The 576716-nt window shown below is 45.7% G+C and overlaps 5 protein-coding genes, 2 long non-coding RNA genes and 3 pseudogenes across 20 annotated transcripts; 4 read left to right on the top strand and 6 right to left on the bottom strand.

Annotated features, from left to right (window-relative positions):
* The first annotated feature begins 4982 nt into the window (after nucleotides 1–4982).
* Nucleotides 4983–17336, top strand: LOC142776448 (uncharacterized). 9 transcript variants are annotated; one of them, XM_075880150.1, is made up of 5 exons: nucleotides 4987–5409; nucleotides 11283–11337; nucleotides 13490–13708; nucleotides 16733–16892; nucleotides 16990–17336. In XM_075880150.1, exons 4-5 carry the CDS (start codon nucleotides 16790–16792, stop codon nucleotides 17250–17252), a joined length of 366 nt encoding a protein of 121 aa, XP_075736265.1. In that variant the 5' UTR covers nucleotides 4987–5409; nucleotides 11283–11337; nucleotides 13490–13708; nucleotides 16733–16789; the 3' UTR covers nucleotides 17253–17336. The 9 variants fall into 9 exon arrangements, 8 of the variants coding, with proteins under 8 accessions (XP_075736267.1, XP_075736266.1, XP_075736265.1 ...); XM_075880148.1 differs by having other exon boundaries at nucleotides 11275–11337; nucleotides 13490–13578; XM_075880147.1 differs by having other exon boundaries at nucleotides 11275–11337; nucleotides 13490–13685.
* Nucleotides 17337–56955: 39619 nt separating this feature from the next.
* Nucleotides 56956–64615, bottom strand: LOC142775424 (uncharacterized; annotated as a pseudogene).
* A 138540-nt stretch (nucleotides 64616–203155) lies between these two features.
* On the bottom strand, nucleotides 203156–207092 carry LOC142775423 (uncharacterized; annotated as a pseudogene).
* A 7146-nt stretch (nucleotides 207093–214238) lies between these two features.
* LOC142776447 (uncharacterized) lies at nucleotides 214239–216332 on the bottom strand. Its single transcript, XM_075880143.1, has 2 exons — nucleotides 215326–216332; nucleotides 214239–215024 (listed from the first exon to the last, which is right to left on the bottom strand). The coding sequence occupies exons 1-2, from the start codon at nucleotides 215459–215461 to the stop codon at nucleotides 214729–214731; spliced, it is 432 nt and encodes a 143-aa protein (XP_075736258.1). The 5' UTR covers nucleotides 215462–216332; the 3' UTR covers nucleotides 214239–214728.
* Nucleotides 216333–218035: 1703 nt separating this feature from the next.
* On the top strand, nucleotides 218036–219041 carry LOC119161010 (uncharacterized). The gene is made up of 2 exons (XR_005108392.2): nucleotides 218036–218529; nucleotides 218754–219041. It is a non-coding gene; the product is annotated as an uncharacterized LOC119161010 (long non-coding RNA).
* Nucleotides 219042–246669: 27628 nt separating this feature from the next.
* Nucleotides 246670–510904, bottom strand: LOC119161011 (solute carrier family 53 member 1). Of its 6 annotated transcripts, none has more exons than XM_037413322.2 (14): nucleotides 510643–510903; nucleotides 500231–500282; nucleotides 496104–496205; nucleotides 491324–491619; nucleotides 470916–471017; nucleotides 460447–460527; nucleotides 451883–451961; nucleotides 425447–425634; nucleotides 399802–400129; nucleotides 361892–362092; nucleotides 316158–316327; nucleotides 290254–290387; nucleotides 270540–270731; nucleotides 246670–251226 (listed from the first exon to the last, which is right to left on the bottom strand). In XM_037413322.2, the coding sequence occupies exons 1-14, from the start codon at nucleotides 510709–510711 to the stop codon at nucleotides 251154–251156; spliced, it is 2067 nt and encodes a 688-aa protein (XP_037269219.1). In that variant the 5' UTR covers nucleotides 510712–510903; the 3' UTR covers nucleotides 246670–251153. The 6 variants fall into 6 exon arrangements, with proteins under 6 accessions (XP_037269219.1, XP_037269220.1, XP_075736256.1 ...); XM_037413323.2 differs by having other exon boundaries at nucleotides 270614–270731; XM_075880141.1 differs by lacking the exon at nucleotides 510643–510903 and adding an exon at nucleotides 500824–500916.
* LOC142776446 (uncharacterized) lies at nucleotides 386702–389756 on the bottom strand. The gene has a single exon (XM_075880140.1). It carries the CDS (start codon nucleotides 389149–389151, stop codon nucleotides 386986–386988), a length of 2166 nt encoding a protein of 721 aa, XP_075736255.1. The 5' UTR covers nucleotides 389152–389756; the 3' UTR covers nucleotides 386702–386985.
* Nucleotides 510905–526597: 15693 nt separating the features above from the next.
* LOC119162209 (uncharacterized) lies at nucleotides 526598–527604 on the bottom strand. The gene is made up of 2 exons (XR_012887546.1): nucleotides 527111–527604; nucleotides 526598–526887 (listed from the first exon to the last, which is right to left on the bottom strand). It is a non-coding gene; the product is annotated as an uncharacterized LOC119162209 (long non-coding RNA).
* A 7119-nt stretch (nucleotides 527605–534723) lies between these two features.
* On the top strand, nucleotides 534724–539306 carry LOC142777341 (uncharacterized). The gene is made up of 2 exons (XM_075881642.1): nucleotides 534724–534880; nucleotides 538391–539306. The coding sequence occupies exon 2, from the start codon at nucleotides 538429–538431 to the stop codon at nucleotides 539119–539121; it is 693 nt and encodes a 230-aa protein (XP_075737757.1). The 5' UTR covers nucleotides 534724–534880; nucleotides 538391–538428; the 3' UTR covers nucleotides 539122–539306.
* A 32322-nt stretch (nucleotides 539307–571628) lies between these two features.
* Nucleotides 571629–572246, top strand: LOC119161730 (proteasome subunit beta type-3 pseudogene; annotated as a pseudogene).
* The last annotated feature ends 4470 nt before the right edge of the window (nucleotides 572247–576716 follow it).

Genomic DNA, 576716 nt, shown 5'->3' with positions numbered 1-576716 from the left:
ATAAATGTGGCCACACATAGCGACTTCTGAACTTTTTTATGAAATGATCTCGCAGTATCTGAAAACATTTGTTTGTTTGTTTACTTCATAGGTCCCAGTGAAATATTTCTCTTGTTCCTCTCATTGAATAATGGCATTTGGTGTGACTAAGGTGTTCCTAATGCCTCACTATGAGATCAGAAATACGATTCTCCTTGAAATTGCTTCACAAGCATTTCCTAAGATATTGAATGACACTGCTTGCACATGTACAAACATTTGCTTGTTTTATGGAGGGTTGATGATAAAGGAAATCAGTTGGTGCATCCAAGCCGGACAGAGATTGACTGGCCCTGAAAAGGGCCGTTTAGTTATATATCTTGCAGCTTGTTCCAGGTAGACAGGGCTTCATTCTGTAGAAATGGTAACTCATCACACTGGTTCCCCAGCATGAAGAACATAACTCGATGCTAACACTGCCTCAGATGTTCTGAAATGTCATAGAGGGTACATGAAGGCTGGGTACATGAAGGTTGCAGTTGTACTAACTGTACAGTCAGCATGGTTGTGTGATATGTGCATAGCTGCATCAAAGCCACGTGTGAGAATTGCGTGAACAGCTGAAAATCTCAATGGCAGCATAGCTTAAGAAGTCTGTCATCCCTTTTTTGCCAGTTTCCAATATCATCCTTCTATTTTCATGCATCTTCTTTCAATATATCTGGGGTTTTAATTCCCAAAACCACGATATATTAATGAGAAGCAAATTTTGAAAATCTTGTGTTCTTTACTATCTTCACTTGTTTGCAGCACAACACCAGAAACACAGGACAGGGAAGGAGCAAAAGAGAAAGAAAAGACAACGCCGACTCTGAAAAAGACGGCACTGACATCATGACACGCACATGTCGTGATGTAAGCTGCCCAAAGAGTGGCCTCCCGTGAGAATAGTGAAGAATTGGGAATAGGGTCTACCAGTAAGGGCTTTGTGTGCAATTCACAAACAGTGAAAAAGATCCACCAGGGGTGAACCACAGGTACATGGTGCACTCTGGTTGAGAGAGAGCAGAGTAAAACAGATGTGTCAGACAGGAGATTATAAATGGTTTTGTCTGGAGCTGGTGCCAGACCGAGCTCTGATTAAGCGTAAGGGATTATTGAGCGCCAGGCCAATCTGATCCCATTCCTGTGATGGGGTGCAATGTGATGACAGGTGCGAATTCCATTTTCTTTTATTTCCATGGGTTTAGGGAAATAATTTTTCAGGGATCAGATGGAAATACCTCCAACATACATACTAACATGCTTATTCTTGGGCGTAGTCATGCCTAGCCACCAGATGGGGAGAAAAAGGAATGTTTCCCGAAATGCGCGATAAAGTGTTTGGTGCTACGCCTTGACGGAAGTATTGATAGGTGCTTTGGAAACCGGTACGCCATTTCTGTAATCGTAAAATATGCAACTGCATGTGCCACTGCTAGGGATAGCGTGACACTCCCAGCCATTTCGGGGTAAGCCGTTTTAATCTACATGAAGATGTTAATGAGCCCCTTCTCCATCACAGCAGTAGCTGTGGCCATTCCTTCAACTAGGCCTACTGCAGCGCCAACTAAATGTCTGCATGAATTTAGCACTAGTACCGTACATAATAATCAGCACGTGCCTTGGGTTCACTTCGATGGTGTTGTGAATTCATCTTGCGTGACAATGGTTTAAGTTGCACGCCTGCCTTAACCATTACTGCAATAGGAGACCATGATTTATCGTCACGCATGGTGTTGCTTAGCTCAGTCCTCAGTGTTCGAAGCAGGTTCCGCCTTGTGAGTGCCTGAGAGAGGCACAAGAGTTGATTTCTGCTCTGTGTTTCTATAATTCTCTAGCCTGTATTATACAGGAAGCGGATAGTGCTGGTGTGCGTCAGCTGTCTCGGTGCGCTCTCAACCGCCTGCCTGGTAAGACTGATAGCTCATTCTATCAGCGCCTTGTCGTACTCCCTCCTCACACTGCGACATGTCCTCCACTTGGAGGACATGATGACGGAACAAGATGATACGAAGCCCAAAACCGCAATGTTTGCAAGCCACAACCCGAGCATGCAATTCAACGGTGAGGCCAGAAAATCTACCTGACCAGGCCTGGAGCAACAAGCCAGAGGCCAGAGAGCATATTCTTGGCTGGATAGATGTGGCTGTACCCTTTAGATTGGGCAGCGGCAAACGCCACCTAGCCGTAATGCTTAGTGAACTAACCACTAGATTTTTTTTTCCCCTTTAAATAGTAAAGTTGGACGGGTACTTTGAAGTGAAGGGTTTAATTTTCAATCGTGCCTTGACTTTAGCCACCAATCAGATAAACTCCTTCTAGTTAAGTCTACCCGCTTAAAGTCTATTTTGCCCTCCCTGTCCCTAAACACCAGTGCTTTGAAAAACTCTGCGCCATCATCTTAAACTATAAGGTGAAGCCCTTTACAGAGCATTGTCAAGTGTTCGGCAGTTTCTCCTTCCTCTTCACACCCACTGCATACTGTGTCAACCTCTTCGTATTTGGCCCGATATGTCTTGGTTCGCAATACTCCCGTCCTGGCCTCAAACAGTAGAGAACTACCCCGAGTATTATCATAGATCCTTTCTTTGGCAATTTCCTGCTTAAAAGTTCGATAGATCTCTAGTGCGGACTTCTTAATCATGCCAATTCTCCACATGTCAGTCTCCGTTTCCTGCAGTTCCTTTTTAACCGATAGTTCTTTCTGGTTTGGCCACCTGCTGTTTTCTAAGTATTTACCAGTCAATTTCCTGGTTCGCTTCCTCCATTTTGTATCAACATTCTTCATGTACAAGTAGCTGAAAACCTTCATAGCCCAACGCTCCTCCCCCATTTCTCTCAATCGCTTCTCAAATTTTATCTTGCTGTTAGCTTCCCTGCCATCAAATGATGTCCATCCCATATCACCTTGTACTCCCTGGTTTGGTGTATTCCCGTGAGCTCCTAAAGCAAGCCCACATATTTCACGTTGCCTAATTTCTAATCTTGCTTGAACTTCTGACCTCATGCACAAGACCGCGTTGCCGAACTTCAGCCCAGGAACCATGACCCCTTTCCATATTCCTCTCACAACATTATACCTATTGTAATTCCACAGTGCCCTATTTTTCATCACTGCTGCATTCCTGTTATCTTTAGTCGTCACGCATATTTCGTGTTCCCTCAGGTACTCGGTCCCATTGCTTATCCATATGCCCAGTTATTTGTATTTATCTGTTATCTCTAGCGTGACTTCTTGTATTCTAAGCTCACTACCTTTGTTATCATTAAAAATCATGACTACTGATTTTTCCTAACTGAATCTAAAATCTAACCTATCTCCCTCATTACCGCAGATGTCCGTCAACCTCTGCAAATCTTTCTTGTTGTCGGCCATTAGCACTATATCATCTGCGTAGATTAATGCTGGTAGTGCCTGATCAATGAGTTTTCCTTGTTTGACTAAAGAGAGGTTGAAGCCAAGTCCACTTGCCTCTAATTTGGCCTCTAATCCTTGTAGGTACATCATGAATAAGAAGGGTGACAGTGGGCACGCCTGCCTAAGTCCACGTTTCACCACTGTGGGCTTAGATACCTGTTTTTCCCACTTTTTAACTACCTTGTTAGTTTTATAGATTTCCTTTAAACGATTAGTGACTCCATCTTTTACACCCAGTGTGTCTAGTATTCCCCACAAGTCCTCTTGAACCACGCTATCGTACACTCCCTTGAATTTCTGCAGGCCAGTAGGAAGCTTCACAGCGCAGCGCCTGATCTTGTGAAACGGCGCAGCCATGCAGGCAGGGCATTCAATCCCCTCCCTATTTTTTGTATACTACTGTCCTTGTGTACATCGTAGAACACATAACAGTAATGATAGCAAACAGATCATTGATTCGGGTAGGCTTGGTGTTTTTATTTATTATGGAACAACGAGGAAGCTGCTGAAGCCCGTGCCCGTATACAGCTGCTATATATGGAGATGAAACTTTAACGAAAAAAAAAATGTAATGATAAACAGTAGGCTCATAACAAACATTTCTCTGAGGGTGCATGGAATATATGTCCCATGCAAGGCTATGCATTGCAGTTCTTACTGCATTAATTATGTACACGTACTGCAGGGCATGCAAGTGTATGCAGACATACGCTGACGAAATGACATTTTTTGCTACATACAAACGTGCACCGCACCAAATAAGACGCACGTGTTTGTATAGTCAGGGAACACTCGTGAATATTGATGAAATCACACAGCTGGCTTACAGTATAAAACAAACACAATTGCGAACAATAAAATGCGCCGCTGTTTAAAGAGGCGGACCCAGGTTACGAGGAGAATTATCAGTATGGCATATACACCACGTGTCAAGCTTTTGCAACATCTAAAGAGACTAAATATGGAAAGTTGCCTTTGTGAGTTAACATGACAGTACCAAATGGAGAAGCCACACGAGAGAACAATTCATCGTGGGCTAAAGAATGTGTTTTAAATATTATACACAGCTTTGCAAGATAATATCGACGAGTTTTACTCGTCTAGGTGTGGGAGGTGTAGGCCTGATAAAATGCGATGTTGCTTCAGAGCCTTCCTTTCGTAATATTGCAATTTTATTCAACTCTTTCAAACGCGGCACCGTAAATTTCTACTGGGTGCTCGAACACGGCAAGCAGGTCGCGGGGCAAAATCTTTGTAACATTTTATTACCGAAACAGCGATACTAGCAATGCTTGAGCTGCACTTGCTGTTTTCTAAACTGTAACCTCCTCAATCTTATCACTGTGATCAGGAAACAGAGAGGAAAAGTACAGCAGTAGTACGTAGAGAAATATTCAATTTCAAGACCTTTAGCAATATCATCTAAACAAATCGCCAGTTTACTGTTGAATTCTCGATGGAAACAAACAGCTGATCAGGGACGCAAGCTTGGCTTGGCACTGGCTTGGCCGTTCATACAGAGCCAAAAGCCGCTGCAGGAAACTGGTTGCGGATCGTATTGAGACAAAATATTTTATACAGTTTTGTTTTCTTTGTTTCATTTCTCTAATTGGTCTTGTGATGGCGTGAACCGCGCTTCGTGATCTCATGTACCGGCGCACTGTTTTTAAGTTTAGTATGGCGCACGATAATACATGATTGCGTGCTTTAATTTAAAAATGTTCTCGAGTATGGCAGCAACACTGCAATGTCGGGAAGAGGATAGTAGTAGAACCAGTAGCAGCTGCATGCCCGGGTGGAGCGATTGATGCCCAGATTGAGGAATGTCAACCCGATGCCTTTTGTGTTGGCCGTTCTGGCAGTTCCGCCGACTTTATAGAAAGAGACGACCCCGTCGCTTGTCCTCTTCTCTTTTCCTTCGGGCATCAGCGACAACATTGACGGACGACGTGTTCGACTTCACCGTGCACGTGAGTATAGGTTGGTTTTTCATTCGAGTGAATTCTTGTTCAGATTTGCAACTTGTCGACTTCATCCTGATCACCTGTCACCGGCAATAAGTCACATACGTGTGATATTTAGGTGAAATAAATGATAATGCACATTTTCTGCTCCATTTGCGTGACTTAGCTACACCAGGACATGAGGTAAACCTTTGTCGCCTAGCCACTAGCAGGCAAGATCGATCACTCGCATCCTTCAGTTCACGAATCAACGCGCCTGCCTTTAAATTAGCAAGTTGGTCGCAAAAAAATCTTACCGAGGCAATTTTGTTTTCTGTGAACAATGCACCGTAGATTTGTCTTGAATAACAAAAAAAAAACTTGAAAAATAAATGTCGCGGCCTTTTAGAAAACGCCGTGTCTAAGAGCTAGACGCGGCATTTTGTAAAAGGCTCATTAAATTCAGTATTTTTTCGTAGTTTCTGCTTGAAATTATTATTGTCTATGAATTTCATGGCCCAATCTTTCACTTTTGCTGAAAATCTCGGCGGCAAAAACATTGTTCAGTGTCCCTTTAAGGGCAGGTGTAGATGCCATCATTTCAGTCGCAAATCTTTTTGCTAGTCGGTCGGCTGGTTAACAATACGGGTACTAACTAGAGTTCCAGATTTCATCAGCAACATATCATCATGGCTTCATCAGATGCTGCATTATATACATTCTATCCTCGTTTTTAAATAGGTGTACCGTATGGTCCACTGTTACAGGAAACAAGCGAGCTCATAAACAGTGAGCCATGTGGTGCTAACTGGCAGCAAGGCTTGTGAATGGGACGCATGCGCATAGAATCGGGGTGCGCCCAGTTTTGTCTGCCATTTCTCCGCCTGTACGCATGACAGCATTGGAAAGCACATCCGTATTTTAGCTGCGCAATTTATCTAGCCCAGTGCCTCCTGCTTCAGGGATTTCCTGTGAGCTCAAAAAATGCATGATTTTAATCGTTGCTGCAGTGTTTTGCAAGTTGTCACTGTAAAGCACATCATATTTTTTGCCAAATGCTCGCTGCAACTAGCAAGTTTCGATGACTCAAAATGCTGTTCAGGTCTGATGTAGCAAACATTTTAAGCTCGTCCTCAAGACCATGAAATCTTGGTTTATTAAATAATGGAAGGCAGAGTTGGTATCAGTTGATTTACAGTGTGAAAATGAAAAGTGCGAAGGACCGTGCCTCGCAAGTAAGCCCCGAGAGCATGAGCAGAGAAGTAGCAGATGAGGATGCTCATGCGCTGCATTTCCAAATCTCACCAGCACTAATGCTTGACGGACTGCTGGCCACGCACTAGCGTGTTTTTTCTGAAACAGGACTTTGACCCTGTAAGCAAGTTCTTGAAGGGCATAAGTAAAACGTAAAATGGGCCCCCTAAATGCACCCATCCTTAAATCATTGGGCTTATGAATTAGTGCCTTTTTCAAAATACAACTATTCTGAGCAATAAATTGTGACAGAACAGTGCACAAAGTTTAAAAATGGGAAAAAAGTATTTAAATGTCCCCTTTATACATAGTGTTCTTGTGATGTCACTTCTGCCGTTGTCGCCCTCTCCCGCCATGCCCGGGTAACTCCCTGGGTACCTGCGGCAGTTCACGTGCTGCAGTGCGGTTTGTTGGGGGCTCGTCATCTGTTGCTGTGAACGATGTGGAAGGATTGTGGTTTTTTGTTGTCTTACTTTAACGAGCCCATTGGATTAGGAAGGCCTCGCTCGTTCACTTCATACAAGACCAGATAATCAAGATGTGCGACACATACACCAGCCACGGCGTACACCGGCTGCCCGCCACAACCTATGAGGGCCTATTATCTTGCTTTCACTACAAATTGCCTGGCCCAAAAACAAGTGAAAGCTCAAAATCTCTCGAGCCGCAATTTTAAGAGTGGATGTGCGAAGTGCAGCAGCTCCCATCGAAAACTAGTCGTGCAGAGCTAGGCAAGTTTACAAGAGATATAATATTATGAATATATTGTCACGGCCTACGCCACCAAAGTAGCAATGCCACCCCCCCCCCCCCCCCCAAGAGTTTTAAACAATGCTGATGTTGAGCTTGAGCCTCTTTGATTGCAATTTGTGGAAATAGTCGAGGAAAATATTATACAAGGCAGATAGCGACTTTGCGTGGTGTGTGCCGCGGTAATGCCAGTCATCACTTTATTTTTCGCGTATGCTTTAACACACTTTTCACTTTGTATTTTGCTTTTGTTGTACGCTAATGTACAGTGGAGTCACTGAACATGATAGAGACCGTGTATAGAATTAATTGACTAATTAAAAAAAATCCTGACGCCCAACTTGAACCGATCGGCTATACTTCAAAGTGAACAAATATTGTTTCCCATTCTTTATAGTTTGTTTCAATGCAATACCAAATCTCCGCGATCGCCATCACGATTTTAACCGCCTTCCTCGCCATCATCATTTTAACTGCGGACAAGTTGGTATGTACAGTATCTTGGTAAGCTATATCTGTTTGCAGGTAAATACTTGGCTATGGCACTTACCCGTAATGAAGTGTCACCTGAAGATGCAAATATTGCAAAGTTTCTTCAAGTAGCTTTTGTTAATCTGCACCAGCCAAATACGCTGGTACTTTTAGGAAAATCGGAATGTGCGTTCTCAATTTTAGGTTATAACTTTCAGCGAAGAAACACCCTAAGCTCTGCTCCCTCTGCGTGGACTTCTAAATCAACTTGCCTCACTAGCAGCTCATAATTTTTCAAACTTGCATCGTGAGGCAAAACTAAACGGGTGCAAGCACTAGGAGACAACATGGCAGTTGTAGGCGATAGATTCGGTTGGTGCCCGGGCATGTTGGTGGCGCATTTCGGAAGTGACGAAAAGGCGCTGCGAGATCCACCTGCACACTTTGTATAGTTGCTGTATTGGACAGCAAACTTTTTTTCTTATCTGGGCAGTTTTACCAAGGGAAGCTTCATCGTATGGCGTGATAAATGAAGCGAATCCACAGGTTGAACCACATCGTAGCCTCTTCTGTGCTTTTGTACTTTTTTTAGCTCGCAAAATTTATTTGTACATATAAGTGACAACTTGCCAGTAATAAGGCAGCACTCCTTTCGTTACCATATGATCATTTCCGGTGTGCTGCTGCCTCAATATTTCAAATTCTAAGCATTTACACCATTGTATGCTAACTTTTCCTTCAAAGTGAGACAAGCCACATGTGTATCGTAGATTAAGAAGCATGCCAGTTTCACGTACTTGCAAGGTAAACATCAGAAATGCACAGTTGATCAAAAATACTAGTTTAATGGTGCATCTACATAGCAGAGCACCTGTGGCACCTCGGGAACAAGATAATGCCACATATGTTACAACAGATAATTAAAAAAAGACAGGGGACGTGCCGTGAACAAATTGACACAAAAATAAAATGGCACGTGGCAGCGAGCGAAGGCGGCAAGGGGGGGGAGCCCGTGGGACTGCAGCGGATGAACGTAGGGTGTGTGTTTAATATGTGGAAGAAAAAAAAAATTCAAAATTTTGGCGACTGAAATGAGGGTGACTTAGTGAGTGCGCTCATGAGGAGAGTAAACACGGTTATTATTTTTTTTCAAATCTCTTTTGAAAGCCACGAAAAATCTGTATGTGGTGCAGCCTAACAGAAGGTCCGTGAAGGCAAATTATGAATTCGTCATTGTACAAAGGCCTATTTTTTTTTTTTTTCATGCGCACCATCCTCGCCGCGATGGTCTAGTGGCTAAGGTACTCGGCTGCTGACCCGCAGGGCGCGGGTTCGGATCCCGGCTGCGGCGGCTGCACTTCCGATGGAGGCGGAAATGTTGTAGGCCCGTGTGCTCAGATTTAGGTGCACGTTAAAGAACCCCAGGTGGTCTAAATTTCCGGAGCTCTCCACTACGGCGTCTCTCATAATCATAGTCGAGAGTTCGACGGAATGCCGTCTGGTCAGGTAAAGGCATTGTTGAAAAAACAGGTCACTGACCAATGTCAAACAAAAGAATGACGTTTCGGGACCCGTACGGGTCCCTTGTTCACAATGGAATGACGGCTGGGCAACAGGTTCTTATGTAACGTTGAGCGCATGACGCAAAGTCCGGGAGTACACGTGGTTTAGTGTGCCAGATGATCTATTGATTGTGTTACTTGTCGTCTGAATGATTAGTGATTCGAGGTTCAGTCTGGTTGTAAAATTCTTCTCCGTGGCTACGATGCATGTGTTGTCCCAGCTTATCTCGTGGCCCGTCTTCTCGGCATGCTCTGCGAGTGCATTTGTCACTGTGTGGCTCTTGGCGACGTCATTCTTGTGTTGCATAAGACGTTTGCAGTAATTTCCACTCGTGCCAATGTACACCGATTCGCAATCGGCACATGGTATCTTGTAGACCACACCAGGAAAGTGTTGCCGAGGGAGAGGATCCTTCACATTTAGCAACTCAGCCTTAAGCTTGCTTGCTGGAACATGCGCGATCTGTACACCACGTTTTCTGAATAGACGGGCTAGGGCTTCGCTTATATTTCGAATATAAGGAATCGATGCACGCTTTTTTGTAGACGATGTGTTATGCATAGCCTGACTAGTTGACTGCAGTTTATGCATGACAGATTTAGTTGTTTTCCTAATAAAAATCTTGGGGTATCCATTCTTGATCAGGTCATCTTCAATGGTCCGGAGCTCCTCCTGCAGGCTTTCTTCATCGGAACAAATGCGAATCGCTCGTTGAACTGAAGACCGAATCACTGAGCGTTTGTGGGCTACCGGGTGGACTGACTCGTAGTCGAGGTATCTACCGGAGTGCGTTGGCTTTCGGCTGTGTTGGCTGTGTACCGAAAGCCAACGCACTCCGGTAGATATTTCCGGTAGATATGTTGTTTTCATCCTGGCTGTATTCCGTGCTGTTTATGATGTAAAAAAAAAAGTAGCACGCTGAAGTGGTGCTGCTTTTGGGCAACAGTTGAAAATGGCGGGGTGCATGAATGCGGAATACTGCCGCTTACACTAAAATCACTGTTGTGGTCACCTCCCACTCTTTGCAGCATGTGTTGTGTATACACAGCTGCATATTTCCTAGCTAGAAAAATTTGATTTTAGGTGTTTAACGCCATTTTCCATGTAACTATTCCACAATTACACACACTGATCAGCAGGCTTTCAATTGCGCTGAAGGACACAGGTGCCATAAAATTCATAGTCAATTCTTTCAAGAAACCGTATGTAAAGGCTGAAGCTTCATGTGTACATACACACACACACACACACACACACACACACACACACACACACCATATTGTTTTTTGTACTTTATGAAAGCTGCGAAGGTCTCATGTGCCTCCAAGCGTAACCTGTCTTATTTATTCTCCATCACCGCAAAAGTTTTGTGAGTTTCAAATAAAACTACTTTGCGCATGGCCACGTTTGGGTAATTTTTTGTGTAGGTGTTATTTGAGCAGCCTACAGTGTTTACTTTATAAGCCTGTATGTATATGTTGCATTATAAGGATGCAGAATGTGTGTGGCTGTACAATATAGATGAAAGTAAAAATTAAGTGTGTCTATTGTAGTGTTCTTGCAACCAATCTTACCCCCGTATTCTAGAATGTCCCTCCACTCAACGCTTCACCTTCACTTGAGATGGCTGATGGGAGCGCCGTCTCTAAGCAGAGAAAGTCGCTGCATGTCAGCAATAATCTGCTGTGATTCTCGAGTAGCGCAGCGTCGCTTTCAAACGAGCAGCGGCACAGTGCTCAACTCTGTCAAGTGAAGGGTGAAAGTCGAGTCGGGGGAGCATTTATGAATATGGGGTTTAGTTTTGTTGTCTTGTTAACCTGCCATTAACACTGTATTGATGCTACTTTGCTCTAGCTGTACAGTGCTCTCCAAGGCACAAGGAGGCACCGCAGGGGGAAGGCTCGGAGCAAACCATGCGTGAGTATCCTTTCATTGTTACACTATGCACGTATTAAGTGATAGACTTTAATGTATGCTATTTGTATTGTGCAAGTATTTGGGGACATACAACTTCCAACACTTATATGTTCTGACGAAAATCACGCAAGAATGAGAGAAGCTTGTGCAAAAATTATGCAAGAGTGTAAGAAGCTTTTGCAGAAGTCTGTGAAATGAAGTTTTGAAAATTTGTGGCAATGTGTCATTGTATAGTGGTCAACAGTCTTGCTCAGCATGCTTGACTGCAGGGCTCCCGGCTGCACAGGCGCATCTACGGAGTGCCTGATGCATGATGGGCCAAATGTCAGCCTGCACACTGGTGCCTCTTATCCCCGTTTGTCTGTTACATCAGTGTCTCTTGTAAAGGGGGTCAATTGTGCTACCTTTTTTTTTTCGAATGTAATGAGTTCTTTTTCCAGATTATTGTTGTTTTAAGGTAGAGCCTCACATTTCAGTCAAATACTGAAGATTCTATTTTTCCTTCTAGATGCTATGAAGTCACTCCTTGTGTTACAATAGAGTGAACACTGTTATGAGAAAAGCTACTTTATGAAGTTAACTCACTCCATATTGACTTAACACACAGAATCGGTGAAAACTACACTTGATTCCAGCTGCATTAGAAATAATATTCATCTGCATGCTTCTGTTTCTTTTGTTTGTTTGTTGGCTGGAGGTTTGGGATATAGGGTGGCCAGAGGGCACTGTGTAGTCTTTCTTGATCTTCCCAATTTTGTCAACATCAATTGATAGGCGTATAGGGAAGCCAGCATGCTGAAACAGCGGTGCAAGCATGCAAGATGTTCACCATTGCATGCTGTCAGTCGCTGTGAGCAACCTACTGCATACAATTAACTGTGAGTGGTGAACTAACGGTGCACTATGTGTGCCTCCTGGAAAGCTGCAATGGTAAAGTGCCACAATCGTATAGTAACATGGATAAAATCGCAATTTGTTTGTTGAATAATTTTGCAACAAAATCAATGGAGTTTTGGATAAATTTGTGTATCTGCCTGGTTCATCAAAGCTACAGAGTCAAATGCGGTATATACTCGCGTATTATGTGTACTTTTTTTGTCGATCCGGTTATGTGCGAAGCTAGTAGGAATCGCTGGCCTAAAAGCCCAACTGGGAATATATGTTGCAGGCGCTGTCACAGCTGTCTCAAAGCGGATTGTCATTTGTTTGCTAAGCCTGTTCAAATGCCCCCATCTTCTTGAAGTTCTTCCGAACATTGCTCACAAAAACCAGTTCTCACGACAGGGTTATACCAGAGAACATAAGTACTCTCCTATAATTGTCGGGAACCCAACGCAAAGTAAGATGCAGACAAGGAAGCGCGATGCCAACACAGTGCTGTGTGTGTCGCCCTTCATGTGTTTGTGTGTCCATTCCTTGTCCCAGTCTTCTATTGCGTTGTGTTCCCTCCGATATCTAACCAACACACCCAAGCTTCTATGCTAAGTCTTATTCAACGCACTCTTCTGCTGGCTCCCATACTGAATATTGCATGTCGAAGAACTCCACGCTCATGTGCTTAGCGGTAGCCCGGTTTCAGTTTTCTTCGGTAAGCTTTATAACAGCAATCTGCCTCGTATATAATTATTGTAGCCTATCACAAGGAACAGTAAAAACGCAATGGCCAGATGGCGAAACCGAAAAAAAAAAAAATGAGTGCGAAAATCTGCCTCATCTAGTTGATGTGACAGGTCCTTGCACGCGTTCAACATCTGTGCTGTGTCTCGGGAATACATTCTTGCCGTGGAAGAGGTGGGAAGATAGGAGGCAAACCTTTAGGCATTTCGGACTACACATAAACAGGTTTCGGTTTTCAAGTTCGATATTCTAGGGAAAGCATAAAAGTTCATGGAAGAAGGGACCTTGCACTCAGTCCATTTTGTGTAAGACTGCACTCGCCTGCTCGACAAGAGATGTGCCTGACCAGAGCATCATGAAGTCAAGTGTGTCTGTGTGTGTGCTGGCAAGGTGGCTCGGGCTGGTTGGAGAGGGCAAAGTATGCGAGCAAAAAGTTTCTTGTAGTAAAGCAGGCTGGCTAATTATACTGGTGAGCAAATTATGTGAGGATGCAAATTGTGCGAGTAAATATGGTATGTACTCTTGTATGTTTCAGCTCTGTTGCTACGGATCGTGCGGATCCAACTTGGCATCCGGCAGCAACAAAGAGAGGTTCTGCAGGAGGTGCGACAGCTGAAGCACTAGGTACGGCTCTTGTCCGTGCCTCAGCACACCCAGCCAGCACAGCGCCCTTCTGACCTTCCCCAGCTGCCTGCTGGTACAATTGGAGAAGTGGAGGCAGCAGAGGCAGAGTAAAGCTGTGGCTGCGGCTTTGGTGTATATTTCTTGATTTTAATATGCCTATGTAACATGCAGAAATTTAGTATTGCTTTAAGATACTGTGTTTCGGGAAACAAACTAGTCAGGTTATCTCATGAGCCACTGTACTACAGTCGAATATGAATAATTCGTATTCAAAGAGGCCAGAAAATTTGTTCAAATTAAAAGAAGTTCAAAATAATGAAAGTTACCCTAATTACTTGAATCTAACACACACCTTTTTTCCGGTTAAGAGAGTTCATAAATCGCATGTGCGTTAGAATCGAGTACGAAAAAAAAAAATGAATATGGTCATTCTATTGTCATCGCCACTTACAAAATGGCCGCCCCCTACGTGCGTCGGCATGGTGCGTTGGTCATTTCTGCCTATACGTTTCCCATGCGCGGCACTTCATGCGTGTGCTGAGGAGTTCGTCATCTTGTAGTACATTAGCATCGACAACATGGTAGGGCCGACTCCAAAAACTCGACGAGTGCACCACATTGCTGCTTCTAAAAGAAAAGTCGTCGCGTGTGCCGGAACGAACAGAAATCGGGCCGCATCGCGGTCATTCGGAGTTCCCGAAACGTGCGTGCGGGACTGGCGGAAACAAAAGCAGAATATTGTCGACAGCGAAGATTCACGCAAAGGCTTCAGTGGACCACAGCAGGGTCGGTTTCCACAAATTGAAGAGCTGCTCGGCGAGTATGTGATTAAGCAGTGAGCGGCACAGCGGCCCGTGACGACAGAACTGCTCCAAGTGCAGGCTATGCAGTTAGCCTTAGAAAAAGGGCTAATGCAGAGCCATTTTAAAGCGAGCAGGTGCTGGCTAACGAACTTTATGAAGAGAAAAGGTTTTTCCCTTCGAAGGCGAACGGGCATATGCCGGAAGTTGCCAGAGGAGTACAAAGAAAAGCTTCAGAGGTTCCTCCTAAACTTGCGGCACAACAACGGCTACCTGCTTGAGCAAATCGGGAATGCCGATCACACGCCTCTTTACTTCGACATGCCTGGCACCACAACTGTCTAGGAGAAGGGGGCGAAGCAAGTTCGTGTACTGACATCGGGCCACGGTAAAACTAAAGTGACAGCAATGCTCCGTTGCACGTCAGATAGGCATAAGCTTCCCCCGTACTTCATATTTAAACGGAAGACGCTCTCAAAAAGAGTCGTTTTCCCGAGTGGTGTGATCAAGCGGGCCAACGAGAAAAAAGGGTGCGCGTTGCAACCGATGTCTTAGTTTTTTTTTTTTTTTTGTCGTGGAAACCGGGCGCGCGTTACAATCGAGGGCGTGGTAGAATCGAGTAAATACGGTAAACGAGCGGAGGGCTCACCATGCAGTGATGCATGTGCATGGAGAAGTTTTATTCACAAATTGCAGGACATCCGTCATTAATTAAAGTAGTCAATACATGTCTGTACACGTTGGCCTTGCAACGAGTCAACAAGTTTTGCGTGCAGTTTGCAAAGCATTTGTACTTCGGCTTCAGTATTCTCCTGGCAAAAGAAGTGTTGCGCGGCTATGTCCAGTACTGACACTCTTCGAAGACAACTGTGTTTCCACTGTTACCATCTGCGCTGCAGCCGGAGCGTGGCCAGCACATGATGGGAAAGGAAGAGCATCTCCACCTGGAGAAAAGCAGATCGGCATTCGAGAGAGAAACACTCCGCGGCAGCTTTTTTTTTTTTCTCTCTTCATGCACGGTGTTGAAAGGAGAAGAGTCTCTACATAGCAGGAACGAAAAACAGGGAAGCGTGACACCGGCGCGTTGCAGATCGGCATGAGAGAGAGCCAGCTCTCTGCGACAGCTTTTTTTCCCCTCTTTCTCTTCGTGCGCAGTGTTAAGAGGAGAAGGGTCTCTACGTGGCAGGGACGGAAAAAGCCGAAGCGTGGCACAGGAATGTCGCAGATTGGCATTTGGCAAACATTCCACCGCAGTCTTTTCTTTCCTTTTCTTCATTTTCTTCTTCAAGCACAGCGATGAGGTGTCTGGAGTGCCACCGCAGGATTGGGCGGGGTGCTGAGAGCATTTTCGGAGCGCGGTATAGCTTTGATAGAACCACAGCGTCAGTTCGAATTAAGTGTGTTGGAATTAATGAGATTCGACTGTATTTACTATAGTCTGTGAAGTCCGAGTGAACTGTCCTAAGCTAGCAGACGATGTAGGCGGCATCGTGTGTTTGATGGGCAGTGACTAGCAATAGCCTGCTTAAAACAGACATTCAGTAATTTTGTTCATTTATCACCCTATTTCATGTCCGCTGCGGCTCTCTCTACTTTGAGCTACAGTTCACCCTGCCTTGTGTTAGCCGATTTCTTACTTTTTTAAAAATCTAACATGCACCCAATTTCGCAGGGTTAAGAAAAATGCACCTTTGTTTATTGTGATGAGATTTCTATAGCGACATGCCTCTTTGTTGGCTATCACAGAAAAATATAAACAGCAAATGGTGCGACCATCTAGTGCGACCTTTATTTTTCTATCAGTTTCATCTATGACGAAGATTTGGTCTCTCTAATGTTGCCTCTTAGTACGCCTTGATCATGTTCATTTATCTTGTTGTGCTCTGCTTACAATGCATTGATTAAAAACATGTCCAAGCTTCTTTTTGAATTCCACATATTTTATCGTTTTTCACCTTAAGAAGCTACTCCTGGTCAACATTCAGGCAAAGACATTGTAACCTCGAAGAAACGTGTATTGGAATTTGAGCACTGTACAAAGTAATTATACTATTTCATAGCTAGAATCAATATTTATTAAGGGTTATAACAGTGTTGTATTTGATTTCATAACAGCGAAACTGCATATCAGAGAAGGACTCTGAAAGGTTCTCACACTGAGTGTGAGAGGGCTGATGTGGAAACCATTTTAGGTCAAGTGAGTTGAAGTTAGCGTAAAAAAACAATGAAATGTTGTGATGCCCAAAAATTCAAGTTGTTGTTTTCAGTGTCCTCTTCTTGCAGATTTTTATCATGAAAACATTTCGATGTGCTGTTGCGTTTACCCCATCTATGCTTCTTGCATTTTTTTACAGCGCAAGCACCTCCTGCAGATTGGGGGACGTGGCCTCCGAGAAATTGCTGTGAATGCCATGAAGGCTGTATTGGCACATGACGAGCAAGTGCTGTACAGCCTTCATGGCAGAAAAGGGAAAAGGGCCTTTGTGAACCTGAGGCTGTGTAGATTAGTGACAGGTTAGACTTGTTCATTGTTTTATGTGTGTGTACCCTTGTGTATTCTCTGTACTGCAGTGCTTCATGTGTACTGTGGTATTTCTGTTCTTATATGCAGATGTCATCTGCCAAAAAGCAGGGTGCGACCAGGCGGAGGCCCTCAACTTTATTAAGAGGTGGCTGCCAGGGTCTGGTGATCGCTGTGGGGGCAGGAAGCGGCGCTTCAGAGAAGCATTTGTTGTGGAGCAGCCCGATGATCCCCATTCTCAGAGTGCAGATTATCGGCTGCTCGCGGCAGCTGGCTTCCTGCCCAGCCACAGCAGCCAGGGCCTTGACAGCACCACTGCCACTGTGCCCCCAACGCAACCTGACCTGCAGTAGAGCGGGCCTTTTTTAGTTGTGTATATATATTTTTCAATGTATACATTTTTTGTTGTACCAAATAAAAAAAAAACAAAGAATAAATGGTCTGCAGACTGTCGGTGGTGCACTGTTCGGCTAGCTTATGCTGATTCGGAAGCACCATCACCATGTTTTAGTTACAAAAAAATGCTCTAAACTGTATGAATATTCTCGATTATCATGTGGGGGACATATGTGGGGATTGCAAGTGGGGGACATACGCTTTCAGCATTTACTTCCTAACGACTTTTTTCGATCTACTGTACCAAATACCAGTACCAAATAAAGCACTCGCTATTGCAAAAGATGGATTGGTAAAAAAATAAACTACACTTCTAGTGTTAGCAAAGGGAATGAGGTATAAAAGATGAAATAGATCGAGTAACTGCTTTCAGTTCTCAGCATTCAATGTTCGTTACCCCAAGTATACAGGGCTGCAAAGCTACAAGAGCGGGTCATCGAGGCATATTGTTTAAATCTTCCGGTAAAAAAAATTCCCTACTAATAATGGTTACATAATGTCAAGCCAATCAGTAAGTAGCCAATATTCGTCGTGCAGGAAACATCGGTGTAATAACGGCATTTGATTGGCTGCAATGTGGCCCTGGATTGGTCCAATGTCGGTTGTACATTCGTAGCCAATATTCGTCGTGCAGCAAACATCGGCGTAAAAATGGCATGTGATTGGCTGAAATATGGCCCAATGTTGGCCGAACATTGGCAGCTTTGTCGGCAATACGATGGGCCTTCGTCGGCCCAATGTTGGTTGCATACTGGCTAAAACATCGGCAAAACGTCGGCCCATCATTGGCTTGAACGTCGGCCCGACATTGGAAGAAGTTGCACTTCCGACGTCGGCCCGACGTCGGTGCCGATGTTAGCCGATGTTGGTCCAACGGCGGCGTGCTGCCTGGGTCAATTCAACCACCTAAATATGATGGCCACTAAACTAACACTATATACGATCAAATTGAGGGTCAGCCAGAATGGCATTTAGAATAGTAAGGTGCTTATGCACCCTTACTGCCGTTGTGGTGTATGATTAGAAAAGACCTCCGTATATACCATCTAAAGACGCATAGGGATTCCTAAATGCTGTGTGTTCGTCGTTGCACTGTGATACGAGCACAGGGAAAGTGTCAGTTTTTTGTCCATATAATAAATATTATAAAAAAGAGAAAAATTGGATAGACAAGCGGATACTACGGTCGCCTTCAGATCGTGGATAGGTGGTTTCCAAACTCGCCTCACCAAGAATTTTTTTACGGGCGAAGCTCAAGACGTGGGCCGCGCGTCTCTTGCATATAGTAGCCACCTCTCCTTTTAGTCTTTGGAATGTCCAATGAATGGCGGTACTTGTATATAATGAATATATGATGAAAAGATGCGAGATGGAGGCACTTGGAGAAATCACCTACAAGATGAACGGACGGAAAGACATAGAGACTGATGGGCATGCGGACAGACAGACGGATCGGCAGACCACAGACGATGGACATACAGATTTATGGACAGACAGACACGTGGACGGACAGACCAAGGAGGTTTTAAATATTTTTAAACCTCCTTGAAGGAGATAGAGAGGCAGACGGACAGACGGATGGACAAATGAATGGAGAGATGGACGGACGGCCAGACAGCCAGACGGATGGACGGACGGACGTGGCCAGTGAATTATTCACGGTTTACCACTAACGTCATTCGAAGCTTCGCACCACTTATCACCATTCACTCCGTGGATAAGCTGTGATTTTTTTGCAATGAATTTCTTTCTTTCCCCTCACCTATATCTCTTCCTTTTGCTCTTTCTTTACAGGATCTCTCGCCGACTATAGTCATTGCATACCACATTGGAAAAATGAATGCGCGTGTTTTGAGATTAAAATAGATAAGGATGACGAGAGCGCGTGCTGTCTCATCATGATGATAATTTCCTTTCTGCGATAGACGACAACCCTGGAGTGTTGGGCTCTGGTGTACAAAATCAACTGCCCCTTTCGCACGTGGTCGGTCTCGCGTCAAGCACTTGCCTGCACCTCTGGCTGGCCCCTGTTACGACCGGCCCTAGGGAACCAAGCAAGTAGAGTTTGGGGGAGAACCGGTTCTTGACCGACGGGGTCGTCCACCCCCACCTCCCCATTCAGGCTCCTCCTCTCACCGGGAGAACTCCGGACTCTGCTGTGCGTTCGTGACCATGTTTGGTAACATTTTAGGGCGCCGTGACCATATATGGACTCCGTGTTAGGTTGTGCCACTCCATGTGTTGTGAGAGGTGTTTCCCCCTCCCTCGTGGCCGAGGTGCCGGGGACACCGTATTGGCTGACGATGCGGACAAGGCGCCCAGTGTCAACAACGTGGCGCTATAAAATGCCGAAGACGTTTTGTATCACACTCACTCTTCTCTCTTTGGGTCAGTTGACCACTTCTCCACATGTAAATAAATCTCTGTTGTTCGTTCGGGCGCTTCTTCTCGCTGAATTGTCGGACGATGGATCCTGCGACGGGGCCAGCTACCGAAAACGAGACCGGAAGGACCCGGAGTTCCAACAACTGGATGGCAGCGGCGAGATGCCGATAACCCCGAAAGCGACCACTGGACGGAGTGAGCCCGAAGTTCAACAACGGGACGACAGGAGAAGGATTACACGAGCTCATCGACTTCCAAAGGGAACCGAACGGCACTTCTGAGAGGCACGACGCCGGAGACATGACTGCGAACTGGGTGAGTGCCGGCTTTCTCTGTTAAATTTTACCAGGCATTTACTCTATGTGTTAAGTAAAAGCTGGTAGAGAGGGGCTGTCTTGGTCATTGGGTTAACAGGTAACTTGCGTCAGGCAGAAATTGTGTGATAGCTTGGTTAAGCTCCTTCTGTCAGTGGCGTCAAGGTTAACAGTGGCAGGGCAGGATTCCGTATAAGAGCTGTTTGAAGCTTTATATTAGACTAAGTTAACGGAAAACTTGAGGCAAGGCAGGAACCTAGAGCTGTCGTTGCCGTCAAGGTTAATTAGTTGCAGGACAGGAATCTTTGTGGAACAGAGACAGCGGTACTGGAAGCAGCCATGAATCTGAAATCCCTGCGAAAGTCCATGTTGTTGCTACTTGCAAGGGAGTTGAATCTGGAGGTGTCGGACTCTCAAAGAAAGCCAGAGCTGATAGAGGCGATTCTCGCATTGGGGGCGGAGGATGACGAGCTGTCAGAATGTGTCGAGGAGATTCAGGAGAGGCAAGCGGCCGAGGCCGAAAGAAAGGCGGCCGAGGCCGAAAGGAAAGCGGCAGAAGCCGAGGCAGATAAGATGCGAAAGCACGAGCTTGAAATGAAGCGCCTCGAGCTAGAGATTAGCCATAATAGTAGAACAGGAGGCAGCGAGGCATCCGGTACCGCAGAGCGGGTCAGGTTCAAAATGACGGACCTAATGAGATCGTACAAGCTAGGGGAGGACATTGGGCTGTTTCTCGTCAACTTTGAGAGAACTTGTGAAAGGCAAGGTTTCAGCCAGGATACGTGGCCTCAACGCTTGTTGTCCCTACTTCCAGGGGAGGCCTCAGAAGTAATCGCGCGCCTCACGAAAGAGGAGGCTGACGAGTACAGTGAGGTAAAGTCGAGCCTTCTCAAGAAATACAGGTTGTCAGCGGAAGGTTTCAGACAAAAATTTCGCAACGCCGTAAAAGAGAACAATGATTCATACCCGGAGTTTGCTTACAAGTTAATGGCCAACATGGGGGAGTGGCTCAAAGAGGCAAAGGCGTATGGGAATCATGACAAGGTGCTCGAGTGTATCGGTCTGGAACAATTCTATCAAAGGTTACCAGAAAAGGTGAGGTTCTGGGTTCAGGATAGACCGGACGTGAACACCGTAACGAAAGCCGCAGAGCTCGCTGAAGAATTCGTTACGCGCCGCGCCCTCGGGGCAAACAGCGAGCCTAAAAAGGAAAAATTCCTACTACCGAATAAGGCGCCGTTTAGAAAACAACCGACAAGTCTCGCACAAAAGGGTGAGGAAAACAAGGCATCTAACCATGGGGCGTCGGCAGAGGCAAGCAAAAGAAAATTTGAGGCAAAAAAACCGGCGACTTGTTTCAATTGCCACGAAACAGGGCACTTCGCGAAACATTGCCCGAAAGAAAAGGTGGCCTTTTTATCTATAAATGAAGCCGACGAGAACATGAAGTTGTTAGAGCCCTATATGTACGACCTTACCGTGAACGGCAAGCAGTGTCGGGTTCTTAGAGACTCCGCAGCCACTATGGACGTAGTTCATCCGTCTTTTGTTCAGTCCGGACAGTATTCAGGAGACTGTGCCTGGATTAGACAAGCCGTAGAAGCAAACAGTCAGTGCCTCCCCGTAGCTTAAGTTGTCCTTAAAGGCGCATTTGGTACGTTGGAAACGGAAGCCGCGGTATCGCCATATCTACCCCCTCAGTATCCTTACTTATTTTCAAATAAGTCAGATCAAATGCTGAAGGAGAAAGGTCTAACGTTGGGAGAAGGCATAGTGCAGGCACTGACTAGATCGAAGGCACGTGCGCTGGCTGCGAGAGCAACATTCACTGAGGCAAACAAGCCTCAAATCGACAACGGGCCTGGTTGCGAGTTGGACACCACGGTAACAAATCGACTTGTGCGAGAACAGGCTGCAGAAGCCGTAGTCGTGGAGGCAACCATTCCTAAAGGCGACGTTGAACCTCCTCCCGAATTGGAAGGGGTCAATTACGCCTCGTTGACCGAGCAAATAGAAAATGCCGTTGCTCCCAAGCCGATTCCTGGTAGTACAGAGGATAGCACAGAGGGTGACACATTCCAGGTACTAGGAAATACAAAAGAGTTGTGTGTCATGCCAACTTCGGATAATTTCAGTCGGCTGCTGCAGGTGAGTCCCGCTTCATTAATAACCGAACAAAAGGGGGACCCGACGCTTAAGCAATTCCAGGACAGTTCGAAAGAGGGAATCGCCAAACGAAATGTGAGATTCCAAGAGAGGAGCGGCATACTCTATCGAAAATATCTAGATAGGCGAGGAGTAGAGTTTGACCAGGTAGTCGTACCTCAGGCGTATCGTCAGGATTTGCTTAGTTTGGTGCATGGAGAATCATGGTCAGGCCACTTAGGCGTAAAGAAGACGAAAAATCGTCTTTTACAGGAATACTACTGGCCTGGATGCTTTAAAGATGTAGAGAGGTTTGTAAAATCTTGCGATGTGTGTCAGCGAGTGGGTAAGCCGGGAGATAAGGCGAAATTTCCAATGAAGCTGGTACCCGTAATCACTGAGCCCTTTCGTCGGTTGGTAATTGACACAGTAGGTCCTTTTCCCAAGACAACTTCAGGCTACCGTCACATCCTGACCTTAATCTGCCCAGCTACTAAATTTCCAGAGGCGGTCCCGCTAAAAGGGCTAAGTTCCGTGGAAGTAGTGAACGCACTTCTGTCCGTGTTTGCCCGGGTAGGCTTTCCTTCCGAGATACAATCAGACCAGGGCACCATTTTCACGAGTGCCTTAACGACAACCTTTCTAGAGCGGTGTGGCGTGAAATTATTGCATAGTTCAGTCTACCATCCGCAGTCGAACTCGATAGAAAAGCTTCACTCCGTGATGAAGCGAGTGTTAAGAGCCTTATGTTTTGAACGGAAAACTGACTGGGAAATGTGCTTACCTGCAACGATGTTTGCACTAAGAACTGCACCACATGAGACAACAGGGTTTACGCCAGCGGAACTTGTTTACGGCCGCAGACTGCGGTCTCCTCTTCGTATGCTGAGAGAGTCGTGGGAAGGTCAGGGTGATGATCCTGTAGTAGTGGAATATGTCCTCACCTTATTGGATCGTCTAATAAAAGCCCAAGAACTGACCGAGAGTGCGATGACCAAAGCACAGCAGAAGGCTAAGCTTTACTACGATCGGACAGCTAAAGCGCGACACTTTGCTGTAGGAGACAGGGTCATGTTGTTGAGGCCCTCCCAAAAGAATAAGCTTGAAGTGCAACGGGTCGGCCCGGCCGAGATTACTCGAAAATTGTCTGACACCAACTATGTGGTAAAATTACCAGGAAGTCGTAAGGTACACCAGGTGTATCATAGCAACTTACTCAAACCCTACAAAGAGAGGGAAGCCATCGTGAACATGACTTTAAATGTTCCGGAAGAGGTTCCGGCAGAAATCCCTGAATTAGCTCCCGAATCGGACGAAGTCCCGATCGAGAAAAGAGTTGAGGATTTAGTATCAAAGTCACAACTAACAACGAAGCAGAAGCAGGAATGGCGTGGTCTTTTGACCGAGTTTCAGGACAGATTTGTAAGCGAGCCAGGCCGGACATCCGTCCTCACTCATGACATAGAGCTTACCTCGTCGGAACCGGTAAGATCTAAGACGTATCAGGTGTCACCTCGCCGGCTTGAGCTAATAAAAGCAGAGGTTAACAGGATGCTGGAATTGGGTGTGATTGAGCCGTGTGAAAGTGATTACACTTCCCCGTTAATTCTTGTGGAGGTACCCGGCAAAGATCCGCGTCCTTGCGTAGACTATCGTAAGTTAAACCTCATCACCAAGGATCAGACATACCCAATTCCCCACATTGAGGAACGCGTTGAGAGGGTAAGCAGCGCGCAATTTATCTCAACGCTAGACCTAGTGAGAGGTTACTGGCAGGTGCCGCTCACCGAGAGGGCGAGCCGGTATGCTGCATTTATTTCACCACTGGGGACATTCCGCCCTAAAGTGTTGAGTTTCGGCCTAAAGAACGCGCCTTACTGTTTTTCCAACTTAATGGATAAGGTTTTGCGTGGTCAAGAGGACTTCGCATTGCCTTACTTGGACGACGTCGCCGTGTTTTCCTCGTCCTGGCCAGAACACTTGACGCATTTGAGAGCAGTACTGACACGCCTACGCGAAGCAGGTTTAACGGTAAAGGCGCCCAAGTGTCAGCTAGCACAAGCAGAGGTACTCTATCTCGGGCATGTTATCGGTCGAGGGCATCGCCGTCCCTCTGAAATGAAAGTGGCAGCTATCCGAGATTTTCCCCAGCCCCGAACGAAAACCGATATTCGGGCTTTTCTTGGAATAGCTGGTTACTATCGTAAGTACATCCCTAGATATTCCGACATTGCCAGCACTCTTACTGACGCGTTGCGCAAGACCGAGCCCCAAATGGTCGACTGGGATGAGGAGAAAGAAAAGGCTTTCCGCGTTTTGAAAGCGGCCTTGTCGAGCCAACCTTTGCTTAGTTCACCGGACTACTCGAGGCCTTTCATAGTCCAATGCGACGCTAGTGATAGAGGCATGGGGGCAGTTCTTAGTCAAAGGGATGAGGGGGATCAAGAGCATCCCGTCCTATATGTTAGCCGGAAACTCACCCTTCGCGAGCAGGTTTACAGCGCTAGCGAAAAGGAATGTGCGTGCTTGGTTTGGGCAGTCCAGAAACTGGCTTGTTATATTGCCGGAAGCAAGTTCATTGTGGAGGTGGACCACTGTCCTCTCACCTGGCTACAGACCATGTCCTCTAAGAACGGCGCCTGCTGCGTTGGAGCCTCGTTTTGCAACAATATACGTTTGAAATACGCTACAAAAAGGGTGTACTCCATGGCAACGCTGATGGCTTAAGTCGGTGCCCCTGACGCGAGAGGATGTCTCGAGAACTCTGGCATTTTTTTTCCTGACCTAGACAAGAGCTAGTGATTGTTTTTTTTACTCTTTTAGGTGTACTTGTTTGAAAACGTTGAAGACACGGCTATCCAGGGTTTCGGGTTCGGTGTGCTTCCAGTGTTGTTGTTTTGTGTCACCTTAAAGTGTGAGTAACATTTTGAATGAATTGTGTATTTCCTTTAATATCAATTAAAGAGGAAAATTGCCTGGTGGAGTTTGGCGGAATTGTCCGGCGCTCACCGGCTGAGTAGTTGTGTTTTCATGTGCGTATGTGATGTCTGTTGAGCCCACAATGAAGCAGGTGTTGCCCTCTACTTCATCAAAGATGGTCGTCACCAAACCGACTGCCGGCGCTGATCTCTCCGGACAGTGGCTGCAAACCTCAGCCCATCGAGATCTTCACCCCCCCCGCGCGAGAGACTGTTACGACCGGCCCTAGGGAACCAAGCAAGTAGAGTTTGGGGGAGAACCGGTTCTTGACCGACGGGGTCGTCCACCCCCACCTCCCCATTCAGGCTCCTCCTCTCACCGGGAGAACTCCGGACTCTGCTGTGCGTTCGTGACCATGTTTGGTAACATTTTAGGGCGCCGTGACCATATATGGACTCCGTGTTAGGTTGTGCCACTCCATGTGTTGTGAGAGGTGTTTCCCCCTCCCTCGTGGCCGAGGTGCCGGGGACACCGTATTGGCTGACGATGCGGACAAGGCGCCCAGTGTCAACAACGTGGCGCTATAAAATGCCGAAGACGTTTTGTATCACACTCACTCTTCTCTCTTTGGGTCAGTTGACCACTTCTCCACATGTAAATAAATCTCTGTTGTTCGTTCGGGCGCTTCTTCTCGCTGAATTGTCGGACGATGGATCCTGCGACGGGGCCAGCTACCGAAAACGAGACCGGCAGGACCCGGAGTTCCAACACCCCTTGAAGTTGCAACCAGGGAAGCTTTTCTCGTAGTGTCCTATTTGTGGGCATGTCTAATTCGCCGGAGCGGGCTGAGTTACGAAAAAAAAAACGGTGAGTCTTGATGTCATGGCACGCTGCACCACATCGGCGCACCAAACCAGCCAGCACGTTCCCAGTGTAAAGAGAAACTAAGTAGACGAATTGTAGTCATCATCATCATCATCATCAGCCTGGCTACGTCCACTGCAGGACGAAGGCCTCTCCCATGTTCCGCCAGTTAACTCGCTTTTGTACTTGCTGCTGCCAATTTATGCCTGCAAACTTCGTAATCTCATCTGCCCACCTAACCTTCTGTCTCCCCCCAACCCGCTTGCCTTCTCTGGGAATCCAGTTAGTTACCCTTAATGCCCAGCGGTTATCCTGTCTATGCGCTACATGCCCGGCCCATGTCCATTTCCTCTTCTTGATATCAACTGTAATATACTGAACCCCCATTTGTTCCCTAATCCACTCTGCTCTCTTCTTGTGTCTTAAGGTTACACCTACCATTTCTCTTTCTATTGCTCGCTTCGTCGTCCTCAATTTAAGCTGAACCCTCTTTGTAAGTCTCCATGTTTCTGCTCCGTAGCTAAGCACCGGCAAGATACGGCTGTTATATACCGTCCTCTTGAGAGATAGTGTTATATCCTCTTGAGGGATAGTGGGAATTTACCTGTCATAATTTGAGACTGCTTGCCAAATGTGCTCCACCCCATTCTTATTCTTCTAGGTACTTCAATCTCGTGGATCGGCTCCACGGTTATTACCTGCCCTAAGTGGACGTAGTCTTTTACAACTTGAAGTGCACTATTAACTATCTTGAAGCACTGCTCTCTTCCGAGGTTGTTGTACATTACTTTCGTTTTCTGCAGATCAATTCTAAGACCCACCTTTCTGCTCTCCTTGTCTAATTCTTTAATCATGAGTTGGAATTAGTCTCCTGAGTTACTCAGCAATGAAATGTCATCGGCGAAGCGCAGGTTACTAAGGTACTCTCCATTAACTGTTATCCCTAACGGTTCCCATTCTAGGCATTTGAAAACTTCCTGTAAGCACGCGGTAAATAGCATTGGGGAGATTGTATCCCCCTGCCTTACACCCTTCTTGATTAGTATTCTGTTGCTTTCATTATGAACCACTATGGTAGCAGTTGATCCCCTGTAGATTTCTTCCAGCATGTTTATATATGCTCCATCGACGCCCTGATTCCGCAGTGTCTGCATGACTGCTGATATTTCTACTGAATCAAACGCCTTCCCGTAATCTATGAAGGCTGTGTATAGTAGTTGGCTATATTCTGAGCATTTCTTTATTACCTGATTGATAGTATGAATGTGGTCGATCGTTGAGTAGCCTGTTCGAAATCTTGCTTGTTCCTTTGTTGATTAAATTCTAATGTTTTCCTAACTCTCTCAGCAATTACCTTTGTAAATAGCTTGTATACTAAGGATAGCAAGCTGATAGGCCTTTAATTCTTCTAGTCCTTGTCATCTCCTTTCTTATGTATTAAGATGATGTTAGCATTCTTCCAAGACTCTGGTACTCTTCCTCTCAGGAGACACCTCGTAAATAGGGTGGCTAGTTTTTCTAACACAGTCTGTCTTCGATCTTTCAGCAGATCTGATGTTACGTCATCCTCACCAGCAGCTTTGCCTCTTTGCATGCTCTCCAAAACTTTTCTGACTTCTTCTATCATAACTGGTGGGGTGTCTTTGTGTTACTGCTAGTTCATATAGTATTAAGGTCGTGGTTGACCCGGCTACTGTACAGATATCTGTAGAACTCCTCCGCTGTTTTAACTATCCTATCTATATTGGTAGTTATTTTGCCTTCTTTGTCCCTTAGTGCATACATCCGATTTTCGCCTATCCCAAGTTTCCTCTTCACTGATTTGATGCTCCCTCCGTTTTGCAGAGCATGTTCAATTCTCTCCATGTTATACCTTCATACATAGAATTCTATACGCTTATTAATCAACTTCGAAAGCTCTGCCAGTTCTATTTTGTCTGTTGTACTTGAGACTTTCATGCTTTGCGCTTCCTAATGATATTCTACATTTCCTGGGAAAGCTTGCCAGTGTCCTGTCTAACTACCGCGCCTCCAGCTTCCACTGTACACTCCGTAATGATACTCGTCAGATTATCATTCATTTTATCTACGCTAAGATTGGTTTGCTTATTAAGAGCCGAATACTTCTTCTGAAGCAAACTCTGAATTCCTGTACTTTCATTTTCAGCGATAGCTCACTGATTGGCTTCTTACGTATCAGTTTCTGTCGTTTCTTCGTCAAGTCTAGGTGAATTTTGGACCGTACCATTCTATGGTCACTGCATCGTACCTTGCCAACCACGTCCACATCCTGCACGATGCCTGGGTGTGCACTCATTATGAACTCTATTTCGTTCTTATTTTCGCCATTATATTATCCGGTTGGGCTCCTCCATGTCCATTTACGGTTTCCTCATTTTCGGTAGAAGGTATTCAAAATCCGTAATTTTTATTGTGTACTGCGAATTCTACTAGTATCTCTCCTCTGGCATTTCTAGTACCGATGCCATAATCTCCTACTGCCTGGTCTCCAGCCTGCTTCTTCCCTACCTTTGCAATAACGTCTCCCATCAGTATATTATACTGTGTTTTTACCTTACTCATTGCCGATTCCCCGTCTTCATAGAAGCTTTCAACTGAAGCGTCATCATGGCTGGATGTAGGCGCGTAAGCTTGTACCACCTTCATCTTGTATCTCTTATTGAGTTTAATTGCGATACCTACCACACTTTCATTAACGCTATAGTATTCCTCTATGTTGCCAGCTATGTTTTTGTGAATGAGGAACCCCGCTCCAAGTTCTCTTTTGCCCCAATAGCAAAGGACGTGCACATTCTGTAGCACCGTATAGGACTCATCTGTCCTCCTAACATCACTGAGCCCTATTATATCCCATTTACCGCCATCTAGCTCCTCGAACAGTACAGCTAGACTCTCTCACCGGATAAGCTTCTAGCGTTAACGTTGCCAAGTACAGGTTCTAATGGCGGCCTGTCCGGATCCAGAGATTCTTAGTACCCTCTGCTGCGTTGCAGATCAAACCGCCGTCGTGGTCAGTCGTTTCACAGCTGCTGGGTACTGAGGGCCGTGAGTTGATCGACGTATGCCTGTTGGAGGTAGTGGCCAGGGACTGCACCAGAGTGGCCAATCCTCCTTTAGTGAGGGAGTGCGTTACCGGCGGTGGCCACCCGTGAGGTCACATCCCGGGCCTCTTAATGCAGTTCCATCACCACGCGGATTTTTTTATCCGGTTGGGAATGGCGCGGCACCGGGATTGGAACCACGGAGCTTTTGCATGCGAGGCGGATGCTCAAACCACTACGCCATCACCGCTTTTGTAGAGTAACAGTACTTAAAACAATCTTGACTAGTCTGCAGGTGCGCATGAACGTGTTGAGATGTTTGAAGACTAATGCAAGAAATGCGTACAGACCTTTCAGGTACGTCAGACGCGCTGTCGCGTTAAACCTTCTTCAAGGACTATGACGCGTGAATGGAGTCTATGCATGGCCTCAAAGATGTGCGTCTACAGGCGGATCTCTGGAGGCAGCATTTGTTGTGGCGAAACGCATTCCGCCTTTCTAATTTGTGTCGAGAGTTGTGAAAGCTGCGTGGCGTCAAATAATGACGTTGCGGAAGAAAGACTGGTAACTGGCTGGGCGCTGCAGCGAATCAGGGGAGGCTGAATTGGACATGTCTATGAATTGGACACCACAAGAATAGAGAGATAGAGAGAGAGGTTTATTTACAGAAAAGCAGAGAGGTCGGCCTGAACGATAACCTGCTCTAGCTTGCTACTCTACACCGGGGGAGCAAAAAGGGGAAAAGAAAGAGTAATGGTTGACGATGGTGAGATAGAGAGGTGAGTATATACAATCTGTTCCTGCCGAGAAAAACGTTTTAGCCGGGCATACAGTCCAGTTGCTTCCAAAAAGGCTATAACCACTCTTATGACCACAGTTGCATTGTTGGTGTCAGACCAAGGTCCCAACAAGGTCTTAATTGTTATTGACCTACTGCGAAATCGTTTATTAGAAGAAATAGCTCCCCGGGATGCAGCGTAATCACTAATGTGACGTGGTCAGTCACAGTCATCCACTCTGTTCTGCATGATGTGCTGCGTGCGTGCGCGCGCCTCTTAAATGCCGTGGAACGTTTACGAAAGGAACGCCATTACTCCTGCCGACGCATATGCCATGGTACAAACGCGCGCTTAGCAACGGGAGTCGTTGGTTCACCTTAGTTAAGGGAGTGGTCGGGCTGCAACGCTTCGTGAGGGGTCGCACTGCTTGCGTCACATGCACGTGCTTCCGAGCGCTTTCTCCCTGAGATGCGATAGACGTGTTTCCGACTACAATATGGTACGTCTGTCATATTTGTTCTTTCTTGTTCCTTGTTTGTGGCTCTAAGCGACCAAGCCACCACATCACGGCTCAGCGCATGTAGCAGCGTTGCAGTGACGCTTCCCCATTGGTTGCCCACATAGCGCCACGAACGGCGACACGCTATCTCAAAACATCGTATCTTTACAAAGCCAGCGTGACCGCCAACGTAGTGAACACAAGGAATGCAAGACACCACCCCGGAGATCTCTACACAACTGAACAGAAAATTACTTCGCATGATTTCGTTAGCACTGAATGAGGGGGCTTCCTCCCCCATGACAGCAAAGCACACGCGAAGGATAGGCGATGAGCGAGAACAGGAAAATGACTAGAGGAGAGGGTGGTGAACGGCTGGATAGGGCGCATCTGGTTGGCATTGATAAAATAGGGGAGAAGTTTCTCCTGTCGTTCCGTTGCAGGTGTGACGAGTTAGGCTTGTTCACGCTCGCGCCAAACATGCCTCGCCAATTGACGTTTGACGTTCTCAAGCAAACGTGCGCGGCTGTTTCTTTCGCGCATATCTGCCGTGTTTCGCAGCTCAAAAAATAGGCCCGAGACCTGTTTTTGCACCGCTTGTCGTTTGCCGGAGAGTGACGTAGCCGATCAGCGACCAAGGAGCGGTACGGTGGAGCCGCGTCGTCTGCCTTCGCCTCTCCGCATCGTCTGCGTCTGCAGCGGGACACTTCGAGCGCTCTAGCTCCTTGCTCCGAGGTTCTCATGCTATGTCGTACGTGTTGTTCTCAGCCTACGTTCCAGCACTGAATATAGTGTTTTAGCTTGTTCGGTATTTAAAAAGCGCACAGCAGTTCAAAATGACATCCGCAAAGCAGGCGTTTGGACAACTGGGGCCAGCTATCCAGAATTGCAAAACAACAAACAAACATGTAACGTATGACCTCCAAGATTTGGGAAGGCTTGCTTAGGCCTAGAACATCATATATTTGAGTATGGTTATCAAAATCGGTGCCGAATCGATTCGAGTACTGTGTTGTCGAATCTATAGGGCATGAGTCTAAAGCTAACGGAAGCATCAGTTCAGAGCTTACAAGCAACAGAGTGCACGATGGCCGCTTTATAGATTCGAGGCGGGCGACAACTGCATTCGGAAGGACTGCCATGTTTGTAGGAGGAGCTTGCCATGCACTCTGACCAGCTCTCCCGCATACGGCGGCGGCCGATGGTCTACAGCACTCTGACATTACGGCAGGCTTGCTGCTAGCGTGAACCGGCCCTTACTGTTACAGTTCCACGGATTCTGAACGGAACGGTGACATTCCTACGTTCCACCTAAAGAGAGCTTGTTCCCGGAATGTTGTTCCTTGGAACACCGTTCCGTACAACAGCGGAATTGTGGCACTAAAACTCTCTATTGTGATCCTGCAAATTTCACGGCTCGAAAGATAAGGAGCTGTTTCGCGGAGACACATCAATAATGTGACCTAAATATGCCGCGTCGTTCGTCCACGCATTGTACAGTGTCAATATTCATGAAAGGGAATACGGCGACGCATGGTCTGCGCGCTCCGGCGGCTGCTGGCAGCGTGTTCAAGCAGGAGCGAGAGCAACCATAGTCTCTTTTTGCGTCATCTCGCGGTGAGCAAAACAACCGTTCGTTGCTGATATTGAACGGCAAGATTGCAATCCCTCCCCCTTAAAGGCGATTACCGGCTCTCGCCTAATCGGCTGAAGAGAGGGGGGGGAGGTCGCGGTCTTGCTGCTCGTTCTATATCAGCAAGAAATTGTTTTGATTGCCCCGAGATGACGCGACAAGAGACGGTGGTTGCTCTCGTTCCCACTTGAATGCGCTGCCAGCAGCCACCAGAGCGCCCAAGCCACGTTTTCCCTGTTCCCTTTCATAAAAATTTACACTGTATACGCGACTTCTATCCAAAGTGGAGCAGGCGAGTGAGTTGTTCTTGATGTCTCAGGTCACTGTTCTCCGTATTTCAGAATGCGAAGAAGTTGACTGCGTAATGTACTGCCAATGAAAATACTATCACCAAAGGCCCCATACAGGAAGATGCGATGGCCTCGATTGCGTGTGTGCCTGGAGCATCGGTAATGGAGTTCAATTTTTTACTTGAATTTTTTTTCGGTGCGGAACGCTTTAGGGGTGTGGCTTGTCGTTCATCCATTCATGTCACGTGAGGGGATCTCATCACGCTCACCGTAATGCGCTCACTGCAGGCCATAACAAGGCTGGCAGTGCTAAAATTCAGATCAAAATGAAAGAATGGGGTCTCACCATAGTTTTAACAGATAGCCAAGAAGTAATAGTAATAATAAAAATAAGAGACGTTAAAATGTTCAGAATCATCACAGCCACTTAGATCGAGCCCGCGCGGCGGTGTTTTCCGGCCGTTCCGTTCACCACGCGCCCCATTGAAAAAATGTAATTGGAGAAGTTCCGCTACCCGCCGCGATGCGGCGCTCTTCTCCCACTCCCCTGCGCGCTTCGGCGGCTGCTGGCAGCGTGTTCAAGCGGGAGCGAGAGCAACCATAGTCTCTTTTTGCGTCATCTCGCGGTGAGCAAAACAACCGGTGAGCAAAACAAACAAATGGACATCATTTGAGGGCACGGAAGCTAGCAGCAAGATAAAATTTGAGAAGCGATTGAGAGAAATGGGGGAGGAGCGTTGGGCTAGGAAGGTATTCAGCTACTTGTACATGAATAATGTCGATACAAAATGGAGGAAGCGAACCAGGAAGTTGACTGGTAAATACTTAGAAAACAGCAGGTGGCCAAACCAAAAAGAACTATCGGTTAAGAAGAAAGTGAAGGAAACGGAGACTGACATGTGGAGAATGGGCATCATTAAGAAGTCTGCACTAGAGATCTATCGAACTTTTAAGCAGGAAATTGCCAAGGAAAGGATCTATGATAATACTCGGGGTAGTTCTTTACTGTTTGAGGCCAGGACGGGAGTACTGCGAACCAAGACATATCGGGCCAAATACGAAGGGGTAAACGCAGTATGCAGTGTGGAGAGGAAGAAGAAACTGCCGAACATTTGATAATTTTCTGTAAAGGGCTTCACCCTAAGTTAAGGATGATGGCGCAGAGTTTTTCAAAGCACTGGGGTTTAGGAACAGCGAGGGCAAAATAGACTTTAAGCTGGTAGACTTAACTAGAAGGATGTTATCTGAATGGTGGCTAAAGTCAAGGCACGAGTGAAAATTAAACCCTTCACTGCGAAGTACGAATCCTCAACATCATTCTTTAAAGGAAAAAAAAGATAAATGTAATGGTTAGTTTACTAAGTATTACAGCTAGGTGGCGTTAGCCGCCGCCCGATCTAAACGGTACAGCCGCATCCATCCATCCATCCATCCATCCTGCAGACGATGCTGATGGTGCCATGCTGTATACATGCTTGGAGAAATGCACATTGGACGTCGTTCACGTGATGACTGGAATAAAAGAACGCTAATATGTGCATTATTAGGCTTGACACAGTGAGTTTTGTTCTGTGTAGCATGCGCTATGATCAAGACAGAGCCAAACAGTGTGAGGCGGCTTCGTGTGGCGCAGCTTGTGTAAGTGATCCTTAAAAGAAGACAAAAGTGAGCCCCGTAACTGTCTGCATCATAGTGCGGCACCTCAACAGTGGCTCACGAGGGATGGGGGTAAGGAGAGATTAAAAGAGATAGGGAGGATTGAAAGGGATAGAGTTAGAGATAGGGACTGGGACAGAGAGACCACATACAGAAGTAAGGCGAAGATAGGCAAAAACGCCAGGCGTGTGCGGAAGGCGCAACACAGTCACAGCGAAAGCTTGAAGAGCGGCCTTTCAGAGCCTTTGTGGTTCAACTTTTGTGGTTGAACTTTTGTATGCCAATCTAATACCTTTACATATTATCGCTCTAAGACCAACGTACTCAGCTAGCGTGAAGAGTATATTGTGTGGAACCATGTCGGAAGCGTTGGCTAGATCAATTTGTAACATGGCTACTTTCAGAAGTGCACCATCACAATACTCCAAAATGCTCCTGGCGACATGAATATTCGTGAATATTCTCCTAACTCGACTCCGCAAATCTGATGTGGCCCGGCCAACTTTTATAAAACTCCTTGACACCTCATAGCCAGAAGTTTCATAAACACCTTATAATCCACGTTTTTAAGCGTAATTGGCCTATATCTTGTCACTTTGCGTAAAACATGTTTATCTTTTCCTTTAGTAATCAGCACAGTGTGCGCACGATTAAAATATGGAGATAGAGTTCCTCGATCTAAATACTCTGAAAACTCATCATGCGATGTTGCAGCCATATCCTCCTTGAACGCCTTGTAAAAAGCGGCATCAATGCCATCTCCTTGGACCAGGCAATTTGCACATGCCAAGATCATCGATATCCTTTTTAATTTCCCCTATAATAATAGGCATTTCCGATAAATTTGTGTCCTCAGCAATAAGTGTTGACAATTCTGTCAAGAACTCATCTACAAAACCCGGCTCCTTTGGCTCACGATAAGCAATTCTCGATAGTAGCTCAAAAGCTTTCATGAAATCTTTATGTTCTCTGAATATTTTACCATTCAATTCTATCTCAGGTATGTCTTCAGCTCGAGCATATGCTTTTTCATCTGACAAGGCTGGGTTTGTCGGGGCCTCACCCACGAGGTATATCTCGGCTCTTGAGCGTATAATTATGCCTTTATATTTATCCTCTTCAAGACATTCATTTTTGTTTTTGACAACCGGCAGGTGATGTGTAAATAAGCCCGGGTTTTCTGCTTCAATTTTCACCAAATCACTTACCTCCGCCAGGAACTCGCGTTCCTGTTTTCGAGCATGATACTGCATGTGGCAACCATACTCTATTTTCATAATTTTTTTTTGCCTAAATAATTCCCATCTTGCCATCAAACTCCTTTCTGCGTTTTTGAAGAAATTCTCGATTTCTTTCTTTTGTCTTATCAACAAGCCATTCATGCGTAATTATCTTAGTATTCAGTTTCCATGTTTCCCATACCACCTTTTCTTTTGCACTTTCGACCTATCTCAAACGAGACTAAGCAGTGATCACTGAAGGAAACACCATAACTGGCATAGCTCTGACATAAAGGTACTATCTCAGAACAAACATATGCTCGATCTAGTAGTCGTGCGTGACTAGAGCCTTGAAATTGTGTGAAGTGTTGGTGACTACCACCCTTCGCAAACACAGCCACGTCATGAAAAAAATACTTGTTAAGGCTATATCTATAAGGAAATCAACGCTTTCATCACTTAATTTAGCAGTATACGTACAATCCTCTTGGGCCAGAACACATTGAAGTCACCCAACAGAACCACACATCTCTGAAATTAAATGTACGCTTACATTTCAAGGAAAAACAAACATCTGTTTCTAGACTTTGTGGGTGCGTATACACAGATAACTCTAAATTTAGTGTTCCCGTAACAGAATTGTCACACAAAACGAAACACCCATGCAAGCAACTTGTGACCTCTTTTACTACAATACGAACGGAGCTTTTGACAAAAATAATACATCCGGCTAATGCTCGCACCACATGGCTCACACATGCATTGTACCGCAACGAAAATTCTGATACCAAGCTATCAGTCGCGTCCTCAGTACTAACTTTAGTCTTCTGGACCGCGAGCAAGTCAGGGTCATTTTCTTGCATCAAGCGTTTCAACTGGTACTGTTTACGACGCACTCCTAGACCACGTACATTCTGCGTACCAATGCGTAAAGGCGCAGTTATGCTAGCCATGTTGATGACAAGGATGAAACTACAATACTGCACTTACCGTGTCTCGTATATCGTGCAGTGGGAAAACTGGGGTCTTACGCGTCTCGATCCTGTCCCTGAACCAGCGATGATGACGCCGACAGGGTTTTGAGGGCATATTTTTTACTCTTAGTGCCCGTGACGATATGCAACAGACGCTCCGGGCGTTTCAGGTTGCGTTCCGTGCTTTCCACTCGGGTACGCCTGCCACGTCCCGCTGTCGCTTCCGGAGACTTTGCGCTGGCTTCTGGTGTACCAATCTCACCACTGGTACTTATGTCTTCTTCGATCGTTTCTTGAATATCCAGCTTGCCGCCTGTTCCGGCCAACTCCTCTGATCCCTTAGTTGAGTTCTTGCCGTCTTACGTTGGCGCGTCGGCTGTCTCTTCTCCAGTTGCCTGAACCGTTGCGTCACGTCCCATGGCGTTGCTGCCAGGGACCAACTTCTCAGCCTCCTCGGCGTCCATTATATTCTCTTGGGCGTCGTCTGTTGGCAGCGTGGTCTTCGTAACTCTGGCATAACTCCTGACGCAATCTTGACTTTCATGTCTAAACGCTCGGCATAACCACAGCGGGGAGTCTGGCAGTCTCATCATATATGTCCTTGCATGTGACACCTTAGACAAAGCGGTGCCCGACCCGGGGCCACAAGAAGAACAGTGCCCCCTCTAAACTTAAAAAGATGCGGCAAGTCGTCTAGCACTACGCCTTCCTTCAGTTTCAGTCGCACCACCCTCGTCATCGATGTCGCGTGTTCAAAGCCCGCTACAGTCGAGTTGTCATTCGAAACCCGCAAGACTTCACCAAAGTCACTGGTATGGTCTTTTTTCCAAATCACCGTGCAGAAACACGCACTGTTCCATACTGTCACACGAAGGCAACGTAGGCAACAAAAACCTGTATGCCGATGGTGTAGAAGAAAACCTAACACCGCGGCCAGCAGCGGCCATCGAAGCACCTCGCACGGAGCGAGTCATCACACGTCTGTCTCCAAAAAAAGCCGAAGTCCTTTTTTTTGTGCTCTGTTTTTGGAACTACTGTCTCAGAAAGTGATTCACCACGCAGGGATTAATGGTTTCAGGCTGCAGTCATGTGAAGTGCGTGTTTTGGCATGCGCCGACGATATTGCCTTTTTTGCTATTATTAGAGAGTGTGTCACTTCGTTATTAGAAATCACTGAAAGGTTTTGTGACACGGGTGGAAGCCTATTGAAGAAAAGAAGAAGGTATTTGTTTATGGCATGGTTTATTGCGACCTCATACCCTGTTCTTTGGGAAATATTCAGTGGCTCACGACACCTAGTCGTTACCTATAGGGGTACCATTGGACAGGTATCAAGACAGTGAAGCTTTCTGGCTTGAAAATGCTGAGCAACTGCGCGCGACGGCCAAAGGATGCGGTGGTCGTGACTTATATATTTTCTCTTGGTCAGCTGTATGTAACGTGTTTAAGGATGCTAAAATTGTGTACCTTTTGAAGTACTTCATTGTACGCGTAAAAGCATTCACAAACTCCACAGGATATCCGCCACGTTCATCTGGAGCTCTACATGGGAGCGAACTACTAGAACGAACTTCGGTGTGTTAAGCAAGGAGGGCTGTCTTTGTGCCATCTGTTTCTTACCAAGTAATATCACGTTTTCTGCTAATAAGAGACCAGAGAGACGCTTTTTATGTTCTTTATTTCAAACAACGCTAATAAATCACATGATTGATTTCTTTGTATCTTCAGACAAGGGAGAACGACGCACCTTGTCACCATTCTTGCGCGAAGTTGTGTTCTTATGTCGTTTCTTAAAGGCAAGGTTTTCGATATATTACCTAACTAAAGTGAAAAGAAAGCGCCTTATGAGAGACTTAATACAGAATGTTTTTCCTGTGCCCCTTTACCATTCAAAGTATGAAAAATTATATAGACAAGACAAACTAAAACGAGTAAAAAACATGCGGACACCACCCAATGCTAGAACTTTCTTTTTCAAGCTTCAAACGGGAACCTTGCCAGTGAAAACGTAGCTTGAAGAGAGAGGGATGCATGTACCATGGGGAAGCAGCTGTCTCCTGTGTAACAAAACCAAGACCATTGAACATGTATTTATTGATTGTAAGAATGCCATTATCTTTTGGGACATTTTACAGATGACTTTAAAAAGTTTACCTCTTTCTCCGCATGTAATCGGTTTTTTGCCTTGTGATTGTTCTGTGCAACATTCGGACGTTATTTTCTTACTTGCTCTTCATTCTATTTGGCGTTGTATGCTATTGTAGAGACACTGTGATGTAAGAGTTCTATCCGTTCATGAGTGTTTTGTGGAAGCTGTTATCAAAGTGCGAGATGTGTATAAGTCTACCGACTGTGTTGAAGATTTAATATCTTGGTTTGATGCGTTAAAGAGGCCATGGCACGGTCACCCAACAATTTGCTGTTTTCAGCGCAAAACGGAGGTAGACGGTTAAACATGCCTACACACGCGCGAAAACTGGACTTTAAAAGACTATTTCAGGGTAAAATAAGCCGTACAAATTGTCAGCCATAAACTCCGCCCACCGCCGGCGACCGCCATCTTGCCATGGCATGCATGACGTCACGAGAGGCGCGGAACAATGCTGTATGCTACCAGACAGCCACCTACCGCACGCGGTCAGTGTGTTGCTTGCCGCGTAGTCCGCGCGTTGTTAATGGGTTGCGAGCAGCACTGTGTTGCGGCGCGATACCGCGGTACCACCCCCATGTCGTCGACACCATCAAACGATTCGGGCAGTGGGTTCCCTAGCAGCAGGAGCAGCGACAACGTCGTATACGCTGTGCATTTCGATTTTGACCCCATCGCCACGTGCTCAAGCGACGACGAAAGCGTAGAAGAGGTGGCCAACCTAGTCGACAATGACCTCAGCGTTGTTGCAAACGTTGCTGATGGTCTCCCGCACTGGTATTCAACCTCATTTCAGTAATTCAAGCATGCATGGTTGAAAAGTGAGCCGCGTCTGGTATACGGGTGTCAGTCGACACCGCATTCGCGAGCACGTGTTGCCTGGCGCTATGGAATTCGCAAAGCGGGTAGAGTTATGTCATTTCCTTTCTGCGCACGTTCAGCTCCAAAGCTTTGCGCTTGGCGGGCTCCTTCGTGTACCTGAACAACTACACTTTACTTTCCCGGCTCCGTACTCGTTGGCACCCCACAGCACTACACGTGGAAACATCACGGCCGCCTGGATCGGGCACGCGCTGCGGTGTTCCTCCGGCCGTCTGATTCGGACGGAGGAGGCATAATTTCAAAACGGGGTTTGGCGGCTCCCTTCGCCGCATGGCGGCGTGTGCCAACTACCCCTCCTTTCTATCGCTGTCTATGATGGATGGTTTGCGGTGCTTGAAGATGTCGCTTCATAGAAGACGCAGACCACAGGTTAGCGGTACACCTTATCTTTCTTCGCCCCCAACCGCCTAAAATAAAACAAATAGAAGAATCGATGATGGCTGGCGCTACATGTAGTCTTTCTTTTTCTTCGTGCCCCAGCTGCTGTCGTTATGATAGTGACCTAAGTGAACACACCCGTGCGCCAGTTTTCAAGAAAATTTTGGTGCCCTACTGTGCAGCACGTCAATAGAAACTACACAGGAGAGTGAACTCACCTGACTGATTCATTAGAAAAAAATTTGTTCACCGCTTCCAGAAGAAAGAAACAATCCGAAGAATAGGTAAGCTGCATCGTGGGTGTTGGCAGATACACCTTGAGGTACTGAGGCCTTCAATGCGCAAGCTTAGCTGCTTTACTCGCAGACAACATTTTTCGGCAACGAGGGGAACGCTACGGGAGTGGATCTTCCTGCAAATGTGCTCCTACGCGAAGCAGACCGGTTTGGCACGGGTCTCGTAACTCCGTAGAAAGTGAAGGCTGAGCGCAACCAGCATTAATTTGCATACAGACACAGACGACACTTAGCGTTTGAGGTGCAAGTAGGAGGCGGGGTTTTTTTTCACGCATTGAGAACGCAGTGACACAAAAACACGCACGAAAGCACGCGCAAATGAACACACATGCACACAGCCAGAGGAGCGCTCTCACATACACACACATTCACACACACTCACTCACGAAAAAGTGCACACAGACACACATTCGCACGCACAAAATAACACACGCGCGCGAGAACTCGCCCACACACACACACACACACACACAAGCGCGCGCGCACAGTGCACGCACATTCGCACATACACGCACGGAAGAGCACACACACACATCCGCGCGCACTCATGCACAAAAGAACGCACACACATGCGCGCACTCAATTACACACACAAGTGCACCCACACAGTCAGTTGAGCGCGCGCTCTTACATGCACACACACTCGCACACGCATGCCAGAAACACACACGAAGGGCGCGCGCGTGTACTAGACCCCACACAAAAGCGCACGCAAACACACATGCACATACACATACGCACTCACGCGCGTAAGAACACACACAATCGCTTCCCCAATGGCTAGCATGAAGCGCTCAATTCTCGGTGTAGACGTACACTTTACCCTAAGGAAGGCCGAAGTGCAAACACCATCTTCATTGCATCTACCTCAAATTTTCACTCATGGCCAACACAGCTTTCCTGCTCACACGCAGACGCCGACGACATCATTTCTGCGAAATAAGTTCTTTAACGATGTTGCACTTTAAAACGATAAGCTTCACCGAAGCCAAAGAAAGTACTTTGGTTATGAATGGGGTGAGTGATCCTTGGCAACCTACAATTCGCAGGCGACTAGCATCGCCCATCCTTTTCACGTTCACGGTCGCCTACATGCAGCCTTCGCTTAGATGAGAAAGTCGCCTTTGCTACACTGTCGTACCATTGGAACTTGGAAATTCTGTGTCATGCCCACAACGAAATTTCGCCGATCATCGTGCAGGTGAAAACGACTGTAGCATTACCAGCACCGTACGTTTTAGTTTTCTAGCCATGTGATGCTGTGACGACAGAGCTAAATTGCGTAACATGGCTATATGTGCAGGGTTGACAACAAAAAAATGCATTCCTTGCAGGACAAGACCGCCTAAATTGACACGCTCAGTTTCAGGTGGCAGTGCGAGAAATGATTGTGAAAACAAAGAATGAAAATTGCGTCAGATAACGTAGCTAGTCAGCTTAATACATGTGTCATGGAGCCGAAATTAGCAAACAAGCTGCGTCACACGCAGTCGTCTTACGCTGCTTGGCTCTGTCTCGATTATAGCATGCTACAGAGAACAGCACTCACTGTATGAAGCACGATTAATAATACATATTATTGTTACTTTATTCCAGTCACAACGTGAACGACGTCCAATGTGCATTTCTCCAAGCACGTCAACGACGCGGCGCCCTCGGCGTCGTCTGCAGGGGAGTAGGACAAGAGCCCCACCTCGCTGCGCGCGGCGGAACTTCTCCAATGACATTTTTTCAATGGAGTGCGCGCCCGATGCAGGCGGCCGTGGAAACATAAAGCGGACTCCAGCGGCGTAAGAGAGTTGGTGCCACCACCGCGCTGAATGGGCGAATGTGCTTGACCCTTCGACATATGCCCTGTGACCCCTCTGCGTAGGCGCTGCAATGGTGCGGTGGTGTCACGCTACTTGGGTACATATCATGGGAAAAACAACCAGACGGAACTCAATGAAGCAAAACAAAGTGTCGCACATTTCACACTTTGAATATGTGAATCTGCCTAGCAAGATTTTACTCGTGCCGGGGAAGTTCTACATGCTTACCTCAATTATTGGCACTGTGGCAAACCGAGCAGCGGGAACTGTACGAACTAAGTGCCCGCGCGGCGCACTTCCTTGGGTTTTGCAGTAGTGGAAAAGCTAACTCGTATATTATTGCGTAGCAGTTATATGGACTTATATGGAATTATATGGCTGGATTTCACCGCCATCGTCGGCGTCGACTTCGGCGTCGATGTTATGCCCCGTATATGTAGACTTATCTATATATATGAAAACGCAAGAAAGAAAGAAATCCAGAAAAAGAGCAGTCCGGCGCGCGTAAATAAACGAAGGCCCTCTGCGTCGTGAAAGCGAGACGTTAACCACTGAGCCACCCCGGAGAACTTTCTGCACCGTTCAAACGTCAAGCTATTTATATCTACAGCTTGCCGCTGCTGTGTTTCCGGGATTCTGCGCGTGACCTTTCAAATTGTTGCTATCGCGTTCATCGCTTCGCCTTTGCGGCAAAGCTGTGACTCTTTCATTGTTCGCTCCTGCAGCTACTCTTTGCGCCACGTTGTTTTGTACCTTCGTTGTTAGCTAATAGACTATATCACCATTTTGTTTTTTTATTGCGTTAGTAATGTTAACTATGCGAAAAACCAAGCACAGTTAGACGGCGTGACATCACGTTGTCATGGGCTAATTATTTTTCCTTTGACAAACCGGTGTCTGATGACTAATTTATTATCGAGAAAGTGCTTTTCGAGTATTGCTTTAATGCACTCAGGGTGCACATATAAGCACATTTTAGCGTCATAATGTCTCACGTGTCATACGTACTAGGTTGACTTTTTATGTTGAACTGCTTTCCTGAGAATGAAAAAGAGTGATCCCATTATGGTATCATTGATACCTGAGATCCATGTTTGAAGGGACCCTACAATGCCTTTGGAGCATGGTGAGATAACACTGTCGATCGAGAGTCGAGGCTCTTGAGAACAACAGAGTACAGCACGTGGTACGAAATGTACAGTCAGTTCTCAAATTAAGCCAAAAATCACGCCCTATTCCCTCTGCAAATGAAGTTATGGCATATACCAATATTACTGTGCCGTATACACAAAGTACGCGGATGTTGACTGGCTTGAGAATCGAAAGCTGCATAGTTACCGTGGCCGCCACGGGATGCCACCACGTGGCCACTCGTGCGCTTGTCATCACATGATTTTTTGGTTTTCTGCCAAATTCAAATATGCAAGAATAATTAACCATGATTATGGAGAAACTAAGCTGGATCAAAAATTGAATACGAATTTGTAGATGTGGCCGCAATACAAACTATTATTAATTTATTTATTTAGCAATACTGCAGACCCCCGTGTGGTCCATGCAGGAGGCGCTACACAATGATTACAAAATAATTTAAAAAAAAACATCGCAAACACAGCGAACAAGCAAAAATAAGAGCAATAAGAAAAATGAAACGCAAAAAAAAACATCGATTACAATGACGGCACACAATACAAGTTTTCCAGTTCGCGTACAAAATTATTGGCATCAACAACAGTGGAGGGTAAGACATTCCGTTCGGACACAGTTCTAGGGAAAAAGCTGTATTGATACAATTTTGTTATTACGAAAATCGGGGCAAGTGACCTACTGTGGGGGTCACTAATTCCAGAGTCTCTAATTGTATAAAGATCTATTAGGTGCTTGTGTTTTTTTTTTCATTATTTTAGATGCCTGTGAAACAAAAAAAATTGTGACGTGCCCACTTGTGTGCCATGATTGCAGGACTGCATAACGTTCTGCGTAAAACCACATTCTTCCCTCGCATTGGTTCTCGATGGCGATAAGCAGACGCCTCAGTTATCGGTTGTGCTGTCGCGAGCAACAACTAGTACTCGCACTTCATCACACAACGACGCCCATTGTCGCTTCCCTGTACCCTTCTTGAGTGGCAGCACACTCGCCAAATGCTATGGATATCGTGGATAGTTACTGAGCACCACACGTGAAGAGTTAGGGAGCACTGATATCATGGTGGGCCCAGATGTGTATTTCAAGGTGTGCATAAAAAATACCTTTCGCGGGCATCTGTAATAAGCAGGAAAGCATTAAAACGTAATAGACATAACATTAGAAGCGGCCTATTCGGACGCTTTGCAAGAAGTGCAAAAAAAAATAAACGTCATGCAACAGTTGGGGATATGCATCAAGTCATGTCCGCCGTGATGGATCAATAAATACAGTGCTCAACTGCTGACCTAAAGATCACGGGGTTGATCACGGACGCGTCGATAGCACTTCGGTGGAGGTGAACTGGTAGATGTCCCTGTACTGTGCGATGTCAGTTCACATTAAGGGACACCAAATGGTTCGAATTTCCGGAGCCCTATACTAGGCGTAAAACCCTAAACCCCAGATATAATAAGTACAATTTGTCACAGCGCCAAAGTGGACATAGGTACATTTTACAGCGAAAGCTGTTGTGAGATCCCAACTCGAGTCACGAGCAGTTGTCCGCCGCCGCCACCGCCACCGGTGTCTGTAACCACAACGCCACAACGCCTGAAATTAGGGAAAAAAACTAGCACCAAAGACACAGTGGGGCTCAATACCCGGGTCTGTTGGGTGCCAGCCCACTATTCTACCACTGAGCTACGCCGGCGCTTGTGACTTGTTGGCATAGCTATAGCACCAAAGACCCAGTGGGGCTCAAACCCGAGTCCACTAGATAGCAGCCCAGTATTCTACCACTGAGCCACGCCAGTTGTTGTGACTTGTTGGCAACCTTGCCTTAGGCATGCTAGATGTCGGGAAAGCAATAGCGTTAATACGACTTATAAAGCGTTTTAAAACAGCGAAAAAAACGTCAGTTGTTGCACAATGCAAATAGAGTACGAGTGGGCTGTCCAATGCTCCAACTCATTACAAAAGCTTGTTCTTGTTCCCATATTAACTGTGGCGCATACCGACTTGAGCCATAATTTCTCATCGTCATTAGCCACTGCGTAAACAATTCGTACGAAATCCTTTGCCGCCCGGCCGCGGTGGTCTAGAGGCTAAGGTACTCGGCTGCTGACCCGCATGTCGTGAGATCGAATACCGGCTGCGGCGGCTGCATTTCCGATGGAGGTGGAACTGTTGTAGGCCCGTGTGCTCAGATTTGGGTTCACGTTAAAGAACCCCAGGTGGTCGAAATTTCCGGAGCCCTCCACTACAGCATCTCGCATAATTATATGGTTGTTTTGGGACATTAAACTCAACAAATCAATCAATCAATCAAATTCCTTGCATGTGTTTAGTGGATACCACGCTTCTTTGAAGAATGACGAAAAATAGCATAGCGAATTCCGGCCTGCTACCCAAAAGTTTATTATTAATGCTCTAGTGGGTATGCAGTAAGTGTTTTTCCAGTAATTACGCAACGAGTGTTTTGAAAAGGCTCTTAAAGGCCGCTCTCCTAGCTTTCGCTGTGACTGTGCTGCGCCTTCAACACAGGCCTGGCGTTTTTTTAGCTGCGGCTCGAGTTAGCTGAGACACTGTATTTAGAGACGCTTGCTCATGCCATCACTTAGCTGTCACTGCTTCTGTATCTTTTTTTTCAGGCTACAGTATGCACAAGCATCCCTTGCCACCTTATTCCTGATGTCACCCTTTGCTTCATTTTCCTGATGCTGGCTTATGGCTTGATCATTATCTTCAGGATCCGAGCCGTCTAATAAGCACGCACACATGGAGAATAAAAGATACCTGGTATGTTGCGGGTAATAAATGGTAAAGAAAATGACCGTGGGCATACAGAAAGCCCAATTTACTAAATTTCTAATGGTAATCAATCAGGCGCTATCGTAAACGCAGTCACAGAACTGCCCTTTGCTCAATCGTGCACTTCACTAGTGCACGCCCCGCCGCGGTGGTCTAGTGGCTAAGGTACTCGGCTACTGACCCGCAGGTCGCGGGTTCGAATCCCGGCTGTGGCGGCTGCATTTCCGATGGAGGCGGAAATGTTGTAGGCCCGTGTGCTCAGATTTGGGTGCACGTTGAAGAACCCCAGGTGGTCCAAATTTCCGGAGCCCTCCACTACGGCGTCTCTCATAATCATATGGTGGTTTTGGGACGTTAAACCCCACATATCATTCACTAGTGCACCCTGTTTCAAAGTTTCTTTCAATACTTTTTTGCTTTCCTTTCCCGCAATTTACATGGGCGTGGCTCACAGCAGTTATGCTTCATTTCATTGATCAAGTGCAAGAAGTTTGGTCAGCAAAATGCAAGTCCACGCTTTTCACGCTAGTTATGTTAAACGTGGCCTCCACGATTGGCTTCGGCCAAGGTACGAAAATAAAGGGGTGTTAAGTGATCTAGGAAAACCTATTCACAACCGTGGAAATAACGTGGTTAAATTTGTTCTTCATTTATTGCTTCGTTATTTATTACTTACCTTCCTATATTATCTAGTCTAAAAATGGCAATATCATTGTCAAAAATCATGTATTTATTTTTAAATCGAGCACTTTTAGTGCAATAAGTCTCGCTTGGTTCTACAGCGTTGCACATGACGTATGACAGGAAGTATCTCAACAAATACGCACAAACGACGTGTCTGTTTCGGTGATATCGCCATCTGCAAAGCACTCACGCTGAACTATTACCATAAGTCATTAAGTATGGTACATGTAATACAAATTCGTGGCGCTTTCTAACGCAAGGTGAGTTTGCATTACGGAGTTCTGAACTTGTGATGTTTGTGAAATAACAAAGGCCCGCTAAAATAAGTCAGGATTATTCGTTTTAGAGCGGGGATTATGTAAGAGAGAAAATAGAAAGCAAATAATGGCCAGCCGCAACTAGTTGTGAAGAGTAGCTGCTGAATTGTACAGTTTGTAGCAGGGGTAGTTGGGTGAACATCCAGAAATAGAGGTCCACTAAAAAATAGCTCGTCACAAAGCATTGAAATAGATTTTACAAGTTGCTGAGAACGCTTAAGATGTGGCACATATCAGCCGTATATTATTGTGATACTTACTATCGGACCCTTTTAACGGGTTCTTGCCTACGCCGTTGCCGTCATATGTTTTATGTAATGTCCCAATCAATAACATCTCCCGGCAAATTGTATGTTCCACTCGGGAGTAAAGGCGTGTGAGTACTGGAGATGAGCGTGGTCCCATGGAGAGTGCGTGCTATAACCTAGCCCACTGTGCAATGCTAGCCGTCAATTTCTCCTCAAGCATTCAGAAAACGCCCCACCCGTCTTCATTCATTTGAAGAAACACTGATAATGGAGGCCTAGCAGCGGCTTCGGCGTAAATGAGCGCGGCGGTACTGAGCGCTACAGCACTCTTGCTGCCCGGCTCAGTTTCGCCTAAGCCACCACTATATGCCTCCGTCCTTCTAAGTGGGTGTGCCGGCTATGTAGGCAAACGACATCCATTGACGCTGACTGCAGCCCACCAAGCAGTCCTATAAGCTATCGCTTTGTCAATCACGTTCTGGTACACCGATGGGCCTTGTCCCCTCAAACCAATGGTGCATGTCTGACAACCGCCCTTTTGCTTTGTATGTGGCTACGCCGGAAAAATGGTGGGCCATAGCAATCCCGTGCAGATGCTTGTTGTCGCGTCAACCATCACCAGCCAGTTGAGTTGCCCCTATTATGACCCAATACACAGTTCCAAGGCTTCACTACATGATGATTTATGAAGTAATTGTTACCTTGGAAGTGCACTTGTACTAGTTGCAGAGGAAGCACATAAGGTCCCGATGATTCGTTTCCTTAGGCTTCTGTGAAGTTCTCTGTCATATTCAGGCGTGTAATATAGCGTTGCAAGGAAATAAAGGAACGACCACGCGTCATACGAATCACGTAACTTGGAGTTGGTTGGTTGTTCCTCGGGGTCCGGGAGCAACCCACCATGGGGGATCGGCCATTAAACGGGTGGGGCCTCATTTGTGAGATGGAATTGTTTTACCAGCCGGATTATTTATATAAGGATGTTTACACAAAGAACCAATTGGTAAACGATAGATTTGAAATAAAATAACTAGAGGTTATACAAAAAACGAATAAGCTAATATGGTTTGAAATAAAGTGAATTTATGCCTCAGCTTACCATTCTATTCGGTGTGTTGCCTTTAGAAAATCGCACACCGCCTGGCAAACGTTCCTGTGGCTAAATCCCTTTTCAGTTGCTCCAAAGGATAGGACCACCGGAAGGGATAAATTTAAAGTCAACCTATGGAGAGGTTCTTTTAACAGTCTATTCCTTTGGTTTGTATATAACCTGCATGTTAAGAGAAAATGGTGAAGGTATTCACTCTCGTTGCAGTGGAGGCATAGGGGAGACTGTGCCAGACCAGACCTGTGTAGATCAAAGTTCATGGGGGGGGGGCGGGGGGGGGGACTCGGCATCTTAGTCCACCACTCTAGAGGAGCACCATCGATTATTCCAGGGGTATTTAAGATGAGAAAAATCAGATGATGCCAAGCGGGATTTTTCAAACTGATCTGATATGACAAATTTCCACGGCAATAAATACTAGCGTCAGCAATATAGGAATTGTGCGATAATTATTTGAGGCCACTGCGAGTGCATCTGCATATTCATTGAGGGTTAAACCTTCATGCCCTGGTATCCGCACCAAGCTAATGAGTCGTAAATGTCTTGGGGCAAAGGCGTAAAATACTTTTAAAGCATTGGACATAATAGGCGCAGTTAATGAACTACACACAGACAAGAAATCTGAAAGAATAATAGCATATGTTATTGATTGAGGTAATTTTCATAACGCTAAGAGAATCGCAAGTAATTCCGCTTGATGAATAGGTGTAAAATCCGGTAAACTAATCGAAAACGACCTGTCCATCTTTTTCTATTCTTGAGGTCGTCACGCTTGAGGTCGTCACGGGTATCACCTTTGTCATTCATTAGTGTGACATAGCCATCATCACTAATGTCAATCCACTGGAAGTCACAGCAGTTGACATTCCGCACATCAATGCTGTGAGTTGAAGGGCACAGATCCTCGTGTTTTTTTGCAGGAAAGATGTCCAGGCCAACTAAATGAACCTTTGCGTGACCATGCTTCCCAGTCTTAGACGTCCTCATCTCGACGATGTGGCAGGGCCTGCTCTTGAGCATGACAAATCCGTTCTTGCGAAGAGGAGAGCACTGCACTGGGGACGTCTGGGAGGCACCAGACCCTGCTGCCTGGTACTGCTCTGTGTCATCTATGATGATCCCTCAGTGCCAATGTGACTCGTCCGGCTGCTAGTGGAAATGTATTTTCTGCAAGACAAAATTACGGTATCTAAAACAATAGAATTTTGAACACCTGACGGAAAATAAGCGTTTATTAACGAAAAGGAAAGGTGTCCCGGAAGAGAGATATCTAGTGTTAAAATTTCACTTTCTAAATTCATTATTTGACCTGTAACTTTTACCTGATGCGCATTTTTTGAATAGATAAACACTGATAAACCACCTCCTCCTATTACAAAGGCGAAATAAACCACCTCCTCCTATTACAGCCTATTACAAAGGCGAAATAAATAAGTATTTGCGGAAAAAAAATTGACCGGCACTTCCACTGCAAGATTCTTAATCCACCTATTTTGAGGATATACCGACAGCATTCACTGCCTTCTGCAATAATCTATCTTTCAAAAAATCCTATTTTGAAGCTATTTCTTTGTGATATTTTTTACTTTTCTCTTTAGAACTGACTGGAGATCCATGTTTTTGTGGCGACGCCCGCCGTTTCATTCTTTTTGTGTCGAATTCCAGTTGTGAGTCCTTCGAACCTGAATCAGAGCTCCAATTCAAATGTTCAATGGGGAATATTTTACGGCCGCAGTCCGGCGGACCAGCTCTTGAGGAATATAACTCTTCAACAGGTGTTGTAATCAGGGGGCTGGGTTTAGAAGGCCTTGTTTCTACAGATGCTGTATTCACCTCATTAGCTGATGAAAGAATAGAGGCTGCATGTGGATGTTTAACATTCATGAGGACTTGAGCTATTTGTGCATTTACTGTTTGAGCAAATGACTCCGCCAGCGTCACAGAAAGGTTCTCCAATAGCTTTGTCATTGTTTTCTCAATGGTCGAGGCTATCACGTCTAAGGGTGACGAATCCATGACATGGTTATTACGGATCGCAGCAACAGCGCACTCCCGAGAGCGCTCTTTGATGGATATTCGAGCTTCGCGTCTTGAACAATGTTTTTGCGCAATTATTTCCATAATTTGAATCTCCTGAGTTCTCGCAGGGCATGTGCCATCATCAGATGGGTGAGGGCCAACGCAGAGACAGCAAGACCTTTCCTGTGCTTTGCATTCTTTAGAGTTGTGTTGTCCTGCACACATTTGACACCCCTCTACTGATCGGCAATCCTTTATGCTATGCCCAAAACGCCAGCATTTATGGCCCTGCAGTGGACGAGGAGGCACTGCATTAGAGGAGGGTCGCGCTTCGACCCGATATATCAGTGGCCACGCTTTGATCTCTGTTGGTCTAGTAGATCCAGCACAGGTAACTATAACCGACGCTGTCGGGATCTTATTTCTGTCAGCGCTACGTGAACAGCGAAAGACTGCCACCACGCCTGCTGCACAAAACATCTCTAGAATTTCGGGCGGAGACAGGCTCAAGTCCACCCCACGATATAAACCTTTCACACAGGTCAAGTGAGGAGGAACAAAATGGCTCACCGGGAGAGAGCCAAACGATGTGCATTTTGGCAGATCTGATACGCAGGCCCGATCCGAGGAACAGCACAGAATACCTCCACAACCAAACTGTCGCACCTCGGTGATTAGTTTGAAGTGTTCTGTCACCTTCCGTAGCTTATCCTGGGTGCTTTTGGGGTTTTTCATGCGACTACAAGCCCCCTTTGTATGGACAAGAGCCACCGGAACACTGCTGAGACCGCTGCGCAAGAAAAGATTAGTGGGTAACTCACCATTAGTGAGGGATGCCGACCAGGCAGAGTTTGCCTGGCTGAGAGACTCGACAGAAATCAGTCAACGGAGCTCGAATCAGCACCGCCTGCAATGGCCGCACAGCCCGGGAGGGTGCACCCATACACCGAAGACAGCTGAACAGGAACTAGGCCAGGCAAGCAAGGTCCGTGAGACAAGACCACCACCGTCAACAACCGATGGCTCCAAAGGCTTTCTTTTCTTCTTCAGTTGTGGCTTGTTTAAAACCTCCAGCCGATTATAAAAGGCTCAGGCATGATTCTTCGTCGTCGTCAGCCACCACATCAAGAAAGTACACATAATGCTTTGCAAATGTGTGGCGGGTACCTCGCTTTCCCCTGGAATGACGAACAGTTATGCAGTGTGTGCTTGCTATAACTTCAAAAAATTATGATTTATGTTGTACTGGGTACATAGCAAGGGTTCTTGTATTGATAATCTCAAAGAGTACGACAGACGCAAAAAGCGCGACTCTTCCAGATTTCGCAGTGACTATGTTGCACTTTCCGCAAAGGTCTGGTGTTTCTTCCTTTAAAGAGGAACTCGGGATCTTACCGAGCTTTGGCGATACCTCTTTGTGAACGAGACAACAGTACGAAGAAGTCAAATTCACCCCTCAGCACGCTGCGTTTCATTGGTTACAATAAAATCAGTCCTCGCGTCAAGAACAGACGACAAAGTTGGGTGGTGTTTTTAAACCAGAGTCATTTTGTTGCATTTGTTTGTGATTACACTCACCTCAAAAGTACACCCTTGCAAAAAAGTGTCAGAAACGTTTTGCGGTCATACTTTTAGCGGTACGGGGTGTTTAAATTTATTCTGAAGCTTTTATGCCTACATCACGTCTATTTTAAAATAATCAGCATGGTGGCCTCTGAGATCAGCACCGGCCGAGCGTGTTGCAACGTGACGATTGCAGCTAAACCCAAGGCCACGTGTTAATCATCATGGCCAGCTTGTACATTGTAGCTCGCTGCTCGGATGGTGCGCGTAGTCTTTGTTTTCGTCGCCCGCTAGCACCGAGCACATTATAGGCCGCCTAATTAGCTATTAGGGGCGAAGCTCCTAGAGTTGTGGGTTGGTTCCTCCTAGCTAGTGGTACGTGACCGCCTAGTTCGATGAACCACTCAGCATGGACGGACAGATGGACGGACTTCACTCGAGGGACGATTCAAGGTAGCTTGATCGCTTCCTTGACAATCTCGAGGAAACGCTCAAGATTTTCTCAAGTGAAGGAAGCGTTTCAAGTGAAGGGCGGTTTGTGAATGGGAAAACGCCACTCAAGGAGCGTTTCGAGTAAAGGGTCGAGTCGAGGAGCGTTTGTGAATACGGGGGTCACACGTGTTTACTCACACATTACTAAGGAATTGCACAAGCATATATACCAATGAATTTTGACTGACCATAGTGGTAAAAGTTACAAGTAAGCTTTGGTCAACATTATTTACGTTTTGTGGCCATGCCACAACATGCGCACACGTAAGTATGTGTATGTTGTATATGATTCTTAGACAATCGGTAGTTTATCAACGGCTGCACAATGGTGAACGGAATAATTACTAGAGTTTGTCAGGTTTTCGCAAAAACGATTACCCCACGCCATGCATACAATGCCAACGGCATTCCAAACGCTGCGACTAGTGCCAGATTTATTTTTTTTTTTCCTGAAGCCTCCGAGAAGGCAAACGCTTGCCGCGTGGTTGCCATTTCGGAGGTCACGTCTTTTTTGTATTTTTCCACTTCTTACTCGGAAAGGGCAAAAAATCAGGCAAGACTTGTGGTGTCCGTCGCGGTAGGTGTTCTGTGGTCGTGTCGACCTTGTCTAGTGTTTTCGTGTTAATGTTTGCTTATATTTTTTACGTGCTTACCACAAGTGTGACCGTTAGCCATGGATACAGTACACCGCCAGCCCTTCAATGAAAATGTTTTATGCGGTAACAACCGTCTTAGCAGTGTACACGTACGTTACAACGCGGATCTTGCGAGAGAAATAAGATGACTTGGCACCCGACGATATTATTGCGTGACCGATGGCAGTGTCTGTTGGCGTCGCGGCAGCTCGATTATTGCGCAAATTTACTATAACGTTATAGCATGCTGTGCCTACATACTTCTCTGCTTCAGATGCGCCTCGCGATTCGCCTTGCGTGTCAACTTGCAGTCATTGTGCGTGCCACAATTGTGTTGTTAGCGCTATGGCGGTGGTGGTTACTATTACTCTAGACTTTGAATACTCTTTTCACAAAGGTGAGTGAGAGTTACTACTTACCTGCTGTGCACAGCTATTACTAGAAGTGCATTTTGTGTTGAGTTTCTCACGACAAAAGAGAATAATGGACGAGAAAGACATACTGCACGCCGTGCGTAATGCCGTCCTACCTCTCAGTATTGGCATAAGCAATTCAAAACGCATGCGATTGATAATTTGGTTTAACTGGCAGAAGTCATTGGTTTACTTTCCACAAAAGTGTAGTTATGATGAGGTTTAAAACATTTCTGATTGTTCTAACCCAGTCTGGCAAATAAATGCTCGGTGAAACTTCGCAGCCTGTTTCCCTTTGTGATTTCACCTGCCGTGGTAGCATAGCTTTATTGGCTGTTGTGTGACTATGCTGGAGGACGCAGGTTCGACTTCCGGACACCGCGGCCGTGTTTGAATGGAGAAAAAAGCAAAAACACCCATGTGGCGGTTGCGGCACGGATAACTCCATCAATTGTATATGATCTTGCTTTCACCCATGGACTGTATAGTGGTATCATGTTTTCTAGAATGTTGAAAAATTAAGTGCAATGCTTTTTTTAAGCGCCTCGTTGAATTCATTAGTTTTATTGGTGCGGTGCGAAACTAAAACTGCGTGTGCTTACCGAGTATGTTGACACCGAAAAAATTTATTATTTGTCTACAGGCTAAGGTAATCGATAAAGCAAGACTGTTTAGAGAAGCAGAGCTCCTTGTATTCGTGACAAATTGGTAGTATGAAACAATGCGAGAGACACACGTAGGTGTGCGGAGCATCGTGCGAGTGCCTGGAGATTAAAAAAAGGCTTTTATTCTACAGCAATAAAACTACAACAAAAAAAAACTTGACTCCTGCATTGCTTGCGTCAATCTTAGGTAAAAGTAATCGCTTGCGACTGGCCGCGGCCGGCTAAGCTCGGCGTGCGCATGCGCGTAGGCAACACCCCCGTGATTGAGGAGATACTCAGTGTGCGCCGCTGTGGAAAATTGTTGATTGTACTCTTGTTCATTGCTGTAACTCTATATGCAAACTATGTGTCCCTGTGCGCACGCGTAGCATTGCATCAGCATATATGAGCAAACACGTCTGCATGTGTGCCGTTGTGGAAACTTGTAGATTGTACTCTTGTTCATTGCGTTCATTCTATATCCGTACAATGTGTACTATATGTCCCTATGTGCATGCGTAGCTATATGTATTGCATCAGCATTATATTATGGGTCGGGTAATCCATGTATTGGCTTGAGTCACCAACTATCCGCTGAGGAGCCGTGCTGGGGTATGGGAACGCACGTCGCAACAGGCAACTTTTTTTAAAAAAAGACAGTCTTTCTTGGGGACCTTCAACGCAAAAATTTTGATCTGTCTGTCTGTCTGACTGTACATTTTCCTGTTTGTCCAATCTTAACAGCTTCAGGTACTTGAAACGGCAGACCCCATCCGCAGCGCCCACCAAGTTTGCTCAAGGTTTAGCGTTCATACTTGTCAATTGTCGATTAAAAAGCAATTTCGCGCATGTCTGGGGCACTATAACAATAAATATATATTCTGCATGTGCGTCGTTTACTAAAAAATGGATACATAAGTAATTTTAAGGACCGTAGCGTTTATCACGCTGTGCTGACCATGCAACGCTTGCATGAAAAGGAGTCTGTATTCAACGCTTTGCTCAAACGAGACGGTGGTGGCAACTACCCGTCGCCTTGCGTTCTACGCCTTCTCAACTCTGAGACGGGTGCGCACACCCATCTCAGAGCCACGCGTTTTGTTTTTGAAGAAAACTGCCACATGGCGCTCATGTCTCATGTGTGATGGACTGGGTGGTGACTGGCACAGTGGATGGATGTGTTTTTTTTTTAGCGCTCCCGATCGACTGCGCAGATAAGTGGTTTTGCATGTTTTGAGCTTGCCTTAATAATTATAAGGCAGCAGTTAAAATCTTTGTAGCATTTATTACACTGTAGGGCTTTTCCGGGGGTCTCTACTAGTTTGCGCGCGCGTGTGTGTGTGTGTGTGTGTTTCTTTGTGTTTTTTCTTCTCTTGCCACCCCGTGGGGGAGGTGCACGTAGATTGAACACGCAAATTTTTGTAGTAGAGCTTAGACTTTCTCTTTTTCGTAGGGCAGAGATCGTGTTCTGTAATTATCGAATGAGAAAAGCCATAATGACAATTGGTGTCATAAAGACATGGTTAAAAGGCTGTAAAGTGTTCAGGATGCGCAGTAAGTTTGAAAATGGACTTATAGCAAAAGCAAATGGAGAGGAGGCTGACGCGAAGCGTAGGCAATGTGAGGTCGAGGAAAAAATGGAGAAAACGATGGTTACCCAGAGTGAACTGCTGTTGAGAATCAGCAAGCTAGAGCTTGCATTGGCGACAGAGCAAGAGAAAATGACTTCAATGAGAGAAAGGCTGAAGTTCGCCGAGGAAGCACTAGCCAAGGTGAACGCAGGAGCGGCTGACGGAGAGAACAGTAGGGCACCGGCAACCAAAACGGTGGAGAAGAAAGAGCTAGCAAGTTTGGAAAAAACAGGTTCTGCCGGTTCAATAGACCTCGACTGGTGTACGTCACAGCGTGACCTCACCGGTGAACGTGCAAGGCGGTGGTTGGCAAAACACACCCGCCGGTGGCTGAGTGGGGTGCAGTCGCTCGGTGTTTGGGGCATTTATTTTTTTTTATTTTTGAAACCTTAATCTTCATCTCACAGTGGCAACATTAGCTGTGGCATATGTCAGAGAACATCTAGGTGTGTGATAAAGTGCGTGATGAAATATTCGCCACGCTGGCGGGCTGTTTATCTCGGAGAAGGGAACACACGTGGCGGCCTGTTCGAGAAACAGCGGCATCGTCTTCGAAAATGTGCAGTGTTGACTGTGACTGTGGCGTGTAGTGTGCGTTGAAAGGCATCGACAATATTGGCTCATCTTTACGGACGGTGAAACTGGGATTATGTGCATTGTGAATAATGCGATGCGTCCTGTTTTCGAAAACACTGGCATTAGTTGTGGGCCAGTTTCAGTAACCGATTGTCAATGGAACTTTACGATCTGACATTGTAGTCAAAGTAAAAATACATTCGGCGTGATCATCTGTGAGTGGGTACATCTCAGCGTATGCGTGGCGTGCAGAAAAATAAAAGTGCATGAAATCCAGGTGATATATACGACTACGCATGAGCTATAAGCATGTTGTAGCGTTGCCGAATCTGCATATATGTTTCATCATGGCTATAACTTGTAATATCGGATACCTGATACGTGTTAATGGAAACAGCGGAGATTTCGGTTTCTTATCTACTTTGTAATTTTAGGGCTGGATCTCTATGAAGTGATATTGTTCGTTAGAAGTTTGTGTATAAGGCCTAAAGGAGCGATAGGGACGCAAATGCGTTATAGGTATCAAATGCAGCAAGGTAGCTGTGCCAGATAATATTATATATTATTAAGACGTCGGGTTTTGCATCACATGAATTTTCACAGGGTTTTGAGAAACGCGGCGGCAGAACTTCACTTTGATTTTCACGAGAATATGTTAACATCAGCCTAACCCACGGCAACAAGTGTTTTTTTTTTTCATTCATCACCGACGAGACTTTTGGGCAATGAATGAGAACCTTATCCGTGACTTTGCGCACAGCAGCTCAGAACCATGCTGCCGCCAATGCTGTACCTCGTTTAAAACTGCATTGCACATGCCACGATGGAAGTTGAGCAATTTTACATCCATGCCATGCAAATATTTATCAAAGTACCAGTAATCGTGTACATTAAAAACATTCGCTTTCGAAAAAGATCAGAATTTTTTTTCATAGCTCCCATCTTCGTGGTGGAGCCCACTGCGTGCTAGTCGCATCTCTCAGTACTCTAAACAAAGTTTCTTCATCCAACTACGACGAGCAAATTCCCACACTATGAGCAGTGACCCTTTCACGATCCCTTCTTTCAAAAGCTGTGACTTTAGAAGATAGCAATGTAGAAATTTTTGTCGAAATAATGCAGGCACGCAGCTCTGCTATGCATAAAGCTGGGCCCCAGCTTCAGCGAAGTAGTGGTGGAACTGGGAGAGGACAAAGCAGCCGATGTCACAGGTGAAAGTAACTCCCATCTGCGGGACGCTCCAGCTGAAAAGTCACAGCATGTGATAATCGCTGGGGACTCGAATTTAAATTGATGCGCAGAAGCAATCAAAGAGAGGTTAAGAGCTGACAAGAGGGTTGCAGTAGGCACGTTCCCAAAACGGAAGCTGGAAGAAGTAATGAGGCAAGCGAGCGCAAAACTCAAAACTACAGTTGAGAGACGAAACCTCGTGATAATTTCAGGTGGTTTAAACGATGTCTTAAATGATGATACAGCAGGACTAGCAACCGCACTGGCGAAAGGCGTCGATGACATGCGCGCCACTTCTCCTAAGGTACAGGTAGTGATCGATATGCACGATACCGGAGGTACCGGTGCGTGATAGCAACCTGCAAAGAGCGGTTGTCAACGCAAACCAAGAGATATGGCGGATGAGTCGAGAGAAAGGCTTTGAGGTGGTGGAAATAAACAAGGAGGTGCATAGGTGGGGTGGTTTTCAACGAGACGGAATTCACTTCGATCGGCGGCTAGGTCATGAGGTGGGTTGGCGACTTGCAGGACGCGCAGTAGCTTTTTTGGGGGGCACGCAAGCCCTTCGGGGTGCAGGATAGCTAGTAACGAGGAAAACAACAAGAGAGACTCTTCGACAGGTGGTATGGACAGATACGATTCCAAAGTGGCACCAATATCTAAGATAGCTAGAGTCCGGGTCATAAATAGACGTAGCCACGAGCGTCGAGCCAATTAGGACATGAGGTATATTAACATGCAGGGTGGCAGGAACAGGCTGAAATGGGAAGAGATAGAAGAACGGCTAATAGAGGAGAGGCCGATGGTATACGGTTTTGCAGAAACAGATCTCAGAGACATGGAACAACCTCCTAACAATCCGGACTACGCGTGGGAATATTGTAATAGAACAGAAGGCAGCAGAAAGGGGGGTGCTGTTGGTGCATTCATTCGTAAAATTACAGACTGGCAAAGTGTCAAGAAGGAGTGCAAGGAACATTTATGGCTAAAAGGGAAAGTGGCAGGGCAAATGACGCTCCTTAGTTTGGTGTACTTGTGGACGGGAGCAAAGGCCAGAGAGGAAAACCAGGCAATGGTAGAGTATATATCAAAGGACATTGAGGAGTTAAGAGGAGAGTGCGAGATAATTATACTAGGAGATATGAATGTGCACATAGAAGATATAGATGGGTACTGACCCAACATTAACTCCGAGTCGTGACGCTGTTGCTCAGCCAAACGGGTTGCTGATATGGCAGAAAGAAAAGTGTCGTCGTCTTCAAGGTCAGTGTTGGCATTTTCGCAGTGCACGTGAGAGACAGTCGGCGTCGGTGTGTTTCCACCCAGACTTGTGGACGATGGTGACATAGAAATCTTGTAGCCGAAGGCTTCATCGTGCTTGACGACCTGAGGGATCTTTGAGATTTGCGAGCCAACAAAAGGAATGGTGGTCGCTAACTACCCTGAATGGGTGGCAATACAAGTATGGGCGGAACTTTGTTATGGCCCAGACAACAGCGAGGAATTCCTTCTCGCTTGCAGAATAGTTTTTTTCGCTGGGGATAACGTTCTTCTCGCATAAGCGATCACGCGCTCTACGCCATTATGCCACTGAACTAATACCGCTCCTAGTCCAACGTTGCTGGCGTCAGTGTGTAATTCCGTGTCAGCGGTTTCGTCAAAATGACCCAGTACAGGCGGAGCCTGGAGGAGGTTTCGCAGGGTGTCGAACGCATGACACTGATCGGGACCCCAAACAAACGAGACACCGTCTTTTGTAAGCTTGTTGAGGGGTTCAGCAATCTTCGAAAAGTTTTTGACAAAGCGCCTGTAATACGCACAGAGCCCCAGAAATCGGCGTAGGTCGCGCTTATTTGTGGGCACGGGAAAGGCAGCAACAGCACGGGTTTTCTCCGGATCTGGGCGGATGCCGGCATGGCTCACAACGTGACCAAGGAACTTCAGTTCTTCATGTCCAAAATGACATTTCTCGGGTTTGAGAGAAAGCCCCGCTATTCTGATTGCCTGAAGTACTGCATGAAGGCGTTGGACGTGTTGTTCAAACGTGTCTGCAAAGACCACGACGTCATCAAGGTAAACAAGACGTGATTGCCATTTGAGCTCTGTGAGAAGCGTATCCATCATTCTTTGGAAAGTAGCTGGTGTTGAGCATAGACCGAAAGGCAACACTTTAAACTCGTACAGGCCGTCGGGAGTAATAAACGCCGTCTTTTCGCGGTCGCGCTCATCCACTGCGATTTGCCAGTAGCCGCTACGTAAATCCATGGAAGAAAAATATTTAGCGTTGCGTATACGGTCCAACAAGTCATCTATCCGGGGTAGAGAATAAACGTCCTTTTTGGTGACCTTGTTCGGTTTACGGTAATCAACGCAAAAACGCATCGTACCGTTCTTCTTCTTTACTAGCACAACTGGCGAAGCCCAGGGACTGGTTGATGGCTGGATGACGTCGTCCTGAAGCATCTGCTGGACTTGGTCACGTATAGCGTCTTGCTCTTTTTTTGACACCCTATAGGCGTGTTGTCGGATGGGTCTCTCGGTGGGTTCCGTGATGATACGGTGCTGAGCAAGTGGAATTTCGGAACGACACTGGCGGTCTGTTGCGGGACCGAATCGTTTGCGGTAGTCCGGACGAGGAAGCGTGCCGGTGCTTGCTGGGTCGCAAGAAGTTGACTCGTCAAGAAGCCGAAGAATTTGTCTTAGGTTCTGAAAAAGCAAACGAAGACGCTCATGGCATGCAAGCACTAACTGCAGGCGGTGGCGTCAACAGGGTAGAGAAACATCAACAAGGAAAGAAGTACTGAAGAAAACACTTCCACGAAGTCAGAGTCTCTTGTGCGACAAATGCAAAGGGCCGCATACCACGGCATCGTGTCGACATCGCAGTTGCATCTGCCATCAATTTGGCGACAGAAGACATCTTGCTAGAGCCTACAAAAGATCCCACACTCCGACGTTGGGAACGATCGCCGTCAACGGTACGGAATACGAACATGAAGAAGAGATTTTGTATGCTCTAGTTGCACACAGTTCGGCCAATAAGCGCTTAGTGCAGCCACTTGAGCACACCTTAATGTGTAAAGGCCGTCGGCTGCAAATTATTGTTGACACGGGATCACCAGTAAGTGTGATTCCCAAGAGCGGGTACAAGAAACACTGCAAGAGGTGGCCGGCTTTGCAGAAAACTCCCATACGCCTTTCATTCTTCCTGGGATCGTTACCGGTCTGGGGCAAGGTGGAAATGAAGGTACAGCTTGGTCTAGTAACAGTGAGCAGTTCTCTGATAGTGGTGGGCCATCAAGGGCTCCTGCTGTGTGGAAGAGACACGATAGAAGAATTTCACAAAGCTGATGTCTCCCTTTTGGAGAAAGGCATGTCGTCTATGGTGAATGTTGTGCCCGTCGACAATAAGCTCACCGCACTTCTTGACGAATTTTCCGACTGCTTTGAGGACCTCGGATACTGTAAGGTACCACTGGTGAAACTATACCACAAAAAAGGCGCCCAACCTCGATTTATGAATGCTCCGACAATTCCGTACGCCATGAGAGCGCAAGTATACGCCAAATTCGACCGACTGGTGGAAGTGGGAGTTCTGTCCCCAGTGAGTGTGGCTGAATGGGCAATTCCAGTAGTGCCGGTGGTAAAGAAAAACGGAGACATCCGGCTGTGTGGAGACTTCAAGCTGACGGTCAAACCAGCGACAAGAACAGAAAAGTACCCACTTCCGAAAATCGAAGACATCTTTGCCACGCTAGAGGGGTGCGAGGTGTTTAGCACGCTCGACTTACGGAACGCATAAAACTAACTTCCCCTGGATGATGATGCCAAAAAGATAGCCGTGCTGAATACGCACAAGGGCCTCTTCTGCTGCAATCGCTTGGCTTTTGGTATCGCCTGCGCTGTTGCAGCGGTGCATAGAAGCGGTACTACAGGGGTTACCGGGGTGAAAGTTTACCTGGACGACATTGTTGTAGCGGAAAAGGAGCAGAATACCACGCTACTACCTCAAGTGTTGGAACGACTGTGGGCGAATGCCCTCGTGCTGAACAGAGCGAAGTGTTGTTTCCGGAAAAAAGAATTGGTATTTTTTGGGCACCGAATCGACGCAAGAGGCCTTCACCCCCTGAAGGACAACTTAGAAGCCGTGCTGGCAGCAGCGCCACCGACCTCTGTAAGCCAGCTTACGGGGGGGTCATCATATAGTTTTCCGCTCCAGAACTCTTACGTCGGCAGACCGTAACTATTCACAATTTGAAAAGAAGGCACTAGCGCTGGTTTTTGGCGTTCACTCTGCTGACTTGCTTGTTGAGTCCAGACAAACCCATCCTGCAAATGTCAGCGGCACGAATTCAACGTTGGGCGCTGCTCTTAGCAGCATATCAATATGATTTGGAATACAGAAAGGGGGAGCAGATTGCGAATGCCGAAGCTCTGAGCCGCTTGCCGTTGCCTGTCGACGATGATGGCAGCGAGAAAGAACTTTCCGATTATGTCCTGCATGCACAGGCACTAGATGACTTTGTTTTGTCGGCGCAGAATGTATCTGATCACACCAGCAAAGACTGCACACTTCAGCAAGTAAAGACTTGGATCCTTCCAGGCTGGCCCAAGCACCTGGGGGAGGACGAACAACAGTACCAACCATATTTTGCATGGAGGCAGGAATTGGCCGTGAGCAAGGGGATACTGTATTGGGGTCACTGTGTCGTTCCTCCTAAAGCTGCTCAAAATTTTGTTTTGAAAGAGCTGCATGATACGCATGCTGGCATCACAGCACTGAGGAACCTCGCGCGCTCAATTTTCTCGTACCCAGGTCTAGACAGTGATATTGAGATGCTTGCGAAACGGTGTCCCCAGTGCGTGAAGTGTTCGCCCATGCCCCCTGCGCAGGTTCCAGTAAACTGGTCAAAGGCCAACGCACGTTGGTGCCGCCTACACATGGATTTCACCGGTTCAGTGGAAGGACATACGATCTTCGTTCTTGTCGACACCGAGACTAAGTGGATAGAGGCAGTGCCAATGAAGACGGCCATGGCGGCAACAACAGTGGAAGTACTCAGGGGCATTTTTGCACGCTTTGGCTAACCACGAACTGTTGTGCCGGACAATGGTCCGCAATTCACCAGTGCAGAGACAGCACGGTTCTTCCGGGAAAATGGCATGCACCACGTAACGACTGCCCCATATTACCCGCAAACTAACGGGTTGGTGGAACGGGCAGTACGCACCATCAAGGAGGGCCTAAAAAGTGTGGGAACGCTGCAAAGTCGACTTTCCAAATTTTTGTTACGTTACAGGTCCACGCCGACCGAAGAAGAGCAGTCACCCGCAGAAAGACATTTGGAATTCCAGCCACGGACCCGTTTAAGCAACTTCTTTGCAAAGGAAAAAGGGGCGAAGAAGGCTACAGTCAACGGAGTCCCAAGCCCAGAAAAAAAAGAGTATGCACCAGGAATACAGGTTTGGAGTCGACAATATGGTCAGCCAGGTCAAAGATGGCTTCCAGGAACTGTGACAACAGTCGAAGGCAAACGATTGTTAACTGTCATAACGGCAAAGGGGGGTGCAAGGTAGGCACCTGGATCAAGTCCGAGTCCGTGCCTCAGAGACGCCTGTGACCCTGGAGGACTCATCTTCGGAAGGACCACTCTCTTCCGCTGGTGAACAGACAACGAGCAGCAACGCCCTGCAAGCCGGTCAGTCCATGCCGAGTGAGCTAGCAGCTGGAGGTGGCATCAAGCCAGCAGTTTCAGGGCCAGCAGAACTAATTCAACTCAGACGCTCCACCCGTGCCCGCAAGCCCCCGGATAGGTTTTAACTAAGGGGGGGGGGGGGGGGAGTGATATATAGATCATCATGCCGACCACACGTGCCTTCAGCCGTCGTCACGGCGCATGCTCCAGCCCTCTGGCGAGGGTATAAAAGCAGCCTCTTGAATAAACATCCAGTCTTGTTCCCGCCTTGAAGGGTATTTTTCTCGCACGTACGTACGATTTTACAAGAAGAGTAGCTGAGAATGTTCGCAGCAGATGTCCAAAATACCAGTTGTTTGAAAGAAATTCCTTTATGCCATTTTTCCTAACAAATACCCTTATGAAGCCTACCAACATATTGATGGTGACTTGTACCCTTAGATGTGGCTGTCTTTGATCATGCATAAGTCTTGCACGAGGCCGAGCCTTCCTGCGTATCACTCAGATATGCTAGTTGTAAGGAATTACACAAGATTTTGGTGCAAAGATGTAAAAAACCTTTATTCGTACACAAAGGGAAATACATAGGCTCAACAACATGCAATATTTCCGCCGTGGCTTCCTGCTGAAAAGCAATCACTAACATTTACTTCAACGATTTACACTTACTTGGCACCAACAAAAACAGCATAGAGTGGGCAACTAAAACTTTTGCATGCAACAAGTTTTTTTTTTTTAAAGAACAACGTGGTTAGTTAGTGATTGCATTTCCAGCTACTAAATATCATCACTTTGAATCGTTGGCACTACAGATGGGCACAAATTTGCAAGTGCACAGCACACAGTAACAATCTTGTCCAACGCAGTATATTTGTCACCTGGCTTGCTTGTCACAAAATCTATTGGTTGAACAGCTTTCATGATAACTAACTTGTTTCGAACCAGACCGATGACCCTTTCAACATATATGCCTACACTAGCAAGTTTGCGGGTGCTGGTAACTTCAAGTGCATAGAGTTGACTTTTGCCTTTTGTGAAAGCCGGGATGCGAAGAGTGGCACAGTACAGTTTGACACTATCTGCAATGTCAAAGCCCCTGTCTGCAACCATGATGTCCCCATGTGCGAGTTTGTCAAGTAGGCCACATTGCTCCGTGATGTATTTGCCGCTCGATCTTCCACCCCACCCTTCTGAAACGAATGTTATTGAGCCTTGGGGGCTAATACCAATTAGAAATGTTGCAGTGTTAATCGCTTTATATTGGGACCATGTCTCACTCCTAGGGAGCAAAGATGATGGCCGTTCAATCTTAATTTCAAAACAGTCTACCACGACAGCCACCTTAGTTCCAAAAGAGTCTACAAATGCCTGTGGCATTGCCCTTTGCAGTTCGCTTCTCTTTGGCCATACTATTTGAGACTTAAGTTTCCGAAATGCCCCATGCAGCCACCTTTCCAGGATCCTGCTTGCAGTGGAATGTGAGATTCCAAACCTGTAGGCAATATCCTGGAAAGGAAAATTCTATTTCAGCTTCATTAGAAAAACCGAAAATTCCTGGAATTTCGACAGGCCATTCTGAGAAGTGTGTTTCACGGCAGCTTCTACAAGTTGAAAAATCTCACAAAACAGGATAAAGTTGGATATTCCTGTATAAAAGAAAACTTTTCCATCATCTTGCTGCAGTGACGCCTCTGTCACTTCCAACTTTGCTTTCTCTGCAGCTAGGAAGCACAGCTCACTAGCCAACCTCTGGCTGTCTGTGTCCAGGGCTTGTGATGCAGCGTTCAAATGCTGATTTTGCTGCTCTACAGTGTGGAGGTTGCAGGTCAGGCTTGCATTTTCCATCTGCATTGCTTGTATGTCTGCCATAGTGATATCTGTCTGGACAGCTTCATTTGTGAAAACAATTAAAATTATTGCCATTAGATACAAATTCCGCAACAGGTTCAGTTTGCATTAAGGAAAGACTTGTAGGACAAGCCAACCTTTGTCGTGCTCCTCGTCTGGTAAGTCGCCAGGGATGGCTGGTTCACTTTCCAGTGCAAGACCCATTGGCAGAGATGTATCAGCCACAGGTGGCAGGGTGGACGGCTCAGAGATCGGGGTGGTGGCCGCATTTTTACTGCGCCGCTTCGTGCGCTCATAACGTAGTGTCCTGCCAGGTACACGTGTGTCATCAGCCCCATAGCCTAGATGCCGGCTAGGAGCCCAATCTGGGTTGCTGTCGTCCATGAGGTTGGAGGGCTTTCCTGCAAGCAAGCATAGTCTTATCAAATCGTGACGCGTGTTTTTAGCTTAATACAAGTCTTCCCGATGCTGCAATTCACCAAGCAGGGTGTTTAATGTGTAATCCCAAAGTAAGGGCAAGCAAGGAAGTTCTCTATCACCCACAACAAAGGTCGAGCTGGGTGGAACGTAATCGACATGCGTGCACTTCGCAGCGAGGAGCATGCAATTACGATAACGACTGATAGCTGTCATTGTAATTGAGGTCCGCGATTTTAAAACTATCGTGATGGAGCTTTTCCAAGCTATTCGACCTCCCCACCGCTCACCATGTCTTAACTTCGCTTTGTATAGTGCCTTACATGCACAAACGACTTATCGTTACCTTCTAGCAACCGAACGAAATAAAGTACAAGAGACTCGCCTCAGTGAATCGCACGTAGCGCGAAACGGCTCGTCGTTGCGAAGAGCTAGCTTTTGTGTAATCACAGTAACCTGTATGTTTACCATGATCTTAATTACCCGTGATGAAGTGACGTCCGCAGACACGAATGTTTTCCAAGTTTTTCAGGTTGTTTCTGTTAATGCGTGCCAGCCAAACACGCTGGCGTTCACCAGAAAGTCAAAATGTGCGCTCACAATGCCGGGTGATAGCTTTTGGCAGACTGAACATTCCAATGCCTTGTTCCCTCTTTGTAGGCTTTGAAGACGACTTGCTTCTCCTTCTGCAGCCGTAAATTGCACTAATTGGCACCGCGAAGCTGGACAGAGCGAGCACATGCACAACACAACACCACTGCGGCCCGCGCCAGCGTCCATAGGTAACCGACTGAGGTACACGGGCATGGCGGCGGCGCCTACCGGAAGTGACGAATCGGCGCTTGATGACGCGCGTGCACACTATGCATTCTTAAGATTTGGTGTAATTACCTCGGTCTTACCGTGACTAGGCGTAAGTATATAACTTGGTCATAGCATGTCCTGGCCTGACAAGCGACATTTAGCTGACCGTATATTGCCTACTGCTCCGTTCAGCCAGTTGGTGGTTGCGCCACTGCGAATGCGCTATACGGTCGGGCGCTGAGCGTGTCAGCGGACCGTCGGAACGAGCGAAGGATCACGTGACGCGAGAAGAAAAGACCAAAAATTTGGAGACTCTGAAGCTTCCCCTTTAAGAGTTGAACACGATAGCGAAATCCGCTCACTAGTGCACCTTTCAATCGCTAAGTGCCTACTTATTCACATGTTTTGTTACATACGCACGCACACCAACACGCACACAGTAGATTGGAACAGTGCACGCTATTATCGTCAAATGGGCTCGTTTTCGTCGTGACACCTGTCGAACAAAATGCGTTAAAGGGGCCCTGAAACCCTTTTTGAAGCAACAATGGAATGGATTCAGTAGAAGAGCTTATTGCCTCACGAATTCAACGCCGCAAAAATTTGAAGAATCCGTCCACCGCGATTGGAGTTACAAAGGTTTGTCGCATGCTGTAATTACATTATCTCTTCTCTCGTCCCGGCGAAAGCGCTGGAAGCTAAGCAGGGAGTGGTGGCAGGGCAAAGAAACTACCGCGCTTCGTGACGTTGAGCACTTTTTTGTTTCTTCGAATGCGCGGCTTTCTCGGTGTGATCGCGCGCACACGCGTTGACAAGTAGCGGCCTCCCGCGGCTATCCGGGTAACTTGATTTTTCGGTCACAGACGCACAGACGATTTTTTGCTCACCAGCAACGGGGCTGACGCTGGCGGCGAGTTTTCTGCGACACGAGCTCTTTAACGCTATCGCGCTAAAATGGCTATTGGGGTAGTAGGCGTTTGAAATGAGCTTGGGCTGTCTTGAAGGCTTCGATTGTAGTCCAGCTCTAAGAAAAGGTGACAAAAAAAATTTAAAAAATACTCATGTGTCAAACAGTAAATAAATTCACACTCTTTTGAAACAGAATCTTCTATCTCGCTGCAAAATAAAAATTATGTTTGCTTTCATTTAAAACAACTTTCATGCACCGGTGGTGAGGCAGTATATAGCGTTGACCGAACGACACTTGAATAAAACGGAAAACATGCGTCACGCTCCGGTAACCTTGACCATTTGAGCGGAACAGAGAACGGAGCGCAAAATCACTCAGCTAACAGTTCCCTACGTGCCAAGTTCACCGTCCAGCCCAAAAAATCAAAGCATATCCATGGAGTGAATGATGATCAGTGGGGCGAAGCTTCGGAGGATAATATTGGTAAACAGTAAACCATCTGTCTGTCTGTCTGTCCGTCTGTCTGTCCGTCCGTCCGTCCATGCTGAGTGGTTCATCGAACTAGGCGGTCACGTACCACTAGCTAGAAGGGACCAACCCACAACATTAGGAGCTTCGCCCCTAATAGCTAATCAGCCGGCCTATAATGTGATCGGTGCTAGAGGATGACGAAAACAAAGACTACGCGCACCATCCGAGCAGCGAGCTGCAGTGTACAGGCTGGCCATTATGATTAACACGTGGCCTTGGGTTTAGCTGCGATCGTCACGTTGCAACACGCTCGGCCGGTGCTGATCTCAGAGGCCACCGTGCAGATTTTTTTTTTAAATGGACGTGATGTAGGCATTAAAAGCTTCAGAATAAATTGAAACACCCAGTACCGCTAAAAAGTATCATCACAAAACGTTTTTGACGCTTTTTTGCATGGGTGCCCTTTTGAGCTCAGTGTAATGACAAACAAATGCAACAAGATGACTCTGGTTTAAAAACACCACCCAAATTAGTCGTCTGTTCTTGACGCGAGGACTGATTTTATTGTAACCAATGAAACGCAGCGTGCTGAGGTGTGAATTTGACTTCTTCGTACTGTTGTCTCGTTCACAAAGAGGTATCGCCAAAGCTCGGAAAGATCCCGAGTTCCACTTTAAATGAACAAACACCAGACCTCTGCGGAAAGCGCAACATAGTCACTGAGAAAGCTGGAAGAGTCGCGCTTTTTGCGTCTGTCGTACTCTTTGAGATTATCAATACAAGAAGCCTTGCGAAGTACCCAGTACAACATAAATCATAATTTTTTGAAGTTATAGCAAGCACCCACTGCATAATTATTCGTCATTCCAGGGGAAAGCGAGGTACCCGCCACACATTTGCAAAGCATTAGGTGTACTTTCTTGATGTGGTGGCTGACGACGAAGAAGAATTATGCCTGAGCCTTTTATAATCAGTTGGAGGTTTTAAACGAGCCACAAGCGAAGCAGAAGAAGAAAGCCTTTGGAGCCATCGGTCGTTGACGGTGGTGGTCTTGTCTCACAGACCTTGCTTGCCTGGCTTGCGTGCCTCTTCGAGTTCCTGTTCAGCTGTCTTCGGCGTCTGGGTGCACCCTCCCGGGCTGTGCTGCCATTGCGGGCGGTGCTGATTTGAGCTCCGTTGACTGATGTCTGTCGCGTCTCCCAGCCAGGCAAACTCAGCCTGGTCGGCATCCCTCACTAATGATGAATTACCCACTGATCTTTTCTTACGCAGCGGTCTCAGCAGTGTTCCGGTGGCTCTGGTCCCAACAAATGGGGCTTGTAGTCACATGAAAAACCCCAAGAGCACCCAGGAGAAGCTACGGAAGGTGACCGAACACTTCAAACTCATCACCGAGGTGCGACAGTTTGGTCGTGGAGGTATTCTGTGCTGTTCCCCAGATCGGGCCTGCGTATCAGATCTGCTAAAGTGCACATCGTTTGCCTCTCTCCCGGTGAGCCCTTTTGTCCCTCTTCACTTGACCTGTGTGAAAGGTTTAGTTAGTGGGGTGGACTTGAGCCTGTCTCCGCACGAAATTCTAGAGATGTTTTGTGCAGCAGGCGTAATGGCAGTCTTTCACTGTTCACGTAGCGCTGACAGAAATAAGATCTCGACAGTGTCGGTGATAGTTACCTGTGCTGAAACTACTAGACCAACAGAGATCAAAGCGTGGCCACTGATATATCGGGTCGAAGCGCGACCCTTCTCCACTGCAGTGCCTCCTCGTCCACTGCAGTGCCATAAACGCTGGCGTTTTGGGCATAGCATAAAAGATTGCCGATCAGTAGAGCAGTGTCAAATGTGTGCAGGACAACACAACTCCAAAGAATGCAAAGTTCAGGAAAGGTCTTGCTGTCTCTGCGTTGGCCCTCACCCATCTGATGATGGCACATGCCCTGCGAGAACTCAGGAGATTCAAATTATGGAAATAATTGCGCAAAAACGTTGTTCAAGACGCGAAGCTCGAATATCCATCACAGAGCGCTCTCGGGAGTGCGCTGTTGCTGCGATCCGTAATAACCATGTCATGGATTCGTCACCCTCAGACGTGATAGCCTCGACCGTTGAGAAAACAATGACAAAGCTATTGCAGAACCTTTCTGTGACGCTGGCGGAGTCATTTGCTCAAACAGTAAATGCACAAATAGCTCAAGTCCTCATGAATGTTAATCATCCACATGCAGCCTCTATGCTTTCATCAGCTAATGAGGTGAATACAGGATCTGTAGAAACAGGACCTTCTAAACCCAGCCCCCTGATTACAACACCTGTTGAAGAGTTATATTCCTCAAGAGCTGGTCCGCCGGACTGCGGCCGTAAAATATTCCCCATTGAACATTTGAATTGGAGCTCTGATTCAGGTTCGCAGGACTCACAACTGGAATTCGACACAAAAAAAATGAAACGGCGGGCGTCGCCACGAAAACATGAATCTCCAGTGAGTTCTAAAGAGAAAAGTAAAAAAATATCACAAAGAAATAGCTTCAAAATAGAATTTTTTGAAAGATAGATTATTGCAGAAGGCAGTGAATGCTGTCGGTATATCCTCAAAGTAGGTGGATTAGGAATCTTGCAGTGGAATTGCTGGTCAATTTTTTCCGCAAATACTTATTTATTTTGCCTTAGTAATCGGCATTCCTCAGATGTTATAGTGTTGCAAGAAACTTGGCTCTCTAAAGAAGAAATATGTAATCCTTAAAACTACCGAACATTTAGCTTAGACCGCCCCTCTCGAGGAGGTGGTTTATCAGTGTTTATCTATTCAAAAAATGCGCATCGGGTAAAAGTTACAGGTCAAATAATGAATTTAGAAAGTGAAATTTTAACACTAGATATCTCTCTTCCGGGACACCTTTCCTTTTCGTTAATAAACGCTTATTTTCCGTCAGGTGTTCAAAATTCTATTGTTTTAGATACCGTAATTTCGTCTTGCAGAAAAGACATTTCCACTAGTAGCCGGATGAGTCACATTGGCACTGAGGGATCATCATGGATGACACAGAGCAGTACCAGGCAGCAGGGTCTGGTGCCTCCCAGACGTCACCAGTGCAGTGCTCTCCTCTTCGCAAGAACGGATTTGTCATGCTCAAGAGCAGGCCCTGCCACATCGTCGAGATGAGGACGTCTAACCCCCGAATGCAGAGATGTTACTTGACTCGTACTTGACTCGTTCTTGACTCAAGGCAGTCTTGCCGCTCGCCATAAATCGTTCTCGAACTTGCGGACGACTTGAAGGCGACTGGGCTCGCTCGAAGTCAGGACAAGTTTCAAGTCAGCTGCGGGGCAAGCAAAAGCGACTTCATGCGTTATTCCAACATGGCCACATCTCGAATGGATGTCGCGCAGAGGGTGGTGGCTTTTTATTTTGCTCGCCTCGCCATAAGCGTAGCATTTTCTGAGGCGCACTGCCTGCCGAAGACTCTTGGACCCGCTTTACGTGACCGAGGAAATCCGATGGAGTTCTACGACGAGGAACAATTCCATTCTCGATACAGATTCACGGAGAACGCCGTGCGGCAGCTGCTGGGTATGTTGCCTTTCCGTAAAAGTGGGGACAACCGAGGACAGCCTGTGCCTCCAGTGTTACTGCTACTGATGGCTCTCGGGTTTTACGGCGCTGGCACATTCCAAACAGTCACCGGGAATCTCGTCCGCATTCCGTAGTCGACAGTTTGCCGTGCAGTAGGAAAAGTTATGCTACTCATCGCAAAGCACCTCTGCGTAATGCTGGTGCGCATTCCGCAGCCGGCAGCACTTAGTATACTTATGCGGGACTTTTATGAAGTGGCTGAGTTCCCTGGTGTTACAGGCTGTGTCGACTACACACACGTGCGTATTAATAGCTTCGGTGGGGACGACGCCGAAGTGTTCCACAACCGCAACGACAATCTCTGTTTTTTTTTCTTAAACACGATGACCATTTCCGCCTCTTTCGGTACAAAATTGACTTAGCGCAGTGTCTGTGTGCCTCGTCTATCCTTTCGTCCCGTCTGGGGTGCTGTTTCTCGCTCAGAAAGGCATCGCTTGTAGCACAACGTTACGTAAAATTCCGCACATATAAAAAAAGGTGACCCTATCACGGGTTTTTTTATCCGCTTCACCGTCATGCAGCGAGACACTGCTTCACTCCGCGAAACAGAATTCTGCTGAGGGCAATGTCCTGACACCCGCTTTTTCTGTTGTTTACCAAGCTCAACGAACGGATACGAAGCACATTTGTTCCCAGAACTTGTTTTTTTTTGTCATATATAACTGCGACCTAGCCCACTACAGCCATGCACACAGGCGAACCGAAAGGCAAATACCATGAAAATCGCGTCACCTAGTGAGCCAGGTCAGCACAGATACACGCCACGGCGTTCGATTGAAAAAAAAAACGGCGGAAGAACCCAACGCGATGCTTGTTTCGCCTCCAAACAAGCAACCATTGAGAAACACCTCGCATTTGGGTGGCCACTAAAACCAGCGGGCAACGAACGCTTTACAGAAGCAACACTGCGCATCGCTGTGGCGGCAGGCACCACGTGCCGCTCGTTAGCCGTAAAATGGCAAGAATATGCTTGTGGCTCTTCGTTTTTATAGTTATTTTAAAACGTATGGTTTTTTTTTATGTAATACATGCCTTACGCGAACAACTTCATTATTACCCTCGATAGCAGGCGAGCAGCGAGTTTCTGCTTTGAAGCTCGTTCTTGACTTGAACAAGCAAGACAGCCTGAGCATCTATGAAACGCGAAGGCTGACTTGGGCGTTTTGAAGTCCGCTGCTTGCTTCACGCCGACTTGCTCAAGTTAAGGTGAAGTCGTGAGCCAAGTAACATCTCTGCATTCGGGGGTTAGACTGGGAAGCACGGTCACGCAAAGGTTCATTTAGTTGGCCTGGACATCTTTACTGCAAAAAAAAAACATGAGGATCTGTGCCCTTCAGCTCACAACATTGATGTGCCCAATGCCAACTGCTTTGACTTCCAGTTGTTTGACATTAGTGATGATGGCTATGTCACACTAATGAATGACAAAGGTGATACCCGTGACGACCTCAAGCGTGACGACCTCAAAAATCGAAAAAGACGGACAGGTCTTTTTCGATTAGTTTACCCGATTTTACACCTATTCATCAAGCGGAATTACTTGCGATTCTCTTAGTGTTACGAAAATTACCTCAATCAATAACAGATGCTATTAGTTTTTCAGACTCCTTGTCTGTGCGTAGTTCATTAACTGCGCCTAATATGTCCATTGCTTTAAAAGTATTTTACGCCTTTGCCCCAAGACATTTACGACTCATTCGCTTGGTGCGGATACCAGGGCATGAAGGTTTAACCCACAATGAATATGCAGATGCACTCGAAGTGGCCTCAAATAATTATCCCACAATTTCTATATTGCTGACGCTAGTATTTATTGCCGTGGAAATTTGTCATATCAGATCTCTTTGAAAAATCTCGCCTGGCAACATCTGATTTTCTCATATTAAATACCCCTAGAAAAATCGATGGTGCTCCTCTGGAGTGGCGGACTAAGATGCCGAGTCACCCCCCCCCCCCTGAACTTTTATCTACACAGGTCTGGTCTGGCACAGTCTCCTCTATGCCTCCACTGCAACGAGAGTGAATCCCTTCACCATTTTCTCTTAACATGCAGGTTATATACAAACCAAAGGAATAGACTGTTGGAATAACCTCTCCGTAGGTTGACTTTAAATTTATCCCTTCCGGTGGTTCTGTCCTTTGGAGCAACTGAAAAGGGATTTAGCCACAGGAACGTTTGTGAGGCCGTGTGCGATTTTCTAAAGGCAACAAAACAAATAGAATGTTAAGCTGATGCATAAATTCACTTTATTTCAAACCATATTAGCTTATTCGTTTTTTGTAATACCTCTAGTTATTTTATTTGAAATCTATCGTTTACCGATTGGTTCTTTGTGTAATCATCCTTATATAAATAATCCGGCTGGTAAAACAATTCCATCTCTCAAATGAGGCCCCACCCGTTTCATGGCCGATCCCCCATGGTGGGTTGCTCCCGGACTCTAAGGAACAACCAACCAACTCCAAGTTACGTGATTCGTATGACGCGTGGTCATTCCTTTATTTCCTTGCAACGCTATATTACACGCCTGAATGTGACAGAGAACTTCACAGAGGTCCTAAGGAAGCGGATCATCGGGACCTTATGTGCTTCCTCTGCAACTAGTACAAGTGCACTTCCAAGGTATCAATTACTTCATCAATCATCATGTAGTGAAGCCTTGGATGAGAATGTTGGGTCATAATAGGGGCAACTCAACTGGCTGGTGACGGTGGACGCGACAAGAAGCATCTGCACGGGATTGCTATGGCCCACCAGTTTTCCGGCGTAGCCACATACAAAGCAAGAGGGCGGTTGTCAGACGGGCGCCATCGGTTCGAGGGGACAAGGCCCACCGGTGCACCAGAACGTGATTGACAAAGCGATAGCTTAAAGGACTGCTTGGTGGGCTGCAGTCAGCTCCAATGGATGTCGTGGGCCTACATAGCCGGCACACCCGCTTTGAAGGACGGAGGCCTATAGCGGCGGCTTAGGCGAAACTGAGCCGGGCAGCAAGGGTGCTGTCCCGCTCAGTACCACCGCGCTCATTTACGCCGAAGCCGCCGCTAGACCTCAATTATCAGTCTTTCTTCAAATGAATGAAGACGAGTAGGGCATTTTCTCAATGATTGAGGAGAAATTGACGGCTAGCTTTACACAGTGGGCAAGGTTATCGCACGCACTCTCCATGGGACCACGCTCATCACCAGTACTCACACGCTTTTACTCCCGAGTGGAACATACAATTTGCCGGAAGATGTTATTGATTGAGACATTACATGAAACGTATGACGGCAACGGCGAAGGCAACAACCCGTTAAAAGGGTCCGATAGTAAGTATCACAATAATATACGGCGGATATGTGCCACATCTTAAGCGTTCTCAGCAACTTGTAAAATCTATTTCAATGCTTTGTGACAAGCAATTTTTTAGTGGGCCTCTATTTCTGCAAGTTCACCCAACTACCCCTGCTACCAACTGTAAAACTCAGCAGCAACTCTTCACAACTAGTTGCGGCTGGCCATTATTTGCTTTTTTTTCTCCTACGTGAATCCCCGCTCAAACACGAATACTTGTTGCGAAGCGCGCCTCCGACGACGTTACGAAGGGCGCCACGAATCTCACCGCTGCAACCACTGTTTTGAAAGACGGCGACGCCAACACGAATTCCGCCGGGAAGGTCACCAGCCGTTTGGTAGCGTAGGTTTCTCAGCTCGCGACTGCTTCTGCGCAGAGCTGATAGACGAGCGGACGGAACGACAGTGAGTTAAACAAGGTTTATGTACAGCATATATAGAGAGAGGCATTACAAATTCGGCACTGGGGCCGATAACTTGGAGACTCGAAGTGCCGAGCTCTCTTCTCTGACACATAAGTCAACTCCTCGCGACGCGCCGCAGGGCTTTATATGCACCGGGTGGATTCTTTGAGTAACCAAATGTCCAACCAGAAGGACCGCTGGTCATGAGGTCAGAATCCTCCAATGGGGTCACCGCTGGGCCGCGTCATTCTCATCAAATCTGGAGCCGCTGCGCTGCACGTGGCTGCACCCAAGGACGAGTGACGTCGCCACGCATTGCGTCAGACTCGCCAGACAGGAAGGCGCCGATTGCTTGCTCGGCGGGCTCGCTGGCTGAGGTGACTCACTGTGCGTGCGCGGCAGAGAGGCACCGCCGCATGAAGACGCCGTTGAGTTGTTCGCGTCAGGCGGGCTCGCGGGCTGGCCTTGACACAGATTGCCTTTTTCAGAGGCATGGACGTTCGCTGTGGACTCGCAGGCATAACAGCACCCCCACCGCCAGACAATGCGCCGGAAAGACGAGCTGCTTCCACTTGGCTCGGATGTCAGGTGCGCTCGTTCGGCAGGTCCCTCCAGGTTCGCCTCCAGGGTCATGGGGAGAATGCAGCTCCAGACTCTGGTCCGGGAACACATCCCATTCTTGAGAACGGATCCCAGCTCGACTGGCTTGTCGCCACAACTTGTCGACCATCTTCGTTCGTCTCTTCTGACGATCTTTGGTTTCAGCACTTGTCGATGGTTCTGCAACTTGTCAAGAACGGTTCGACAACAGACAACACACGACACAAGCAAGTGCCCTCGGTCACCCGACAGAACGCGAGACAAAGTATAGTACAACATAAACCTAGCTACGTGTCTACCGGAATTTCGTTCCCTCTAGATCAAGAGGCACATGTGGGACACAAGACTCTTAAAGTGAGAACTCAATTTTTTTACACGTACAACAACGTAACGAAATAGAATAGAACACAAAGTTAGCTCCTTGAGCTCACTCTGGACGAGAGCGCTCAGCTACGGCCGTGGTGAGGATGAAATTCGGCCCCGAATCACCAGCGAGAAAGCGAAAGGTGGAGAAGGTACTAACTGAACGCACGGCTCAATGCGTCTGCATTAGCGTTTAGCTTTCCATTTTTGTAGCGAACGTCAAAGTTGTGCTGTTGGAGTATCATGCTCCACCTCAGTAACCGGCCACTTTTATGCGACATGTTAATTAACCAGCTTAGAGGACAGTGGTCCGTTTCGACCACAAACCTCGAACCGGAGACATAACAAGCTAGCTTTTGAACGGCCCACACGAGGCAAGCGAATTCCTCTTCAGAGGTACTGTATGCCTCTTCCCTGCCGCTGAGTTTTCGACTTGAATACAAAACTGGCCTTTCGTTACCAGTACTGTCTTCCTGGCACAATACAGCTCCCATGCCGCGATCACTCGCGTCGCATTGAATCACAAATCTCTTAGAGAAATCGGGTGCCATGAGAACGGGCTTTTCGCTTAGGGCCTGTTTTAGCTGGCAAAACGCATTCTCCTTTTCTGAGTCCCATACTACTTTAACCGGCTCGAATTTTCGAAGTGCGGTAGTTAGAGGGCTGGCCATGCTAGAGTAATTTTGTACGTAATGCTGATAGTATCCAGGCAGGCCCAAGAATGCCCTTATCTCAGATTTTGTGGTTGGTCATGGATAGTTCACGACGGCGGCTATCTTAATTTCTGAAGGTCTACGCCGGCCGCGCCCCACAACGTGCCCCAGGTAAGACACCTCGCCACACCCTAGGTGACATTTAGTGGGTTTCAGGGTAAGGCCAGCCTCTTTCAACCTGTCCAGCACGACGCGTAAATGCTCGAAATGCTCTTCCCAGTTGTTGGAGAAGATGGCGACATTGTCAAGATACGGCAGAGCGAACTCAGAGAGGCCTTTAAGAACGCGGTCCATTAAGCCTGAGAAACAAAGGGGCGCATTTTTCAATCCAAAGCTCAGCTTAAGTGGGCGATACGTTCCAAATGGAGAAACAAATACGGCATAGCGGCTAGCACGCTCCGTAAGGGGGACTTGCCAATACCCTCGCACGAGGTCTAACGTGGAAATATAGCTGGACTGTGGCACAGTTTCCACCCTCTCCTCTAGGTTTGGTCTCGGGTAAGTTTGGTCCCGAGTTATGGCGTTAAGACGCCGATAATCGATGCATGGCCTCGAATCTTTTCCTGACACTTGAACCAATATTAGAGGGGATGTATAGTAACTCTCGCCCGGTACTATAACTCCCAACTCCAGCATTTTATCGATCTCCTCTTTCACGATCTGCTTTTGCACAGGGGAACAACGATACGGCTTGCTACGGATAGGCTCCTCACAAGTTAGCTCGATATCGTGTTTGATCACCATCGTGTTAACAGGCCGGTCCGAAAACACGTCTTCAAACTCGAAAACAATCCATCTCAGGTCCTCCTTCAGGACTTCACTTAACCTAGGCTCTAGGTTCAACTGCTCCAAGATTACCTCCGATCGTGAGAAGTCACCCCGGAAAAGAAGACACAAACCCAAAAGTTGGTGAGATGAGAAAGTTTAGAGAGCCATAGCAAAACGTCAGGAAGCCTCTAAGGAACACAGACATGCTAAGCGAAGGGGTGAACCGACAGATGGTGTTAAAGAAAATGGGAAATGTTTCTAAGCTGTAGAAGGGATGCATCCCTTCTGATTAATGAAAAGACTAGAAGAAAAGGAGCTTAGTGGCTGGCAGAAGTACATAAAAAAGATAGAAAGGGAGCTGCGAAATATTGGAACCATCTAAACTCCCTAAGAAATGACACGAGCCTAGATCAGAGGTTTATAACTACAGCTCAAAGATCTAGGCTAGAAGGGGACGAAGCTATCGAATATATAAGAACAAGGATGACAGAAAAATTTCTACACAGAAGTGCTTTATGCACCACAATAGACAAGGATAAACCAAGTGGCGTAATGGCTCCATTTTCACAACGAGAGTGGAAAAGGGCTGAAAAGAGGGTTCCTAGTAGCACATCAACAGGCCCAGATGGCATTCCAGTTGTGCTGATAAAGATTTTAGGTCCGAAGTCTAAGCAGGCTTTGAGAGAGACAGTGAGCAAAATATTATTCGATGGTGAAGTCTCCAATGGATGGAAACTTAGCAAGATGAGCATGATGTATAAAGGAAAAGGGGAGAAAGGTGACATAATGAACCCCTGTCAGATAACAGTGACATCAGTGGTCTACAGGCTGGTGATGCAGATTATAAAGGAAAGACTGCAGGCATGGATAGAGGATGAGGGGGGGGGGGCTGAAGGAACTGCAGAATGGGTTTCGGAAACACAGGAGGTTGGAAGACAATCTGTTCTCACTGACGCAGTGCATCGAAATAGCAGAAAAGGAACACAGGCTCTTGTGCCAAGCATTTTTGGATATCAAGGGAACGTACGATAGCGTGGTTCAAGAGGAATTATGCAGAATACTGGACACACTAGGCGTGGAAGATGTAGTCACTAATCTTTTTAAAAGATATCTATAAAGGTAACAAGGTAATTATAAAGTGGGAAAAACAGGTATCCAAGCCTGCAGAGGTAAAACGGGGGCTTAGGCAGGGGTGTCTCCTGTCACCCTTATTTTTCATGATGTACATACAAGGATTAGAGGCGAAATTAGAAGGAAGTCGACAGGGCTTCAACCTCTCTTTCGTCAAACAAGGAAAACTCATTGAACAGGCACTACCAGCTTTGATGTACGCAGATGATATAGTGCTAATGGCCGACAACAAGAAAGATTTGCAGAGATTGGTGGCCATCTGCGGTAATGCGGGAGATAGGTTAGATTTCAGATTCAGTAAGGAAAAATCAGCAGTCATGATTTTAGGGGCGAAGCTCCTCAAAGCGGCACCCGTTTGTCCCTCGTAGTACGTAACATGTCTTACGCTTTGACCTCCAAGGGGGTGCCGGTGGGAGATTTCTCCTGTGCGTTGTTGAACAATAAAAAAATCGTAGCGTTCGCGTTAACTAAAAGCCAAATTCTTCTGTCTCTCATTCCCCATTAGCAGCCATTGGCATGTACATTGAGCAGTATCTGACAAGAAAAGGTTGCTACGTTACACTTGCTGGACGTAACCTCCTTTGTTTCAGAAAGGTTTAGCGAGCGTTGGGCCGCAGTGCCATGGATACAGTGAACTAGTGTATACCATGAACTCGAGGTGGTTAAAGGTGGGAAGTAGACACGAAGCGCCAGCCGTAAGAAAGTGTGCGTGTGCCACCTTTCGTTTAGTCCTTGGAATGTCTGCTGGATGGCGGTGCTTCTATATGCGGAATATATGATGAAAAGATGCGAGATTGTTGTACTTGGAGTGTTGACTAGATGGACGAATGGACACACAGACAGATGCATGGACGGACTCACGGATGGCTGCACGAACGGATGGACGCATGGGCGGACGCAGGGTGGATGCATGGACGAGCGCATGGACGGACGCATGGATGGACGTGCGGACGCACGTACAGACGCACGCACGGGCGGGTGGATGGACGCATGGGTGGACGCATGGATGGACGCACGGACGGATGGAAGCAAGAACGAATACACAGACGGATGCTTCGCCCCACTCTCCATCATCCACCCCGTGGATATGCTGCCATTTTTTTAATGATAATGAAGGTAGTGAGAATAGAATACAGGAGGTCACGCTAGAGATAACAGATATACACAAATATCTGGGCGTATGGGTAAGCAATGGGGCCGAGTACCTAAGGGAACACGAAACATACTTGACGACTAAAGGTAACAGGAATGCAGCGGTAATGAAAAACAGGGCACTGTGGAATTACAATGGGTATGATGTTGTGAGAGGAATATGGAAAGGGGTCATGGTTCCTGGTCTTACTTTCGGCAATGTGGTGTTGTGCATGAGATCAGAAGTTCAAGTAAGATTAGAAATTAAGCAACGTGGAATAGGTAGGCTTGCCTTAGGAGCTCACGGAAATACACCAAATCAGGGAGTACAACGTGATATGGGATGGGCACATTTGAGGTCAGGGAAGCTAGCAGCAAGATAAAATTTGAGAAGTGATTGAGAGAAATGGGGGAGGAGCCTTGGGCTAGGAAGGTATTCAGCTACTTGTACACGAAGAATGTCGATACAAAATGGAGGAAGGGAACCAGAAAATTGACTGGTAAATACTTAGAAAACAGCAGGGGGCCAAACCTAAAATACTTATCGGTTAAGAAGAAGGTGAAGGAAGCTGAGACCGATATGTGGAGAATTGGCATGATTAAGAAGTCCGCACTAGAGATCTATCGAACTTTTAAGCAGGAAATTGCCAAGAAAAGGATCTATGATAATACTCGGGGTAGTTCTCTACTGTTTGAGGCCAGGACGGGAGTATTGCGAACCAAGACATATCGGGCCAAATACGAAGGGGTAGACACGGTATGCAGTGCGTGTGGAGAGGAGGAAGAAACTGCCGAACACTTGATAATGTTCTGTTAAGGGCTTCGCCCTAGAGTTCAGGATGATGGCGCAGAGTTTTTCAAAGCGACAGGGAGGGCAAAATAGACTTCAAGCGGGTAGAATAAACTAGAAGTAGGTTATCTGATTAGTGGCGAAAGTCAAGGCACGAGTGAAAATTAAACCCTTCACTGCAAAGTACGAATCCTCAACCTCACTATTTTAACGAAAACAAAAAAAATCTAGTTTTTGGTTCATTAACCATTGCGGCTTGGTGGCGCTAGCCACCGCTCGATCTAAAGTACAGCCATATCCATCCATCCATGATGCATCTCAACAATGGTGGGAGAGCCATACGCTGTCCCTCTCTACGGCCGCGATCAACTATTTTTGTGAACACAAGTAACGATTTTGAGCACGTCATGTGCTCCACTATGGGAGAGCGCTATAGGCCGTCCCTAAATGCCACCCACGGTTCCTTCTGCGCGTGTACCACTGTTTCGGAGTTGTTGCCCTATCGAACATTTCAATGACGACTTCTTGCAAAAGACCTCCACGCCAAACCTGGTTTGAACAAAAAGTTTTGCTTTTTATTCGAAAAGAATATTCACAACTTAAAAAAAAGCAAGACACCACAAGAAAGCACACTTTGTTTAATCTTTATCTTTTATCCAAACACATTGATTAAATTTCTGATTTTCTCAGTTCATGCTAAAAACAGACCCTCGAGTATGTTGTCTCAATAGGCCCTCAAGTTTGCGCAGCGCCGTCCGCGGCCCTAGCGGAGAGACGACAAATCTCCGGTATCGCGGCTGGGCCGCGCTTGGTTGGTCGCGCACGTCAAATGTATTTCTTCGAGGTTCGATTTCGCATTTTTGACGTCATCCTGGAAAGCAGGCACTTCTGCTGCATTGTAAGCTGCTACAAAAAAAGAATTAAATACGACGATCTGAAAACTGCCCGTCAAATTCTACCGTTGCCGTTGTAAGCAGAGTGAGCAGCAAAGGCGTCAAGAGTGGAATATGGCAGTTCGCCGCCCTAAGCGATAGTTCTGCAGTCTTGTCGCTTTGAACAATTTTTTGTCGTAGATAGTCAAACTATTAACGGAGAGAAAAGTGATGGCTGGACTCATTTTAAGGGGAAGTTCATTTGTGAACTGAAGCTCCAGCAAATATACAGCTGCTGTACGTCTCCAAATTGCACGCTGATTTCGGGGTCAACCGCTTGTAATGTGACAGCGGCGGAGCTTATTAGCTTAATACAACACAGTTTACAAACCATTGGGTGAGCACTGCAAGTGTTTTGTTGAGCTGATGGCTGTATACTTCCCGTCGCCACTGAATGTAAACAGATATAAGCTGCATTTTTCCACTGATCCTTCCAAAGAACAAACGGCGATTACTTAGAAGGCTGAGATCTTCCGCTGCTAGCATCGAGGTCGTGAGTTTGATTCCCGCATATGGCAGCTGCATTGAATTGGAACGAATGTACTAACACAGATTTAGGCTAAAATGCTAAATCCGCTGAATCCTTGTGCGGTTCCACAATAATCCTCCTATAAGACCTTACGAGCCATCGGAACAACGCGCACAGTGAGGCCAATCTAATTCGCGCTCCACGTCGGTGCTGCGGTGCATGATATGCAACAGGCTTCATCTTCGATTGACCGGCGACGGTAACGGAACCATGTAATGCCAGAGAATAAAATGAGCAAATATTCATCCCCACCATTCTAAGAACATGGCGTCCTTGTGAAAAGCGAAATTCGATTTCACGGGAGCGCGTTGAAGTGGCGATCGCGGTATCTCCGGAACAGGAGCTGCACTTGATGGCGGGCTGGTCGATAGGAGAGACGACGACGGAGAACGAACGGGGGAGTCGCACGTGATGCGCGAGTGCGCGATCGTCGCTCGTGGCCTCCGTGCTCACGACAGCTCCGACGCCCGCGAAGATAATGAGCCGCCCCGAAAGCGACACTGTATCGCACGCGGCGGGCAGCTTTCGCCCCAAGAAAATGGGTCACTGCGCAGGGAGGAAGCGCGAGAAGGCTTGGCAGCGAGTGAGATGCTATCGCGGAAGCCCGGCCGGCAAATCGCTGTCCCAGGCCGCTGAGTCAATCACCGCCGCCGGTCATTGGGTGCGTCGGGCTAGCAGCCCACGCCGGGTTGCCTCTATGCCGCCCCTGGGAAGAAGCTCTCCGCAGCGCCAGAACCTTTTGCCGTGACATGAGCGACGCCTACGCGCGCGGGCCGCTGACGTCAACTCCGGCGGCACGCAGACCTCCGACGAAAGGCAAGGATGTCGAAAGGGGGTTCACGTATTGTAAGCACGCAAATGGTTTGAATGAGCTCTTCACTCCTGAAATATTTCCGAACCAAGGGCGCTGAAATGGAAGTTCAGCGCGAGCAAGCACGAGGCTTTAATAAATACGTCTACATAGGACTGCCCGTATTTAATTAAGAACGACGCATTAGCCAGTCGGAAGAGCACTCAGCGTCTCAACCCCCGCTTCTGGCCCCGTTACGTCACATAATGGTGGGAGAGCCATACGCTGCCCCTCTCTACAGCCGCGACCAACTATTTTTGCGAACAAGACGATTTTGAGCACGTAATGTGCTCTACTATGGGAGAGCGCTACAGGCCGTCCCTTAATGCCATCCGTATGTGTTTAGAAAAAGTAGTTAACGATTTAGAGTATTAGGTACTGTACTATGGCAGAGCATAAAGCCGTCCCGTTGGCCTCTTCAGTCGACCTATTCTCCTTTGACATAGTTTAACTGTTCCGAATAATCGCTCTGTCGACCACTTTAACGACGACTTATTTCGAAAAAAAACCTCCAAAACAAACTGGGTTCGAAAAAAAATTTTGCTTTTTATTCGGAAAGATTATTCATAACCTAAAAAAATGAGAAACTACAAAAAAGCACACGTTGTTTACACTTCATCTTTTATCCAAACACATTGCCTACATCTTTACATCTCTGATTTTCTGTCATGCTAAAAACAAACCCTCGAGTATGTTGTCTCTATAGGCATTCTAGTCCCTCATGTTTGCGCAGCGCAGTCCGCGGCCCTAGCAGAGAGACGACGTGTTGCGTTTTTTCCCTGTGGTTGTCGCTGACAGCTGGTATTAAGAATAGAATAGGATAGACTGCTGGAGAGGTCGGCAGGATGTGTGCTCACGTGGTATTACGGGTAGCAGTAATGCAAGTAAAAAAACTTTTTAAAAAGACCAAATAAAAAGACCAAATTATCAGGGTGGAGTGCGAGCGATGGATAGTTCCTTTAGAATGCAGTGTGCGCCTCATTCATCAGTAATTCATTAATTGGTGATCCAAGCAGAGGTTTTTCGAAACCTACGACGTCGTGGAGGGCTCGGGTGGAGACTGTGGAGCATGGATGGTCATCTTTGATTTTGGCGTCTCTTTTTTTTTGTTCTCACTTAGACTCCGCTAGCGCTAGCGCTGACGTTTCTCACAGTCAACGGATATAGTCGCAAAAAAATTCGCTGCAATGTCCCTTCAAACGGCTTTCAACGCGTTGCGGAAGCGTGGCGCATATACCACGAGCGATCGCTATACTCAAGTTCAGACACCCCTCTTTGCTTTCGTTGGCGCACCACATACAGCGGAGATCAGCACAGTGGGCGCAGTAAAAAAGCCCGTGGAGCACGGGCACGCAGGAAATAGGAAGCGTTAGAAACTTGATACGGTTGCATATAACTTCAGAAAACTGAAGAGGCCCACCCGCTCTCAGGATTTCGTGCTGACCGCTTGTGCCCCCGCGATCTCCGACGACAGCGCAGCTCTAGCCGACTGGGCTCACCCATACGCCATCTCCTGCCACTGACATGAGCTCTCACTGAGTGGTGCCCCGTCCTCGGACTCCTGCGACCATTTACATCTTTCCTATCTCCTTTTTACTTCCGCCATTTCTGTCGTTCACTGTCCCTGCGCCTCGCTCTCTCCTCCCTCTATCTATTTACCTTTTAATCCTATCCTTTTAATCCTTCCTTACCCCCCTCCCTCGTGAGCTTCTGTTGAGGTGTCACACTCTGATGCAGACAGTTACCGGGCTCACTTTTCTCTTCTTTTCTCTTTAAGAATCACATAAGAAAAGAAGGCCCTGCCCAAACGATCGAATCACGACAGTCCATCCCTTCCGCGATTAAAGACACTTGTGAACTCGGCAAGTTCGGAGAACATTGCCGAGATACAGTGAACGGCTTATCTATAATCTCTCGCACACTACCTGAAGGCCTCGAATCCGTGAGAACAAGACCCTCGCTATAAACAGAAGTGACTTTCAAGGATTTGTTTCTCCGTTTGACACAACCTGAATGTAAGCCAACTTAAAACGCCCTTCCATGTGAACGCTGCACTGCATTCGAATGTACTGCAGACATTTATGCTACATTTCTTCAGCGTGTCACGCCTGCGTGACCAAGAAGGTCCGCTGATAAGAAGCCTGCAGGGCCGGCGTGCTGTCAGCGAGAAATCCCGTTTGGCGACCAGTAGTGGGCCTGCAGTCGGCTTCGATAATATCAGGGTTCTTGAATACTTTGAGGGAACGTGTTAACATGTTGGTTTTGCCACGCTCACGATGATGCGAAGCACTTCTTGTCAAAAGGTTTCCCCCCACGTGCGCTGCGGATAGCGCGTGTACAGGCCCTAAAGAATGGGTTTTTAAGGAAACCACCGTGTAAACACACATTCCCGCTCAAAAAGCCAAGTTTTTCTTTCTCTCTCTCTCTTCTTTTTTTTTTGTTTTTGCAATGCATCAGGGTTGTACGAGAACATCGATGGCCGTCGCGACTGGCATCGACGCAGCACTACCGGAGGGCACGACGGATTGGTGTGGAGCCAATTTATCCAGGAATAGAGGCGTTATAGTTACGCGATAAAGATAGTCACGGGTCATGTGGGAAGGAGTAAAAGGGTTATAGTGGGCTGACAGTTCATGGCAGCAGCGGGAGCGGCGCCAGCGGAACAACCGGGTAAGGTCGCAGAACAGCATGCGGACGAGCAATACACGCATCGAGAGGAAAACGGAGGAAAGAAGGAAAAAAAAGAAGCCGCCGTGGCAAGGGGCGCCCAAAACACGTTATTGGAGAAACGGCGGCAGCGACGGCCTGGAACAAATACCCGGTCGACGCCGCACGCGCTAATCGAATTAAGGGTGGGTCTACGCAGATATCGGGCTGCAGCCGCCTACTTATAAAGATTTCACTGCGCTTTTGTTGTTGTTGTTGTTGTTGTTTTCTTGACAAAAAAGGGGGGTGGTGACAGACATGGCCGCTTTATGGGGCCTTGACATTTAGTGTCGTGTCAATGATATCCCCCAACTCGCACATGTACAAATCGGTTCGGCAAGGAGAGCGTCCTGTGGCCATAACTGTCACTCCCTCGTACGGCGTCACTGTCCACCCAACTTGCGTGCCATGCTCGGTGACCTGAGTGTAGCACCGCGGCGGCGTAATGTTCCACCCACTTGGATGCACAGGACGTGGCGCGTATAGGCGTTTTCATCGCACGGACGGAAGAGCTAACGAGTTTTACGAAACGCGCCTTCGCTTGCCAAGCTCACGGTCACCCCGACTGCCATACTCGCGTCGCGGTGTATACACCCCAGCTGTTTCAAACAAAATGTGCAACACACAAACTCCATAATCATCGGAAGGCCACGAGGAGAAAATGAAAAAAAAACAGAGGAATCAACGCACGTTTAAGCTTCCAGCAACTCATAGTTATCAGGCGCTTAAACATACCGAGCCGAAGGCGCTTAAACATACCGAGCTCGGTATGTTTAAGGCGCTTAAACATACCGAGCAGCGTCAGATTGGCCTTGGCAAGCTCTGCTCGAGGGAACCGCGCGCGCAAGAAGGCGCGTTTCCTGCGAAGCCGCGGCGCGCTGCAGAGGTGGCCCATCGAGCAGCATTTGCCGGCTGCGCTCGCTCGACGCGCCACTCAAGGCGAGGAGGTGCGACGACTTCCGTGGCTTTCTACGTTGCACAGAATACGCGACTGCAGTGAGAAACGCCGATGTTGCCTATGCTCGCTCTATGTAGTACCGCGCGCACGCTGGCGTACAGATCCCTTGCTTTTTTTTTTCTTTTTTTTCAACTGCCTCTTCTATGCTGTTGGATTATGCGAATGTGCGGGTGAAAGTTAGTTTCAGAATAACCATCACAGGTTACCTAGGAGGTCCTCATAAGGACATAAGGCAAGAAGCAAGTGGACGTCACAACCTGGGGTTCAGGTCGCCTCCACCGAGGCCATCTATAAGTATCAGTAGACTCCTATAATTCAAGGAAATATCTTTCTCCTCCGACGCCACCGAGTCAATGGAGGCTACAGAAATGATTAGAAGTAGTCGAAGAGGCAATGTATCGAAGAGGCTTGGCGGGGGGCGTGGAATAAACCCACCGCATCGTTTCCTTGAGACACTCCCTTAATTCATGACCATAACTTTTGTTCTTAAAACGGGAATTTTCCTTCAGAAGCGCCTGAAAATAAGGGCACGTAGATACGAACACGGCACCGATGACTGCTACGCGACACATCGACAAAAATAATAAATTAGAAATGACTGTCATTTCTTCTCTACTCTACCCAAATTCCTTCCCACCAGGTGACACTCATCAGGAAAACAAGTAAAGTAGGAGTGAATTGAACAACTGGAACTCGGGAAGTGTGTGAGATCAGGACGATCACCCCACAGTGGGATGCAATGTTCTTGATATAAATGCACGTGATAATTGTCATTCAATGTCTTGCATGGGGAACATAAAAAAGGGAAAAAAAGAGCGGGAGGAAGAGACATTTCGTTTTCGACGTACCGCATGCACATGATACGACACGTGTGTTCCAGTTGCGACATATTTAGCTTGTGCGAGGGTGATTGTGATTCGCCAATGAAAAATGTGCTTCAAAGACCCTAATTATGTCTTCTGCTCGTGTAAGACTGTTCGCCGTTCGGCAACTGAACGAAAGGGACATGCATTTGTTCACCGAAGGAGCCCTTGCGAACACTTCGATGAACAGCTGGATCTGAAACCGGTCGTCCGTTGATAAAAGAATGCGCAGCCGGGCGCGAACTAAGACGTAGCAAAAGTTCGTACCGCGCCTTTAACTGATCGAGATAGTCGTGCATTGCGAACGTCAGCGTCTCGCCTCTGCGTACAATGCGCGCTTTTCTTAGCGTGTCGTTTATCTCTGTCGTCAGGCGCGCTTTCTTTTCGCGCCCCGCTTTGATAAGCTCGGTGCGCCAACAGTGTTTCAATGCGTCCCAGTTACGCGGTTCAGGCGGCCTTTTGCAGGCTTGCTCTAGTGCATTGCGCAGTAATACTACGCTTTCCGGGTCGTTCACAAGTGTGGTGTCCATTTTCCAATGGTTTCTAAATGTGGTGGATTGTTCAAAGAAAAGTTTTACAGACACTGGAAAGTGGTCTGTAATGCATGGAACATCCGGTGGGAAATGTAGGACCTCGCAACTAAGTACATGTGTGGCTAGCACTTCTGGAAAATAGAAGCGGTCGAGTCGGGTTATGTTGGGACCCCGTTAACATGTTGCAACAAAGTCATTTCTGTGAGTGTCGACCCACGCATTCCTGAGCTTGAAATTGCGGATGAGTTGTCGCAATGCGCTAACACTCCGCTGTATTACCTGCTTTGTCTGCGTCCGCGCGCATCTTTGTCGGTGTCCTCAACACAGTTAAAATCCCCTACTAAGAAAGTAGGGTAGCTGTCAAACATAAATGAGCCAAGTTAATTGAAAAAAATTGACCGTGCCCCCACGTTGAGCTGGGGCATATATTACGAGCGCCCTTACTCGTCTGCCGTGGAGGTCAAAGTCTACTGCTAGTGTGCGGCCGTCAAAACCATAAACACAGTGTGCTCTTCGACGTAACGCTGGTGTCAAGAAAACAACTCCGACTCCGCACATCTTTGAATCAGTCAGCAAAAAAGAAGGCTTTGACTCCAAAATATGAACAAACGGATTGCACATCAAAAGGGGTTCTAAAGTTACATTCCTGTAAGAAGAGGATGTCGACATGACGTGACCTTGCGAAGTGCACGACTTCTCTCTGCTTATCTTGGCATCTGAAACCCCTGACGTTTAAGAAAAGAAAATACGCCGTAGCCATTTTTTAAAAAAGGAGAGTGCGCGTAAACTTCAAAGAAACCCCTTGCAGGGGGTGGGGCGAGCGCTCAACGAATGAACATGACTAAAGAGAGAAATACTCTGATGTCGTCAGAGCATTAGCGAATTTTTCGGGCTTACTACTGTCCGTAGAGCCCTCAGTCCGTGGTCGGTGGGCGGGCTCGTTTGGTGGCTGAACGGTCTATTTACATGACGCTGGCACCAACACTCGCACCGGCGGCCGCACCTGTAATCTGGTAAATGGGGTGTGACAGGCTCAGTTTGCGGGTCTGAGCCGAGTACTTACTGGCGTGGGCGCTCGTTGTTGTCGGTGGCATAATCACTGTTGTGGTCTTGTCTGGGCCGATGATCGGAGCGTCTGCACGTCCCGTCGTTCGGGTGCCGCTTCCCATCGAAGCTCTCGGTGCCTCGGAGCTACTGGTGGTGCCAACTGTGTCAGAGCTGTAGCTCTCGTGGTCTCTGCTAAGTACGGGCACTCGGGCTTCGGCTTTGGATGAGCTGTGTTCTTCATAGGTGTCAAGCGAGAAGTCGCTGGTCTCGGACGGGGTGTGAAGAGTTGATGAGGCTTTCTGAGACAGGGGAGGCAGGTCTCCTGCATCTTGTGGTTCAGCATGGGCGTCAGTGTCGCTTGTGTCAGTGTCGCTCGCAGGCTCGAGCGCCGGATAATCATCTTGCAATGCGGGCGTGAGGTCGGTGCACGCTTGTTCTTCGATTGCCGCAGCTGCAGCCGCTGCGAAGGACTTCGGACGTACGCAGTCAGCTGTTGCATGGCTGCCTGAGCACTTGCGGGACGGTTCTTCGCATCCCTCTGTGGCATGTTCAAACACGTTGCAGCGCGTGCAACGGGGCGTGGCACAATCTTTGGCGATGTGGCCAGCATTCCTGCACTTAGATCACCCTTTCTTGACACCCCGGTAGTCACACATGACATTGTAGCCTTGGACTGTCAGAAAGTTCAGTATTTGGCTTTTCATTTCCACTCGCGCCACACGGACACCTGTGCCAACCCGCGGGCGGAACTTGAACACTAGCTCGTGGATATGTTGCACGTTGCCGTAGGTGGAGAGAGCAGTCGCTAGGGCTGCGTCGCTTACCCACAGCGGTACCTGGAAGGCTGTGACGTGGACTATTTCAGGACCTACGCTGACTAGTGGAACTGATTCGCCGTTCAAGAGAATGATGCCCCGGCTCTTCAGCTTGGTGGCTGCATGGACGTTTGCGGCTGCGGTGCCGAACTTTGCACATCCCATGGGCTGGAGGGACTTGATACCGGCTGGGCCGGTTACTGCTTCGAGGGCATCTATGATGTCGTCGACGGTGCTCCCCTCTGGAGCGCTGAAGTTAAAGCAATGAGCTTTCGGCGGTGGCGCTGCGAAAGCCATCACACTTTCGTCCTGGCCCTGGCTCCCACGGCTTGCGCTGTGGTGCCCGGGCGTTGGCTCACGATGAACGCCTGGACAGAGCCGGGGGGTTGTCCAGGGGTTCGCTTGATGCTCGATAAGATGGGGTCGACGACTGGCAGCGTGCCTGGTCGCGGGAATCTTGGCGCCAGGTAAGCGGCGAACGGAGCGTCGGCCGTCGATCAACTACTGAAAGCGGCGAAGTGCGTCGGCATTTATACTCTTGCCATCGAACGTTCTACCGTTATCACTGAAGGTGGCATAGGTTCCAGAATAATCTGTACAGTTCGCAGAGTGGGCGTAATCTTATCGAAATGATCTACTAAAGTCCGGAAGCTTCTCGAAAACTGCACGCGCGTTTCGTGCTGAGAATTGTGTAGTGTTTTGGGGTGACAACAAAACTTGAGAAATGGAACGTGGCATTATAATACTGATGACAGACATGTTATGAATGGTAAGAAGAAGAGTACATTTACATGAGCAAAATACACTGATTACAAGGTTGAGACCATCGCAAAAGAAACAAAGAGAACATGAGATATTATAACAGTGCGTCTTCAAAATATGACAACGACAACTCACACTCCAGATAATCTTAGTTAATCCGCTAGAGTTTTTTTTTCACTCTAGTTAATCCTGGAGCACAAAAAACTACGCAACTTAAAGCTCACATTAAGCAACATATATTTTAAAAATATGACATTGCCGACAGCTTGTTATAAGCAGGTAAAATAAACCCAAATAGACGCTCCCAATCGAATTGTCCGGAGACTGCAGTTTCGGTGTTCGTCATTTTCAAGTTCATTGCATGTGGCACTTTCCAAGCCGGTCTTCAAAGATACACTCAAGATGCTGCACTTCAGATATTGATCTACATCATTTAATCTCTTTCACAGAAAACCGCATGGAAAGGCACAATACTCAGGCGTTTCTCAGTGCTAGTAGAAACTGGTGTATCGAATATTTCAGTGCTGGTAGAAACTGATGTCCAGAAAACAGATTTGCGATTTTCTGCAACTCCTCTTCGCAGTCGGACAACATATTTCTGAGTGCTTTTCTTTCTTTTCCTGTCTTCTTTTTTTCCTTCTCTTTCCGTCTCTCCCATTTTTCTTTTTCTCTTTCTTCATACATCCAGTTCTCCGTAATCGCTCTCTTGCGTTCTTTCTTTCTATCTATTTCTATTTTTCTTTCTCAATCTCCCGCGGTCAATTTTCATATTCGTTTTTCACTCACTTTCAACCCCTCTCACACTCACTACCTTTTCCGAACCCATTGCTATACTAAGCTCCGTTACGCAATTTTAGCGTACGCGCATGTTACAGATAAACGCATCACCAATATTTTCTTCAACATACCACCAAATTAGGGCCCCGCCGCGGTGGTCTAGTAGCTAAGGTACTCAGCTGCTGACCCGCAAGTCGCGGGATCGAGTCCCTTCTGCTGCGGCTGCATGTTCGATGGAGGCGAAAAACCTGCAGGCCTGTGTGCTCACATTTGGGTGCACGTAAAATAACCCCAGGTGGTCGAAATTTACGGAACCATCCACTACGGCGTCTATCATAATTATATGATTGTTTTGGGACGTTAACCCCACTTATCAAGTCAATTCAACCACCTAAATATGATGGCCACTAAACTAACACTATATACGATCAAATTGAGGGTCAGCCAGAATGGCATTTAGAATAGTAAGGTGCTTATGCACCCTTACTGCCGTTGTGGTGTATGATTAGAAAAGACCTCCGTATATTCCATCTAAAGACGCATAGGGATTCCTAAATGCTGTGTGTTCGTCGTTGCACTGTGATACGAGCACAGGGAAAGTGTCAGTTTTTTGTCCATATAATAAATATTATAAAAAAGAGAAAAATTGGATAGACAAGCGGATACTACGGTCGCCTTCAGATCGTGGATAGGTGGTTTCCAAACTCGCCTCACCAAGAATTTTTTTACGGGCGAAGCTCAAGACGTGGGCCGCGCGTCTCTTGCTTATAGTAGCCACCTCTCCTTTTAGTCTTTGGAATGTCCAATGAATGGCGGTACTTGTATATAATGAATATATGATGAAAAGATGCGAGATGGAGGCACTTGGAGAAATCACCTACAAGATGAACGGACGGAAAGACATAGAGACTGATGGGCATGCGGACAGACAGACGAATCGGCAGACCACAGACGATGGACATACAGATTTATGGACAGACAGACACGTGGACGGACAGACCAAGGAGGTTTTAAATATTTTTAAACCTCCTTGAAGGAGATAGAGAGGCAGACGGACAGACGGATGGACAAATGAATGGAGAGATGGACGGACGGACAGACAGCCAGACGGATGGACGGACGGACCTGGCCAGTGAATTATTCACGGTTTACCACTAACGTCATTCGAAGCTTCGCACCACTTATCACCATTCACTCCGTGGATAAGCTGTGATTTTTTTGCAATGAATTTCTTTCTTTCCCCTCACCTATATCTCTTCCTTTTGCTCTTTCTTTACAGGATCTCTCGCCGACTATAGTCATTGCATACCACATTGGAAAAATGAATGCGCGTGTTTTGAGATTAAAATAGATAAGGATGACGAGAGCGCGTGCTGTCTCATCATGATGATAATTTCCTTTCTGCGATAGACGACAACCCTGGAGTGTTGGGCTCTGGTGTACAAAATCAACTGCCCCTTTTGCACGTGGTCGGTCTCGCGTCAAGCACTTGCCTGCACCTCTGGCTGGCCCCTGTTACGACCGGCCCTAGGGAACCAAGCAAGTAGAGTTTGGGGGAGAACCGGTTCTTGACCGACGGGGTCGTCCACCCCCACCTCCCCATTCAGGCTCCTCCTCTCACCGGGAGAACTCCGGACTCTGCTGTGCGTTCGTGACCATGTTTGGTAACATTTTAGGGCGCCGTGACCATATATGGACTCCGTGTTAGGTTGTGCCACTCCATGTGTTGTGAGAGGTGTTTCCCCCTCCCTCGTGGCCGAGGTGCCGGGGACACCGTATTGGCTGACGATGCGGACAAGGCGCCCAGTGTCAACAACGTGGCGCTATAAAATGCCGAAGACGTTTTGTATCACACTCACTCTTCTCTCTTTGGGTCAGTTGACCACTTCTCCACATGTAAATAAATCTCTGTTGTTCGTTCGGGCGCTTCTTCTCGCTGAATTGTCGGACGATGGATCCTGCGACGGTGCCAGCTACCGAAAACGAGACCGGAAGGACCCGGAGTTCCAACAACTGGATGGCAGCGGCGGGATGCCGATAACCCCGAAAGCGACCACTGGACGGAGTGAGCCCGAAGTTCAACAACGGGACGACAGGAGGATTACACGAGCTCATCGACTTCCAAAGGGAACCAAACGGCACTTCTGAGAGGCACGACGCCGGAGACATGACTGCGAACTGGGTGAGTGCCGGCTTTCTCTGTTAAATTTTACCAGGCATTTACTCTATGTGTTAAGTAAAAGCTGGTAGAGAGGGGCTGTCTTGGTCATTGGGTTAACAGGTAACTTGCGTCAGGCAGAAATTGTGTGATAGCTTGGTTAAGCTCCTTCTGTCAGTGGCGTCAAGGTTAACAGTGGCAGGGCAGGATTCCGTATAAGAGCTGTTTGAAGCTTTATTTGTAGACTAAGTTAACGGAAAACTTGAGGCAAGGCAGGAACCTAGAGCTGTCGTTGCCGTCAAGGTTAATTAGTTGCAGGACAGGAATCTTTGTGGAACAGAGACAGCGGTACTGGAAGCAGCCATGAATCTGAAATCCCTGCGAAAGTCCATGTTGTTGCTACTTGCAAGGGAGTTGAATCTGGAGGTGTCGGACTCTCAAAGAAAGCCAGAGCTGATAGAGGCGATTCTCGCATTGGGGGCGGAGGATGACGAGCTGTCAGAATGTGTCGAGGAGATTCAGGAGAGGCAAGCGGCCGAGGCCGAAAGAAAGGCGGCCGAGGCCGAAAGGAAAGCGGCAGAAGCCGAGGCAGATAAGATGCGAAAGCACGAGTTTGAAATGAAGCGCCTCGAGCTAGAGATTAGCCATAATAGTAGAACAGGAGGCAGCGAGGCATCCGGTACCGCAGAGCGGGTCAGGTTCAAAATGACGGACCTAATGAGATCGTACAAGCTAGGGGAGGACATTGGGCTGTTTCTCGTCAACTTTGAGAGAACTTGTGAAAGGCAAGGTTTCAGCCAGGATACGTGGCCTCAACGCTTGTTGTCCCTACTTCCGGGGGAGGCCTCAGAAGTAATCGCGCGCCTCACGAAAGAGGAGGCTGACGAGTACAGTGAGGTAAAGTCGAGCCTTCTCAAGAAATACAGGTTGTCAGCGGAAGGTTTCAGACAAAAATTTCGCAACGCCGTAAAAGAGAACAATGATTCATACCCGGAGTTTGCTTACAAGTTAATGGCCAACAGGGGGGAGTGGCTCAAAGAGGCAAAGGCGTATGGGAATCATGACAAGGTGCTCGAGTGTATCGGTCTGGAACAATTCTATCAAAGGTTACCAGAAAAGGTGAGGTTCTGGGTGCAGGATAGACCGGACGTGAACACCGTAACGAAAGCCGCAGAGCTCGCTGAAGAATTCGTTACGCGCCGCGCCCTCGGGGCAAACAGCGAGCCTAAAAAGGAAAAATTCCTACTACCGAATAAGGCGCCGTTTAGAAAACAACCGACAAGTCTCGCACAAAAGGGTGAGGAAAACAAGGCATCTAACCATGGGGCGTCGGCAGAGGCAAGCAAAAGAAAATTTGAGGCAAAAAAACCGGCGACTTGTTTCAATTGCCACGAAACAGGGCACTTCGCGAAACATTGCCCGAAAGAAAAGGTGGCCTTTTTATCTATAAATGAAGCCGACGAGAACATGAAGTTGTTAGAGCCCTATATGTACGACCTTACCGTGAACGGCAAGCAGTGTCGGGTTCTTAGAGACTCCGCAGCCACTATGGACGTAGTTCATCCGTCTTTTGTTCAGTCCGGACAGTATTCAGGAGACTGTGCCTGGATTAGACAAGCCGTAGAAGCAAACAGTCAGTGCCTCCCCGTAGCTTAAGTTGTCCTTAAAGGCGCATTTGGTACGTTGGAAACGGAAGCCGCGGTATCGCCATCTCTACCCCCTCAGTATCCTTACTTATTTTCAAATAAGTCAGATCAAATGCTGAAGGAGAAAGGTCTAACGTTGGGAGAAGGCATAGTGCAGGCACTGACTAGATCGAAGGCACGTGCGCTGGCTGCGAGAGCAACATTCACTGAGGCAAACAAGCCTCAAATCGACAACGGGCCTCGTTGCGAGTTGGACACCACGGTAACAAATCGACTTGTGCGAGAACAGGCTGCAGAAGCCGTAGTCGTGGAGGCAACCATTCCTAAAGGCGACGTTGAACCTCCTCCCGAATTGGAAGGGGTCAATTACGCCTCGTTGACCGAGCAAATAGAAAATGCCGTTGCTCCCAAGCCGATTCCTGGTAGTACAGAGGATAGCACAGAGGGTGACACATTCCAGGTACTAGGAAATACAAAAGAGTTGTGTGTCATGCCAACTTCGGATAATTTCAGTCGGCTGCTGCAGGTGAGTCCCACTTCATTAATAACCGAACAAAAGGGGGACCCGACGCTTAAGCAATTCCAGGACAGTTCGAAAGAGGGAATCGCCAAACGAAATGTGAGATTCCAAGAGAGGAGCGGCATACTCTATCGAAAATATCTAGATAGGCGAGGAGTAGAGTTTGACCAGGTAGTCGTACCTCAGGCGTATCGTCAGGATTTGCTTAGTTTGGTGCATGGAGAATCATGGTCAGGCCACTTAGGCGTAAAGAAGACGAAAAATCGTCTTTTACAGGAATACTACTGGCCTGGATGCTTTAAAGATGTAGACAGGTTTGTAAAATCTTGCGATGTGTGTCAGCGAGTGGGTAAGCCGGGAGATAAGGCGAAATTTCCAATGAAGCTGGTACCCGTAATCACTGAGCCCTTTCGTCGGTTGGTAATTGACACAGTAGGTCCTTTGCCCAAGACAACTTCAGGCTACCGTCACATCCTGACCTTAATCTGCCCAGCTACTAAATTTCCAGAGGCGGTCCCGCTAAAAGAGCTAAGTTCCGTGGAAGTAGTGAACGCACTTCTGTCCGTGTTTGCCCGGGTAGGCTTTCCTTCCGAGATACAATCAGACCAGGGCACCATTTTCACGAGTGCCTTAACGACAACCTTTCTAGAGCGGTGTGGCGTGAAATTATTGCATAGTTCAGTCTACCATCCGCAGTCGAACTCGATAGAAAAGCTTCACTCCGTGATGAAGCGAGTGTTAAGAGCCTTATGTTTTGAACGGAAAACTGACTGGGAAATGTGCTTACCTGCAACGATGTTTGCACTAAGAACTGCACCACATGAGACAACAGGGTTTACGCCAGCGGAACTTGTTTACGGCCGCAGACTGCGGTCTCCTCTTCGTATGCTGAGAGAGTCGTGGGAAGGTCAGGGTGATGATCCAGTTGTAGTGGAATATGTCCTCACCTTATTGGATCGTCTAACAAAAGCCCAAGAACTGACCGAGAGTGCGATGACCAAAGCACAGCAGAAGGCTAAGCTTTACTACGATCGGACAGCTAAAGCGCGACACTTTGCTGTAGGAGACAGGGTCATGTTGTTGAGGCCCTCCCAAAAGAATAAGCTTGAAGTGCAACGGGTCGGCCCGGCCGAGATTACTCGAAAATTGTCTGACACCAACTATGTGGTAAAATTACCAGGAAGTCGTAAGGTACACCAGGTGTATCATAGCAACTTACTCAAACCCTACAAAGAGAGGGAAGCCATCGTGAACATGACTTTAAATGTTCCGGAAGAGGTTCCGGCAGAAATCCCTGAATTAGCTCCCGAATCGGACGAAGTCCCGATCGAGAAAAGAGTTGAGGATTTAGTATCAAAGTCACAACTAACAACGAAGCAGAAGCAGGAATTGCGTGGTCTTTTGACCGAGTTTCAGGACAGATTTGTAAGCGAGCCAGGCCGGACATCCGTCCTCACTCATGACATAGAGCTTACCTCGTTGGAACCGGTAAGATCTAAGACGTATCGGGTGTCACCTCGCCGGCTTGAGCTAATAAAAGCAGAGGTTAACAGGATGCTGGAATTGGGTGTGATTGAGCCGTGTGAAAGTGATTACACTTCCCCGTTAATTCTTGTGGAGGTACCCGGCAAAGATCCGCGTCCTTGCGTAGACTATCGTAAGTTAAACCTCATCACCAAGGATCAGACATACCCAATTCCCCACATTGAGGAACGCGTTGAGAGGGTAAGCAGCGCGCAATTTATCTCAACGCTAGACCTAGTGAGAGGTTACTGGCAGGTGCCGCTCACCGAGAGGGCGAGCCGGTATGCTGCATTTATTTCACCATTGGGGACATTCCGCCCTAAAGTGTTGAGTTTCGGCCTAAAGAACGCGCCTTACTGTTTTTCCAACTTAATGGATAAGGTTTTGCGTGGTCAAGAGGACTTCGCATTGCCTTACTTGGACGACGTCGCCGTGTTTTCCTCGTCCTGGCCAGAACACTTGACGCATTTGAGAGCAGTACTGACACGCCTACGCGAAGCAGGTTTAACGGTAAAGGCGCCCAAGTGTCAGCTAGCACAAGCAGAGGTACTCTATCTCGGGCATGTTATCGGTCGAGGGCATCGCCGTCCCTCTGAAATGAAAGTGGCAGCTATCCGAGATTTTCCCCAGCCCCGAACGAAAACCGATATTCGGGCTTTTCTTGGAATAGCTGGTTACTATCGTAAGTACATCCCTAGATATTCCGACATTGCCAGCACTCTTACTGACGCGTTGCGCAAGACCGAGCCCCAAATGGTCGACTGGGATGAGGAGAAAGAAAAGGCTTTCCGCGTTTTGAAAGCGGCCTTGTCGAGCCAACCTTTGCTTAGTTCACCGGACTACTCGAGGCCTTTCATAGTCCAATGCGACGCTAGTGATAGAGGCATGGGGGCAGTTCTTAGTCAAAGGGATGAGGGGGATCAAGAGCATCCCGTCCTATATGTTAGCCGGAAACTCACCCTTCGCGAGCAGGTTTACAGCGCTAGCGAAAAGGAATGTGCGTGCTTGGTTTGGGCAGTCCAGAAACTTGCTTGTTATATTGCCGGAAGCAAGTTCATTGTGGAGGTGGACCACTGTCCTCTCACCTGGCTACAGACCATGTCCTCTAAGAACGGCCGCCTGCTGCGTTGGAGCCTCGTTTTGCAACAATATACGTTTGAAATACGCTACAAAAAGGGTGTACTCCATGGCAACGCTGATGGCTTAAGTCGGTGCCCCTGACGCGAGAGGATGTCTCGAGAACTCTGGCATTTTTTTTCCTGACCTAGACAAGAGCTAGTGATTGTTTTTTTTTACTCTTTTAGGTGTACTTGTTTGAAAACGTTGAAGACACGGCTATCCAGGGTTTCGGGTTCGGTGTGCTTCCAGTGTTGTTGTTTTGTGTCACCTTAAAGTGTGAGTAACATTTTGAATGAATTGTGTATTTCCTTTAATATCAATTAAAGAGGAAAATTGCCTGGTGGAGTTTGGCGGAATTGTCCGGCGCTCACCGGCTGAGTAGTTGTGTTTTCATGTGCGTATGTGATGTCTGTTGAGCCCACAATGAAGCAGGTGTTGCCCTCTACTTCATCAAAGATGGTCGTCACCAAACCGACTGCCGGCGCTGATCTCTCCGGACAGTGGCTGCAAACCTCAGCCCATCGAGATCTTCACCCCCCCGCGCGAGAGACTGTTACGACCGGCCCTAGGGAACCAAGCAAGTAGAGTTTGGGGGAGAACCGGTTCTTGACCGACGGGGTCGTCCACCCCCACCTCCCCATTCAGGCTCCTCCTCTCACCGGGAGAACTCCGGACTCTGCTGTGCGTTCGTGACCATGTTTGGTAACATTTTAGGGCGCCGTGACCATATATGGACTCCGTGTTAGGTTGTGCCACTCCATGTGTTGTGAGAGGTGTTTCCCCCTCCCTCGTGGCCGAGGTGCCAGGGACACCGTATTGGCTGACGATGCGGACAAGGCGCCCAGTGTCAACAACGTGGCGCTATAAAATGCCGAAGACGTTTTGTATCACACTCACTCTTCTCTCTTTGGGTCAGTTGACCACTTCTCCACATGTAAATAAATCTCTGTTGTTCGTTCGGGCGCTTCTTCTCGCTGAATTGTCGGACGATGGATCCTGCGACGGGGCCAGCTACCGAAAACGAGACCGGCAGGACCCGGAGTTCCAACACCCCTTGAAGTTGCAACCAGGGAAGCTTTTCTCGTAGTGTCCTATTTGTGGGCATGTCTAATTCGCCGGAGCGGGCTGAGTTACGAAAAAAAAAAACGGTGAGTCTTGATGTCAAGGCAGGCTGCACCACATCGGCGCACCAAACCAGCCAGCACGTTCCCAGTGTAAAGAGAAACTAAGTAGACGAATTGTAGTCATCATCATCATCATCATCAGCCTGGCTACGTCCACTGCAGGACGAAGGCCTCTCCCATGTTCCGCCAGTTAACTCGCTTTTGTACTTGCTGCTGCCAATTTATGCCTGCAAACTTCGTAATCTCATCTGCCCACCTAACCTTCTGTCTCCCCCCAACCCGCTTGCCTTCTCTGGGAATCCAGTTAGTTACCCTTAATGCCCAGCGGTTATCCTGTCTATGCGCTACATGCCCGGCCCATGTCCATTTCCTCTTCTTGATATCAACTGTAATATACTGAACCCCCATTTGTTCCCTAATCCACTCTGCTCTCTTCTTGTATCTTAAGGTTACACCTACCATTTCTCTTTCTATTGCTCGCTTCGTCGTCCTCAATTTAAGCTGAACCCTCTTTGTAAGTCTCCATGTTTCTGCTCCGTAGCTAAGCACCGGCAAGATACGGCTGTTATATACCGTCCTCTTGAGATATAGTGTTATATCCTCTTGAGGGATAGTGGGAATTTACCTGTCATAATTTGAGACTGCTTGCCAAATGTGCTCCACCCCATTCTTATTCTTCTAGGTACTTCAATCTCGTGGATCGGCTCCACGGTTATTACCTGCCCTAAGTGGACGTAGTCTTTTACAACTTGAAGTGCACTATTAACTATCTTGAAGCACTGCTCTCTTCCGAGGTTGTTGTACATTACTTTCGTTTTCTGCAGATCAATTCTAAGACCCACCTTTCTGCTCTCCTTGTCTAATTCTTTAATCATGAGTTGGAATTAGTCCCCTGAGTTACTCAGCAATGAAATGTCATCGGCGAAGCGCAGGTTACTAAGGTACTCTCCATTAACTGTTATCCCTAACGGTTTCCATTCTAGGCATTTCCTGTAAAACTTCCTGTAAGCACGCGGTAAATAGCATTGGGGAGATTGTATCCCCCTGCCTTACACCCTTCTTGATTAGTATTCTGTTGCTTTCATTATGAACCACTATGGTAGCAGTTGATCCCCTGTAGATTTCTTCCAGCATGTTTATATATGCTCCATCGACGCCCTGATTCCGCAGTGTCTGCATGACTGCTGATATTTCTACTGAATCAAACGCCTTCCCGTAATCTATGAAGGCTGTGTATAGTAGTTGGCTATATTCTGAGCATTTATTTATTACCTGATTGATAGTATGAATGTGGTCGATCGTTGAGTAGCCTGTTCGAAATCTTGCTTGTTCCTTTGTTGATTAAATTCTAATGTTTTCCTAACTCTCTCAGCAATTACCTTTGTAAATAGCTTGTATACTAAGGATAGCAAGCTGATAGGCCTTTAATTCTTCTAGTCCTTGTCATCTCCTTTCTTATGTATTAAGATGATGTTAGCATTCTTCCAAGACTCTGGTACTCTTCCTCTCAGGAGACACCTCGTAAACAGGGTGGCTAGTTTTTCTAACACAGTCTGTCTTCGATCTTTCAGCAGATCTGATATTACGTCATCCTCACCAGCAGCTTTGCCTCTTTGCATGCTCTCCAAAACTTTTCTGACTTCTTCTATCATAACTGGTGGGGTGTCTTTGTGTTACTGCTAGTTCATATAGTATTAAGGTCGTGGTTGACCCGGCTACTGTAAAGATATCTGTAGAACTCCTCCGCTGTTTTAACTATCCTATCTATATTGGTAGTTATTTTGCCTTCTTTGTCCCTTAGTGCATACATCCGATTTTCGCCTATCCCAAGTTTCCTCTTCACTGATTTGATGCTCCCTCCGTTTTGCAGAGCATGTTCAATTCTCTCCATGTTATACCTTCATACATAGAATTCTATACGCTTATTAATCAACTTCGAAAGCTCTGCCAGTTCTATTTTGTCTGTTGTACTTGAGACTTTCATGCTTTGCGCTTCCTAATGATATTCTACATTTCCTGGGAAAGCTTGCCAGTGTCCTGTCTAACTACCGCGCCTCCAGCTTCCACTGTACACTCCGTAATGATACTCGTCAGATTATCATTCATTTTATCTACGCTAAGATTGGTTTGCTTATTAAGAGCCGAATACTTCTTCTGAAGCAAACTCTGAATTCCTGTACTTTCATTTTCAGCGATAGCTCACTGATTGGCTTCTTACGTATCAGTTTCTGTCGTTTCTTCGTCAAGTCTAGGTGAATTTTGGACCGTACCATTCTATGGTCACTGCATCGTACCTTGCCAACCACGTCCACATCCTGCACGATGCCTGGGTGTGCACTCATTATGAACTCTATTTCGTTCTTATTTTCGCCATTATATTATCCGGTTGGGCTCCTCCATGTCCATTTACGGTTTCCTCATTTTCGGTAGAAGGTATTCAAAATCCGTAATTTTTATTGTGTACTGCGAATTCTACTAGTATCTCTCCTCTGGCATTTCTAGTACCGATGCCATAATCTCCTACTGCCTGGTCTCTAGCCTGCTTCTTCCCTACCTTTGCAATAACGTCTCCCATCAGTATATTATACTGTGTTTTTACCTTACTCATTGCCGATTCCCCGTCTTCATAGAAGCTTTCAACTGAAGCGTCATCATGGCTGGATGTAGGCGCGTAAGCTTGTACCACCTTCATCTTGTATCTCTTATTGAGTTTAATTGCGATACCTACCACACTTTCATTAACGCTATAGTATTCCTCTATGTTGCCAGCTATGTTTTTGTGAATGAGGAACCCCGCTCCAAGTTCTCTTTTGCCCCAATAGCAAAGGACGTGCACATTCTGTAGCACCGTATAGGCCTCATCTGTCCTCCTAACATCACTGAGCCCTATTATATCCCATTTACCGCCATCTAGCTCCTCGAACAGTACAGCTAGACTCTCTCACCGGATAAGCTTCTAGCGTTAACGTTGCCAAGTACAGGTTCTAATGGCGGCCTGTCGGGATCCAGAGACTCTTAGTACCCTCTGCTGCGTCAGATCAAACCGCCGTCGTGGTCAGTCGTTTCACAGCTGCTGGGTACTGAGGGCCGTGAGTTGATCGACGTATGCCTGTTGGAGGTAGTGGCCAGGGACTGCACCAGAGTGGCCAATCCTCCTTTAGTGAGGGAGTGCGTTACCGGCGGTGGCCACCCGTGAGGTCACATCCCGGGCCTCTTAATGCAGTTCCATCACCACGCGGATTTTTTTATCCGGTTGGGAATGGCGCGGCACCGGGATTGGAACCACGGAGCTTTTGCATGCGAGGCGGATGCTCAAACCACTACGCCATCACCGCTTTTGTAGAGTAACAGTACTTAAAACAATCTTGACTAGTCTGCAGGTGCGCATGAACGTGTTGAGATGTTTGAAGACTAATGCAAGAAATGCGTACAGACCTTTCAGGTACGTCAGACGCGCTCTCGCGTTAAACCTTCTTCAAGGACTATGACGCGTGAATGGAGTCTATGCATGGCCTCAAAGATGTGCGTCTACAGGCGGATCTCTGGAGGCAGCATTTGTTGTGGCGAAACGCATTCCGCCTTTCTAATTTGTGTCGAGAGTTGTGAAAGCTGCGTGGCGTCAAAATAATGACGTTGCGGAAGAAAGACTGGTAACTGGCTGGGCGCTGCAGCGAATCAGGGGAGGCTGAATTGGACATGTCTATGAATTGGACACCACAAGAATAGAGAGATAGAGAGAGAGGTTTATTTACAGAAAAGCAGAGAGGTCGGCCTGAACGATAACCTGCTCTAGCTTGCTACTCTACACCGGGGGAGCAAAAAGGGGAAAAGAAAGAGTAATGGTTGACGATGGTGAGATAGAGAGGTGAGTATATACAATCTGTTCCTGCCGAGAAAAACGTTCTAGCCGGGCATACAGTCCAGTTGCTTCCAAAAAGGCTATAACCACTCTTATGACCACAGTTGCATTGTTGGTGTCAGACCAAGGTCCCAACAAGGTCTTAATTGTTATTGACCTACTGCGAAATCGTTTATTAGAAGAAATAGCTCCCCAGGATGCAGCGTAATCACTAATGTGACGTGGTCAGTCACAGTCATCCACTCTGTTCTGCATGATGTGCTGCGTGCGTGCGCGCGCCTCTTAAATGCCGTGGAACGTTTACGAAAGGAACGCCATTACTCCTGCCGACGCATATGCCATGGTACAAACGCGCGCTTAGCAACGGGAGTCGTTGGTTCACCTTAGTTAAGGGAGTGGTCGGGCTGCAACGCTTCGTGAGGGGTCGCACTTCTTGCGTCACATGCACGTGCTTCCAAGCGCTTTCTCCCTGAGATGCGATAGACGTGTTTCCGACTACAATATGGTACGTCTGTCATATTTGTTCTTTCTTGTTCCTTGTTTGTGGCTCTAAGCGACCAAGCCACCACATCACGGCTCAGCGCATGTAGCAGCGTTGCAGTGACGCTTCCCCATTGGTTGCCCACATAGCGCCACGAACGGCGACACGCTATCTCAAAACATCGTATCTTTACAAAGCCAGCGTGACCGCCAGCGTGACCGCCAACGTAGTGAACACAAGGAATGCAAGACACCACCCCGGAGATCTCTACACAACTGAACAGAAAATTACTTCGCATGATTTCGTTAGCACTGAATGAGGGGGCTTCCTCCCCCATGACAGCAAAGCACACGCGAAGGATAGGCGATGAGCGAGAACAGGAAAATGACTAGAGGAGAGGGTGGTGAACGGCTGGATAGGGCGCATCTGGTTGGCATTGATAAAATAGGGGAGAAGTTTCTCCTGTCGTTCCGTTGCAGGTGTGACGAGTTAGGCTTGTTCACGCTCGCGCCAAACATGCCTCGCCAATTGACGTTTGACGTTCTCAAGCAAACGTGCGCGGCTGTTTCTTTCGCGCATATCTGCCGTGTTTCGCAGCTCAAAAAATAGGCCCGAGACCTGTTTTTGCACCGCTTGTCGTTTGCCGGAGAGTGACGTAGCCGATCAGCGACCAAGGAGCGGTACGGTGGAGCCGCGTCGTCTGCCTTCGCCTCTCCGCATCGTCTGCGTCTGCAGCGGGACACTTCGAGCGCTCTAGCTCCTTGCTCCGAGGTTCTCATGCTATGTCGTACGTGTTGTTCTCAGCCTACGTTCCAGCACTGAATATAGTGTTTTAGCTTGTTCGGTATTTAAAAAGCGCACAGCAGTTCAAAATGACATCCGCAAAGCAGGCGTTTGGACAACTGGGGCCAGCTATCCAGAATTGCAAAACAACAAACAAACATGTAACGTATGACCTCCAAGATTTGGGAAGGCTTGCTTAGGCCTAGAACATCATATATTTGAGTATGGTTATCAAAATCGGTGCCGAATCGATTCGAGTACTGTGTTGTCGAATCTATAGGGCATGAGTCTAAAGCTAACGGAAGCATCAGTTCAGAGCTTACAAGCAACAGAGTGCACGATGGCCGCTTTATAGATTCGAGGCGGGCGACAACTGCATTCGGAAGGACTGCCATGTTTGTAGGAGGAGCTTGCCATGCACTCTGACCAGCTCTCCCGCATACGGCGGCGGCCGATGGTCTACAGCACTCTGACATTACGGCAGGCTTGCTGCTAGCGTGAACCGGCCCTTACTGTTACAGTTCCACGGATTCTTAACGGAACGGTGACATTCCTACGTTCCACCTAAAGAGAGCTTGTTCCCGGAATGTTGTTCCTTGGAACACCGTTCCGTACAACAGCGGAATTGTGGCACTAAAACTCTCTATTGTGATCCTGCAAATTTCACGGCTCGAAAGATAAGGAGCTGTTTCGCGGAGACACATCAATAATGTGACCTAAATATGCCGCGTCGTTCGTCCACGCAATGTACAGTGTCAATATTCATGAAAGGGAATACGGCGACGCATGGTCTGCGCGCTCCGGCGGCTGCTGGCAGCGTGTTCAAGCAGGAGCGAGAGCAACCATAGTCTCTTTTTGCGTCATCTCGCGGTGAGCAAAACAACCGTTCGTTGCTGATATTGAACGGCAAGATTGCAATCCCTCCCCCTTAAAGGCGATTACCGGCTCTCGCCTAATCGGCTGAAGAGAGGGGGGGGAGGTCGCGGTCTTGCTGCTCGTTCTATATCAGCAAGAAATTGTTTTGATTGCCCCGAGATGACGCGACAAGAGACGGTGGTTGCTCTCGTTCCCACTTGAATGCGCTGCCAGCAGCCACCAGAGCGCCCAAGCCACGTTTTCCCTGTTCCCTTTCATAAAAATTTACACTGTATACGCGACTTCTATCCAAAGTGGAGCAGGCGAGTGAGTTGTTCTTGATGTCTCAGGTCACTGTTCTCCGTATTTCAGAATGCGAAGAAGTTGACTGCGTAATGTACTGCCAATGAAAATACTATCACCAAAGGCCCCTTACAGGAAGATGCGATGGCCTCGATTGCGTGTGTGCCTGGAGCATCGGTAATGGAGTTCAATTTTTTACTTGAATTTTTTTTCGGTGCGGAACGCTTTAGGGGTGTGGCTTGTCGTTCATCCATTCATGTCACGTGAGGGGATCTCATCACGCTCACCGTAATGCGCTCACTGCAGGCCATAACAAGGCTGGCAGTGCTAAAATTCAGATCAAAATGAAAGAATGGGGTCTCACCATAGTTTTAACAGATAGCCAAGAAGTAATAGTAATAATAAAAATAAGAGACGTTAAAATGTTCAGAATCATCACAGCCACTTAGATCGAGCCCGCGCGGCGGTGTTTTCCGGCCGTTCCGTTCACCACGCGCCCCATTGAAAAAATGTAATTGGAGAAGTTCCGCTACCCGCTGCGATGCGGCGCTCTTCTCCCACTCCCCTGCGCGCTCCGGCGGCTGCTAGCAGCGTGTTCAAGCGGGAGCGAGAGCAACCATAGTCTCTTTTTGCGTCATCTCGCGGTGAGCAAAACAACCGGTGAGCAAAACAAACAAATGGACATCATTTGAGGGCAGGGAAGCTAGCAGCAAGATAAAATTTCAGAAGCGATTGAGAGAAATGGGGGAGGAGCGTTGGGCTAGGAAGGTATTCAGCTACTTGTACATGAATAATGTCGATACAAAATGGAGGAAGCGAACCAGGAAGTTGACTGGTAAATACTTAGAAAACAGCAGGTGGCCAAACCAAAAAGAACTATCGGTTAAGAAGAAAGTGAAGGAAACGGAGACTGACATGTGGAGAATGGGCATCATTAAGAAGTCTGCACTAGAGATCTATCGAACTTTTAAGCAGGAAATTGCCAAGGAAAGGATCTATGATAATACTCGGGGTAGTTCTTTACTGTTTGAGGCCAGGACGGGAGTACTGCGAACCAAGACATATCGGGCCAAATACGAAGGGGTAAACACAGTATGCAGTGTGGAGAGGAAGAAGAAACTGCCGAACATTTGATAATTTTCTGTAAAGGGCTTCACCCTAAGTTAAGGATGATGGCGCAGAGTTTTTCAAAGCACTGGGGTTTAGGAACAGCGAGGGCAAAATAGACTTTAAGCTGGTAGACTTAACTAGAAGGATGTTATCTGAATGGTGGCTAAAGTCAAGGCACGAGTGAAAATTAAACCCTTCACTGCGAAGTACGAATCCTCAACATCATTATTTAAAGGAAAAAAAAGATAAATGTAATGGTTAGTTTACTAAGTATTACAGCTAGGTGGCGTTAGCCGCCGCCCGATCTAAACGGTACAGCCGCATCCATCCATCCATCCATCCATCCATCCTGCAGACGATGCTGATGGTGCCATGCTGTATACATGCTTGGAGAAATGCACATTGGACGTCGTTCACGTGATGACTGGAATAAAAGAACGCTAATATGTGCATTATTAGGCTTGACACAGTGAGTTTTGTTCTGTGTAGCATACGCTATGATCAAGACAGAGCCAAACAGTGTGAGGCGGCTTCGTGTGGCGCAGCTTGTGTAAGTGATCCTTAAAAGAAGACAAAAGTGAGCCCCGTAACTGTCTGCATCATAGTGCGGCACCTCAACAGTGGCTCACGAGGGATGGGGGTAAGGAGAGATTAAAAGAGATAGGGAGGATTGAAAGGGATAGAGTTAGAGATAGGGACTGGGACAGAGAGACCACATACAGAAGTAAGGCGAAGATAGGCAAAAACGCCAGGCGTGTGCGGAAGGCGCAACACAGTCACAGCGAAAGCTTGAAGAGCGGCCTTTCAGAGCCTTTGTGGTTCAACTTTTGTGGTTGAACTTTTGTATGCCAATCTAATACCTTTACATATTATCGCTCTAAGACCAACGTACTCAGCTAGCGTGAAGAGTATATTGTGTGGAACCATGTCGGAAGCGTTGGCTAGATCAATTTGTAACATGGCTACTTTCAGAAGTGCACCATCACAATACTCCAAAATGCTCCTGGCGACATGAATATTCGTGAATATTCTCCTAACTCGACTCCGCAAATCTGATGTGGCCCGGCCAACTTTTATAAAACTCCTTGACACCTCATAGCCAGAAGTTTCATAAACACCTTATAATCCACGTTTTTAAGCGTAATTGGCCTATATCTTGTCACTTTGCGTAAAACATGTTTATCTTTTCCTTTAGTAATCAGCACAGTGTGCGCACGATTAAAATATGGAGATAGAGTTCCTCGATCTAAAGACTCTGAAAACTCATCATGCGATGTTGCAGCCATATCCTCCTTGAACGCCTTGTAAAAAGCGGCATCAATGCCATCTCCTTGGACCAGGCAATTTGCACATGCCAAGATCATCGATATCCTTTTTAATTTCCCCTATAATAATAGGCATTTCCGATAAATTTGTGTCCTCAGCAATAAGTGTCGACAATTCTGTCAAGAACTCATCTACAAAACCCGGCTCCTTTGGCTCACGATAAGCAATTCTCGATAGTAGCTCAAAAGCTTTCATGAAATCTTTATGTTCTCTGAATATTTTACCATTCAATTCTATCTCAGGTATGTCTTCAGCTCGAGCATATGCTTTTTCATCTGACAAGGCTGGGTTTGTCGGGGCCTCACCCACGAGGTATATCTCGGCTCTTGAGCGTATAATTATGCCTTTATATTTATCCTCTTCAAGACATTCATTTTTGTTTTTGACAACCGGCAGGTGATGTGTAAATAAGCCCGGGTTTTCTGCTTCAATTTTCACCAAATCACTTACCTCCGCCAGGAACTCGCGTTCCTGTTTTCGAGCATGATACTGCATGTGGCAACCATACTCTATTTTCATAATTTTTTTTTGCCTAAATAATTCCCATCTTGCCATCAAACTCCTTTCTGCGTTTTTGAAGAAATTCTCGATTTCTTTCTTTTGTCTTATCAACAAGCCATTCATGCGTAATTATCTTAGTATTCAGTTTCCATGTTTCCCATACCACCTTTTCTTTTGCACTTTCGACCTATCTCAAACGAGACTAAGCAGTGATCACTGAAGGAAACACCATAACTGGCATAGCTCTGACATAAAGGTACTATCTCAGAACAAACATATGCTCGATCTAGTAGTCGTGCGTGACTAGAGCCTTGAAATTGTGTGAAGTGTTGGTGACTACCACCCTTCGCAAACACAGCCACGTCATGAAAAAAATACTTGTTAAGGCTATATCTATAAGGAAATCAACGCTTTCATCACTTAATTTAGCAGTATACGTACAATCCTCTTGGGCCAGAACACATTGAAGTCACCCAACAGAACCACACATCTCTGAAATTAAATGTACGCTTACATTTCAAGGAAAAACAAACATCTGTTTCTAGACTTTGTGGGTGCGTATACACAGATAACTCTAAATTTAGTGTTCCCGTAACAGAATTGTCACACAAAACGAAACACCCATGCAAGCAACTTGTGACCTCTTTTACTACAATACGAACGGAGCTTTTGACAAAAATAATACATCCGGCTAATGCTCGCACCACATGGCTCACACATGCATTGTACCGCAACGAAAATTCTGATACCAAGCTATCAGTCGCGTCCTCAGTACTAACTTTAGTCTTCTGGACCGCGAGCAAGTCAGGGTCATTTTCTTGCATCAAGCGTTTCAACTGGTACTGTTTACGACGCACTCCTAGACCACGTACATTCTGCGTACCAATGCGTAAAGGCGCAGTTATGCTAGCCATGTTGATGACAAGGATGAAACTACAATACTGCACTTACCGTGTCTCGTATATCGTGCAGTGGGAAAACTGGGGTCTTACGCGTCTCGATCCTGTCCCTGAACCAGCGATGATGACGCCGACAGGGTTTTGAGGGCATATTTTTTACTCTTAGTGCCCGTGACGATATGCAACAGACGCTCCGGGCGTTTCAGGTTGCGTTCCGTGCTTTCCACTCGGGTACGCCTGCCACGTCCCGCTGTCGCTTCCGGAGACTTTGCGCTGGCTTCTGGTGTACCAATCTCACCACTGGTACTTATGTCTTCTTCGATCGTTTCTTGAATATCCAGCTTGCCGCCTGTTCCGGCCAACTCCTCTGATCCCTTAGTTGAGTTCTTGCCGTCTTACGTTGGCGCGTCGGCTGTCTCTTCTCCAGTTGCCTGAACCGTTGCGTCACGTCCCATGGCGTTGCTGCCAGGGACCAACTTCTCAGCCTCCTCGGCGTCCATTATATTCTCTTGGGCGTCGTCTGTTGGCAGCGTGGTCTTCGTAACTCTGGCATAACTCCTGACGCAATCTTGACTTTCATGTCTAAACGCTCGGCATAACCACAGCGGGGAGTCTGGCAGTCTCATCATATATGTCCTTGCATGTGACACCTTAGACAAAGCGGTGCCCGACCCGGGGCCACAAGAAGAACAGTGCCCCCTCTAAACTTAAAAAGATGCGGCAAGTCGTCTAGCACTACGCCTTCCTTCAGTTTCAGTCGCACCACCCTCGTCATCGATGTCGCGTGTTCAAAGCCCGCTACAGTCGAGTTGTCATTCGAAACCCGCAAGACTTCACCAAAGTCACTGGTATGGTCTTTTTTCCAAATCACCGTGCAGAAACACGCACTGTTCCATACTGTCACACGAAGGCAACGTAGGCAACAAAAACCTGTATGCCGATGGTGTAGAAGAAAACCTAACACCGCGGCCAGCAGCGGCCATCGAAGCACCTCGCACGGAGCGAGTCATCACACGTCTGTCTCCAAAAAAAGCCGAAGTCCTTTTTTTTGTGCTCTGTTTTTGGAACTACTGTCTCAGAAAGTGATTCACCACGCAGGGATTAATGGTTTCAGGCTGCAGTCATGTGAAGTGCGTGTTTTGGCATGCGCCGACGATATTGCCTTTTTTGCTATTATTAGAGAGTGTGTCACTTCGTTATTAGAAATCACTGAAAGGTTTTGTGACACGGGTGGAAGCCTATTGAAGAAAAGAAGAAGGTATTTGTTTATGGCATGGTTTATTGCGACCTCATACCCTGTTCTTTGGGAAATATTCAGTGGCTCACGACACCTAGTCGTTACCTATAGGGGTACCATTGGACAGGTATCAAGACAGTGAAGCTTTCTGGCTTGAAAATGCTGAGCAACTGCGCGCGACGGCCAAAGGATGCGGTGGTCGTGACTTATATATTTTCTCTTGGTCAGCTGTATGTAACGTGTTTAAGGATGCTAAAATTGTGTACCTTTTGAAGTACTTCATTGTACGCGTAAAAGCATTCACAAACTCCACAGGATATCCGCCACGTTCATCTGGAGCTCTACATGGGAGCGAACTACTAGAACGAACTTCGGTGTGTTAAGCAAGGAGGGCTGTCTTTGTGCCATCTGTTTCTTACCAAGTAATATCACGTTTTCTGCTAATAAGAGACCAGAGAGACGCTTTTTATGTTCTTTATTTCAAACAACGCTAATAAATCACATGATTGATTTCTTTGTATCTTCAGACAAGGGAGAACGACGCACCTTGTCACCATTCTTGCGCGAAGTTGTGTTCTTATGTCGTTTCTTAAAGGCAAGGTTTTCGATATATTACCTAACTAAAGTGAAAAGAAAGCGCCTTATGAGAGACTTAATACAGAATGTTTTTCCTGTGCCCCTTTACCATTCAAAGTATGAAAAATTATATAGACAAGACAAACTAAAACGAGTAAAAAACATGCGGACACCACCCAATGCTAGAACTTTCTTTTTCAAGCTTCAAACGGGAACCTTGCCAGTGAAAACGTAGCTTGAAGAGAGAGGGATGCATGTACCATGGGGAAGCAGCTGTCTCCTGTGTAACAAAACCAAGACCATTGAACATGTATTTATTGATTGTAAGAATGCCATTATCTTTTGGGACATTTTACAGATGACTTTAAAAAGTTTACCTCTTTCTCCGCATGTAATCGGTTTTTTGCCTTGTGATTGTTCTGTGCAACATTCGGACGTTATTTTCTTACTTGCTCTTCATTCTATTTGGCGTTGTATGCTATTGTAGAGACACTGTGATGTAAGAGTTCTATCCGTTCATGAGTGTTTTGTGGAAGCTGTTATCAAAGTGCGAGATGTGTATAAGTCTACCGACTGTGTTGAAGATTTAATATCTTGGTTTGATGCGTTAAAGAGGCCATGGCACGGTCACCCAACAATTTGCTGTTTTCAGCGCAAAACGGAGGTAGACGGTTAAACATGCCTACACACGCGCGAAAACTGGACTTTAAAAGACTATTTCAGGGTAAAATAAGCCGTACAAATTGTCAGCCATAAACTCCGCCCACCGCCGGTGACCGCCATCTTGCCATGGCATGCATGACGTCACGAGAGGCGCGGAACAATGCTGTATGCTACCAGACAGCCACCTACCGCACGCGGTCAGTGTGTTGCTTGCCGCGTAGTCCGCGCGTTGTTAATGGGTTGCGAGCAGTACTGTGTTGCGGCGCGATACCGCGGTACCACCCCCATGTCGTCGACACCATCAAACGATTCGGGCAGTGGGTTCCCTAGCAGCAGGAGCAGCGACAACGTCGTATACGCTGTGCATTTCGATTTTGACCCCATCGCCACGTGCTCAAGCGACGACGAAAGCGTAGAAGAGGTGGCCAACCTAGTCGACAATGACCTCAGCGTTGTTGCAAACGTTGCTGATGGTCTCCCGCACTGGTATTCAACCTCATTTCAGTAATTCAAGCATGCATGGTTGAAAAGTGAGCCGCGTCTGGTATACGGGTGTCAGTCGACACCGCATTCGCGAGCACGTGTTGCCTGGCGCTATGGAATTCGCAAAGCGGGTAGAGTTATGTCATTTCCTTTCTGCGCACGTTCAGCTCCAAAGCTTTGCGCTTGGCGGGCTCCTTCGTGTACCTGAACAACTACACTTTACTTTCCCGGCTCCGTACTCGTTGGCACCCCACAGCACTACACGTGGAAACATCACGGCCGCCTGGATCGGGCACGCGCTGCGGTGTTCCTCCGGCCGTCTGATTCGGACGGAGGAGGCATAATTTCAAAACGGGGTTTGGCGGCTCCCTTCGCCGCATGGCGGCGTGTGCCAACTACCCCTCCTTTCTATCGCTGTCTATGATGGATGGTTTGCGGTGCTTGAAGATGTCGCTTCATAGAAGACGCAGACCACTGGTTAGCGGTACACCTTATCTTTCTTCGCCCCTAACCGCCTAAAATAAAACAAATAGAAGAATCGATGATGGCTGGCGCTACATGTAGTCTTTCTTTTTCTTCGTGCCCCAGCTGCTGTCGTTATGATAGTGACCTAAGTGAACACACCCGTGCGCCAGTTTTCAAGAAAATTTTGGTGCCCTACTGTGCAGCACGTCAATAGAAACTACACAGGAGAGTGAACTCACCTGACTGATTCATTAGAAAAAAATTTGTTCACCGCTTCCAGAAGAAAGAAACAATCCGAAGAATAGGTAAGCTGCATCGTGGGTGTTGGCAGATACACCTTGAGGTACTGAGGCCTTCAATGCGCAAGCTTAGCTGCTTTACTCGCAGACAACATTTTTCGGCAACGAGGGGAACGCTACGGGAGTGGATCTTCCTGCAAATGTGCTCCTACGTGAAGCAGACCGGTTTGGCACGGGTCTCGTAACTCCGTAGAAAGTGAAGGCTGAGCGCAACCAGCATTAATTTGCATACAGACACAGACGACACTTAGCGTTTGAGGTACAAGTAGGAGGCGGGGTTTTTTTTCACGCATTGAGAACGCAGTGACACAAAAACACGCACGAAAGCACGCGCAAATGAACACACATGCACACAGCCAGAGGAGCGCTCTCACATACACACACATTCACACACACTCACTCACGAAAAAGTGCACACAGACACACATTCGCACGCACAAAATAACACACGCGCGCGAGAACTCGCCCACACACACACACACACACACACAAGCGCGCGCGCACAGTGCACGCACATTCGCACATACACGCACGGAAGAGCACACACACACATCCGCGCGCACTCATGCACAAAAGAACGCACACACATGCGCGCACTCAATTACACACACAAGTGCACCCACACAGTCAGTTGAGCGCGCGCTCTTACATGCACACACACTCGCACACGCATGCCAGAAACACACACGAAGGGCGCGCGCGTGTACTAGACCCCACACAAAAGCGCACGCAAACACACATGCACATACACATACGCACTCACGCGCGTAAGAACACACACAATCGCTTCCCCAATGGCTAGCATGAAGCGCTCAATTCTCGGTGTAGACGTACACTTTACCCTAAGGAAGGCCGAAGTGCAAACACCATCTTCATTGCATCTACCTCAAATTTTCACTCATGGCCAACACAGCTTTCCTGCTCACACGCAGACGCCGACGACATCATTTCTGCGAAATAAGTTCTTTAACGATGTTGCACTTTAAAACGATAAGCTTCACCGAAGCCAAAGAAAGTACTTTGGTTATGAATGGGGTGAGTGATCCTTGGCAACCTACAATTCGCAGGCGACTAGCATCGCCCATCATTTTCACGTTCACGGTCGCCTACATGCAGCCTTCGCTTAGATGAGAAAGTCGCCTTTGCTACACTGTCGTACCATTGGAACTTGGAAATTCTGTGTCATGCCCACAACGAAATTTCGCCGATCATCGTGCAGGTGAAAACGACTGTAGCATTACCAGCACCATACGTTTTAGTTTTCTAGCCATGTGATGCTGTGACGACAGAGCTAAATTGCGTAACATGGCTATATGTGCAGGGTTGACAACAAAAAAATGCATTCCTTGCAGGACAAGACCGCCTAAATTGACACGCTCAGTTTCAGGTGGCAGTGCGAGAAATGATTGTGAAAACAAAGAATGAAAATTGCGTCAGATAACGTAGCTAGTCAGCTTAATACATGTGTCATGGAGCCGAAATTAGCAAACAAGCTGCGTCACACGCAGTCGTCTTACGCTGCTTGGCTCTGTCTCGATTATAGCATGCTACAGAGAACAGCACTCACTGTATGAAGCACGATTAATAATACATATTATTGTTACTTTATTCCAGTCACAACGTGAACGACGTCCAATGTGCATTTCTTCAAGCACGTCAACGACGCGGCGCCCTCGGCGTCGTCTGCAGGGGAGTAGGACAAGAGCCCCACCTCGCTGCGCGCGGCGGAACTTCTCCAAAGACATTTTTTCAATGGAGTGCGCGCCCGATGCAGGCGGCCGTGGAAACATAAAGCGGACTCCAGCGGCGTAAGAGAGTTGGTGCCACCACCGCGCTGAATGGGCGAATGTGCTTGACCCTTCGACATATGCCCTGTGACCCCTCTGCGTAGGCGCTGCAATGGTGCGGTGGTGTCACGCTACTTGGGTACATATCATGGGAAAAACAACCAGACGGAACTCAATGAAGCAAAACAAAGTGTCGCACATTTCACACTTTGAATATGTGAATCTGCCTAGCAAGATTTTACTCGTGCCGGGGAAGTTCTACATGCTTACCTCAATTATTCGCACTGTGGCAAACCGAGCAGCGGGAACTGTACGAACTAAGTGCCCGCGCGGCGCACTTCCTTGGGTTTCGCAGTAGTGGAAAAGCTAACTCGTATATTATTGCGTAGCAGTTATATGGACTTATATGGAATTATATGGCTGGATTTCACCGCCATCGTCGGCGTCGACTTCGGCGTCGATGTTATGCCCCGTATATGTAGACTTATCTATATATATGAAAACGCAAGAAAGAAAGAAATCCAGAAAAAGAGCAGTCCGGCGCGCGTAATTAAACGAAGACCTTCTGCGTCGTGAAAGCGAGACGTTAACCACTGAGCCACCCCGGAGAACTTTCTGCACCGTTCAAACGTCAAGCTATTTATATCTACAGCTTGCCGCTGCTGTGTTTCCGGGATTCTGCGCGTGACCTTTCAAATTGTTGCTATCGCGTTCATCGCTTCGCCTTTGCGGCAAAGCTGTGACTCTTTCATCGTTCGCTCCTGCAGCTACTCTTTGCGCCACGTTGTTTTGTACCTTCGTTGTTAGCTAATAGACTATATCACCATTTCGTTTTTTTATTGCGTTAGTAATGTTAACTATGCGAAAAACCAAGCAAAGTTAGACGGCGTGACATCACGTTGTCATGGGCTAATTATTTTTCCTTTGACAAACCGGTGTCTGATGACTAATTTATTATCGAGAAAGTGCTTTTCGAGTATTGCTTTAATGCACTCAGGGTGCACATATAAGCACATTTTAGCGTCATAATGTCTCACGTGTCATACGTACTAGGTTGACTTTTTATGTTGAACTGCTTTCCTGAGAATGAAAAAGAGTGATCCCATTATGGTATCATTGATACCTGAGATCCATGTTTGAAGGGACCCTACAATGCCTTTGGAGCATGGTGAGATAACACTGTCGATCGAGAGTCGAGGCTCTTGAGAACAACAGAGTACAGCACGTGGTACGAAATGTACAGTCAGTTCTCAAATTAAGCCAAAAATCACGCCCTATTCCCTCTGCAAATGAAGTTATGGCATATACCAATATTACTGTGCCGTATACACAAAGTACGCGGATGTTGACTGGCTTGAGAATCGAAAGCTGCATAGTTACCGTGGCCGCCACGGGATGCCACCACGTGGCCACTCGTGCGCTTGTCATCACATGATTTTTTGGTTTTCTGCCAAATTCAAATATGCAAGAATAATTAACCATGATTATGGAGAAACTAAGCTGGATCAAAAATTGAATACGAATTTGTAGATGTGGCCGCAATACAAACTATTATTAATTTATTTATTTAGCAATACTGCAGACCCCCGTGTGGTCCATGCAGGAGGCGCTACACAATGATTACAAAATAATTTAAAAAAAAACATCGCAAACACAGCGAACAAGCAAAAATAAGAGCAATAAGAAAAATGAAACGCAAAAAAAAAACATCGATTACAATGACGGCACACAATACAAGTTTTCCAGTTCGCGTACAAAATTATTGGCATCAACAACAGTGGAGGGTAAGACATTCCGTTCGGACACAGTTCTAGGGAAAAAGCTGTATTGATACAATTTTGTTATTACGAAAATCGGGGCAAGTGACCTACTGTGGGGGTCACTAATTCCAGAGTCTCTAATTGTATAAAGATCTATTAGGTGCTTATGTTTTTTTTTATTATTTTAGATGCCTGTGAAACAAAAAAAATTGTGACGTGCCCACTTGTGTGCCATGATTGCAGGACTGCATAACGTTCTGCGTAAAACCACATTCTTCCCTCGCATTGGTTCTCGATGGCGATAAGCAGACGCCTCAGTTATCGGTTGTGCTGTCGCGAGCAACAACTAGTACTCGCACTTCATCACACAACGACGCCCATTGTCGCTTCCCTGTACCCTTCTTGAGTGGCAGCACACTCGCCAAATGCTATGGATATCGTGGATAGTTACTGAGCACCACACGTGAAGAGTTAGGGAGCACTGATATCATGGTGGGCCCAGATGTGTATTTCAAGGTGTTCATAAAAAATACCTTTCGCGGGCATCTGTAATAAGCAGGAAAGCATTAAAACGTAATAGACATAACATTAGAAGCGGCCTATTCGGACGCTTTGCAAGAAGTGCAAAAAAAAATAAACGTCATGCAACAGTTGGGGATATGCATCAAGTCATGTCCGCCGTGATGGATCAATAAATACAGTGCTCAACTGCTGACCTAAAGATCACGGGGTTGATCACGGACGCGTCGATAGCACTTCGGTGGAGGTGAACTGGTAGATGTCCCTGTACTGTGCGATGTCAGTTCACATTAAGGGACACCAAATGGTTCGAATTTCCGGAGCCCTATACTAGGCGTAAAACCCTAAACCCCAGATATAATAAGTACAATTTGTCACAGCGCCAAAGTGGACATAGGTACATTTTACAGCGAAAGCTGTTGTGAGATCCCAACTCGAGTCACGAGCAGTTGTCCGCCGCCGCCACCGCCACCGGTGTCTGTAACCACAACGCCACAACGCCTGAAATTAGGGAAAAAAACTAGCACCAAAGACACAGTGGGGCTCAATACCCGGGTCTGTTGGGTGCCAGCCCACTATTCTACCACTGAGCTACGCCGGCGCTTGTGACTTGTTGGCATAGCTATAGCACCAAAGACCCAGTGGGGCTCAAACCCGAGTCCACTAGATAGCAGCCCAGTATTCTACCACTGAGCCACGCCAGTTGTTGTGACTTGTTGGCAACCTTGCCTTAGGCATGCTAGATGTCGGGAAAGCAATAGCGTTAATACGACTTATAAATCGTTTTAAAACAGCGAAAAAAACGTCAGTTGTTGCACAATGCAAATAGAGTACGAGTGGGCTGTCCAATGCTCCAACTCATTACAAAAGCTTGTTCTTGTTCCCATATTAACTGTGGCGCATACCGACTTGAGCCATAATTTCTCATCGTCATTAGCCACTGCGTAAACAATTCGTACGAAATCCTTTGCCGCCCGGCCGCGGTGGTCTAGAGGCTAAGGTACTCGGCTGCTGACCCGCATGTCGTGAGATCGAATACCGGCTGCGGCGGCTGCATTTCCGATGGAGGTGGAACTGTTGTAGGCCCGTGTGCTCAGATTTGGGTTCACGTTAAAGAACCCCAGGTGGTCGAAATTTCCGGAGCCCTCCACTTCAGCATCTCGCATAATTATATGGTTGTTTTGGGACATTAAACTCAACAAATCAATCAATCAATCAAATTCCTTGCATGTGTTTAGTGGATACCACGCTTCTTTGAAGAATGACGAAAAATAGCATAGCGAATTCCGGCCTGCTACCCAAAAGTTTATTATTAATGCTCTAGTGGGTATGCCGTAAGTGTTTTTCCAGTAATTACGCAACGAGTGTTTTGAAAAGGCTCTTAAAGGCCGCTCTTCTAGCTTTCGCTGTGACTGTGCTGCGCCTTCAACACAGGCCTGGCGTTTTTTTAGCTGCGGCTCGAGTTAGCTGAGACACTGTATTTAGAGACGCTTGCTCATGCCATCACTTAGCTGTCACTGCTTCTGTATCTTTTTTTTCAGGCTACAGTATGCACAAGCATCCCTTGCCACCTTATTCCTGATGTCACCCTTTGCTTCATTTTCCTGATGCTGGCTTATGGCTTGATCATTATCTTCAGGATCCGAGCCGTCTAATAAGCACGCACACATGGAGAATAAAAGATACCTGGTATGTTGCGGGTAATAAATGGTAAAGAAAATGACCGTGGGCATACAGAAAGCCCAATTTACTAAATTTCTAATGGTAATCAATCAGGCGCTATCGTAAACGCAGTCACAGAACTGCACTTTGCTCAATCGTGCACTTCACTAGTGCACGCCCCGCCGCGGTGGTCTAGTGGCTAAGGTACTCGGCTACTGACCCGCAGGTCGCGGGTTCGAATCCCGGCTGTGGCGGCTGCATTTCCGATGGAGGCGGAAATGTTGTAGGCCCGTGTGCTCAGATTTGGGTGCACGTTGAAGAACCCCAGGTGGTCCAAATTTCCGGAGCCCTCCACTACGGCGTCTCTCATAATCATATGGTGGTTTTGGGACGTTAAACCCCGCATATCATTCACTAGTGCACCCTGTTTCAAAGTTTCTTTCAATACTTTTTTGCTTTCCTTTCCCGCAATTTACATGGGCGTGGCTCACAGCAGTTATGCTTCATTTCATTGATCAAGTGCAAGAAGTTTGGTCAGCAAAATGCAAGTCCACGCTTTTCACGCTAGTTATGTTAAACGTGGCCTCCACGATTGGCTTCGGCCAAGGTACGAAAATAAAGGGGTGTTAAGTGATCTAGGAAAACCTATTCACAACCGTGGAAATAACGTGGTTAAATTTGTTCTTCATTTATTGCTTCGTTATTTATTACTTACCTTCCTATATTATCTAGTCTAAAAATGGCAATATCATTGTCAAAAATCATGTATTTATTTTTAAATCGAGCACTTTTAGTGCAATAAGTCTCGCTTGGTTCTACAGCGTTGCACATGACGTATGACAGGAAGTATCTCAACAAATACGCACAAACGACGTGTCTGTTTCGGTGATATCGCCATCTGCAAAGCACTCACGCTGAACTATTACCATAAGTCATTAAGTATGGTACATGTAATACAAATTCGTGGCGCTTTCTAACGCAAGGTGAGTTTGCATTACGGAGTTCTGAACTTGTGATGTTTGTGAAATAACAAAGGCCTGCTAAAATAAGTCAGGATTATTCGTTTTAGAGCGGGGATTATGTAAGAGAGAAAATAGAAAGCAAATAATGGCCAGCCGCAACTAGTTGTGAAGAGTAGCTGCTGAATCGTACAGTTTGTAGCAGGGGTAGTTGGGTGAACATCCAGAAATAGAGGTCCACTAAAAAATAGCTTGTCACAAAGCATTGAAATAGATTTTACAAGTTGCTGAGAACGCTTAAGATGTGGCACATATCAGCCGTATATTATTGTGATACTTACTATCGGACCCTTTTAACGGGTTCTTGCCTACGCCGTTGCCGTCATATGTTTTATGTAATGTCCCAATCAATAACATCTCCCGGCAAATTGTATGTTCCACTCGGGAGTAAAGGCGTGTGAGTACTGGAGATGAGCGTGGTCCCATGGAGAGTGCGTGCGATAACCTAGCCCACTGTGCAATGCTAGCCGTCAATTTCTCCTCAAGCATTCAGAAAACGCCCTACCCGTCTTCATTCATTTGAAGAAACACTGATAATGGAGGCCTAGCAGCGGCTTCGGCGTAAATGAGCGCGGCGGTACTGAGCGGTACAGCACTCTTGCTGCCCGGCTCAGTTTCGCCTAAGCCACCACTATATGCCTCCGTCCTTCTAAGTGGGTGTGCCGGCTATGTAGGCAAACGACATCCATTGACACTGACTGCAGCCCACCAAGCAGTCCTATAAGCTATCGCTTTGTCAATCACGTTCTGGTACACCGATGGGCCTTGTCCCCTCAAACCAATGGTGCATGTCTGACAACCGCCCTTTTGCTTTGTATGTGGCTACGCCGGAAAAATGGTGGGCCATAGCAATCCCGTGCAGATGCTTGTTGTCGCGTCAACCATCACCAGCCAGTTGAGTTGCCCCTATTATGACCCAATACACAGTTCCAAGGCTTCACTACATGATGATTTATGAAGTAATTGTTACCTTGGAAGTGCACTTGTACTAGTTGAAGAGGAAGCACATAAGGTCCCGATGATTCGTTTACTTAGGATTCTGTGAAGTTCTCTGTCATATTCAGGCGTGTAATATAGCGTTGCAAGGAAATAAAGGAACGACCACGCGTCATACGAATCACGTAACTTGGAGTTGGTTGGTTGTTCCTCGGGGTCCGGGAGCAACCCACCATGGGGGATCGGCCATTAAACGGGTGGGGCCTCATTTGTGAGATGGAATTGTTTTACCAGCCGGATTATTTATATAAGGATGTTTACACAAAGAACCAATTGGTAAACGATAGATTTGAAATAAAATAACTAGAGGTTATACAAAAAACGAATAAGCTAATATGGTTTGAAATAAAGTGAATTTATGCCTCAGCTTACCATTCTATTCGGTGTGTTGCCTTTAGAAAATCGCACACCGCCTGGCAAACGTTCCTGTGGCTAAATCCCTTTTCAGTTGCTCCAAAGGATAGGACCACCGGAAGGGATAAATTTAAAGTCAACCTATGGAGAGGTTCTTTTAACAGTCTATTCCTTTGGTTTGTATATAACCTGCATGTTAAGAGAAAATGGTGAAGGTATTCACTCTCGTTGCAGTGGAGGCATAGGGGAGACTGTGCCAGACCAGACCTGTGTAGATCAAAGTTCATGGGGGGGGGGGGGGGGACTCGGCATCTTAGTCCACCACTCTAGAGGAGCACCATCGATTATTCCAGGGGTATTTAAGATGAGAAAAATCAGATGATGCCAAGCGTTATTTTTCAAACTGATCTGATATGACAAATTTCCACGGCAATAAATACTAGCGTCAGCAATATAGGAATTGTGCGATAATTATTTGAGGCCACTGCGAGTGCATCTGCATATTCATTGAGGGTTAAACCTTCATGCCCTGGTATCCGCACCAAGCTAATGAGTCGTAAATGTCTTGGGGCAAAGGCGTAAAATACTTTTAAAGCATTGGACATAATAGGCGCAGTTAATGAACTACACACAGACAAGAAATCTGAAAGAATAATAGCATATGTTATTGATTGAGGTAATTTTCATAACGCTAAGAGAATCGCAAGTAATTCCGCTTGATGAATAGGTGTAAAATCCGGTAAACTAATCGAAAACGACCTGTCCATCTTTTTCTATTCTTGAGGTCGTCACGCTTGAGGTCGTCACGGGTATCACCTTTGTCATTCATTAGTGTGACATAGCCATCATCACTAATGTCAATCCACTGGAAGTCACAGCAGTTGACATTCCGCACATCAATGCTGTGAGTTGAAGGGCACAGATCCTCGTGTTTTTTTGCAGGAAAGATGTCCAGGCCAACTAAATGAACCTTTGCGTGACCATGCTTCCCAGTCTTAGACGTCCTCATCTCGACGATGTGGCAGGGCCTGCTCTTGAGCATGACAAATCCGTTCTTGCGAAGAGGAGAGCACTGCACTGGGGACGTCTGGGAGGCACCAGACCCTGCTGCCTGGTACTGCTCTGTGTCATCTATGATGATCCCTCAGTGCCAATGTGACTCGTCCGGCTGCTAGTGGAAATGTATTTTCTGCAAGACAAAATTACGGTATCTAAAACAATAGAATTTTGAACACCTGACGGAAAATAAGCGTTTATTAACGAAAAGGAAAGGTGTCCCGGAAGAGAGATATCTAGTGTTAAAATTTCACTTTCTAAATTCATTATTTGACCTGTAACTTTTACCTGATGCGCATTTTTTGAATAGATAAACACTGATAAACCACCTCCTCGAGAGGGGCGGTCTAAGCTGAATGTTCGGTAGTTTTAAGGATTACATATTTCTTCTTTAGAGAGCCAAGTTTCTTGCAACACTATAAAATCTGGGGAATATGCCTATTACAAAGGCAAAATAAATAAGTATTTGCGGAAAAAAAATTGACCGGCACTTCCACTGCAAGATTCTTAATCCACCTATTTTGAGGATATACCGACAGCATTCACTGCCTTCTGCAATAATCTATCTTTCAAAAAATCCTATTTTGAAGCTATTTCTTTGTGATATTTTTTACTTTTCTCTTTAGAACTGACTGGAGATCCATGTTTTTGTGGCGACGCCCGCCGTTTCATTCTTTTTGTGTCGAATTCCAGTTGTGAGTCCTGCGAACCTGAATCAGAGCTCCAATTCAAATGTTCAATGGGGAATATTTTACGGCCGCAGTCCGGCGGACCAGCTCTTGAGGAATATAACTCTTCAACAGGTGTTGTAATCAGGGGGCTGGGTTTAGAAGGCCCTGTTTCTACAGATGCTGTATTCACCTCATTAGCTGATGAAAGAATAGAGGCTGCATGTGGATGATTAACATTCATGAGGACTTGAGCTATTTGTGCATTTACTGTTTGAGCAAATGACTCCGCCAGCGTCACAGAAAGGTTCTCCAATAGCTTTGTCATTGTTTTCTCAATGGTCGAGGCTATCACGTCTAAGGGTGACGAATCCATGACATGGTTATTACGGATCGCAGCAACAGCGCACTCCCGAGAGCGCTCTTTGATGGATATTCGAGCTTCGCGTCTTGAACAACGTTTTTGCGCAATTATTTCCATAATTTGAATCTCCTGAGTTCTCGCAGGGCATGTGCCATCATCAGATGGGTGAGGGCCAACGCAGAGACAGCAAGACCTTTCCTGTGCTTTGCATTCTTTAGAGTTGTGTTGTCCTGCACACATTTGACACCCCTCTACTGATCGGCAATCCTTTATGCTATGCCCAAAACGCCAGCATTTATGGCCCTGCAGTGGACGAGGAGGCACTGCATTAGAGGAGGGTCGCGCTTCGACCCGATATATCAGTGGCCACGCTTTGATCTCTGTTGGTCTAGTAGATCCAGCACAGGTAACTATCACCGACGCTGTCGGGATCTTATTTCTGTCAGCGCTACGTGAACAGCGAAAGACTGCCACCACGCCTGCTGCACAAAACATCTCTAGAATTTCGGGCGGAGACAGGCTCAAGTCCACCCCACGATATAAACCTTTCACACAGGTCAAGTGAGGAGGAACAAAATGGCTCACCGGGAGAGAGCCAAACGATGTGCATTTTGGCAGATCTGATACGCAGGCCCGATCCGAGGAACAGCACAGAATACCTCCACAACCAAACTGTCGCACCTCGGTGATTAGTTTGAAGTGTTCTGTCACCTTCCGTAGCCTATCCTGGGTGCTTTTGGGGTTTTTCATGCGACTACAAGCCCCCTTTGTATGGACAAGAGCCACCGGAACACTGCTGAGACCGCTGCGCAAGAAAAGATTAGTGGGTAACTCACCATTAGTGAGGGATGCCGACCAGGCAGAGTTTGCCTGGCTGAGAGACTCGACAGAAATCAGTCAACGGAGCTCGAATCAGCACCGCCTGCAATGGCCGCACAGCCCGGGAGGGTGCACCCATACACCGAAGACAGCTGAACAGGAACTAGGCCAGGCAAGCAAGGTCCGTGAGACAAGACCACCACCGTCAACAACCGATGGCTCCAAAGGCTTTCTTCTTCTTCTTCAGTTGTGGCTGGTTTAAAACCTCCAGCCGATTATAAAAGGCTCAGGCATGATTCTTCGTCGTCGTCAGCCACCACATCAAGAAAGTACACATAATGCTTTGCAAATGTGTGGCGGGTACCTCGCTTTCCCCTGGAATGACGAACAGTTATGCAGTGTGTGCTTGCTATAACTTCAAAAAATTATGATTTATGTTGTACTGGGTACATAGCAAGGGTTCTTGTATTGATAATCTCAAAGAGTACGACAGACGCAAAAAGCGCGACTCTTCCAGATTTCGCAGTGACTATGTTGCACTTTCCGCAAAGGTCTGGTGTTTCTTCCTTTAAAGAGGAACTCGGGATCTTACCGAGCTTTGGCGATACCTCTTTGTGAACGAGACAACAGTACGAAGAAGTCAAATTCACCCCTCAGCACGCTGCGTTTCATTGGTTACAATAAAATCAGTCCTCGCGTCAAGAACAGACGACAAAGTTGGGTGGTGTTTTTAAACCAGAGTCATTTTGTTGCATTTGTTTGTGATTACACTCACCTCAAAAGTACACCCATGCAAAAAAGTGTCAGAAACGTTTTGCGGTCATACTTTTAGCGGTACGGGGTGTTTAAATTTATTCTGAAGCTTTTATGCCTACATCACGTCTATTTTAAAATAATCAGCATGGTGGCCTCTGAGATCAGCACCGGCCGAGCGTGTTGCAACGTGACGATTGCAGCTAAACCCAAGGCCACGTGTTAATCATCATGGCCAGCTTGTACATTGTAGCTCGCTGCTCGGATGGTGCGCGTAGTCTTTGTTTTCGTCGCCCGCTAGCACCGAGCACATTATAGGCCGCCTAATTAGCTATTAGGGGCGAAGCTCCTAGAGTTGTGGGCTGGTTCCTCCTAGCTAGTGGTACGTGACCGCCTAGTTCGATGAACCACTCAGCATGGACGGACAGATGGACGGACTTCACTCGAGGGACGATTCAAGGTAGCTTGATCGCTTCCTTGACAATCTCGAGGAAACGCTCAAGATTTTCTCAAGTGAAGGAAGCGTTTCAAGTGAAGGGCGGTTTGTGAATGGGAAAACGCCACTCAAGGAGCGTTTCGAGTAAAGGGTCGAGTCGAGGAGCGTTTGTGAATACGGGGGTCACACGTGTTTACTCACACATTACTAAGGAATTGCACAAGCATATATACCAATGAATTTTGACTGACCATAGTGGTAAAAGTTACAAGTAAGCTTTGGTCAACATTATTTACGTTTTGTGGCCATGCCACAACATGCGCACACGTAAGTATGTGTATGTTGTATATGATTCTTAGACAATCGGTAGTTTATCAACGGCTGCACAATGGTGAACGGAATAATTACTAGAGTTTGTCAGGTTTTCGCAAAAACGATTACCCCACGCCATGCATACAATGCCAACGGCATTCCAAACGCTGCGACTAGTGCCAGATTTATTTTTTTTTTCCTGAAGCCTCCGAGAAGGCAAACGCTTGCCGCGTGGTTGCCATTTCGGAGGTCACGTCTTTTTTTTTATTTTTCCACTTCTTACTCGGAAAGGGCAAAAAATCAGGCAAGACTTGTGGTGTCCGTCGCGGTAGGTGTTCTGTGGTCGTGTCGACCTTGTCTAGTGTTTTCGTGTTAATGTTTGCTTATATTTTTCACGTGCTTACCACAAGTGTGACCGTTAGCCATGGATACAGTACACCGCCAGCCCTTCAATGAAAATGTTTTATGCGGTAACAGCCGTCTTAGCAGTGTACACGTACGTTACAACGCGGATCTTGCGAGAGAAATAAGATGACTTGGCACCCGACGATATTATTGCGTGACCGATGGCAGTGTCTGTTGGCGTCGCGGCAGCTCGATTATTGCGCAAATTTACTATAACGTTATAGCATGCTGTGCCTACATACTTCTCTGCTTCAGATGCGCCTCGCGATTCGCCTTGCGTGTCAACTTGCAGTCATTGTGCGTGCCACAATTGTGTTGTTAGCGCTATGGCGGTGGTGGTTACTATTACTCTAGACTTTGAATACTCTTTTCACAAAGGTGAGTGAGAGTTACTACTTACCTGCTGTGCACAGCTATTACTAGAAGTGCATTTTGTGTGGAGTTTCTCACGACAAAGGAGAATCATGGACGAGAAAGACATACTGCACGCCGTGCATAATGCCGTCCTACATCTCAGTATTGGCATGGGCAATTCAAAACGCATGCGATTGATAATTTGGTTTAACTGGCAGAAGTCATTGGTTTACTTTCCACAAAAGTGTAGTTATGATGAGGTTTAAAACATTTCTGATTGTTCTAACCCAGTCTGGCAAATAAATGCTCGGTGAAACTTCGCAGCCTGTTTCCCTTTGTGATTTCACCTGCCGTGGTAGCATAGCTTTATTGGCTGTTGTGTGACTATGCTGGAGGACGCAGGTTCGACTTCCGGACACCGCGGCCGTGTTTGAATGGAGAAAAAAGCAAAAACACCCATGTGGCGGTTGCGGCACGGATAACTCCATCAATTGTATATGATCTTGCTTTCACCCATGGACTGTATAGTGGTATCATGTTTTCTAGAATGTCGAAAAATTAAGTGCAATGCTTTTTTTAAGCGCCTCGTTGAATTCATTAGTTTTATTGGTGCGGTGCGAAACTAAAACTGCGTGTGCTTACCGAGTATGTTGACACCGAAAAAATTTATTATTTGTCTACAGGCTAAGGTAATCGATAAAGCAAGACTGTTTAGAGAAGCAGAGCTCCTTGTATTCGTGACAAATTGGTAGTATGAAACAATGCGAGAGACACACGTAGGTGTGCGGAGCATCGTGCGAGTGCCTGGAGATTAAAAAAAGGCTTTTATTCTACAGCAATAAAACTACAACAAAAAAAAAACTTGACTCCTGCATTGCTTGCGTCAATCTTAGGTAAAAGTAATCGCTTGCGACTGGCCGCGGCCGGCTAAGCTCGGCGTGCGCATGCGCGTAGGCAACACCCCCGTGATTGAGGAGATACTCAGTGTGCGCCGCTGTGGAAAATTGTTGATTGTACTCTTGTTCATTGCTGTAACTCTATATGCAAACTATGTGTCCCTGTGCGCACGCGTAGCATTGCATCAGCATATATGAGCAAACACGTCTGCATGTGTGCCGTTGTGGAAACTTGTAGATTGTACTCTTGTTCATTGCGTTCATTCTATATCCGTACAATGTGTACTATATGTCCCTATGTGCATGCGTAGCTATATGTATTGCATCAGCATTATATTATGGGTCGGGTAATCTATGTATTGGCTTGAGTCACCAACTATCCGCTGAGGAGCCGTGCTGGGGTATGGGAACGCACGTCGCAACAGGCAACTTTTTTTTTAAAAAAGACAGTCTTTCTTGGGGACCTTCAACGCAAAAATTTTGATCTGTCTGTCTGTCTGACTGTACATTTTCCTGTTTGTCCAATCTTAACAGCTTCAGGTACTTGAAACGGCAGACCCCATCCGCAGCGCCCACCAAGTTTGCTCAAGGTTTAGCGTTCATACTTGTCAATTGTCGATTAAAAAGCAATTTCGCGCATGTCTGGGGCACTATAACAATAAATATATATTCTGCATGTGCGTCGTTTACTAAAAAATGGATACATAAGTAATTTTAAGGACCGTAGCGTTTATCACGCTGTGCTGACCATGCAACGCTTGCATGAAAAGGAGTCTGTATTCAACGCTTTGCTCAAACGAGACGGTGGTGGCAACTACCCGTCGCCTTGCGTTCTACGCCTTCTCAACTCTGAGACGGGTGCGCACACCCATCTCAGAGCCACGCGTTTTGTTTTTGAAGAAAACTGCCACATGGCGCTCATGTCTCATGTGTGATGGACTGGGTGGTGACTGGCACAGTGGATGGATGTGTTTTTTTTTTTTAGCGCTCCCGATCGACTGCGCAGATAAGTGGTTTTGCATGTTTTGAGCTTGCCTTAATAATTATAAGGCAGCAGTTAAAATCTTTGTAGCATTTATTACACTGTAGGGCTTTTCCGGGGGTCTCTACTAGTTTGCGCGCGCGTGTGTGTGTGTGTGTGTGTTTCTTTGTGTTTTTTCTTCTCTTGCCACCCCGTGGGGGAGGTGCACGTAGATTGAACACGCAAATTTTTGTAGTAGAGCTTAGACTTTCTCTTTTTCGTAGGGCAGAGATCGTGTTCTGTAATTATCGAATGAGAAAAGCCATAATGACAATTGGTGTCATAAAGACATGGTTAAAAGGCTGTAAAGTGTTCAGGATGCGCAGTAAGTTTGAAAATGGACTTATAGCAAAAGCAAATGGAGAGGAGGCTGACGCGAAGCGTAGGCAATGTGAGGTCGAGGAAAAAATGGAGAAAACGATGGTTACCCAGAGTGAACTGCTGTTGAGAATCAGCAAGCTAGAGCTTGCATTGGCGACAGAGCAAGAGAAAATGACTTCAATGAGAGAAAGGCTGAAGTTCGCCGAGGAAGCACTAGCCAAGGTGAACGCAGGAGCGGCTGACGGAGAGAACAGTAGGGCACCGGCAACCAGAACGGTGGAGAAAAAAAAGCTACCAAGTTTGGAAAAAACAGGTTCCGCCGGTTCAATAGACCTCAACCAGGGTACGTCACAGCGTGACCTCACCGGTGCACGTGCAAGGCGGTGGTTGGCAAAACACTCCTGGCGGTGGCTGAATGGGGTGCAGTCGCTCGGTGTTTGGGGCATTTATTTTTTTTTTTTGAAACCTTAATCTTCATCTCACAGTGGCAACATTAGCTGTGGCATATGTCAGAGAACATCTAGGTGTGTGATAAAGTGCGTGATGAAATATTCGCCACGCTGGCGGGCTGTTTATCTCGGAGAAGGGAACACACGTGGCGGCCTGTTCGAGAAACAGCGGCATCGTCTTCGAAAATGTGCAGTGTTGACTGTGACTGTGGCGTGTAGTGTGCGTTGAAAGGCATCGACAATATTGGCTCATCTTTACGGACGGTGAAACTGGGATTATGTGCATTGTGAATAATGCGATGCGTCCTGTTTTCGAAAACACTGGCATTAGTTGTGGGCCAGTTTCAGTAACCGATTGTCAATGGAACTTTACGATCTGACATTGTAGTCAAAGTAAAAATACATTCGGCGTGATCATCTGTGAGTGGGTACATCTCAGCGTATGCGTGGCGTGCAGAAAAATAAAAGTGCATGAAATCCAGGTGATATATACGACTACGCATGAGCTATAAGCATGTTGTAGCGTTGCCGAATCTGCATATATGTTTCATCATGGCTATAACTTGTAATATCGGATACCTGATACGTGTTAATGGAAACAGCGGAGATTTCGGTTTCTTATCTACTTTGTAATTTTAGGGCTGGATCTCTATGAAGTGATATTGTTCGTTAGAAGTTTGTGTATAAGGCCTAAAGGAGCGATAGGGACGCAAATGCGTTATAGGTATCAAATGCAGCAAGGTAGCTGTGCCAGATAATATTATATATTATTAAGACGTCGGGTTTTGCATCACATGAATTTTCACAGGGTTTTGAGAAACGCGGCGGCAGAACTTCACTTTGATTTTCACGAGAATATGTTAACATCAGCCTAACCCACGGCAACAAGTGTTTTTTTTTTTCATTCATCACCGACGAGACTTTTGGGCAATGAATGAGAACCTTATCCGTGACTTTGCGCACAGCAGCTCAGAACCATGCTGCCGCCAATGCTGTACCTCGTTTAAAACTGCATTGCACATGCCACGATGGAAGTTGAGCAATTTTACATCCGTGCCATGCAAATATTTATCAAAGTACCAGTAATCGTGTACATTAAAAACATTCGCTTTCGAAAAAGATCAGAATTTTTTTTCATAGCTCCCATCTTCGTGGTGGAGCCCACTGCGTGCTAGTCGCATCTCTCAGTACTCTAAACAAAGTTTCTTCATCCAACTACGACGAGCAAATTCCCACACTATGAGCAGTGACCCTTTCACGATCCCTTCTTTCAAAAGCTGTGACTTTAGAAGATAGCAATGTAGAAATTTTTGTCGAAATAATGTAGGCACGCAGCTCTGCTATGCATAAAGCTGGGCCCCAGCTTCAGCGAAGTAGTGGTGGAACTGGGAGAGGACAAAGCAGCCGATGTCACAGGTGAAAGTAACTCCCATCTGCGGGACGCTCCAGCTGAAAAGTCACAGCATGTGATAATCGCTGGGGACTCGAATTTAAATTGATGCGCAGAAGCAATCAAAGAGAGGTTAAGAGCTGACAAGAGGGTTGCAGTAGGCACGTTCCCAAAACGGAAGCTGGAAGAAGTAATGAGGCAAGCGAGCGCAAAACTCAAAACTACAGTTGAGAGACGAAACCTCGTGATAATTTCAGGTGGTTTAAACGATGTCTTAAATGATGATACAGCAGGACTAGCAACCGCACTGGCGAAAGGCGTCGATGACATGCGCGCCACTTCTCCTAAGGTACAGGTAGTGATCGATATGCACGATACCGGAGGTACCGGTGCGTGATAGCAACCTGCAAAGAGCGGTTGTCAACGCAAACCAAGAGATATGGCGGATGAGTCGAGAGAAAGGCTTTGAGGTGGTGGAAATAAACAAGGAGGTGCATAGGTGGGGTGGTTTTGAACGACACGGAATTCACTTCGATCGGCGGCAAGGTCATGAGGTGGGTTGGCGACTTGCAGGACGCGCAGTAGCTTTTTTGGGGGGCACGCAAGCCCTTCGGGGTGCAGGATAGCTAGTAACGAGGAAAACAACAAGGGAGACTCTTCGACAGGTGGTATGGACAGATACGATTCCAAAGTGGCACCAATATCTAAGATAGCTAGAGTCCGGGTCATAAATAGACGTAGCCACGAGCGTCGAGCCAATTAGGACATGAGGTATATTAACATGCAGGGTGGCAGGAACAGGCTGAAATGGGAAGAGATAGAAGAACGGCTAATAGAGGAGAGGCCGATGGTATACGGTTTTGCAGAAACACATCTCAGAGACATGGAACAACCTCCTAACAATCCGGACTACGCGTGGGAATATTGTAATAGAACAGAAGGCAGCAGAAAGGGGGGTGCTGTTGGTGCATTCATTCGTAAAATTACAGACTGGCAAAGTGTCAAGAAGGAGTGCAAGGAACATTTATGGCTAAAAGGGAAAGTGGCAGGGCAAATGACGCTCCTTAGTTTGGTGTACTTGTGGACGGGAGCAAAGGCCAGAGAGGAAAACCAGGCAATGGTAGAGTATATATCAAAGGACATTGAGGAGTTAAGAGGAGAGTGCGAGATAATTATACTAGGAGATATGAATGTGCACATAGAAGATATAGATGGGTACTGACCCAACATTAACTCCGAGTCGTGACGCTGTTGCTCAGCCAAACGGGTTGCTGATATGGCAGAAAGAAAAGTGTCGTCGTCTTCAAGGTCAGTGTTGGCATTTTCGCAGTGCACGTGAGAGACAGTCGGCGTCGGTGTGTTTCCACCCAGACTTGTGGACGATGGTGACATAGAAATCTTGTAGCCGAAGGCTTCATCGTGCTTGACGACCTGAGGGATCTTTGAGATTTGCGAGCCAACAAAAGGAATGGTGGTCGCTAACTACCCTGAATGGGTGGCAATACAAGTATGGGCGGAACTTTGTTATGGCCCAGACAACAGCGAGGAATTCCTTCTCGCTTGCAGAATAGTTTTTTTCGCTGGGGATAACGTTCTTCTCGCATAAGCGATCACGCGCTCTACGCCATTATGCCACTGAACTAATACCGCTCCTAGTCCAACGTTGCTGGCGTCAGTGTGTAATTCCGTGTCAGCGGTTTCGTCAAAATGACCCAGTACAGGCGGAGCCTGGAGGAGGTTTCGCAGGGTGTCGAACGCATGACACTGATCGGGACCCCAAACAAACGAGACACCGTCTTTTGTAAGCTTGTTGAGGGGTTCAGCAATCTTCGAAAAGTTTTTGACAAAGCGCCTGTAATACGCACAGAGCCCCAGAAATCGGCGTAGGTCGCGCTTATTTGTGGGCACGGGAAAGGCAGCAACAGCACGGGTTTTCTCCGGATCTGGGCGGATGCCGGCATGGCTCACAACGTGACCAAGGAACTTCAGTTCTTCATGTCCAAAATGACATTTCTCGGGTTTGAGAGAAAGCCCCGCTATTCTGATTGCCTGAAGTACTGCATGAAGGCGTTGGACGTGTTGTTCAAACGTGTCTGCAAAGACCACGACGTCATCAAGGTAAACAAGACGTGATTGCCATTTGAGCTCTGTGAGAAGCGTATCCATCATTCTTTGGAAAGTAGCTGGTGTTGAGCATAGACCGAAAGGCAACACTTTAAACTCGTACAGGCCGTCGGGAGTAATAAACGCCGTCTTTTCGCGGTCGCGCTCATCCACTGCGATTTGCCAGTAGCCGCTACGTAAATCCATGGAAGAAAAATATTTAGCGTTGCGTATACGGTCCAACGAGTCATCTATCCGGGGTAGAGGATAAACGTCCTTTTTGGTGACCTTGTTCGGTTTACGGTAATCAACGCAAAAACGCATCGTACCGTCCTTCTTCTTTACTAGCACAACTGGCGAAGCCCAGGGACTGGTTGATGGCTGGATGACGTCGTCCTGAAGCATCTGCTGGACTTGGTCACGTATAGCGTCTTGCTCTTTTTTTGACACCCTATAGGCGTGTTGTCGGATGGGTCTCTCGGTGGGTTCCGTGATGATACGGTGCTGAGCAAGTGGAATTTCGGAACGACACTGGCGGTCTGTTGCGGGACCGAATCGTTTGCGGTAGTCCGGACGAGGAAGCGTGCCGGTGCTTGCTGGGTCGTAAGAAGTTGACTCGTCAAGAAGCCGAAGAATTTGTCTTAGGTTCTGAAAAAGCAAACGAAGACGCTCATGGCATGCAAGCACTAACTGCAGGCGGTGGCGTCAACAGGGTAGAGAAACATCAACAAGGAAAGAAGTACTGAAGAAACAACCTACCACGAAGTCAGAGTCTCTTGTGCGACAAATGCAAAGGGCCGCATACCACGGCATCGTGTCGACATCGCAGTTGCATCTGCCATCAATTTGGCGACAGAAGACATCTTGCTAGAGCCTACAAAAGATCCCACACTCCGACGTTGGGAACGATCGCCGTCAACGGTACGGAATACGAACATGAAGAAGAGATTTTGTATGCTCTAGTTGCACACAGTTCGGCCAATAAGCGCTTAGTGCAGCCACTTGAGCACACCTTAATGTGTAAAGGCCGTCGGCTGCAAATGATTGTTGACACGGGATCACCAGTAAGTGTGATTCCCAAGAGCGGGTACAAGAAACACTGCAAGAGGTGGCCGGCTTTGCAGAAAACTCCCATACGCCTTTCATTCTTCCTGGGATCGTTACCGGTCTGGGGCAAGGTGGAAATGAAGGTACAGCTTGGTCTAGTAACAGTGAGCAGTTCTCTGATAGTGGTGGGCCATCAAGGGCTCCTGCTGTGTGGAAGAGACACGATAGAAGAATTTCACAAAGCTGATGTCTCCCTTTTGGAGAAAGGCATGTCGTCTATGGTGAATGTTGTGCCCGTCGACAATAAGCTCACCGCACTTCTTGACGAATTTTCCGACTGCTTTGAGGACCTCGGATACTGTAAGGTACCACTGGTGAAACTATACCACAAAAAAGGCGCCCAACCTCGATTTATGAGTGCTCCGACAATTCCGTACGCCATGAGAGCGCAAGTATACCCCAAATTCGACCAACTGGTGGAAGTGGGAGTTCTGTCCCCAGTGAGTGTGGCTGAATGGGCAATTCCAGTAGTGCCGGTGGTAAAGAAAAACGGAGACATCCGGCTGTGTGGAGACTTCAAGCTGACGGTCAAACCAGCGACAAGAACAGAATAGTACCCACTTCCGAAAATCGAAGACATCTTTGCCACGCTAGAGGGGTGCGAGGTGTTTAGCACGCTCGACTTACGGAACGCATAAAACTAACTTCCCCTGGATGATGATGCCAAAAAGATAGCCGTGCTGAATACGCACAAGGACCTCTTCTGCTGCAATCGCTTGGCTTTTGGTATCGCCTGCGCTGTTGCAGCGGTGCATAGAAGCGGTACTACAGGGGTTACCGGGGTGAAATTTTACCTGGACGACATTGTTGTAGCGGAAAAGGAGCAGAATACCACGCTACTACCTCAAGTGTTGGAACGACTGTGGGCGAATGCCCTCGTGCTGAACAGAGCGAAGTGTTGTTTCCGGAAAAAAGAATTGGTATTTTTTGGGCACCGAATCGACGCAAGAGGCCTTCACCCCCTGAAGGACAACTTAGAAGCCGTGCTGGCAGCAGCGCCACCGACCTCTGTAAGCCAGCTTACGGGGGGATCATCATATAGTTTTCCGCTCCAGAACTCTTACGTCGGCAGACCGTAACTATTCACAATTTGAAAAGAAGGCACTAGCGCTGGTTTTTGGCGTTCACTCTGCTGACTTGCTTGTTGAGTCCAGACAAACCCATCCTGCAAATGTCAGCGGCACGAATTCAACGTTGGGCGCTGCTCTTAGCAGCATATCAATATGATTTGGAATACAGAAAGGGGGAGCAGATTGCGAATGCCGAAGCTCTGAGCCGCTTGCCGTTGCCTGTCGACGATGATGGCAGCGAGAAAGAACTTTCCGATTATGTCCTGCATGCGCAGGCACTAGATGACTTTGTTTTGTCGGCGCAGAATGTATCTGATCACACCAGCAAAGACTGCACACTTCAGCAAGTAAAGACTTGGATCCTTCCAGGCTGGCCCAAGCACCTGGGGGCAGACGAACAGTACCAACCATATTTTGCATGGAGGCAGGAATTGGCCGTGAGCAAGGGGATACTGTATTGGGGTCACTGTGTCGTTCCTCCTAAAGCTGCTCAAAATTTTGTTTTGAAAGAGCTGCATGATACGCATGCTGGCATCACAGCACTGAGGAACCTCGCGCGCTCAATTTTCTCGTACCCAGGTCTAGACAGTGATATTGAGATGCTTGCGAAACGGTGTCCCCAGTGCGTGAAGTGTTCGCCCATGCCCCCTGCGCAGGTTCCAGTAAACTGGTCAAAGGCCAACGCACGTTGGTGCCACCTACACATGGATTTCACCGGTTCAGTGGAAGGACATACGATCTTCGTTCTTGTCGACACCGAGACTAAGTGGATAGAGGCAGTGCCAATGAAGACGGCCATGGCGGCAACAACAGTGGAAGTACTCAGGGGCATTTTTGCACGCTTTGGCTAACCACGAACTGTTGTGCCGGACAATGGTCCGCAATTCACCAGTGCAGAGACAGCACGGTTCTTCCGGGAAAATGGCATGCACCACGTAACGACTGCCCCATATTACCCGCAAACTAACGGGTTGGTGGAACGGGCAGTACGCACCATCAAGGAGGGCCTAAAAAAGTGTGGGAACGCTGCAAAGTCGACTTTCCATGGAAAGTCGTAACGTAACAAAATTAACGTAACAAAAATTTGCAAATTTTTGTTACGTTACAGGTCCACGCCGACCGAAGAAGAGCAGTCACCCGCAGAAAGACATTTGGAATTCCAGCCACGGACCCGTTTAAGCAACTTCTTTGCAAAGGAAAAAGGGGCGAAGAAGGCTACAGTCAACGGAGTCCCAAGCCCAGAAAAAAAAGAGTATGCACCAGGAATACAGGTTTGGAGTCGACAATATGGTCAGCCAGGTCAAAGATGGCTTCCAGGAACTGTGACAACAGTCGAAGGCAAACGATTGTTAACTGTCATAACGGCAAAGGGGGGTGCAAGGTAGGCACCTGGATCAAGTCCGAGTCCGTGCCTCAGAGACGCCTGTGACCCTGGAGGACTCATCTTCGGAAGGACCACTCTCTTCCGCTGGTGAACAGACAACGAGCAGCAACGCCCTGCAAGCCGGTCAGTCCATGCCGAGTGAGCTAGCAGCTGGAGGTGGCATCAAGCCAGCAGTTTCAGGGCCAGCAGAACTAATCCAACTCAGACGCTCCACCCGTGCCCGCAAGCCCCCGGATAGGTTTTAACTAAGGGGGGGGGGGGGAGTGATATATAGATCATCATGCCGACCACACGTCCCTTCACCCGTCGTCACGGCGCATGCTCCAGCCCTCTGGCGAGGGTATAAAAGCAGCCTCTTGAATAAACATCCAGTCTTGTTCCCGCCTTGAAGGGTATTTTTCTCGCACGTACGTACGATTTTACAAGAAGAGTAGCTGAGAATGTTCGCAGCAGATGTCCAAAATACCAGTTGTTTGAAAGAAATTCCTTTATGCCATTTTTCCTAACAAATACCCTTATGAAGCCTACCAACATATTGATGGTGACTTGTACCCTTAGATGTGCCTGTCTTTGATCATGCATAAGTCTTGCACGAGGCCGAGCCTTCCTGCGTATCACTCAGATATGCTAGTTGTAAGGAATTACACAAGATTTTGGTGCAAAGATGTAAAAAACCTTTATTCGTACACAAAGGGAAATACATAGGCTCAACAACATGCAATATTTCCGCCGTGGCTTCCTGCTGAAAAGCAATCACTAACATTTACTTCAACGATTTACACTTACTTGGCACCAACAAAAACAGCATAGAGTGGGCAACTAAAACTTTTGCATGCAACAAGTTTTTTTTTTAAAAGAACAACTTGGTTAGTTAGTGATTGCATTTCCAGCTACTAAATATCATCACTTTGGTTCATTGGCACTACAGATGGGCACAAATTTGAAAGTGCACAGCTCACAGTAACAATCTTGTCCAACGCAGTATATTTGTCACCTGGCTTGCTCGTCACAAAATCTATTGGTTGAACAGCTTTCATGATAACTAACTTGTTTCGAACCAGACCGATGACCCTTTCAACATATATGCCTACACTAGCAAGTTTGCGGGTGCTGGTAACTTCAAGTGCATAGAGTTGACTTTTGCCTTTTGTGAAAGCCGGGATGCGAAGAGTGGCACAGTACAGTTTGACACTATCTGCAATGTCAAAGCCCCTGTCTGCAACCATGATGTCCCCATGTGCGAGTTTGTCAAGTAGGCCACATTGCTCCGTGATGTATTTGTCGCTCGATCTTCCACCCCACCCTTCTGAAACGAATGTTATTGAGCCTTGGGGGCTAATACCAATTAGAAATGTTGCAGTGTTAATCGCTTTATATTGGGACCATGTCTCACTCCTAGGGAGCAAAGATGATGGCCGTTCAATCTTAATTTCAAAATAGTCTACCACGACAGCCACCTTAGTTCCAAAAGAGTCTACAAATGCCTGTGGCATTGCCCTTTGCAGTTCGCTTCTCTTTGGCCATACTATTTGAGACTTAAGTTTCCGAAATGCCCCATGCAGCCACCTTTCCAGGATCCTGCTTGCAGTGGAATGTGAGATTCCAAACCTGTAGGATATATCCTGGAAAGGAAAATTCTATTTCAGCTTCATTAGAAAAACCGAAAATTCCTGGAATTTCGACAGGCCATTCTGAGAAGTGTGTTTCACGGCAGCTTCTACAAGTTGAAAAATCTCACAAAACAGGATAAAGTTGGATATTCCTGTATAAAAGAAAACTTTTCCATCATCTTGCTGCAGTGACGCCTCTGTCACTTCCAACTTTGCTTTCTCTGCAGCTAGGAAGCACAGCTCACTAGCCAACCTCTGGCTGTCTGTGTCCAGGGCTTGTGATGCAGCGTTCAAATGCTGATTTTGCTGCTCTACAGTGTGGAGGTTGCAGGTCAGGCTTGCATTTTCCATCTGCATTGCTTGTATGTCTGCCATAGTGATATCTGTCTGGACAGCTTCATTTGTGAAAACAATTAAAATTATTGCCATTAGATACAAATTCCGCAACAGGTTCAGTTTGCATTAAGGAAAGACTTGTAGGACAAGCCAACCTTTGTCGTGCTCCTCGTCTGGTAAGTCGCCAGGGATGGCTGGTTCACTTTCCAGTGCAAGACCCATTGGCAGAGATGTATCAGCCACAGGTGGCAGGGTGGACGGCTCAGAGATCGGGGTGGTGGCCGCATTTTTACTGCGCCGCTTCGTGCGCTCATAACGTAGTGTCCTGCCAGGTACACGTGTGTCATCAGCCCCATAGCCTAGATGCCGGCTAGGAGCCCAATCTAGGTTGCTGTCGTCCATGAGGTTGGAGGGCTTTCCTGCAAGCAAGCATAGTCTTATCAAATCGTGACGCGTGTTTTTAGCTTAATACAAGTCTTCCCGATGCTGCAATTCACCAAGCAGGGTGTTTAATGTGTAATCCCAAAGTAAGGGCAAGCAAGGAAGTTCTCTATCACCCACAACAAAGGTCGAGCTGGGTGAAACGTAATCGACATGCGTGCACTTCGCAGCGAGGAGCATGCAATTACGATAACGACTGATAGCTGTCATTGTAATTGAGGTCCGCGATTTTAAAACTATCGTGATGGAACTTTTCCAAGCTATTCGACCTCCCCACCGCTCACCATGTCTTAACTTCGCTTTGTATAGTGCCTTACATGCACAAACGACTTATCGTTACCTTCTAGCAACCGAACGAAATAAAGTACAAGAGACTCGCCTCAGTGAATCGCACGTAGCGCGAAACGGCTCGTCGTTGCGAAGAGCTAGCTTTTGTGTAATCACAGTAACCTGTATGTTTACCATGATCTTAATTACCCGTGATGAAGTGACGTCCGCAGACACGAATGTTTTCCAAGTTTTTCAGGTTGTTTCTGTTAATGCGTGCCAGCCAAACACGCTGGCGTTCACCAGAAAGTCAAAATGTGCGCTCACAATGCCGGGTGATTGCTTTTGGCAGACTGAACATTCCAATGCCTTGTTCCCTCTTTGTAGGCTTTGAAGACGACTTGCTTCTCCTTCTGCAGCCGTAAATTGCACTAATTGGCACCGCGAAGCTGGACAGAGCGAGCACATGCACAACACAACACCACTGCGGCCCGCGCCAGCGTCCATAGGTAACCGACTGAGGTACACGGGCATGGCGGCGGCGCCTACCGGAAGTGACGAATCGGCGCTTGATGACGCGCGTGCACACTATGCATTCTTAAGATTTGGTGTAATTACCTCGGTCTTACCGTGACTAGGCGTAAGTATATAACTTGGTCATAGCATGTCCTGGCCTGACAAGCGACATTTAGCTGACCGTATATTGCCTACTGCTCCGTTCAGCCAGTTGGTGGTTGCGCCACTGCGAATGCGCTATACGGTCGGGCGCTGAGCGTGTCAGCGGACCGTCGGAACGAGCGAAGGATCACGTGACGCGAGAAGAAAAGACCAAAAATTTGGAGACTCTGAAGCTTCCCCTTTAAGAGTTGAACACGATAGCGAAATCCGCTCACTAGTGCACCTTTCAATCGCTAAGTGCCTACTTATTCACATGTTTTGTTACATACGCACGCACACCAACACGCACACAGTAGATTGGAACAGTGCACGCTATTATCGTCAAATGGGCTCGTTTTCGTCGTGACACCTGTCGAACAAAATGCGTTAAAGGGGCCCTGAAACCCTTTTTGAAGCAACAATGGAATGGATTCAGTAGAAGAGCTTATTGCCTCACGAATTCAACGCCGCAAAAATTTGAAGAATCCGTCCACCGCGATTGGAGTTACAAAGGTTTGTCGCATGCTGTAATTACATTATCTCTTCTCTCGTCCCGGCGAAAGCGCTGGAAGCTAAGCAGGGAGTGGTGGCAGGGCAAAGAAACTACCCCGCTTCGTGACGTTGAGCACTTTTTTGTTTCTTCGAATGCGCGGCTTTCTCGGTGTGATCGCGCGCACACGCGTTGACAAGTAGCGGCCTCCCGCGGCTATCCGGGTAACTTGATTTTTCGGTCACAGACGCACAGACGATTTTTTGCTCACCAGCAACGGGGCTGACGCTGGCGGCGAGTTTTCTGCGACACGAGCTCTTTAACGCTATCGCGCTAAAATGGCTATTGGGGTAGTAGGCGTTTGAAATGAGCTTGGGCTGTCTTGAAGGCTTCGATTGTAGTCCAGCTCTAAGAAAAGGTGACAAAAAAAATTTTAAAAAATACTCATGTGTCAAACAGTAAATAAATTCACACTCTTTTGAAACAGAATCTTCTATCTCGCTGCAATATAAAAATTATGTTTGCTTTCATTTAAAACAACTTTCATGCACCGGTGGTGAGGCAGTATATAGCGTTGACCGAACGACACTTGAATAAAACGGAAAACATGCGTCACGCTCCGGTAACCTTGACCATTTGAGCGGAACAGAGAACGGAGCGCAAAATCACTCAGCTAACAGTTCCCTACGTGCCAAGTTCACCGTCCAGCCCAAAAAATCAAAGCATATCCATGGAGTGAATGATGATCAGTGGGGCGAAGCTTCGGAGGATAATATTGGTAAACAGTAAACCATCTGTCTGTCTGTCTGTCCGTCTGTCTGTTCGTCCGTCCGTCCATGCTGAGTGGTTCATCGAACTAGGCGGTCACGTACCACTAGCTAGAAGGGACCAACCCACAACATTAGGAGCTTCGCCCCTAATAGCTAATCAGCCGGCCTATAATGTGATCGGTGCTAGAGGATGACGAAAACAAAGACTACGCGCACCATCCGAGCAGCGAGCTGCAGTGTACAGGCTGGCCATTATGAGTAACACGTGGCCTTGGGTTTAGCTGCGATCGTCACGTTGCAACACGCTCGGCCGGTGCTGATCTCAGAGGCCACCGTGCAGATTTTTTTTTAAATGGACGTGATGTAGGCATTAAAAGCTTCAGAATAAATTGAAACACCCAGTACCGCTAAAAAGTATCATCACAAAACGTTTCTGACGCTTTTTTGCATGGGTGCCCTTTTGAGCTCAGTGTAATGACAAACAAATGCAACAAGATGACTCTGGTTTAAAAACACCACCCAAATTAGTCGTCTGTTCTTGACGCGAGGACTGATTTTATTGTAACCAATGAAACGCAGCGTGCTGAGGTGTGAATTTGACTTCTTCGTACTGTTGTCTCGTTCACAAAGAGGTATCGCCAAAGCTCGGAAAGATCCCGAGTTCCACTTTAAATGAACAAACACCAGACCTCTGCGGAAAGCGCAACATAGTCACTGAGAAAGCTGGAAGAGTCGCGCTTTTTGCGTCTGTCGTACTCTTTGAGATTATCAATACAAGAAGCCTTGCGAAGTACCCAGTACAACATAAATCATAATTTTTGAAGTTATAGCAAGCACCCACTGCATAATTATTCGTCATTCCAGGGGAAAGCGAGGTACCCGCCACACATTTGCAAAGCATTAGGTGTACTTTCTTGATGTGGTGGCTGACGACGAAGAAGAAGTATGCCTGAGCCTTTTATAATCAGTTGGAGGTTTTAAACGAGCCACAAGCGAAGCAGAAGAAGAAAGCCTTTGGAGCCATCGGTCGTTGACGGTGGTGGTCTTGTCTCACAGACCTTGCTTGCCTGGCTTGCGTGCCTCTTCGAGTTCCTGTTCAGCTGTCTTCGGCGTCTGGGTGCACCCTCCCGGGCTGTGCTGCCATTGCGGGCGGTGCTGATTTGAGCTCCGTTGACTGATGTCTGTCGCGTCTCCCAGCCAGGCAAACTCAGCCTGGTCGGCATCCCTCACTAATGATGAATTACCCACTGATCTTTTCTTACGCAGCGGTCTCAGCAGTGTTCCGGTGGCTCTGGTCCCAACAAATGGGGCTTGTAGTCACATGAAAAACCCCAAGAGCACCCAGGAGAAGCTACGGAAGGTGACCGAACACTTCAAACTCATCACCGAGGTGCGACAGTTTGGTCGTGGAGGTATTCTGTGCTGTTCCCCAGATCGGGCCTGCGTATCAGATCTGCTAAAGTGCACATCGTTTGCCTCTCTCCCGGTGAGCCCTTTTGTCCCTCTTCACTTGACCTGTGTGAAAGGTTTAGTTAGTGGGGTGGACTTGAGCCTGTCTCCGCACGAAATTCTAGAGATGTTTTGTGCAGCAGGCGTAATGGCAGTCTTTCACTGTTCACGTAGCGCTGACAGAAATAAGATCTCTACAGTGTCGGTGATAGTTACCTGTGCTGAAACTACTAGACCAACAGAGATCAAAGCGTGGCCACTGATATATCGGGTCGAAGCGCGACCCTTCTCCACTGCAGTGCCTCCTCGTCCACTGCAGTTCCATAAACGCTGGCGTTTTGGGCTTAGCATAAAAGATTGCCGATCAGTAGAGCAGTGTCAAATGTGTGCAGGACAACACAACTCTAAAGAATGCAAAGTTCAGGAAAGGTCTTGCTGTCTCTGCGTTCGCCCTCACCCATCTGATGATGGCACATGCCCTGCGAGAACTCAGGAGATTCAAATTATGGAAATAATTGCGCAAAAACGTTGTTCAAGACGCGAAGCTCGAATATCCATCACAGAGCGCTCTCGGGAGTGCGCTGTTGCTGCGATCCGTAATAACCATGTCATGGATTCGTCACCCTCAGACGTGATAGCCTCGACCGTTGAGAAAACAATGACAAAGCTATTGCAGAACCTTTCTGTGACGCTGGCGGAGTCATTTGCTCAAACAGTAAATGCACAAATAGCTCAAGTCCTCATGAATGTTAATCATCCACATGCAGCCTCTATGCTTTCATCAGCTAATGAGGTGAATACAGGATCTGTAGAAACAGGACCTTCTAAACCCAGCCCCCTGATTACAACACCTGTTGAAGAGTTATATTCCTCAAGAGCTGGTCCGCCGGACTGCGGCCGTAAAATATTCCCCATTGAACATTTGAATTGGAGCTCTGATTCAGGTTCGCAGGACTCACAACTGGAATTCGACACAAAAAAAATGAAACGGCGGGCGTCGCCACGAAAACATGGATCTCCAGTGAGTTCTAAAGAGAAAAGTAAAAAAATATCACAAAGAAATAGCTTCAAAATAGAATTTTTTGAAAGATAGATTATTGCAGAAGGCAGTGAATGCTGTCGGTATATCCTCAAAATAGGTGGATTAGGAATCTTGCAGTGGAATTGCCGGTCAATTTTTTCCGCAAATACTTATTTATTTTGCCTTAGTAATCGGCATTCCTCAGATGTTATAGTGTTGCAAGAAACTTGGCTCTCTAAAGAAGAAATATGTAATCCTTAAAACTACCGAACATTTAGCTTAGACCGCCCCTCTCGAGGAGGTGGTTTATCAGTGTTTATCTATTCAAAAAATGCGCATCGGGTAAAAGTTACAGGTCAAATAATGAATTTAGAAAGTGAAATTTTAACACTAGATATCTCTCTTCCGGGACACCTTTCCTTTTCGTTAATAAACGCTTATTTTCCGTCAGGTGTTCAAAATTCTATTGTTTTAGATACCGTAATTTCGTCTTGCAGAAAAGACATTTCCACTAGTAGCCGGATGAGTCACATTGGCACTGAGGGATCATCATGGATGACACAGAGCAGTACCAGGCAGCAGGGTCTGGTGCCTCCCAGACGTCACCAGTGCAGTGCTCTCCTCTTCGCAAGAACGGATTTGTCATGCTCAAGAGCAGGCCCTGCCACATCGTCGAGATGAGGACGTCTAACCCCCGAATGCAGAGATGTTACTTGACTCGTACTTGACTCGTTCTTGACTCAAGGCAGTCTTGCCGCTCGCCATAAATCGTTCTCGAACTTGCGGACGACTTGAAGGCGACTGGGCTCGCTCGAAGTCAGGACAAGTTTCAAGTCAGCTGCGGGGCAAGCAAAAGCGACTTCATGCGTTATTCCAACATGGCCACATCTCGAATGGATGTCGCGCAGAGGGTGGTGGCTTTTTATTTTGCTCGCCTCGCCATAAGCGTAGCATTTTCTGAGGCGCACTGCCTGCCGAAGACTCTTGGACCCGCTTTACGTGACCGAGGAAATCCGATGGAGTTCTACGACGAGGAACAATTCCATTCTCGATACAGATTCACGGAGAACGCCGTGCGGCAGCTGCTGGGTATGTTGCCTTTCCGTAAAAGTGGGGACAACCGAGGACAGCCTGTGCCTCCAGTGTTACTGCTACTGATGGCTCTCGGGTTTTACGGCACTGGCACATTCCAAACAGTCACCGGGAATCTCGTCCGCATTCCGTAGTCGACAGTTTGCCGTGCAGTAGGAAAAGTTATGCTACTCATCGCAAAGCACCTCTGCGTAATGCTGGTGCGCATTCCGCAGCCGGCAGCACTTAGTATACTTATGCGGGACTTTTATGAAGTGGCTGAGTTCCCTGGTGTTACAGGCTGTGTCGACTACACACACGTGCGTATTAATAGCTTCGGTGGGGACGACGCCGAAGTGTTCCACAACCGCAACGACAATCTCTGTTTTTTTTCTTAAACACGATGACCATTTCCGCCTCTTTCGGTACAAAATTGACTTAGCGCAGTGTCTGTGTGCCTCGTCTATCCTTTCGTCCCGTCTGGGGTGCTGTTTCTCGCTCAGAAAGGCATCGCTTGTAGCACAACGTTACGTAAAATTCCGCACATATAAAAAAAGGTGACCCTATCACGGGTTTTTTTTTATCCGCTTCACCGTCATGCAGCGAGACACTGCTTCACTCCGCGAAACAGAATTCTGCTGAGGGCAATGTCCTGACACCCGCTTTTTCTGTTGTTTACCAAGCTCAACGAACGGATACGAAGCACATTTGTTCCCAGAACTTGTTTTTTTTTTTTTGTCATATATAACTGCGACCTAGCCCACTACAGCCATGCACACAGGCGAACCGAAAGGCAAATACCATGAAAATCGCGTCACCTAGTGAGCCAGGTCAGCACAGATACACGCCACGGCGTTCGATTGAAAAAAAAAACGGCGGAAGAACCCAACGCGATGCTTGTTTCGCCTCCAAACAAGCAACCATGGAGAAACACCTCGCATTTGGGTGGCCACTAAAACCAGCGGGCAACGAACGCTTTACAGAAGCAACACTGCGCATCGCTGTGGCGGCAGGCACCACGTGCCGCTCGTTAGCCGTAAAATGGCAAGAATATGCTTGTGGCTCTTCGTTTTTATAGTTATTTTAAAACGTATGGTTTTTTTTATGTAATGCATGCCTTACGCGAACAACTTCATTATTACCCTCGATAGCAGGCGAGCAGCGAGTTTCTGCTTTGAAGCTCGTTCTTGACTTGAACAAGCAAGACAGCCTGAGCATCTATGAAACGCGAAGGCTGACTTGGGCGTTTTGAAGTCCGCTACTTGCTTCACGCCGACTTGCTCAAGTTAAGGTGAAGTCGCGAGCCAAGTAACATCTCTGCATTCGGGGGTTCGACTGGGAAGCACGGTCACGCAAAGGTTCATTTAGTTGGCCTGGACATCTTTACTGCAAAAAAAAACATGAGGATCTGTGCCCTTCAGCTCACAACATTGATGTGCCCAATGCCAACTGCTTTGACTTCCAGTTGTTTGACATTAGTGATGATGGCTATGTCACACTAATGAATGACAAAGGTGATACCCGTGACGACCTCAAGCGTGACGACCTCAAAAATCGAAAAAGACGGACAGGTCTTTTTCGATTAGTTTACCCGATTTTACACCTATTCATAAAGCGGAATTACTTGCGATTCTCTTAGTGTTACGAAAATTACCTCAATCAATAACAGATGCTATTAGTTTTTCAGACTGCTTGTCTGTGCGTAGTTCATTAACTGCGCCTAATATGTCCATTGCTTTAAAAGTATTTTACGCCTTTGCCCCAAGACATTTACGACTCATTCGCTTGGTGCGGATACCAGGGCATGAAGGTTTAACCCACAATGAATATGCAGATGCACTCGAAGTGGCCTCAAATAATTATCCCACAATTTCTATATTGCTGACGCTAGTATTTATTGCCGTGGAAATTTGTCATATGAGGTCTCTTTGAAAAATCTCGCCTGGCAACATCTGATTTTCTCATATTAAATACCCCTAGAAAAATTGATGGTGCTCCTCTGGAGTGGCGGACTAAGATGCCGAGTCCCCCCCCCCCCTGAACTTTTATCTACACAGGTCTGGTCTGGCACAGTCTCCTCTATGCCTCCACTGCAACGAGAGTGAATCCCTTCACCATTTTCTCTTAACATGCAGGTTATATACAAACCAAAGGAATAGACTGTTGGAATAACCTCTCCGTAGGTTGACTTTAAATTTATCCCTTCCGGTGGTTCTGTCCTTTGGAGCAACTGAAAAGGGATTTAGCCACAGGAACGTTTGTGAGGCCGTGTGCGATTTTCTAAAGGCAACAAAACAAATAGAATGTTAAGCTGATGCATAAATTCACTTTATTTCAAACCATATTAGCTTATTCGTTTTTTGTAATACCTCTAGTTATTTTATTTCAAATCTATCGTTTACCGATTGGTTCTTTGTGTAATCATCCTTATATAAATAATCCGGCTGGTAAAACAATTCCATCTCTCAAATGAGGCCCCACCCGTTTCATGGCCGATCCCCCATGGTGGGTTGCTCCCGGACTCTAAGGAACAACCAACCAACTCCAAGTTACGTGATTCGTATGACGCGTGGTCATTCCTTTATTTCCTTGCAACGCTATATTACACGCCTGAATGTGACAGAGAACTTCACAGAGGTCCTAAGAAAGCGGATCATCGGGACCTTATGTGCTTCCTCTGCAACTAGTACAAGTGCACTTCCAAGGTATCAATTACTTCATAAATCATCATGTAGTGAAGCCTTGGATGAGAATGTTGGGTCATAATAGGGGCAACTCAACTGGCTGGTGACGGTTGACGCGACAAGAAGCATCTGCACGGGATTGCTATGGCCCACCAGTTTTCCGGCGTAGCCACATACAAAGCAAGAAGGCGGTTGTCAGACGGGCGCCATCGGTTCGAGGGGACAAGGCCCACCGGTGCACCAGAACGTGATTGACAAAGCGATAGCTTAAAGGACTGCTTGGTGGGCTGCAGTCAGCTCCAATGGATGTCGTGGGCCTACATAGCCGGCACACCCGCTTTGAAGGACGGAGGCCTATAGCGGCGGCTTAGGCGAAACTGAGCCGGGCAGCAAGGGTGCTGTCCCGCTCAGTACCACCGCGCTCATTTACGCCGAAGCCGCCGCTAGACCTCAATTATCAGTCTTTCTTCAAATGAATGAAGACGAGTAGGGCATTTTCTCAATGATTGAGGAGAAATTGACGGCTAGCTTTACACAGTGGGCAAGGTTATCGCACGCACTCTCCATGGGACCACGCTCATCACCAGTACTCACACGCTTTTACTCCCGAGTGGAACATACAATTTGCCGGAAGATGTTATTGATTGGGACATTACATGAAACGTATGACGGCAACGGCGAAGGCAAGAACCCGTTAAAAGGGTCCGATAGTAAGTATCACAATAATATACGGCGGATATGTGCCACATCTTAAGCGTTCTTAGCAACTTGTAAAATCTATTTCAATGCTTTGTGACAAGCAATTTTTAGTGGGCCTCTATTTCTGCAAGTTCACCCAACTACCCCTGCTACCAACTGTAAAATTCAGCAGCAACTCTTCACAACTAGTTGCGGCTGGCCATTATTTGCTTTTTTTTCTCCTACGTGAATCCCCGCTCAAACACGAATACTTGTTGCGAAGCGCGCCTCCGACGACGTTACGAAGGGCGCCACGAATCTCACCGCTGCAACCACTGTTTTGAAAGACGGCGACGCCAACATGAATTCCGCTGGGAAGGTCACCAGCCGTTTGGTAGCGTAGGTTTCTCAGCTCGCGACTGCTTCTGCGCAGAGCTGATAGACGAGCGGACGGAACGACAGTGAGTTAAACAAGGTTTATGTACAGCATATATAGAGAGAGGCATTACAAATTCGGCACTGGGGCCGATAACTTGGAGACTCGAAGTACCGAGCTCTCTTCTCTGACACATAAGTCAACTCCTCGCGACGCGCCGCAGGGCTTTTTTATATGCACCGGGTGGATTCTTTGAGTAACCAAATGTCCAACCAGAAGGACCGCTGGTCATGAGGTCAGAATCCTCCAATGGGGTCACCGCTGGGCCGCGTCATTCTCATCAAATCTGGAGCCGCTGCGCTGCACGTGGCTGCACCCAAGGACGAGTGACGTCGCCACGCATTGCGTCAGACTCGCCAGACAGGAAGGCGCCGATTGCTTGCTCGGCGGGCTCGCTGGCTGAGGTGACTCACTGTGCGTGCGCGGCAGAGAGGCACCGCCGCATGAAGACGCCGTTGAGTTGTTCGCGTCAGGCGGGCTCGCGGGCTGGCCTTGACACAGATTGCCTTTTTCAGAGGCATGGACGTTCGCTGTGGACTCGCAGGCATAACAGCACCCCCACCGCCAGACAATGCGCCGGAAAGACGAGCTGCTTCCACTTGGCTCGGATGTCAGGTGCGCTCGTTCGGCAGGTCCCTCCAGGTTCGCCTCCAGGGCCATGGGGAGAATGCAGCTCCAGACTCTGTTCCGGGAACACATCCCATTCTTGAGAACGGATCCCAGCTCGACTGGCTTGTCGCCACAACTTGTCGACCATCTTCGTTCGTCTCTTCTGACGATCTTTGGTTTCAGCACTTGTCGATGGTTCTGCAACTTGTCAAGAACGGTTCGACAACAGACAACACACGACACAAGCAAGTGCCCTCGGCCACCCGACAGAACGCGAGACAAAGTATAGTACAACATAAACCTAGCTACGTGTCTACCGGAATTTCGTTCCCTCTACATCAAGAGGCACATGTGGGACACAAGACTCTTAAAGTGAGAACTCAATTTTTTTACACGTACAACAACGTAACGAAATAGAATAGAACACAAAGTTAGCTCCTTGAGCTCACTCTGGACGAGAGCGCTCAGCTACGGCCGTGGTGAGGATGAAATTCGGCCCCGAATCACCAGCGAGAAAGCGAAAGGTGGAGAAGGTACTAACTAAACGCACGGCTCAATGCGTCTGCATTAGCGTTTAGCTTTCCTTTTTTGTAGCGAACGTCAAAGTTGTGCTGTTGGAGTATCATGCTCCACCTCAGTAACCGGCCACTTTTAGGCGACATGTTAATTAACCAGCTTAGAGGACAGTGGTCCGTTTCGACCACAAACCTCGAACCGGAGACATAACAAGCTAGCTTTTGAACGGCCCACACGAGGCAAGCGAATTCCTCTTCAGAGGTACTGTATGCTTCTTCCCTGCCGCCGAGTTTTCGACTTGAATACAAAACTGGCCTTTCGTTACCAGCACTGTCTTCCTGGCACAATACAGCTCCCATGCCGCGATCACTCGCGTCGCATTGAATCACAAATCTCTTAGAGAAATCGGGTGCCATGAGAACGGGCTTTTCGCTTAGGGCCTGTTTTAGCTGGCAAAACGCATTCTCCTTTTCTGAGTCCCATACTACTTTAACCGGCTCGAATTTTCGAAGTGCGGTAGTTAGAGGGCTGGCCATGCTAGAGTAATTTTGTACGTAATGCTGATAGTATCCAGCCAGGCCCAAGAATGCCCTTATCTCAGATTTTGTGGTTGGTCATGGATAGTTCACGACGGCGGCTATCTTAATTTCTGAAGGTCTACGCCGGCCGCGCCCCACAACGTGCCCCAGGTAAGACACCTCGCCACACCCTAGGTGACATTTAGTGGGTTTCAGGGTAAGGCCAGCCGCTTTCAACCTGTCCAGCACGACGCGTAAATGCTCGAAATGCTCTTCCCAGTTGTTGGAGAAGATGGCGACATTGTCAAGATACGGCAGAGCGAACTCAGAGAGGCCTTTAAGAACGCGGTCCATTAAGCCTGAGAAACAAAGGGGCGCATTTTTCAATCCAAAGCTCAGCTTAAGTGGGCGATACGTTCCAAATGGAGAAACAAATACGGCATAGCGGCTAGCACGCTCCGTAAGGGGGACTTGCCAATACCCTCGCACGAGGTCTAACGTGGAAATATAGCTGGACTGTGGCACAGTTTCCACCCTCTCCTCTAGGTTTGGTCTCGGGTAAGTTTGGTCTCAAGTTATGGCGTTAAGACGCCGATAATCGATGCATGGCCTCGGATCTTTTCCTGGCACTTGAACCAATATTAGAGGGGATGTATAGTAACTCTCGCCCGGTACTATAACTCCCAACTCCAGCATTTTATCGATCTCCTCTTTCACGATCTGCTTTTGCACAGGGGAACAACGATACGGCTTGCTACGGATAGGCTCCTCACAAGTTAGCTCGATATCGTGTTCGATCACCATCGTGTTAACAGGCCGGTCCGAAAACACGTCTTCAAACTCGGAAACAATCTTTCTCAGGTCCTCCTTCTGGACTTCACTTAACCTAGGCTCTAGGTTCAACTGCTTCAAGATTACCTCCGATCGTGAGAAGTCACCCCAAAAAAGAAGACACAAACCCAAAAGTTAATGAGATGAGGAAGTTAAGAGAGCCATAGCAAAACGTCAGGAAGCCTCTAAGGAACACAGACATGCTAAGCGGTGGGTTGAACCGACAGATGGTGTTAAAGAAAATGGGAAATGTTTCTAAGCTGTAGAAGGGATGCATCCCTTCTGATTAATGAAAAGACTAGAAGAAAATGAGCTTAGTGGCTGGCAGAAGTACATAAAAAAGATAGAAAGGGAGCTGCGAAATATTGGAACCATCTAAACTCCCTAAGAAATGACACGAGCCTAGATCAGAGGTTTATAACTACAGCTCAAAGATCTAGGCTAGAAGGGGACGAAGCTATCGAATATATAAGAACAAGGATGACAGAAAAATTTCTACACGGAAGTGCTTTATGCACCACAATAGACAAGGATAAACCAAGTGGCGCAATGGCTCCATTTTCACAACGAGAGTGGGAAAGGGCTGAAAAGAGGGTTCCTAGTAGCACATCAACAGGCCCAGATGGCATTCCAGTTGTGCTGATAAAGATTTTAGGTCCGAAGTCTAAGCAGGCTTTGAGAGAGACAGTGAGCAAAATATTATTCGATGGTGAAGTCTCCAATGGATGGAAACTTAGCAAGATGAGCATGATGTATAAAGGAAAAGGGGACAAAGGTGACATAATCAACCCCCGTCAGATAACAGTGACATCAGTGGTCTACAGGCTGGTGATGCAGATTATAAAGGAAAGACTGCAGGCATGGATAGAGGATGAGGGGGGGGGGGGCTGAAGGAACTGCAGGATGGGTTTCGGAAACACAGGAGGTTGGAAGACAATCTGTTCTCACTGACGCAGTGCATCGAAATAGCAGAAAAGGAACACAGGCTCTTGTGCCAAGCATTTTTGGATATCAAGGGAACGTACGATAGCGTGGTTCAAGAGGAATTATGCAGAATACTGGACACACTAGGCGTGGAAGATGTAGTCACTAATCTTTTTAAAAGATATCTATAAAGGTAACAAGGTAATTATAAAGCGGGAAAAACAGTTATCCAAGCCTGCAGAGGTAAAACGAGGGCTTATGCAGGGGTGTCTCCTGTCACCCTTATTATTCATGATGTACCTACAAGGATTAGAGGCGAAATCAGAAAGAAGTCGACAGGGCTTCAACCTCTCTTTCGTCAAACAAGGGAAACTCATTGAACAGGCACTACCAGCTTTGATTACGCAGATGATATAGTGCTAATGGCCGACAACAAGAAAGATTTGCAGAGATTGGTGGCCATCTGCGGTGATGAGGGAGATAGGTTAGATTTCAGATTCAGTAAGGAAAAATCAGCAGTCATGATTTTAGGGGCGAAGCTCCTCAAAGCGGCACCCGTTTGTCCCTCGTAGTACGTAACATGTCTTACGCTTTGACCTCCAAGGGGGTGCCGGTGGGAGATTTCTCCTGTGCGTTGTTGAACAATAAAAAAATCGTAGCGTTCGCGTTAACTAAAAGCCAAATTCTTCTGTCTCTCATTCCCCATTAGCAGCCATTGGCATGTACATTGAGCACTATCTGACAAGAAAAGGTTGCTACGTTACACTTGCTGGACGTAACCTCCTTTGTTTCAGAAAGGTTTAGCGAGCGTTGGGCCGCAGTGCCATGGATACAGTGAACTAGTGTATACCATGAACTCGAGGTGGTTAAAGGTGGGAAGTAGACACGAAGCGCCAGCCGTAAGAAAGTGTGCGTGTGCCACCTTTCGTTTAGTCCTTGGAATGTCTGCTGGATGGCGGTGCTTCTATATGCGGAATATATGATGAAAAGATGCGAGATTGTTGTACTTGGAGTGTTGACTAGATGGACGAATGGACACACAGACAGATGCATGGACGGACTCACGGATGGCTGCACGAACGGATGGACGCATGGGCGGACGCAGGGTGGATGCATGGACGAGCGCATGGACGGACGCATGAATGGACGTGCGGACGCACGTACAGACGCACGCACGGACGGGCGGATGGACGCATGGGTGGACGCATGGATGGACGCACGTACGGACGGAAGCAAGAACGAATACACGGACGGATGCTTCGCCCCACTCTCCATCATCCACCCCATGGATATGCTGCCATTTTTTTAATGACAATGAAGGTAGTGAGAATAGAATACAGAAGGTCACGCTAGAGATAACAGATATATACAAATATCTGGGCGTATGGGTAAGCAATGGGGCCGAGTACCTAAGGGAACACAAAACATACTTGACGACTAAAGGTAACAGGAATGCAGCGGTAATGAACAACAGGGCAATGTGGAATTACAATAGGCATGTTGTTGTGAGAGGAATATGGAAAGGGGTCATGATTCCTGGTCTTACTTTCGGCAATGTGGTCTTGTGCATGAGATCAGAAGTTCAAGTAAGATTAGAAATTAAGCAACGTGGAATAGGTAGGCTTGCTTTAGGAGCTCACAGCAATACACCAAATCAGGGAGTACAACGTGATACGGGATGGACACATTTGAGGTCAGGGAAGCTAGCAGCAAGATAAAATTTGAGAAGCAATTGAGAGAAATGGGGGAGGAGCGTTGGGCTAGGAAGGTATTCAGCTACTTGTACACGAAGAATGTCGATACAAAATGGAGGAAGCGAACCAGAAAATTGACTGGTAAATACTTAGAAAACAGCAGGGCGCCAAACCAAAAATACTTATCGGTTAAGAAGGTGAAGGAAGCTGAGACCAATATGTGGAGAATTGTCATGATTAAGAAGTCCGCACTAGATATCTATCGAACTTTTAAGCAGGAAATTGCCAAGGAAAAGATCTATGATAATACTCGAGGTAGTTCTCTACTGTTTGAGGCGCGGACGGGAGTATTGCGAACCAAGACATATCGGGCCATATACGAAGGGGTAGACACGGTATGCAGTGCGTGTGGAGAGGAAGAAGAAACTGCCGAACACTTGATAATGTTCTGTTAAGAGCGTCGCCCTCAACAGGTTCAGGATGATGGCGCAGAGTTTTTCAAAGCGACAGGGAGGGCAAAATAGACTTCAAGCGGGTATAATTAACTAGAAGTAGGTTATCTGATTAGGGGTGAAAGTCAAGGCACGCGTGAAAATTAAACGCTTCACTGCAAAGTACGAATCCTCAACCTCACTATTTTAACGAAAACAAAAAAAATCTAGTTTTTGGTTCATTAAGTATTGCGGCTTGGTGGCGCTAGCCACCGCTCGATCTAAAGTACAGCCGTATCCATCCATCCATGATGCATCTCAACAATGGTGGGAGAGCCATACGCTGTCCCTCTCTACGGCCGCGATCAACTATTTTTGTGAACACAAGTAACGATTTTGAGCACGTCATGTGCTCCACTATGGGAGAGTGCTATAGGCCGTCCCTAAATGCCACCCACGGTTGCTTCTGCGCGTGTACCACTGTTTCGGAGTTGTTGCCCTATCGACCATTTCAATGACGACTTATTGCAAAAAGACCTCCACGCCGAACCTGGTTTGAACAAAAAGTTTTGCGTTTTATTCGAAAAGAATATTCACAACTTAAAAAAAAGCAAAATACCTCGAGAAAGCACACTTTGTTTAAACTTCATCTTTTATCCAAACACATTGTTTAAATTTCTGATTTTCTCAGTTCATGCTAAAAACAGACCCTCGAGTATGTTGTCTCTATAGGCCCTCAAGTTTGCGCAGCGCCGTCCGCGGCCCTAGCGGAGAGACGACAAATCTCCGGTATCGCGGCTGGGCCGCGCTTGGTTGATCGCGCACGTAAAATGTGTTTCTTCGAGGTTCGATTTCGCATTTTTGACGTCATCCTGGAAAGCAGGCACTTCTGCTGCATTGTAAGCTGCTACAAAAAAAGAATTAAATTCGACGATCTGAAAACTGCCTGTCAAATTCTACCATTGCCATTGTAAGCAGAGTGAGCAGCAAAGGCGTCAAGAGTGGATTATGGCAGTTCGCCGCCCTAAGCGATAGTTCTGCTGTCTTGTCGCTTTGAACAATTTTTTGCCGTAAATAGTCAAACTATTAACGGAGAGAAAAGTGATGGCTGGACTCATTTTAAGGGGAAGTTCATTTGTGAACTGAAGCTCCAGCAAATATACAGCTGCTGTACGTCTCCAGATTGCACGCTGATTTCGGGGTCAACCGCTTGTAATGTGACAGCGGCGGAGCTTATTAGCTTAATACAACACAGTTTACAAACCATTGGGTGAGCACTGCAAGTGTTTTGTTGAGCTGATGGCTGTATACTTCCCGTCGCCACTGAATGTAAACAGATATAAGCTGCATTTTTCCACTGATCCTTCCAAAGAACAAACGGCGATTACTTAGAAGGCTGAGATCTTCCGCTGCTAGCATCGAGGTCGTGAGTTTGATTCCCGCATATGGCAGCTGCATTGAATTGGAACGAATGTACTAACACAGATTTAGGCTAAAATGCTAAATCCGCTGAATCCTTGTGCGGTTCCACAATAATCCTCCTATAAGACCTTATGAGCCATCGGAACAACGCGCACAGTGAGGCCAATCTAATTCGCGCTCCACGTCGGTGCTGCGGTGCATGATATGCAACAGGCTTAATCTTCGATTGACCGGCGATGGTAACGGAACCATGTAATGCCAGAGAATAAAATGAGCAAATATTCATCCCCACCATTCTAAGAACATGGCGTCCTTGTGAAAAGCGAGATTTGATTTCACGGGAGCGCGTTGAAGTGGCGATCGCGGTATCTCCGGAACAGGAGCTGCACTTGATGGCGGGCTGGTCGATAGGAGAGACGACGACGGAGAACGAACGGGGGAGTCGCACGTGATGCGCGAGTGCGCGATCGTCGCTCGTGGCCTCCGTGCTCACGACAGCTCCGACGCCCGCGAAGATAATGAGCCGCCCCGAAAGCGACACTGAATCGCACGCGGCGGGCAGCTTTCGCCTCCAGAAAATGGGTCACTGCGCAGGGAGGAAGCGCGAGAAGGCTTGGCAGCGAGTGAGATGCTATCGCGGAAGCCCGGCCGGCAAATCGCTGTCCCAGGCCGCTGAGTCAATCACCGCCGCCGGTCATTGGGTGCGTCGGGCTAGCAGCCCACGCCGGGTTGCCTCTATGCCGCCCCTGGGAAGAAGCTCTCCGCAGCGCCAGAACCTTTTGCCGTGACATGAGCGACGCCTACGCGCGCGGGCCGCTGACGTCAACTCCGGCGGCACGCAGACCTCCGACGAAAGGCAAGGATGTCGAAAGGGGGTTCACGTATTGGAAGCACGCAAATGGTTTGAATGAGCTCTTCACTCCTGAAATATTATATTTCCGAACCAAGGGCGCTGAAATGGAAGTTCAGCGCGAGCAAGCACGAGGCTTTAATAAATACGTCTACGTAGGACTGCCCGTATTTAATTAAGAACGACGCATTAGTCAGTCGGAAGAGCACTCAGCGTCTCAACCCCCGCTTCTGGCCCCGTTACGTCACATAATGGTGGGAGAGCCATACGCTGCCCCTCTCTACAGCCGCGACCAACTATTTTTGCGAACAAGACGATTTTGAGCACGTAATGTGCTCTACTATGGGAGAGCGCTACAGGCCGTCCCTTAATGCCATCCGTATGTGTTTAGAAAAAGTAGTTAACGATTTAGAGTATTAGGTACTGTACTATGGCAGAGCATAAAGCCGTCCCGTTGGCCTCTTCAGTCGACCTATTCTCCTTTGACATAGTTTAACTGTTTCGAATAATCGCTCTGTCGACCACTTTAACGACGACTTATTTCGAAAAAAAACCTCCAAAACAAACTGGGTTCGAAAAAAAAATTTTGCTTTTTATTCGGAAAGATTATTCATAACCTAAAAAATGAGAAACTACAAAAAAGCACACGTTGTTTACACTTCATCTTTTATCCAAACACATTGTTTACATCTTTACATCTCTGATTTTCTGTCATGCTAAAAACAAACCCTCGAGTATGTTGTCTCTTTAGGCATTCTAGTCCCTCATGTTTGCGCAGCGCCGTCCGCGGCCCTAGCAGAGAGACGACGTGTTGCGTTTTTTCCCTGTGGTTGTCGCTGACAGCTGGTATTAAGAATAGAATAGGATAGACTGCTGGAGAGGTCGGCAGGATGTGTGCTCACGTGGTATTACGGGTAGCAGTAATGCAAGTAAAAAAAACTTTTTAAAAAGACCAAATAAAAAGACCAAATTATCAGGGTGGAGTGCGAGCGATGGATAGTTCCTTTAGAATGCAGTGTGCGCCTCATTCATCAGTAATTCATTAATTGGTGATCCAAGCAGAGGTTTTTCGAAACCTACGACGTCGTGGAGGGCTCGGGTGGAGACTGGGGAGCATGGATGGTCATCTTTGATTTTGGCGTCTCTTTTTTTTTTGTTCTCGCTTAGACTCCGCTAGCGCTAGCGCTGACGTTTCTCACAGTCAACGGATATAGTCGCAAAAAAATTCGCTGCAATGTCCCTTCAAACGGCTTTCAACGCGTTGCGGAAGCGTGGCGCATATACCACGAGCGATCGCTATACTCAAGTTCAGACACCCCTCTTTGCTTTCGTTGGCGCACCACATACAGCGGAGATCAGCACAGTGGGCGCAGTAAAAAAGCCCGTGGAGCACGGGCACGCAGGAAATAGCAAGCGTTAGAAACTTGATACGGTTGCATATAACTTCAGAAAACTGAAGAGGCCCACCCGCTCTCAGGATTTCGTGCTGACCGCTTGTGCCCCCGCGATCTCCGACGACAGCGCAGCTCTAGCCGACTGGGCTCCCCCATACGCCATCTCCTGCCACTGACATGAGCTCTCACTGAGTGGTGCCCCGTCCTCGGACTCCTGCGACCATTTACATCTTTCCTATCTCCTCTTTACTTCCGCCATTTCTGTCGTTCACTGTCCCTGCGCCTCGCTCTCTCCTCCCTCTATCTATTTACCTTTTAATCCTATCCTTTTAATCCTTCCTTACCCCCCTCCCTCGTGAGCTTCTGTTGAGGTGTCACACTCTGATGCAGACAGTTACCGGGCTCACTTTTCTCTTCTTTTCTCTTTAAGAATCACATATGAAAAGAAGGCCCTGCCCAAACGATCGAATCACGACAGTCCATCCCTTCCGCGATTAAAGACACTTGTGAACTCGGCAAGTTCGGAGAACATTGCTGAGATACAGTGGACGGCTTATCTATAATCTCTCGCACACTACCTGAAGGCCTCGAATCCGTGAGAACAAGACCCTCGCTATAAACAGAAGTGACTTTCAAGGATTTGTTTCTCCGTTTGACACAACCTGAATGTAAGCCAACTTAAAACGCCCTTCCATGTGACCGCTGCACTGCATTCGAATGTACTGCAGACATTTATGCTACATTTCTTCAGCGTGTCACGCCTGCGTGACCAAGAAGGTCCGCTGATAAGAAGCCTGCAGTGCCGGCGTGCTGTCAGCGAGAAATCCCGTTTGGCGACCAGTAGTGGGCCTGCAGTCGGCTTCGATAATATCAGGGTTCTTGAATACTTTGAGGGAACGTGTTAACATGTTGGTTTTGCCACGCTCACGATGATGCGAAGCACTTCTTGTCAAAAGGTTTCCCCCCACGTGCGCTGCGGATAGCGCGTGTACAGGCCCTAAAGAGTGAGTTTCTAAGGAAACCACCGTGGAAACACACAACCCCGCTCAAAAAGCCAAGTTTTTCTTTCTCTCTCCTTTTTCTTTTGTTTTTGCAATGCATCAGGGTTGTACGAGAACATCGATGGCCGTCGCGACTGGCATCGACGCAGCACTACCGGAGGGCATGACGGATTGGAGTTGAGCCAATTTATTCAGGAATAAAGGCGTTATAGTAATGCGATAAAAATAGTCACGGGTCATGTGGGAAGGAGTAAAAGGGTTATAGTGGGCTGACAGTTCATGGCAGCAGCGGGAGCGGCGCCAGCGGAAACACGGGGAAGGTCGCAGAACAGCATTCAGATGAGCAATACACGCATCGAGAGGAAAACGAAGGAAAGAAGAAAAAAAAAAGAAGCCGCCGTGCAAGGGGCGCCCAAAACACGTTATTGGAGAAACGGCGGCAGTGACGGCCTGGAACAAATACCCGGTCGACGCGCAGATATCGGGCTGCAGCCGCTTACTTATAAAGATTTCAATGCGCTTTTGTTGTTGTTGTTGTTGTTGTTGTTGTTGTTGTTGTTTTCTTGACAAAAAAGGGGGGTGGTGACAGACATGGCCGCTTTATGGGGCCTTGACATTCAGTGTCGTGTCAATGATATCCCCCAACTCGCACATGTACAAATCGGTTCGGCAAGGAGAGCGTCCTGTGGCCATAACTGTCACTCCCTCGTACGGCGTCACTGTCCACCCAACTTGCGTGCCATGCTCGGTGACCTGAGTGTAGCACCGCGGCGGCGTAATGTTCCACCCACTTGGATGCACAGGACGTGGCGCGTATAGGCGTTTTCATCGCACGGACGGAAGAGCTAACGAGTTTTACGAAACGCGCCTTCGCTTGCCAAGCTCACGGTCACCCCGACTGCGATACTCGCGTCGCGGTGTATACACCCCAGCTGTTTCAAACAAAATGTGCAACACACAAACTCCATAATCATCTGAAGGCCACGAGGAGAAACTGAAAAAAACAGAGGAATCAACGCACGTTTAAGCTTCCAGCAACTCATAGTTATCAGGCGCTTAAACATACCGAGCCGAAGGCCGTGGTAGTTAGCAGCGTCAGGTTGGCCTTGGCAAGCCCTGCTCGAGGGAACCGCGCGCGCAAGAAGGCGCGTTTCCTGCGAAGCCGCGGCGCGCTGCAGAGGTGGCCCATCGAGCAGCATTTGCCGGCTGCGCTCGCTCGACGCGCCACTCGAGGCGAGGAGGTGCGACGCCTTCCGTGGCTTTCTACGTTGCACAGAATACGCAACTTCAGTGAGAAACGCCGATGTTGCCTATGCTCGGTCTATGTAGTACCGCGCGCACGCGGTACTTGCTTGCCCTTGCTTTTTTTTTTCTTTTTTTTCAACTGCCTCTTCTATGCTGTTGGATTATGCGAATGTGCGGGTGAAAGTTAGTTTCGGAATAACCATCACAGGTTGCCTAGGAGGTCCTCATAAGGACATAAGGCAAGAAGCAAGTGGACGTCACAACCTGGGGTTCAGGTCGCCTCCACCGAGGCCATCTATAAGTATCAGTAGACTCCTATAATTCAAGGAAATATCTTTCTCCTCCGACGCCACCGAGTCAATGGAGGCTACAGAAATGATTAGAAATAGTCGAAGAGGCAATGTATCGAAGAGGCTTGGCGGGGGGCGTGGAATAAACCCGCCGCATCGTTTCCGCGAGACACTCCCTTAATTCATGACCAGAACTTTCGTTCTTGAAAGGGGAATTTTCCTTCAGAAGCGCCTGAAAATAAGGGCACGTACCTACGAACACGTCACCGATGACTGCTACGCGACACATTGAAACAAATAATAAATTAGAGATGACTGCCATTTCTTCTCTACTCTACCCAAATTCCTTCCCACCAGGTGACACTCATCAGGAAAACAAGTAAAGTAGAAGTGAATTGAACAACTGGAACTCGGGAAGTGTGTGAGATCAGGACGATCACCCCACAGTGGGATGCAATGTTCTTGATATAAATGCACGTGATAATTGTCATTCAATGTCTTGCATGGGGAACATAAAAAAGGGGAAAAAAAGAGCGGGAAGAAGAGACATTTCGTTTTCGACGTACTGCATGCACATGATACGACACGTGTGTTCCAGTTGCGACATATTTAGCTTGTGCGAGGGTGATTGTGATTCGCCAATGAAAAATGTGCTTCAAAGACCCTAATTATGTCTTCTGCTCGTGTAGACTGTTCGCCGTTCGGCAACTGAACGAAAGGGACATGCATTTGTTCACCGAAGGAGCCCTTGCGAACACTTCGATGAACAGCTAGATCTGAAACCGGTCGTCCGTTGATAAAAGAATGCGCAGCCGGGCGCGAACTAAGACGTAGCAAAAGTTCGTACCGCGCCTTTAACTGATCGAGATAGTCGTGCATTGCGAACGTCAGCGTCTCGCCTCTGCGTACAATGCGCGCTTTTCTTAGCGTGTCGTTTATCTCTGTCGTCAGGCGCGCTTTCCTTTCGCGCCCCGCTTTGATAAGCTCGGTGCGCCAACAGTGTTTCAATGCGTCCCAGTTACGCGGTTAGGGCGGCCTTTTGCATGCTTGCTCTAGTGCATTGCGCAGTAATACTACGCTTTCCGGGTCGTTCACGAGTGTGGTGTCCATTTTCCAATGGTTTCTAAATGTGGTGGATTGTTCAAAGAAAAGTTTTACAGACACTGGAAAGTGGTCTGTAATGCATGGAACATCCGGTGGGAAATGTAGGACCTCGCAACTAAGTACATGTGTGGCTAGCACTTCTGGAAAATAGAAGCGGTCGAGTCGGGTCATGTTGGGACCCCGTTAACATGTTGCAACAAAGTCATTTCTCTGAGTGTCGACCCACGCATTCCTGAGCTTGAAATTGCGGATGAGTTGTCGCAATGCGCTAACACTCCGCTGTATTACCTGCTTTGTCCGCGTCCGCGCGCATCTCTGTCGGTGTCCTCAACACAGTTAAAATCCCCTACTAAGAAAGTAGGGTAGCTGTCAAACATAAATGAGCCAAGTGAATTGAAAAAAATCGACCGTGCCCCCACGTTGAGCTGGGGCATATATTACGAGCGCCCTTACTCGTCTGCCGTGGAGGTCAAAGTCTACTGCTAGTGTGCGGCCGTCAAAACCATAAACACAGTGTGCTCTTCGACGTAACGCTGGTGTCAAGAAAACAACTCCGACTCTGCACATCTTTGAATCAGTCAGCAAAAAAGAAGGCTTTGACTCCAAAATATGAACAAACGGATTGCACATCAAAAGGGGTTCTAAAGTTACATTCCTGTAAGAAGAGGATGTCGACATGACGTGACCTTGCGAAGTGCACGACTTCTCTCTGCTTATCTTGGCATCTGAAACCCCTGACGTTTAAGAAAAGAAAATACGTCGTAGCCATTTTTTAAAAAAGGAGAGTGCGCGTAAACTTCAAAGAAACCCCTTGCAGGGGGTGGGGCGAGCGCTCAACGAATGAACATGACTAAAGAGAGAAATGCTCTGATGTCGTCAGAGCATTAGCGAATTTTTGGGGCTTACTACTGTCCGTAGAGCCCTCAGTCCGTGGTCGGTGGGCGGGCTCGTTTGGTGGCTGAACGGTCTATTTACATGACGCTGGCACCAACACTCGCACCGGTGGCCGCACCTGTAATCTGGTAAATGGGGTGTGACAGGCTCAGTTTGCGGGTCTGAGCCGAGTACTTACTGGCGTGGGCGCTCGTTATTGTCGGTGGCATAATCACTGTTGTGGTCTTGTCTGGGCCGATGATCGGAGCGTCTGCACGTCCCGTCGTTCGGGTGCCGCTTCCCATCGAAGCTCTCGGTGCCTCGGAGCTACTGGTGGTGCCAACTGTGTCAGAGCTGTAGCTCTCGTGGTCTCTGCTAAGTACGGGCACTCGGGCTTCGGCTTTGGATGAGCTGTGTTCTTCATAGGTGTCAAGCGAGAAGTCGCTGGTCTCGGACGGGGTGTGAAGGGTTGATGAGGCTTTCTCAGACAGGGGAGGCAGGTCTCCTGCATCTTGTGGTTCAGCATGGGCGTCAGTGTCACTTGTGTCAGTGTCGCTCGCAGGCTCGAGCGCCGGATAATCATCTTGCAATGCGGGCGTGAGGTCGGTGCACGCTTGTTCTTCGATTGCCGCAGCTGCAGCCGCTGCGAAGGACTTCGGACGTACGCAGTCAGCTGTTGCATGGCTGCCTGAGCACTTGCGGGACGGTTCTTCGCATCCCTCTGTGGCATGTCCAAACACGTTGCAGCGCGTGCAACGGGGCGTGGCACAATCTTTGGCGATGTGGCCAGCATTCCTGCACTTAGATCACACTTTCTTGACACCCCGGTAGTCACACATGACATTGTAGCCTTGGACTGTCAGAAAGTTCAGTATTTGGCTTTTCATTTCCACTCGCGCCAAACGGACACCTGTGCCAACCCGCGGGCGGAACTTGAACACTAGCTCGTGGATATGTTGCACGTTGCCGTAGGTGGAGAGAGCAGTCGCTAGGGCTGCGTCGCTTACCCATAGCGGTACCTGGAAGACTGTGACGTGGACTATTTCAGGACCTACGCTGACTAGTGGAACTGATTCGCCGTTCAAGAGAATGGTGCCCCGGCTCTTCAGCTTGGTGGCTGCATGGACGTTTGCGGCTGTGGTGCCGAACTTTGCACATCCCATGGGCTGGAGAGACTTGATACCGGCTGGGCCGGTTACTGCTTCGAGGGCATCTATGATGTCGTCGACGGTGCTCCCCTCTGGAGCGCTGAAGTTAAAGCAATGAGCTTTCGGCGGTGGCGCTGCGAAAGCCATCACACTTTCGTCCTGGCCCTGGCTCCCACGGCTTGCGCTGTGGTGCCCGGGCGTTGGCTCACGATGAACGCCTGGACAGAGCCGGGCGGTTGTCCAGGGGTTCGCTTGATGCTCGATAAGATGGGGTCGACGACTGGCAGCGTGCCTGGTCGCGGGAATCCTGGCGCCAGGTAAGCGGCGAACGGAGCGTCGGCCGTCGATCAACTACTGAAAGCGGCGAAGTGCGTCGGCATTTATACTCTTGCCATCGAACGTTCTAGCGTTATCACTGAAGGTGGCATAGGTTCCAGAATAATCTGTACAGTTCGCAGAGTGGGCGTAATCTTATCGAAATAATCTACTAAAGTCCGGAAGCTTCTCGAAAACTGCACGCGCGTTTCGTGCTGAGAATTGTGTAGTGTTTTGGGGTGACAACAAAACTTGAGAAATGGAACGTGGCATTATAATACTCATGACAGACATGTTATGAATGGTAAGAAGAAGAGTACATTTACATGAGCAAAATACACTGATTACAAGGTTGAGACCATCGCAAAAGAAACAAAGAGAACATGAGATATTATAACAGTGCGTCTTCAAAATATGACAACGACAACTCACACTCCAGTTAATCTTAGTTAATCCGCTAGAGTTTTTTTTTCACTCTAGTTAATCCCGGAGCACAAAAAACTACGCAACTTAAAGCTCACATTAAGCAACATATATTTTAAGAATATGACATTGCCGACAGCTTGTTATAAGCAGGTAAAATAAATCCAAATAGACGCTCCCAATCGAATTGTCCGGAGACTGCAGTTTCGGTGTTCGTCATTTTCAAGTTCATTGCATGTGGCACTTTCCAAGCCGGTCTTCAAAGATACACTCAAGATGCTGCACTTCAGATATTGATCTACATCATTTAATCTCTTTCACAGAAAACCGCATGGAAAGGGACAATACTCAGGCGTTTCTCAGTGCTAGTAGAAACTGGTGTATCGAATATTTCAGTGCTGGTAGAAACTGATGTCCAGAAAACAGATTTGCGATTTTCTGCAACTCCTCTTCGCAATCGGACAACATATTTCTGAGTGCTTCTCTTTCTTTTCCTGTCTTCTTTTTTTCCTTCTCTTTCCGTCTCTCCCATTTTTCTTTTTCTCTTTCTTCATACATCCAGTTCTCCGTAATCGCTCTCTTGCGTTCTTTCTTTCTATCTATTTCTGTATTTCTTTCTCAATCTCCCGCGGTCAATTTTCATATTCGTTTTTCACTCACTTTCAACCCCTCTCACACTCACTACCCTTTCCGAACCCATTGCTATACTAAGCTCCGTTACGCAATTTTAGCGTACGCGCATGTTACAGATAAACGCATCACCAATATTTTCTTCAACATACCACCAAATTAGGGCCCCGCCGCGGTGGTCTAGTAGCTAAGGTACTCAGCTGCTGACCCGCAAGTCGCGGGATCGAGTCCCTTCTGCTGCGGCTGCATGTTCGATGGAGGCGAAAAACCTGCAGGCCTGTGTGCTCACATTTGGGTGCACGTAAAATAACCCCAGATGGTCGAAATTTACGGAACCATCCACTACGGCGTCTATCATAATTATATGATTGTTTTGGGACGTTAACCCCACTTATCAAGTCAATTCAACCACCTAATTATGATGGCCACTAAACTAACACTATATACGATCAAATTGAGGGTCAGCCAGAATGGCATTTAGAATAGTAAGGTGCTTATGCACCCTTACTGCCGTTGTGGTGTATGATTAGAAAAGACCTCCGTATATTCCATCTAAAGACGCATAGGGATTCCTAAATGCTGTGTGTTCGTCGTTGCACTGTGATACGAGCACAGGGAACGTGTCAGTTTTTTGTCCATATAATAAATATTATAAAAAAGAGAAAAAATGGATAGACAAGCTGATACTACGGTCGCCTTCAGATCGTGGATAGGTGGTTTCCAAACTCGCCTCACCAAGAATTTTTTTACGGGCGAAGCTCAAGACGTGGGCCGCGCGTCTCTTACATGTAGTAGCCACCTCTCCTTTTAGTCTTTGGAATGTCCACTGAATGGCGGTACTTGTATATAATGAATATATGATGAAAAGATGCGAGATGGAGGCACTTGGAGAAATCACCTACAAGATGGACGGACGGAAAGACATAGAGACTGATGGGCATGCGGACAGACAGACGGATCGGCAGACCACAGACGATGGACATACAGATGTATGGACAGACAGACACGTGGACGGACAGACCAAGGAGGTTTTAAATATTTTTAAACCTCCTTGAAGGAGATAGAGAGACAGACGGACAGACGGATGGACAAATGAATGGAGAGATGGACGGACGGACAGACAGCCAGACGGATGGACGGACGGACCTGGCCAGTGAATTATTCACGGTTTACCACTAACGTCATTCGAAGCTTCGCACCACTTATCACCATTCACTCCGTGGATAAGCTGTGATTTTTTTGCAATGAATCTTTCTTTCCCCTCACCTATATCTCTTCCTTTTGCTCTTTCTTTACAGGATCTCTCGCCGACTATAGTCATTGGATACCACATTGGAAAAATGAATGCGCGTGTTTTGAGATTAAAATAGATAAGGATGACGAGAGCGCGTGCTGTCTCATCATGATGATAATTTCCTTTCTGCGATAGACGACAACCCTGGAGTGTTGGGCTCTGGTGTACAAAATCAACTGCCCCTTTTGCACGTGGTCGGTCTCGCGTCAAGCACTTGCCTGCACCTCTGGCTGGCCCCTTGAAGTTGCAACCAGGGAAGCTTTTCTCGTAGTGTCCTATTCGTGGGCATGTCTAATTCGCCGGAGCGGGCTGAGTTACGAAAAAAAAAAACGGTGAGTCTTGATGTCATGGCACGCTGCACCACATCGGCGCACCAAACCAGCCAGCACGTTCCCAGTGTAAACAGAAACTAAGTAGACGAATTGTAGTCATCATCATCATCATCATCAGCCTGGCTACGTCCACTGCAGGACGAAGGCCTCTCCCATGTTCCGCCAGTTAACTCGCTTTTGTACTTGCTGCTGCCAATTTATGCCTGCAAACTTCGTAATCTCATCTGCCCACCTAACCTTCTGTCTCCCCCCAACCCGCTTGCCTTCTCTGGGAATCCAGTTAGTTACCCTTAATGCCCAGCGGTTATTCTGTCTATGCGCTACATGCCCGGCCCATGTCCATTTCCTCTTCTTGATATCAACTGTAATATACTGAACCCCCATTTGTTCCCTAATCCACTCTGCTCTCTTCTTGTGTCTTAAGGTTACACCTACCATTTCTCTTTCTATTGCTCGCTTCGTCGTCCTCAATATAAGCTGAACCCTCTTTGTAAGTCTCCATGTTTCTGCTCCGTAGCTAAGCACCAGCAAGATACGGCTGTTATATACCGTCCTCTTGAGAGATAGTGTTATATCCTCTTGAGGGATAGTGGGAATTTACCTGTCATAATTTGAGACTGCTTGCCAAATGTGCTCCACCCCATTCTTATTCTTCTAGGTACTTCAATCTCGTGGATCGGCTCCACGGTTATTACCTGCCCTAAGTGGACGTAGTCTTTTACAACTTGAAGTGCACTATTAACTATCTTGAAGCACTGCTCTCTTCCGAGGTTGTTGTACATTACTTTCGTTTTCTGCAGATCAATTCTAAGACCCACCTTTCTGCTCTCCTTGTCTAATTCTTTAATCATGAGTTGGAATTAGTCCCCTGAGTTACTCAGCAATGAAATGTCATCGGCGAAGCGCAGGTTACTAAGGTACTCTCCATTAACTGTTATCCCTAACGGTTCCCATTCTAGGCATTTGAAAACTTCCTGTAAGCACGCGGTAAATAGCATTGGGGAGATTGTATCCCCCTGCCTTACACCCTTCTTGATTAGTATTCTGTTGCTTTCATTATGAACCACTATGGTAGCAGTTGATCCCCTGTAGATTTCTTCCAGCATGTTTATATATGCTCCATCGACGCCCTGATTCCGCAGTGTCTGCATGACTGCTGATATTTCTACAGAATCAAACGCCTTCCCGTAATCTATGAAGGCTGTGTATAGTAGTTGGCTATATTCTGAGCATTTCTTTATTACCTGATTGATAGTATGAATGTGGTCGATCGTTGAGTAGCCTGTTCGAAATCTTGCTTGTTCCTTTGTTGATTAAATTCTAATGTTTTCCTAACTCTCTCAGCAATTACCTTTGTAAATAGCTTGTATACTAAGGATAGCAAGCTGATAGGCCTTTAATTCTTCTAGTCCTTGTCATCTCCTTTCTTATGTATTAAGATGATGTTAGCATTCTTCCAAGACTCTGGTACTCTTCCTCTCAGGAGACACCTCGTAAACAGGGTGGCTAGTTTTTCTAACACAGTCTGTCTTCGATCTTTCAGCAGATCTGATGTTACGTCATCCTCGCCAGCAGCTTTGCCTCTTTGCATGCTCTCCAAAGCTTTTCTGACTTCTTCTATCATAACTGGTGGGGTGTCTTTGTGTTACTGCTAGTTCATATAGTATTAAGGTCGTGGTTGACCCGGCTACTGTACAGATATCTGTAGAACTCCTCCGCTATTTTAACTATCCTATCTATATTGGTAGTTATTTTGCCTTCTTTGTCCCTTAGTGCATACATCCGATTTTCGCCTATCCCAAGTTTCCTCTTCACTGATTTGATGCTCCCTCCGTTTTGCAGAGCATGTTCAATTCTGTCTATGTTATACCTTCATACATAGAATTCTATACGCTTATTAATCAACTTCGAAAGCTCTGCCAGTTCTATTTTGTCTGTTGTACTTGAGACTTTCATGTTTTGCGCTTCCTAATGATATTCTACATTTCCTGGGAAAGCTTGCCAGTGTCCTGTCTAACTACCGCGCCTCCAGCTTCCACTGTACACTCCGTAATGATACTCGTCAGATTATCATTCATTTTATCTACGCTAAGATTGGTTTGCTTATTAAGAGCCGAGTACTTCTTCTGATGCAAACTCTGAATTCCTGTACTTTCATTCTCAGCGATAGCTCACTGATTGGCTTCTTACGTATCAGTTTCTGTCGTTCCTTCGTCAAGTCTAGGTGAATTTTGGACCGTACCATTCTATGGTCACTGCATCGTACCTTGCCAACCACTTCCACATCCTGCACGATGCCTGGGTGTGCACTCATTATGAACTCTATTTCGTTCTTATTTTCGCCATTATATTATCCGGTTGGGCTCCTCCATGTCCATTTACGGTTTCCTCATTTTCGGTAGAAGGTATTCAAAATCCGTAATTTTTATTGTGTACTGCGAATTCTACTAGTATCTCTCCTCTGGCATTTCTAGTACCGATGCCATAATCTCCTACTGCCTGGTCTCTAGCCTGCTTCTTCCCTACCTTTGCAATAACGTCTCCCATCAGTATATTATACTGTGTTTTACCTTACTCATTGCCGATTCCCCGTCTTCATAGAAGCTTTCAACTGAAGCGTCATCATGGCTGGATGTAGGCGCGTAAGCTTGTACCACCTTCATCTTGTATCTCTTATTGAGTTTAATTGCGATACCTACCAAACTTTCATTAACGCTATAGTATTCCTCTATGTTGCCAGCTATATTTTTGTGAATGAGGAACCCCGCTCCAAGTTCTCTTTTGCCCCAATAGCAAAGGACTTGCACATTATGTAGCACCGTATGGGCCTCATCTGTCCTCCTAACATCACTGAGCCCTATTATATCCCATTTACCGCCATTTAGCTCCTCGAACAGTACAGCTAGACTCTCTCACCGGATAAGCTTCTAGCGTTAACGTTGCCAAGTACAGGTTCTAATGGCGGCCTGTCCGGATCCAGAGATTCTTAGTACCCTCTGCTTCGTTGCAGATCAAACCGCCGTCGTGGTCAGTCGTTTCACAGCTGCTGGGTACTGAGGGCCGTGAGTTGATCGACGTATGCCTGTTGGAGGTAGTGGCCAGGGACTGCACCAGAGTGGCCAATCCTCCTTTAGTGAGGGAGTGCGTTACCGGTGGTGGCCACCGGTGAGGTCACATCCCGGGCCTCTTAATGCAGTTCCATCACCACGCGGATTTTTTTATCCGGTTGGGAATGGCGCGGCACCGGGATTGGAACCACGGAGCTTTTGCATGCGAGGCGGATGCTCAAACCACTACGCCATCACCGCTTTTGTAGAGTAACAGTACTTAAAACAATCTTGACTGGTCTGCAGGTGCGCATGAACGTGTTGAGATGTTTGAAGACTAATGCAAGAAATGCGTACAGACCTTTCAGGTACGTCAGACGCGCTGTCGCGTTAAACCTTCTTCAAGGACTATGACGCGTGAATGGAGTCTATGCATGGCCTCAAAGATGTGCGTCTACAGGCGGATCTCTGGAGGCAGCATTTGTTGTGGCGAAACGCATTCCGCCTTTCTAATTTGTGTCGAGAGTTGTGAAAGCTGCGTGGCGTCAAAATAATGACGTTGCGGAAGAAAGACTGGTACCTGGCTGGGCGCTGCAGCGAATCAGGGGAGGCTGAATTGGACATGTCTATGAATTGGACACCACAAGAATAGAGAGATAGAGAGAGAGGTTTATTTACAGAAAAGCAGAGAGGTCGGCCTGAACGATAACCTGCTCTAGCTTGCTACTCTACACCGGGGGAGCAAAAAGGGGAAAAGAAAGAGTAATGGTTGACGATGGTGAGATAGAGAGGTGAGTATATACAATCTGTTCCTGCCGAGAAAAACGTTTTAGTCGGGCATACAGTCCAGTTGCTTCCAAAAAGGCTATAACCACTCTTATGACCACAGTTGCATTGTTGGTGTCAGACCAAGGTCCCAACAAGGTCTTATTTGTTATTGACCTACTGCGAAATCGTTTATTAGAAGAAATAGCTCCCCAGGATGCAGCGTAATCACTAATGTGACGTGGTCAGTCACAGTCATCCACTCTGTTCTGCATGATGTGCTGCGTGTGTGCGCGCGCCTCTTAAATGCCGTGGAACGTTTACGAAAGGAACGCCATTACTCCTGCCGACGCATATGCCATGGTACAAACGCGCGCTTAGCAACGGGAGTCGTTGGTTCACCTTAGTTAAGGGAGTGGTCAGGCTGCAACGCTTCGTGAGGGGTCGCACTGCTTGCGTCACATGCACGTGCTTCCGAGCGCTTTCTCCCTGAGATGCGATAGACGTGTTTCCGACTACAATATGGTACGTCTGTCATATTTGTTCTTTCTTGTTCCTTGTTTGTGGCTCTAAGCGACCAAGCCACCACATCACGGCTCAGCGCATGTAGCAGCGTTGCAGTGACGCTTCCCCATTGGTTGCCCACATAGCGCCACGAACGGCGACACGCTATCTCAAAACATCGTATCTTTACAAAGCCAGCGTGACCGCCAGCGTGACCACCAACGTAGTGAACACAAGGAATGCAAGACACCACCCCGGAGATCTCTACACAACTGAACAGAAAATTACTTCGCATGATTTCGCTAGCACTGAATGAGGGGGCTTCCTCCCCCATGACAGCAAAGCACACGCGAAGGATAGGCGATGAGCGAGAACAGGAAAATGACTAGAGGAGAGGGTGGTGAACGGCTGGATCGGGCGCATCTGGTTGGCATTGATAAAATAGGGGAGAAGTTTCTCCTGTCGTTCCGTTGCAGGTGTGACGAGTTAGGCTTGTTCACGCTCGCGCCAAACATGCCTCGCCAATTGACGGTTGACGTTCTCAAGCAAACGTGCGCGGCTGTTTCTTTCGCGCATATCTGCCGTTTTTCGCAGCTCAAAAAATAGGCCCGAGACCTGTTTTTGCACCGCTTGTCGTTTGCCGGAGAGTGACGTAGCCGATCAGCGACCAAGGAGCGGTACGGTGGAGCCGCGTCGTCTGCCTTCGCCTCTCCGCATCGTCTGCGTCTGCAGCGGGACACTTCGAGCGCTCTAGCTCCTTGCTCCGAGGTTCTCACGCTAATGTCGTACGTGTTGTTCTCAGCCTACGTTCCAGCACTGAATATAGTGTTTTAGCTTGTTCGGTATTTAAAAAGCGCACAGCAGTTCAAAATGACATCCGCAAAGCAGGCGTTTGGACAACTGGGGCCAGCTATCCAGAACTGCAAAACAACAAACAAACATGTAACGTATGACCTCCAAGATTTGGGAAGGCTTGCTTAGGCCTAGAACATCATATATTTGAGTATGGTTATCAAAATCGGTGCCGAATCGATTCGAGTACTGTGTTGTCGAATCTATAGGGCATGAGTCTAAAGCTAACGGAAGCATCAGTTCAGAGCTTACAAGCAACAGAGTGCACGATGGCCGCTTTATAGATTCGAGGCGGGCGACAACTGCATTCGGAAGGACTGCCATGTTTGTAGGAGGAGCTTGCCATGCACTCTGACCAGCTCTCCCGCATACGGCGGCGGCCGATGGTATACAGCACTCTGACATTACGGCAGGCTTGCTGCTAGCGTGAACCGGCCCTTACTGTTACAGTTCCACGGATTCTGAACGGAACGGTGACATTCCTACGTTCCACCTAAAGAGAGCTTGTTCCCGGAATGTTGTTCCTTGGAACACCGTTCCGTACAACAGCGGAATTGTGGCACTAAAACTCTCTATTGTGATCCTGCAAATTTCACGGCTCGAAAGATAAGGAGCTGTTTCGCGGAGACACATCAATAATGTGACCTAAATATGCCGCGTCGTTCGTCCACACAATGTACAGTGTCAATATTCATGAAAGGGAATACGGCGACGCATGGTCTGCGCGCTCCGGCGGCTGCTGGCAGCGTGTTCAAGCAGGAGCGAGAGCAACCATAGTCTCTTTTTGCGTCATCTCGCGGTGAGCAAAACAACCGTTCGTTGCTGATATTGAACGGCAAGATTGCAATCCCTCCCCCTTAAAGGCGATTACCGGCTCTCGCCTAATCGGCTGAAGAGAGGGGGGGAGGTCGCGGTCTTGCTGCTCGTTCTATATCAGCAAGAAATCGTTTTGATTGCCCCGAGATGACGCGACAAGAGACGGTGGTTGCTCTCGTTCCCACTTGAATGCGCTGCCAGCAGCCACCAGAGCGCCCAAGCCACGTTTTCCCTGTTCCCTTTCATAAAAATTTACACTGTATACGCGACTTCTATCCAAAGTGGAGCAGGTGAGTGAGTTGTTCTTGATGTCTCAGGTCACTGTTCTTCGTATTTCAGAATGCAAAGAAGTGGACTGCGTAATGTACTGCCAACGAAAATACTATCACCAAAGGCCCCTTACAGGAAGATGCGATGGCCTCGATTGCGTGTGTGCCTGGAGTATCGGTAATGGAATTCAATTTTTTACTTGAAATTTTCTTCGGTGCGGAACGCTTTAGGGGTGTGGCTTGTCGTTCATCCATTCATGTCACGTGAGGGGATCTCATCACGCTCACCGTAATGCGCTCACTGCAGGCCATAACAAAGCTGGCAGTGCTAAAATTCAGATCAAAATGAAAGAATGGGGTCTCACCATAGTTTTAACAGATAGCCAAGAAGTAATAGTAATAATAAAAATAAGAAACGTTAAAATGTTCAGAATCATCACGGCCGCTTAGATCGAGCCCGCGCGGCGGTGTTTTCCGGCCGTTCCGTTCACCACGCGCCCCATTGAAAAAATGTAATTGGAGAAGTTCCGCTACCCGCCGCGATGCGGCGCTCTTCTCCCACTCCCCTGCGCGCTCCGGCGGCTGCTAGCAGCGTGTTCAAGCGGGAGCGAGAGCAACCATAGTTTCTTTTTGCGTCATCTCGCGATGAGCAAAACAACCGGTGAGCAAAACAAACAAATGGACATCATTTGAGGGCACGGAAGCTAGCAGCAAGATAAAATTTGAGAAGCGATTGAGAGAAATGGGGGAGGAGCGTTGGGCTAGGAAGGTTTTCAGCTACTTGTACATGAATAATGTCGATACAAAATGGAGGAAGCGAACCAGGAAGTTGACTGGTAAATACTTAGAAAACAGCAGGTGGCCAAACCAAAAAGAACTATCAGTTAAGAAGAAAGTGAAGGAAACGGAGACTGACATGTGGAGAATGGGCATCATTAAGAAGTCTGCACTAGAGATCTATCGAACTTTTAAGCAGGAAATTGCCAAGGAAAGGATCTATGATAATACTCGGGGTAGTTCTCTACTGTTTGAGGCCAGGACGGGAGTACTGCGAACCAAGACATATCGGGCCAAATACGAAGGGGTAAACACAGTATGCAGTGTGGAGAGGAAGAAGAAACTGCCGAACATTTGATAATTTTCTGTAAAGGGCTTCACCCTAAGTTAAGGATGATGGCGCAGAGTTTTTCAAAGCACTGGGGTTTAGGAACAGCGAGGGCAAAATAGACTTTAAGCTGGTAGACTTAACTAGAAGGAGGTTATCTGATTGGTGGCTAAAGTCAAGGCACGAGTGAAAATTAAACCCTTCACTGCGAAGTACGAATCCTCAACATCATTATTTAAAGGAAAAAAAAGATAAATGTAATGGTTAGTTTACTAAGTATTACAGCTAAGTGGCGTTAGCCGCCGCCCGATCTAAACGGTACAGCCGCATCCATCCATCCATCCATCCATCCATCCTGCAGACGATGCTGATGGTGCCATGCTGTATACATGCTTGGAGAAATGCACATTGGACGTCGTTCACGTGATGACTGGAATAAAAGAACGCTAATATGTGCATTATTAGGCTTGACACAGTGAGTTTTGTTCTGTGTAGCATACGCTATGATCAAGACAGAGCCAAACAGTGTGAGGCGGCTTCGTGTGGCGCAGCTTGTGTAAGTGATCCTTAAAAGAAGACAAAAGTGAGCCCCGTAACTGTCTGCATCATAGTGCGGCACCTCAACAGTGGCTCACGAGGGATGGGGGTAAGGAGAGATTAAAAGAGATAGGGAGGATTGAAAGGGATAGAGTTAGAGATAGGGACTGGGACAGAGAGACCACATACAGAAGTAAGGCGAAGATAGGCAAAAACGCCAGGCGTGTGCGGAAGGCGCAACACAGTCACAGCGAAAGCTTGAAGAGCGGCCTTTCAGAGCCTTTGTGGTTCAACTTTTGTGGTTGAACTTTTGTATGCCAATCTAATACTTTTACATATTATCGCTCTAAGACCAACGTACTCAGCTAGCGTGAAGAGTATATTGTGTGGAACCATGTCGGAAGCGTTGGCTAGATCAATTTGTAACATGGCTACTTTCAGAAGTGCACCATCACAATACTCCAAAATGCTCCTGGCGACATGAATATTCGTGAATATTCTCCTAACTCGACTCCGCAAATCTGATGTGGCCCGGCCAACTTTTATAAAACTCCTTGACACCTCATAGCCAGAAGTTTCATAAACACCTTATAATCCACGTTTTTAAGCGTAATTGGCCTATATTTTGTCACTTTGCGTAAAACATGTTTATCTTTTCCTTTAGTAATCAGCACAGTGTGCGCACGATTAAAATATGGAGATAGAGTTCCTCGATCTAAAGACTCTGAAAACTCATCATGCGATGCTGCAGCCATATCCTCATTGAACGCCTTGTAAAAAGCGGCATCAATGCCATCTCCTTGGACCAGGCAATTTGCACATGCCAAGATCATCGATATCCTTTTTAATTTCCCCTATAATAATAGGCATTTCCGATAAATATGTGTCCTCAGCAATAAGTGTCGACAATTTGTCAAGAACTCATCTACAAAACCCGGCTCCTTTGGCTCACGATAAGCAATTCTCGATAGTAGCTCAAAAGCTTTCATGAAATCTTTATGTTCTCTGAATATTTTACCATTCAATTCTATCTCTGGTATGTCTTCAGCTCGAGCATATGCTTTTTCATCTGACAAGGCTGGGTTTGTCGGGGCCTCACCCACGAGGTATATCTCGGCTCTTGAGCGTATAATTATGCCTTTATATTTATCCTCTTCAAGACATTCATTTTTGTTTTTGACAACCGTCAGTTGATGTGTAAATAAGCCCGGGTTTTCTGCTTCAATTTTCACCAAATCACTTACCTCCGCCAGGAACTCGCGTTCCTGTTTTCGAGCACGATACTGCATGTGGCAACCATACTCTATTTTCATCATTTTTTTGTTTTGCCTAAATAATTCCCATCTTGCCATCAAACTCCTTTCTGCGTTTTTGAAGAAATTCTCGATTTCTTTCTTTTGTCTTATCAACAAGCCATTCATGCGTAATTATCTTAGTATTCAGTTTCCATGTTTCCCATACCACCTTTTCTTTTGCACTTTCGACCTATCTCAAACGAGACTAAGCAGTGATCACTGAAGGAAACACCATAACTGGCATAGCTCTGACATAAAGGTACTATCTCAGAACAAACATATGCTCGATCTAGTAGTCGTGCATGACTAGAGCCTTGAAATTGTGTGAAGTGTTGGTGACTACCACCCTTCGCAAACACAGCCACGTCATGAAAAAAATACTTGTTAAGGCTATATCTATAAGCAAATCAACGCTTTCATCACTTAATTTAGCAGTATACGTACAATCGTCTTGGGCCAGAACACATTGAAGTCACCCAACAGAACCACACATCTCTGAAATTCAATGTACGCTTACATTTCAAGGAAAAACAAACATCTGTTTCTAGACTTTGTGGATGCGTATACACAGATAACTCTAAATTTAGTGTTCCCGTAACAGAATTGTCACACAAAACGAAACACCCATGCAAGCAACTTGTGACCTCTTTTACTACAATACGAACAGAGCTCTTGACAAAAATAATACATCCGGCTGATGCTCGCACCGCATGGCTCACACATGCATTGTACCGCAATGAAAATTCTGATACCAAGCTATCAGTCACGTCCTCAGTACTAACTTTAGTCTTCTGGACCGCGAGCAAGTCAGGGTCATTTTCTTGTATCAAGCGTTTCAACTGGTACTGTTTACGACGCACTCCTAGACCACGTACATTCTGCGTACCAATGCGTAAAGGCGCAGTTATGCTAGCCATGTTGATGACAAGGATGAAACTACAATACTGCACTTACCGTGTCTCGTATATCGTGCAGTGGGAAAACTGGGGTCTTACGCGTCTCGATCCTGTCCCTGAACCAGCGATGATGACGCCGACAGGGTTTTGAGGGCATATTTTTTACTCTTAGTGCCCGTGACGATATGCAACAGACGCTCCGGGCGTTTCAGGTTGCGTTCCGTGCTTTCCACTCGGGTACGCCTGCCACGTCCCGCTGTCGCTTCCGGAGACTTTGCGCTGGCTTCTGGTGTACCAATCTCACAACTGGTACTTATGTCTTCTTCGATCGTTTCTTGAATATCCAGCTTGCCGCCTGTTCCGGCCAACTCCTCTGATCCCTTAGTTGAGTTCTTGCCGTCTTACATTGGCGCGTCGGCTGTCTCTTCTCCAGTTGCCTGAACCGTTGCGTCACGTCCCATGGCGTTGCTGCCAGGGACCAACTTCTCAGCCTCCTCGGCGTCCATTATATTCTCTTGGGCGTCGTCTGTTGGCAGCGTGGTCTTCGTAACTCTGGCATAACTCCTGACGCAATCTTGACTTTCATGTCTAAACGCTCGGCATAACCACAGCGGGGAGTCTGGCAGTCTCATCATATATGTCCTTGCATGTGACACCTTAGACAAAGCGGTGCCCGACCCGGGGCCACAAGAAGAACAGTGCCCCCTCTAAACTTAAAAAGATGCGGCAAGTCGTCTAGCACTACGCCTTCCTTCAGTTTCAGTCGCACCACCCTCGTCATCGATGTCGCGTGTTCAAAGCCCGCTACAGTCGAGTTGTCATTCGAAACCCGCAAGACTTCACCAAAGTCGCTGGTATGGTCTTTTTTCCAAATCACCGTGCAGAAACACGCACTGTTCCATACTGTCACACGAAGGCAACGTAGGCAACAAAAACCTGTATGCCGATGGTGTAGAAGAAAACCTAACACCGCGGCCAGCAGCGGCCATCGAAGCACCTCGCACGGAGCGAGCCATCACACGTCTGTCTCCAAAAAAAGCCGAAGTCCTTTTTTTTGTGCTCTGTTTTTGGAACTACTGTCTCAGAAAGTGATTCACCACGCAGGGATTAATGGTTTCAGGCTGCAGTCATGTGAAGTGCGTGTTTTGGCATGCGCCGACGATATTGCCTTTTTTTGCTATTGTTAGAGAGAGTGTCACTTCGTTATTAGAAATCACTGAAAGGTTTTGTGACACGGGTGGAAGCCTAATGAAGAAAAGAAGAAGGTATTTGTTTATAGCATGGTTTATTGCGACTTCATACCCTGTTCTTTGGGAAATATTCAGTGGCTCACGACACCTAGTCGTTACCTAGGGGTACCATTGGACAGGTATCAAGACAGTGAAGCTTTCTGGCTTGAAAATGCTGAGCAACTGCGCGCGACGGCCAAAGGATGCGGTGGTCGTGACTTATATATTTTCTCTTGGTCAGCTGTATGTAACGTGTTTAAGGATGCTAAAATTGTGTACCTTTTGAAGTACTTCATTGTACGCGTAAAAGCATTCACAAACTCCACAGGATATCCGCCACGTTCATCTGGAGCTCTACATGGGAGCGAACTACTAGAACGAACTTCGGTGTGTTAAGCAAGGAGGGCTGTCTTTGTGCCATCTGTTTCTTACCAAGTAATATCACGTTTTCTGCTAATAAGAGACCAGAGAGACGCTTTTTATGTTCTTTATTTCAAACAACGCTAATAAATCACATGATTGACTTCTTTGTATCTTCAGACAAGGAAGAACGACGCACCTTGTCACCATTCTTGCGCGAAGTTGTGTTCTTATGTCGTTTCTTAAAGGCAAGGTTTTCGATATATTACCTAACTAAAGTGAAAAGAAAGCGCCTTATGAGAGACTTAATACAGAATGTTTTTCCTGTGCCCCTTTACCATTCAAAGTATGAAAATTATATAGACAAGACAAACTAAAACGAGTAAAAAACATGCGGACACCACCCAATGCTAGAACTTTCTTTTTCAAGCTTCAAACGGGAACCTTGCCAGTGAAAAGGTAGCTTGAAGAGAGAGGGATGCATGTACCATGGGGAAGCAGCTGTCTCCTGTGTAACAAAACCAAGACCATTGAACATGTATTTATTGATTGTAAGAATGCCATTATCTTTTGGGACATTTTACAGATAACTTTAAAAAGTTTACCTCTTTCTCCGCATGTAATCGGTTTTTTGCCTTGTGATTGTTCTGTGCAACATTCGGACGTTATTTTCTTACTTGCTCTTCATTCTATTTGGCGTTGTATGCTATTGTAGAGACACTGTGATGTAAGAGTTCTATCCGTTCATGAGTGTTTTGTGGAAGCTGTTATCAAAGTGCGAGATGTGTATAAGTCTACCGACTGTGTTGAAGATTTAATATCTTGGTTTGATGCGTTAAAGAGGCCATGGCACGGTCACCCAACAATTTGCTGTTTTCAGCGCAAAACGGAGGTAGACGGTTAAACATGCCTACACACGCGCGAAAACTGGACTTTAAAAGACTATTTCAGGGTAAAATAAGCCGTACAAATTGTCAGCCATAAACTCCGCCCACCGCCGGCGACCGCCATCTTGCCATGGCATTCATGACGTCACGAGAGGCGCGGAACAATGCTGTATGCTACCAGACAGCCACCTACCGCACGCGGTCAGTGTGTTGCTTGCCGCGTAGTCCGCGCGTTGTTAATGGGTTGCGAGCAGTACTGTGTTGCGGCGCGATACCGCGGTACCACCCCCATGTCGTCGACACCATCAAACGATTCGGGCAGTGGGTTCCCTAGCAGCAGGAGCAGCGACAACGTCGTATACGCTGTGCATTTCGATTTTGACCCCATCGCCACGAGCTCAAGCGACGACGAAAGCGTAGAAGAGGTGGCCAACCTAGTCGACAATGACCTCAGCGTTGTTGCAAACGTTGCTGATGGTCTCCCGCACTGGTATTCAACCTCATTTCAGTAATTCAAGCATGCATGGTTGAAAAGTGAGCCGCGTCTGGTATACGGGTGTCAGTCGACACCGCATTCGCGAGCACGTGTTGCCTGGCGCTATGGAATTCGCAAAGCGGGTAGAGTTATGTCATTTCCTTTCTGCGCACGTTCAGCTCCAAAGCTTTGCGCTTGGCGGGCTCCTTCGTGTACTTGAACAACTACACTTTACTTTCCCGGCTCCGTACTCGTTGGCACCCCACAGCACTACACGTGGAAACATCACGGCCGCCTGGATCGGGCACGCGCTGCGGTGTTCCTCCGGCCGTCTGATTCGGACGGAGGAGGCATAATTTCAAAACGGGGTTTGGCGGCTCCCTTCGCCGCATGGCGGCGTGTGCCAACTACCCCTCCTTTCTATCGCTGTCTATATGCTGGATGGTTTGCGGTGCTTGAAGATGTCGCTTCATAGAAGACGCAGACCACTGGTTAGCGGTACACCTTATCTTTCTTCGCCCCCAACCGCCTAAAATAAAACAAATAGAAGAATCGATGATGGCTGGCACTACATGTAGTCTTTCTTTTTCTTCGTGCCCCAGCTGCTGTCGTTATGATAGTGACCTAAGTGAACACACCCGTGCGCCAGTTCTCAAGAAAATTTTGGTGCCCTACTGTGCAGCACGTCAATAGAAACTACACAGGAGAGTGAACTCACCTGACTGATTCATTAGAAAAAAATTTGTTCACCGCTTCCAGAAGAAAGAAACAATCCGAAGAATAGGTAAGCTGCATCGTGGGTGTTGGCAGATACACCTTGAGGTACTGAGGCCTTCAATGCGCAAGCTTAGCTGCTTTACTCGCAGACAACATTTTTCGGCAACGAGGGGAACGCTACGGGAGTGGATCTTCCTGCAAATGTGCTCCTACGCGAAGCAGTCCGGTTTGGCACGGGTCTCGTAACTCCGTAGAAAGTGATGGCTGAGCGCAACCAGCATTAATTTGCATACAGACACAGACGACACTTAGCGTTTGAGGCACAAGTAGGAGGCGGGTTTTTTTTCACGCATTGAAAACGCAGTGACACAAAAACACGCACAAAAGCACGCGCAAAGGAACACACATGAACACAGCCAGACGAGCACACTCACATACACACACCTTCACACACACTCACTCACGAAAAAGTGCACACAGACACACATTCGCACGCACAAAATAACACACGCGCGCGAGAACTCGCCCACACACACACACACACACACAAGCGCGCGCGCACAGTGCACGCACATTCGCACATACACGCACGGAAGAGCACACACACACATCCGCGCGCACTCATGCACAAAAGAACGCACACACATGCGCGCACTCAATTACACACACAAGTGCACCCACACAGTCAGTTGAGCGCGCGCTCTTACATGCACACACACTCGCACACGCATGCCAGAAACACACACGAAGGGCGCGCGCGTGTACTAGACCCCACACAAAAGCGCACGCAAACACACATGCACATACACATACGCACTCACGCGCGTAAGAACACACACAATCGCTTCCCCAATGGCTAGCATGAAGCGCTCAATTCTCGGTGTAGACGTACACTTTACCCTAAGGAAGGCCGAAGTGCAAACACCATCTTAGTTGCATCTACCTCAAATTTTCACTCATTGCCAACACAGCTTTCCTGCTCACACACAGACGCGGACGACATCATTTCTGCGAAATGAGTTCTTTAACGATGTTGCACTTTAAAACGATAAGCTTCACCGAAGCCAAAGAAAGTACTTTGGTAATGAATGGGGTGAGTGATCCTTGGCAACCTACAATTCGCAGGTGACTAGCATCGCCCATCATTTTCACGTTCACGGTCGCCTACGTGCAGCCTTCGCTTAGATGAGAAAGTCGCCTTTGCTACACTGTCGTACCATTGGAACTTGGAAATTCTGTGTCATGCCCACAACGAAATTTCGCCGATCATCGTGCAGGTGAAAACGACTGTAGCATTACCAGCACCGTACGTTTTAGTTTTCTAGCCATGTGATGCTGTGACGACAGAGCTAAATTGCGTAACATGGCTATATGTGCAGGGTTGACAACGAAAAAATGCATTCCTTGCAGGACAAGACCACCTAAATTGACACGCTCAGATTCAGGTGGCAGTGCGAGAAATTATTGTGAAAACAAAGAATGAAAATTGCGTCAGATAACGTAGCCAGTCAGCTTAATACATGTGTCATGGAGCCGAAATTAGCAAACAAGCTGCGTCACACGCAGTCGTCTTACGCTGCTTGGCTCTGTCTCGATTATAGCATGCTACAGAGAACAGCACTCACTGTATGAAGCACGATTAATAATACATAAGAATGTTACTTTATTCCAGTCACAACGTGAACGACGTCCAATGTGCATTTCTCCAAGCACGTCAACGACGCGGCGCCCTCGGCGTCGTCTGCAGGGGAGTAGGACAAGAGCCCCACCTCGCTGCGCGCGGCGGAACTTCTCCAATGACATTTTTTCAATGGAGTGCGCGCCCGATGCAGGCGGCCGTGGAAACATAAAGCGGACTCCAGCGGCGTAAGAGAGTTGGTGCCACCACCGCGCTGAATGGGCGAATGTGCTTGACCCTTCGACATATGCCCTGTGACCCCTCTGCGTAGGCGCTGCAATGGTGCGGTGGTGTCACGCTACTTGGGTACATATCATGGGAAAAACAACCAGACGGAACTCAATGAAGCAAAACAAAGTGTCGCACATTTCACACTTTGAATATGTGAATCTGCCTAGCAAGATTTTACTCGTGCCGGGGAAGTTCTACATGCTTACCTCAATTATTGGCACTGTGGCAAACCGAGCAGCGGGAACTGTACGAACTAAGTGCCCGCGCGGCGCACTTCCTTGGGTTTCGCAGTAGTGGAAAAGCTAACTCGTATATTATTGCGTAGCAGTTATATGGACTTATATGGAATTATATGGCTGGATTTCACCGCCATCGTCGGCGTCGACTTCGGCGTCGATGTTATGCCCCGTATATGTAGACTTATCTATATATATGAAAACGCAAGAAAGAAAGAAATCCAGAAAAAGAGCAGTCCGGCGCGCGGAATTAAACGAAGGCCCTCTGCGTCGTGAAAGCGAGACGTTAACCACTGAGCCACCCCGGAGAACTTTCTGCACCGTTCAAACGTCAAGCTATTTATATCTACAGCTTGCCGCTGCTGTGTTTCCGGAATTCTGCGCGTGACCTTTCAAATTGTTGCTATCGCGTTCATCGCTTCGCCTTTGCGGCAAAGCTGTGACTCTTTCATCGTTCGCTCCTGCAGCTACTCTTTGCGCCACGTTGTTTTGTACCTTCGTTGTTAGCTAATAGACTATATCACCATTTTGTTTTTTATTGCGTTAGTAATGTTAACTATGCGAAAAACCAAGCACAGTTAGACGGCGTGACATCACGTTGTCATGGGCTAATTATTTTTCCTTTGACAAACCGTTGTCTGATGACTAATTTATTATCGAGAAAGTGCTTTTCGAGTATTGCTTAAAGCACTCAGGGCGCACATATAAGCACATTTTAGCGTCATAATGTCTCACGTGTCATACGTACTAGGTTGACTTTTTATGTTGAACTGCTTTCCTGAGAATGAAAAAGAGTGATCCCATTATGGTATCATTGATACCTGAGATCCATGTTTGAAGGGACCCTACAATGCCTTTGGAGCATGGTGAGATAACACTGTCGATCGAGAGTCGAGGCTCTTGAGAACAACAGAGTACAGCACGTGGTACGAAATGTACAGTCAGTTCTCAAATTAAGCCAAAAATCACGCCCTATTCCCTCTGCAAATGAAGTTATGGCATATACCAATATTACTGTGCCGTATACACAAAGTACGCGGATGTTGACTGGCTTGAGAATCGAAAGCTGCATAGTTACCGTGGCCGCCACGGGATGCCACCACGTGGCCACTCGTGCGCTTGTCATCACATGATTTTTTGGTTTTCTGCCAAATTCAAATATGCAAGAATAATTAACCATGATTATGGAGAAACTAAGCTGGATCAAAAATTGAATACGAATTTGTAGATGTGGCCGCAATACAAACTATTATTAATTTATTTATTTAGCAATACTGCAGACCCCCGTGTGGTCCATGCAGGAGGCGCTACACAATGATTACAAAATAATTTTAAAAAAACATCGCAAACACAGCGAACAAGCAAAAATAAGAGCAATAAGAAAAATGAAACGCAAAAAAAAAACATCGAATACAATGACGGCACACAATACAAGTTTTCCTGTTCGCGTACAAAATCATTGGCATCAACAACAGTGGAGGGTAAGACATTCCGTTCGGACACAGTTCTAGGGAAAAAGCTGTATTGATACAATTTTGTTATTACGAAAATCGGGGCAAGTGACCTACTGTGGGGGTCACTAATTCCAGAGTCTCTAATTGTATAAAGATCTATTAGGTGCTTATGTTTTTTTTCATTATTTTAGATGCCTGTGAAACAAAAAAAATTGTGACGTGCCCACTTGTGTGCCATGATTGCAGGACTGCATAACGTTCTGCGTAAAACCACATTCTTCCCTCGCATTGGTTCTCGATGGCGATAAGCAGACGCCTCAGTTATCGGTTGTGCTGTCGCGAGCAACAAGTAGTACTCGCGCTTCATCGCACAACGACGCCCATTATCGCTGCCCTGTACCCTTTTAAGTGGCACCACACTTGCCAGATGCTATGGATATCGTGGATAGTTACAGAGCATCCCACGTGAATAGTTAGGGAGCACTGATATCATGGTGGGCCCAGATGTGTATTTCAAGGTGTGCATAAAAATACCTTTCGTGGGCATCTGTAATAAGCAGGAAAGCATTAAAATGTAATATATATAACATTAGAAGCGGCCTATTTGGACGCTTTTCAAGCAATGCACAAAAATAAACGTCATGCAACAGTTGGGGATATGCATCAAGTCATGTCCGCCGTCATGGATCAATACATACGGTGCTCAACTGCTGACCTAAAGATCACGGGGTCGATCACGGACGCGTCGGTAGCACTTCGGTGGAGGTGAACTGGTAGAGGTCCCTGTACTGTGCAATGTCAGTTCACATTAAGGGACACCAAATGGTTCGAATTTCCGGAGCCCTATACTACGGCGTAAAACCCTAAACCCCAGATATAATAAGTACAATTTGTCACAGCACCAAAGTGGACATAGGTACATTTTACAGCGAAAGCTGTTGTGAGATCCCAACTCGAGTCACGAGCAGTTGTCCGCCGCCGCCACCGCCACCGGTGTCTGTAACCACAACGCCACAACGCCTGAAATTAGGGAAAAAAAACTAGCACCAAAGACATGGTGGGGCTCAATACCCGGGTCTGTTGGGTGCCAGCCCACCATTCTACCACTGAGCTACGCCGGTGCTTGTGACTTGTTGGCATAGCTATAGCACCAAAGACCCAGTGGGGCTCAAACCCGAGTCCACTAGATAGCAGCCCAGTATTCTACCACTGAGCCACGCCAGTTGTTGTGACTTGTTGGCAACCTTGCCTTAGGCATGCTTGATGTCGGGAAAGCAATAGCGGTAATACGACTTATAAAGCGTTTTAAAACAGCGAAAGAAACGTCAGTTGTTGCACAATGCAAATAGAGTACGAGTGGGCTGTCCAATGCTCCAACTCATTACCAAAGCTTGTTCTTGTTCCCATATTAACTGTGGCGCATACCGACTTGAGCCATAATTTCTCATCGTCGTTAGCCACTGCGTAAACAATTCGTACGAAATCCTTTGCCGCCCCGCCGCGGTGGTCTAGAGGCTAAGGTACTCGGCTGCTGACCCGCATGTCGTGAGATCGAATACCGGCTGCGGCGGCTGCATTTCCGATGGAGGTGGAACTGTTGTAGGCCCGTGTGCTCAGATTTGGGTTCACGTTAAAGAACCCCAGGTGGTCGAAATTTCCGGAGCCCTCTACTACAGCATCTCGCATAATTATATGGTTGTTTTGGGACATTAAACTCAACAAATCAATCAATCAATCAAATTCCTTGCATGTGTTTAGTGGATACCACGCTTCTTTGAAGAATGACGAAAAATAGCATAGCGAATTCCGGCCTGCTACCCAAAAGTTTATTATTAATGCTCTAGTGGGTATGCAGTAAGTGTTTTTCCAGTAATTACGCAACGAGTGTTTTGAAAAGGCTCTTAAAGGCCGCTCTTCTAGTTTTCGCTGTGACTGTGCTGCGCCTTCAACACAGGCCTGGCGTTTTTTTAGCTGCGGCTCGAGTTAGCTGAGACACTGTATTTAGAGACGCTTGCTCATGCCATCACTTAGCTGTCACTGCTTCTGTATCTTTTTTTTCAGGCTACAGTATGCACAAGCATCCCTTGCCACCTTATTCCTGATGTCACCCTTTGCTTCATTTTCCTGATGCTGGCTTATGGCTTGATCATTATCTTCAGGATCCGAGCCGTCTAATATGCACGCACACATGGAGAATAAAAGATACCTGGTATGTTGCGGGTAATAAATGGTAAAGAAAATGACCGTGGGCATACAGAAAGCCCAATTTACTAAATTTGTAATGGTAATCAATCAGGCGCTATCGTAAACGCAGTCACAGAACTGCCCTTTGCTCAATCGTGCACTTCACTAGTGCACGCCCCGCCGCGGTGGTCTAGTGGCTAAGGTACTCGGCTACTGACCCGCAGGTCGCGGGTTCGAATCCCGGCTGCGGCGGCTGCATTTCCGATGGAGGCGGAAATGTTGTAGGCCCGTGTGCTCAGATTTGGGTGCACGTTGAAGAACCCCAGGTGGTCCAAATTTCCGGAGCCCTCCACTACGGCGTCTCTCATAATCATATGGTGGTATTGGGACGTTAAACCCCGCATATCATTCACTAGTGCACCCTGTTTCAAAGTTTCTTTCAATACTTTTTTGCTTTCCTTTCCCGCAATTTACATGGGCGTGGCTCACAGCAGTTATGCTTCATTTCATTGATCAAGTGCAAGAAGTTTGGTCAGCAAAATGCAAGTCCACGCTTTTCACGCTAGTTATGTTAAACGTGGCCTCCACGATTGGCTTCGGCCAAGGTACGAAAATAAAGGGGTGTTAAGTGATCTAGGAAAACCTATTCACAACCGTGGAAATAACGTGGTTAAATTCGTTCTTCATTTATTGCTTCGTTATTTATTACTTACCTTCCTATATTATCTAGTCTAAAAATGGCAATATCATTGTCAAAAATCATGTATTTATTTTTAAATCGAGCACTTTTAGTGCAATAAGTCTCGCTTGGTTCTACAGCGTTGCACATGACGTATGACAGGAAGTATCTCAACAAAGACGCACAAACGACGTGTCTGTTTCGGTGATATCGCCATCTGCAAAGCACTCACGCTGAACTATTACCATAAGTCATTAAGCATGGTACATGTTATACAAATTCGTGGCGCTTTCTAACGCAAGGTGAGTTTGCATTACGGAGTTCTGAACTTGTGATGTTTGTGAAATAACAAAGGCCCGCTAAAATAAGTCAGGATTATTCGTTTTAGAGCGGGGATTATGTAAGAGAGAAAATAGAAAGCAAATAATGGCCAGCCGCAACTAGTTGTGAAGAGTTGCTGCTGAATTGTACAGTTTGTAGCAGGGGTAGTTGGGTGAACATCCAGAAATAGAGGTCCACTAAAAAATAGCTTGTCACAAAGCATTGAAATAGATTTTACAAGTTGCTGAGAACGCTTAAGATGTGGCACATATCCGCCGTATATTATTGTGATACTTACTATCGGACCCTTTTAACGGGTTCTTGCCTACGCCGTTGCCGTCATATGTTTTATGTAATGTCCCAATCAATAACATCTCCCGGCAAACTGTATGTTCCAGTCGGGAGTAAAAGCGTGTGAGTACTGGAAATGAGCGTGGTCCCATAGAGAGTGCGTGCGATAACCTAGCCCACTGTGTAATGCTAGCCGTCAATTTCTCCTCAAGCATTCAGAAAACGCCCTACCCGTCTTCATTCATTTGAAGAAACACTGATAATGGAGGCCTAGCAGCGGCTTCGGCGTAAATGAGCGCGGTGGTACTCAGCGGGACAGCACTCTTGCTGCCCGGCTCAGTTTCGCCTAAGCCACCACTATATGCCTCCGTCCTTCTAAGTGGGTGTGCCGGCTATGTAGGCAAACGACATCCATTGACGCTGACTGCAGCCCACCAAGCAGTCCTATAAGCTATCGCTTTGTCAATCACGTTCTGGTACACCGATGGGCCTTGTCCCCTCAAACCAATGGTGCATGTCTGACAACCGCCCTTTTGCTTTGTATGTGGCTACGCCGGAAAAATGGTGGGCCATAGCAATCCCGTGCAGATGCTTGTTGTCGCGTCAACCATCACCAGCCAGTTGAGTTGCCCCTATTATGACCCAATACACAGTTCCAAGGCTTCACTACATGATGATTTATGAAGTAATTGTTACCTTGGAAGTGCACTTGTACTAGTTGCAGAGGAAGCACATAAGGTCCCGATGATCCGTTTCCTTAGGCTTCTGTGAAGTTCTCTGTCATATTCAGGCGTGTGATATAGCGTTGCAAGGAAATAAAGGAAAGACACCGCGTCATACGAATCACGTAACTTGGAGTTGGTTGGTTGTTCCTTAGAGTCCGGGAGCAACCCATCACGGGGGATCGGCCACGGAACGGGTGGGGCCTCATTTGTGAGATGGAATTGTTTTACCAGCCGGATTATTTATATAAGGATGTTTACCCAAAGAACCAATTGGTAGACGATAGATTTGAAATAAAATAACTAGAGGTTATACAAAAAACGAATAAGCTATAATGGTTTGAAATAAAGTGAATTTATGCCTCAGCTTACCATTCTATTCGGTGTGTTGCCTTTAGAAAATCGCACACCGCCTGGCAAACGTTCCTGTGGCTAAATCCCTTTTCAGTTGCTCCAAAGGATAGGACCACCGAAAGGGATAAATTTAAAGTCAACCTACGGAGAGGTTCTTTTAACAGTCTATTCCTTTGGTTTGTATATAACCTGCATGTTAAGAGAAAATGGTGAAGGTATTCACTCTCGTTGCAGTGGAGGCATAGGGGAGACTGTGCCAGACCAGACCTGTGTAGATCAAAGTTCATGGGGGGGGGGGGGGGACTCGGCATCTTAGTCCACCACTCTAGAGGAGCACCATCGATTATTCCAGGGGTATTTAAGATGAGAAAAATCAGATGATGACAAGCGAGATTTTTCAAACTGATCTGATATGACAAATTTCCACGGCAATAAATACTAGCGTCAGCAATATAGGAATTGTGCGATAATTATTTGAGGCCACTGCGAGTGCATCTGCATATTCATTGAGGGTTAAACCTTCATGCCCTGGTATCCGCACCAAGCTAATGAGTCGTAAATGTCTTGGGGCAAAGGCGTAAAATACTTTAAAGCATTGGACATAATAGGCGCAGTTAATGAACTACACACAGACAAGAAATCTGAAAGAATAATAGCATATGTTATTGATTGAGGTAATTTTCATAACGCTAAGAGAATCGCAAGTAATTCCGCTTGATGAATAGGTGTAAAATCCGGTAAACTAATCGAAAATGACCTGTCCATCTTTTTCTATTCTTGAGGTCGTCACGGGTATCACCTTTGTCATTCATTAGTGTGACATAGCCATCATCACTAATGTCAATCCACAGGAAGTCACAGCAGTTGACATTCCGCACATCAATGCTGTGAGTTGAAGGGCACAGACCCTCGTGTTTTTTTTTGCAGTAAAGATGTCCAGGCCAACTAAATGAACCTTTGCGTGACCATGCTTCCCAGTCTTAGACGTCCTCATCTCGACGATGTGGCAGGGCCTGCTCTTGAGCATGACAAATCCGTTCTTGCGAAGAGGAGAGCACTGCACTGGGGACGTCTGGGAGGCACCAGACCCTGCTGCCTGGTACTGCTCTGTGTCATCTATGATGATCCCTCAGTGCCAATGTGACTCGTCCGGCTGCTAGTGGAAATGTATTTTCTGCAAGACAAAATTACGGTATCTAAAACAATAGAATTTTGAACACCTGACGGAAAATAAGCGTTTATTAACGAAAAGGAAAGGTGTCCCGGAAGAGAGATATCTAGTGTTAAAATTTCACTTTCTAAATTCATTATTTGACCTGTAACTTTTACCTGATGCGCATTTTTTGAATAGATAAACACTGATAAACCACCTCCTCGAGAGGGGCGGTCTAAGCTGAATGTTCGGTAGTTTTAAGGATTACATATATCTTCTTTAGAGAGCCAAGTTTCTTGCAACACTATAAAATCTGGGGAATGCCTATTACAAAGGCAAAATAAATAAGTATTTGCGGAAAAAAAAATTGACCGGCACTTCCACTGCAAGATTCTTAATCCACCTATTTTGAGGATATACCGACAGCACTCACTGCCTTCTGCAATAATCTATCTTTCAAAAAATCCTATTTTGAAGCTATTTCTTTGTGATATTTTTTACTTTTCTCTTTAGAACTGACTGGAGATCCATGTTTTTGTGGCGACGCCCGCCGTTTCATTCTTTTTGTGTCGAATTCCAGTTGTGAGTCCTGCGAACCTGAATCAGAGCTCCCATTCAAATGTTCAATGGGGAATATTTTACGGCCGCAGTCCGGCGGACCAGCTCTTGAGGAATATAACTCTTCAACAGGTGTTGTAATCAGGGGGCTGGGTTTAGAAGGCCCTGTTTCTACAGATGCTGTATTCACCTCACTGGCTGATGAAAGAATAGAGGCTGCATGTGGATGATTAACATTCATGAGGACTTGAGCTATTTGTGCATTTACTGTTTGAGCAAATGACTCCGCCAGCGTCACAGAAAGGTTCTCCAATAGCTTTGTCATTGTTTTCTCAACGGTCGAGGCTATCACGTCTAAGGGTGACGAATCCATGACATGGTTATTACGGATCGCAGCAACAGCGCACTCCCGAGAGCGCTCTTTGATGGATATTCGAGCTTCGCGTCTTGAACAACGTTTTTGCGCAATTATTTCCATAATTTGAATCTCCTGAGTTCTCGCAGGGCATGTGCCATCATCAGATGGGTGAGGGCCAACGCAGAGACAGCAAGACCTTTCCTGTGCTTTGCATTCTTTAGAGTTGTGTTGTCCTGCACACATTTGACACCCCTCTACTGATCGGCAATCCTTTATGCTATGCCCAAAACGCCAGCATTTATGGCCCTGCAGTGGACGAGGAGGCACTGCATTAGAGGAGGGTCGCGCTTCGACCCGATATATCAGTGGCCACGCTTTGATCTCTGTTGGTCTAGTAGTTCCAGCACAGGTAACTATCACCGACGCTGTCGGGATCTTATTTCTGTCAGCGCTACGTGAACAGCGAAAGACTGCCACCACGCCTGCTGCACAAAACATCTCTAGAATTTCGGGCGGAGACAGGCTCAAGTCCACCCCACGATATAAACCTTTCACACAGGTCAAGTGAGGAGGAACAAAATGGCTCACCGGGGGAGAGCCAAACGATGTGCATTTTGGCAGATCTGATACGCAGGCCCGATCCGAGGAACAGCACAGAATACCTCCACAACCAAACTGTCGCACCTCGGTGATTAGTTTGAAGTGCTCGGTCACCTTCCGTAGCTTATCCTGGGTGCTTTTGGGGTTTTTCATGCGACTACAAGCCCCCTTTGTTGGGATAAGAGCCACCGGAACACTGCTGAGACCGCTGCGCAAGAAAAGATTAGTGGGTAACTCACCATTAGTGAGGGATGCCGACCAGGCAGAGTTTGCCTGGCTGGGAGACTCGACAGAAATCAGTCAACGGAGCTCGAATCAGCACCGCCTGCAATGGCCGCACAGCCCGGGAGGGTGCACCCATACACCGAAGACAGCTGAACAGGAACTAGGCCAGGCAAGCAAGGTCCGTGAGACAAGACCACCACCGTCAACAACCGATGGTTCCAAAGGCTTTCTTCTTCTTCTTCAGTTGTGGCTGGTTTAAAACCTCCAGCCGATTATAAAAGGCTCAGGCATGATTCTTCGTCGTCGTCAGCCACCACATCAAGAAAGTACACATAATGCTTCGCAAATGTGTGGCGGGTACCTCGCTTTCCCCTGGAATGACGAACAGTTATGCAGTGTGTGCTTGCTATAACTTCAAAAAATTATGATTTATGTTGTACTGGGTACATAGCAAGGGTTCTTGTATTGATAATCTCAAAGAGTACGACAGACGCAAAAAGCGCGACTCTTCCAGATTTCGCAGTGACTATGTTGCACTTTCCGCAAAGGTCTGGTGTTTCTTCCTTTAAAGAGGAACTCGGGATCTTTCCGAGCTTTGGCGATACCTCTTTGTGAACGAGACAACAGTACGAGGAAGTCAAATTCACACCTCAGCACGCTGCGTTTCATTGGTTACAATAAAATCAGTCCTCGCGTCAAGAACAGACGACAAAGTTGGGCGGTGTTTTTAAACCAGAGTCATTTTGTTGCATTTGTTTGTGATTACACTCACCTCAAAAGTACACCCATGCAAAAAAGTGTCAGAAACGTTTTGCGGTCATACTTTTAGCGGTACGGGGTGTTTAAATTTATTCTGAAGCTTTTATGCCTACATCACGTCTATTTTAAAATAATCAGCATGGTGGCCTCTGAGATCAGCACCGGCCGAGCGTGTTGCAACGTGACGATTGCAGCTAAACCCAAGGCCACGTGTTAATCATCATGGCCAGCTTGTACATTGTAGCTCGCTGCTCGGATGGTGCGCGTAGTCTTTGTTTTCGTCGCCCGCTAGCACCGAACACATTATAGGCCGCCTAATTAGCTATTAGGGGCGAAGCTCCTAGAGTTGTGGGTTGGTTCCTCCTAGCTAGTGGTACGTGACCGCCTAGTTCGATGAACCACTCAGCATGGACGGACAGATGGACGGACTTCACTCGAGGGACGATTCAAGGTAGCTTGATCGCTTCCTTGACAATCTCGAGGAAACGCTCAAGATTTTCTCAAGTGAAGGAAGCGTTTCAAGTGAAGGGCGGTTTGTGAATGGGAAAACGCCACTCAAGGAGCGTTTCGAGTAAAGGGTCGAGTCGAGGAGCGTTTGTGAATACGGGGGTCACACGTGTTTACTCACACATTACTAAGGAATTGCACAAGCATATATACAATGAATTTTGACTGACCATAGTGGTAAAAGTTACAAGTAAGCTTTGGTCAACATTATTTACGTTTTGTGGCCATCCCACAACATGCGCACACGTAAGTATGTTGTATATGATTCTTAGACAATCGGTAGTTTATGAACGGCTGCACAATGGTGAACGGAATAATTACTAGAGTTTGTCAGGTTTTCGCAAAAACGATTACCCCACGCCATGCATACAATGCCAACGGCATTCCAAACGCTGCGACTAGTGCCAGATTTATTTATTTTTTCCTGAAGCCTCCGAGAAGGCAAACGCTTGCCGCGTGATTGCCATTTCGGAGGTCACGCCTTTTTTTTTCCACTTCTTATTCGGAAAGGGCAAAAAATCAGGCAAGACTTGTGGTCTCCGTCGCGGTAGGTGTTCTGTGGTCGTGTCGACCTCGTATAGTTGTTTCGTGTTAATGTTTGCTTATATTTTTTACGTGCTTACCACAAGTGTGACCGTTAGCCATGGATACAGTACACCGCCATCCCTTCAATGAAAATGTTTTATGCGGTAACAACCGTCTTAGCAGTGTACACGTATGTTACAACGCGGATCTTGCGAGAGAAATAAGATGACTTCGCACCCGACGATATTATTGCGTGACCGATGGCAGTGTCTGTTGGCGTCGCGGCAGCTCGATTATTGCGCAAATTTACTATAACGTTATAGCATGCTGTGCCTACATACTTCTCTGCTTCAGATGCGCCTCGCGATTCGCCTTGCGTGTCAACTTGCAGTCATTGTGCGTGCCACAATTGTGTTGTTAGCGCTATGGCGGTGGTTGTTACTATTACTCTGGACTTTGAATACTCTTTTCACAAAGGTGAGTGAGAGTTACTACTTACCTGCTGTGCACAGCTATTACTAGAAGTGCATTTTGTGTGGAGTTTCTCACGACAAAGGAGAATCATGGACGAGAAAGACATACTGCACGCCGTGCATAATGCCGTCCTACATCTCAGTATTGGCATGGGCAATTCAAAACGCATGCGATTGATAATTTGGTTTAACTGGCAGAAGTCATTGGTTTACTTTCCACAAAAGTGTAGTTATGATGAGGCTTAAAACATTTCTGATTGTTCTAACCCAGTCTGGCAAATAAATGCTCGGTGAAACTTCGCAGCCTGTTTCCCTTTGTGCTTTCACCTGCCGTGGTAGCATAGCTTTATTGGCTGTTGTGTGACTATGCTGGAGGACGCAGGTTCGACTTCCGGACACCGCGGCCGTGTTTGAATGGAGAAAAATGCAAAAACACCCATGTGGCGGTTGCGGCACGGATAACTCCATCAATTGTATATGATCTTGCTGTCACCCATGGACTGTATAGTGGTATCATGTTTTCTAGAATGTTGAAAAATTAAGTGCAATGCTTTTTTTAAGCGCCTCGTTGAATTCATTAGTTTTATTGGTGCGGTGCGAAACTAAAACTGCGTGTGCTTACCGAGTATGTTGACACCGAAAAAATTTATTATTTGTCTACAGGCTAAGGTAATCGATAAAGCAAGACTGTTTAGAGAAGCAGAGCTCCTTGTATTCGTGACAAATTGGTAGTATGAAACAATGCGAGAGACACACGTAGGTGTGCGGAGCATCGTGCGAGTGCCTGGAGATTAAAAAAAGGCTTTTATTCTACAGCAATAAAACTACAACAAAAAAAAAACTTGACTCCTGCATTGCTTGCGTCAATCTTAGGTAAAAGTAATCGCTTGCGACTGGCCGCGGCCGGCTAAGCTCGGCGTGCGCATGCGCGTAGGCAACACCCCCGTGATTGAGGAGATACTCAGTGTGCGCCGCTGTGGAAAATTGTTGATTGTACTCTTGTTCATTGCTGTAACTCTATATGCAAACTATGTGTCCCTGTGCGCACGCGTAGCATTGCATCAGCATATATGAGCAAACACGTCTGCATGTGTGCCGTTGTGGAAACTTGTAGATTGTACTCTTGTTCATTGCGTTCATTCTATATCCGTACAATGTGTACTATATGTCCCTATGTGCATGCGTAGCTATATGTATTGCATCAGCATTATATTATGGGTCGGGTAATCTATGTATTGGCTTGAGTCACCAACTATCCGCTGAGGAGCCGTGCTGGGGTATGGGAACGCACGTCGCAACAGGCAACTTTTTTTTTAAAAAAGACAGTCTTTCTTGGGGACCTTCAACGCAAAAATTTTGATCTGTCTGTCTGTCTGACTGTACATTTTCCTGTTTGTCCAATCTTAACAGCTTCAGGTACTTGAAACGGCAGACCCCATCCGCAGCGCCCACCAAGTTTGCTCAAGGTTCAGCGTTCATACTTGTCAATTGTCGATTAAAAAGCAATTTCGCGCATGTCTGGGGCACTATAACAATAAATATATATTCTGCATGTGCGTCGTTTACTAAAAAATGCATACATAAGTAATTTTAAGGACCGTAGCGTTTATCACGCTGCGCTGACCATGCAACGCTTGCATGAAAAGGAGTCTGTATTCAACGCTTTGCTCAAACGAGACGGTGGTGGCAACTACCCGTCGCCTTGCGTTCTACGCCTTCTCAACTCTGAGACGGGCGCGCACACCCATCTCAGAGCCACGCGTTTTGTTTTTGAAGAAAACTGCCACATGGCGCTCATGTCTCATGTGTGATGGACTGGGTGGTGACTGGCACAGTGGATGGATGTGTTTTTTTTTTAGCGCTCCCGATCGACTGCGCAGATAAGTGGTTTTGCATGTTTTGAGCTTGCCTTAATAATTATAAGGCAGCAGTTAAAATCTTTGTAGCATTTATTACACTGTAGGGCTTTTCCGGGGGTCTCTACTAGTTTGCGCGCGCGCGTGTGTGTGTGTGTGTGTTTCTTTGTGTTTTTTCTTCTCTTGCCACCCCGTGGGGGAGGTGCACGTAGATTGAACACGCAAATTTTTGTAGTAGAGCTTAGACTTTCTCTTTTTCGTAGGGCAGAGATCGTGTTCTGTAATTATCGAATGAGAAAAGCCATAATGACAATTGGTGTCATAAAGACATGGTTAAAAGGCTGTAAAGTGTTCAGGATGCGCAGTAAGTTTGAAAATGGACTTATAGCAAAAGCAAATGGAGAGGAGGCTGACGCGAAGCGTAGGCAATGTGAGGTCGAGGAAAAATTGGAGAAAACGATGGTTACTCAGAGTGAACTGCTGTTGAAAATCGGCAAGCTGGAGCTTGCATTGGCGACAGAGCAAAAGAAAACGACTTCAATGAGAGAAAGGCTGAAGTTCGCCGAGGAAGCACTAGCCAAGGTGAACGCAGGAGCGGCTGACGGAGAGAACAGTAGGGCACCGGCAACCAAAACGGTGGAGAAGAAAGAGCTAGCAAGTTTGGAAAAAACAGGTTCTGCCGGTTCAATAGACCTCAACCGGGGTACGTCACAGCGTGACCTCCCCGGTGCACGTGCAAGGTGGTGGTTGGCAAAACACTCCCGCCGGTGGCTGAGTGGGGTGCAGTTGCTCGATGTTTGAGGCATTTACTTTTTTCTTTTTGAAACCTTAATCTTCATCTCACAGTGGCAACATTAGCTGTGGCATGTGTCAGAGAACATCTAGGTGTGTGATAAAGTGCGTGATGAAATATTCGCCACGCTGGCGGGCTGTTTATCTCGGAGAAGGGAACACACGTGGCGGCCTGTTCGAGAAACAGCGGCATCGTCTTCGAAAATGTGCAGTGTTGACTGTGACTGTGGCGTGTAGTGTGCGTTGAAAGGCATCGACAATATTGGCTCATCTTTACGGACGGTGAAACTGGGAATATGTGCATTGTGAATAATGCGATACGTCCTGTTTTCGAAAACACTGGCATTAGTTGTGGGCCAGTTTCAGTAACCGATTGTCAATGGAACTTTACGATCTGACATTGTAGTCAAAGTAAAAATACATTCGGCGTGATCATCTGTGAGTGGGTACATCTCAGCGTATGCGTGGCGTGCAGAAAAATAAAAGTGCATGAAATCCAGGTGATATATACGACTACGCATGAGCTATAAGCATGTTGTAGCGTTGCCGAATCTGCATATATGTTTCATCATGGCTATAACTTGTAATATCGGATACCTGATACGTGTTAATGGAAACAGCGGAGATTTCGGTTTCTTATCTACTTTGTAATTTTAGGGCTGGATCTCTATGAAGTGATATTGTTCGTTAGAAGTTTGTGTATAAGGCCTAAAGGAGCGATAGGGACGCAAATGCGTTATAGGTGTCAAATGCAGCAAGGTAGCTGTGCCAGATAATATTATATATTATTAAGACGTCGGGTTTTGCATCACATGAATTTTCACAGGGTTTTGAGAAACGCGGCGGCAGAACTTCACTTTGATTTTCACGAGAATATGTTAACATCAGCCTAACCCACGGCAACAAGTGTTGTTTTTTTTCATTCATCACCGACGAGACTTTTGGGCAATGAATGAGAACCTTATCCGTGACTTTGCGCACAGCAGCTCAGAACCATGCTGCCGCCAATGCTGTACCTCGTTTAAAACTGCATTGCACATGCCACGATGGAAGTTGAGCAATTTTACATCCATGCCATGCAAATATTTATCAAAGTACCAGTAATCGTGTACATTAAAAACATTCGCTTTCGAAAAAGATCAGAATTTTTTTTCATAGCTCCCATCTTCGTGGTGGAGCCCACTGCGTGCTAGTCGCATCTCTCAGTACTCTAAACAAAGTTTCTTCATCCAACTACGACGAGCAAATTCCCACACTATGAGCAGTGACCCTTTCACGATCCCTTCTTTCAAAAGCTGTGACTTTAGAAGATAGCAATGTAGAAATTTTTGTCGAAATAATGCAGGCACGCAGCTCTGCTATGCATAAAGCTGGGCCCCAGCTTCAGCGAAGTAGTGGTGGAACTGGGAGAGGACAAAGCAGCCGATGTCACAGGTGAAAGTAACTCCCATCTGCGGGACGCTCCAGCTGAAAAGTCACAGCATGTGATAATCGCTGGGGACTCGAATTTAAATTGATGCGCAGAAGCAATCAAAGAGAGGTTAAGAGCTGACAAGAGGGTTGCAGTAGACACGTTCCCAAAACGGAAGCTGGAAGAAGTAATGAGGCAAGCGAGCGCAAAACTCAAAACTACAGTTGAGAGACGAAACCTCGTGATAATTTCAGGTGGTTTAAACGATGTCTTAAATGATGATACAGCAGGACTAGCAACCGCACTGGCGAAAGGCGTCGATGACATGCGCGCCACTTCTCCTAAGGTACAGGTAGTGATCGATATGCACGATACCGGAGGTACCGGTGCGTGATAGCAACCTGCAAAGAGCGGTTGTCAACGCAAACCAAGAGATATGGCGGATGAGTCGAGAGAAAGGCTTTGAGGTGGTGGAAATAAACAAGGAGGTGCATAGGTGGGGTGGTTTTCAACGAGACGGAATTCACTTCGATCGGTGGCTAGGTCATGAGGTGGGTTGGCGACTTGCAGGACGCGCAGTAGCTTTTTTGGGGGGCACGCGAGCCCTTCGGGGTGCAGGATAGCTAGTAACGAGGAAAACAACAAGGGAGACTCTTCGACAGGTGGTATGGACAGATACGATTCCAAAGTGGCACCAATATCTAAGATAGCTAGAGTCCGGGTCATAAATAGACGTAGCCACGAGCGTCGAGCCAATTAGGACATGAGGTATATTAACATGCAGGGTGGCAGGAACAGGCTGAAATGGGAAGAGATAGAAGAACGGCTAATAGAGGAGAGGCCGATGGTATACGGTTTTGCAGAAACACATCTCAGAGACATGGAACAACCTCCTAACAATCCGGACTACGCGTGGGAATATTGTAATAGAACAGAAGGCAGCAGAAAGAGGGGTGCTGTTGGTGCATTCATTCGTAAAATTACAGACTGGCAAAGTGTCAAGAAGGAGTGCAAGGAACATTTATGGCTAAAAGGGAAAGTGGCAGGGCAAATGACGCTCCTTAGTTTGGTGTACTTGTGGACGGGAGCAAAGGCCAGAGAGGAAAACCAGGCAATGGTAGAGTATATATCAAAGGACATTGAGGAGTTAAGAGGAGAGTGCGAGATAATTATACTAGGAGATATGAATGTGCACATAGAAGATATAGATGGGTACTGACCCAACATTAACTCCGAGTCGTGACGCTGTTGCTCAGCCAAACGGGTTGCTGATATGGCAGAAAGAAAAGTGTCGTCGTCTTCAAGGTCAGTGTTGGCATTTTCGCAGTGCACGTGAGAGACAGTCGGCGTCGGTGTGTTTCCGCCCAGACTTGCGGACGATGGTGACATAGAAATCTTGTAGCCGAAGGCTTCATCGGGCTTGACGACCTGGGGGATCTTTGAGATTTGCGAGCCAACAAAAGGAATGGTGGTCGCTAACTACCCTGAATGGGTGGCAATACAAGTATGGGCGGAACTTTGTTATGGCCCAGACAACAGCGAGACATTCCTTTTCGGTTGCAGAATAGTTTTTCTCCGCTGGGGATAACGTTCTGCTCGCATAACCGATCACGCGCTCTACGCCATTTTGCCACTGAACTAATACCGCTCCTAGTCCAACGTTGCTGGCGTCAGTGTGTAATTCCGTGTCAGCGCTTTCGTCAAAATGACCTAGTACAGGCGGAGCCTGGAGGAGGTTTCGGAGGGTGTCGAACGCATGGCACTGATCGGGACCCCAAACAAACGAGACACCGTATTTTGTAAGATTGTTGAGGGGTTCAGCAATCTTCGAAAAGTTTTTGACAAAGCGCCTGTAATACGCACAGAGCCGCAGAAATCGGCGTAGGTCGCGCTTATTTGTGGGCACGGGAAAGGCAGCAACAGCACGGGTTTTCTCCGGATCTGGGCGGATGCCGGCATGGCTCACAACGTGACCAAGGAACTTCAGTTCTTCATGTCCAAAATGACATTTCTCGGGTTTGAGAGAAAGCCCCGCTATTCTGATTGCCTGAAGTACTGCATGAAGGCGTTGGACGTGTTGTTCAAACGTGTCTGCAAAGACCACGACGTCATCAAGGTAAACAAGACGTGATTGCCATTTGAGCTCTGTGAGAAGCGTATCCATCATTCTTTGGAAAGTAGCTGGTGTTGAGCATAGACCAAAAGGCAACACTTTAAACTCGTACAGGCCGTCGGGAGTAATAAACGCTGTCTTTTCGCGGTCGCGCTCATCCACTGCGATTTGCCAGTAGCCGCTACGTAAATCCATGGAAGAAAAATATTTAGCGTTGCGTATACGGTCCAACGAGTCATCTATCCGGGGTAGAGGATAAACGTCCTTTTTGGTGACCTTGTTCGGTTTACGGTAATCAACGCAAAAACGCATCGTACCGTACTTCTTCTTTACTAGCACAACTGGCGAAGCCCAGGGACTGGTTGATGGCTGGATGACGTCGTCCTGAAGCATCTGCTGGACTTGGTCACGTATAGCGTCTTGCTCTTTTTTTGACACCCTATAGGCGTGTTGTCGGATGGGTTTCTCGGTGGGTTCCGTGATGATACGGTGCTGAGCAAGTGGAATTTCGGAACGACACTGGCGGTCTGTTGCGGGACCGAATCGTTTGCGGTAGTCCGGACGAGGAAGCGTGCCGGTGCTTGCTGGGTCGCAAGAAGTTGACTCGTCAAGAAGCCGAATAATTTGTCTTCGCTTCTGAAAAAGCAAACGAAGACGCTCATGGCATGCAAGCACTAACTTCAGGCGGTGGCGTCAACAGGGTAGAGAAACATCAACAAGGAAAGAAGTACTGAAGAAACAACCTACCACGAAGTCAGAGTCTCTTGTGCGACAAATGCAAAGGGCCGCATACCACGGCATCGTGTCGACATCGCAGTTGCATCTGCCATCAATGTGGCGACAGAAGACATCTTGCTAGAGCCTACAAAAGATCCCACACTCCGACGTTGGGAACGATCGCCGTCAACGGTACGGAATACGAACATGAAGAAGAGATTTTGTATGCTCTAGTTGCACACAGTTCGGCCAATAAGCGCTTAGTGCAGCCACTTGAGCACACCTTAATGTGTAAAGGCCGTCGGCTGCAAATGATTGTTGACACGGGATCACCAGTAAGTGTGATTCCCAAGAGCGGGTACAAGAAACACTGCAAGAGGTGGCCGGCTTTGCAGAAAACTCCCATACGCCTTTCATTCTTCCTGGGATCGTTACCGGTCTGGGGCAAGGTGGAAATGAAGGTACAGCTTTGTCTAGTAACAGTGAGCAGTTCTCTGATAGTGGTGGGCCATCAAGGGCTCCTGCTGTGTGGAAGAGACACGATAGAAGAATTTCACAAAGCTGATGTCTCCCTTTTGGAGAAAGGCATGTCGTCTATGGTGAATGTTGTGCCCGTCGACAATAAGCTCACCGCACTTCTTGACGAATTTTCCGACTGCTTTGAGGACCTCGGATACTGTAAGGTACCACTGGTGAAACTATACCTCAAAAAAAGCGCCCAACCTCGATTTATGAATGCTCCGACAATTCCGTACGCCATGAGAGCGCAAGTATCCGCCAAATTCGACCGACTGGTGGAAGTGGGAGTTCTGTCCCCAGTGAGTGTGGCTGAATGGGCATATTCCAGTAGTGCCGGTGGTAAAGAAAAACGGAGACATCCGGCTGTGTGCAGACTTCAAGCTGACGGTCAAACCAGCGACAAGAACAGAAAAGTACCCACTTCCGAAAATCGAAGACATCTTTGCCACGCTAGAGGGGTGCGAGGTGTTTAGCACGCTCGACTTACGGAACGCATAAAACTAACTTCCCCTGGATGATGATGCCAAAAAGATAGCCGCGCTGAATACGCACAAGGGCCTCTTCTGCTGCAATCGCTTGGCTTTTGGTATCGCCTGCGCTGTTGCAGCGGTGCATAGAAGCGGTACTACAGGGGTTACCGGGGTGAAAGTTTACCTGGACGACATTGTTGTAGCGGAAAAGGAGCAGAATACCACGCTACTACCTCAAGTGTTGGAACGACTGTGGGCGAATGCCCTCGTGCTGAACAGAGCGAAGTGTTGTTTCCGGAAAAAAGAATTGGTATTTTTTGGGCACCGAATCGACGCAAGAGGCCTTCACCCCCTGCAGGACAACTTAGAAGCCGTGCTGGCAGCAGCGCCACCGACCTCTGTAAGCCAGCTTACGGGGGGATCATCATATAGTTTTCCGCTCCAGAACTCTTACGTCGGCAGACCGTAACTATTCACAATTAGAAAAGAAGGCACTAGCGCTGGTTTTTGGCGTTCACTCTGCTGACTTGCTTGTTGAGTCCAGACAAACCCATCCTGCAAATGTCAGCGGCACGAATTCAACGTTGGGCGCTGCTCTCAGCAGCATATCAATATGATTTGGAATACAGAAAGGGGGAGCAGATTGCGAATGCCGAAGCTCTGAGCCGCTTGCCGTTGCCTGTCGACGATGATGGCAGCGAGAAAGAACTTTCCGATTATGTCCTGCATGCACAGGCACTAGATGACTTTGTTTTGTCGGCGCAGAATGTATCTGATCACACCAGCAAAGACTGCACACTTCAGCAAGTAAAGACTTGGATCCTTCCAGGCTGGCCCAAGCACCTGGGGGCAGACGAACAACAGTACCAACCATATTTTGCATGGAGGCAGGAATTGGCCGTGAGCAAGGGGATACTGTATTGGGGTCACTGTGTCGTTCCTCCTAAAGCTGCTCAAAATTTTGTTTTGAAAGAGCTGCATGATACGCATGCTGGCATCACAGCACTGAGGAACCTCGCGCGCTCGATTTTCTCGTACCCAGGTCTAGACAGTGATATTGAGATGCTTGCGAAACGGTGTCCCCAGTGCGTGAAGTGTTCGCCCATGCCCCCTGCGCAGGTTCCAGTAAACTGGTCAAAGGCCAACGCACGTTGGTGCCGCCTACACATGGATTTCACCGGTTCAGTGGAAGGACATACGATCTTCGTTCTTGTCGACACCGAGACTAAGTGGATAGAGGCAGTGCCAATGAAGACGGCCATGGCGGCAACAACAGTGGAAGTACTCAGGGGCATTTTTGCACGCTTTGGCTAACCACGAACTGTTGTGCCGGACAATGGTCCGCAATTCACCAGTGCAGAGACAGCACGGTTCTTCCGGGAAAATGGCATGCACCACGTAACGACTGCCCCATATTACCCGCAAACTAACGGGTTGGTGGAACGGGCAGTACGCACCATCAAGGAGGGCCTAAAAAAGTGTGGGAACGCTGCAAAGTCGACTTTCCAAATTTTTGTTACGTTACAGGTCCACGCCGACCGAAGAAGAGCAGTCACCCGCCGAAAGACATTTGGAATTCCAGCCACGGACCCGTTTAAGCAACTTCTTTGAAAAGGAAAAAGGGGCGAAGAAGGCTACAGTCAGCGGAGTCCCAAGCCCAGAAAAAAAAGAGTATGCACCAGGAATACAGGTTTGGAGTCGACAATATGGTCAGCCAGGTCAAAGATGGCTTCCAGGAACTGTGACAACAGTCGAAGGCAAACGATTGTTAACTGTCATAACGGCAAAGGGGGGTGCAAGGTAGGCACCTGGATCAAGTCCGAGTCCGTGCCTCAGAGACGCCTGTGACCCTGGAGGACTCATCTTCGGAAGGACCACTCTCTTCCGCTGGTGAACAGACAACGAGCAGCAACGCCCTGCAAGCCGGTCAGTCCATGCCGAGTGAGCCAGCAGCTGGAGGTGGCATCAAGCCAGCAGTTTCAGGGCCAGCAGAACTAATCCTACTCAGACGCTCCACCCGTGCCCGCAAGCCCCCGGATAGGTTTTAACTAAGGGGGGGGGGAGTGATATATAGATCATCATGCCGACCACACGTGCCTTCACCCGTCGTCACGGCGCATGCTCCAGCCCTCTGGCGAGGGTATAAAAGCAGCCTCTTGAATAAACATCCAGTCTTGTTCCCGCCTTGAAGGGTATTTTTCTCGCACGTACGTACGATTTTACAAGAAGAGTAGCTGAGAATGTTCGCAGCAGATGTCCAAAATACCAGTTGTTTGAAAGAAATTCCTTTATGCCATTTTTCCTAACAAATACCCTTATGAAGCCTACCAACATATTGATGGTGACTTGTACCCTTAGATGTGACTGTCTTTGATCATGCATAAGTCTTGCACGAGGCCGAGCCTTCCTGCGTATCACTCAGATATGCTAGTTGTAAGGAATTACACAAGATTTTGGTGCAAAGAAGTAAAAAACCTTTATTCGTACACAAAGGGAAATACATAGGCTCAACAACATGCAATATTTCCGCCGTGGCTTCCTGCTGAAAAGCAATCACTAACATTTACTTCAACGATTTACACTTACTTGGCACCAACAAAAACAGCATAGAGTGGGCAAGTAAAACTTTTGCATGCAACAAGTTTTTTTTTAAAAGAACAACGTGGTTAGTTAGTGATTGCATTTCCAGCTACTAAATATCATCACTTTGGTTCGTTGGCACTACAGATGGGCACAAATCTGCAAGTGCACAGCACACAGTAACAATCTTGTCCAACGCAGTATATTTGTCACCTGGCTTGCTTGTCACAAAATCTATTGGTTGAACAGCTTTCATGATAACTAACTTGTTTCGAACCAGACCGATGACCCTTTCAACATATATGCCTACACTAGCAAGTTTGCGGGTGCTGGTAACTTCAAGTGCAGAGAGTTGACTTTTGCCTTTTGTGAAAGCCGGGATGCGAAGAGTGGCACAGTACAGTTTGACACTATCTGCAATGTCAAAGCCCCTGTCTGCAACCATGATGTCCCCATGTGCGAGTTTGTCAAGTAGGCCACATTGCTCCGTGATGTATTTGTCGCTCGATCTTCCACCCCACCCTTCTGAAACGAATGTTATTGAGCCTTGGGGGCTAATACCAATTAGAAATGTTGCAGTGTTAATCGCTTTATATAGGGACCATGTCTCACTCCTAGGGAGCAAAGATGATGGCCGTTCAATCTTAATTTCAAAACAGTCTACCACGACAGCCACCTTAGTTCCAAAAGAGTCTACAAATGCCTGTGGCATTGCCCTTTGCAGTTCGCTTCTCTTTGGCCATACTATTTGAGACTTAAGTTTCCGAAATGCCCCATGCAGCCACCTTTCCAGGATCCTGCTTGCAGTGGAATGTGGGATTCCAAACCTGTAGGCAATATCCTGGAAAGGAAAATTCTATTTCAGCTTCATTAGAAAAACCGAAAATTCCTGGAATTTCGACAGGCCATTCTGAGAAGTGTGTTTCACGGCAGCTTCTACAAGTTGAAAAATCTCACAAAACAGGATAAAGTTGGCTATTCCTGTATAAAAGAAAACTTTTCCATCATCTTGCTGCAGTGACGCCTCTGTCACTTCCAACTTTGCTTTCTCTGCAGCTAGGAAGCACAGCTCACTAGCCAACCTCTGGCTGTCTGTGTCCAGGGCTTGTGATGCAGCGTTCAAATGCTGATTTTGCTGCTCTACAGTGTAGAGGTTGCAGGTCAGGCTTGCATTTTCCATCTGCATTGCTTGTATGTCTGCCATAGTGATATCTGTCTGGACAGCTTCATTTGTGAAAACAATTAAAATTATTGCCATTAGATACAAATTCCGCAACAGGTTCAGTTTGCATTAAGGAAAGACTTGTAGGACAAGCCAACCTTTGTCGTGCTCCTCGTCTGGTAAGTCGCCAGGGATGGCTGGTTCACTTTCCAGTGCAAGACCCATTGGCAGAGATGTATCAGCCACAGGTGGCAGGGTGGACGGCTCAGAGATCGGGGTGGTGGCCGCGTTTTTACTGCGCCGCTTCGTGCGCTCATAACGTAGTGTCCTGCCAGGTACACGTGTGTCATCAGCCCCATAGCCTAGATGCCGGCTAGGAGCCCAATCTGGGTTGCTGTCGTCCATGAGGTTGGAGGGCTTTCCTGCAAGCAAGCATAGTCTTATCAAATCGTGACGCGTGTTTTTAGCTTAATTCAAGTCTTCCCGATGCTGCAATTCACCAAGCAGGGTGTTTAATGTGTAATGCCAAAGTAAGGGCAAGCAAGGAAGTTCTCTATCACCCACAACAAAGGTCGAGCTTGGTGGAACGTAATCGACATGCGTGCACTTCGCAGCGAGGAGCATGCAATTACGATAACGACTGATAGCTGTCATTGTAATTGAGGTCCGCGATTTTAAAACTATCGTGATGGAACTTTTCCAAGCTATTCGACCTCCCCACCGCTCACCATGTCTTAACTTCGCTTTGTATAGTGCCTTACATTCACAAACGACTTATCGTTACCTTCTAGCAACCGAACGAAATAAAGTACAAGAGACTCGCCTCAGTGAATCGCACGTAGCGCGAAACGGCTCGTCGTTGCGAAGAGCTAGCTTTTGTGTAATCACAGTAACCTGTATGTTTACCATGATCTTAATTACCCGTGATGAAGTGACGTCCGCAGACACGAATGTTTTCCAAGTTTTTCAGGTTGTTTCTGTTAATGCGTGCCAGCCAAACACGCTGGCGTTCACCAGAAAGTCAAAATGTGCGCTCACAATGCCGGGTGATAGCTTTTGGCAGACTGAACATTCCAATGCCTTGTTCCCTCTTTGTAGGCTTTGAAGACGACTTGCTTCTCCTTCTGCAGCCGTAAATGGCACTAATTGGCATCGCGAAGCTGGACAGAGCGAGCACATGCACAACACAACACCACTGCGGCCCGCGCCAGCGTCCATAGGTAACCGACTGAGGTACACGGGCATGGCGGCGGCGCCTACCGGAAGTGACGAATCGGCGCTTGATGAAGCGCGAGCAAACTATGCATTCTTAAGATTTGGTGTAATTACCTCGGTCTTACCGTGACTAGGCGTAAGTATATAACTTGGTCATAGCATGTCCTGGCCTGACAAGCGACATTTAGCTGACCGTATATTGCCTACTGCTCCGTTCAGCCAGTTGGTGGTTGCGCCACTGCGAATGCGCTATACGGTCGGGCGCTGAGCGTGTCAGCGGACCGTCGGAACGAGCGAAGGATCACGTGACGCGAGAAGAAAAGACCAAAAATTTGGAGACTCTGAAGCTTCCCCTTTAAGAGTTGAACACGATAGCGAAATCCGCTCACTAGTGCACCTTTCAATCGCTAAGTGCCTACTTATTCACATGTTTTGTAACATACGCACGCACACCAACACGCACACAGTAGATTGGAACAGTGCACGCTATTATCGTCAAATGGGCTCGTTTTCGTCGTGACACCTGTCGAACAAAATGCGTTAAAGGGGCCCTGAAACCCTTTTTGAAGCAACAATGGAATGGATTCAGTAGAAGAGCTTATTGCCTCACGAATTCAACGCCGCAAAAATTTGAAGAATCCGTCCACCGCGATTGGAGTTACAAAGCTTTGTCGCATGCTGTAATTACATTATCTCTTCTCTCGTCCCGGCGAAAGCGCTGGAAGCTAAGCAGGGAGTGGTGGCAGGGCAAAGAAACTACCCCGCTTCGTGACGTTGAGCACTTTTTTGTTTCTTCGAATGCGCGGCTTTCTCGGTGTGATCGCGCGCACACGCGTTGACAAGTAGCGGCCTCCCGCGGCTATCCGGGTAACTTGATTTTTCGGTCACAGACGCACAGACGATTTTTTGCTCACCAGCAACGGGGCTGACGCTTGCGGCGAGTTTTCTGCGACACGAGCTCTTTAACGCTATCGCGCTAAAATGGCTATTGGGGTAGTAGGCGTTTGAACTGAGCTTGGGCTGTCTTGAAGGCTTCGATTGTAGTCCAGCTCTAAGAAAAGGTGACAAAAAAATTTTAAAAAATACTCATGTGTCAAACAGTAAATAAATTCACACTCTTTTGAAACAGAATCTTCTATCTCGCTGCAAAATAAAAATTATGTTTGTTTCATTTAAAACAACTTTCATGCACCGGTGGTGAGGCAGTATATAGCGTTGACCGAACGACACATGAATAAAACGTAAAACATGCGTCACGCTCCGGTAACCTTGACCATTTGAGCGGAACAGAGAACGGAGCGCAAAATCACTCAGCTAACAGTTCCCTACGTGCCAAGTTCACCGTCCAGCCCAAAAAATCAAAGCATATCCATGGAGTGAATGATGATCAGTGGGGCGAAGCTTCGGAGGATAATATTGGTAAACAGTAAACCATCTGTCTGTCTGTCTGTCCGTCTGTCTGTCCGTCTGTCCGTCCGTCCGTCCATGCTGAGTGGTTCATCGAACTAGGCGGTCACGTACCACTAGCTAGAAGGGACCAACCCACAACATTAGGAGCTTCGCCCCTAATAGCTAATCAGCCGGCCTATAATGTGATCGGTGCTAGAGGATGACGAAAACAAAGACTACGCGCACCATCCGAGCAGCGAGCTGCAGTGTACAGGCTGGCCATTATGATTAACACGTGGCCTTGGGTTTAGCTGCGATCGTCACGTTGCAACACGCTCGGCCGGTGCTGATCTCAGAGGCCACCGTGCTGATTTTTTTTAAATGGACGTGATGTAGGCATTAAAAGCTTCAGAATAAATTGAAACACCCAGTACCGCTAAAAAGTATCATCACAAAACGTTTCTGACGCTTTTTTGCATGGGTGCCCTTTTGAGCTCAGTATAATGACAAACAAATGCAACAAGATGACTCTGGTTTAAAAACACCACCCAAATTAGTCGTCTGTTCTTGACGCGAGGACTGATTTTATTGTAACCAATGAAACGCAGCGTGCTGAGGTGTGAATTTGACTTCCTCGTACTGTTGTCTCGTTCACAAAGAGGTATCGCCAAAGCTCGGAAAGATCCCGAGTTCCACTTAAATTGAACAAACACCAGACCTCTGCGGAAAGCGCAACATAGTCACTGAGAAAGCTGGAAGAGTCGCGCTTTTTGCGTCTGTCGTACTCTTTGAGATTATCAATACAAGAAGCCTTGCGAAGTACCCAGTACAACATAAATCATAATTTTTTGAAGTTATAGCAAGCACACACTGCATAATTATTCGTCATTCCAGGGGAAAGTGAGGTACCCGCCACACATTTGCAAAGCATTAGGTGTACTTTCTTAATGTGGTGGCTGACGACGAAGAAGAATTATGCCTGAGCCTTTTATAATCAGTTGGAGGTTTTAAACGAGCCACAAGCGAAGCAGAAGAAGAAAGCCTTTGGAGCCATCGGTCGTTGACGGTGGTGGTCTTGTCTCACAGACCTTGCTTGCCTGGCTTGCGTGCCTCTTCGAGTTCCTGTTCAGCTGTCTTCGGTGTCTCGGTGCACCCTCCCGGGCTGTGCTGCCATTGCGGGCGGTGCTGATTTGAGCTCCGTTGACTGTTGTCTGTCGCGTCTCCCAGCCAGGCAAACTCTGCCTGGTCGGCATCCCTCACTAATGATGAATTACCCACTGATCTTTTCTTACGCAGCGGTCTCAGCAGTGTTCCGGTGGCTCTGGTCCCAACAAATGGGGCTGGTAGTCACATGAAAAACCCCAAGAGCACCCAGGAGATGCTACGGAAGGTGACCGAACACTTCAAACTCATCACCGAGGTGCGATAGTTTGGTCGTGGAGGTATTCTGTGCTGTTCCCCAGATCGGGCCTGCGTATCAGATCTGCTAAAGTCCACATCGTTTGCCTCTCTACCGGTGAGCCCTTTTGTCCCTCCTCACTTGACCTGTGTGAAAGGTTTAGTTCGTGGTGTGGACTTGAGCCTGTCTCCGCACGAAATTCTAGAGGTGTTCTAGAGGTGTTCTAGAGGTGTTCTAGAGGTGTTCTAGAGGAAATTCTAGAGGTGAAGCTGCTGCTAAGCAAAAGGGTGTCGCGGCTTTGTCAAGCTGTCTCTGACAGCTTTTTCTGCGCCTCCACTGTCTGTACCCCTACAAGGCAGAAATAAAGAATTTGAATTTGAATTTGTGTTTTGTGCAGCAGGCGTAATGGCAGTCTTTCGCTGTTCACGTAGCGCTGACAGAAATAAGATCTCGGCAGTGTCAGTGATAGTTACCTGTGCTGAAACTACTAGACCAACAGAGATCAAAGCGTGGCTACTGATATATCGGGTCGAAGCGCGACCCTTCTCCACTGCAGTGCCTCCTCGTCCACTCCAGTGCCATAAATGCTGGCGTTTTGGGCATAGCATAAAAGATTGCCGATCAGTAGAGCAGTGTCAAATGTGTGCAGGACAACACAACTCTAAAGAATGCAAAACTCAGGAAAGGTCTTGATGTCTTTGCGGTGGCCCTCACCCATCTGATGATGGCACATGCCCTGCGAAAACTGAGGAGATTCAAAATATGGAAATATTTGCGCGAAAACGTTGTTCAAGACGCGAAGCTCGAATATCCATCACAGAGCGCTCTCGGGGGTGCGCTGTTGCTGCGATTCGTAATAACCATGTCATGGATTCGTCACCCTCAGACGTGATAGCCTCGACCATTGAGAAAACAATGACAAAGCTATTGTAGAAACTTTCTGTGACGCTGGCGGAGTCAATTGCTCAAACAGTAAATGCACAAATAGCTCAAGTCCTCATGAATGTTAATCATCCACATGCAGCCTCTATGCTTTCATCAGCTAATAAGGTGAATACAGGATCTGTATGCCGAAGACTCTTGAGGCCCGTGTACATGGACGCGACGGGGGCGGGCTGAGTTGAGTGGTGGGTTCAGCTTACCTCGACGCGCCCGAGTTTATATGAACTCGCACGGACGAGTTGAGGTGAGCGGTGATCGCAGCGACGCTTTGCGTCGAGGCGAGCCGAAAGCCCGTCTTCCGGTACCGGTTTCCGCTCCTCCAAGCCTACGCTCTCGCCGCTGTGGGCTGCGGTTGTTTACGCAGTTGTCGCTCCGCCACTGCGATGGCTGTCTTGGTATTTTTTTTCTCAGTTTGCACCAGCTGTTCTTTATGGTTGTGTTGGTGTCTTGGCTAACACTGCACAACGCGATGGCAGCAGTGGTTCTGTTGCGGCACAGCGCTCGCCAATCACTCGAGCAAATCACTCAGTTTTTTCTCGTTGACTAAAGCTAGCAACGTCGTTATTTCATCATCTGTTCACATGGTGCGTGGAGCCCGCGAGGATGTCATCGTGCCTAGCGCGCGCGTACCGGCCGACAGAGAAAGAGCAACGTCGGAGTGATGGGGACAGGGGAAGCGGAGACGGCGACGGGCGGGAGAGGTCACGAGCCGGCAACTCAGCGCGACTGGTTATACATGCCCTTTCTGAGCGCGGCGAGTTCGGTGAACCTACCCCCTGTCTTTGGGTCGACGGGACTCGCCGCGACGACTCTCCGCCCCGACGCGTCCGCTTTACATGGGGAGGGCGAGTCCAGAAAACCTGTTTATTTCCACTCAACGCGCCCTCGTCGGGTCAATGTAAATGGGCCTTAGGACCCGCTTTACATGACCGAGGAAATCCGATGGAGTTCTACGACGAGGAACAATTCCATTCTCGATACAGATTCACGGAGAACGCCGTTCGGCAGCTGCTGGGTATGTTGCCTCTCCGTGAAAGTGGGGACAACCGAGGACAGCCTGTGCCTCCAGTGTTACTGCTACTGATGGCTCTCGGGCTTTACGGCGCTGGCACATTCCGAACAGTCACCGGGAATCTCGTCCGCATTCCGTAGTCGACAGTTTGCCGTGCAGTAGGAAAAGTTACGCTACTCATCGCAAAGCACCTCTGCGTAATGCTGGTGCGCTTTCCGCAGCCGGCAGCACTTAGTATACTTATGCGGGACTTTTATGAAGTGGCTGAGTTTCCTGGTGTTACAGGCTGTGTCGACTACACACACGTGCGTATTAATAGCTTCGGTGGGGACGACGCCGAAGTGTTCCACAACCGCAAAGACAATCTCTGTTTTTTTCTTAAACACGATGACAATTTCCGCCTCTTTCGGTACAAAATTGACTCAGCGCTGTCTGTGTGCCTCGTCTATCCTTTCGTCCCGTCTAGGGTACTGTCTCTCGCTCAGAATGGCATCGCTTGTAGCACAACATTACGTAAAATTCCGCACATATAAAAAAGAGGTGACCCTATCACGGGTTTTTTTTTTATCCGCTTCACCATCATGCAGCGAGACACTGCTTCACTCCGCGAAACAGAATTCTGCTGAGGGCAATGTCCTGACACCCGCTTTTTCTCTTGTTTACCAAGCTCAACGAACGGATACGAATCACATTTGTTTCCAGAACTTGTTTTTTTTTTTTTTTGTCATATATAACTGCGACCTAGCCCACTACAGGCATGCACACAGGCGAACCGAAAGGCAAATACCATGAAAATCGCGTCACCTAGTGAGCCAGGTCAGCACAAATACACGCCATGGCGTTCGATTGAAAAAAAAAACGACGGACGAACCCAACGCGATGCTTGTTTCGCCTCCAAACAAGCAACCATGGAGAAACACCTCGCATTTGGGTGGCTACTAAAACCAGCGGGCAACGAACGCTTTACAGAAGCAACACTGCGCATCGCTGTGGCGGCAGGCACCACGTGCCGCTCGTTAGCCGTAAAATGGCAAGAATATGTTTGTGCCCCTTCGTTTTTATAGTTATTTTAAAACGTATGGTCTTTTTTGATGTAATGCATGCCTTATGCGAACAACTTCATTAATACCCTCGTTAGCAGGCGAGCAGCGAGTTTCTGCTTTGAAGCTCGTTCTTGACTTGACCAAGCAAGACAGCCTGAGCATCTATGAAACGCGAAGGCTGACTTGGGCGTTTTGAAGTCCGCTGCTTGCTTCACGCCGACTTGCTCAAGTTAAGGTGAAGTCGCGAGCCAAGTAACATCTCTGCATTCGGGGGTTCGACTGGGAAGCACGGTCACGCAAATGTTCATTTAGTTGGCCTGGACATCTTTACTGCAAAAAAAACATGAGGATCTGTGCCCTTCAGCACACAACATTGACGTGCCCAATGCCAATTCTGCTGTGACTTCCAGTTGTTTGACACTAGTGATGATGGCTATGTCACACTAATGAATGACAAAGGTGATACCCGTGACGACCTCAAGCGTGACGACCTAAAAAATCGAAAAAGACGGACAGGTCTTTTTCGATTCGTTTACCCGATTTTACACTTATTCACGAAGCGGAATTACTTGTGATTCTCTTAGCATTACGAAAATTACCTCAATCAATAACAGATGCCATTAGTCTTTCAGACTGCTTGTCTGTGTGTAGTTCATTAACTGCGTCTAATATGTTCATTGCTTTAAAAGTATTTTACGCCTTTGCCCCAAGACATTTACGACTCATTCGCTTGGTGCGGATTTCAGGGCATGAAGGTTTAACCCTCAATGAATATGCAGATGCACTCGCAGTGGCCTCAAATAATTATCCCACAATTTCTATATTGCTGACGCTAGTATTTATTGCCGTGGAAATTTGTCATATCAGATCAGTTTGAAAAATCTCGCCTGGCAACATCTGATTTTTCTCATATTAAATACCCCTGGAAAAATCGATGGTGCTCCTCTAGAGTGGCGGACTAAGATGCCGAGTCCCCCCCCCCCCCCCCTGAACTTTTATCTACACAGGTCTGGTCTGGCACAGTCTCCTCTATGCCTCGACTGCAACGAGAGTGAATCCCTTCACCATTTTCTCTTAACATGCAGGTTATATACAAACCAAAGGAATAGACTGTTGGAATAACCTCTCCGTAGGTTGTAGGTTGACTTTAAATTTATCCCTTCCGGTGGTCCTGTCCTTTGGAGCAACTGAAAAGGGATTTAGCCACAGGAACGTTTGTGAGGCCGTGTGCGATTTTCTAAAGGCAACAAAACAAATGGAATGTTAAGCTGATGCATAAATTCACTTTATTTCAAACCATATTAGCTTATTCGTTTTTTTTATTACCTCTAGTTATTTTATTTCAAATCTATTGTTTACCGATTGGCTCTTTGTGTAAACATCCTTATATAAATAATCCAGCTGGTAAAACAATTCCATCTCACAAATGAGGCCCCACCCGTTTCATGGCCGATCCCCCGTGGTGGGTTGCTCCCGGACTCTAAGGAACAACCAACCAACTCCAAGTTACGTGATTCGTATGACGCGTGGTCATTCCTTCATTTCCTTGCAACGCTATATAACACGCCTGAATGTGACAGAGAACTTCACAGAGGTCCTAAGGAAGCGGATCATCGGGACCTTATGTGCTTCCTCTGCAACTAGTACAAGTGCATTTCCAAGGTGTCGATTACTTCATAAATCATCATGCAGTGAAGCCTTGGAACTGTGTGTTGGGTCATAATAGGGGCAACTCAACTGGCTGGTGACGGTTGACGCGACAAGAAGCATCTGCACGGGATTGCTATGGCCTACCAGTTTTCCGGCGTAGCCACATCCAAAGCAAGAGGGCGGTTGTCAGACGGGCGCCATCGGTTCGAGGGCACAAGGCCCACCGGTGTACCAGAACGTGATTGACAAAGCGATAGCCTAAAGGACTGCTTGGTGGGCTGCAGTCAGCGCCAATGGATGTCGTGGGCCTACATAGCCGGCACACCCGCTTTGAAGGACGGAGGCCTATAGCGGCGGCTTAGGCGAAACTGAGCCGGGCAGCAAGGGTGCTGTCCCGCTCAGTACCACCGCGCTCATTTACGCCGAAGCCGCCGCTAGACCTCAATTATCAGTCTTTCTTCAAATGAATGATTGATTGATATGTGGGGTTTAACGTCCCAAAACCACTATATGATTATGAGAGACGCCGTAGTGAAGGGCTCCGGAAATTTAGACCACCTGGGGTTCTTTAACGTGCACCCAAATCTGAGCACACGGGCCTACAACATTTCCGCCTCCATCGGAAATGCAGCCGCCGCAGCCGGGATTCGAACCCGCGCCCTGCGGGTCAGCAGCCGAGTGCCTTAGCCACTAGACCACCGCGGCGGGGCTTCAAATGAATGAAGACGAGTAGGGCATTTTCTCAATGATTGAGGAGAAATTGACCGCTAGCATTACACATTGGGCAAGGTTATCGCACGCACTCTCCATGGGACCACGCTCATCACCAGTACTCACACGCTTTTACTCCCGAGTGGAACATACAATTTGCCGGGAGATGTTATTGATTGGGACATTACATGAAACGTATGACGGCAACGGCGAAGGCAAGAATCCGTTAAAAGGGTCCGATAGTAAGTATCACAATAATATACGGCGGATATGTGCCACATCTTAAGCGTTCTCAGCAACTTGTAAAATCTATTTCAAGGCTTTGTGACAAGCAATTTTTTAGTGGGCCTTTATTTCTGGATGTTCACCCAACTACCCCTGCTACCAACTGTAAAATTCAGCAGCAAATCTTCACAACTTGTTGCGGCTGGCCATTATTTGCTTTTTTTTCTCCTACGTGAATCCCCGCTCAAAAACGAATACTTGTTGCGAAGCGCACCTCCGACAACGTTACGAAGGGCGCCACGAATCTCACCGCTGGAAGCACTGTTTTGAAAGATGGCGACGCCAACACGAATTCCGCCGGGAAGGTCACCAGCCGTTTGATAGCGTAGGTTTCTCAGCTCGCGACTGCTTCTGCGCAGAGCTGATAGACAAGCGGACGGAACGACGGTGAGTTAAACAAGGTTTATGTACAGCATATATATATATAGGCATTACAAATTCGGCACTGGGGCCGACAACTTAGAGACTCGAAGTGCCGAGCTCTCTTCTCTGACACATAAGTCAACTCCTCGCGACTTTTATATGCAGGGCTTTTTTTATATGCACCGGGTGGATTCTTTGAGTAACCAAATGTCCAACCAGAAGGACCGCTGGTCATGAGGTCAGAATCCTTCAATGGGTTCACCGCTGGGCCGCGTCATTCTCATCGAATCTGGAGCCGCTGCGCTGCACGTGGCTGCACCCAAGGACGAGTGACGTCGCCACGCATTGCGTCAGACCCGCCAGACAGGAAGGCGCCGGTTGCTTGCTCGGTGGGCTCGCTGGCTGAGGTGACTCACTGTGCGTGCGCGGCAGAGAGGCACCGCCGCATGAAGACGCCGTTGAGTTGTTCGCGTCAGGCGGGCTCGCGGGCTGGCCTTGACGCAGATTGCCTTTTTCAGAGGCATGGACGTTCGCTGTGGACTCGCAGGCATAACAGCACCCCCGCCGCCAGACAATGCGCCGGAAAGACGAGCTGCTTCCACGTGGCTCGGATGTCAGGTGCGCTCGTTCGGCAGGTCCCTCCAGGTTCGCCTCCAGGGCCATGGGGAGAATGCAGCTCCAGACTCTGTTCCGGGAACACATCCCATTCTTGAGGACGGATCCCAGCTCCACTGGCTTGTCGCCACAACTTGTCGACCATCTTCGTTCGTCTCTTCTGACGATCTTTGGTTTCAGCACTTGTCGATGGTTCTGCAATTTGTCAAGAACGGTTCGACAACAGACAACACACGACACAAGCAAGTGCCCTCGGTCACACGACAGAACGCGAGACAAAGTATAGTACAACATAAACCTAGCTACGTGTCTATCGGAATTTCGTTCCCTCTACATCAAGAGACACATGTGGGACACAAGACTCTTAAAATGAGAACTCAATTTTTTTACACGTACAACAACGTAACGAAATAGAATAGAACACAAAGAACACGACGCTTGATTCTATCACCAAAGTTTTTTTTTGTTTTTTTGCATGGAGGGCACAAGTGCTCACCTGACAGCACCATGCATTTCTTGTTTCGCCATTCACCCTGCCTTTTCATGGCTGCCTTTGACGATGAAATACCTGGAAACAGCTCACATTTACACCCAGGGCAAATCTTGAGCGCATCGATGTAGCGAAGAAACATTGTTAAATTCTTCTGGCTTGTTAGCAGGGTCGGAATGTTTCCATCTTTCTCGATGTAGCTGCACGGCGGGACAAGCACACCTCTTGAACTAACTTCAGTCGCCAAGTCTTGCCGGATTACAACCGCCTTTTAAATGTACACAACGCCCCCAGACTCTTCGAGTTTGTAGAAGATAACTTAGATGGTAGAAGCCCTCACATTCCACGAATCAAATGTCGGGCTGCCCTGCACAACAGCAAGCCAGGGCGCAGTTCCTAGCGTGATAACATCGGTGCATTCATCAACATCCACGCCGTTACATGCGTCAGTTTCGTCGTACAAATATTCATCACTTTGGCAGGAAGAAACTTGGGCGGAAACCACTGACCTCACTTTGGGTGGCTTTCTTGCTGACTTCGGCACCGTTGGTTTTGAGAGATGCTTAGGTACGTTCGGAAAAATTCGAGGCACAGCGCGCTCCTTCAGTGTCCATCTGCCTCGCGGTATCGTTACGGTTTGACCGTTCACTGTGTGCTAATAGCAGCTTATGATGTCTACAGGCTCGAAATGAATGTCACAGACGTACGTTTTTGGCGTTACCTTAAAGTTCTTCCGTGGAATCGCGTTTTGCCATGCCTTCAGTAAGTCAGGGTCCTTTGGGGGCTTGAAAAAATGTCGCGGTCCGGGATTTGCAGCTGCCGAAGCATACCCCGAACGACAGCCGGGCGCGCTGCACGTCGGCATGTCGAGAATCCGCGCTGACACTTCACGGTATCCACTGCAAAGAGTTCATACCACTGTAGAACGTGTCCAAGCTGGAAGTACAGGCGTGATGAACGTGCGAGCGCCAGCAACACACCAAAAGCACGTGTCTGGAGCAAGCGTCACCGCCCATAGCCTCCTATATTTTTTTGTGCCCGCGCATTAGCGCTAAATACATACGCGCCATCCGTCCCTTATAGTTTTGGCGCTCGCCGCCAGATGCCGCACCGATCCCATAATAACAGCAGACGACGCGGCCTATGCACGCTTGCGTTTATGACGGTCTAGAAACCGTCTACATTGCATTGGATTATGCGTATACGTTAAGAAGTGCGCACACACCAAATTTTTAACACAAGCACTGTATGCAGAATGCAATGTGAGCTTTGTTATTTGATTTCGCGCTCAAAGCTTGAGCACTTTTCGAGACAATGGTTTGACATGAAAATCTTTTGCCAAGTCGTGTTTGTCAGTCACACTCGTCGCGAAGTTCAGAAAAAGTGGGCGGAGAAACTTCACGAGCACAACCTCCAAAAGTTTTTTATGATGTCCCGGGGTCGAGCACTTGAGTTTGTCACGTTTCTGTAGTATTTGCGCGGCGTTGTCAACGGCAGCCTTCAGTGGCTGATTCATCTTTCTCGCTCTTGCGAGGAAAACTTCCGCGTAATTCTTTAGAGAATTTAGAACCATTACGAGCTCAGTTGACGGATACAGGAGTCCACCTCTGTCCTGGTGCCTAATTAATGCATCCGATGGCGCAGAGGTGTTTGGTTTAGTCACCAAAGTGAAGCATTCATCACAGGAAATGGTTTCGTGGACTGTTCTTGCAATATAGCCACCAACCATTGCTAGTGCAGCAACATCTGGCGTTGGGAGCAACGTCTTCCCCCTGTCGAGGCTCTCCTCGAGGATCGTGGTTGATTCTGCTGGAAATGCTTCACCGTCATTCTGCGCTGCTCTTGCCGATCGCTGTAGGAGTGCTGATGTGGAGCAGCTGCTGCTCTTACTTATTACTTACTCTTACTTATTTCAATCGCGGGTGTGTTCAGCTTTCCATTGTTGTCCCTAAAACCCAAGGCTTCCTGTAGGCTCGTGCCCAAACGTACACCTGGGTGGATATCTCCACATTCAATCAGAACATGCTCCGCCGTTTCCTTATCTTTCCCGCAGCATGTGCATTGTTCTTCTTCTTTACTGAATCTTGCTTTATAACTACGCGTTCTAAGGCAACCCGATCTCGCTTCAAACAGTAAAGCGCTTCCCCTTGAATTATCGTAAAATGCCTCCCTCCTTATTTCATTTTTGCCCTTTCGGTAGTTACTCAAAGCCGGTTTTTTCTCCATAGCTGCCATCCATTCTCTCGTTTTGCGCCTCGGCGCTCCGCCAGGAGCGCTCGCATCCCATAATAGCTCGGGGGACGGCGCTGAGGGACCGACCGCTCGGGCACAAAGTTATAGAGGAGGCTATGCACCGCCACTCACTGCTTCCCAAGCGATCTCAACGGAACGCCAGCGCCACCTTTCGCAACGGCGACAAAACGACGCCGCCTCTCGAAGCGAGTTTGCAAACTGAAAAGTACTATCTAAAAACGTTGGTTTAGGCACAGGGTGGGCAAAATAGATTTTAAGCGGGTAGACTTAACTAAAAGGAGGTTATCTGATTGGTGGCTAAAATCAAAGCTCGAGTGAAAATTAAACCCTTCACTGCAAAGTACGAATCCTCAACCTCACTATTTATAGGAAAAAAAATAAATCTGATGGTTAGTTCACTAAGTATTACGGCTAGATGGCGCTGGCCGCCGCCCGATCTAAAGGGTACAGCCATAGAGAAAGAAGAAGATTTTTTATTTCTCTATGGTACAGCCGCATTCATCCATCCATCCGAAGTAGCCACAGCCGCCATTGCCAACAGTCTAGATCGCGACTAGCTAAGACTAAGATGCAAAGACCTCGATCTAAACCGCACGCTCAACAATTAATGGCTACTTTCAACATTTTGCAAGACCTGGTGATCTGTCCGTACAGTGAGCACCACAATGCCAAGATAGGGCGGCTAAGTATACACGTGTCGACGGGACGCTCGCCAGCTCCAATGAAAGCCATGCCCCTTCAATTCTAACCATGACGCGCCCGCTGAACCGGATGGCCATCTCCAGCACCTGGCTACCTGCCCAGACAAAACAACAATGTTGCTGTGCACGCAGACCAGCGACGACCCTCCTTACGAGTTGCCAGCGCCAGGAGGTTCACAGCGCCAGGAGGTTCACAGCCTTTTCATCATGAGCCCGAGGGCTCATCATGAGCCCTCTGCTGACTGTCCAAGCTGAGGTTAGTGGGACTTTTATTCAAGCGAATTGGTACATTGTTAGTCGGGAAAAAATGTCCCAAAAAGCATGAGAACACAGAGAAGCTGTACAAATTTAGCGTTCGTATGTGTACTATGTTTCTGTGTCCTCGTACTTTTTTCACAGTTTTTTTTCCCAGCTAACAATGAGGTAAAGTGAGCTGTGTTGGACCTAGCATGCAATACTGATCCTCACTCTGACTGGTAGGTCGTGACTGGCGAGCGTCATGGCACCTGGGACAAGGCTCGGGTCGGCCATCCCTTCGGCGCTGAGGTCACCCACCCGACCGGTAATCTGGGGGCTGCGCGAGCCTTGGCCAACTGCCCTCGGATTGTTCAGACCTCAACAATTTAAGACCAGAGTGCCCCGGCAACACGAGGAAGCATAAAGTGGAAGCCCTTGTGCGAAGGCTTATGGCACTTGGCCGTGCTTACTAGCAGCAAAGCTTTGACAAGGCCTAAAGATACCTCAATAAAGGATCTTTTATATGCAGGCGCCCATTTCTATCTGATATTTTCATTCTGAACATATTGCTGGGCCTTTTCTTTAGTTGAAACATTTCTGCTATACAATATGTTGTGATAGTAAATCTCATGTGCGACTACTGCAGTTTGTCTACTTCGTCAGTTCAAGTACGAAGACCTTGCGAAGTGATGTCACCTTTATTTGTGAGTACTGCTGTCCTGAAAAACTGCAGCAGGGTATTTACAAACATCCTAATAAACCTGTGAATAATTATAAAGGTCATTTGTGTAATGAATAATTGAAGTACAGCATTTGAATGTACAATACTCAAATGCTTGTTCATTAATTGGAAGAACTGGTTTCACATCTCGCTAGTGAACTGCCGTTTTCCCATTTGGTAGCTTGCTCATTGAAGTTGCTTTTTGCCGTGAATGGAGAACTCCAGAATTGTTTTCCTTCTAAACTAAAAAAAAAGTGTAACTATAAAACTTGCACTATGAGAACTGTTTATCCAATTTCAATTTAGGGGGGAACACTGATTTTTAATTGCAGCACCACATTGGCATGATAACTCTACAGCCTATTCACAGGACAATGTACTTCATTCTTATCATTAGGATCTATGCATGAACCAGTATACACCGTCAGAATCTATGAAGTCATGGCATTTGGTGTGACAATTTTAAGATGGCGTCACTACGAGCATTTTTCTTCATGCACTTTCTTGCTTTCCAAGGGTCCTTTCACAGAAAGAGTAGTGTTTCGGTGTTGCAAAACTGTTGTTTGTGAATACTTAAAAAAATCGGTTTTGTCTTGATATTGTCCCTTTGAATGATGCATGGTGTCACGACATGGCAGGTTCTTTGTGCTGTGTAAGAAGTGGAACACCGGAGTCCAATGGGAAAGAAAGTTAGGTGTACCTATGGGAAGCGCACATCAATTAAAGTGCTGTCTACCAAACATAAATGATGCAAGCCAATTGCCGCTTTCAGAAGAGAATGTTGCTGTCGGAGTGCATTCTGTGAACGCACTTTGCTGCCTCTCAACTGCATGCATCCCTTCTGGTATAGACTTAAAATTCTTGTATAGACGGCAGCTGCGCTTTTTTTTTAGAAAAACAATACTGAACTGTTATCAATATTTTAATATAAAACAACCCCATTTCTCTCCTCTTCTTGGTTTTTCATGTGCACTTACAAAAAACATGCTCACAGACTCACCATTTCTTTTTTGCTATACCAGCGCACCATGTTTTCCTGTTTAGCGCTGTGCTCCATAAAATGCCTCTCGGTGTTCCGAAGTTTATTCTGCATAAGTGCAGTTAGGGGAGATGCGAGCCGAAAAATGGAAGCTTTTCTCAAAATTACGTCTTTTAGTTATTATTTGCTTTCACAAATTTATCGTCTCTACTTTTTCAACAAAAAACTAAAGATTGGAATTGAACTTGAAGTTAAATTGCTTTTAAAAAGTTTAAGGTAGCAACTGAAACTAAAAAAAAGCTCATTTATTAGAGTCCCGTGAAAATAGTCACCTGGCTACTTGCCACTGCATTTTGTATGAGAAGTTCACTAAACCCAAATGCTCGATTGCCAAGCTCTCATGACAGAAGGAATAATCTTAAAAGACATCTTCTGCATAGACGACCTTCAACTTATACCTTTAAGATGCATTTTTCTCATGATTCACTTACGGGCAACTTCTTGAGGGTGAAAACAAGGAGGATACAGAAAACTTGCTGGAGTGGAAGGGGCACTGTGCGAGTGAAGCCAGCCGCCACCACCTTGCCAGTGGCAAAAAGCGTGCTCGGCGCCGTCGCGAGCTGCTGATTTCGTCCGTTCTTGTTTCACCTTGCCGGCATGTAAAGACAAATGGTTTACAATGGTTGCCTCTTGCATCGTTTACGGATGTGCCAACAGGTTGAAAAAAAGATTGTGGCCTCACATTCCACCTGTACGTACACGAAAACGTCTTCGACATAGCCATTCCGTGCTCGTTACTAAAGGGAGCTATAGCTGACGCAATAACATAACAGTCCGGATTTGTTTTACAGGTTTCCTAAAGATCCCGTAACGCGGAGCCTCTGGGAGTGGGCCGTTCGCCGTGAGAAGTAGAATGCGAAAGACTGAGATCACTTCGCTCTGTGCACTTCGCACCAGAGTGCTTCCACCACTTTGACATTGAAGGGAAGCATGTGAAATGGGGTTATGAAGTGGCATTGAAGGCACTTCAACGTGAAGAAGGGTTATGGCTCAGAAACAAACTTATAAAAGTCCACGTCCTAATGGGAAAAGCAAGAAAATTAAGGTATGATATGCTGTACAACTGATTGAGTGCCTCAGTTGCCAACGCTTTGGAATTCTGCGAACAAAAGCTAAAACTGCCGCAATTCAAGGGTGCCAGCACAAGATCTACGTTTATTAGAACTTTTGATCGCTTGTTTGACATCTTAAACTCCAGGAACCCGCTGGCAAGGTCCTACAAAGCGCCCCTTCGGCAGGGGAACGAAGCATTCTGGAAGTCGTTTTTTGCGGAGACTCGAGCGTACATAAACGGGCTGAGAGATCCAGCAGTGACAGAAGGACTGAAAAAAAAACGGATTCATTGGTTTTTGGATACGCATGGCAAGCACGGAAAGAATGTTTGACAGACTTGTCAGCCAGGGTCAGCTGAAATACTTACTGACACACTCAGTGAAGACTATGCCGAAAACTTCTTTGAATCAATACGTGGATGAGGCGGCCATAACAACAACCCAACAGCTTCGCAGTTTATGGCTGCATACAAGCGTCTATTGGTTCAGACGGAGTCACGTCTTGAAGTTCTGGACACTGCTCCCAAGATGTTCTCTCCGTATTGAATGCAACGACTCCTGCAGCCATGGTAGATCCAAGAAGCAATCTCACTGACATGCGCAAGGCCCCAGTCCTGCAGCTCGATGACCACGACAATACGCATCACATTGAGTAGCCCGAAAGTTTTTCTGCTTTTGTCGGTTCCGTGGTGCCATACATAGCAGGCTTCATTGTTCGAAAGGTCGAACTGCAACTACCTGTGAAGAGTGCATAGCAGCCATGCACTCAGATGAGCTGACACCTTTAGTTAAATGTAAGAGGCGAGGTGGTCTTGTTTCACCGTCGCGAGATGTCATTAGCCTCTGTAAAGAAGTCAAAGACTGAGGCGGCTAGAGGCTGAATGTGATTCCATCACAACGGTGAAGTCAAGAGCAAAACACCTCATCCTGAAAGTTCCATGAGCTTCCTCCGAGAAAAACTGGTTCCATAAACTTGAGCAGCTCGTCCTAGACTTTGATATGCTTGATAATCAGGTTTACAGTTTGTGCAGGCAAATCGCCGAACAATACGTAAAAGTGAGGATACAACACATGACGAAGGAAAAAAAAAAGAGAATCGGTCAAAAGTAAGGTGGGACCACTTTTGACAAGGGCAATAATTTTCAACCACCAGTAGGGCACCTATGTTTTCGATGATGTGTTTGTGCTTTAGGCATCGCTATTTGATGCATATGCACTTTAATTGAGTTCTCTACACGCCACTTGGCTGCGTACAAGTCGCAATAAACATTTACAACCAGAATTACTTGTTTACGTTGCTTTATAAACACACTTCACCCGCAGCGCGATGAAGCATAAATTTGCAGTGCTCGGCTCTTTTCTGCCACTGGCAACATGGCCGCCGCATGCTCGGCGCGGCTTCACTCTCTCCCGTAGCGGCGCATAGGCGGGTTCCACTCCAGCAAGTTTTATGTATCCTCCTTGGGTGAAAATCGTGTTTTCGGTACTTTTGATAAACGATTAGGATTAAATTTTGCCCACAGATTCCTTAGCACGTAAAGGATACAAGTACTTTTTTTTAAACTTTATATCACCTGTGCAATTGTTACAAACCTAAAGTAAGCTGTTAGTATGGGCTGAGGATCCAAAAAAATTTCGCATTTAACTTTTTTTATTTATTAAAATGTCTTATACCCACTTTTTTCATAGTTATTTGCATTATGTAGTTAATGTAGAGCAATATGAGTCATTGACTGCTCAGAACCATAAAAGCTTAAACGGAGAAAGAGTTTGTCCAAAAAGAGTTATACTTTGCACATCGCCATGGCATATAACGAAAACTGTGCAATTTACTATCAATGTGATTACGTATTTGAAGTCAGCATAAAAGCATATATATACATCGAAAATTCCATCGTGCTAGGATACAGATTAAAGCAACTTTCTTTTTTAATTGCATCTCCCCTTGCTTTTTTGACCTTGATATATGTTATTATTCATATATAGCTCAGTTGGCAAAGCATTGAACGCATTATACCATAATTATAGCTTTGGCCCTTACCAGCAGCAAGTCGATTTTAGATCAAATTTCATTGCTTTACTTAATTTCATTATTACATGCACTGTAGTTAAAACCTATGCTATATCAATAAGGGGAGATGCTACTTAAAAAAAGTCATTTTCTGCAAAATTTATTGCTTTAACATTTGGCTTGGTAAATTACATTTGGTCAATAAACTCATTTTGAATTCAGATCAGAAATCGGCGATAGATTGATTTTTTTTAGCCCATGCCACCCTGGCCTCAGCTACAGCAGTTGCTGAGGCTACAGTGTATGGTGAATTTGATGTAAAGAGGAAAAGAGGCCAAGCACAAAGGCGTGCACTTTGTAAACTGCCATTACCACCCGTACGGGGAGATAAGTTGAAAGATGATACAATACAAGAGGCACAAAGTTGTTATGAAGAAGCAATAACCCCCAATCCTGCCATGCGACTTTAAATTTCAACGTGGAAGGAAGTTGCCAATTCTGTCCATGAAGAGTGAGTTCTAGTGTAAGCAAAGGAAAGCCAGAACTCTTCAGGAGTCCACACCAGATTACACTCATCAATGCTGACTAATGAACACCTTTGTGGCTGCACACTCAACATAGTATAAGCACCTCATAGATCATTATAATTATCATTTATTAACCCTAAGCACTGCATACCATAGTCACGTCGATGATTAACATATGTATTCATTCGAAATAAGGCAAAACGTATGCCCCGGCAATGCTTATTATAAATCTGCAGTCAAATGGCATTCAGTGCACAAATCCTGTAATTTCCCTTGATGAACAGCCAAGCTGGTTGCTGTACTAAACCTGTCCACATAAGAACATCGTAAGGATAATCCTGCAAACGATGTTCAGAGAACATTATCAAGATGCTGCCAAGCGGATGAGAAGAACGTTTGTACTTTTTTAGGACTAGCATAAGATTTCGACTGTTGTCTAGGAAGGTATTGCATAGGAGTTGCATTCCAATGGATATTTGAGAAGATCAAAGGAGTTTAGGCCCACATGCCTAGCCAGAATCCTCTACTTTTATCAAATTCGTGCTGGCATGAGCAATTTCACAGAAACATAAACTAGTGTTGACTGCTTCTTGAACACTTGATTTATCAATGCAAAAAAGGCAATGTTGTCTGCATAAGCTAGAACTTCTCTCAGTATCATATCAGTATCCTTTTATGCTAGGATTTAGAAGCGCACCTAAACAAAATGGTTTCAGATAAAGTGCAAAGGTGAGAGCGGACATCCCTAATGTACAGGTGAAATAAACTCATAAATTATATTGCAAAGTGTGATTTACAATTAGCCTTGTTTTGCATTTCTTATAACAGAGTGAAATACCATTGTACAGCAAATCACCCAACTGCAGGTGCCTTAGGAGCCGGAACAAAAAAACATGCTGTACCTTATCAAATGCTTTCGCAAGGTCTATATTTGAAGAAGGCCTACTTGATTCATGAATACACTCAAGGAGTGACTGTGCTATATGGATGCTTGTCTGTATAGAGTGACTTCATGTTCCACATGTTTGATGGTCACCTACACATTTAGTGATCATTGTCTGTAGCCGATTTGCATCAACTTTGCAGATATTTTGTAGTCAACCTTATATAATGATATAGGCCTATATCTGTTAACTCTCTTTATTGCTTCAGGATCAGTACTTTTGGGGATAAATGATGTACGACGCAGGTAGAAACAAGGAGAAAGTTTACCATGTTCATGAGCCTCTTTAAAAAGTTGCTCAAAGAAAGGTATCAGAAGTTCCTGAAATGCTATGTAAAATTTACCACTAAGGCCATCTGGGCCGCCAATTTTTTTTTTTCTTCTACAATGTTATTATTGCAAATCTGATTTCTTCTCTGCTTATGGGCCCATCAAGAATGAGTGTCTCTTCTTGTAAGTGAGGCACAAGGGCAACGAAGTGGTCAGCTTCTTCCTCAAAATTCTCCTGAAGCTCAGTCGCGGCAAACAAACTTTTGTAGTGTTATGATCGGCTTGCCTGGCTTGACGCCGCTTTGACGCATGAGACATTGCGACTGGGCCTACCCTGATTTCTTTCGAGTCAGCGCTCCCAAAGATGCACCAAGAGCGGCAACAACAGAGAAATCATTCTAGTTATCCCAGGTCGTCGGCGCCCCTCATAAACCGTTTGGACACGCCTGACCGTCTGATGGATTAGGAAGAGTTGTTTGCTGTCGAGCCGGCTTTCTTTGTCCTCTAGGTGCTCTGGGCAAAGGGCCCGGCATCTCAGAACCATCTGTGGATGCCTTTTCCACGTTCTCCGTGGCGCCTTGGTGCCGCTGTTTCCACAATTTGTGTCACGTCTCTCATAATCATATGGTGGTTTTGGGACGTTAAACCCCGCATATCAATCAAATCCACAAGTTGTGTTCTGCCTGGCACCACATACCCATCACTGCAACAGACTACGAAATTGACTTCCAGGTAAGACTCAACGCCTTCGTGCTGTGCTGTGTCGTGCGCGGTGTGCAGTATTTTTTCTCTCGCCATGGACTGAACTGGGCGTGCTTCTTCCCTCTTTCCTTAGTCGGAAAGGAGGTGGCGTTTCACCTTTCCCTTTCTGGGGCGGAGGTGAATATGACAAACTTCATTGGACTGTCCTGGCTTCCATTGATCTCACAAGCTCCCAGAAGCTCCCATCATGCTTTTGTCGAGAGCTTCCATGATGCTACCACCATCATGCGACACGCTACCTGTAAATAATGTAAACAAACACTCCTGTTAACTGCACCGGCTCTCTCCTTGACATCTCACCGGGACTTTGGCTGGCTCCGGTCTTATGGGCAGACCCCCAACTACATCAGCAGTAATCTTTAAATGCGGCTCTTACTTCACATGTCTCTGTGCAAAGAGTACCTCGTTACTCAATTTGCAGTATATCTTTAGAAAGTTCATATCTTTTTTCACCCTGAGAGCTTCCTTAGTAGGTTCCTCTCCAATGAAATGAGTAACACGGGAACGAATCATTTCTCTCCTGTATACATTTGTGTCGTGTTATTGTATCTGTGCTCGAACCCCATTTATTTCATCCACGCACAATTCTGGCTGTTGACTTTCAAAAGTATGGAGCTCATGAAGTAAATCAAAAAGATAGTGTTGTTTCTTTGACCTATTTCACATAAAATACTAATCTCCTGATACTTATCTTGTTCTTTGAACTTTTCCCTTTGAGCGAAAAATGGCAGCTGTCGACACTGTGGTAATTTTTGTGCCAATTTTTTGACTATTTTTACAAAACATTCCTCGCGCAACAACTGTACGTTGAGCTATGCATAGGTCCCAGTTTCGAGGAATCTTGCGAAAATTTTCAGGGCCCCGGGCAACTAAGCAATGGTCTGTAAAAAATGTGGGCTTTCTAGAATAATTATGAATGTGACACCATAGACTTCTAGATACATAAACACGGTCGAGCCAAGCATGAGAGAGGCCCTAAATGTGCGTAAACCTCAACGAAGAAGCTGCATGTGCTCCCACATCTATGAAATTGTGGCCATCTATTAATTCCTACAGTAAAGCTGCACTTGCATCATAACGATGAGTTATATATTGATACGTGTATGGAACTGTCACCCCGACACAGCTGAATTGGCACCCAAATGAAGAAGACGACAACGTTGTTGTTGTGGGTTGGACTCTCGAGCTTGTCTCGTTGGCCTGCATGACTGTGCGCTCTCTAAGCCGTTAGCAAGACCAGCTCTCGGTGAATAAATCTTCCCCGTAACATCTTTTGGTGGAGGTCATATGAATGATCTCTAGCGTCACAAACCCAATTGAAGTCTCCAAAAGTATGAAATTTTTATGAGTGTTTAGCAGCAAAGTTAGAGAGGAAAAAAAGCATTCCTGTCATTTACTTTGGAGGGAGCACAGACACAGATAAACCTCCAATTATGGGAATAAAAAGAGAAGTCACAACAAATGAGGCGGCCTTCTCCATGAACATGTATCGACGTCTAAGTATGATTCAAGCGCTTTCTGACTAATAAAAACCATCCAGCGGAAGCACTGTGGGCTTGGCTGATGTATAAATCATAATCTGGAAAAACTTCCAGTGCAAGGTCGGTGTCATGAACAGCCGAAATCTTAGTCTTTTGAACTGCAGCCACATCAATGTTGTACTGCTCAAGCTTGTGGTCCAACTACCACTGACGCCTTACATTCCTCCAGCCACATGCATGAAGTGTCGCTACACACTTGGGAAAGGTTAGTGCGGTAGCCATTTTGCTCTCTTGAAACTTTTGATGGTAGCCTTTAGCCACAGGGCAACCTGTAGCTTTACCTCCTTTGCACTTCTTAGGAGCACTTTCTTGAGGACGCTGGGATAGGCGGCGTGTCTCAAGTTCCCCAAAGAAGGCGACATGTGGACCACATACAGATACATGCTCTGTCGTGTCAGGCACACTTGCTGCTTCATTGCTGACCAGCGCCTGACGCTTCCTTGTCTGAGTGCTATCCATTGCTTCTTGTTCCTCGTTGTCAGGTGGCTTGTCTTTCAGGTCTTTCAGGTGTTGTCCTCCTGCAGCACTGCCTTCATTCATTCTTTCACTGGGGTCTTTAGGGATGTTATTGCGTGTGTTGAGGGTGGTCTCCTTCGACATGTGTTCAGCTTCCTTTGAGCCACCTACTGCTCCTCTCACTGCTTCTTCTGCCTCAGTAGCATCCATAAGACGGTCCAGTTGTGGCTTTTCTGCGCCATGGCCAGAATGGAGTTTATGGGCATAAGTCGACACGCAGGCATCCGACGAATGAGTGAATCGATGGCACTGCAAGCACCTCGGCATTTTGCACTGTCACATACATGCCCCACTCGCTCGCAACGAAGACACAGTGGAGGCCTACCGGGAATAAGTACGAGACATTGGTGACAGTAGATAGACAATGTGTGGTATTGAGCTCACAGTGATAGTGTACTTGAGCTCCAAGGCAACGTTCCTGTTTGTCATCATCCATTATTCCATTCCTGCACACCTCCATGCCTCTCTACCAACGGACTTCACCGCACCGCAAGCTTGGAACGCCTCGTCAACACTTCGCGATTCAAGATGAGGTAGAAGCCAAAGAAGTTTCAGCCTAAAATTCTTGGTCTCCAGATCTAGCACCATGCACTTCAGCCCTTTCGCACAGAGCTCACCACATGTTACGAGTTTGTTTCGCCACGCTACATGCACATGTAACCATCCATACATGGCTCATTTGATATTGTCCAACTCCTATGATGTCCACTGTGGTCACCACTATGAGGAGTGCATCATGGAAATCTGGAGGAGCACGATATGGCCTAAAACTCAAGTCAGCACGAAGGAAAACGAAATTCAAAGCATCGTTACCAGTTGATAGACATGGCAGGACGACTTTGTAGCTTGAGTCTACATCATAAAACCGAGACGAAGATCCTCGGCCATTGGTCGATACACTGTTCCCAGCAGAGAACATTTTCGAGTGCAGCCATGTTCTTGTTCACCATAGAGTTGCCCAAAGAATGCTTAGAAAAGGCTCTGAAAGGCCGCTCTTCTAGTTATCACTGCGACTGTGCTGCGCATTTTGTGCAGGCCTGTTGAAACTGACTTGGAAAAAAAAAAACACTATGTGAATGTCATGTAGTGGATGGAGTCTCCTTATTACATCGTAGAAGTGTAGAATCAAGCAAGGCATCGAAAGATGTGAATTGAGCAATGAGTAGGTTCTTCAAAGGCCCTATATTACAAATCACTTTGCAATATTTAACCATCAGCAGCAGAGCCATCAACAACAAAGTGAACACCTGTGTAGTGTGTGCGTTGCCCTAGTGATGCCTAGTGGTCCCATCACTGATTTGCAAAATAAAAATAATTATGGCATGTTGGACACATAAAAATGTAGCTTGCAATAGGTATTAAATAATGCTTTGAAAGATTCTTTGTTACGAGCACAGTCATCCATTTCTTTGCGGCATGGTTGAGGCATGCACCGAAAACCGAAGCAGGTTTGCAGTTAAGACAATGAGCATGAAGCCCGATTATGCTATCGCAATCTACTTTTGAAGGTGAAGCTCAAGAATCCTCGAATTTCTTCTGCTCAGTTTCTAGCATCTTTTTTTTGTATGTTTCTATATATCTCTTTTTGTGTTGCTCTTTGCATTTCTATTCATCTCTCTTTGTACCTCTATCTTTTAATGTCTTGCTCTGTTTTTTCTCTCTTTTAAGAGTCCATCTCTTTCTCTTGTCTTATTCCATTTGTCTCTCCTTTTTCTTTCACTGTTTTTCTGCCTTTATTTTTTTTGCTCTTTTTCATGTGTTTTTGACTTTCACACCTGCTGCACACAGTAGTGAGGCTTGCCCTATTCTTGGGGCACATACCCACCGGAATAGTTCAGCATGACAGAGTTACCATAGCTTTAAAATCTTTCTTGTAAAGAGAATGAGGAGAGCATGTGTCGCTGTTTGTGAGCGCCTTTTTTTTTTAATGATGGAGCACAAATTCTAGACAGCCTAATAGCAGAAGCGACAGGGAAACAGATCCAGCTTTTTTGTGTACGATATAACCATTAAGTCACGGCGATTTCGAAGTGTGCCGAAATGTACACTGAACATCGAAGTTTATGAAACATGGCCTTCACTAAATTTTTTGAAGCTCTATTAATGCACAATGCTTTTAATTTAGTGGACGACTGTGTGGGTGGCAAAAGCTGCTACATGCCGCAACTTTCAATTACAGGCTATGCGAATGGACCATGCAGTAAATCGGATATCTTACATATCGTATCCCTTGCATAATTTTGCTGCTGGTGTACATTCAGATTGCATCTTTTTGCAATAAATGTGCAACTGCTACGAAACTGTTCTAAGCATATTGCAAGATAGAAAATGAGTATGAAACAGGGAACATTTGAGTCCCAGATTACATAAAAAACACAAGTTGATACTTTCTTTATAAATCCTTAGAGAAACTCTACACACCTCTTATTTACATTTTGAATATAAAGTTTTTCAGGAATGAGAACGCTGGCCTTTTTAACCAGCATCTGTGCCTTGAAGCTACTTTCATATGTGCAAAGCTGGAGATATTAAAAATATAAAGTAGCTTGATACACAACACAGGTGCAGAAAAAGTGTATGTGTGTTTTTTATTGGATTTTCTTTAGACTAGAACAACCAAATGATAGGAAAGACAAAATGGCAGTTCTAGGAAAATAAGTTTTTATTCAGCCTCTGAAAAACATGCAGTCTCCAGGACAAATGTAATGCAAGACTTGCAAGGGCATGTATTTACACAATATGTACACACTACTGTCAAATTCACCTGCAGGAGCTATGCAATAGACACATGGAAGCTACGTGCACAATGGCAACTATAAATCATGTCACCTTGGCAAAAGCAGAGAATTAGTCACACTATCAGAGGTTGAGAATGTGGCAGTGTTTGGCTACATGCCATTAGAGCTTCTAGCTAAGAGATTTGCATACATTTGGCCAAATTATTTGGTACTAACTGCAGACAGTGATTTGTCAACTGGTTCCAATACATACTAATCATTACAGCTCCTCACACTCATATGACAAGGGTGAAAGTCAACTCAACGTACTTTGCACTGTGTGTGCAAAATACAGCCTCAGAATTCGTTAAATTGTAGTCAATGTACAGACTGAATGGCTTAACAAACACCAGTGTTATCTCCAACAAATTAATAAATCATAACGCTAGACGTCTGCATAAAAACATTATTTCTTCTAGGGACCCACAAGGCATTATTAAATATCAATGTATATTCTATTAGCTTGTAACATGCACACAGTACGAAATACTTTGAAGGCAGATAGCAGTGCTCTTGTGAATGACATGTATAACTCTGACATAGCAAACCACAGCTCTTTCAAACTGACTATTTGAAATGAGGATTTATCACAAATCTTTCTCAAGGTACATGCAAATTGCCTATACAAGGTGTTAAAAGTTGCAGGATGCCTTATCTCAAGCAGTCCATGTGATTTCTTAAATGGGGTATACCACACAAGTTGAGGAAACTATCATTGTCCACTATAATCATGATGCTCAAGCATGATGCCAAAGATTCCATTCACAATTTTGGTGGCCATACTCTGAGATTGGTAGATTGCAATAACACTTGCACACCATGCATTCAGTGCACATCAAAGAAGTCAATGTGCCTGAAATTAATCTTGAGCTCTTTGGTACAGAACTTCTTAAATGTTGCTTTGGGTCACAAACCTCAAAATCCTAGCATAAAGGGATAAATTTCGACCACCTGGGGTTCTTTGATGTGAATTTAAACCTAAGCACATAGATACATTAATTATGTCACTTAGTATGACAGTTGATAATGTCATCACACCCAGACAAGCTGTACTTTCATAATACAGGAGAGTAAAGTGCCTGTCACTTCTAAAGGGCACGCCAGATGCAGTGCATTTAGCTTCAAAGTGAGGTTAGCCAGTGCCAGATTAGAAACAGCGACCTGCGGCAGCTGCCTCAATCTGCCATGCGTAAAAGTTATGACAGAGTGTATGCAACACGTATGACATATTCTTCACTACACTGATTATATAGCTGTGACCATGAAATAAAGATTTGAAATTGTAAAAAAAATATGAGACCAACGGCAATGGCTCTGCATACTACAACAATGCACATGCATCAAAAGTGCATATCTACTATACAAGAGCACCCCTGGAACCCAATTGGAAGCATCTAATTTAGTTAACAGTTTTAACTACACTTTATGAGAAATGCAGCAACCACGAAAGAATACAGAAAACAAACATGGTGCACACAGGTGCCGATCACATCAATGGTAAACGAAGAGCACATTTAATACCCAAGCCAGGACAGAGTCCTTCAATGCTTTTCTGGTCATAAAACTCCGCTCGTAGTTTCATACGAGACAAAAGCCACCACTACATTCGCCACACTTAATGAGGGGGCATCTGTCGCACACGCTTTTTTAGGCTGAATGCTGTGCCAGTTCAAGACAATGGTTTATCTTGCTATGAGCTGCATCACTCAACTACCACTCATACGTCATCTGGCATGTGTTTACACAACTATCACGTGTTTACAGTTGATAGAAAGTAACTCACTCTGCTGCCCCCCAACAAACATAGATTTGGCAACATTTTAAATCGGGAATGACAAAACTTTCGCAAGGTAATGTCTGCGTGCAGTGTCAATGCACGCTGATCTCCAGGGTCTATAGCCTAGCCTTAAGTCCGAGCTTGAAATCACGTTCTGTTCATTTTCGACGTGCAACTTTGACAACTACATGTTACTTAAACAATCTTGCAAGAGCAAAAATGTGTTGCACTTTACAATTTATTTATTTATTTCCAAATACTGTGGCCGTCATGACTGTAACACAATGGCCACAGTGAATGTCGCCATAAGACAAGAACAAGTACAAGGTATCATAATGAAGACAAAACTAGAAAAATAGATATATTTTAAAATAAAGAAAAAACTAAAGTGTAGAAAAACATGCATACATATATTGTCATGGTGGCCACCAATTCCAAGAAACAATACCTCCTCCTTTCCAGGCCTTTTGGGCCTCCGCATGACGCGCCATGCCACATCTCTGACGCGCCGAGCCAAATATGCCAAATATGCTGGGACCGATCGAGCAAGAGCCTACCACTTCTGGTCAGCCTGCAAGCAGCTGTCCGCACTGCTTGTTGCTGTTCGTCGTATTGGTCACGTGCGTGCAACATGCGCTAGGCACGGCGTGTCCCCGTATGGGGACATAGGGTTGGTGCTCTTTTGAACCTGTACGCGCAACGCAGGGTCCATACCGGCACCGTTACGGCAGCCACGGTTCGCCATCAAGCACGCAGCTACAACGCAACTGACGAATCGACGACCAGTGTTGCAGCAGCCGGAAGTAGACGCTGTTTCAAGCAGCACGTCAGCGATGACGAATGCCAAGCGAGATTGGGAGAGGCATGGGAGCCTGGGAGGGGAGCTCGGTGAGAGGGCAAAGCGGCATGGGATAGGATACCAGGCGGAGGGAAGCCAGGGAGAAAGTGGAAGGTGTAGTTGTCATAGTTTCGATAATCAAATGCGTCTCAACTCTGCTATTACTGCACCGTTTTGAAAAATTGTCACGGCTCTGCGTTTGTCATACACTCGTGCACAATTTCCCCACTACAACTGAATTTCGACCTCTCTGTGGTTCACGGGCTCTTTAAGAGTTGTGGAATTCATCTCATAATAACACTTGACAACATGCTTTTTTCGCTTTGTTACTTTGAGCATACATGACTTAGATTCTCTAATTTTCATTTACCATTTGGCGGCCTATCATTCTGCAGCTTTAAGAGCTCACTTAAGCGATGCCTATACATTCTGGTTATTAATTTCCTGATATATTAGCCAATCATCAACGAACAATGTAACCGTTAGATATGTGGGGTTTAACGTCCCCAAACTACTATATGATTATGAGAGATGCTGTACTCTAGAACTTTTGACCACTTGGAGTTCTTCAACGTGCACCTAAATGCGAGCATACAGGCCTACAGCATTTTCGCCTCCGTAGAAAATGCAGTCGCTGCAGCCAGGATTCGACCCCGCGACCTGCGGGTCAGCAGCCGAGATTACCTTAGCCATTAGACCACAGCGGTGGGGCAATGTAAGCTCTATATTGTCGCTTGTGTCATGAACAATATCATTTATATAAATCAATAAAAGAAGTGGTCCTAAGACAGATTCGTGTAGTACACTCAAGGTTAGATTAGCAGATTAGATTTGCTATTGTTTTGACGTAGTGTGTGAGACCTGTGAGGTATGAGCAGATCCCCACAACTTCAAAGTTTATATTCATTTCCATTAGCCTATTTATTAACTTGGTGTGCGCAGCCTGATCAAAATCCTTGGATAAATCTAAACATATAGTGTCGATCTGTTTTCTGTTATTGAATGCAGCTCAAAAGTCGTTGTTTCTACTAATTGTGTAACTGTGGATAGGTTCCACTGAAACCACGCTGATTAGGAAAAAAAAAGTCTTCTTGTTTCCAAGGTAACCATAAATTGATTTTATATGTTCAAGAAGCTTTCAGCCCAACACATTAAGAAAATGGGCCAATAGTTTTCAATGGTTTGCTTTTCACCTGATTTGCAGCGTCCCAAGGACACTCGGTATGGTGGCACCTTCACAAATCACATGCGTTACTTTGACTCTTAGATGAGCTATGTTTGCACCATGTGATGCAACGAATTTCTTGGTGAAGACTACTTGCACGGTAGACTTGATTAAATGAAAAAAGCCATATTTCTGTAATCTAGAGAAAATAAGCACACGTGTTCACAAGCAGAGCTCAGTCACGTTTTCTATCTATTCAGAATGTGAAAAATACAACATGGGTAAAATATTCAAAAACAAGTCAAGCTGAAAAGCCCTAATGTCCATTGACCTGATCCTTTTTATAACTACTTATTTCAATGCATAAGTTTAAGAACACCACACTGTCGAGACACTAATTAACAGTAACCAAAGAAAGAATACCAGGATCCAAAGAAAAAGAGAGAAAAAATAAGAAAAACTACCTCGGAAAACATACAGCTTGAATGGCACTTTTTCTAGCGTAGAAAAACTCTATGCAAGGTCAGTAAATGAATGCAGCAAGCCACTGAAAAACAAAAACTGAGCACACTGATGTAAATAAAAAATGCAGTCAATAAAAATAGGAAAAAAAGCTTTTTTTAACAACCTAACCACTGCAAACAAGAAAAAAATCCAAAGCACCGAATAAACTGGCCAGAGCCTAAAAAAACTAGCAAGCTGCAAAATAAACAGCACAGACATTTTTCTCCATTCACTATGAAGTCGACAATAAAAATGTCATTGGTGGCATAAAAATCACTCTAACATGCACACTCTAACATGTTCAACATCGCAGGTAAGTCTAACAGGTGCCTGTCACGATACTGCATGTTCCCATTCATTCATCTCATTGTGGTCCCTAGGCAAACTAAAGGACATCTGTTCGCTCGTACATCTGTCGTCATAGTGACAACCTGGTATACAGCATGTCTTGGGTATTGTCATTTATGTACACAAACCATGTTCTTGCACACAATTCCCATAGCCATCAGTCGCATAATTTCAAAAAAACAAGGAAAAGTGAATGTAGATTCTTCTGGGTTTCTTCCCTCTACACAGCAAACTTCTCCTCAATGCCCCCTGCGCTCTCCTAGCGTGGCCACGTAGCTGCTACAGCAACATAGCAAGCTCTCCCTATAGCATTACGGAGGAGCTTAGTGACCAGAAAAGCATTGAAAGACTCTGACAGGAACAACACACCGTTATGGAACTACCGCTACACCAAGATGTTGAAAGGCACTTACGCATGTGCACGAAAACGAAAAATCTGTAGACTGAGAAACACTGCTGAAAAAACATACAAATTACATAGGACAATATTTAACTCATTCGTTCATCTTTGCCTGAAGACAACCGCAGCTCTTGTGCATATTAACACAAACGTAAATCTTCGATGCCCAGCTTTTTTTAGCAGCAGCAATCACAGTCAATTTGAGGCTCACATTTGTGCACACAAGCCACTCTGGCTCAGTCACTACAACTGTAAAATCTGGGGCAAGCACCCCTACTCACGTAATTGCCAACTCCCTTCAACAAACATCTTCATCAAAGCACCTAAATACATCGCCTAAATGTAGCAGAATCTTTCTCAGTCTTTGCCACTTTTTACCATGTTGTGACATTGTGTGCACATTGGGTAGAGTCAAAGCTACTAGCAATTTACAAGATTGTGGGTGGCATGGTGCACTGCCACTGAATGCCTTTTGATCTGTGAGCAAGCAGGCACCACCAAACACAATCAATGCTTCACCGAGAGGCCAGGGATTGCTTAGCACAATTCATTGTAATCGAGAAAATGTAGAAGAAAACTGCATTCTGTGGTTAACTGTTGTGAACTGCAACAACTGTGTAGGGGATGTCGAAATGTGGAATGTGAATGTGTGTGAGCTTCATCTATCACCCTCACCTGCACGAGTACACACGTTTACGACCATTCATCATTCCCCCTTTTCTGTGAGGCAAGTGCCACAAACTCAACAACAAGCTCAACAAAACAGGGTATCACGTGAAATTGAAGAAGCCTTTTTTATGAACAAAGCAGGTGATGCATATGTTGCGAAACTCTCAGCCACATTACTTTACCTGCCACCGAGTTCACTTTCCTGGAAGCGCATCATTAAGACAATCTTTGTCTGCTCCTCTGTTTCATCAACATATGTTCATCTGACTGTATATATATATGTCTATATGTTTGTTATTACAATAAATTCTCTGTTGCTTGATTGCATTATGTTTTGTATTCTCCTTTCTTTTGCACTATTGTTTTTTGTGCACCACCGTGTAAAGATGAGTTACCAACTCACCCAGCGGGCCATGCTTTTCAAACTCAACAGTTGATGAAAGATAGCCAATTACTGGCAATGACTACTGGGCTAACACTGCCTACAGCACAAAATCTTACACAATGTTTAACTTCAGTAAGCATGCCTGTCAGTGCTGCAGCCCCTTTATGAAAACGAATCCGGCTTACTAGAGTAATTTCACTTTCCTTATTAATGATGCCAGTATGGAATAATAGGCGGGCTTTTTTTTTATGCACAAGAGTCAAAAAGCAGGCGTCGAGCAATTTCTCATGAATTCACAACATCTATGCCCAAGCATACTTAATTACGGTCTCACTAATATTAAAATTAAATTCAGGTTTTGCATGTGGCAGAGCTATGAGATTATGAAGCATGCTGGGTTATGTATCCGGCAAGGCTATTGCATCACGACTGCGCATCGGACATGCGCAGATACTCACGGCGCGCTATCGTGCGCCTATATAATCAGTGACTGAATAAACCGATATCACTTCTTGTTCTGGCCATCATGCTGTATCGTCGTCCTTGCTAGTTACATGGTGTCAGAAGTGGCCACCGCGGACTGAAGCACGGCAGCAACGGCGCGGAATCGCCATGGACCTACTGAAGCCGCCTGAGCCATTGCACCTATCGGGCAACTTGTCTGAAAATTGGAAGCGCTTCAAGCAAAGGTTCGAGCTTTTTCTGCAAGCAACGGCAGCCGAGAAGTCCCCGAAAAGTGACTCCTCGAAAGTGGCGCTCTTGCTGAGCTTCGCGGGAGACGAAGTGCTCGACATCTTCAACAACTTTCAGTACGGGCCCGGAGAAAGCAAGGAATCTTACGACACGGTCGTGCGGATGTTTGACGCCTACTTCTCCGAGGTGAGCAATGAAATTCACGAAAGATAAGTTTTTCGTACACGAAGCCAGGTGGAGAAAGAACCTTTTGAGAAGTTTGTGCGGTACTTAAAGAAGCAGGCGACACAGTGCAACTTTGGGGATCAGCACGATTCACTGATTAGAGACCAAATTGTGTTTGGTACGAACGACCCAAAGCTGCATGAAAGAATGCTTGCCGAGAGAGGCCTGACGCTACTAAAAGCCGAGGAAATGTGTAAAGCGGCAGAAGCAGCGGCACTAAGGAGCCTAGTTTGGAATAGGACAGAAGATAGCATTGACGCAGTTGCAAGTGGCGAAACGGTGACGAAAAAACGGCAGCAGCGGAAAAAAAAGCAGTCGCGATAATCAAGATATTTGCTGCAGGAAGTGCAACCGCAAACATAAACCTAAGCAATGCCCCGCGTATGGTAAATTATGTCATTCTTGCCGCAAATACAACCACTTTGCAAGTTGTTGCCAGAAGTCTACCGCTGTTAGCGAAGTAGCTAATCTCATTGAGAATGACTTTGAGATTCTTGAAATCGGCTCCGAAAATTGTCGCAAGAAAGACTGGACAATCAAGGCTCGAGGAAATGGCAGAGAAGTGACGTTCAATGTGGACACCGGTTCGCAGGCAAGCTTACTTCCATTTACAACGTACCATAAGCTTGGATCCAAAGAAGCGTTGCAACTTACCGGGTCAGTGTTGCGTGCCTACAACGGGGGCGTTATTTCAAGCTATGGAACAACGTCACAGAAAGTGTCAGTCGGAACCACCGAGATAAGCGTGAAATTCTTCATCGTAAAGAATGGGCACCAAGCCATCCTTGGGCTCGATGCCAGTGAAGCGCTCGGATTGGTTCGACGTACGGTGGACGCTGTCAATGCCTCGTCTGAGTATGAATTTTTGAAAGATTTCAGGCACCTGTTCCAAGGGCTCGGCTGCTTGAAAACGCAGTACAGAATGGTCCTGGATCCAGACGCGGTTCCGGTCGTTCAGCCTGCTCGCCGGGTTCCACTTGCACTTCAGGAACCTCTGAAGAAGGAACTACAGCGAATGATCCGGGGGGGCATCATCGTCAAAGAAAATGAGCTAACCGACTGGGTAAGCCCTCTGGTACTGGTAAAAAAAAAAGACTGTGCTCTAAGGGTTTGCATGGACCCCAGAAGAGTGAACAAGTATATCAAGAGGCAGCATTTCCCTTTACCCAGACGCGAGGACTTGGAAGCACGGCTAACCGGTGCTACTTATTTTAGCTGTTTGGATGCAAACGCCGGCTTTCATCAGGTGCCCTTAGACAAGACAACATCAAAAATCTGTACGTTCTCGTCGCCTTTTGGCAGATACCGTTTTCTGAGGCTACCCTTTGGCATCTCATCTGCACCCGAGGTGTTTCAGCAGGCACTTTGTCAGATATTTGACGGTCTGCCAGGCGTGCTCATATATATAGATGATATCCTGGTCTGGGGCTCAACGAAGGAAGAGCATGATGAGCGCCTGGTAGCAGTCCTCAAAACTGCTGAAACAGCTGGATTAACGTTTAATCTGCACAAGTGCAAGTTTGGCGTAAAAGAGCTACGGTTTCTGGGTGATATCATAAGTGCGAACGGCATATCCCCAAATCCAGGGCTCGTAAAAAGTTTGGTTCAAATGCCAGTGCCAACATGCAAGGCCGATGTTCAACGTATGCTGGGTGTGTTGAACTACTTTGGAAAGTTCGTGCTGCAGCTATCTGAAAGAACGGCCCTGTTAAGAACTCTTATCAAGGCCAGTTCTGAGTTTGAGTGGACAGATAACCACGCCAAAGAGTGGAAAAGTGTCACGCAAATTCTGACCACCGCTCCCGTGCTCGCAATATTTGACCCACGACGGGAAACAAGGTTATCTTGCGATGCATCGAAGGACGGCGTTGGTGCCGCCCTTCTGCAACGTCACAATAACGAGTGGCGGCCCGTAGCTTACGCATCTCGAGTACTGACTAAGGCAGAAAAACTGTACGCACAGATAGAAAAGGAGGCCCTAGGAATTTGCTTTGGATGCGAAAAATTTCACCAGTTCGTCTACGGCCAGAAATTCACAATTGAAACGGACCACAAGCCACTCTTGTCAATTGCTCAAAAGGAAATTAGTGACATGCCACCTCGCCTTCAACGGTTCTTTTTGAGGTTGTTCAAGTATGATTTTGTTTAGCAGTATATTCCTGGGAAGCACCCTGTTCTTGCTGACATGTTGTCCCGGTCAACTGCTGACAACCAAGACGACGCTGGTGCTACTACCGACGTGGAAGTTCATGCAATCCAGCTTCTAGGTTACCGTGTCACAGAAGCAACGCAGAAAGAACTGCAAGCGGCAACGGCTCGTGATCGCTACCTACAGTCGGTGATCGCAAGTTTGTCGGCGGGGCTTCCAGTACAAGGTGAACTAAAGCCTTTTGAGCAAGAACTCTCATTTGTCAACGGAATACTTTTAAAGGCGTCGAAGGTTGTTATTCCGAAAAGCATGCGAAAAACTATGCTTGAAAAAATCCATGCAGGTCACCTTGGCATGCAAAAATGCAAAGAAAGGGCCAGACGCCTCGTGTTTTGGCCGGGGCTTAACGCTGAGATTGCTTCCATGCTGCAACTTTGTCCTACATGCCGCAAGTATGCTTACAAACAGCCCAAGGAACCGCTTCAAATGCGGCCCGTGCCAGGTTGTGCATGACATAGAGTTGGAGCTGATATTTTTTCGTTTGCGGGGGACTCGTACATCGTTGTCTTTGACGCCTTATCAAACTTTACGGAAGTTCAGAAACTACCTGACATGTCGGCGCAATCAACCATCGCAGCACTGAGCGCTATCTTTGCCAGATTTGGCGTGCCCGTCGAAGTATGCACTGATAACGGCCCACAATTTTCCAGCCATGAATTTTTTTTGTTTTCAAGGAGATACGACTTCACGCACGTCACTTCAAGCCCTCATTATCCGCAGTCAAACGGGCTTGCGGAAAAAGGTGTGCAGGTTGTGAAGCGCATCTTAAAAAAAAACTGCAAATTCGGGCGACGACTTCTGGCTGGGCCTGCTGGCCTACCGCTCTATCCCACTGGAGGACGGGCGATCCCCTGGTGAACTACTGCAAGGAAGGCGCCTTCACGCCAACCTCCCGGACTTCAGTACGGTGACCGCAACCGACGTCAAAAAGCACAGCCAGGCCCAAGGGGGAAGACCTTTGCCTCCTCTGCAGAAGGGTGACGTCGTGAGGCTCAGAGACGCTGCATGGTCCCGGAAAGCTCAAGTGGTGGGTTCGCCATATCCAAGGTCCTACCTTGTCAAAACGGAGGACCAGAAGCTGTTAAGGCGCAGCCGTCGTCACCTACTTCAAACTGGCGAACGGTTCATCGAGGAAAGCGACGACGACATTGATGCCAGCTCAGCGGACAACAACGTTGGTGGCCATTTGACAGTGGCAACTTCAACCTCGCCAGCCAATGGCCGACGTCGCGAAGTTCCGACGTCGGGCGACCCTTCGCCACCTGTGGTGCGTCAGTCAACTTCACCACCGACGCCAGCTTTGAGAAGGTCGACTCGAACCGTGAAGCCACCACAGCGTCTTCATTATGACAAGGACTTTAACCAAGTGTATGATATCATTTTTTGAAATGCCATGTACTTACCACCGTTTCGGTGGGTATGTAATTTCATTGTTAACGGAAAGGATGTATCCGGCAAGGCTATTGCATCACGACTGCGCATCGGACATGCGCAGATACTCACGGCGCGCTATCGTGCGCCTATATAATCAGTGACTGAATATAATCAGTGACAAATGCTGTATCGTCGTCCTTGCTAGTTACAGGTTAGCCGTCTTTGGTGTAATTTTGATTATCTGGGGTGCTTTAACATGTATGTAAAGCTGAGTGAATGGGTGCTGTCACATTTCATCCTCATTGAAATGTGGCCACCATAGCCAGAAATCGAACCCACGTTCTTGAGCTTAGCAGTGCAAACACTTTAACCACTAAGCTACAACAGCGGGGTACACACCAATCTGCTCAGCAAGTTATCAGAAATAACAACTTTCTCAAGTTTTCTTGTCAGTGTGGGTAAAAAGAATGACATAATTAGAGAAGTTTGTAAACGCTTTCTGGCACATACAAGGACCTCTACCCAAACTGAGTGGCTGTGCACACAGCTACGACAACCGGTATGTTGGTGTAATGGCGTTGCAAGTCTGCTGTGATAAAGACTAAAATATATGCGATTAAGAAAGGGTGCTGCAGGGTCCCAGATTACACTTTTACATTTGCTGCCTTCACTCAGCAATCTAGGACATACGATTGCAATGTACCTGTTACTGAAACTACAATAAAATAATTGCCAGGGTTTTATGTAACAAAACCAGAATATAATTATAATATATACTGTAGTGAAGGGATTTAGAAATTTTAATTACATGGGGTCCTTCAACATACACGTAAATCTTAGCACAAGGGCCTCAAGCATTTTCACCTCCACAGAAAATCTCATAGCCATGGTCGAGATTCGAACCCGCGACCTTCAGGTCAGGCAGGTGAAATTTCGCGTCATCGACCCCCTTGATGCTCACTGTAATCGCTGAAACAGTAGCTGTCTTTGAGACCCCTTCAGCGGTTGTGACCATTATAAACAAGAGAATGAAGGTTGATCACTAGGCACTCCATGGCAGAAGCTGTTACATGACCAAATGTAGTGGTGCCTGAGGACACGGTGCTGTAAAAAGCCTATGCCTGGGCTGCTCATTTGTGTGTGTGTTATGTGCTTACACTGCTTGTCTATCAAGTCAGCATGTGCCACAATAGTAAATGTTCTCACCCTCACTACCACCATGCACTGTTTTACTTGCACCAGCCAATGCACCGACAACCATCTGCTATGCAGGTCAAGTTTGAATTGTGAAGTGTTGTATCTACGTTTGCTTTACAACATCTACGTTTGCATATGCTTTACAACAGTGCATTTCAGGTGCACTGTTGTAAAGCAGGCCACTTGATATCTGAGCTGTTCATTGACTTTTGTTTTGACAGCAGAGAAACGTGCAGTAGCATAGCTTGACTGGGAATGTGGGAATGCAAACACTAAACAAAACCATGGAAAAATTTCTCGCAGCCAAGCACAGTGCAGCAACGGCCTGAACCTCTACATACTGATGTGACTGAAACATCTAGATCACCAATGCACTAGCTTGTGCACAATTAGGATTTTGCTTTCACAAGCTTTTTAAAGCTGCAATGACTTTTGCCTAGAACGTCTGGCACACTCTATTACAAATGTTCAAAATAAAGCACTTAGTACAAGTTTGCACGTAACTAAGACTTATTTTTCTAGCTTTTGACCGCCTTGAAAACTTGGCAACAGGTGGTGATGCATCCTGCTAAGCCACTGCGAAAGCTTCAGCACTACCTGGCAAATAGATTTTTCTAGCTCACATCCTCAAAACTAACTTGATTGTTAAAAAAAGGCTGAACCAGTCATCAATTACCGAAAGCCCAACTGTAAATTTACAAAATCCACCAATATTTGAATATAAGTGGCCTGAAAAATTAGAGCTGCATGCCCAGTCATGATATTGCACTCACTGATGACGACATCAAGCTGCGAGAATTTCTTTTATTGCACCTGAACATTAACCAGTAAAGCTTTGCTAGCACTATGCCTCACAAATGATATTTTCATCAAAGACTTATTACAAACGTTAGTCTTCTCATCAAGATACCAAAACGCACTGCACTTATTTATACAGAAAAAACACCCAAGAGCCCCAGTACAAACAAAAGGGTTCTCAAAAGTATAGTCTACAAATAAGTCACTATATGTACTTATCCACCGCCAGAGAAACAATCAAATCAGAAGGTGTGTCAAAAGATGAAGTGCCACCAAGTCATCACATATATATGACTGTGCGTGTTATTTTTGTAAAAGTAACACAGAAACCACCTGGTTCTGAAGTGTGGCACACAGGTGGAACCCAGTTTTTAGGTGAAACGAACGCTAAGGAGTAAAATGATGCAGTCAACCTTCCACAGTACCAGGACACTATTTTTCACATGAGAAGATGCTTGGTAACCCCTGGCGACGCTGCCTCAATAGTTTACCACAACATCACCCATTATAAAGCTTTAGCAAAATTTTTGATCGAAAAAAGACCCTTTTCTATGCAGAAGAATTTGTCACCAGGTTCAAATGATAAATAAAAGTCAAGTGAGGACTTTCCACTGAACTTGGTGAAGGAACTGCAGCACGATTGATTTGTGGGGTTTAACGCCCCGAAACCACCATATGATTATGAGAGACGCCGTAGTGAAGAGCTTTGAAAATATCGACCTCCTGGGGTTCTTTAATGTGCACCCAAATCTGAGCACACGGGCCTACAGCATTTTTCCACCTCCATCAAAAATTCAGCCGCCACAGCCGGGATTCAATCTCGCGACCTGCGGGTCACCAGCCGAATACCTTAGCCACTAGACCACCGCGGCGGGGTGGAAGTGCAGCACGGATTCTGCAAGCTTGTCGATTACGAAACGGTTGTAATCTTTAGGTGGGTCTGGCTACAGTAGAGTCTTCTTTACAGGGGCTCAGCAACACCTTTTTAAGTTATCACAGAAGTGGCTGTACAAGTATACTTTAACTCCCTTGTCACAAAAATGTTTCAAATTGTAAACAATAAATGGAGTTTTCACATAAGCCGTGCACTTGTCTTTTGTTATTACAAGTGCACTGAGAGCTACATGTCCAATGAGTTTGTCTACTGATGCGCTGTTTGTGAAATCAGTGAATACCCATCGCATTTGCCTGTTGCGTAGCTGATGACTATATTTTAAAGGAAAGAGCAAGCATTTTTTTCTGGCTGTTTCTCAGAGAAAACTAATTCTAATGTACGCAGTGCAACTAGATTTGGTTCAAATTATTACAAGATCTTTGATTACTGATAGGCAGCATCTTATGACAAGGTTAAAAAAAAGTGTTGCAGGACCCTCTGATCAGTTTTGATTGGCCACATTCAAAGCAGGACTGAACAGGTTCTAATAAAGCCAAAGCCTGAATGTATAATTTGGGGAACACTTACAGAGAAGACATGGCCAAAACATGAAGAAACACATTAAAATCCACAACTTGGCAAACTGGTTTTTGGATTATGGCAGGAAACGAATTAAACAGAAACTTTGACCTTAATTTTGTCTTCAAATAATCAATTACTCAAGGCAAAAACAATACAATTTTTTCAAGAAAAAGTAATACAAACCTAAACTGTGTTCTCACTGGTACCTCTTCAATAAGTACTACTCATAGGGGCAGAAAAAAGCCTAATAATTTTGCACTCTTTCACTCAGCTGGTAATATGGTGCAAAAGCTATGAAACCACTGCATGAAACACGTGTAAATGCATACCTGCATGTATTGTGATTTCCGTGCATTGTAATACATAAAGATTTTTCATGTATTACAATGTATAACACACCAAGTTATTATTATAGATGACAAAAAAAAAAGTCTGCAAGTTCAAGTTCTTTTGTTCCAGTCTGTGAGGCACAATGCTTGGTTTGTGGAATTAATAGCAGAGGGCTGTAGCAACTTAGCAAGGAGAGCAGTCCAACATTTTTTACGCTGAACAGGTTTCGTTAAAAGGACTGACAACCAATGCTGATGGTACCCATTTTCTTAAACGCACTCAAAAGCGTACCGGGCAGAGTGTCTCATCATTAATAGTAACGCTGAAGGGGCTGTGAAATATTTATGATTAAAATGTTTGATCTGCAGTAATCATGAAGTTGTATACGCACAACACGTGCTGCAAACTGTGAGAAATAAGAGCGAGAGCTGTTTGTGAACCAAGGTTTGCTGCGCATACTCGTGCATGTACTCAGCACCGCGGCTCGACTAGTTGCCACGAAGGCAGCGCTACTTCTCAGCATACATTTAGTACTTCGTAAGCAGCACAAAATGAGTGGGGGTGGATAATTATAATATACATACTCTAATTTTGAGCACAAATTATGACATGCATGAAAGCATCAGGCCAAGTACAGCAAAGTGAATGACTCCATAATCCAGCTTCAAGGTTTTCCTGCTAGGCCACGCAACACAACAGTAGTTTGCAACTTTTAAACACAATTTAACAGTATGTCATACTCAGCAAAAAACATGCTTGAATCTGTTGCTATAATTTACTTTTTTTTTCATTTATGTTTCGATCTAACCACATGTTCTGGCCAGTTGTCGATCCCTTTACCATTTACATCATTTTATTTATAATATGTGAATCGCATTAGCTTGATGCTAGACAGTGATATACTGTTTCTGAAGCTCAGCTTAGCCCATGTTGTCCACAAAATTTGCTGTATGCCTACATATTTTTGGACTGTCAGAGAAGTTCTGCAGTGCTGCCCACCTTGTGCGACATTGTGGTACAGAAGTCACCAGCATGACTGCGATTGCACTGCCACCTCTGACAACCATGCCTAAAGAATTTATATAAAGTTTTAAAAAGCTTTCAAAGCGAATGGTAGATGCACTGTTTGGTGCATTGGTTTTGGTTTTGTCTGGTACATTAACCAGATTTCATCACCCTGCGGTGATTATCAGTGGCCATCTTTCAGAAATTTCAAAGTGGCTATGAACTATTCACAGCAAGGACTTGAATTTGTCCGTATGACGCGACCGCTATTTCCACTGGTTAAAAAGTTAATAGTGTTAATTTCTATAATTACTGAGGTGATAGTACGCATCTGAGGATGTCTTTTGCCACTGTAAAGGGAATGCCACGGGCAACCCGCAGATACCACTTTTCTGTAATTTTTCGTTAGCAGTGAACACATTTTTTGAAACATCCTGTAAGAACACATTAATTGCTATTAAGCAAATATAGATTGTGAGCATAAACTATTTTATTGTAGATTGACTCAAGGTTCCAAACACAGTCTGAAGAAGTTAGCTTAGAGACTCAAAGTGTGATTTGTTCATGGTGAAAGCTGGAGAAATTGTTGAAACAGAGGTAGAAGGAGCCAATGTACAAACAGATAAGGCAGTTTTAAAAAAAATATTTATTTCTAACACTATTAGTACTTTCTCATAAAAACTAGAGTGCACTAAAAAAAGGCAAAAAAAAGGGCACCAAAAGGTGTCATCTCACATCTCACCGGTATAATTCAAACATAAATCCAATGGTATTTCACATATCAACCAACACTCTTCCTCCGCTAAAACATTTGCGATTGGAGAGATCAATGTAAGTACTAAATCTATGTGAACTCGGGAGCCTTCGAAAGAAAGCATAGCAAAATTATTTTAAAAAAGTTCGATTTAAAAATATTGCAGTTTGTAAATGATATACGAGCACACCGGTGTGACAAATGAAAATGTTGTTAGAAAAAAAGTTTCAGGCCTGTGCACTTCTAATAGAATACTGACTGAAATTTCGTTGCAAGCATATAAAACCCACTTTAAATAATAGTGCTACATAAATATGTATGGCAAAGGATACAAACAAAAGCTAACAAGCACAAGTTATAAAGTCTCACAGTTGCAACAAGTCAAGTGCACAGGACAGAAGCTGTTAATTGAGTACACCATGCACAAAATGAATATTAAAAAGTCACAGTTTACCATTGGAAACACAGTTGTTGAATTATATCATACATGACTAAAGGCATACATGGAACAGACAAAAGTAAGAAATGCTACGTAAAATGCACTTTTAGCAGATACCGTCGAAATGCATGGAAAATAATTGCCGACTCTAATAAGAGCTCAATGATTGTGGAATGACAACGTAACGAGTCCTACTCGTTTGTGAACCTCGAATGAGAAACATAGGAGCACAAAGAAGGGTTATCCCTTGAAATGAGCAAAAGTACACATCTAAAATGTGTGTATGCATCCGACACAGACTATACCAGAAATGTTATCGCAACAGACTTGCTAGTACGACTGAAGTGAACTAGTGCGTGAGTAACTAGTTCCTTGAAAAAAAAAAGTGTCACAGCCGACCTGCATTTTGTGTGTACAGTGGACACCAATTTGGATGCTGAAAACTGCACACACTCATGGCAATTGCAAAAAGTGACAATTACAAAGATTGGTGACCAAATTCATTGTGTCATGCTCATGCTCGACCGTGACAAATTACATTGAGATGACAAGGTTGGAAATCGTTCTTGCTGTTGCAAGGCCTTGTGAAAAACTGGCATCTGCATTCTCTTAATGCTGATAACACAATGCCCCTAAGTTTGAGTTCTGTTTTATGGCTTCGGCCAAACCACACAAAAAATGGTGTACAGCAGGACGAAAAAGGGGAATACATCAATGTTGTTTCAGTCTTATCTCCTAGGTTAAAAATATTAGTGACGCTGCGCTGCTAATGTGGTAAACAAAGTTAGCTCAGAATTGTTCAGTATGACCCATGTCTAGATTAGCATAGCTGTCCTACACCCTGTCTGCAATATGTATCTATATAACCATTATAGAAGTGCAATGGCCTCCTCACGTCTGACCAGTGATGTTACCCTGGTAGTAACCAAACATTCCAATTGTGTTCAACCTATGACTAGCAGTTAGATAAGGTGACTGAGGAAACATCAAGTAGTAACCAGAAGAAAACACATTGCTTTCCCTTTCTGCTACAAGCTGCTCAGTCTTTGGGAAGAATTAATTTTACTTTCACCTTCCTGAGCATCACCAGGCTGGTAATACATTATCTTAGCTTGCTGCTTCAACATTCTATACTGGTGCTCATAATTTGTGGCACTACTGTAGCACTGACCTGAATGCCAAGGTAAAATTCTGAAAACACCGATAATACGTGTGTATAATGACTTGAATCCAGCCTTGGCACCAATCTCGTACACAGATTACTTCCACAAAGACCAACAAAACATTATACGTGAATTACACGTTCAGATTTCTGCATCTTCAGCAGCATGTTACTCTTAAAGGCAATGTTAAGCCGTTTAGGAGACGAGATATCCAGGAACTACATAGTGCCTGCTGTGGGGTTTCTAGTTACAAACACACTTCGGGTTACGACCCATCTTTGAAATCAATATCAGAGCTAAAATGAATATATAAGAAGTTGCTCAATAAAAATGACAATGTTGCTACTAATATCAGGCAACTTCCAATGTTTGGGAATCGGAATAAATATGTTGACAAAAAATTGGGTCTTAAAGCCACCTAAAAAATTTTGATGGCCTTTGCCAACACGCACTTAATTACACAAGATAATTCATTCAAGCAGTAGTCTTTCATTACTTCCTTCTATACCACCTCATGTCTCAACAGTAGAAATCTAGAAGCCTTCCCCAGAAAAAATGCCTTGGTAGACATTCACTGAATTCCTCTGTCACGAAATGTCACCAGCCACCCCCTGGAGCAGAAGGCAACTGAACTTGCTCGATTGACATGCCATGGAAGTCACTCTGACATCTGCCAGCAATTTCCACCAAACACACATACAAGCTGAACCATCCTTGCTTTGTTCTTTGCTTCACACTGCTTCACAAACATAAAGAACAAAATAACATGCATGCATATGCATGTGCTGATGACGGCACTTCGAAGGCACAGTGGAAAGACACTTGAAATGTTTAACACACAGATACTTTGTGGCTGAGCTAGAAAATGTTCACCGATAAATTAAAGCAAAATATGAAGCCCACATTGCCGCTATTACAAGTTCTCAATGTGGGTTACATTCCAAAAGTGCTTCACAGTATGGCACTTAGCTATAGCTAGCTATCTGCGCAACTATGAGGAGCCCTTTTCTTGAGAAAGTACGGTAATTCAAGCACATATATAAAGAAAAATGGAAGCAAAAATAGTTTCCAAGTATGTTCCTAGCACACAAGGCACAGGATGGTTCCTAACCTCACATTCATCTTGTCAGCATCACTACATAAAGCACGATTAAGAGTGCGCTTGTCGTGAAATGTCACTTAAAGGGGCTCCTATGGGATGAGAAAATGCATTTGGGGTGCACTAACCTGCGAACTGCATATAAGCAGCAGAGCAATGCTGCTTATCTGTCTCGCGAAACTCCTGCCGATAATACACACCACAAGCCAAATTCAATATCAACCACGCTCAAGTTTTAAAGTATTAGAGACAATAAACTTAGGTCCTAGATATATGAACCACAGAAGGAACATTGGAAGCCTGAGAGCACCCTAAGCAATTTATTATAATAGCTTTGCTATAACTGGTTCCTGTAGTGTTTTCTAGAAAGTGGCTGTCTGGTGATGCAAATAGTGCAACATTTTGACACTTACTTGGTTGTCTGCTTATGCTGCTACACAGGGCCTGAGTGGAGTCTTTTCGTGACAAAGAAAGCGTCCTTCACTATGACACCGGCATGTGTAACCGAAAATGGGTGCAGAAAAGCTATAATGATTCAAGCTGTTTTAATGCTGGTAGGCATTTCTTCTAGTTTTATGGGTCACAGACCTTCACAATACACAAAAATAGAGTGTAAAAAAATGTCACGTTGGTCATCCCTTTACACTGGCTGCTATATCACTCATAACTCAACTTATGCAAGCTTTCTTTTTATCACAATGGCACTTCACATGTGTACATTACAATGAACCTGGGCATGATTGCACTATTTCATGCTCTAATCAGTTGATGTCGCATTAGACATAATCTGGCTAGAAACTGCAAGGGCAGAAATAATGGCTGCAAGAGCTAATCATTAGCAGCATTTATACTGAAGCTCGTATAAAAAATGGTGCGCTTGCCTTTTCTGCATTTTAAAGCTTTATTGCTTCAGGCATGCCCACCGATATATTGGTGTCATAAAATGTGCAAGCCGAATTTTTTTCTGCAAATGATGGTGCGGGCCTGGTGTTTGAAACCGCCCCTTTCACAAGTACAAGCTCTTATTACCTTACCACTCGCTTACACTTGATGAGTGTAGTGAAAATGCTTTTGAAAATGCAACTCTGCTGGAAAGCCAACTTGAAATTGTCAGAAGCAGACCACCCTTTATGCTTGCTCAAACTTGCTTACTTCATTCAAGCTCAAACACTTCCTGATGCCACCCATTGTAAGCATCGTAAGCACAGCACAGTCTTATACATACAAGATATTCCAAGTAGCTGAATGGTGCAGATACACAGTGAAAATCACAAAATACAGTAAAAAGAGGAAAGGGTTTTTTGCTTCATGCTCAATTGAATAAGAAAACCTATGTCGACTCTCTGCTTGGAGAACTATTAAAATAGTCTTCTAGAAGTTTCCTCTGGAGTGCCATTTCAAAAGCAACACTAGTGTACCTATATTTCAGGTACAAGTGGAAAACCCAGACATGTTAGCATAGATAGAGTGATTACCTATGCTGCAAGCAATGCAAGACAGAGTGCAAAGCAAGGATGTGTGTCAGCCAAAGACAACAGTGATGGAACAAAATGGTGGTGCACTTAAGGTGTAAGGGGCTCTCCCAAGACTGGCCTGTTGCCTTTCTCCTAGCAATGATGTCCAGAGCAAGGTGAAGCAGAGAGCAGATGAGGCCGACTAGACGTCTGCAGTGTCATCGCCTTCAGCACTTTCGAGGAGTATTTTTGTCTCCGGCGATGACTTCTTATGCCTGCAATAACCATATGGCGCGTGCGCAACCATCGATCAATAAAGTGCTCACACAAATAAATAGAAAAACGTGTGCTTTTTGAACTTTTTAAAATTTCTTGTTAAAAATGGTAAAAGTAACCTCAAAAGTTCGATTTACAAATTTTAGCAACCTTCAATATTTAGCAACTTTCCATTTGTTAAAAATTTCAATTTCTCCATTTATTTCGATTTCAAACTTTGCATGGCCTAGTACACATGCTATAAGTATCACTTGGCTATAATGAGACTCTGAAAATGCTGTTAAATTGTATCTCTACCTCACATCTTTACAGTGGTGCAATAATGTGTCAGGTTCTACAACCAAAGCCAGACATAGCATCACATTTTTTGTCTTTTTTTGAAAAAAAAAATCGGCCTGGTATAGTGGTTTGTTAATTCGGTTCAAATTCGCATACAGAAGATTTACAACTGTACACATTTGCTGTGCGTGTAACACTACCTGAAGCATCAGAGAGCAAAGATTTCTTTGCAAGATGAAGCTAGTTGGTTTTGTATTACTATCAAGGTAAATTAGCACAATAAAAACGCACTGAATACTTAGTCTTCCTTCCTATGTCTGTGGTGCTCTTGTTGGACTACTTAATTTCATCACCTCACTTGTAAGGGTGCATATTAAAAAATAATCCGGAACGAAATACCATGGGTGAGGTCAACACACAAGGAAAAAGTAGATAAATGTGGATATGCTTTCAAAAATGAACAAACTTGTTGGGGTGCGTGGAAATCTCAAGCTACATGGACAGGCCCTCCCAGAATAATTCAGAGTGCCAAACACACAGCCGCTTGCTTGCTGGTAGAGTGCAACGGTAGATAAATACAGGCAAGGTTTGTGCATGCGTGGTCTACCTGGTATCTTCACAGCGCGTCTAGATTAGCATTGTTTTGCTCCAAGGGAGAAGCGTTGGGTGCTTTTCAGCTTTATGGCAACGAGCGCCAAACGGATAGGGGCCTGTAGCATACTACGCACCTAAATTCATAAATATGAAGGCATGTAGATTCCTTGCCACATTTTATCGTGATTATCTGCATCCATTTTGGGCAACTACGTGCGAGTAAGGCGGCAGTGCTACAATTGCACTGATGCCGTCTTTGAAACCGTGAGTTTATTTTGCGACGAATTAGTTCCTGCTTTAAAGGGACACTAAGGTCAAATAGCAATTTACCTCACAGTGAAAGCTCAATGTATGACAACATTTAAAACGACAATATTATCAACAACAGTGCCCTACTTACCGAGAAATTAAGATAAATGCATAAGAACATAAGCGCTGCAGTAGGACATTTTCAAAGTGATCCCGATGACATTAGACGGACCCCCTACAATTAATCACAAGTAATCAAACCAACTGCATTGAGTAAAGAGACTTCAGTGCATCAAGAAACTTAATAAAATGCTGCTTGTTCGTTTCTGTTTGATTCATCGATTGCCGGTGCGGTGTTACCCAGAAGACTTCTTATAAGCTGGCGCAGCGTCACTTTTTTTGACATTTTGAAGTCCAAGAGCCACTGCTTGCCATGCTAGCGAGGTGCGCCTTGGAAGTTCAAAACAAATTATGGCGTCTCTGGGAGCGAGAGTATACCTCCGAAGACGCCTGGGTGGGAGATGGGCGTGCTCTCGTCTATACAACGCTAGTAAGAGATAGTCTGTCTGCGCTCAATGCAAAATAAGTAGCATAATATATATAGTTATATAAATGTAGATTAAGAAAATTGTCTTCGATTGCCGTACTACAAATAGAAGAAAGGTGTACGCTTCTTGTTGGCGTTTCGATAGGGAACCGATCTCGAGATCGTCTATCTTCTTCATCTGTATATACATATATAATCATGCGGAGCTTTTTTTCGAAATGGACTAAACTAAAACTGGCTCAAATGAAGTTTTTCTGCCTATACATATCTCAACTTTTCTCAAAAACAATAATAAATTACTAAATATTATTATTTATTATTACTGTTTTGGAAAAAGTTGATGTAGGTATAGCCAAAAGAACCTCATTTGAGCTAGTTTTAGTTTTGCTTTTAGCCCATCTCGAAAAAGGTCCTCATTTATGTATATTGTAAGGACGCAAAAGCACGCTAAGGCACTGGCACGAGTTCGGCTAGTGCAATGAAAAGGAGAATGAGGCGGAATAAAGAGCAGGCGGCCCAGCATCATCTCGTCTCTTATTTCTCACAATGACGCAGTCGATGGCGAAGTCTTACATCCTGGCTTCCTCGTCCATGGCACCCGCCAACGTGTAGCAGTAGTAAGCGCAGCTCGAGGACAGTGTCCAGGCCTCCTCAACACCTGCTCACCTGCCGCCACTGCCACCACCGCGGAGTGTGAGCAGATACACAGGTGTAGTGGTGTGGAGCCACCGAGGAGGCGCCTAGGCCTCTTTGGCGGCTTCACATCACTACACCAGTGCCTTCTTATGACAAGGGATGCCATATATGCGTCTTTGGCAATGAATCTCGCCTCTATAATCACCGAAACTACCACATACTCTGCGAACTGCACCCATAGCTCACCGGGTGCCCCATTTGACAACTGCGCAGAAATGTTACGTGTCATAATGACACTACCTTGTCATCTTGACCACCTGTTGACAAGCAACTCCGAGCTCTCGTCTGCCACTTCACTACTGTCGAGTGTTAGAGCAGCGCCGGCATTCCGAGGCTTTCAGGAAGATGTTTTCGGGTGGATTGAGACCATCAACTCACTCGCCACCCTTCATGCTTGGCTGGAAAATCACAAATGGCTCGTGGCCATCGAACACCCTTGAGATGCTGCTAAGGCGTGGTATGCCTATGAAGGAATCAAGCAACGATCATGGACCGAGATATGTGTTTTTTGTCCACTTTTCAATGCTTGCGACCCGTTTCCCGCTGACCAAAAACTAATACTCATGAGAGCTGTGAGGCACACAACTTCAATGATGCAGCTCAAGTGTCCACGAATTTGCCTTCCATTGGAAATCGAGCTCTCATGTCACCCCCTTGATTGCCTGTTGGCACCACAAAGGATAGCTTCTATGGCTGCTCTACAGAAGATGCTGAAAGCATGAGTTGCACTCGCTGCTTGTCTTTGTCTCTGCTCCTGTATTTTACATCATAATGTTGCTAAGGAAGGCCGAGACCACGTGCAGATGCTGGGCCTTGTTGTACTTGGCATGCCTCCTGTACAAGAACCGGAAAAACCCCTCGCTTTCATTATGGTGCTCGCCGACCCACAGGAGTCGCATTCTCAGCTTCTAGAGAAGTCACCTACCCAATGTTCCCTCTATTTCTTGCGGTACAGGATACAAAAGAAAGGAGAGAACATGTTAAAGGGGAGATGAGATTCGAAAAAATAGTTGTGTTAATCTGTAGCCTAGGGCAATGAAATTTTTGCTGTATATGTAGGCTTTTATCCTGGTGTCAAATATGTATGTAGCTTTATATTGAGTTGCATAGTTTTCGTTTCATGCGATGACAATGTGTAAAGTATAGTTTTTTTGGACAAACATTTTATGCCGCTAAACTTTCATGATTCTGAGCCATTAATGGCTCTTATTGTTTACATTAACTGTAGAATGTAAATAACTATAAAAAAGTGTGTATGAAACATTTTATTGAAGAAAAAAATTGTAATAAAGTTTTTAGAATCCTCAGCCCATACTAATTGCTTATATTACGTTATAATATTTACACAGGCAATATCAAGTTTGAAAGGAGATAGTTACACCCTTGACATTCTAAGGAATGTGTCGACAAAATTTCATCCGATTGGGCTATTGTAAGTACCAAAAATATAATGTTCAAACTTGCAAAGTTGCCCCAAAATAATAATAAATATTATTGGGGTTTAACGTGTCAAAACCACCATGATTATGAGAGACACCATAGTGGAGGGTTCCGGAAATTTCAACCACCTCGGGTTCTTTAACGTGCACTTAAATCTAAGCCCACGGGTCTCCGGAATTTTTGCCTCCAGCAAAAATGAGGCTGCTGCGGCGAGTTACCCAAACATAGATTTAGAGAAAAGCACAATTCAAAGATATAAGAAAAAGCTCATCCATGCGGAAATGATATGTTTTTTAAGATGATTGCTTTCATCATGATCACTTGGCAATCATGATTATTTTGAGCATGTGGCTTCAGTAAACTGCTCCCGCAAAAAGCAAAAGCAAGAAGTCAGGTGACTATTCGCAAGAAACTCTAGACAATGAGCTTTTTTTTTTAGTTTTTACTAGCCACTACGTGCTCTTTAAAAACGATTTTAACCTACTTTGAATTTATTTACAATCTTCAGGTTTTTTTTGTCGTGAAAGTAGAGAAACTAAACTTGTGAAAGCAAATAAAAATAAAAAATGCAATGTTAAAAAAAAAAACTATTTTTTTACTTGCATCTCCCTTTAACCGGCACCTTTACTGAAACTGCCAGGACACGCCACCATCTTCTTGGTATGAAGGTAATGAAAATAAAAAATGTAAGCTCAGGAAGCAGACTCGCAACTGCAAGAAATGCATGGGAAATGCACACCAAGGAAACATGTCAACCCGGTTGACTCCTTGGATGCTGCTCTGGCATCCTCCTGCGTGTCCCATTTTTTCCACGACCCAGCCAATGTCAGCCACCTGATTTGCGGTTCACAGCCGACACAATGTCTCTTTGTGGCAGAGGCCGACGGCTGTGACAAAGCCAATGTTGCCCCCCAGAATGTCCGTCAGCAGGGCCGCTATCACCTAAAACCCTACTCACACAAAACAAACCACAGCGGTAAAGCCTAAGCTGCTCTACAGAGTTCTCTTGGCAAGCACGTCCAGACAGGCTGCAACGCTGAAAAAAAACAACCAGCTAGAAAGAGCCAGTGCAGACCACTACAGACAATTGTGATAAGTGACAACGAAGTGTTCTACAGACATCATGCGTGTGATGTCAGAAATTTCACCGGGAGCACCTTGGCCGCGTATGTTCCTGACTGCGCATGATGACCTTCTTTCAAAGAGTGCAATGTGATAAGCCGGTGTGTACATAAAGTGAGACGAGAGCTTCAGGAAGCTTTCAAAGTTCACAAAAGAAAACAAGAATGTGTCAGCTTTCCGTTCATTGCCCTTTCGCAAAAAAAGATCTGTTTCTTCGAGAGCCGACTGCAGGTGTAGGCATGAAGAACCTGATAGTGGGAGCATTTCACTTTGCTGGTACTGTGATGTCACATGCATTTTTTTTATTTCCGTCTTTTCTCTCTTTCTTCAGGTCTCGTGACAATAAATTCAGTTGTTAGTGTTGTGTATGTGTACATATTGAAATTTTTTGTCCTGTCATGGCGCACAGATTCACATTCAGTGTGTACCAATTCGCCTGTCAACAATCTGTGTTGCAATCAATCTGATATTGACTGTATATGTTTTCTGGAAGTTTGCATAGCTTCAAATAGTAAGTAAAATTCCAGTATGAAACGAATCATTAGCAAACACTATAAGAAAAATATTCAAAGTTTCAAATGTTTGCCCACCCCTAGTAATGTCCTAAATGAGGCCGGCTGGGCGAATGAGACACCCCTGTTGGGGATTGCCAATTAAACTAACTAAATATTTGATATGCAAAAAAACCATTGACCTTATTTCACTTAGTCGTCAAATACAATGTTGTCGCAATCAGTGCTTGTCCTCTGAAATAAAAGCGCACATTCATTTGTGACGCCTGCTTCATTCACTCCATCTCTAATGTGAGCCACACACGCTTGGTGTTAGAAATAACGTCCACCTCCAAGAGCACTCCAGCTCAAGAAAGACAACTGTGACATAAACCATGCACGAGTGAAAAAAAAAATGTTTAACTATGAAGAAACCAAAGGAATTCACAGTGCATGAAGATGCAACATACTGCGCAATGAAGTACTAACAGTAGACTTCTAATAAACGAAACTCTCTTAAACGAAATTGTTGCTTAAATGAAACAACTGCCTCTATTATGTTTGGTTTTGTACTAGAATATTATACCCCTGTTTATCTCTTGGTAAACGAAACTCCTCTTAAAAGAAACAAATTTTCTTGGTCCCTTCAGGTTTCTTTCAAAAGGAGTCTACTGTACTACCCGAAGGTTATACGAAAATATGGAATTACACAAAAAAGTAAAATCAATTGGAAACATTAAAGTGAGGTGAAATCCCTAGATTATATCCTCCAACAATTCGTAACAGCACATGTTAAAATAATTCCCGAGAGACTTGCACATAATGTGTAGTGAAAGTCGTTCACATACTTGCTTCAAACTGGTTTTTCATATCGCCTGTTTGCCATCTTTCATATCAATAGAAAAGAGGAAGTCATGCCAAGCAACACTACATTTACATTCATGCAAGAATGTCACACAACCAACACATTCACAAAGAAGTTAATAGAAATATTAGCAGATTGTGCATCAAGAAACCTGCATCAGACAGGCATTAAATTGGAATTTCAGGTGTACTAAACTTATTTTAATAAAATGTTGTACGAAGTAAAGCAAGCCCACCTGAATATAACACCTGATAACCTATGCACCAATGAGTGCAGATGTAGGCTTTACCCAGTTTTATTCTATGGGCATTTGGAGGCATATTAGCAAAAAAGACTCATTGCATGATTCCCAGTGCCATCAGGTGCCCACTAGACTTACTAACGGAGAGAGAAATACTGCAACCTTGGGATTCGTAGTGAAATTACTCACTTCTAGAGGTGGCTTATCATTATCTTCTATCTTTAGCTAACTTTCCTTGTCCCACCCCACGATACTGTTTTGTACTCCCTTGTGGGTTGCAGAAATAAACATCCTTCAGAATTTTAAGCCACTAGACGTTTTGTAGTGTAATGTGCTTGCATTAAAATGTGTCTATGCTATTCTAATTAACTTTAATGCTATTCTAATTAACTTTAACATAGTGTAAACAGTTATGCAAACAAGGATGCGCTGCAAAACACAAAGCTTTATATTGTGCCAACTGACAATCGATATAGAAAATAATGCTGTGTTATCATTTGTAAGGCACTGTCGTTTATAGTGTATTATCGTTTGTGTAAGCAAAATGTCCCAATGTGTGCAAAGGAGACTGGGTGAGCCATCTATTGTAGATGAATGCGCAAGTCACGCACAGCAGCAAAACAAGACGGTAGGTGCGAAGCATTAAGTGCACTACAGTTGGTGCTGCCATGTGGTGTATATGTGGTGTATGCCAAAGCTACTCTAGCAGCAATGGAATTGTCTTTTATCAGGCCTGGCAGCTCAAAAAAATGGCCGATCTCACGAATTATGATGATAAAACATCACCCATACTTGTTCTTCGACAAGTCACTGGACTAAGCAAAAGTTGATGGCATCATTCACGCTTTGCTGCTGTGAAGAAATCTAAGCCAGAAGTCCAAAATCAGATAAAAGCAGGTGATCTTAGTGCCTCCACACTGCTACGTTTGCCCTGCTAACCCCGATTGCTAAATAAGTCCAAAATTCAGTGCATGTACACAATGCACAATTTTGCAGTCGGGTTTTGCGTCTGCTATACTAATAAAAGTGTTTACAACAAAACCTCGTTCAATCGAAGTCACTGAGATCGTGAGAAATATTCGAATTCAGTTGGTTTTCAAATTAACAGAACATACGAAAATGGGATGCAAGGAACTTGAAATTATTCAAAGTATTATCACTGCTGGTCGTTTGCTATGCTGACTATTTTGTGGTTCCAAGGGTGATGTTTTCTGGCAATACAAGGTCACAATTTTGGCACAAACAAGGGGGATTGCCTCGCTGCTGCAATCACGAAGAAAGAAAAGAATAAAAAAATGTTGCCGTGATGAACAAGAATGCACACCTGCGAAAAATAAGAAATCTTCACTGCAACGCAGTACTGACACGTGGGCATGTGTCACATGCTTCTCGCTGCATCAGCACGTCAGGATGAGACTATTCGCCCATTCTTTCTAATTAAATAAAGAATTTAATAATAGACAGTGTGATGAAGTTCGCGATGTTTTGGCTGGAAAACGTGATAATTGAAGCTTTGAAACAGAGTTTCTGAGGTAGGCGTGGTAGGCAAGAATTCCGCCAGCAGTGCAAGTGCGCAAATTGCTGGAGCAACCGGCACTCGGAGGTTCGCATACATCGCAAATTCCGCCAAACTCCCCTTTATTATTTCTTTACATTCCCCTCCCTCCACCCCAAAAAGGGTAAATCTTGATGCGCTGATGTTGCGAGAAGCATGTGACATGCTGCCCACGCATGCTGTCGCTGTATTGCAGTGAAATACAGCTTGTTTTCCGCAGGCGTCCATTTTAGTTGATCACGAGACAGTTTTTTTTACAATTTTAATTTTCGCGCTGGAAGTATCGAGGGTGGGGTACTTCAGCTGCCACTCAGTACTATTGCTACAGTACAATGCCTAGTGGCTCTTAAGGGAAGTCATTACCTAAGTTTCGCGGCGAAATCAGGAATCTGTACACTGCACCCAAAGTTTTCATATTAACCGAATGCACCCAAAGTTTTCATATTAACCGAAATGGTGCTGACCGGCCCTTAAAATTATCTGCTCAAACTTAGACTGCGAATACGGGACCACTGAAATACTTCGAATTTATTTATTTTTATTTATTTTGTTTACAATACTGCTAGCCCCAAGTAGGGGCCATATCAGGGTGGATTGACACAAGTACATATCAAAATAACAATGAGAAAACAGAAAACAAAAAAACAAACTTTGAAAAAGACATGATTTATAAAACAACAATGATATTACAAATAACTATGAAGTACTAAGTAAAAAGTCCACGGTGAAAAAAAAAATTATATTTCACAAACTATTTTCAATGAGCATCTGAAACTTATCCACGTCGTCCATGTCAACCCATGAACTATCAAGCTCGTTCCACGCGAATACCGTGCGAGAGAAAAATGAATACTTGAAAATATTGTTTTTTGTTTGAAAAGGAAGTAACGTGCGGATTTCGAAATAACTGAGTTTAAATTAATGACATTTTACTGTACTTTCTCAGTCTGGCAGTCTGCGCTCAGGCGGCAATGATTGCAAGGGCTGAGTGCATAGGTGCTCTTCATCTTGCCGGCAACTCGTAGAGACCGGGTGAGCTAAAATGGTGGCTAGGTGCATAAGTACTGTCTTTCTATGCATCTATACTTCATCACAGAATTTTCGTTCAGCACTGTGGACGCTACAGGGCGCTTTAGTCAATGGGAAGGGTGCTCAGTCCCTTGAAATGCAGTGGACTCATTCCAAGTGAAATGTCCAAGCCCGAAATTCTACTACCGATGATTCATGACATAAAAAAAAATGAGATGGAAGGTAATGGTCCGAGAGTGATTTTAGTAAAGTGTTTAGTTCACAAAAATTGTGTGGTCACGTGACCAGAGCCTGCGGACTGCTGTATTTCGAGCTTCTAATCCGTCTTCCTTTCCTACACAGGCCTCGCTGCTGTATCTACGGGTCGGTTGCATATTGCCCTCATAGTGAACCTGCAATCTGGAAACTTCAACATGTGTTTTGCAAGCTACTGGATCCTATCAACTACTGCTATCTGCTGTCTCCGCCACTGGTATCGCTGCGGTGCCTGTATTCAAGATACTTAAGCTGCTCTGTGGCCATCCAGCAGCATCATTTGAGTGAGTGATCAGAGCCTGCGGACAGCTGTATTTCAAGCTTCTAATCAGTCTGCCTTTCCTACACAGGCCTCGCTGCTGTATCTATGGGTCGGTTGCATATTGCCCCCCTGGTGAACCTGCCATCCGTAAACTTCATCAGATGTTTTGCAAGCTACTGGATCCTATCAACTACTGGTATCTGTTGTCTCCGCCACTAGTGTCGCTGCTGTGCCTGTATTCAGGATACTTAAGCTGCCCCATGGCCATCCAGCAGTATCATTTGAGCGAGCGATCAGAGCCTGCGGACTGCTGTATTTCGATCTTCTAGTCCGTCTGCCTTTCCTACACAGGTGATTCAAGTGCTTTATTCTTATAACTGCGGTGCTCTGATCGCTCGTTTTGATATGGTTTCTACTGTTCCATCGCTTTGCCAAGAGTTTGAAGACTTTAAGGTGTCAACTGAAAAAAAGTTAGCTGCCGTTCATAACACGTTGGAATTGGTAAACTCTGAAGTGACAGGGTGCCATCCTAAATGTGTGAACAAACTGAAGTTTGAGGTCGATGACTTCAAGAAAGCCATGGATTTCATGAGCAGCAAGTTTGAAGCTGCGAAGTCAGAAAACGGCGGCCTTATATCTGACAATAAGCCCCTGAAAGAAAACAATCAGATGCTGCTGCTGCAAAAAAATGGACATTTGGAACAGTACTCCCGCCTCAATAATTTGGAAATAAAAGGCGTTCCAACAATGCGAGGCGAAACTGCAGAAACATTGTCGAGCTTCTCGGTGAAAAGGTCGATTGCCCTATGAAACCTGAGGACATCGATACTGTACACAGAGTACCAACCCGCGACACCAATAACAAAAACATCATAACAAAAACGTCGTAACAAGTGCACCGAGTTTCTGAAGAAGGCTCGCAAGTCGCGCCTAAAAACAGCTTTGCTCGGTTTTTTGGGAGTGCAGGAAAAGCCAATACACGTTAATGAGCACCTGACATCTGATAAGTGGCTGTTTTCTAAAGCACTTGCTCTCAAGAAACAATTGAACTGGGCTTTTCTATGGACTGACAATCGTGTGAGACAAACTCTTGATGGTGTGGTGCACAGAATTGTCAGTGATGTTGATCTGCATGTGTTCAACGCATAGGCGTGAAATAACGTCAAGCTTGAAAAAAACAAAAAACGTAATGGCTTATTTCCGGGTGACTTTAATATTTATTTGCAGAAGTGGGGTTTTTCTTCAATACATTTCAATGCTCGCAGCCTTCCTAAGAATCATGACAGTATTACCGCTCCACTAGCTTCTCTTAATCATCAGTTCTTGGTTATCTGTTGCTCCAAAACTTGGCTATCACTTGGTCATTGTGACTTGTGGGGCTTTGCTGGTTATATAAGCGAATATTCTCACTGAACTGATGACCCTCATAGTGGCTCCGCTATTTTTATATCAAATAACATTTTGTATAAAGGCACTACGATTTAAATTTAAATGTGGTGAAATGTGAATCTCTGTGGCTAAAAATTGATCTGCCGGATCTTTTTCAGAATCAATGAAAAACTATTCTTGCTACTGCCTATCGATTCGCTTCCAGTGACCCCTCTGATTTTTGTAATGCGCTTCACCACTTCCTTGATAAACGCACTGCTGAGCGCAAGAATAATAATTATGGGCGATATGAAATTTTATTCACTAGATTCCTCTAACCAGTCACCCTCGAGTATATGACTTGTTCTTATAGTTTGGGTTTAAATCACTAATATCTGTAGCAACACGCTGTTCTGATGACGACTCACAGTCATCAATCGATCACATCCTCACAAACATTAATGACGTCAGTCATGCTGGTGTCATTGAGAGCGACATTACCGATCACTTTCCTGTATTCCTATATTTTGAACAGTTCATCACTCGTAGCAACGTAATACATCAAAAGTACCGCTTTGATTCGGACAAGTACTGCATGCTCATTGCCGATGAAGATTGGTCCAGTGTATATGCCGCGAATGATCCCGAAGTAGCCTTGACCAGGTTCTACGACGCTGTTTATTCAGCAGTTGAGCGTTCAACCACATTGCAATCATCTAACAGACGCTACTTTGCCCCACGGTGCTCTTGGTTATTCGATGCACTGATACGATCTCTGTGCAAGAAATAGAACTTACATAAAACTACAAAACCCCAGCCTTTTAATTTGCACTTGAAATCACACTATAAAACATACTCCAGCACATTGGCTACACTTTTACGAAAGGTTAAACTATGAGCGGGAACTACAGAATCGTGGACATAATTCAAGAAAAAAAATGGTAGCTTTTAAAAAATTTTTAAATTATACCCAGTCGTGCAGTAAAGTGGCCTCTATTGGTGTCGACAGCGTCACCTTCACTGCAGCCAGTTACGTAGCCAACGCCTTTAATATACACTTTTCTACTAGCCTTGCAATCGCCTCTTCCTCAGACTATGTACCTCCGTTCTCTCACAGCCGTCAGTTCTTTTTCCTACTTGTGTTTCCGATCCGAAACTTGCTCAATTATTTCAGGATTAAAAAGCTACCGGAGCAGAGTTAGACAACATCCACTCAAAGCACATTAAACTTGTAAGATATCTTGTTGCGCCTATATTAAGCCACATTTTTAACTGCTGTTTCAAAAATGGTGTTTCCCCGGATAAATTAAATGTTGCAGAGGTAGTTCCAGTATATAAGAAAGGTGATCCCCTTAGCATGTTCAATTACACGCCCATATCTGCCCTTCCCTTCCTGGATAAAACTAATTGAAATAAGAATACATAAATATATAAGCAAATTCAACATACTTTCTCCTTGTCAGTTTGCTTTTAGGGCTGGTCTTACCACTGATACTGCAATTGGATGTTTCACTGACAAAATAAGATCATTCATTGATAATGGTAGCATCGCAGGATCTGTCTTTGTCGACTTTACTAAAGCATTTGATAGCATTAATCATTTCATCCTTTTTCGTAAACTTGAGTACTATGGCATACCTGGTCCGGCATTAACGCTATTACAGAACTTTTTTCTTGATAGGTTTCAGGTGGTCTCTGTTGAAAACTTTACATCCAGTCCAAACACAATTACCAGAGAAGTTTTGCAAAGTTCAATTTTGGGTTCATTATTATTTTTAATATTCATAAATGATTTACCATGTTGCCTTAATTATTCTTCTTGTTTACTTCATGCTGATGACTCGACTCTCTTTTCTCATCATTTGAATTTTGCGACTCTCGTGTCCAGATTTCAAGCTGACCTTAATTCTCTTGTTGACTGGTGTAACTATAATAGATTATTGATTATTCCTTCCAGAACCTGTTTTATGCTTTTTCATTCACCAAACAAAAACTAGCATTCATTCCTCACCTTTTTGTGAACTCAGTAGTTATTCCTTTAAGTAATCATATGTCATTTTTAGGAGTTATAATGGACACACATCTGAAATTCCAGCAACTAATCAATTGTATTTGTAAAAAGATTTCATACAGTATCAGGGCACAGGTCAAGTCACTACTGTGCATTAACATCGACACTCTGAAGGCATTGTATTATGCATTCATACACAGTCATCTCAGTTATTGCATTACATCATGAGATAATTCATATTCCGTGCATGTTTGGCTGTTAAAGGTATTGCAAAAACAAGCAATGCGACTCATAACTTTGGCTTCACGTGAGACGCCATCACATCCGATTTTTTGCCCGTCACCCCCCCCCCCCCCCGGCATGGCTTATTACCCATTTCTCAAATGTACTTTTATAAAGTGTGTGTTTTGTTTTTTAAAATTTTTCACCCCACCCAATCGACATATTTTCTACTGCCTTGTTGAATAATTCCAATAAAACTAGATTCGTAGTCGCCAATAGCCTATTATTACCTAAAGTTCGCACTAATTATGAAAAAATGAGCATTGTTTTTTTATCAATTTCATTATGGAATTCTGTATCACAGGATATGAAAGACTTAATGCACATAATTTTAAGACAAAATTGAAAAAAGTGTCTATTAAATGTATAACTGCTGCATTTTGTTAATATTCTATATCTTGCCTTCTTTGTAAAAACAAAAAATCGAAATGTTCTTGACTTGCTCTTTTGTTATTCATACTTTAGCTCTTTCTTTGTATCAACATAGGAGGTCCCGCCTGCGGTTTACTACTTTGAGACTTCCTCCTGCATATTTACTTACAATGTACTACATTTCTGACACTAATAAACAAAGATTGATTGATTGATTGATTGAATGAATCAAAAAGGAGAAATCAGGAAATAATAAATTATTTGTAATTTACCTTGAAATTGGGTAGAACAGCTCATTGTATTTTAAAGCACTCTACTATCATTGTTCTGTCACATGAGGTAACAAGTGAAACCACATATTCATTTTTCGGTTGAAGTAAGCTTAGCAAAGAAGCAAGAAAAGACGTAAATTCTGGCATTTTAAAAATAAAAATAGTGACATTGTTTCAGCCACAAAAATTTTAGGTCTTTTACCAGTTGGCATAGTATCTGCTAAAAACATTTTCAATCTATGTAAACAAGCACTTATTGAGAAATGCGCTTGCGATGTTACAATGACTTTTTTGGGATATTTACTTGCAAATTAAGCTTCAAGGTCATTGCGATAAAAATATATGAGATGGTTTACGATATGCTCCAACTTCTTTTCTTGTAACATGGCAATTTTCGTTGTTGTAAATTTCGTTTAGTGCAAAAAAGTAATTTTTAGTGTCTACAACCAATTTCGCTGGTAGACTGATAAACCTAAGTGTTTTCCATTATTTGAAAGGAGCACCGACATCAAATTTCAGAATCTAGATGTGTCTTTCTTTCGATTACTTGGTATGCACAGGTCCTCTTGGCCAAATTTGAATTGCGTCCCCCCATCGCGTGGAAGCAACTCTATTTCGACGGCAAAGAGCGTACGACAGCTCAACGGAAAATGGAGTGCCCTGTGAGATCAACACTAGCATACCTGCCAACCTAGCAGCCTGCGAATTCGAACGATGGCAGTGAGGGGGGTGGGGGGGGATGTGGCATATTGGAAATTACTGATACTGCAATGCACTGTCATTGCTTTTCTTCACTGCGACTGCTAAAGTGTGTTTCAAAGCCTCCAACATGGTGTTTTCAGCATCTGCAGACATTTCCCTAACGATGGCAGTTGTTCTTATACGTGCACACTGGTACCGCTTCACGTCCTCGCACTTTGGGAACATTTTCCGAAACCACGGTCCTGCGTGGTCACTTAAGCTTAGTGGCAAGTTGTGTTTCCCGTGAATAGGCATTCTGTGCAGATCGCACTGTCTTGGCAGCTTTTTTGGAAGAAACTTCCGGTGTTGTCCTGCCCTTCCGCAGCACAAACTTAGTTCTGATGCTTTCTTGAAGTGATATGTCAGCCTTGCTACCGCGCGAAATGCTTACATCACAAGCGCGCAAGGTACAAAATTCGTACTTGCCACCTTTCGGCCAAGACAAAGCATGGAAGTGCACTTGTGTATGAGTCCAAAACACTTGCAAGTTCTTCTATGCTCTTGACACCACCATTGAGGGAAACACGCAACCACCACAACCACAGAACACAACTGATGCCTTGGCGAGCAGGGTAGGTTTAGCGTAAAAAATGTGGGGGCCTAGGCAGACAAATGCGAAAGTTGTGGTACCTTTTCCCTCACCTTCTTTCGATGTGGTGAGCGGGTGTCATGGCAGCCGGCCTTCGCCCAGATGCGTGGTACTCTATGGTATGGTTACAATGAACTAGAAGTGTAGTGGTGAGTGCTCTCTCGCAGCACCACTACCTACTCTCACAGCAGGAAAGATTGACGTATATGCAAGTGATTTAAAAAACAAAAAAGAAAGAAAAAACCGCCTCTGCTGCGATGGCCACTTTTCGGGAGATTATAGATATCATTCATACAATTGAAAGATTAGGTCCCAATTCAGGAATCTCCGAGACAATTCAAGAGAGCTGGCAGGTATGCACTAGTGCTATGTGTCCGGTATGATACATTTCACACATACGTATCATCCTGAGTGACGATGTGCAAGTAGCGGTGAAATCTACGATCCGAGTGTTCTTATTGGGGTGCCGACTAGTGCCGAAACCTGGAAATGCGCTCCTCGTGTCTCATCTTCATCGCACCGCTTCGAACAATTCTGCGAAAGTACAAGACCCAAACTACCTATAAGAGAACAGCGAAAGAAAAGAGTGTGATTCAACGTGTGCCCGTCAGTCAGCATGTCGGGGAACTGTTGCGAGTTGCAGTCGTAGTTTGCTTCACGCCCACTGCTTGCTTCACGCCCACTTACTCAAGTCAAGTCGAAGGCGTGAGCCAAGTAACATCTCTGCATTCGGGGGTAATTTACATGTAATATATAGTAAAAAGTGGCTTCACTGCTGTCAAGTTTAGCTGAACCGTGAAAACACACATTCAGAAGAATTTCGTACTGTCGCGAAGCCCCACTTCAAGGTTATATAAAAATATTAGCCTCACATCAATTCATTTTTCTCAGTTTAAAAGCTCATTATACTGACTTATATGCTCTAAGCATAGCAAATTTTAAAACTTAACATATTTTACAGGCTACCCCATGCATTCCATGGGAAGTGAAATCCTGCTACTATTCAGAGTTGTTCCTCATTCCTTTGATGCAAAAAAAAGTGTCATTTGCACAGGCGTTGTATGAATGTTCAAAAAATATTATGCAGGTTAATTTGGTCATGACAAATATGCCCTCTTTCTTTATTATATGATATATACACTATTAGAAATTAATTAGAAATTGTTCGACCAAAATCACAATTCCCTTTGAATTCGCTTCAAACCTAAAATTCACTATTCGCCCAAGCCTAAATTCCAGTGCTCTTTTGAATTGGTTATTACAACTATTATCTATTAATTGTTATTTCTGCAGTTTATATTATTTTAGGCCTTGTTAGATTATTTTCACTTGTTTTTAGCATTGCTAGTCTTGTTTCAGGCTTCTATTTAGAGCGACGTCACCGTGTGATATGACAAAATGGTACGGATAACAAGCCGGGCTCCTGAATGGCTACAAAATTAAAAGCAAAGAACTTCTTGAACATTTTATACTCCGTGGAGGACCACAATCAAACTGCATAATGAAACTTCTCTGCCACTTGATATAAGAAAGACGCGTGCGACTCCGCCGGTGGCCCACTTTAATGTCTGGCAGCTGTCAATGTTTTTTTTTCTTATGCAATCTTTCCCGCCATAGAAAAAATTCTTCGGGGATGTCAATTTGCCATTTCTGCAAAGTTCAAAGACGTACTTGTAAAGGGAGCATTCGCTGAAATTTGTCAGTAATTCTGTTTTCTTTATAACCACATTAACACTGGTGCACTTGCAGAGACCTTTTCGAACCACGCAAACTCATTTAGGGCCACTGACTTCCCTTCATTTCAAAAATTAGATAGCTTTAACATGTAATGCTCTTGTGACTTGCTCAATGCCATATGTTGTGTTGACACGTGATGGACAACTCGGCGGACAATGATAATCTGGCTGCAAAGCACGTCCACATGACAAACGAAGCACTCCTAGTAGAGCAGACGACAACACCAGGATATTGTACAGGATGGCATCATCTAATGCGGGTACCGCCCACCTGAGAATCTATAGGAAGTGGTCTTCATGCACAGTGTGGCTAGTAAATTCCAAACTGACACTTGTATTTCGTTGATATTCATCCTGAGCCTCCGACAGCTATGTATTTGCGACTAGAGCACTGCACAATTGCCAAGCACCATTTTCAAGTGCTTGGCACATTAGGCTTACAAGTGTGGCTAAATAAACAGCTGATCTTAATAACAAAGACAAAATGTATCCAATGCCGCGCCTTCAGTGTAACATGACACATAGAGCCGACTGGTTTCATTAATTGGTATGTGTTGCTGTCACCGCAGCGAGCCAGTAGCAAGCACAAGCTTAAATTGAAGTGGGCAGTTACGTCCGCATGGACACTGCCATGTTGACTAGCAACGATCGTTACTGGCAATCACTAATATAAATAAATGCATATGATTAGCTTAAATGAGAAGTAGAATAAACATATCTATATCGATGTGATGTACCATGTCCTAAGCAAGCACAAATGTCTCGATCCTACCAATTGTAGGGTAATTACACAGGTATTAGAACAATACCTTACTATGCAAGTATATGGCTTGCTTACACCCAGTAGGTTTGACAGTGTCGCACAATACACTCTAAGAAAAAATGCAGAATTCAGGGAGTAGTTCTGCTACACAACAATAACCGTCGTCTCACTTGCTTGCGTTTCTTTTCTTGAAAACCCAGTGTTGGCCACTTTCCTGTTGGGAATGGTATGTCACACTGATAACGCAAGCGCCGTTCGCCACCCCGAACTAGCGGATCCGTGTTGATAGCGTGAGGAAAGTACTCGTGGTACAGTCAAACACCGTTATATCAAACCCACATATATCAGAATTTCGGGTATAACGAACTCGCAAGTCATTCCCTTGAAATTCCTTTGTAAATGTATAGAAATTCGCATGTTTATATCAAATGGTATTTTAACCCTCCTTCGGATATATAGAACGCCGCACGAACAGGAAGGTGCACGTTGGCACTTGTGCGCTTCGTCATTCTTGAATACACCTATTGTAGGTGATGATCCGCTGCAGGTAAGCTCTCGTAGCCTCTATTTTTTATATCGAGTTTTTCATATATCGAACAAATTCGCGATCCCCTTCGAGTTCGATATATCCGTTTTAGACTGTAGATGACGTTTATTATTGTGTAGCAGAAACACTCCCCAAATACTCGATTTTTTTTTTTAGAGTGTAGGGGTAACATGGAGTATAGAGTTGGTTGTATTATCTCAAAGTTTCAAAAGCATGCGAGTGAAAGGCCACGTGATGCGACTATTTTCAGAGAGGCCTTCAGTAGAATCACGAAATTTTGTTTGCAATAACCATCGGGCAGTTTTTTCAGTTCAAATTTCCGATAGTTCCTTTCTATCCAAAACACAAAACATCAACAGGACTAGCTCTACAATTTGAAATATTCGTCAATTAGAGTTAAAAGATTTCAATATATAATACAGAGTTTGTGTACAGAATTGCCACAACTACACTCACAGGGTCTTCTACAAATAATAAGTTCCTCATTCCGTCTACAATTAGGTCAGGAGGGCAACAGAAATTATAAAAAGATGCACAAAATGTGTACACACATAAGTCCTGGTAAATGTTAGACAGACAGTCTGTGTCAGCTATCAACATAAAACAGTAATGAATAAAGAGGTAAAAGAAAAAACACACCACAAAAGCACAATGCATCTTTGAGCACAGAAGCAATGCTAAGAAGCCATAACAGTCATGCAAGGCAAAAGCTAAACCTGTATATCAGTCCAAACAAAAGTGCTAAACAAGAATTCATGCAAAACATAACACACAAAAGGCACATCGAATCTTTTCAAAAACTAAAGTTAGCAAAACTATTTACAACACACATGCAGAAAAAGAGAGAGTCCACAAACAAAACACTGAGATGGAGTGAAGACAGCATATTCGTGCTTTTCCTCCAAAACCAAGTCCGAAGCCAAGCCTGAAACAAATCCAGCAGCCAGTTCCAAAGCCATGCTGCGCCTTGCAGTGCGGTGGGCATGATGTGCATAAATCGCCTCACTTGTTGGCACGTTTTCGCAGGTCCCGCCGGCCCCCACGATTGACGACGCCACAAGGCTCGTCCATCATGCGTACCAAGAGGGCCTGGTTTCCAGCATCGATGGGCGCCACAGAAATGTCGCGCACCGCTCGAAACTTGCCGCAGTTGTTCAGGTGCTCGTTTTCCAGCCGGAAGAAGTTCCACACGAAACGCCTGCATTTAGCAGGCGTGAATTCGGTTACTATAGTTGGCGTACATACAGGTTGCAATAAAAAAAGAAAAACAAATTTAAGGAATGTCCAGCCATTCTCGAAGCATTTTCTTGACAATATATTGCCACATGCGCTGCTTTTTCTACTTCTATTACGCTTGTGCAAATAGCAAGCTTTAGGTTCGAAGCCAATAGTGATGATATTCCAATCATTTTGAATCAAATTCGAATAGTGTATATCACATATTATGAAGAATAGGAGCATATCAGTCATAACCTAACTGACAAAATATTTTTATTTAATTGAAACAAGACCTGTGTAAATACAATTTTTTCGGTTCAAAGGACGTGGAAACAACTTTGAATAGTAGCAGGATTTGACTTTTGATAAAATGCAAGCAATAACCTGTGAGATATGTGAAGTTCTAAAATTTACTAAGCTTAGATTTTATAAGCTGGTAAAACAAGCTTTTAAAAAAAAAATAATGAATCGATGTGAGGGTAATATGTTCAAGTAACCTTGAAGTAAGGCTTCACAGAAGTGCAGGTTTCCTTTGAATATGCATTATCAGGGCTTAGCACTCATTTGTTGCAATGAAACCACTTTTATAAAAGGTCACATGCGGACTAATACACACTTGGGTATGTGCTTTCACGGCTTGGCGCCTCCCAACTGCAGTGAAATGTCCAGTACAGGGAGATACATGCGGATCAATATGCACCTATTCATTCCGTTCGAATACTTCGAAATTTTCCATAAATAAATTCCAATCTAAATGAATTCGAATGCTTTATTACTCATTCAAATATTCCAAGCATTCAGATAATATTCGCACAAGCCTAATTTTTATGTAACTAGCCCGTTACATGTGTAACCACTGTCTAGCGCCGCTTGAACCATAATGTCTCTGAACGCTCTCAATTATTTTAGAATTTTCTGATAAGGTTGAGCACGCAATGCGAGTTCATTCTAGAGCCAAAGCAAGCACCAGCAATAATACAGGAAGGATCTATGAGCGGTGTAAAGAACCAATGCATTTCACAGACAGCCAACATTTGAGAGCATTTCACAGCCAGCTTTCTTTACTGTGACAACAATATTATGAGGCTCAGAATGCATACAAGTGCTTTGAAAATTACTGCGGCAACTGCCAATAAAAGGGTCCCCCAATGTCTCCCTACCCTTACCAAGAAGGAATATGAACATCAAAAATGAGGATAAGAAAAATGGACATATCACAAGGACTTTAAAAAGTTAAGCAGTGCAGTAAAAGAAAAAAATAGTCACAGGTTGCACTACTTATATATATATATTATATATACATGTTTTATATAAAACAACCCACGAAAAATCTGAAGCTTCATTAATCAAAAAGAATAAAAAATATCAAAAATAGGAAGCCAAATCAGATGGTACAATGAGTATGAAAACCTTGACATAGAATGTTTTCAGACTTCAACGGTGCCGAGGTGACAGTCAACACAATCCTCAATTTGGTTCAATGATCTTTCTTGCAAAGCTTCCCGATGCCATTTCCATGACACCAATAGGCGTCGCATGCTTAATACAGTAAAAACTCAAAAGGGACAGCTTAGAAGGTACTAAAGGTTGAAAATATAATTTCTATGAATCCCCAACCTCAATGTCTGTAGGCTCTTTGTGATGGTTTGGAGCATTAGACGACCCACTCGTTATGCTATTCTCATTGTGCGACGACTGGTTGTTCGTTCGTTGTTGTAAAGCGCTTTATAAGTCGTATTAACGTGATTGCTTTCCCAACATCAAGCCTGCCTAAGGCAACTTTGACAACAAGTCACAAGCACCGGTGTAGCTCAGTGGTAGAATACTGGGCTGGCACCCAGCGGACCCGGGTTCGAGCCCCACTGTGCTGTTGATGCTAGGTCATGCCAGCCTAAGGCAAGTTTGACAACAATTTATAAGCATCGGCGTAACTCAGTGATAGAATATTGGGCTGGCACGCAGCGGACCCGGGTTCAAGCCCGTCATTGGTCCAAGTTTTTTTTTTTTCTAATTTCGCGCGATGTGGTTACGGACACCGGCGGCGGCGGCGGACAACAACTGCCCGTGACCCAAAAAGTGATCTCATAACAACTTTCGCTGTAAAACAAGGCATTCTGCAAAGGGCCTTTTACGGTTCTTCAAGTGGCAAGGATGAATGAAACCTAATTCCGCTTTCACACATAGTTAGATTTAGAGAAGGTCTGCATTTCAGTTGTAACAAAGACATTACATGCTGCATCTGCAAATCAACAGTCTGAGCAGTGCAAGACCCATGCGGATGTGATGTTAAGACGTTATAAAGGACACCGTAATCTTTGCAGGCTGTGGACTTTCAGCGGTCACGTGCAATGAGCACTTTTGATTCACTCTTGCTAATGCTGTTTGTAACACATACATGGGAATCGATTTGTAACTTTGAATTACAGCTCTTCGTTTAAGGTAAGCATGTTTTCTGTTTTGAAACACTGCGCATGTATAGCATCCAAATGAAAAAATAAGGGATGATGCAGCTGGCATGTACGTGTCATCGGTTTGTGTGAGGCTAACTGAAAACAAAGTGCCAAATTCTGCTCCCCATAGTCATAAGTGAAGAATGACAGGAATGCTGTAGTGCTTCGTGCCTTTTTACGACAGTTGCCTTTAATCAACTGCTGCTTCAGCCGTGCATTTTCAGAGTACATAGTTGCTATCAAGATCACGTCGACAGTGACTACGACTTCATATGTTGCGGTTGCGACAAACAGTAGTTCTGTTTTCATTCCCTGTGTGCAGGCAACGCACCTGCCTTTAGCAATAAGTCGCGGCTATCTATTCTTGCTTCTTCTGTGGTTATGTTCACCGCAGCTGTGGTAAGCAGCACTGCTCCCACTCTGTGAGATGTGCATGCCTTTTTAATGATAAATCTTAAGGTTTACGTCCCAAAACCACGATATGATATATGAGAGATGCCATATTAAAGAGACCCAGAAATTTACACCACCATAGGTTCTTTAACAAGCACCTAAATCTAAGCAAACAAGCCTCAAGGATTTCCTCCTCCATCGAAAATGCAGCCACCGCGACTGGGATTCGGTCTCTTGACCTGCGGGTCAACAGTTGTGTGTCTTAGCCACTAGACCACCGAGGCGGGTGTGCATGTCTTTTTATAGTATCATCGCTTCCATAATAACAACTTTGATAACAACCGCAGTGATATCCACAGAGGTTGTGGCAAGAGATAACTACAATTATGAGTGTGCGGGATATGCACATATTTTAGAAACACACTGAACAAGGCTCTTGCTCAACACCTCTGTACCTAAGTTAATACCAACCGTTGTGACACAAAAAAAGCATTCAAAACATCCAAATTTGGCCCGCTGAATGCAATGGAATTCAGAGAATTTAATGGATTCGTATCAGACTAAAATTTATATCAGCCTGGTTGACATCACCGAGATTATACTGCATTTATTATCGCTTAACAATTAAATATTGGAATGTATTGCATGAGATGTTCACTCATTGCCCATGAAGGATTTTCTAAGCAGATGACATGTGATGTTACTGCCACTCCTGCCATTGGGCTGCAGTATGTAAAAATAAATAAAATTATATTGACCAGTAAAACAGCAGTAAAACTATCATTGAATTAACCTGAAGTAAATTCATGATAATCACAAGGTGACTGCAATCTGTGGGGATCTGAGGTGTGCCCGCGACCATTTCGCGGGCATTCCGCCGCACGGCCACACCCTTTTGCTTTTTCTGCTCTGATAACCGCGCGTGGCGATAGATGGCGCCACGTGCGGTCGCGGCACGCGGTACGCGCACCGAGGGAGCGGTCTCTCCTCCGTGGTCGGCGCCGCGTAAGCACGTGTTTTCCTTCGTCCGCGTCCCCTTTGGGAATCGCCGGACTGTAGCCTGCCTGAGGTTGCCTTTGGCACCTCGGCAGGCGTGTTTACTTAAGTGCTAGCTTCGGTACCGTACGCTAAGCCCACAGCGGTGCCTAGTGCTTGAAGTGGTCGTACCACACCGAGCCGCACTTGCCGTAGGCCTACGCGTACGAGGTTTGTCCTAACACTCGCGACCAGGTCCAGTGGCCATCGTGAGAGTGCGCAGCATAGCCGCGAAGGACCTTTTCCAGACTGGCGTGTCAAAGCTCGCCATTGCCAGCTGCGACGTGCTCGCGGTTTCCCCTCATTGTGAACATCCGCGTGCGGGTGCCTTTGCTCCCCGCGTCCCGGGAGCGGACGTTGTACTGTTGTTCGGGGTGCCGCTAAAGGCAATAAAGTGTTGTGTCTTTTGTATTTGAACACTGTCCGTTTCGCCGCGCCGCGCTAAACGCCTTATTAGTTGAGCGCGCGCGGAGCGGTGCGCTACACGCGAGTAGGTGGCGGAGTCACGGCCCTGTGGCTCGCTAAGCGTGAACCCGCAGTGATCATTCGCTGCAGTTAGTAGCGGGGTCACCATACTGGCGCCAACGCGCTATAAAAGGCTCATTAAGCCTTTGATTAGTCTTAGCCGAGTCAGCCCACCTTTGCGAAAAAGGCTTGCCGTGTTTACCCGCATTATGTCTGCTCCGCGTGAGTTCTAACCGCTGACGCTTTTAGCTGAAACTGCATTGCTCGAGAACAGGGCCAGTGCTCCCCTTGAGCAACACAATCGCGCACCCTCACTTGTCGCAAGCCCCAGTCGAGATGACACGAGGCGCTACGTAACAGCTCTCACTGGAGAGGTAGCGTGTTTTGGGTCCGGGGCCATAGCCCAACCCGAACAGTGCACGCGGGCGAATGGGATTGCTACTGCTCCCTTTGGAATGCATGGCAGTTCCATGTCACAGTGCTCCGAAACAGCTCTCAGCGGAGCTTCCGGGGCGCAGATCGGCACTGTGGCCTCAGCCGTTGCAGAATTTTGTCTGCTGGCTACTACGCAATCTAACAGCCAGGCTCATTTCGAGCACGCGCCTGTACCGCTAGCCGCAAGCGGCCTAGGAATTTCACGTGAGGCTGCCCCAAGAGGTAGCTGTGAACAACAGGCGCTTCCCAATGTCGCGACGGCCGGTATCCAGTTTGAAACCGCGCCGCTTATCGAGCTCGGAGACACTTCCCCATCGCTAGCCTGCGCCACTGCAAAATGCCGCCCAAATGATTCAGGCACTCACGGGGGCAGTCCAAATGCTTTCGGCCGTTACGAAACGCCCTCATCCCGCTGTCATGTTGGCCGTTCTGACCTACAGAGGGTATGGTGATCTGCAAAGTGCAAGAGATTACCTGGACTCCCTCACATGTTATTAGAGAGCCATGGTCTGACCAGGAAGTGCTCGGACGCGTCATCCCGGCTGCACTGACTGACATGACGGCCAGGTGGCATCGGCTTTCCGGCCACCGAGCAGCAACCCTCGATGAGTTCCGCGTGGCCTTCCTGCGCAAATTCTTACCCGCTGACTACAAGAGTAGGATGCGGCGCGAGCTCGAGCTCCGCACACAAGCTCCTGATGAGTCGCTTCAGGAGTACATATGCGCGATGGAAGACCTTTTTTTTATCGCTGAGCCCAAAGCCTCGAACGAGGAGTGCGTCGAACGGGTGATTAGGCAGGCACACCCGACCTTTTGGGCATACCTGCGCGGCAGTCGCTTCCGTGATTTGGAGGAATTGGCCGTCGAGGCAAAGCGCATTCAAGGCGACACTCTCACCACGCGTGCCTATCGCCCGCCACCGCCAGCCAGCGAGGCCATTGAACCGCGCTGCGCATGGGGAGGGGCCATGACCCTTCCTCAGCGGCAACAGCCCACCGGAGCTGCCTTTGCAGCTACCGCTACAGGTGGGCGCAAATGGGAGATAAGCGATCGAGCTTTAGATCCCTACACGTACGGGAGGCGTGCAGCCGGTGCTGCATCGCAACTCGATGCGCGCGAGCAGGGACGAAATCCAACCCATCGCATCGCCGGTGGTGACGGTCGTCAGAGCGGTTTCTTTGATCACACGGCGCACCAACCCCTGCAGCTCGAAGCTGCTCCGTCATGGAAAAGAGAGCGCGATGGAGTGCGCTGCTTCCGCTGCCGTCAACGAGGGCACATAGTGAGGGAGTGCTCCGCATTTGTGCCTCCTGTGAGGCAGGGAAACGGGAGCGCGGGCCGTTCGTGAAGGCACGAGCGGTCGAACCCTTGCTTCTCCTCTCAGCGTACCGGGCAAGCAGTCTTGCTGGTGTGCAAGTGTCGTTTATTTTGGTCACCATTGTCGGTCGGCGTTGAATTCTCGGCGTTGCTGGACAAGGGCGCAAGCGCTTCGTTGTTTGGTGAACAGGTGTTGTCCCACTTGCAGAAGCGCTCGGTGGGCTTGTGGGACAGCCGAACGACATTCACCCTCGCGAAAGGCGTGGCCCAATCGGCGGGCGCCGGTGAGGTTGACTGTCAGATGGGGAGGCCGAATGAGACGCGCGCGTTTCGTTAATCTTCCAGGGCTCAGTGTTCCTGTGATTCTCGGTCGGGACTTTCTCCTAAAAACCAGTATCGTAGTGGACATTGCGAAAGGAGGTTACCGCGACGGACCTTTTTCCGAGCTAAAGCCGTTCATCAGCCCACCGGCGCTTTCTGTTGCCTGTGCATTTGAAGCGTCGAAACCGTGTCACGTGCAAACTTCGGGGACAAGTCCCTGTGCTATGCACTCGTCAGCTCAAAATCCCCATCGGGATCGAGCAGCACGACACGAAAAGGCTCCGCATTCTTTGATCGCCTGTGCGACTCAATTGGATGATACACAGAAGGCTCGTTTGTCGGCACTGTTGCGCGAATACGATGAGCTCTTCACCGATCAACCCGGCTGTACCGATTTGGTGAGCCATTCGATCGAAACTGGCGACGCGCTTCCTTTGAAGTGTAACCCCAGGCCCGTCAGCCAGGCCAAGAGGCAAGTAATTGACAGCTTGCTGGACGAGATGCTCTCAGCTGGCATTGTTCACCGTTCGTCCAGCGCCTGGGCGTCTCCAATTGTGTTGGTGCCTAAGAAAGATGGCAGTCATCGCCTGTGCGTAGACTACCCCCGTCTGAACGAAGTGACTCATACGGATGCCTATCCGCTCCCCTCGATTAGCTCCATCATAGGAAATCTCGGCATTGCGCGATATTTTACCACATTAGATGCTTCCAAAGATTACCTACAGGTCCGGATAGATGAGCGTGACCGGTGCAAGACCGCGTTCACGTCCCACAGAGGGTTATTGGAGTTCACTCGTATGCCCTTTGGTCTTTGCAATGCTCCTGCGACTTTTCAAAGACTCATGGACCGCGTCCTCGGGGAATCAAAGTGGTCTTACAGCATGTGCTACCTCAACGACATCGTGATTTATTCACGAACCTTCGAAGAGCACTTGGCCCACATTGCCGATGTGCTCGAGAGGGTGAGAGCCGCCGGGATGACGTTAAATCCCACAAAGGTCCAACTAGCGCAAACCCGAGTTCAGTTACTTGGCTTCATGCTGGGTGAAGGCTCCATTGAGCCAGATCGGGAGAAACTTCGAGCAATTCTTGATTTCCCTGCACCCAAGGACGTACGCGGCCTGCGCCGCTTTCTCGGAATGGCCAATTTTTACCGGTCGTTCATTACGTCCTGTGCCAGAGTGTAGGTGCCCTTGACCAAGCTCTTGGGTAAGTCAGCTGAGTGGCAATGGGGACCTGAGCAGCAAGAGGCGTTTTGCCGTCTGTCTAGCACCATTGCGGAGACGGCCCAGCTCAGGCTCCCCGACCTGACCAGACCGTTTGTTGTCCAGACTGACGCAAGCGCATAGGTCGGCACTTTGAGAGACTACTCACTCATACTCCCTCACCACAATTTTTTGAGCCTTCACCCTCACTCACGTTCATACTCACACCTACTCGCACTCATGAGTACTCACTAACATTCATACTCCCTCGTCACACTCGGAGTACTCACTCACGTTCATACTCACTCCTTCTCACACTCTAATTACTCACGTTCATACTCACGCTTACCCACACTCACTCCTACTCACTCACGTTCATACTCACTCCTTCTCACACTCAAAGTACTCACTCACGTTCATACTCGCTCCTTGTCACACTCAGAGTACTCACGTTCATACTCACTCCTACTCACACTCATGAGTACACACTCACATTCAAACTCACTTCTACTCACACTGAAAGTACTCATTCACGTTCATACTCACTCATGTTCATACTCACTCCTACTCACACTCATGAGTACTCACTCACGTTCAAACTTACGCCAACTCACACTCTAGGCCCTCACTTACGTTCATACTCACGACTACTCACACTGATGAGTACTCACTCATTTCATACTAACGACTACTCACACTTGTGAGTACTCACTCACAATCATACTCACGCCTACTCAGTCACTCACGTTCATACTCACGCCTACTCACACTCATTGTTCATGGCTCACGTTCATACTCACAACTACTCACACTCTTAGAGAAACACGGACTGCTGGGCGAGTTGGTAATTCATTTTAACTGAGGTGCGCGAAAAATTGAAGTACAGAAGGAAGACATCTCGAGACAGTGTGCCGTGTCCAGGTGTCTCCTTTTTGTACTTCAATTTTCGTGCACCTCAATTAAAACTCATAGTTACTCACTCACCTTCATACTCACGCCTGCTCAAGATCATAGGCCCTCACTCGTCTCCGTACTCACATAAGAATTCACCTTCATACTTACGCCTACCCATACTCAGGCGCACTCACCCACGTACTTTTACATTCACATACTCATCATCATGACAGCAGGACAAAGGCCTCTCCCCTGTTCTGCCAGTCAACTCAGTCCTTTGCTTGCTGTTGCCACTTTATACCCGCAAACTTCCTCATCTCATCTGCCCACCAAACTTGGTCTCCCCTTTTCCCGCTTTCCTTCTCTTGGAATCTACAAAAAAAACGGCAGAAAACAAAAGTAATGAACAACAACCTCGAAAGAAAACAGCGCTTCGAGATAGGTGGTAGTGCATTTGAAGTTGGGAAAGGTATATACGTCTACTTAGGACAGGTAGTACCTACGGAGCCGAGCCACGAGGCTGAAGTATCTAGAAGAATAAGAGTGGGGTGGAGAAGATTCGGCAAGCATTCTCAGCTCATGGCTGGTAGATTGTCACTATCCCCTCAAGACGAAGGTATATAACAGCTGCATCTTACCGGTACTTACCCACGGAGCAGAAACCTGGAGGCTTACAAAGAGGGTTCAGCTTAAATTGAGGACGACGCAGAGAGCGATGGAAAGAAAAATAGTAGTTGTAACCTTAAGAGTCAAGAAGAGAGCAGAGTGGATCAGGGAACAAACTGGGGTTAAGAATATCATAGTTTAAATCAAGAAGAAGAAATGGACATGGGCTGGGCATGTAGCGCGTAGGTAGGATAACAGCTGGTCATTAAGCATAACTGACCGGATTTCCAGAGAAAGCAAACGGGTTAGGGGGAGACAGTAAGTTCGGTGGGCAGATGAGATTATGAAGTTCGCGGGTACATAATGGTAGCAGCAAGCACAGGACCGAGTTGAGTGGCGGATCATAGGAGAGGCCTTTGTCCTGCAGTGGACGTTGTCGGGCCGATGATGAATATTAACATTGAGGTAGCGTTACGTGTACTCAGGTTACTCAATAAACAATCGAGCTGAACAATTGTCGCTTTCTTTAAGGGTCGGAAGGTTTCACAAACAGGCAATGACTCAGCGCAGTAACGACGCACCTGCACATTCATTTGTGTGCCATGATGCGTAGGAGACGCTGAGACATCGTTTAGAATCTGAGTAACGTGTTACAAGCACTCAAAAAGTGCTTTCGTAGGCTACGACTCACGCGCGCGAAATAGAGACGCTCTCGACAGCTTCAGTATACTACACGGCCGCCGCTGATTACCCGCCAGAACCCAAGACGTTGCCATGCCATCCGGCTCGGCCGCTTCGTTCGTTCCACTGCCCCTAGCCCCTTCTGACTGCACTATCGGGACAGGCGGGCGCCGGGGCCTCGCCGCCATGTCAACGCCGCGGCCGCCTGGCCACTGGTAGGTGTTCTGTGGCCCGGCGCGACCGTCGAGACGGCGCCTCCCCTCTCTGCCTCGCCTTCAGATGGAATGCGTAGCGTACGGCAGTTTTGCATTCGAGAAATTGTGCGCATCTTCGGAGATGTTTTCCTTCCTGTGTGGGTCGCGCTCACGTGGAGACTTCGTTGGCTCCGTGCCGGCACTGACGATTGCAGGGGGCCTTATTTATGGATCTGCGGACGCGGTTAACGTTCATTGGCAGTGTACGTACGCAGGGTTATTGCGGACGGCCGAATAAAACGGGAATTAACGAGTTGCGTTATGTGTGTTTTTGTATTATCCCGCGTTATGTGAATGATACAATAAATTATCAAGGGTGATGGGGTGCTTATTGCATATTGTGTCTGCACTGTTGAAGGCATAATAAGCCGCCGAAAACTGAAGCGAGGATAGAGATTGAAACGGCGATACGAACAGGGTCCGATTATGCTATCGCATACTATTGTCACGGGGCCGTGACGTGGCCGAAGACAGGAGACTTCGTGTTGGGATTTAACTGTTTATTTGGGCGAACCTGTGCCCGGTAAAGGGAAAGTCCAATTACAGCAGCAGTCTTGCACAGATAGCAGTCTTGGACAGATAGCGGCAAACGAAGCGTCGGCCGTCGATCAACTACTGACAAGCGGCGAAGCGCAGTGGCATTTATACTCTTGCCGTCGAATGTTCTAGCGTTATCGCTGGCGGAGGCGTAGATTCAAGAATAATCTGTACCGTTCGCAGAGTGGGCGTGATCTTAACGAAATGATCTACTACAGGCCGGAAGCTTCTCGAAAACTGCAGGCGCGGTTTGCGCTGAGAATCGTGTAGTGTTTTGGGACGATAACAAAACTTGGGAAATGGAACGTGGCACTATACTATTGACGGCGAAGCTCAACCACCCTCCAGGCTTTCCTTTTTTTTCCTAATGGGGCATTGAGAAGGCGAAGTTTGCACACAGCTTCGCGCTTGAGAGGTCATGAGATCACTTAAGGTTTTCGTTCAAGGCAACCTTCACTTGAGGGACAACGCAGAGATAGAAACTGCAAAATCGCTGCGCACAATGTGCGTCGCGCACACAATGTGCTTTCTCTCGCGGGCCATTTCAGCTTTTTTTTTTTGCCGCTTGCGCAGTGCATTTCTTTTTTCCAAGTCGGCTCGCATGGCGATTTTCGTTAAAGGGCTTCTCAAGACCTTGTTTCACATGCATTATCAGCGGGTTGCGTAGACTGAAGGCGCAGGAGGTAAGTGCAGCAAGAACGGTAGCTATGGGGACAGGCAGTTCAAAGTTATTCAGCCTAGAAAATTCAAATTACAATAATATGGACGGTCACCCTCAACTCGAGTTTTGCGCTGTGACTTCGCCCCCCCCCCCCCCCCAATCTGATGTAGGATGGCTCCCCCAGTTTCCACACTAACTGAAGGCTTTTACGTTTAGTAAGCTTGCATGCCATAGTGCCCGTTATTTCCAACATATTGAGGACGCCGTTGCGATGGTTACAAATATTTATCACACTTTTATCACTCATAGTAACTCACTCATATTTCTACTCGTTGCTACTTACACTCACAGCAACTCACTCACCTTCGCAGTCAAGTCTACTCACACTCATGAGTACTCACCTACGTTCCTACTTACTCTTACTCACATTATTGAGCTATCACTCACTACTAATCACATTCATGAATACTCACTCATGTTCATACTAACGAATACTCACACTCATCAATCTTCACTCATGTTCAAACTCCTACTCACTCACGTTCATACTCTCTCCTTCTCACACTCAGAGTACTCACTCACGTTCATACTCACTCCTACTCGCACTCACAAGCTCTCACTCATTTCTACTCACACTGATGAATACTCACTCACGTTCATACTCATGGATACTCACACTGATGAGTACTCACTCACGTTCAAATTCACATCTACTCACACTCATGAGTACTCACTCACGTTTATACTCACTCATACTCACACTCAAAGTACTCACTCACGTTCATACTCACTCTTACTCACACTCACAATACTCACTCACGTTCATACTCAATTCTACTCACACTTAGAGTACTCACTCACATTCATACTCACTTATACTCACACTCAGAGTAGTCACTCACGTTCATACTCACTCCTATTTACACTCAGAATACTCATTCACGTTCACACTCACTCCTACTGACACTCATGAGCACCCACTCACGTTCATACTCACTTCTACTCACACTGAAAGTACTCATTCACGTCCATTCTCACTCCTACTCATACTCATAAGTACTCACTCACGTTCTACTCACTCCTACTCATACTCATCAGTACTCACTCATACTCACACTCACCACATTCAAATGAGTATGAATAAGTGTGAGTGAGTGTACTCATGAGTGAGTATGCCAAGCTATGCGCAAGCGATCTGGGATTAGAAGCAGTTCTCCTACAGGAATACGATGGTGTGTTGCAGCCGTTGGCCTTTGCCAGCCGCTTGTTGATACCCGCGGAAAGGAATTATTCCGTGACCAAGAGGGAGTGTCTCGCCATCGTGTTTGCACTGTGGAAGTTTGATGTCTACCTTGATGGGACAAAGTTTGTGGTGCAAACAGATCACAGCGCGCTTAGCTGGCTGATGCGGCTCCGTGAGCCTGCGGGCAGGCTAGCGTGCTGGGCTCTCCTAATACAGCATTATGACTTTTCAGTGCAGTATCGGAAGGGGAGCACTAACATGGTAGCTGACGCGCTATCTCGTGCCCCACTGTCTACCAGGAGCCTGGATCCCGGTGCGACAACCGCTAGCGGCGCCTTTGCGCAAGTGAGCGGCGCAGGCGAAACGGCGGCGGAGCCGCGGAGTGGAGAAAAGGGTGAGTGCGCCGACGAGCAAACCCTTTCCACGGGCCAGGCAAGCAGCGTGCCGCGAAGCGGGTGAGAGGGGGAGCGAAAGGGAAGCGAACCCATGACGCCAATGCGAGCGGAGGCGATGGCTGCAGTCCTGAGTGGGAACGATACCAGGCTCTCCTTTGTGAGAATGAGAATCGCTTTCAGCAGACAAGAGTTACTGAAGGCCCAGCAAGATGATCCGTTTTGTCGCGAGTTGAGCCACGGTCTCAGGGAGACGGAGCGCCGAGACGCTGCTGGTAGTGCAGCGGGCGCAGGGGGATGGGAATCGGCGTGTGTTGCTGGGTCCGCCGCAGGTACTTGCTGGACCATGATGGACTCCTGCTGAAATACATAGCCACCGATGAGGAGTCAGTGGACCCGTTTAAAGTGGTTGTGCCCAAAAGTCTGAGAGGCGCACTGTTGCGAGCCTCTCACGACGAGCCCATGGCCGGTCACCTGAGTGGCTCTAAAGTTTTTGTGAAACTGAGCAAGATTGTGACTTGGCTTGGCATGAAGCGTGACATTTTTCGCTATTGCCGTTCCTGCCACATCTGTCAAGCGGTGAAATCAAGGGGTGGCAAGCCGCCCGGCTTGATGAAACCGATTGTCAGTGAGCGTCTGTGGCAAGTAGCCACCTGCGATCTAATGGGGCCGTTCCCAAGGAGTAAACAGGGGTTCATACATCTGATGGTAGTCGTTGATCATTTTTCCAAATGGGTGGAGTTGTTTCCACTGTGAAAAGTGACAGCGCAAGCGGTGCTAGAGAGGCTACAGAAAGTGTTTTGTCGGTTCGGCTTTCCGAAAAGCTTGATCATGGACAACGCGTCGTATTTCACCGCTTGAGTGTTTGGTGATACGTGCCGTTCCCTAGGAATAGATCACTGCACCACTTCGCCCTCAGGGTGTCTACCAATTACATTTTTCCAAATTCCCTGACTTTTCCAGGTTTTCCATGACCATTTCAAGCAAATTCCATGACCGGTACGTCTGCTTGGAAGAAACTGCGCACTGGAAAACAAACTCCTGAGCGGTAAAAAGAAATTATGAGGCGCTCATATAAAATGGAAACTATGCTGCTTTATTGCATTCCCTTGTCTGAAAGCATTTTTTACAATAAATAAAATATTCAAAGACACAATAATTGTCCCTCGACAAACAGAAAAGCTTGTTTACTTGCATCGGCAATGCCTTCACTGTTTCAAGGATTCAATCTCTTGCTGCAGCATGGAGACCTGAAGCTGTGCGTCTTCCATCAGTTTTTGCTTCTTTGATTCAAGCTCTTTCACAAGAGCCGCAGTCCTCTTCTTTTTCCTTTCAGCATCCAATACGTCCAACCGTTCCTTCTTTTTCCTCTCCAGGTCTTCCGTCCATTTGATGTTGGAACTTCGAACCATGTCTATCATCTTGTCTGTTACGTCAACTTCTGCAACACCACCTGCTGCAGACACCTCATCGTACACTAACCTTTGTGCTACAAGTGACTCCTCCTTCATATTTTCCACAAGACATTCCTTGTTCACTGAAAATCCCCGCTCCACGGAAGAATTTCCATGTGAAAGGCACAGCACAATCTTCACAAACAGCAGTAGCTCTTCATGAGAACTTGCACAGAGTTCCACCCACAGCTTCTCCAAGCGCTCTCTTGCACGATCAAATTTTCGCAAAAGCACTTGTGCAGTGCTGTTCGAGCACACTTGTACATATGATCTACTTGCTCTCTCTCCTTGTAGGCCTGTAAGGCGCCCATGCTCTATAAGTACTTCAAGTGCAATGTTTAGCTGCTTCTGGCCAGCTTCCACAGAAGCGGCACAAACTGCTGGGTTTAAGCAACTGGCCCCCCTTGTCAGCTTGTATTTCAGAGGTGATCTTTCGATTATCTTTGCTGAACAGGCCTTAATAAATAAGATGCATTCTTTTTTGACACTTACCACCGCAGTGTGAGATGGTTTAGTGATCTTTCGCAACTCACTTTTGGCGGCAAGGCCTATGTCAAAGGCAGCTATACCAATGATGTTGTTTGGGTTCTCCAGATCAATTTTTATCAGTTTTGAAAATGTGCCTGCAGCATCCAGCTTTTCCTTTAGCACGATTCGTCCCAGCAGTGACCGCAACAGGCCGTCCAGTGCTGTTGCAAGAAAAGGTAGCATCGGCTTTTCTGTCTGAAACTCAGCCAAAAATGGCTCCAATTCTTCTGAAACTGAAAGCATAAAGGCCAGCTTTACTGGCAGCATCTCGTCTTTCACAGCCGTCTCGACATGAGCATAGCTGCCACACGCTGGAAGTTTCTTTTCTTTCTTGACATGCTCAACATATTTGACCACATTTGGGAGGACTTGCAGTGCCCTAGCAAGAGCCTTGCCATTTTCCAGCCAGCGCACTGAGCAAAACTTTAGCGGAAACAGTATGCTCCCTGTGAAATTGACATAGTCGGCTCGGCGTGCAGGGACGTTTTTGAACAAATTGTACAAGCTTCTAAGAAACACTACTGTGTTCCACTTTGTCACATTGTGGCCTGTTTTAAATGCACCACTCACAACGTGCAGTCCGCAGCTTCCAATGTCCACAATATTCTGATTTCCATCAGACGCAGAAAACTCTTGCTTCAACGACTTCAACAACTTCAAATTGACGTTTGGACCATCCATCGAAAGTTGAAGTATTTTTGCCGGCTCAATGTTCTCAGTGGCCTTTTTGAAAGCGGCAGCTAAATCTTCTGCGCGAGTGTGTCCTAAAAAACAGGACGTCAGGTAGCGGGTTTTGACAACGTCGTCAGCTGGGTCCCAAAACCTGATCAAAACGTCCATTTGCTCTTTCTGAGCAATTTTGTTCAGGGACTCGTCAAAAGCCACGACCACGTGTGGGACACTATGCAGCTTTGATAGCAGCCTGTTTCGGAAGTACGGGGCTATACCGTAACAAATTGTATAGCCAACTTTGTCCTTACCAAGTTGCAACTTCTTCGCGACGTCGCACGTGGGGAACATGATGGGAAAAAGCGCCGCTGACGCTGCTGCTGAACGAAACGATCCATGGGTCGCTATAGTGTTCAGACACCAAACAACTTCTGCTTTCGTGACACATTTTTTGACCAGAAACCCATTTAAGGATGCCTTCCCGTCAGGCGCGACGGCCACCGGTTTAGCAGGCACGCTTTCAGCACTCGTGCTTGGCACAGTCGATACACATTCACTCGTAGTCGTAGCAGTCATGGAACACGGCAAGTTGGGTCCAGCACCGAAAAACGCGCGGATGTTTGTCTGGGAAGCACTTTGCACAATGCTCACAGCAGTTAGGTGTTTCTTGCTCACAGCGTGACTGGAGACAGCAGCGATGCCCATATTGCTAAGCGAGAAAGTCTTCTGGCATGCTGCACAGTGAGCCTTACTTGTATCGTTCGGCACTGCTCTAATCCATGAGGCGTGCTCGGATATTTCCGCGTTCACCCAATCAGGGTTAAACGAACACTTCTTCGCAAGAGGCATAGCAACTCACTGCATGCTCACGGCATCACAAGAAGAATTTCAATATGGCTGCAGCCCAGGCATCTTGATATGTGGATTGGATTGGATTGGATCCGATCTGGATTACCATATTTGCTCTACTACTGTTTTTGTATCCCAGTCCAATTTACGCACCTGTAAACTACACATTTCAGTAAAAAAATAATTACGACTCGCATATTCTGTGCACCTTGCCCTCTGCTGATGGCACTTCCAGCCTAACCAGAAAACCCTCAAGCCGAGCCGAGATCGCGGCCAAGACAAACATGCACAATTTTATGCGCGTGAGTAACATTGTACTCGGAAAGTAGAAGCGCCAGCTATGCACTGCTTTTTTTTTAACTATGCTTCTGCTTAGCTGTTCTGTGTGGTTTAAGGAGCGATTTTTAAAGCTTTGATTAATGCTAATGAATATTTTCGTGACGATCTGAAAGACTACAGTCAGTTTCCATGACCTGGCCGGATTTTTCAGAAATTCCCTGACTTTTCCCTGACTTTTCCAGGCGTGTTCAAATTCCCCGACTTTTCCAGGTTTTCCAGGTTTTCCAGGTTGGTAGACACCCTGGCCCTACCATCCCCAGTCCAATTTGACGGAGCGAACCAATCGTACGCTCAAACCGATGTTGGCGGCCTTTGCCGAAAGTCAAAAGGATTGGGCAGACCATTTGAGTGAACTCGCGTTTGCAATCCGAACCTCCGAGAGTCGTACTGGTTTCTGTCCCACCTTCCTTATTTCGGAAGGGAGTTGGCAAATCCGGTGACCAGTGTCATGCAATGCCAGCTCGGAGACGAGGAAGAACCGGTAGACTGTTCTGCTTACGCTTCAACACTTCCGGACAGGCTGTGTCGAGCTCTCAGTAGAGCGAGGCAGAGTTTGGCATCGGCCAGGGCCGAGCAAAAGGCCCAGTACGACCGAAAACGTCGCCACCTTTCATTTAAGGTAAGTGACCTCGTCCTGAAGCGCAACCACGCTCTTAGCGACGCGAGCAAGGGTTTCTCAGCTTTGCTCGTTCCAAAGTGGCTTGGTCCGTACCGAGTGGAAAAAGCTTGGACTCCACTCTCGTACTTGCTGAAAGGCCCGCTTTCGGGAAAACTCAGCCGTGCCCACATCGCAGACCTGAAAGCCTTTGTGTCGAGGTCTGACAAGCCTGCGCCAGTGCCCAGTGGCTCATCGCGCAAGCAACGGCGCACACCCGGGGCGGCGGATCGCATTCGGACCACGCAACGGTATAATCTGAGGAAGCGGTCACCTGAGTGATTTCGCGCCGGATGGCGGGCTTATTTCCGCAACCGAAGGCCCTCATTTTTACTGTCTAGTCTCAGTTAGCTAACTTCTTTACAGCCAGTGATTGCAAAGAAGTCGGTTCCGCCCAGTTACTGCTGCTGATTGTCATTTGAGTGTTCTTGTTTACTTGATGTTTTTTTCCGTGTTTTCTTTTTTCTCCTCGCTGGAGGAGGGGATTGTGAATTGGAGCTTTAGCGTGGGGAGAGGGACAAAGGACACTCTGCGCCTTCCTTTGCGGGACGCGTTTGGAGAGACCCGACCATCGGTGGTGTGTGTGCGTGTGTACGTGTGTGTGGCGACAACTTAAGAAGTCACCGACCCCTACACCACCTTGGACTCTGGAGGTGTTCGGAGACCTGCGGTCGTTTGGCAGTTCTGCTCCCGACAGTCGCTGATAAGCTGTGCTGGCCTTTATATCACGGCTCCTGCACGAGGCCAGCTGTCGCAGACACTGTGCACGACTCGACCGACGCCACAAGACGCCTCACAGCCAGTGGATTTGGCGACCATGATTCCAGCAGAAGGGCCGGCTGTCGCAGCGAGGTCCATCTGAAGCTCCACCGAGGTGGCGTTCATCGGACTCGCAGGGCTGTCGTCAACATCGACGAGACGAAGGTGAGCCGTTCCTCGCATGAGGGCCTCAACCAAAACTCTCGCCTTGCACTCTTGCATCCACCCAGTCACCCAAGCCAAACATTACGTGACGCTTCCCCTTCAAGTCGTGGACGCTCTCTTGCGTGAGCACCATGAACTCCCGTTACCCCTCTTTCGCGGCACCATTGTATTTCTCAAGTGTATTCTTGTGTTGTTCTGTTTTTTTTCTTCAGCAGCAGTTGCAGAGCGAGGCTGAGGCTAGCTGTTGCCCATTGCATGACATCTTTGTATGCATGGGCGATGACCGGCTGCCTTTGCAGACCAATACATAGGGTGAATTAAGGAGAGGAGGATGTGAGAATCTGAGGCGCGCCCGCGGCCATTTCGCGGGCATTTCGCCGCACGGCCACACCCCTTTTTCTGCTCTGATAACGGCGTGTGGCGATAGATGGTGCCACGTGCGGGCGCGGCACGCGCGTGCCGAGGGAGCGGTTTTTTTCTCCGGGGTCGGCGCCAGGTAAGCACGTGTTTTCCTTCGTCCGCGTCCCCTTTGGGAATCGCCGGACTGTAGCCTGCCTGGGGTGGCCTTTGGCACCTCGGCAGGCGTGTTTACTTGAGTGCTAGCTTCGGTATCGTACGCTAAGCCCACAGCGGTGCCTAGTGCTTGAAGTGGTCGTACCACACCGAGCCGCACTTGCCGTAAGCCTACGCGTACGAGGTTTGCCCTAACACTCACGACCAGGCCCAGTGGCCATCGTGAGAGTGCGCAGCATAGCCACGAGGAACCTTTTCCCGACCGGCATGTCAAAGCTCGCCATTGCCAGCTGCGACGTGCTCGCGGTTTTCCCTCATTGTGAACGTCCGCGTGCGGGTGCCTTTGCTCCCCTTGTCCCGGGAGCGGACGTTGTACTGTTGTTCGGGCTGCCTGCCGCAAAGGCAATAAAGTGTTGTGTGTTTTGTATTTGAACACTGTCTGTTTTGCTGCACCGTGCTCAACGCCTTATTAGTTGAGCTCGCGCGGAGCGGTGCACAACACGCGAGTAGGTGGCGGAGTCGCGGCCCTGTGGCTCGCTAAGCGTGAACCCGCAGTGATCATTCGCTGCAGTTAGTAGCGAGGTCACCATAAATAAAAAAATGCATGCATGGGCTGCGTTTCCTAAAAATCATTGTGAGAATGACTGCAATGACAAAGGACAGAGCACACCACTGACCTCACCTGAATACTTCAAGGGGGGCGAGGATGGTAACCATAAGGTCTGAATGAATGACCCCAAGCTCTGTCAAAGACACTGATAACGTCCATCCAAAACGCAGTGCCAAGTCCGTCAAGATGGCAAAGTAGTAATATCCCTGCAAAAATACGAAAAAGAAATTGTCTTGCACAGTGAGCATGGACTAGGGTGCTGATGTCCCAGGATTTCAAGGCCAATAATAACGTAATTTTCAAGCATAATCAGGCATGATCAAACTGCAGCAAGGAATTCAACACAGGTCTAACCTGTGCTAGCAGTAATTAGCTTACATGGCAGAGTTTGCTTTACGAATAAGAAGTAGTAGCCCATTTCCATTACTGCATAAAGTTAAACCGACATATGGAAATACTATTCAAATACCACCAAAATTCAGCAGTTATAACTAGTAAATTTTATGAATGTTGCATCTGCATAGAAAAGCAGAGATGCCAGATATATTCCACCTGTTTTTATTACAGCGAGTATACAATGTCTACCATCAAAAAAATGTGTATGAGTTTATTCAGGGTCCGTACAGGTTTCCAAAGCGAAAATTCAAGGATATTCAAGGACTTTGCATGACCTGTCACAGGTTTTGCAAGGACTAAAAGAGGCATGTAATGTTGAAACTTTATTACTCTAAGTTTACGAAATTGACTCATTTTCATTACACTTATATAGTACATGCACATTGTAACTATAACAAACATGTATAGTCTGCACTTTAGCTCACTTTAGCTTCACTATGTAGGAATGGCAGACTGGGCTTGTTGGTTTAAGATATTTGAAGTTTGAGGCGTGAATACAACATGGATGAATGTAGAGAATAGGCACACACGAAGCGTTCCGTGTGTGTGCGCATATACCTTACCTTCTTCAAAAGCTTCACCAATCGCGCAATAGGGAAGAAACCAGCTCCAAAGAGCATTGTTAGTCTCTCACTTCATTTGTTCGTGGTTTGACGCAGTAAAGCTTTATTCTACATGCAGCTTTAGAAAAAGAAACCATATCAACTCATGCCAAATTAGTGTTCAAGAAATGAAGTGTTTGTAAGGTCGATGCCGATCAATACCTGCCAAGTTCAAGGATTCTGGATCTGGGAAATTTCCACAATGGGGAAGGAAGGGGGGGGGGGGTCGCTGATTTATTTGCTGTCCTTACTTTTTTCCCCCACAACAAAAACATCACGAAAAAAACAGTGCGGGGAAGGGTGTCAGTAACATCGGAGTTGCGCGGTCTCATACCGGCATAGAGTGGCTGGACACCTGAAGGTAGAGTTTTCCAACTACAGTAAAAAGTACGAGTCTCAAAGGGGGGGGGGGGGACATGTATTTCTCAAAAATTTTCGCATCATCAAACACTTAGCAAAATCTTTTTGTCAAGAGAACTCACAATTGTCTTTTTGCGACACACGTGAATGGATGGGACCGCACAGCTGGCTGCGAGGAAAGCGCAGGTCCAAGCTTAGCTTATAAGGCTAACTGAAAACATGCCAAAGTATAGCCAAAGTACCCAGATCAACAGAAACGTTACCAGATTTTTTGGACAGGAATGCCAAAACCATTTTGCCTTTTTTTACATCTTATATCCTCTACCGCTGCATTAGCCGCATGCCCTCTGCTAGTAATCACGACGCCACAACAGCGTTTTCGCATGCGGCGCTTGTGGAAAATGATAGTTCCGTTTTCAATCTGCGTACACTGGCTACGCACGTGCCTTTAAAACCATGTTCCTTTTTGCTATGATCACATCTGCCACAATTTTGTCCGCAGCGTTTGTGGAAAGCAACGTCGCTTTAACTAGTCGAGCGTTCAACGCGCGTGCACTTTCGGAGTTCTGTCGGTTACACAGTCACAACACATGATCGCGTCAAGAGCGATCGTGATTTCATCCACAGTGGTTGTGGCAAACCATAACCGCAGTTCTGACAAAACGTGCGCTGGCCGCGCGTGTGAGCAGTGTGAGCAGATGCCTCAGCATGAAGCGTTTTTTTTTTCTAACTTTGTACACCGGAAGTATGAAGTGTTCGCTTGACCAGCAATATGCTATCATATTTTTATGAAGCTTTGAAATAATAAAATCAAAACATTCCTGATGCTTCAAGAGGCTCTTCAAGGCACTTATAAGTCACAGTCCGGGAGGTGGCACAAGACTTATTTAAGAAGAGCGGGGAGGAGGTCGTCACTGAACCCTGTTCTGGATGCCCAACAACAAACAGAACCGATGAAAACCTGGATCAGGTGCACAAAGTTTTATGTTAAAATCGTTGACTGGGCATCCAGCAAATTCAGTTTGTACCGCAGGGGGAAACTGTCAAGATGGGAAGTTCTCAAGAGAGTGAAATGCCGGGTCACGCGCGTGAGGGCCGACACTAAAAACACTGTCAAGCTCCACAATGAAAATGTCCGCAGCCCATATACTATTGAGCTAACAAGCAAATAATCGCAAAAGAAGCTCCTCCCCAAAAAACAGCGTGACCTTTGTGAAGTGCAAAAGAAGCAAAAACTTAATGAATTTTTCCTTTTTTTAGAAGTATCTTTATTCCCAATAAAACCAATTTCACTCAAGTACAACGGGGAGTTGAAAGAACAACGAATTATTTTTTATAGCAAAACTATGTGCAACTATGAACGAAAGCACATATATACATTTTAATATTTTCTCCAGGATAGTCCCCCTTTGGTTGAATGCACATTTGCCAGTGCATGATCAATGTTGCTTGTTGATCCACCAACGTATTTTTGACTTCAACACTCAAAGCCACCGACAAAGGCGCTACAGGTTAATGTGAATATTAGCAGGGAAAATGTGAATAAACCGAAGAACACAAGTGACTGGAAAATTCTAAGAGCGACTTGGCAAAAAATGAAGCCACAATCCACTTATTAGCATAAGCGGAACTGCCGATTCTGTACTACCCACAGGTCCATCATCGCTTGCTTGGAGCAACATACCAGTGGTACCCCATTTTTCTTAGACATGAATTAGCTCCGTGCGATTTTTTGTGTGTGTGTTTCCGTGACTGTAGAGAGCTGAAGGGAAAGTAATGAGAGAGTGTGGGGAACATCCAAACGCATGTTACAACGTTCCTGAGAGTCATTTCTGTAAAGGACTTTCAGAGTGCCTTCCAAGTGCGGCATACATGTCTCCACAAGACTACTGATTCAGAGGGGGAGTAGTATAAAACTTTTATCCATTTGTAAAGGTCCCATCAATAAATGCACTTTTCCCCAAAAATGCATATCACTTTTTTATAATCGACCCAGTATGCGCTATTTGCGTCAAATGAAACCCGAACAGTGGCACACCTTCGTGATTGTATAGTGTGCGTCGTCCACTTATCCCCATGGACAGCCACGCATATATGCACATAGCTGCCGAACAGGATATTGTCACCTTGCCATGAACTGCGGCGAGCCCGAGCCCGCATCCAGCAGAAACAAACTAGGAAGTCGTTCTTGGGACAGCGCGTGCTCTCGCCGAGGCTTTTTAGATGTGTCGCGTCACTGACCTGCGTCTCTACAACTACGCGGTATTCCTTACCCGAAGTCCCTGTTTTTCACATGTGACAACTGGTGGAATCGCTGGGTATTCCCAGCCAATGATCCAAACGCCTCCTGGTAGCCCTGTACCTGCAGTCACAACACTTGTCCACCAGGCCAGTCGGAGAATCCAAGGATTGTCCCCCAAGCGTGAACCTCAGCTGAAGATGACGTCAACTGCACCACCCCAGAGGGGTACAAAAATATTCCGATGACTAATTACACGCTGCAGAATCCACGAGTGCCGAAGGTGTTTCGCGGCTCCATGTTGGAGAATGTCTTGGACTGGTTGGCTCACTTTGAGCGCGTTGCTTTCAACGAGTGGACCGACGCCTACAAGCTGTGGAATGTATACTTCAGCCTTGAGGATGGAGCTCATACTTGGTACGAGAACCACAAACCCTTCTCGTCGTAGACTGTGTTTTGCCATCAGCTGCTGGCAAGTTACGCTGACCCCCATCGCCGTGAACGAGCGGAGCGGGCCATTCAGTCACGCATTCAGATGCCGAACGAAAGCGTGATGACGCACGTGGAGGACATGACAAGCCTTTTCCGTTGCACCGACCCAGGTATGGCAGAAGACACGAAGTTGCGGCACCTAATGCGAGGAGTTAAGGAGCAGCTCTTCGCTGGTCTCGTCCGAAGTCCCCCGAATACTGTGGCGGAGTTTTTAACTGAAGCTACGACGATAGAAAACATGCTGCAGCAACAATAGGCTGCGTACGACCGTCATGTCAATGTTGCTTCGCCAGTGAACCAGATTGGAGTTGCGGAGTAACGTCAGTCTCGAAGCTCTCTGCACCTCATCCAATCAGTGGTACGAGACGAGCTGCAAAAGATTCATGGCCCGCCTCCACCTGCTGCAGGATCCATCTCCAGCCTCATCAAGAGTGAAGTACAGCAGGCTCTGCAAGTCCAGCCTTTCAGCAATTATTCCTCGCCAGTACCGACAGAGACTTGCCGTGCACCATATGCAGAGGCTGTGAGCTGTTACGTCCCTCCTGCATCATACGATGAAGCTGCAAGCCGTTACGCCCCTCCTGCATCGTACGCTGAAGCTGCGAGCTCCTGTTCTATGTTACACCCCTCCAAGCCGTTTCGTACACCCTACACCACGCGATGCACTTGTATCAGTTCAATCAGTCCAGCATTTTGAGAATCTGCAGCTCCTCCCGTGGAAATCGGACATATGCGCACACCGCACAGGCGGCTGCTGTGCTCCCACTATGGCGAAGCTGGACATGTATACCGCGAATGCCAGCACCGCCGCCTCGGACTTCAGGGTTTCACCGTCGACTCGCCCAGGCCAAGATTTGGCGAAAGACCCAAAGCGACCGAGCAATACCTGTCTGAGCAGCGCATGCCACTGCTCCCGCAGTGCCAGTCACGATCATGATCTCCTAGAAGGTCTTCGTCAAGTGTGCCGAACTACCCAGGGACGGCGCCAGCACGGTTGCCCAGCCCTAGGCGAGACAACTAATGAGAGCAACCTTCGGGGGGTGGGGCTGCTGATAAACGACACGAGCAAGGGCCCCCAGTAATGCGAGTATGTACCAGCAGCGATTCGACAATGACAGTTCCCGAATCAGAAAGCATACTTTCCGTAGACATACCTGTAGTGCTCGACGGCCGCCATGATGCTAGTGCTTTATTAGACACAGGGGCTGACTACTCCATCATGAGCAGAAAACTGGCGACGCATCTCAAGAAAGTTGGTACACCATAATACGGAACACAAGTCCGTACAGCCGGCGGGCACGTCGTCACGCTTCTTAGTATGTGCACGTCTAGAGTCTGCATTTACGGACACACATTTCTCTGCAGCTGCCTTATACTTCCCGAATGCTTGAGAGACCTCATCCTAGGCATAGACTTTTTACGTCAGTACGGTGCTATAATTGACTTCCGACAGCATGCCGAGACGTTCTCAACAGACAAAGCAGCAGAAAAATCTGATGACAGCCATCTCGGCACGTTTCGTGTTTCGACCGACAATCACGCTGCCCCGGCGTTCAAGCGTCCTGGTTGATGTTGTGTGTGACGAGATACGTGACACTGAGGTAGTCGCCGAAGGTAACTTGACACTTTTGTTCAGCACAGGTGTCTGCGTGGCACGCAGCCTCATTACACTTCGCGACAGACGTGCCACGCTGCTTGTGACAAATTTTAGTAATGAGCAGCGACACCTTTTTCGTCACACCGCTATCGCTTTCACCTACCCCATCGAAGACGTTGCTGAATGTTTTTCCGCCACATCAATGAACAGCGGGCTACAATCGACATTGACATGCGTTTCTACGGCTCTTGCAAAGGTGGACATAAATTCGAGCCTCACGCAGCAAGAACGCGCAGCACTGCAGGAGCTGTTGCTTGAATTCCAAGAGTGTTTTGCTTCGTCCTCGAAGGTGTGTCAAATGCCCCTTATGAAACACTGGATTATTATGCACACTGATGTCTTGCCCATAAAGAGCAACCCTACCGAGTTTTGGCCAAAGAACGTGACGCGATCAATGCTCAAGTAAAAAAAAATGCTTCAGGATGATGTTATACAGCCGTCCAATTGTCCGTGGTAATCGCCAGTCGTTCTCGTAAATAAAAAAGATGGAACATCGCGTTTCTGCGTGGACTACAGAAAGCTGAACGTCATGACTAAAAAAAACATGTATCCTCTGCCACGCATCGATGAATCACTAGACGGACTACAGCGGGCAAGGTATTTTTGATCCATAGACTTGAAAAGTGGATACTGGCAGATTGAGTTTCACAAAAGAGACCAAGAAAAAACTGCTTTCGTTACACCGGATGGCCTGTATGGATTCAAGGTGTTCGGCTTCGGCCTGTGTTCTGCACCAGCGATGTTCCAAAGAATGATGGACACTGTTCTTACTGCCTCAAAGTGGAACACCTGCCTAGTTTATCTCGATGATGTTGTCGTGTTTTCGGTCACCTTCGAGGAACGTTTAAACCGTCTGCAGGCTGTTCTGGAAGTGCTCCGTTCTGCGAACTTCACTCTCAAGCCAGAAAAATGCCATTTCCGCTATAAAGAACTTAAATTTCTGGGCCATGTAGTGAGCGCAGACGGTGTTCGACCTAACCCCCGACAAGACAACCGCCGTAGCCTCTTTTCCTGTTCCCCGTGACAAGAAAGCAGTACGTCGCTTCCTCGGCCTGTGCTCCTTCTACCATCACTTCATCGCCAATTTTTCTAGAATTCCCGAGCCTCTGACTCGTCTCACACGTGATCATGTACCATTCGTTTGGAATGAAGAACAGAATGCGGCTTTTATCGATCTACATGAGCGTATGCAGGCACTACTAGTTCTTGCTCACTTCGACAAGGATGCTGCCACCGAAGTTTATACCGACGCGAGTAATATAGGTCTCGGCCCCGTGCTTGTTCAACATCGAGAAGGCACCGAGCTCGTGATAGCTTATGCCAGTCACACCCTGTCTCGCGCAGAGATGAACTATTCCGCCTCGGAGAAGGAGTGCCTAGCAGCGATGTGGGCCATCATGAAATTCAGGCCTTACCTCTACGGTCGTCATTTCAAAGTAGTTACTGATCATCACATATTGTTCTGGTTAGCCAATTTACGAGACCCGTCTGGGCGTCTGGCACGATGGAATCTTCGTTTACAAGAATATAACCTTACCATTGTCTATAAATCAGGCCGCAAGCACGAAGATGCCGATTCCTTATCCCGTGCACCTACTGGAGTTTGTGATCCCGACAATGACGATGACAGCTGCTTTCTCGGAGTCCTCACTTCAACAGACTTGATCGCACGACAACATGATGACATCGAGATTCGCGCAATCATTGACCAACTAGAAGGACGCAACACACCCGTACCTCGACACCTTTCTCACAATCTCTCTTCATTCTGCCTACGGAATGGTGTCTTGTATGAAACAAACTCGGACGGCAATGGGAAAGCCTACCTGCTAGTGGTACATTTTGACATGCAAGACGACATTCCTCTGGCCTGTCATGACGAGCCCACATCCGGTCATCTAGGTTCTTGACAAACTCTCACCAGAGTTAAGCAGGCGTACTACTGGCCAAAACTTGCTACGTACATCAAGCGATATGTGAAAAGCTGCTGTGAATGTCAATGCCGCAAATACGCCGCAAATATCCACCACTGAAGCCTGCAGACCTGCTGCAACCAATCACACCACCAAGGGCACCGTTAGATCAAATAGGGATGGATTTACTGGGACGATTTCCTCTGTCATCTGCCGGTAACAAGTGGATAGTTGTAGCGACAGATTATCTAACGAGATACGCCGAGACAAGAGCCCTGCAATGAGCTACAGCTTCCGATGTTGCCCAGTTTTTCGTCGACCACATCGTTCTTCCCCATGGCGCCCCGTCTTGCGTGATCACTGATCATGGAACAGCTTTCACGGCTCAGCTCATTGACAATGTATTCAAACTAAGCTTCACGAGCTATCGCAAGACGTCGGTGTATCATCTGCAGACTAACAGCCTGACGGAGCAACTTAACAAGACCATCGCCGATATGTTATCCATGTATGTGGATGTTCAGCACAAGACGTGTGATCAGGTCCTCCCATACATAACATTCGCGTACAACACTGCCATCCAAGAAACGACACGTACGGCTCAAGCCGTACTTCATGCGTTAGTGTGACCGTGCCTTGGCCTTGTTCTTTTGTTGTTGTTTCTTCAGTGTGCCCACAGTGTGCACGTTTGGGTTACTTCCGCTTATGCACTACCATTTGTGCGAGCATCAAGGCGATGCTTTTTTTCTTCAGTGGGAGAATAATGCCACCTGACCATGAACTGCGACGAGCCCGAGCCTGCATCCAGCAGAAATAAACGAGGAAATTGTTTTTGAGACAGCGCGTGCTCTCGCCGAGGTTTTTTGGTTGTGTCACGTCACTGACCCGAGTCTCTGTGACTACGCCGTATTCCTTACCCGATGTCCCTGTTTTTCACACGCGACAATATGCGCACTTATCAATCGTGAAAACTTGATGGCACGCACTCAGGGGTGCAACAGCCACAATACAATTTGGAGCAATTTTTGAAGCAGCAAAGTGTTACTTTTGGAACAATAAAAATGCAAATTTGGAGCAGGTTACGGGGAAAAATCATACATTTTTAAAAACCAAATATTAAATTCGGAGCAGTATAAAAAGAAGGCTTATATTTTGAAAAAAGAAAATATGCATAAACCATTCAACATCACCTAAATCGTGCAGTGTGGACATGAGCACTACTATTTCAATGAAAATAGTATTTTGAACCACTCCACTGAGCAAACAGTGATGAAGTCCATATCAGCATTTGCTGCACCTGTCAAATCACTTGACAGCCTCCGTGAATTCAAATATGAATATGCCAAGATCACTGTGGTAATGTGAATTTAGTTTCAGTTTCGTTCTGTTCTTTGTACCCGAAAGGGGGCGTTGTGTATGTGTCTCTGTCCTGTATATATGCAGGTGTCCTGAGTAATAAAGCTTCTTCGAGTCCATGTTTCGGACTGTTCATGGTCGCTCTGCAGACCCTACAATGGCGACAAGGTAAACTGCAAGTAATGCTGCTTCGCAACCATTTCCGGGCTCTGCTCCGCAGATCTATTTATTCGCCAGTGTGACAAGGGTTCATCCACCATGAGCTGTTCTGGGTTGACCCCGCCACCGTCATTCCTGCTCAGCCCCAGCCGTCCAGCCGTGCCATAGGAGCAGTGGCACCGCATGTTCGAGACGCACCTGCTTGCTTCTGGATCTACCGAATTTTCGCCGGAGCGATGCAGGGCCATCCTCATTCACTGCCTTGAAATGGAGGGACAGCGCATTTTCAACACGCTACCAGCCGACGCAGCTACAACACCAACCGTGTCTGCCGACAATGGGATGCCAACTGCACCGAATGTCTACGACATAGCCGTCGTGGCACTCGGGGAACACTTCGCGTCAACCAGCAATGTCGTCGTAGAACGCCACTAGTTCCATCGTCAGTACCATAGTACAGGCGAGTCTGTTGCTGACTTTGTCGCCGCGTTGGTGGAGCTCGCATTTGTTTGTTCTTTTGTTTCTGAGGACGATGCTCTACGAGACCTGTTTGTGGCCGGCGTTTTATCAAATCGTGTACGCGAGTGTCTCCTACTTAAAGGTTCTGCGCTTTCATTCACTAGGGCAGTTCAGGTTGCACTGCAGTTTGAGCGTGCAAGCGAAGAATTAAATGAGGTTTCTGCCTCTGTACAGCCTGTTTTGAAGCATTCACATACGCATGCTAAGCACTCATTGAAGAAAGGAAGTGCATGCCCGAAAGCAGAGGATAGTCTGTCAACGCATGATAGCGTCTCACATGCATCGCAGAGTGGGCCTTCTCATTCGCTGCATTCTTTTCGTTGTGGCTCTGGGAACCACAACGCTTCGTGGTCTGGATGCCCAGCTCTAGGCCAGCGTTGCTTATTTTGCCGTCGGAAAGGTCACTTTCAACGCGTTTGTAACCAGAAACGGTTTACACAAGCAGAGGTCCATGAGCTTGAGTGCGACGACGCTCCTTCGACACCCGAGAAAGTTCTGGCCATGCATCACTCGCTGCGTGATGCGGTTCACATAAATGTGCAAATTTCTGAAGTCAGGTTGACACTTTTAGTTGATTCGGGCTCATCCGTCTCTATTCTCTCCGGCAAAGTGTTCACTGACAGGTTCCTTAACGTGTCACTCTTACCTGCTCCCCGCGTTTCTTTGCTTGATTATTCAAAACGTGCAATCTCTGTGCGTGGCTGCTTCTGGGCCGACATTATTTTCAAGGGTCGGAGTGCGCAGCTCCTGTTCTATGTTGTCCATCGAGGCACTTCTTTGATTTGCCTTGATGGCACAAAGGCTCTTAAGATACGTATTGAAGGTGCGACATTGCAGTGCCTCCAAACGTCTATTTCTTCTATGAGAAGTGTCCATTTCTCCTACGAGAATATGGCACACTCTGACGTTGCTTCAAAGAACACGCGGTGCAATTATGGAAGCCTTCCACCAGCTCTAGAACGTGACTTTTGTGTGCTTTTCAATTCTGAGCTTGGCCTTGCTAAGGAACTCGTACACAAAGATACGTCCAGAGGTGGATCCGGTATCTTCGAAGCTTCGCCGTCTTCCCTTTTCTTTTCGGGCACAAGTGTCTGCCGAGCTTCACAGGCTCCTGGACCTCGACATCATAGAACGAATAGACGCTTCAGAATGGGTTTCTCCTATTGTCGTTGTTGCCAACAAGGATGACAGTATCAGATTATGTGTCGACCTTCGTGAGCCAAATAAGGCCATTGTTCCCGACAGTTTTCCATTACCACACACAGAGGAACTACTTCATGCCCTTGTGGGTGCTACCCATTTTTCTGAACTAGACTTGGCTTCTGCATACCATCAGATTGTTTTGCACCCTTATAGCAGAGATCTCACTGCTTTCATTACCCATGAAGGTATGTTTCGGTTCAAAAGTGTGTTTTGGATTGGCTTCTGACCCTGCAGCCTTCCAAAAGTTGATGACAATGATTCTTCATAGCTGTTCAGGAGTCCTATTCTACACCGATGATGTAATTGTATTTGGAAAGACAGCTCATGAGCACCTTCTGAACCTGAAAGCTGTCCTTCAGAAGATTAAGGCAGCAGGTTTGAAGCTAAATAACAAATGTATTTTCGACGCTCGGGAGCTGACCTTCCTCGGGCATAAGGCGACTACCAATGGTATCGCGCCGCTTCCAGAGAAAGTAGATTCTATCGTGACAATGCCAGTGCCAACAAATATAGCCACCTTACGTTCGTTTCTTGGTTTGGTAAAGTACTACTCCAAGTTTGTCCCTCGGTTGGCTCAGGTGGTGGAACCGATGAGGCGCTTACTACATCGAAATGAACCTTTTATTTGGTCAGCAGAAGCAGACAGAAGTTTCAAGAGAGTAAAAAGCTCCTTTTAACTAGAACAATACTGCATATGTTTGACCCAGCACTGCCGGTGATTGTGTCAACTGATGCAAATGACTGTGGGCTTGGAGCAGTATTGCAGCAGAAAGATGGGCGTGAAATGCGCACGATAGCTTTCGCATCCCACACACTATCACTTACAGAACGAAAGTATTCGGTCGGTGAACGCAAAGCGCTTGCATGCATCTGGGCATGTGAAAAATGGCATGCCTACCTTTGGGGGCGCCAGTTCACACTTCAAACTGACTATCAAGCATTGGTTTCTTTGCTGGCATCACACGGATCAGGACGACGTTCACTTCGTATTGCACGCTGGGGTGCTAGGCTCCTTCGCTACAATTTTCTTGTCAAGTACAAAAAAGGATGGACGAACACTGTCGCAGACGCTCTTTCTCGTCTACCAAGCCCTACTTCAGAAGCTGAACTTGCGACAGATGATGAAATTGTCGCACTTGTCGAGCCTGCTTGTATCTCCAAAGAAGAATTCAAGCAAGCTGCTCTCGGTGACGTCTGCTTACAACAGGTCAAATCTTTTGTGATGACTTCTTGGCCACCACAAAAATGCATTTGTGAGCAGATCGAGCCATTTTTCAACATTCGCAAAGAACTTCAGTGGTCGATGACTTGCTGCGTGCAAAGCGGCTGGTCGTTCCTTCATCTCTTTCTGCCCAAATCGTCGCCACCGTGCATGAGACGTATCAGGGCATCACGCGCACGAAAGCAAGACTCCGTGATCAGTTTTGGTGGCCTGGGATGAACAAAGAAGTCGAAACAGCCGTAAAGAACTGTAGTGTGTGCTTGGAGGCAGATAAGTCTGCGAAAACGTCACCAGCACCCATGCAGCCTGTAGAATGGCCTCAGCGACCATGGCAAAAACTTTGCATTAATATTGTGGGCCTCCTTGAACATGTGCCTCAGAAAAATAGGTTCATAATCACGCTCGTGGATTATCACTCAAAATGGCCCGAAGCTTATTTCTGTAGTAGCGTGTCCACAAGCACAGTCAAGGAGTTTCTAACCAGCGTATTTTCGCGAGAGGGTTATCCTGAAAAGATAGTCACTGACAACTGGCCAAAATTTATTTCTCATGAATTAACAAAATTTCTTCACGATCGAGCCATTCGCTTGTCTCATTCATCAGTTTACTATCTTCAGGCTAATGGACAAGTTGAGCGCTTTAATTGAACTTTTAAGAACTATGTACAGGGGTGTCTTCTGGAGTGACAACTGCTCCGCCAAGCAGTAACTGAGTATCTGGGTGTATACAGATACACCACATACCACAACTGGCATTACACCAGCAGTGTTGTTGCATGGCAGGATGCCCCGAACAAGGCTGCACGTAGTAAAGTTTTCTGCACCAGCTTTTGAAGAAGATTCAGCTAAAGAGCTCTCACGATTACGCCATAGGATCAAGAAACAGCAGCAAACCAGCAAACAATATGCGGACCGCAGAAGAGCTGCCAAAGAGACTACAATCGCAGGAGGTCATTTCGTTCGTGTCAGGAATTCGTCTATTTGTTTCAAAGCAGATAGTGTATTTTCACCACCAACAAAAGTTGTGAAGAAACAAGGGCCTTCCTCCTTCCGGCTACAAGATGATAGGACCTGGAATGCCTGAAAACTTGCCAAAGTTCCTCAGAAGAGTCAGTTTCATCTTCATGAGTGTTCCAGTGAGCTGCTGCCACTTCCTTGTTAGTGTGCTGTGCCTACTTCTCCTACAAGGGTGCAACCACATCAGTCTCCCGTTTCTGCCAGCTTTTCCTGCCGGGTTGCCCACACCGCAGCCTTCTGCTGCACCTGCTGTTGCGGTGCCAGTGCCACAACCTACTAGTGTGCAACCAACCTCATCGGTCCTGTGCAGTCTCAGCCTGTGCCGGCGCAGACTGCTGCCACGCAAGCAACAGAGCGGCCGCAGTGAGAACGATGACCTCATGCATGAGTGAAGGACTATGTGTCGAAGTAGTGCGGGTGTACATTGTGAATATAAGTGTTCTATATTTGTTCTAACCCCTACTAACACCATTAACCTTTTTAAATAAGGAAGGGAATATGTTGTAATGTGATTTTAGTTTCAGTTTCGTTCTGTTCTTTGTACCTGAGAGGGGGCGTTGTGTATGTGTCTCTGTCCTGTATATATGTAGGTGCCCTGAGTAATAAAGCTTCTTCGAGTCCATGTTTCGGACTGTTCATGATTGCTCAGCAGACACTACAATCACAACCTTGAATTTTGGGAGATTCGTAAAACCGAAAAGTAAGGTTGGCGAGAAAAAAAAAAAAAAACTGGCGCACAATAAAGTTTTCTTAGGGAAGCAGAAATCTCAAACACTGCTCCATATGATTGCCAGTAGCTTATTTAGACATCAGTTATTATACTCGTACTCCGAATGATGCGGCGTACTAACGCATGAATAACCTAGCAAAATGTGCAGTGTCCTGTGAAGAGCGCTAACAGCCCCTTCTTAATCTCAACAGGCCTTTCTGGGCATCGGTGTACTGCGGCAAAGCTGGCTTAAGCAGCATTCTCTGCATGGGTTAGAACTAAAGCAAAGAAATTTTCTAACCACTGCCCTTCCCCCCCCCCCCCTTCCCACCTTTTCTTCTTTCACCGGGGGGTTAGGTGCCGCTTTGGTTCCTTTGAAAAGTGCATTAAATGAGGTAAAGTGACAACAGCACGTGCCCATTGGCTCGGCGACGATACCGGATATCTATCGCCAGGACCGTGGCTGGGACAACGCAACTTAAAAAAAAAGTTATGTGCCACTGCTAAGGCAATCGATGTGGTAACTGGCAACACCGGCCTTTGCAGCATGTCAAGCTTATTCGCGCAAAGAAAATGCGGCATACGCTTCCAGCTTTAGTTTTTAACAAGCCATAGCCGCGTTTTCAGGCTAGGAAATTTACATTTCCCACGATGCGTCGATGGCTACAGCAATACATTTTGTCTTGAAGTTCCATCGTCCTACCTATAGGCATCCGCTATGGTCAACGAATCGATGGGCATGTAGCGTTGTTACTTTATCTGGTCATATTTTAAGTGCATTCTAGGCACTATAGCTGGGGTCTGCGCGCATTGACGGATGGCGCAAACTGCAAGTGGCCGACGTAGCCTGCATTTCTCGCCGAAACTAGTGCACCTGAGAAAGTATTGAGGCTAGCTGGGCATTTTGGCGCAGCGTGGCACAATTTCAGCAAATTTCACAGTTTCGGCGCAGCTGTTGCACCCCTGCATACTATACCATTGCAAAGGCCTGCCGCTGTACGGGCTTCATTTAACGCAGATAGTACATACAGTAGACTCTCAGTAAACGAAAATTTGTTCAACGGAACTACTACTTAAATGGAACTGCCTCCAGCACAATTGGTTTCACGCTTGGATTATCCACCCTTGTTTATCTCTCACTAAACGAACTTTCTATTTAATGACACACATTTTGCTGGTCCCTTCAGGTTCTGTTGAACAAGATTCTATTCTATAGTAAAACAGAGTCCAGAGGAAGCCATCTACAGGTGGCATTCCAGAAGAACCACGGTGACCTCTATAATAACTGGGCTGCACAAAAAACACAAAACAAAACATCAGAGCCCTTTCTAATTATTTTTGAAAAGGGAAGACTAGCGAAGCTTAAGAAGCATTCCAAGAACAAGGTGCTCAGCGTGCATTTGGCTTCGCTTGCCCCATCATAAACTGCAGCATTGACTCGCCCTTTTGGGCATGCCGATGTTCCTCATACCTGTTATTGCTCCTTTTTGAAACTTGCAACCAGTGTCCAATGCATGGAGAGTCCAGAAAGCAGTTGAACATATCCTCAGCACAATCTCTCATGTCACAATACAATGGACATAGACGACTGGTTGACGAGACATATCGGAGAAAGACTACAACATTCCTACAACCAATCTTTAAGCTACCTGCGATTTTTAGCACAACAAAAAACTTTCCAATCACAATGTGTAATCATGAAATGGTAACGTGGAAAATGTCATGAATATTTACAATCAAGTTTTCCAACTTGCAACATATGAAGTCGCATACAGACAACAGAAGTAGCGAACAGTGGAAGGTGAGCACGAAAGCAGTTCATGTTCGAGTGTCAAGGTTCGCTACAGATCTGTGCACTCCAAATGCATGTGCCCAGGCTCAACATGTTCCAATGCTTGCTGTGAAGCAGTGTTGCAGAATGAACACCTCCATTCCATTCCAATTCCATTCCTGGGAATTAGCACTTGCCTCAAACTCTGTTGCTTTTAATTCCACGAAATGAAAAACTTAGACAATTTTCTATCCAGGAATAGCTGGGCATTTCAATTTCATTCCTGTAATTCATCAATGTAGGAAATACATCTTGGTAGTTTTTGAGCTCATAATGAAAGCCCCCATAAAGCTGGTGTCACGAGATGCATTAAAACAGCAAAATTGTGCAAAACACGTTGCCAAGGCTGAGGAATAGTAGCTTAGTATATGTAATATCTCGTGCAATAAAACCACCTTACTAATTTCCGTAGGAGCCATTCTCCCGCTACATATAGTATTTGAACGGCGAGTATGTTTGAACGAATGTGATATTTGAATAATGTTTCAGCATAAATGTGGTAATGCCAAAATCGTAACATAGCATATATTTATGCTGACAAAAGTATATCGTTCAAGAAAACTAAAGGCTGGTGCACACGGGCGACTAGCAGTGGTCGTGTGACCATTCGCGACCCGCGACCAAGAAGCGACTATGTTCACAATGGCAGAGGCTGCATGCGAGTGACCAGAAGTGGCGAAACCGGAGGTTCATGTTCGGATGTCGTTATCAGCAAGAACTCTGGAGACCGGGGCCGATAAGCTGATCGCCGCCAGCTGAGTGAGCGGAGCAAACTGAGCGCGCCTCATTTATTGTATTCATCCATTCTCGCACAGCTTTCCCAACAGCATCAAGGAGTTCGATTAAAGCGAAGAATAAGAGATTGTCATGGTGCTGGTGCACTATGCCATGGTGTCAGCGCTGGCAGCACAGATGCATCCAAAGAAAAAAAAAGCCGGAAGCCGGTGGTGGGTGTGACCGTCCTTTCGCTCGTGAGAGTTGGTCGGCCATGCAAGCCGCCTACCTACTGAGCTGCGCTGAGATGACGAGGAGCATTTTTGATAGTTGTACATCTCCAGGAACGCTTCTTGAATTTAACTTGACTTGCAACAGCCTCCAACACAGCACAAACGCATCTCGAACGCGGTGTTTTAAGTCATTGCCAAAGCATGAAGCACAAACGTGTTTCAAACGCGCTGCATTGAAGGCGGTGACAACTCAAGTTCAAGACAAAAAACGATTCTGAATATGAGAAAAAAATAGTGCACAATTTATTTATTTTTATTTTGACGGTGTTTAGGTTCTTGTGAATCCTGCCACGTAAATTCGACACTTTGCTCAAGCTGCTGCGCCCCGCCATCTTCAAGCCAAGTATTCCGTGGTGGCCATGGTGCCACAGACCCAGAGAAACGCACTTGTTTGTATCTGGCGGCAGGAGGCCAACACAATCAAAAAAACAAAAAAATGAGCCTGCATACAAAGAAATGCTGGTGTCACTTCTGGGCATCGCTGATTGGTTCCAGCAGCTTTACGACTGCAGTCACGCGACTGAAAAATGGGTCTGGAAGCAACTAGCCAAAGCAGTCGTTTTGCGACTGTTTGCGACCATTCGCAACTGTTTGTGACCAGTCGCAAATGGTCGCCCGACCCCTGCTAGTCGACAGTGTGCACCAGCCTTAAGCTGTTTTGTCACGCATATGGAGCAGCTGTGCATATGGAGAAAAGAAATAGTTAATGAAATTTCGTTAGCCATACCGCGGTGGTCTAGTGGCTAAGGTACTACACTGCTGACCTGCAGGATTGAATTCCGGCAGCGGTGGCTGCTTCTGATGGAGGCAAAAATGCTGTAGGCCCGTGTGCTCAGATTCGGGTGCACGTTAAAGAACCCCAGGTGTTCAAAATTTCCGGAGTTCTCCACTACAGTGTCTCTCATCATCATACGGTGGTTTTGGCACATTAAACCCCACATATCAATCAATCAATCATTAAAGTTTCGTTAATAGGATACAAAACCCTTTAGATCTGCTGGTATTAGTAGGAACAGTGCACGACCGCTCGGGCACTTTGTGGCGTCGAATAGGAACACTGAGCTGCACTGCTCGTCAGCACTCATGCTTGTCAAGGTCACCTCGCAAGCATGGATAGGGGGAGGAGATCTTCCAGTGTTCGCCTGTACGCAGCTACGCAATGCCTTTCTTATTGCGAAGGTTATTTACGTGTGTCAGGTACTAAACTGCTCATAAGATAAAGATCAGGCAGTGCATAGAGCATTCACCATTTTGTGTGAGGTATCAATGTGAACAAACTTGCAGGGATAATTCGCTTTTCCCATCAGTATCTGTCGGCATAATGCATTTATGCACTAGCTTATGCCTCGGTTTCTCTTTTACAAATTGGCAGATTGTTCCCACCTTAGACTACGCCAACCCTTGGCTTTGGCTAACTAAAGGTGGACCTAGAGAATGCGTTGTGGACTTCGACTTTGATAGAACATGTACTACGGCGTACATGAGTAATTTGAGTGGGATATTACGGTATTAAGGGTGTAGCAAAGTAAGTTCCTCCACAATGTCTTTTTTGTTTGGGAATGCAAACATGAATTTATGCCGAGTCGTAGGCACCGAGCGAAGTTGCAAAAAAAAAAAGAAGAAAAATGATCCGACCCCAAAGCAGTGGGAGTGCTGGATGACCAGCTCTCAGCTCGATATTCAGAAATGCCTGATCTCCTGGGCTTGATCTCCCGACCGATCTGTTTTCCAAACACGTTCAGCAATTGGTCACTAGTTATTTTGTCACCAGGCACAACATCCGAAAGTGCTTAGGCGTCTTAGTGATTTTTAAATGCTGGAATAAAGGTCACAAGCCAGACAAGGTGCAAAAAGAGGCGTTACTTAAGTTTTATCATAGGAAGTTTTGCCCCAAAATGTTATGAACTAAATGGCCGCTTCGCTGTTTAGGTTTTAAAACCACAATTGTAAATGAAGGCTTTTTGAAGACTCGGTTTAGAAAATTTGAGATAAAACACTTGCCATCTCTGTGTTACACTTCACAAACATGAGCTGCTCGAGCGTGGACCACTGGACGCAAGAGCCTCTGTAGTAGTTAGTGCATTATGGTGTTGCTTCTATAGTCGCCAACAGGCGCCGTGGCGGCGGATTTCCCCACGGGCCTTCTTCCCCCTAGAACAGAGCAACCGTGGGTTTTCTTCAGTGCGAATCGTCACTTCAGGGAGGCGCTGCTGTGGCCTTGGTCAACGGTCGTCGTTACGTGGGCTTTCCTGCTTCGAGCTGCTTCCCGAACCAATGATTTCCAAACTTTATTCTCTCTCTCTGTCTATACGAAGGGGGAGCACATACAGTACATTATGTAGGACTGTCTACTGTGCTGACCTACAGACCTTCCCTAACAGAGTTTCGGGTGAACACGCCCATATGTCTGGACAGGGGGGACAGTAAAGCAAATAGGAATGGGGGGAGTATGAGTGTAGAGGACGCACAAGGTGCTATAGGGAAGCTTGCAATGAATGAAAGCATCACGGCAGCATCATTATAGATCGCAACTTCGAGGAGAGTTGTTTCAATTATATGAGTCCAAGTCGCCGATGGCGACATAGTGCAAAGTGAAACGTGGGGCAACAGCAGGAGGCTGGGGCGGCCGCCGAGGAAACAAAAATTAACATCTTCCCAAAGATAACCCTGATGGGATGCGAAGTAGCAGCATTGCACACGGCGATTTGGCGGGCAACTCGGCAGAGGATGCCGGGCGTTTTCAATGTTGTGGACGATAATGTCGAGTATTCGCCGGCGTTGGCTTTCTGCTGTCGGCGCTTTTACTAGGCTTTTTTGGCTCACGTCTAGTCGGTGTTGCCGACCCGTTGAAGATGCTTGTGCTCAACTTCCTTGGCTCGCGGCTCGTCGGTGTTGCCGACCTGTTGAAGATGCTTGTGCTCGATTGATATGTGGGGTTTAACGTCCCAAAACCACTATATGATTATGAGAGACGCCGTAGTGGAGGGCTCCGGAAATTTAGACCACCTGGGGTTCTTTAACGTGTACCCAAATCTGAGCACACGGGCCTACAACATTTCCGCCTCCATCGGAAATGCAGCCGCCGCAGCCGGGATAAGATGCTTGTGCTCAACTTCCTTGGCTCGCGGCTCGTCGGTGTTACCCGCGTGCCATCTCTATGCTCGAATGCGATTGGTGTGCTTTACTCGCACCTCGTCGGTGTCGTTGGTCGTCCACTGCTGACGCTTGCATTCGGCTTCCCTGGCTTGCGCCTCGTCGGTGTTACAGGTGTGACATCGCCATTCACGAACACAATCAGCTTTGCTAATCCTCGCAACGCCGGCGACAGAAGGGTTAGGCCAAATCGCTTCAACGCATGTTTCGGCGAGTGAAGGAGCTTCGCTTTCTGGTAGCCTGTCCATCGCAGATAAATGAGCCGAAAGAATGTTCACTCGATGTGCGCTCGAACATTGCGAGCAATAGAGAGGGTGAAGTGAGAGAGAGGTGACACGCAGTGAGCACGTGGCAGGCGAGGGAGAGAGTGATGTCAGCGCACACTGCGAAGGAAAGCGGGACCTACTTGCGCCGCCCCAGCATCTGTGGCGAGGGGAGCGAGGCGCAGCGCGTTGGCACGGAGACACGGACGGACAGCATTACACAGGCTAGTCAAAGAGCTGCTTTGCATCTAAAAAATCCCTATGCATAAAAAGAGGGGGGATGCTGCTGCGATAGTTCTGCTCGACCTCAGTTACGCGACGAATAGCAACGAACTTCTGAGGAACACAGTCGATTTAAGGACAGTTGTAGTAGGCGGGTTGCTTAAAGATGAACCGTGCTTGGAATCAGCCGAGTCATTTGAAAATGCTGCTTTATTGCTAAATTCGAGGCTCTGATTTACTAATGTTTGAAGATCGAAAAATAGCACGTGGACGAAAACGGGCTCTATTTTCGGAAAAAGATGTAATTCCAGCCCCATTCCATTCCAGGCAAAATGTGCTACATTCCATTCCCATTGCATTTCTCCAAGTATTGTCCCCATTCCATTCCACGGTTGCCAAAATGTGGAATGATTCCAGAATCATTCCAATTCTGCAGTGGCTGTAAACACTGCTGTGAAGGCAGTGCTGCTTCTCAGCAAGCTACTTCTTTCACCTTGTAAGCAGCACAGAATAGAGCGGGGATGGAAATAATATACACAGGGGTGCAACAGCCGAAATTGAATTTCGAATAATTTTCGGAGCGGAAAAATGGTACTTTTGGAGCACTAAAGTGCAAGTTTGGAGCAGGTTACAAGGAAAAAGAATTGATTTTTTATCACAAAAAACCAAATTTGGAGCAGTATAAAAAAGAGCGCTTACATTTTAAAAAAAAGACGTACAAACTATTCAATATCTCCTACACCATGCAGAGTGCATGAGCGCTGCTATTTCATAAGCATTGTGCTTTGAACCATCCCACTGCGCTAATAATGATGAAGTCCACATTAGCATCTGCCATGCCTGTCAAATCCTTTGACACACACTGGGGATTCAAATGTATATCTGCCAAGCTGGCAACTTTGAGATTCGAAAAATTCATAAATATGAGTATGGGTAGCAAAATCTAAAAAGTGCACATAGTTTTGATTTTCGAGGACTGCAAAAATATGCAGGGCTCCAAATGATTACCAGTAACTTTTTTTTTAGACATCAGCGATCATCCTAGCACTCGCAATCATGTGGCGTACACTTGCATGAGTAATTGAACAAAGTGTGCTGTGTCCCTTGGCTAATGTTAACAGCCTATTCCGAATCTTGAAAAGCTTTTCTGCAGGCCATCGGTGTAGTGCGGCGAAGGTGGTTTAAGTGGCGTTCTGCACAAGTTAGAACAAGGCCAAGAAATTTTCGAACCGCTACATCCGCCCTCCTCCCCGTTCTTTCACATTGGGTTCAAATTTAGGATGCCCTTCCAGCTTTAGTTTCGAACATGCCATAGCCGCGTGTGCTGACAAAAAAAATTCATACTTCCCGCGAAATGTTACTGGCTACGGCAACGAATTCGCCCCTATTCAGTGAGTTAATTACTCCTCCTTCATATATTTCTTCTCGTATGGATCACCGACACAAAGTAGGAACAATACCATGCAACACCAATGCCTTCTTTCAGTCATTTATTCCTCGGACGTCACAAGATTGGAACCGCCTTCCCGGACTGACCGCCGCAATCGAAGACAACCATCAGTTTCGTGCAGCACTAGCTAACATTGTATGATTAGGGCCCATGTATGTTTGTACTTATCTGCTTACTACTTTTGTTGCTGCTTTTTAGTTTTTTGTATAACCTTGTAACCCACTCCCCTCTGAAATGCCTGTAGGCCTTGAGGGTACAAATAAATAAATAAATAAATAAAGAAAGAAACGAATTTCTGTCGTGAAGTTGCATACTTTTGCAGATCGATTTTTACTGCAGTCAGCAGACCAATGGGCGTGCGCTGTTGTTACTTTGCCTGGTCGATCGCGTTTCGCAAATGTCTTGGCTTAATCAGTATCTTACGCCGTGATTTAGGGTTATGGTCAGCGTGCCTGAACCGCTTGATTAATTGACGAGGCAAAATACAGGTGGCCAATGTGGCCTCCATTTCTCCCTGAAATTCGTGCAATTTACAAAATTTTGAGGCCGCTCAGGCATTTTTGTGCAGTGTGGCACAATTTCAGCAAATTTCATGGTTTTGGCACAGCTCATCCTACAAATCAGGAATTGCATGAAATTGGCACAAATGGGGCAACTGTCGCACCCCCGTATAAATACTCTAAGTTTGAGCAATAATTAGGGTGCACCTAAAGCCATCAGACTACTATCTACAAGCAAACAGATCTCCTCTATAATCCAGCTTCAAGGCTCTGCCGCTAGGCTGCACAACATACCAGTATTTTGCAACTTTTAAACAGAATTTGAAAAGATAAATCTTACTCGGCAGGAATACTGTTCACAGATGCCAACATGTCTGTTCCTGAACTCTTGAAATAATTATCGAGAATATGTCATCTTATAATGCTGCTATAGCTTACTGGCACGTAATGCCCACTTTGTGGTATCGGTAATGCGGTTTAGGGCTATATCTTCACACAATGCTCACCAAAGTAGGCAAACAGAATTTATGGTAAATTCCATTGGAAAGCAGGAGCACTCAAAAGCACGCTGAAAGTGCTCTCTTCAGAGCCGGCATATTTCACTGGTCGAACAGGTGCAGGAGCACTGTTATCCATTGGTAGAGCAGCAACATTTTTGCTGCGCCGAGAGTAGTCGGGAGCAGTTTTGTAGAGCTCTTTCCTGAAAAGCGGAGTAGGTGCAGTATGACGAGTCACGTGGCCTTTGAACGTCACAGTCTCCGAATTTTTATTCAGCCGGCGAGTGCGGCGGCAACGGTAGCGACCATGTGTAGTTTTTGAACTCCCGTTTTTTACAGGTGGAGACGATGACAGCGGGACGTCTGTCAAAGGCGGCGTTGCATAAACATAGTATGTACAGTCGAGCCCGACTATATCAAACCCGTTTCAATCAAACTATACCGTATATCGAACAATTCCTAAACATGGGAAATTTACATTGAGAATATATAGCAAAAGTTACTGTTTTATCGAACCAAAATAGCAACGATAACTGATATATCAGACTCCATGTGCCTCAAAAGTGCCCCAGCAAGTTGGCTTTCCTTCGGGATGGCTAGGGAAATTGCCGGCGCCACCCTAGAAAAAGTTCATTAGACCCAGTTGTGCAGGGGCGAACACCCTTCTGCAAGAAATTATCCTGGCCCACTCACAGTGCTTACAGCCAATCAGAGGCCGTCGTGCTTTCTACAAGACGCGGAGGTGGTAGAAGTGAGCACCATTTTTTCTTTCTTTATGCTTGTGTGCCTGCAGCTGTGAATGATTCAGTGTGGTCTATGCTGGTGGTGTTTCCTGTTGGTGCTCTGTAAACTGTATTGGCACGCTGTCGTCATGGCTTGCGCAAAGAGGCAGAATTTGCCGTTCGCCTCGAAACTCTAAATCATGAATCGAGTCGAGCGCGGTGAAAAGAAGTCCAACGTCACTGCCGCGTACAAAATTCCAGAGCACCTTGAGGCAGACATCAGGGCAAAGTCGGACAAAAGGCCAGGTGCCCGCGGCGCCCGACGTGTGCGCACTGCTGTGTACGAAGATGCTGAAGCTGCCGTTTACAAGTGGTTTGCGAAAGTTTGGTCGCGAAGCATCCCGATGTCCAGCCCTATGATCGAGCAGAAAGCCAAGGACCTTGCTTTTCTGCTTGGCAGGAACAATTTCCAAGGCAGTTCAGGCTGGTTACAACGGTTCAAAGAATGGCATGTCATCGTTGGCAAAGCTGTTACAGATGAAAGCAGAGCGGCGAACCTGGACAGCGTAGACAAATGGCTCGAGAAAAAACTGGCAAGATATCGCAGTAAGATATCAAGCCCAAGACATCTTCAATGCAGATGAAACCGCTCTATTTTGGCAAATGTTGCCAAACAAGACACTTGTGTGTTGTGGCGACAAGACAAGCGGCGGCAAGGCAAACAAAGCTCGTGTGTCCGTGCTGTTGGCAGCCAATTTAGACGGATCAAAAAAGCTTCGACTTCTGGTTACAGAGAAAAGCACGGCACCGCGGTGTTTTCGAAATGCGCTTTCGCTTCCAGTTACCTACCGAGCAAACTCAAAAGCGTGGATGACCGGGGAGCTTTTCAGCACAAGGCTATCGTCGTGGAATGATGATTTGGTAGGCAAAAATCACAAGGTGTGCCCGCTCGTGGACAATTGTTCATCGCACCACTGCAGTACGACCTTCAGCAACATCGAGCTGCGTTTTTTGCCCCCAAACACTTCGTCTGTACTGCAACCACTGGATCAAGGCGTTATACGCGCAATGAAAGCCGGCTATGGGAAGCGCTTGGAGAGAAGCTGCTGCAGAATCTTCGTGTCGACAGGGAGCTTAAGATCGACTTGCTCGGAGCTATTTCTATGTTGAGCAGATTGTGGGCAGATGTCCCGAAGGAGACCGTCCAGAACTGCTTTAGGCATGCCGGCTTCCGCATGCCTGGTGATGACACCCCAAATTCGATTGATATGTGGGGTTTAACGTCCCAAAACCACCTTATGATTATGAGAGACGCGACACCCCAAATTCCGACGACAGCACTGAAGACACCGCAGGTGTTTCCGCCGAAGTTTGGAACGAGCTGGCAGAGTTCCTGGGTGCTATCGACAAATCGACATTCGACGGGTTCGTCAGTGCGGACGATGATATCGCCATCATGGGTCAGCTGCAAGATGAGGACTACATTGCAGAAGTCGTGCCGACCACGAGCCAAAGCGACAGCAAAAAAGTAAATTGATGATGACCCGTTGCCTAAATCCTCTGCAGTGATTAGTGCACTTACGTTGGTCTGGCGCTATTGCATTGAATGCAGAAGGTTGCGGCCTCAGCTGCTCCGACACGTTGGACGAGGAGGCGTGTGTGCTGTCGCAGGAAAAGAAGTCGTTGACACAGACGAAACTCCGGGACTATTTTGTTCCACAGTAGGGTACGCAAGTAAGCCACCATAATAATAAAGTACTTTTCTTATAATTTATTGTTATGTGCCTTTGTGTCAAATCCTACACCAAACCTATATAAAATTATGCCATATATCGAACTAATAAACGTTTTTTGGCAAGTTCAATATACCCAGGTTCGACTGTATTAGAATAATGAAGTACAAGTGACTGACCGATGATGACAGAGAATATGCAGGGGCTTGGAATGTTTCGATCACATGGTCTCCCCACTCGTCACTCTCTCACCTGCTCTCCGGAAGTGTGCTGCATTCCAGTGGCAGATCGAGTGGCCCCACTCTCAGTGCTCTGCCCCCCCCCCCCCCCTTCTCACATCCCTGCCCTTATCCTCCTGTTCTCTTAATGGAATTCACTATTAAACAGTAGGCTTTCGAGAACTGAAATTCGGGTGAGCTATAACGATGCATTCATCAGCAGGTGGGGCAAAATACACACACAGGCGTGGAACGAAGAAATAAGACGAGCACTAACTTCAAAAATTTTCGGAAACTATGCCTTATTCCTTACTTGTGACTTTTGATTTTGCACTACCAGCTCAAGTAGGTTTTCATTTTTTGGTGCATTCCCCATTGGCACTGCATCATTTCACAACACCGAAATTCTCGCAAGAACAAACTTTCTTGCTTTATCTGCTGATTTAATGTTTTTAGGGTTTGTGTATGTGCCTTCCCTCTCATCAGACACTACTTTAAAATGTGACGTTTTTTCAGCATTTCCTGAAAAGCACCCACCGGGGAAGAGTAGACAATCTCCTCCCGCAAGAAGCGGTTATCACCGGCATTGGAATCAAAAAGGCCCCAGTCCATCTTGACATCCCAGGTGTAGGTGAAACAAGAGCTGACCACTGCCGACAGGATCCAAAGGATAAAGAATGGGTGGCTGCTTGATGACAGGTAGCTGTCTGCATGAAAGCACCAGAATGAGGGTGCCTAGTTAAAATCGGTTTTCAACCACAATAATAGCTCGCACAAAGAGAAACTGTTCAAAGCCCACCGGAACAAACTAGGGAAGCTAGTTCTACACGTAAAGCAAAGAAATGCTGCTACACGTATTTCAACAAGGCCTTGGATTAAAAAATGCCTTATACAGGCTAATGCAGAGAAGCACTGAGTTAATTTATAACAACATCCTACTTAATTATAACAGAATCATGAGAAGATATCAAAGAAGAAAAGAAACATAAGAAAACAAGCATCATTAATGTGACATACTGTTTTTGTATTTCTTTATGTTGACCAAAACAGTTCGTTGTGAAGGTGTTACAGTCAATCCCATTTGTGTATATAAATCTTGAAATCTCAATAATCTGAAATATAAATTATGCTAATCTGACGCTAAAACCATTGCACAACTCTGTTATCTGAAGACGTAAAAAAAAAAGAATCTTCAGGTTTGCCAGTCCAAAGTAGTGTCAAGTGCCCAAAAATTAACATCCATATTTGTTGCGCAGAAATTCGGCATGTTTTTCACACTTTGACCTTTACTCAATTGATAGTACAGTTAAACTTAGATATAACGAAATTGATAACTTCCCGGAAAAATGCGTTATAAAGAGCATTTTGCTATATGCAGGTTCGGTACAAAAATTTGGAAAATAAACGTGCAAAGTAATCAAAAGGGAGACTGAAAACAGAGCTAACCCAAAATATTTTACAGCAAAAAAAAACTGCATTATTATTGTGATAGCAATTATAGTGGACTCCCAATAAACAAAACTCGCTTAAACAAAAATGCCTAATTAATGGAATTAAATGGGCTCATATAACTGGATTTCTATGCGTTGTGCAGTAAAACTCATCGGTTAATCGAAACAGTGCTTATTGGTCACCTACGGTTATATGACACAAACTCCAAACACAGCAGACTCGCTCATGCCAAAGACTCGCTCATGCCAAAGCAGACTCGCTCATGCCAACCATGGCAAAACCTCGAAATTGAGACAAGCCAATCCAGTAGCCATTCTCACTTGTGGCTGTGGGAGTCAGGTCAGCGAGTCAATTGTGCGTTAGGCCTATTTGTGCGGCAAAGTGCGGTGGAACACAGTGTTATTTCAGCCTGATGGAAAAGAAGCGGCCGCACCATACACTCTTGCTTGAAAAAAAGCTGCAAATTCTTTAGGAGCTCGATCGAAGCGGCCTGCCCAAGATGGAGGTGGCGAAAAAAATACATCCCGAAATCGACGCTGTCGCATATCTGGAAAGACAGAGAAAAGACTGAAGGCACTGTTAAGAACGGGACCTTTAAATCGAAACGGATGCAGACGACGCCTTATGAACAACTAGAAAAGTTCTTTTTCTCTGGTTCAAGCGTGCACAGAGTTCCAATTTGCCCATAAGCGGAACGATTCTCGAGCAGAAAGCTCGAGAGATCGCCATGCAAATGGGTGTTAAGAACTTTGTCCTAAGCGATGGATGGCTAAGCCCCTTCAAAACACACCATGGCCTAATCTTCAAATCAATCTCAGGTGAGAGTGGTGCAGTCAACAGGGACATTTGCACTGACTGGCAACAGGGGTGGTTCAAGGAAATTTTGATGAGCTTTGAGCCACGAGGAGTCTTCCCTGTCGACGAGATGGGTCTTTTTTATAAGGCGTTTCCATCAAAGACTCTCACCTTCAAAGGCGAAGCATGCAGTCAAGGAAAAGGCAGTAAAGATCGCATCACTGTGCTGGTGGGTGCAAACATGGCAGGAAATGAGAAATTGAAGTTGTTGGTAATAGGAAAATCAAGGCACTCACGCTGTTTCAAAGGCGTTCGACACCTTCCTGTTGCGTACCATGGGAATGGAAAAGCGTGGATGGCCATGGCCATTTTCGAAAACTTTTTGAGAGGAAGACGCAAGATTTACGAGGCAAGGCAGGAAGATCGTCTTCATCGTGAATAATTGCCCAGCCCATGGTCATGTTCAAGTACTCCAAGCCATCACTCTGGAGTTCTTGCCAACCAATGCAACGACAGTGTTGTAGCCAATGGATCAAGGTGTTATTCAGAACATTAAAGTTCATTACCGCAGACAATTGCTCCATCAAATGCTGCGTGGAGCAGGCAGCGGGAAATGGTACAGCATAATTTATTGGCAGCCATCCACATTTTGGCTTGTGCCTGGGAGCAAGTGAAGGCAACAACAACAACAATACACAGATGCTTTCATCATGCTGGCTTTCAAGCGCAAGAAAGCAGTACTTGATGAAGAAGAAAGCCTTGCTGATGCCGGCATTGAGACAGTATTCAGTCAGGTCGTACCCTCTGCCCCTTTTAGGCTGCAGGACTATGAATCAATTGATAAAAATGTTCGTACCAGTCGTAAAGAGACTGTCAAGAAAATGATTTCCGAAGTGCAAGATGAGGATCAACCTTCCAGCGATGAATGTGATGACAATACAGCCAGTGCAGTGGTGCCACCAGACCGATCAACTGAAGAGGCTGTTGAACTTTTGCAGCGCTATTTTGAGCATGAGGCTTCTCCAGAATTTGTAGCTAGTTTGTCAGGCATGTAGGCATGGGTGCGTACCTTGTGAAAAAACAACTCAAGCTTGCCAAACAAACCACTCTTAACTTCTTTTTTTCTCCTACTGATCCTCATGAGTAAGGTGAGGTTTGTGCAATTTGAATAAAGGTCTTGATTCACTAAATAAGTGTACTTTGCTTAAATGAAACTTCTGATAAATGGAACAGTTTTATAGATCCCCTTCGAGTTCCGTTTAAGAGGAGTCGACTGTATATGGACACTCTCGACGGGTTTTTGCCATCCCCGCCATGTTTTGTAACAAGTCCCAATTGAAAACATGCCACCGCGCATTGTAACTTTCACGAGCAGCTAAATGCGCGCGAGCGCTGCTGAAGCGGAGATCAAATCAGTCCGCCCATCCCTATCGTCTGGAAAGTGCATAAGATAACATCTCCAGCGTGTTAGAACTGCCATGGTTTGCTGAAACAGAAAGAAAACCACCCGTCTTGAACGAGCATGAAACAGTGGGGGGGGGGGGGGGGGGGGGCATCGCTCAAGTAGTTACAATGAATTGCAACAGAATCGAAAGTTGGGCTAGTTGGATATGCATGGTACAACTGTCAGTTCAAGCGCACCAATAAACAGAAAGGAAGAGAGGACAAGCGCTTTCTCGTAACTAAACTGTTTATTAGAAAGAGAAGATTGTCCTCTCTTCCTTTCTGTTTATTCGTGCGCTTGAACTGGCAGTTATACCATAGTAATAATGAACTTAGATTTTAAGGATAGTCACGATGACTGGGGCGCTTGCTGTCTCGGCGAGTATCAGTGCAGTTCCAACGTTAAGGGACTGTCTGAAAAGAGCACTTCTCCTTGGAGCGGCTGTATTTGCTCACACCAGCGCTTTGTAGGAGTTCCACGATATCGGATCTAAAAGAGTTGGCTGCCAGCCTCTCTTCTTACAACACTTCAATTTCTTGATGTCGCGTTCATCGCATTGCATTCAATGCACCGTCGTGTCACCAAACTAATTGGCTAATCACGAAAGCTACCAGCCTGCAAACTCGCGGCGCGATGCAAGACGGAAGCGCGTGACGAGTCGACTTCCGAAGATTTGTGGTCACCATGGTCTTGGGAGAGTTTCCATCAGCGCCTAATCTGACAACCCCTCGGTGGTGACAACACGATTGTCCGAAATTAAGCGAAATCCCAGTTTCGCCGCAAGGGCGAAGCAATGAATGCGATATGCAACGACTTGGAATGTAATGCTGAGAACGGCAAGCATATTGACACGTGAAGCACACTGCTCACACACAAATGACGCACAAAAACAACATACACAGGACGAGAACAAACAACAATGTTTACCGCTCGACACTTAATGCGCTGTTTAAACAAAAACGAGACATGAAACGTAATCACAGGTACAGATATGAGTGCAAACTAACAAGTGCCCTAGTTGTTACTTTGCTGTGTTTGAAAAGCGCACTCTTTTCGCAAATGGCGCCTGTCCAGTGAGCGAAGTTATCTGTGTGCTCCCTGCAACAAAACGCAATCATTTTGGTCACAGTCGAAGGTGCGCGATTCTCCCCACCGAAAAATAATTAATTGATATTGTTACGGGTAACTTATTTAATAAATTAAATATGATGCACCGTGCTCGGCGAACAACATGGCGACAGTTCATCAACAACCAGCCACCAACGTTGTCTTTCTCTTTCTTGCAGCCAGGCTGTGCCGGCTGTTGTGTATCATAACCCCCCGGCGGTAGAAGCACCATCTCGGTGCTTGAGCAACTCGGATGTGGTAGGAGGAGGGTGATAAGGCTTGAGTCGAGCTATGTGCACGATGTCACTCGAAGGTGACGATGATGACGTTGAATCGACTGGAACGATCTCGTATGTAACGTCATTTACCTGGCGAACGATGCGGTATGGTCCAGTGTAGCGTGACAGCAGTTTTTCAGAAAGCCCTACACGCCGAGTGGGGGACCAGAGGAGGACAAGGGAACCCGGTGAAAAGTGCACGTTTAGATGATGGGAATCGTAGAGCTGTCTTTGGTGCTCCTGTGAGGCCTGCAGGCGGCTGCGGGCAAGTTGGCGTGCGTGGTCGGCTCGCGCGATGGCTTCGCCGGCATACTCAGTGACCGAGGGCAGCAAGGTGTCAAATGGTAGGGTGGGTTCTCGGCCGTATAGAAGATAGAATGGTGAATAGCTGGCAGTGTCGTGACGTGACGAATTATATGCGAACGTCATAAATGGCAAATGAACGTCCCAGTCCTGGTGGTCGGCCGCTACGTATTTAGAAAGCATGTCGATTATGGTGCGGTTGAGGCGCTCCGTAAGACCGTTCGTTTGCGGATGGTACGAAGTGGCAAACTTGTGCTTGGCAGAGCAAAAGGGCAAGATTTCATCAACGACAGATGATAGGAACGTCCGGCCCCGGTCAGTGAGAAACTTGGCGACTGCCCACACAAGAGCGAGACACTCACGCTCCATGATTGAATAGTTGCGCTCGGCTGTAAATAGCAGCCGGCTTGCATATGCTATAACACGGTCATGTCCGCGTTGACATTGCAATAGCATTGCCCCGATGCTATGCCCCCTAGCGTCAGTTCGAACCTCGGTTGGAGCTGATGGATCGAAATGAGCTAAAATTGGCGGTGTTGTAAGGAGCGTCGTGAGCTAGGAAAAAGATGAGGCTTGATCAGCGCCCCAGAAAAACGGGGGTCCTTCTTCAGGAGGTTTGTGAGTGGGCGTGCAATGATGGCGAAGTCCTTAACAAACCGTCGAAAGTAGCAGCACAAGCCCACAAAACTGCAAACGTCCTTTGTTGACTTCGAAACAGGAAAGTCCGTGACGGTGCGAATTTTTTCGGGATCCGGGCGGACTCCTGCGCCATCGACGATGTGGCCAAGTACGGTTATTTGACGACGAGCAAAGTGGCATTTCGACGAGTTCAGTTGAAGTCCGGCTCAACGAAAAACTTCAAGAATCACCGATAAACGCTTGAGATGGGAGTCGAATGTGGGCGAGAAAACGATAACGTCGTCTAAATAACATAAGCAGGTTGACCATTTAAACCCTTGGAGCAATGAGTCCATCATTCTTTCGAATGTGGCCGGCGCATTACAGAGGCCAAAGGGCATAACTTTGAAGTAATAAAGCACGTCAGGAGTGACGAATGCGGTCTTCTCACGGTCCATCTCGTCCACAGCGATCTGCCAATAGCCAGATCGAAGGTCGATAGTGGAAAAATTACGGTGCTGGCAGTCTAAGGCATCGTCGATTGTAGGCAACGGGTAAACACCTTTCTTCGTAATTTTGTTGAGATGCCTATAATCTACACAAAAGCGCCATGTTACATCCTCCTTTCTGATCAGGACGACAGGAGAAGCACAGGGGCTACAAGAGGGCTCGATTATGTCTTTTGGAAGCATCTTTTCGACTTCCTGTTGTATGACTGTGCGCTCGGACGCGGCAACACGGTATGGACGTCGGTGAATGGGACTCGCGTCACCAGTATTGATGCGATGAGTAACAACACTCGTTCGGCTTAAAGCCGTGCTGGCGAAGTCGAAAATGTCACTATAGGACTCCAGGACGTGACGAAGGGCTTTCGCTTGATCAGGAGCGAGGTCTGATGGTACCATGTGGTCAACGTCGACGCCCGATGAACGTGATAGAGTTGGTTCATGGTCTGAAGTGCAGCAATCATCCACTCTGAAGGGTTCAACTGTATGGTCTTATAGAGCAGTAATTTCAGCCAGGGAGATACCTTGTGGAAGAATTTGGGCAGTGAGGGCAAAATTGACAATAGAAAGGCATGTGCGGTTTTCAACGATTGTCAAAATGGTGTGCGGAACAGCGACGCCATGCGTAAGCATCACGGCATGAATTGGGGCCACCATGTAATCGCCATCAGGTACAGGTGGTGTAGAGAAGAGGTCGATATGTGTGACACAGTTAGGTGGAAGGTGTGCCAAATCAATGCAGCAAAGGCGACTTTGGTGTGGGTTGGTCAGATCAGAAAGTAGAGGCATTTCAAGGTCAAGACAGCCGGCTTAACAATCTATAAGGGCCGAGTGAGCGGTTAGAAAATCCATGCCTAGAATTACTTCATGAGGGCAATTTTCTATAACGGTGAAAAGAACAGCAGTGCTTCTATCGGCGATAGTCACACGGGCAGAGCACAGGCCAATAATCGCGGCAGTTCCCCCATCGGCGACTCGAACGGCTCGGTTCAAGGCGGGTGTGATAACTTTCTTTAGGCAACGACGAAGAGCAGCACTTATTATGGACACATTGATTGATTGATATGTGGGGTTTAACGTCCCAAAACCACCATATGATTATGAGAGACGCCGTAGTGGATGGCTCCGGAAATTTCGACCACCTGGGGTTTTTTAACGTGCACCCAAATCTGAGTACACGGGCCTACAACATTTCCGACTCCATCGGAAATGCTTATTATGGACACATGCGTGCCTGTATCGATCAACGCGCGCACAGGTACATTGTCTAAAGTAACGTTCAACAGATTCCGGGTGGTCGGTAATGTTACACGAGGATTTCTTGCAGAGGTCGTTGTCAATGCAGCTTCACCTCCAGAAGCTGCACTGCCTAGTTTTCCGGTCGGGGGCGCTGCGAATAGGTCGGAGAGGCAGGACGGCATTGTGGGGGCGGACGAGATTGACGGCGAGCAGGGGATGATGAGGGGGTGTAGCGAGGTCTCGTCAGAGGTGCGGCAGAATCAGAGGATGTGGTCGGCATAGGGAAATCAAAATCAAATGTCGAGGACGACTGGTGGACAGAAGTGGCCTGGGTAGGAGGCCCATAGTGTGCCGGCGGAGCCCAGTGATTGCGGCAGTGGCGAGCAATATGACCGACACGTCGGCAGTTGAAGCATATGGACTTGTTGTCCAGTGTGCGCCATTCGGACGAATTGCGCTGTCGAGAGTAGTTGGAACCAAATCGAGAAGCGGAAGGACGACCATAAAAAGGCTCGGCAGAGTAGACTGGTTGAATGGGGTGTAGGCCGACGTTCGATAATTCTTGACGAACGACAGCTTGTATCAGTGAGATAGTGGTCGGTGAAGGATCAGGCATTGGAAATGGAGTAGCTACTGGTCGGGCTGCCTCGACCACGCGACGAATGATGCGGGTGAGGTTGTCACATCGGGGAACTTGGCGGACGGCGTCATCACAAGAGAAAGTAGCAGCTTTGTTCGGCAGGCGCGTGATGCCGTGGGTGACGCGGCGGTCTTTAGCCTGTTCTAGACGGCGGCATTCTGTCAGGATCGTGTCGATGCTCGTAATGTTATTAAAAACCAGCAGGTTGAAGGCATCGTCAGCAATCCCTTTGAGGACGTGATTAACTTTTTCTTCTTCTGACATGCGCTGGTCGACCTTGCTACAAAGCGCCAAGACGTCAAGAATGTATGAGACGTACGATTCAGTAGACGTCTGGGCGCGAGTGGCGAGAGTCTTCTTGGCAGCGAGCTGACGACCAGATGAATCGCCGAAAAGATCACGGATCTTCGATTTGAAAAGAACCCAGCTTGTGATTTCGGCTTCGTTGGTTTCGAACCATGTCTGCGGCGTGCCGTCGAGGTAGAACACAACATTGGCGAGCATGAGCGTGGGATCCCAGCGGTGGGTAGCACCGACTCGCTCGTACCGGTGCAGCCAGGAGTCAACGTCGATGGTACCGTCAGCGGAGAAAGTTCCAGGATCCCGCAGGGGTGGCGTAAGTTGGCGTAGGTTGGGGTGACGTAGGTTGTCGACTCGGATCGAGAGACCGGTGGGAATGAGGCACTGGCAGTTGAAGTAGCCGAAGAGTCCCCGGTGTTGCGACCGCTGCGCGTCTCCATCGAGGTACGGGAGTCGTCCACCTCCACCAATAATGTTACGGGTAACTTATTTAATAAATTAAATACGATGCACCGTGTTCGGCGAACAAGATGACGACAGTTCATCAACAACCAGCCACCAACGTCGTCTTTCTCTTTCTAGAAATGCAGCCAGGCTGTGCCGGCTGTTGTGTATCAATATGTGGGGTTTAATGTCCCAAAACCACCATATGATTATGAGAGACGCCGTAGTGGAGGGCTCCAGAACCCACCAAAGAGTAAGCACGCACACGAGCAAAAGTAGTTTTTTTGGGTGGGGGGTCTGAGGGGAGGTGGGGGCACACCCGCGCATGCGTCCCCAGCGGCGAGAACGACGGCAATGCTGGATCATGGGTTGCAGGCCCGCCTGCGTGCTCACACGCAATAATGAGCGCTTGCTCTCATCTTCAAGCTTCGTGAGTAGCGGGGCACCTGCAGAAGATACATGCTCGTACCAAATACCAACATGTGGAGTGAAATTCTAAGATTGTGCATGGGGAAAATTCATTATATTAAGATAGTCTACCGCTGTTACTTTGTTACATAGAGGTCGCAAATACATGTGCTTTTACAGAGCGACAGCGGGGAATAGAAAAACTGTTATATCGAGGAATTCGTTACAAGGAGGTTTAACTGTAATACACTATCTCTGCCAAATAGTTTGTTCAATGTCCCTATGACTGAATGACACAAACACATTGAATGCCATAGTAATCTAGTATTCGCAGTTTACATGGCTCTAAAATATGGCATTTTTCATTGATGGCCACATTTATCTGCAAACTTCTGCGACAACAAAAACCTTAAAAGTGATGTGTTTTATTTTTATATTTCTACAGACTTTTGTGATAAAATTCGTGCTGCTAAATATCCAGCTCTGCCACCACTTCACCGCACATGAAGACTGTCAAGTAACATGGCCATATCAACCAACATGAGCATTGATCAGTAGAGACTGAATTTTTTAGACCCTGAAAATCGCATTCCAGGTGCCAAATATAGGCAGGTTAATGCAGTTTCAGGCCACCAAACTCGCACATATAGGCACAAAAAACTTTTACAAAACTTCAAACTTTCGAAGAAAGATGAACTGGAAAGCAAAAAAAGCTAGTTTATGATGGCACAAAAGCACTAATGGTTTAACTTAGCCATGCAATTGTCCATTTTCCCACACGATTTGCAGAACATGGTCTCTCGCTTTATTATCTAGCATGGCGAGTTGTGTCTACTGTCACCGTCGAATAAACACGCCCCAAGGAATATGCATGCACAGGATACCCCTTTATGGGGGGGGAGAGGGGAAGGTTTGTCGCCATGCCACCCGCCCTAATATGTCAGTGTATTGGCCTGACTTTGCCCCATTCCTCTCCCCACACACTTGAGGTGACTATAAGAGTGCCAGTGCTCGCCCTCACAATGCTTATAACGCGTTTTTGGTGCATTGTACCTTACAGTAGTTCCAGTGGTGTGACGCTATGTATCGTGGTAAGGGTACATGATCCACACCAGCCTCTCCAAACATACGGGCATAGAAGGATCCATTCGACAGAAATGGGCAGTGGACAGACTAGCGAGAATGCCGAAACGACAACACCGCTTGCATGCGTGACCTGGGTTGGGTACGTCATGTACATGTAATCTTGTGCGTACAGGACGTGTTGATCTACCTGCACTGTATGATCTTAAGGCTCCTATACCGAAGAAGGCAGGGAAGGAATGGGGCTTGCGAAGTCTATACATGACTTGTGGCAAAGGTTTCAAGCTCACTTCCTTGCATCATGCTTTTGGGGCTTGTAATTAACCAATTAAAAAATAAATTCTTGCAGTAACAAGCTTTTCATTGGGCACACAACTTTTACAGTCTACCGTATTTACTCGCGTAATGAACCCACTCGCATAATAAATGCACCCCCATCTTCAGTCATCAAAATTAAGATTCCACCCCCCCCCCCCCCCCATAATAAACTCACCCCCTACATTCATCAGTTGCAGTCCCACTAACCGACACTTGGCGCTTGCTCACCCGTCGGCTCCCTTCTGTTTTTTTTTTATTACTTTGCCGACCCTCCTCAACCACCTCGGCTCATTCCATCTCCCCTCCCTTCGCCCGTTACCGCGCGTGCCTATTGTTTTTCTTCAATCTGTGCGTGGCACGTCCCCCGTTTTATCTATGCGCCACAGTGGGGTTCACGAGCGGTGTGAGTGTAGAGTGTAGAGACATCGCAGCAGATAAGCACACAGCGAGGGAAGGTCACTAAACTGCCCGCGCGAACTGATGTTGGTTGCTTCCTGCGACCCCCCCCCCCCCTTTTTTAGCCTACTTTCTTTTTTCTTCACTTTAATTGTCCCTTCATTCCCCGTTCCCCCGTGAGGGCACGCTTTTGGGCACCCTTCGAGATCACAAGCAGATAGCACTGTTGTGGTTAAACGATTGAGATAAAAAATAGTCGCAAAGCGTTTTTATGGCGTGTGTTGCAAGAGGACAGCTTGCAGAAGATAGCGCCATCAACCACCAAAGATGAGTGAATGAGTGAAGTGCAACAAAGAAGCTGTTTCTAAACAGTGTACGCATATGTAAATTGCAAAAGGCTAAGCGACCTAACTTTTTTTGCATTACAGTCGACTCTCATTAATACGAAGTTCATGGGGACCGCGAAAAACTTCGAATTAAGTAGAATTCCAATTAACCACAATGAACGAAAAATACATTTATTTCAAAGCAGTTTATGAGAAAAAAATCTGTGATTGCCATTTGCTTCTGTTTGCTGAATCTTGCAGCAGAAAGCAAGTCCTGCAGGCTGTATATGTGCCCGAGTGCTTCCTCGGCGTTGCTCTCAGCAGTGAAAAACCGCTGCGCGAGAGCAAGGCCTGCGGCTACATCAGCAGCCCGCGGTAGTGGACCACTTGCGGCGGCGGCGTCGTCAACCTCAGTTTCGTGACTAGGCTCGCTGGGCCGAACCATCTCCACGATCTCAGCGTCCGACAGTGCACCGTACGTTTCTACCGAACTGTCAGCAGCAATGTACTCCTCGAAAGGGACGTCGACGAGAACTGGCAGGAGACCATTAACGTCAAGCTCACTTGTGTCTTCTTCCCCAACTGTACAAGACGCCAAGTCAAGCGTCTGATAAGGCCCGCGAGTTGCCATAGTAAATGCACGTGGAGCTTCGTCACACGTGGAAACGCTGAGTCCGCACACGACCGTAACGAGATCAACAATGAGGCCCGGAACTGGAACCGCCGGAGCAGCCGCTTCGTGATTTGGGGCGCTGCATGCAACTGCGATGCCATCAGCTGACGCTTTGAGCTGCGGCGCTGTGGTCAACAGCGATGCCCTTGGGTGCCGGTCGCACAGGCATTGTTGTTTAGCACTTCGAAAATAGGAAATTTAACAAACATTACGATTTCCTCAGGGAATTAAATTGAAAATAAATTTGAATTAACGGAAATTTCAGACCTCTACCTTACAGTTACCGAGAATTTCTTTCTGTTGAACTGCAAGCAAAACTGACGGGACCCCCACTCCACTTCCAATTAACCAATAATTCCAATTAAGCCACTTCGAATTATCGGGAGTCGACTGTACCACATTTTTTTCCTCTCCGGAAAACGTTTTCATAAAATTTACCCCGCTAAATAAACGTAGTAGCCCCCAACTTTGCTCCGATTTTTAAAGAAAAAAAGTGCGTTCATTACGTGAGTAAATATGGTAACTAAAATTTCTCATGTGACCTAGTGAAGCACTTTTCAAGTAGAAAATTACAAACAGAACAAAAGCCATCATGAGCACCCTCCAATTTTTTTTAAAACCTACACTCTACTTCCCCTGACAGTACTCCATGGCTTTGCATTCGTTCTCCATCCTCCTGTGGCTGCACAGAGGCACCTCCTGCTCTCTGCCCCAACTACACCCAGATCTTAAGGTGTTGTTTCAATCCCTTAAGAACACGGGACTGGAAAACTGGCTGTAAAAGGCGCCTGCCACGTTCTCAGCCTTGGACACCACTTTCCCCTTCCCCTCTGCTCTTCCCACCTTTATTTTTCTCTCCCCATTCCACTCTGTACGCTATGATATACTCCCATTTAAGGTTGCAGAAACAGCGTGTTCACCTTTATTTTTCCTCCCCCTCCTCCAATTGCTCATGTCATGGGAGTGAGGTGGCGTAAAGTGGCCGGAAGGTGTTATTGCATTGCTGCTAGCGGTTGCTTTCTGGAACTTTGTTGAACAAGAACACTAGGTTGCACCCCATAGTTATGATAGGTCAATTTTGCCCACTTGAATGAATAACAGTCTCAAACTGTATTCGAAAGCAAAATTTGAAGCTAAATAGTATTCATATCATCATCATCAGCAGCAGCCTGACTACGTACACTGCAGGACAAAGGCCTCTCCCATGTTCCGCCAGTATTCATATAGGCATCATGAAATAACTACAGTAAGAATAGGGTGAATGGGATGAACCACGCATGGCAGTCTAGCGCCATCACTCACGAGGAAAGTACTATACAACAGCTGCATCTTAATGGTACTTGCAGCGTTGGCAATAAACCACTATCACCCGCCCATCCCCTTATCACTAGTTAGCAAGCCAGCCCCGATGTACTCGGCTGTCACTCATGTCTCATGTGGTTTTAGACTATAAAAAGACCATGTATCAAAGAATAAAAAGTTCAGTTCGTGTTGCCACTACGTTGCGTTACTTCAGTGGCGACGAAAATGGGATCGAGGCCACCGGAGTTTGACAAGGCAGCGAACAGCTGGGATGCCTACCAGGTGCGTCTCGAGGCCTACTTTGAAGGCAATGATATCACGAAATCCTCAAAGCGTCGGGCACTCTTGGTAGCCTCACTCAGTGACAGCGTGGTTCGAGTCATTCAGGGACGATGCCCGTCGACGCCCGTGAAGAGCCAAACGTACGAAGACGTCTCAAAGGTGTTGGAAGAACACTACAAGCCGCAGGTGAAGGAGACTGCGGCAAGTCATGCATTTTTTGTGTGGAGGCAAGGAGACAACGAGACGGTCAAAGATTTTGTCGCAGACTTGCGACGTCTTGCAAAAGACTGCAACTTCGGCAACCTTTTGGACAGAATGTTACATGACCGGATAGTGTGCGGCATACGGGATGATGAGGCCAGGCAGTTTCTGCTGACCCAAAGGAAGCTGACTGTGTAGGAAGCTGAGGAATTCGCCATGTCATCAGAAACAGCTGAATGTAACGTCCTGTCCATGAAAGATGTAAACCGCGAGAACGACGCGGGTAACGTGCACCTGGTTCAAAGGCGTCGTAGCAGCGGACAAAAAAGAGGCAGCGGGTACGACACAGGCGCACCGTGTCAGTCATGCTGGAGGTGCGGCTCCAGCCACTCAGAACACGAATGTCAGCATGTCAGGAAGGTGTGCCACAAGTGCGGCACTAAAGGACACTTGGCTAGGATGTGCCAGCGCAGGCGCAGTGGCCGGCAAGGATCGTACGCGCTCAGAGAGCTTTCGGACGCAGAGGACAGTAAAAAGAAAATGCTTTTCGCCTTATCTGCCCAGAACAAGGTTGACCAGCCAGGTACACGGCCCATCGAACGGAGCCTTGTTTGGGACAGCAGGACACTGCGGATGCTGATCGACACGGGTTCATCAGTTAGCATGATTACAGAAAAGGTCTTCAGGAAAAACCATAAGTGGTGGCCAAGACTAGACAAAACGCCACTTCGGCAATCTTGCTTCCTCGGTCCTCTTCCCATGGTCGGCAGAGTCGTCATGAGCGTCAAATACGACAAGACTCGAGTGAATAGTTCGCTCGTGGTAGTGGATTGTGACGGTCTACTACTGTGCGGCCGAAACACCATTCAGGCTTTCCGTGAAGCGGGCGTGTCACTTTCAGAAGAAAGGGCTCTTCCGAGTGTCTACGCGCTACAGGCGGAAGTTGACTTAAAAGGGCTGCTGGAAGAGTTCTCAGACTTAATTCAAGATCGGCTCGGGTGTCACAAAGGTCCGCCTGTCAAGCTGTACAAGAAAGAAGGGGCCGTGCCTCGGTTTTTGAAGGCCCGCCCGGTGCGCTTCGCAAAGCAGTCCCAGCAGAAATCGACCGCCTCGTGCAGCAAGGTGTCCTAACTCCGGTGAGCGTTTCCGAATGGGCTGCTCCCGTCGTACCAGTGGTGAAGAAAAATGGAGACATCAGATTGTGCGGTGATTTTAAGCTCACTGTGAATCCGGCCACTCACCTGGAACAATACCCTTTGCCTGAGGTGGATGATATTTTTGCCGGCCTTTACGGGGGAGAAGTCTTTACTACACTGGATTTGAGCAATGCCTATAACCAGCTCCTGCTTGATGAAGAAGCGAAGACGATGACTGTCATCAATACGAACCAGGGCTTGTACTCGTACAACCGACTAGCCTTCGGCATCTCGTCGGCTCCCGCATTGTTCCAGCGGCGCATCGAGTTGTTATTCCGGGACTTGCCAATAGTACGTGTATACCTAGACGACATCATAATCGCCGAGACAGAACGGGACACTGCCACACTTCGACAAGTTTTCCAGAGACTTCGTGACAATGGCCTCCAACTGAACAAAGCCAAATGACGGTTCCGTGAAAAAGTGCCGCCATATCCACGAAGTGAATGATAATGAGTGGGCGAAGCTCCGGAGGTAAACCTGGTAAACCATGAATCCTCCGTACATTTTGCCCACTCTATTTTATTACAACGCTCCTCTTAGCGTACGTCGCCGCACTAAATCGAACGACTGCCTTCCACCAATGACACGCGTCATATGTGACATCATTCCTAGTTTATAACATCTCGCATCTTTCATCATCGACTACAAGTACCGCCGTCTAGTTTATAACATCTTGCATCTTTTCATCATCAGCTACAAGTACCACCATCTAATGTACACTGCAAGAACTAAACGAGAGATGGCTACATCCAGGGGACGGTACCGCCATCTAGTGAACCCTGCAAGAACTAAACGAGAGGTGGCTACATACAGGGGACGCACAGCCCACGCCTTAAGGAGCTTCGCCCCTAAAAGAAGTGCAGTTTCTGGGGCACAAGATTGATGCAACTGGCCTTTACCCACTGCGGGGCAACCTTGAAGCCGTAACAGCTGCTCTAAGGCCAGCGTCGGTAAGCCAACTCAAGTCATTTCTGGGGCTCATAACCTATGACTCGAAATTTTTGCCGAATTTGGCCACGACCTTGGCTTCGCTCTATCGCTTACTGGGCAAGGGACAATGTTCGCATTGGGAAAAAGAGCATCAAAGAGCGTTCGAAGGAGTGAAGCGCGCCTTGTTAAAGGCGAATTTTCTGGTTCACTACGATCCACAGAAAGAGTTGCGGCTGGAGTGTGATGCTTCATCAGATGGCTTAGGGGCAGTGTTATCGCATCGCATTGATGGCGTGGCGTGGATCACCCGACAGCTTTTCGTTCAATAACGCTGACGTCAGCAGAACGAAATTGTTCCCAAATAGAGAAAGAAGCGCTGGCCTTGGTGTTTGAAATTTGCAAATTCTGCGATTTCTTGCTGGGGAACCGTTTCACGCTGGTGACAGATCATAAGCCACTCACCGCGCTTTTCCACCCCAACAAGCCCATCTCGCAGATGGTGGCAGCTCGAATTCAGCGTTAAGCGCTTCCTCTATCAGCTTACCAGTACAATCTAGAATACCGCAAGGGAACCCAAAACGGTAACGCAGATGCCCTCAGTCGCTTGCCTTTGCCAGGAGACCATGAACGTGGAAGTCAAGAAGTGACAGAATACGTACTGTATACGCAGGGTCTGGACGCAAGTGCACTTCCGTGTAACCAAATCATTACTTTGACCCAGGAGGACAGCACACGTCGGCAAATTCGGGAGTGGATCGAGCAGGGCTGGCCATCACGTCTTACAGGGCAGCAGCAGCATCTGCAACCGTACTTCACGCGTCGACATGAACTCGTCGTGAGCTATAGCCTCGTTTACTGGGGTCATCGTGTGGTCGCGCCAGAGGCAGCCTGTCAGTGCCTACTCAACGAGCTGCACGACACGCACCCAGGTGTTGGGGCCATGAAGAGGCTCGCTCGCACGCTGTTCTGGTACTCAGGATTAGACAAAGATATTGAAAGATTGGTGCAAAACTGTCCTCAGTGTGTGCAAGGGTGGTCCATGCCAGCGGCGCAAGTGCCATCACCTTGGCCTAAGACAGGGAAGTGGTGCTTTCGAGTTCACATAGATTTTGCAGGTCCTGTTAATGGGTACCTAATTTTTGTCCTAGTTGACGCAGAAACAAAGTGGATAGAAGCAATACCGCTAAAAACAGCTACCACAGACACAACTATCCACTTGCTTAGGGAAATTTTCGCTCGTTTTGGTATCCCACAGTGTGTGGTTTCTGACAACGGCCCCCAGTTTTCGAGTGCGACAATGGCAGAGTTCATGCGTGAAAATAGCATACGCCATGTATGGACGGCGCTGTAACACCCTCAATCAAATGGACTAGCGGAGCGAGCGGTGCGAACAATAAAAGATGACCTCAAGAAAAACAAGCATGGCACATTGGAAAAAAAATTGTCTCGTCTTCTGTTCCGTTATAGATCTACGCCTCTCGAGAGTGGCAAATCACCAGCTCAATTGCTGCTGGGATTCGAGCCCCGGACAAGGTTGTCCGCCCACTTTCCAGCAGGGGCAGTGCCTGCAGAAGCCGAGGCTACCCGAGAATGACCTTTGTCGATCACAACGCCACCCCTTTTCCCACCCGGAAAGCCCATCTGGTCCCGCCAATTTCAACAAGGGCAGAAATGGCTGCCAGGGACAGTAATAGCAACGGACGGCAAACGGATGGTGAAAGTGGAGACCCCCTTGGGGACCCAGTGCCGGCATGTCGACCAGCTGAGGGCACGGCTGACGGCAAGCACGCCGGAAAAGAACCCATCGGCAACCGGCACAAGTCCAGCAGAAACTCAGCCGGCCCCAGACGCTCGAGAAACCAGTCCAGCGACCATTGACTCCAGTTCAACGACCCCTCAGTCGCCCGTCTCGACGCGAGCAACCAGGGTGCCGGAAGCAGTCCCAAAATCTACTCCGTTGTTCAACGCGAACACGACACCCTCCGGAACGACAGGGATTTTAAAGGGGGAAGAGATGCAGTGTTGGCAATAAACCACTATCACCCGCCCATCCCCTTATCACTAGTTAGCAAGCCAGCCCCGATGTACTCCGCTGTCACTCGTGTCTCACGTGGTTTCAGACTATAAAAAGACCATGTATGAAGGAATAAAAAGTTCAGTTCGTGTTGCCACTACGTTGCGTCACTTCAGTACTTACCTGCAGAACGGAAACCTGGAGGCTTACAAAAAGAGCAACTTAAACGGAGGACTCAGCGAGCGATGGAAAGAAGAATGATAGGCGTAAGCTTAAGGGGGAACGCGGGTTTCAGAACGGTAAGAAATTGTATGGTATGGTATGGAGAACTTATTGAAGTCCTGAGGATCAGTCCAGGACTGATACTGGCTGTTCCCACGTCGGGACGGAGAGGCCATGCCCCTCTGCCACCACACGGGCCCTCTGGACAGCCCTAAGTTGGTTCACCAGCGCCTCACTGTGCAGCATTCCCTGCCACCACTGTTCACCGTGAGAAGTCGACCAGCCATTGCGGAGCAGCGCCAGAGCATGTGTTCAAAATTGAGCAAGCCTCCACACTTACTACAATAAATAAAAACCCCGCAGTCCGGATTAATTTTATTCATGACGACCGGGTTGGGGTACGTCCGCGTCTGTAGAAGTTCATTCACAGGCAAACCGAGCCCCGCTTTAAACGGCATTTCTAATTAAAGCTTCCAATTTGTCTTTCTCCCCCTTTTTCCAATTTAGCAAAGCAGCTACGTATGAAAAATGGCACAAAATAAATGAGTGAACCAAGCGCATCGCACCTTCTTCTCCTAATCCTCTATGCCTGTTCGAGATCCTTCGGATAAGTCTTATGGCCTCCTGTGTTGTCTTGGTAACACGCTATTATGCGATCCACTTGCTTCAATTACAAAACCAAGGACCTTAAAAGCATTGACTTTTGGTACCAATGACCCATTGCTAGTATGAACTGTGATGCAAGTCTCAACTTCCGGTACCCAATTCTTCGGCCTACGACCTAACTTCTTGAATTTGAAGATTAACAACTCCGACTTTTCAGAGGAGGGTCAAAAATGGTCAAAAAATCGATTTTTCGCAAAGCTTATTTTAGGGGTGTTTGTACTTCTGAGCACCTACTGTCTGAGCACCTACTGTATTGCTATCGCTGAATTCGGCCAGGAAATGCGATAAAATTGGCCTTCAATGCAACCTGGTTGCAGTAAAATGCCCCTAAAAGGATGAAATTTGAACCTCCCACGTGCACTATGTGCGTTGCAGCGGACCAAGCGCTGCCATCTTGGGCTTGATTTAAAGCTGTTTTCTTTGTGCACGTTTTGCACCATCTAAAAACGGTGTCACTTAAGCGGAATGGCTGCTGTCGCGCGTTTCCTGAAGGTCATTTCCAGATCGGCGATTGGCTCTCACGCGGCGCGCCTTTCAAGCGCACCCGAGTCTCCCAGTGGCTAGCGTGACTGACGCGTCCTTTTTTTTTCCTTTGTGGTGTTGCGTTCGCCACCGTGGCTGTCCGTATGTGCGCATCTGCTTTTATCGTGTGTGTTTCTCGATGCACCGTGTTTCCGCTTTGCAACGGTACTTTTTTTACCGCGATTCAGATGCCTAGAGACTCTCATCTGAAACCATCAACGTGACGAGCTTTTGGCAGCTGTAAAATATGGCCTTGGAACAAGAAAACACCAGCTACAAGTGCACCTTTGGCAGCTGGGTTGGAGTCATGGCCGGACCTGTTGGATCTGCCGGAAACTTTAATGACACTGATTACTGACGACGCCGTGGGACCAAGTTCGAAGTGCGATACACTTCCGATTGATGCTGTGTACTACTAAATGGCAGAGCTAGTTGAGAAATTGGTGCAAACGAGGACCATTTTGTCGGGGAAGTTGGCTACCCAGCCAAGGTTCGACCTCCTCAGAGTCAGCGCTTATAGCCTTCGCCATCCAATTTTCGGCAGCGCCTTCACAGCCAACGAGCTCGGAGTTAACACGAGCACTGATGACATCGTCATTGGTGAATAGCGACAGCATGACGTGTAGCTGGAAATGAGGCAGACGTCATCGCTGGCAAGCGGAATACTGTGCAAAAGAAAAGTAGGAAACTTTTTGGGGCCAACGTGTTGACCACTGAGGTAGCACCGACCACATCGATTTTTTAAAAAATAAACGGCTCTTTTCAGAGCCACCTAAACGATGCATTTGGAAGACTGCAGCAAGAATTTTGTACTCCTGCCGTGACCCTCTTCGACAGCAAAAAATACCTGTAAAAAAGGTGCATTTTTACATGCATTCTACCTTCCAGACATTTTCATGGTCCCTTGAGGGTCCGGGCAATCAGCACGTGGACTGTATAACCTATTGGTTTAGCAAGCAGGGCAGCATGCTGCCTAACAGTTAGTCGTTCAAGCCTCGTACCCCAAGGCTTTTCCAGAACCCCTCAAGAGCTTGTCATGATGGGGTTCTGATAATGCTTTCTACATTAGAAAAAGTTTTTAAAGATGATTCCTAGGATGGAATAAGGGGCATTTTCTTTTGTTTTGCAGAACAATAGATGGGTGACGTGTATAAAGTTTGTGGTTAAAGTTCCTTATAAAAAATTTTCCAGTGCATGTTGGAACTTCAAATGCGATTTTCTCAGTTTCACATTTTTTTGCCAACCTGACCAGCCTTACATAACTTATGTTTTTGTGAAGCAATTTTTTTTCATTTTATACCGTTGAACTCAAAAGAAACAAGACTGTGGAGCTATGCTATTTTTTTGTGACTAAGAGGGACATATGAAATGTTATGAATGATAATATAAGCTAAATAAATTTCAAAATTGTGGAGCATCAATGCAAATGAGAATTTTTATATGATGATCTATCTCAGTGACAATATATTTTAAATAGCACAGCTCCACATGGGAGGTCATTGGCTACAGCTGCATCTTAAACAGAACTAAATATAGAGAAAGTGCTTTAACGATCCATAATAAATTACATAATTAGACTTTAGTTATCCTCTCACAATTTAATAACTAGTTGGTGTACATTAAAACTAATTGCATTTTTGAAAAGAGGAGGAAGAAAGATATATATACACACACATCTAATTTCATTACAATATCTCCGATACTAAAAATTTTCATTTCAAGACTACCGTCTCCCCCTAAAAGGGGCACTGAAACAAAACTTCGCGGCCAAGATAGCCTGCAGAGCCAATTCCCAAGAACATTCATATATCATCTGCAAAGTAACAACAGTGAATATAGCTGGGAAAGTATTTTAAAAGAATATTGAAGTTTGTGTGAGCCGTCGGTTCCCTCGCACCTTCGACACCATCGAAGGGGACCCTGAGGTGACCCCCTACTTTTCCCACGTCACCGCGCTGCAGTCAACAAAACAAGTTATGATGATGCCATAGCCACCATTTTTTTTTTGCCGCGTTTGTTCCCGCAGTCTATACTTTTTGGCAGCTGGTTGTGAGTGCGTGGACGTGGCGCATGCTTAGCAAGATTTGTGTTTGGCGACACTGCAGTGCCATTTCCTATTTGAAGGTAATTCATGATGTGGACCGTGCGGAAGTGTGTCATAGTTCTGTGTGGGGACGTGGTCAAGATGTGCACACGCTAGGTGGCGACAGTTGCACCCAGTTTTTGAAGCTCTCTCAAACCGAAACTGAGATTGATCAATAATGAGGGGCCTGTAGTTAATTATCTGTCTCATGCTGCAGCAAAAATGGGTCGTGTCAGGACTAACAGGCTCCCAGCAACACATTGCAGCAGAAAAACGCGAGGCCAAAGTTTTTGTGTCAGTACCCCTTTAAGTGACAGAAAGAGAGCAGAGTGAGTCAGGGTACAAATGGGGGTTAAGAATATCATAGTCCAAATCAAGAAGAAATGAACATGGGCCAGGCACACAGCGCGTGAGCAGGATAGCCGCTGGTCATTAAGGGTAACTAGCTGGATTCCAAGAGAAGGCAAACACGTGAGAGGGAGACAGAAAATTAGGTGGGCAGAAGAGATTAAGACGTTTGCAGATATAATGTGGCAGCAGAAAGCACAAGACCAGGTTGATTGGTGGATCATGAGAGAGGCCTTCGCCCAGCAGTGGGCATAGTTAGGCTGATTATGATGATAATCATAGATTTTGAAAATAGGCATCTATAGGCACTAATAGGAATTTAGCCACAAATTCCAAAAACAGGTATTTATAGACACTATGAAAACATTATAAAAGCTCTCCCACTAAATCATGCTAATATATCAAAGTGGCACAATAGCAACACAAGGAACAAAATAGGCATTTGCCTAAAATCTGGTCTCTAGTGATCAGTGAGAAAAATGCTCTATAGTTGTACCACTTCACCTTCCACACTTTCTTGTACTGCCCTAAGCTGCTTGCCGCTGGAAACTTTGGGTAGGCTGTCAGAAGTTTTGACTGGCTTTTTTTGTGCTTGTGCCACCAGTACGTGTTTGTCAGTTATGCATCTTCTCTGGCTACATGCGGCAGCAGATATGTGTCAATGATGAAATGACGCTGCTTTTGGCTCATATATATAGGTGGTTACAAAGTAAATACTTATTTATAATTTAGATTCCCCAAAAAACCGGCATCAGTTATAGATAGCATGTGATACCATAGACCAGTACTATGATGTTAACCATTTATGACTTCAGAGGTTATGACAACTTATGGTTTCAGAGGTTGGTCGAGTGACAAACTACGCAATAAAAATGGCCAGTGTACTCCCGAATGAGAAACTACAAAAAAGCCAGTGCCAGGTATGAAGCATGGAGGTCAGTGGTGAAAGTGCAGTGAAGGCCAAGGTACAAGTGTGCTAGTTGAAGCCAAGAGATGGGAAGTCTTGAACACAATATTTGCGAGGTGTTGGAAAACTTCTCAGTTTGAATGCTATGAAGATGTAGTCTGTTCTTAAAAGATTCTGGCAGTATGGGGAAAATATGGGTGCAAACGTCAAAATGTAACATAACCGAATGGCACACCCTAGTAATAAATTTAGTGGCAAGCAACTCAACATTGCTCAGTTTACTTTTTAACTATTCATAATTACAAAGAAGTACAGTAAACGCTTATTATCCAGATCTCGTTAACTCGCACAAGCGGTGCGGTCCCAACAAAACTGTGTATAGTTCAATGGTGTCAAATGCTCGTTGTTCGGAGGGATTTATCAGTTAACTCGGACGATTTAAGAGAGGGCTATCAGGGCTTCACGCTTTCAGTAACCGATTCCGGTTACTGAAAGCGGAAGCCCTGATAGCCCCACATGGCCCGCCGGTGCATCCAGTGTCTGTGAATGCGCCGCACATAGAGGGAATATATGGCACCGCACATGGCACTGCATGCGCCGACGGCAGGACAGTTTGCGAAGCCGCCACAACCCAAGTTGCTTGCGATGCCTACGCTGCTGATTTCTTTGCGATGCGACTTCGCGCATAGCATGTGAAGCTCGGGTACATCAAAAGAGTTGACTGTTGTGCGAGTTTGCGCTTTGACATAGCAACCATCGTTACGTTCTTGGGCTGTGTTTGTGCGCATTGATAATGGTGTGGCCATTGCTGGTTTGCTGACTGATGAATAGCGTACCGCGAGCCCCTCTGGTGAGGTCGCTGCCACTGCACATGCGTCATAACATGAGCCTCCATTCGCGTTCAAGGCTCACCCGCAGGAAATCCTAAATAGTGTGTGGCGATCGAAGTGCTGTGTGTAGCTTCTGTGCATTTGAGTTTGCGGTCGGGGCGTAGGTCCCTAGACGTTTCCCTAGGGGGAGCAAACGCTATTATTCTAACTCGCATGGGGCCCGCAACTAAAGCAATGTCCAAAACACCTGGGAACGTTAATTTTAAACCTCCCTATTATCGGAAGTGCTTCAAGAAAATCAGAATCACTGTTCCGATTAAGACATTGAAGATGTGACGACGCGACATCGCACCGTGCAGGAGACCGCTGAAGCCCTCGCTGTCCTCGCGGAGTTCTGCGTCAGTTCTCGCGACAGCGAGCATGCACACCACCACAACATGAGGTTAAAGAAGGTCGTTCTAGCACTAATTCTGATGTCGAGGCAGACTAAGTTGATGCAGTTTTTCATGAAATAAAGATATGTCTGTGCCGCGTACATTTTCCTTTTGTTTTGATGGTTCATTCGACAATCCAGAATTCGGTTAACTTGGACATTTTCACTGGTCCCCGGTTAACGAGCTTTTACTGTACTGGCTTTCCAACCACACCGTGATGATGATGTTTAATGTTTTATGGCTCAAGGACCATTTCACGACCAAAGAGCGCCAGTTCATCTTACTAAAGATATGGACAATGATTGTGATAAGCGGCTGTATAAGGGCCATAAAATTCCTCGCAATAAGGTGGGTAAAAACATACAAGTAATGAAATCATGACCACGTCGTGAAAGGTGTGTGTGGCGTGAATAGATGACAAAAGTTGGTGATAATAAAAAATGATGGGGGACATGTATGGCATTAGCACAAGTGTCTCACTCGTTCATACCCTTGCGTCCAAGGGCCGTGAGGCAAGTGCTTTGTTGAGTGTAGCCACCTCAGCGAAAACCTCTCTGGAGAGGTCGTGCTATGGAATGCCCGGGTATATGATATGAAAACTACGAATTTCTTTTAAAAACGCTAACAATGATTTATGACTAAAAAGTGGTTCCCTACCGACAAACATTGCAGGGTGTAAAGGTATATATTGTCAGTAGGGTAATGGAAAGTGTTGTTTTCTTAGAGTTTCTAACTGTTTGCACTAGATTAAAATGTGAAGAACTGTTAGTGCTTCACCACATATGTCACACAATGGTGGATCGCCACCAGAAAAAAGATGTGTGTGCCGTGTATGTGTGTCCTATCCTAAGCCTCGTTAGTATTACCTCTGTACGACGTGATTTTGATACTGGCGGCCAGTGGCTAAGGTGTGGCTTAATAATGTGTAGTAGTTTGTTTTGTGTGTCTCTATCCCACTTGCTCTGCCAGTAGTCCCTGAGCATTCGTTTGAGAGACGTCTTCAGATCAAGGGCCAGCATCGATATGGGTGTAGTGGCAGTGCTTTCGTGGACGGATGCAGCAAGCTAATCCGCCATCACGTTGCCTTGGATCTGACTGTGCCCTGGCACCCAGCACACTACAACATGTTGTTTGAGTGTGTAGAGTGTGCATAAAATGGAGTAAAGTGAGACGAGAACAGGGTTTTTTTTTGTTTTTTAAGGTTTCGCAGAGCCGTTACCACACTGAGGGATTCCGTAATTACTGCTTTTTGTATTTGTAAATGTTTGATGTGTTTAGCCACCACAAGTATCGCGTAAGCTTCCGCTGTGAAGATACTTGTGCCTGGATGTAGAGGGCCAGCATCCGAAAAGGATGGGCCGACAGCAGCGTAGGAAACAGAGGAGTTAGACTTGGAGGCATCTGTAAAGAACTCGGGACATGTGTATTTGTGTTGAAGTTCCAGGAAGTATGTTCGGATATGGGCATTAGGCGCATGTTTTGTAACTTCTAGGAAAGACACATCGCAGTCTATAGTCTGCCACTGCCACGGTGGCGGGTATCCTACAGGAGCCATTAAACTGTGTTCAAGTGACACTCCAGTTTCCTCAGCTAGACCCTTCAGGCGAACTGAGAAGGGCTGCCTCATCGAAGGCCTGTTTTGAAACAGAATGGAGCTTGACAAATCATTTATAGTAGAGTATGCGGGGTGCTTCTTGTCTGCTTTCACTTTAAGGAAATATACAAAGGACATGTAAGTTCTCTGCAGATGAAGCGACCACTCATTTGACTCAACGTAAAGGCTTTCTACAGGGCTGGTGCGAAAAGCACCCGTAGAAAGGCAGATGCCCAAATGGTGCACGGGGTCCAGCATCTTCAAAGCACTTTGAGTCGCAGACTGATAAACAACCGCCCCATAATCTAAGCGGGTGCGAATGAGGCTTCTATACAGATTCATGAGACATTGCCTGTCACTACCCCACATAGTACGTGACAACACTTTTAAAACATTCATGGCTTTTAATCATTTTGTTTTTAAATACTTGATGTGCGATACGAAGGTCAACTTGTTGTCCAAGATTAAGCCTAAGAATTTATGTTCCGCATTAACAGACAGGCGTTGACCGTTCAGTTCAATGTCGGGTTCTGAGTGCATGCCTCTCTTTCGGGAGAACAAGACACACGTGCTTTTTTGTGGGTTCAGTTGGAATCCATTTTCCTCTGCCCATTTGGAGACCTTGTTTAAACCTAACTGAGCCTGCCGCTCACACATTGCCAGGTTGCATGACTTAAAGCCAAGCTGCACGTCATCGACATATGTGCAATAGAACATATTGCGGGGGATGGACAGGTGCAAGGAATTCATTTTGATAATAAAAAGTGTACAACTAAGTACACCACCTTGCGGTACTCCCGTTTCTTGGACAAATGTTTGGGAGAGAATACTGCCCACACGGACACGGAAAGTCCGATTGTACAAGTAACTCTCGATTATGGAAAGCATTCTACCGTGCACACCCAAGTGAGACAGGTCTCTTAATATGCCAAGACACCATGTTGTGTCGTATGCCTTCTCGATATCGAGAAACACAGAGAGGAAGTATTGTTTGTGGACGAAAGCGTCTGGGATCTCTCCCTCAATGCGCACCAGATGGTCGGTGATGGATCTACCCTCTCGAAACCCGCACTGGAATTGGTCGAGCAGATTGTGTGTTTCGAGGAAATGTAAAAGTCGGCGGTTTATCATCTTCTCAAAAAGTTTACAAAGGCAGCTTGTAAGTGCAATGGGCCTATAACTCGAAACTGAGGAGGGGTCCTTGCCCTGTTTCAAAATAGCGATAACAATAGCCTCTTTCCAGGAAGCAGGGATGGTGCCAGAAAGCCAGATAGCATTGTATAGGGAGAGTAAAGTTTTTCGCGTTTTGAGCGGCAGGTTTTTCAACATTTCATACGTGACACGGTCGTAGCCTGGGGCAGAATTACTGCAGGAGTTTAGTGATGTTTGTAGCTCAGCTAAGTTGAAAGGTTGGTTGTTTGCCTCGTAATTTGTGCACTTGTATTCTAGTTTCTGCTTTTCTATCCTTCGTTTGTATCTTTGGAAAGCTTCAGTATAGTGTGACGAGCTAGACACCTGCTCGAGGAAGTTCGCCTGATCTTCCAGGCTGTCACCCTGAGTGTTTACGAGTAGGAGTGAGTGTACTTGTCTTCCTGCTACCCTACCAACCATGTTCCAGACTTTAGCCTCTTGTGTATATGAATTTATCCCCGATAAACACTTGTGCCAGCTTTCTGTTCTGGCCTGCCGACGCGTTCTCCTGCCTTGAGACTTTATTTTCTTAAAGCTGTCAAGATTTTCGGCTGTCGGTGAATTCCGAAGCAACCTCCATGCCCTGTTCTGCTCCTTTCGCACATTCCGACACTCAGTGTTCTACCATAACACGCGTCGCTTGCCAGGCATACCAGATGTTTGCGGTATGCACTTTGCTGCTGCATCAGTAAGAAAAGCAGTGAAGTAGTGCACAGCTTCATTTATCTTTAACCTACATATGTCGGTCCAACTTAAACGAGTAGTGTTGTGAAACTGTTCCCGGTCCGCTTTGTCTGTCTGCCATGTGGGAACATGTGGAGGACCTTTTTCTAGTGGTGTACTCAGAATGATCGGAAAGTGATCACTTCTGAAAGAATTGATCACTTTCCATTAAAGTAGGGGTACAAGCGATGGGGACACAATGCTGAGATCTATGCATGAGTAGGTTTTGTTGGCGAGGCTTAAGTATGTTGGCTCTTTCGTATTCAACAGACACGCACCCGAAGAAAAGATTGATTGATTTGTGGGGTTTAACAACCCAAAACCACCATATGAATATGAGAGACGCCGTAGTGGAGGGCTCCGGAAATTTCGACCACCTGGGGTTCTTTAACGTGCGCCCAAATCTGAGCACACGGGCCTACAACATTTCCGCCTCCATCGGAAATGCAGCCGCCGCAGCCGGGAATCGAACCCGCGACCTGCGGGTCAGCAGCCGAGTACCTTAGCCACTAGACCACCGCGGCGGGGCGCACCCGAAGAAAAGAGGAACTGTTCGATTAGACGACCTCGTGCGTCGCAACGAGAGTCGCCCCATAGACCATTATGTGCATTCAAGTCCCCAAGGACCACATAAGGTTCCGGTAGTTGATGTATCAGTGACTGGAATTCGTGTTTTTCGAGACGGTACTGTGGAGGTATGTAAAGAGAGTAGATGACGACAAGTTTGTTCAAAAGAACTGCTCGAACAGCCACTGCCTCAAGGGATGTTTGTAGCGGTAGATGTGTACATGCTACGCCCTGATCAACTATAATGGCCACACCACCAGATGACGCTACAGCGTCATTGCGGTCCTTTCTGAATATCACATAATGACGTAGAAAATTGGTGTTTTTGGAATTTAAGTGCGTCTCTTGTACACACAGCACTTTTGGGGAATGTTGGATATCGTCGAGGTTTTTAAGCAGCCCTCTGACGTTCCATTGTATTATTTGTGTAGCCATTTTGATTGTAAATGAGTGCTGTGTGTACTAAAGAAATATTGTGTCAAGTCAAGAAGCCTTGTCAGGCCCCGTAATGATGGTTTTTGATTTTCTGGCGCGCTCCAAAGAGCCGCCTGTCCTTCGGTGCCAAGACACCGTTGGACTTGCTGTTGTGTCCATCACCTCGGACGAGGTGCTGGATGCCCGCTCGCGGTTCACGCGTGAAGGCACGGAGGTCTTAGGGCTATATGTGGAGACAGAAGGCCCTGGGGCTTCAGGTCCGGAGGCCTGCAAGCCTTTTGGTGGCAGAAGAGCCTGTGCTACTTCTACTGAGGGGGTGAATGGTGCTGCCGCTCGTCCACTTTGTGTGGTACGTGCGGGCGCCGTGAATTTTGGTGGCACTGCCCCCTTTCGTGCCACCTCCGCGAACGAAGGTCCCTGCATTAGTAGATCCCTAAACGAGATGTTTTCATTTACTTTCAGTGCACTTCTTTTTCTTGTTTTCATGTAAGGCACATGCGAGAGTAAGCGGGGTGTCCACCATCGCAGTTCGAGCAGTGTGCAGTGGTTTCTTCACAATTGTCTGTGGCATGTTCGTGCGAACTACACTTTGCACAGGTTTGACGGCCGCGGCAGCTCTGAGAACCGTGGCCGAATCGCTGGCACTTAAAACAACGTCGGGGGTTGGGGATGTAGGGTCGGACCTTTAACTTCAAGTAGCCTGTTTCGATATACAGTTAAACCTCGTTATAACGAAATTGGAGGGCCGCCGCTATTTGCTCGTTATAACCAATATTTCGTTATAGCCGTAGCGGGCACTTACCGCAAATATTATGCACTGTACTTACCCCCAAAAAATAGCGGGCGAAATAGCATTCCGCCGCACGGTGGTATGCAACAAAATAACCGCATTCCCAAATAAAAAGGAAAAAGTCATGCACCTGTTTTAGTGCACTTCAAAATACACCGCTTGCATTTCAGGCAGACTTAGCTGCAAATAAGTCCGTAATTGGACGTTGATGCATCTTCCTGATGCGAACGATGGCTCGCTCAGCTGCGGCCGCAATGTTCAAGCCATCTTCGCCGTCCTCGTGAGCGCCGAAGTAGCGGCGCAGTACGTCCACCACGTCTAATGCCTCCCACGCCGTCGGCACGTTTGTCTCCTGTTCGTCAACAGAGTCATCGTCACTGGTTTCGTTACGACCACTGACAGCGCGCACAATATCGTCAACCAGGAGCTGCTCCATTGCCACCACTTCCGAGTCCGCACTCACGTAGTCACAAAACGACTTGCTGTCAGGCACGACACCGGCGTCACGAAGTGCCGTCCATGATGCAGCGACTTCGTCTGATGTGGCAAAACCGTCCGGCACAGTGGGCTCGTCTGATGGCTCATCGCTGGCGTCTGGTGCGGTGGCAAATGAGGCGTGTCGAAAGCAGTTTGCGATCGTGGTCGCCGTCACACTCATCCACGCCGCCTGAAGCATTTCGAGCGAAGCGTACAAGTCAACATCGGTGTCTCGCTTCATCCTCATGTTGAGCAGGAGCTTGTCTATCACACGCTTGCGGTAACCTGCCTTCAGCGACATAATCACGCCTTGATCAAGCGGCTGTATTTTTGCTGTGCAGTTGGCAGGAAGGAACAGCAGCTCGATGTTTTGAAGCACGGCAGCGATATGGTGGGCGGTGCAGTTATCTAAAACAAGGCACACCTTGCGGTTCGCCTTTGCCAGCTTCTCGTCCCATTCGCAACGCCATTTCGAAAAAATCTCCCTGGTCATCCAGGCTTTGCGATTGGCTACGTACTTGACTGGGAGCTGCCCCTTTCCCTTAAAGCAGCGAGGGGATGCACTTTTGCCAATTACGAAAATTGGCAGCTTCTCAGAGCCGGTCATGTTTGCACAAAGTAGCGCAGTGATCCGCAACTTACTTTGTTTGCCGCCATGGCACGGCTCGCCTTTGAGGGCTAACGTCTTGTGCGGCAACATCTTGAAAAAGAGAGCGGTTTTGTCCGCGTTAAAAATATCCTCCGCACTGTATTTTTCTAGCATCCGCACGGTGTTTTCTTTCACCCACTTGGTAGCCTCTGCTTCGTCGACAGATTGCGATTCGCCGCAGACCGCTCTCCCGACAATGTCGTGGCGCTCCTTGAAGCGTTGGAGCCAACTCGAACTTGCTACGAAGTTGTCATAGCCCATGATGCAGGCAAAGTCTCTCGCTTTTCTTTGCAGCAAGGCGCCGCTCACCGGCAGATTCACGGCCCGCGTGTCCAAGAACCATTTAAAAATGGCCCTTTCGACCGCTTCAAAGGCAGGTGCCCTCATCCTCTTAGCGCTTCCTTTCACGCCACGTGCAACAGCGTCGATGATGGACTCCTGCTTGCTCAAGATGGTTGACAGTGTGCTCGTCGATACGCCAAAGTCTCTTGCCTAGTTGCCTTTCTTGGTCCCCGATTCGACGGCTCTCATCATAGCCGCCTTCTGATCTAGCGTTATGCGCTTTCGCTTCCCGCCTGGCGCATTCATGTTGCTGGAATCATGAGCACAGCACGATAAAAGATAAGGCGGAAGCAGTCGAAAAAGAGAAGAAACACGCACGCAAAAGCAACGCAGCTCACATCGGCGAGCGACAACACTTGCAGAGAAAGTGACTGTGAAAAGGAAGGGGCAGAAGGGGCAGAAGGGGCGCTCTTTTGCGCTGCCCTCTAGGAACCGGTTACTCAAGGGGAAGGGGGTATGTAAGATTAGGAAGCGTGCCTCAGCGCCATGAGAAAGGGGAGAGGGAGAATATAAAGAAGACACAAAAGAAAAGAAAAGGGCGAGACGACCGCGGAGCTGCGGAGCGTTCCGCTGTCGGTGGTAGCGAAGCGGCGCACGTGCAACGACCGTTCCTCCGGAAACAGCGCGTGCCGTCTCCTTTGCGCGCGTTGCTGGAGGGCGCGTGGCGGGAGCTTTGAACTGCTAAATACAGTTCTCACGTTGCGCGCCATCTCAAATTCGCGTTCTGCACCGTCATGACATCGGCTCAAAATTTTACTTCCTAACAAAATTTGTTCGTTATATCCCATAAAAGACAAATTTTGCCTTGTTAAAACGAGGTTTTGAATACATTAGTTTGTATGGGGACTCTCAAGGGGAATTAGGATTTGCTTGTTATATCCATTATTTCGTTATAGCCCATCTCGTTATAACGAAGTTTAACTGTATTCTGGAAGTGTGCTTGAGCAAAATGTAAGAATGAGGTGCTTTGTAGGGGTTTCTTTGTTATCACGCCTAATCTTAATTCTCTGTACATGCGTTACATGCTGTTCGTTCCAGCCCTCAAGTAACTCGCTCTCTGTCAGGTTAATTAGGTCTTGATCAGACACTACGCTTCGAGAACTGTTCAGGGAGCGGTGTGGTGTGATAGATACAGGTGTTGTTCCAAAAAAGGTGAGTTTTGTCAGGTTTTCATACTGGGTCTTGGTTTGGACTTCAAGAAGAAGGTCCCCGCTAGCCATACATGTAGCCTGATATCCTGGACCTAGTGTATTGGTGAGGCATTTAGAAACGACAAACGGAGAAATGGTTCTTGCATTCGTTTCTTGCGTTTCACAGTGGATCACATGAAAGCGTTGGAAAATTTCTATCGGCTTTATAAATACATTCAGTGTTGCCTCGGTGCGCCCCCTCTTAGGAGGAGGGCGATCAGACAGTTTAGGAAATGAAAAAGAGGCCATAAAGTATATATAAATTCGGCAGCCATGCCAGCCGCCCACCATCGAGCCCAACATATGGACGCGGCGGCACAAGGCATGCCAGCGCCAGCTGTACAAAGCCACTATAACCCAATATTATGTGACCAAAAGAGGGCACATACACAAGGTTAACCCTTGCCGTCTGGAAGATGAAAGAAACCAGAAGTGATGATGATGATGTGTGGCGCTTTATGGCGCAAGGGCCAATTGATGGCGAAAGAGCGCCATTTCAATGAGTATAGAGATGTGAAAAATGATATGTTGCGTGGCTGTATAGGGGCCTTAAAATTCCTCGCGATAATACGGGTAAAAACATAAGTATTAAATACATGACAGTGACGTGATATGCATAGTAAAAAGGGTGACAAAGGTTTTGATAATAGAAAAGTGTAAAAATATTTGGCACTAGCACAAGTGCCTCATCAGCGCCCTTGTGTCCAAAGGCTGCGAGGCAAGTGCTTTCTTGTGTAGCCACCACAGCAAAAAACTCTCTGCAGAGATCGCGCTATGGCATGCCCGAGTATATGATACGAAAACTATGAATTTCTTTTAAAAACGCTAACAATGATTTATGACTAAAAAGCGGTTCCCTACCGACGAACATTGCTGGGTGTAAAGGTATATGTTGTCGGTAGGGTAATGGAAAATGTTTTCTTAGAGTTTCTGACTCTTTGCACTGGATTAACATGTGTAGGACCGTTAATGCTTCACCACATCTGTCACACAATGGTGGATCGCCACCGGACAAAAGATATGTGTGTGTCGTGTATGTGTGTCCTATCCTGAGCCTTGTTAGTGTTACCTCTGTTAGAAGCGATTTTGATACTGGTGGCCAATGGCCAAGGTGTGGCTTGATAACGTGTAGCTTGTTTTGTGTGTGTCTATCCCACTTGCTCTGCCAGTAGTCCCTGAGCATTCGTTTGAGAGACGTCTTCAGATCAAGGGCCGGGACCGATATGGGTGTAGTGGCAGTGCTTTCGTGGACGGATGCAGCAAGCTGATCCGCCATCACGTTGCCTTGGATCTCACGGTGCCCTGGCACCCAGCACACTACAATATGTTTTTTGAGTGTGTAGAGTGTGCATAAAATGGAGTAAAGTGAGACGAGGACAGGGTTTTTTGTTTTTTAAGGTTGTGCAGAGCTGTAACCACACTGAGGGAGTCCGTATAAATTACTGCTTTTTGCATTTGTGATTGCTTGATGTGTTTAGCCGCCACAAGTATTGCGTAAGCTTCTGCTGTGAAGATACTTGTGCCTGGATGTAGAGGGCCAGCATCCGAAAAGGATGGGCCGACAGCAGCGTAGGAAACAGAGGAGTTAGACTTGGAGGCATCTGTAAAGAACTCGGGACATGTGTATTTGTGTTGAAGTTCCAGGAAGTATGTTCGGATATGGGCATTAGGCGCATGTTTTGTAACTTCTAGGAATGAAACATCGCAGTCTATAGTCTGCCACTGCCACGGTGGCGGGTATCCTACAGGAGCCATTAAACTGTGTTCAAGTGACACTCCAGTTTCCTCAGCTAGACCCTGGGCTACCTCATAGAAGGCCTGTTTTGAAACACAATAGAGCTCGACAAATCATTAATAGTGGAGTATGAGGGGTGCTTCTTGTCTGCTTTCACCTTCAGAAAATATACAAAGGATATGTAAGTTCTTTGTAGATGAAGTGACCATTCATTTGACTCAACGTAAAGGCTTTATACAGGGCTGGTGCGAAAAGCACCCGTAGAAAGGCGAATGCCCAAATGGTGCACGGGGTCCTGCATCTTCAAAGCACTTTGAGTTGCAGACTGATAAACAACGACCCCATAATCTAAGCGGGTGCGAATGAGGCTTCGATACAGATTCATGAGGCATTGCCTGTCACTACCCCACGTAGTACGTGACAACACTTTTAAAACATTCATGGCTTTTAAACATTTTGTTTTTAAATACTTGATGTGTGGTACGAAGGTCAACTTGTTGTCCAAGATTAAGCTTAAGAATTTATGCTCCGCATTGACAGACAGACGTTGACCATTCAGTTCAATGTCAGGTTCTGAGTGCACGCCTCTCTTTCGGGAGAACAAGACACACGTGCTTTTATCTGGGTTCAGCCGGAATTCGATTTCCTCTGCCCATTTGAAGACCTTGTTTAAACTTAACTAAATCACTGTTCGCACATTGCCAGGTTGCATGTCCTAAAGCCAAGCTGGACGTCATCGACATATGTACAATAGAACATATTGCGGGAGATGAACAGGTGCAAGGAATTCATTTTGATAATAAAAAGTGTACAACTAAGTACACCGCCTTGCGGTACTCCCGTTTCTTGAACAAATGTTTGGGAGAGAACACTTCCCAAACGCACACGGAATGCCCGATCGGACAAGTAACTCTTGATTATGGAAAGCATTCTACTGCACACACCCAGGTGAGACAAGTCTCTTAATATGCCAAAACGCCATGTTGTGTCGTAAGCCTTTTCGATATCGAGAAACACAGAAAGAAAGTATTGTTTGTGGACGAAAGCGTCCCGGATCTGTGCCTCGATACGCACAAGATGGTCGGTGGTGGATCTACCCTCTCGAAACCCACAGTGGTATTGGTCAAGCAGATTGTGTATTTCAAAGAAATATAAAAGTCAGCGGTTTATCATTTTTTCAAAAAGTTTACAAAGGCAGCTGGTTAGTGCAATTGGCCTATAACTTGAAACTGAGGAAGGGTCCCTGCCCTGTTTCAAAATAGGGATAACAATGGCCTCTTTCCAGGAAGTAGGTATGGTGTCAGAAAGCCAGATAGCATTGTATAGGGAGAGTAAAGTTTTTCACATTTCAAGCAGCAGGTTTTTCAACATTTCATACATGACATGGTCGTGGCCTGAGGCAGAATTACTGCAGGAGTTTAGTGATGTTTGTAGCTCAGCTAAGTTGAAAGGTTGGTTGTATGCCTCGTATTTTGTACACTTGTATTCCAGTTTCTGCTTTTCTATTTTTGCTTTATATCTTTGAAAAGCTTCAGTATAGTGTGACAAGCTAGAGACCTGCTCGAAGTGTGCACCGAGGAAGTTCGCCTGATCTTCCAGGCTGTCACCCAGTGTGTTTACGAGTGGGAGCGAATGCACTTGTCTTCCTGCTACTCTACCAACCATGTTCCAGACTTTAGCCTCTTGGGTATATGAATTAATCCCCGATAAAAACTTGTGCCAGCTTTCTCTTTTGGCCTGCCGACGCGTTCTCCTGGCCTGAGACTTCATTTTCTTAAAAGTGGCAAGATTTTCGGCTGTCGGTGAGTTCCGAAGCAACCTCCATGCTTTGTTTTGCTGTCTGCGTGCATTTCGGCACTCTGAGTTCCACCATGGCACACGTCGTTTTCCAGGGTGTTCATTCGTTTGTGGTATGCTTTTTGTTGCTGCATCAATCAGACACTGTAAAGTAGTCGACAGCCGCATCAATGCTTTAAAGTGCATATGTCGTGCCAGTTTAAATGAGTGATGGTATAGAACTGTTCCCAGTTGGCTTTGCTTAATAGCCATTTTGGAACCTGGGGCGGGCATTCAGTTGACGTAGGTGTGCTCAAAACTACGGGAAAATGGTCACTTCCGTAGGGATTAGTGATGACTTTCCAGTGAAGTAGAGGCACAAGCGATGGAGATACTATGCTTAGGTCTATTGAGGAATAGGTATTGTTAGCGAGGTAATAATAGGTTGGTTCTTTTCGATTCAGGAGACACGCGCTTGAAGAGAGAAGAAACTGTTCAATCAGTCGACCTCGGGCGTCGCAACGAGAGTCGCCCCATAGCCTGTTATGTGCATTAAAGTCGCCTAGAACAAGATAGGGTTCGGGAAGTTCATCTATCAAGGACTGGAATTCATGTTTGTGTAGTTGAAAATGTGGAGGTATGTATATAGAGCAAATGATGACGAGTTTGCTTAGAAGCACCACTCGAACAGCCACTGCCTCAAGAGACGTTTGGAGTTTCAAGTGTTTACATGCTAAACCTTGCTTAACTATAACAGCTACATCTTCAGATGATGCCACGGCATCATCACGGTCCTTTCGGAAGATAATGTAACTGCATAGAAAGTTGGCGTGTTTAGATTTTAAGTGTGTTTCCTGTACACACAGCACTTTTGGTGAGTGAATGTGTAGAAGTTATTGGACATCATCGAGGTTTGTGACAAGGCCTCTGACATTCCATTGTACAATCTGCGTTTCCATATTTCATGGAAATTGGTGCTGTGTGTACGGAAATGAAGTGGCTGTTCAAGTGGGAAGTTGTAACTTAGGTAGCAGGGCCATCGTCGGGCCCTGTTATTGGTTTCTTGGTTCTTTTAGCGCGCTCTAGGAAGCCACGCCGCATTTCCGGCACCTGAAGTACCGTGTTTGTGTCCATTGCCTCACGTGAAGCACTGAACGCCCGCGTACGCGAGCTGCTGTTGTGTATTTGCGACCTCGCCTGGTGAGACGTGGTCGGTCGACCCGACGACCCTGGAGTCGCCTGAGTCTCTGGCTTGGTAGGTGGAGCAGGCTTGGCTGCTTCCACCATGGGGGCGGCCACCACACCCGATGGCTCACTTTGCGTGGGCCTAGGTAGTGGCGGAGGGTGATGCGACGCTGCCCCCTGACGCGCCGCATCAGCGTAAGTTGTATCGTAAAAAGCCGGGCGTGCTTCCTTGAAGGAGATATTTTCGCGAATCTTCAGTGTAATAATGTCTTTTAGGGGCGAAGCTCCTTAGGGCGTGGGCTGTGCGTCCCCTGTAGCCTGTATGTAGCCACCTCTAGTTTAGTTCTTGCAGTGTTCACTAGATGGCGGTACCGTCCCCTGTATGTAGCCACCTCTAGTTTAGTTCTTGCAGTGTTCACTAGATGGCGGTACCGTCTCCTGTATGTAGCCACCTCTCGTTTAGTTCTTGTAGTGTTTACTAGATGGTGGTACTTGTAGCTGATGATGAAAAGATGCAAGATGTTATAAACTAGAAAGCGGTACTTGTAGTTGATGAAAGACGCGAGATCTTATAAAATAGGAATGATGTCACATATGGCGCGTGTCATTGGTTGAAGGCAATCGTTCGATTTAGTGCGGCGACGTACGCTAGGGGGAGCGTTGTAATAAAATCCGTTCGCTGTTGGCGCGCGCTCGGAGTCGCCGGATGGATAAGGCTGCACAGCGGAGAGAGCGCAAGGCGGCAGCAGCGCGCGCTCGCAGACAGAATCCCGATGTGCGAGCGCGCGAGGCAAGGGACATCGCAAGCCATCCATCGTCTAAGAACAAATAAAAGTTGATTTGTGTATATACACACACAGCGTTTCTCACGTCTTTACATGATGATCGACTGGGCGAATTACACGGAAGATTCACAGTTTACCGATGAATCCCTCCGGAGCTTCGCCCATTCATCATCATTCACCCCGTGAATATGCCGTAATTTTTTTTCTTTTTTCCACTGTGGACAAGAACGTGAATATGACGCGTGGTCTCAGTCACAGTTTACACAATGTAGGGTTTCATTACATTTGTCAGAGATGTGGCCTTGGGCACCGCATTTGGCACAAGCAGGTCGACCACGACAGCTCTGAGAGCCATGGCCGAACCTTTGACACTGGTAACATCGGCGGGGGTTTGGTATGTGGGGTCTGATCGGTGTCTTTGTATAGCCAGTTTCTATTGTTTGTGGTAGTTCACTGGTGGCAAAGGTCAGTACCAAGTGTTTCGTGGGGGTTTCCCGATTGTTCCTTCGGATGATAATTCGCTTCACATGGGTCACATTCTGTTCTTTCCAGCCCTCGAGGAGCCTCCTTCAGGTCAAGGAGGTCTGTGTCAGAAACAACTCCACGTACAGAGTTCATGGATCGATGAGGTGTTACGCTGATGGGAATGTCGCCGAATGTTGCAAGGTTCTTTAGTTTGTCGAATTGTGTTTTGTCACGGAGTTCTAAAAGAAGGTCGCCACTAGCCATTTTTGTAACTTTGTAGCCATCACCTAATGTGGCTATCAGGGACCGCGATACTATGAACGGGGACACTGTTCTGGCTGTTTTGTTGGGCTTCTCACTGTGCACAACATGGTAACGAGGGAATACTTCTTTGGGTCGGCTGAAAAAGGAAAATTCTTTGGTGCGTGCGCGCTTTGAAGCAGCACGATCATTGAGGAGTGGAAAGCTTCTATGCATGATAGAGGAATGTAATTCAGTAACGATGGCGGCCACTCACCATGGAGCCCAACGAGGGGACGCTACAAGGTTCATGAAACGCGAAACATGCAGACGCCAGCCGTACACCGCTACGATAACCTAATGCACGTAGAAACATGCAGACGCCAGCCGTACACCGCTACGATAACTTAATGCGCGTAGGCCAAGGTTGGCTAGTTTCACAAGGTTAACCCAAGCCGCCCATGAAATTGGGGAAGTAACAGAAGAAATTAGAAGACAGGATAGATTTAAAGAGGAGAAAAGACGAAGGTGTGGGGGAGAGAGAGATAGGAAAAGGCGACTGCGGATTTCCCCTGGGTGGGTCAGCCCAGGGGTGCCGTATACGTGAAGCCGGGGCCAAAGGGGTGCGTTGCCTCTGCCGGGGGGCCTTAAAGGTCCAATCACCCGGCGTCGGCTCAACCCCCAGGATCCCCTTTTCCCCGGGCACGGCAGAGCCACGCACGGCTAGGGGTGGGAGGGAGTCGTAACTCCCCCGTTAGCTCGGGTCCGTGGTGTCGCTACACACCAAACGCCTGCTTTCACAGGCGCCCCTGCGGGGAACCAGAAGTGAGGAGATGACAGGAAAGATTAGAAGAGAGAAAAGACGAAGATCAGGAGGGAGAGAGAGACAGGAAAAGGCGACTGCCAATTTCCCCTGGGTGGGTCAGCTCAGGGGTGCCATCTACGTGAAGCAGGGGCCAAAGGGGTGTGTTGCCTCTACTGGGGGGCCTTAAAGGTCCAATCACCCGGCGTCGGCTTAACCCCCAGGATCCCCTTTTCCCTGGACATGGCAAAGCCACGCACGGCTAGGCGTGGGAGGGAGTCAAAACCCCCCCGTTAGCTTGGGTCTGTGGTGTCGCTACACACCAAAGGCCTGCTAACGCAGACGCCCCTGCGGGGCCAACCGCACCGTAGATAGCTGGACAGTATATATGAGCAACAGATGCCTGGCTAAAGGCTACACAAGTGGTCAGTCCTCTTTGCCACCTTTTAGACTGCAGTGCGAGTTCTCAGTGGTGGTCCTGCCAGTTGATGCATTTGAGCAATTTTTGGGGAACAAGAAAGTCAGTTTTGGAGCAGATTTGGAGCAGCAAAAACAGGATTTAGGATCAATTGGAGCAGAACATGTCAAAATTTTCTATGAATACTCATATTAGTATACATAGGGCAAAATTATGCTGCAATGCGAACAAGGAGACAAGGCCAACGTCTAGAGAGCAGCCATTTATCAGATTCCTAGCTTGAGAGTTACATTCTGCCTTCACTGCACAGTGAAAGATGTGCAGTGAAGTGAAGCCGTAATGACGACGTAAGCATACCACATGTGATTTCTACGAATGACAGGTTTGCTGCATACTAGTATTCTGAATTACCTCACTGAGCAAGCAATGATAAAGTCCTCATTAGCATTTGCCACGCCAGCTGAATCCTTTCACAGACTCTTCAAATTCAAATGTGGCTTTGCCAAGCTGTCAACCTTGATATTCAGGAGATTTGTAAAAACAAGTAGTAGAGTGGCAAAAAAAACAAAAAAAAAACTGACACACAATATATTATTCGCAGCTCCAAATGATTGCCAATACCTTTTTTTGACGTCAGCGATCATAGCAACACTCAATTATGCGGCGCATACACGCATGAGTAATTGAACAAAATGAGCTGTGCCACGTGACTAGTGCTAAAAGCCCTTTCCAATCATACTCTTTGCTGCAGGACACGAGTGTACTGCGGTAGAAGTGGCTTACGCACCATCCGGCACGAGTTAGAAAAAGGCCAAGCAATTTTTGAAATGCTTGGCCCCTGCCAACACCACAAATTTTTTTCTTTTACGGTGGGGGCACAACTCGTTTCCCTTGCAAGGTGCGCTCGACGAGATAAAGTTACAATGGAACACGCCCGTTGACCCGGCGCCGGATAGCTATCACTGCAACGAGACAACTTCAAGCCAGAAAACTGTGTTTTGTGCCGTTGCTAAGGCAACCAACGTAGTGTTTGGCAACGATGGCGTTTGCCACACATCGACCTAATTTGCACGCAGAAAACGCGACATACGTTCCTAACATGCCATAATCGCGTTTGCCCTTAGAAACTTGATATTTTCTGCAAAGCGCTGGTGGCTACGGAAACACATTTTAATTTTTTTTTCTCTTGAAATACCATCGTCCAGCCAATAGATATCCGCTGTGGTTAGTGGACCGATGGGCGCTTGGCATTGTTACTTGATCTCATACTTTATCTGGTCGATCTCGTCTCGCGAGTGTCCTCATCTAATGAGTATATAACTTACACCGTAGTTTAGGGTTAGGGCCTGTGCACTTGGTTTGATTTCTCGCTGAAATTAGTGCACCAGAGATAATTTTGAGGGTGGTCAAGCATATTAGTGCAGCGTGGCGCAATTTCAGCAATTTTACTGGTTTTGGCGCAGCCTGGCGCACCCCTGCATTGCTGCATCCAGTGTTCACAAACTTTTTTTACTGCGATATGCTGTCAAAGTGGGATAGGTGGGTATGAGTCCCCGTGACTTGCACGGCTGAAGAGTAACTGTGGAGATTCGTAAACATGCCACATGACAGAGGACAATACACTAGTTAGCTGGGAGGAATGCCACCAGTAACTGTGGGCAGGAGGGGTCAATGGCCAAACACCTCTTCTCCGCCAATATCACCACCCCTTAGATCCACCATTGACAAGGGTCCTAAGAGTGGGCATGTCCCCAATAAGGGAGACAAACAAGCACCTTGCCTTTCATCTCTAATAAAAGCCACTGGGTCCAGGAAGAATGCTTTAGGCTTCAGCAAGTGCTGAGGACTATTGCAAATGCATCTAGTTTGTTTGATTATTTTTCTTTTTGGATTGCAAATTGAGCTTAACAATGCCACTGCACGACACAGTTAGGTAATCCGTGTACATAGAAAAATCCCCGCGACAGTGTTCGTTAATTTGTGATTTGCAAACAAACGGTGGTCGTGCTGAACAAGCTCGCAACTGTAGCTTTGAACAAGTGGGAGGAAATCAGCTCGGATGATTTGCAAGGTGGGAAGACTTCTTTGACATTATGTGTCTGCTGACGGCAACAGCGATTGTTCTAAGGGCGTTTAGTACATGTGAGAGAACTTGCTCCTCTCTAGTGGCTGACTGCGCGGCTTATTTTCTATGAACGCTAGCTTGCCACCATGTTACATCGGTTTTGCAATAAAGAAGAGAGATGACCAGTTGGATATGTGCGAACAGCAGTTGCACCACATTGTGCCATACTCGCTCTACATCAACATTAGGCTTAGCTTTACGATAAGAATACCGAAGAATGTTGCACAGCGAGATTAAGAGGCATGTACTTTCTTTGAAAAATATCAAACAAACATTTACGTGACCGTATCTCCATCTGCGTGAAGACGCCGTTTACAGCATGCAGTGGCAATAGTTATACCTGGGTGGTGGCTAATTTACGGTATATGTGAAGTGACTCGCAAAAAAAAAAAACAACAACACTTTGTTACATGTTATTGCCAATGGCCCAACAATAAAAGGGATTATCAACAAACAGATACACACACAGCGGTACAGAAACTTTGCATTGACTGAATACAATGATAAATAGTGCATCACTGAAATGTAAGTAGATGGCATTAGCGGCATTATGGAAAAGCGGTAGTTGTGTTTGTTACGACCAAGAATAGTTTGAAGCCGTAAATGGTATAATGCCATGTAACTGATTGATTGATACGTGGGGCTTAACGTCCCAAAACCGCCATAGAATTATGAGAGACTCCATAGTGGAGGGCTCCAGTAATTTTGACCATCTGGGGTTCTTTAACGTGCACCCAAATCTGAGCACACGGGCCTACAGAATTTTTGCCTCCATCGAAAATGCAGCTGCCGCAGCCGGCATTTCATTCCGACCTATGGGTCAGCAGCCGAGTACCTTAGCTAAGAGACCACCATGGCGGGCATAGTGCCATGTAAAAAGGTGGACTAATGAAGTGAACTTTGGCACAGTTGGCACATGCTGTACTCAACTCTGTACAGCAAAGCACAAGGATATGAAACTGTAACAAAACGGCGTAATTGATGCCGTTAGACCACAACTGGTGTTCTGTGTCACGGTTTTGAAATGTTACGTGCATCGCCATGGAACACAAGTGCACGGTTGTGTCACAGAGTGACAACTTCATCTGCAGTTTCATAAAATGAATAAAGTGCCTTTTAATGAGCCCATAAAGCACCATTCACTATTATGTCACATTTACTTCTTTTCGGCAGCAATGTTAGGAGATCCAAATTTGTAATTCATGATTACTGCATACTACCACCATTCAGGGCACACTGCCGTGTTCATGGTAATTATCTATGTTTTCAGTATTCCTTGAGAGATGTGCATGCATTACCCTCCTGCTTTGCTTTAACCTTATCTGCCCCAGGCCTGTGTGACAGTGGCAAGAGAAAGAAAAAAGGAGAGGTCAGCTGGTTCTTCTTGTGGGCTTTATCATTGCCTAAACTCCACTGTAAATTAACCCAGTTAAGCTCAATTTAACTGAACCAGCTTTGTGGTAGAGGTGCCCAGTACTCAACCAGGCAACACAGTTCTCCCACCACCTGATCTATACTGATGTCTGCGTAGCCAGACTGCCCTCATTACCTAGTAACTGAGGGTCGATATGTCGCGCAGTGAAGACACAATCCAGAAGTGCATAGGTGCCAATTTTGCATCAGTTAAAGTGACACTTTTACTACCTCCATTGGATGTGGCTGGTTGTTGACAGTGTCAGCACTTGACACTGCCAACAGGCATGCCGTATCATTTTTGGGTAAATTTGGTGACGACGTGGACAAGTGGCTCACACACTACAAACGGGCGAGCAACTGCTACCATCACTATCTGGCACTTCAGATATTGAACAGTGTGTTTTTTTTGACGGACACGGTGCTTATACAGTTTGAAAACAACGAGAACGCCTTCATGACATGGATTGCCCTGTTTAGAAAATAAAAAGTGTTTTGGGGGCTTTGTGGCAAAGAGGAAGCAAGCGGAACAAACACTGCTGCAAAGAGCCAAGGTCCCAGGCGAGACACGATGTGCAGTATTTACGATCATATTTTGCGCACCCCTACTACTTCGCCAGCTTTACTTAAATAAAAATATTTACTCGCATATTTTGCACTCCCCAACACTCATGAGCAAGCTTGCCGGCGCACCCAAGAAAAGACCTGGGAGCTTTAGATGGACGCGCCTTGCCGAGCTGGCGAGCGTAGTCATACATAAAACTGGCTAATGCGAAGTCCCTTCTCCCGAGGACTTGAATTAAACTACGGTCCCTAGAATACTGTACTCTACCTAAACCTGTTGACTGCTCATGCGTTCGCCTCCCTCCATCTCTATCTCTTCCACCATTTGCATCCCTTTATCTCTCAATATTTTCCACCCTGAGAGTGCACACTCGCGTCATAGCATGAATAATTTTCTGCGTTGGAGATGTGCGAAGGCCTGTCGCACCAACTGTCCCTCTCATTCGATGCGTTTGTGATCCAATTTGATTTCAGAAGTTTAGGTTTCACCATCAGACCGTTACGTTTTTAGCGTTTTCTTATGATGGGCTATGAAATTCAAGCTTGCTAGAATAAAGTTGGCCGAACAAAGTGAGAACCTTGTTGTCGCCAAGTACTTCAAAACGAAGTTCTTCAACATGTGATAATTGGTACAGGGGAAAGCAGCAGAATGCGCACTTGCTAACACAAATTTCCTGCCGTTGAAGACAACATATTCAATAACGCGTAAAAACTTGAGTCCTCTAGCATAGCCACGTTGTTGGACCTGGTTTCTCCCGGAATTGTCAAAAACTCGAAAAAAAAAATAGAGAGAGAGGAGGGGAAGGGGGCATTAGAATGTGCTCGATGAAATCAAGGACAACGAACTTTGGGAGGGCGGTGACAGCAGCCACGACGATGAGTACCAATCAGACCTCTCGACCAGTGATTACGAATAGACTGCGCGTGACTGCGCCTGGCTGAATAAAGTACGGGATTATTCTTTGTTTGTGCTCCAATTAATTTTTTTATAATGTGTATACTGTGCTCCTTAAAGCTATTTACTATTGCACATAATTTCGGATGTGTTAGCGAAACTTCCGAGTAATTTGCGCATACCCTTTCTGAAGCTCCAAAATTTTTAAAAAAAATGCGCAAATTATGAGAGTAAATATGGTTGGCTGACCCTATATTGAACATCAGCAAGACCATCAACCCTTACATGTCAAAGGAGGACAAAGTTGGCCACTTATTGAAAAGGAACTGCCGAGAACATACACCACTTCTTCATTGGCAAATAGAGGATTGGCACAGTAGTCAATGTCACACAGTACTGTCGTACAACATTTGAGACCCTAAACAACTGGCATATCTCTCCTAAATTTAGTAAGCACCGAATGTAACCCCCGTTGTGAGCATTGACGACTACACGTCCTTTGATCTTGCGCCGACAATATGTCATATGTGATCTCACCCAGCCATTCACATAACCCCTCGTGAAGCTCTACAAATGGAAGATTCTCTTTCACCACCACGAACAACTATCGCTGTAGATTGCAGGGTGAATGGCATGCTTCAACGAAAGATTTGGATATGTGTTTGTATACAAACAAACACATATCCGAATCTTTCGCTGAAGCATGCCATTCACCCTGCGATGTACAAAGATAGTTGTCCATGCTGCGCAGGCAAGCCCACTCTTGCCCACATAACGTGCGATTGTCAAAACAGGCCAACTTAAATTAACTTGCTGCAAATAGCCGGCAAAATTTCTGGAAGCGAGCAGTGGGAGACTTTGCTCGCCAGCAAGGATCTGGGGATGCAACTAGCACTCCTCGACCAGACGCAGCGGGTCGCTAAAGCCAGTGGAGCCCTGGAATAGGGGCCCCCCCCCACAAGCTCCCCGTGTCTTTTTTTCCTTATTTCTTTTTCAAATAAACATTTTGATATATATCTTTCAAAATCATGTTTCCACTCTTTCAACAGATATTGAGGACCACAAATACGGTTCTGGCTCATACTGTGGCCTCATTAGCATCCTGTAACTCAAACCTCATGATAACAAAGTTGCACTTAACACAAAAGTTGGTTTGCTATATTCGAAAATTCTTTATAAAGGTTTATTCCTAACACTATATAACAAGGCTAGTTTTCATCCACTTCGTAATAACCAATATTTTGTTATATCCAGGTTCATTATATCAAGGTTTGAGTGTGTTTACACTTGTGTTATAATTCACTTTGGTAAGCCTGATTTTATTGAGAAAGTCACTGCCTTTGTTCTCGTATCAGATGCTACTGATGCTACTTGGCTAATGCAAACAAGCTTCGTGTCATTTGGACACCAACACAAGGTTGGACCTTCTAAAATGCTTCAAGTTGCGTGACTGAAACACGAACAACAGAGAGACATTATCAGACACGCAAAGTAACCGGCAGGCCCAACTCGCAATGTTGTTTCGCTATTTTCTTGCTCCAAAACCTCTGCATAGTTGCACTGACAAACAAGGCAAACCAAAGATCTGCAAGTTGAAGAAATGAAGGAAACTCGGCAGTAGGAATTCTGCTGGAACTGACCCCTGTAGACGTTGAAGAGTGTTGAGAACAGCACAACGAAGAATGTGGTGGCGTACTTGGCGGCATTGGCCAAATGTGGAAAAGCCTCTCGCGTGTCTCGGTACCGACGGAGGCACTGAGCGAACCGAAACCAGGCTGGCAGGCATGCGAGCACAGGTCGCAGTGCAAGGTTCACTGGCCGGTTCATACAGCGAGTGGCATCTGAAACAAATTCCAGTAAACACATTTGCTCCAATTTATTCATCTGCCTGCGTACAGTATTCAGCAACTCAAAGACTGACTGGCCTGGGCAGAAACCAGCACACTACCACTGGTGAGCATTGGACACACCAAGCTAAGAAGCATAAATCGCTTCACAGAGACACTGCCCTCCCTCTACTGACAGGGCTTCCGATGAGCCATGGCAAGCTTTGCTCGCACAGCAAGCAATTGTATATAAGCACCGCACATCTTCGACCTTCTTACCCTTGAAGAAGCCAGTCAGGCTCAGAACGTCGGGTTTCCCAAAATAAATTTTGGTTGGAGTTTTCTCTTTCCTCCAGTTTTCTATCCCAACCAGGCAGACTGCGACTGAATGTTTACCTTTGAAATAAAGAGAGCCTCCATAATACATTACCATTACAGCATTTGGAGGCCACACAATGAACCAGTGCTCACTCATGGCACACAATATCACCAGCCACCATACAAGCACACCTATGATGTTTTTAATTGCTGAGCACTGTACAAAAGGACAACAAAACCAGCAACAATAAGAAACACTTTAAAATGACTTTTATAAAAAAAATTTAACTTAGCAAATTAACCTTCCACAAAACTAAAAACACCACTCCAGCTGCAAAAAGATGCTTGACAAGCTAGAAAACATAAATTAGGTGACAAGTAGAGAGATCATTGATATTGATTGGCCTATGCCATGACATAGGTCATATTAACCTATGTCATTATTGCATGTAACAATGAATTACTGTGCATTCAGAAAATGCCACATCCAAGTTTTGGGGACTCTTTCAGAGCCAATATGGGCGTATGAGAAGCATTTTGGGATCCCTGATATCACACTGAAATACTATTTTTTTTTTTTGTTTTCTGTGTGAAATTCAAAAAATGAAACTTTGACTTAGGTTTCATCATCTAATAACAAACCTATGACGGTGAAACTGAAATCAAGGAACAATTTATAAGTCGCAACAGGTTTAATGCTGCACTTTCAAATCTCTTGAGGAAAAAAAAGCAAAAAACAAAACTAAGTGAGCTTGGACTTTCTGCAATAGGTTGGCTATCAAGAGAAACGAAAATCACAGACATCAGCAACTCTACTTTAGAGCAAGATAATGGATTTCAATGTATACTTTCTTATTTTGACTGTTAAGGCATAGTAAGAGTTCTTGAAGCATCCTTGGCACTCTTAAGATGTGATGTGGTCTGTGTTAATGACAAATAAAAGCCTACTAGGCATGAACAGATGTTTTCAAGCCCATGATGTGACAATGAGTTGCTGCGGTAATTTCAGGAGAAGGAAGAGTTGGGCTTGTTAGCTTGCGTTCATATTAAAACAGCGCAGAGACGAAGCACGAAGAAAGACTAAATGACACTTAGCTAGGTAACGTTGCCGGCACAGGGTGGCCGAGAAGCCTTCTCTGGTTTTACAGCCACTTCTCATGGTAAGAGTGGCCTTGTTATTACTGCACAAGGTCTGTTTATTAATACAAACCAATGCATAGTGTCTCTTCAGCACAACATACCGAAACTGACAATGCTTGGCCTGAAGTATTGCAGTGCAGGGAAAAAAAGTGGCAAGGATGACAGCCACTCATTGCAACTTAGTCTCTTGTTATCTTCTGCAGCCTAGACCTAGTCTGACAGTAAAGCAAATTATTCAGGACAAAAAGGTTTGTTTTACATTGTATCCTAATTTCTTGTAGAGTGAGTGAGTAATATTCAGTGATTAAATGCAATGATGTTTCACAACAAAAGATGGGCAGTGTCAATAAAAAATGTCATTGAGCGCACGCATAGGCAGAGATCGACAACACTTGTGGAGCTCACTCAGACTGACTTATTAAATATATTTTGTGCTTTGGACTCGCTCCGAGTCACACTTGCGAAAATTTTCTTCAGCTGAACTCACTCAGACTCAAACTCACCAAAACATTACTGAGCCGGACTCGCTCAAACTCAGACTCACGGCTTGATTCGAGTGTGAGCGAGTCCACTCACGAGTCCGTTAGCTTTAATTAACTTTTTCAAACCTGTTGGCAATGCTCTTTAATGCCAGTATTTTATATAATCAGTGCTCTTCTTGGCCCCGAATGATATTTGTACTTTGGAATACGAGTTATGAGTAAGGTCATATTTCTGGGAAGAAATGAAACGCAAGACATACTTATCAAGAACTTCCCCTGAAGAGTTGGCGAGGGGGAGATCAAGACACCCCCCCCTACTTATTCTTCCCTCTTATCAGGAAACATTGAAATGGTGTATGAAGGACAGTGGTTTGTAATATGTGAAAGTAGTCGTGAGTCCAGGTAAGGCTGATAGCAATGCTGAATATCATATAAGTAGGACCATAAGTCGGCAAAAGAAAGTGTAACTCATCAGACTCACCCAAGAAATATGTCTAGCACTTTGGGCTCACTCGAACTCAGGCTAACCAAAATTTTCCTGGGCCAAACTCACTCGGACTCACACTCATGAAAATTTTCTTCTACCAGACTCACTTGGACTCAAACTCACCAAAATGTTCCAGACCCAGACTTACTCAGCCTCAGACTCGTAGGTTGATCCGAGTCTGAGTGAGTCGCCGACCTATGCGCATAGCTGATGACCTTTACCACACACCCCTCTGGCAAAGGTGGTTCCTTCTTCTAACAAGGCTCCCAATGAACAGAGAAAGTAAAGGACAGCAGGTGCACACCCCTTACTTCCTTTGTGTCCTTGTTTTATTAGCACAGTTGAACCTTTCAAGAATGAACATTAACAAACTAGCCCAACTTGGTGCCCTTCTGTTCTAAAAAATCTGTAACACGCATTACCATGCAATACCACTACGGCAACAAAACAAAAATGACAGAATCCGTCGGGAAGTTCAGCTCGCTGAGCACAGGTAACGACGAAGCATGCAGCATCCTTAGGCTGCGAAAGTTTTGTCTCACCCGCCACGTTCACATCGTAATCTCGGAGCAAGTGACTTCTTTCTGTTCCTTCGAATGAAAAGTGCACTTACGAGGGAACATTTTCAGAACAAACAAAGATGTCATTGCTCAAGTCAACCTTTTTCTCAAGCATGAAAAGCTGAAGATGAAGAGTTCCGTTACAACGGTCTGCACCAGCCCATGCATCATAGGCAGAAGTGTGTAACTTTGGGAGGATATTATAAAGATAAATAACAAATTTACAATGAAATGTCATTTATTTATCTCTCATTCCTCATGCTAATAATACAAACTTCATGAGCCCCCTCATATGTGTATGTATACCTTGCTATATACATTTAAATTAAAATAAATAATACAAAAAGTGACACTAAACTATGCTGCATTAGTGACAACTCAAAAATAAAGACCTAGAAGATGTTATTATAGTAATAATAGTATTATGCGGGGTTTCACGTCTCAAAACTACGATATGTTAATGAGGGCCACTGTAGTGGAAGGCTCCAGAAATTTCGACCATCTGGTGTTCTTTACGTGCACTGACATTGTGTACAGTACATGCATCATTACGTTTCACTTTTATTGAAATGTGACCGCTGTGGCCGAGATTGAACCCACGATGTTTGCGTCAGCAGCCAAGCAACACATTTACACTGTGACCAGCATCTAGGAAAACGCTGTTTCTCTTATACTTTTTTGTGACTTGCCAAGATATTCATCGCACACGTGTTACATCAATGTTTTTAAGATTTGAACTCCATTCCATCTTAGATATTTTCTTTTATTCCATTTTTTTCTTTCTTATTTCGAGCGATAACAATTACAAGAGACCAGCGGTGGCAAACAACTATAGCACCCTAGTTGCGATTTCATAAGAGCTTTTGCTGTAAAAGTTTGTTGACAAGTCAGCGGTGGTGTATAATGTGCCATTCTGATACAGCATGTTGTATATTGAGCGAACTGGGCACTGCTCCTGTGTTTGTCTAAGTCAGGGGTCTCAAACACGTGGCCCACCATCATCTCACTTGCGACTCGAAGCCTGCACATGACTATGTTTGTCCTACAGTTAAAAAATTTTCATAACAAGTGTGTGTGTCAACTACACACGCGTGCCTGGTCTACACCATTGTTTTCCTGAGGCACCCAATCCCCCAATGTGGTTACCATGTGTTGAAGAGTAACTGTGAAACAAAACAGCATTTCAGAATCGCCATACAGATTTACTCACTTGGAGATCGGTGTCCACATGTTGTTAGACTGCATCCTGGCAACCAATCTTGTTTGGGCATGACCCGTACATAAAATATCTCTCCCCCATCTTCCTTTTAACTTCTCTGATTTGGCCCTTGCGGGAAATAAATATAAACAGCCCACTGCCCAAGATGAGTTTGAGACCCCAGTTCTAACGGCACACCACAGCTCCTTGAAAGCCATGCCTTACACCCCTCGGCTATGCACTGCAAAGTTTGGGATGGTTGCACGCCGCTTTTTGAGTTTAGGCAGATTTTATTAAGCCACAAACACCAAGTGGCCATGAAACTTGAAGCTGCCATGATTAAGGGGACACACGAGTCTCAAAGGCCGGAAATTTTCCGAAAAAATCATTTTTTTCAAACATTTTTTTAATAATATATAGGGTCTGAAGAAGGTGTCCCGAAAATGCTATTGCCATGTAATGCGTATTTGTCGAGTAAATCGGTCTCAAAGTCAGTTTTGTGACCATTTCCACTCGTGACACCACCTTAAAAATGGTCATATTCGACGCCGCGAACCACGCCAAGTAGCGTGCCCATTTTGGTCTCATTTGAAAGCCATATTCTTTTGTCTGTTCCTTGTGGAAGAATGCTTTTCATCTAGCAACGCAGCTATCGCGAATAAAGAAAAACCAAATACTCGCACATCATTGGTGCATTTCTATCGCGTGGGACAGTTCCCGGTTCCCTATTGAATATCAAGGGATTTGTCTGCTAGACAGCGGTGCGCAATTCGCCATTTTGCGGCGCACGGCCCATTTAGTAATCAACGTGCTCACTGTCCGCGCGGCACATCAAATGGACAAATTGCGTTGAATTGAATTTTTTTTTTTCACCCTGCATGTTTCACGGAGATGCAAAGACATATAAAGATTATGTGAAAGTGGGAATGATTCCTGCTTCATAGAAGGCTGCCGTGCACGTTACCGAGGACTGTGCGAGCACCATAAAACTCTATGCATGGAAACTCTGGAAACATCTGGCGTGCAATGAAAAAAGAGCGCACGAAGCATGATGACTACACTCCTGGTGGCATCTAGCATCATTACTGCACTGATTTACACCATTACCTGTTGAATATACGTGCTTACCACATCCCCCCCCCCCCCCTAAACTTCTTTTCTCGGTTTCTCAAAACAACATTTTTCATCACGTCCGAGGCCATTGCCCACAGTAGTTAGATTTTGATAATTTTTGTAGCATTCGAAAACTTATACACTGATGAGTGCAACAAAACAAAAATTATAATAATTTTATTAGAAACAGTTTTAATTAGTAATATAATTAAGCAACAGTTTCAGATTTCTGATGAATCTACTTGTTAAGACTACAACTCTTGAACTAATGAAGCTGAAATAAAATTATGATTTCTTTGCACTTCCTGTTCTTTACAGAAGACTATCATACCTAATTTGCAGCAATATTTTAAGAGAAAGTAGTCTGAACAGTGGGCAGAATGTAAGTTTATGGAAAAGTCAATATATTAAAATCTGGAAGTGACAGCTGAAAACTAATTGCATATTTGTTTTCAGCTGTGAGGAATGCGTATCACCTAAAAATTTGAGCCCTAAATAATCAAAATTAAAAAAATTAAGACCAGTGTCTCTTAAGAAGGAGACTGGCACATGTGTTAATCTCCCCTTGCTACGTTTGTAAAAGGCTGCGTATGTTTATCTTCTGAAAAAGCCTGTCAGATAACGTTTGGGATGCAGTTACTGGTGGTATTTGCTTTGGTGACATTTAAGCTACGTTTTTCATGGGTGTTAAAATTTGTCCGATTTTGTTTCACTCATGGGTGTTCATGTGAGGGCATATCCTTGGCTGTCTTGTTGTGATGTTTTTGCCAACTATAAGAAGCAGGTTTTCTCTTCAATACACTTCGATTTTAAGTTGGTGCTTATCTCTCGTATTCTCCTCGGAGTCCTGTTTTACACGCACCCAGTCTTGCCATGAGACCTTTACGAGTCAACAGAGTTGGTCAGCAATGACCGGTGTGTTTAAGGGCAATAGAAGAAAAGTGTTTAAATCTGGTGTTCCATTCCTGCCCAGAGCAACTACGCAGCAAGCAGTGGTGGTTGTAACATGACCAAATTATTGCATGTGATGCCAAGCGCCGAGTTTGTCACATGCCAAAAAAGTAAAAATACCACGAAAACACTTACACGTCAGCAAGACCTGGGCATCGCAGTTCATGAAGAGGGCTTGCTTGATGACGACTAGAGGCCCTAGCCTTCCACAATTCTGCAATCAGGTACTATTTAACTCAGATACACCTACATGTTTATCCATATTTTGGCAAAAAAAATTTGGAAAATAAAAGTTAATTCTCCAATTTTTCACAAATTTCTAACAAGCTAGAGCCTCTAGCTATAGCAGTGGCTGTTCCATGTCCACTTTATTGGGTATTTTTTGTACAGTAACCGTTCGAGTGTGACTTCTTGGAATATAATGGTTTGTCAGGAGTTCAGAGGAAAAAACAACAACACGTACTTTGTCTTCTCTTCTATAGTCTAGCCCTTGTACCTTACACCTTCAACCCTTTGTGGTCCATCGTAGGGGCCCTCTCAACAAAGCATTGCAGCTGTGGCCGTCCATAGTCGGGCACTACTGGACAAGCTCTCTCCTGGTTAATGCGCACATTTTCTCGCTTAATTATGCACAATTCCTAAAAGACTAAGCAGTAATTTTCTTTTTACTTTAGCTTTGATTTTTTTTACTTTTGAATAGAATGTACGGAAGATAAGTGAAGAGTTTTAGACTGCAATAGGATAAATGGGTACTGACAGAAAAGTATTGGTCAGGAGGATTTTCCCAGCAATATGTTGCTGGAGAGCTAGTGGCCATAACATCGCTTTCCGCAGAGCACCGTAGATAATTAATAACAGTTTGTTTACTACAGACTGGTCTCAGCATCAGTTTGGAACAGCGCCAAAAACGATAAGCTGCTAGATGAACAAGCCATGTAGCGTGCGCACAGAACTGTTACGTACTTCCACACTTCCTGCATCGTCTGGTTGCGTTCATTTGCCTGCCACATGTGCTGTGCCATGTTGTTGCTGTCATCGTTGTCATCGTTATCGTCGTCTGGTGGCAACGACTTTCTTGAGGCTTCCACACTTTTCACACGTTTGCCGTGGGCACATACTCGTGAGCGGCGGCCGAACAGTCACCTGTTGGTGCAAGCGCGGCAAAAGGGCAATTGTGACTCGGAGCTCAGCTGCAGTGGCGATGCCTCACAAGTTGGGGGTCACTGTGTCCCCTTAGATGATGTTAAGGTCATTAGGTATAAAATACGGCACTGGCTTGTGCAACCAAACTTCAAAATTCATATAAATTACATATTAAGCTATACTCGCTGTTGATATTTATGAGATAATTTAGGCACGTTCACAAGAATCGATCCTACAAGCTATACCAGCACTGCTTTTTTTGCGCATTAGAGTGCAGTACGTACTATTTTACAGGTATTACTGGCTTTCGTGATTATTAGAAAAAAATGAGCATGTAATTAGTAGTACAATGTTGGAAGCAGCACAGACTGATGTCGTTTCAACATGGCCATACATGCCTCATAAACATTCTGATATTTATGTGAGCACTTTTAATGTTATCAATATAATTATCTGTAATTATTTACTATCATTAACAAAAATTAGACATGGTTGTTCAAGTGTACAAGAAACAATATGTACTAGGTCTGTATCATGTAATGCTGTAGCTGTTTTTTTCGATTGTGGTGCACGACATTTGGGATGCCCTGTGTTGTATGTGCGTGCGTGTGTGTGTGTGTGTGTGTGTGTGTATATATATATATATATGCACACATACATAAAAGGTGGTTGCACCACATGCCCCTCCTACTCCTAATAAATTTGCTGGCTATGCCCCCGTTAGCCAAAGTACACATGAAGACATGCCGCCGCATTATGTTAGAAGCAATTTTTGATGATAATTATTTTATGAGTTGTGCTTTCACACAGATACAAAATCTGGTGCGTACGTGTGTTGAAATGTTTTATCCCCAGCATCACAGTGGTTAAGCTTCTGTACTGCTAAGCTCTAGGACACAGGTTCGATTTCCAGCATTTGCACCTGTATGCCCATAGCAGCAAGATGGAAAAACACCGGCATACTTATATTTAGGTGTGCGATAGCCTGTATGTTTAGATTAAGGCAAGCAATAAAGAACTGAAGGAGTAAGAAATCGATCTAGTCCCTGCAATGACACGGCTTGCATCCATATCATGGTTTCAGCATGTAATGCACTAGAATATTAATTGACTTATTTATGTAGTACATGAAAAGCTATTACAATAAATTTGATGCAAGAAAATTTGGCAAAAAGATGTTAGAACAATGTGTGCAACTAAGCTGAAAAATGTGTTCGAAGCAAACCCAGCACATTCTACTAAATGCTTTAGTTTACACTTTAAGTTGAAAGCAATAATGATTACATCAATTTTTAAAAGGGTCTTTAATATGTTGTTTCGCAATGACAAAGAAACAAGGTTTTACATAGTCAGCAGCAAGCACAAGCAGCTGACATGCAGATCCTTCTAATTATGATGTGCTATAAAAATAACATAATGATGCTCTCGCAAACAGTGCTTCAGTCTATGTCAGATAAACTTATCTTCCCTTTTTTATGGAAAAAAAAAAGAATATACTTAAGGAAACAAACAGTGACACTAAACTGCACCAGCAATTCGTGTGATCAGAATAATATACATCGCAGGATCCAGCAAGAAAGGCCAAAATTTGGATGTCCTTGTACAAAAACAGCAGGTTTTCTGAATCATCTGGCCCTTTCAAAGTATGTGCTCAGATGCACTAAAATTGTACTCGCTATATACTGACACTCATGGATGCAGTCGAAGAGCAGTTTTTTTACGTAATCGATTCTTCAATAAGTGACAACTCTGCATATTTTTTTTCAAATACACATGTAATAACTTTTAGGACAGACATAATGGAAACATAAACGAAGCGCCCAGTGGGATGCAACCTCTGTGACTGCCCATAGTGGGTGGATGCACTGCTCAGCTCACTCCTGAATATCAGCTTTGGGCCATCCAGTAAGCTGAAGGTGCTGCTAGAGCCCAAGAGCTCATGGCCGATGCCTAGGCGGTGTATTGCCCAACCCCATGGCTCGCCGGACACAACATGGTTATTTCTCTCTGCCTTCTCTCTTGGGGATTTTAAAACCACAACAAAATGATAAAACAGAACAGCATATCAACGGAGTGAATGATGATGAGTAGGGCAAAGCATCTGTCCATCTGTCTGTCTGTCCATGCACTCATCCGTCCATCCGTCCGTCCATGCTTTTGTCCATGCTTCCATCCATCAGTGCGCCCATCCTTCTCTCTGTCAGTCTGATACTGCCAGTTATGCCTGATGCAGGACAAGGTTAAACTAACCCCCGTATTGAGAAACACTCCTTGACTTCAACTTGACTTGAAACCGCCTTGAATGCTGCACGTTTGAAACGCGTCTCTGCGTTTGTGCTGCTTTGGCACCGCCTAAAGACAGCGCGTTCAAAATGTGTTTGTGCTGCATTGAAGTCAGTGGCAAGTCATGTTCAAGTCAAGCAGCGTTTCTGAATACGGGGTTAGAGGAGCTTCGCCCCTGAAAAAAGCTGTAGTGAAGGGCTCCGAAATTTTATACTACCACCTTGAGCATTTAAACGCGCACTGACATAGCACAGTACATGGGCCTCTATCACATCGCTATAATCAAAATGTGACTACTGTGGCCATGAACGAAGCTGCATCTTTCACCAGGAAAGAAAGAATGCAAATGTTTTCTTTTTTTTTTTCAATTCACACATTTTTTAGTTTTTCTAACAAAAAAAAACCAAAAAGATCAGGGCTAGAGGCACAAGAATGTGCACGACTAAGGTCCTGACCACTAACTTCATTTGAATTTTTATTTTCTATACTGAAGTACACAGAGAACCATTTTTTTTTGCACGTGTCATTGCAGGTTGGCAAAGAATGCCTTTGACCACAGCCTGCATAACAGTGACACGCGCTTGGAAGATGATTTAGGCTCCTTAATGAGTGGGCCCAAGAGTGGCCCACCTGCAGTCCTATGGCTTGCAATACTATAAAGGAAAGAGTAAATCTAAGGGCTCGTTTTCTTTGTTAGCCATGATATTAATGAAAACTAACAGAGAATGATGCCACGAGATGTATAGGGGATGTTATTAGAAGTAATTGTAATGTAAATCTGAAAAAAAAAGTGGACAAAAAGATAACACTGGAAACCTTCGATTCTGCCAATGGCAAGTAATTTTTTTCATCCAGTTTTCTTTCTTCACATTTACATTACAATTACTTCCGACAACAATCCCTCGTACTTCTCTTGCAATCATTGTCTGTTAGTTCTCATCAATATTGTGTCGCAGTACTGTATACAGAACGGACAAATTAGCATCTTGTATAGTTTACATGGAGTATCGATAAAATGCTGTACGCTGAAAAGTTCCCATCAGTGCTAAAACGACTTTCCATGTAAGAAAAAGAGAGGACAGTATATGGAGGCACATACATATCCAATCTTTTTCTCATCCAATACCTAAAAAGAAACTTCTAAATAGTCACGCTTAAAGTTGCTTCACTCATCAAAAGTGATCACAGTGCCATATTATTCCCCATTTAAGCTTGAAAGAAAAAAATCTCACATTCTTTATGTGAAATATCGAAAGCAAAATGCTGCAATCCGAGAAGTTCTCATAAGCATTAAATCATCATCATCATCATCATCATCATCAGCCTGACTACGTCCACTGCAGGACAAAGGCCTCTCCCATGTTCCGCCAGTTAACCCGGTCCTGTGCTTGCTGCTGCCAATTTATACCCGCAAACTTCTTAATCTCATCTGCCCACCTAACCTTCTGTCTCCCCCTAACCCGCTTCCCTTCTCTGGGAATCCAGTCAGTTACCCTTAATGACCAGCGGTTATCCTGTCTACGCGCTACATGCCCTGCCCATGTCCATTTCTTCTTCTTGATTTCAGCTATGATATCCTTAACCCCCGTTTGTTCCCTAAACCACTCTGCTCTCTTCTTGTCTCTTAAGGTTACACCTACCATTTTTCTTTCCATTGCTCGCTGCGTCGTCCTCAATTTAAGCTGAACCCTCTTTGTAAGTCTCCAGGTTTCTGCTCCGTAGCTAAGTACCGGCAAGATACAGCTGTTATATACCTTCCTCTTGAGGGATAGTGGCAAACTACCTGTCATAATTTGAGAGTGCTTGCCAAATGTGCTCCACCCCATTCTTATTCTTCTAGTTACTTCAGTCTCGTGGTTCGGCTCTGCGGTTATTACCTGCCCTAAGTAGACATAGTCTTTTACAACTTCAAGTGCACTATTACCTATCTCGAAGCGCTGCTCCTTGCCGAGGTTGTTGTACATTACTTTCGTTTTCTGCAGATTAATTTTAAGACCCACCTTTCTGCTCTCCTTGTCTAGCTCCGTAATCATGAGTTGCAATTCGTCCCCCGAGTTACTCAGCAATGCAATGTCATCGGCGAAGCGCAGGTTACTAAGGTATTCTCCATTGACTCTTATCCCTAACTGTTCCCATTCTAGGCTTCTGAAAACCTCCTGTAAGCACGCGGTAAATAGCATTGGGGAAATTGTGTCCCCCTGCCTTACACCCTTCTTGATTGGTATTCTGTTGCTTTCTTTATGAAGCACTATGGTAGCAGTTGATCCCCTGTAGATTTCTTCCAGAATGTTTATATATACTTCATCTACGCCCTGATTCCGCAGTGTTTGCATTAAATAATGTAAGAAAAAGAAATGACAGTATGGAAGGCACATACATGTCTAATCTTTTTTCTCTTCCTATACCTGAATAAAAACTTCTAAATTGTCAAACTTAAGGTTGCTTTCATCACTAAAAGAGACTGCAGTACCATATTAATGAGATATGCAGGTGTAAAAACGTTGGCTTTCTAAAAAATTTGCGATTTTTCATTTTCACCTGCTTTGATAAGATTAGTACCTCTACTAATCTAAAAAAATAAAATATGTTAAGACTCAACTGAAATTGCTGTGAAATTGCATCTAAAGAGCACAAGGTGGCTCCTTTTAAAAGGCCAAAAGTGGGCAGTCTTCGAGCACCTTGCCGCTGATAATGCGTCGCCGCTCGCCTTTGTCGATCGCATGAGGCGAAGAGCCGAGCCTAACTCTTCAAATAACGATGGTTTCCCGTGCTGCTGCAGCGAAAGCAATAATAAAAAGTGCAGGGGGTCTGCCCTATGCATGACTGGTGTAGAAGCCTAGCTAATGTTCCACCCACACACAGCCGTACTGTGCCGAATTAACATCCCCTGCCTGTAGCTCGAGTTGTCATAGCTATGATAGGTTCGGGCGAATAAGGCAACAGGCTGGGTCAACAAAAACAACACTTTATTGCTATGTAAAAGTCGCGTAGAGGGACTGTCTGCTCTAGGAAGATAGCAAAGGGTATACGCTTATGCCTTTTGTCTTCAATCCCCCTAGCTCGCGGAGAAATTCGGGGGTCGTCCTTCCTGTGTGGTGGTCAGTGCAAGAAAGCGTCTCGCAGTCTGCATGTTCACTTTATCCAAGCTCACGATTTCCCTCTCCCCAATGAGGGTTGCTTCCTTCGAAGAGAGAGGGCAACCCGTTTTTCAAGCCTGGAAAGGGGAATAGCGTGCGCCGGCCGTGGGGTGAACGGCCCTTTCGAAAGAGGTCCTCGAAACTAGGCTGCCACAAAAATAAAAAGAAGCATGGGCGCACGTGCTTCCCCATGAAGCATGCTTTTGCTGCATTTTTCGAGCGCTGGGACTGGCTTTTCAATCACGTGGTGTGAGCCGGGAACCACCATTGGCCATTGCGTGCCTGTATGTGCAGTGAAGCCTACTTGCAGGGTCCGTGTCTCAACGAGCAGCGTAGCTGAACAGCGCTTTTCTCGTGTGCTCATCTCCATTACGAATGAATAAAACCGAGCCTGTGCGATAGCTACGCTGTCAACGTGGACATTGTTGTGGTGGCACGCTCTGTAGGAATGGGCTATAAACAGCTGCTCCGATTTCCATCAATTCATGGTTTGCAAAAGCCAATGCATCATAAGTCATCCACAGTCATCAGCAGAAAAGTTCGTGATGCGGCAGTGGATGCCATCTGCGCCAAATTTGCGAGGTCGAGGGAGCTCACAGTGAGAGGGGTTAGTGGGCACGACATGGTCGTTATGTACAATGGTACGTCGCACAAACGCGGCCACAAGAGCCACTGTGACATCGGCATTGTGGTGTCCCTCGCAGTGTTGCAGAATGGGCGCCTCCTTTCTATTCCTCTTCCATTACGCGGAATTATAACTTGCCATAATTCCAATCTTTTCAATTCATCGGAATGAAAAAAACAGCCCATTCCCACTCCAGGAATATCTGGGCACGTTAATTCCATTTCTACAACTCATCAAAGTTGCAAAAATATCTTGGTAGCTTTATTGAGCTAAGAATGAACGCCCCTTAAGAATGATGTCATCAGATGCATTAAGAACTGCAAAAGTATGCAAAACACATTAGCACGGTCAATGGACTGTAGCTGTATGACATATCTCGTGCAGTACAAGCACACTACTAATTCCCATAAGGGCAGTTCTCTCGCTACCTATAGTATTTGCATGGTCAGTGTGGTGTGTGGTTTCGGTTCCGGTATCGGAACTGGTTGGCTGGACCCTAGAGGGCGTTGTACATATTGTCACGAGCAAAACGAGACCTGCAGGCGGGAGTTCACTTGAACCAGAGCAACGAAGATGTTCTCTTCTTCTTCGCGCCCAAAAACGCGTATGAGCCACAGTGGCTCGTTCATAAATGGTGGCATTACCCCCTCTCCCAAGAAGCATCGTCTCGATGCTGTACATGAAGGCAAAAAAATATAAGAAGATTAGAGAAGAATTAGCATGCGAGCAAAATGAATGGCGTAAGGCGGAATAACGTAGTTGGTTGTGGGGACAAAAGTTAAATGAGAAATAAGAAAAATAGGAAAAATGTAAGGAAAAAACGAAACAAAAAGAAAGACGCGAAGTTACCAATAAAGTCAGTCACTCACTGGCGATTCGCAGCGCGAAAAGTATGGTTTGAGACGTGAAACGTGAATGACTTCAGTTTGCAGGGTGAAACGGGAACGTCTCGAATTGCCTTGTGGGAGAACCTCGTAAGTGACGTCGCTGAGACGTCGCACAACCTTGTAAGGGCCGAAGTAGCGGCGAAAAAGCTTTTCAGAACGTCCACGCTGTCGGATAGGGGTCCACACCCAGACTTCGTCACCTGGCTTAAAAATAACTTCACGGTGGCGAAGATTGTAGCGGTGCGCGTCTGCGGTTTGGTGACGTTGAATACGGTGACGGGCAAGTTGACGGGCCTCTTCTGCGCACTGCGCGAATTTGGCGGCATCCGTGTGGTATATTCCTAAGTTGTCGGGCAGGAGCATGGCGTCGAGCATCGTCGTGACGTCGCGACCGTGGACTAAGCGAAAAGGTGTGAAACCGGTACTTTCTTGAACAGCAGTGTTATACGCAAAAGTTACGTAGGGAAGTATGGTGTCCCAGTTTTTGTGATCGATGTCCACATACATTGACAGCATGTCTGCAATTGTCTTATTGAGTCGTTCAGTCAGCCCATTTGTTTGCGGGTGGTAAGCCGTTGTTTTACGATGTTCCGTGCCACTTAATCGCAAGACTTCCTGCAGCATCTCTGCGGTGAAAGCTGTCCCACGATCAGTTATGACGACAGGTGGAGCACCGTGACGTAAGACGATGCTGTTAACAAAAAATTGGGCGACATCTGCTGCGGTGGCTTTTGGAAGTGCCTTGGTTTCACAGTAGCGTGTTAAGTAGTCTGTAGCGACGACAATCCACCGGTTGCCAGACGAAGACGTGGGGAATGACCCCACCAAGTCCATGCCAATCTGATGAAAGGGCGCCTTTGGTGGGCCAATTGGGTGCAGTAGTCCCGCTGGTCGTAAAGGTGGAATCTTACGTCGCTGACAGTCGCGACATGTGCGAACGTAGTGCTTCACAGTCTTCGCGAGACGTGGCCAGTAGTAGGAGCGTTGAATCCGTTGCAGCGTGCACGTATAGCCGAGGTGTCCGGATGATGGCTCATCGTGACACGCACGTAAAATGTCACCACGAAGCGTAGTTGGCACAACAAGCAGATACATAGCTTGTGTAGGATGAAAGTTCTTTTTATAAAGCACTCTATCACGGAAACAAAAGGAAGATAGTGAGCGCGCAAAGCTTCGAGGAAGGTGGGAATCGCGTCCTTCCAGGTATTCAATGAGCGGGATGAGCTCCGAGTCGTGACGCTGTTGCTCAGCTAAGCTGGTCGCTGATACGGCAGAAAGAAAAGTGTCGTCGTCTTCAAGGTCAGTGTTGGCATTTTCGACCGGTGCACGTGAGAGACAGTCGGCGTCGGTGTGTTTCCGCCCAGATTTGTGGATGATGGTGACATCGAAATCTTGTAGCCGAAGGCTCCATCGTGCTAGACGACCTGAGGGATCTTTGAGATTCGCGAGCCAACAAAGGGAATGGTGGTCGCTAACTACCCTGAATGGGCGGCCATACAAGTATGGGCGGAACTTTGTTATGGCCCAGACAACAGCGAGACATTCCTTTTCGGTTGCAGAATAGTTTTTCTCCGCTGGGGATAACGTTCTGCTCGCATAAGCGATCACGCGCTCTACGCCATTTTGCCACTGAACTAATACCGCTCCTAGTCCAACGTTGCTGGTGTCAGTGTGTAATTCCGTGTCAGCGCTTTCGTCAAAATGACCTAGTACAGGCGGAGCCTGGAGGAGGTTTCGGAGGGTGTCGAACGCATGGCACTGATCGGGACCCCAAACAAACGAGACACCGTCTTTTGTAAGCTTGTTGAGGGGTTCAGCAATCTTCGAGAAGTTTTTGACAAAGCGCCTGTAATACGCACAGAGCCCCAGAAATCGGCGTAGGTCGCGCTTATTTGTGGGCACGGGAAAGGTGCCAACGGCGCGGGTTTTCTCGGGATCTGGGCGGATGCCACCATGGCTCACAACGTGACCAAGGAACTTCAGTTCTTCATATCCAAAATGACATTTGTCGGGTTTGAGAGACAACCCCGCTGTTCTAATTGCCTGAAGAACTGCATGAAGCCGTTGGACGTGTTGTTCAAACGTGTCTGCAAAGACCACGACGTCATCAAGGTAAACAAGACATGATTGCCATTTGAGCCCCGTGAGAACCGTATCCATCATTCTTTGAAAAGTAGCTGGCGCTGAGCATAGACCGAAAGGCAACACTTTAAACTCGTACAGACCGTCGGGAGTAATAAACGCCGTCTTTTCGCGGTCGCGCTCGTCCACTGCGATTTGCCAGTAGCCGCTACGCAAATCCATGGAGGAAAAATATTTAGCGTTGCGTATACGGTCCAACGAGTCATCTATCCGGGGTAGAGGATAAACGTCCCTTTTGGTGACCTTGTTCAGTTTACGGTAATCAACGCAAAAACGCAACGTACCATCCTTCTTCTTTACTAGCACAACTGGTGAAGCCCAGGGACTGGTCGATGGCTGAATGACGTCGTCCTGAAGCATCTGCTGGACTTGGTCACGTATAGCATCTTGCTCTTTTTGCGACACCCTATAGGCATGTTGTCGGATGGGTCTCTCAGTAGGTTCCGTGATGATACGATGTTGAGCAAGTGGTGTCTGTTTAACCTTTGACGTAGTGGCAAAGCAGTCTTGAAATGAGCCGAGTATACGCAAAAGGCTTTCTCGTTGAGCCAAAGGTAGTCTCTCGTTTACGTCGAGAGTGCTCACGAAGGCATCGTCAGGGTGGCCATTCGATGAGAATGAAGCTAACGTAGATGGACCATCGGCATCGGCAAGTTCTTCATAATATGCAATGGCAGTGTGTCTCGTTAGGTGGCGATATTCGTCGCTGAAGTTCGTGACCAGCAGGTGAGCATGCCTATTGCTAGGCTGAATGATTGCTCGGGCAACACAGATTTGTTGTGAAATAAGGAGAGACAAATTGGCCTCTGCAATTACTGCGTCAGACAAGTCCTGTCCCAATTCTACTTTGACAAAGAGGCTGCTTCGAGGTGGGAGAGTCAGAGAATCGTCGGTAACACGGAGCGCTCTTTTCCGGAATTGCGTACTGTCAGTTGCAGCGCAAAAAGGATCCTCGAACGACACAAGTAATTCACGGAGGTTGATGACGGCGCCGTATTCACGAAGGAAGTCCATTCCTAAAATGACTGGCCGAGAGCACACGCGCAATACGAGGAAAGAGCCCGCAAATGTTGACGTACGTATTCGAATGCGTGCCGTGCACATACCAGTAGGCGTCACCAGATGGCCACCTGCCGTGCGCAACTGAGGTCCTTGCCAAGGCGTGGTAACCTTCCTCAGTTCAGATGCCAGTGTTGCGCTCATTACGGAATAGTCAGCACCGGTGTCGACGAGGGCGTTAACAGCATGATTGTCAACGAAGACGGCAATTTCGGCAGAAACAATCTTTTTGCTGTCGGAGAACACTGCAAAACCGGAATCGCCCTCGTCTGGTCGTTGCGTCGAAGGAGGGTCTTTTACAGTTCGCCGGGCCGCGACTTCACCCCCAGAAGTTGCTGTTCCTAGTTTCCCCTGCGGGGACTTGGTGACCGGCTCCTGAAAGGAGCGGAAGACGATGAGGGCAAACTGGGTGACGTAGACCGGCGAGGCGATGGTGATCTTGGCTGGTGGTACCGAATAGTCGAAGGAGTACGTTGGCCCGTGAGATAGGCTTCAATTTCGCGGGGGCGCTCACCGTAGCGCGGGCATCGAGCATCAGGGAGGAAGCCGCGGAGACCTAGTTGCCGGTATTGACAGTTCCGGTATACGTGACCCGCTTCGCCACAGTGATAGCAGAGCGGACGGTTATCCGAGGTGCGCCACGTGCTTGCCTTGCTACCACTTTGTCTTGAGATAGACGGCGGATAGGTGGGTGGGCTCGAAAACCTCGAGCCGAGAGGTGGGCTTGAAGCAGTGTCGTGAAATGGCTGCATAGCCTGGTACCTTGGCCGCATAGCAGTATCTGTAGCCGGTGGCGCAGGGGATCGCAATGCCGCTGCGTATGTCAGGACTGGGGCCTCGGGAATCGGCGGTGCGATTGGGGCTAGGGGTGTGACGGCCTGCCTGACTTCTTGTCTGATTACATCCGCGAGGGCTGACACAGGTGGATGGGGTCCCACTGTCTGCAGCTGTCGCAATTCGTCCCGAACAATACTTCGAATGAAGTCTGCGAGGGTCTGTCTCTCGCTGTCAGAGCCGATAGAGCATGTGGTGGCCGGGATCTGGCGTTCGTATTGTGACGACCGCTGCTGCAGCGTACGTTCTATCGTAGCTGCCTCACTGATGAACTGGGCGACTGTCGTCGGTGGATTGCGCACGAGCCCAGCGAAAAGCTGTTCTTTTACTCCGCGCATCAAATGGCGCACCTTCTTTTCCTCAGGCATGGCAGGGTCCGCGCGCTTGAAGAGTCGAAGCATGTCCTCGACAAACATAGATACACGTTCGTTCGGCCGTTGGTTTCTGCTGGATATGGCTTGTTCGGCCCTCTCCTTCCTTTCGGTGTTGCGATAGGCGTCACGGAGCTGTCGGCTAAACTCTTGCCATGTTGCAAAGGAGCCCTCGTGGTTCTCGTACCACGTCTTCGCAGAATCCTCCAAGTAGAAATAAACTCGGCGCAGCTTGCGAACATCGTCCCATTCGTTGATACTGGCAACCCGATCAAAGTGGTCTAGCCAGTCATCAACATCCTCGAAGATGTCTCCATGGAACGGCTTTGGTGTCTGTGGCACGTGAAAAACATGGGCGAGAAGAGAATCATGGCCATCGCTGGTTTGGACCGCCTGGCTTGTCATCGCAGTTGCCATCTTTCTGGGTGTCGATGCCAAGGGACCAAATTCAGGGGGTAACCCACGCAGGCGGCGGCTGATTCTTGCTCTGGGAGATGTAGCTGTCTCCACGATGGCCGACACAGCCGAAGTACACGTACCCAGCACCTCCACCAGTAATGTCACGAGCAAAACGAGACCTGCAGGCGGGAGTTCACTTGAACCAGAGCAACGAAGATGTTCTCTTCTTCTTCGCGCCCAAAAACGCGTATGAGCCACAGTGGCTCGTTCATAAATGGTGGCAATATATATAAAATAGCATGCTTGTGTACATAAAAGGAGTTCCTACTTGGCTACCGGCTGCTGCGTACTTCTTGTCGGCCGGCGCTTCAGCGCCGTGCCCTGTGTTCTCCGTGCGTCGCGTGCGACGCACGATACTACATTTTGGCGATGAGGTTCTACAATCCACGTGCATCAGGCGATAAGGTGGGCATCCAGTCTTCTTCCCCGTGCTGTCGACTTAGCACCAGTGCAAGCTGTCTCACCCATACTGTATTTCCTGCACCCATTGCTACTTTTCTACGCTTTCCATGCTAGTCCGGTCACGAGGCCTACCGATGAGCGCGTCTCTCCTGAACTGCCTTCTTGACGCTTTCTTTGGCAATCATGAACACGGTTATCCCTCTGCCTCCGTTTCTTCAGTGCCCCGGTGTACAGCCTATTCCATGGAGCCAGTGGCATCCTGTGTTACAGGTCTACATAGACGCCGCTGCCAGGGACGCCACGCCGGAGCACAAGAAGGCACTGCTCCTCAACACCTTGGACGTCGAGGGACTCGACACATACCTGCGTGCCGCCGAAGATGATGAGCAGCAGCCGGGAGCCGACCGGCCAACTAAGGAGATGACACTGAGTGTGTACAACGCAGCTCTTGCGCTGCTTAATGAACTATTTGACCCACAACGGGATGCGACGTGTCTGCGCGCCCACTTCAAAGCCCTGCGTCAGGGACCAGACCAGTCGGCGATCAAATTCAATCAGGAAATACGCCGAGTAGCCAAGCTTTGTGAATTCGGCGCAGCAGGCGATATCCTCGTTTTCGACCAGATAGTCTCTGGCATCGCATCGCCGCACCTCCAAGGAACTTTTTTTAAGATGGGCAAGGACTTCTCCCTACAGAAGGCGCTCAACCTAGCGAGAGAAGAGGAGCACGTCAGCCGCGCGTTACTACAATTATCTAAAGCGCAAGACGACACCGTGTCGTTGCGTCGAATTGAAAATGGCGGATCAGCTCGCCGAATTATTCAAGATGCCAGGCCAAATGGTGGCCGTCCTCCCCAAGCTTTGCCGCAAGATGGCGCTGGCAGGCCTTCTCCTGCGTGCACCACCTCCCCTCCGCTGCTGCGGACACCTCCTCTGCAGCTTCGCCGCCGGCCCGCACGGGTGCCTGTTGCCACTGCGGCTCGACGCAACATTGGGCCAACTCCGCCGCTTGCCCTGCCAGGAGCCGGACATGTTCGCGGTGCGGACGTCGTGGACACTTCGCGCGGGTCTGCCGCACTACTAAGGAGTCAACTGGTCATCAAGGCACATCAACAGTGACCAATACAGTTACTGTCCTGCAAGTTAGCATCCCAGCTGGCCGTGCTCCTGAGGCGCCTGCTCCTGTCTTGTGTCCTGCCTTGTGTCCTACCTTCCGCTGCAAGGGGTCCCCCATCACTTCAACAAGTCCACAAGGGGACCCCACACATCCATGACTGAGAACTACTGGCCTAAAAATTCGGGGAGGAGCCACCTTGGTTACATGAGATTGCCTTTTCTGTCTGGCTACCTGAACCAATGCTTTCGAAATTCTATTCTTTCTCTCTCTGTACGGTTCATCCTGTATGACAGCTCATCACGCACACAGTTCACACTGCCCACTGTGTAGGAATGTGTGCTGCGCTGACCTACAGACATTGGCAATAGAGTTTTGGGCAAAGGCGCCCATGTTTGTAGGCCGGGGAGACAGTACTAATGGGGGCAGAGGGTATTATGAGGTGAGACATTGCGCTAGCTGGTATACAAAGGCTTGCAGCAAACACAAGCATCACACTTGCATAAATACGCATCTCCACTTAGCAAACTGCTTTTTTGAATAAGCTTTCGAGCCGCCAACGACGGCAGAAACAGAAACAAGGAATTGAAATATGGGGACACAGCAGGCAGCTGAGGCACGACCAAGGGGGAAAAAATTGTAAGGTGTAAGGGGGAGAAGGGTATTCCGCCACCACAATTCCGCACCATGGATACCAGAAGCATAGAGCCATGGTACCCAAAGACTAGATAAACTAAGCACAAAAGCTTTAGCAGGTGCGTTGCAAATAAATGTACCGTATGCTTGTAATCAGCCAAGCCTCTTCAAACTACTGCGCTTTTGTTAGATTCGAGGGTCTGACTTACTAATGTTTGGAGTTTAAAAAAACAGCACATTGACGAAAACGTGCTCTATTGTCGAAAAAAGACGAAATTCAAAAACCCATTCCATTTTGTGCAAAAAGAGCTTAATTCCATTCTGAGGTCATGAAAACGTGGAATGATTCTGGATTCATTCAGATTCTGGAGTGGCGACTCTACAACACTGGTCCGTCGACACTGGACTTTGTTTAGACTTTGAAGTCCTGTCAAACTTTTCCCTAGCTTTCAATCAACACAAGGGTCTGCCAAATGGAGCGGAAGTTAAATTTGGCAAGTGTTTCATGGCCCTGTCTGTGAGCAGTCAACTCGAAAGAGCTTTAAGGAACAAGCTTATGGTGCTGGCGCATTTTAGTGGCAGTGGTCTCTACATGAAGGACTGTTCTTTTTTGTGTGCAAATTACATTGCATTTAATGACATCCTTCATAAATAAATGTTAAATTTTATCCTTAACACTTGTTTTTCTCAAAAAACAGATTTTGCCTTTTTTTTTTCCATGTGCCCCTCCTGTCTCGAGTACTCGTCCTAGCATCTGCTTAAAATTTCGCTCAAATTTTTTCCTAAGTATGAGAAATAAAATTATTTTGTTTAAATTCAAATATTTTTATTATAAAATAAAAATTCTATGTAAACATTTACTAGGGTAGGAGAAATATGAACTTTTTCACATCTGTTATTTTCCATGCCTATTACATATTCTGTATTCACTTCTTAATTAGTTTTCTGAATTCTACACTTCATTTTAAACATTATGAACTATAAATTATAAAAAATTATGCAAGTTTACTGATGGAAAGAGGGGGGCAAAAATCTTAAGGTTTTCACTTTGTCATGTTGCAGATGTAGAAGTATGCAAGTTGCAAGAAAACTAATTATACATTTAAAATCAGCATAAAAAGTTTTATAAACAGTTCAAGTTTCATTGCGCTGGGGTGAGTATTCAAAAAAGTGTCTTCAAGTAGCATCTCCCCTCAATTCACATTCAGGCCCAAAAAATGACCGTCTTGCATTGTTCATGAGGAATATCCATAACAAAATGCTGCATGGTTTAAATGACTTTTTATGTAAGAAAAAAAGATGACACAATATGGAGGCACATACGTGTCCATTGTTTTTTTTTCTCTTTGCATGCCTAAAAAAACCTTCTAAATAGTCACGCCTAAAGCTGCTTAACTCATTAAAAGGGATCGCAGTGCTGTATAAATTCACATACACGCCTGAATTATTACCACCTTTCATTGTATATGAGGAATGTCAATAACGAAATGTTGCATGCTGAGAAGTTCCCACAAGTGATTTTTAAATGACCGTCAATGTAAGAAAAAGAATAGACACAGTATTGAGGCACATACATGTCTAATCTTTCTCGCTACACGAATGTTTTTCTTTCACTAGAGCGCGCCTATCACACACCCAGGCCCCCTAGGCTCCCGGCGGCATATTCTCACACCTGGAGGCCTTTTTGTCCAGGACTTCCAGGTGTGTATCTATTGCGCCAAGTTAACATGACAAGCGCCAGCTGTGGTACTTCAAAATGTGAAAAAGTGCCTGTTCACGCCACTCCCACTTACAAGAAGTCATCTGAGTACCACTGAGCCGGCTCTGGATGCGAAAGCAATCAGGACAAAAAGATCACAACACGATGCAGGAATCGTGCCAGTGCGGTGTTTTCAGATTGCACAGACTTCCATTTGCAACGAAAAACGCTGAGCGTTATTGCGAGTGGACAATTGCAATCAACAGAAAAAACTACGCGCCTAGAAAAAGTGTACCAGTAAAAACACTTTTTGCGTGTATTCAAGCATGACTCCAGTTATTTCACTTTACAGCAGTAATTCACAGTATGCAGTATTCGCAGTAATTTGTAGTATGCGGTGCCAAATCATCGCAGAACTCTTTTGCAGACTGGATGCACACACTGCGCATGTTTAGTACAAATTTAGAGGCGTACTATCACAATACAAGGAAACGCGAACAGTGGAATACGTGACTTTCGACTCGAACTGCGGCATGGCTTGAGAGTTGCTAGGCAAAGCTGTGCTTTCAGCCAGCATCTAGGATTCTTGACCAGACCAGTATTCTAGCGCTACAGTGATGCCGACTGAAAGCACAAGCTTTGCCTAGCGATAGTGAGGGCATGTCATACTTCGACCGAGTCGAAAGTCGCATATTAAACTGTTAGTGTTTCCTTCTATCACTATGCCTCATCTACCTCATGAAGTTGCCTCTGCAGTCTGCAATGCTTGTGCTATAGACATTATAGACTGTCTAGGAAGGTTTTCTTGACATTTCACAAGAAAGCAGTACAAATTTCCAGGAGAGGAAAAGTGCAAAATATGCTTATGACCAGACGCAGGGTGGGAAGTTTTGCATTTCCTTTGCAGAGCGTCGGCTACTATGAGAGTTCACCATGTTGCTTTGCAGTGTTTGCGACAGACAGCTGATGCGCTGCCTAGATACAGCAGCACACACTAAACTCGCTGTGTTCTAGTGTATACCTAAAAAAAAGATACTTTTAAATAATCACACTTAAGATTACTTTGCTCATTAAAGCAAATGCAGTGCTGTACCGATTCCCACCCAAGCTCAAATAATTACCATCCTGTATTGGTTATGTAGAATATCAATAACAAAATGCTGCATACCCTGAAGTTCCCATAGGTGCTAAATGACTTTCCACGTAAGAAAGAGATCACACGGTATGGAGGTACATACATGTGTAATCTTTTTCTGTTCATATGCCTCAAGAAATACTTTTAAATAGTCATGCTTAACATTGCTTCGCTTATTAAGGGGGGAGGTGGGGATCGAAAGTGAAATTCTTTAGTTTTTGTCGTAGAGCAATGAAATTTGGCATGCTTACTGGAAACTGCGCTAAATGATAAATGACAAAGTTTCATTCAGCTATCTCCAGTAGTTCTGGCATTATAAATTTTTTTATCCATCAGTGTACTACCAAACTTGCCCAAAGCCTGGTGTGACAAAAAAACATGGTAGAAGCCTATAGTTGCTCTTATATTTTAGCCATTGGGATGGTTGATGTCGTGACATTCTGCAAATATTTTTATGACTCTGTTTTTATTTTACAGAGAACATTGTATACATGCTTGTAAATGTGGTCGTTATCATAATGTGAAATTAGCTTAGGAGTAAAAATACTGAGGTAGTAATTAACAAATATGAAAACGTCACGACATAGAAAATTCACTGAGGAACACAATGCAAAAAACCACATGAAAATCCGTCAAGCCATAGTCATGCAAGCATCGTGGCAAGCTGGACAGTCGGGTCAAAACACGTTTCTGAGAAAACTGGCGTTAAAGTTGAACAGTCAGTAAAGGTCCATCAAAATGCCCCGGGACTGTAATACTTTGTGTCTTTGCTTGCGAGGGTCTTCTTACGTCCTTTCTCTTTCATTTTTTCTGCACTGCGTGCTTTTCGTTTTCTTTGCTGGTCTTTTTCTTCAGCTCTTTGAAGGGCGAGGCTAGCAGGTTTGATGCCCGCGGACTTGCACATTTCAGTGTAGGCTCGCAAATTCCCAAAATTGTAGCGTGCAACTGCTTCATGTACTGTTGTCTCCACTGCGAACAATGAAGCGTGTTGGTCCTTTGAAGTCAGTGACCAAATAACTGAATGCAAGCTTTCCGCCGCATTCTGAGTTTTGTTGCCTTTGCATCGCTCCAACAGTTGCGGGTCAGAGAGACGTTGGTATACAGGCAGCAGAGCCTCCGCTACACGTTTCGACAGGTTATACCTGTGAGGTGGTGCTGGCTCCATTTTGGCCTGTGCTGAACGATGTTTGCACCAGCTATCAGGGCCAGGTGGGCAGAGCTCATGGTGAGGCTCGTCGTCGGTGGACGTGACGTGATAAAAAGTGGCCATCACGGCCCTTTGCATGTCAGGGACACTTGTGTGTTTTCGCAAGGCTAACCCGTAGTAGCTGGTCAGTTTTTTAATCAACTCCTGCGTCAGTCCACCTCTCCCACCCAATGGCTCCCCTTTCTTAGCTCTTGTCACCAGTGTGCGGAGAGCGGTGCCCATTCTCTTCTGCACATGGTTCACGCAGTCTTCTTTGGTCAGTGGTATGAAGCCGTACACCTCATCTTTGCACAGAGCAAGATAGGTTCGGCTGTCACCATCACATATAATGTTGGTGTAGCGGAGGCCATACCTGCTGACAGAGCGCCTGAAAAGTGTCAGAGCAGCCTCCACTTCCATCTGTCCGGAGCCAACATCAGTATTCTTCTGACATTGATGTTTCTCAGCCCAAGTGACGAAGTTGGGGTCGCTCTCTGCTGGTTGTTGACAACACCCAAGACAGAAGTTGGAAAGGACTGTGCAATCCAGCACAAGCCCCGTGTAAAACTCAATAATACATCCTACCCCAATGTGTGAGCTGTGGCCTCTTGTAAGCCACGTGCCGTCATACACAACTGTGATGTTGTTTGGGCTTGATGGCTGCATCTTACTGTACACGTCTTTTACCGCAAGCACAGCATCTGCAAAGATGTTTTGTGCAGCTTCCTCTGCTCCTGGTTTGAATGTTTTTTTTAGGTGTTCCTGATAGGTTTTTTGATGAATGCCCCGATGAGAGACATTCATTGTAGCCCAGAAGTCATTCAGGGCAGTGGGCCCTTTTCCAATGGACTTGATTGCTTGCATGGCTCTTAGGTTGACTTCAAAAGCCCTTCCTTCGGATTTTCTACTGGATGACCAAGGTGAATGAATAGGGCCACAGGAAGCACACAAAAGTACCAGTTTTACTGCCAGGCCCAATTTTGTCCCATGCTGCACTGACAAAGTCTTCTTACAACATTTTGGGCAGAGTGCAGGTCCTATTAGGGAATTCATGGCAGAAACCTGAATTAGGGTGAACTCATCCTCTTTTGTTGCCGATGTTTGCTCCGTTTGCTGCGCGAACCCGAACTTCCGCTCCGTTGCCGACACCTCGCGAAGTACATCGCGGACACTGCTGGCTTGCTTCTCGGCGCCTTCCGAGGACACGAAACCAGGTTCCAGGTGTATTTGAACGGTGCGCTTCCGCTGAGGCAAACGATCGCCGACATCCTGGACAGCTGGCACCACGTCGTCGTCCGCCGCCGCGAAAACGAAACTTTTCTCGCGTTCACACCGCACCGTGATGCCGCGGCTAGTTGATGGCCACGGTTCTTCAGTGTCACTGCCAGGCGTCGATTCACCGTCACTTTGAACAGCCGGCACCGCATCGTCACCCGCCGCAGCGAAAACGAAACTTCTTTCGCGTTCGGGCCGCACCGCAACGTCGCGGCTAGTTGACGGCCCCGCGTCATAGGCCTCACTGCCGAGCATTGGCAGCGAGCAGGTGTCGGCTTCCGACGACACGTAGCTTGGTGGCGACGCGGTACTCGGTTCGTCTGATTCAATCGCTGCTGACTGCTTCGTTTTCCCAACAGGAGGCTTGCGTTTACGCTTCCCGTAAGCGTACTTCGTCCGGTACTTCGTCCTGCGCTTCCGGTCCACGCGACGATCCATTGCGGGCGCTAAGCCTCGCGCTAGAGAAGAGTTGGCGTATCGGCGACCGTATCGGCGTATCGGCAGGGGATTCGCAAACTATAGTGCGCCAGCGTGTGCGTAGCAGACGTGCGTGCGCGGAGCAGACGACCAGCGCAAGCAAGCGCGTCCCAGCAGCCACTCACAGAGCGCGCTCAGTACCACGTGACAGGAGCGACCAATGGGTGCGCGTCTAAGGCGTCGCGGATGCCTTCGCATTTTTTCTGTTTGTGCGTTTATCTTAGCTCGTAGAGTCGTGGTTTCACCGGGAGAAGTACGGCGGTGAAGCAAGCTTTCCAGTGACACCAAGCTTTCCGCGAGCGGCGGCGAAGGCGCGGAAGTATCGCGCTCGGAAATGGGCCATTTTCGCGCAGATTTCAGCCAGCTTTTTGCGATCCGCGGTCAGAAAAACATTTTTTAAGCTTACTTTGAGATCGTTTTCGGCGGAAATATTTTTAGATATGATAGAAATGGTGATGCAGAATCCAAATCTGCCCTTATCCAAAATTCGTTTTTTTGCGAGAATTTCGCGATTTGATCCCCGCGTCCCCCCTTAAAAAGGATCGTACTGCTGTATTAATTCACATTCAGGCCAAAATAATTATCTTGGTTTGTTTATGTAGAATATCACTAATAAAATGCTGCATGCTCGGAAGTTCCATAAGTGCTAAATAGCTTTCCATGCAACAAAGGGACGACATAATAAGCAGGCACATATGTGTTTAATGTTTTACTCTTCGAATACGTAAACAAAAAATTAGGGGACTTAAAAGCCCCGCCTTTAGGAGTTGAACACGATAGTGACATCCTTTCAAACACTTGGTGCATAAAACCTTTCAAATTTGCTATGCACCCACTACGTGGCTTTAAGGGAACAGGCGCAGCAGCGTGTGTGCCTTTTGCAGTGGGGTACCAGCTTTCAACCAAGGAGCCATTTTGTTAATCACATATTCTGATGCCTGTTGGCAATGGGTGCTTATACAATGCATTATTACTGCAATATTTCATGTTGCATTGTGAAGCATGTATACAGGATGTGTGTGTTTGTGAAGCATGAAAACTTCTTTCAGAGCATTTCCAAGCAGAGAAAGTTCTTTTCACTGCTTTCACAACAGAGGGGTGACAGTGTGGTAGAACATCCACTTGCTACACAAATGACCCAGGTTCACTCCCCAGTTGGACCCAAACAATTCTGGTTCGGTTCCCACTCTGCTCCAAGATATTTATCATTAATTTATTTTATTTGCACCATTCTTGATTTTTCGGTCACGCATAAGATGATTTTTCATTAACAACCAACGACGCCGATGCTGACACCAACACCGGAATGTCTGCGAAATGAGTTTTAACGCTGTCGCGTTGAAACTTTTTAATAGCCACACTTAAGGTTGTTTCCATCATTAAAAGGGATCGCAGTACCGTATCAATTGACATTTAGGTATAAATTATCTTCCTTTGTTTACAGTCAACTGCTGATTTTTAGGTCTCCCTAAGAACCGAGAAATCACCCGAAAAAAAAAAATGGATTCATGCTTTTTAATTCTGCTCCTGTCGTCAAATTGTGAAGCATGTATACAGGATGTGTGTGTTTGTGAAGCATGAAAACTTCTTTCACAGCATTTCCAAGCAGAGAAAGTTCTTTTCACTGCTTTCACATGCAGAGGGGTGACCGTGTGTTAGAACATCCACTTGCTACACAGGATTGCAGTACCGTATCAATTGACATTTAGGTATAAATTATTATCTTGCTTTGTTTACAGTCGACTGCTGATTTTCATGTCTCCCTAAGAGCCGAGAAATCACCCGAAAAAAAAATATGGATTCATGCTTTTTAATTCTGCTCAAGTCGTCAAATTGTGAAGCCTGTATACAGGATGTGTGTGTTTGTGAAGCATGAAAACTTCTTTCACAGCATTTCCAAGCAGAGAAAGTTCTTTTCACTGCTTTCACAAGCAGAGGGGTGACCGTGTGATAGAACATCCACTTGCTACACAAATGACCCAGGTTCACTTCCCAGTTAGACCCAAACAATTCTGGTTTGGTTCCCACTCTGCTCCAAGATTTTTATCATTAATTTATTTTATTTGCACCGTTCTTTATTTTTTGGTCACGCATAAGATGATTTTTCATTAACAACCAACGACGCCGATGCTGACACCAACACCGGAATGTCTGTGAAATGATTTCTAACGCTATCGCGTTAAAACTTTTTAATAATAATCACACTTAAGGTTGCTTCCATCATTAAAAGGGATCACAGTACCGTATCAATTGACATTTAGGTATAAATTATTATCTTGCTTTGTTTACAGTCAACTGCTGATTTTTAGGTCTCCCTAAGAACCGAGAAATCACCCGAAAAAAAAAATGGATTCATGCTTTTAAATTCTGCTCAAGTCGTCAAATTGCCACCTTTATCCAAAATAGCATCAATGACTCCCAGCACACTTATCAGGCATTTTGTTGAGCACCCAGGCTCGTGTGAATACATTCCGCATGTGCCACGAACCCCACTTTACTGTGATGAGCACCACCAAGTCCGGCAAAGCGTGGATTAGCTCTCTCGCATGTGACGTTTGGAAATGACGATGCGTGCCGCAAGAGTGGGGGAGGAGCGGATCGTCTGACTTTTCCAGATTTATGTGCGTGCGTAAGTGATACGCTGCTGCATGAAAATCTCCACTGACACGCAATACTCCTGCCGTGTGCTCCCGATTGTTCCTAGTTGTGGGCAGCATGTCGTCAACAATGCTAACTTTGTCACTGCAGGGGCACTTGCTAGCTGTAGCGTGCGCACACCATTTGCCATGAAGGTGTTCGCAATGTCTGGTCAGTTCCTAACTGCACATGGACACAACGTTATAAATTTCGCTCATAAAAGCAACGCGTTTGTGAGATGAATCGAGCGACCTCACACAAAGAGGCAACACAAACGTTGGCATGGCACGCCGGGGTTGTTGCCCATTAAAAGCGTGCAGTTTGCTTACAACTGCACTGGGCCTCATGCACTACCGAGCCGTTAGCTGAAGATGCTTATAGAAAATTGTGTGCATTTAGGTCGAGCTTATGAGTTTGCCGCTGGCCACCATCCCGCTGCCATGCATTCCCAGTGCTTATCCGTAAACACACCGCCGCATTGCGCTGGAATAGTAACCCCTTCATATGTTTTAATCTGCATCTTACAACACCTAAGCATTGCCGAAAAACACACTTTTGAACACTGCTACGACTGCAAACTGATTGACTCGTGAAAGCTCTAGTTCAAACCCATGAGACGATAGATGCGGATGAGGCTGGGGGTTTAATTAATGCAGTTTCCAACCAGAGATCCCGAAAAAAGGTCTGAAAAATCAGATGCCGAAGCACTTTTGTGTCCGAAATTTCAGACGTTCTTATACATCAAAGTCTATGGGGCTTGTTACGGCACCACAAAGCGCCCAAATTTTCAAGCATGTTAAAAAAATCTGGCATCTCAAAAATTGCCAGTCGACAGTATGTGGAACCTCGATAACAAAACGCTGCATGCTTAGAAGTTCCCATATGTGCTAAATGACTTTCCAAGTGAAAAAAGAGATAACAAAGTATGGCGGCCCATACATGTCGAATCTTTTTCTATTTCTATGTCTGAAGAAAAACTTCTAAATAGTAAGGCTGAAGGTTGATTCATTCACTAAAAGCAGGGGTGCAACAGACAAAATACAATTTGGAGCAGCAGAGTTATTTTTGGAGCCCTAAAATCTATGTATATAATATATATAGTCAAGTAGATCCTCCGTGAGAACGGTAACAATGGAAACTGGCCGAAACTCTCGAAATAAACACTTCTGTTGTTACCATTCTCACGAAGAATCTACTTGACTATTTGCAATGCTACGGCTATGTTGGCTACCATGCCTGCCTATATATACAGGGTGCCCCACATAACTTGAGCCAACAATTTGAAAATGAGACACTTCAGTGGCGAATTGAACTAAACGCGTACTACTTGCACTAGGCTGTACGTACTCAGGCTATTTTTTATTTCTCCCTATACTAATTAGTTAATAAATCTTAATTACCTAGTCTTTTTATAGGCTGAAAACCCAAAATGTGAACACTGAGATGTAGAGCACTTTCAGAAACCACCCACAAAATTGTTTCCTGTACGATACGCCTAACGCTGTTATTTTTTCCGCGTAGTGAAGAAAGCCTATAGCAGCACTATAGCAGTACGCTATAGACTTTCTATGTAAGAAAAAGAGATTACATAATATGAAAGCACCAACGTACCTAATATTTTTCTCTTCCTATGCCTAAAAAAAAAGAAACCTCTAAGTAGTCATGGTTAAGATTGCTTCATTCATGTCCACATTAAACTGAAAAACTGCTTTACAGTATATTCTCAGTAGATGAAAATCTATTAGAGTGAACGCTGCTTAAATGGAACAAGTTATGCTAACAAGATTGGTTTCGTATTTGTATTCTGCACCCCTCTCCGTTCATCTCTCGGTAAATGAAACTCCTGTTAAATGAAACATATGTCCCTTCAGGTTCCATTTGATGAGAGTCTACTGTATTTGCATTATTTTATTTATAGATACTGCTGTGTCGATTTCAAGACGTAGCAAGAGTGAGTACATGTTTTAGTAGAAACAATAACAACAAACAACGCTAAGATTATACAAACAAGATGAAGGTGTGATATGCTTACATCTTACACAGATTTATAACTAAATCTTTCATCAGGTGCGAGTACAGATTTTTATAGGGACACAGAAAAAGAACAAACGCTAAGACAATGCAAAAACTAATTAAAACTAGATGGGGTTAGATAGTTTTAGCTGTGATCTAACCATTTCTAGGACTCAATTTCATGCCGTAGCAGAGAAACCTAACGCTAAATCTTCGAGTTCTTTTTTTTTTAATCAATTCAAGCTCTTTTACAACAGCAGCAGTTCACCTTTCCTTTATCTCAGCATCCAACAAGTCTTGCTTGTTTACTCTGCCATTCTGCCTAGCATGTGATCTTAGCACAATGAACCAAGAAGCAATTTTCAGCCTCCTCTCCTGAAAATTGAACTGGCCCCCTCACAGTCAACTTCCATGAAGTGCCAGAAAGCTACAGCAAGACTGGAAAATACAAAGCTCTTTATTGGCTGAACTTGTACTCGGCAAAAAAAATGTCAAAGTATAAGATATTCACGCTGTACAGTAAAAGCTCGTTAACCCGGATCTCACGGGACCGGTGAAAATGTCACAGTTAACCAAACTCCGGATTATCGAACGAACCATTAAAACTAAAAGAAAATGTACTTGGCACAAACTTTTATTTCATAAAAAACTGCGTCAACTTAGTCTGCCTCGTCATCGAAATTAGCGCTAGAACGAACTTCTTCAACCCCACGTGGTGGTGGTGTGCACGCTCGCTGTCGCGAGAACTGATGCAGAACTCCGTGAGGACAGCGAGGGCTTTGGTGGCCTCCTGCACGGTGCGATGTCGCGTCGGCTCAGCTTGAATGTCATCATCGGAACAGTGATTCTGATCCTCTTCAAGCACTTCCGATAATATGGAGGTTCAGAATTCACGTTCGCAGGTGTTGTGGGCGTTGCTTTACTTGCGAGCACCAGATTTAAAATAGCATTTGCTCTCACTAGGTAAAAGTATAAGAGACTTTCACCCCGACCACAAACCCAAATGCACAGAAGCTACACACAGCATTTCGCGAGCCTCACAAACCGCACGCTATTTCTGATTTCCTGCGGGCGAGCTACGAACGCAAACAGCTGCTCGTGTCACGACACATGCGCAGTGGCAGCGACCGCACCACATGGGCTCGTGGTGCGTTATTCATCAGTCAGCAAACCAGCAATGGCCTCACCATCATCAACGCGCACAAACAAAGCCCGAAAACCTAACGGTGATTTATATGTAAAAGCGCCAACTCGTGTAACAGTGAACTCTTTGACGTACCCTGTACTCAAGGGGCACACGCTACGTGCGAAGTCACAATGCAAAGAAATCAGTAGCATAAGCGTCGCAGGAAACTGGGGTAGTGGCAGCTGCGCCAACTGTCCCGTCGTCTGCACATGTGGCGCTATGCGCGGCACATTTCGTAGACACTGGATGCACCGGCAGTCCAAGCACTTTCTCCAGGTGGTGACTATGCGCCACCTGACCACTTCCCTCCTCATTCACTATCATGATGATCATATTCTGCTGCTGTTCGTTGGGTTTCGGTTTCTCCAAAACTTCCGCACCGCCGTCAGTTCAGCGGAATCGTTTACTGAAAGCATGAAGCCCCAATAGCCCTCTCTGGAATCGTTTGAGTTAACCGGTGCACGTCTAAATCCCACCAAATTAACGAGCATTTGACACCATTGAATATACACAGTTTTGCCGGGACTGTGTTGCGTGACCGAGTTAAATGAATTTCAGAGTTAACGAGATCCAGATAAACGAGCTTTTACTGTACACTGATAGCAGTGAGAACAGTTGTTGAAAATGAAGTACAGTTAGCCAAAACTTATACTAGTGTGTACAGCAGCCACTTTTTTGTCTGTCAGTGCCATATTACAGAATGAACGATAGTTATAACGCGAGAACAGAATGATGACACAGAGACAACAAGGACACGAAGGACACTGTCTCTGTCATCGTTCTGTTCTCGCGCTATAACTATCGTCATGCCATACCAACTAGCCCAAGCTGCCACACTTCTAAGTTACAGAATGAAGTTGCGAAAGATTGCTTCGTGGACATGTGCTTTATGGGCATGCACTTTCCCATACCTTTCTTGAAACTTAATTCAGTCGCATGGCAAAGATACACAGAAAAAACTGCCACTCATTCACCGTAGCTAAAGATTTGGCCGACTGTACTTTGATCAAAGGTAAGGCACATCAACATTTTACATGTGGCATGGAAGATTCCAGTCTTATTACTGGTGGCCGCTTTAGTTCCAGAGTACGCATGACTGCCGCCACTGCGCACTCAAGCTTATTACAACAATCTAATATAATTGAAAATGTTCTGACATTTCGGCATGGTGTGTGCAAGACAATTATTACACATGTAATGGGTCAGTTAAATAAAAATAAAAAAGAAGTGTGCGTGGTGACATCTGGTAGCTAGATCCATTGGGGGTATCCCTGCACCCCCTCTATCACTATCCAAATGACTTCTCATGTTGTAGCTGCCCCACTGAGGAAAAAAAGCCCTGTTGCTATTTCAACATTCAGTTCCCCTACTCTTCTTCCAAGAGCCGATGGCATACCCATGGTTGGCATAGAGGAGAAGACACAACCCACCCTCTCTTTCCTTCACCACACACATCAACGTACTCGTCCCAAACATGTCCATAACAACAATAAAATCTTAACAGTGCTTCTCTTTTCCAAGTGCTGATGCTGGCACCAGCTGTCGAGGAAAGCAGCTCGGGTGATTGGGTACTTTGTTCAAATGGGCTCTCTCTAGTTCAAGGTTTCTTTTATTCGAAGAAACACCTAGTCTCCATGGTAATCAAATTGAAGAGTTTCTGCTGTTCTAAGCCATGTTCCGAGAGGAAATCTACTGGCCGGCACATTACTGTCACTCATGGCACACAGCTGACATGGACAGGACATTGGCAGTCTCGAACTTTGACATTAAAGGTCGTGTCGCCTTTTGTTCTGCCTATCTGTCATTTTCGAGAGTCCTAGCTGGCCACTGGATTTGAAGCCCAGCTTGAACCCGCAGTGCTTAACCCGGCTAAAATTGGATGTCTTGTTGAAGGGAGAAAAATATGTCAAAATCTACTTCAGTCAAACAAACTTGAAACCACCTTGAAGGCTCTGCCAGCACTCTCCTTACATTGTGCGATATGCATCAAAACTGAAATCTGGAAAATGAAGCATAATGACTTGGGAGTAAATACTACAGCCTTCATTTATCAATAGCAGCACTTGTTGCTGCCAGACTATGCAAGTCATTGATATATCACAGGCTTTGAAGACCTGTTGAAGGAAATGTGACTGATCCCTCATCTTAGGAATTGTTATAACACGAAAGTGCAACGTGTCATTATAGAACTCGAGCACTTATTGTGCATTGTTTTGCCACAAGGACAAAGAAATGAATGCTACAGCAACAAACTATAATGTCATGCGAAGAATGGCAAGCAGCTCAAAACTTACAGCCAGCACGTCAAGCAGAAAGCCCGCACAAACTGAGCATACAGAGGACAAGCGAGGACTAATAACTATCACAGCTATACATTTAACCCTTTAGTGCCTGAATGATAAAACTGCCGAAAAAAAAATAGTTTTCATTTTCCAGCTTTAAATATCAACCTTTAAGGGGGCAGACTGGTCTTTGGGGCCAAAAAGCGACAAAAAAAGTCATTTTTTAAAATTGACATAATTGGTTTCTGCAAGTATTTTTCTACCTTTCTACAAGTATTTTTCTACTTTTTTGCAAATTTTCACACACCAGAAAGTGGTAATTTTTTTTTGTAATGTCACTCTAACTGTCCAGATTCTTGGTGCTGTAAACATGCATAACCTGCAAAAAAAACAGAGAACCGACTTCGAGGCTTCTTTATAATTTGCCGGCACCTATGTTAGAAGCTCTGCTACAAATTTATGAGCACCTTTATGAAGATTGCAAAACATGCACACCATGATTGTTTCTTTTTGAAGAAGCTGTGTGTTTTCATTTTTTTCCATTTTACTCAAAAAGTAAGTTTACGATTGTTAAATTTTGAGGCCTCAATATCTCTGCAGCTAGGGCAGATACAACAATAATTCTTTTTGCAATGGAAACCTGCATGTGTGTAGAATGCAAGTATGGGAGCAGAATTTAGAGCACGAGCCTTTTTTTTTTATTACTCATCAAAATTGTAACACAATTCCAACTGCTTTTGAAAATTAATAATCGCGGCTGTGGTGGCTGCATTTCCGATGGAGGCGGAAATGTTGTAGGCCCGTGTGCTCAGATTTGAGTGCACGTTAAAGAACCCCAGGTGGTCAAAATTTCCGGAGCCCTCCACTACGGCGTCTCATAATATGGTGGTTTTGGGACGTTAAACCCCACATATCAATCAATCATCATCACTTTGAAAATGAATAGTTCAATTTGCTGTAAAATAACCAAGAAAGGCCTAAAAACAAAAACTCTTGTATACTTTCAATATAGTCATTAGTCTATGCTGCCATATCTTAAATATCACTTTTAATTAAGCACTTTTTTTTCTATGGTGGCCTTAAACAATAGGGGTGAACTTAAGTTATTTCAGGAACAAGATGAGTGACAGGAAAACTAATTAAATATTTGAAATCAGCAGAAAAAACTGCATAATCCTGTGCAGTTTGATCAAGATCACTGAAGAAATAAAAAAATGTCTAAGACAAGTCTGCTCCATTAAATAATTCCACAGTTAAATTATCTAAAATGTACCTTTAATGCATACTTTTATGTATATAGTCGATTTTCTACATGCCACAGAAGCGAAGACCTCACAATAAAGAAACGTACTTAAGAAACGTACGTAAGAAACTACGCAACATGTTGGATGCCACGTCTTGAGTGCATACGCACCAAACAAACAAAATTCTTGAAGATGGAACTTGCACCAGTCAGGAGAGAAAGAACAAAGAAGTGAGCGCTCTTTATGCTTTAAGCTTTCTGCAATCAGATACAAAACAATTGGTTCTAGGATAAAATCCACTTCAAGAGATAGTGTTAAATTTTTCATGCAGAAAGTTAAATTCCCCGTGAGCACTTGACAGCCGGCATTAGATGCAGCACGCACTCCATGACTTGCTTGCTTAAAGTTTTTCGGTATGTCGCAAATTCATTACACTAGGCAGTAAATGCATACTGACTGTGCACCAGCAATGCACTGCTCAAACAGACAGAAATATACACTAAACGAGCGCACAAGTATGCACAGGATGAGCGCGAACTGCCACAATTCTTATTTCATGTTTGAGCAGCGCACTCCTTCAACAAACCCGGCCGCAGCAGTGAATGAAGTGACCGCCGTGCTCTCCTTATCCACTTAACTTCAAAGCAAACTTGCGGTAGAAGCACAAGAAGTGCCAAGTGCCCGAATCCTGAGATAAGCACACGAGTACACGCATGGCATAGTTCCTTCCTCTGTGGCGCATGGCAACATGCAAGATGAGGACCTTTAGAGCGCATGCACCCGATGAATGCACCTCGCACCGTCTCGCTGCAGATTACGAAAATGCGCTGAAGTTGCTGAGCTACGAAGACTGCGATGGGTACATGATGTATATAAATAGCTCGCCCTTAACATATGTGCCAATGAATGTGTGTGGTCAAGTGGTTTGCGCAGGGCTTTGAAAAGCAAGAGGTCACAGATTCGACGCTCCGTGACGAAATTTTTTTAGTTTCTTTTTTCTTCGCAATCTGTTAGTATATATTTACAATGTCATATACATGATAGAAATAGATCAGCAGAGCCATGATGGAACATGGCATAAAATACTTTCATGTTGAAATAGCTTACTTGGGAGGTTAGTGTACTACCATCTAAGCGTTTACTGTCCTTTGGTGATGTGACAATTGGCAGATTTCCTCCAAGCTTTGGGACACATGGGTTGCGCAAAACAAACGGCACAAGTGTCTGTTCAGAAGAGGGTAGTGCTTACCACTATTCTCCATCCACTGGAAGTCTGTCGCATAAAAGCAGACAAAGTACTGGGCGTCTATGAACACCGGCACGAGACTGTTGAGCTGGTCTGCCAGCCAGAAGTCTGCAAAGCCCACGTAGAAGAAAGGAGCAGCGAAAATTCGGCCCAGCACTCGTAGTAGCCAGAAGCGCGCCTGGTGCCTCATGGTGTGCAACGGGTTCACCAGAAACACCAGCATGAGTAGAAGCAGTGCAAGAGGGTTGGCATATGTGGGAATGGCCAGGGGGCCCGAGTAGAGGAACGCCAGCACGCTCAGTGCCCACAGGACACCAAAGATGGCTGCCATCTGAAACGAGATGCAAGTATAGGTCACACAGTATTTTAGAAGTCCCACTGCACAACACTGGCAATTTGACGACTGGAAGACAAAACAACATTGCATCGAAGGGAAGGCAAAGAAGAAGTTCCACTATTTTGAATAATTTATAGCCAAGAGCAACACTACAGTGGGGCATTCTCTCCAGCACCATTTACTGCATCTGTCTCTGCTGTGGATTGCCTGGGGACACCGCTCATACTTGGGGTCCGTGACTTGAGCGATTGATTGAGCTACCGGTCGACACTTACGACAGCGCTCAATAAATTCTTTAACAAATTATAAATTGTAAATCTAAACATCGAGCTTGTACTACATTTACATATATATCTTGTCATCTATACATTGACTGCAGTGTTAGATATCCCAGAAAATGATATATTCTGAAGTTTCAAAAGGTCTTGGCAAATAAGACTTGGAAAAACAATATCTCTTCATTTTAAAAATATGAAAGTAAAGTGTTTGCACATGTTTTCCAGTATACCCCTTCATCTTCCATTATTTTTATCAACCTAAAAAAGCAACCTCAAAGCAAGCAGTAACATCGTCTGCTCGCAATAACCCCTAATGATGATAGCGCACGACAGCCTACTATCAGTGCACAGAGCCTCAATCCGAATCAAGCCAAATCAAAGTGGCAAGTGCACATTGCAGCATGTATTGAGCATTATGTCTGTTATGTGGTAACGCTATGGGGCGATACAGAAGCTGCACGGCTGCTTTTAAGTTGAAAGTGATCGATCACGCACTAAACAATGGCAAGAGGGCCGCCGATAGGCACTTCGGAATCAACGAGTTTTGTGTTCACTAATGGTGATGGCAGCACGAGCAGCTGAAAGCCACCAAGACGTGTTGGGCCTTCCGTCTGCCTAAGAATGGGATGGATGGTAAACTATTTTGTCAGAAGGCAACTGCAGTGATTCTGTGTTAGATGGCCATCAGCCCAAGCTTGACATTGTCCGCCAACCTTTTGCGGGCTCCCGTTGAGTGACAAACGCTAACGCTACGCCTGCAACGCCCACAAGCTTTGTATACAAAATTCTAGTGCTCAACTATTTGCTTGCGGCTTTTGTGTCTCAAATAATCTTGCCTCGTGTTGAACCTGTGCTTTTATTATTAAGGTAAATTTTTATTGGTACTTCTCCAAGCTTGCAGTTGATTTGATTGATATGCGGGGTTTAATGTCCCAAAACCACCATATGATTATGAGAGACGCCGTAGTGGAGGGATCCGGAAATTTCGACCACCTGGGGTTCTTTAACGTGCGGCCAAATTTGAGCACACGGGCCTACAACATTTCCGCCTCCATCGGAAATGCAGCCGCCGCAGCCGGGATTTGATCCCGAAAGCTTGCAGTTAGTTACTGGTATGAGAATCCCAATTTGCGGCCACTTCATTTTCCTTTTCGGTCTGTACATTTCCGAAAAAAAATTCCCCCCCCCCCCCCCCCGTATTCTCGCACATCCAATTTTTCACTGGTTTTCCACGAAAAAGTGCGAGAATTATGCGAGTAATAACAGTACTGTTTTTGTAGCTTCCATTGTATATCTACAGAAAAACATGAAGTTTCTTTCCAGGTGAAAGAAAATGTCGTCTGACCAGTGACCACTAAACTGTTAGCCAAGACTAAAAAAATGGGTAAAAAAATGTTGGCAAATTGAGAAACGTAAAACTAAAATTACTGTAGATTTTGAACTCTGTCCTCTTGAGAAAATTTTTTCATAATGTCAGTGCAATCACTTCCATTATGACTAAAGATAGTGTGCTGAATTTTTCGCTGCATGCTGAATAGCTATGTAGCACTAGAATAAATCAAACTTATAGTTGTAGAATGAATCATTTTTGTTTGATGGTAAATATAGAGAAATTTGTCAGAAATATTGCACCTGAAGAAAAACATTTTTTTGTAATAAAGTTTTCATTTTCAATTTCACTCATTTCCAATTCATAAAGTATTTTTGTATAAAGAGCTGTTCGGTCAGTAGCCAGAGGATAGTGTAGGCCCATATTCAATATATATATATATATATATATATATATATATATATATATATATATATATATATATATATATATATATATATATATATAGCAGCTACATCATGAGCATATCTAATTCTCGGGAACCATATCTTAATGGTGAGGCAAAAATGCATAAACTCAACATCAAAGAAAAGCAAAGAATGCATTCTATAATAACTAAAAAATAATTTAGCACAGTACAAAATACAACAGAATTAAAGTATGGAAAATCGCATAATTTTTTAGAAGTATAATTTTTTCACAGCAGGCGTGAAATGATAAGCCATATTTACTTCAAAAGGTACTGCGTACCGAATTTCGGCGCCATGAAACTCTAGCAGTCGTTGGCCGTACATGTTCTGAGTAAATGGTAGGTTGAAATTTATATTTATTGCATTCCTTGCGTTGAGAATAGGTGTAATGAACGAATTTGGTGTTAACGAGTGATTTCCACATAAAATATTTATTGAAATGGCCACTTTTCATTTTGCATGTCATAGAGAATGGTAGTATACCGAGTTGATTTTAAAGCAAGTTATTATTATAGTGCGGTCGTGTGTATGTCATAATGCACAAGGCTCTTATCTGTAATCGAATAATAGGATATAAGTATGTTTTTTATGTACCTGACCATGATTCCGAACAATATATTGTGTGACAGTGAAATATCGAAAAGTACCCAATTTTTATTATGCTATGATTAAGACATTCTCTGCATTTTATTAGCAGAAAGCAAGCTGAAGCTCATTTGGTGCATATATTAGATATGTGTGGTCTTCAGTTCAAGTTGCAGTCCAATATCTCTGGAAACACATAGTGTACTAACCAACTTTGAACATGGGTTCCGGAAGGGATACTCTACCTGCACCCAGCTGGTACAGACAGTGCATGACTTTGCTATCTCTATTAATAACGGCAATCAAACCGACGCCATTTTCATGGATTTTTCCAAAGCCTTTGATAAAGTTTCACACCAAAAATTACTTCTCAAACTAGGCGAAATTTTCAGGAACAACCAATTACTTAAATGGATCTTGGCATACCTATCAAACCGCGAACAGTTTGTTAATTTTAAAAACAGCAGCTCCTGTAGGCTAACGGTTAGCTCTGGCGTTCCCCAGGGTTCGGTGCTTGGTCCCATCCTCTTTCTGGTATATATTAATGATATTGTTCACAATATTCCTGTGAAAATGAAACTTTTTGCAGATGATTGCGTAATTTACTCTGAAATAAGCAGCATGTCAGATCAATTTCTTCTAAACGATGCCCTTCAAAAAGTTATCACGTGGTGTGACCAATGGCAGATGGCTGTAAACTTCGATAAAACTGTAGTCATGAGAATTACCCAGAAAAAGAATCCTTTTGTCTTTAACTACTCTGTGAACGCAATCACTCTGAGAGAAGTAACTCAATATATAAGTACCTCGGTTTATGGATAACTAATAATCTTAATTGGAATAAGCACATTGATTTTGTGATTGCTGCCGCAAATAGAAAGCTTTTCTTTCTTAGACGAGCGCTGAAACTTTCCACTCCTGACGTTCGTTTACTTGCGTACAAATCAGTAGTTCGACTAGCATTAGAATATTGCGTCGTTATCTGGGATCCATACACAAAGACAAACATCAGCAGGCTGAAAAACGTACAAAAGAAGGCTGCGCGCTACATATTTAACAAATTTGGGCGCACTTCAGTTACCGAACTTCTACGACGAGCCGACTTAAAGTCGTTAGCACACAGGAATCTTTTAACGCGACTGAAGTGTTTCTATCAAATAATCAAGGGGCATTATAAAATAGATTTTTCAGATGTGATTTCATTTTCAGCTGGGTACACGACCAGACAAAGACACCAACTAACAGTCACCCCCCATCGCACACGTACTAACTGTTATAAGTATTCCTTTTTTCCCAGAACTATTTCTGATTGGAATAAACTTCAGAATTCACAAGTTCTACAGCCTTCTCTAAGTTTGTTTGAGTCCCACCTTAATTAGCATTGTATAACAATTCTCTGTTGTTGTATTATTTGTAACAACTTTTTGTACCCGAGAAGAAGAGCCATTTCATCTGTGTTGAATTGTACAGTTGTGGTAAACCATGTATCCTTTTTATGCACTGTAACCCACCTGCTAAAATCCCTATCAGGGATTGCAGTATTTATAAATAAAAATAAATAAAATAATACCCCTAAATACTTTGTTCCCTACTTCCATTTTTCCACCTATGAGCTGAATTTCCAAAGCTCTTGTATAACATTTGGCAAGACAGGAGAAGAATACAGTCAAACACGGTTAGATCTAACCCACATATATCGAATTTTCGGGTATAACGAACTCGCAAGTTATCCCCTTGAAATTACTTTGTAGAAGTATACAACTCGCACGTTTATATCGATCGGTATTTTTGCCCGCCATCAAATATATCGCACACCGTTCGAGCTGAAAGGTGCGCTCGCATGTGGCCATCACCTCCCAAGTGCTTTATTGCTTTCATTGTCGTGTCGCCTACGTACCATTGCATGTGCAGCATTTCTCTTTTGCGTGTGTGGTGTGCAAAGCCGCTGTGGACTCCTTGAATTGTGGACTTCTCGTGTAACTTTGGTCAGCGTCACGAAGCGCAAGATCCTTCACTTTGTGACGAAGTTGAAGGCTATTGAGCGTGTTGAGGTGGGCGAGAAATGTTCGAGTGTCGTGAGCGACTTCAGGATACCACGGAGCACTCTGAGTACCTTGTTGAAAAATAAGGCAGATATCAAGGCAGAGGCAGTGGAGCAGCAAACGTCGAGAGCCTGTCATGTGCGTGCTTGTGCCCAAGAGAATGTAGAAAAGGCACTCCAGGCCTGGTTTTTCAAGGTGCGCACGAAGAACATTTCGGTGGATGGCCCATTGCTGATCATGTAGGCCAAATGGTTTGCCGCTGTACTCAGTGAAACAACTTCGCCGACAACAGCAGGTGGTTTCACCAATTCAAGCAGCGCTACAACATTGTTGGCAAAGCCATTTCTGGCCAAAGCGAAGCTGTCAGCAGCCAGGACATCCAGCAGTGAATGACGAAGAAGTGGCCAAAAATCTCCACGAAGTTTTCTCCCATGGAGATCATCAATGCTTGGTGAGATTAAGACGGACAGAGTAGTCAACTGCTTCCGCAAGGCAGACTTCGAGACAGTGGAACTTGCAGAAACCGGTAAAGATGACGACAAGCGCATAGACGATGCGTTTCGAGAGTTGTGATAAGATCAAGACTAGCATCTTCAACATTTCAAAAGCGAAAAAGCAGGCCAAGGTTAGCAATTTTTTTTTTCACGCAAATAATTCTGTTGCGGCATGTGTGCTGCATAAGATGTCATTCTGAATGCACCTATTGTAGGTGATGATCCGCTACAGGTAAGCTCTCGGGGGCCTGAATTTTTTATATCGAATTTTTCATATATCGAACTAATCGCGATCCCCTTCGACTTCGATATATCCGTGTTTGACTGTACTATGTAATTTGTCTCGTCTCTATTCAGTGTTAATTTAAACCAAGATGATATGCTAGATAGCTCACAATTTATTGTATTCTGCAATTCACTAAGGGATTTCCCCGAGAATAATAGCGCGGTATCATCGGCAGAAGTAACAGAATTTGACGACTTTAGTGCTGTTGGGAGGTCATTGATGTATAGTAAGAGCAGCAGGGCCCCAATACTGATCTTTTCGGAACTCCCACAGCAGTAGTAGAATATTGAGAAGCAAGCACACCGATTCTTACATATTGTTTTCGACCATTTAGGTAGCTTGAAAAAAGGTTCATTGTAACCTTGCTAAAGCCAAACGTCTGCAATTTTTTGGAAGTGCAGAATGACAGACTGTGTAGAACGCTTTTTTAAAATCTAAAATTATCCCTCTGGCAAAGTCGTTTTTGTGTAAAGCTGTGTATATATTCTGAGTTAGTTCTAACACTGCTGATGGCGTTGATCTATTAGTTCTGAATCCGTGCTTTCGTTTAGGTACTGCTTCAGCTGAGCCGCGATCGCCCTCTGAAATACAGTATTTAATATGCTAAGCACAGAGATAGGCCTATAGATTCTGGGTTCACTGATACCGCCAGAGAGACGCGGCTGGAGTGAGACACTGTGTAGACGTGCTTCGCATGAGCTCCAACCCGGTGACTGACAATCGCAGGACGCGCTTTGTTCTGGACTTGCTGTCAGTGGGCTCGTCTGCAGGAGGTTGCCCTGTACCTACGGACACCACTCTTATAGGCAAGTTTGTCCCTGTTTATTGAGTTTCCGAGATTTTCCTATCAACCCCGCGGTGGCAAGGCTAGGCCTATCTCCTAGGCCAAGCCTGGGCCGCGTCACAGGGCGTCTGGCTTGCGCCTGGCGGTCGTGGACCTTGTTAGGCTGAAGATGGAATATTACGTCAAAGGGGAGACTATAACGCCCGAAGATTTTGAAGCGGGAGAGTGGGCTCAGTGCTGAAGGCACAGGACCACTTCAAGAAGACTCTGCGTGGTGACAACGCCAAGAGTAAGTCTTGCGAGACGCAGGCCGGTAGCGACGGGCGCAAGACGCAGGGAGCGCAGCGAGTCAAGGGGGGAAAAGCGCCTGTGTAGAAGAAATGCGGACCGTTTCTCACGTTGCCAGCCACGGATTTCAAGGTTGTGTACAGGACCCAGAACTGGGACTTGAGTGTTGTGACAGCGAGAGAACTCGGATGTGCACTGAGAGCAGCAGCGCGTTTAACGAGTGCGATTGCCACGGAAGAAGACATTGTGCGGGTTAATGGCACAAACAACACGTTGACGTTTGAGCGCACCGTGCATAAATCGCAGTGGGCCATATGCGAATGTGAAGACGCTCAAGCTGGGTGATCGTGACCTGCCGGTTTCGGCGTTCATGGCACCGTTGGAGAACTCCGTGCGGGGAGCGATTTACAATGCTTATGATGGATGCCCAGTGGAAGAAGTTTGGGTGGGATTCCTGAAGAAGAATGAAGGCATAGACATTCTGGACGTGAGACCTCTGGGAAAGTCAAAGGCGATTCAGATCACGTTCGGGGGAAAATGCATACCCCGGCAGGTTATTTACTAGAACTGTCTGTACGCTGTGATCCCGTATAGAAATTTAGTCGGGACCTGCTACAACTGCAGACGAGTTGGACCTCGAGCGGACATTTGCTATTGTCCGAAGAGTAACTTATGTCACCGTTGCGGGAAGGACCATCCTGCCCCGCCAGAAGGAGAGCCACTCACGTGCACACCGGACGGCATCGTGTGCCATGGTGCGCATCACACAGGGAGCCGGAACTGCAAGTTTCGCCTGGCTGGAAAGCCACCGACAGGCCGACAGCAGAGCATCGAAAGAGAGAGCAAAGCTGGCAACGATGAGTGGTCCTCGAGGGCCATGGAGCGGTCATCGAAGAGTAAGGAAGGCACAAGCAAAAGCAGGGGCCGGTCGAGTTCCTTCTCCCCATTGCCAGGGCGCGGGGGCAGCCAAGATAATGGACGAGTATCCAGTCCCAACAACTACGCACGCGACACCAAAAAAAAAGGTGAGCTTGTCAGGCACGGCCTCCCAGAACGAAACCGCTCGAGAAAGGAAGTTAGCCGCACTGGTTCAGCGGCAGGGAGGTTTGATTAAAGAAATAGAAAATAGAATTGCAGAGATGGAACGCGCACTTAAAAACGACGACGGCAGGGGACACAGGCACCAGCAGTATAAGGCCTACAGAAAGCGACGCAAGAGGTGTCTGCTCGCGTACAGGAGAGTGCAGCTATGGAAGTGGAGAATCGGGGGACAGAGAAGAGACCACTGCCGGGGGAAAAGGAAGCTAACACATAACGATTAGCCAAAACGTCACCAGTAGACATGCCATAGCCTGTTTTTAAGGTCACTAGTCTTAAGTCGGATGTAACTACACTGGCAAACAAGGGAAAAGACAAGATAGATTGGAGGCTCGAGTCGAAAAAATCGAAGCCAGATTAGACACAATAGAGGAGCGTCTCGGCATGCTCTCCAGTGAATTTAGGGATTCCCAAACCCAGGTCTAGGGCATGTTTCAGCAGCTTCATACTCTATTGGAGGCAAGACTGCCTCCCGTGGGTGGCCAAGTGCCATTACTCAACCTGGTGCCTCATCATGGCGCCTCGCCAGCAAATTGAGGTTTGGCAGTAGAGCTGCAGGGGCTTTCGTCAAAAGCGGGGTAACCTGCAGTTGCACGTACAAAATCTGGACAGTAAACCAGAGATAATAGCCTTACAGGAGGCTAATGGTTCCGTAAAATTACCCGAATTTAAGGCATTCATAGCACCAGGAATTGATTCAAGGGGCGTATCACGTGTCTTCACAGCCGTGCTTGTCCATTGCAACATCACTGCCATTCAGCAATTCGTAAATAGCAGCAGGGAAACCTATGTCCTGCTAGAGATTTTGCCTAAACAAAAGTATGAGAACAGTCTGTTTTTACTTAATGTGTATAGTTCTCCAAAAGATAACGAATTGGGCTTGCCACAACTCCTGATTCAAACTCAACGGTTAGCAGCTCGTGCTCTGCTTATAGTGGTAGGAGATTTCAATGCGCCTCACCCGGAGTGGGGTTATATTCGAGCAAGCCCAAAGGGCAATCGGCTCTGGCAAGTTACCCAGGATCTGCGATGGACGCTGTTAAACAATGCGAAAGATCATACGAGAATAGGCAACAGCATAAGCATGGATACCTCTCCAGACCTAACGTTTTTTAGAGGCATCAGTAATGCAAAGTGGATTAACACGGGACAAGCACTGGGAAGTGATCACTATATCCTTTCTACATTGTTTAGCGCTGCGAAGCATAAAGACGAAGTGAGGGGGCATAGAATTACAGATTGGGACAAATTTAGGAAAAACGAAGCAGACACTGTGAACGGGAAAATTAATGACCTGGACACATGGATAGAGGTGCTCAAGGAGGATGTAAAGAATACCACGGTAGAAGTGCCAGTCAAGCAGGAGGAGTTTAGCGCTGACTCTAGACTATTACACATGCGGGAAGTGCACGCAAGTCTCTTGAGAAAGTGGAAGAAGCAAAAACATAATGGCGTCCTTCGCAGAAGGACTGCCAAGTTAGAACGTAAAATCGAAAATTATACAATTGAGTTGCAAGCCAAGCAGTGGGGCCAGATTTGTGATCGCATGAATGGAAAGTTTGGATGCAAAAAGACATGGCAGCTGTTGAGGCATCTTTTGGATCTGGCAGCAACAAAATCTGTGCAACGGGGACAAATGACTCGGTCAATGCATCAATATGAAGGCACAATTGCAGAGTTTATACAGGAACTCCGGAATCGGTACATAACTGATGGAGTAGACGGTTGCTTACCACACTACTCGGGAGTGGAAAACTCAGAACTAGCTGAAGAGTTCGAAATTGCGGAGGTGGAGTTTGCCATGGGGCACCTCCGTACTACGTTTGCCGCAGGTACGAATGGGGTTACAAATAAAATCCTGAGAAACCTAGATTTCAAATCGGTTGGGGCAATCACTGACTTGATAAATGAGTAATGGGTGGCCGGAGAGATCCCTGCACAATGGAAGCATGCTAAGATTATATTTATTCCTAAGCCAGGCAAGAAACTCTGCTTGGAAAACTTGCGCCCCATATCGCTGACATCATGCATAGGCAAATCGATGGAGCACGTGGTTCTCAACAGGAGGAGGAGAAATAAATGAGGAAGGACAGGGAGGGTTCTCATCAGGCTTCAGAATTATGCAGAGGACAAGGCCATCTTTCCCCCAACTATGATAGGTTTCAGGGCTAATTTGTCCACACAGGATGTCATAATACAGTTGAAACATGATGTAGTCGATCCCGAGCATAGCACGGGCACCAAAGCTGTATTGGGGCTTGACCTGAATAAAGTTTTCGACAATGTTTCGCATGAAACAATATTGAATAACCTATCGGAAATTGGCCCAGAGGTCAGGACATTCTGCTACATCAGATCATTCTTGGAGGGCTGAACCTCAGAAATTTCAATAGGAGATATCAAATTAGACTCATTCCCGTTAAGAGGCAAAGGGACGCCTCAGGGTTCAGTTTTGTCGCTGTTCCTGTTTAACCTCGCATTAATTAAAATACCGCCGAGGCTGGAGGAGATACCTGGACTCAAACACACATTTTATGCAGATTATACTACTCTATGGGTAACCAGGGGTAGTGACGTGCATCTGGAAAAAACACTACAACAGGCAGTTAATATTGTCAAAGAGTTGGCAGGGGAGGCGGGACTTTCGTGCTCTCAGCCCAAGTCCGAGCTCTTTGTGGTTCGGGACAAACCCAGAGGGCTACATGCAAGACACTATATTCCGCCACTGCCGTTAGAGGTAAGGGTCGGGGGTAGGCCGGTAGCTGAAGCTCAAACGATTAGAATTATTGGCCTATATCTGCAAACTAACAGGAAGAATAGGGTGGCCCTTGAAAAACTTAAGACCACGGTCAATGCTACTGTCAGGCTAATCAGAAGAACCGCTAACCGTAAGAGCGGGGTTAAAGAAAAAGAACTCTGTAAGCTGGTACAGGCGTTTGTGCTCAGCAGGATTACTTACGCGGCACCTTATATGAAGTTGGATGCTGCAGAAAAAGGCAAGGTTGAGACTATGATCCGGCAAGCTTACAAGGCAGCGCTTGGGTTGCCCAACAACATGCCTACAAAAAGGCTGTTAAAACTAGGGGTGCACAACACCCTGGATGAATTATGGGAGGCGCAGCTGCTGATGCAGCACGCTGGGCTTTTGACAACCAAAGCAGGCAGGATCATATTGGTAAGGATTGGCATTGGAGCAGAGGCTCCCACTGGGGACACAAATTCAGGTGCGGCGAGAGTTACATTAGGCCCTGTACATAAAACTTTTGCCCAAAAATATGCATTCGATTCACCATACGCAGCGCAGGCAGGCAAGAGCCAGAGCTTTACATGTTGAGTATGGCGAGTACAAAGCGGCAGTCTATACAGATGTTGCGGAATATAAAGACAAAGACGCTTTTGTGATTGTGGTGGTGGACAGGCGGGGACGCTTGGTCGCCTCTGGATCAGTCAAAACCCGCTCCTCAGAAACTGCAGAAGAAGCGGCAATAGCACTAGCTATAACTAATTCGCAGTCGGACTTGATTCTCAGTCATTCAAAGACAGCCATTGGAAATCTGGCGAGGGGCAGAATATCGGCGACCGCCGCACGATTTCTGCATGGGGCCATGGGAGGAGAAATTCGAGAAATAGAAATTGTCTGGGTACCAGAACACTCTGGGAACCCTGGGAACGAGGCGGCTCACCTGAATGCTCGAGGTTTTGTCAGCCGGGTAGGTGAGCCGCCAGTTCCGCAGAGGTGCGCGAGAGATGGGCTGGTGTCCTTTCACAACATAACGAATCATTATAAACTAGAGCGGAGGTTTTATCCGCCCCCGCACAAGCGGTTTACTAAGGCGCAGGAATGCGTTTGGAGAAAACTGCAGACGCGATCTTTTCCCAACTCTTACGTGTTGAACAAAATATACTCAGAGGAGATAAAGCCACAATGCAAATAATGTACGGCTGTGGCAACATATGATCATATACTTTGGGAATGTAGCATTGTGCCGCCGCCGGTGGATATTATGCGTGATCCCTCTCTTGAGCACTGGGAGGCCGTGTTGACCAGCTCAGACCCAGTCGTCTAGTTAAGGGTCGTGAAGTGGGCCACACAGGTCGCCGCCAACCTTGGGTTGATGGCTATCTAACACGGAATCATCCGCAGTTGCTTTCTGACGAAATAAAGCTTTACCATCCATCATCCATTGATACTGCCAATTTTGTAAATAGGAGAGAGACTTGCGATTTTAAAAATGTCACGGTATATGCCACGGCTCATTGAATTGTCAAGTATTTTCGTGAGTACTAGCACTAAAACATCTACATTGTCTTTCAATGCTTTGTAGGGGTGCTGACACCCCCTGTGAAGTTGTTCGCGCCGCGTGGCACATGTGTCTCGCACAGAAGCTGTATTTCGAAGGTGACAACTACTAAGCGATAGGTGGCATTGTGTTCGCGAGTTTTGATCACCACTATCATCACCATGGTTGGTAGAGCGGTAGCATCGGCGGTGACCTCTGGCGGAAGGCAAGCCTTGGTGGCGGGCAAGAGAGTGGAGAGAGTTTTTGGCGTGGGGCGGCGGCGCGGACAGTTGCCTCCAGTGGTGGGTCTGCTGTGGACGGCACCGCGGGCTGTCTGCGGTGGGTCAGCGTGGTGAGTCAGGCATTAGCGACACTGCCTCGTTTGTCATGTTGTTGAGCAATGTTTACTATTGTGTAAGGATGTCTTAGCGTGTTGATAATGATTGATGTTATAATAATTTGGCTGACGATATCGCCGATCAAAAAGTAGTTAAATATATGTGTATTGTTTGGTTCGTTCCAATTGCGTCTGCTGTATTAATTCAATTCAAGAGCATGGTGGTCGCGCTCGCCAGTTCGAGACCCCACAGCTTTCACAGTAATTCCATCATGGCCAGTAGCTTTGTAACAAGGCATACTTGATATAACTGAGGTTATGGTATGTTCATATACCTAGCGTATTTAATCGCATACTAATTTGAGCCATTTTTTTCGCAATTTTGGGGTGCCGAGAAGGGGGTGCACAAATTACGCGGGTATTTGTCGAGCGCATACGAAATATTGTGTCACAGTCATAACGCGTGCAGTACATGCATTTAAAAAAAGAAGAAATAAATTGGAGCACAAACAAATTGTACTTGTTAATTTTGAACAGTATTAGCACGTACTTTAACCAGTCAGGTCCGATCACGCGCGGTCTAGCAGGAATCACTGATCGTGAAGTCTGATTGGGAACCATCGTTGCGGCCACTGCCACCACCTTCCTGAAGCGCATAGTCTTCGGTTCCATCAAACACGTCAAATGCCCCATTTTCTTGAAGGTCTTTCGACAATGCTGGGAGAAACTATGTCCCACGACACGGCAATACCGGTAGAACTAGGCATCTGCATATAATTGAAAAGGCCTCCTCCAATGGCAGGAAACTTGCATTAGCAAACACGCACTTTTCTGCTTTATTGCGTACCGATCACGCGTTGATTGATTGATTGATTTGTGGGGTTTAACGTCCAAAACCACCATGTGATTATGAGAGACGCCGTAGTGGAGGGCTCCGGAAATTTCGACCACCTGGGGTTCTTTAACGTGCACCTAAATCTGAGCACACGGGCGATCACGCCAGTTGTCACGTTGAAGTGTGTCCCCTTGAAGTGCTTCGCAGCGGCTAGCTTCCCGTTTTCTTTGGCGAAATTTACAACAGTGAGCTTCAATTTCGCCGTAAACGCGCCTGCCGGATGGCGAAACCTGAACTACCGAAATCGACCAAGCTTTCGTTGCAGCACGAACGCAGACAACAAGGGGAACATTCTCAACATAGCTTATGGTGCAAAAAAAAAAAAAACACGAGAGCTTGCGCTTGTCCTTCTCTCGTGTTTTTTTTTTTTTTTTTGCTCCAAAAGCTACATTAAGAATGAGCGAACTCGCCCAACAAGTCTCTCTGCTGAAAGGGAACAGTTGGCGCGACAGGCCCTCGGACCCCTCCGATGCAGAAAGTCATCCGTGCCGTGACGCGAGTGTGCATTCTCGTCATTATCGCAGTGGTAGAGATTGGGAGATGAAGAAAACAAATGCTCGAGCAGTTGCGGTAGTCCGTCGAAACGTTTGTGTTCAGGTACGGTATTCTAGGGACCCTAGTTCGGAAGAAGTCCTTGGAAGAAGGGTCTTCACACTTGCAGCCTGTATGACTGAGCTCGTCTGCTCGCCGCTGGCCGTAGCACCAAATGTCTAGAGGTACGCGCTCGTCGACGAGTAGCCCGGCAAACTTCTGCTGACGACACTTTTAGCTTAGACAAACAACCTAGACAAACTAGACGGCCTTGAAGACGAGCCGTAATTGTGGCCTAGACAAACATGAATAAATTTACAGACATGAGTAATGTTGTGGTTCGAAAGACAGATATGCCGTGTCATATGTAGAAGCAACAGACACTAAAACAGTGCATGTACCAATGTGGAAGCTAAGGAATGCTTTAGCAATGTGAAGGACAAGTTGCCGAGCAGAAATTTCTTTGGTCTTGTTTATGCTGTAAGCTGCCATAATTGTGACAAACCAGTACATCGGTGAAACTGGCGATTTCAAGAAAAGATTTAAACAACACAAACATGATGCCACAAAATGACGCATGGCCTTGACTTCCCTCGCTGAATACGCGGAATATACAGACCACCAAATCGACTAGTCAATGCGTTCTAGGCAAACAAAAAAAACCACGGGGGGGGGGGGGGAACTCGAGTAAATGCATCACAGCAGTGGAGGTATCGCGTGAATGTTGCGTAACTAGGTATAGTTTGGGAATGCTAATTTGTTATTTTGTCTTTATTATTGGTATTGTCGCAACGTGCAAAGAACAGGACACAAGGCTTTGTTTCAACGTGAACAGCAAGGCTCTATTCGCAAACAAGAACAAAACGCAAGAGCGGACACTCAACGTCGTCTTCCTCGAAAAAATGCCAGAGACTGCCACTCGTGATGCTGGGTTCTTCCTCCTCTGTTGTGCCGGCTAATAACCGTGACATTAGCCTCCCTTCCAAGAAGGCATCGTCCCGATGCTTCATCATCATGGCGGCAGGGTTTGCAGTCACTGGCAGCCCACGGGTTTATTCGGACAAATAAGGCTTTATCCGAACAACGTGCACGACTTCTGGTGCGTGTCTTTGACGCCTTGAACAATATGGACTGTCGGGAATAACCTCATAGTTAATCACTGAGATGCTGGAGGACTTTATACGCCCCGAGAGGCCACGATGGCGAACTGGCGTCCAGATCCAAAGTATCGCTCCTGGTTCATAGGAGACTGGTCGGTGACGAAGATTATAGCGCCTTGTGTCATAGTCCTGGTGGCGACGAATACGTACGTAGGCAAGTTGGCGGGCTTCTTCACCAAGCTGAGTTATGCAGTCTGCACTTGTTTTAATGCCTTCACTTTCATGCGCCAACATAGCGTCGAGCATGGTTATGACGTCACGGCCATAGAGAAGACAGAATGATGTCATGCGTGTTGTCTCTTGCTGTGCCGTATTGTAAGCGAAAAAGACGTAGGGCAGTATCTCATCCCAGTTTTTATGTTCCACATCGACGTACATGCAAAGCATATCCACAAGTGCTTTGTTTAGCTCTTCCGTCAGACCATTCGTTTATGGATAGTATGCCGTTGTACGCCGGTGAGATGTTCCACTTAGGCTTAAAACTGTGTGTAATAGCTTGGCTGTGAATGCTTTTCCTCGGTCAGTTATTACTACAGATGGAGCGCCATGCCTTGGGACTATATTCTCAATGAAAAACCGGGCTGCTTCACTTGCTGTGTACCGCTCCAAAGCCTTGGTTTCGGCATAGCGATTAGGGTAGTCTGTGGCTACAATTATCCATTTGGGACCAGCAGCCGAAGTTAGAAATGGTCCTAGAAGATCTATTCCAACTTGAGCGAATGAAGTTTCCAGTATATCAATTGGATGGAGGAGCCCTGCTGGTTTGACGGCTGACACTTTCCTACGTTGGCACTAGTCCGAACGTGCTGTTGAACGACTGCCGTCAGTCTCGGCCAGTAATACTTCTGCCTCACTCGGCATAGCGTTCGTGTGTGGCCTAAATGACCGTATGTCGATTCGTCATGGCACGCCTCTAGTACTTCTTTCCTGAATGGTGTTGGGACGACAAGTAAGTAGGTGTTGCCGCTCGGAGAAAAATTCACCTTATAGAGAACCTCGTTGCGCAAACAAAACGATGCTACCCCTCTTGCGAAGAGCTTTGGCATAGCAGATGTGTGTCCCTCCAAGAAATCAATAAGGGGTTGCAACTCGGGGTTGTCGCGTTGCTGCTGTGCGATTGTAGACGTGTTGATTACACCGACAAACGCCACATCGTCATCATCTTCGGCATTTGCATCTTCTAATGGGGCACTAGAAAGGCTATCGGCGTCTGTATGTCGCTTTCTGGATTTATAAATTATAGCCATGTTGAATTCTTGAAGCTTAAGGCTCCAGCGCGCCAATCGTCCTAATGGGTCCTTTATGTTCGTCAACCAGCAAAGCGAGTGGTGACCGCTAATCACTTTAAACGAACGGCCGTACAAATATGGGCGAAACTTCATGACCGCCCACCCCACCACAAGACGCTCTTTTTCAGTAGTGGAGTAATTCTCCTCTGTACGGGAGAAAGTACTACTTGCATAAGCAATTACTCGTTCGGCGTCATCTTGCCACTGAACGAGCACAGCTCCTAAGCCGATATTGCTGGCGTCGCTGTGTACCGCTGTCGGAGCGTCCTCGTTCAAGTGTCAGACAACTGGCTGGTTTTGAAGACGTCGCAGCTCGTTGAACGCTGCCTGCTGCTCTTCACCCCACACGAACGTGACGTTTTCTCGGGTGAGTTGTGTCAAAGGTGATGCAACGCGCAAAAAATTCTTCATGAAGCGTTGGTAATAGGTGCACAGGCCTAAAAAATCACCTCACTGCCTTCTTGGCTGATGGCGTGGGAAAACTTGCAACAGCGGCTATTTTGTCTGGGTCAGGCCGTACACCTTCACTGCTGACAAGGTGTCCCAAGAAAAGAAACTTTTCCAAGAAAGTGACATTTTTCTGGCTTGAGCGTTAGTCCGGCTGATCGTATCACTTGAAATATCATGTGTAGTTGCTTCAAGTGCTCATCAAATGTCGGTGAAAATAAAATTACATCATCCAAATATACCAGGCACATCTGCCACTTCAGGCCTGATAGGACTGCGTCCATGAGCCACTGAAACGTTGCCGATGCTGAGCACAAGCAAAACGGGAGAACTTTAAACTCGTAAAGACCATTGGGTGTCAGGAATGCTGTTTCTTCTTGATCTCTTTCGCCAACTTATATTTGCCAATATCCGCTCCGTAAATCCATAGACGAGAAATACCGTGCATGGCGTAGTCGATCAAGAGAATCGTCTATATGAGGCAGCGGGTGAACATCCTTTTTGGTAACCTGATTGAGCTAGCGGTAATCAACACAGAAACGTAAGGTGCCATCTTTTTTCTTCACCAATACTACCAGCGATGTCCAAAGACTTTTAGACGGCTCAATAACATCATCCTGAAGCCTCTTTCACACCTGACTTTCTATGGCCTCACGTTCCCGTCGAGCTACTCGGTATGGGTTCTGCCGTATGGGTCTCGCCGTTTCATCTGTAATTATGCGATGTTTCGTCAAGGGTGTTTGCCTAACTCTGGACGCCGAAAAAACAGTCCCGAAACTCATTAATAAGCTCCAGAAGGGTTTGCTTCAGTGGGGACAGTAAACTTGGGCCAATGCCGACGGATAGAGGGGCTGACCTGGTGACATCGGCTTTCTCCGCAGTTAAGCAGCCTGCAACCTCAGTAAGCTCCTCCACGTATGGGACTGCCATACTTTTTGCAAGATGTCGTCGCTCAGTACTGAAGTTCGTAACCAGAACGTGCGTGTGTCCACAATTGAGGCTTACGACGGCTCTTGCAATAAATAGGCCATGGCTGAATAGCAATGCTGAAATTTGTTCAGCGATGTGGTCGAAGTTTCCTGGGTGGTCGCATGTTACAGCTATGCGAGTACTTGAACAGGGTGGAAGGGTCACGTGATCTTCGAAGACGCGCAGATGTTTATGTCGCTGGTTGTTACATCTCACATCTGAAACTTGATGTGGGGCCATCAAAAATGTAACTGACCTGTCTGGAATGTCTATGACAGCACTGTATTCACACAGAAAATCCATCCCCAAGATCAGGTCTTGGGGATGAATGAAAAAGCGTTGCTTTCAACGAGTGGTGGGACACTACTGGGTTGTGCCCCACTACTGGTTAAAGGTACTGTTGCTTCCATCGCATCTACTCGAGGAAAGTGTCAATTCAAGTGAGAACCAAGTAAAGACACCTTGGACTGAATTCCGAATGGCCGATCTAGTGCCCACATATACGGGGTCGCCTGTGAATGATTGTGCAGTGCGAGCAGTCAATTTTTGCTAGCAGACGCTGCCTGCGTCGGCCTTGCAAAGCGAGACATTGGGGGGGGGGGGGGGGGGGGGAGAGGTAGCGACAGTTGGCATGAGACGCAAGCATGCGGCACGATGCAAGACGGAAGCATGCGCAGTGGGGGTGTTGACAATACTGCCATCGCCGAAGTTGCGAGTAGGTGAGATTTGGAAATGCTCTGCATTTAAAAGAAGCTTGAATCATGCCTGCACCTGGAATCCAGATACGGACGATTATATATACGCTGAACACGAGTGATGGGACGCTTCTGACAATGCTGCTGCTTATGTTACGCATTTAGGCGTACTTAAGTACACTGTGCCTTTCTCATGGCTTTTATTGTGAAGAAGGCTCCCTCCCATATCGGATGCCGAAACATTAGTAAACATTGTGTTCTATGGGTCGCTGTATCCTTTCGCGATACACTAAAAATATAACAGTTATGCACCGTATTTTTTTTTCACGCCTCTTCTAGCAGCTTACTGTAGTTGCAGTTTAAAGAGCCACTTTTTAAGCTTTGATCAATGGCAATGCTTATTTTTGTGATGGTCGCACAAAAGTGCTGTCAGTTTCCATGACCTGGCCAGGTTTTTCAGAAATTCCCTGACTTTTTCACGACTTTTCCAGAAGGGTCCCAATCCCCCGACTTTTCCAGGTTTGCCAGGTTGTTAGACACCCTGAATAGGCGCACCCCGAACTTGGTTGTGATTAGAAACGATTCTACCCCCCAGCGGTACAGTTGGAACGCGTTCCCCCATACCCTGAAAAAAAAAAAAGGCAAATAGACGAGCAAATAAAAAAAAATTCAAGGGGCAACGATCTAACCAATGTGTTTGTCGAAATAAAACTTGAAAAAAAAGTGTCCGAGAGTTAAAAAAAAAACAGCTGTTCTATCAATTACTGAAAACCCCCAAATCGCTGCGCTCCTTGGAGGTCACGTGTACAACACCGGGGGCTCAATCACCATTACCACCATCTAAGAAAAAGAAAGAAACCCCATTTTGCGAGCGGTGTGCGTATGTTGGGGTCATGTATTCAACTTAAGTTCCACCATGGGGAAGTACGCAAGTTACACGGCTGGAAGGCAGTGCAGTACGCGCTGGAGCACAACAACGGGGCTGCAAGCCGGCATTCTGGTGTTGGAGAAACTAGTATTCGGTACTGTAGGAATCAAGAAGAAAAACTTCAGGCGACGAATAAGACAACGGGCTTTCTGTGGTGCCATGACCAGCAGGTATCCGAACGTCAAAGAGCAACTGGTACGGCATATATAGGAGCTACGACAAGACGGCTGTGCTGTGTCATTGAATATTGTGCAGACTGAGATGCGCAGAATAGCCTGAGCACAGCGCATTGAAACTAAAGAGTTCAAAGCCAGCTTTAGATGAACAACTCATTTCATGCGGCACCATGGCCTCGCACTGCGAAGGCAGACCACGTTGTGCTAGCGCTTTCCCACAGCATATGAGGACAAAGTGGTGGACTTCCACCGTTTCGTTATAAAGCTCCGACAAAGAAAGACTTCATTTTGTCTCAGGTCGGCAACGCTGATCAGACCCGCCCTTTGCTTTGATATGCCGGGGAACACGACAGTGGAGGAGAAAGGTGCACGGAGCGTCATTGTCAGAACGTCTGGCGCTGATAAACAATGATGCACCGTAATGCTGGCGGTGACAGCATATGGGCGCAAGCTACTGCCTTACGTTATTTTTAAACGCAAGATGCTCTTAAAGGCCAACTTCCTTCAAGGCATCTACGTCAGAGTCCCAGAAAAAGGCTGGATGAGCACTGAACTCGTGGTGGATTGGGTGAAAACAGTCTGGGGTCGGCGGCCGGGTGGTCTGTTGTTCCCGTCCATCCTTGTCCTGAACAGTTTTCGTGGGCACCTAGTAGACCGCGTACATGAGCTAAAGGAGCTGTGCACAGATCTGGCAGTGTTTCCGGGCGACCTCACATCGATACTGCAGCCTTTGGACGTGTCCTTGAATAAGCCTTTCAAGGGCAATGTTCATAGGCTGTACACCACCTGGATGGTTGGAGGAGAATGTCAGGTGACTCCAGGTGGTAAGATTAAGAGGCCGCCTGTGGAAATGCTGCGTCCTTGAATCGTGGAAGCGTGGCAGGCGATCTCCAACGAAGTCGTCAGGAAAAGGTTCAAGAAGATGGGTATCTCGAACGCACTGGATGCGAGTGAGGATGACATGTGGGGTGCGGATGATTCGGGCACCGAAAACGAATCCTCGCTCGGTGAGAATAAATGTGTGCTCTCCGACTGTCTCCGAATAGAGAAAAGAAGGAACACCTATGACTTTTGTGTAAATAAATTTTATGTGTGTGTGTGTGTGCAGTTAATGGCTCTCGCTGCGTTCATTAAAAAGCACGTAGGTATGTTTGTTTTATGCTGAATTAATTGGTAAACAATAAAGTCATTTTTTACTTGACAAATGTGCAGATTTAAGCACAAGAACAGAGTTGAAAAAAATTTCGAAAATTATACCCCGCGTGTTTAGTGCACCCCTAACTTCGAGCCGAATTTTCTGAAAAAAAAGTGCACCTATTATGCGAGTAAATAGGGTAAGTGTTATAGCACCAATCCTTTTCTTTTATAGTAGTGAGTATGGAGTTATTTATCCAAGGGCACAAAGGTTTCTCATGTTTGCTTTGTTTATATGTGGTGCACTCAGATGTTATCTGTGTTAAAGCAGTTGCAAAGTTCGCACATTTGAAATGAGTGCCACTTTTAAACAAACTTTGGAAGTTTTTCACTTTAATTATCTGCTGCAGTTTTTACAATTAATCCTTGGATTTGCCGACCAGTCATTCTTTACAAAAGCATCTTTTGTATAGTGTAACAATGCAAAAATGGGGCAGTGGTCAGTGAGACTTGTATCATACACCAGGAAATATGTTATCACTGTTGCACAAAACATGATTGATAGTCGTAGATGCACTGGGTGAAAATCTAGTAGATTCACCGATTGTATTCTTAAAGCTATATGACTGCAGTGGGTGTAAGTATTCACAATTTAAGTCTTTGCTGAGGTCAATGTTAGAATTGCCAATAACAGTGATAGAGTCATAGTTTTTAGTAGTAAGGGCGCAAAGGATAGATTCCAATGATTGATAAAAAGTGGGCAGACTCGAGCTTGGCGGCCGGTATATTATACCAACAACCACACTTGAATTTAAAGGAATAAAGAGAGATTCAACCAAACTGTTACTAATTTCAATATCTGGGAGTACCCTATAAGGCAACGCCTGCTGCATTAGTAAAACCATTCCCCCACCACGTGGTTTAGCATTTCTGAAGATTGCTTATGAGACTATATCCAGGAATGAATATGTGCTAACCTGTTCTAAGCCAAGTTTCTGTTATACCGATAACATCAGAAGAAAAATTAGGCTGTGCTAAAAAGGAACACAACATACCTCTGTTTCTACGAATACTTCGGATGTTACAATGGAGTATGGATATGCACTGTGTGTCGTAAAATTCACGTTCAACATCACGAATTGAAAACTCCATACTTGGCGGAGTGATCAAGACTTAACTTCGAGAGTCCGCTAAATTACCTTTCTGACGTCGTCCTAAGAGGCGACTTAAAGTACACGAGAATTGTTGGTTTTCCGAATTGGAATTTCGGCTTGTGATACTCAAACATACTTCCAATTTTTCTCTGTCTTGTCTGGCATGCTTTTGCAATTAGCATCTTATTCTCTTTGCAGAGATGTAAATTGATGAATATAGGCTCCCAGTTTCATTTTAGTGGATGCAGAGCAAGGCACTGAACAAAATGATGGAAATGTCTGTCAGATGTCATCCCTAGTTACAGACAAAAATGCACCCAATATGCCCAAAAATACATGGGAAATATGGAGTAGTATATACCTTTAGTGCCAGAAGTCATATGATATGATTATGAGGCATGGGCTCCTTAGTGTACATCTACACATAGGTGACCAGTGCACCCAAATCCAGGTGGCCTTTCAGGAGCCAATTGTGAAGCCTCCAAGACTGGGAGCGTGCACAATCTTTCAGTTTCAAAGACCATGACCGCTCATCCTTGACTGACAAAACACTCTAGAGAACATCCATTTTTGCAGCCACCATTCTGCATGGGGTGGTGGTGGTGCGTCAAGAGTGTTTGTGAGTCATGTGCACCACATGTTCTTTGCCAAAGCGTATGCTCAGTGGTTACGGTCCTCAGCTGCTGACCTGAAACATGTGTCAGTCTCTTTTTGATGCAGGCAAAATGCTAGACACCTGTGTACTGTGCAATATCGGTGCAGGTGGAGTCGTGAAGTCTGACCCCAGCCCTCCACTACCACATCGCTAAACTCCACAAACTAAGCGAGATGCTGTGTGCATCTTTTTAAGCGAGATTCTGTGCGCAATCTTATACACTTACTGCTATAGGGCTACCTTCTGTGCTGCCCGCAACCGTTGAAAGCAAAGATTAGTGACGTGCCGGTGATATTTCATTTCTTATGCTTCATAACAATGACTACAGCCAGATACACTGCTCCAAAGAAACGAAGAGTCTCCTGGCCACCAAAGTTATAATGTAACCAGCTAGAGAAACTTCAAAAGGCACACTGTAGATGTGTGTTCACATCTTGGCTAGTGGCTTGGTTGGTTAACTTACAGCTAGCAAGCCAATGTAATTCTCCTATGTGATCTCTCTAAAGATAGAGCTCTTGCTTTCCAGATGGTGATTGCAGACTAATGGCAGTTTTTTTTACAAAACGGCCCAGAATCAACTTTGCACACTGGGCACAATTATCTTTGAAACAAAAGCAGTTCAAGTGATACTTCTGCAGTTGCACCCCATTTTCTGCCATGTCGTGACCCTGGCTGTGACATAGTGCCAGTGCAGTTATTTACATGGTTTGTTTACAACTAGCAGGAATGAATTTAAAAAAAGAAAACAGAAAAATATTATTTTGACACGCTGACTTAGTTGTTTTAAAATTAATAGTTTTATAAATGTGCCCCTTCTGCATGACCACAGCATTTCCAGTGACCCTGCCAATCCGTGAAGGCTCCCTCGAACACAGAAACTGGAACGTTGTTCAGCTCCCTCGTTAGGGCCTCTCGAATGGCCTGGACAGAGGTGTGGTGGTGCCGCCTTTACATGACTCTTTTCAGTAGGGGGAAAGTATGAAGTAGGCTCATCTGGACTGTAACATTGTGGCTGAGGCGGCTGCGTGATACCATGTTTGGCCAGGAAGTCTACTGCAGCAAAGGTGGTAGGTTGTGTAGCTCAGCGCATTGTCATGATGAGGCCTCCATGATCCAGAGATTACTAGACGGATGTGGAAGACTAATTTCTGAGTCAAGTACTTTTGCCTAGAATGCAGCCTGCACAGTCTGCCCAGGCAGTACAAACTAACTGTGAACCACTCTTTCGAAGTCCAAAAAGATGAACCAACATCGATTTCCTCATCGACTTGCTCATGCAGGCTCTTATCGGGTGAGGCCAAGTAGAGGTGTGCCATTCAAAGCTTTGGCATTTTGTTATGGGGATTTACTCAAAAAGCCAGGGCTCATCTCTGGTGGTAACACAGTCAAGAAAATTTAGTTTGTCACAAACACCATTGAGAAGTCTTAAAAAATCACAAGATGTCCTTATTTCTGTTAATCCATTATTTAACACCTTGAGCACCAATTTTGCACAAACGTTTCTTAATCCGAAGACTTCAGTCGCGATTTTACATGCAATAGTTTTTGGAAAATTTCATCGTTCTGACGTCATCCACACAATGAATGTGTGGTTAATGTTCTAAAAATTTCGCACTTTCACAAAGTTTTTCATCACTTTTTTTGCTGACCAAAGATTGCTCATCTTTTACTTGTTGTCTTTCTCTCGAGACGATTTCTGCCACTCAAAAACACTTGACTAACTCATAACATCACACCCCCTAGCATAGTCTTGATCATGTCATGGGTCTCACTTGTAGTTTTACCCAGTTTGATACAAAGCTTTGCCGCATAACCCTGCTCCAATGAAGAGTTCATTGCGAAGATGACAAGGCACCTTGAAAGGGGTTCACCGTAAACTCGATGCACACTCTGGGAAAGCTAGGAGACAATTGGTGATTGGTGCACAAGTTGCTAAGACCTCACACCCTTCTAGTAAAGTTTTTCCCCACTTTTTGGTGGGAAAATATCAGTCCTATTTCCCCAATAAACCATATCCACAAATACTGTCTCTTACTTCATTCATGAAGAGAATGGCAGGCAGGATAAATCACAGTCTCCATTTTATCTTCTGTAACAAGCCAGAGTAACTGAAAACGCTGCTGTACAAACAAGAGTTGCAATACGAGTCAAGTTTAACTCTGAGCCCATGGCTTCTGCATGCAAGCAAGATGGCTTGAACTGTTTTTTTTTTTTTTTGGCTTCATAGAGGCTTCAATAAAATTAAAAAGAGAGTGCTTTGCACTGTCCACTAATGGCAATCACTTGAATAAGCCTGGCTGATTCAATAGTTGGAGAGGGTTGCAAAAAGGGCAAGTCAGCAAGCCTTGTGGAATGCAGTGCCAATCTTCGTGAGAGGAATACAGTGAGTTGTTTTACGAGATAGGTGAAGCTGTGCAAAGAAGATCAATGCCCAGGCGGCTAGCAAGCTTCAGCAGCTACGTTACAGTTTGTGGAGAGTGATCAATGAGTGGCCGAGACACTGAACTAATTGAAGGCTGTTGCCAACCTGTCTTTAAAATGCTTGCAACGAGAGACAACTAACACGAGTGAAATCTTTTGGGTCAGAAAATCAGAGAAATTACTTACCATATCGTAACCTGCAAAATTTTTGTCTGCAATGGTCACCTTCACAAACAAAAAGGTTGGGGTACCGCAGTCATATATGGCCCACCACTGCCAGAACTAACAGCATCACAAGACACTTCAGACAGCAAGGAAAGCATGAAGTCCGGATTCCTGCTATTTAGTGAGCATTGTCCCATCCTAGTCGGCCCTCGAAAGGGGTTGAAAATGAACTACGATGCAGGTTAACATAGAAACCAAGAAGTGAAAAAAAAAGCAAAATGCAGGCAACCATGACACCTGTCTGTTCTCAACAGAGCCGATCGCGAGAAAGCTGATGAGTTGCACGCTGGTCTTTTGTCCACCACATTATACAACTTAGATGGCATCATACCTGAATTCAAGGGTTATTGTTCCACTCACCTCCATGAGGTGCTGTTCGGAAAGGTGGTTGCGAGGATCAAGCTCAAAAATGAGCACATGGTTGACACCAGATGTACGCCAGCCATAAACATTGACTCCGATGAGGAACATGAACAAGATAATAAGCAGTGTGCCCCGGTAGAGACGGAACACGATGCGCCAGTCGTCCCGCGTCTGGCTAAACACACCTGGGGCAGAAATAAAAAGAAACATTCATATAGCTAAGCCTTAATATAACGACCTTCAATGCAGACAAAACTTAATATGTACCCACTTTAAATCTGTGAACAATTAACATGTCATTGTGATGAATTCCTGGCAGAGTCTCGTACAGCCTACTGCACTGACCCAATTAAAGGGTCCCTAAACCACCCAGAGGTCAAAATATAGTAGTGGTGGGGAAGTTGCATACGAGTCTACAACTAACACGTAGCTGTGAGAATTTTTCGAAACGGTGCCGTAATAGTGGAGTTAGACGCGTTTGATGATCAAACCACAGCGATCACTCATTTTCCTCTTTTTTTTATAACCCTGTGCTGGCCTCCTCTCCCAAAACCACTTTGTCCTCCTCGCCTAGTGCCCTTTTCGATTCAAATCCGATCCCACCTGGCATACGTCATCACTGATGTGCTGTTCGAACACAGTCAACTCTGTGCTTGTTGGCTAACTGCTGTTGCCGTGTCAGCCCATGCTCCTATGAATTGTGCTAGTATAGACACCGTGTTGCACGCACACCTAGGAGACATAAGAAACCATCGCCACCGCAACACAATGAAAAACAAGGAACATGGGAAGCTGCCAGCAGACTAACCAAAAATCGTAGATTTCTGCTTGACCAATCACAGCATGACTTGCGCTATGCATCACAGATTCAACTTTGCGACATCACACGAAGAACAGAAAGGTCCAGAGAGGAGGAAGAATTTAGTAAAATTTGTGCGTGCACGCAGCTCGTAGCACTGGCATGAGTGGCATGGTTGACTGTGACGCAATACCGTCACAAGATGCACGTGTTTACTTGAAATGTTTGAAAAAATATTGGAGGCGGTTTAAGGACCCTCAAGTGAAAGCAGGTCATTTTGTGCCAACCAACTAGTAAGTACCCTGTGTGCTGCAATTGTTTTTGTGGGATGAAGGTTAGCAGTGCCCCTGAGCTTACCAGTGCCATAGGGTGTTCTAAAAGGTCTTCCATCTTTTCAGGTAATGCAGAGATTGCTCAATCAATTATTCTGACTTCTGCACAATGGCAGCAATGCGTTTGAGAATAGGCATCAGAAAAGAACAAAGGCAGGTGGCAGCCACCAACGAACATACCAGTATGACTCACCGCCAGCAACCCTATCGCCATGCGCATCTTCAGTTATCTGTTTTGTCGCACGTGTGGCATAGCGCTATTACAAGGTTACAACAAGTTTTTAACAGGAGAAAACTTAAGCACACCGAACAACCTTTGCTGCTGCCTTGCCGTGCCAGATCATACTCAAGTGCACATCACTTAGCAGATCCGAGAGCAGCTCACCGTTGCCGAGTTGAGTGTCACAAGTGCTGAGAAACCACTTATCACTAACATCATGCTAAACGAGTGCGTATGAATACAGCAAACATAGCACTCTTGTAACTGTACTGCCTGTTAAGATTGGGCAACAGCTCAAACACAATGCACCATGAGCGCGGCACATAAGTAATGCCTTACATGATAGGCATGTCATGATTCTTGTGTTAACATTTCTCATTTATATTCATCATACAGTAATGTCTCTCCTTACTTACTTTGGTATATATACATCCATTTAATTAAATGGTCCCAAGCGTCCTAGGACCATGTCATGTAAATCCTGTCGTACTTCAGCGACAATCAGCGACTCGAACAAGTCAGCACACAAAAATTCCTTGGAGTCTGGTTTCATGAGCACTTAACATGGACACCGCACGTAAATAGTCTCTTGGTAGATCTAGCTCGTTCTGTAGGGTGCTTGAGTAAAATTGCTTTCCTCCTCCCCTCATGGTTATGTAAATCATTATATTATAGCATGTTTTACTCCAAACTTCTATACGGAATGCTTGTATGGGGAACAACAACTAAGACCAATTACGATCGAATATTAATCTTGCAAAAGCGCGCGCTCCGTGTAATAGAAAAATATAAAGGTCACCCCAAGGACTTAGACACTCAGCCGCTTTTTCTTAAACATGGAATTCTATCTGCTAGGAAAGTATATAATCTTAAACTGATGCAACACATCCACAAACATAAACTACAGGATTCCTTTCCACGCACTGTATCAACAACATATGGCTTCAGAAATTCTACCCGCAAAACTAAGAAAACACGCACGAACTATGGCAAGCAGGCTATTGATTATAAGATCATACAATTGCTAAACCTTCACGAATCGAATATAGACTTTACTCTGAAAACTAAACAATTTAAATGTCATCATAAATCCTTTCTTCTTTTGACTAAAGACATAGTAGATCCATAGGCTTTTATATTTAGGAATACTTGTATACTGAGTTGATTTTTTTTTCTTACTGTGAACAATGATACTTAAACAGAATCGTTTGATACCAAAATTGTTTCCTGTTTATGTAAAACATATTCTGAATGTATATCATGTAGAAATAAGCTATGTAACTAAATAAGATATGTATAATGTCACTTATTTGTATATGTATGTTACTGATGTGTGAATATGTGTAATATGGCACTGATGCAGACTGTATCAGGAGGTCAAGACCTCGTCAGGCTATTTAGCCTTTAGTCTTTGCCTCCCGCAGGGAAGTTTTTGTATTTTTTCCTGCAAAATAAACTTTGAAACTTTGAAACTTGACATGCATGTCACGATTCGGACGTTACACTCAAACCTCCTTAGAACGAAGTTGCATTTTACATGAAAATTAAGTTTGTTATATTTCAAAATTTTTTTATAAAGGTAAATATGCAGCACTGTATGTATTGAAAGAATATTTTTCATTTACTTCTTTATAACCGATATTTCGCTATATCTCTGTTAGTTATATTGAGAGTTAAGTGTACTACTTGTTACTTATGTTTGCTACACTCTTATTCTGCCATGCCAGTTCAGGTATACGGTACATAAAATTAACGAAATATCTACATGGGCACCAAGGCTGTGTCATGTAAATCATACAGTTCATAACAAGTGTGTCATAATTTTCATGCTATGCATGAATGAAATGGTCACAAGAGCACGAAATTGTAGGCAACCGAACAGATTGCCGGACAGACAGATGGATTGATTTACAGATCGATAGATAAATAGGGAGGTAAACAGATATGCTGAAAGTTACAGAAGTTAAGAAATGTTTCATATTTAAAAGCAATTTAGTGAGCATGAAAGATGAAAGATGAGCTCAAAATCGTGAAAAACTGAAGCTCACGAAGACAACCGTCATTTTTTTGGCACTGAGTGCTGCGGGGTACTGACACCCCCTGTGAAGTTGTTTGCGCCGCGTGGCGCACTTGTCTCGCACAAAAGCCATATTTCGGGGGTGACAACCGCCGGACGATAGATGGCGCTGTGTTCGCGTTGAGTACCACTGTTGGTAGAGTAGTAGCGCCGGCGGTGACCCCCGGCGGAAGGCAGGCCTCGGTGGCAGGCAAGAGTTGAGCGAGCCTCTTCTGCGCATGGCGGCTGCCGCGAACGGTTCTCTCTCACGGTGGGTCTGCCGTGGACGGCACCGTGGGCCGCCTGCGGTAGGCTTGCGTGGTAAGTCGACGCCGCCTTGGGTGTGTCATGCTGTGTGTTTGTTGCATTATTGTGTAACGATGTCCTAGCATGTTCATTAGAGATGTATCGATTCGGCGGACAATATCGTCGTTATAAATTAGTTAAATAAATGTGTATTGTTCTTTGGTTTGTACCGACCGTGTCTAATGTGTCTATTCACTCCAAGAGCGTGGCGTGGGGAGGCGCTCGCCTCATCGAGGCCTCGCACTGGCGCCCAACGTGGGGCTCTTGGAGTATCAGACTACGGTTTTTGCAGTTCGGTGCAAGCTTTTGTTAGCACCGGGGTAGAGCAGGCCTAGGGGGACTTCTTTGCTAGCGTCGGTGGTGTGCTCTGTCGAAAAGCGAGGAGATTGGTTTTGTGACGTGTTTGAACTTGTTGGCACTCGAGCTTTTATTTATTTTTTTCTGCTCGCAAGTGTTTTTTTTGTTGTTAGTTTTCAAAAACGTTGTTGAATTAGGACGAGAGCCATGCGGTCCGCATCCTGGGGTGAGCAAGGCCTAGAGCACGCGGTTTGTAGGCCAGGCCCGAAGCGAGCGAGTACGGAAACCTCGTGGGTGGTCCGATTTTCTGTAAATAGCTTCTTCTATCTCTTTGGGCTCAGGGAGCCGGGGCATCATTGCTGACTAGTATTGCGGCTCAACGCCGGGGCGGTGAACGCCGATTGCTCGGTAAGCTGCTGTGTGCGGTGAGCGATAGGGCCACCTCACAGAGTGGACGTCTCCTTGCGGCTGCCTCTTCTGCGCCTAGGTCGGGTGCTGGGTGGATGCCGATTGTTGCCGAGCGACACATTAGGCCTAAAACTCTGCGCAGTCGCCTGTTGCACGTGGCACAACTAGGTGGATCGTGGCGTTGAGGTGTTGCGCTCTGCTTCGCTAACTTTTTTTTATCTTGCGATGCACGAGATAGAAAAGTGATTTTTATTTTATTTTGATGGGCGTCTCGGCCGCCGCTGATGTATTAGCTATCCGTACTGACCATCATACCACGTGGCCCAAAAGCCCGAAGCTCCCTTCCCTAGGCCCTGCTCTATTGTTTCTTTCGAGTTTTTTTTTTTTTTTTTTATTGATGTATTCAGCGGGAGCGATGTCATTCACGGCCAGCTGTCTTCTGCACATCGTCAGCGTCGCTGGCCAGAAATGCGGTCGTGAGGTTGGGCGATGGAGATGCCTGGGACCTGCGAAACTGCCTGCAGTCCGGCGCCCTCATGAGTGCTGGTCGCAACTGGAAGACGTGTCGGCGCTAGCGACGGTTCGTCGCGCCGACGGCAACGTTGCTGTTGCGAGGCCGGTACTGAGGTGAAGTCGAGCCGGACAGTGCAGCAGTGTCGACCAGCGGCGGTGTCATGGTGCAAGGACATTGTGGACATGAACGGTTGTCTCTCGCGGTGGGTCTTTCGTGGACGGCACCGCGGGCCGCCTGCAGTAGGCCCGCGTGGTAAGTCAAGCGTTGGCGACGCCGCCTTGGGTGTGTCATGCTGTGTGTTTGTCGCGTTATTGTGTAACGATGTCCTAGCGTGTTCATTACTGATGTATCGATTCGGCAGACGATATCGTCGTTATAAATTAGCTAAATAAATGTGTATTGTTCTTTGGTTTGTACTGACCGTGTCTAATGTGTCTATTCACTCCAAGAGCGTGGCGTGGCGAGGCGCTCGCCTCATCGAGACCCCACAGTGCCACCATCCTAGTACGATTTGAAAGCATCCCCATTTTTCTCACATACAATAGCTGCCCAGAGGAAAGAGAGGTAAGCAAGGAATAATGACAAAGGCCGATCTGTCAAGATGTATGTGCACTCCCGATCGGCTGTGTCAAAAGTAAATTGTACACAAACCCTGCCAGGGGAGTTCTAGCTACAGGTGTACTTTTAAAAACTATACCAATCTGGAACTTTTTTGTTGGATAACTTAGTGATTGTAAATAGTGGTGAACCAACGCTTCATTTTGAAAACTTTGAAAATAGAATCGTGCACTAGCGTACAAAAGCAGAATGTGCACAAATCTGATTACATGTAGTGATATAGAGTAGGCACTCACTCACCTGAAAGCTTCAACGAGCCGGTGATTGTTTCAGGACGAAAAAATTGGACGCATTGTGCAATCCTGTACCAGCCGCGTTGGCAACTTAGAGACAGCAAAGCAAAGCCGGGTGTTGTCGAGTCATGCACTACATAAGGTGCTGCAAAGGTTAACCTGGACAAATAAGAGCGCCGACAATGTGCCTACACGCATTTCCACACCTCGCTGCTGCAAGTTGTTGCTGGCTAGTAAAGGCAGTAGCTAGAATAGTTCATATGCGCTAACTGGTAACTCTCTCACAGTTCTTTTTTAATGCCAACTGGTAGCCAGTTGCCTAGTGTTTTGGGGTACAGCTACTGCGCTTAAGGGCAGATAAGGGTCGAAAAACTACGATTTTTTTTTCGAGAATGTCTATATTGTATTTTATTCCTTCTCCTTAACACAGTACACTCTTAGTAAAGAGAAATCTGTTAAATGGAACTGCTGCTGAAATGGAACAGGTGCTTGCGGCAGGATAGGTTTTGTTCTTGTATTCTGCGCCCTTGTTCATCTCTCAGGAAACGGAACACCTGTTAAACAGAACATATCTTCCCGGTCCCTTCAGGTTCCGTTTAATGAGAGTCATCATCATCACCATCATCATCATCAGCCTGAGTACGTCCACTGCAGGACAAAGGCCTCTCCCATGTTCTGCCAGTCAACTATACATAGCCTTCATAGATTACGAGAAGGCGTTTGACTCAGTAAAAATATCAGCAGTCATGTAGACACTGCGGAATCAGGGCGTCGACGAAGCATATATAAACATCCTGGAAGAAATTTACAGGGGATCAACTGCTACCATAGTGCTTCATAAAGATCGATTGATATGCAGGATTTAACGTCCCAAACCACCATATGATTATGAGAAACGCCGTAGTGGAGGGCTCCGAAAATTTCAACCACCTGGGGTTCTTTAACGTGCACCCAAATCTGAGCGCACGGGCCTACAACATTTACGCCTCCATCGTAAATGCAGCTGGGATTCGAACCTGGGATCTGCAGGTCAGCAGCTGAGTACCTCAGCCAATAGACCACCGCGGCAGAGCCTTCATAAAAAAAGCAACAGTATACCAATCAAGAAGGGTGTAAGGCACGGAGATACAATCTCCCCAATGCTATTTACCGTGTGCTTACAGGAGGTTTTCAGAGGCCTAGAATGGGAACAGTTAGGCATAAAAGTTAATGGAGAGTACCTTAGTGACCTGCGCTTCGCCGATGACATTGCATTGCTGAGTAACTCAGGGGACGAATTGCAACTCATGATTACGGAGTTAGACAAGGAAAGCAGAAAAGTAGGTCTTCAAGTTATTCAGTAGAGAACGAAAGTAATGTACAACAACCTCGAAAGAGCACAGCGCTTCGAGATAGGTAATAGTGCACTTGAAGTTGTAAAAGACTATGTCTACTTAGGGCAGGTAATAACCACGGAGCCGAACCACGAGATTGAAGTAACTAGAAGAATAAGAATGGGGTGGAGCACATTTGGCAAGCACTCTCAAATTATGACAGGTAGATTGCCAATATCTCTCAAGAGGAAGGTATATAACAGCTGTATCTTGCCCGTATTTAGCTACGGAGCAGAAACCTGGAGACTTACAAAGAGGGTTCAGCTTAAATTGAGAACGACACAGCGAGCGTTGGAAAGGAAAATGGTAGGTGTAACCTTAAGAGACAAGAGAGCAGAGTGGATTAGGGAACAAACCGGGGCTAAGGATATCATAGTTGAAATCAAGAAGAGAAAATGGACATGGGCCGGGCATGTAGCACGTAGACAGGATAACCGCTGGTCATTAAGGGTAAGTAACTAGATTCCTAGAGAAGGCAAGCAAGTTAGGGGAAGACAGAAGGTTAGGTGGGTAGATGAGATTAAGAAGTTTGCGGGTATAAATTAATGAGAGTATTATATATTAAATAATCAAAGCAGAGAATCAACTAGAAGTTATCGAAAAATACAATTAAAGCACCTGTAGCGGCTCGCAAAAGTACAACATTACCCGATTTTTGTGCATGCGGCCCTTCGCTCTGCGGCAGCGCCGGCTCTTGAAATTTCGCAGGCATGTAGGCCTAACCCTTTTCTCCCACAGCCCACTTCCACAGTGTGGCATTCTCACTGCAAATACAACAAAACAAATTGTTTCCCCACTGCATTCTAGCGTGGCAAGTGGGCCTCTGAAGTCACGCGGTATGATCGGAGCCCTGCCATTGGTTGCAAGCATTCCACCGTTCAGCCTTACGGGAGTGCTCTTTCTTCATTATCCTGCTTTTGCCGAGACATCCATGAACACAACCGCCCGAATTACTTCTTCCGCGCCATTCATGCCGGTGAAAAATTCAACTTGCGTTGACGAATGTTCATAAGGAGGCGCCAGTAACGTGCCCAACACAAGCAGTGAGCTCCGGCGACGGGAGGTTCATCGGCTGTTAGGCCTAGCCACGGCAGCAGATGAACCCAATTTGCATTGTTCGAGCTTCATTCCTAGCGTCGATGAGTTTGTCAGTACTTCAGAGCAAAAGATAAAGATGTTTGACGATGAAAGCTAGCCATCCGGACGAACACGGAAACACATTTATTTGCGAGACCTATCTGATGCAGAACCTCGTAAGCAGCGCAGTATGCCTGAACTGCAGGCAGTGTGAGCTTTTCGTTCGAGCATCGGCAAGTAGACGATAAAGACTGGCATCATTTCCGGAAGTTTATTGCCGAAATGATGCAAGTGCTGCAACTGTTGTTTCATCCATGTACATGTCAAGCTGCGTGTATCCACCATGCAGTGTAAGCGAGGAGACGTCCGCCAGCGGTAGCGCGCGAGACAGCTTCACTGTGAACATGAAGTTAGTGGTCGCAGCACGTGCGATCAGCATCTGACACGAGCAGCTTGTACGGTTTTGTGCAATTCTTGGTGTTCCAAAACCAGTACACAACGACTTTCACTGCCTTGGCAAAAAAGTGAATGCCGCAACAGAAAACCTCACACAAGCCACAGAGCAATGGCCCATCACCGCAGTGCCACAAAAAAATCCTGCTGGGAAAAGGCAGCTCGCAGAGGCTGTCAGGATCCAACATATGGTGCTGGGTCATTCTGTTGAAACTTAGAACTTTTTCTGATAGCCTTGCTGACATTCTCTGTGAATTTCATGCAGATTGGTTGAACAGTATATTATTAAACATATTTTCAACTTTCAAACATGTTTTTCTCAGTTCATTTTGCTGCATTTTAAAAGCTTGTGCACTAAAATTTCTGCACGTTATGTAGTCAGATTGTAATGAAACTTAGCATGCTTAATGTTTAACATGTTCCAAATTCAAAGCAACAACTTTCAGAAGTTTCCATAAGCATATTCAGCTGGATAATTTCAAAAGCTTGTTCCTTGAGTATGGTTAAACTGAAACTCAGCATTAGAATTCTTCTCTAGGCTAGCAGACATATAATATACAATGTTCCTTTGCTTTAATGAATTCCTCAATCTATTAGGAGCAACATTCACTATTTTTTAGTGTTTTCTTAAGCTCACTATTATGGCCTAAGCTTTCCCAAAAATGCATTGTTTTTACAATTGCATGGTCTGCAAAAAATTATGCAGATGAGCTATATAAAAGAAGCAGAGATGAAAAAAGGAGCTCAAACCCTCTACAACTGGTGGAAGTCTCACTGAGCTGTCACAAATATCTGAAAAAAAAAAAAAAGGTTTTCGAGGAGCAGCTCCCCTTAACTCTTTCGTTACCACGCGAGAATGATTGTTTTTCGTATGTCTCGGGAAGATCGTTTTTGCCAGTTTGAAAAGTACTCCAGCATGCATTGCAGCATACCAAACTTTGCAGAATGAAATGCTCTTTCCAAAAAATAAGAATGAATAAAAATGTGAAAAGTGTGAAATTTTTTGTCACCAGCTGGTAAACAGTGGAAAAAAGAACACTGTATATGCAAAAATATTCAACACAAAAAATTCAGAATATATATTTCATAAATAAATAACCCACGAACTGTATAAAAATAATTATTGATGTACAAAATGTTTCTCTTCACATAGACAAAGAAAATCAGAACCGAGGTGTTTCTTCATTGCTCATGCCGTATGAAGCACTGAATGGTTTTTTGTGAGACACAAGTGTCCTCGTACAATCTCCTCAGTGAATTTTCATTGCTTTGCGATAAGAGTCTCTATGTATTTCAATATAGATACCCATGATGTGAATAATCCCTCTATAAATGAGATGTCCAATGAACTTCGCTATTTCATCTAGCGTCACCTCTTTCCAGGAGCAGCCTCACTTCGCGTAGGTTGGCGTTCCAATATATGCATCCAAGCATATTTCTTTACATCTTTGCGCATATCGGAATAAAAAATTGGCCCTGTATCTGCATGTTTCACTGAAAATGTCATAGAAAGACGATAGTCTTGCGTGAGAAGAGAGTGATCAAAACGTTTACTTGATGTTCTGCACGAGAAAATCTGCGAATTGTATTCTGGAAGTGCTGCCTTAGAGAGTCTCGATCCGTGCAGCGAAGGCGAACGAGCGAATTGAAGCACGTTAGCCACGAGCGCCATCTGGCAGTTATATTCGAAAACGAAAGAAGACATGAGCGCCCGCGGAGAAAGATGCGCACCTGTCTCGGAAGCGATAAGGAGTAGAACGCAAAGCGACGGGCAGGTGCCACCACCATGTCGTCTTAGCAAAGCATTGGAAACACTTGCCTTTTTGAGCATCGCGTTGCACTGTTAGCGCAGCGCGATAAATGCTACGGTCCTTAGAATTACTTGTGTGTGCCTTCTCTAGTATAAAGGCACACATAAAACATCGACGTGTTGCTATCGTGCCTCAGATATGCGTAATAATTGCTTTTTAATTGACAATTGCACAAGTATGAACGCTGAAACTTGAGCAATATTGGTGGGCACTGCGGATGAGGTTGGCCGTTTGAGGTATTGTTTGGTGCCTTTACGGGGATCGTTACCGAGGACAAACAGACAAATATACAGACACAAAGACAGACGGACCAAAATTTTGGCGTCGAAGGTCCCCAAGAAAGACTATCGTCTTTAAAAAAGGACAATATCACGCACTGTTTTACAATGTTTCGTACTGCTCCATAGTCGGGGCCAAGATGTGCTCCAGGGGCCTTCTTGCCATTAGGAGAAGCTCTGCAGCCAGCACCATCACACCGCGCCCTAGCGAAGTCTGACCACGCACGTAACTGGAGTAACTATAAGATTATGTATAAAGGTCAGAAGCTATATGCACTCGCGGTGGAGGAGATAACTTGAGCATGTAACCAAAACAAACCTATGAACGGCTACGGATGTCTCAGGCTGACGCAAAACATCGTCCCCATAAAACTTGAAGCTGAGGTGCTGTCATCCACGAAATCTCAGCGCGTTCTCACTCAATTCAGGTGGGGTCACAAGACAGTTTCAAGCAATGCATGTGTTCTGCAATGCTGATGCGCACCCATGCGCACATGAGGACCGCGTAATAGGAGTGACTAGTGACACTAGATGTGACCCTGTGTCTGATATAACGATACAAGCAAAGCCAAAGTGGCTGGAAACTGGCTGTGAGAGCGACCTGCACACTTTATGCATACGGCGGACCATGGGAAACAATTTTTAGCAGAATTAATTTTCCCTGACTATTAACAATAGCTCTCTATTCATTAGCTGGTATAAATTTCTGACAATTATTACTGCTCAACTTGGTCAAATTATAAGGTTAACACATCAATTCGATATTTGGCTTGCAAAGTTTCTTTTCATTACAAAACTTCAATGTTACTGTAGCATAATCACGAGGGGCACGCACTTCTCTCAAGTTCGCCAACCTAGTGCATTTTTCCAACTACACACGCACATTGGTTCGCGCAAAACTCTGTAAAAAAAAACACTGTTGCCCATGTTACCCAAGTCTGCCAATTCTAAGAAAAATCTGAAAGCTAAGTGGCTGGACTAACTACTACAAAGTGCTTGGTGCACGAGAAAGATATTTAACATGCCAAAATTGATGACAAAAAAACCTCGATCACCGGTAATCAATTTGAATAGGCGTGATAACGAAAGAGTTAATGATGCAGAGAAATTATTCAGAACAGTGCCATGCTCGACATGTAACTTGCACAAGGCAGCCATGACAAAAGGCCACAAAGTAACTTTTTATCGTGTTTTTGCTGCCTTTCACCGCACAGTAATAAAAAAATAAAAAAACTGCCAAGTGGGATCGCTACGCAGAAATAAAAAACTACCAAAATTTTCGAAGACAGGATTCAGGGTCACGATTACGCAAAAATATGGCACTGCATAATCTACTGTGTTGCCATGACATGTTGACGATGGTACAAAAGTGGGTGACATCTAAGACATCGTACATTGTTTCATGAAGTAATCCTGACTTTTGACACCTGATAAAGCATAATTTTCAAAATTCTTAAAAACAAGAATGAATAAAGATAGAAAAAAATAAATAAAGGACACTGTGGCCATGATAGACCTCTGGCTACCGCAATAAGTGATACCAATCTCAAAGACTAGGCTTTTGCATTCTAGAATTTTTGGTAGCCAGGAATGTCATGGATGGCATGTTTCAACATCACCTATTGAATACAATTCACAGAATGCAGGATTAGCTATGCCCCAAATCATAGCCTTTGAGGTTAGTAGCTGTCATTAAGAGGAAGGTGTCACCAGGATGCAAGTCTGGGCACCAGTTACACATGTGCGAGCTCCAAGAAAGACGTTTTCGTGACTTGTCTCGCTTGATTGATGAATTCACTGGCTATTCCTAGAACTTTTCTTAGTGGCTTATAACTCCTTCACTTTTCCCAGTTTTAGCAGTTTTCATGGCTGCTAGACACCCTGGTTTCTGCATAAGGGCAAACTCTTTAGTAACTATACTTAGCATAAAAGGCTGAATCTCAATATATATACAGTGGAACCCCAATTAAATGACTTCCAAAGGACCACACAAAACTGTCGTATAATTTGGGCATTGAATAATCTAAAAACTCAGAACATAGGCAGTGACACTCAGCCTTGCCCCAAAAATGGGTACACCCCCAGCACAACATTGTGCTTCGCCAAAAAAGGTTGATTAAATTATTCTTGCAAAGGGCAGCTAATGCTAGCATTACTTAGTTGAAGGAGGTGTGAGCAAATCTTTATTCTCAATTTAAAGAAATCAAATCCAACATGCATCTTTCTCCCAATAAATAGAGTCTGAAAATTGCCTGCTTATGAAAACAAAACCAAAACCGCGTTGGGAACAGGCTCCTGTCAGAAGAGTCAGACACGGTTTCATCGCCACCCCATAATGGCAATGGAGCACGAGTTTGCATAGGACAGTGTAAACAAACTGACTCCAGAGAAAACGATCTTCATAGGACCTATTCATTAGAACCTGTAACTGCATGGGTGCTGCCATGATAGAACGATACTCTGCTTTCGAATGATGGTTCACTCGCATTGGCCACTTCATGCTGCAATCACCTCTGGCATTTTTTCTGTTTCATGACTGCCTGTTTAATTGCAGTTAAAGACTGTCACATAAAGTCGAGTTGTCAGCTCATGGCAACAAAAAATGGGGATGACGAGACATTATCAATTCACTCAACGCGCAAGCAAGACTGGGCAATTGGCCATGTCCACAAATGTTGATGCTGTACAAAGATGGTGGTGCCATCTAGTAATTAAGCCTGCAAATGCTCCTTAATGAGTATAGTAAATTGCATAAACAGCAACCGAATCTTTCCTAAAAGTATTCAATATAAACATCAAACAATTTTAGTCTGTTTATAATTTATCATCATCATCATCATCAGCCTGACTACGTCCACTGCAGGACAAAGGCCTCTCCCATGTTCCACCAGTTAACTCGGTCCTGTGCTTGCTGCTGCCAATTTATACCCACAAACTTCTTAATCTCATCTGCCCATCTAACATTCTGTCTCCCCTTAACCCGCTTGCCTTCGCTGGGAATCCAGTTAGTTACCCTTAATGACGAGCGGTTATCCTGCCTATACGCTATATGCCCGGCACATATCCATTTCTTCTTCTTGATTTCAACTATGATATCCTTAACCCCCCTTTGTTCCCTAATCCACTCTGCTCTCTTCTTGTCTCTTAAGGTTGCACCTACCATTTTTCTTTCCATTGCTCACTGCGTCGTCCTCAATTTAAGCTGAAAAGGTGAACCCACTTTGTAAGTCTTCAGTCTTCTGCACCGTAGCTAAGTACCGGCAAGATGCAGCTGTTATGTATCTTCCTCTTGAGGGATAGTGGCAATCTACCTATCATAATTTGAGAGTGCTTGCCAAATGTGCTCCACCCCATTCTTATTCTTCTAGTTACTTCAATCTTGTGGTTTGGCTCCGCGGTTATTTCCTGCCCTAAATAGACATGGTCTTTTACAACTTGAAGTGCACTATTACCTATCTCGAAGCGCTGCTATTTTTCAAGCTTGTTGTACATTACTTTCGTTTTCTAAAGATTAATTTTAAGACCCACCTTTCTGCTCTCCTTGTCTAACTCCGTAATCACGAGTTGCAATTCATCCCCCAAGTTACTCAGCAATGCAATGTCATTGGCGAAGTGCAGGTTACTAAGGCACTCTCCATTAACTCTTATCCCAAACTGTTCCCATTCTAGGCCTCTGAAAACCTCCTGTAAGCACGCGGTAAATAGCATTGGGGAGATTGTATCCCCTTGCCTTACACCCTTCTTGATTGGTATTCTGTTGCTTTCTTTATGAAGCACTATGGGAGCAGTTGATCCCCTGTAGATTTCTTCCAGGATGTTTATATATGCTTCATAGACGCCCTGATGCCACAGTGTCTGCATGACTGCCGATATTTCGACTGAATCAAACACCTTCTCGTAATCAATGAAGGCTATGTATACTGGTTGGCTGTATTCTGAGCATTTCTCTATTATCTGATTGATAGTATGAATGTGGTCGATTGTTAATTGACATGTGGGGTTTAACGTCCCGAAACCACTATATGATTATGAGAGACGCTGTAGTGGAGGGCTTCGGAAATTTCGACCACCTGGGGTTCTTTAGCGTGCACCCAAATCTGAGCATACGGGCGATGTGGTTGATTGTTGAGTAGCCTGTTCGAAATCCTGCTTGATCCTTTGGTTAATTGAGTTCCAATGTTTTCTTAACTCTGTTAGCAATTACCTTTGTAAATAGCTTGCATACTATAGAGAGCAAGCTGATCGGCCTGTAATTCTTCAAGTCCTTGTCATCTCCTTTCTTATGTATTCAGATGATATTAGCGTTCTTCCAAGACTCTGGTACTCTTCCCGTCAAGAGACACTTCGTAAGCAGGGTGGCTAGCTTTTCTAACACAATCTGTCCTCCATCTTTCAGCAGATCTGATGTTACCTGATCCTAACCAGCAGCTTTGCCTCTTTGCATGCTCTCCAAGGCTTTTCTGACTTCTATCATTACTGGTGGAGTGTCATCTGGGTTACTGCTAGTTCTTATGGTATTAAGGTCGTGGTTGTCTCGGCTACTGTACAGATCTCTGTAAAACTCCTCTGCTGTTTTAACTATGCTATCCATATTAGTAGTTATTTTGCCTTCTTTGTCCCTTAGTGCATACATCCGATTTTTGCCTATCCCAAGTTTCCTCTTCACTGCTTTAATGCTCCCTCCGTTTTTCAGAGAGTGTTCGATTCTCTCCATGTTATACATTCTTACATCGGATACCTTACGCTTATTAATCAACTTCGAAAGCCCTGCCAACTCTATTTTGTCTGTTGTACTTGAGACTTTCATGCTTTGACACTTCTTAATGAGATTATTCATTTCCTGGGAAAGCTTGCCAGTATCCTGTCTAACTACCGTGCCTCCAACTTCCACTGCACATTCCGTAATGACACTCGTCAGATTATCATTCATTGTATCTACGCTAAGGTTGATTTCCTCAATAAGAGCCAAGACCTGTTCTGAAGTGAAACTGAATTCCTGTGCTTTCCCTCTTAGTACTAGCTTATTAATTGGCTCCTTTCGCATCAGTTTCTGTGGTTCCTTCTTCAAATCTAGGTGAATTCGAGACCGTACCATTCTATGGTCACTGCATCGTACCTTGCCAAGGACTTCCACGTCCTGTACAATATCTGGGTGTGCACTCATTATAAGGTCTATTTCGTTCTTATTTTTGCAATTATGGCTCTTCCATGTCCACTTACGGTTTCCTCATTTTCGGTAGAATGTATTCAAAATTTGTAAATTATTGCGTTCTGCGAATGCAATAGTAGCTCTCCTCTGGCATTTATAGTGCCGATGCCATAATCTCCTACTGCCTGGTCTCCAGCCTGCTTCTTCCCTACCTTTGCATTGAAGTCTCCCATCAGTATAGTATACTGTGTTTTTACCTTACTCATTGCCAATTCCACATCTTCATAGAAGCTTTCAACTGAACCGCCATCATGGCTGGATGTAGGCGCGTAAGCCTGTACTACCTTCATCTTGTATCTCTTATGGAGTTTAATTACGATACCTACCACCCTTTCATTAATGCTATAGTATTCCTTCATGTTTCCAGTTATGTTTCTGTGAATTAGGAACCCCACTCCCAATTCTCTTCTGTCAGCCAAGCCCTGATAGCAAAGGACGTTCCCATTCTATAGCACCGTATAGGCCTCATCTGTCCTCCCAACCTCACTATTATATCCCATTTAACACCCTCTAGCTCCTCGAATAGTACAGCTAGACTTGGCTCACTAGATATGGTTCTAGCGTTAAACGTTGCCAAGTTCAGGTTCCAATGGCGGCCTGTCCGGATCCAGAGATTCTTAGCACCCTCTGCTGCGTTGCAGATCTGACTGCTGCCGTGGTCAGTTGCTCCACAGCTGCTGGGGACTGAGGGCCCTGAGTTAATTGACGTATGCATGTGGGAGGTAGTGGCCAGATACTACACCAGGGTGGCCAATCCTTCCCTGGTGAGGGAGTGCGTTACCGGTGGTGGTCACCGGTGAGGCCGCACCCCAGGCCTTTTATTGCAGTTCCATCACCATGCGGATTTTTTTTTTTTATCCGGCTGGGAACTGTGCCCTGTTTATAATTAGGGGTGTGTGAATATCAAAATTTTTGAATACAAATTGACTACGAAGAATACATAGCTTCGAATACAAATTGAATATCGAACAATGACGAGGTGAAATTTTTTTCCAGCAGTAATCTTTTACTCAATCATATATTTAGTTAAGAAACAGAATTGTAATTAAAGTCAGTTATTGCACAAAAAAACTTTTAAAAAAATGTCACCATCTGTATTTGCCAGAAAGCGTAAGACTTATAGTTGAGCTTGCGACTGTAATGTTGGGTTCAATTCACATGAACAAACCTTTTGTATCTTTTTTTATGTGATAGCACATTATTACAAAAAAAAAGCTTTTGTAGCTGCCTTGACGATTAGTGAGCATGATGCCATTGGTTTGATTTTGCAACATTTTATACCCGTGTACTTAAGTCTAAGCGATTATGAAAGCCGTCTAGGTGGTCACAATTCATCCAGTTTTGGCTCGAGAGACCCCGATTTTGTACTTTTCTTTTTATTTTTGTCCCCTGTTCTTATATCCGGTCAAGTCCCTAAGGAAAATAGGAGTACTTCGGGCATTTTTCAACTACACAGCAATACTCCTTATCTCGCTTGCCATGTTTCAATCAAGAATGCTATGTTGCACTGTCAGCTGCACGGTCGTGACCGAGGTGTACCGCGCCCGCAGCAATAACGCAAGGTAAACGCGCGAGATGGATGATTACTGATGTGTGATAAAAAGACGCCCCAAGTACACCTTTTTGTTGACAGAGCCAGAACTCCTGGCAGCGAGGGAATTACTTTGCTGCATCGAAATCCCTTTCGGCGCATTGGCTACAGACGGCAGTAAACTGACGTTGGCAAAAGAGCAAAATCGTACCAACGGTGTAACGGAGGGTTGATTGCAGGAGACATTGCCAGACGAGCGTGATGCTCGTACCATGAATTTTCAAAGGCGCTTTGGGGAACGCAGTGGAACTACGTAGTAATCCCTCTGTCACCTTACGTGCGTCACCGTCAGCAACGAAAAGCTATATGTGACGACGCCGTTGTAACATTACCGAAAGTGCATGGGCTTTTCTATGTTTGCTATTGCGTAGCAAAACTCTTCAGCTCATTCGCATGACCATATCCGCTATCATGAAATCATTCTAGAACTATGAAGAGGGTATACATGCTGAAGTAGCAACACAGCTAATGGACAACTCGTCAGGCTTCGACATGTGCGTGTACGTTTCTACGGTGATCCATTAGCGAAAACTGGGGTGGCTATACATGAAACACGTTACCATCGTAGTGAGTTGCCTTCGTTTCCACGAGTGATACGCACAAGGACGTAGCAGCATACGGCGTGGTCAGTACACTTAAGTGAACCGTAACAGAGCTAAATCGCTAAGCCACACGTACTGCCATGCAGGCAGTTCATGATTTAGATTGAGATATTTATCATTCGTAGATTTGTCATGATGAGTTGCCGCCACATTCATTGGTAGCCATCATCACACTCCCATTAATTCCCGTGCAAGCACCACAACACTTGTGCCAAAGTCATAGTAATCACTGCATGATCTACTGAGGCTCTTATGGCAAATGCGCAAAATCACAAGTTTTTCAGTGACATATGCGAACAAATAGGCTTGTGCAAATGGTGAATTTTAGGTTCGAAGCAAATAGTGATTTTGGTTGAATAATTTTGTATCGAATTTGAATAGTATATATGACATATAAAGCAGAATGGGCATATTTATCATAACCTAACTAACCTGCACAATATTTTAAAAAGATGAAATAAAGCCTCCATGCAAATCCCCTCCCCCATTTTTTTTATTTAAAAGAAGTTGAAAGAACTTTGAGTAGTAGCAGGATTTTACTTTCAGCAGGATGTGAGTCAACTTTTGAAGTATGTAACATTTTAAGATTTATCATACTTCGAGCATATAAACCATCATTACCAGCTGTTAAGCTTAATAAAATAAATTGATTTGAGAGTAATATTTTCACTTAAAGGGGCCGTGCAACACTTTTTCAAGTAGCCATGGAATGCATTCACTAAAGAAGCTTATTTATTGCCTCATAAATTCACCACCGCAAATATTTTTAGAGTCCGTCCAGTACGCGTGGAGGTGCAAAAATTTCTCACACGCTGCTAGTGCTTTCTTTCTCTTCTTATCCCGACGAAAGCACTAGAAGCTAAGCAGGGAGGGATGGCATGGAAAAAGAAATTACGTCACAAATGCTTTCCGAGCTTGTGGAGTCATTTGCAGAGAGAAGAGAACAATTTTTTGCTGACAAAGTTTATTGCGAATTGCACGCTGCGTGTTGCGCTATAATATTTGACTTGTGTGTCCCGGGTAGCCTCTACTACTGATCGGCAACGTTTTCTGACAATGCTTGAAAAGTTGCAGGGCCCCTTTAAATTTGAAGGAGGGCTTCGTGGCAGAGCGAATTTCTCTCGGACAAATGCTTTCACGGTTCAGCATAACTGCACTGCAGTGAAGCCACCTTTACAAGCAATACACTCGGAATTATCATTATTATCATCAGCCTGACTACGTCCACTGCAGGACAAAGGCCTCTCCCATGTTCCGCCAGTTAACCCGGTCCTGTGCTTGCTGCTGCCAATTTATACCCGCAAACTTCTTAATCTCATCTGCCCACCTAACCTTCTGTCTCCCCCTAACCCGCTTCCCTTCTCTGGGAATCCAGTCAGTTACCCTTAATGACCAGCGGTTATCCTGTCTACGCGCTACATGCCCTGCCCATGTCCATTTCTTCTTCTTGATTTCAGCTATGATATCCTTAACCCCCGTTTGTTCCCTAATCCACTCTGCTCTCTTCTTGTCTCTTAAGGTTGCACCTACCATTTTTCTTTCCATTGCTCACTGCGTCGTCCTCAATTTAAGCTGAAAAGGTGAACCCACTTTGTAAGTCTTCAGTCTTCTGCACCGTAGCTAAGTACCGGCAAGATGCAGCTGTTATGTATCTTCCTCTTGAGGGATAGTGGCAATCTACCTATCATAATTTGAGAGTGCTTGCCAAATGTGCTCCACCCCATTCTTATTCTTCTAGTTACTTCAATCTTGTGGTTTGGCTCCGCGGTTATTTCCTGCCCTAAATAGACATGGTCTTTTACAACTTGAAGTGCACTATTACCTATCTCGAAGCGCTGCTATTTTTCAAGCTTGTTGTACATTACTTTCGTTTTCTAAAGATTAATTTTAAGACCCACCTTTCTGCTCTCCTTGTCTAACTCCGTAATCATGAGTTGCAATTCGTCCCCAGACTTACTCAGCAATGCAATGTCATCGGCGAAGCGCAGGTTACTAAGGTATTCTCCATTGACTCTTATCCCTAACTGTTCCCATTCTAGGCTTCTGAAAACCTCCTGTAAGCACGCGGTAAATAGCATTGGGGAAATTGTGTCCCCCTGCCTTACACCCTTCTTGATTGGTATTCTGTTGCTTTCTTTATGAAGCACTATGGTAGCAGTTGATTCCCTGTAGATTTCTTCCAGAATGTTTATATAGACTTCATCTACGCCCTGATTCCGCAGTGTCTGCATGACGGCTGACATTTCTACTGAATCAAACGCCTTCTCGTAATCTATGAAGGCTATGTATAGTGGTTGGTTATACTCTGAGCATTTCTCTATTACCTGATTGATAGTATGAATGTGGTCAATTGTTGAGTAGCCTGTTCGAAATCCTGCTTGTTCCTTTGGTTGATTGAATTCTAACGTTTTCTTTACTCTGTTAGCAATTACCTTTGTAAATAGCTTGTATACTACAGAGAGCAAGCTGATCGGCCTGTAATTCTTCAAGTCCTTGTCATCTCCTTTCTTATGTATTAAGATGATGTTAGCGTTCTTCCAAGACTCTGGTACTCTTCCCGTCAGGACCTCGTAAACAGTGTGGCTAGTTTTTCTAACACAATCTGTCCTCCATCTTTCAGCAGATCTGATGTTACCTGATCCTCACCAGCAGCTTTGCCCCTTTGCATGCTCTCCAAAGCTTTTCTGACTTCTATCATTACTGGTGGGGTGTAATCTGGGTTACTGCAAGTTCTTATAGTATTAAGGTCGTGGTTGTCTCGGCTACTGTACAGATCTCTGTAAAACTCCTCAGCTATTTTAACTATCCTATCCATATTGGTAGTTATTTTGCCTTCTTTGTCCCTTAGTGCATACATCCGACTTTTGCCTATCCCAAGTTTCCTCTTCAATGCTTTGACACTTCCTCCGTTTTTCAGAGCGTGTTCGATTCTCTCCATGTTGTACCTTCTAACATCGCATACCTTACGTCTATTAATCAACTTCGAAAGCTCTGCCAGTTCTATTTTGTCTGTTGTACTTGACACTTTCATGATTTGACGCTTCTTAATTAGGTTCTTCGTTTCCTGGGAAAGCTTGCCAGTGTCCTGTCTAACTACCCTGCCTCCAACTTCCACTGCACACTCCGTAATGATACTCGTCAGATTATCATTCATTGTATCTACGCTAAGGTTGGTTTCCTCACTGAGAGCCGAGTACCTCTTCTGCAGCGACACTCTGAATTCCTGTACTTTCCCTCTCAGTGCTAGCTGATTGATTGGCTTCTTGCGTATCAGTTTCTGTCGTTCCTTCTTCAAGTCTAGGCGAATTCGAGACCGTACCATTCTATGGTCACTGCATCGTACCTTGCCAATCACTTCCACATCCTGCACGATTCCAGGGTGTGCACTCATTATAAAGTCTATTTCGTTCTTATTTTCGCCATTAGGGCTCCTCCATGTCCACTTGCGGTTTTCTCGTTTTCGGTAGAAGGTATTCAAAATCCGTAAATTATTGCGTTCTGCGAATTCTACTAGTAGCTCTCCTCTGGTGTTTCTAGTACCGATGCCATAATCTCCTACTGCCTGGTCTCCAGCCTGCTTCTTCCCTACCTTTGCATTAAAGTCGCCCATCACTATAGTATACTGTGTTTTTTTTTACCTTACTCATTGCCGATTCCACGTCTTCATAGAAGCTTTCAACTGAAGCGTCATGGCTGGATGTAGGCGCGTAAGCCTGTACTATCTTCATCTTGTATCTTTTATTGAGTTTAATTACGATACCTACCACCCTTTCATTAATGCTATAGTATTCCTCTATGTTGCCAGCTATGTTTCTGTGAATTAGGAACCCCACTCCCAGTTCTCTTCTGTCTGCCAAGCCCCTGTAGCAAAGGACGTGCCCATTTTGTAGCACCGTATAGGCCTCATCTGTCCTCCTAACCTCACTGAGCCCTATTATATCCCATTTAACACCCTCTAGCTCCTCGAATAGTACAGCTAGACTTCCCTCACTAGATAAGGTTCTAGCGTTAAATGTTGCCAAGTTCAGGTTCCAATGGCGGCCTGTCCGGATCCAGAGATTCTTAGCACCCTCTGCTGCGTTGCAGATCTGACCGCCGCCGTGGTCAGTTGCTTCGCAGCTGCTGGGGACTGAGGGCCGTGAGTTATTTGACGTAAGCACCTGGGAGGTAGTGGCCAGATACTGCACCAGGGTGGCCAATCCTTCACTCGGAATAACATGCGTTTATTCGTTCCTTGCGAATACTTTGATATTTTCAATAATTTATATTCGAACCAAAGCGAATTCATATACCCTAATATCCATTTAAATTTCAAAGCATTCGAATAATCAGACAAGGCTACAAACGAATATTCGTGTACATCGAATATTTGAAAATTTCGAATATGCAGTTATCGAATTGAATACGAATATTACAAATGCAATATTCCCAAAATACTAGAAACTTGTGAATATTTGCACACCCCTATTTATAATACATAAACATGCTTGTTTATAATCTATATTGAAAAAATTTGGGCGTTCTGAAACACCTTATTTAGTGCTACAAGTTATAATAATAGCAATAATGACAATGTACCAAGATGTCACTGCTCATGTGGTTATAGTTTTATCGGCCCAGCTTTTCCTCTAGAGTCTGTTATATTAACTCAATGACGTAGGATGCCTTTGTATGCGACTAAGCTGTGCACATTGTAATTTGTTGCCTCGCGAAGAACAGCTCGTGGTGTCTTGTTATTATGAACGTTTAAGTCAATGAATGAACAAACTTTATTAAAAGTGGATAAACTTAACTAAATAACATTACTAAATTCTTTGGGCAGGAATGCCAAAACACGTCTAACTTGGCGTGTGTGAATATTTGAAACTTCGAATATTTGTCGAATAGTGTTAGCTATTTGATTCAATTCACGCTCGAACTTTTAATATTTGAACTGCCCAAAGATAGATGCAGCCAACATCCGATCAACAACAACCCACTTAAAAACTGTAATATGCTTCACCTCAATACGTTTCTGTGTTGCGGTAAAGTTACTTTTCAGTTTTTTTTCTACAATTGAACTTTTATAAAACAAAAAATACTATGTCCAATCAAAAATGACCCTTTCAAACTTTTTTTTAATATGCTTCACCTCATCACATTCCCACATTAGAACAAAGCTGCCTTTCAGACTCCGCTACAGTAGCAGATGTATTGACGCGAGAAAACACTAATTCCACCATGGAGATCATAAATGTGGCAGACAGTAGCAAATGTATTGACGGGAGAAAACACTGGTTACAACATGGAGACCATAAATGTGGCAGAGGTGAGGACTCAATGCCAAAAAATCAGACACAAAAGAATTTTAGCAACCAAAATTTCAAATGTTCTTGTATATTGACATCTACGAGGCAGATTTGAAACTCCTAACTTATGCCACATCAGTTGGGCTTCCACAGAAGTTGAAAGAGAAGGAGAGGCTGAGAAAATAGCATCTTTGCCTTCCATGTGTGAAGTGTTGTTGGCTGCACTTTGGTTACACCAAATCATGTACTAATACAATACCTCCTGTGCATTGCCTCATTCTTGATAAGACAACTATGAAATACCACCCCGCCAGCATTTCATTAACCTAGCGAAAAGAAACACTTTCATGTTGCTATATCTCATAACAGTATGTTTAGGAATCCTCTCCAACTTTTTTTTTCTCCTGCAATTTCACTTCGAACGATTAAAAAAATATCCGTGCAACATTCCAAAAATATTCTATTCGATTCGCACCCAAAATTTTGCCATTTGCATAGTTCCACTTCTAGCCTTTTTTACATCTTCATTGATTTTAATCTACCGCAGCGTTAGCCGTATGTTTGTACGTTAGCGGTTTTGTGAGCGGCAGCTGCAGCAAACAGTAGTTCCCTTTTCAATATGCGTGCGCAGGCTGCACACGTGCCTTCAAAACTATGTCATTCTTTGTTATCTATGAAGTGCAGCTGCCACGGCTTTGCCTGCAGAGTTTGCGGAAAGTAGCGTCGCTTTGACTGGTCGAGTGTTGGACAAACGCACACTTTCAGAGTTCTGTCAGTTACGTCGTTGCAATTCATGATAGTGTCAAGAGTGACCGCTGCTTTGTTCATAGCGGTTGTGGCAAACAACCACACGCATTGTCAGAAGACGAGAGTGTATCACTGTTCTTGGCCTCCACTCGACAGTTTCCGTACTAAAGTTCATATCACCCACCACCACGAGAAAAAGTTTTTGGAACATCCTAATTTTGGCATTTGGCTGGGAAATTTCACAAATTCGTATATGCCGGTTTCACATCACTGAGATTGTACTGTACGTTTAAATGAACACCTCCTAAATTTGTGTACATAAAATGCGATGGGCTCACAAAAAGCCTGGATCGGTTTGAGCGGAATTTTCCTCAATTCGGCTAGATCACGCACAGATACTATGTTCTCCACAAGATTTTCATGACAACTGTACAAACGAAAGAAATGATCAAAATCCAGGAGACTTGGCAGGTTTGCATTATTCACCTGGACTCACTCAGACTCGCGCATCGATTTGAGTCTGAGTGAGCCTGAGTGAGTCCACTCAAAAGCGAGTTCGCCGACTTAAGGCTTCGGGTACCCTATTCTAAAGCTGCCTAAGGAATAGAGGCATTTTGGGCATTTTCTTGTTTTTGTAGCCTTATATCCAACAACACACTGCATCTCATATTCATGACTATTATTTGAAGATGTTTCTGCCGCCCTTAATTGTCAGTTATGTTTACAGGGTACCAAACACAACTGCAAGGCCTTCTTGCAGCACTCCAGATCCAAGTGTACAATGTACAATCGAATCCTGCTACAATGAAATTGATGGAATGCACAAAAAAGTTTGCTGTCACACAATTTCATTCCAGCTAAATTTCTGTAAAGACCACAAGAGTTTGAAAAATCTGATGATTATTACTCGATTTTTGGTCCTGGCAAGCACATGCACTATCTTTTGCACTGTACTTTCGCTAGCTCAGACAAATTTGGCAGCGCACAGAGTGAGCAGTATTTTTTTCGTGTATAACACGCAAAAAATATTTAAAAAATTTGGATCTAAACTCAGGGTGTGAGTTATACAAAATTTTAGAGTTCTGTCAATTTTAATTGTTCTGTAAATTTTAATGTTCTGTCAATTTGAAAACCCACTTAATTACAAGATTTCTTATGGTCTCAATGACTTATTATTAACGAGGTTTTATTGTAGTACCATTTTCGATGTGTGTGCACTTGGACATGAATGTGCCTTCAAAATTGTGTCGTTGCTGTGATCGCATTTAATGTGATTTTGTCTGCAGCTTTACTGTTAGTCGATGTGCGTATGTTGGATGCATGTGCACTTTCATGGTAGCCTAAGATCACATTGACATGAACACCTCTGTGTTCGCAGCAGTTGTGGCAGAATGTAGTTACGCTTGGACCAGGTGCGTGCTCGCTGTGCGTACGCCTTCATAACACCGCGGTTGTCATTCACGATCACATGGCTAGTGACGACGAGCAGTAGCTTTGTTTTGAGCTTCCATCAAAAACATGGTGGGAGTTCTTGAAGAACGATACTGCCACGACCCACATGTGCATGGAATCTGGCGGCAGCATTGCAGCATAATGATCGATCGACAATCTGTTGATGATATGTGGGGTTTAACGTCCCAAAACCACTACATGATTATGAGAGACGCCGTAGTGGAGGGCTCCGGAAATTTAGACCACCTGGGGTTCTTTAACGTGCACCCAAATCTGAGCACACGGGCCTACAACATTTCCGCCTCCATCGGAAATGCAGCCGCCGCAGCCGGGATTCGAACCCGCGCCCTGCGGGTCAGCAGCCGAGTGCCTTAGCCACTAGACCACCGCGGCGGGGCGATCGACAATCTGTTGTCAAGCATCTCAATAGCAAAAAAATTTAACAGAATGTGCGTGTGGTGGCATAAAGCATGTCTCGAAGATGACACAGGTCTTGCGATGCGGCTGCACGGCTCTGGCAATAAGGAATCGTCCAGTTGCTAGCAGACTTTCGTGGCAATTCTCATCAAGCTCCTTCTCCTTTTGTGATAGCACTTGCAGGAACTTTGTTGAACCATAAATACCCAGAAAAACTATTCGTAGTGACGAGACATTTTTCTCATTGTTTTCTATAGACAGCTGGTGGGGAATCGAAAATTACTCGTGGCAAAAATTTTGTTGTAGCAGTATTTGCTGTAATGGGCTTTGATTGAATAAAAGAAATGCTCACCTGAAAGGATCACTGCAATGATGAGTACAATATAGGCCCCAGAAAACAGGCCCACTTTGAAAGTCACCCAAGGGGATTGCTGCATAGACAACAAGGCAGTGGCAGCATTATGCAGTCAGTGTGACATTAGCTACAAATGGGCACCAACAAAAGTAGAAAATGCAAGGCTGCAGCTATTTCTAGCAGCAGCCTAGCAGCAAGCCAGGAATTCCTAGGCTTTGACTAAGCTGAGGTGATCAAAGGTGTGGAAACAAGAGGTTGGACCGTGGGAGAATAGGCAGAATTGCTACACTGTTCCTCCCACCAGGAAATGCTTCAGTCTACCCCCCTCATGTCATTCCCTTCTCCTCCCTCAAAAAAATAATGTAGAAGTCCAAGAAACAAAGTACAAAATAGATTTATTTTAGTGCAATGTATATGTATTCACAATATGCAACAAAGTTCACTTTGTACAAATAAGCCAATGCACCGCTCAGTCTTACTCAAGGCCAGTCTTGCCTTGGCTGGCCTGGAGTACTGAGATGGTCTAGGTGGAAAGTGGCTTACAGTTTTCCATCTCTGTGAAAGATGTCAGTGGCAGATATGTCCCCAGCAATTCCACCGGCTCCTCCTTACAAATCATTTTAACAACTGACCTAATGCGAATGGTAGAAGTGATGTCAGGCAGAGAGTTTTAAAAGGTGAGCGGATAGACCACCCCCCCCCCTACAATGCACTGCGCCAGGCGGCCTCACGAGGCTTTCGGAAGCTGGGCGCTGATTGGTTCGTGCGTAATTTCGTCAGCAAACATGGCTGCGCCCATGACTATGCTGCAAAGTTAGTGTGTCGGACATGGGCACAGCTGATGCAGACGCTGCGGTGAAAGCAAGAACTAAGTTGACGCTCGCACGCTTACTGGCAAACCGCCTACGATGAATGGGAAGATGGCACTATCAAGTATTTGGTGCTACAGAAACACTGTACGCATGCCTGTGTGGATGCTGCCGAAAGCATCGAAGCTGGCGCAGATATGCATAGAAAAATGGAAGATGAAGGTGTAAACAGTTTATGTGTGGACTATATAACAATAATCATAACTCGGTAAGCCTTTGTTGCAGCTCAAAGAGCCGGTGTCGGAGCACTTGCGTGCCTACGTCACGCACATCACTCGATCGGCCACACAATATAAGCTCAGCTTGCACTCACTCTGGCATATCTTTGGCTACTCGTAGTGAATGCCACCACTGCTGATTTATGATAGTGATACAAAATGAGAAGCACGAATATCTGTAGCAGCGCCTCGATAGACTTGCAAACGAATATCTTCGTAGTGTCACTCTATAAACACGCGAAGCAATTCCGTTCACATAAGGAGCGAGAGGCCGTGCTATTAAGAGATGGACGCGGGTGACAGTATATTCCCTCTAGGCCAAATACACTTCGAAATCTACAGAATGTCATGCATATGAAAAACCAGCCTCTAATCGGCATTTTTTTGCTTACTTCACTGCAATGTATGCCTGTAGAGCGGTGAAGCATTGACAGCACAAGCAAAGGGTTTGCGAGTAGTGAATTTAAGAAGCGAATTCAATACGAATACAATAGCGGTATAGCCACATTGAATACGAACTTAATACTCTTCTGGTAGTTTTCAAATATTAAGGAAACCTTTTTAAAAATAATCCTAAAACTCAAAAACAGTTTATTTGAAATAAGTATTCATGAACTGTCACCAAAAAATACTACAATTATGAAAACTGTGATAAGCTTGTATACATCAGCGACCAGAGCCTTCTAAATACTTTTCAACTGTATGTCGAAATACTTTTCAACTGTATGTCGAAATACCACAACTACATTATTCAAGTTGAAACTCCGTTCCCAGCTTTTAAGTTAAACTGCAGCATAAAATCTAAACAATTTTGAACCAAACACCATGCATTCAGCTAAAGATTTATTGGAACAGGCAAAATTATCACAACATATACCCTGGCACAGACAGCATGAAAAAATCAAGTTTTGAAAGCTGTATTTGTAAAAACGATTTACATGAACAAAAGACTTGCATGTGTTTTTATTCGTGAAGCTGAGAGCAGCCATAGTCGCTAACTTCAATAATCAAGATAGGAAATGAATAATGTGATCCAGCTCCACCATAGTAAAAACAGAGTAAAAGTGCTGCTCGCAGCAAAAATGCTTTATCTGGTAATGGTTATAGCATCAATAGTGTTGCAAATACTTGGGCTGCATTTATTGTGGTTATTCAGGAATTACAAGAAGAAAATAAACCTTCAACTGATCCCATGTCTCGCTGCTTCAGGGTTGTTCCATAGGGGCCTATAATTTTTAAAATATTCGGCATTTCGTTAATGTACCGTTCAATTCAACTAGTGAATGCTATTTCATTCATTATTCAAATATTTGCATGCCCCTAGTAATGTCACCACCAATGACCCACCATCTCTTTGTGTGAATGTCATTGCGCACCTGTAAACATCAGGAGTGCTTTTTTTTTGTGCTATATCCCATCCCTGATAAAACACACCCTTGCACATGGCTCAAGGTATGTAAATGGAAAAAAAGGAAACGTACCTGGCTGCAGGTCACGCCAATTCGTGACATGAAATGGGAGTAAAAACATTAGTGTATTTGGTGAAAATTGCTCTGAATTTTGTCGTCCATTAGTAAGAAGGATCAGTTTATGGCACATCTTCTTTACTCTTACTCTGCAATATGTTAATTGTTTTTGCCAGAGAATTCTACACATGATATGATTAATTAAGGCTGTCACAAGATGTGCTGAAAATGAAAAAATTACTTGCCATTGTGAAATGCTTGGGGAATGTGAAGTCCACATATATGGCTAGTTCAGCTATGTGAATTGCCACATATATTTGTCATGGCAATAACACATGCAGCACAACACACCACATTCAGATGTCTTTTGGCCTTTGGGGACAAAAATATCTTTTTACTTGGGATAAATTTAGCATATAAATGACAAGCCTCATAATGAAGTACATGCATATTGCCACGTGTGTTTTATTTAGATACAAGTTAGGTTTCACTCACAATGGCTTTAAGCAACACTCGGCACAGGGGGCGCAGCAGTGTTTGAAGCTCCGCAATAACTTCAGATCACACTGTTAAGTTTGTGGGCAGGATGCGAATAGTCTAATACTTACGCAGCCACCAGCAATGACCCCGGAGTTTTTAATAGCACTTGTATAAAAGCAGATGCACTGTACTGCTTGTCAGATTATTGATGGCCGACACACTGTTTATTGCTATCGGGGCAGACTATCTATTGCTTGTAGTTTGACTTTCCGTTCTTCAGGCAAAGGTTCGCCGAAATAAAAAATTTGGTCTCAATCCCGCCAAGTACTGCAGTCTTCAACATCATGACCACATGACAATATTAGTTTTCCTGTCTCTCCAAGAGATGTTTACATCTATAAATACAGAAAGTTGAAATTTCATTTCTACAAATGTGCAGATATACAACTGCAAAATTATGAAATAAAACACTAACAAATTTTTTTTGTTTTTATTTGAATCTATTTAGTAAAGCAGAGTAGTATACAAGTGCCACTGTTAATGAAGACTACGGTATTTACTCGCATAATCCTCGCACTCGCATAATTCTCGCACCCCCCACATCGCCCAAGAAAAATCCGATTTTTTTCCCTCGGGTAATTATCGCATCCCCGAAAACTCCCGCAATAATGTCGTCTGCTCGTTCCAGCCACTGATGATGATAGCGCGCGCTATCTGGCGCTATCTCTTAAGCATCAAGCGTACTATTGCACGGAGATTCAATCCAAGCCATGCTGAAGTGGCCAGTGCGCATTGCGGCGTGTTTTGTATGTTGTGTCGGTAATCTTGGCACGTTATGGGCAATACTGAAGCCACACGGCTGCTTCAAGTTGCAAGTGATAGATCATGCACTAAACAACGGCAACAGGGCCGCCGGTAGGCCCTTCGGAGCCTACGCGTTTTGTGTTCGCTAATGGTGACAGCAGCTGAAAGCCACCAAGACGCGTTGGGCCTACTGTGTGCCTAAAACTGGGATTGATGGTAAACTTTGTTTCTTCAAAAGAAAACTGCGGACGATTTCTGTTAAATAGCCATTAGACCAATACTGACGTCCTACGCTTTCCTTTTGAGGGCTCCTGTTGAGCGCCGACCGCTACCGCTACGCCCACAACGCCCACAAGCTTCGCGTATGGTATTCTAATTCTCGGCTATTTGCTTCCACTTTTTGTGTCTCAAATAAATCTTGCCTTGTGTTGAACCTCTGCTTTTATTGTTGAGGTAAGCTCTAATTAGTACTTCTTAAAGCTTGCTGTAAGTTGCTGGTGTGAGAATCCCGATTTGCGGCCACTTCGTTTTTTTGTTCGCTCTCTGCGTTTTCGTGGAAAGTTTTCCCTGCGCAATTCTCGCACCCCCCAACTTTGCATCAGTTTTCTGGCAAAAAAAGTGCAAGGATTATGCGAGTAAATACGGTATGTGACAAAGCCATTGATCGTTACAGCAGCTTGCATCCTTAGCTGTCTAGCATGGTGTAACGGTGAAGGTTTCAAAACAAATGCCAAAATGAAGCAATGACGTGCTGCTCACAATGGCCGGCTAGTGGTTCCTTAACAATGAGATATAAAAAGGACTTATAACTGCACAGCTTAAGTCCTTGAACATCATTACTGTTAAAGAACTGGTGCACAGCTACTAGTTTAACAATTAACTCAAATAAAACACAGTTAATTGTCTTCCATTGTAATCATAACGCTCTTTCGCCTACCCCTACTATTACCATCAACAGCCACAGATATATTTGAGCCACTTTGTTCACATTCTTGGGAGTAGTCCTATATGCTCATCTAAAGTACCATCATCATATTTCACTTATAAGACAGAGGATAGCTCCTGGTATCAGAACATTAATTAAAGCACGACCATCCTTCAACTTTGCTTATACTGTGCCTTTATCGATAGTCATATTACGGACTGCATCACGTCATGGGCGAACACCTATCCATCTTATATCCTCCCACTTCAACGTCTCCAAAACCAAGCCGTTCGCATCCTAACATTCAGTACTCTATTCACCAGTGTGTCCCCACTTTTTCAGCCATATAGTGTACCAACACTGTGTAAGTTGTTCAAATATAAACTAGAAATTTTTGTATTTAAGTGTCTTAATGGTTCCATAACAGCCAATGTCTTGCAAAAATTTCAATTGGTAAATGCTAATCTCGCCAGGTTCGTCTCTGACAACAATTTTTTACTACCATATACATGCACTAACTACGGCAAACACACAACCATATTCGCTGCCGCACATTTTTGGACTTCAATACCACTATACACTAAATATTTGTCATTCAACACTTAAAAAACTTCGTCATTTCATTTCACAATCATTACAAATCTGTATTTATATATTGGTATTCCCTTACATTTAGAGCTATTACTGGACGAGTTATTTTTATATATCACTCATGTAGATTTGAGTTGTCTGGTGTATCATTAATTGAAGTCCCTTTTGTTTAAGATTCTGCTGCCATTTTTTTTTTCGTAGCCATGTATAATTACTGAACATTGTTTTATTACCATTACTACTGGAATTTATATCACAAGTTGCGTTGTCTTTATTCCAATAAAAAGCATTTCAATTCAAGGATTATAAATGTGCTAGAAATTAAGGCCATTTCACAGTGGAATGTACAGCAAGCATTCGAAAATTTGAGGTGGGTTCGTCTTTGCTTTCACTTCTGATGACAGACAGTACTGTGGTGTAACTGTGACTCAACAGGACCGATTTTGCTTGTTTCAGGATAAGTGAAAGCGAAAACATCGAGCACTACAAACTGTACTTGCAATTTTTTTTCTCCTCACCCCCATCCCTTGTGAGCTACTGTGGCGGTGTCGCTCACTGAAGCAGACAATAACGGGGCTCACTTTTCTCTTCCTTTCTCTCTCTTAAGAATCACTCACTTTTTTATTCAAAGTAAATATGAAGTCTCCATAGGAGGAGGTTTGCTTTGGCAATTCATGGGTTCATTTTACATTTTCAAATGTTAGCAAAGGTTATGTTGCACAACAGTTTCTTGTCGAGCAGAATGAAAAATTATGTGTACTAAACGCCTCCAAAAAATGTCCACAAAGGCAGATGCTGTCCTCATTGCAGTACTTGTCCACACCGAGTCGAGCAGCAGTAACCGGCGGCATTCCAGCTCTGGTCACTCATCTACATTGCTTCGGGGGCCAGCCTGTAAATGGGGGAGGAGAGAACAAAATGGTTTTAAATTCCGATTTCAGCGACCTGGACATTTTACTTGTGTTTTAGGACAGCTGCATGCGAAAAAGTCTGCACTTTTAGGTGTATAAATATTATAGAGCCAGTCACAGAGATGGCATAAAATCGAGTACAAGAACCGACAGCTGCACAAGCAGCTAAATCAATGACTGAACTTAAGGAATAGGAGCATAGGGAGGTTTGAATTGTTGAAAAATTATGTGATGTGATCCTATACTTAATAGTAGTCTACTAGCCTGCTCTACCATTCAAGCTAATATAGATGAATCACAATACTCTAATAGTGAGATGAAAGACTGCCAAGTAGTTGCTAACTTTGTGTGGTTGGTTACCCCAGCTACACGTTTAACGAAGGGGAAGTGAATGGCATGACAACAGAGAAAAAATCACCGACCATACTAACAGCACCCAGAAGCTTCAATGAAAGGTGGTGGTGCAGAATCCATATTGGAGATCGCACTAGCTGATGTGTAAAACAGTACATGCTGTCAAGCTTTGAGAAGAAAGTGAAGCTCTAAAACTGACACAAGCAGGATTGATCGCAGTGCCACCTACACTAATTATAAAAAATTCTATCTTTATGATAACCATTGTCATTTGAGTGGTCATGACAGCATCCCGTGGACGTACATGAAGCTAACCAAGCAGTTCACATAATTCGGCATAAAAGAATACACAAGATAAGTACAATCATACCACGAGGGCCAGATTATAAAGGTAAAGCTTAGGCAGCCGACTCAACAAATGGTACAATCAAAATACTTTTCTGCACTGTTAAAGGTCATTCACATAAACTTTGAAATATATTATTTAAAAAATCGAAAGGTTATGGCTTCTAAAAGGATGGTGGCAGCAAACGCAGAAAAAGGCATACCAACAGTCTGATCTCCTTCTAAACTAAAAGATGTTAGACAAAAAGTCAGCATCAGTGAGAGACAGTGAACCAGATCTACAGAGTCATCAACCGAATAAATGGCAAACCAACAGCAAATTTCACTCAGGTTTACTGCTCCATGCCATTCCGAAGTTAATGAGCTAGTGAAGCAAGCTAATTGAGACAAAAATCAGTAATTAGGCATGTGTCCAGACTTCCTGGAAAGATTGAAGAGCTGCCTTTAAATAATGTAGCTCAACATGCACAGCCCTAAAAAGCATCCCAGGGGTGCACACCACTTGTGTATTTTTACATACTGCAGCCTAAATCAGGCCATTACAGGAGTGGGGAAAGAAAAAAAAAGAAATAAACATTCATGAATAGACTTTTCAATGCTCCTGCAAAGCAATATATTTACCAGCCAACATGACTGTGAGTTGAAGTGATGATCAGCCTGACAGAGGAACTAAAGAGGGTGAAGCTAAGTATAGAAAGAGAGTGAAAAAAACTTCGACAAAAAACAGAATACAGCTGTACCAAGAATTGAGGTTTGGGACTTGGTGCTAATGATGAAAGAATAGCGAAACTCAGCAGCGAGTCACAGAGGGCCATTCTCTTTTGTCAAAATGGCAAGCCAGCAGGGACATTTAAAGACTGCCGGTACGCTGACCTCAACGGCACCTTCGAATTGGTATTGCAGTGAAGCCTCAATAAATGCGCGAGTACTTTTTTACTATTTTATAGCTTTCCACAAACACTTTAATCTGTGGGTTTAAATTTATTTTTGTTGTTTAATTTTTTTCACTGAAGTCTATGCGCACTAAAGGCACTGTGCAACAGCAGCAATAGTCGTGCTCTCGCTGGGTAGCGTAGTAACTGAAGTTGCGCCTGCCCGAGCATCGTTTGCGAACTTGACTGCACCGACAGTCTCAAAAACAAGCATTTTATGGCTCTGTTCAGAATTGCAAAGAAAAAAAGAACTTACCAAGACCGGCATCTCGATGTCTTCTTAATCTTCACTGAATACGACTGTACACTTCTTGGCTCTCTTGTAGTCGTTGAAAACGAACCAACACTGCCGACGGCAGTGAAGTGCAGCGTCGATAGAGGCATGCTCACAGTTTTGCGGTACACTCGAAATTTCTTCGCATTTTCAAAATATTCGGAAGGAGTTTTTCACGGTCAAGATTGCCTCAGCGAACACAGCGCGCTTACTTAGTTTTGCCTGCAGCATCGTCATGGGCGATGGCATGTTCGCCGACTACATCACGGACAAACAAATGAGCGCACAGCTTCCGAGAGCTTCGTAAAGGTGCCTGGCGCTGTGCATTGTGGGGAGGGGGGGGAGGTCTATCCGCTCGCGTTTGTAAACTCGCTGTCAGCCAGCCTCCTCACCTGATCACCAAGTGGAGGCACACGTAACCGCTTCATGGCTTTCTGTCGGTCACCTCCTTCCAGCATGGAGGTCACCAAGCTCTGCAACAAAGAGCACCAGTAAAGATATCTTTAGCTTACAGGGTCAGACAAAACAGTGGGATGAACGTACAAGAAATCTTACAGCAGTGATCAAAAGTGCACCTCCCTTCCCTTGTACGACCCCCCTCTGGTTGTAGAAATAACAGGCTGCAATACAAAAACTGTTCAGTAATTAACATAGCAAGTCATTTTCAGCCTGAGTTCTGCTCATGGACAGCGTGCTAATGCCACACGATGGCGACAGCCAGGGAAGTACCGTAGATAATTATGGAAAGTATGCCGAAATTGTGGTCAACCACTATGCAGCATCTAATTCCCCCAGTGAACTCCCAGGAAAACAGGAGCATTGCAGAGTGCTTTGCGTGCACTTTAAAAAAATATCGAGTAAAAAGGGTGTCTTTTTGGCCCACAACAATAATCGTCATCAGGCTTGCGTGCGCTTCCTTTCTTGAAAACTTGGCACTGGTTACTTTCCTATCGAGAATGCAATGTAACCCTGATAATGGGCATGTCGATAGTGACCGGAATGTACCGGGCGCGGGGCGATAGAGCAAGGATGGAACGTAATATAGATGACGATTATTGTTGTGGGACAAAAAGACACCCTTTCTACTCGCTCTTTTATTAGAGTGTGCACTACAGACGGCAGCTGCCAGATTATAGTGAGGCAACCTTTCACTCATGACAGTGAATTTACTAGAAATGCTGAACGTTAATTTACTGCAATAGTGACTGATGTCCCCATCTCCCTTTGTGAAGCAACACGCAACACCTACAAGGTGGGACCTGGACAGCTCTGGGAAACTGTGTGGCAGCTAAGACAACACTGACAGAATCTATAACAAGCAACTTTTGAACTGAAAGAGGCAAAATTTATATTGTGAGCGAGAACTCCACAAGGCTGCCCAGCCTAAAGAAGTGCCATATGACATAATCAAAATGCTTGTAAAACAACTTTCTAAAAAGCTTCCACTTTAACTTACAAAAGCCAACAATGGTGGCCCCACAGGACGGTTCAATCATGGGCAGCTTTTAGGAAAGCTCGCATAATTTCAACAGGTGAACTATAAGAAAAATTATCTACAGTATTTAAAAAAAATGATATAGTCACTAAGTGAAAGTACCAAACTACAAAAGAACTTGTTGCAGGTGCACATCTTCCACACTCACCGCGCTCCACGATATTGTACTAAACTGTACAATACTCTACCATACAAGCTACCATACAAGCTACGGTGAATACTCTACTCTACCAATACTCTACCATACAAGCTACCATACAAGCTACCATACAAGCTACGGCTCTACCATACAAGCTACGGTGAAAGTTGCTTTTTTATCCATCTTTGAAAGTATTTGTGCACTTGCATAACATGCAGCATTGGGAATGTGAGCCAGTGCCTCTCATTGCTATGGCAGCGAATGAAAAACATCCGTCTAAATGTAGGTTGCATGTAGGTTACACTTGGTGCTTCTTGTACAACACCCCATAATTCTTGTATTCCATTGCTTTATAAGTACTAAAGTGCTTAGTTGGGCTGGCTAGTACATGTCTGAAGAAAACAACTAACAGTACAAACAATGAGACAAAAAAAAAGACAGACTAAGCACAGGCTTAGAACCAATGCTTCAGCGCGCACAAAGCAATTTATATGTTCAAAGCATAAATATTCATTTTTTCCTTTAATGACACGTGAATGAAACAGGCTGGATCCTAGCGTAACAACAAGCGCGATGTTATCTTCCTTTTAACATTGCTTGAAGATCAGCTACATGCTGCCCAGTTATGAGCCTCCTGTATCATCCTTACTTCTGTATAACTTTTTTTTACATCAGTGCGTTTTTTGCTCCTGTTTTCCCTTTGTATGCCTCTTTGTTCACTTTTTTTTGCTGTTACACTGTACGCATAATTTCGTCTATCCTACATACTGTTACTTCGTTTATTTACACCATTTTTACATAAATGTATTTTTTACTTCAGTTTTGCCATTATACACCTCTTTGATCACCCCTTTTTTTACATATTAGGATGTACTATTATTATGATGTACTATTATGTCTTCTCGTCTGCCTTTGTTAACCGCCAATATTTTTTTATGTATAATTGAATATTTGATATTTGTATTGTCATATTGTAACAATTCAATATGCCCTTCCTGTAAAGATGCCGGATGGCATCGACAGTATGAATAAATAAATATGCACAGGAGCATGAAAAGCTATGAGGGACAAAAAAATTTTAATAAAAAAAATGAAAACACATGACAAGGTATCTGCATTAAAAAGTCTGCAAAAGCGATTGAAAAAAAAAAATCCCATGATCCATGTGAAAGATATGCAAGTTTCTTGTTGGAGAGCACTATCAAAAGCAGACTCGCAGATGTATGTTTTTTTTCCCCCAAAGCAAGGAGCCTCATACATTTCACATACTCGCTGGTCGCCATAGCAATTTAGTATTCTGCAATAAAATAATGCATGACAGCCACATATTTAACAGTATATGGCTAAGTTGCGCCCAAAAGAAACCTTCATTAAATCGCAATGGTCTCCCAGGCAGTAATTTACAAATCGGTCAGTTTAGCCGATGTAGCAATGACTGCAGGTTGGGAAAAAGTCAATGCAACCTGAAGCATTGGTTTAAAGTAAGCGTTCAGTCTGTTTTTGTCATGACATGCTGTCCATGCTGTTACTCGTTTTATTAATATGTGCTTTATCCCTAGTTCAGGCTTGTGGTGTGTGAAAATTAAGTAAGAAGCATTATGCTCTTCGTAGTTAGAGGGAAGTGTTTCAGAAAGCCAACAACTGGAAAGATAATTTCTGCTTTAATTTTTTCACCCATTAGTGGTGCAAGTATCATGCATCTGAGCCACAGAGGAAAGCAACAAAGGAAGAGAAGCTATGACGGTCCATTTCAGAAGCTGGATGAGCAGCTGCTTTGGTGGGCTGAAATGGTGGCTCGTTGCTTCTACAAATATGATGATTAGTGGAGTTTATTGGCGCAAGGGCCAGATGTGGCCAAGGAGCGCCAGAGCGATGATAATGAACTGTGCGATGTGCAGTGTAGATAAAACAGATGTGACGTGGCTGTAAATGGGCCTAAAAAACAGTCGCTGTAGGTGCGTAAAAATATATAGTAAAATTATAGCAATGACAAATGATGTGTGCTATGGAGACATAAAATGGTTTAAAAGTGATATGTATGTGAAATAAAAACTTGGCATGGAGCACCAGTGCCTCGACAGAGCCCTTAAAACAAGAGCATGGAGGCCTGGGCTCATTGAAAGCTGCTATCACAGCGGCATCCTCTGAACAGAGGATGCGCTATGAACCTGTTAGGCTAAAAACACTCAATGTTGGGCTAAAAACATTCAATACTACATCCTTTAAAAAGCTAAAACTGATTTTGCATCGAAAAGCGGTTCTTCACCGAGAAACATAATCGGATGTAAAGGAAGATTATAGCGGTATGCTAAAGCAAAATATTTCTTTCTCTCACTTTCAGCTTCCGGACACTCCAGGAGGACGTGGAGGACGGTTAGCCTCTCACCACATCTACCACAAGTAGGAGGTTCATCGCCAGTCAGCAGAAAGCTATGGGTACCATAAGTGTGGCCTGTTCTGAGGCGACAGAATAGGACATCAGTTCGCCCTGTTCTTGTAGCGGAGGGCCAGTAACCCAACCGCGGCTTAATCAAGTGAAGCTTATTATTTATTTCTGTGTCCCACAAGCGTTGCCAGTGGTTTCGCAGTTTCTTACGTAGGAAGGGTTTTAGATCTGTTGCAGGGACAGTAGCTGTGGGGTTAATAGCGCGCAATATAATTGACGTGGCCATTTGGTCAGCTAACACATTGCCCTCGATGCTTCTATGGCCAGGAACCCAGCAAATAGTAACATGCTGGTTGGACATATACGCTGTACACAGAACGGAATACAGCTCAATTATTACCGGATTTCTGAATCTGAAAAGGGATCTTAATGCATTTACGACGCTTAACGAGTCTGTGAATATAATTGATTTTTGTATGTTTGATTTCCGTATATGCTTCACAGCCGACGATAGTGCATAACCCTCAGCCGTAAATATACTTGTTTCCGGGTGCAGCACACCAGATTCCGAGAAGGATGGTCCGACGGCTGCATAAGCCACCCCTGCATGCGACTTAGAAGCGGCAGTATAAAACTCTACGCATGAGTAGTTGGACTGGAGTTCTCGGAAATGCATTTTAATATGTGCTTCTGGTGCATGTTTAGTGATCTCGGCAAAGGAAGTATCACAATGTATGAGCTGCCACTGCCACGGCGGTAAATGTTTTGTTGCAGGCATAGGACAAAGTTCTAGTAGCGGAACACCCATTTCCTCCCTTAAACTTCTCACACGCAAGGAGAACGGCTTTCTTGATGCGGGTCGATTATGGTAGAGGGTGGCAGCGGTCATATCGTTTATAGCTGAATAAGAAGGATGCTTTATGTTTGCACGTACCTTTATAAAATAAGTGAAACTGCTATAGGATCGCTGTAGGTGAAGTGACCACCGATTCGACTCTACATAAAGACTCTGGATCGGACTTGTCCTGAAAGCACCGGTTGCCAGTCGGATACCCAGATGGTGAACGGGGTCTAGGATTTTCAAAGCACTTGGCGTTGCGGAATGATAAATTATAGAGGCATAATCAAGGCGCGACCAAACAAGGCTTTTGTACAGGTTCACGAGACACTTCCGATCACTACCCCATGTTGTACATGATAGGAGCTTTAGGAGGTTCATCGCTTTCAGACATTTCATTTTTACATGTTTAATATGGGGAATAAACGTGAGCTTAGAATCTAAAGTGGTTCCTATGAATTTATGCTCGTTGCTCACAGAGTGTTGGTCTCCCTTGATCGCAACATTTGGTAGTGGCATTACCCCTCGTTTGTTGGAGAAGAGTACGCAAGTACTTTTCTGGGTGTTTATTTTAAAACCATTCTCATCCGCCCATTTAGAGAATTTATTCATTCCAAGCTGCACTTGTCGTTCGCAGATAGACATATTGCATGATTTGAAACTCATGTGCACATCATCAACATACACAGAATAAAACATCGCGCTTGGAATGACTGACTGCAGGGAGTTCATTTTTACAAAAAAGAGTGTGCAACTAAGCACGCCCCCTTGCGGAACACCAGTCTCTTGGGTAAATGATCTAGAGAGAGCATTTCCCACTTTTACGTGAAAGGTTCGGTTAGATAACTTTTAATTGTGTTTAGCATGTTCCCATGGATGCCCATGGCAGCAAGATCGCGTAGAATCCCGAATCGCCATGTGGTATCGTACGCTTTCTCCAGGTCTAAGAATACCGAAAGTACAAACTGCCTATGAATAAATGCATCTCTGATGTATGTCTCTATGCGAACAAGGTGGTCTATTGTCGACCTCCCCTCTCTGAGACCACACTGAAGGGGGTCTAGTATACTGTTACTTTCTAAGAAGTGGGTTAAGCACCGGTTTAACATTTTCTCATATAGTTTGCATAAACAGCTTGTTAACGCTATTGGCCTGTAGCTGGCGGCCAAGGACGGGTCTTTGCCTTGTTTAAATACCGGGATGACTATCGCTTCTTTCCATGACAATGGAATATATCCAGCTTCCCAAATGGTACTGAAGAGGGTTAGGAGTATTTTTAGTGCTTCTAGGTGAAGATACTTGATCATTTCGTACGTTACACGATCGCCACCTGGCGCCGAGTTGTTGCAGTACGCAAGAGATGCCTTAACCTCAGCTAATGAAAATGGGCAGTTGTAAGCCTCAATGGTTTGATGTTTAGATTTAAGGGGTTGCCGCTCTTCGCGTTCTTTGAATCTTGAGAACGTTTCTGTGTAGTGCGATGCACTTGAGACATATTCAAAGTGTTCGCCTAGGCAGTCCGCCTTCTCCTCCAGGTTCTCCCCTCGGCTACTTACCAAAGGTAGGGGGTGTGACTCCCGACCCATTAACTTGTTTACCCTATTCCAAACCTTCCTTTCGTCGGTGTAAGAATTTATACCGAAGATGTACCTATTCCAACTTTCTTTCTTTGCAAGACGATGCGTTCTTCTGGCTTGGGACTTAACCTGTTTGAAATTGTTGAGGTTTTCAGCCGTTGGGTAATTTCGGAGTAGTCTCCAAGCTTAATTTTGTCTATTGCGCGCTTTCCGACAATCGTCGTTCCACCATGGGATGCGACGTTTATTGGTCATTCCGTTGGTTTGCTTGATACATTTCACTGGAGCGTCAATAATAAAACCTGTTAGGTATGCTACAGCACCAGCTATATTAAAATCAGCAATCTCATCTCCGTCTAAAAATGTAATTTCTCGAAACAGTTCCCAGTTGGCTGACTTGGTGTTCCAGCGAGGAAAGTCAGGCGAGCATGTATCTTCTTTTGTTAACTTTAACATAATCGGGAAGTGGTCACTCCCAAAAGGGTTCTTGAGAACGAACCACTCCAGATATGGAATTATAGCACTCGAGACAATACTCAGGTCTATAGAAGAGTATGTGTTGTGTGTAGTGCTATAATACGTTGGTTCTTTTTTGTTTAGTAGACATGCACCTGACGAAAACAGAAAGTGTTCTATTAGGCGTCCTCGCGCATCTAAACGGGAGTCGCCCCATAGGGGATTATGTACATTTAGATCACCAACGACTATATATGGCGGAGGAAGTTCATCAATGAAGCTTTGAAATTGTGTCTTTGAAAGTTGATAGCACGGGGGAATGTAAATAGAGGTAATTGTTAGTAGCTTCCCGAACAGCACTGCTCGGACAGCAACTGCCTCAAGAGAAGTTCAGAGGTTTAATTGCTTACAGGCAACACCTTTATCAACTATTATAGCGACACCGCCCGACGAAGCGGCAGCGTCGTCACGGTCTTTGCGGAAGATGGCATAATGCTTTAGAAAGTTTGTGTGGACTTGAGATGTGTTTCCTGAACACACAGTACCTTTGGAGTATGTTTATTAAGAAGTTCTCTAATATGATCGAGGTTATGGAGAAGTCTTCTCACATTCCACTGTAAGATCTGTGTATCCATTTTAGATGTGTTTTGTGCTGTGTGCTCAAGGATGGAAAGTTAGCTCACGGACCCTTTCCAGGGGTCACGACACGAGATTTTTCTTTTTTGGATCAGTCGACGGAGTCCCGCCGATCCTTAGGCGCTGGCTGCGCCCTCACACTCGGTGTTGTGTCCATTGCCTCTTGCGAGGCGCTGGACACGAGCTCTTGCGAGCGCTGCATTTGTTTTGAGGGCCTCGCCTCAAAAAACGAGACCTTTGCGGCCCCCAGCCCGGAGGTTGGTGGGTCTTTCTTGGATGGCGGAGCAGCACTGGCTGCAACCGCCGAGGGGGCGGATGGCGTCACCACTGGCTCACTACGCGTGTGCCAGACAGGCGCAGGGGGCCATCGTGGCGCTGCCCCCCGACGCGCCACTTCGGCAAACCTGGTTTCTGGTAGGCAGGACACCTGCCTTCGTGCCTCCCTAAATGAAATGTTTTGTTTTACTTTAATAGTCACAATTTCCTTTTCTTTTTTTTTCCAGCATGGGCATGACCGCGAGTACGTGGCATGCTCCCCATTACAGTTCGCACAGTGAAGAGAGTTTTCACAGGCATCTGATGTGTGTTCTTCAGCACTGCATTTCACGCAAGTTAGGCGGCCTCGGCAGTTCTGTGAACTGTGGCCGAACCGCTGGCATTTGAAACATCGGAGAGGGTTTGGTATATATGGCCTCACTTGAAGCCTGATATACTCAGCCTCAACGGAGTTGGGCAGTACACTTGAATTGAAGGCGAGTATCAGGTGCTTAGTCTGGATTTCTTTGCCATCACGCCTCATCCTAATTCGTTTCACGTTGATGACATTCTGTTCGCTAAAACCCTCCAGGAGTTCAGCCTCCGTAAGCCCTAACAGGTCATCATCTGAAACAACGCCACGGGTGGTGTTCATGGTTCGGTGTGGGGTTACTATTAATTTGGTATCTCCAAATCTCACTAGATTAGACAATTTTTCATACTCTTTCTGGTCGCGGAGCTCCAACAGGAGGTCACCCCTTGCCATTCTCGATGCTTTATATCCTGGGCCAAAGATTTCTGTCAAAGACTTCGAAACAAGAAAAGGTGAAATTGTTCTCACTGGTTTGCCGGGTGTGTCAGCGTGGATAACGTGGAATCTGGGAAAGGATACTCTCTGGTGACCAAAAAACTGGAATACTTCATCGGTGCGCCCTCATTTCTGAGGGCGATCAGGGAGTAGGGGGGAAGGAACTAGCCATAAGAAAAGGTTTATTTTCGGCAGCGGCGCCAGCCACCCACCATGGAGTCCTACAAGGCGACGCTGCAGGGTCTGTAAGCACAGGCCCTGCAGACGCCAGCTGTACACCACCACTATAACCGAATATGGTGTGTCCAAGGTAGGATAGCCACACAGGGTTAACCCTTGCCGCCAGGAAACATGGAAGTCAACGGAAGAGAGTAGAGGACAGGAAAGATTTAAAGTAAGAGAAAAGATGAAGATGTGAGGGGGAGACAGGAAAAGGCGACTGCCGATTCCCCCCCGGGCGGGTCAATCCGGGGGTGCCATCTACGTGAAGCCAGGGCCAAAGGGGTGTGTTGCCTCTGCCGGGGGGCCTTAAAGGTCCAATCACCCAGCGTCAGCTCAACCCCCAGGATCCCCTTTTCCCCGGACACGGCAAAGCCACGCACGGCTAGGCGTGGGAAGGAGTAGAAACTCCCCCGTTAGCTCGGGTCCGTGGTGTCGCTACACACCAAATGCCTACTTGCGCAGGCGCCCCTGCGGGGGCTTCTACAAATATCTCCCAGCAGCAAATGGGTGCTGTTATGTCTTCAGACATAAACTGCTGATAATCAACTGACTTATTTATCGCGACTAAACTGCACCCAAGCGCAGCTGTTTGTGAATGCACCCAAGCGCAGCTGTTTGTGCACATGTGACAGCAGATACACGTGGCACAATGTTGCTAGGTGTCCAACTCTAACAGAACTGCAGCTGTTCACACATAAAAGGCGAAAGCTTTAGATCTTTCACAACAAAAATCCACCGACCGAAACCACTGCTCATGCATGTCAATGTATTTCAACGAAACTTTAGTAACAGTTTTAATAAAGCACATGCACCCTCGCATGAGAGAGCCCATGTGGTGCTCACTAGCTTGCTAACAATGATAGCTACAAGACTCAAAAGAAACTTCTAAAGCTCCCACACTGCCCTGTAGGTACATTTTGCATTGCAAACAAAATGCTATGAGAAAAGGTCAGTTAAGGGGAGATGAGATTCGAAAAAAAAAATTGCATTCATCTGCTGCCCAGGACAATGAAGTTTTTATTGTATATACAGGTTTTTATGTACATTTCAATTATGCAACTAGTTTTATGTTAAGTTGCACAGTTTTAGTTTTATTCATGAAATTGAGTAGTGTATCTATGTGTGTTTTGGACAAACTTTTTATGCCACTAAGCATCTACGGTTCTCAGCCATTTGTGGCTCATATTGCTCTAAATTAACTGTAAATAACTATCAAGAAAATGCATATAAATAATTTTATTCGATAAAAATTGTAATGTGAGAATGCTCAGCCCATAATAATTGTTCACTTTAGGCTCACAATAATTACACAAGTGATATCCAGTTTTAAAAAAATTACTTGCACTTTTCACATGTTACTGAATAGATCAGCAGAATTTTATCTCGATCGAGCAATCTGAAACAGCAAAAATGCGATGTCTAAACTCAAGTAGTTGCCCAAAAATGGATTTCGAGAAAAACTTACTTTAAGGGCACAAGTGAAAGGTCATCTAGGCGGAATAGGTACGTTTTTTTTTTTTTTTTTAACGATTTCTTCCATCATGAGAGCTTGGCAATCATAGTTATATTGAGCATGTGAAGTTAGTGAACTGCTGATTCGAAGGCAAGCAGCAAGGTGACAATTTCCAGGAGACTCTAGAAAAATGGGCTCCCATTAGCTTTTAGTAGCCAACTTCTGCTATCTGAAAGTGATTTTGACCTACTTCGAGTTTAATTGCAATCTTCAGTTTTTTTTTGTCATGAAAGAAAAATATACTTGTCAAAGAAGAAAAACGGAAAATATGTATTTTGGAAAAAAGTTCCGTTTTTCGACTCACATCTCCCTTTAACAATCATGCTATTTTCCAGATGCCTCAAGCAATGAGAGCTTCTCAGGCCCGATCGCTATGCAACGGAATAGTCCCAGTAATCCTTTGTGAAAGATGTCCCTTTTGCCACACTTCCTACATAGCAGCACTGGCTAGGACTTCCCCTAGCCACTCTTTCCTCTATAACTTGACCAGACTTCATACCTTAGAAAAGAACAGAGTAAAACAAGCAGCCACACACCTCCGTCTCCTGGATGAGCCGGTCGATGTCTTTGTTGGTGTAAAAAGGTGCTGCTTCCACGTGGCTTTGGCGCCACTGAGCACCCAGGTTTGTCCCCAAAAGCTGCGGTAACAGAAGATGAACAGCGAAATAGTCGTAAGTAGTTCTGCAACAAAACATGGTCAGCAAATCAAAGCAGCAATACAGGCTAGTAAGTTATATAGCTGAACTCCTTTACAACAAACACTTATGTAACAAACAATTCGGTAAATGAGACATCAGTGTGCCGACATTAAAATATGGCTTGATGAAAAAAATTCCGCCATATCCACGAAGTGAATGATGATGAGTGGGCGAAGCTCCGGAGGTAAACCTGGTAAACCATGAATCCTCTGTACATTTTGCCCACTCGATTTTATTACATCGCTCCCCCTAGCGTACGTCGCCGCACTAAATCGAACGATTGCCTTCAACCAATGACACGCGCCATATGTGACATCATTCCTATTTTATAAGATCTGGCGTCTTTCATCAACTACAAGTACCGCTTTCTAGTTTATAACATCTTGCATCTTTTCATCATCAGCTACAAGTACCACCATCTAGTAAACACTACAAGAACTAAACGAGAGGTGGCTACATACAGGAGACGGTACCGCCATCTAGTGAACACTGCAAGAACTAAACTAGAGGTGGCTACATACAGGGGATGGTACCGCCATCTAGTGAACACTGCAAGAACTAAACTAGAGGTGGCTACATACAGGCTACAGGGGACGCACAGCCCACGCCCTAAGGAGCTTCGCCCCTAAAAATGCATACATAGTACCCTGCTTATACGCGATGTGCAGCGTCTCAACGCGTACCACCGAAAGCCACGTAGCGGCCGCCATTGGAACCACTAGATGGGTCACGCAGCAGATGCCTCCTCTTACTGCAAGCGTGGCAGAAGTGAGTGCGTGTGATTTGCCACTTGTGCAAGTCCCAATACCTTTCCTCTGATAGTACGCACAGAGGAGTCGCACTTTATAATAGTGGACATGTGTCCGATGTCATTGCTTTATGGGACAACATTGTCACTATATGTGTCAAGTGTTTGCTACAGACAAGCGTGAACAAACTTCCCTATGAAATGGAGCTACAATCGCAAGTACTTCCCTTTCTTCATAACGTCCCGATCACTTGTGCCTGCATGCGTTGAGGCACAAACCATTGTTTTTTCTTGACACAATAGCTTCGTTTACATGCCATGTGCGTATATAGTAGATTTTGATGGAGTTCTGCCGCACTGGCTCATTGATTTCACAGGTACTATCGTCAGAAATATGAGCTTGAACATGCGAGCGCATGGCGAAAAACCTTGAACCTTACATTGGCCGATTCACAGCAGCAACTGTGGGAAACAAAGCGGAAAGAGCACCGCACTTTCGCTAGCTGCCGACACTCCCGCTTCGATATTGTTGCTGCGAAATAGCAGCTTATGACGTGTCAGTAGCTGCTATCGGTGCTGTGAATTCACAACAACGCACACAACCACACCGAATGACCCGCCAGGCTATAAAACTGCTAACATATCGGCTATGACGTAGCCTGCCATGATGCACAGGCAATGCTTGTCGTGTAGGCTAAACATATTTATTTGCCTCTTATCTATTTTTTGTTTTTGTGTGCAGTCTTTCTCTTTTCGTTATAGCTATCAGCTGAGGCACGCAATGAGTTGCCATTTCGCAGCAATGCCAGCGAAGCCTGAGTGTTAACAGTCAGCGGAAGAGTGCCTATCCTTTCCTTATCCAATTTTAGAAGACACGAAATGGAGAAATAAAAACACAGTAATTATTCGAACAGTGCCATAAACAAAATGCGATTGTTTCCTTTTTGCGTCGAACAGCCACAATCCACCACTGCTGTCGCTGTTGCTCATGAAACAGCACCGGAAAATTGTAGGAGTGTATTCCTGACAAGTTTTTGTATGTGTTTGGGCAGCCAAAAATGCAGTAGTTACAGTCAACGTCCGATTCCTTGAAATCCTAAATTCTGGACATGCCCGATTTCCCAGATGCATCTGTGGCACCTTCAAGTTCTTTATAGAGTCAATGTATTAAAGATCTCGAAATTCCGGATGTTTATGACTTTCCCCATCCGATTTTTCGGAGTTTTCATTGCTAACTGCAGACTCGACGTCACTACCGCCACCACCATTTTGGTGGTTTTCGGACCCTTGAACCCACTGCACCGTGGCTGCCATACCCTCAAAACCAAAAATGCTGCAATCTAGCACATGCCAATCTGTTGCCAGCTGAAGCTTCATGGCGCTGTGCTGCTTGTGCTCCGACAGCGGGAAAAGCTACATTTTTGAACTCTGGTCGGGCAATGGCACCCCTGCAGACTCGTGGAAGGCGGTTACGCAACAGACCCACTGGTACTGTTTTCACCATGCAAGCTTCACACTGGATCCCGAGACGGCGGTCTCTCCCAGAGTGGATAGCATGTGCGACAAACTTCCACCCGCGGATGTTGCCGGTGTTTCGATTTTAGCCCGGATAATCCTTGAGGGCTTTGCCGACACTGACAAGGACCTAGAACTGTGAGCCAAGTTGATCGATGACGAAATAATTCGTCAAGTTACAGAGGATTCCCACGACTCCGACATCGATATCGAAGAGGCAGCGCCTACACAGCCAATGAGTTGGGAGATGACGTGAGCACTGACAGTTATCGGCGTACAGCGACAGTATGACGTGAACTGAAATTGAGGCAGACAATATCACAGCCAAGTGGAATGCCATGCAAATGAAAATAAACTACAGTCGAATTTCATTAATTTGAACACGCTTAATTTAAACTTCTGGTTAATTAGAACTGATGCTATGGTCCCGTCAGAGCTATGAGTATTCCAATGGGTGAAAATGCCCTGTAATTTGAATGTGCAAGCACTTGCGACGGTTAATTCGAACATACCGCTCTTCGAAAATGCTCTCGGCACCATGCAACCCCTGCAGCAGCGCCTCCGAAACCTCAATGCTGAGCGGGAAGAAGAAAAAATAAAGGAAAGAAAAGGCTGTGGCAGAATGTTTGCTCTCTCTCAAATGCCGATCTGCGACGCGCCTGTGCCTCGCTTCTTTATTTTCCGTCCCTGCCATGTAGAGACCCTTCTTTCAACGCCACGCGCGAAGAGAGAGAGAGGGAAAAAAAAGCTGTTGCGAAGTGTTGGCTCTCTCTCAAATGCCGGTCTGCTTCTCTCCGCGTAGAGACACTCAACCTTTCTTATCACGCGCTGGCCATGCTGCGGCTGTGGCGCAGAGGGTAGCAGCGGAGACGCAGTCGTCGTTGTCGTCTTTGATGCGAGGTGCGACTAGTTGACTAGGCGGTGTGCGTTCCTTGTGCAAGCGTCATGGCGAGCCGGGGAACTTGTCGCCTACCAAAGGACCTTAAAATGGAGCAGGAAATTCTGTGCGAACTTGACAACAGAGTTCTTTCCGAGACGGAAATCGCCAAGAAGTATAACATCACCAAGAGCATGCTGTGAACATACATCAAGAACAAAGTCTATCATCACTGGATATCAAAAGCAGCAAATTAAACCATCTAGGAAGAGGCTGCAGACATCAGCACATCCCCAGCTGGAGGACGCTCTCGTGATGTGGATTAAGCAGGTTTGCAGCCAGAACCTCTCACTCAGTGGGCTGATAATATAGCCACCAAGGCGAGGGAGTTCGCTACTAAGATGGCTCTTGGAGAATTCTCGGCAACCGATGGGTGGTTGTCCCACTTTAAGGAACGCCACAGGCTCACATTGAAGACTGTTTGCGGTGAGAAGGCGGATGTTGACAGAGCCAAATGCGAAGAATGGCTCTCTGGGCATCTGAAAGAACTACTTGGCGCCTACTTGCTCGACAACGTCTTCGCAGATCAGACGGCGCTCTATTATAAATTGCTACAAAAACCATAGCTTTTCAGGGCGACGATTGTGCCGGCAGAAAGAAAAATAAGGAGAGGCTGACGGTGATAGTGTGCGCGAACGCGATGGGCACGGAGTGTTGCCGGTAGCTCATAATTGGGAAAGCGACTAAGCCTTGCTGCTTCAAAGGTGTGAAAACCCTTCCCGTTGATTACATTGCAAATAAGAAGCCATAGATGAGCATGAACATTTTTTCTGAATGGGTCTGTTTACTGGACAGAAAACTGGCCGTAAAAGGCCGAAGATCTTCCTTTTCGTGGACAAATGCACCGTGCACTGCAATGTTCAAGGCCTATGTGCAATTCGTTTGACCTTCCTGCCCAAGAGTACGACGGCACTGCTCCAGCTCATGGACATGAGCATGATCCAGAATTTAAAAACTGTGTACTGCCGACACATCCTTGAAAGGGTGCTGTTATGTCTCAACAGCAAGAAAACCTATTCAATCGATCTCCCTGGTGCAGCACACATCCTTACTAATGCGTGGAACTCGATTAAGCTGGATACCAATGCCAATTATTTTAGGAAGTGTGGTTTGTTGAACCCGTGGCTAATGGTGATTAAGTGGTGCTGCAGAATTCTCCCAACGATTTCGTCTGCGTTCCTGACAACTTCAGCTGTGTTCTACTGGATGGCATGACATTTCAAAGTTACGTGCAGGTACAAAGCGGTGTTCAGACTTCTGGTGTCGTCACTAATACTGAAATAATTGAATCTGCGTGTCCCCAAGTGGTGACATCTGAGTACCTTTCCGCCGTCAGTGGCGAGGATTCTGATGACAGCAACGAGGCAACTGAGGTGCCCCTCCCTCCGCCTAGTGGTACTGAAGCATTGTGGGCGCTGGACTTAGCCGCGCGTTACTTCTCTTGCTAGGAGAATGCTGAAACTGAAGTTGAAATGCTTTGCAAATTGCGTGCGAAACTGATTGACTCGCGGCAAGGCAAACATGTGCAGATGCGCACCACCAATTACTTCAATTAATGACGGATGTCCTGTAATTTGTGAATAAATGTAAGTCTTCTGAAACTTGCCCCTCGTGTGTTAGCTCAATGCACATGCCCCACTGCATGGTGAGGCCTCTGATGATTTAGCTTTCATTAATTCAAACTTCTTTTATTTCGAACAAATTATCGGGCGTCTTCAAGTTCCAATTATGGAGATTTGAGTGTACTTCTTTTTGCGCCTAAGGTTTACAAATGCGGTACCGCCGGCCACATCGGATTTTTTTCCCTTTTCTTTCTTTTTTTCAGCTCTTTTCAGAGCCACCTAAATGATGCATTTTCCTAGTTGAAATGAGAACCCTGAACTCCTGCCGCAACCCTCTCTGTCAGCTAAAAATACCTATTAAAAAGGGTGTTTTTTGCTTGCATTAGTTTTTCTGGACTGCCTGGTTTTCTGGACGTTTTTGCAGTCCCCTGAGGGTCCGGAAAATCGGACGTCGACGACTGTGTTTTTCGAGATCACTGAAGGCACACAAAATCGTTAAATCAGGATGAAAAACCCATCCTTCTGTGCACTCGCCTATATGCTCGCGGCAACACTGTTCGCCCAAGCCCACCTATGTTTCCGACCTGTGGCAGCAGGTGGCATTGTTGGCACTTTGCGCATCACCTGTGAAAGACTCCTCATATAAAAGACAAGAATTGCATCTTGATGCATGTCTCTTATAAGGGAGTTCAATTGTAGAAAACAGTTCAAGTGCACTGTTACAAAGCAGTAACGAAGTCCTTGGGCCGGATGCCCCCAAGCGTGCCTTCCCGTCATCTCGGACATTCTGTGTGGGGGCGGGTTGTCACCTGCACCGGCTCTTGATGCATGTCTCTTATAAGGGAGTTCAATTGTAGAAAACAGTTCAAGTGCACTGTTACAAAGCAGTAACGAAGTCCTTGGGCCGGATGCCCCCAAGCGTGCCTTCCCGTCATCTCGGACATTCTGTGTGGGGGCGGGTTGTCACCTGCACCGGCTCTGTTTGTCTCGGCTGTGCGCTTTGCCTGCGGGGCAGTGGCTACGGGCGGGCCCCTCTGGAATGTGCGGAAGGCCGGTTGTGTGCTACAGGAGGGACTTCCGTGAATTTGTCCTGCGTGGTCGCTTCCGAGTCCCCGCGCGTGTGCCACGTGCATCTGCCACGTGTGTGAAGGGACACTTGTGTTGTGCTCTCCATGAGTGGTTGGTTCCCCGAAGAGACATTCCGCCTATATCTTCGGAACTGCACGGCGAGGCAGCGGGAGCAGCCCGCCAGAAGAAAACAGGAGAGTGTCGCGAGAAGAGTCGTCGTTCGGACGTTACTGTCCAACATGTTGCAAATAAACGTCTTGCTAAGTTTTCCTTTACGCCTGTCCCTCTGCCTCAGCTCTCGTGAGTTCTGAATGTCCCCGTGGCCTGCGGAATGACGACCACCACCCAGCTCCATGCTACCTACTGGGTCCGCTGCGGCCACCGACGCGGCTCGTAACAACTTATGACGACCACCACCCAGCTCCATGCTACCTACTGGGTCCGCTGCGGCCACCGACGCGGCTCGTAACAACTGGATGGCAGCGGTGGGATTCTGCTCACGCCAAGTCGCAACAAGCTCGGGCCAGCATCGGAATCGTCTCCGCTGAGATCATGGCTGCAGAGTGCGGCGAGTGCTTGACTTTTCTTCACTGAGATTTTACCAGGCTTTATCTAGAGTTTTGTAGGAAAGGTGGTAAATTTGGATAACTACTCTACGTTGACCTGTGCATGGGAACGTAGCGTCCTAGTAGTAGTGAAGTTAGCAGCACTTGTAGCAACCATGAATCTGAAGGCACTGAAAAAACCGCTTTTGCTAGAGTTAGCTAAAAGTTTGGGTTTGGATGTTCGTGAACAAATGAGAAAGCCAGAGATTATCGAGGCTATTGAGAACCTTAACGCAGACGACGACGAGCTCTCAGAGTGTCTAGAGCTGATGACGAACATGAAAGGCGTAAAGCTGAAGAGAAAGAGAGAAATGAGAGGCTCATACGCGAAGCAGCAGAAAGGGATCTTGAGATGAAGCGCCTTGAAATCGAGCTGCTCAAGGCTCGAGGTAGTAGTGAAGGTAGCGAAGCATCTAGCGGAGTAGAACGGAAGTCGTTCAGGATGAAAGACCTAATGCAACCTTACCGCTCCGGAGAGGACATGGGTCTGTTCTTGGTAAATTTCGAGCGCACATGCGAGAAGGCGCGTGTTACCAAAACGATGCGGCCGCACTGCTTGCTTACCCTACTACCCTGTGAGGCTGCCGAGGTAATTGCCCGCTTGACAAAAGAGGAAGCAGATGATTACGACCAAGTTAAGTCGAGCCTGCTAAAGAAATATAGATTGTCAGCAGAAGCATTCAGGCAGAAGTTCCGGAGCGCCGTAAAGCAGAAAGACGAGTCGTATGCTGATTTCGCATAAAAGTTAATGTCTAATATGAGGGAGTGGCTCAAAGAGGCTAAGGCGTTCGAGCATAAAGAGAAAATCGTGGAGTGTTTCGGACTCGAGCAGTTTTACCGTCGTTTGCCCCAAGACGTTAGGCTCTGGGTGCAAGACAGGGAGGAGGTAACCACTGTGTCGAGGGCCGCGGAGCTAGCGGAGGATTTTGTTTCGCGCCGCGCGCTTGATAGAAGAGAAATTCCCCAGTGGGAGGGCCAAATCAAAAAGGCAACTGGGTGGAGGGGACATTCAGTCCAAGAGAATCGAGAGCGCAACACTGGTCCCGAAAAGCAACGGGAGGTAAGTAATGAGACCACGGTTGAGGAAAAGCACCAAAACAGTGCGTTTGAAAAGAGGCGACCACTTGTGTGCTATAAATGCCACAAGCCAGGTCACATTGCGGCCGTCTGCAAGAGTCCAAAAGTTGTTTGCTTCTCAGTCGACAGCGAGGGTGAAAACATGCGACTGCTGGAGCCATATATTAGAGAGCTGATAGTAAATGGAAAAGAGTGTCGCGTGCTGCGGGATTCGGCAGCGACAATGGACGTGGTCCATCCCTCGTATGTTGAAGCTGAACATTTCACAGGAGAGTGCGCTTAGATTAAACAAGCAGCGGAGCCATCAAGTGTATGCCTTCCGATTGCTAAGGTATGCATCGAGGGCCCCTTTGGCGCATTGCACACAGAGGCTGCAGTATCTGCTTATTTGCCAAAGCAGTATGCATACTTGTTTTCAAACAGATCCGATTGGTTACTAGGACAGAAGAACCTAGCGTACGGGGATGGGGTTGTGTGCGCGCTCACTCGCTCAAAGGCGCGAGAACTCGCAACTAGAGCCGCACCGCTCGATGTTCCCTCGAGAATCACCGAGAAAGCCGGAGATGGAGAGCCCACGAACACGGTAGACACGATCACAACAAGCACTGATCAAGTGAGCGATGAAGGCGCGGATGAAAACGAGGAAGACCCTCTTGAATCTGGAAGTGTGTGTGAGGAAATGATTACTCCTGCATCTAGTAGCCTGCAGACTTTGCTGAGAGTGGATCGATCGTCCCTTATAGAACAGCAAAGAGCAGACCCCACTCTTCAAAATATAAGGAGTCAGACTAATGAGGGTATTTCAAAGAAAAACGTGATGTATCAGAACAGGGCCGGGATACTTTATCGTAAGTATCTAGATCGCAGACGGGTGCAGTTTGATCAGTTAGTGGTACCGGAACGTTACCGCCGTGATCTTTTACACTTAGCTCACGGTAGCTCATGGTCGGGTCACTTGGGGGTCAAAAAAATGAAGGATCGCCTGCTGCAGGAATACTATTGGCCGGGTTGTTTCCGGGAAATAGAGAATTTTGTCAGAACCTGCGACACCTGTCAGCGTGTAGGAAAACCAGGGGATAAGGTTCGTGCCCCAATGAAGCTCGTGCCAGTGATCACTGAGCCCTTTCGACGACTCGTGATCGACACAGTAGGGCCTCTTCCAACAACAACATCCGGTTACCGTCATGTCTTAACAGTAATTTGTCCCGCGACCAAGTTTCCTGAGGCAGTGCCTTTAAAGGAACTGAGCTCGGTAGAAGTGGTAAACGCGCTGTTGTCTATTTTCGCACGCGTTGGTTTTCCCGCTGAAATACAGTCCGATCAAGGGACCGTTTTTACGAGTGCACTGACTACAACTTTCTTAGAGAAATGTGGAATCCGATTAATCCACAGCTCGGTGTATCACCCCCAGTCAAACCCAGTAGAAAAGTTACACTCGGTAATGAAACGCGTCCTTCGAGCACTCTGTTTCGAGCACAAAGTCGACTGGGATGTGTGCTTGCCAGCAACCATGTTTGCGCTCAGGACTGCACCTCATGAAGCCACTGGATTTACCCCGGCAGAATTGGTCTACGGTCGCTCTCTGCGATCCCCACTCCGTATTCTTCGGGAGTCATGGGAAGGGCGAGCGGAGGACCCTACGGTGATTGAATATGTGCTAACTCTGCTAGAAAGGTTGCATAGAGCACAGGAGCTGGCAGGGGATGATATGAGCAAGGCACAGGCTCGGGCCAAACGCTACTACGACAGGTCGGCAAGATCACGCCGGTTTGAAGCTGGAGATCAAGTAATGCGGCTGAAACCTTCACCAATGAATAAGCTAGATGTCCAATGGGAAGGTCCGGCGGAAGTCGTTCAAAGGCTGTCCGACACAAACTATCTGGTAAGGATGCCAGGTAGACGTAAGACGCAGCAGATCTACCACAGCAATCTGCTCAAACCGTATCGAGAGAGAGAGGTTGGCGTAAACATGGCGGTAAACGTGCCCGAAGAGCCACCCCTAGATTTCCCCTTTTCGGGAGCGGAAAGAAAGGAGGATAACGCTGGTCAAACGCTCAAGGCCATGGTTGAGGTAGCTGAGCTCACAGCTAACGAGAAGAGTGACCTAGAAAGCCTCCTGATAGAATATGAGGACATGTTCTCGGAGAAACCGGGCCGAACAAATTTGGTAGTGCATGACATAGAGCTTACGGCCACTCAGCCCGTGCGGTCAAAGGCGTATCGAGTGTCGCCGCGTCAGCGTGCCATTATTGAGACCGAGATTAAAAGAATGCTCGAGCTCGATGTGATTGAAGCTTGTGAAAGCGATTATACCTCTCCGCTTATATTAGTGGAGGTTCCTGGGAAAGATCCACGACCATGCGTTGATTACCGGAGGTTAAAATCACATAACGAAGGATCAGACCTACCCCATACCAAATATAGAGGAAAGAATTGAGGCAGTAAGCAGTGCTAAGTACATCTCTACCTTCGACCTCGTTCGGGGTTATTGGCAGGTGCCTTTGACCGAAAGGGCCAGCAGATATGCGGCGTTTATTTCTCCCATAGGAACATACCGCCCTAAGGTGTTGAGCTTCGGCCTAAAGAATGCCCCCTACTGTTTCTCGGCTCTCATGGACAAGGTATTGCGGGGTTTAGAGGGGTTTGCCCTGCCTTATCTGGATGATGTAGCAGTATTTTCAGGGTCATGGTCCGAACATCTCACCCACTTGCGAGCAGTGCTTCAACGTTTCCGCGAAGCAGGTCTGACCGTGAAGGCTCGGAAGTGCCAACTTGGCCGAGCAGAGGTTACTTACCTGGGTCACATAGTGGGGCAAGGCCACCGCAGACCTTCCGATGTCAAAGTGGCGGCAGTTAATAATTTTCCGCAGCCCCGGACAAAGACAGATGTGCGGTCGTTCCTAGGATTGGCAGGGTACTACCAGCATTACATTCCTCGTTATTCAGAGCTTGCCAGCCCACTTACTGACGCTCTTAGAAAAACCGAACCTCAAATTCTGGAGTGGGATGAGAAGAAAGCGAGGGCATTCTTAGCGCTGAAAAATGCGCTCATGAGCCAACCTGTACTTCAAGCCCCCGACTACGCTAGACCCTTCGTGGTTCAGTGCGATGCAAGTGACCGCGGCATGGGCGTAGTATTGTGTCAGAGAAACGACGCAGGAGAGGAACATCCCGTGCTATATGCAAGCCGCAAACTAACTGTAAGGGAGGAAGCCTATAGCGCTTCAGAGAAAGAATGCGCCTGTGTTGTATGGGCGGTTCAGAAGCTCGCATGCTATCTCGCGGGATCAGAGTTTATTATCGAGACGGACCACTGTCCCCTCACGTGGTTGCAAACGATGTCGCCTAAGAACGGCCGGCTACTTCGCTGGAGCTTGCTATTGCAACAATACTCTTTAGAAATTCGTTACAAGAGAGGCAAATTGAATGGCAACGCTGACGGCTTAAGTCGTTGTTTCTAGGGATCTTGATGGCGTCAGGTAATCTGGCTTGGGTATTTAGGTTCCATTTTTTTTTGTGTGTGTGACAGGTTTACAATTGCTTTTTTTGTATTTGTGCTTTATCACGACACGTGTTTGTGAATTTGAGCAGCCTATTTCAGGTTGGGTTGTTAGAATTGCTGCTGCTATTGTAATGAAGAACAGGTCGTTTTGGATGAATTAAAAGCCTGGTGGGTCTCAGGAAGAGAGTATGGGCGCTTGCCTGCTTGGCAGTTGTGTTTCTCGCGTGGTGGACACATGTGCTGTCTTTCGAGAAGGAATGTTGGCCAGCAGAGCGGGAGCCTTTCTCCAATTTTGGACGACGCTACCAGAGGCTGCAGATCACCAGGGTGCCAGAGGATTGCAGTAGAACTGCATCGAGGTGTCCACGGCTTCAGCACACCAGCATTGTCTTCATCGACCTCTCCCCACAAAGGTGGATGACCTTCGTACGTCGAGGTCTCGGCCGGCCGCCGGGGAAGCTGTTACAAAGCAGTAACGAAGTCCTTGGGCCGGATGCCCCCAAGCGTGCCTTCCCGTCATCTCGGACATTCTGTGTGGGGGCGGGTTGTCACCTGCACCGGCTCTGTTTGTCTCGGCTGTGCGCTTTGCCTGCGGGGCAGTGGCTACGGGCGGGCCCCTCTGGAATGTGCGGAAGGCCGGTTGTGTGCTACAGGAGGGACTTCTGTGAATTTGTCCTGCGTGGTCGCTCCCGAGTCCCCGCGCGTGTGCCACATGCATCTGCCACGTGTGTGAAGGGACACTTGTGTTGTGCTCTCCATGAGTGGTTGGTTCCCCGAAGAGACATTCCGCCTATATCTTCGGAACTGCACGGCGAGGCAGCGGGAGCAGCCCGCCAGAAGAAAACAGGAGAGTGTCGCGAGAAGAGTCGTCGTTCGGACGTTACTGTCCAACATGTTGCAAATAAACGTCTTGTTAAGTTTTCCTTTACGCCTGTCCCTCTGCCTCAGCTCTCGAGAGTTCTGAATGTCCCCGTGGCCTGCGGAATGACGACCACCACCCAGCTCCATGCTACCTACTGGGTCCGCTGCGGCCACCGACGCGGCTCGTAACAGCACGTACACCCAAAAACACAATTCCCCAAACTGTACGCATCACCGAACTGTGCTGCATCATGCTTTGGCTTCAAAATAGCATGACAATATGTCAACAATCTTACATACACCACCACTATTGATCAAGGGATCAAGTGACTGTTCAGGGTTCGTACAGGTTTCCAAAGCGCAAATTGAAGCATACTCAAGGACTTCCCAGGAAAGACTAAAAGCGGCACGCAATGTTGAAAAGTTTTTACACTAAATTTTTTAAAATTGACTCATTTTTATTTCACTTATATAGTACATGCATAGTGCAATTAAAACAAACATGTCTATACACTTTAGCTCACTTTAGATTTACCGCTCACACAATAGGAAAAAAGCCAGCACCTAACAGCATTAAATGTCCCTCACTTCGTTTGTTCGTGGTTTCACACAGTAAAATTTTATTCCCCGTGCAGTTTTGGAAGATGAAACTATATAAACTCACGCCAAATTACTGTTTCAGAAATGGAGAGTTGGTCAGCTCCATGTCAATGTATACCTGCCAAATTCAAGGATTCTGAATCTGGGGGATTTCTGCAATGAGAAGAGGGGGGCGGGTCACGCTGATTTATTTCCCCCCCCCCTTTTTGTGCACCAAAAAAAGCATCACAAAAAAGGGGGGGGGGGGTGAGTGAACATCAGCACTGCGCGGTCTCATACAGACTTGGAGTGGCTGAACACCTGTAGGCAGGGTTTCCCAATTACAGTAAAAACTGCAAGCCTCAAAAGGGAGCGAACATACTACATGTATCTATCAATATTTTCAGCATCAAAACAATTAGCAAAATCTATTTCTGTCAAAAGAACTCGCATACGTCTTCCTGGAACACAGGCAAACGAACAGGACAACACAGCAGGTTGCCAGGAAAACGCGGGTCGAAGCTTTGCTTAAGGCCAACTGAAAACTTAACGTCTAAGAATAGCCAAAGTACCCAGATCAACAGGAACGTAAATTATTCTTTGGAAAGAAACGCCTAACGCTTTTAGCGTTCTCCAAATCTTTACTGCCTCCACCGTTGCGTTAGCCGCGTCTGTAACCGCGGTTTCGCACGCGGCGGTTGCAGAAAGCGCTAGTTTCGTTTTCAATCTATGTGCGGTGGCTGCGAACGTACAGTAAAGCCTTGTTAATTAAAAGTCACTGGGACCATGAAAAATCTTCAATTAGAGCGGGTTTTCAAATTAACAGAACATACAAAAAGTGGAATGCAAGGAACTTCAAATTATTCAAACTATTCAGGGCTGGTCATTTGCTGTACTGGCTAGTTTGTGGCTCCAAGGCTTATGTTTCGCAGCAACACCTAGTCACTGTTCAGCCGCAAACAAGGGGGCATTCTAGGCCTAACTGTTCTCACTGAAAAAAAAAAAAAAGTCGCAGTTTTGCCGCAAGGGCGAAGCAATGAATACGATAGCAATAACTTGGAATGTAACGCTGAGAACGGCTAGCAGATCGAAAGATGCAGCGCGCTGCTCACGCACAAATGACGCACGAAAAAAACACACAGGACGAGAGCTAACTAACAACGTTGACAACTCAACACTTAACATGCTGTTTAAACAAAAACGATGCACGAAGCGTAATCACAGGTACAGATACAAGTGCGAACTATCGAGTGTCCCAGTTGTTACTTCGCTGTATTTGACAAGCGCGCTCTTTTCGGAAACGCGCCCTGCCCAGCGAGCGAAGTTGACCTTTGTGGCCCAGAAAACTAACACAGTCATTCCGGTGAAAGGCCAAGGCACACGATTCTCATCGAAGGATAAGCACTAGCGCACAAGCACCTAACCCCTTTGCCCCCATGCGTGGGAGATAAGCACGCACTGGCGCATGGCGACGAGCTAAGTGCCGAGCGCGGGCGGCTTTTTTTTCATTCTCGAGTTTTCCTATATATAGATATGTATACATATATGGTGCATGGCGGCAGCTTTGGCAATGGTAAGAAACAGCCGAGACTGTCCATATGATTGCTATCGCAACAAAACAAAAAAAGTGATAAACTGAAATGCACACCTGCGAAAAACGAGGCATCTTCACTGCAGCACAGTAGTAAAACGCGGACAGCATGTTGCCTGCTTCTCGCTGCGTCAGCACGTCGTGCTGCGACCATTCGCCTATTCTTTCTTGTAAAATAAAGAATTTAATAATGAAAAGTGTGACGCAATGTGTTCGGCTGGTAAACATATCCATTGAAGCTTTCGACCCGGCTTTTCGAAGTAGAGCTCCACCAGCTATGCAAGTGCACGAATTGCTGGACCAACTGGCACTCCGAGGTTCACAGACATCGCGGATTTCTTCAGACTGACCTTTATAATTTCTTGAAAATCTTAAAAAGAATGAAAAAATTGTGACGCGCTGACGTTGCGAGAAACATGCAATATGCTGCCCGGACGGCACTGCTGTATTGCAAAGAAGCATCTCTTGTTTTTTACAGGCACATATTTCACCTGACCACGACTTTTTTTTTATAATTTTATTTTTCGTGCTGAAAGTAGCAAGGCAGGAGTGCTTCAGCTACCACTCATTAGTATCCCTGAGCTACATTCTCTAGTGGCTCTTAGGAGCTGTCGTTTCCGCGGATTTGAGGCAAAATCGGAATCGGCACACTGCACCCAAAGTCTTTGAATTAACCGCACTTGTGCTGACCGCTGCTTTACTCTCTCAAACTCTATCTACTCAAACTTGCATTGCAAATTACCGGTACACTGAAATACTTCAAATTAAGCAGAATTTCAAAATAATCAAGTACAAATTAACGACGTTTTACTGTACTTTAAAAACGATGTCGTTTTTGCAATCTTTGATCGATTCTGCCGCAATTTTGTCCGCAGTGGTTGTCGCTTTAAGTGTTCGAGCGTTAAAGGTGCGTGCACTTTCGAAGTTCTGTAATGTCCAACAGTGACCAGAGTTTCGTTCACAGTGGTAGTGGCAAACTATAACTGCAGTTCTAACAGTGCGTGCATAGGTCGTGCATGTCCTTCTAAAGCTTAGAGTGCGCTGTTCTCGACCCGTTTTCCACGGTTTCAGCACTTAAGTTCATATGACCCACCGCGATGAGGAACAGAGCTCGGAACATCCGAATTTTGGCTCAATGAACATAGTTGATACTGAACAAAGGTGTCTATGCAGGCTAGCCGGTACTTCATTGCAATAATTGGGTGTAGCGTGGCGTACAAAATTGTAAGAAGTAGTTGACAGGAAAGAGGCACTGTCCTGTCAACTACTACTTCTTACAGTTTCGTATGTGGCACTACACCAAGTTATTGCAACATAGTTGAACTTGACTGGGGAATTTCACGAACTCCCCTTTTGCATCATTGAGATTTTACTGTACGTTTCGATGCACACCTCCTAATTTCGTTCCCAATAAAATTCAATGGGTTTGTAAAAAGCCCGGATTAGATTGGGCTGCATTTTTGTCAACATGGCTACATCACGGACAGAAATTTCAATTTCCGAGAAATTTTCCAGCAAACTGTACAAATGTAAGAGTTGGTCAAAATTCCGGAGACTTGGCAGATATGGTCATATACCACATAAAGAAGGCTGCAATGTCAATTGGGAGTGCCCTGGAAATTCAAGAATTTTCGATGATGGGCGATAATTCCAGGACTTTCAAGGTTCTTGAAAATGCATTTTTTAAATTCAAGTGTTTTCAAGGACCTGTATGCACCCTGCTGTAACATCGAATGAACTTCATTTCCAGGTACACATAGCAAACAAGTCCGATTGATATGCGGGATTTAAAGTCCCAAAACCACTATATGAATTTGAGAGACGCCGTAGCAGAGAACTCCAGAAATTTCGACCACCTGTGGTTCTTAAACGTGCACCCAAATCTGAGAACATGGGCCTACACTAATTTTGCCTCTATTGAAAATGCAGCCACCACAGCCAGGATTTGGTGCCGCGACCTGCAGGTCAGCAGCCGAGTATCTTAGCCACTAGATCACCACGGCAAAGCTAGCCAACAAGTCTGCCCTTCAGAGTCTATGACCAGTGTTGCATGTAGGTTCAGTTTCCTGCTACCAAAAAACTGATACAGTAGACTCTCGATAATTAAATCTCTGATAATTCATACTTTCGGTTATTTCAAACAAAATTCAATTTCTTGGTTGGCTCTCCATTCTTTCAATGTGTTTAAAAGCCTCTTAAGTCAAACTCCATCATTCAGTTAATTCATACTTTTTGCGGTTCCATACCAGAAGATATCTGCTGCTTTCCTACTACTGATTAAAAATTTGCATGCTTACATAATTCTAACAGTCTAAAATTGAAAAATAAGCACTTCAGTCCTTGAAGGAAAATGGCTCAAACGGGCCTGCACCCTATGAGCCAACGTTGCCGCTATACTCGCCGCCGCGAGCGCATGCGCGGGTGTGCCCCGCCTCCAAACCAAAAAAAAAGAGAAAGGAAGCCTTCTTTTGTACGTTGGCAGTGCCATGCTTTTAGTTAGCATCACATATGTGGGGCCGCGCTGAATATGGAGGGCACTTCACCGAATTAATAGTTTTCCGTAGTATCCGCGCCTGCGTCCCGGTCGTTCACTCTTTGGTTTCGGCACCGTGCGTGCGTGCATAGTTTCACTCCGCGCACATGGTGTGCCCCCCCAACGACGTACAGCTTTGCTTTCTTTCTTTCTTGCGATAGCAATTATATGGACAGTCTCAGCTGGTTTTTTGCCACCATTGCCGCCGTCATTCACATATATGTACACGTATCTACCGTATAAACCGGAATATGTCGAGATATCTTCAATAAAACAACGAGTTAAAGTGGCCCCTTGTCTGATATAGCGGTGTCTAGCGGACAGTGCACCACTGTCTGGCAAATGTGGCTTGCATATGCATGAGAAGCTGCACACGGCCATATTCGCATTCAAATCCAATAGCAGGTTGTTGTTTTTTTCTCTCGTCTGTTTCTTTTGTGTTCGTGATTTGCCTCGGATCTGTTCTAAGTTCTCGCTCCGCTTGACATTATGTTTCATTTTTAGTGGTCTTTTTTTCGTTCACTGAATATGAGTAGCAGTACAAGAAGGCAGTACTCAGCTGCATTTAAACTAAGGTTGTTGAGTTCACAGAAGCGAATGCGAATATGGCTGCTCAGCGCCGCTTCGGTGTATGAGAAAAAAGCGTGCACTATTGGAGGGTGCAGAAAGGGAAGCTGCAGATGTGCAATCCTTGGAAAATGTCATTTCGAGAGCGAAGTGCGGTTCATCCGCAGCTGGAGCATACGCTCGGGAACTTTGTGTGGGAAGTTCATGTGTGCTCGCTGCCAGTGACCGTGGATACCATTCGCAAGAAAGCTGTGGAACTCGTTCATGAAGCAGGGCTCACGAGAGAAGAGTTTCGTGCACCAAACTCTTGGGGTCGTCGATTCATGAGACGCAAAGGATTTTCTTTCGGGTGACGCACATCCATCTGTCAGAAGTTTCCAGACCAGTTTGAGGACAAGCTTATAAACTTTCAGGGCTTCGTGAACTGACTTCGGGAGCAGAACAACTACATGATGGGGCAGATTGACAATGCTGATGAAACCCCCGTGTGGTCTGGCATGCCTTCATCAACCATGATCATGCAGCCTGGCGCCAAGGATATTGTCCACTAGCAACAAGCACTCGCACTTCACCGTCATGCTGGCATGCATGGCAGATGGTAGAAAGCTTCCGCCCTTTATCATTTTCAAACCTAAGACAATGCTGAAGGAAGTGTTCCTGCCCGGTGTTGTCGTTGGCGTCAACAAAAAGAGATACATGGGCGAGGCGATGATGCTCGAATGGATACGGGTAGTCTGGAAGCCTCAGCCAGGTGTACTGCTGCGTCTTTGCAGCATGCTGGCGTTAGATGCGTTTTGTGGTCACTTAACCGATGCTGTGAGGCGCGCACTGGGCGATGGAAAAACGGACCTCGCCGTGATACCAGGTGGTATGACGTCCACCCTCCAACCAATCGACGTTGTGCTAAACAAGCTGTTCAAGGACCGAGTGCGGCTGGAGTACCAAAAGTGGATGTCCGGGGACAACCCAAAGACACCGACGGGCCACCTACAGAGGTCTCCGCTTGCGACTGTTTGTGGCCGAGTGCTTTCCGCCTGGCTTTCCTTGCCAGATTCCATGGTGGAAAATGCTTTTAAGAAATGTTCCATCAGCAACTCGCTGGATGGCACGGAAGACAACGCACTGTGGGAGGCGGCCAGCAACAAACTCTCGTCTTCAGAAGACAGTGGTGCTTCGTCTGACGAATAGAACAGTTGCTATGGTGGTTAAGGGGAGCTCCGACGATCGGGGTGCGGTGCGCCCAACTCGCAAATAAATGTCTTTCAGCAATTTTGGGTTGTTTTCCTCATTTTCTTTTTTGGTAACCTGAACTTGGGGGTCGACCTATATTCCCACTCGACCTCTAGTCCAGTTTATAAGGTATATACCAGAAAACTCAAGAAAAAAAAAAAGCCACCCGCATTCGGTGCCCAGCTCGTCATAATGCGCCGATGTGCGCCCATCTTCCAAGCGCACTTTGCCCCACAGATGGGGGGGGGGATAGATGCACGTGCGCTTATTCTTCGTTGGGGAGAATCCCGCACCTTCGACTTATACCGGAACGATTGTGTTTAGTTGCCGGGTGCACAAAGACTACTTCTCTCGCTGGACAGGCGCCAATTGCGAAAAGAGTGAGCTTTTCAAACACAGCGAACTAACAACTGGGGCACTTGCGAGTTCACACTCATATCTATACCTGTGACTACGTTTTGTGCCTTGTTTTTGTTTAAACAGCGCATTAGGTGTCGATCGGTAAACTTTGTTCGCTCTCATCCTGTGTATGTTGTTTTCGTGCATATTTTTTTGTGTGTGAGCAGCGCACTGCACCTATTGATGTGCTTGCCGTTTTCATACTTACATTCTAAGTTGTTATTATCGCATTAATTGCTTTGTCCTTGCGGCGAAACTATGTCTTTTCTTAATTTCGGACAACCGTGTCCTCACCACCAAGGGGATGTCAGATTAGATGCTGATTAAAACTCTCCGAGACCACAGTGATGATGAATCTTCGGAGGTCAACTTGTCACGCGCTTCCGTTTTGCGCCACGCCGCGAGTTCACAGACTGGTAGCTTTTGTGATTAGCCTATTAGTTCTGGCAACACGACGGTGCGTTGAATGCAATGCAATGAACGCAATAGCGAAAAATTGTAATGTTATAAGAAGTAAGGCTGGCAGCAAACTCTTTTGGATCCAATATCGCGGAACTCCTACAAAACACTGGTGTGAGCAAGTACGGCCGCTCCAGGGAGAAGTGCTTTTTTCACACAGTCTCTTTGCATTGAAACCACACTGATACTCGCCGAGATACCAAGCGCACCAGCGATCGTGGCCTTAATCAATGTTCACTGTTGCTACTCGAGTGACTCCCCCCCCCCCCCAACTGCGTTTTTTCATGCTCATGCAAGACTGGTGGTTTCCTTTCTGTTTGACATTCGATGGCAGTTCTAACACATGGGAGATGTTATCTTGTGCAATTTCCAGACGATAGGGATAGGCCGACTGATTTTATCTCTGCTTCAGCAGCGCTCACGCGCATTTAACCACTCGTGAAAGTTACAATGCGCGGAGGCATGTTATCAATTTGGACTTGTTGCAGAACATGGTGGTTACAGCAAAAACCCGCTGAGAGTGTCCATATAATTGCTATCACAATAATAATGCAGTTTTTTACTGTAAAATAAGAATTTTGGGTTAGCTCTGTCTTTAGCCCCCCCTTTTGTTTAATTTTTGCGTTTATTTTCTTATACCGAACCTGCATATAACGAAATCCTTTTTATAACAGATTTTTCCGAGAATTTATCGATTTCGCTATATCCAGGTTTAACTGTAAATGGCCGATAAACTTATAGACTTTACACTTCTTTCTGTTCATTGCATGCAGTTAGGATTTAAAAACGCTTAAACAATTTTTAGATCTTATAAAATCAATGCCTAATCCCAACGTAAAGTGTCACCTAACCCACAGTCAAATAAGTGAGCAATTCTGAAAATTCAAACAAAATTCAGAGGCCTTTTCGAGTTTGAATTAACTAGAGCCGACTGTAGGACACAGTCCTGTTCTTAAATAGCCATTTTTTTGTTCTCTCTGTTGACAAATGCAAGGAAAATGTGGCAGTCTTACTTTATCATGCTTCTTGAGGATCTTTCGGAAGCCAGTGAAGTTTAGGTTCTGGTAGTTCTGCAGGAGGATGAGGCTGAGGTAGAACTCACTGAAGGCCAGCTTCAGGTCGTGAATCTTGCGCGTGTGGATTTTGACCTCCTGTGCTTGCCGGTCGAAGGCCTTCATCAGACCCAGTCGACCCCCTCCTCCACCGACAGCTGCGCTGCCACTCAGCCGGTGTGACTCCAGCTTGCTGATGTAGTTGTTCAGCTCGGACTTGAGGTTGCTGAACTTTCGTGTTGCCTCTGCTAGTTTTTCTGCACCAGCAAAATTATAAAAAAACAGCTCGACTACGAGGAAGAAATGTCTAGCCCTAGGGCAAGCACAATCTCACCAAGGACACAGAGATTTGTGCACTAGCTGGCGGTGACAGTTCATGGTAATTGCACAAAATTAGTTATGCTCTTGCAGTGTATATTCTGCACAAATTTTGTTTGAAGCTGAGCTAAACTCAAGATTTAAATTGCAACTTCTGGTCTACAAAGGTGGCTTCAGGAGAGTTCTTCATGGCTATGCAAGGAAGCTAGCTTTGTAGCATATGTGCAGATGATCTTTAGAAAATTTTCAGCAAATGACTGTTGAGGGTGTGAGAATATTTAACACAGCAAGTTTCGTTATGTGACATCCCACTGCCAGAGATGGTCCTGACATTTGTGGACTCCTTTTACGAAAAAAAAAAAAAGAAGGAAAGACATTGTGGTCCATTACGTAGGGTGTTGAAACGAAAAAAAAAAGTACAACTTATGGGTTGCAGTTTCCCACATTCCAATGTGCTCCGGCTCACTTCCAACTCCGATAATTTTTAAAAATCTACAACAGCATGCAGCACTGAAGATCCGGTTTACAACCAGGTTTCAGTGTAAAATCATCTGCGGTGTCAAGAGCATAGCACAATTGTAAGCTTTGTTAGAAGCTGTAAGGAATAGACTGGTTGGAACATCAGAAGCTCCATTAGATATTTTTTCGTAAACAACAGTGAAATTTAGCAAAAACGGTCACATCAGGTGTACTAATAAATACAGCCACATTATGAGCCCCGTGTTACATGACAAGTACTATATGTGGTCTTTTGACATGTTCATCCCTGACCTCTCCACTTCTTTTTTTTCTTCCGATACAAACCCTACTTGGAACAGATGAAGCAGTAGGGTTATACAGTAGCTCAAAAAGCCAAATTTCAAACTGGATCAAATAAGCAACATAAAAAAATTACCAGTGATTATTGACGAGAATGAAATAAAGTGACGAGTTACACAGAATCTGTCTGGAAACAGCACTTTTAACATACACACGTACATGATTGATATGTGTGGTTTAACGTCCCAAAACCATCATGTGATTATGACAGACGCCGTAGTGGAGGGCTCCAGAGATTTCGACCACCTGGGGTTCTTTCATACACACATACATACATTTATACGTACATACATGTACACCACAGTATTCTGGCAGGATTACGTATGACATACCATTGATATACTTAATGCTAAAAAGAAGAGCAGCGTGTCATACATGCATCTTGCATGGAGTAGAGCGCTTGAGTTAAAGGCTACAGTGTCTTGCGACATCTTGAAGGAGGCTAGTGCATGAAGGAACACAAGCATAAGAGAGCAAATCTTTGGGTATATTAGAGGCCATTTATACTGACAACAGCACAACAAAGGACAAAGCATAGGAAGAAACACAGAAAGCATTTTAGGCCTATTCTGCATGCTCAAAACCTGTGTCCATGAGTAGTGGTGGTTGTGCAAACAAAGGAAGGAGCTCTTCAACTATGTGTCTACCAGGAAAGCGTCTATGGATTGAACATGGGAAAATATCGACCTTGTGACAAGCTTGCAGACGTCCTTAAGAGGAGATGCTAATCGAAGACACTTATTTTTTAATATTCACCCTAGAGCAAGGAAACTTGAGCTGTTTATAGAACTTTATATGTTAATTTCAAATATATAATTAGTTTTCTTGCAAGTTACATATTTTTAGCTCTGCAACATGACAAAATAAAAACCTTAACCCCTCCTCCACCCTCTTTTCATCCCTAAACTTGTGCAATTTCTTACCATTCATAGTTCATAATGTTTCAAATGAAGTGGAGATTGCAAATAACTAATTAGGAAGCACATACAAAATATGTAATAGTCGTGAAAAATAATACACCTAGAAAAGTCTATATTTCAGCTACCTCAGTTAAATTAAAGGTTTACACATAAGTTTGTATTATATAATAAAATATTGATGTTTAAACTAGATAATTGTATTTGTCATACTTGGTAAAGAACTTGGGCAAATTTCATACAGATCCGAGCACTAGAAGTGCCCAAAAAAGGAGGGGGACATTGAAAAAAATGGCAAAATTTGTGTTTTGAGAAAAACGAGTTTTAAACTTAAAATTGTTTTTATTTATAAAAGATATCATAAAATGCAATGAAATTTGCACACCCAAAAGAACAATCCTTTTTGTAGTGGCCACTGCCACTAAAATACACCAGCACCACGAGTTTGTCCTTCTCGGCTTTTTCGAGCAGACTCCACAGACAGGGCCATGAAACGCTTGCCAAACTTCCGCTCCATCTAGCAGAACCTTGTGCATACTGCAAGCTAGGAAGAAGTTCGACAGGACTGCGAAACCTAGACTAAGTTTAGTGTCGAGGGACACAATAGTGCCGATGCCATTTTGCGGCCATGTTTATGCCACATACCATCATACATAATGGCAATGTCGTCCCCGCTAAGTTCCCTCACTGCGAGCTCCTTCATTTTCGCAAGATTGGCGCTGACGTCATCCATTGCGGCATCGCGAATTTTCTGGCTTTTCACTTTCGACGCATTGAGTTTTGCAAGCCAACAACTGCTGCAAATCGGACCAGCTGCTCGTAGCCTATTACTACAGAGCACGCCACCAAAATGGCTTTCATGCCTGAAAAATAGCTTTTTTCATTCATAATGGAGATAAACACACGAAAAAAGCATTGTTCAGCTGCGCTGTTCGACAAGACATGGACCCCGCAAATAGGCTTCACAGCACATACAGGCGCGCAACGGCCAATGGCGGTCCCCTATCCATACCACGTGATAACCCACTCTCGGCACTTGAAAAACGTGCAAAAGCGTACTACTTTTTATTATTTCTTGAGCCGCATCAGCGAGAGAAACTGTCATTATTCGAAGAGTGAGGCTCAACTCTCCGCCTTATGCAATCGACAGTGCCGAGCAGCGGCGCTTATTGGCGGCAAGGTGCTCGAAGAGTGCACACAAGGGCCTTTTAACAGGCACCTTGTGCTCTTTAGACGCAATTTTAAAGCATTTCCAATTAAGTTTCGACATGTATATACTTTTTTTAGAACAGTAGAGGTACTAATCTGATCAAAACAGCAAAAATTAAAAAATTGGTAATTTTGAAGAAAACTCGCGTTTTTTGACCTGCATGTCCCCTTAAGCAGCTTTTGGTAGAGCAAGCTTCTCAAGGTAATGGCTCTTGAAGTGACACGTGATCAAGGCATATCTATGACCTTAAAGATGGCAGAACTGAGTAGGGAACAAAACTGCCAGCAGAAGAAATTTCCTTTCCATGAGAGTGCATTGTGCTTGCTTTTTTTTTTTTTTTTTGTAATCATCAGCATGGAAGCATGTCACATTTAAAATATTCAGAAGCACTGCGATTTGACTTTTTAGCAAGTAACACAGTTATATTTTTTCGCCAGAAGTTCAAATGCTTTGAACAGTAACATAGTGATACAAATAGAATAGCAAAGACTTTTTGAAAAATATTCTACAGTCGAAATATATGCAACCCCAAATTTTGACAATCTGATCTTTAAACCCGCAGGTCGCAGAATCGAATCCCAGCTGTAGTGGCTGCATTTTCGGTGGAGGCTAAAATGCTGTAAGCCCGTGTGCTCAGATTTGGATGCGTGTTAAAGATCCCCAGGTGGTCAAAATTGGGAGAGCCCTCCACTACGGCATTTCTCATAATCATATAGTAGTTTTGAGACGTTAAACACCACATATTATTCATCTGATGTTTAAAGAAATTCTGATGGCAAAATTTTCTGTTGACTTTTTTTATTTAGTTTGTAGCTCTATATCTGATAACCCCTAAATGAAACACTTTAACATATGTAATAATTACTAGTGTTATTAAATGCAACTAATTTTAGCATCAATTAGAAATGTATGCCTAAAACTATAAGAAACTATCGACCCTCCACAGGGGAGTGCTTAAGATCACAGGCGCTCAAGTTTCTGTTTATGCTGAAAGCGCAGCTTTCAAATCGAGGCCCCTTTCTGAAATGATGTGGGTGTTTCAGTGCGAGTTGAACCTGCTTAGCATTCACAAGACTTGACATGAAAAAAAAAAAAATGCCTTCCCAGCATAACCAGCCAGAACAACCTTGCCAGCCGCCTGGCAGTAGGCCACCCTATTAGTCTTTCGTGATGATGACTATTAGAGAATAACACTGTACTTTGCCATTATGTGCCGATTTACCTGTGCCATGTGCAGCAGACTGGAAATTCGCCGCTGTTTACAAATGCTGTGTAAGCATATTCTTTACCTCAAACTTAGAGAAGATCTCGACAGCATGAATTATGCAATATGTGAACTCCAACACTTCAGATGCACAAAGTGTTTACTGATTCATATAAAACACTATGGTAGTCAGTGACAGCAGGCCTAGGACGTTGTCTTTTTTTACCACACTGACAATCTACAGGTGCCTGAAACACAATGTTACCTCCTTACCAGAATAGAAAGTGTTGATCTTGGCCAGCTCCTTGTCACAGTACTGGAAGAATTCTTCATCAAATGATGCCAGGTACCTTGTAATGACACTCTGTTCCACCACTAAAATAACAAACAGAAACAAATTAAAAAAAACAGTAATAGCAGCAAGTCCCGTTGAAAACACGCAAGCAACACTTTTTCAAACTCGTAAAGCGCCTAAGCATGCAAACACACATCTAATCGCACTGCATGATCCCTTCTCACTTTAACAGTCAAAAATGCTTTTACAGTGTGTTACATACTTAGCACATAATGCAGTGTGATACATAATTATGATAGACATAGAAGTTTTGCCGTGTTCATTATGTGGTGCACTTCTTTTTATTTCTCTTATACAAGGCTTGTAGATTCTTCTATGCTTACAATTTCTACTATACTGACACTATGGCATTTTCAAGTTATGCCATGTGATGAAGGCTTTCTGAGAAACAATAACTAATAACCTCATTAACTACAATTACAAACTTAGAAAGTTCATAACCAGAACAGACTAACTTGCCCCTTGTAGCCCGTACGTAAAAAAAATTGCTAAGCTCCAATTTCAAACAACACTTAGGCTTGTAGTAAAGTTCATGAAGTCCAATGTCTCAAAAACGTGGCCGTTTGGTAGTTAGTTTCCAAAGGCTTCATTCACTCAACTATTCATCTCTACCTATTGCATACTAAATGAGAATAACACTCAACTTTAATGCCATTTGTTCACCTGCTTTTTTCTATTTCTTTCTTGTTTATCTGCTTCATCACTGTTATCCATAGCTTTCAGAAAATATAAAATTATAAATAAAAATTCAGAAGCTGTTTGCACATATGCCACTGCACATTCCCACAAAAAAAAAAAATGAGGGGCAGGAAGGGGTTCTTAAGCTTCAACTTCAAGAGTAGAATATGAAAGTGTAATCGGACACTGTGCACATCCCTTTCTGAATGGCTAGTCAGGCATTGCTTTTCGATGAACACCTCGGCCATGCCTCAAGAAAAAAAAAATTCTGTGCACATGGCACAGGCCCACTCAAAATGAACTAGACTGTCTACTGCAAGTGAGGCTGAAATTTCCCACTACGCCATAATTCTTCCTTTTACCAAGTCGCAAAGCACCCCCTATGTGTCTGCAACGCAACACACCTGTACATCCGCCCACTATGCTGATGATGTTGCTGCTGATGATGACGAATTATGCTTGACCATTTTACGAGCAGACCTGCCACTCATTGCAGAACTCGCATGTTTTGACACCTGGTGAAATTTTACGCTTCTGCTAGGTAGTTCATAAATGTTATACCGCTATTGCACTACTTGAAATTATTCTGTCTTTTTTTTCCCAGAAGCAATTTTGAACACAGTTTCAGCTAGAAATGGGAGACCCTACCATGCAGTATACCGCTCAACATGAGACTATGTATCCTGTATTGGTAGAGTATATTCACAAGTTTCATGCATGAGAACATGCTCTCAACACTGGCATTGCTGGTAGGCACAGGCAACAATGACAGAGCAAACTGATATTCCCAAGAGATAGCATAGCTTGCATTCATGAAGGCTACCACTTCTACCTGCAACAGAGCACTGTCTCTGTTATTATTCTAAGAAGGCACAGCTGCCTATACTCATACCTGCCAATCTGACAACATAGCAATTCGTAAAGCCCCCGAGCGGGAAATGGGGGTGGGGGGTTATCAACTTTTTTTTTTAATTTGTAGTAGTGATGGATTTGGCTTTAGAGACAAGCATTATCCATGGTTTGCCAACACAAGTCAAATCGACGCGTTGAATTATTTTCCCCCTTTTTCAGCACCAAAAGAAAAAAAAACATTGCAAAAAACAAGAATGGGTAGAGGGGGTCCAAATACAAGCGCAAACATTGGCGTTGCGGTCTCACAATGGCTTGGAGTGGCTGAACACAAGAGGGTACGGTTTCCCACTAAGGTTAGTCTCAAAGAGGGAGCCCAAGTGCTCGCAAAACTTCGTGTCATCAAACTAACTAGCAAAAAAATCGATTTCCATCAAAACAACTCGAGTATGTCTTCACGCGTGAATGGACAGGAGGGCGCAGCAAAGCGCGGGTCAAAGCTTTGTCTTTGCTTGCTACTAGATTCTTTGGACAGGAACACCAAAACTATAGCCTTTTTTACATCTTTACCACTGTTAATCGACCACTGCATCAGCCACGTGCCCTCAAAGCTCGTAGATCGATCGCTATCGCATCGCCGCGATCGCGGTTTTGTGTGCGGGGATTGCGGCAAACTGTAGTTTTGTTTTCAATCCACGTGCCTTCAAAACTAAGTCGTTTTATGCTATCTATGATCGCAACTGCCATCGTTTTCTCCACTAAATTTGCGGAAAGCAAGGTTGCTTTGACTGGTTAAGCGTTGGCCGAGCGCACACTTTTTGAGTTCTGTCAGTGACGCTGTCACCATACACGATTGTGTCGAAAGATCGCAGTTTTGTCCACAGCGATTGTGGCATCGACAACCACATGCACTGTAGAAGACATAGCGTGTGCTAGTCGCACACGTACATCCGAAGCATTAAGCATGCTGCTCTCCATCGGCCTTCATTCGATGGTTTCGGTGCTGAAGTTTAGATCACATTCCGCGATTAGGAAAAGTGTTCGGAACATTCGAATTTTGGCCCAATGGACACATGAATTCAGCTGGAGAATTTCACTCATTCGTATTTGCCCCGGTTTCGCATCACTGAGACTACTGTATGTCTAGATGAATGCCTCTCAAATTAGTTTAAAATAAAATGCGGTGGGCTCACAAAAATCCTGGAATAGACTGACTTGCATTTTTGTCAATGTGGGCAGATCTCGCACACAAATTTTGATTTCCGAGAGATTTTCATGGTAACCGTGCAAACGTAAGAAACGGTCAAAATATGGGAGTCTCCCAGACAATGCGGGAGACTTGTCAGGTATGTGATGATGATAACACCAATACACATTGTTTTTTCCTGGTGGCGGAATAATGCACAACGCCGTTTTTGTGGCCTCCACGACTAGCTATGGCAATACGCCATAGCCAGTCGCAGAGGAAACGCTAATTTACTAATATTATTTTTTATCGAAAATGATATATTTTTTATAAAATTTCAGGCAACATTCGTAAAATCATAAGTGCAGTCGAAATTCATACATTTTATGAAAAAGTCAGAAGAGTTGGCAGGTATGTTTACTGAATGCCCAGAAGTCCTACATTCCCTTCGGGCAAATTGACGTGGGGCACACCTTGAAGACTGATTTTTGCTGGCCCAGTATGCTTTCATTCAAGAATGGTTTCATAGTGTAGCTTAAAAAAATGAAATTCCATCGTCTCAATTTAAGATCTCTTGCTTACTCAGCATTTACATTCAATGCTGCCATCTTGATGCTGCATAGCAGTGTTTTCCGCAGCAGCAAGTGGAAGGCTAGTCACATTTTCCCCCACACTGACTTCCCAGAAGCTTTTTTCTACTAAAGAAAGTTTGTTGTTTGTTCTCCAATACGCTCTGTTGGTTTCCTATTTCGTGGCGTTGGGCCAATCATTTTTCTGTTCCATTACATGTTCCGTGTTGCTCACTATATACTAAAGCTTGTTATCCTCCAAGTATCAGGCCTTTATGTTAGAATGGTAAAATGAAATGATGCCATCTTTTCCCTTTTTGAAAAATCTGTCTTTTTACTATTTTTCATAGTCAAACTTCTTTTTTATTCACAAGTTCAAAAAGCCTGAATAAATGAGTAGCCCTATGGAAAAACTGTAATGAACTGGATATTTCTAGGAAATTCTGATGATGCCAAAACATAATTACTTAGCCTAGTAAATGCCATCATCACTAAGTAGCAGTGAAGATCAATCGAATCGAGTTTTCCCCAAGCGAATTGCAACATTATAAAGTGAACCCATTCAGGCAGCTTCTTTCTTGCAAATGTCTGACATTCACATGGCAACAACGATCACAAAGCTATTAGAGGGAAAGACATGAGTATTCATAGAGACATGAGGATAAAAACATGAGGTATTCAGACAACAATATTGACAATCAAAACACCAGTAACTGCTGAACGCTAGAGAAATTATGTACTTGAAGGGCAGAACAATGCTCACCTTCTGCAGATGGTGCTCGTTCCACGGCCCCATAGAGCATAGTCTTCATATCCTGAAAGAAGGAGGGGAGTGAGCGCAGGGGGGGGAACACTTAGGTGAGAGCTTTTTATTCACATCTAAAGAATGGGCAAAAAACATCGCAATGACTTTCAATGAACATGATGCTGTGGTGAAAAGGATGAGAAAACTTTTGAATCTATGAAAAGAACCTTCCTAAGTAAACTTCGCTGCTTGTCTACCAAAGCAGAATGTGGGCTGCCAACATTTGCTTCTAACCAAAACTACCATTTTTGTCTAGCCGTTTTCATGCTAACACTTGCTGCATAGTCCTTAGCTTTCTTTGGCGTCTGTGTTTTATCCCCCAAGTTTCAGCCTTATATAGATCGGCGTGGGAATGATGACGTACTCATCTACGAAGTTAATAAATAAATGTCGGACAGGACACATGCAATGTAATACAAGACAAATATGCAGAGAAACAACAATCAGAGTTAGATGCGCGCCCGTAACATATGAACAGATTTATGCGGCCCCGGCCCAGTCTTTCCAAAAGAATACCGCCCCAGGACGAGACAAAAAAACAAACTCCATACTTGGAAACATGAGTGACAAATCTCCCTCGAAATCATCCCTTGAAAGGAATCTTGTCATGCTTTTAGGTTTGCATATATTTTCCTTTCGCCTTAAAAGTTCAGTTGAAGGTCAGCACTTGTCCGTGTCGCCTATTTTGAGTCCCTGTGTAGAATGTCACGCTTTTCTTATTTCATCATAGAAAACCAACTAGCCCAAAGCTTCACTTAAGTAGGTTTTCATTTAAACATAGCTGGCAACCTTAGCACACAAAACAACATGTCCATGAGCACTGCGTTGGCCACTCTTATGAACAAAGGCTTCCTGGGTGCTGCTATAGTTCGCTGTGAGATGCATTTAAAGGAGCACTGATGCAAAAATTTTGCACACTGTTCTTTCATAGTGATAGATAGATAGCTTATGACCACTTATCACTGCTAGAAACATCATTGGCGCGAGCGCGCGATGGTTATTTATTTAGAGACATTTTTAGTGCTACTAGTGACAGTTTCCGTTTCAAAGAGCAATGAGTTAGGAAGGAGAAGTTCCAAGTAGCAAGGTAAATGCAGCTGGCCGTGTGACCACGCAAAAATGTAACATGGCAGCTCGTGCGACATGTTATGCATGCAAGAGCAGGCGCCACAATGACAGTGAGCACAATCGACACATGCAAAGCCGCAGGCATGAAGAAATAAATTGTAGGTAGCGCAAGCGGAAGGAGCGTGCCAAACAAACAGCCAACACACGCTCGTGACGTAGGTTTGTTTACACTTCTGCCACAAGGAGCTCCCCATTTCTTTAGGCAGGCACTTTCAAATCGCTTTTAAATATGTTCTAGGTTATATTTGCCCTTGATATTTCATGGATATGTATGTCTCTAGGGAAATCTACCTCACTCATCTTTCATCAAAATTTTGTGTTAGTGCTCCTTTAAGCTTTACTCCCATAAATGCACTGCAGAGGCAAGAACATCGACCTTTGTATTTCCGTTGAAAAGATCTGTCGAGAGATTGCTCACATGGATGCTAACAGCCAACACAAACTCATGACACAGGTAGTGGTTGGTTGTTTACACAAAAACCAAAGATGCGTTTCGCATGCAGTGGTGCAACCACTCACTTTAGTATTGATCTGAAATACGTTCTAGGATAAATTACCTATAATTTCGAGCATGATGCATGTGTGTCCACACCAACCTTTCCCACAAATTATCTTGCCTGCACAATTTTGTGTCAGTACTCCCTTTAATTGATTCACAAGGGGAAAAAAGGTGCAAGGTTAAAAGTGATACTGCAGTAGAGACCTTCAGATAACTCTGACCTCCATGGTTTGTTCATTTATACTGTCAACTTCAAATGAGCTTTCATAGGTGTGGAAACAAATACACAGTCCCAGTAAAATACAGAACATTTAGCTACAAGTCAAAGTTTGGCCACTTTCTTTCAGAGTATGAGAGCTCTGCAGACGAACACCATATGCATGATCCAGTTGTGGGGACTCTCGATTAGAAAAGAATAAGCACAGCATCAAAGGCACCAGCCACTGCATGTATTGAAGTGTGAGCATCTTATTTCATTAATCCTTCTCGGCCTGGTAAGGCCCAGGAGAGAAAACAAGAAACGAGGACACAGTTGCCCAACCAACGCATGCAAGCCCATGAAATAAGACAAGTCCAGATCTTCCCAAGCCCTTCAATGCTACACTGATAAAAGGACATGCAATGTGCTGCAAGATTTGAGAGCCCCTATTCTTTCCTCTGCGCAGATAGCAGACGACGTCTAGCAAGCCTTCAAGACAAGGAATATCCGATAAGCACCGTAAGCACATATGAGACAGTGAGAGATACACCCTTGCCTTTTCCTTTTACTCAAACAGCTACGACCCAATGCTCGGAAAGCTTTGTGTGACATTATGAGATCCTTTTGCACGTACATGGCGACTCCCAGGAATGAACAACAAGAAAATGGTAGGAATGCTCGTAATGAATACAAAAAGACCTTGGAATGTCCGCTTAATGCTCACAGCCACGGGTAATGTTGCCTGAAGCGGTGATTTCAGCACAGGTGAAAAACCCAGCAAGCAACAGCCGTAAAAGTCAACGAGAAATTCTAGTACTGCACAAATAAAATGGAAGAAACACACCACACCGAATTCGTTCTTTCTTCTTATGTTTTAATAGTACTATACTTTTGAAGAACTGTGAACCAACTAGCCCAAATCAAAATCTTACAAGAACTGAAAAACCCCTCAAAATTTTTCAAACAATTCATGAACTTTGACAAGTGAAAAGAAAAAGAACATTTGATTTCACTGTCTGAAATATAATAGCAGAAATATATGGTGAAATATAAAATTAAAGTGCATTTTGAACCCTACTTAACACAGCAAGTGCAGATTTAATGGCTCCTTATTAAAAAAAAAAGGGGGAATTTGGGGGGGGGGGGAATGGCCACAAATATAAACAGTAGTGCCACTGAAACAAGCAGTAAACAGAAAATGAATTCAAAACTTTTGATGTCACTGATGCCGCAGCTGTCTCCAGACAATTGTTCTATTGTTGCCTGGAAGAAGCACTTCTTCAATTCATCTAAAACTAGCAAAACCAAGATTCAATTCCATCCTTTGACCTGATATCTCCCTTATTGATTCATCTACATTTCAAAATGACAATAACACTACAAAAAAAAATGAAATATAAGAAAACTTAACAGAATGTTAAAACAGCCTAGGAATCCCCTTCTTTAGAGCATGTTCACTATGCTTGGTGTCAGTTTGTAGCCTGTAATTTTTTTTTCACAGCTTACTGCCCTTTCTCCTTTGATTATTCGAATATCATGCCCTGTGGTCAAGTCAGTGCTCATGTTGCTTTGTCATTAGATAGTATCTTCTAATGCTGTAAATGTGGATGTAAACCAATCTAGCTATTATTTTACACCTTACAGGTTCGTTTGTACAAGCTAGTTTCTGCGTATATTATAATGACTGGTTTGTTCTGTCCTGTTACTTGACAATAGCAGCCTTGACGAGAGTATTCGATGAGCTCGTATATTAGAACCAATGTTACCCAATTAAATATTTCTTTCCTTTGTAAGCTCCCCTTTGAAACACCATGAAGATACAATGTAATTTAATTACCTGCTACGTCTCAGCGAAACAGAAAACTGAGAAAAGTCACGAGCATCATATGGACCCCCAAGATCAGCACACACCTATCTGGTGACCTGTTTCTGTTGCCTGTCGACAATTACTCCTACCTGTATCGCCACCGCACTGTGTTAAGACCAATGATGAACTTCATACTGGAGGGATGCGCAACTGCACTTTTTTCTCATAAAGAGATGAAAAGTGCTGCAATCCCTTCCACATGCTAGGGGCAGCCATTGCAACTATGCTATTTTTAAACTCAATTTTCCTACTAGTCTCCTTCCTCCCACAAAATCCTGCCACTGTTTTTTTTCCTTTTTTTTACATGAAAACACAAGTGCATGCTCCCGCACACAACAAGTACACTGTATAATTCTCATTAATGACTGTCACAGGGATTGTGACAGGAATCTACATTATGAAATCGCCACGTGCTTGTGACCCCCTTGTGTTTATTTTTATCCAGTAATAAATCATTATATGTAAGTAATATTAGCAAGAACATTCCTGAGGTGATGTGTTGACAGTATTTGAAGCATCAAGCAGAAAGCCAGTGATAGCACCCATTCACACATAAACGTTTGATTTATGGTTAGTGGGGAGAGGAAGGTCACTTTGACTTTGTTCACTGCCATTCCTCAAATGAAAGTGCTTTTCAAGTGCCTTGTCGTCTTCATCTGTATATATGTGTCATCATTATCGCAGCTCTTCCGACGTGAAAGCACACAATCTGCCCCAGTTAATATAATTTATTTAAAATCCGGTTACACATACTAGAGTGCTTAGAATGAGCCCTCGATGTTCACATAGTAACACTTCCACTACAGAATCAGTAGATCCCTGCACAAGTCTGAAAACCACTGCAGAGTCAACCGTCAACTTTGATTGCAAAGAGGCACATGTAAAACAAAAAGGAACCTCAGCGGGATGCAAGCTGGTGCCTTCATTTGAAGGTTTTTTCAGCGACTCTGAGAGTGAGACAAAGAGGAAAGGTAAGGAGGTTAAAATAGATACAGTTAGTTGGCTGCTCTAGACTTGAGGAAGGGATGTCGCATTAAATATCAGTGCTCCATGATGTAATGAAGGTAGTACTAGTGCGACACTAACAAAGACTTAAACGAAGAGCATACAGGACAGGTGCGTACTGATAAAGTGAAGGGTAAATGAAACGAAAGTGCAAATAAAAAACATGCAGCCAACTGCACACTGCCAAATTTGAAATGAGCGAGCCCAACAGACCATAACGGCACAAGAAGTACAAGAAGAGAAATCTGGACTGGTCGGTGATAGCTCATTTTCGATAACTCACAGTGCAAGAAGGACGCAGACGAAGTATAGGACAACACGAGCGCTGACTCTCAACTAAGGATTTATTAAAGGATTACTAAAGATTATTAACGGCAATAGAAAAACACAAAAGGCGCACGAGCAAACAAAGATAATACCGCTAGGTTCCAATGGTGTGATAAAATGCTGCAGTTTTGACACGGGTTCCTTAAACAGACTTCTGTGAAAGAGAGATAGACTAGACACTTATGCACATATTACCAATTTTATGAATAAAAGATGCTTCTATAAGTTCACGCAGCAGCTTCTGATGCCTAGCAAGACAGTGGTAAGTCAGAGAAAGAACACACATTCACATGAACTCCAACGTAAACTCAAGTTATTTTAGAGCTCTCTGAAGCATACATTTCAGCAAAGGCCCATCTGGCTAATGATAGCCCTCCCGTAACTAGTAGGAATGTTGTACACTGCCATCAAAATACATTTCATAAACAAATTCTGAAGTTATAAAATTCTTTCTTTTTTTTTTTGGACAAGAAAACGTGTGTACAACCCTACCTGGAATGTGGAACAGAACTTGTCCATTGAAATGGTAATCTACATTCTTCAAACTATGCAAAATTTTGCATGTGTAGCGACACTTGCTCCTTCAGGTTGAAGAAGACAGGCAGATTAGGCGAGTTTGTGGAGTTGTACGATGAAAATATAAAAGAACGAAGGAAGGAAGCAACACATATGGGGTTCACACTCAGTGCTGCGAGCACCACTTCCTTTCTTTGCCCTGTGTCAAAGCGCTTATATATTTTGCCTTTGGTTGTTCAATACGTGTCAAAGCAAAGTAAGCCTTTATCCATTCGAGGAACTATTTCCAGAGATTGCCCGGGAGGCTACCATGTGCTTGTCCAGTGTTCTTGGGTTAATTTATTATTTATGGCAGAATAATTAATTACTTCACTAGAAAATCGAAGCTTGAAGAGGTGAAAAATTCTTGAATACGTGCTGTTGCTAGAGCCTAGGCTCTAGAGGCACCAAGGTTGAAGAACATTTCCCCTTTGTTAAGTGGATAGACAATGAAGTCATACCAACACGTCCAAATGTCTACACTGCTACCAGAGCTGAAACTAGTCCTCGTGATGCGTTTGTTACAGTGCTGTCCTTTACAGTGGTAAACATTCTTCCTACAGCCACTAAGCACCCACAACAAAAATTATATGTAATATAAACTCTATGGTGCCTGCTCACATTACAAAATCAACTAATGAGAAGACTTTAGATTGGTAAATATTAAAAGAAAAAGCATTACAGAATTTTTCTTTTACTCTTTTAACGACGTAAAAACAAGCCTCAAAGTCAGCTGAAACGAAGAAGTGCTCATTCACAAGACACCAGGAAAGAATATGAGGCTAGCACATCTTCAACAATGAAGGCGAAGGTAATTGAGCAGTCACTTTTGGCCAATAAATGACTTAATTTACCTTTCAGCAGAACTTTAAATAATCATATAGCATTTCTGCATTTAAAGAGGGAACTTAATTTTAAAGAGAAAGATTGGATACACTGAAAGTTCTTATGGATGAGCTTTACTATTCATATGGCAAAGAAGCAAACAAAGAAAAATACAATGTTTTTTTTTTCTAATTGTTCTTGCAAGCTCAAATAGTGTTTAGTTGTTACTGCTGAATGTAATGGTCAGTCAGTACATGTGATGAGAATTGGTGCAAACAAAAGGAAAATAATAGGTTACACTGGCCCAAAACCCAAAGATAAGTAAATGGCTAGATTATCAAAACCACTTTGGCACAGCCCTGCTACCTTAAAAGAGCACTGACACAAAATTTTTAACGCGAGATAACCTGTCAGATAAATTTGTGCACACACACACACACTGAACCTACCAAACATCAATGGCTTATATCACCCAGAACAAATTTAAAAAGCAATTTTAAAGTGTCAATCAAACGACTTTGTACAAAACAGAGCACCTCGCAAAACCAGCATAACCTTGATTTTAATGGAAGCAACCAACCACCACATAAGTCAACAGTTTGCACTGGCTATCAAGCAACATGCATGCACTCTCTCCCGTAGTTATCGATCTATCGGGCACGTGCACAAGACGCTATGACTGCATCACTGCTTTGCGTGCTCACATGGCCATCTGCATTTACAAAAAAAAAAAAGGATCCTGCCACTCTTGGCACTCTCTGAAACCGAAACTTCTATAGGTGCTCCAAAAAATGTCTCGAAACGAATAATAGACGTGCACTCGTGCAAACAACGTTTCCAATCATGGTAGTGTGGTGGGTCTTAAGCTACTTATTGTAACAGAAAAAAAGGTGGGAAACTTTTTTGTCGGTACAATTTTAAAACAACTTTACACTCATGCACATAATTATAACATGGCTTGCAAAGCACTTCAGGTTAATCATCATTATACCTCCATGGGTCACTTTCCTATATAAAAAAGAAAATGTCAAACACGTCACAAGACACAGGATAGTATTGAAAAAAAAAAAAACCTTTTTATTATGTACATACATGACACTTGAAAAGTTTTTAATCCCAAGTTTTACTATTGTCAAGCTGCCAGATTGTCACCTGTGCCATGAAGTGAACCTTTACATCATAAAACTCGAGCAAATAATAGACAAAACAAAAGAACTATCAAGCTTGACACTGACAAGTGAGTGCGCTAAGCTATATGCACACCCCCACTACAAGCTCAAGGTGCATTCTGATCTTTTCTCGCTTTCAAAAATGTGTAAGATGGTGACAAAACCTAACCCTCTAACCATTAGCCACGAGCTGTACTCATCGCACAAGTTTACATTGATACCGCCGATGACTAGTCGCACTCGTCTGGCCCGATTTCCTGCTCCTTCTACCACCAATGACTTATCACGCCTGTCGATTACTTTGCTTGCATTTTTCAACCATAGATGACAGCCGTTGTCTATCAAAAACTGCATTTCGTGCTTTTTGTGGGAGTTTTCAACCTGGCAACTTTCATTCCATAACCTCGCTTCAAAGAACGCTGCTGGTGTCGCTTTAAAAAAAAGGTGCTACTTGAAAGAACACAGAACGAAATTCATGTAGGACAGTGACTCTGACCTTGGATATTGCTTCAGATGACTACGAGGCTTTGTGTGAATTCATAAGCATACACTTCAAAATCTACCACAGAAAGGGTGACTTATTTATAAAAGCTTTTGTAACAATGAAGCAATGTCTGTGCAGTTTGTGTATTACCGTATATTGCATCAAACAAATACTATGACCTTAAGTACCTTCTCACCTCTACCATTACCATGGCATGATTGAGAAAAAGCCACTCTTTTTCTTTGTTTAAATTTCTGTACTAACTCTAAACAGAAATCAATGATGTAATATTTTTCAGAAGCAGAATTTCATAGAAAACATTGAGTTTATGACTGCTTTGAAAAAATATTGCAATCTTGGCATGTTTTTCAAAAGTTAAATGGGCAGTTAAAGTGTGTTTCCAGACAAGTGGTACTTCCTGAAATCCTGTTAATGTTGGACTAAATGCCCTTTTGTAAGCTCCCTTCGTAAACCAAGAACATTCCACATGTTCAAATAGTAGTAACCAAATAAATGCTTTCAATGACAAATGTTTCCAAGAGTTACAACACTGCTCAGAGATATACACCAATAAATGAAACAAAGCCAGAGTAGAAAAGACAAAGCAGTGGATTCAAAGTATGTACAACCACAGCTAATAATAAGTTGTGGCCTTAAAAGTTTCTTAAGTCACCCGTATCTTGAAAGTAACGATCTAGTGCAGAGCTTTGGACTTAAATGTGCAGAAGCAGATTTCCTTTAGCACAAAAATGCTTGGCATCTTTCAGGCCGGTAGGTTCATAGGCCAAAACTACTACCATGAAGTTTTCCAGCTGCAAGTGTAACTGTTGCAATCACACTGACGACTTGGCAAGGTAGCTTACAGCGATTAGTTGGTAATTTACAGTGAAGGCAAACAGTGCGAAAACATGCGAATAAAATAGAATGTGATGGGACAAATGGAGTCAACTAATAGCTTTTGATCCTTTCATGTCCAGCATAAAAAAGCAATCAGTTGACTTCAGGCACTGCGTAATGACGCTTTCAGGTACTGGCCGAAATTAGAATGAGTTTTTACAATGACATTAAAATATGAGACGACTTTCAACAACTGCGGTATATCAATATAACCATCACACGAGAACACGCCGTTTTTTTTTGTCTTTATAAAATATATCCCTACTCTGAGAGGTTATTGACTACTCTGTTGAACGTACGCGAAAGACTACTCCGGGCTACTCTAGCTACACAACTGGCTAAGTTGTGTAGCTAGAGTAGCCCGGAGTAACGCCCCCAAATCTTAGCTACTCTTAGCTAGAGTAACTAAGAGTAACGCCCCCAAATCACCGCGACAAAGCATAGCAACAGCGGCGCGCAGTGTCGTTAACATCGAGGAAACGATTCTCCGACGAAGCGCGCCAAGGGTTGCGCACGTTTCCAAACGCTTTTGCGGGCAAACGCATACACAGTGAGGCGAAACTTCCTCAATGCGCTCGGGTCCCCGCGAGCGGCAGTAATCAATCACAGCTCGAGAAACAACCTCTACAAGCGAGGCGCTAGAAGGAATTGTTTCCTGTTATTATTAACTGTCGGCAGCCTCGGCCGCCAGTCGACGACCGCGCGCAGTGCAATGAATCAGGAACAGGGCCCTCCAATGGGTCCTCGGAATTTCTGGCTGTCAGACAAATCACGCGGCCAATGAGCAAAGTCGCCCACCGAGTGACGACCCCACCGACACGCGAAGGAACAAGCTGCGCGAGCGATTAACAAAATTTGCCTCGGTTCTCTGCGTGCGTCGCACTACATGTGCCGCTTTGTAAACAATGAAGCGAAATTTTCTATGCTTATCGAGTTGTCACGCTCGAACTAACCAAGGAGACTGTCAAGGAGCCGCCAAAGCGCACACGCTCTCCATTCGCAAGGTAGTAGGCAAGCACCTGGAAGAGCGGCGACTCCGCGCGAGAGGTTTCAGGTCAAAACACTCCGTGCACCTTCGCCAAAAGTGAAGACGAGACCAACGGCACACTGGTCAGAGTTCCGCACACGGAACTCGGACCAGCGTGTCAGTGCTATAATTATACGCGTAGTATGCGTCGAGCATTTACAGTGTTAGCCTCTATTTTCGCGTGGATTTCCACAGACAGACAGACACTTCGAAGCATTCGAAAAAACGCGCCCCGAGACCGCTTAATAGCGACGAGCGTGTCTGCAACAACAGCTACGAAGACGGCACAGGTCCGACACGCGATTCGAACCGGAAGGCGCACGAGTAGCACACATGCGATATTCGACGCTACTCCTCGCATGCTGTAACAATACACTGTTTCTCTTACCTCGTACGAGATGTACTGCTTGCGCCACTCGGGCGTGATGTGCGCGGCCAAGTGTTCGGTGAACTTCATCTTGATCCTCAGTTCAACAAGGGCGGCGCGACGACGGGGTTGATTAGGGGCGTTGTGAATTCCACTGTGATACGAACGCCGCCGTCTCACGGCGTAAAGATCACGACTGCGAGGCGCACAGCGCCTGCATCTGGACCGCTAATGAGTGCGGCCATTTTGGCGCTCCAGCTGTTTTTCATTCCGCACTGAATGCAAACTGCGGCCTTTTTATGCCACTAACTTCTAAAAAAACTTAGTGCACTATTTATTAGCAGTTTATTTTTATTCGTTCTACCTAAATGTTTTAATATTTTTTTCTAAACTTTTGACTATCTAAACAGAAAAAAAGTGTGTCGGTGCTGTGGTGTCGCGGGAAGTTTGAGCATTCTTGCAACGATTCTCATCGACATGTGTTTCCCGACGTCCCGCATATTGCTTTATTTTGACAAATATCATGACATGCATCAGGGTGCAATAAGGGAACGATAATGGTGATTCTTGTGATCTTCTTTGAGACACTGGCCGCTTATAATAATAATATACTTGTCGAGTAACTACACTAAGTTTATTCAAGCGACAGTTCGAGGGACGCGCGCGTATGCAGATTTGCGTACAGTCTGTCTAAATAAATTAACTGCATGCCTCCCCACCCCAATTCCATTCAAAACAAGAGGAAAGAACGAGGCGTCATCTCTCGGCAAAGAACTCCGCTTCGTGCGCTGCTACTAGATCTATGCGCCGGTGCCGAAATCACCGGCGGCGGCGCGTCGATGTTTCCACTTTCGCCGATGGCCGACGGCGCGGGGTTCATCGGCGGTGGTGCGTAGACGAGGTGGGGGGGGGGGGGGGGGGAGTGATTAGATTTTAGAGTTGGATAGGATAGAAGTTTGTGCTTTGAATTTTGTAAGGAAAATTGGTTTCTCCGAAAGGGCAAAGCAATTAACGTGCTAGCAACATATCGATGTTATTTATTTACAAACACTGCTGTCTCAGTTTTTTTTAGACGTAGCATACATAAATACAGATGTTCAGCACCGTGGAAAAATATTAATAACAAAATATGCCTTTACGCAATTCTTTTTTCGAATTGCTCTGCACTGAGTTTGCGGAGAGCCAATCAAGCTCATCGATCTAACAGTATGCATAAGATGTAATGAAATAAATGGGTGCTAGAACACTCGAACCGGCGTGACTTATGTTATACAGGAAGATAACACGATTGCATGTGCGCCGATGTTTGAGAGGGGCTGCAGCAATAAAACATGCACATGCTAATTAGGCAATGAACGCTAGTCATAGCGGCATTATATAAACCTTACTGCCTTTTTTAAAGCATATTGTAACCAAGCCATATCATGTCTGTGTGACGAGAGAAAAGAACCGACGCAAATTCGAGTCTGACCGAAGTCATATACGCTGTAAGTTCACATCCCTTTACTGAGTTGCTTAACATGCGTAGGAAATAGAAAAGTTTTCTAAAAGCTTGTTGCAGAATGTTTCGACATACGAATGCCATTGAAATTTTTTTGTGAGAGTTACGCCGGTATATTTAAACGCCGTAACGCCCACTAGACTGCACCTTTATAAGTATACGTAAAATGAAGAGGCCGTTTCTTATTCGTAAAAGTTGTGATTAGTCTTCTTAAAGTTGATAAACATTTGCCATGCTTTACTCCATTAAGAAATGACGAAAAAAAACTATTTAGTGCATCCTCATTTTGAGTATTAGAAATGCTTTTACAGATAACCAAGTCGTCGATCTGAATACATTCTAAGTTTAATTTGAGTGTCCCTGATGATTTGTAGCGTCATTTAAACAAATAACAAACAAAAGCGGCCTACGCATAGAGCCTTGAGGCACCCCTGGTGCGATGTGTACGTCAGATATCACAGTGTGGTTACACGTGACAAATTTTGAGCACGACCGTGAGTAATCCGCTATCCAATCGACCAGCTTGTTGTCGCCAAAAAATTGCGAAGAAGCTAAACGTTTAGCGTGGCAAACCTTGTCAATGTCCTTAAAATAGTATTATGTATTCAATATTACTTCGGTCGTTGAGGGAAAAAGCAACACCGCACCACTCGCGTGAAAATTCAAGCAATTGTGTAATAGTAGAAAAACCAGCACAAAAGCCGTTCGGCAAGTATATAGTGCGCATTTAGGTATTACGCTATCAGTGGCGAAGGAGGGAGTTGAGGGGTTACCCCCCCCCCCCCCGCTTCCTACTGACCTTTCTTTTTTTCGTCGCGCTGACACAATTTAGAAACTATGCTGTGCCACTATCACAATATCATTCCTGGATGCTTTTACATTCAATAATGTCGGCAGATGGAAAAACGTGTCGTGGTGTTTGTCAAGGCTTTGGCACTCCGTGAGATTTTGGGCAGGAATCTCGGCCGCGAACGTTCTATGTTGGCTCGGCGCCGGGATTAATATTGTTACGTAAATTGAAACGGCACGTGACTATTTGGCAGTATATTTAGACTGATAAAATCGGAGCGCAGCACACAGAGCGAGCAAACGAGTCCTCTTCGTCGTCTTCTGATCACAAAATGGTTCACCCTTCATGCGATAGCTACGTAGCATTACCCCCCGATTTTAAAAGCACCGACTCGGTGCACTTTATACGCGTTCTTCAGAAAGAGGGTGGTATGGTTTCAACCTACTGACGTGGACTACGTCACTGGGGGTGTTTGCAGACAGGTTAGTACCGGAGACTGGAATGACCTCATAGGTAACGTCCGTTACCCGTACAAGGTCCCTTGTACGGAGATAGCATCTTCTCTGACAATCGAACACGACGAACTGGGCACCAGAGAAGTACTAGAGAGCCATGAGAAGTCAACGTCGACATGCTTGCTGTCGTAGAGAGCCTTCTGGGTTTCTTGTGAAGCCAACAGCCTAGAGCGGGCAATCTGACGTGCGTGGTCGGCACGAGCGATAGCATCACGTGCATATTCGCTCGGCGGAGGTGTAGTTGTCGGTAGTAGGGTGTCCAGTGGTAAGGTCGGATTACGGCCATAGAGCATATAAAAAGGCGAATAACCTGCTATATCATGACGAGATGAATTATAGGTGAACGTCACTTGAGGTAGCGCTAGATCCCAGTCATGGTGGTCAGATGAGACATACATCGAGAGCATGTCCGTGAGGGTGCGATTTAGGCGTTCGGTAAGGCCATTTGTTTTACTGTTACTGCAAATTACTGTGCACATGACTCCAAATGGCGTATACTGTGAAATAAAAGATTGTAAAATGACACTTGTCTCCTCTGCTGACTTGTATAGCTGCTCTCATGGCTCTTTTCTTATCAGCTTTCTTCCTATCTGCCAAGTTTTTAAGAAGCAGACGTTCATCATCTCTCAAAGCTGTTCCTCTTCTTCACTTTCTTTCACATGTAAGCTTGATTCTCGGTTCTAAAACTCGGGAGTCGTCTTGCTCGCCTGCATGTCAACTGAAATTCTTGGGAGTGATGTGGCGTGAGAGAGTTCTTGTATACAAAAAAAGACCCACACTTAGCTCATTCAATTGTTTTCTGGTAGACTTGGTGCCTTTAGGTAGTATACGAGAGATTATTGGTCAGCTGGTGGCTCGTAATGAGTGCACGTGCTACGTGACGCCAAACAGGCAAATAATCAGTGTTCCAGATTCGTCATCATGGCTACAGGGTGTGCTAACTGACGCTCCCCCGTTTAGTGCACATATATACTCCATAAAGTGGACGTGGAGATAGCCGCCTTGGTAGCTCAGTTGGTTGAGCATCGGACGCATTATTGAAAGGTAGCAGGTTCGGTCGGTGTCCAGGGCAAGTTATTTTTTCGCCCAGGTTTCTTACTTCATATTGGCATTACAGTTACTTCTAATAACATCTCTTTTACTAACTTCCCTCTAATTGTTCCTTTTGCTGTGCACAGGGGACAACAGTACACTATCCAGTCTTCTGTAATGAATATTTTAACTTGCGCAAAATTACCACCTGTTCAGTATCCTGGCTTTTTAGCTACCATGTATTTTCTTTTGGGAATTTGTCCCTTGGGTATAGTGCCGAAAAGGTTGCCTATACCTTTCGATGTTTCTTGAATCTTGAAAGAGATTAAGGTTCCAACGATTGATTGATATGTGGGGTTTAACGTCCCAAAACCACTATATGATTATGAGAGACGCCGTAGTGGAGGGCTCCGGAAATTTAGACCACCTGGGGTTCTTTAACGTGAACCCAAATCTGAGTACACGGGCCTACAACATTTCCGCCTCCATCGGAAATGCAGCCGCCGCAGCCGGGATTCAAACCCACGCCCTGCGGGTCAGCAGCCGAGTACCTTAGCCACTAGACCACCGCGGCGGGGCAGGTTCCAACGACAATTATTACTCCTGCTTTCTATATTGAATTATTGCGTTCATATTTAAACTGACGTTATCCTCTTCGCTGCATATGTTCCGTTTCATTACTTTGTTTTACACTATTTCTGCCAATGCATTTATTTCATTTCACATTTTCATTGTAAAAATATATATTGTATTCTTTATAATAATGACTGAAATGGGCGTTGTCATTGCTCTACTCTATACACAGCGTCTTGAATGCTCTAGCGACCTGTAATTAACATATTGCAAAGCCCAGTGGTGCTGTTCCAGTGCCATAGCTTATTATTGGAGCTGTGTTGCACCGGACACTGGAAGACTGGCACACTACACGAGGAACGCTGCACACTGGGGCACACACTATTGACCGAAATCAGGCTTTTCAATTGTTTTTCAAAATTTGGTCATGCGCACATCGTAATTAGGGCTAAAACATGAGCGCAGGAGAAAAAGAAAAAAATTGAAAGAAAAGCGTGTGACCTGGAGTCGAACACACTACCTCAAAACGCTACAAATCGCGAGTCTGACACGCCGCCCGCTACACCACACCTGCAATATGTGAACGGGTGTATTTTTCCTTTATTTTAAAGCTAATTTAGGTATTAAATATTTTGATTTTATACATTACAAACGAAGAGTTTTATCTCTTCGTGCTCGCGACAACCTAACAGGTGATTGTTAGCTTATTTTTTTATGGATTGCCTTGGATCACATCTATCTGGCATGTTTTGCCGCCAAACTTGTTAGCTTAACTGCAGATGTGTTATGGCAATCGCAGTGACTCGCTATGCTGCAGGTTAAACCCATGTAGAAAACAGCGTGCATCTGAACTGCTCACTGAACACAGTAGATTTCGTCACTCGTCTGGAAGTATTATCTGTGCACCTAGTTTACGTTATATGTACGACAGCCACAGCAGTTCACTTTAGCCGAAACAACCATTAGGCTTAGGACCATGCTTCGTGCGCCACGGTCTCAGTGAAGATCGTAGATAGTCAGTTAGAAAGAGTGTAATAACAGTTAAAATGTAGTTACTATTATAACCACCTCATGAGTGGTCAGATTTTCACCTTCGACTACACAAATCTGAAGCTGAAAACACTGAGGCTGGGCATTGCAGCGGCTATAGCTGCTGCCGAAGACGTGCGGCTTTCGGCAGTATGAGCCCGAATGACTCACTGCTAGAGTAGGTTGGTCTGGAGTATAAGACTTATACTACTGTCATACCGTCTCGCGAATTATCAGTTCGATCGATGCCATTTATGAAATACATTGACGAAACTCAATCACACTTCAGGGAAAGCGCGGGCGCGCCCGGGGGTGCGGGGGGCATGGGTTGGCTGGAGCCTTTTCTCCAGAAATTTTCACCTGGCCTTATTGCCCCCCACTTGCCCCCAAGAGCAAGCATATTCATAACACGACGCATTAGTTCTGTGCCTCCCTGCCCCATTGCAGGAACACAATTGTCGTCGCCCCCCCCCCCCCCCGCGAAATTCTGGTGGTGCCCCTGATTCGCGTGGTCGACAAATGATTGCTTTAGCGTACTCGCACATCTATTGCCTAACTAAAGCTGCAGCTATATATGTATTACACATAGATGATAATACCATCATACTCGGGAAGTTTTACGCTCGACATTTCGCGATTCAATACGAAGTCTTACTGAAAGTGCGCCGATCGCACCTATAGTTTATTCCAAGTGTGCAGTAGAGACTGTACAGCGTGATCAGTGCCTCCCAGCGCGCTTTAAGAGAATGGTGACGCTGTTCAGTGTGTCCCAGTGGCTCTCAGCGTGCCGTAGTACACTGAGACACCCTGTACAGCGCTTTCAGTGGCACCCAGCATGGTAAAAGGCACTGGAAGACACTGGAAACGCGGTTTGTTACGATAGGGTAAAGACCTTTATTGTACGGCGTAGCTAGCACGGCGGAATTTGGCAGTGCCAGGCTCACCGCCTTACATTGATGCAAAAATCGATGGCTTGCACCGCGCTGCGTTGCCTTTGGGCATGCGCAGCGCGGTGCAAGCCATGACCACGGAGAATTCGCTTGAAAGAGCGGTGACATCAACTGCACGCATGCCACGTTCTTTTGCGTGAGCGTGTAGTTAGCCCCCCCCCCCCTTCCTTTCACTGTAACGATTAGGTACTGCTTGTGCAACATAGAGACTAATAAGCATCTGCAATATTATTTTGGTAGAAACAGCATTGAACACGATTTAGAACTGCTGCAAAGCCCACCAATCCGCAGCGTTATCAAGCGACCACCTCGTGCGGTCACGCCCCGCGTTGTCATGTTGACAAAGGAAACGGTGACACGAGCTTCAGCTCACAGTTAGTCCGCTAATTGTTGACATGTGGGGCTTCACGTCGCGAAACTACCATATGATTATGAGAGATGCCGTAGCGGAGGGCTCCGGGAATTTTGACCACCGGTGGTTCTTTAGCGCGCACCCAAATCTGAGCACACGGGGTGGCAGCATTTTCGCCTCCATCGAAAATGCAGCAGCCACAGCCGGGAATCCATCCCGCAAACTGCGGGTCAGCGGTGGAGCACCTCTGCAGCTACACCATCATGGCGGGGCCCATTCAGTCTGCTACGAACGCACGTATTGCCATGTAATCGTCTCCACACACTACCCCTCGTCATCGCCATCGCTCGTGTCTACGAGCTATGAAGAAATCACAAAAATTGATCATTTCTGCGATCTACAAATGCGCGAATCATTTGGTGTGAATCTTTCACAAAGCAACCCTTCTAAAATTGCCGACACTCCCAGAAGAGTAGTAAAGAGCTGGAGACGCCCACTTAGTTCGCGCTGGCAGGAAAGAGCACACAACCAGAAAAAACCTTGTGAGAGGAAAGCGCTCCTGTCCCGTTCATGGGCAAACCACGGTATATGTAAACTGGTAGCGTAACTTCCATAAAAGCACATGGATCCAGTAGTCGGCGATGTATGGATGGATGGATACACTCTAAGAAAAAAAGTGGTAGTACTTGCTAACTTTGGGGTAGTAACGGTTTGTCACATATGTTACAACCCTGGTAGTAAGCGCAGTTAGTAGTGGCGAGGGTGGTAACAGTTACTACCTCTGCTGTTACTACCAGCGTTAGTAACTGTTACTACCCTAGCCGTTACCACCCATTGGTAGTAACTTTTAAAGGTTTCAAGAAAAAAGTAGTAACCGATACTACGTCGTTCATTCATTTTGGCATATTATTTCTCCACTGCTAATGTTGGCTAATCAATGTCTTGCAACTAGACAAATTCGGGTAAGAAGCGTAGTGTGCTATGAATGCGAAGAATGCATAGACCAAACAAGACCACTATTTTTTACGTATACATGTAGTAAGAAGTAAGCGTGGGGTATATATAGCCCCTACTTTGCAGGGGCATGTCTGGCACAGGGGACAGGACCACTGTTTTTTACGTATACATGTAGTATGAAGTAAGCGTGGGGTATATATAGCCCCTACTTTGCAGGGGCATGTCTGGCACAAGGGAGCGCTTCCGTTTCAGGACGAATTATAACAAATTTGAACGTATAACACTATATTTTACTACCTGGTTACGTGTGTCTGGTGACGTAGCACAAGACTTTTAATTAGCCTTACTTATAAAGAGTTATATCTCCTATTGATTTAGTATAAAATGGCCACAAAAAACATTATGTACAGTAACACGAGCAATGTACCGAACTCATTCTCAGTGCATTTGAATGCTTCAGCTGACTAGTATATCAGCGTTTAATTAGTAATGATTGTTTAGGGGGTTTTACGTGCCAAAACAATGATAATATTTGGAGACACACTGCAGTGGATTACCTGTGACTGTCCTCGAGGCTAATTCTGACCATCTAGTTATTTTGATCTGCCAGTCTTGTTAATATGTACTGTAATTTACTAAGTTTGTTGTGATTGTCTATTGTGCTTATGGCTCGTTAACTTGCACTTCTTCGTCTCGACAATATAAGAATGACGTTGACATATCTCGGTGGCGTAATTTAAATAAAATGTATTTTCTTGATCTATGGATATCTTTTGCGTCATTTTCCCGTGTAATGATTATACGTCGAGACGATTCCTCACATAAATTATCAGAATCGCATTCACACACTATATTGGAATAGATAGTCAAAAGCCGGGTAGCAAATACGTACTGATGGGGCAAGAAAGGTAGGAACGGCTGCAGTTACTACCTCCTTCATTTCAGTTATTAACTGTTTACTAACGTAGGTAGTAAAGAGGTCGCAAAAAGTTAGTAACGGTTGCAGGTAGTAACTGTTTACTAACGTAGGTAGTAAACAGGAAGCAAAATGGTAGCAACGGTTGAAGAAAGGTAGTAACCGCCGCAGTTACTACCTATTTGCTTGCAGTTGCTACCTTTTTACTAACTTTTTTTAAGAGTGTACGGCTGTACCCTTTAGATCAAGCGGTGGCTAGGGCCACCAAGCCATAATACTTATTGAACCAAAAACTAGATTTATTTTTTTTCCCTTTAAGTAGTGAGGTTGAGGATTCGTACTTTGCAGTGAAAGGTTTAGTTTTCACTCGTGCCTTCGCTTTAGCCACCAATTAGATAACCTCCTTCTAGTTAATTCTACCCACTTAAAGTCTATTTTGCCCTCCCTGTCCTTAAACTCCAGTGCTTTAAAAAACTCTGCGCCATCATCCTGAACTATAGGTTAAACCCTTTACAGAACATTATCAAGTGTTCGGCAGTTTCTTCTTCCTCTCCACACGCACTGCATACTGTGTTTACCCCTTCGTATTTGGCCCGATATGTCTTGGTTCGCAGTACTGCCGTCCTGGCCTCAAAAAGTAGAGAACTATCCTGGGTATTATCCTAGATCCTTTCCTTGGCAATTTCCTGGTTAAAAGTTCGATAGATCTCTAGTGCGGACTTCTTAATCATGCCGATTCTCCACACATCAGTCTCAGCTTCCTTCACCTTCTTCTTAACCGATAATTCATTTTGGTTTGGCCCCCTGCTGTTTTTCAAGTATTTACCAGTCAATTTTCCGGTTCGCTTCTTCTATTTTGTATCGATATTCTTCATGTACAAGTAGCTGAATACCTTCCTAGCCCAACGCTCCTCCCCCATTTCTCTCAATCGCTTCTCAAATTTTATCTTGATGCTAGCTTCCCTGCCCTCAAATGATGTCCATCCCATATCACCTTGTACTCCCTGATTTGGTGTATTCCAGTGAGCTCCTAAAGCAAGCCTACATATTCGACGTTGCTTCATTTCTAATATTGCTTGAACTTCTGATCTCATCCACAAGACCGCAATGCCGAACGTCAGACCAGAAACCATAACCCCTTTCTATATTCCTCTCACAACACCATACCTATTGTAATTCCACAATGCCCTGTTTTTCATCACCGCTGCATTCCTCTTACCTTTAGTCGTCACGTATATTTCGTGTTCCCTTAGGTACTCGGCTCCATTGCTTATCCATACGCCAAGATATTGTATTTATTTGTTATCTCTAATATGACCTCCTGTATTTAAGGCTCACTACCGTCATTGTCATTAAAAATCATGACTACTGACTTTTCCTTCTGAATCTGAAATCTAACCTGTCTCCCTCATTACCGCAGATGTCCACCAATCTCTGCAAATCTTCCTTGTTGTCGACCGTTAGCACTATATAATCTGCGTACATCAATCCCGGCAGCGCCTGTTTAATGAGTTTTCCTTGTTTGACGAAAGAGAGGTTGAAGCCCAGTCCACTTCCCTCTAATTTGCCCTCTAATCCTTGTAGGTACATCATGAATAAAAAGGGTGACAGGGGGCACCCCTGCCTAAGCCCCCGTTTTACCTCTGCAGGCTTGGATACCTGTTTTTCCCACTTTATAACTACCTTGTTACCTTTAGAGATATCCTTTAAAAGATTAGTGACTACATCTTCCACGCCTAGTGTGTCCAGTGTTCCCCGCAATTCCCTTTGAACCACGCTATCGTACGCTCCCTTGATATCCAAAAATGCTAGCCACAGGGGCCTGTATTCCTTTTCTGCTATGTCTATGCACTGCGTCAGTGAGAACACATTGTCTTCCAACCTCCTGTGTTTCCAAAACCCATTCTGCAGTTCCCCCAGCACCACCTCATCCTCTATCCATGCCTGCAGTCTTTTCTTTATAATCTGCATCACCAGCCTGTAGACCACTGATGTCACTGTTATAGGACGGTAGTTGTTTATGTCAGCTTTGTCCCCCTTTTCTTTATAGATCATGCTCATCCTGCCAAGTTTGGATCCATCGGGAACTTCACCATCGATTAATATTTTGCTCACTGCCTCTCTCAAAGCCTGCTTAGACTTCGGACCTAATGTCTTTATCAGCATAATTGTAATGCCACCTGGGCCTGTTGATGTACTACTAGGAACCCTTTTCTCAGCCCTTTCCCACTCTCGTTGTGAAAATGGAGCCATTGCACCATTTCACTCGTCCATGTCTATTGTGGTGCATAAAGCTCTTCTTTGTTGAAATTTTTCTGTCACCCTTGTTCTTATATATTCAATAGCTTCGTCCCCTTCTAGCCTAGCACCTTGGGCTGTAGTTATAAACCTCTGCTCAAGGCTCGTCTTTTTTTAAGGAGTTTAGATGGTGCCAAAATTTCGCAGCTGCCTTTTTATTTTTTTATGTACTTCTACCAGCCACTGAGCTCCCTTTCTTCTAATCTTTTCATTGATCAGAAGGGATGCATCCGTTTTACAGCTTAGAAAGGTTTCCAATTTTCTTTCAACATCATCTGTCAGTTCACCCCGCTGCTTAGCATCTCTGTGTTCCCTAGAAGCTTCCGGACATTTTGCTATGGCTCTCCTAACTTCCTCATCCCACCAACTTTTTGGTTTGTGTCTTCTTTTCCAGGTTAACTTGTCACGTGCCTTAGCAAGCTCTAGCTCAAACAGTCTAATTAGATTCGTGTATGTCCACACTGTTTTATTATTCTCAGTGATTACTTTCTCAATTTGTTTAGTGGCTATTTCGATTTGCCTTTCTGAATACAAATTTTCCTGTAGTTGCTCATCTTGTCTCCTTCCCACTTTCACTGCTCTTCCAAAACTTAGCTTGATACGTTTGTGATCACTACCCAGACTTCTGGAGCGACCTTCATCTATGTGCATTCCCCTGAGCTTATCATGCATCCTATGTGACATCAGTGTGTAATATATCGCCGACTGCAGCCTTCCTAACTCACAAGTTATTTGCCCTTAACTCTTATCGGTACTGTTGCAAATGATCAAATCTTGTCTTTCACACATATCCATGATAATTTCACCTGTTGGGTCAGTACCCATCTATATCTTCTATGTGCACATTCATATCTCCTAGTATAATTATCTCGCACTCTCCTCTTAACTCCTCAATGTCCTTTGATATATACTCTACCATTGCCTGGTTTTCCTCTCTGGCCTTTGCTCCCGTCCACAAGTACACCAAACTAAGGAGCGTCATTTGCCCTGCCACTTTTCCTTTTAGCCATAAATGTTCCTTGCACTCCTGCTTGACACTTTGCCAGTCTGTAATTTTACGAATGAATGCACCAACAGCACCCCCCTTTTTGCTGCCTTCTGTTCTATTACAATATGCCCACGCGTAGTCCGGATTGTTAGGAGGTTGTTCCATGTCTCTGAGATGTGTTTCTGCAAAACCGTATACCATCGGCCTCTCCTCTATTAGCCGTTCTTCTATTGCTTCCCATTTCAGCCTGTTCCTGCCACCCTGCATGTTAATATACCCTATGCCTGAATTGGCTCGGCGCTCGTGGCTACATCTATTTATGCCCCAGACTCTATCTATCTTAGATATTGGTGCCACTTTGGAATCGTATCTGTCCATACCACCTGTCGAAGAGTCTCCCTGGTTGTTTTTCTCGTTACTAGCTATCCTGCACCCCGAAGGGCTCGCTTGCCCCCCAAAAAAGCTACTGCGCGTCCTGCAAGTCGCGAACCCACCTCATGACGTAGCCGCCCATCGAAGTGAATTCTGTCTCGTTGAAAACCACCCCACCTATGCACCTCCTTGTTTATTTCCACCACCTCAAAGCCTTTCTCTCGACTCATTCACCATATCTCTTGGTTTGCGTTGACAACCGCTCTTTGCAGGTTGCTATCACGCACCGGCACCTCCGGTATCGTGCATATCGATCACTACCTGTACCTTAGGAGAAGTGGCGCGCATGTCATCGACGCCTTTCGCCAGTGCGGTTGCTAGTCCTGCTGTATCATCATTTAAGACATCGTTTAAACCACCTGAAATTATCACAAGGTTTCATCTCTCAGCTGTAGTTTTGAGTTTTGCGCTCGCTTGCCTCATTACTTCTTCCAGCTTCCGTCCTGGGAACGTCTCTACTGCAGCCCTCTTGTCAGCTCTTAACCTCTTTTTGATTGCTTCTGTGCATGAATTTAAATTCGAGTCCCCGGCGATTATCACATGTTGTGACTTTTCAGCTGGAGCGTCCTGCACCTGGGGGCTACTCTCACCTTTGACGCCGGCTGCTTTGTCCCCTCCCAGTCCCACCACTACCTCGCTGAAGCTGGGCCTTGCGACAATTGAACCGGCTGAACCTGTTTTTTCCAAACTTGCTTGCTCTTCCTTCTCCACCACTCTGGTTGCCGGTTCCCTACTGTTCTCTCCGTAGGCCGCTTCCAGACAATAATACAGGGGCCTTACCAGACAAGTGACTGCAGCGTCACGGCAAGCCATGGCGCGAACTAATACGAGTGGCCGTGCCCTAGGTGCTTTTCTCACGACCGCGCGCGGCCTAGGTGCCAAATTGCGTGAACATCCCTAGGCACTTTAGCCCTTAGTGGTGCGCCCGCGCATAGCCTCCTCTATAACTCCTATATAGAGGGACTATAACTCCTCTATAGCCTCGGCGGGCCATAGCCTCCTTTATAAAGGAGGCTATGGCCCGCACTGGCTGGAGCGGTGCGGGTATGTAAAGGCGCCGCTGGCTGTGTTATGCGTGTGTCAGCGCTTCCTCTATTTCGGTGTTCTGCGGCGGTTTGTATTATTGCGATATTCCTTGCGAATATGGTGATGCTTGAGTGCTGAATGTTCTGTGTGGACGTTAGTTCTGAATGCGTGGTGCGCTCTGACGCGCTTTAGTGAACGCTGTCACACGGGTACTTGCTGCATGTGGTCGCGCTGCACTGTATTTGATCCGGACCGTATAGCGGTGACTAATACCGGTTTTCCTCGAGAAATTTTGATGGCGCGCAACAATTTTGTCGCTGCTGCGCTGTACAACATCGAGTTTGGCGCAGATGCCCTGACCGCGATCACAAGTGTCTGTGTGACACCGGCGGTATGAATATCGCATTATTTCCACTACTCGCATAGGTAGTCCAAGTAGCATAGAAAAAAAAAAGCTGGGACTACGATATCCCCTGTCGGTGATCACACGTGAATGCTTATACCAAGTTAAACTGTTCAGTTCTGTACACTTTTGTGGCCTCTACTTCTTTAGCTGCTGGTTACATGACAATGCAAGAAGAAAGCAGTCTACTAATTACATCAAAATATGCAGAAACGGTGCATCATACTTAGGCAAGTCTCTAGAAAATATAAAACGTCTGCAAAGAAGCCCACGTACATGTTAGGTCTTGCAAACAAGCTTATTGCTGACGCTTTTGGCAAATTTTGTTGTTAGGGTTCTGCTGACATGAGCCGCAGTGGACCACCGCATTATACATATATAGTATGATTGGTGTGTGAAGTGGTCACCTGTAAATTGCGTTCTGCATAAAAAGCGACTGCTTTGCCTTCAGCGCAACTTTGGCATGCTCACTTTTTGCTTAACACCTAAATCTAAACCTCGTCGTACATTGAAGGTGTCATCATCATCAGCCTGACTACGCCCACTGCAGAGCAAAGGCATCTCCCGTGATCTGCCAATCAACCCGGTCTTGTGCTTTTCATTGCCATGTTATACCTGCAAACTTTTTAATTTCACGGACCCATCTAACTTTCTGTCTCCCCTTCGTGCGTTTGCCTTCTCTGGGAATCCAGTCAGTTACCCTTAATGACCAGCGGTTATCCTGTCTACGCGCTACATGCCCTGCCCATGTCCATTTCTTCTTCTTGATTTCAGCTATGATATCCTTAACCCCAGTTTGTTCCCTAATCCACTCTGCTCTCTTCTTGTCTCTTAAGGTTACACCTACCATTTTTCTTTCCATTGCTCGCTGCGTCGTCCTCAGTTTAAGCTGAACCCTCTTTGTAAGTTTCAAGGTTTCTGCTCCGTAGATAAATACTGGCCAGATGCAGTTGTTATATACCTTCCTCTTGAGGATTAGTCGCAGATTACCATTCATGATTAGAGAATGCTTGCTGAATGTGATCAACCCCATCTTTATTCTTCTAGTTACTTCACTCTTATGGTTCGGCTTCGCGGCTCCTATCTGTCCTAAGTAGACATATTCCTTTACAACTTGCAGCGTCTCTCCACCTATCGCAAAGTGCTGTTTTCTGCCGAGACTGTAGCACATTAATTTAGATTTGTGGACATTCATTTTCAGACCTACTTTTCTGCTTTCCATGTTCAGTTCTGTAATCGTGAGCTGTAATTCATCTCCTAAGTTACTCATCGAGGCAATGTCATCAGCAAATCGCAGGTTACTAAGATACTTTCCATTAACTCTTATTCCTAACTCTTTCCAACTGGACTCCGGCATTCCACTTATTACACAGCACAAAGAACCTGCCATGTCGTGACACCATGCATCATTCAAAGGGACAATATCAAGACAAAACCGGTTTTTTTAAGTATTCACAAAGAACAGTTTTGCAACACCGAAACACTACTCTTTCTGTGAAAGGACGCTTGGAAAGCAAGAAAGTGCATGAGGAAAAATGCTCGTAGTGACGCCATCTTATAAAATTGTCACACCGAATGCCATGACTTCATAGATTCTGACGGTGTATACTGGTTCATGCATAGATCCTAATGATAAGAATGAAGTACATTATCCTGTGAATAGGCTGTAGAGTTATCATGCAAATGTGGTGCTGCAATTAAAAATCAGTGTTCCCCCCTAAATTGAAATTGGATAAACAGTTCTCATAGTGCAAGTTTTATAGTTACACTTTTTTTTTAGTTTAGGAGGAAAACAATTCTGGAGTTCTCTATTCACGGCAAAAAGCAACTTCAATGAGCAAGCTACCAAATGGAAAAACGGCAGTTCACTAGCGAGATGCGAAACCAGTTCTTCCAATTAATGAACAAGCATTTGAGTATTGTACATTCAAATGCTGTACTTCAATTATTCATTACACAAATGACCTTTAAAATTATTCACAGGTTTATTAGGATGTTTGTAAATACCCTGCTGCAATTTTTCAAGACAGCAGTACTCACAAATAAAGGTGAAATCACTTCGCAAGGTCTTCGTACTTGAACTGACGAAGTAGACAAACTGCAGTAGTCGCACATGAGATTTACTATCACAACATATTGTATAGCAGAAATGTTCCAACTAAAGAAAAGGCCCAGCAATATGTTCAGAATGAAAATATCAGATAGAAACGAGCGCCTGCATATAAAACATCCTTTATTGAGGTATCTTTAGGCCTTGTCGAAGCTTTGCTGCTAGTAAGCACGGCCAAGCGCCATAAGCCTTCGCACAAGGGCTTCCACTTTATGCTTCCTCGTGTTGCCGGGGCACTCTGGTCTTAAATTGTTGAGGTCTGAACAGCCCGAGGGCGGTTGGCCAAGGCTCGCGCAGCCCCCAGATTACCGGTCGGGTGGGTGACCTCAGCGCCAAAGGGATGGCCGACCCGAGCCTTGTCCCAGGTGCCATGACGCTCGCCAGTCACGACGGCCTACCAGTCAGAGTGAGGATCAATGTTGCATGCTAGGTCCAACACAGCTCACTTTACCTCATTGTTAGCTGGGAAACAAACTGTGAAAAAAGCACGAGGACACAGAAACATAGTACACATACGAACGCTAAATGTGTACAGCTTCTCTGTGTTCTCATGCTTTTTGGGACATTTTTTCCCGACTAACAATGTACCAATTCGCTTGAATAAAAGTCCCACTAACCTTAGCTTGGACAGTCAGCAGAGGGCTCATGATGAGCCCTCGGGCTCATGATGAAAAGGCTGTGAACCTCCTGGCGCTGTGGACCTCCTGGCGCTGGCAACTCGTAAGGAGGGTCGTCGCTGGTCTGCGCGCACAGCAACATTGTTGTTTTGCCTGGGCAGGTAGCCAGGTGCTGGAGATGGCCATCCGGTTCAGCGGGCGCGTCATGGTTAGAATTGAAGGGACATGGCTTTCATTGGAGCTGGCGACCGTCCCGTCGACAAGTGTATACTTAGCCGCCCTCTGTTAGCATTGTGGTGCTCACTGTACGGACAGATAACCAGGTCTTGCAAAATGTTGAAAGTAGCCATTAATTGTTGAGCGTATGGTTTAGATCGAGGTCTTTGCGTCTTAGTCTTAGCTAGTCGCGATCTAGACTGTCGGCAATGGCGGCTGTGGCTACTTCGGGTGGATGGATGGATGCGGCTGTACCCTTTAGATTGGGCGGTGGCTAACGCCACCTAGCCGTCATAATTAGTGAACTAACCATCAGATTTATTTTTTTTTCTATAAATAGTGAGGTTGAGGATTTGTACTTTGCAGTGAAGGGTTTAATTTTCACTTGAGCTTTGAGTTTAGCCACCAATCAGATTACCTCCTTTTAGTTAAGTCTACCCGCTTAAAGTCTATTTTGCCCTCCCTGTGCCTAAACGCAACATTACATTCCAGCACCGTTCCTTGGGTGGGTGGACGGATATGGCTGTACCCTTTAAATTGGGCGGTGGCTAGCGTCACCAAGCAGTAATACTTATTGAACCAAAAACTAGATTTATTTTTTTTTCTTTAAAAAGTGAGTTTGAGGATTTGTACTTTGCAGTGAAGGGTTTAATTTTCACTCGTGCCTTGACTTTAGCCACCAATCAGATAACCTCCTTCTAGTTAATTCTACCTGCTTAAAGTCTATTTTGCCCTCCCTGTCCCTAAACCTCAGTGCTTTGAAAAACTCTTCGCCATCATCCTGAACTATAGTGTGAAGCCCTTTACAGAACATTATCAAGTGTTCGGCAGTTTCTTCTTCCTCTCCACACGCACTGCATACTGTGTCTACCCCTTCGTATTTGGCCCGATATGTCTTGGTTCGCAGTAGTCCCGTCCTGGCCTCAAACAGTAGAGAACTACCCCGAGTATTATCATAGACCCTTTCCTTGGCAATTTCCTGCTGAAAAGTTCGATAGATCTTTAGTGCGGACTTCTTAATCATGCCCATTCTCCACATGTCAGTATCCGTTTCCTTCACTTTCTTCTTAACCGATAGTTTTTTTTGGTTTGGCCACCAGCTGCTTTCTAAGTATTTACCAGTCAATTTTCTGGTTCGCTTCCTCCACTTTGTATCGACATTCTTCATGTACAAGTAGCTGAAAACCTTCCTAGCCCAACGCTCCTCCCCCATTTCTCTCAATCGCTTCTCAAATTTTATCTTGCTGCTAGCTTCCCTGCCCTCAATGAAATGGTGTCCATCGCATATCACCTTGTACTCCCTGATTTGGTGTATTACCGTGAGCACCTAAAGCAAGCCTACCTATTCCACGTTGCTTAATTTCTAATCTTGCTTGAACTTCTGATCTCATGCACAAAACTGCATTGCCGAACGTCGGACCAGGAACCATTACCCCTTTCCATATTCCTCTCACAACATCATACCTATTGTAATTCCACAGTGCTCTATTTTTCATCACTACTGCATTCCTGTTACCTTTAGTCGTCACGTATATTTCGTGTTCCCTCAGGTACTCGGTCCCATTGCTTATCCATACGCCCAGATATTTGTATTCATCTGTTATCTCTAGCGTGACCTCCTGTATTCTAAGCTCACTACCTTTGTTGTCATTGAAAATCATGACTGCTGATTTTTCCTTACTGAATCTAAAATCTAACCTATCTCCCTCATTACCGCAGATGTCCATCAATCTCTGCAAATCTTCCTTGTTGTTGGCCATTAGCACTATATCATCTGCGTACATTAATGCTGGTAGTGCCTGATCAATAGGTGTTCCTTGTTTGACTAAAGAGAGGTTGAAGCCCAGTCCACTTCCCTCTAATTTGCCCTCTAATCCTTGTAGGTACGTCATGAATAATGAGGGTGACAGGGGACACCCCTGCCTAAGCCCCCGTTTTACCTCTGCAGGCTTGGATACCTGTTTTTCCCACTTTATAACTACCTTGTTATCTGTATAGATATCCTTTAAAAGATTAGTGACTACATGTTCCACGCCTAGTGTGTCCAGTATTCCCCCCAATTCCTCTTGAACCATGCTATCGTACGCTCCCTTGATATCCAAAAATGCTAGCCACAGGGGCCTGTGTTCCTTTTCTGCTATTTCGATGCACTGCGTCAGTGAGAACAGATTGTCTTCCAACCTCCTGTGTTTCGGAAACCCATTCTGCAGTTCCCCCAGCACCGCCTCATCCTCTATCCATGCCTGCAGTCTTTTCTTTATAATCTGCATCGCCAGCCTGTAGACCACTGATGTCACTGTTACAGGACGGTAGTTGTTTATGTCAGCTTTGTCCCCCTTTCTTTTATAGATCATGCTCATCCTGCTAAGTTTACATCCATCGGGAACTTCACCATCGATTATTATTTTGCTCACTGCCTCTCTCAAAGCCTGCTTAGACTTCGAACCTAATGTCTTTATCAGCATAGTTGGAATGCCATCCCAGACAACACTCGATGTCCTGAGGTCGTGCTCATATGGTACAATCGTCCTCGCGCAGTTCTCGTTGACCTTAGTACTTACTGAGGACGACACAAGCTGGTTTGACCCAGAAACGTCTTTTCGAGTGCTTTCTGAGGACAACAATTTATCCTGAAAAAGTACTTTTAAGGACATTTTGGAGAGGACAAAAGCAACGCACGAGCGCCGGTTCAAACGTTTTCGAGTGCTTTCTGAGGACAACAATTGGTCTGGACAAGGTCCTGTCAAGGACCTTTTGGGGATGAGAGAACATTGCACTGAGCAGATAATTCCTCAAGACTTTTGCGCACTAAATAGATGCATTTCATATGTGAAAACTTTCTTCACACGTTCGTTTCATACAGTCATAAAGTTATTGTATATTTTCGCCTCGTTTGTTTTTTTGGCAGAAAAATTTCAAATTGTGCGTTTCGCTTAATGAGACACGCTTAAATAATTGGCTTAGGTATCGAACCTGGTATTGTGAAATGTCAATTTGAAACAGTGTGTTCCCAAATGTCACCGCCTGTAGCGCATAATAGCAAACTAGCAGCTAGCAACATTTGACTATGCGGCACCATTTTAGATAGTCAAGTAGCCAAGCCATTTCAAGCCAACTGGCTGTCAAAATGGCAGCGGCGGCCCTGTCAAGGAAGGTGGAGTGCACTAGCGGAAGTTCGTGGCCTTTTCGTTTGTGTGCATGGTTAAAAGTTAGATATGTGTGAGTCGTAGGTGATGACGCCTGGTAAATTGCCGTGTTGATGGGTGCACTGGGCTGCACAACGTTCAGACTGGTCATGGATGCATTGTCACCAGCCGACCGCGGCGAGGTGTGGTTCGAAGCAGCCTGGAACACCAGATATCAATTGTGCTTCGAAGCAGCATGGTCCCAACGTGGAAGGATCTACTTCTGCATCTGACACATGGCCTGACCTCGGGCAAGTCAAGTCAACGCCCGTGTCGAGTGAACTGATAGGCCGTCAGAGCGGAGCCTCCAACACTAATGAGTGCATCGGGCGCGATACACGTGGTGATGAAGACACTGTGTCAAACTTTCGAGGAAGATTACAAACGTAGTTGATTGACCTGTGTTGACTGCCTTGATACTGCTTTTCTTTTTTCAGACTATACGTGGACTCGAATGCCTGACAAAACTGTCAGTTGTGATTAATTACTGTTAAATAAATTTCAGTCAACAAGCTTTGTTTGTTTTGTCACCTGTCTGTTGATTAATACAGTATATATACACGAGACCTCGCAGGTGTTTTTCTTTTGATGTACGGAAATATCATAGGAAATATTATAGTATCACTGCCCACAGTACCGAACCGGCCACACAATCGTTGTTCTGAAAAGATACTGAAAAAGTCCTGAAGTGTTGTGTTGAGAATGTGCCGAGGTTGTTTTGTGTACAAAAAAGGGGACGGGATTAGTGCCATTCTAGTACCATAAGAGGACATTCTGAGGGCGTCATATAGTCCTCACGAAAGCATATTGAGGACGTCCTGAGGCTGTGTTTGTGTGGTCTGGGATCTGGGCCTGTTGATGTACTACTAGGAAACCTTTTCTCAGCCCTTTCCCACTCTCGTTGTGAAAATGGAGCCATTGCACCACTTGATTCGTCCTTGTCTATTGTGGTGCGTAAAGTACTTCTTTGTTGAAATTTTTCTGTAACCCTTGTTCTTATATATTCAATAGCTTTGTCCCCTTCTAGCCTAGCACCTTGGGCTGTAGTTAAAAAACTCTGCTCTGGGCTCGTCTCATTTCTTAGGGAGTTTAGATGGTTCCGAAATTTCGCAGCTGCCTTTCTATCTTTTTTATGTACTTCTACCAGCCACTGAGCTCCCTTTCTTCTAATCTTTTCATTGATCAGAAGGGATGCATCCGTTTTACAGCTTAGAAAGGTTTCCAATTTTCTTTCAACATCATCTGTCGGTTCACCCCGCTGCTTAGCATGTCTGTGTTCCCTAGAGGCTTCCGGACATTTTGCTATGGCTCTCCTATTTTCCTCATCCCACCAACTTTTGGGTTTGTGTCTTCTTTTCTAGGTTAACTTGTCACGTGCCTTAGCAAGCTCTAGCTCAAACAGTCTAATTAGATTCGTGTATGTCCACACTGTTTTATTATCCTGAGTGATTACTTTCTCAATTTGTTTAGTGGCTATTTCAATTTGCCTTTCTGAATACAAATTTTACTTTAGTTGCTCATCTTGTCTCCTTCCCACTTTCACTGCTCTTCCAAAAGTTAGCTTGATACGTTTGTGATCACTACCCAGACTTCTGGAGCCACCTTCATCTATGTGCATTCCCCTGAGCTTATCATGCATCCTATGTGACATCAGTGCGTAATCTATCGTCGACTGCAGCCTCCCTACCTCCCATGTTATTTGCCCTTCAAACTTCTCGGTACTGTTGCTAATGATCAAATCAAGCCTTTCACACATATCCATGATCATTTTGCCTGTCGGGTCGGTATACCCATCTATATCTTCTATGTGCGCATTCATATCTCCTAGTATAATTATCTCGCACTCTCCTCCTAACTCCTGAATGTCATTTGATATACGCTATAGCATTGCCTGGTTTTCCTCTCTGGCCTTTGCTAAACCGAGGGGTGTCATACGAAACCAAGGGGTGTCATTTGCTTTGCCACTTTCCCTTTCAGCCATAAATGTTCCTTGCACTCCTGCTTGACCCTTTGCCAGTCTGTAGTTTTATGAATGAATACCCCAATACCACCCCCCTTTCTGCTGCCTTCTGTTCTATTACAATATTCCCACGCGTAGTCCAGATGGGCTCGTTGCCACCGGCACCATCTATGTGAGGAGGAGACAACTAACAGCAAAAACTAAAAAAAATAAATAAAATATGACGTTACCACCGGAAGCGATAGCGACTTCGCGCATTTTTTCTACATAGCGCGAAATTGAATTTTTTCCTCACTGCTGACCTGCTACGTGCCTTTATGATTGCGTGATTTTATTAAGTCTTAATTGTGTCTCACTAATTGCATGCGAGAGAGAAAAGAAAAACAGCAAAAAGTGAGGAAGCAAAGTTGTTTTATTAGCCAAACGATGTAGTTTCAATATGCACAAGAAACGTCGCCGAGGCAACTGTGAGACAACTGTTCACGACCACAATTGCATAATAGTTCAAAAACTCACGTTGATCAAATATTGGAAACCACTGCAGCGATACAGCAGTCTCGAAAATATAGCTTTGGCAGCCGTACAGTAGAGCGTCTTGCTGCTTAGCCCGTCTCATTCACAGTCACCAAAGGCGAGGGCACGCCGGCCGTGCACCAGAAAAAGCAGTCGGCAGTCACAGGAGCGGCTATCTACGCATTCTGTGAGCTAGTTTAGCTACGAAATGCACATAAAAAATAGGTAAACTTCTGAAGGTACGCACGAAACTACCACAGAAAAGTGAGCGATGCCTCGTTGGTCTGGTAATGAACCGAACCAAAAAAGAAAAAAAAACACGCCGAACTAAATATTAGCATATCGCCTGGATACGCCCGCACATTCGTTGGCTCATGTAACCAGACTGCCTTCATGTGTCCACTGGTTCTCAATCTAAACGAAAAATAGGCGCTTAACCACATACCAAAGACCAAAACATAATAAAGTAATCTACTAATTTTTGCAAGAAATAAATTTAAAACTATTCAAAATAAACAATTATATGTTCTTTTCTGTTTTGACTATTTGTCCCCCCACTCACCTAGTCGCGCTTCAATAGTCTCACGGCTGTTCATGTCTGTTGCAATAGGTTTCAGACCACTTTTTGTTCCGACTTTCGTGACCTATTTAGATTAACCTTGGGCTTACAATGACAGTTCAATTTATTCAGTGCGAATGCCCGACCGTCATGAAGCGGAAGTGCGTCCTATCTGCTCAGATGTTCATTCGCATCTGCGGATTCTTCCGCTACGCCGAGCTTGCCTTTCATCACTCGCCAGTCACACTCGCGCGATGTCGACGGTCTCCGCATTTCGACCATGTCGCTGTCAACATCGTCAAAACACCATGATAGGTGTAGTCTCTGGGTATGTAAAGCCAACGTTGAATGCTCCACGGAGACCACATTAAAAGGCGCTCATTACAGGCACAGCCCTGCCCGGAAGCTTTTACAAACAACCGTGAAAAAAACATTCCTTCTTGCTGTATTTAAAACGAATATCAGTCAGTTGCGCACAGCTGTTTCACGACATGCTCGCCCATAACCATGTTGAAAATTGTGCTCAAATATATAAAAAAGTAAAAAAAATTAAAAACTTTAACAGGCCCACGACAAATAATTCGAAGCGTCGCTACACCGTGGTGGTGCGCTGAAGACTGCATTTGAGACGAATCAACACAACATGGACAACCGAGCTTAAGCCCCTGCAAACCTTTACCGGTACTCGGCATCACGATGATATCACTCAAATTGTTGGCTTAGTTGTTACTGGCGCATCGTCCTCAGCGCGGAGGCGGAGCTTCGGGCATCGCTGAATACGTGATAATACTGTCGAAGTTACAAGAAACTAGGTGCGCCATTGAGCTTTCTTACGCTGTTGATATTCCGAAAAAATAATTCGGTTTCAACGCAGAGAGTTCCTTCTATACTGAACAAAATTTTGCAAACCAAGGTATTGAGTGAAGGCCACATCTTTAGCTTAGAATTTTGTGTTACGGCTCTTTCGAGTGGTATCCTAATTGACAGGGAATTTTTCGGACGGAATTCACGCACAGTTTACCTGCTGCATAAGGAGACGACATCAATTGGTCATTTTTTGCCACCTTTACGCCGTTCTCGAGCATCTATACTTGTGAAGCCACCGGTGGTGGCTAACCGTTCCGCGTGGCACGAAGTCGACCAACAATGGTCTCATGCACGTTCTCGGGTGCTACGCGTGTGCACGCTAGAAGACGAAGAAGCGAGCTCGCTCTCACACGCAGCTCGCGCCATTCCAGGGGGTACCGGCAATCTGCTTGGACGCTCGGCGGAGGTTCGACGTCACTGCTGCTCGGCGCTAGCCCTCTCGGCAACCATCTTCGGCCACCACAGCCAAGGTGAGCGTCGTCCTCCTATGGCGTGGGTGCGGCATTCGTTTGTCGCCATTGTAAGCATGCGGGCTTTCGTCTCGCATACTGGCGAATGCAATGACCATTGCCTTAAGGTCTTGAGAAGGTGTATCCCAAACGCTGACTCGGATGCTTACGAGCATTCCTCACTGGATCGGTTGCTACCCACGAATATTTCCGAAGACGGTAATCCAATTCGAGCGCGTGTTCGTGACACTCATGAGCGAGCTTTGTCTTCTTACGCATGCCAGGGTGTACGCGTTCGCAATCGAAAACTCGGGTCGAAATATTTCTTTTTATATTTACTGCCCTAGTTGTTTCTTCAATGTGTCCATCGTACTTCGGTGGGCACTGGAAATGTGTAAGTGAATAACTCTTCTTCGCATGGTTATTGTGGGGTGGTAGATATTTCCTATGCTCTCATTGTTCGCGCACTTTGTAATTCGATTCGCGCCCTTTGTTCTTTGCTCGGGTGCCACAAGCCCTGTCTTTCTGGGATACGCATCCCGCTTGGTATTCATATCCAGTCACTCTCTTGCCAAGAGTAGTTAAGGTCTGAGCTCTTTCTGCGCGCTCAGTTGCTATATCGCCATCAAAATTTGATCGCAGATCGCGATCGCTTTTTGTGAATTCTAAAAGAAATGCTTTTGCCATCCACGGTGACGACCTACGTTTTCCCGGTATAAATTTTCTTCTAAGCAGGGGCACGACTATCATATAGTACATGTAATAAGAAATCTAAAATCTGCAACACGTAACTCAGGTATCACCTTTATTGCCAGGTCATGCTGTTATCTCGTAGTTCTATGACATACGATCGCGTCGTTGCGGCGTTCAGAAACTAAAGTGGACATCGACCAGATTGAGCTGCCTTTTCTCCTACCAAGTAAAGAGGGCACGTGCGCCAAGTTTCACCGATTCTTTTCAGATCTGTATTGCTATATGAGTAATTGAAGTTAACTCGGCGAGGATGCTATTGCTCAGATGACTTTCTTTTTAAAATCGCTGCAGTGTGAACAAGTCGTGGTTTTCTTCAATTTCTTCTCACTTACCAATCTTTAAAAAAAAACATTTTAGTTCAAAATGTTGCTGTGAGTTTAATTTGCCGCGCCACCTTCATTATGAACTAATTTTTTCATATTTATTTTATTTATACATACTGCAGCCTTATTCAGGGCTATCGCAGGAATGGGACGTTATATAATACTAGGCAACAGGGAAAAAATACAAACAAATAATACAAATTGTCAAGCAAGTACACTCGTAACAAAGCAAAAGTAAAAATGAAGTTAATTACGCGTCAGTAAGATATTCATCGACAGCAACTATGAAGTCGGTTAGTGGTAAGGAGTGAATGCTACCAGGCAGGGAATTCCACAGTTCTATTGCACGCGGAAAAAAACTATATTTAAAGTCGACCACGAGCAAAGAAAGGTGTTACATTCAAAGCGTGGGAACTGCGGGTACAACTATCATCAGTAAATGTGATGAGGTTACCATGACCAAGGCCGGAGGAGGAGTTAATAATTCCTTATAAAAATTTTAAAGCTTCGTTTTGGTATCGGGAGAGTTGTGATGGGATGTTTAATGATTGAAGGGCTGTGGTCAGCGAGAAGTTGCGGCTATAGTTATGAAAAATGAAACGGATAGACTTTCGCTGAATGTTATCTAGCAAGCTTATTTCACAGTGTTTGTAAGGGAACCAAACTACGGATGCATATTCGAGAACAGGGTGAATGAGTGATTTATATAAAATAAGTTTAGTATCTCTAGGGGCGTTAGGTAAAGTGCGGCGCAAATAACCTAATTTTTTTAGCGCTTTACGACATACGTGATCAATGTGGCTAGTCCATGAAAGGTGTCCGGTTAGAATTACTCCTAGATATTTGTACTGTGAAACTCTATTGAGCTGGGTGCCACCTAGAAAATAGTCAAAAGAGAAGGGGTTGCGCCTATTGGTAAAAGACATGACGACTGTTTTAGTGCAGTTAACGTTCATTTGCCACGTGTCACACCAGTTGCTAAAAGACGTGAGTGATTGCGCGAGATGGTAATGATTGTCAATGGAGTTGATAGTTTCATAGAAGACGCAATAATCTGCGTAGAGTCTTATTTTAGATGAGATGCTACGATGTAAATCATTATTGAAAAGTAAAAATAATAAAGGGCCAAGAACGGATCCCTGAGAAACACCGGATGGGACGTCAATGGGAGATGAATCTGTCGAGCTGAAAGAAACGAATTGTGAGCGCGAATGAAGAAAACTAGCTATCCAAGAAACAATGCGAGGGTTATCGAGAATGAGGTTTAGTTTTAACAATAGCTTAGAATGAATGACAGAATCAAAAGCTTTAGAGAAATCAATGAAAATGGCATCTATTTGGTTACCTAGGTCTAAGTTATAAGCAACGTCATGCATGAAATCGATTAATTGTGTTACAGTACTATATCCGCGACGGAAACCATGTTGAGCTGATGATAGAATATTATTAGAGTCAAGAGATTACCAAGAGATATAGAGATTACCATTCATACTTTTGCGCCACCTCAGGTCCAAGTCTGCACACGGGTGCTTGCTGTACCGTTTCTGACAGAATCTCGACTTCTCGGGAACCCAAAATAAGTTAAGGCCAGCATTGAAGACTTTTGAAAATGTTTCTCTTCGCTGTTGTCGGCATCTTTGTTTACTTCACAATGCTGTAGTGTTGGGTTCTTCCGCCCTTGACGTCAGTGCCTGTACAGGGTGTTCTACTAAAGGCCCGAGAATTGACAAAAATGCCACATTTGCGCAATTGCATTTTTTTTGCTGTAGTGGTAGCTCTTTCAGGTGAGTGATTATGTAAATACAGGAGTAGATAAATAAATAACACCAACTAGCGCAGGTAGGAGGTCACGTAGGAACAAAAATGGAGGCCTTCCTGCAAGGAGCCACTGTGAGGTTTACAAATTCAGCCACCGGCAATTTTTGCAGTCTGCCTAATTTCGCTATCAAAATATAAAGTGAACAACGCAACTGGAATACTCTTCCGTGATGTCCAAAAATTTTGATATCATCCTTATACGTTTGCAGCAGAGCATGTGTGGCGCACGTAGCTTATTGGTATAAAGCTGGCATCACTGAACGACTGTGTAAAATTACTGGACATGACGCGATTTTTCTTCCCTTCAGTTGGGACGTTTCGCTGGTCGGAAATGCCGTCGCTGCCGGCCGCAGATTTTCTGTGAAGCAAGCTCTCTAGCGCATTGAAGGTGTTGGCTCATGCAGAATGTGCATCACGTGTGGCGCATACACGTATTCCATGGACCGTGCTTGCGCAGACTTGGCACACATGACGGGCAAGGATTTTGTGACGCGTTTGCCATACTCCTGTTGCCTGATTTCTAGGAGAGCACGGCGACACGAGCAAACAGTTTTGCATTTGCTTCGGGTAAAGAGAAACCCGCTTGTTTTGCGCAGTACTAGAGCCACAATGTGAAGTGGAATGTATCTGTGTGCAGGGCGCGCCTTTGCGGCTGCAGTCGACGAGGTCACCAGCATGTCTCGGTGTAACTCGTCCACTACTGTGGAGATCGTCGAGGGCGGCGGCTCGTGCCCGTTGCGGTCGCAGAGTGCCTGCATCGTGAGTGAGCCATCGAGGCCACCGTCGCCGAGCGTCTGCATTGTAAGCGAGTCGCCGAGGCCACCCTCGCCGAGCGTCTGCATTGTAAGCGAGTCGCCGAGGCCACCCTCGCCGAGCGTCTGCATTGTAAGCGAGTCGTCGAGGCCACCCTCGCCGAGCGTCTGCATTGTACGTGAGTCGCCGAGGCCACCGTCGCCGAGCGTCTGCATTGTGACGGAGTCGTCCAGGCCGTCATCGCGCAACGTGTGCGTGACAGAGACTTCGAGACCCCCGTCACCCATCGTATGCGTGATGAAGAAAAAGGTGCGGTCGCCGAGCTTCTGCGTGGTGAGCAGCAAGCGCACCTCGTCGCCCACCACTGTCCACGTGGTGAGTGAGGGCGAGAATCAGCCACCGCGGGAGCGCACCTGTAAGCCACACGCATGCATCGTAACGACGTCGCCACCTCCACGCCGGTCACCAGACCTATGCATCGTGACGGAGGAGAGGCCGCCATCCCCCGCCGTGTGCCTCGTCACCGAGACGCGCAGGTCTCCTCCTCCAATTGAGGTTGAGGTCATTGAGACACGCTTGCGTCGATCGTCATCGACAGTCATCATCGAGGAGTAGGCGCTGGAACCATGCATCCCGCCCGTTGTCGCACTTGCCGGCGGTAACCCAGTTTCCGACTTTGTCCAGAAAGTGGAAAGTAGGTGCCTACCTCGCTAGTACAGTGCGAGAAGACGTGGCGTGCATGCATTCAGGTGGCCTAAATTTTTTTCTCTAACTGAAAAATAAAATTTTTAGGCTCATTTTCTCGGCTGGATGGATTACTATAGGAAAAACTTTCGATTTTTCAGGGGCCTAGAGTGCTTCAATTTTTATGTTAATGCTGCTGTAAAATATCTCCGGGAAAAATGAAAGCCACTTCAAGAGCAAGCAGCCATGAGGATGCGCCAAAAAAGCATGTGAGCTAGTTATATTGAACATATCTAGCTGGGCATTTGAACATATTTAGTATACCACCCGCAAAAGCTTTGCGCACGCAGCCTGCAAAATGAAATACCTCCCCAGCTGTGTTCACTGAGCCCCTTTGCGTGATAGGCCACATAAATCGAGCCAGCGGCAACAGCTACAAAGCAAGCAGGAAAGACAAGATTTTCTTGCGACTGGCCTTGCACTTGCCCAAAAAGCGCGATTGTTTAATAGAAGCTGCTCCAAATTGGCATGGATTTTGTGCTCGAAAGCTTTCATGATAATTACTGGATGATTTTCAAAACCACAATATGGTTACAAACGACTTCGTACTGGATGGCCCCATGACGTCCACCTAGGTGCGAAAATGCGGTGGGATTTGATTCGTCGGGTGGGCTGAGAAGCAACACTACGTCGATATCACAGTGGCGGGTCAATAACAATGATGAATGGGTATTGGCCACAGAATATGGTCAAATCCCAATAACCACCACTATGGCAAGGCTCGTATCAGTCGTCATGAGGTAGATTACGAAAAAGAAAATTGTAGAAAATAAGACATAGAGACCCGAAATTTCCTACCGAAAACAAATTCTCTGGGAGGCGGTATTCGAACACGTGTACTCTCAATCCCAATATACTCTTCCAAACCAATCGGATATCCAGGCACGCTAGTGAAGCTTAGCGAAGTCTTGTATACTATTGAGTTGTGAGAGGTCGGAAGGAGAAGTGATGGTGAGGAGGGATGGAGAATAAAGCGTAGCACAAGGAAAACAAAAAAACAAAAAAACATGACGTATGGTGGCGTAACTTTTGAGTGCATTGGGTATAAGTCATGAGAGGAGAAGAAGAAGGAGGATCGGCACCAGCCATCAAACCAGACTTCAGTAATTTCTTTGTAGCAAGCCTTGCTCACATCCTCTGTGATCTTCCACGCCTCCTGCCAACTATGCAGGAGTGTTGGAAACGTAAAGGGGTGACGGGGAGAAAGCTTGATAACCTCGATTATTTTTTACTCAACGTTTTTACAACAAAACGAGTTTGCCCTAGTTTGAGATGAATATTTATTTATATGCTCGTATGTTACGACTCGGTGGAGCCTTGTGTCTACAGTGAAAACCTATGTTCTAGTGAAAGTCGCGCCGAAGTGAAGGCAAAGCTTCCCATGGTGTTAAATTACGACTATGGTGACCTGATTGTACCCTAGTGACGCGACAAGCTGGACTCGGGCGAAAGCCTTTCACGGGGATATCACGAGATGGTGCCGCTGCTGCTTTTTCCAAGAGCTGCGAAACTTCGGCTGCGTTGCCGCACCAAAGAGGACTTCTGCAGAGCTGCAGATGTGGTTACTTTCAGCGCGCGAAGTTTGCTTCCTGGTTCCTGCAAACATAAAATTACCAAGTTCGTTACTTCACCACAGAGTTGTTGGCAGTTACATATTTCGGAACTGAAATATAATGTTAGATAGAGAAAGGCGCTGCAAAACATATTTACGAGGCAACTACAGACACCTAGAGCCGTACATAAGTAGAGAATGGTCACCGTGAACATTATGGTGTTGATAGCCTCTATAGTATGGCTCACACTCACTTTGTTGGATTGGCCAGGAAACAGCTGGATAGAAGTGGTCATATATCAATTTTATATATAAAGAGCTTTAAAATGGTTAGAAAAAATAATGTTAAAACTTTTGAGATTTGTGACCAAAACCGCTTTGATTTGACTAAAAAATTTCCACAGCGAAACAGAGAACCCGGTGACAACTACCGAATGAAGATTATTTTAAGGAGAGAGCATTAGAAATATTATATCTAATCTAAATCGAATAAATGCTGCTTAAAGAAGGCTTTTGCTCAATAACTCTAAACGACCACGTGATGAATAATTCTCGATTGTTTCGTCCTTGTTATAAAAAATATGACAAGCAAAAGGGAAAGAAGCCACACCTATGAATGTAATAATTTAATTGTCGAACTCTGCAGCGCTATTTCGTGAAAATAAGTTCTTTGCCTGTTCAAGAAAAATTACTTTACCAAGAATACTCGGTGAATAATGTTTTACCTGAGTGTTGTATTACGGCACGCCTTTAAAGTCGGTGAAGGGTTACGAGTGCAGTTGTGAGAATAATTGACGGTACCCCACTTTTGCTAGCAGCTTGCGCGAATATCGAGGAACATGCTTTTTCTCTATGTTGTCTTCCTCTTCATTTCCGACAGTGGTTCATGACATCATACACAACGGCGAAGGCCGTTGTGGTATTCGGTTGTCTCGAGGGGTACCACTTCAGTTGCGTGACATCAACAATATCGGATGCTCACGCTATGGTGGTCTCCAGATGTTCGACTTCGTACATGATGTCGGTAACCTTTTGAAAGCCTTGAAATGAAAAAAAAACATTGAGAAGTCAACTTTTCGCCAATTTCAACTCGCCATCATGGTATGGAAAGCAGAAAAATGGTGCCAAGATTGCTGAAAATGTCGCACTGGCGGAGCGTCGTAGACAAGTCATTGCTTTTCTTGCGAAGTGTAAAAGGCAAAGGCACGCAACTTCGCGTGATTCAGCGGCTCTAGCGACGACATCACGAGCGTATTCATAAGTCATATCAAGAACGGGAGGAAGGAGTTTGTCGAAAGGCAGGTTTCTCGTTCGCTAAGAAAAAAAAATGGGGGAGAAAGTGGCGATGTCATGCCGAGTCGTATTGCAGGCAAACGTTACGAACACGAAAGCTTCTTCCCAGTCACATCAATCGGGCAAAAACTTAGGGGAGCATTGCTGAAAGCATTCTGTTGAGACGCTCTAAAAATCCATTGGGCTGTGGGTGATACGCACTGGCAAGTTTGTATTTAATGGCGCAAGAGTGTAAGCTGTCCCGGACTACATTACTTATAAAAGGTTTCAACCCCTGTTTGTAATGAGCTGTCGAGAAGCACCATGGCGACGTTCGTCATCTTCGAGCAGACAGTCAGCAACGTCTGTTGCACAATAGGTAGGAATAGCTCATGTCACGGTATATCGAGTGACATCGTCAGTGTCAACACCTTTCCATTTGTTTCCACTGATGGACAGAGGAAAGTAATCATGGACGTAAAGACAAACCGTGTGAATCGGTTCATATGGTATCTCTATCCGTTGAAGGCGCATGCTGGAAGCTAGAACTGCCGGTATTTTGCGTTCCTGACACATTTTAGACAAAGCCACCTAACAATGATTGGAGCGATAAATACTGGGCCAAAAGAAGCAACATCAAACACTGTCGTAAGTTCTTGAGAAGCCCAGATGACCAGTGGTATGAAAGTTCATGATTGTTCTCAAAAACAGTATGTGCACGTGGCCCCGCCGCGGTGGTCTAGTGGCTAAGGTACTCGGCTGCTGACCCGCAGGGCGCGGGTTCGAATCCCGGCTGCGGCGGCTGCATTTCCGATGGAGGCGGAAATGTTGTAGGCCCGTGTGCTCAGATTTGGGTGCACGTTAAAGAACCCCAGGTGGTCTAAATTTCCGTAGCCCTCCACTACGGCGTCTCTCATAATCATATGGTGGTTTCGGGACGTTAAACCCCACAAATCAATCAATCAATCAATCATCAGTATGTGCACGTGGCTTGGTATGACCGGCAGCAGGTGAGTACAGTCAGGATTCATATTGTAATGGCATAGAATGCCTTCATGGAGCACGAACATATGGAATTATATATATATATATATATATATATATATATATATATATATATATATATATATATATATATATATATATTATGAAGTCTTGGTAGTCTTGGTTGCGACAGCGTTTAATTGAGGAAAGACCTCGCAAAACGAACGGGCAGAGCCAGTACACAGACGATGACGATGATGATGACCCAGAGTGGCAATGAGGACAAAGAGACAAGCGGATGATGGTGATTGTGATCATGCAGGGATGAGGACGATGCAAGTAACGAATGCCCACACTAATTCCCCCCACTTGAAAGCGGACACCCTGGCCGCCGTAAGTCAAAGTGACGGGGAACGTCGCGTGAAAGGTTTCATGCGACAAACGTGGACAATCTCTGTGCTGCGGTAGCGGCGGTCTGTTGGGGCGACGAGTGGTGTCACACGATAATTAACCGGCGAAGTCTGTTCTAAAACAATGTATGGCCCGATGAAGCGTGGTTGGAATTTGTCACAGAGACCAGGAGTGTGAATAGGTGTCAAAAGCAGCACCTCGTCACCAGGTTGGAAAGAGACAACGCGGTGGGATTTGTCATAGGTGATCTTCCGCTCGTGCTGTCTCGCTTCAGTATTGATGCGAGCCTGATGGCGAGACTGAGCCAGGCGGGAAATGTATTCTTCGCTAGAAGACTGACATGAATTCCCATGGCTGCTAAAGAAGGAGACGTCGAGAAAGGTAGTCGGGGTGCGTCCGTACACGAGATAAAACGGTGAGTATCAAGTTGTTCGCTGAACGGCGGTGTTGTAAGCGAATGTCAGGAATGGTAAGAGAGTATCCCAGTTTTTGTGGTCGGGTTGGACATAAACGGCTATCATGTCTGCAAGGGTTTGGTGAAATCTTTCTGTGAGACCATTTGTCTGAGGGTGGTAGCTTGAAGCTGTCTTGTGAGTAGTTCCAGAAGCGCGGAGTACTTCATTTACCATTTGTGACAGGAACACTTTGCCGCGATCACTAAGCAGTACACGAGGAGCCCCATGACGCAGGATTATGGCGTGAAGAATAAAGTCTGCAACTTCCACAGCTGAGCCTGTAATAACAGAGGAAGTCTCAGCGTATCGTGTCAGGTGGTCCACGGCGGTCACTATCCATCGTTTGCCAGCAGATGTGACGGGGAGAGGCCCGTAAAGGTCAACACCTACAACCTCGAAAGGCATTGACGGGCACGGAAGTGGCTGTAGAGGTCCAGCAGGTGCAGACGTGGGGAGTTTACGACGCTGGCATGGGTAGCAGGAACCGACGTACCGCGCTACACTAGAAGAAAGGCCAGGCCAGTAATAACGACATCGAATGCGGTCAAGAGTTTTTTTAAAACCAAGATGACCAGCAGTCAAGTCGTCGTGGAAGGCTTCGAGCACCTGAAGTCGAAGAGAGCGTGGCAGTACAGGAACCCAGCGCTGACCGTCAGGGTGGTAGACGTGGCGGTAGAGAACCCCATTGTCCAGCTTAAAGTGTAGGAGTTGACGACGTAGTCGCGCGTTTGGTGGATGAGAAACTCCCGAAAGGTGGTCCATCATGCGTTTGCAGTATGAATCGTACCGCTGGTGGGAGATAAATGTTGCCTGGTCGTCCGAAAAGGGTTGCGTTATTGATGCGAGCGTATGAACTTTGGTAGATGTGGCGGTTGAGTTCTCACCAACGCTGATATGGGTAGTTGGAAGCGGGCAACGAGATAAAGCATCGGCGTCTCGATGTTTTCTGCCTGACTTGTAAGTTATGTCAAAGTCGTACTCCTGCAAGCATAGTATCCACCGACCCAAGCGTCCGGACAAGTTTTTCAGTGTAGAAAGCCAGCATAAGGCATGGTGGTCCGTAACGATTGTGAAGTGACGGCCGTGGAGATAGGGACGGAACTTCTGGACCGACCAAACCACAGCCAAACACTCTTGCTCAGTTATAGTGTAGTTCTTTTCAGCAGGGGTGAGTACGCGACTGGCATATGCAACAACTTCCTCTAGGGAAGACTTGTCGCGTTGTAGAAGAACGGCTCCTATACCAAGGCCGCTAGCGTCGGTATGAAGGATAGTCGGTGCGGCTTCGTCAAAGTGGCAGAGCAGAGGTTCAGACGTGAGTGACCGCTTCAACAGCTCGAATGCCGTTTGACATTCTTGAGACCACAGAAAGGGGACGTTCGAAGCGAGTAGTTGGTGTAATGGAGCAGCAATAGAAGCGAAGTTCTGGATAAACCGGCGAAAATAGGAGGCGAGGCCAAGGAAACTGCGAAGCTCCTTTGGTTTTTCGGGACGCGGAAAGTGAAGGACTGCAGAAATCTTGTCAGGGTCGGGCCGGATGCCATCTTTGTTAACTACATGTCCTAAGACCTTGATAGATTTGCTAGCGAAAGAGCATTTCTTAGTGTTTATTTGAAGCCCGGCGCCGGCAAGGCACGTCAGAACTTGATCCAGTCGTTCTAGGTGCTCAGGAAACGTTGACGAAAAGATAATAATGTCGTCCAGGTAGCACAGGCAACTTTTCCATTTCAGACCGCGCAACACGGTATCTATCATGCGCTCAAAAGTCGCGGGTGCGTTGCAGAGCCCGAAAGGCATCACGTTGAATTCATATAGCCCGTCGGGGGTTGCAAACGCCGTTTTATGCTTATCGTCTTCATGCATGGGAATCTGCCAGTACCCAGAACGCAAGTCGATGCTTGAAAAGAATTCCGCGCCTTGTAGGGAATCAAGGGCGTCGTCAATGCGTGGCATAGGGTACACGTCCTTGCGTGTGATCTTATTGAGCGCCCGGTAGTCCACGCAAAAACGCACAGAGCCATCCTTTTTGCGGACCAAAACAATAGGAGACGACCAAGGGCTAGATGAAAGACGGATGACTTCCCGTTTAAGCATGTCCGCAACGTTTTCTTCTATAATTTTTCTTTCAGTTAGAGACACGCGGTAGGGTCGGCGGTGTACGATAGATGTCCCAACAGTTTGAATTCGATGTGATGTAGTATTAGTGCGGCCTAGCTTAGACGAGCAAATGTCGAAAGAATTTGCATGTTTCTGTAACATAGCGAGCAGCTGCTGCCTCTGTGAATATGTCAATTCGCTGCTGATAGCGGTGGTAAAGGCGGAGGAAGAAACATGCTCACCGAGGCAAGGTTCTTTGGATGCGATGGCCTGAATTGGCGTGACAAGTACAGGCTCGAAGTCAGCAACATGGGCCACAGTAGTGCCCTGTGGCAGTAAGATCTCCGGTGTAGAGTTGACAGCGGTGACAAGTGCCGAGCCATTGCAAAAACGAACGACACCGGACGGAAGAACTATACCTTTGCGAACGCAAAGGGGTGACGGTGAGACCAATACATCCCCGTGATAGATGTCGTTGGACGTAATGCTGACAATTTGCTCTTGTAGTGGCGGCAGTTCGATGTCTTTCGCAGCGACCAGACGAAGTGGCTTCTGATTGTCGTCGTCAAGCATGTAGTCCGTTTCAGCGAGGTGAACGACGCGTTGTCCACAACAAATCGCCGCGGAAGCAGATGATAGAAAATCCCACCCTAAAATTAGTTGGTGAGAGCAGCGGGACAGGACAGCAAAATGGACATGATGGCGGATGCCGTCGATGAAAACACGCACAGTATAAAACGCGGAAGGGCGAATGACGTTCCCTTGGGCAGCAACTAACGTGGGGCCATCGTAAGGCGTCATTACTTTCCTTAAATGTTCACACAAATCAGCACGTATCACAGACAATGTCGCACCTGTGTCCACCAAAGCATCGACTCACACTCCTTCCACTTCCACAGAAACCATGTTACACGGGCCCGATGGAGGAATTTCAGTTCTGATTCCGAATGCAGTTTTTCCTCCACAAACTGCATCACTTAGTTTTCCGAATGAATTTCAGAGGTGAATGAGGTGGGCCGAAGTGGAGAAGTGGAACGGCGGAAGGGCGAAGGCGAGCGGCGTCTCGTGTTTCGGCTGTTTCGTGATGCAGTCGATGCAGGAGGAGATGGAGAACGGTGCGGGGGAGACGAATAACGCCGACCTTGATAAGACGCCCCGGCGTACAAATCCCGTTCACGCACGTCGTTCCGACGCTCATCTTGCTGGCGCTTTCGGCAGAAACGAGATATGTGGCCGCGATAGCCACAGTAGTAGCAAACAGGGCGAGACGAGCGCCACGGTGGGGAATAGAAGACATTCGGGGCACCTGTAGATAGCGCAGTCAGGTGGGCCGGAGGGTCAGGGGGTACGGAATGGTAGTTGACCGGGGGAGCGGCAGCAACTGACGCGTAGGATGGACGCGGCAATGTCGCGTGGGCGTCGCTGGGAGGCACGGCAGCAACTTCAGGGTACGTGGGTATGGGGCGTGAAGCATGTGGCTGTACGGGCGCAACGCCGGTCAGCGTTGTAAGTTCCTCCTTGATGATGTCACGTAAGGGCATTCCCGAAGGCTGTGTAGGTCGTGGTGTAGGAGGTGTGAAGCCCATGGACCGCAATTCTTCGCGTATAATGTCCCGGATGAGGTCGCGCAGGTGGCCATCTGACGTGGAGTGGTGGTCGCCAATGTCTGGTTGGAGGCGAACGGAGTCCAGCGCATCAAGGCGTTGGCATGTCGTCACGACATCAGCGATGGTAGCTGGGTTTTGCACAGCGAGTGCATTAAAGGCAACAGGCCCAATGCCTTTCAATATGTGGCGCACTTTGTCCGATTCCGGCATGGATTGATTGACACGCCGGCACAGTGCGAGGACATCCTCGATGTATGAAGTGTACGATTCACCGGGATGTTGTCGGCGAGTATCAAGTGTCCTCTTCGCGACGGCGGATCGAAAGTCCGGGGTCCCAAAAACGTGTCGCAGCTGCTGCTGGAAGGTAGCCCAGTCGGGTAAGTCAATGACGTGGTTAAAATACCATGTCTTTGCGACTCCGGTCAGATAAAATGGGACGTAACGCAGTTTGGCGGCCTCGTCCCACCGATTAGCGACACTTACGCGGTCGTAGTCGTCGAGCCAGTCTTCTACGTCTTCTCCACGACGACCAGCGAAGAGCGGGGGTTCCCGCTGATGTCCGTGTATGTAAATAGGAGGGGCAGCTTGCGTTGGTGCGTGGTTGATGACATGAGCGCCGGTAGGCTCGGTCTGGGACATGCTGCCTGACAGTGGGCGCAATCGGCGGCCTGAACGAAGCTCCAGCGGCTAGAGTGGGCTGCGGGAGGTAAGAGGACCGAAAATCCACCTCCACCACGTATGAAGTCTTGGTAGTCTTGGTTGCGACAGCGTTTAATTGAGGAAAGACCTCGCAAAACGAACGGGCAGAGCCAGTACACAGACGATGACGATGACGATGACCCAGAGTGGCAATGAGGACAAAGAGACAAGCGGATGATGGTGATTGTGATCATGCAGGGATGAGGACGATGCAAGTAACGAATGCCCACAATATATATATATATATATATATATATATATATATATATATATATATATATATATATATATATATATATATATATATATATATATATAGTGGGAGTAATAATTCAATGGGTCAGTTAGTCTTTTTGAAGGTATGGGATATGGCACAACGGGAGCGTTGTCAACAAGGATAAATATATTTATTTCCCAACAGTTTCGGGAGGGGTCCTCCCTTCATCAGGGGATGAGTTATACTGACATGAATTTCCAAACAGACACGCGGAACACCTAAAGCATTCTTTATTGAAACAAAATTATCCGGAAGACATTATTGACGATGCCATACTACGTGCTCGCAACGTGAACAGGAATGATATTATTAAGGGACCAAACAGAGTATCTAAAACGACTTCCCAAACGAACCTTGTACTTACTTACTCCTCATCAGCGCCACGAATCAACAACATACTGTCCCCCCATTTCAACATAATCAGGCAAAGCAAACGACTAACTTCTATCTTTGCGAAGCCACCTCACGTGGTGTACCGCCGGGATAAAAATCTGAAGGACATTCTTGTCAGAGCAAAAACAACCACCCCCAAATTTCAATCAGGGTGCCATCCCTGCGTAAAAGCTCGATGCAAGGTATGCCCACAGATGGTCACAACACGTGAATCCAAAGCGAACTTCTCGGATTTCAAAGTCTGCATAACTGAAAGCCTTAATTGTGACTCCAGTAACGTAATATACATGCTACATTGCAACATCTGCGGACAAAAATATATCGGCCACACAGACACGCCATTTCGGCTGCGGTTCAATAATCACCGGTACCACACCACTTCACTGCCGAAGCTACCTTTATCTAGACATCTGCGCCTGCCAAACCACAGTTTTGAAAATATCAGCGTAACTCTTTTGCAGTCCGGTTTCTCAAACAGACGCGAGCGCGAACAGCGTGAGGCATATTTTATTTTCAAATTTCCAACATTAGTAGCCGGCATCAACGAGGACCCCGGTAAACTCAACTGCCTCCGAGAAGTAAGCCAGGAGGAAATTGGTGACAAAGATTGATAGCTGGAGACCATGCTTTTTTCTGACTAACTCGTACATGTACACTGTCCATTCTTGTTTTCGTTTTTTCTTCATTCATTTTTTCTTTTCTTCCTTTTTCCAAATGCACAAAGTGTTTTCGTTCGCCTACCACTTGATGACCATTGAAGGGAAACGGACGAAGATTAAAGGTAAAAAGAGCCGACCGACCCATTAACGGGAGACCCTTCCTTTACGCACGCCGCATGCCGGCCGACCCATTACGGGGAAACCCTTTCTTTAGCACGCCGTCACGGACCCTCCCGGCACCGCGGCGACAATCTTGGGTGGCCCGACACACGTCGAAAACTGAACAGCACGTGACAATAAACGTATGTGGACGTACACAGACAGTTGGTTTCGTTCTCAGTGTTGACAGTGGTTCTTCCTCTTTTTTACTTTCTTTCTTTTCTTTCTTTTTCTTTTTTCTCTCCCCCCCTTTTTTCAGTTCCTTCTCACTCTCGCAAACATGTTTCAAGGCGAGAGGGACGCGGCAGCAACGAAGTTTGGAAATTCATGTCAGTATAACTCATCCCCTGATGAAGGGAGGACCCCTCCCGAAACTGTTGGGAAATAATTATATTTATCCTTGTTGACAACGCTCTCGTTGTGCCATATTCCATATATATATATATATATATATATATATATATATATATATATATATATATATATATATATATATATATATATATATATATATATATATATATATATATATATATGTATATATATGTATATATATATATATATATATATATATATATATATATATATATATATATATATATATATATATATATATATGTATTATGTATATACATATACATATAAACATGATAATGACGACATGCGTGTCATGTAACAACATGACTACGTGCCACACTGATGATGCGCTCGCGGCCGTTTCGCTAGCTTCACATGTACCAAACTCGGAATTACGCTACGCGAACGGACTACATAGGTAAATGACACATCCAAACATGATAATCGCGACATGCGTGTCATGTAACAACATGACTACCTGCCACACTGATGATGCGCTCGTGGCTGTTTCGCTAGCTTCACATGTACCAAACTCGGTATTACGCTACGCGAACGGACTACATAGGTAAATGACACATCCAAACATGATAATCACGACATGCGTGTCATGTAACAACATGACTACATGCCACACTGATGATGCGCTCGCGGACGTTGCGCTAGCTTCACATGTACCAAACTCGGTATTACGCTACGCGAACGGACTACATAGGTAAATGACACATCCAAACATGATAATCGCGACATGCGTGTCATGTAACAACATGACTACCTGCCACACTGATGATGCGCTCGTGGCTGTTTCGCTAGCTTCACATGTACCAAACTCGGTATTACGCTACGCGAACGGACTACATAGGTAAATGACACATCCAAACATGATAATCACGACATGCGTGTCATGTAACAACATGACTACGTGCCACATTGATGATGCGCTCGCGGCCGTTTCGCTAGCTTCACATGTACCAAACTCGGCATTACGCTACGCGAACGGACTACATAGGTAAATGACACATCCAAACATGATAATCGCGACATGCGTGTCATGTAACAACATGACTACCTGCCACACTGATGATGCGCTCGTGGCTGTTTCGCTAGCTTCACATGTACCAAACTCGGCATTACGCTACGCGAACGGACTACATAGGTAAATGACACATCCAAACATGATAATCGCGACATGCGTGTCATGTAACAACATGACTACCTGCCACACTGATGATGCGCTCGTGGCTGTTTCGCTAGCTTCACATGTACCAAACTCGGTATTACGCTACGCGAACGGACTACATAGGTAAATGACACATCCAAACATGATAATCACGACATGCGTGTGATGTAACAACATGACTACGTGCCACACTGATGATGCGCTCACGGCCGTTGTGCTAGCTTCACATGTACCAAACTCGGTATTACGCTACGCGAACGGACTACATAGGTAAATGACACATCCAAACATGATAATCACGACATGCGTGTGATGTAACAACATGACTACGTGCCACACTGATGATGCGCTCACGGCCGTTGCGCTAGCTTCACATGTACCAAACTCGGTATTACGCTACGAGAACGGACTACATAGGTAAATGACACATCCAAACATGATAATCACGACATGCGTGTGATGTAACAACATGACTACGTGCCACACTGATGATGCGCTCACGGCCGTTGCGCTAGCTTCACATGTACCAAACTCGGTATTACGCTACGCGAACGGACTACATAGGTAAATGACACATCCAAACATGATAATCACGACATGCGTGTGATGTAACAACATGACTACGTGCCACACTGATGATGCGCTCACGGCCGTTGTGCTAGCTTCACATGTACCAAACTCGGTATTACGCTACGCGAACGGACTACATAGGTAAATGACACATCCAAACATGATAATCACGACATGCGTGTGATGTAACAACATGACTACGTGCCACACTGATGATGCGCTCACGGCCGTTGCGCTAGCTTCACATGTACCAAACTCGGTATTACGCTACGCGAACGGACTACATAGGTAAATGACACATCCAAACATGATAATCACGACATGCGTGTGATGTAACAACATGACTACGTGCCACACTGATGATGCGCTCACGGCCGTTGCGCTAGCTTCACATGTACCAAACTCGGTATTACGCTACGAGAACGGACTACATAGGTAAATGACACATCCAAACATGATAATCGCGACATGCGTGTCATGTAACAACATGACTACGTGCCACACTGATGATGCGCTCACGGCCGTTGCGCTAGCTTCACATGTACCAAACTCGGTATTACGCTACGAGAACGGACTACATAGGTAAATGACACATCCAAACATGATAATCGCGACATGCGTGTCATGTAACAACATGACTACGTGCCACACTGAAGATGCGCTCGCGGCCGTTTCGCTAGCTTCGCATGTACCAAACTCGGTATTACGCTACGAGAACGGACTACATAGGTAAATGACACATCCAAACATGATAATCGCGACATGCGTGTCATGTAACAACATGACTACGTGCCACACTGAAGATGCGCTCGCGGCCGTTTCGCTAGCTTCGCATGTACCAAACTCGGTATTACGCTACGAGAACGGACTACATAGGTAAATGACACATCCAAACATGATAATCACGACATGCGTGTGATGTAACAACATGACTACGTGCCACACTGATGATGCGCTCACGGCCGTTGCGCTAGCTTCACATGTACCAAACTCGGTATTACGCTACGCGAACGGACTACATAGGTAAATGACACATCCAAACATGATAATCACGACACGCGTGTCACGTAACAACATGACTACCTGCCACACTGATGATGCGCTCGCGGCCGTTTCGCTAGCTTCACATATGCCGAATTCGGTAATACGTCACGCCAGTGGATGACGAAGGTATGTGACTGGTGCAAACATGATAATCATGAGATGCGTGTCTTTTGAGAATAAAACTACATGCCACAGTCAAGGCGCCAATATATTTCGACGTGCCCCGGTGCGCGTGCTCGCTGGCCAGGCGCCGTGCCGTTGCAGCCATATACTCGCAGGTGCGCACCGCGCTGCGTCGCTTTGACGCACGCGCGTTTCAGCGCGTCCGGCGTCCCTTCGTCACGAAAAGAGGGAGACGCAGTGTTTTCTGGGTAAGGCAGTGGCGCGAAATGCAGCGTGTCACGTTTCGCACCGGTTGCCGTCGGGCCGCGCCGACGGACGCTGGTCGCGCCTTACGTCAGCCTATAGCATTCTCACGTTTTTCTAAAGTAGCGTCGCTGTGCCCCGCGTCCGCGCGCGTCAACGCTACATTGGAGTATATTGGGATCTTCATGATGCGCTAGTGGCTCATATATATCATAGATAAATATCTATCTATCTATATAGCCGCCTACGACTTTTAGCTCTACTGGCCGTTTGGATTATGGTATCGATACCAAACTTGGTATGGCATAACATGACTGTATGACTAGCATATTTGAAAAGAAATAACATGAAAATCGTGACATCTATATCATGAATGTCATGATTTACATTTCATGGCCTTGCTGTTCTTGTGGTGCTCTCGTTCGCATGACATGTTGGAAAACTGCTATGGTATGACATGACGGCATGGCGAACACAAGAGACAGACCCTAACGTGGAAATCATGACATGCATGTCTTGTAAGTCATGAGTCATGACTACACGTCACGCTCATGATGCGCTCACAGCCGTCTCGCTCGCTTCACATATACCAAATTCGGCGTTACGTGATGCGAATGGATGACGAAGGTACGTGACTGGTGCAAACAAGATAATCATGAGATGCGTGTCAATTGACATTATGACTACAAGCCACAGTCATGATGCCCTCGAAGCCGTTTCGCTAGCTTCACATACACCGAAGTTGGTATTACGGGACGTGAATGGACGACGTAGCGATGTGGCCCCGCCACGGTGGTCTAGTGGCTGAGGTACTCTGCTGCTGACCCGCAGGTCGCGGGTTCAAATCCCGGCTGTGGCGGCTGCATTTCCGATGGAGGCGGAAATGTTGTAGGCCCATGTACTCAGATTTGGGTGCACGTTAAAGAACCCCAGGTGGTCAAAATTTGCGGAGCCCTCCACTACGGCGTCTCTCATAATCAAATAGTGGATTTGAGACGTTAAACCCCACAAATCAATCAATCATCACGTAGGGATGTGACTATAGTGCAAGCATGATAATCTTGTGATGCGTGTCATGTAACAACATGACTACATGCTACGCTCATGATGCGCTCGCGGCCGTCTCACTAGCTTCACAAGTACCAAAAATTCAGTATTACGTGATGCGAACGGATGACATAAGTAAATGACATGTCCAATTTCTATAATCATGACATGCGTGTCATGTAGCATGACTACATGCCGCACTCATGATGCACTCGGGGCGGTTTCGCTAGATTCATATATGCCAAATTTGGTATTACGTCACGTGAATAGACGACGAAGGTATGTGACTGGTGCAAAAATCATAATTATGAGATGCGTGTCATCTAAGAGCATGACTACATGCCACACTCAAGGCACCAATACACTTAGACTTGACCCAGTGCACGTGTGCTCCAGCGTTCGTTTCGTAACGTCATGCCGGTGATGCCATGCCAGGCGCCGGTCTGCCTGGCATATACTCGCAGGCTCGCGCCGCACTGCGTTGCTTTGACGCATGCGCGTTTAGCACGCCCGGCGTCCCTTCGTCACGAAGCTAGGCAGACGCGGGGCATTCTGGGTAACGTCGTTGGTGCGAAATTCAGCATGTCGTGTTTCGCACCGGTTGCCGCCGACAGACGCTGGTCGCGTCTGGCGTCAGACTAAAATTTTCGCGTTTAGCTAGCGTAGCGTCGCTGCGCTCAGCGTGCGCTCGTCAACGTCACGTCGCTCTACATTGGGCCCTTCATGATGCTTTCCCCGCCATTTCGCTAGCTTCATATATTCCAAGTTCGTTATTACGGGACGTGAATGGACAACGAAGGTATGTGACTGGTGCAAACATGACAATCATGATATGCGTGTCGTGTAAAACATGACTACATGCTACGCTCATAGCACGCTCGCGGCCGTTTCACTAGCTCCACATATACCAAATTCGGTATGGGGTTGCGTGAATAGATGATGAAGGTAAATCGTACGTCCAAACAAAATATTTATGACATGAAAGTTATGTGCGACATAAATTACCTCCACCTCGTAACGTTGTTCTCATTTTAAACTGACATATATACCTTCCTCATTCGTGCTTCGCATATCATCGATTCCCACTAGTACGTGGGATTTGCTAATTTTTTGTTTATTGTAAAGAGCAGAAATGTCTTTCAAAATCACTACGCTATTCTTCCAAAGATCAACATCAATATCTCGTTGAACCGCGCAGGTTTCTAGCAAAAGTTGTTGTTTTTAACCTGCTTTGTTGTTTATTAAATATTTATTTTCACAGAATATTTAAAATAATACATGAAAAACTCCTAAATGGGGCACGCTACAATGGAGTACATCGTACACTGCTTCATCAAAAAAAATGCCAGTATATTCACGGAGTGAATAATGGAGAGTGGGGCGAAGCATCCGTTCGTCCATTCGTCCTTGCTTCCGTCCGTCTACGCGTCCGTCTGTGTGGCCGTCCTTGCGTCCATTCGCCCGTCCGTGCGTGCGTCTGTTAGTGCGTCCACACGTCCATTTGTGCGTCGGTCCCTGCGTTCATCTATGCATCCGCCCCTGCGTCCGTCCATGTCCATGCGTCCACCCATCGGTGCAGCCATCCGTGAGTCCGTCCATGCATCTGTCTGTGTGTCCATTCGTCCATCTATTCAACACTCCAAGTACCACCATCTGGCAACTTTTCAACATATATTCAGCATATGCACCGGCATCCAGCGGACATTCCAAGGACTAAACGAGAGGTGGCACACGCACACTTTCTTACGGCTTGCGCTTCGTGTTTACTTCCCACCTTTAACCACCTTGAGTTCATGGTATACACTAGTTCACTGTATTCAAGGCACTGCGGCCAAACGCTCGCTAAACCTTTCTAAAACCAAGGAGGTTACGCCCAGCGAGTATAACGTACCAACCCTTTCTTGTCAGATAGTGCTCAATGTACATGCCAATGGCTGCTAATGGGGAATGAGAGACAGGAGAATTCGGCTTGTAGTTAACGCGCACGCTGCGATTTTTTTTTTGTTGTTGTTCAACAACGCACAAAAGAAATCTCCCACCGGCACCACCTCGCGGGTCAAAGCGTAAAGACTGGTACACACCGGGGACTAGCAGCGGTCGCGCGACCATTTGCGACTGGCGACCAAAAAGCGACGGATGTTCACACCGGCAGGGGCTGCATGCAAGCGACCGGAAGTTGCAAAAGCGGAGAGTCACGTCCGGATCTAGTTATCAGCGAGAACTCTGGAGACCGGCGCTGATCAGCTGATCACCACCAGCTGAGTGAGCGGAGCAAACCGGGCGCGCCGCATTTATTGTTTTCATCCGTTTTCGCACAGCGTTCCCAACAGCGTCAAGTACGATTCAAGCGAAGAACAAGACATTGTCATGGTGCTGATGCACTGTGCCATGGTGTCAGCGCTGGCATCACAATGCCTCCAAAGAAAAAAAAAGCCGATAGTGGGTGTGACCCTCCTTTCGCTCACGGGAGTTGGCTGGCCATGCAAGCCGCCTGCCTCCCGATCTGCACTGAGACGACGAGGAGTATTTCCGAGAGTCTTACGTATTCAGAAACGGTCCTTGAATTTAAATTGACTTGCCACAGCCGACAATACAGCACAAACGCGTCTTAAACGCGGTGTTTTAAGTCGTTGCCAAGGCATGAAGCACAAACGCGTTCCAAACGCGCTGCATTGAAAGCGGTGACAAGTTCAAGACAAAAAACCTTTCTGAATACGGGAAAAGATAGTGCACAATTTATTTTCTCTTTACTTTGACGCTGTTTAGCTTCTTTCGAATGCCTCCACGTAAACTCGACACTTTGCTCGAGCTGCTGCGCCCCGCCATCTTCACGCCAAGTATTCCGTGGTGGCCATGGTGCCACAGACCCAGAAGAACGCACACGTTTGTATCAGGTGACAGGAAGCCAGTGCAGTGAAAAAACAAAAGAACAAAAATTTAGCATCGCTGATGGGTTCCAGCAGCTTTGCGACTGCAGTCGCGCGACTGAAAAGTCGGTCAGGAAGCGACTAGCCAAATCAGTCGCTTTTGCGACCAGTCGCAAATGGTCGTGCGACCGCTGCTAGTCGCCTGTGTGCACCTTAATACATCTTATGCACTACTACAAGGGACGAATGGGTGCCACTTTAAAGAGCCTCGCCCCTTAAAACCGTAGGCGGCTAGATAGATAGATAGATAGATAGATAGATAGATAGATAGATAGATAGATAGATAGATAGATAGATAGATAGATAGATAGATAGATAGATAGATAGATAGATAGATAGATAGATAGATGGATAGATAGATAGATAGATAGATATATAGATAGATAGATAGATAGATAGATAGATAGATAGATAGATAGATAGATAGATAGATAGATAGATAGATAGATAGATAGATAGATAGATAGATAGATAGATAGATAGATAGATAGATAGATAGATAGATAGATAGATAGATAGATAGATAGATAGATAGATAGATAGATAGATAGATACGCTCAAAGTCACCGAATTTGGTAAAAAAAATGCTTGGCAATTAATACGAACACTGACATATCTATTGGCGGCTAAATATTACGGATAGGTTCTACAGTGACATCAAGAAACAGTTAGTTATCATCTTCCGAGCAGAAGTGAGACAAATGGGTAAGTTATGTTATGGGTGAAATAAAATTTGTCGCACCCGCAGGTCGCGGGTTCGAATCCCGGCTGCGGCGGCTGCATTTCCGATGAAGGCGGAAATGAAGGAGGCCCGTGTGCTCAGATTTGGGTGCCCGTTAAAGAACCCCAGGTGGTCTAAATTTCCGGAGCCCTCCACTACGGCGTCTCTCGTAATCATATGGTGGTTTTGGGACGTTAAACCCCACATATTAATCATATCAATCAAAATTTGTCACACATATATTGGTGTCTCGGTTGAGTTTTATAAAAAAAAGTAGTGTAAGAGTACACGTAAATTTGATAACGAATCAATAGGCGTCATTTTGGCACACTTTCTTGATGATTATTGAAACGATAGTGCGGTTCTGCAGTTTGCAACACTGAGGCGATTGCCACAAATATTTCATCAATGGCGAAATTGGACCATCAGCGTCATCCTCCTGCAATATATAGAATGAGTAATTCAAAAAGGCGTTCTTCATAACCAAAATGTCTTACATCATGACGTCACTCGGACCTCATCAACCGTGACGTCAGGTGTTCAAAGCATGCCGCCAACGCAAAATAAAATAAAGTGCCTCTGATGTTCGACGCAGTGCGAAACCACGTGATGTGAAGAAACTTTGCGCGCGATAGGGTAGGACCAATCTTGGCTATACTGTATAAGCCACAAATGCATTGACTGAAAGGAAAAAAAAATAAAGGTGTTCTTGTTTTCCTCGAGTCATCCAGTGAATGCAGAATGTCCCTGGGAGTTTTGGTAGCCGAATTGTGTGGTCAAACGTTTGAATATAGTTGTTAAAAAATAACCCATAAAGGTTGCAAATAACATATTCATTAGCGTTGGCGGGTAAAAGGGGGAGTGGCGGCATTGGGTTTTGTTGCCGTCCTACTTCAGTTTTGAAGAATGGTGCCTAGTCAACCACACATGTTTACTCAGCGGGCTTGCGGTGATACAGGAACTCTACTTATTTGAAAAAAACGTTCAAAATGACATCCATGTATTTGATGTAGACAAGATTGGCTGAGAACACGTGATGTTGGATTTCAAAAATGATTTACTTCTCCCCTTTAGTCATAGAAGCACCATGTCAAAAGCATGCTTCTGTGAGCAGCACAATGTACCTATGTCAAACTTATTCCTGAACTTGTATTTGGAAATACTATCCACCTATGAAGAATGACATGATACTATGCATTACAAGCTGTGTTGATATTTTAGTTAAGACCACAGCACAAATAATAAACGCCACTTATGAAACATTGCTGAAATGCGGGCATTTGCTTCACCTTGTGTGTGAACGTGTGTGTGTTTGTGTGTGTGTGCACACGCGAGTTTCTGCGCACTTTTTTTAAAAACGAGACAACAAAATAACTACACAACCTCTGAATAAAGAGGACAATGAGTAGCATGCAAAGTAGCGCATGGGTTCAATAAAGTTCCTTTTATCACGGGCGCGTCGCCCGATGTCAATTCGTTCTCCCACGTGGAGCACACCATGCATCCACAGTAGTTTGTGCTGCTGTTACTTGTCACAAACCCTTGTTGGAGACAATCACGCAGGTTCATTGCCCGCCATGCGAGAGCACCTAGATTGATCTCGTATTTGCATAATTTTGTTTGCTGACGCCATCACGTGATCGAGAGAGAGTGTTAGCGGGATAGGCTACAGCCCATTTACTACACAGCCACTTAAGCAGGGCCGCTCATGCTAGCGCGTGCAAACGCGTTCTGACTAGAATACAACCCGCTGGTTTGTCGTGTGTCTGCAGAATATCGTTCTCTAACGCCATCAAATGATCGCTGAGATAGTGGAGTGGAGAGAGGCCAAAGCGTCTTACCCAGCTCTTATACAGGCCGCAACGCGCTAGCGCATGAGGACGTTCTGGGAGTGCTTGAGTCAGTTTTTGCGCATGTGAAGTAATGCCGGCCCACTGCACACAACTGCCGTTCGTTCGATGTCCCGTTTCCATCTAAGGAGTGGTCAGGCTGCTCGCTCCCGTGCAGGGGGGCATTTCCTCACGCTCATCATTACCACGCTTGACTGGCTGTGGGGCTCAGCCTCAGCCTTACAGAATATATATTCTACACATTCTTCATGTCGGGCTCACTCTTTGATTTATTCATATGGTGGTTTTGGGACGTTAAACCCCACAAATCAATCAATCTTTCTTTGATTTAATACAAGGCAATAATACTCTGTTATCGCAGGCACGATCGCACAAGGCTAAATTAGAATTCTTATCAAATTTGGAACAGAAAGCTAGCTCTGGATTCATTCCAGTATTTGGCACTGCATAACTAGTAGGCATAACTAGTAGAAAGATCAGCCGTCATGCAGACACTGCGGACTCAGGGCGTAGATGAAGTATATATAAACATCCTGGAAGAAATCTACAGGGGATCAACTGCTACCATAGTGCTTCATAAAGAAAGCAACAGAATACCAATCAAGAAGGGTGTAAGGCAGGGGGACACAATCTCCCCAATGCTATTTACCGCGTGCTTACAGGAGGTTTTCAGAAGCCTAGAATGGGAACAGTTAGGGATAAGAGTTAATGGAGAATACCTTAGTAACCTGCGCTTCGCCGATGACATTGCATTGCTGAGTAACTCAGGGGACGAATTGCAACTCATGATTACGGAGTTAGACAAGGAGAGCAGAAAGGTGGGTCTTAAAATTAATCTGCCGAAAACGAAAGTAATGTACAACAACCTCGGAAAGGAGCAGCGCTTCAAGATAGGTAATAGTGCATTTGAAGTTGTAAAAGACTATGTCTACTTAGGGCAGGTAATAACCGCAGAGCCTAACCACGAGATTGAAGTAACTAGAAGAATAGGAATGGGGTGGAGTACATTCGGCAAGCACTTTCAAATTATGACAGGTAGATTGCCACTATCCCTCAAGAGGAAGGTATATAACAGCTGTATCTTGCCAGTACTTAGCTGCGGAGCAGAAACCTGGAGACTTACAAAGAGGGTTCAGCTTAAATTGAGGACGACGCAGCGAGCAATGGAAAGAAAAATGGTAGGTGTAACCTTAAGAGACAAGAAGAGAGCAGAGTGGATTAGGGGAGAAACGGGGGTTAAGGATATCATAGTTGAAATAAAGAAGAGGAAATGAACATGGGCCGGGCATGTAGCGCGTAGACAGGATAACCGCTGGTCATTAAGGGTAACTAACTGGATTCCCAGAGAAGGGAAGCGGGTTAGAGGAGACAGAAGGTTAGGTGGGCAGACGAGATTAAGAAGTTTGCGGGTACAAATTGGCAGCAGCAAGCACAGGATCGGGTTAACTGGCGGAACATGGGAGAGGCCTTTGTCCTGCAGTGGACGTAGTCAGGCTGATGATGATTATGATGATGAACTAGTAGGCCCACCCGACACCTTCATCCAAAAGCATGAACAGCATATTTTGCTCACACTGACCTATTTAGCCTTTCAAATGTTCCGAGAACCATTAGTGAATGGAACTGAATTACCGATACATGCGATGAAGCTACAAAACAACGTTCTTAACTCTTCATTGCTGTTGTGTCATTGCGACTTTTCTGTATTTGTACTATAACCACCCTGCATAGACCATAAGCCCGCATTATGAAACGAATAAATAAATAAATAAATAAAAAATAAATAAATAAATAAATGTATATAAACTGGTGCTCAAGGGCACATTATCCATGCTCTATAAGAACATGCTAAGACGGCTAGACAAGGTCGTATTCTACAAGATAACACAAATGCAACAAAGGGTCTTTATTGCGTTTTCAATTAATGTGTCCGTTTGTGCACCTTCCTGTTTTTTGGGATTAATCGTTTTTATTTTTTGTAATTCTGATTCACATTTTATACAACTTTTTATATTTTCGATTCACATACATTATTTGCATAGTGCAAATATTAAAGAACACAGCATCGATTATTCGGTAATTGATCTTCTAGTTGCAAAAGGGGCGACGTCACAAATAAAGCTTCTACATGTAGGTGCATGCAACAATCGTTAACACATTGCAGCGAAAAGGCCCAAGGAAGTTTTTGAGAATTGATTACATTGATTGCATGAGAGATGCAACAATGTAGTGGTTTTGGTGCCATTTAGTTCTGTAAATAGTAGTCAACACACCCACTCTACTAAGCAAGGGGACTTGAGAGTTCAGTGACTGTTTAATGCTTTTTAGGAGCAGAGGACAAGGTCGAAGTGGTGCCCTCATATAGTTTGACATATGAAAATTGGACGCTCCATAAAAAGGCTCTGCATCTGTGTTCTAAGTACTGACAAAATTGATTCACTAAATGTGGTTATTAACTGCTGCAAAAAAATGTCAGAATCCACTCAGTACAAGTGAAGCCGCAAAGAATTGTCGCAAGCTGCGACTTCATTCTATTTCATCATCTACCGATGAAAGCTCTGGAAGCTAAGTGCGGAGGTATTGCACGGGAGAAAAAAATACTCTATGTGCCATGTTATATCATATACGTCATCTATTATCTAAATCTTGCATTAAACTATAATGTTTCCGTGTATCATCGCCGTGGTATATATAATTCGTAACTTTCACTTACTATATTTTTGTAGCAGAAGAATTCAGGGATGCCGTATGCAGCAATGCTACAAACCTGATTATACAGAACTAATAAAAAATGATGCCATACAACCTATCCGGAATGTTATTGGTGCTATTTTAATGTTAATGTGAAAAAATAAACGGGGACGAAAATTTATGCCTTGCCGCTCGTTGGCTTAGTCCGTCTACGAACTGAGCTACAATAGCGGTGGTATCCAAACCATAGTACACATCTGTAAAGAAAGATTGTTTTGAAACTTCGTGGCCGTGTTGTGTCTCCTCTTCTCTTGTGTGTGTTTATTGAGCGCAAATTTTTATGTGTAATATATACTTACAAGCCCAAAGTTTAGGCGTGCTGATACGCCCACTATTTGTGCGCATGAAAACGAAAAAGCTATGTGAGTATGGCGCCATGTTCTGATCTATAGTCACAGCTCTCTTTTACAATTTTATTTGTGGCTCAATATTTAATGTACACTGAAGTGTCCAGACGTTCTATGTTGAAGATAGCGCCTACTGGACATGCCTGCAGAGGCGCTTGTGTAAATTAGGTCTGAAATGTTTTTGTATGCACAATTAACTCTTTCATGTGTTTGCCTTATCGCGTCTTACACATCAAAATATGCAGTACGATCACGCCCATGTTGCCGTTGTTCCAATGGACACTGATACGGAAGGAGATAGATTCCTAAGATGCATTCTCATCATGGTTAGTTCCAGTAGGATTCCTTACGAATCAGTGCATTCCAACTTGCTTAAAGAGAGAACAAAAAATTTATATCAAGGAATGAATTGTCTCAGTTTTTTTCAAACGCTCACTACCTGGACATGAACAATTCTTCTGCACAGTAATAACTATTGTTTATAATAAAAACGCGACATAGTAATCTCGCTATAAAACATTTATATTGTCATATTGATTTGTTAAAAGGTAGGAGCTGGTTGAATGTATGGTTTTATAAAGCAAGAAAGACAACTATACAGGCCAGGGCCTACTCAGCGAGTAACACGTCCTAATTGGGAAATAGAAAAAAAATAGAAAAAACTTCTATTTTATTAAGCAATGTATATAATAACACTACCTGAATGGACCCTAACAGAAACACTTGAAAAAAAAAACCGAACTTGCATGGTTCTTTTCAGGGAGACTTAAAGGTGAAGTGGATCGTCTTCGTTTTCTGAATTATCACTTCTCTCATGGTGGAGAGGGGTGGTGACAAATTCCACACTGCCCCAACAATGACAACGTTTCGTTCGAGGATTCTATGCTTTCTTGTGTGTTCCCGCTTTTTATTTTTTTCTTGCACTCTTTCAATTCATATTCAAGGTATTTGAGCAAGCTCATTACTGTATTTATTCTTATTCATTTATTTATTATTTACTTATTTACTCATTTACTGTGAAATTTGTTTCGCTCGGAGGCGGTAGTTAATCTCAACTGCAAAGTTGCATGAAATTTTATTCTCTAGGTTTGCGTAGGTAACGTTCTGATTCTTATCTATAACTTGAACGCACCTACACGCTCCTGAATGCGCTTATGTCTTCCGTGAGTTTCGATATTCTGCCTAGTCTTTCCCCTTTCTTTTAAACGCTTGAAATAGTTGTACATTTGTCGACACTGAAACGCAGCTACGTCAGCTGTTTCTGCAAAGTGCATCGCCATTCTATTTAGTGTTTTTACCAGCATCTCCAGTAACCTACAACAATGACAAGCACAGAAATTGCTGCCGGGAAGGGCCACCCCCTCATAGTTTCCGACGAATATTTTCCTATTTATTTCAGAAGATAGCGTGAATTTATTCTGATCACTTTTTGTCCTATCTGGCATACATCTTTCTCCTCTCTGATTTATTTATTTCATTTTGTAGCATTGCTTTAGGTTATTACTGTTAACTACTTCGCAACAGAGTGACCACGTTTTTATTCATCCATTATGTAATTAAGAAAGCGAGTTATATCAAGTGATTTCTATCAGTAATACTCTGATACTTTTTGTATGGTAGGTAGGAAAGATGGAAGCTTGCGATGAAAAATAAAAAGGCAGATCCCATGTACGAAGGGAATCGATGATATGCGAAGCACGAATGAGAAGTGTGGATATGTCACTTTAAAATCATCACAACGTTACGATGTGGAGGTAAATGACCGTACATGACTTCCGTGTCATGATTATCCTGTTTGAATGTCTCGTTTACTTTCGTCATCTATTCAGGTCACGTGATACCAAATTTAGTGTAGGTGGAGCTAGCCAAACGGCCACGAGCACGCTATCAGCGTGCTTTGTTATCATGTTCTTACATGACACGCGTGTGAGGATTATGATGCTTGCACCAGCCATACATTTCGTCATCTATTGACATCACGTAACCTCAAATTTGGTATATGTGGAGCTAGAAAAACGGAGGCGAGTGCATCATGAAGGCCCAATATACTCCAATGTAGTGTTTACGCGCGCACATGCTGGGCACAGCTACGCTACGTTAGCAAAACGCGAGCCCTCTATAGTCTGATGCCAGGCGCGCCGAGCGTCCGTCGGAGTGGCTCGACGGCAACCGGCGCGAAATGCGACGTCACAGAAACGCGATTTGAAATGCCACCTCTCAGCCATCGTAGGCATCTTCCGTCGCGCTGGCCTGCACCTCAACTCGTCCAATTGTCACATTGGACGCCATCAAAGCACAGTCCTTAGCCATTTAGTGGACACCAACTGTGTACAACCAGACCCAGCAAAAATCAGCGCCATCAAAAACTTTCCTGTACCACGATATGCGAAGGATGTACGCAGCTTTATTGGACTATGTTCATACTTCCGACGCTTCGTTAAAAGTATTGCTCACATAGCGAGGCCACCTACGCAGCTCCTCAAAAAAGACGTCCCGTTTTTATGGGGCTCCGAAGAGGCTTCTGCGTTCTCGACTCTCATCACTCTTCTGACTGCTCCTCCGATTCTGGCACTCTTCAACCCTGCTGCCCCTACAGAAATCCGTACAGATGCAATTGGACATGGCATTAGTGTAGTGCTCGCTCAGAAAGAACATGACAATTATTGCGTTATTGCGTATGCCAGCCGCCTCCTATCCGCTCCTGAACGTAACTATTCAATCACAGAGCGTGAGTGTTTGGTTCTTGTATGGGTGGTGGCGAAATTCCGACCTTATCTCTACGGACGCCCATTTTCTGTAGTTACCGACACCACGCGCTCTGCTGGCCCAACCCTCTGAAAGATCCATCAGGCCGCCTTGGTCTCTTGGCTTTGCGCCTGCAAGAGTTTTCCTATTCAGTGGTCTACAAATCTGGCCGCCTACACCATGATGCCGATTGCCTCTCCCGGTACCCTGTCGACGATTCTGAGGACACTGACGAGCGTTCGGAGAACTCGATCTTGTCAGTGTCTGACTTCCTTAACAATTCGGAAGAACAGAAGCGCGATCCAGTGCTGCTTAGCATCATCAGCCGTACGGAATCCTCCCCAAATGATGCTTTCGTCCGCTACTTTGTCATTCAAAAGGGTGTGCTATACCACCGCAATTTCCGACCAGACGGGCCTGACCTTCTTGTTGTTGTGACTAAGCATTTGCACTGTTGTGTTCTCACCGAACTTCACAACGCTCCCACGGCTGGACAACTTGGCCTATCCCGCACGTGTGTTATTGGCGCCTAAAGAAACAACGGAGCAGTCTGAAGTTTTCGATAACTCCCCATTGAGTAGCGTAAACTCGATTAAGAGTCAGAGCAGTTATTGTTAGGTATGTCACCTTTGTCTCATGGAACTTAAGTTGTGCATAACAGCTAAAACACCACTATGAACATGTAATTAAAATTTCTTAGTGATATCCTTTTTTATTTTTTTATGGCAAACGGATTGCCACCAGTCCTTGTACTCTTAGACACGGCAATCAGGCCTGCTGTTCTTCGAGGCCAAACACAAATTCAACTATTGTGATCATTTGTCGTAAAATGATGTTTATAACTGAAAAGTTCTCCAAACTGAAAGAAAAAGGTAACAAGGAGGAAAGAATGAAATAGGGGAAAAAACAATGGCAGGCAGGTGTTAGGGCTGGGGCAAAATAGAGTGAGAGCTTAGACCTTTGTTGAAGGTTGTGTTGGTGAAGTTTCGCGTGTTCCTTGGTTTTGTTTCTGTTGATCCCGAAGATGCTTCTCAACCTGTGAGTAGAGCAAAAGGCCATCAGCAAAAAAAGCGAGTGAGTGTACACGACTATCGACACATGCCAATATGGCTGCAAAGCATGCCAGTGATGGCCTTTAGCCACTTAAGGCAACTATGGCAAGAAGCGCGATGTACTAGTAACATGAAAAGTACCTCTATGTTCAAAAGGCAGGGAAGTGAAAGCACGATTATATGGAGTGACGATGAGAATATGCACGCAACAATTTCCTTTTAGTATTCACAATGACATTTTTCTCATTTTATTTCTTGCACTCCATGAAACGAATGAGTAAGCAGCAAGGACTGCTGTCATATTGATGCCGTTTGAGCTGGAACATGGGTCTGGTAAAAACGCTGCCTAAATTTCAAAACACTGAAAACTTATCACACAAGTGTAATGGGCAGCTTATGCCGTAGCAGTCTGCAGCGAGTGTGCTTAAAAATTTGAATACTTGAGCTGTGCAAGAACTGCCGTATTGAACACAAGCAGTGTGCATACTTTCATAATTCTGTCCTTACTGATCTTATTAGTTCTTATTTTCTGGAAAGAGCAACATGCCTTTCAACAGATCACCTGTACCAACTATATATGCACAGACACACACAAATACAATAATGGGCCTCACTGCTGTTTTCAAGAAAGATATAAAGAAATGCGTTATGACGGAGTGAAAAAATTCACCTAAGGGAATTCACATGCATAGTTTTTGTCTGGTAAGTACAAACAAAGCATGCCAGCTATTTTTTTAGGAATAGCAGTTTGTATTTCAATGAATGTGTCAACTGGTTGATTCATTTGAGTCTTGCCAAGACATCATTATATTTAGTGCCAATGGTAATGTAATGTATAGCTTGTTGCAATAAGCTTGTTATTTTTCACACTTTTAAATTAACTATCGCACCTAGTTGCAGCATTAAAAAAAATAAAAAAGCAGAAGGTAGCTCTGTTGGAGCCACGTCAGTAACTTATATTCTGCAAGTGTCTTGCTTGCAAATGTATTAAAAATCTTGAGTTGCATCTTCCATTTTGTCATGTATTATGTCAAGTAACTAATACGAGATTGCCCACCACAGGCTCAAGGGACTAATAAACTATCTGCACAGAGTCCCTTGAGCTAGTCATGGGCTATCTTACAGTTTATTAGATGTAGTAATGGTGCATGCTAGCAATGATTTTTAGAATTTGCCATATTTACTAGGCACTTGTTTTTGTTTCTTGCAATTCAGCACACTGGGTTGCACTCCTCAGAGAATAGCTCCAGAAGAATGGCAACCAGAATAAATGCGCACTTATATTGCACTTTTGTCAGAAGATGTATCTCGCATTGTGTTTTAACATTAGGTGTGGATGAAGCAGTTATCAACATAATTAAGGACTGAATGCCATGAACTCCAGTTCCCTTGTTAAGCCATACTTGATGCAGAAGCTCAGCAAAGGAAGAAAATTTATTGCGATCCCATAAAGAGCACACAATAAATTTGAACGAAAATAAGAACCTTGCTAACACGTGCTGGGAACCGGTAAACCAATCGTGGCTGCCACACACTTTAAGTGTTTTCTTTCTTCTCTCGTCTTGACGAGCACTCTGGAAGCTAAGCAGGGAGAAAGAGAATACGCCAGCGTGCATTACAATTTCGAGCGTGCATAACGAAGTGCGCTTGCTCGCTCCTGATGTTACTTTTATGTGTCAACGTCATTCACTGTGGTTTATTAGCACACTATAGAGCGCTGCTTTGGCACAAGGGCACACCTCTGATCCAAATATTGCACTTTATTATGTTGGCTGTTGGCCAACAGCATGCCACTCGGTGTTCAACGTGAAACAGTAGGTTCTGGCTCCTCCAAGGCGAGTGAGGATGAACATCAGTAAATTTGTAAATTCGTCATGTTTTGCTTTTTTTCACTTTCATTTGTATTTTATATTTGGTGTCGATCACTCAATTATTGTGTTACTGAGAAACCTTGAGGTATCAATAAAATAATGAAACAACTGTTTGAAAAAGGCACACGAGAAACGGCAACTTCACTCTCTGCCTGAAGGCTGTTCTTGGCGCGTATGATTTGCCCGAGATGTTCATAGCAGTGTCTAAGTGTTTTATCACCAAGCCCAAGTGGTTCTTTATGAGCCATTTAAATTGGTGTAAGCCTTTAAGGTGTTCAACAATTCACCCAAGCTTCGTGGCTGTATTTATACATACAGTGATGCGTTTTTGCCCAAGAAAGCATGCCAAAGTCACAAATTCAAGCTCCATGCTTACGTATATCTAATAAAAATATAGCGAAAAGTGCAATGTATTGAAGATGCATCATGTCTGACCTGACTGCAAAGTAAAAAAAAAACACTCACGTTTTTCGTATGGCCAGAAAAAGGCGAATGCCGTCGTGGGACACACGAGCTGAAATGGCAGCTGCCAAGCGCTGTCGCTCATCTATGTTCTGTTTTGCCCTCGTGTTGAGCTGCATCAGATTAATAATAAGAATTGTGGGGGTTTTCCACCCTCAAAACCACGATACCATTATGAGAGACACCGCAGTGCAGTGCTGCGGAAATTTCAACCAGCAGGGGTTGTTTAACATACACCTAAACTTGGGTGCACAGACCTCTAGCATTTCGCCACCATGGAAATGCGCCAGTGAATAATTCTGCACAGGTTGCACGTACACCATATCGCAACGCCAAAGAATGCAGCTAGGACTAGAGCGTTTCTTAAGTTCAAACGTTTTCCTATAAGCTTGTTGCACACAGAAAAGTGATGGTTCTTGAAGGGATTCCTTGAAATTTGACATAAGCCCTACAACAGGATCCACCATCACAACAGCTGGCCAAGACCAATCAATTTTCGCCTTTTAGAAATAAACAAGCAACAGAATGATATAAGCGACATTTATGGAGATTTCTTGCTGAGGTTTAAAACGAAATAGAAATGAATAAAGTACATAAGTATATTGCAACCCCTAGCGGTCCCACCAATACATATGTTTAATTGTAGGTATCTGCATTTGGTAGTGAAGCACACAGTTAGAAGTCATCAGTCCTAGGCAAAGTCTGTTTCAATGATAAAAGCTGATGTACATGCTGGTTTACCATAAGACAAACACAATCTCAGAGCAAAGACTTTTTTTAAAGTGCGATGAGCCACCACGTGAACAAACTGAAAAACTGCGATTAGAAGACCCAATGTGTAAGTAAAATATAAAATTCGGACAGCAGTAGCTATACTACACTGTTCAAAAGTTGTCGATGTGGCCAGTACATAAGTTCTGCTGTAAGGAAAGTTGAGGCCACTGCGAGAAATGCTGAAACTGAAGAGCGCTTATCCATGCAAACACATGGAACATCCTTTTTCGATGACTATGAATTAGGGATGTTTATGGACTAGGGATGTTATGGAGTACGCAGCTTTCCTGTGTTCAAAGGCTGCGGTGGTGTAAGCTGACTGGAGCCGTCTTCCTTCTTTACGGTCAACTCCGAGACGAAGTTGAGGTTGACCATGCGTATGTCGCTGACATTGGCTTTGCCGCCACAACTGGCACAATCTGAGACAAGTGTGTCAAGGAACAGCACATGAAGAGTGTCACAACATGAAGGCGCATAACGCACTGACATTAAGCCATTACGTCCGATGCATCGTTATGCTTCCTTTCTTTTTTGTTTGTTTACTTCAACTTCCCGGGAACAGATTTCACAGGCTTCGCCTGTGACATGATGATGAGGCATGGTGTAGCGAGGAAAACCGGATTAACGTATGCCACTTTTTGGACGCACCCAAATCGAGGTTTACGAGCGTTCACGCATTTCGCCCCTATCAATTCAACCCACGACATCCAAATCAATCAACGCCAAAGGGACACTAAAGAAGCTGCAGGAGTGGGTAAACGCTAAGAAGGCATTAAACATATAACCTGAAAACGTGATATCACATCCCTATCAATAGGAATTGATATTTCAAAAGTGCCGGATGCTGTGACAGCAAATTACGCATTAGAAAAGGGCCACTTGGTGAACGTGAACGGTGCCAATACACTCAGCCGCCTAGATTATCGTAGCGCAAGTGCATGCCGGTGCCCTAGGCAACGCGTCAGATGATTGCATCGCTGAGGTCGGTAACAAGTTGCTGCGACCTAGCATCGGCTCAACCGTCCTATCATTTCAGAAAGATACACGACAAAGCGAGCCAACTTCATTGACCACGTGTACTCAATAAACTCTGAAAGTGAAGAACGCTGGGTGCCGCAACAATAGCAGCACACTAGCAAACCCGAGGCGAGTCTTGCGAAGCAGGTTTCCCCTTTCTCTTTACCAAAGGCACCGACCGAAGCTGTACAACGAGCAGCATGATTGCCGAAAGAATACTTAGCATGAGAGCATTGGTCTGCTGGTCGAAGGTCAACACTTCTCCCTCGATAACCTGGTCGTAGCAAGTTTTACAACAAACAACATATTTAAGGGAAAAACATTCCGGCCTACCCGCCATAGCTTTCATTTTCGGGAATGGACGATCGGCATAGTTGTTACGTTCTTACCGAAACCACCTACTTCGGCTAAACTCAGCACTTACAGCGCTTCGTTGGTCACTGCTATACAGGGACATAAATACCGCCATCAGTAATTGCACTTCAAGTACAACACTGCATATTTGTTGTGAGTATTACGCAAACCATCCAAGTTGTTGAGTGAGATTAAAGTTTGCAGTACGGTGTTTCAAGCTGCATACGCGGTCCAGCCAATGCGGTACTGAAAGAACCAATCCATTCCAAAAGCATCTTTTGGATTTGCATCATTCTTGCCAAAGGAGTTTGAAGAGTCATTGCTAGCTGGTGAGTCGCTGTTTGTGTTCCGCAATCGTGCTGTACAAGAAAAGTCGGCAAGATGAGTATTATGTCCTACAATGGAGGCGTCGTGGTCGCCACGAAGGGCAAAGAATGCGTCACCATCGCAGACGACCGGCGTCTGGGCGCGCGCGGCCACAGCATTGCGCTAGATTTCGAACGCATCTTCGAGATGGGCCCGAAGCTGTACTGCGGCCTGCCGGGCCTTGCCACCGACATGCAGTCGGTGGCACAGAAGCTCAAGTTCCGCATAAACCTGTACGAGTTGCACGAGGGCCGCTCTATAACTCCCAAGACGCTCGGCTCAGTCATCTCCAACCTGCTGTATGAGCGCCGCTTTGGTCCGTACTTCGTGCAGCCCATAGTGGCCGGCTTGGACCCCGTGACAAATGAGCCCTACATCTGCGTGATAAACCTGATCGGCTGCATCGACGAGCCTATCAAATTCGTGATCTCGGGTACGTGCAAGAAGCAGTGCTACGACATGTGCGAGACGCTCTGGGAACCGGACATGGGGCCTGACGAACTGTTCGAGGCGACCGCGCAGGCACTCATGAATGCCTTCGATGGAGACTCTGCCTCGGGTTGGGGTGGCGTTGTGCACATCATCGAGAAGGAAAAGGTCACCACCAAGTACCCCAAAACCAGGATGGACTGAAAAGAACATTGGCGACCACCCGTCAGAAGCCTGTAACTTCATCCATTGTGCTGGGAATAAATGCACGCCCTTTTCTTCTTTTTTCTATACTTCTTCAAAGAAAGGCTGTGTTTTTATCCCTAATTCGCTCGTGTAATAAGTTCGAGCTAATATTCAGAAGGTACAACTCGTTCAGAGCGAAGAAAGCATTTATGTGATGAGAGAAAGAGAAAAAACCTTATTATATTATTTTAAAGGGCTGTTAGAAGGCGGCGGGGATTATCTTTTTCGTGATATGCCTGTCCCAAAAACCCGGTAAGGACTTTGTCCGAGTGCAGTTTTCATCATTTGCAGTTGACCCATGTATAATGAACATGCGAGCCAAACCACTGTGTTGCCAGAAAAAGTTAAAAACTTAGAAATTTATGCCAAAGTAAATTTTTAATCAGGATCTGCTGAGTAATCACTTTATATTCTTAGTTCATACCATTTGTTTACTAAAGAAACCCTTTGCACACTATATTACAGTATGCAAAGTTCAACCATGTTAGCAACTTATTAATGACATACACAACCAATTCGGTTGCCAGTGTTCTACACTTTGCTTCATACATCATCTGCAATGCTGTGGAGGCTAGTAAGACTTCTTGAAGTTGGTGCGTTTGCACCAACTTCAAGATAGTTGTGTTCGTACCACCAATAATAGAATTTTTGTTTTTGTTATTGTGGTGAGAAGTAATTGAAGATATTTTGTGCCTTACAAAAAAAAGTGTATGTTATTATACAGGTGTTAGCTTAGTTTACACGTGACGTCACATACAGGCTCTCTACGCTGGTGACATCGTGATAGCGGCCACCTGGGTCGCCATGGGGGAGCAAAGAAACGCAAGGTTGCACAACCTCTAATCAAGATGTGATGTGAGGAAAAATGAGCAAACGGAGTTATAAGTCTTGCTCACCGAACTTCTTGCATAGCTTCTACAGCATTGCACTTCATAAAAGAAATGTACTTCTGCTAACACTACTCTCCAAGTGACCACTCGCTGGATGGATTTCCATTTTCATGACATCGAAATTGACCAGCTTAGAGGAAATACTTGAGAATTCTGTTTTAGCAAGTGTGCGCTTGCCTGCTGCACTACAAAGGTGAAAAAAGACCACTGTTTTATAATGCAAACAGGAAGTGACAAGTATCAAAAATAACCACACGAGACATTGTTTTTATCAAAATATTCTATTCAGCCCAATATTCTTCGAAAAGTTTATAGCTTCTCTTGCAGGGAGAGGTACAGTGATCGATACCCTGCACATAGGGCTGTTATGGGGCGACAGAAAAAGACTGTATTTACAATATTTGCAGGAGCACAGTGATTGGGCGTGACAACAAGCAATACTGCTTGTTTCTTAGTAACCTGGCGCATGCGCCATGGGAGATCAGCCATGGACCGGGTAGCATCTTAATTTAGGGATACGATTGCTCTACAAATGACATTTGTGCAGAAATAGATAGTTTAAAAAGTAACTCATTGGTACAGTCAAGGCCTAAAGACTACTAAGAAGCCAATAAGATAGAAAAACAAAGTGACATTATAAACTTAACATTCAGTTTGTTTTGTCTCCCATAGGAAATTGCATACGGCTTCACAAACGTTCCTGCGGCGTTAAAACCTATTTAGGTAAGCCAAAGAGAAGAACCACCAGAACGGATGAATGCAAGCTGGTGACAGGAACCGAGCCATCGTCCTCTTGTTCGTCCTGTAGATAAGCAACACAGAATAATAGTCCAGAAAAAAAAACATTTTGGGTAGTGCCTGCACCTCAATGGCTGCTTTGTGACATGTGGAGGCAGTGGTTATAAAATAGGTTATCAATGTTTCAGATATTAGACGTAGCCATGCTTGGCTGTCACATGCTTGAAAAGTGGGTGAAGAACTGGTTTTATGTGAAATGATGTCATTTGGCCCAACATGTTAATAAATTGAACACTTGGTTGAAGATAGCAAGTCAGAAAATGTAATATCTTCTCCTATAGTGAAAACGCTGCCAAGCAATCTGGAACTATAACTTTTTTATTGACTTAAATGCATTCAAAGTATCAACAGTGCAGTCTTGCCTGAAGAAATTTCACATGGGTGCTTGATGTGTGATCAAAAGAAAGTAAATTGTGAAATTTTGTTCATCTGCTCTGGCCCTCGCTGTTTTAGAAAGTTTTCTTACATTGCTGCAATTCAAAATCTACGGTGCTGTTATTAGCCCCAACTACTCCTGTGTGTTGTTTTCAAAAATCCTAAGCATAATAGCTTCGGCACGGTCAATAATCCGCAATTGCTCCCTTTCAAGCTGCAGAATAGCATCCCGTAATTCCGATAAACGGTGAAGGCGTTCTTCACTCTTCTGAAGAAATTCGCGCAAATTGTCTCCAACTTCAACTGTTCTGTGCACCGCAGTGCCTAGACCTGCAATAGAAAATTATATGCAGATATTTGATACATCTTGCATGACGTTTAGATTCATTGAGCATGCTTTTCTGCTCTAAAGCTTGCCCAGTGTTCATATATGCAATAGTAGTGTTTACAAGGAAACAGATAGTGAAAAATATTGTGAAACATTTGCAAGGAGAGGAATTAGCAGCTGCTGTCGTAGCAGCTTGATGCGATTCCCCATTCTGGCACTGTGTACCAGCAAACATCGTTACACCAAACTTTGTCTTTATCTGAACCAAGTCTGAAAACAGGAAGAGTTTGGGAAAAGAACATGAATGTTTTTGTAAAGCAGATAGGAAAGAGGTCAACACAAAATTCTGCAAAATGAGAACATCTCACTTGAGATTCCAAATGAAGCTTCATATTTGCCGCCTGTGTGTGTCGCATGAATAGTTTTCAAAAGCAAGTGCTAATTCCATGAAAATATGCAGAGTTATCCACTAAATTTGTATTGGAAATAGTTGTCTTTGGCTAAGTTGACATATGACTCTACAACAATATGCCATGATGACATGTAGTGGAGCAATGTATTGGATCTTCAGCACGGTTGGTTATTGTTGACTGTAGATATTCGGTTGTCCACTACACACATTGGTTTATAACTGCTTTATTTTCCTTTTTTCTATTTATTCCTTGACCTAATTCTCAGTGACACTGTTACGTTGTGGACAACAGAAAATCGTGTCCTCTTCCTAACTTGAACCACTTTGTCCCACACGAATAAATATACTATCCTGCCACTACTAGTCTAAAAGTAAAACTGGCCCGACGTTTTGAGACCCATCCCAAAGGAGTCACCGCCTGAAGAAGAAACCAAATGGGTCTCGAAATGCAGAGACAGTTTTAATTTCATATTAAAAACTATAGACTAACCGTGGCTGGAAAGTCTGTTTAAACGTACAATTTTACGCAGCCAGATAGATCTCTGTCGAAAATGCTCACTTTTTCCAATGTATGGTCCCTGCATTTTCGAAACTACACCACGCTCCCTTATGAGTGGACGAAATGAACGTAAATTCCTCTTACTGACCACTGATTGATTGATATGTGGAGTTTAACGACCTAAAACCACCACATGATTATGAGAGACGCCGTAGTGAAGGGCAATTTCGACCACCCGGCAATTTCGACCACCTGGTGTTCTTAAAACGTGCACCCAAATCTGAGCACACGGGTCTACAACATTTCCGCCTCCATCGGAAATGCAACCGCCGCAGATCGGATTCGATCCCGCGACCTGCGGGTCAGCAGCTGAGTACCCTAGCCACTAGACCACCGCGGTGGTGCTTACTGACCACTATTATAATTTATTCTCCATTGTGCCTTTGTGCATACATGTGCCTTCTCACCCCACTGCTATACGATGCATCACTGGCCGAATAACATGCTCGCATTTTCAAAGCGCGTTTTTAAATGTGTCTGTAGATCTAATTGCAGATCAGTGCATCAGCAGGGGGGGGGGGGGGAGAGGGCATTCAGTACTGTTACTTTCCTTTCAATCACTTGATATGACCGGAAATAGTAGTCAGTAGTTTGTAACGTGCTAAATTGGCCCGCAAACCTGAATGCTGCTACCGGAGTGTGGTAACGAAGCTGTGTAGGTGATTGTTCACATGAGAAAAAAGTATTACCCGAAATTTCAGATAAAAGCAGCTACGCCCTCCCCCGCCCCCCCCGCCCCCCATGCACCGCCATCCTGATATTTATGTGGGTTTCCCAACACTTTTCTAAGGTATTAATTTAAGTCAGAATGATACTGTTTCTTCGCGAATCTCTTGTCTAACCGTTTGGTATGTTTTATTTCTTTTTTCTTCGCGGAGTTATTGCACAAAGTACGCGTTTTGTCCCTCACTTCATCCCCGAGAGCGCAGTGTCAATGAAACAAGGGAAGGCGATGGGTGGCAAGGAGAAGATGCCAAGGTCTGTACTAGCCCCAACCACATTTACGCGTTGGAACGCGTCAGTACGCGCTGCTTAGCGCCAGCCTCAGTCGAGCTGGCCGCATCGC

Source organism: Rhipicephalus microplus, chromosome X (genome assembly GCF_043290135.1).
Source record: "Rhipicephalus microplus isolate Deutch F79 chromosome X, USDA_Rmic, whole genome shotgun sequence".
Taxonomy (NCBI): Eukaryota; Metazoa; Arthropoda; class Arachnida; order Ixodida; family Ixodidae; genus Rhipicephalus; species Rhipicephalus microplus.
Note: the sequence above shows the minus strand (reverse complement) of the source record. Positions and strands in the feature narration are given on the sequence as shown.

What these genes read in the sequence shown, in the direction of transcription:
- LOC119161011 (XM_037413322.2), bottom strand. Translation starts at nt 510,711, where the DNA reads ATGAAGTTCACCGAACACTTGGCCGCGCACATCACGCCCGAGTGGCGC. An exon ending in TCCTCAAGAAGCATGATAAA is followed by an intron (nt 471,018 to 491,323) that starts GTAAGACTGCCA and finishes CTGTTACCGCAG; the next exon opens with CTTTTGGGGACAAACCTGGG. An exon ending in TGCCTCCACTTGGTGATCAG is followed by an intron (nt 451,962 to 460,446) that starts GTGAGGAGGCTG and finishes TTGTCTATGCAG; the next exon opens with CAATCCCCTTGGGTGACTTT.
- LOC142777341 (XM_075881642.1), top strand. Translation starts at nt 538,429, where the DNA reads ATGTCTCGGTGTAACTCGTCCACTACTGTGGAGATCGTCGAGGGCGGC.
- LOC142776447 (XM_075880143.1), bottom strand. Translation starts at nt 215,461, where the DNA reads ATGTTTCTTCGCTACATCGATGCGCTCAAGATTTGCCCTGGGTGTAAA. An exon ending in GAAATGCATGGTGCTGTCAG is followed by an intron (nt 215,025 to 215,325) that starts GTGAGCACTTGT and finishes GACAAATTGCAG; the next exon opens with AACCATCGACAAGTGCTGAA.
- LOC142776446 (XM_075880140.1), bottom strand. Translation starts at nt 389,151, where the DNA reads ATGGATCGTCGCGTGGACCGGAAGCGCAGGACGAAGTACCGGACGAAG.
- LOC142776448 (XM_075880145.1), top strand. Translation starts at nt 16,616, where the DNA reads ATGCCCAAAAATTCAAGTTGTTGTTTTCAGTGTCCTCTTCTTGCAGAT. An exon ending in GCTGTGTAGATTAGTGACAG is followed by an intron (nt 16,893 to 16,989) that starts GTTAGACTTGTT and finishes TCTTATATGCAG; the next exon opens with ATGTCATCTGCCAAAAAGCA.